This window comes from Calonectris borealis, chromosome 13, assembly GCF_964195595.1.
Source record: "Calonectris borealis chromosome 13, bCalBor7.hap1.2, whole genome shotgun sequence".
Classification (NCBI taxonomy): Eukaryota; Metazoa; Chordata; class Aves; order Procellariiformes; family Procellariidae; genus Calonectris; species Calonectris borealis.
The window spans coordinates 16,485,148-17,002,562 of NC_134324.1; the positions used below are offsets into that span (position 1 = coordinate 16,485,148).

Consider the following 517,415-nt stretch of genomic DNA (forward strand, 5'->3'; position numbering starts at 1 on the left):
CACCCGGGGCCAGCCCCAGGGCGACTGCGCTGGAGATGTGCTGAGGCCCTTCGCAGAGGCGCAGGCTAGGAGAAAGGTAACTGAATTTTAGTTGAGCTGAAACCCGATTGCTATTGGGGCCAGGAGGGACAATTCTGGCCTCTGGGCAGCGTTAAATTTATGCTGCGACTTTTGTGGTCTTTTACAGCACGGCTGACTCTGGGACGGGTGGGTTGGTTGGAGTGGGGAGTGTGGTTTCAGCTCACTTCTTAAAATTTGATGAAGTCCTTAATGCCTTACCCATGTAAAACCGGGGGGGCCATGGTTTTGTACTCCGGATGGCAAACCGAAAATACGGCTGGTAACTCCCCTCCGTGTTAGAAGGAATCACAGGTTCTGCCAAGCCACATCACATTAACTAGTCTAGTTACAAAAACACAGACCCTGTAACTCACAGGTCTTCTTTTGTCCTCAGTAGAAGCTGTTGGATCAACTGAAGCCAAATGCTCAGAGTTATTACAATCTTCCTTTTAAGCTGCTCAGATTAATGGAACAAATTCTCATTCAGAGAAATCGGGTACAGATCCCTAGCAACTACATCAATTTGACTCTGGCTTTTGAGTAGTACAAATTACAGCAGAATATTATTATTAATTTCAGCTGTCCTCTGTCCTGGCAAATTATCATTCATCTCCCAAAATGGATGTCTCAGCTGGAGACCTTTATTTTATCATCTTAGTGTAAAAAATCCTGGCTCCTTCCTCCCTCCAAATTAGCAGTCTATGATTTCCCTGGGGAAGTCTGTCTTAGGTGTAGTGCTATGATTTATGCTTGACTAATATCACCAAGACTAGACAGGGCACCAGAACACTTTTACCTTCCAACACATACCTGAAATCTCTCACCAGGTCCATGACTGCCTGCTCAGGAGTTAGTCACTTCCTCCACAGCCTGTAGGGAAGACAGCAAAGTTAAAGAAATGTTGCTCTATTCTAACAAAGCTTATCGTCAGCAGCTCACCGCTCACACGTACACTGAATTCATCTTACTCCGTATGAAAACTGCCCAGGCTGCAGGCGAGGGTCTGATTGTGGTGTCATTAGAGCCTTCTTGATGTTACCTGGTAAGCTCCTGAACTAACCAAGTGCCATAAAATGTAATTTCTAAACGTTACAGTGAGCCTCACTGCCCAGTGCTGCATTTCAAGCTGCCCCTAAGGAGCCTTTCCCTTCCCACAACCAGGGCATCGTCTCGCGCGGCTCAGTGCAAAATTCGAGTTAAACATGAAATCATCAGGAAAATGGTGTCGTGTCTGTGCAGGGTGGCTGACGGGTCAGCAGTGATACCCCCAGCGCGCAGTAAACCTGGGGAAAGGCAGAGCGGGCTGGGGCGAGGGAGGTCAGCCCAGGGGAAGGTTTCATTCCCGGTGGTGCCAGGCAAAGCCGTACGGACACGCTGAGGCTGATGATTATCTGAGCTTGTTCTGCTTCAGCTACTTTGTGAAAACATGGCTTCCACATCACAGTTTTTAAGTACTATTTAAGAAGCTAATAACTTGCTACTGGTCCTGACTAGGTTACCTAGGATACTTTAGTCCCACTCCGACATTGTAGCTTTGCCACCAGTGCCATTCCTGCGGTGTTTGCTGGCTCAGGGGGAGTAAGTATCAGACACTTTCCCCCAGCTCTTGGGGAGAGTTTGTGCTTTACAGTCTTACTGTAAAATAACAAGAATCAGGCTTCTAAAATCAGGAAGTTTCTCTGGCAGGCTTCTGTGCTTTTGCTGTAATCGCTCCACATGCTCCTCTGACAATTTCTGTGACCTTATTTCTCAAAAAAAAAAACCCAAGGAAGAAAAGACAACTCCCATCATCCCTCAAGTCTCAGTAGAGCTCTCCACACACTAAAGGAGAAGCAGAGGCTGCCAGCTCTCTATCTGGAGCTCTTCTTACACGTTTGTTAACCCTCAGGGTACAATGGATGCTGAGAATTACTCTTTCGTAACATTTGTTTGGCTGCCAAAAAGGAAAAATGATTAGCAGCTCAAAGGTTACATTGCTGTATTTTGCAAGAGAAGCCCTTGTCATGGGCTGCCTCTATTCTGCTGACTGTAGACGTGCCACCGCGATGCTCGGCTGCCCGCGGGGCACCAGGGTGCTCTGCCCGTCGGGCTGCGCTGCTCCAGCTCTCCATCCCAGTGGTGCAGTGCTGGAGATTTCCACCGCTGCCCTGCAGCTGCATGTCCTCTCCTCCCATGGACGGAAGCGCCCAGAGCTCGCAAGTGGTGCCCAGAGCTCGCAAGTGGTGCCCAGACCTTGCAAGCCACCTAAGGCCTTGTATCCCACTTAATCTGTATGACTGGGACCAGCTTTATACTGCGCATAAAACACTCCCTGCTACAGGCAATGCTATTTCTATACTTCCTCCAGGGACTTCAGTGTCTTAAAGACAAGTAAGATGATGAGTTTATAAGATGTAGTTAATGGTTTAAGAAAGGGATTTGAAACAGATTGCTGAATTAATGACTACTCTTATTGTTTCCTTTATTAGCCCCTTATTAGCCTGTTTCCTGGGGGCAGAGCTGTTTGGATAGGATTTACCTCTCTTTGGAGCCTGGGGAGCTCAGGAATTGGGTACCATAAATAGTTTTGGTAGCCTTCTTGTGGACCTCAGAGCAGGCTGCAGTGACCACGGGATGCTGAAGCCATTGCGTCCAAGCAGTGACCGTGCCCTACGCATCCCCACCAGCTGCTGGCATGGCCATGTCTTCTAGGCAGGCGGTGGTGGGCTCCAGCCCCTCACGCACTCAGCTCCTGCCCCTCTCTACCCCAAATCGCCGCTCCGTAGCACCTCTCGGACACACTCACCCAGCCCGACTGCCTCTGCCGCATCACTCTTCTTACAGGGCACTCGTGCTGTGTTTCACAGCTGGGGCAGCCTGCCAAGGCCAAGCCAGGTCAACCAAGTTCATGAACGTCCTCCTTTATTTTGCTGTCTCAGGCTCCTCTCTTTTGTTCCACAGTAAAGGGGCTGCTTTGAACTGTACCTATACCTGCATTGGTTTAGGCATTTTGCAAGGAGAAAGTGTTCAGAAGGGTAACTGAAAACTTCTGGCCCTGGACTGAAGCCTTCCTCGCAGACTGGCACTGTCATATCACAGATGCTTACTCTGTTCATTATGCTGATGGGTGTTAGCAAGGAAGTTTGAACTTTGTTCAGATTTTCCCCGAGTTTGGCAGCGTAAGAGCCAGAGCTCTGATCTGGGTTCAGGCTGGTTGTTAGGTACAAATTATCTGTCAGTCCAATTTTTTCCCGTGCTGTCTCCTTTTGCCAATAATTTGCTATAGCACAGAGATTTCCTATCATCTCATCTCGTCAGTCTGCGTCCTTCCAAAGTCACTTCACTGCCGATGATTAGCTTCTGTCTTTTCACCTCCCTGCAGTGAGCTGCTGATCCCACAGGGAAGCATCACAGTTCGCTCTGGGAGAGCTCTCCCGTGCCCCCAAAACAGCCGCGGCGTGACCCACTTAGGGGACGTTCAGAGGTGGTTCATGCAGGAACAAGCTTTTTCTGTTGGTCAAGAGACGACGCAGCCACAGAGCCAGGCCGAGGGAATCCGCCGTGAAGTTGTCAGTCCGGTCCAGGGAATATTATCTACTGGACAGAGCTCCGGACTGGGAGACTGTGGGCACGGTACTTGGTTTTTGGTAGGATCTTGGGCAAAATGGATCCTAACCTTGTTTTTCACTTGCTAAAGGGAGGACGAAAACATTTCCCCAGCAGAGTTAGGTGTTAGATTAATTGTTTCATGATCATAAAGCCTTTGATATCCTTTAATCAAAGAGCTGTTAAGGGTTTTAAAGGTTGTTATAATTTGTGGAATAGATGTTAATTTTCTGTGCGCCGTCTACACAGAACATGGACTCTCTAATGTTATTTGGGGACTAAGTACTAAATGCTCCCTTTTAGGTGCTGGCAGAAGTTACCTTTAAGCCACATACACACACAGATTAGAGTATATTGTACTTTAAAAGCTTCTTCACATCTCATTAGACCTTCTCTTCTTGAGTCACCTCATAAGGAGGCTAATTTACATCAAGTCTAGGCCATGTCAGGGTCTGGATTTCTCATGAAAATATGTCTTGGTAGTAAAAGCAAATTCTCTTGTGCTCTGCGTGAGAATCACGAATTCTCTCCTCCACATCATAAATCCCAGGGCATGCTCGGAATCCCAAATAATTTGAATTTAGAAAGAAACGAGGCGCACAATTCTACCTTTGACAATTTTCATTTCCACCTTGGCTTGCCTACATTTCTCCATTTAAAGAGGGCACCAGAGACTTTGCAAATCCCTCTATACAGTATGAGCACAGTCTGAACCGGTGCTGTATTCCCTAGGCATTGCCCAGCCAAATACTTGAGCCCACCCTGTCATGCGTGAGCACGGTGGGTACCCCACTGCACTCAAATGTAGCCCCGTTGGTCTACTAGCTCCGACAGGTTAGCAGGAGCTGTTGGTGCTCTCACTCCAGCAAACCACTTTGCATGCCCATAGTGGAAACTTGCAGCCAGGAAAACATTTACCACCCACTGCTGTGTACAAAGGAATTATTTTACAGTCTTAAAAGAAATTGCAAAACTCATCTAGTATAAAATACATTGTTTTGTCTTTGTGTTTGTCCTTAAGAGAAGAAAGCTCTTAAAACCTTGTAAAGTCAATTATGCTCTATCAAAATGAATTAGAGGAGTTGTTTATAGAATACCTACCGTGAGAATCTGGCTCAGCTTGACAAACTGTATTTTTATTATTATTATTTATTTGCTTTACTGCTTGGTCTGTAGCTGTACAATGATATTGCAATGAAGAGAAAATGCTGACAGGTCATGTTCTGCTTCTATTGGCAGTGCTACTGTTTTATATTTAAATGAGAAATATCCTGGCAAAGCTCAGTAACTTTTACTTTATGTTTTCTTTTTTTTAGACATTGTTTTATACCTCTTTGGAGCAGCCTTATTAACCTCTGAATTTCTCCAGTGGTATTGAAATGATCAAATGGCTTCTTGCGGTAAGCATTGCAAAGCTGTCCTTCCTTCACCATCACAAACACTTCACGTCATTTCTTTAGGGCAGCAAAGTACATTTCAGAACATTGTTCTTCATGTTTGCAAAATGTGACGTGCCATTACTTTCCATTTTCAAATTTTGTTTTCCTCCTCTAACGAAGTATTTAAAAATCCCATGTTTTTAACATTTGCTGTGCTAACTAGTGCCGAAACGGAACTGTTTTAATCACTGTTATTTATGACATTTCAAAACCTTAAATACTTTCAAGACCATGGAGGAAGGTACTTTTATGTATTTTTCATTACTTTATAAGCAAATAGACCAATACTGATTACAGTAAATGAGCATCATCATAATGTTCAGGTACCCATTTTCCTCCTGACCTGCGCGATGAAGGGCCCGTTGGCTCACTGCCGCCTTGGTCGGCTCTTCCAGCTCTGCTGCTCACAGCACTCATTATTTCTTACAGTCCTAAGTAACTGATGTTGGTCATAGAAGAACTGAGGACCAGGACTAATTCCCATGGACTTTTGATAAGATCTGACTCCTGTGTGGCTTAATTGCTGTGGAAAAACAGGCTCTGGCTGTGATTGCACTGCTCAGCAGACCGCAAGAGCAAGACCCCCGGGGACGGTACCGATGCAAACTGATACAGCACCCAGCAACTACGTGTTGCAAGGCCTGCAGAACTGCTGTTGGGACAGTCCTAAACAGTAATGTTTGGTACCCACTTTCCTCCTGACTCTGGACTACACTTATTGGAAATGCGCAATGGCAAAAGTGAGCAGTTTGATTTGCTGAAATGCCAGAGCCAGAAGTACTCTCCAGCAATGGGATCCAGTGCACTGCAGAAACCGGTCACCTCATCCACCTCACTAGAGGTGATCTAGTAACACTTCTGGCATTACATGCGACTTTCAAAACCACAGGACCAGCAGAAAGCGTGAGTTTTTACTTTGTGGGGAATTTCCAAAAATGTAAAGAAGCACCTCCCCCCCCCCCCCCCGTGGAAGAAATCAAGAAAGTTTCCCATCCAACAGGAAACTGAAATTTAATTTTAAAATTATGAAGACAAGGGTTCTGAAGCAAGTGAGCTGGCAAGAAATGATATTTTTCTGGGGAACTTTGCCCAACATCCATTGAATAGTGGACAAACATGATGCATTCATGCAAGAGCTGTCACTGTGCTACACTGAATCAGTGTTTCTGCCTGGAAAAGCCTTGGACTCTGACTGCTCTCGTCTTCCTCTCCCTTCTTCACACTCTCCACTTATTTCTTAGTCTCCCAGTAACGTTGCAGCATGAAACCCAAAGGGTGCACAAAATAAGAAGGGTGCACAAGAGAAGATGCACAAAATGCTGCATGGAGGTAGAGGTTTCTTGCAGATAGTGTTTCTAACCGAGTCGTCCCATGGCCGCTGCCCATGGGTAAGCTCCCAGTTGCCCAACTGGGACACAATGAAAAAAACCATTGTTCTCCCATCTACCGTTGAGTTCCCAGGGAGATGTCACTGCCAGACTAACAAGCACTGAAGACTTTCTCTCTTGTAACCAGGACTGTGAGACCTGACAGCTGTTCTGCTATAATACTCGCATCTATTCAGAGACCGAAATCGGAAAAGCTGCTCTGAGGCTTTCCATAAGGGCACAATTCTAAAGGCTGCTAAATGCCGTGATTTCTGGCACTGAACTACTCTTCCAGGCCCCTGCTCAGTAAAGTATTTCTCACTGAATTAAGGGGAATTTAAGTATGTGCTTATGCATTTAGATGAACAGAGGAAGCCTGTTGAATCAAAGGAACTACCGAGAGCAGAGTAGAAGCCCTTAAAAATAATGTGGTTTTTTTTCCTAAAAGTATCTGTTATTTATTCCCAAGTCCTTATCTTGTTTATAACAAAGAATGAACGAAATTCCTTTCCCAAGGCTGGATAGTCCTGGAGCATATCCACACCAAACAGGGACAAAAATAAGCCTGATATTAGGCAGATTAAATAAGCAAATGCTTCTTAGCCTCTTGACTTCTTTCTCTCCCTTTTGTCTTTTTTATTCCTCTGTGCACTGTAAACCTAAGGTTTTATAGCCTTATCCAAAGTCTGCTGAATTTGATGGAACTCTTTCTGTTGGCTTGAATGGGTTTTGGAGCAGACCTGTAGGCTGAGTGTGACAATACCTTTATACAGGTTTCTCATCCACTGTCTAAAGAAAGGAATATTAATTATTAAAATACTAGTCCAGCACACAGCCCCCAAGAACTATCAATATTCACTCTACTTTGTTACTTAATTTAATATTACCCTGTTTTCTCTCTGAACTTTCTTTAGGAACATAAAATCTGTAGAGGCTGAATAGGTTTCCAATTTCTAGCTCATTTTATATACAACCTTCAAACCATAATTGCTTCTGAAGCACATCATGCACAAAGATAAGTATACAAACAGTAGTTTCCAAACATTATAATAAACCATCTTTAAAATGAACACACCCCAAATCAGAAGCCCCACGTGGCTGAAATAAGGATGTTTGCTGCTGGTGATTTTGTTGCTGGGGAAGACACAGCCTGACAAGCGGGGGGTGGCGAGGGCTGCACAGTCGCACAAGCGAGATGCAGGACCACGCCCTGGCCTCTTCCCCAATAAATCCAGCTGAATAAGTACACAGCTTTGGTGAGACAGAGGAACGCAAAATGCCCTTATGCCCTTCTGTTTCAGCTAATGAAGTTCACGTGAATGAGCTAGAACATTTTTGCCACCAAGGCCCTGGCGCAGCTCACTGCCGCCACGAGGGACCCCGCTGGAGGGTTGCTACGGAGGTGATTTTCACAGTGGGACAAGCTCCCAAGTCCCACTGCTGGATGCATTTCACTGTTTGACAGTATTTTTCCAGACCCTTAAGCGCTACCTACAGAAACACTTGGCCTCTATCACGCCATACTGGTATGACATGAAACTGAGTCAACGAGAGGCCTCCTGAGCTCAGGTCCCCATCCCCATACTAAAAGCAGAGGGGAACAGGCGGTTCCGGTTCATGTATATATTGTCGTAGTACTCAATACACACTTTGAAATCTTAAAGCAGGTTGTGACTTGTCATCTATAACTAAAAGATATCGATACACAGACACACAATGTGCTTTTGCAAAATGACAGAAAAACTGTTCTTTTCATGTTACCTCAATGCAAATATGACTACATTTTGCTTTTGAATAGCTACTGCTCTAAGAGACATATTATCATCAGGTAAATGAATTTGCTACCCTTATTTTGTCATTGTAAATAAAAGAAGCAGACGAACCTGCATATGGGTTTTTTTCTTTTTTTTGGAGTTTGCATGCTTAATACAGAACTAGTAGGTTTAAAATCTCACTGAACATTCTATGTGAATTAACCAGATTCTAGAGTAATGTGGAAAGGAAAATAATGAAAAGTACAGCTTTTCATTTAAACATATGCAGCTCTTTTCATGCAGGGTTTTCTTTTAGTTTTTTTTTTCCTTTTTTTAAATTACACTTTGCATTAAAGAACATAGACAGTGTAAACACAGTCTGTAACACGTATAAAACAGTGCAAATTTTGTAAATTTCTGGGAGGAGGTTGAAATACATGTATTTATAATGGAGGTAAAACCACTTTCTTAGTAGAAAAATACGTATATTAAACACCTATATGTTCGGAACTTAACTTCACAAAAGAGCAATTTATAATCCTATACTGTGTAATAAATTAATCTTTTCTAGATTTCCATTTCCAGTCTTAGTGTCAAATGCATAATAATGCTAGAAAAACCAAGAGAAACATGTATTATTTAGAACCTAATGAAAATCTTACAGATAATTACTAGTGTAAGAGGGCACAGAATAAAGAACTGGGGAAAGAAGCAATGGAAAAATACTGACCTCTATGAATTATTGCACATTTGAGATCATTCTCATGGCCTTTGGGCCAATTCTGGATACTTTTAAGTCTTAGGTCAGCGTTCGTTTCCATTTGACTGTAGGGTACAATTTAGGAACCACTGCAAAATGTCAAGGATTTACTGAACTTGTTTGCTGATGAAACCACAGGCAGCTGAGGGCAGAGTGCTAACTTTTATTCATGCAATCAAAGAGAACAATGCTAAAAACATACTGAAATACAGGCAAGGTTGCCTGCCATAAAAATGTTTTCGGGAACTTGCTCCAGCAGATCTTATTGAGACAAAACTCTCATGTCTACTATGTTTTCATTAAAGCTGTGCCAAAAACTGCAAAACTGGCTTCTGCCTTCATTATTTAGAGCTTTTTCCTTGAATACTGTTGTCTCCATGGTCTGACTCTGCAACCCTTAATCAACTGAGTATGGAAATCTCCATGAAACATACTGGTGCGAAGAAAACTCAACTCGCTGAGTAGTAATGCCTGATGCTGAGTACCTGTATAACTTTTCTCATCCACAAGCAGCAAGAATGCCTTCCATGAAAGATAAATGACAGGATCCTATTTGACTGATGGGATCACTCACATAAGTGAGAAATGCAAGACCTTACCAGCTGCTTAAAAATATCACTTTTCAGTAGTTGCACAGAGCGCAGAAATATTCCTGCTTCAGCCATATTTAAAAGGTACATAAATTGACAGGTAGATAAACGGAGAGAAAACTGTCTCAGGTGATTATCACTGCAACTGAAGTCAGACTACTAGTAAACCTGAATAATTTAGGACTTCTCCTCTGAATATTGCTGTAGTAATTATTTTCTATTGCTGATGTTCTCACAAAAAGGTTAATTTCAAATTGTAACTAATGTGGAAAAAAAATCCTATGTAAAATTACATTGTCTTTACTACAAATCTTCAAAGAGCTCAAGAGATCTCAAGAAATTTCAAATTAATTAATTGACCGACAGACAGATAAATTTATATTTGAACTGTTTAAAAAAAGTCATTAAAAATCTGCAAAAAATTGTGAAATAATCTATAATTGACAGAAATTTGTTTAAAATCCTCCTGAACACCTTCCGATATTCTAGTAGGTTGTTTAATAAAACCACATTGCTAACCATTGACTAGGAATACAACATGCCTCAATAATAAAATGAAGAGATGCTGATGTGAGCAGGTGATTTATTCTGCAGCAACTGTTACTATGCACTTCATTGATAAAGCTTCATCTGCATTTTTTCAGCTGGTCATCTTCTAAAATGTATTTGCAAGACAATGCTACCGGGAAGGTTTCCTCCTCCCTCCTTTTGAGAATGATTCACCCCTTGTGGGCTGTGCAGGAGATAATCATTTTCGTAGCATGATTAGAATTTCAAACTGTACTGACGTCTATATGAAAAACCCAGCAACTTCCATGTATTTCAAATACTATTACTTAAATATGTACGGATGTTGGAGATCATATACAGTGACCTTTTATCCATCCCAGATTGTAAACCTACTGTAAAATGATGGGATGTGGTTTTTCTATCCCCCCTCCTTTTTAAAGAAGCAATAAAACTGTACATTAAAAGACAGGAAGGACATTACTGAGTTACAAAAGAATGCCCCCTTTGTCAATAATTTGTAAATGTAAACAAAAAAGTTCAAGTAGAAAAGCAAACAAGTGTGCCGCTGCTTCGAATATGTTTTCTCACCCCATGGGGTTAGGGCAAAGTTCTTTAAAAACGTGTCTTCATGGCGGTCATGAAGCATCTCAAAAGAGTCCTGATCTTCACTACCAAATATCACTGGTGAAGCTAAGCTCCTTTGCTGATAAAGGTAGCAATGGGTTGTTCCTGTGAAACTCTTGGGGATCCTTCATGGTATTGTTAAGAGGTAGCTGTCCGTTTAGTAGTGTCAAAGGTATGTTACAGTATGTGTGATGGTTGCTTATGGAAGCTATTGGCAATGTTGCTGCTGACACATCATATTCATATCCTCTGCAATAATGTCTCATTTGCACAGAGTCTGTTTGATGGTAATCAGTTAAATCAGCCCGCGATTCTACCAACGTGGCAGAAGTGCCTGTGACGGCAAGAGAGGGTACAGTCTGGAGGTCTCCAAAAAGGCCCTGCTCTGCAGAATCCAGGACCTGATGCCGAGACACCACCTCCTTTTTCTTCCCTGGCATTTCAAAGACTAGGCGCTTCCAAAACTTAGAATTCAGTTTGCTGCTTTTTGGTCCTTTCCACTTGACCACTGAGAGAAGTTTGATGGTGTGCTTTAAAGATTCCACTTCGTGATAATTCACTTTCCCTTTTAATTCAGTACACTCAATCAAAATAACTTTGATTTCTCCACTGACTAGCATGTTATGGAGTCTGTTTTCCATCTCAAAAATACTCCATCCTCTCCTGAGAACATAGTCTGGGGTTAACACGATAATGAGTCTTCTGCTTTGTTCAACACATCTCGTGAGATCTTCAATGTAGGCTATAAATTATAGAAAGAGAGAAAGAGTAAAGAATAAAGAAGTCTATTGTATCAAAACATCAGGCTTGCAATCAAGTATAACAAAATCCTACAGCTCACTGATCCACACCATTTAAGACAAGGGGCAATTCACAATACACTCCCAACAAAAATACGATTGTGTATCGCAACAGATTTCTATTTATCGAGTACATATAGAAAACTCCTTAATAACACCTTCCATCCTTTACTGTTTTTCCCTGTTCATCTCAACAGAATGACATTTACATGATATCCTCACTGTGTAGATGCATTAGTGACTAAAAATACACCGTTCACTTACTGAAAAAATATAGGTTAAGATCAATGTAATGTTTGTGTAAATTTTAACATTAACGCTGGTTATGATTAACATCACATTGAGGGAAGCACACTCTGGGAAGCAGTTCTTGTGTTTCAGATGCGAGGACATGAGGGTGCTGCAGGGTGTATGAACTGTAACTTGCAAGAGCTCAAAAAGAAATCAACCCTCATCACATGCAGAACTTGTGCTATTGCATAGAAGCATCATGGTAGCTCTTTCTTCTTTAGGTATTGACCACAAAAGCACAATAACATTCTTTGTGGCCCAATGGTCTGTTTTAGTATTCCAAACATGTGCTTCTATGTACCCCAGGTATTAACAGAAAGTTCACAAGTGACAGGAACAAATGGAAAATTTAAACATATTGGAGGTGTTTATTTGTTGAGACATCAGTGACAAAGAAAATAGTATTCTTCTTTTATTCATGCATGCCAAGTAGTTGCAAACGACCAGTGTAAGCAGAAATGCCAGCCCCATCATTAGCTCCATGATGTCAGCTTATTGAACTATAAAATATTCTTGAAGTTGGACTTGGATCCCTGAGTTTCACTTGTCCCAGGGACGGTACGGAAGAGAAGCCAATTACACTGGTCTGACATGGAACAGGATGGGAAAGAGATCTACTTACAGACCTGATCCAAAACCCATTCAAATGAACAGACCTCAACAAATTTCAATGGGTTTTGGGTCAAGACCAGAAAAATGAAATCATTTTTTAAAAACCCACTAAGGTCAGAAAAGTGTTCATTGGTTGCATAGCATTGTGATTGCGAGCTTACAGACAGGATATAATTTTTTTTTTTTTTTTAAACTACATGAACCTCTTGACCATGCTACTCAGAATGTGCCGCCTGACAACAGAGGAGAAGCACGTGTTATAAATGAAGACTTGGACACAAGAGCTGCACAGAACAGATCTTTACTCAGCACAGGGCAGGGCCTCTCTTACACACACTGCCCTCTAGCAGGAACAACGATTACAAATAACATCATTAATCAACATCTGTTACTGCAAGACTCATTTTTATAGTCCCAGGCACCATACCACAGCATGCTTATTCACACCACTTCCAGTAAAGTAAATAGCTACAAAATAGGCCGACAGGAACATTCTAAAATAGCTTATTTTCATGAGACTGAAGGCATAGTTAGCATTAAATCTGCCTTTACCAATGTTTTATTTCACCACTTAGCAGCAAGAAGAATTTCTTTCACAAATGGAAAAAAGAGGCAATTGCAAACATCCCACAGACACACAAAAATTTAAGACATACACATACATTACAAATGTCTATGCAACAATCCTGACTTTTAGTTAATGTTTTATGATTCTTTAATCATGCAGCATTTACAGTTTGGTTTTTTTTTTCTTAAAATATTTTATGAGGAAAACCCCCACATTGCTCTGTGTAAAATAGTTACTCATTAATGAAAAAAATTCAACATTCAAATCCATGGGAGAGGCAGTGGAGAGGGGAGAGAATCAGCAACAATGAGAAAATGATAAGCAGAACTGGTGAAACAAAACTTAAGGAAAGGTAGAAATGTTCAATACAATGGAAAGAGATTATCCCAATGTATCAACAGCTCAGACTCTTCATTTTCTTCCTTTCTTTCTGCTCCCAAAAAGAAAGAATTTAGGTGGGAAGCTTCATCATTAGAGGTTGAATCTGCAAGATACAGTAAAACAACAAACTATCATGCATCTTTCCTGGGACATATTCATCCCTCCTTCAAACAGCTCAGAACACTGCTATGTACAAGACAATTCTCTGCAGGACACAATACCGGTCAGTACCACATATCCAGGTTACTGCTAAGCACAGCCATGCATATACTATATGCATCCAAGTAAAAAAACAAAACAAAACAAAACAAAACACCCAAAAAACAACAAACAAAAAATCAATCCACTTTCATCTCTTCAAATATCCAGCAGCAATAATTTCAATAGCAAGAACCCAGCAATAATCCATTATACCATCTCAATCAAAAACTCACCAGACTTTGCTTTAGTCAAACAGGGAATGAGGTGGCAAGAAGACAGGAAAAATTCCCTATTTTCTCAGATGGCTACTTCTCCCCTCTGTGCCTCTCCCATACTTTGGCATGCCCACCTTACTTACTGGATATTGCAACAAGTTAGAGCTTTCTACAGCCGACTACACAGACACCTTCACAAATGACCACTAGGTGCTCCTTCAAATTCCAAGTTTGCAGCTGGGTCACTGATAGACATGGCCAATGGACAGGGGGGTTGGTGCACTGAGGATAAAATACACTGAATTACAGGAAACTGGAAACCCAAATGAAAAGGCAAACGCATTTTCCAGTCACCTGGTCCAGAAGTACTTAGCACTCCCAATAACTTCAGCTTGGGACTACTACTAAAGATAGGTGACAACTCCCCTGGAGCACATGGTTCCACTGGGTGCACTCTACAATATGTCCAACGTGCACAACTTAAACATTTCTGTGAGGAAAAGCATGGGGGGATGGCTTCCTGTCTGTGGAAATTCAAGCTTTATTTTTTCCAGTGGTACCAGACTGACTGCATAAACCTGTGAGTTGCTAAATCGTCCACCCTCCTTTCACTTCAGAATTTGAGACTGCTCAAAATATCGCAGGTTGAGTCGTCTGTCTTGAGTGTTCAGTCCATTAGAAGGTATTAAATCCAAGAAATCTATATTGCAATGTAGGATGGAGAAAGGGTTGTTTTCACCTTTCCAGTGAGCTAAGAAGTAATTGTCAGACCATGGCTCTGTTTCACTTTCAAGAAAAAAACTGAGCAGGGATTTCTGGAATGACATCATCAAGTAGGATCAACTGTAAGATTCCAGACCAACATATTTCCACCAGATAAATAACATTTTGCTGAAACCTCACTTTCGCTGTAGGGGGTGTCAACTTCAATGACATTTCATTGTGAGGGGAGAAAAAAATCAGTATGGAATTATTTATTTTTAATTTCCAAAGATTGTATTTTGTCATAAATTAGAATGTAAAAATAAAATGTCAGCATTAGAATTAACCCACTGGACTTTATTAAAAAAGAACATTTTAAATTTTGACCCTTTTTCCCCCCTTGAAACACCATTTTGCAATATGGCACAAAAAACGTTTTCAAAATGTTAGCATTTCCCCATAGGTCAAAAAAAATTAGAATTATGAGTAGCTCTATTGTTAACTTACTTGCATCATGTCCAATGCAATGCCCAAGGAGGTGTGGACAGCAAGAACTTTTAGACCCATAAACAAACATAGTTTTCGCATGGTTGCCCTTTAGTAATGAAGACAGATCACCTGACAGCAAATATGTGCTCACCAAACTGTCAACATGTAACGATGCTGAACTGTAGTTTGAAGCACTGGAGAAGTCCAAGACATGCATCCCATCTGCAGTTAAATTATGCATAACTGCCTATTGAATCTTGAATGAGCGACACTAACCACAGGCTGGAAGGAAACCCAGCCAACCTAATATGCAAGCAGACTAAGAGCAAGGAAATTAATGAACACCACGGACACAGAGTTGCTTACACAAAGAAATGACTGACTAACCAGATTCAGATGATTTGCAGAGGCAGTTGAGGAAGAGGGAAAGAACACCAGAAATCATATAAAGTCCTACGGATATTTTTGGGAAGCATGGTCTACAGCACCACAAGAACCAAAGAGTATCTACCATCAACCCCATACTGGATGGTTCCTGGCACTCTGAAAATAACCAGACTTTCTGCGTTTGGCAATGTGACTATCACTTGAGAAAGTTATTTATAGAAGAGTAATTCAGTCCTGGTTTCCTAACTGAATAGTTCCCAAGCCCTAACTCTGTTACTTTATCATAACAAAAATGATTGCATGTCTTGCTTTTCCTATTTATTAAATACCCGTTGCTTCTGTTAGCTCAGACCAGAACAGCAATGCAGTCGGAACTGCTGAAACACAGAGCGGAGCGATGGCCCCTCCCCAGAGAGAGCCCAATCATGGCATAAGCTAAGGGACAGCTGATGAGTTCAACATAAACAAATAATGCAGATCAGCATGAGACACTGCCCTCTCAGCATACCACTCTCTTAGCCATTGTCAGACTTTCTGAATTTGACATGGCAAAGGAAAGAGGGACTAAGGAGAAGGAAAAGATGGTGGCTCTGGGGATGTCTTCTTGCAGACTGAAGTGTCTGAAGTGGGTGATTTTGGTGAAATTGTTTTGGCGATAGATGTTGGAATTAAAATTCTGGATATTTAGAATCAAAGATTCATAGACTCACACAGGTTAGAAGGGGGCTCTGGAGATCTCCAGCTCAATGCCCTGCCCAAAGCGGGACCAGCTAAGATTGCTCAGGGCCTTGTCCAGTACAGTTTTGAAGACCTCCAGGGTTGGAGGTTTCTTCTCAGTGTCTCCGGGTTCTGTTCCAGTGTCTGACTACCCTCATAGTGAGGAAAATTTTCCAAATGTTTAAATGGAATTTTCAGTGTTGCAACTCATATCTGGGGCCTCTTGTTCAACAACTGTGCTCCTCTGAGAAGAGTCTGTCTCCATCTTTGTGCTTTCCACTGGAAAGATAACAATAAGATTCCTCCTTGGCTTTGTCTTTGTTGGCCTTTTCTTCAAGAAACACAGTTCTTTTGGGCTCTCCTCTTGTACTGTGTGCTCCAGCTCCCTGACCACCTTGGTGGCCTTCAGTGGACTGTTACAGGGTACCCAGCCTTTCTGGCTTTTGTTCATATTTCTTCCACTTCGAACTGTCATTCCTCCGTATCCCTGCTACCCCCGCCCATGCCTGGCATTAAGTGCAAGATTCATACAGAGTAGACAACCAGGGACTTCTGAAAGGAGTTTGTGGAGCTGGGCACTTTATTCCCATTCCACATAAATGGTGTCTCATACCCAGTTAAGGCTCCTTGGGAAACCCAGGCACACAGTCCTGCTTGGTTTTCTTCATTCAGGAACCTGGAATTCACCAGGCAAAAACCACACAGATGGGCAGACAAAACTACAAAGTGCCAGAACTGCAATACTGACTGTTGGGTGCTTTTTATCACATGCCTTAGGTGCTTTCCTGTTGTGCTGACATCCTCTCATTTTTCAGGTAAAAGCAAAGATTTTTATTCAGTCACAATTGTTCTTTTCAGTGCCTGATCTCTATAGCCTGGGCTGAGCTAGAGTGAATTGCTGATGTTTTTTCAATCCTATCAAGATCAAATGCACATATGCTTAGAGAGCAACTAGATGATGCTCTAATAGATTGTATCGCTGGTATTAAAAATGCAACTTGACAGTTTTGACCTCTTCACTTTCAGGGTTTAAAATAATTTGCAGAAACCATGTGAGAAAAATACCTTCCTCTGATGTAATCCCAATTTTAGAAGAGTCAAGTGCAAATAGATTTTTCTCTCTGTAGACACATCATCCTTAGCAAGACAGAAAACAGCTCAGCTAAAACCATAACTATTCCTATTTTCCTCCACAACTATTCAGTCTCCTCAGGTCTCCTAACACTGAATTAAAAAGCTCACAGGGCTTGAGAGTCTGCTTGCTGTGGGAAAGGGTTTGTTAGAAAAGCCCTGAAAACTAATAGAGTGGAAAAAATATAACTGCTAAGAAACTTTAGGAACAACTGTATCTTAGGGCTCAGTCTCCTTATACAGGCTAACATGTTCGATTATGTCTTAGTTACCTAGGCAGAAAGGTGTATGTGCTGTCAGCTTCGACAGAATGAAGAACACTCACTCTGTTAAGACCAAAGAATATTCTTTAAGAAAAAATAGCTGCTATAGTACTTCCTATAACATGCAACTCAAATTCTGGGTTACAAACTTGGCCTTACTGCTTACACAGCACACTGCATGTCATGTCTCCCTGCCATGTGGCCCCTCTCATCTTCCAGCCTGCATGGCCACGTGGGCTTCTGCATGAGCGAGAGCAGAGAGGCAGTGGCTGCTTGAGCCCAGTTTCCACCTTGCCAGTTCGGGGAGCCGGGTCCATCTGTGCTGCTCTCAGGCAGCACCAAGAGTCACCGCAAAGGTCCTTCCTGGCCACCGCAAGGTGGGCATCACCAAGGCCCTTGGCATCCTTCACGGTGGTTCTCCCACTAAGACAAAATGCTCCACTGGGATAACATTTGTGTCCCGGCAGGGCACAGAAACCTGCTGCAAAACGTGACTCAGCCCCATCTGACCTGAACTCCGGATGCCAGGGATCTGCTTCCCAACAGTGAAGAGGTGGCCTCAGTCCCCACAGCCATCACCTCTGTCCTAGGGACAGCAACAGTCGTTCCATGGGCATTCCTGAAACAGATGGTCCTCAGCGCAGCGCTCGGATATGCAGTGCGAAGGAGCTCGCTGCTGGGTGCGTGCGTCCCAGCTAAGGCACATCTGGCTGTAATCTCTCCCTCGGCTGCACAGGGACACGCAGAGCCTATCATAGCTTTTCCCCAGAGGTTAAGAGATGAACCAGCTGGACAAAAACATAGTCAAACTTGTCCCTGAATTTTTCTGAAGTCAGCTTTTTAGTTTTTTCAGAGAAGTGTGTGAGAAAGTTAATGAAATACTATTTAACATATCTATTTTTTGCTTGCTCTCAAATCCAAGTAGCAGCTGTATGTATTGCTTCATGCCAGGAAGCAAGCGCAATAATGCACACCCTCCTGTGGCAGCACCTTAAAATTGCAGAGATTATATGAAACAACCAGCCTTACAAAACACACCTTATTTGCTGTACTAGTGGAATGGCACACATTTAAGCACACAAGATATAGAAGGAAACACATGAGAATGGCAAGTGGGAAAGCATTACATTACACTGAAAGTCATTTACACCAAAAGACAAGGAAATGCAGTACATATGAGAAGAGATATTTCCTAAAATAAAAAGTAACTGTGATCAAATCCCCATTTTTCTATAGAAATCTACCCTGAAGAGCTATATATTTTGTTACATCTGCCACTTTTTGAGACAGTCACTCTAAAATATGTTATGTTTACCTCTGAAGTTTCTAGCAGGTCCATACCACATCACACTGCCTGCTCTCTTCACTAAGCCCTGCAAGTCCTTGTAAGGGTGGTGAGCATTAGGCAGAACACAGCCACGTTCCGCTTCCCCAGCCCACACGGAAAGCTTACAAATAGAGCAGCCTCAGTCCTCCCTCCTTCCCCATCACCTCTCCCTCCCTCTTGCCCTCTCGAAATAAAGTGCCTTCCCCATATCTTTTTCAAAGCTAAAGCATGCAAATCACACTCATTTCAGTTCCCCATTTTATTCTGCATTGTCATTATGTCTGATTAAGAGTTCTTGAAGCTCCACGTGTTAGAATCAGGCCCTTTCATAAATACTGAAGAAGTGAGTTTGAGAGGAAAAATGAGGTATTAAATTTGTGAATGTTCATAAATGAGAATTGACATTTTCAGGTACCCTGCATTTTCAGGAGAGGCTTAATGAATATCCAAAGTGATGACAAGTATTTGCTGAGTGTCTGACTGACAAAAATAGTCAAAAGTAAAATACCATGCTGGCTGGTACAGCAATTGGAAAGAAGAATCTAATTTCATATTAATCTGTGCTTCAGTATAGTTATCATTGAAGGGCTAGCTTTAAGCTCTTTAATTCAGTTGTATAATTGCTATGTATAACTGCTATATTGTTGGATATGAAACAAATATTTACAACAGTTCTGTGATTTTTAACACAAAAAGATGTATTTTCTTTTAATAATATCTAAAAATTCAGTACTACTTGCTTGTGCTGCCAGAAATAAGAAGGCTACAAGCCAAGTCACCTTTCTGGAATATGTCACTAAGGGAGTAAAACTCACACCTTGCAGGGGCAGGGCAAAGCAGCTCTAACCTAGGAGCTGCAAATGCACATAATAAATTCAAGCCACTAGATGGGACTTTGCACGATCTCTGACTAGGCTCTGACTCCTCCTTCCCAATGGTACGGGATTCAGAGCTCTTTTTCCAGCTCCCTCAATTGTCAGAGAAGAAGTGGGCTCCAACTTCTGGAGCAGGCACTGGGGTTTGGCAGCAGCAAGGCAGCAGTTTCAAGTCTTTTGGCAGGCAGGCTGCTAATGCAGCCATGTTCTAGCTGTTTCATGTTTGGGGACATCTGTTCCAGCACAGCCATTGCTTTGTTTTCGTGTTCATATTTCCTATACAGTAGCATATACGGAGATAAGTTCATATTATTTTCTAATATTTTTCATGGAAGTGATTTGCAGACAGACTTCATAAAAAAAGGTTATTTTTCACAAGGATAGCATTTCAAATAAATGTGATATTAAAGCAAACATACTGTGCATTCAAAATTCATCAACATGATGCATATGATTCATGGTCTTTTTTGACTTGTTCAAAAATGAATCTGGAAGAAGAGATGCCATAACTACAGCTAGGAAGGCATTAACTGTTGGTACAGTCATCCAAAGGTGCTGCTGAATCTTCACACATGGCAGAAAAGCTGATTTGAAATGGACAACTGTATTTCACTGTGTGCTGATTTTGGCTGTGGGATAGTTAATTTTCTTCACAGGAGCTGGTATGGGGCTGTGTTTTGGATTTGTGCTGGAAACAGTGTTGATAACACAGGGATGTTTTCGTTACTGCTGAGCAGTGCTTACACAGAGTCAAGGCCTTTTCTGCTCCTCACCCCACCCCACCAGCGAGCAGGCTGGGGGGGCACAGGGAGTTGGGAGGGGACACGGCTGGGACAGCTGACCCCAACTGACCAAAGGGATATCCCATACCATATGACGTCATGCTCAGCATATAAAGCTGGGGGAAGAAGGACGAAAGGGGGGACGTTCAGAGTGATGGCGTTTGTCTTCCCAAGTAACCATTACGCGTGATGGAGCCCTGGAGATGCTGAACACCTGCCTGCCGGTGGGAAGTAGTGAATGAATTCCTTGTTTTGGTTTGCTTGTGCGCACAGCTTTTGCTTTCCCTATTAGAATGTCTTTATCTCAACCCACAAGTTTTCTCACTTTCACCCTTCCAATTCTCTCCCCCATCCCACCGGAGGGAGCGAGCGAGCGGCTGTTGTTGCTGCCTGGGGTTAAACCACGAGACACCGTCAGCATGGAAAACAGCATTGGATCACTGGGCTGTACACAGTCCTCTGAAGAATTAGTATTACTTACACAATACCAATTACTTACACAACACCAACACTGCTAAGAAATGCAACAATTGGACAAAACTCTAATGAAAAAATTGCACCTATACCATTAACTGGGAAACTATTGTAGCTATTTATGAGACTTCAAAGTTAGGAAAAAAAAACAAAAGACAATGGGAGAGATTACTTTTACTTGTAAAGCTGCTGTAGACAAACAAACAATTACTGGAAAAAAAAACCAATCCCATTTTCAATGAAAAAAAGAGAGACTACAAAATCTTTTTTGGAATTTTCCTCCTTAGCTACCTGTGTCTGATATAAAGATTTTAGACTACAGTGTTGCTTCCAGCGCTGTAGCCTTCCCTGTAGGAAGGTCCAGCTCCTGCCTCCACTGAAATCAACAGCAGTTCCCTCTGATTTCAGTAGAGCAGGAACAAGCTCTAACCTAGAGCTCAAATTTGCAATACTGAGGAAACTTTTCCTCACAACCACTTCACAAAGAGAGGTTTCCCATAGTACTTATCACATAGTCGAGGCCTCCACGACACATCAGAGAGAATGAAAACTGAAAGGTCAGAAATACTTACTTCCGCTAGGGATCAGGTCCCTATCCGGAATGAAGAGCTTATATCCATAGTGCTTTTCTAGAACATCTGGCAGAATTTCAAGTGCAAACTGCTCCTCTTCATTATTATCACAATCTAACGCATCAGGATCCACTTTGGTGTATGAAAGATACGCATCATATTCCTTGTTGTCTGTAAGAAAACAAATCCATGTTCAGCCTGCTGTTTGGAAGAGCACTATAAAGAATACAGGAAAGTACTAGGAAATCGTATTATTCCTTGAAACGATCAAGCATTTCCCAACAAAATTGGGACTTTTCACAGGAGTGTATAATCTGGCTTCCACAGAGAAATTTTTCAGATCCAGACATAGGATATCCTTTCAGTTTTCTTCTGCATGTTGAGCTAGTTAGTAACTCTGCTTCATGTGGTCAGTGTATACATTTCACACCTGAAAAGATCATGGGTAAAATTTTGATACAAATACTAAAGCTGGAACTTTTTATTTTAATCCTTTACATACTGCTAATGGAAATCTTTCAGCTCCTATGCCTCAAGAGTGCTATGATTATGCAAAAGTTTTGAGCTTGGAAAAGTTTTTGAGCCTGGAAAATTTGGAAAGTTTTGAGTAAGGAAAACTTCTTTGCACACGTAATTGTGAGAAAATACATGACTTAACTCAAATGAATACAAATTATGCAGAAAACAATGACAAATACAAACAGTCTAAAGCATTTTTTCAGAAAATCTTGTAGATTTTAAAACCAGTATCATAATTTTAGAGGTCACTTGATCCAGGACATTTTAAATACTTGGTATGAGAGAGAGAAATAACTCCAAGAGAAAATGGGGCACAGGGGGGGATTTGCCCCTCCATTCTGCCTGCAGCCCAGGGGTGGAGGCAAAGCCTCATCAAAAAGTGATGGCAGGCAGCGGGTGATAGAGGGGACCCAGGCAACGCCACATGAGGACAGCTGGGCTGCAACACAGTGGTTTGGCCAGAAAGGGCAACACACCTCCTCCTGCATAGCACCGGGGCTTGTATCCAGCTCTCTGCCTCTGAAATACGGAGCTAAGAGCTGGTGTCTGTGCCAGGAACAGAAGCGGCACCACTATCGAGCTTGGGATCCATGCTGGGATCAGACTCTTAGTGACATTTCTCTTTGCTATTCCTCTGCAGTAATGGAAAATAGTATATTGAAAAAGTCAACCTTCAGCAATTCGGTCTCCAGGGAAGAGCACAGCTGCCATTATTTACAGAAAATGAAAAATCAAATAGTTAATGTTGTGAGGACAAAACTGCATGAATGGAGGATTGCTGAGTACCAATTATCTGTACAGAATAGCGCACATGAAAGATAATTAAAGCAGTTAAAAATCGTCAATATATTCTGATAAAAAGAAAAAATAGCTAATCTTAATACAATACATTCCTTGATGACCTTGAAATGATAGTTACTTTCTTATAATTCTTGACACAAAGCCAGATCCATGAGGGTCAGAGCTACAGAAAAGCATGTGAATAATTACATGTTTGTAAAAGGCAATTTGCTTAGTGTCACCATAGCTGTATGGGAGGACGTCCACCTGGCTTGCCGATATTTCTCTGAAATTAACAGCATACAAAAATAGTAGTTACTGATGGAAAGATGACAGAAGAACAAAGAGCAAAGAAATAAAGGCCAGTCAGCTTTGGAGGCCTGTCGAAAACCTGCTACCCTGTCCGTAATGAAGCCTGCCAAAACCTTTTAAGAGAAGCCAGCCACCAAGTGATCTGGGAGGCAAACATCCCCTGCAAACATTTGAGAGCTCTGCGAAGGCAGCAAAGCAAACCCCAGAGCACTGACATGTCCGGTTATAAAGCAGCGTGAAAGCCGCGCATGGATTGTGTCGTCCCTGAGCTTCCTGCCCCCTCCAGCTGCGTGGGTACAACTGCCCTCTCCAGTCACCTCTATTCACAACACAAGTAAGCAAGACGTAGACAGAACCAGTTCGCCGGTGCTTCTGTGAGTCTGTACGCTTGTGCTACATCTCTACGGTCTCGACTCCCTCTTCACAAGCTTCACATACACAGGACATAGCAGAAGGACCTATCCATGCTTGCCCAGCGCTTGCTCTGTGTGCTTTGGATGCGGCAGTGTTTGGAGCCATTTGCTAAATGGCTTCCCTTAACGCTCAGTATCTTTTTTTTTAAAAACAATGCTATGCACAACACAGGACGTGAATGCATCCAACATTGCTTAGATAGGTATTTTTAGAAATAGGAATGAAGGAAATCTACTGAGTTCCAAATCTTCTATTTTAAAGAAATACATGTATAAATGGAAAATGACCCTGCAATTGCATCTATATAGCTGACTGCTCACGGGAGCTCTGTATGTTCCCACTATAGCCTACAGAAGTAGAAGGAAACATCCCCATATATGCTTTGACTTCAGTAACATTCTGTCTCCATCCTTCATTCTGCAGGATCAGAATGAGACACAAAGCTGCAATAGTTCTAAAATCATGCACTGGAAAAATAAAAGGCTGTTTTCAGAATTAACATGCATGCAAAATCCCCTATGTACACATGGGGCTTCCTCTAAACAACTAGAAAATAATATTGTTTCATAAATTAAAAAGTGATTGAGCCAAGGAAGTGACATGAATAAAAAGGCAGCAGCTTCACACTGAAAACACGAGATAAATCAATCAAAGCAATCTGGAGGAAGTTACCACTTTGGGTCACTTTTTGTTAGTGCGAACCAGGGATGTTATGTTGGTATAATCCCAAGGTGTTAGAGGTAAATTACTTCCAAAACCACATAATCTCACCCTTCACTTTCTCCTAGGTATCAGTATAAATATTGTGCAGTATTGCATACTATGAAAAAAGCATCATTTTAGGTTTTCCCACTCACAAATGAAGATCGAGAGAGAGGAAGTTTCCTGATCGCTATTCCTGCTATTTATCATTCCACATTCTAAAATCCCCTGGATGTCATTCCACCTGTTCTCCAAAACTCCTATGGATTCCATTGTAGCGAAACATTTTCACACCATATCTACCCAGTGTTAAACAGAAACACTTATTATTTTGATAACAGTAATGCTAACTGTACAAAGTAACAGGCCTGTGCAACTGCACATTGTTTTGGCACAATAGGGGAAATGTGTTCCCTGCTCTTTTTTCAAATACATTATTGTTTCTGGATATACCACTCCGGACTTACTACGTGACTCGTAAGTGTTGCAGTGGGCTATGAAAAGTACCTGTACTTGAATACTGTGCTTTAGATCTTTAGCAGATACCAGTTATATGCATAGCAATAACATATTAATTATGCTACACTAAAAGTGTTACAAATATAATAATAGGATTTAAAGCACTTGGATTTAGTTTACTAGGGCTTACTGCAGCTTCATAGGAGCAGGAATGTTCTATATTCAGGAGAATTAAAGCTTCAATTTAAAAATACATGTTTAGCTTTAGGCACCAAACAGAATATGTGCTAGTGAGAGGGAAGGGGGGAAGAACATTGAAAAACAGCCTAGTTTATTCCTAAACATACTCTCCAGGCAAGATGTACTTTCCACCAAGTTGTTTACAGTCTCCCAATTAACTGAGGTAATTAGTTAGCCTCAATAACAATCACCTCTCATTAGTTACTCGAGTTAGTTGGAAGCCTGAATACAATTCAATGGAAATGTTTAATGAAAAATACCAGGTGAAAGGGCTGCCCACATGCAGTATGGATCTCAGGAGAAGTGATCCTGGGCATATGTGGCACTGGGACACATGAACACGAGGAGTTCTCCTGAGGAATCAGTTCACAAATGACATTCAAGCCTCTGTAACAGAGTCATGAACAATTCTTCTGACTCCCATTTGCTTATGGCATGGCTCAATGACATTTCAGTGAAAAGACTCATTGATTTCAGGGGGCTTTGGGAGAAAGTCTCAGGGCTTTACACTGTTGGGTGCTTAGTAGTTTGAACTTCAGCTGGCATCAGGTATCTTTTGGGATTCAATTCAATCTAGAAGTTTCATCACTTTGGAAATATTTCCATTGCATATATTGAGTTTCCTCAGCAACTGCTTACCATCAGCTGCTTCTTCTCCTCCAAAGTTCTGTCTGTAGAACAGCATTAACTCTATGTTGTAGCACTTATAGATGGTCACGAGCAAAATAAGCAGAAGAAGGATGGCTCCCAGTCCTCCAGCAAGCTCTATTTTGTAGATCAAATCTAAAATTAGCAAGGAAAGACAAAAAGGTTATCATCTTTCCGAGCTTTATTTGCTCTAATCTGTACAATTCCACATAAAATTGTGCAGCTTCCAATTATAACCACTGTAACATGAAGGATGCCTCATTTTTTTGTTCGTTACCTGTTATTTAACTTTACCCATTTACTCCATCTACTGCCCATCTGAAATCGCCATCCAGAATGCATTTGAGGCTATAATCATAATTCTTCTACAAGGGAATTAAGTACTGATTTTACATGGAGGATTAATCAACTTTTAATGAGCTTGTGAAGTTTGAAACTTCTGTATTGGCAGAGCGCATCAAATGCTGTATGCAGCATGTGAGAATAGATATACTAGACACCCCATTTGGGAGGCTCTAGTCCCCCAAATAATATTAAACTTTGGTTTTATATTTGTGAAGCCAGTGGATTAGCTGATGTGACCTGCCAAGTCAGGACTTCAGCTGAATCACTGGAGAATGAATTAAGCATCCAGAATGCCCAAGATAACGCGAGAAGCCAGGAGCACACATCAGGCTGCTAAGAGCCACTTTGTTTGAGTTGTGATGGCTACTAACGGAGTTCTTACATGTTTGTTTAGTACACATTATATTTTAATGGGAACTAGTGCTAGTTAAAATTTTCTACTGGGATGCTTTTGTTAGGAAACATCACAAGCAGTCTGCCTAAAACGCAATTATCCATCTTTTACAGCTGGGGAAACAGAGGCATAGAAAAATGAAGCAATATGTTCAAGGTCATTCAGCAAACCAATGCCAGAATGGAATAAAAAACCTTGAATACCAGTCTTACCTGATGTAAGACACTAACTTTAACAGTATTGCTCTTTAGCCTGAAATGTCCTCTGAAGGCAATATTGCTCATAACACCACTTGGCATATTACTTAGCCAGAAAAGACAAAAGATGACAATTTGACAACAGCTACCTCTAAAAACCTATATTAGTTTAGATAAGACGTCATGAAGATATTGTGATAAATAGAACATGAAGATGTAAAAACTGTAATACAGGCAAGACAAAGTTTTTGTGATCTTTACGGTTCTATAACGTAGGTCAGAAAAAATTACTGGTATTTTGTGTCATTTTCAAGATAAAAAGCAAATTAATTGTGTATCTTTTGGGGTTATTCTTGCCTCACCATGCCTTGTATTTCAATAACTAACCTCACATGTCAAGCTATTCCCCGTTTACAGTATGTCTGATGTCTGCCTGGTAAGAAGTCATGGACTAATAGATGGGAAAAGTCTATTATAATAGCTATTTAATCTCTCTGAGAACGCAGGGAATTCATGGAACTTTTATTACACTGCATGATAAGTTAGCATATGCTGTGGGGATAAATCTGGTCAAATGGAGAACAGAGTTGGTCAAAATCACTTCTCAGGGAAAAAACTATTTTTTTCATTGTACTGAATTTTTTTTGCTAGGAAAGTGAGATGATGGCAAAGCTGCCAGCTTGGAAGAAGAGAAAATGCTGAGTCTTGATCACCTGCAGCCCACAAAGGAGCACAGACTTGTGTTTACTTGCTGGGGGAATGGCAGAGTATCGAGCAAAACCAAACTCCAGCTCAAAAGGCAGAATCGATCTGCTTTTGCATGTCCTGTATTTGTCCTACTGCCCCATACACTCTCCTAGAGTCCAGACGTAAGGAAGCAGAAAGCCAAGGCTTTTGGGCTCCTTATTTCCATTCCAAGGTGGAGGCAATGGAGAAAACCCCAGAATGTTCAGTTTTCTTGCCTACTCCAGCTCTTAGTCTCTGCCTCTCACTAATGCCTTACTCCTCAAGTGGTCCTCACTGAGGTCAATAGGGAAGGCAGCACACCCAACATTAGGAAAGGAGTTGAATCTGGGCTTTGTGCTATAATAGTGACTGCAAATTAATAAATAATAATATTCTGATAGTTTCTATTGTAAAATAATGTAGAAGGACTTAGCCAGTACGTATCACAGAGGATTATGGTCTTTAAAATACTAAAAGTCTCATAAACACCCAATAAATGATACACAAATATATTTTAGAAGGTTCCTCATCATTTAGTACTATATGAGTATCAAAAAAACCCAAAAAATTAGTTTCCTGCATGTCTTGAATAAAGGCAGCCTCCTTGGAATAAACGGTGAGCAAACATCATTACAATATTTACTTTTATCTAAATTCACTGCTTCTTTCCACTAAAAGCACAGCTTGATTTTATTCTGCAGTTCCTGACAAGTCATTCATGTTCCAGGACAGTTATATTATAGACTATGTATTATAGGCTTCAATCACTAAAATATTGGACTGTTTTCATATTAATTTGAAGGGAATCCTGAACTATTTCCACAACTAAGGGACAAGCGGGTGTATATTGTGTTTCCATGTAATTTGAACACCAACGTGCTAGGATAGCATGGAGAAAAAAAGAAAAGAAACACAGGATTATCCAGAACTTATTCTTGAACTACCTGAAAGCAAATAACAATGTGGTTTCTTCAGTAAAGAAGAATGTGATAGCAGACAGGGATATTCAGGTCTCAAGAGCATGCCTGATTCTGTCTTTTGTCTGTGTTTGAAACTGGATTTGGTTCTTTTTCAGTTAAAAAAATAATAAAAAAAGAAAACTAAATGATGATGCATGCTCTGGGGCTATCAGTACACTGGTGCCGTACAGACAGCACTCCTGTATTCTCCGAAAGCATTTGTGAGGACCGTACCACTAATACAGCAAAAAAATTCAATGTATTTTACCTTAAGTATTTGAACGGTTTCTTTTTCTTCCTTAAAGCAAAGTATGTGCCTAAAAATAACCACCTGATGTCAAAACAAGAACTAACTCTAGAAACTCTTATACTGCAGCCATAACTTGGATTTGGGCTTTATTCCTGTTTTTTTATCCAAGCCTTCCTGGTTTAGCAGGTCTCATGACTTACGCAAGCTGTGTACACCTGATGTGCTGCAATCCACCCTTGAACAGAGGGCAGACATAACCTACAGCACTGCGACAATCTGGAGACAAAACGGAGCTACAAGCACTTCTTGCCGAACAGGGATAACGCAGCCCTTAGCAGGTAAGACTTTGGAGGGAGGGGGATTTCTCTGGCTGAGAGATCTGTGCTTCCTCTTTGCCTTTCCCAAGTGCCCCAGCATCTGGAAAGCTGCAGCACAAGTTACAGTAGGAATCCACGATCCCTTCTTTGACACGCACAAAGGATGCTGGTCAACAGCTTTCTACCAGTCCTGCCCTAAATCTTGTCACAGGTCAGTAAATACAGTAGTATTCCTGGCTCATGAATACTCTGCAGTCAAATCCAAGCTGGAGAAAGCTAGGATAAGAAGTAATTATATCAAGTTGCAGAAAGGAAAAGTTTGGTCAAGTATTGGTAAGAACTTAATAAATAACAAGCAGGACAATGGCACAGGCAGTCAAAGGACACAGTGAAAATACTGTGGTTATTTTAAATGACACTTTAATGGCTTGAAAATCAACTATTGAGAATGCCTGAGGAGAATATAAGCTTTCCACAGCCACAGTGCAGAGAGAAATTAAATAGTAGCTGAGAAGTGATCCCTTCCACTTCCAAATTCTGTATTCAGCAGTGCTTCTTCCATAATTTCAGCAGAGCTCTGAAATGTCTGCATTTTCTTGTTATAAATAAACCTAGGTTGTTATTCTAATATATGCAACACAGCTGAACATCTAACAGTGTCAACATAGATATACTTAATATCAGTTGTATATTTATTAGGTTCAGTGGATGGAAAGGTAGAACGCTTTTTGCACTAAAGAGGCTAATCCTTCACCATGATGACCAGATTCCTGAATTAAAGTTGTGACATCCTGTCAGTTTAGATGTTAAATATACATTCGTGTGTGTTCCACACCACAACTGCAGGCCCTTGTTTCTCAGAGTGGTTTCCACCTTCCATATCGTGTTTTATTCTTATCACTTAGCGTAAAATATAACCTATGTTATGCCCCTCTTTCTGGGAGGACATAAAACTCTCACGTATAGAGGAAACTGTGTAAGTAGGACTTGATTCAACTGATTTTAACAGGATTGCATACTCTTTACACGTATAACCTGCGGGTCACATGAATGAATAGCAAAAGTAAGAGGACATTGACCCAAAAGTTTCCTCTCCCTCATAGCCCTTTTTTGTCCCAAAACCACCCCTCCCTCACCTTTCATTTTATACAGATCGTAGCCGTGAAACACAGCACTTCGCATCCTGCATGCCTTTAGGTGAACCAATGACTATGGATATTTTCCAGAACTGCGGTGCCCCATCCAGCGAGGCCTTGGCTGGTCTTCCTGCTCTTCCACCTGGCTCTTAGTTCACTTGTCCCATGGTGATGTCTACCCTAGGCTCAGAGGTCAATCTGCAGCACACTCAGGTACTAATACTATATTTAAACCTTCTCCAAATGGTGACACTTCTGTGGGATTTTGCTGCATGGGTGACGATGGAGAGCACTGGCTTTTTTAGCTGACACTACCACCGCAATCCACAATCTGCTGAGAAGCATGCCCTTTGCCTTAGTGGTCCGAAAGCACACGAAGGACTGGAACAGCACTTGCAGGTGTGCCTCGTGAAAACATTTCTCCTTCTCTTTTGGTAAATTAATTTACAGCCAAGAATAATGGCAGAGATCTGGACAATGTATTAACTCTTTAATCAATCTCCTGTGCTGATGGCTCTCTGGTTTCACATTACGTCTTTATCCCCAGTGTGTAACCTTCCTTTGCTTTCCCAACAGTTACTGTCTTATAGCTTTTGTACTAATACTATGTTAGAGAGAACACCTTGTCACCCTACTTATTTAAATGTCACGCTACTTATGAATAGGAGAGGGACTGAACAAACAACGTAAGAACTGTAATGAGATACTGTTACACTCCTTATGATAACAACTTCTACAAACAGCAGAGCATAGTGGCACCTTTTGGTTTGGAACATTCAAACCCAAATGATTTCCCTTCTGCTACAGGTAACTTGTCAGTAGTGGTATTCCCAATTCCAGGTACAGTACCAAGCAAAGCAACCACGATGGGATAATTCTCCATTGATTTGTAGCTCCCACTGCAATGTTTTCATTCCCAATGCAGTTAGAAATCAAAATGCATGGCAACTGTTTAAAGCTTTCAATTTAAACAGCAAAGCCAGGAAGTGGCGAAATAGGAGAACATCTAACCTCACTGCTGAGGTACCTATTTTAAGAAATGCACATTTTAACTCCATCACACAATTACCTCTGGTCTAGTCAGTCAACTCTGAGTCAAATTCATAGCTTGTTTAGACCAAAATACTTCCACTGATTATACTGGTGCTTTATGGGTGACTGTATTCCATGCAAGTGCATCACCTGCAAGGCTGATTCACTAGAGACTAAAGAACAATTAATGAATTTTTTTCACAAATGGTAAACTGAAGCTGTAACACAAGCATACTTCAGCTCCAAGTAGGCACACAGAAGTCCAGCCTGGCTCAGAGAGGTCAGCAGGGCTTTCCCTACTGGCTGACCTGTTGCTACTGAGGCAGGCGAGAGTGCAGATAATTAAAGAGAATTACCTTTCTTGCGCAGAAGAACACTGGCATGTTTCCGTCCGTTTCTGTTTTCCACATGACATGTATAGTTAGCCAGGTCTGCCTCCTCTACAGCATCAAAGATCAATGTCAATTCAACTTCTTTTTCTCCAAGATGTTCTCTGAGGAGTCTGAAAGGAAGGATACAGTCTTCGCTTAACTGAGTTAATATGGGTGGAAGATTCCCAAAAGAACCATGGTTTGTCAGCGCAAGATACACACTGTTCCTGGTCTCCTTCACTCCTAGAGAGAGGCATCTTTCATGACAACCAAAAAGCTTTTTCTCCCGCCATGTCTGTAGCGAGGAGCTGAATCAAGTGCAGGAAGAGTGGCTACGGGTGCAATGGTTCCAGTGTGGCTTGTTTACCTCGGCTCCACCAGAATTAAATGCTAAAAAAAATGTTTCTTTTAAAAGGAGTAATGACTACTCACTTTCCAGAGAAGTAAATACGCACTACTATGCCATTGCTCAGCCAATTATAAGGCAATATTTTAAAGGCTGGGTATTGTGATACATTTTAATGAAGTCTGGAAAACCAACAAGAAGAGCTGTGCTACTCTGTGGAATTTTCCTCTATTTTTAGGGGCTAGATCCTGACTTTAAAAGGGAATGGTGTCAAGAACAAGAGCTCTATGCTCCTTTGAGAGGACAGAGGAGACTTGCAAAATCCCCACAAAGGGAATAGAAAGTTCTAGCAGACTTTCAGGCCAGAGGTACAGTCTTTTCATGTCATTGTTCTAATGTGAACATTAAAAAGAATGCAAAGTAAATGCAAGTGTTTTCTGACCCCAAACTTCTCTATGACAAACGAAAGTTTTTTGGGGGTTTCCAATGCACACACACACATTTTCTTATGTACGTAATTTCGTATAATAAACATGGAACTCCAAATTTGAAAACAAATCAAAAGTGAAGTATGAAGGCATTGTACTAGCCAATCAAAAATGCAAGTCTGACTGCTATAAACCATATATTTACAGTATGATTTCATACAGCACATAGCCTTTAAAGGCTTGTGTGATCTGACAGAACTCAGAACACGTACCAGAGCATCCACAACAATCAGCCTCTTTCACCATGGCTGTGTAACTTGCAAAAAAGGAAGTGGAAAAACATTAGTTTAAGAACAGGCATGTGTGTTGCATTTGGAAACTTGGACTGCATCTTTTTTGCAAATTATTATTGTGTATTTTTGCATTTTTTTTATTCTGGCCCTGAGTCCAAGTGCTGAAAATAATGCAAGAAAGGCTGAATTTGCATCATTTCTGGCCAGAAAAGAAACCCCTCAAGAGAGCATGATCTGTTTGCAGACTCAAATCAGTCTAAATCATTGGGGGTCAGATAAATCAATTCTCATTTACGTATTAAAATTCTGTATGTATATATAGCGAAATATTTTAAACCCAGGAAAGTGTCTTCTCTGTTGGCAAATAATATGCTCCACAAATTTTGGCCTACAAGTCATGCTGCAAGGAACAGATAAAATCATTAACAGAGAAGATATCTGGGACACTAATCTGGAGCACTGTGTGAATGTTCAGATTGTCATGTGTTTACTATAATCAGCATATTTTATGCAGAAAAAAATGAAGAAAGATTACAATTAAGATAAAATAAACTATTATTCTGAATCTATTTAAAATAAAATAATCAACCCTTAACCTAAATTTAAATAATACATGATCAGCTAAAAAGGAGCTTTCATAAAAAAGAATACGCATTTGGACTGAGAATTTTTTTTCACTTATTTTCACGCTAATTGCAATCTTTAGGAAGAGAACTCTTTAGAATGGGATCTATCATGAAAATGCTGACAGACTCTTAAACATTATGCTGGTAGCAAAGTGTAGAAAGCTCTTAGTGGTGTTAAACCTTTCATTCCTGCTTTTTTTTTCCCTCTTTTTTTTTCTTTTAACCAGTACGCTACAGCTAATGATTCATTATTGCCACAGAAATACACAGTTGGTCACCCACATTTTTTTAATATGTGTGCAGCCTTTCATTGATTGCATTTTGTACTTGGTTCAGGGCACGTTGAGCACAATATTTTTGGGGAAGAAAAGGAATACAGTATCAAGAAGTAAGACCTTAAAGCTGCAGCAGTATTTGCTGCACGCCCAGAAGATGAAGCTCTGTCCCTGTCTGAGTTGGGGGAAACTTTGCCAGCAACACTACCAACACATGCCAGCTCCCACAAGTTGAGAAAATTGTGGCTCTTTTTTCTGGTTTGATGAACAAACTGTAGGGGTAATTCCATCATTTAATACACAGGTAAATCAATGGTGCTTGACAAGCCCCAACAAACAGGATGGAGAGAGGAGGAGAAGAGGTGGCGGAAGTAAAAAAAATACCCAGTGCTTTCTTTTTTTTTTTAAACTTGCTTTCTTTTTATTCACACTGAAGCATTTTATTTGATCTGAAACAAAACATTTTGTCTACTGATTATTTTTCAGTTAAGAAAATATGAATTAAAAACAAAAGCGTCATTTCAGATCACAAATGTTTTCTTTGAAAAAATCCAATGTTTCCAATTTTTCGAATCTTTTGTCATATTTTTCCAATGCATTTATGCACTAAGTTGAATCTAAAGTTAAAATACATTTCCTTTGAAACCACATTTTCCTAATATTTTCAGGCTTTGTATGATTACAGATGTAAAGGCCATAAGAAAGTTTCAGCTGGGTCTCTTTGCAAGACTAAGGCATTAATTCCAAACCTTTACTAACTTGCATGCGAGTTGGGAAGGAAAAGGAAACTTATATTCTTTATATAGTTGAGGATCTGGACTGTGAACAGGGATACCAACTCTAGTCCTTAACAATTGTCTGTAGAAGAAAGGACAGATGTGTGTGTACATAAGTACCTCTCCAAAGAAAAGTAGTTCAACTAAGAACATGGCACGGTGATCTTCCCTCCCACTTTCCTGCACCATGTTTCTCATTCTTTGCTCACAAATTGTCTACTTGAATAGTATAAGCTTTTCAGGAGAGAGCTGTCATTTCCATACTTCTCTGCAAAGTACCCAGCACATTAGCCAGGCAGTGATGGTAATTCTGCCTCACTCCCTCAGCATCCCCCCCTAACAGAATACAGCATCCTCATCTTCTCTGAGTGTTTTGGAACCATCAGTGGACTTCTGTGCGTGAAAAGCTAGAATGTTAAATTAACCAGCAGGAAGAAATAAGGCTGCAGTTCAAAATGTCTCCATTCACTTCTTTTCATGCCTCTAGAACAAGTTAAACTATTTCCACTTTAAAAATGGAGAAGAAAGGAAGAAAAAAAGGACAAACATGCTCTACAAGTGGAGCATTATGAGGCACCTGCAAACTGTCTGTGGTGGTGCCTGAAGAAGAAAAAAAGCAACTCATAGGTGGCTGGGAGAGCAAGATTTATGCCTGAAGATACTTCTTTGCCATGCCAGAGAGACGGTGCTGAAATTCGCTGTGGGCTCCTTTGATAATTAGGTACAACTGACAACTCTGCAGGCAGGCTTAAAGACTCTGATTCCTTCTTTAATAGCCCTGGTTCAATTTACATGACATTTTTATTACCGCTGTGAAGAACCCACCTGGCAAGCAAAGACTCTTTCTCCTTTTCTCCCTATGCATGCCTAACATTGGGGATCTGAATTCAAGGGAAGGCAAGGAGGCAGGTTAGAGAGGGGGTCATCACCTCAGAGTCCTGCAATGCTGATTAGTTCTTTTTATTATGAGGCTCTGTAACAAGGTCTAATAAATAACGAGAAGCCCAGAGCTACACATATATTACTCATGGTGAAGTCTGCTTACCAAAAACACAGTTCAGTGGGTTTGATTTTAACAGAAATGCTCAAGTCACGTGCATCCTTATTTCAGCGCTTTCATAAAAGCAGACTAATTGACTGGTAACTACGCATGCTAGAAGATGCAAACTAGGGATGGACCTACACTGCATTGATCTGCAATCCTGAACTCTCATCACATACAGCAAATCCAGCAACACAATGGATGGGTACAGTCCAGGATAAGGACAGCACCAAAAATTCAGAGTGCTACTAAATTTGTGAACAAATTTACAGAGGTTACAGAGTTAAAATGTTAGATATTTGCCAAAGGAACAACCCATGAAGTATCTTGGACGGGTTGTAACAATTCCCAATTATTTGTAGTTTCTCAGCGTTAACAGAAACGTGCTGATAATACCATATAGAAGCAAACTGATGGGAAAAGCATCTAACCAGCAAGTTCACCGTGGCTCATCAAATTTGAAACATACATGACATTTTTTGAAATACATCAGTAAATATAACCGGGTGGAAGATGTGGGCTGGCTCACGGCACTGACAGAACAGTTAGTGCTGCTTAGTTTCCCTGAAGCAGCATACCTGTAATGGGACACATAAACAAGAGTTGTTACTGTGAAAAAATCATTCGCAAAAAGTTACTACTGCAGTTGCCATAGCTACTTCTAAATGAAAAAAGGGATAGACTGTGGCACTGCTGGTAACGATGCAGCAGGTTTTGGTAAATGCTATGTTTTTAATGCTGGCTGTGATGCACAGGAAATTAGGTACGTGATAACTAGCTTTGTTGAAGAGAAGATTCATTGAATTGTGATGGGGCTGTAAACTGAGTCAAAGCATTTTAACGGAGTGAGAAAAGGGAGTTATCACAAAATTAATTTGAAACATTAATGTGTAATGAGATGGCACAATGAAGGACAAATACAGCTTTTTCAAACTCAATTTCATTAACAAATGCACATAAAGGAAAAGTTTTGAACTGTGCTAGAGCCGGAAAGCTCTTTAAATACAAGCCTAAAATTGTCCTTCTGATGCAAAGGAAGAACATGACCAAAATCACTCTGTTCATATATAAACACCAGAGAGAAGACAATGTCATTAAATGCTGATTACTTGCAATGGTAAATGTTTCCAATAATTGTATTTTGTGGTCAGAAGCCCAAAAGAGGATTGTATACTTCAAGCCATGCTGGCAATACATGATAAATTTTATCTGTATGCAATTAAGGTGCAATGTTAGGTCAGTTATTTTAGTGTATCTTAATAACTAGTGGCTAAACAGCTGAACTTCAAATTATTGATCAAGTAATAAAGCAAAGAAACCTTTCTCTCTGCCTGCTCTCCAAAATCACCTTTACAAGAAACAAACAACTCAGAAATTAGACCAAAAAAATGTGCAATGGAAGGTGCAAAGACCTTGGCTTTCTTTATAATCTATATTCATCATGTCTATAGGAGCCAGGACCACCTTGTCCATAGTATAAGCATAGCTTAGTCTTTGCTCAAAGAGCTATTAATCAGGTGATTATTAAACAAGGAAGACAAGAAGATGCTGTTAGGTGCAAATTCCATGAAAGTTCATGGGGGTACAAGTGTTTGTTTTCCTCACAACTGGTACAGCAAATGATAACCAGCATCTGGAACAAGAAAAGCACAAGCTGGATATCGGACATCTTCACACAGCGACTTCTTTCTCTCCCTTAAGTGTTAAGCATGGAGGAACAAACGTTGCTCTTTGAAAGCCCTGGTTAAGACATACGGAGAGCTGTATCACAGGCAGACAACACATTCAGTAGAAGAGAAAAAGTATGGTGACTTTGACAGGAGACCATTCATCTTTAAGATTAACACTGATGCTGAAATGAATGTCATCTTGCCAAGGACTGCCACAAGGGGCAGCTGCAGTGGACAGCATCATTTCCATGCAGGGCTAAAATCAACCCCCAGAACACTCAAGAGATGCTGCAGCTACCATCAGGGGAATTTGATAACATATTTTCAGGCACATAGATAGCCACACAATGTCTTTAGAGTTTATTCGCTAGAAAGGAGAGGAAGCAACTCACACTTCCCTGGTTCCAAGTCATCCATCACTCTTTAGACAGAAAACTATTTCTACTTCCAATTAAAAACCTGTTTAAAAAAAACCCAACAGGCTTTTGGGACATATCATGTTTTAACAGTAAATACTCCAAAAAGTACCTGACTTCGCCTTCTCTAATGTGACCTTCTAATTCTTCTATGAATTTTTCCCCCTTCATCCAGTAGATCATGGGGCCTGATTCTCCACTGAATCCAAAGAAAGCTTTGCAGGCCACAGTCAGCGGGTTTCCTGAGGACAAGAAGAAAAGAGAGGGTTAGAAACTTCGTCATGCCTACTAGCGAGAGAATGATTATGAGAAATCTCCACACCTCAGATAAACCTCCCCCATTTAAAATTGAAGGGGGGAAAAAAAAGGAATAACTATAAACCATAGGGAAAAGGGTGATGTTGATTTGCACCTACAGGAAATAGCTGTGAAATGAAACTTTGAGGTTATCTGTCACTTCATTTTTCCCAGAAAGATACTACATGAACAATGAGAAGGTATGGAAATGGTGGCAACATAAGGTGATGTCAGATTGCTTGTTAAAAAGAAAGAGATGACTTCTTTGTCAGACTCCTGGGATCTCTACCAGGACTGGGGAGTGTGCCCTAAGAGGCAGGTAAATCATTCAACTTGCTTACTGCTGCCTATCCACCCGTAAAAAAGACACAGTAATAATTTCTTCCTCACTTAGGTAGAAATCAAATGTTAATGAAGTCTTGGTAAACTGTTCAGAGAGCTTTTAAAGATCCCCAAGTAATACATGATGCCAGTGAGCACCAACAACCCTGATGTTACTGTCAACAGGCTTTTGGCAAAGGACCAAACTTCAAAGCATTACTCAAGCAATAAAGAACTCTCCCTTTTCAGCTCTGCAAAAATACTTCCAAAAGAAAGAAAATAAAACTTGTAAACTAATCAGGTTTCTTTTCTCTCCAAGAATTCACCATTTAGATGGGTTTTTATTTGGCTACAGCTTTAGCCGTACTAGCTAGTCCAGGGCTGTGCTTACATTGCCAGGACAGATGGTCATCTGCCTGCAGAAACAAAAAAGAACAAAAAAACCCCAAACAAGCCAGGAAATTCAGGAGAAGCATGCCCATTCCCTTAGTATGCAAATACAGCTGCTGCAACCGCTTCTCTTTGCCTGTTTTACCCAGCATAGGTGGTCCAGGTTACAAAGCAGCTGTAGAGTCACCAACTTACATGGCAGGACAGACCTCATTTAATGTCAATGGAGACTCCTGCTGAATCTTCCAGGACTTTGATCAAGTGTGGGAAGTCCAAATAATACATTTTACTGTATTTGGGAGAAAAGTTTTATTATGCCAGCCATTTTCAGTGCTACCAGGAGACTCTTCTGATGCAGAAATAGAACAGGCCTACACTTTTCAAAAAGGGCTTGTCATTTGGAGTACATCACTTGGTTGAGCATGGGCTAATGGTTTCATGATTGACTTACTGTGCCTTCATCAGTTACCTCTTGTCTGCTCAGCAGTGATAACTCGCTGTGTGCATACTCAGAGCATATCTGTGTGTTAAAGCATTTTTGCCTAAACCCCTACAGAGCTGTCCTAAGTCAACTACTTACACTTGTCTATCCATTATTTCAGTGCCCAATTTAAGACATGTCAAAAGAGTCTGATTAGTCAGGAAGTGCAGCATTTCCAGACACTGAAAATCAGCCGCCTTTAAATTGTTTCCAAGTCAAGATCCAAAATTACAAGTCCTTTTCAAACATTAGGATACAGCAAGAAAAGGTTTAAAGACTGCACTTCAGTCTCTGTTTCTCAAATGGCAAAAGACAAAAATGGAAAATGTTTATCCTGAAAATGTTTTACAGAATCTTTCATTATCTGCATATTCACTATGAACTCCAGTACCACAGCTGGCCACTGAACACGTGCTGATGCTGACAGATTGTATACAACCAGCTCAAACGTCCAAAATATAAGAAGGGATGGCTTTTCAGAGTTATCTGTACATCCCACAACATTGACCACCATCACAAGAAAGTTCCAAACTTCATTAACTAACGAAGAGTCAGAAACACTTCTAGGCAGACATTTAATTCCACTACAAGACAGTATCGGAGAAGTCTGTTTCCTTCTGCTTCTAACCCGTTCACCCAGTCCTGCGAGGTGCTGCATGCCCTCCACGGGTGGAAGGGAGAATTGGAGCCTCTGGCTATATCCATCTCACGTTTTCCTAACATGCTGAATGCCTGTGTGGTGTGAGGTCTTTTGTGCTGCTTGCCTCAGAGTCATGATACGCATCTGTTTAAATACCACTTAGTGATTCCTAGCATGTGGCTGCTCAGTCCATGTTTGATTTTAATGGACAAAGACAACTGTAATAATGTGAAAAAGAAAAGGGCTAGACGTGGCCTATCAGCACTGACAGTATATGCCCTTTTCCTGGCACACCATGCTGGGCATTAAGTGTTACAGGCAAAATATATTACAGGGTGTGCTCTTCCTCAAACCGGCAGATTTTTACTTAAAAAGCAAACCCTGAAGAAATGAAAATATTCCAAGGTGAGTCTAAGATTTCTATACATGCAGAGTAAATATCCTGAGGTAATATGTCTGGTCTGAAGAAATAAGAAGTTTTCTATACAAATAGGAAAACCTAAAAAAACTAGCTGTTGGTACACAGCTTCTGTAATAAACAAATCCAATATGAAGCACCAGTAGCCTTTACTGTGACAGCCTGCACGCTCTGAACATGCCCAGGCAGATCTATTTCCCAGATTTGCCACCAGGGAAAACCAGCAGAATAAACTAATACCATCAATGGCAAACTTTAGAGCGAATTAGTACTTTCAGCTCAAAGTCTGGGACTGGCCACACCTGAAAAAAAACATGGCCCATCTCATCTGCAAACCCATCACTGATCAGAGGGAGGTATAAGCAACGGTTTCTCATGGAACAACTAATTTTTATCTCAGTAGCAGAATGATGCATGTCTGGGTTGAGCTGATCTGTCCTGAGGTGGAAACAGCTTGGGGCTTGATGACACCTCAAGGTCCCATCCAAACCCAAAGTCTCACACATCATTCTTCTATTCCTCAAGCTGGTAAGGACTTCTCGCTCTTCTGTAGCTCTCTGAAGCACCTTCTGGTTTATAACTCTCATTACTCGTTTCTGACTCTGGAAGCAGGACAAAGTCAGAAAAGGTAACATTGGCTCTTCCTTGCAGAAACACTTTACCTCCTCAAATAAGCTTCCATAAGGAAAGGAAGGGAGGTTTCCCCTCTCCTGCTACGTTAAGACACAGCTAGCCACAGCAGCAATCTGTTACTACTGGTTTTCAGGGAACTCCAACCAATTCCCATCCAGAAAAGAACACACATGTTTCACGGCATTTTCCCCCAAGTACTGAGATCCTAAAACTGCAGCTGAATTCCCTGGTTCCTAAACGAACCCTTGAATATGGGGAGAAACAGGCACTAAGCATGGAAAGTGCCCTTTGCAGGTCCTGACTTTGGGGCTGGCTTCAAGCCGTGTGGTATCACATTGAGTCACAGTTCCAGGCAGAAGGAACTAACAAGGCAGTTTGTAACGCCAACAACTCATCTTGTGTAAGGCCCAAACTTTTGCATATCATTACTGCTATTCTGCACGACACTAAGCAGTTCAACTACTAACTGTTCTTATTAAGAAAAATTCCCCTTACATCATTTAATTAACAACATCAAAGTACCTAGAATGAATGGTATCCTAAAAGTTGTCCATTTATAAATTTCTGTTTAAATCAGATAGACATTTCAGTGGCAATTTTAATTAATAAAATGATTTGCTGAGAAACAGAGAAAATGATTAGTGAGATTTCTAATGAATCAACATTTAAGAGAATGTTTTAAGAAACAAGGGAAGAAAGTAGAAAAGCCTGCTTGTAGACATCACTGAGTCTATTGCTTTGCTGGGGTCACCTTGTTACGGTAAAGCCTCAGGTTCCAGCAGAAGTCTCTGCTTTAGTTTTTTTCCCTACTCTGTCAATCAGGCAGGCTTGTTGCAAACTCCCAGCTGATAAGACACAACCGCTGGCAATAGGAATGACTTTTATTGCTAAATCTTATTGTACATTTTTCACCTGACCGTTTTCACAATAAATCTGCGTGAACTCTACCATAAATTTTAGCAATTTTTTTCTGAAAATGAGAATTCCAGAGAAATGCAATTACTCAAGGAAAATAGCTGCCTGATGGCAGCAGGAGTACTGGCTGAGGATGGAAAAAGGGTCTGCGAAAGAATTTAGCCAGGCATGATTCTGAATGCGCTTACTGCGGGTCCGACATGCTTTGAAAGAGAATGACAAATCCTGCACTACAGTCCCTCTTGAATGAGGCACACTCCAAGCATCAAGTAAACGAAGCTTAAAATACCTAAAAGTTGTTCAGTCTTTTAAAAACCTAAATGCCAAGGCTAGATGACTGACCAGCACAGAAGACAAAAGCTGTTCACAGATCATAAGATCTGGCTCATGCCAAGGCATTTTTTCAGGGATTTTTTTGAAAATGTGGATTGATTGATTGTTTTTTTCACTCGTTTTGCACAAGCAGGTGTATTTTGTGGCTTATTTGCGAGCACCCATTCAAGGGTGCAACACAGAGTCCATATTCTCTAATGTCCACATTCTGCTGATGCTCTGTTCTTGCAGCAAATCAGGCTCTCGCTCCTGGAGCAAATCATCCCACAGCAGCCCCATCAAACAGCCAAAGTCAACTGTGAATCCTTGGGTGCTTCCCCCCCACCCCCCCCCCATGGCTTGAGACACTAGTGTTTTTTCCAATTCTTTCACATTTTTGTGCCAGATAAAACACCACTCTCAACAAGCCTGAATTGAAGCAGATGATCCTTCCAAGCTAGCGGCAGAACGGACTGAAAGTGCCAAAGGAAGGCCTCCTTTTGTACCAAGCAACATCAAAAGTCAATCCTGCACATGTTGCTAGCTAGATTTACATCTTCAGCTCCACCTGGGTGTTAATAACATTGACTGTAATATCATTGTTTTTATCTGTTTCAGGGCTGGATGCTGTATACACATAGAAGGGAAGACACTGCTGCCATCAAAAAATCATTCCATCACTCCAAGTCTCTCTTATCAATACATATGCATCATGTAGCTCCTCTCTGATAATGATGCCTGTGTCTCTTTCCCTATAAGACTGACAGAGAGAAGTGTTTGCAAAGGAGCAGCTTCCCACATTTGACACATGGAGATATTATGCACGCATTTCGCGGGCTTTGTTTCTTCAGTTTGGTGAGACAGAGGACGAGAAGGCAGGTTACTTATCACATCTCAATAAGTGTATTCTACAGGCTGTCTGCAGAATCAAATCTGACTTTCCAGGCTGTGAGGTTTGCAAAGCAAATCACCATGTCACTGACAAGAACGTTACTGTTCTAATGTGCTTTACAAGTGCTAGAAACTGGCCAAAGAGCAGCAGAGTGATTTAAATTCCCCTAGCAAGGCAGGCTGGATTGTATACAACCGTGAAGTAAAGAACACATTTCCTTTCCCTTCAGAAGGACATCCTGGGTAAGAAGATGTGGGAGACAGAGCTTATGCCTGCAATTTATCCACAAAATAAATGCCAGGGGCAACACAGACCTTGACTCATGAAAAACAATCTCTGTGTGTGGTAGCTTCTATCTGGTTTGCAGAGAATGTCAATTTTCTCTAAGTCCCTTGCAAGGACATCCTCTCAGCTCTTCTTCTACGTTCAGCAGTAACAGGCAGAACCCAGAAGCACACTTAGGTGGTGCAGCCCAAGCCAAACTGTGGGCTTGGCTCAGCCGGCTGATGTTGAGCTGCTGCCGGGGATGTGAGGGTGGCAACGGTAGCAAATGGTGCCCACTCAAGGCCACTCTTGCAATCTGAGAGCCAAATCCTGTGGCTGAGCTGCTGAGCCCTAGCCCTCTGCCTAGGGCTCATCTGCAATGGGATGACCTCCTAAAGAAGTCAGGAGGCATTTGGCAGAGGCAGCTGAGGATATGCCTGGGTTTTGCTCATGTCCCCCAGCACAGATGATCACCTGCGTTTCCCAGTCCCCTCTCAGCACAGATCTAGGGACTGCAGTACCACTTCATGACATCAAGGGTCTTCAGCATCTGTTCCTATAATCTGCTAAGGCAGCACTGAAATTCTTCACAGATTATTAGCAGGTGTGCTGATGATACCAAACTGGGAGGTGCTGTTGACTCTCTTGAGGGACAAGGGACCTTGCAGAGGGATCTAGATAGATTGGAGCATTGGGCTATGATTAATGGGATGAAATTTAACAAGTCCAAATGCCAGATTCTGCACCTAGGATGAAGTAATGCCGCGCACAAGTAAAAACTGGGAGAGGAGTGGCTGGAGAGGAGCCCTGCAGAAAGGGATCTGGGGGTGCTGGGTGGCAGCAGGCTCAATAGGAGTCAGCAGTGTGCCCTGGCAGCCAAGAGGGCAAACCGCATTCTGGGGTGCATCAAACACAACATAACCAGCCGGTCAAGATTGGTGATAATCCCGCTGTATTCAGCGTTGGTGCGGCCTCACCTGGAGTACTGTGTGCAGTTCTGAGCCTCACAATTTAAGAGGGATGTGAAGGTCCTTGAATGCATCCAGAGGGCAACAAAGCTGGTGAAAGGGCTGGAGGGCATGTCCTGTGAGGAGCGGCTAAGGACTTTGGGTTTGCCTAGCTTGGAGAAAAGGAGGCTGAGGGGCGACCTCATTGCTCTCTACAGCTTCCTGAGGAGGGGAAGTGAGGAGGGAGGTGCTGATCTCTTCTCCCTGGTATCCAGTGATAGGACATGTGGGAATGGTTCAAAGCTGCGCCAGGGGAGGTTTAGACTGGACATTAGGAAGCGTTTCTTTACCGAGAGGGTGGTCAAACTCTGGAACAGGCTTCCTAGAGAGGTGGTCGGTGCCCCAAGCCTGTAAGTGTTTAAGAGGCATTTCGACAATGCCCTTCATAGCATGTTTTAACTTGGTCAGTCCTGAAGTGGTCAGGCAGTTGGACTAGATGATCGTTGTAGGTCCCTTCCAACTGAAATAGTCTATTCTATTTTATTTATCTACTACTGGATCTAGACAAAGCTACAAAACCCCACAAAAACCTCAGGTGCATTATCACCTCCCTCGTTTATTTTTCCCTGGCCATTTCCCAGCGTTACTTGATCAAAGGTTCCATGTTTTGTTTAGTACAACAAGATTTATAAAGTCAGTGCTAATTACTCTACCTGGACTTCTTTATCCTCCTCTTTTACTTGGCTATTCTACAGAATACAAGCCTAGCTGTGTGCTAAACCATGTTACCCCTATTTAGGTAAAAGTCTCACGGAGTTCAGTGACTAGTTGGAGCATTCTTGGATCCAGTGAAAACAAAGCATACTCAAAACAAATTATTTTCTCTGACCAAAAAAACAAACCCAAACAAAAAATAACGTTTCAAAACTCTATTCCAGCAGCCAGTAGACTCATGACTGGATATGATCCTTCCAAACATTTAGATAATTAAAGATCAGCCAGGAATTAATGAACAGAAAGCATTTAAAATAAAATTAAGAAACCTGCTTTGGGTAGTGATAATAATTGCTTTAATAAGAAAAATTTATAGTGAAATCAAACCTAACTAGCCTCTAGACATTTCAAATCAGTTTAAGAGTATTTAAAAACACAGACACACATATATAAATTTTTTTTTAATATATATATATCTTACTAGATTTTACTTTATTCTCCAAGTTTCTACAAAGAAACACACTAAAGGAAGTGCTCAGCCCCTAAGTAAGGCCCCGTGTTATGAACAGCATATGCTAGCCACTAAAATAATATTCTAGTAGCTGTATTGATATGTAGGAAAAATAAATGGTGGCGGTACGTGACATACATTAAGTTGGCTCTTCACTCATATAAAAATTTTTTGACTAAGGCAAGTCTTTGGCAATAAGAAAGAGCCCAGTAAAAACTTCGGCAAGAAAAATGCAAAAGATCTTTAGGTCTTGTTTTGTCCTCTGTAGTTTATGATCTTAATTCTAACTTACTTTCTTGCTCTGCTCTTATTTCTTATGCCCTGAGACATCACAAAACACACAGCCATGAGATATTTGTGCTTTTCTGTCTCACTCAAGTGAGCAAACGGCATATATAAAAAGTAGCACAAAAATAACACTAACAGCAAGCAGCAAAACCCCAAACACAAAACAAAGCAACTAAGCCTCTAGACAGTTTGCTGCCAAGATCACAAGTCAATGCATTTGCTGCCATTCTATACAGCCCCAACCATTTCTAATTTAAACAGTACAATCATGACCCACTGCAAGTGCTGCTTGTAGGCTTGGCTATTGACCGTCGCTCTCACAAAAAGAGAAAAACAAAACTAAAATACACACAAGGCTGAAATGTTGCTGATAAAAATTTATCAAATGAATCAATCAAGGCAAAATCTCCTAGAGCAACTTTCTCCCAAAAACACACCCAGAAAAACACCCCAACCCCCGCCTCCCGCCACCAAAGTAAACCTCACCTAAATCCTGTAAAATCCTTTATCCCATTTTCAGAACTGCCTTGGGCTCAGAATTTGAAGTCTTAGTCATTGAGAGCTCAGGTGTAACTGAAAGTCAAGGATTTTAGCTTTTCGGTTATTCACCTACAATGAAGACAGATGCTTAGTGGGATTTCCAGAAGCAGCTTGACAGCTGCCTTGTGCTGACTTTAACTTGTGCTCAATGCTGAGGTCCTTCTGAAAATTGCATTTCTGTGCATTTTGAAGCACAGAAATATTATTAAAGAGAAATGCCCTGTAGATACTTAAAAAACGTCCCCTAGGTAGTAGGGTTCCAAGGGCTGGGGCAGCCCAATGGCAACAGAGCAGTGACATCCAGGCTAAGGTGAGCTAAACAGGGAATGAAATGGAACAAAGCATCTCGCTATGGCCAGGGCATGGGTATGGCCCCATGCTGTCACAGCAATCATTTCTCTCTATTCTGATATCGCTTTTTAGCATGGCCAAAATAGGTGGCAACACACAGGTGTGTTGCTCCGAGAGAACAGCAAGAAGGGAAAAACTATTCAGCGGGACACTTGCTTCCTTAGATCACTGTCCCATGGAGAGAAGGGGAAACAGCCAACTGTTTGTTTGGGCTACAAACAGATGGACCATGAAGAAAAATGTTCCTGTCTCTTCCTAGCGATCTGCTGGCGCAAGGGGAAGGTAGGGTCCTATCCCACACATTGCTGCTTCTTACCAGCGTCAGGACTTTCCAACTCTCCAACTTGCCCCTGCATAAAATTTTCTACGAACGTTCGTGTCTTACATTTCAGTTTCCTGAGCAAGTATATCTTGATCTTTTGTCTCGGGGGAGAAAGAGGATTAAATCCAGCATCTCTTTCTAGAGGGTAATCTGGCTTCCCGTGAAGAAAGTGCACGGAGGGACCAACCTAACCAAGATCTGTTACCATCAATGTGGCCAAATTCTGAACATTACTTACATCAGTATGTAATGGGTACGCAGTCGTACAGCTTAGCGAGTTCCCATCTAGTACGCAGAGGGTACATTCAAGGTTGCTAAGGAAACCAGCTGCGGGCAGCAACAGGCTGAAGAAATTACACTAAACCTCTTCCAACTTCTATGTTGATTTTTAAACAAATGATAAAACTTCTTAAGACAATGACTATAGAATGGATACTTCTTCACTTAGAAAGGACAAAGCAAATCTGAACTTATGCTCCATACTATGGATGCCCTACCCTATAAACATGGTGAGACTCTGAAATGTATGCTTGAATCTAAGGAGTCAACTTGGGTATTTTGATACTCAGTTTGTGACTGTTCACTCAACTCCTGCTTAGATTTTGGCTAACCCAGCTCACGCTAAGGCCTGATGTATGCTGGGAGCAGCACCATTCGGTCAAACCACGTAGGCAGGACAGATGGCCAGACAGAGCTAAAGGACCATTATGCACCATTATCACCTGCAAATTGCTGTCTCCAGCAGCCATTATCTTTTGCCTGGCAGTTTCCTCAGAATCCACTAACTTAAGGAAATCGTATAGACCAAACCTCCAAGCTGGAGGGTATAAAACGTCAGTTTACCCAAAAAGCTTTTGAAGCGGATCCAACAGCAGCTGGACTGCTGAGGCTTTCATGCTTCCCGGTGTGACACAGGGGACACCGCAACTTGATGGAGGAGGAAGGATGAGCGCTCTCACCGTCGGATAGGTAACTAATTCTTTTCTTTTGCTCATAGGTGCATGATATTAAGAGTTATGGGTTATAAGTTCTGAAACCTTGTGACTTGAATGGCGAATAAGTGAATTCACATGATTGTCTGGGCAAAAGGGGATTGAGCCTGTTTGTCATCTTTGTTATTATATTTCTTAATTAGCTCATGAAATAAAGTTTAAATCACAGAATACGTTGTCCTGTAAATTTGAAAGATCTGAACGGACGATGACATCTGTTTTGTACAAAGACGTTAATGAAAAACCTAATTCTCCCTGAACAGCTTGCTAATACCTCCACAGTGCCCTGCAGCAGACGTGTAGGGCCAGAAATGTTAGTGTGGTTAACAAGGTCCAGAATATCACCTTGATGCACATATTTTGATGTTAGCTAAGTCCTTTTCTCTCTCTGCTGCCATGGTGCTGGCACAGTGCAGGAGAATGGGATGGGAGGGCTAAGAAAAGGGGCCAGACACAAGAGGCAGTAACTGCTGCAACCTTCTTATTTCTCCAGCTTTCCTAGTCTTCCTAAAATAAATCAAATGCAGCAGTGGGTCCTGGTCAGGGGGATAAAGAGACAGATGTCAATCACCTCTGATAATGAATGTAACCACAACTGTCACCTCACTTGGCCTCAGTCATGCAGGTGGCCTCTCATCCACAGGGGACAGGACTTGCCATGGCTCGTGACAAGATGACGCAAGTTCCCACTTGCCCTGCACAAAGGGACCAACAGGGACACAGCTACCGAGATCAGTTTGTACTCAAACGAGAATCTGTAACTGACTGATGTGCTTAAAACTCAGCAAACGCTCAAACATTTTGCTGAATAGGGAGAGGGTTCCCTGTTGATTAAATTTAAGCACGTATTTAAGTGCTATGCTGAGTAAGGGCAACTGTGAGTTCTAAATAAAGACTGTATTTACAAAAAAGATTCAAAAAGAAAAACAACAGCCACAGAGCAACATGTTCTCCAAGCTAACTCCCGTAAATAATTCCCATTCATTAGTTACTTAAATTTAGAGATAACATTCAGGGACGGTTGGAAAGTAAAACAGTTCGATAAATACAACCTGTATTTTGCTTATTGAGTGAATCAATATTGTTAATCAGTTGTCCAATAAAGAATTTACAGGGAAGTTTAATCTCTTCTAATTTGTAAAAATTAAAGGAAACATTTTTATTTGCCCTTATTGTTAAAAAAAAAAGTCATGATAAAAAAAAAGTAATTAAGGTGGATAGTATTTTAAAAAAAGTCAGTTGCGCAGAAAACTGTCACTGTTTTACATAATTTTTTTCTCCTTTTTTTTTTTTAAAAAACCTTGGGTTAAGAATCTTTCAATGAAGACACAAGACCTAAAACAGGGACTTGTATCTTGGGTGCAACAATTTAGCAAGCACTTAAGGATGTAAGAGTCATAAGAAATTTTATAAATTCAGACAACTTCTCAGAGTTAAAACTACTCCTTCCTAAAGAGATACAGTGGCATCCCCTTGTGCTCAGTAATTTGAGCCATAATCTATCAGTTCAGGTTAAGTGGCATGTTGAAAATAACCTTGGTTTTTTTCTCTGACAGATGTGATTTACAGAAGTCAATAGACTAATTGCCCTAAACCTATTAGCAGTGAGGACTCAGATATACCCTAAGCCTCTTGCCTTGCATTCAGTTGAGAGCATTCACATTAACCACGCATTAAATGTAATTTTAGTTGCACAAGAGTCAATTTTCCCTAGGTGAGTGCCAAACCATGAAGCCTGTAACTCAGAACTCCTAAATTCTGCCCCATCACTTTTTTTCCCCTGGATCTTTATAAACAGAGAAGGCACAGCCCGTGCTTTCACCTTCCCCAAATCCACTTAATTCACGCTCATTCTCAATACTGCTGATTGACAATGATTAAAAACACTCCAAAAATCAAAAAACACTTCGCTGGCCCAAGCAGAAACTCCTGCAAAGGGGAACTACCCTGTTTAAATTCATGGTGAAGAGACATCACATGCTTGTAGAAAAGAAACTTAGGGCAATCATCCACAGACTGCAAAACTCCACTGGGTAAACAGGGAAGGAAAGAAGTCTCTGCAATGACTAACACTGGCCTTCTCCAGATCACAGCAGAGCACCCTTGAAGGACAATAACACTGCCTTTGGCTCATAGCATCAGAGGAGCAGGGGTCAGCTTTTGTGGACTCCTGTTCCAGGTTTGAAAGGGGGCAACTGTCACCAGAGTAAGCTATAGATACAGACCTCTCTGAATGATATCAGCTTTACCCTAACTTGCCACCAGCATGGGATGCAGCAAAGCCCACATCTCATGTGCCTGTGGGACTATGCTGGGAAAGAGGGAGCACGCTTTCACCCTAAGGTGGTCCCATTGCCTTGGCGATTTCCCAGGTGGCCACATCGCTTGGCTGTGGATTCCCCACGTCTAAGGCAAATGGCCTCATACTGTGAGAGGAAAGTGGGCTCAGAGCAAGAGATCCTCAGACCTCCGTGTGATATGGAAAGCAAACGCAAGAATAGGAAACCTTCATGAAAGAATAAAAAAACCAAACCATAATAATAAATAAAGACCTTCACCTCCACACACCTCTTGGGGAGAGGGATATCATGTCTTCTCAAGACTTACAAGAAGATGTTACGAATTTGAATCTGAAATATATCGAGAAGAGGGAAGCTATATTGCCCTGCAGTGGAGAATCGGCATGATCTCCATTTGGGAGAGTCATGTTATCAGTTAATTCAAAGCAACCTCCTGAGAATTTAGTGCGAAACCTACGTGGTTGATCTTAGAAAGACCATTTGCTATTTGAAAGTAAAAAGGATTCAGGAAATAGGAGCCCTTCCTCCGCCATGTGGGCAGGGCTGTCTGTCCCGTTACACACAGCAGGCAAAGCTTGAGTCAGCTTCTGTCTGGCCCAGGTAAGAGCTCAAGCCTGCCCTTTACTCCAGCACGCTGTGAGCAGCCGTGCAAGAGCGCTCAGCACACAAAGCCAGCTCCCACAGAAAGCAACTTTGATTGGAGCCTCAGAATACATCCCCTTGTGTCTTGCTCATAGTGATGTTTGGATATAAGGCAGTATCTTAGGAGCTTAGTGCAGGATCTTAAAAAAACCCTCCTGAGAGAAAAGCTTTGCTCTTCGTTATTGCTTATCTCTTTTCTTAGCTGTGCTAGTGTCGAGAAAGAAATTAAGCCGCTCCCTGCAAGATCTAATGCGAAACCATGGCCACTTCAGTGTCAAGATTGTTATTTGAGCTTTTTTCTAGTGCCAGAAACCTTCATGTGGCCTTCACCTCTGAATTAACCAGAGAAGGTTACAGACTTGCTCTTCCCTCCCTTCGGAAAGCTCTTGCCACCACCCAAAATGAAGCAAGGACCCAGGTAATTGTGATCATCTGGAAGTGTGATGGTCTAATCACACACAGATGTGCAGGAGCAAGACCAAAGGACTGGCCTTTGGAGATGTGCATCTGCTACCTCGCAGAGCACTAAATAGAGCTGTGCCTGCAGCTGGTAACAGGCTGAGGCAAACGCCTGCCCCCAAAGTCTTGTTAATGTTTCTTTTAAGGATATTTAAAGGGATGCTGCATATGTTCTCAAAAGCTCATGTACCAATGCAAAATAGAGACAAATACAACAGAAAAAACCTGCTGCAGTCCAGAATGGATTTTTAAATTCAGGAAAGCCACTATTGTTCCTTGCACAGGCCGACATGAACATGGCAGCGCTTCGCTGTTATTTCCCACTCCTACACCCAGAGGAATTCCGGCAGAGGGTACCCAGCGCCGGGTGATACCTGTGAAGAGTTGTTAGCTGCCCTGAGGGGGCTGCTGCACTTTGAAGTCGGAGAGGTTTTCTCTAGGCCTTTTTCTGCTGTCTACTGATTACTGGAGACAGAAAAGGCCAGGTAAAATTTTCCCTCTGTTTGGATAATTATCTTCTGTGCTACCTTGTCGAGAACCAATATGTCTGAACTAATTTCCTTCACTTCTCTGTCAAAAACATAATTATTTCCTTAGCTGATTCATTCTTCCTTGGGCTAGGTCTCAGAAACAGACACTAACTCAGTTCAGCTTGTCAGGAATCGTCTTGACTGAACCCTCCTCCCTTCCACCCTCAGCTCCAGAGTCTAAAAAGCCTGAATCTCCACCACTACATCTGTGCTGACTCGGTGATGGATAGAAAGCTTCTTTTCTTGGGTATGGTTTATGTAGTCTGGGATTTCACTGGAGGCCTCTAATATTTTGCCTTATAAGCTACTGCTGCTGCATTTCAGCCTAGTATTTCTCAGCAACATTTCCCTCTGCTGAGTTGGGCAGATAATGGGTAAGATGCACTTCTTAGCTCTGCCAGGTGGACTCGTCTCTGACGGAAAGCCTGCCTGGAGGGAGATGGGGCTGGATGTAGCATCTGAAAAATCCTTCCCACATTGCAAAACTCAAACTGTGGGCAGGGCTGCCTAAAGAGCAGGGGAATTGGGGCAGTGAGGAAAGAGGCTGAATCTTCACAGGTAAAGGAAGGATGCTGTCGGCTCTGGTGATGAGAACAGGGCTGACTCGAGGCTTGTTGAGGAGAGCCTCAAAGCAGCACTCCCTTGGGAAGGCTAGAACAGATTTGTGCTCTGTGCTACCTGTACCTGTGTCATTTCTCACTTCCCACTAAGGATAAGCTCACAGCCGAGCTCAGAGAATAAGCACAGACCCCTGCAGAACATTGTCCTTCATGCCTCACAGTGTGCTGAAAAACAGGATCCCTTGGGTAGCTATCAGCCAAACAGACCAAATAATACTCACTATTCCCAAATGCCAAACAAATTAGCTACACAGACTCACTTCAGTCCTCCTAATGAAACCCACTTTAAAAGTCAGCTCCACACAGAAACGTAGCTCTATTTGCTAACAAGTTGGGGTTTTTCTTCGTTCTTTTCCAGTGAATTGCTGAATGTTTCTCATTTTCCCAACAGACAGAAAAGACATTAAATACTTCTGTACTGACTCCTTTAGCATTAGTTTTTCAGCCTTTTTAGATTTACTGACCCCTACAAATTTTCTGTTGGAGCTGCTGACCTTCCCAGAGAGCCCTTGCCCCCACCGACATAAAGGTACAGCCTAACTCCCTTTCAGAGCCCTGAGGAGCAATCTGCCACACTCCAGAGTTACCAGCCACCGCCCTGTGAAGTTACCTGACAGCAGTACACATAGTGCTGTGCTCGCTGAGATTCCAGAGTGTATGTAGCGGCTTACTGGGGATAGCTGTGGAAGGCAAAGAGCAATCTCCCTTCCAGAAGGCTGCTTCAGAGAGACGGCTTCAAATGGGAGAGCAGTAAAAGGGCATTTCAATGAAAAGAGAAATTAAATCTCAGCATAGGCAAACGTTTTCCTTATGTCTGGCACAGATACGTGAGGGGCCAGGGAATGAGCCAATGAACAAGTGACAGGTTGTGGCCTCCCTAAAGATGTGACAGGAGGGCTCCTAGCGCGGCAGCCCCAGGACTACGCCTGCCATGCCTGAACAGCGGCGTTGCCGTTCCCAAGGTGCGGGGCTGCCACAGTGGGGGTCCTTGCCTGTGCTTCACCAAAATAGTCTCAAGTTCAGTTTCAGCAGTGCAAGGGGCAGTATTAACGGAGGCCAGGGTTCCCCAGAGAGGCTGGCTGGGGAGGGTTTCGCTTCAGCTGCTGGCAAAAGGTGACAGCGAGGTGTAGTTTCATAGGAGAAAAAGAAGTAAAATCTGCCCCACTTGCCATGGCTAGCAGTGCACTCGCTCTGTGCTGGGCCTGCAAGGGAAGATATAGCCAGAGGAACCCAGATGTCGCTGCCTGGCAGGATTAGTCATGCAATGGCAGCAGCCTGCTTGCCCCCTGGGGCTGGCACCTCTGTCTCTACTGCCCACAGGTTTGGAGCAGCCTGGGGTGGTGGGATGGTCCGCGGTCCAGCCACCATCTCCTGCCTCCCATCTTCACAGCTAGCACTGCCCAACCCATGGACCCTGGGCTACCTGTGCTGCTGCCACGCTTGGCAGGCACTCGAGCTAACGTGGCTTTTCTTAGGGGGTTAAAGAAATCTCAACCCCACTGTGCACAACCACTGCTAAAGGAAGCCACTAGGAGATGGTGTCTGCAGGACCCATGAGGTCCCAACCAGCCTCACTCCCTGATACTGCCTGGCCCACTTTTTTGGTTGGCTTTAGATGCAAAGGAAAGGACAACATGACAGGCAGTTTGTGGAAGCTACTGATTGCTGGCACCCTGCACTTTGCTTTTGTCATGTTGAGTCATCTGCAAGCTGCTCAGAGCCTATATGATGGTGCTTTTTGCTTGCTCAAATGGAAATGAAGTAGAAGCCAGGGTGACATGCACTACTGTGCAGAGAAACAAATGCAGAGCCACAGAGTAGCACTTCCTCCTAATTTGAGGCCATGAGCTTCACCAGTGCCTGGGGAAAGGCTATTTCACAGAAGGAAACTTCACTTTGGACTAAATGAAGACAAGGTTTATGTAACCTCAAACCCAAAAGCAATCAAAGGAATGTGAATGGTCCCACAGAAGGTTGCTGGCCTGCTTTTGTCTGTGTTTTTTTTTCTTCAGTTCCTGGCCATCCTGAAGCACTTCAGGGGGGTTGTTTCCTACGCAGAGTTCACCAAGCCTGACAGTCACCTGCCTTTTGCGCGAGCCAGCCCTGGTTCAGAGGCTCTGCTCATGTGCAGTGAAACCTGAGCATCTGGCAGGGTGTAAGCAGGGTTTCTCTGCTGGGCTGACAGCTTTGCCAACGGCTGGTGGGCTGCAACAAAGCTGCACCCAGCTGCAGTGGGCACCCCACACACCTGATGTTTGTATCCATCCATACAGACATGCCCAGCCTCTCTCCCTCAGTCTCTTTCTTCGTCTTCCCCCATATAAAAGGAAAGTGGCTTTTTGCACAGTTGTTTTAATACATCCCTCAACCTATGAAATATGGGCTGGGGTAACTGAGAGAAACGCCAGAAGCACAAGGATACTACAAGTCACTCCAAAGCATGATATGACCGATTTTACCTCAATCAAAAATATCTTAACTCCCCCATAGCCCCATAATCTTTTCATTTTCAATATGCTAAATTTCTGGAAAAGTCTAGTTTTTCAGTGATCACAACGTATTTTCTTAATAAAATGAAAATATGTGTTTACTTCCAAACAACAAAATACATTGTTTGCACTTTGGGACCACAGCTGAACAGAAAGGAAGAGAAGCCTTATGAGGACAGTTGAGGCAACAAAGCTTTTGGTTGCAAACAGACTTTGAATGGTAAGATCTCAAAAGCATGATCACGCTTTCAGTGGATTCAACTCCACATAAAAACCTGAGTAGTGAGACCTGCTGTGATCACAGGTGACAGATGGAACCGCTGTGAGTCATGCTAGTAGTTCACTTCCCATGCGCAGACACATAGATGCAGTCGGCAGTTGATATTGGGTCCCTCCCAAATGAAAATATGCTCAGATGTCTCCATCTTGAAAAAAAGAATAATAATAATCTCCCAAATACACTCATTTAAACCAGAAATGATTCCATTTTCTGTTGTTTTACACCAGATGTGCTCCAGACATGCCAACTGTGTCTCTAAAGACTTCCCTTCCTGCTATGGTCTCCTATTCTAACCACTCATCAAAGCACACAAAAATTTCATTCTTTCACATCACTGGTCACCAACGCGACCTTGTAATTTCAATTTCTCATTTTTTTCCCCTGCCCTATATCTCTGCAAAGTCTCATCTCTACAGCTTATTGCCATTGGCTACTAATGTTGAACAAAGCGCCCCCAATTTCAAACATAATGAAAAGAAAAATCAGTAACACACAAGAGAAAATTAACTATGGAAACCACTCTTCCAGGGTTGGCCAGATTCTTTAGGTTCAACACTTGAATCTGCTTTACAGAAGCACAGACTCCCCCGCTGCTGCTGTTCTTCATTTCCTCTGGAGCTTGTTCCACCGAATAATCTGCTCTCAAAGAGAGAGGAAGAGCATTGGGGTGGGTGCCAAGCTGAGAGCCCCCCGGCACCCTCCTGAACAGCACAAAAGCACCGTTCTGCCCCCAAGATCTTCCTTGGGTATACATGCAGGCACACCTCCATACCCCCCAGCAGCCCAAGATCTGTTTTACAACAAGCAATGATTAGGAGACATGAATCATCTCCTCAATTTTTTTCTGTTACATGCATGCGAGATGCACCTCTTTCCCCTGTTCCTGCTGCAACTCCAGCAAGCTGCTCTCATACCAGATTTTCACTTTAAAAAGCAATTTGTCAGTACAAGTGATGCTTAAATTTTAAAAGGTAATGACTAGCGCTGGGATTTGGAATCTCAGTCCTGACCCAGGCAGACCAAATCAGGCTGCTGCCTTCTTGAATTGAGGGTTGCTAGCCAAAACTCCATTTTGTGCCAATTGCTAGTATTTAAAATTTCAAAGTGTTAAAAATGGCATCTCAGGATGTGGGTCTAAAGATACAGCCTGTGTTCATGGGCACTTACGAAAGCACCAAAGCACACATCATCTGATTCATCCCTACAGCCATTTGGCTACGGGACAGAGAAAGAAGACAAAAGCAACCAGCCTTTCTTGTGGGACACTGTCTTTACTTTACCCAATGTTTCCAGGTCTCCTCATTTTTCACCAGAGATGTTCCTCCTTCAAACTGTTGATGAAGTTTTGGAAGGGTTCCCCACAGTGTCTCAGCAGGCAGGCAGGCATGGATTTGCTTACAAGCAATGATTACCAGAGAGGAGTTCAGGAAGGCATCCCAAAACCAGCCTCCAAGGACAGGACATATCCAGGCTTGGAAGCACATGGGAAACACTCTTAACCATAAACCAACAGGTGACGAAGAGACTTAGGATCAATGATTCTTGTTTAACAATTCTGTCAAGCAAGAAGAAAGGAGGCCAAGGTACCACAGAAAACAGTGACTTCAAGAGCTGTGGAAACAGCTCTTTAAGTCCCTGGAAATCAGAGAATATCAAGCAAACTACTGAAGCGCCAGTGTATTATCACCACTGGTAGTTCATCTTGTCATATTTCTTGATGCCCAAGAAATGATCTGGCATGGACTTGCACGGCCAACTGTATCAGCAGTGCCACAGGGCTGCTCCTTACCCCTCATCCATGCAGGAGAGCAAAGAAGGGGAAAGCTCTGGGCTCTGCTTCAAAGGAGAAGCAATTGCCTAGCTCCTTTGGTCCATGGACTGCTTCTAACAGCTGCTTTAAAAGGCAATGAGGAAAAGCAAGTTCCAGCAGCACTGTGGGAGGTTTTGCAACTATTATCTTTCCAAAGGAGCACCCACCTACTCTGTGAAACATACTCTCTCCTTAGAGCAAGAGGTCCAGCCTCAGAGGACCTGGCCTTGTACTTCTGTCTTAGTCTTGCAGAACAATGCACCATTCCTTAATCCTGGTTCCAAGTAAACTCATGTTTTTATCCCAGAGCAGTACACAGTTGATAGATTTAGCTAGTAAATCCCTCAATTCTTTAAGTGATGCCTTGCAGAAAATTATCTTTTTATTAAAAAAAATATAAAATTACATGAGAAAAATCTCACTCCAGCTGATACTCATAAAGTAGATGCTATATGCTTCAGAAGATTTGAAGATTACCTTCAAAGATTTGCAAGGCTTTCCGCTTGATCTTGGCCCCAGGTCTACTAGAGTAAATTTTGTATAGACCTTTTAAATGTGCACACACACACCTGCAACACACAGAAACATGTATATGGGAGCTTGAAGAACATACTTGACAACTTGCTTTTGACTGTAGCCTTCCCTCAAAAAAGCTGTAGAGCAGAGACTAGGCACAGCTAAATCTCCTTCAATAATGAGAACCCTTTTGTTATTGCAGGACGGCCCAAATACACAGTGAACATCTGTCATTGACTATGTATCTTCCAAGCAATTAATAAAGGTGACCCAATGTGTAAATGATTCAGAAAGTGCTTTCCCCAAGACTGTGTATTCCCATTACAGTCTCAATAATTATCAAGCACTTTCCCCTTTGCAGTTTAAGGCGAGTACTCCAAATGCTGACACACATGAGCAGTTTGAAATACTGACCAAGTTAAGCACAAATACATGCATTTGCCAGATTAGGGTGCTAGGTACTATAGTGCTTTATGACTTTGAAAAAACACTTAGCAATTTATTTATTCACCTTGTATTTTGGAAGAAAACACAAATTTGAGCTTTATTTGTGTGAATACTGGGCTGTTCTGCACATTCCCAATATCAGCAGTGCTAGGACACTCACTGATGTTGCCTTGCTTATTTCCTTGAACAACTGCAGATAGAGCAACCCTATTACTGCTGCGCTTTGTAAGACACTGACCTGAATTTTCCACACATTGTGGTATGAAATGGGAATAACGGCGACAGTCTGTGAAATTACACAATAGGTAGAGAACAAGAATTGGACATACTGATGTTCAGGTTGATTCAGAAAAAGAGGTCTTGGAAATCTGCAGGAGTCTACCACATAGTATGCTGCCTCTCTAAGCCAATATGATTCAAGCTGAAAATCGAACCTCTCTCCTGCTATTTAATCTGTGTTGTTTTACTAACAACCAGGAGTCCACTTGTCTAATGCTGGTTTGCTCTTCTATTAGTTGCACTGGGCTTTCTGCAGGCATCACAGGTTTTTAAGGCCAGAATGGGTCATCAAGACCATCTCTCCCTATCCCTGCTCATAATGGTGTTCTTACTGATCCTTACGCTGTGGCCATTACTTGTGCTTTGGTAAGAGTGCATTTGGAAAGAGGCTGAGTATCCGTGTGTCTGGGAACGGGCAATGCTCTGTAATTTCTGATCCACTGCTCAGAAAAGCTGCGGTGTAAAACTGAAGACACAAAGGGAGCAGAGCATGCCCTCAGCAGCTATCCCTCCTCCTCCTCTGTGGACTGGTTTGATAGCCTTGTGCATCCCTTGGCACCACTACAGAGATCAGCCTGTTTTCAGCCCTATGACTCCTCATTTTAGGAAGCTTGCAAGTAATGCATCTGTACCATCCTCTCCAGGGCTTGCAGATTTTTTAAGTGCTGGCTATGTATACATCCAATTTTTTAAAAGAGGAAAGACAACGCCAAATGAATAAGGTAATCAAAAGCAAACCTTCTAGCTTATTTTACCTGTTCCTGGAGAAAATACTTCTGTGACGAAGTTATATTTTCAAAGTAGTGATTAGGAAGGTACAAACTATCTGCAGTCCCTGTATTCGATAGTAAACACACTTTGGAAGAGAGGTACAGCCACATGCTCGGACATCTTACACCACAATGACCCCGTTCAGTCCCCAGCAGAGATTTGTAAATCTGGCAAATCTCAGCACAGCTGGCAGGCTCTGCTCAAGAGAGAATGCAGCAGTGACAGGAAGGCTTCTGTCAGGATCAATTTACTTTGGCAAAATGTGTTTAAGAAGCCTTGCAGAAAATATTGTCCTGTTATAGATAGCTCTGGCTATACCAGAAAGTCTCTTGCATGTACTTTCCCCAAGGCAAGAAGGGTTTATGGCTTCTTTGTCCTCAGTAAGATGAAAATCATACCCAACATCCTTCTCTTCTCTCCTTTAGCACCCCCTCCTTCTGTACACTACCCCTAACCCACCTCAAAAAAATCTTTGGTAGAGTCATCTATCAGTTTGACTATAAGAGCAGTATTTCATGAAACTTAATAAAAGTAATACCCGTATTCTTCACCCAAACATAAAACATGATAGATATGGATTGGTTGCCATTTTTTATGAATCTGCTTAGAGCGCTAGTGGATATAAATTATGGTAAAGGGCAAACTGCAAGTTCTACATGACTTGGCTTGTAGTAATGAGAAACCAATCCTGCACATAGCGTGTCACCAGAAGACATTCTATTTTTCATAGTTATTGTTAGTATCCATTAACTTCTTGTTGGGGGAATTTTCCATGTATTTAGCTATTCCTGTTTGTCAGAGCCCTTGTTAACAATTCAAGTAGTTATGGTTGTTCAGTCAAAATCGAAGGCCAGTGACGAGTTATAATGATCCTTGTTTTTTGAAACTAATTTGCTTTTAAGGAAGGAAGAAAAGGGGAGAAGAAAAGGATCTTACTGCTTTTGCAGTATGTCTGATTTCTGTCATTCTAGCATTTTCCAGAGGTAGGTCTTTAAGTTCAAGTAAGTTAGCTTTGTCTTTCTTGATGCATTCATGCCTTCTGTTACGTACGGCGGCAACACTTCTATCATAATGAGGCATCAGAATGCCAGGCTCTGATTCTGTAACTGGGTGCTGGTGTGGGACGTGCAGAAGCCTAATACAGCCTCATCTAGCACTTTAAAAAAAAAAAATAAAAAGGCAAGCAGAAAAGGTATTCTCATTTAAAGAGAACATGGTCTATGTGCAAATCACCACTGCTTTGAGAGTTCCTCCTCTTTGCATGAGATTGAGGAAAACAAGCTATTTCAATATGTTTTGATCCACTGTAGTCTTACCTCCCTATCATGAGCACATGGCTGTTATTGAACCACTTCAGGAAGCTAGCAGAGAGTCAATGCGTTGCTACCATGTTCTTCATAGCTGGTGCAAAATTTTCACCATGGACTTTTCTCAGCAGGGACCTTCCACCTGGGGGCAGGTGGGGGCATTTCCCACATGGGGCATTTCAACCTCCATATTATGGGATTCTTTCTGAGCCCAAATCTCCACAGTGCTGACCCCAAGAGGACAAGTGCAAGCAGTATACTGAGGTAAGCTAGACATGATTACATCTGTTGGCTTCAGCAAGGTTATTCAAATGACAGAAGGGATTAAAAGGAATAGCAGCAGTCAGTCAATCAGGCAGTGGTAGTGAAGCGCAGGCTGCTGCTAAGGTTACTTTGTGACCGCAGGGAGCAGGAGGCTGCTCAGCGTACAACTGCCTATCGCTTATCTTAATGATATCAGCCAAAACCTACACTGGTTTTTGATATTTACTGCAAGAAAGACACAAAGCAGAACAACTTCAAACGGGACTGAAAAAAACAAGTAGAAACCAAGAGCCAAGATCCTGTCCTCAGTGCACCCCAAAGCTTCCCTCTCAAACCAGAAGAACTTTCTGCTACAAGAACAGCATCTGATTGAATTTATACTATAGTTTGTGATTAATAAGAGCACACAGGGCAGGCTGGAGTCATTTTTCCATTTGCAAATCTTATTGGACTTCTCCCATTAGTTGAAAAACAAACCATTTTGTCCAAAGCAGAGATCAAGGGGAAGAGGCAGGCTGGGACAGCACTGTGCCTAGATCTTCCCTTAGCGCTCTTGGGTACCTCAGACATGCACGCTCTCCTTCATCCACGTTACCAACCCAGCCAGAGCTGGGGACAAGCTCGAGCTGAAGGGCAGAAACAACTTTGCTTTAAATCGTATTCTCTGCTGAGCAGCCGATGATGCTGAAGCTTCGGAAGACGGAAAAGTGCCAATGCCAACTCTCGCAATTGTATTGTGGGACCCTGCTGTATAAGGTTTTGCATAGACTGGTGCTCTAATGCTTCGCCTCCTTGCGGCATGGGTCTAGGGGAGAATGCTAGGTTTTATACTGATGGTTGTACAGAAAACTGAAGTTTAATGATCTAACTCAAGTATGATGAAGAGCCCAACAATACCTGAAGATCATTCTGGCATTTATATATATTTTAAAACTCTCTCATGTATTTTTGGAGCCTGACTTCTGTTTTCTTTCAACTTTTTGGGTTGGCAATAGTAGAAAGGAGTAATACATGTTTCAGCTCCCTTCAAGGAAGTACAATTGGCAGAGAATCGGGTCAGGTGCTCTCAGCTTGGGGTTGGGGAATGGGTCTAAGGAAGGAATCGTGACTGATCCCTCTCTCTTCATTACCTGACTGGATGGCTGAGGATGAGGAAGTCCTGGAGGGATTCATGCAAAGACAGTGTTGGTTGGGAAAATTACCACAAGTAACCCACACTGAAGTGTAATGCAATTTACTTTCTAATCCAAACCAGAATGTGTGTTTTTCTGAATACTTCATTAGAATTCCCACCAAGCTGTTCTCTGAAAAGACCCTAGTTCTTAAATACAGGGGCTGCATTTCTTACAGGCCTAGGGGAAAGCAACAACTCTACAGAGACCAGATGGATACACGTGAGGGTCAGAGAAGGAAAAGAGGGCCCTTCTTTCTGCGCTTTCAGAAAAGCTTCTGCAGTGCATATAGCTTCTATGAGACGTACAGCTTCTTCCAAGAAGTATCACTAAAGCACTATTTGGGAATGTATTGATCAGTGGACATTTACAATGTTGTCAGTCCCAGACAAGATGACCTAAGATCAATTATTATATTGGGTACTGCTTACAAATGTCAGAGGCATTACTCAGGAAATTGATCTTGACTTTATGCAATTTAAGATCAATAGAAACCAGCAAACAATTAACAGGCTATTAGTAAGGGTGCACTGACACTCTTATTGACAGTTCCCTTGGAATTTATGCACTCACAGATACACATACTATGTTTACATACCTATCATCTATGGGCTATCTGTACCCTCAACAGATGCACAAAGCTCGCACTGACTTGCACAGCTGCTCCAGAGTGTCACCCCTTCTGTGATTTGGACCCATCATTACTATTATTATCTCAGTACCATCATAAGCTTGTACATGTTCTCCTTGGGATACACAGGGATGCACCAGCAGCACTTCAGCAGCTGCCTTTCTTAACAAGTGCTTCAGAAGCCAATTTATAAAGAAAATTGATAGTCACTCACTAGGGGACAAAAGAAAAACAGAATTCTGTATTGCTGTTTTTCCAAACCACAAAATAATATAAAATATGCTTGTGTTAGTGTCCTGAACTAATCCTTCTAAAGTATAAAGAAGTCTAGGAAAGCACTGCATTTCTCATTCAATTGTGTTTGCGTCTTCAGAACTGACCTTTGCAATCAGAACCCTACCATTACCCATATGAAGGAAAATGGGGGGTTTTTGTCACACAACTTACAAGTGTCATTTTAAACCCCTGTTGCCTCCCTGGCAGGAAGGGTTTTGAGTAAGCACAAAGCTGTCCATGAGATTACCTGTGTTTTCTTCCAATCTGGCTACTTGTTAGATTGTAACTGCTTTCCTATTTCTAAACTGCCAGTACTTTTAAAATTCTGCATTTCATCAGGGTCTTACTCTAAGAATAGAATCCTCAAAAGGATTTAAGAATGTAGAAAATGTAGCTTGATTTCCTTTTCTTCTCTTAAAAAAAGAGAGTCATTAGCTAGCTTAGCTGCCAGTGTTTTGCAAGCAGATAATGACCATCCAGTGGCAGGTGAACAGAAACCTGATACGCAAACCTCTCAACTAAATTTAGAACCCCTTGCTTCCATTTTGGTTGTTAAAACTCCACAAGTCCCAAGAGTGAGGAACAAGATGAAAGGTCTCCTATGATTATCTATAGTTGTGTAAGTCACACCTGCTCAGTCACCTCATTCCCTCCCCATCTTCTTCCATGTAAGCGCTTCAGTTTTAGTCTGAATAGCCTGGAGGAGGTTTGCAGAATAGTGAATGCCCATGGATGCTGAAGATCATCAGAAATTCTGCCTGGGGTTTAATTGCAAGTGCTCTGCATTGCTAGATTGAGAGTGGCTTGAAGTGACAGAGATAAGAAGGGATTTAGAAAATCTTCTTTAGTGCCTTTCAAATCCAAAGCAGAATCACAGACAAGAAACTCCTCCATTAGGCCTATTCTCACTTTCAGGGTGATGCTTTAGAGGTATCAAAGAAAGCAAACAGAAATACAGGGGAGAAGCTCTACTTGAAGTCAAAAGAGCCCAAGAGGAAGAGCAAGGGTGCTTTTTTGGACAGAGTCTCTGAAAAACAAATGTCAAATGAAGTGACTGAAGCAAAAATACCACTGTTGCCTTACAGGCTATAGAGTCTTCCCATTTCCTTGCTGATTTGTCAGAAGAGCATTAATGTTGAAGGATAGAAGATGATCCTCTAAAGTACCTGACCCCAATACACAAAGTCATCTCGGGCGTCTTCAGATGGGGGGAAACCCCATACTTCTTGGGCTAGAACAGAGAGCTGAAGATTCAAAACTCAACAAGGACTTCGACTTTCTCACTCCCAACTTATTTTTGCAAAGCTACAGCCACTTATTCTCTTTCTTGTCATTGACTTAGCAACTGTCAAATGAATAAATAGCGGTGGTTCAAAGGAACATCACACATTGGGAAGAGGGCATCAAGGAAATTAGACCACTGAGCAGGAGTCCGACTGTCACAGGAGGCATGTCAAGAAATGACTTTGTAACTCTGCCTGTGAATGCAGCTGTGCGGTCAGTAAATACTGGAACAGTCTTTTCATTTTACTCCTACCAGCACAGCTGCCAAAGGAAGAGCTGCTAATTTAAAAGATTCCTGCCAAGTACAGTAAGGGGAATAGCCCCGTTTGTGGTGTCTGAGGATTTCATTAGACGGCACCATGTTTTAAAGCCCCCAAAGATCTGTATAATAACGAAGCCTACACACTCAGATGTTGGTATTGGCAAGTTCTTTGATTTAAGTGTACTTGCCTCTGTTGAGCTACAGTAAACAAGCTGTGCTTTTGCATTTTTGATGTGTGTGTAAAAGCAACGTGATAGGACATCAAAGCAGCTCCCACAGCATTGCCCACAATCTCTCTTGCAAGAGGAGCAGAAGGCATTATCAGCACCTGGGAATAAATAAGAAAGAATCCTGCTGATGTGATCTACCCTGTGCCGAAAAAGTTAACTTTCCTAGAGATTAAGCACTCAATGAAGTGACTCAGTGATTACATTTCAGCAAGTTGTGTGCAATTTCTTTGTATGCCAAATGTGGACTGGCTGACTGCAGCAAATTTAACTAAACTACTTGGCAGCATCCAGTGCTGAACAACACTTCTCTTTACGCCTGTGCAAAGGCACAGTCCAGCTCCCATAGTATCCGACAGGAATTCACAGTCAGTGCTATTTTACCTACTTAGCCAAATCCTCGATTTACCATCTTTGGTCACGATTCTGTGAAAATTTCCTTAATTATGCAACTAGTTCCGTTACAGTCACTGAGTCTTGCAATGTTGCTCTTGCCACTAGGTGAGAAAAGGATGCAGGCAGAACCCCTGGGAGGGCCAGGGAGAGGCCTTAGAGGAAGAATTCAAGTACCAGTATGTTCAATTTGTCGTAAGAGGATTAAAAAGTGCCTACATTACAGCATACAAGGATTTCACTGGGAAGAAATGCAAGACAGTGGGAGGTTTCTTAGTACAGTAGAAAAGGCATTTCAAGAACTGAAAGGGGAAGCCAGAAAATTTTTAATTGCAAATAAAACACCAATTTGAAACAGTGAATCTAAACAGCAATCGGAAGAGGCAAGTCTGGGAAACAGTGAATTCTCCACCTCTCAACACCTTGAGATCAAGGCAAGCTGTCTTCCTGAACTATATAATTTTTTAAAATACACTGTGTTGGGCTCAACACAGGGGGTGACTGAAAATTTAATTTCCCATAATGCACATGAGATGAACTAACGATCCTGTCTCTTGAAGCTCAGTGAGTCTATGGACTCATGTTGATGGGATTACTTGCAGGAAAAATACCCAAATAAATTTGCACAACTGGGTCAATTTCTAGTGAAAACTGCTCCTAACAGATACCATCTATGGGATACGCTCCACCTCAGCGATGCAAGATGACCTACATCTTAATTTAGAGAGAAACAGTAAAACCCAGGGGACCTGTGAAGACTTTTAGCAAAAAGTTTGTGGGTTTCCCCTAGCCCAAATAAATTCTTAGTTGTTCAGGTTTTTTCTTTTTTCTGCAGACTTGACTACTGAAGTGCTGTTGTCCAAATCTAATCTCAGCACATTTTTCATCTTTAGAATTTCACACATCTAATGAAATCTTTTTTCTCATGACTTGGCACACATTGTTTGATTTTTTTCCTGTTTTACAGATAGGAAGAAACCCTATTACCCCTTAAATGTAGAGGTCACTAATAGGATTTAGGGAAAGGTCATTTTAGCAATTTATCTGCAGAAGAAGTTATTCAAAATACAAAACATGAAATTCCTTAAATTAGCTTTAGGTTAAGAAGAGAAACAAACAAATACAAAAGCAGTCCCCAGGCTTGAATGAAAACCTGCTTATCTGTAAATTGGCCCTTTTTCAGAGTTCTCTTGGCAGTTTTGGCCTGAGGGAAGGTCTAGAATGATATGGCTGCTTTCTTAGTAGAGCAATAAGATTAATGGGACAGATTCTCATTCGCTGTATATAGACAATTCTCTGGGACTTACACTATCTGAGGGTCTAGCCCAACATAATTTCACAAATCTGGATTTTACATAGATGAACCAATTCTTAAAGAGGAGGGTTACATTTTAAAAGGCTCCAAGCAACCTGAACTAGTTGAAGATGTCCCTGCTCATTGCAGGGGGGGTTGGACTTTAAAGGTCCCTTCCAACCCAAACTATTCTATGATTCTATGATTTTGGCTGGTAATGCTAAAAATGGATATTTCCCTACTCTCCTCCTTGCAGCAGAAGGTAGTGGACATTTTGTGATTAATTTCTAATTCTGCAGTTCATCTGAGTCTGCTGTACTGCTCTAGGAATGTCAGCCCAACTTCCACTGGCAATTATTCTGAACCAAGGGGACATCTTTAACGAGCCAGGACTCTATTGCTGACCTGTTTCCAACTCATTAATGCTTTTAAAGTCTTTGCCATCTTTCACTTCCACATCAACTTCTTCACAGATGCACTTACTAGTACACATGGCACTTTGCTAACAAATGATACGGCACGCAGCTCTCAGCCTGGAGAGATCTTACTCCAAAATTAAAGCCACATTTTAAAAGTGCATTCGGAGTGACAGTGAACTCCATCAGGTCTCAACTACTTATTAAATCAGCACCACCTCAGTCAAAACCTGCGCAGTTGTCCAAGTCTATTACCATTTTTCACTAATGCCATACTATTCTGAAGTATTTTTTCATTGCTCTTGAATAATTAACAATATCCTTGCAACATAAAAACAGCCATACTGGATCAGGCCAGAAGTTCATCTATCCTCCTATCTTTTCTCTGACAGTGACTGGGATGAATGCCAAAGGAAAACAACGATCCTTCCCCTGAAACACACTTCATCTTTTCAGCAATCAGCGTTATAAGGACTTCCTGAGCTGCAGGTGGCATTGCATTTCACAGCTGCTGATGGTCATACCCTACCAGCCTCTGTCCCAACCTGTTCTGACACGCTGAGCCTCTTCATAATAGTGTCTAGGAGCAGAATAATTTTATCATCTGAGATTGTGACCAATCAATTGCACATAAATGCCAATAACGGCATATATTATCACACAATTGAAACTAGTTTTGACAATGATCATTCTCCCTGCTTATATAATAGATGCATAATAATTACCAAAATACTTCTGATCTTGTCACACACAAAAGACAGAAATAAACTTTTCCTGGTGGTTTAAAATGCATTTACATACTAATCTCCCTTGTTATCATCTATATAATTGTGCTAAAATTTATTAGACTGTAATTATTTGGACAAAGAGTCATGCTTTCTCCAGAGCCTAAATCCAGGTATCTTTGATATGCATTTTGCTGCCTGAAAGAATACTAAGTTTTGTTTCATATTTTTCCTGTATTTTGTAAAGTGGATATCTTAAGCCTTCTGCAGAACAGGCACTCCTTGAGTTGTGGGCTATTACACAGCTAATCGCTCCTGGACTGAGGAAATGGTGATACACCAGCAGCACTGTTACACTGATGGGGCTACTGAATGCCTGCAGTGCTGAGCCAGAGCTGCCAGAGCTCTGGCTCAGTGTGAACCCAGGGGCTAAGTAAAAACTACTTAGGCCTCATCCTCTGTAAATGCAGCTTTAAAGCTAAGGGTTATGTCCTGCCTGAACACACAGTATTGCTCTAGAAAAACACATCTCTCATGAGGAATAGATGGGATGGACACAGTGTCTCTTGCTGAGAGCTCTGCCACACAAAGTACCTCCTCGGCAACTGACCTTGCACTGGGGAAGAATGGAGCATCCCAGGCAGCCTCAAAAGGGAAGGAGCTGGTTGAGGGCAAAACCCTGAGACGAAGGGCGGTTAGGTTATCCTGTGTGGGTCCTGTGGTTCCTCTAAGTCCTGCCATGAATCTAGGACACCTTCCCTAACAAGCCAAGGATCAAGGGAGTGAGTGCTGCTTCCCCTCATCTCCCCTCCTGCTTCCTGCGTGCCTGCTCGGAGGAGGGCGAGAGACAGGAGGGGCACGTGTGAGTGATGAGGGAATAAGAAGAGAAGCAGTTCTTCCCTACGGCCTGAACAGATTATATGTAATCAGGATGCTAAAGCTGTCACGAAGCAAATGTGCTGCATTGGTTAAGATGTAAATTGTCTGCGGAGAGTTACTTACAAATACAATAACAATAACTCACCAAGTACGCGGGTGCAGTTGAAGATGGAAACCATGCTAGCACCAAAGCTTGCCTGTCTTTCGGAGCTTTTACTGCCTGTATTTTGATGGTATTCCTACACTGACATGGCCGGTGCTCTACAATAGAGACGTGCTTTGTGAGAAGATTAATGGCATATTTATCCAAGAAGTGTCCTAGTAGCCGTCAGTGGCGAGTCCCTCATTCATCATGCTGTCCCCTGTCGTAAGGGGAAGTTCATCTATCCCACAATATATTCCGATAACCTAGAAGTACTTTAAGCGTGCACTCTACCTATTGGAAATCATCAGCGAAAGACAGGTTTGTTGCCTCTTACCTCCATCAGCAGAGCTGCCATTGCTTGCATTCAAGTTAATCTGCATGTCATTTGCAATAGTCGGAGCTTAAGCGACCGAGGACAGAGCGGTTCCCGCAGAGAAACACGCTCCCGCTGCTCTCTCTGCAGGCTGACAGCTGCAATGTGTTTAGCTCCGCATTCTTGACACAGGACGCACTGCTGTGCTAAAGTGGCATCTGTGGAGAGCCCATACAATCCCAGGTGCTGTTCCTCATTTTCTTCCTTGAAATGCAGGCCATTTATTATGTCTACACTAAGACCTAAAATTTTTAAATGATGTAGTGTCCCAAAACGAAGCCTTCCCACCATTGGATAGCAAGGGCAGCACCCAGTTTGCACAAGGTCAGAGTGCTATTCAGTCTAAAAGCCCAAACACTCTGCTGAAGACCTTCCCAGGGCCAAATACAATCAAAAACCAGAAATGCCTTGAAAGTTGTAAATGCTTTTGCCGATACCTTCTGTTCAGGGTTTCATGTGATTTCTATTCCATGCAAGAACAGCCTCCCGTGAAGTCCCTGTTCACCGAAGTGCTTAGAAGTATGTAAATTTAAGTGCCAACATCTAAGGAGTACTTGCGTGCTTAAAAGTCCTCCTAAACAGAGACCTCAGGCTACGTCTCACTGCAAAAATGTGTCTCTCTCCACATCAAGACTCCTGTGTCAGGGCAGTTGCTTCGATGTAAATGTTGGTGGTGATACAGTACAGCAATTTTCACGCTACTATAATGAACAGAGGTCACCTTATTTCTGGACATGGGCTACGCCGCAACTATCTGGACTGAGGTAAAAGGAAGCATCAACTCTGGTGGGATTTTGCATGAACACTACTACAATAGGACAGTTCCCAGTCGTAGCAGGGTTGCAGTGTATCTTTATTTCTTTTTGTGGTGAGAATGCCCCTCACCAGAGAAAGCGGACTGAGTAGCTAAAAACGTCTGTCACTGATTTAACAAGGGAAGGAATGTGCCACAACCAAAAGTCTGTCAAAAGGTTTCTCCTCCAGAAATAAAAAATAAGAAATGACATCAGTAGGGAATTTTACAGATCTTCTCTGTATTACAATAGGATAACAGACAGGTATAAAGTGAAACAGCAGTGAGAAAGAGAGAAGACAGGGTAAGAAAGATGGGAGCTCCTCCCTTCCAATCAGAATGTAAATCTTCCCTTAAACTGTAGGTAGAGATGGATTAATTTTCCCCATGGGAAAAATAAAGCTGAAACTATTCATGAAATCCACCTGAATTTACCAGTTAGTCATCACTTGAAATCTAATTAAAACAAACTTTATTTTCATTGGAATTCTGTAGAAGAAAATAAAGACTTTTTATCAAACAGCGAGGAATGCACATGCGGAGGAAGCACACGCAGAGGAAGCACACGCGGAGGACGGACACCACTCACCCTGCAAATCAGTAGGGGAGAGAGCCATGGATGCTCGCGGAGGTTTCTGGTGCCTTTTCTGGACATGCAATCCTGAAGCAGCACTCACCCATCCTGGCTGCTTCACTAACGAGGCCCATGCCTGCGCACCCACGTCCTCCTCGCTGCCACTTCTGTGACAGTCTTGTCTACTGTGCCTCTTCCTTCTCTGTGTACAACATCTCAGTGTCCAAAACGAGATCTGTCATTTAGGCTTTAATATAGCTGCCTGTGAAACAAAGATCTCGAAGGGTTTCCTTTTCCCCTCCTTCCTGAACCTAAAAAAATACAGTCACTGAATTTGAGCTGAAATTAATTCCTTTTAGCTTTTGCTGTAACTATTAACGTTAAAAAAAGATAAAAATTATTTGGTCAATTCTTTGTGGTGGACAGCATCTCCTTATGTATTTGGACAATACTTTTTGTAATTGGACCTTGATTCATTATAGAAGAGCTTCCAGATACTCCCACAACAATACTAAACACAGACACAGAAAGCATCACCAAGAAACGAACAGTGCAAAATCAAGTGCTTGAAAGCTAGGAATTATCTGCAACCTCCCTATGCAACAGCCTCCCTATGCAACTGCAGCACCGGACAGCGTAACTACATGGACACATCATATTTTTTCCACAGAGCACTGCACAGGATGAATGCTGTCCACGTAAAGAGCAGCTATTCAACATTTTGTTTTCTCCCCTTTGTTCATTGTGTGGTCCCATGCTTTATTTACTTCACATCATTCAAACACTATTCTGAAGACCGAATTATTAATTACCTCCTCAACTTTTCTACAGAGTTAATCTCTCTAGTTTCTAACGGCTTCACAAACAGTAACAAATCTAATTTTCACAGCAACTCTGAGAAGCAGGGTGCATGTGCGCTGAATTTGGTCCACATAAAATTACCATGTGTTATGCAAAAGATCACTGCATGTCGGATTGAAAACTGCCTTGGGCAGTGACTTTTCCTTATGGTAAAGTGCCAGGTGTATCAATAAATCCATACAGAGCAGCTGTAACATTACAAGATGTCTTAGTTTTTCTGAACATCATGCCACAAAAACCTGCCTTAATGCCATTTAAAAAATACCTCTTAGAAATGAGAAGTTATTTCCTGTTACTTACATGGGTACAGACAAGTCGATGGAGATGGGCTAGGTAGTAACGCGCAGCTAAGAAGGGCCAGGGCCAGATCCAAATTCCACTGAAGTGCAAGGAACGCCTACTCTCTGGAGGACTGACTGATCCGTCCCTAAAAGCTAACAGTGCAGTTTTTGTTGAAAACAGGCAAACCCTTTTTCAAAAGTGTGTTTTCCACTAGTGGAGAGGTCTAGAGGCTTCTTTATGCAGGGTGACCTGGTGTTCTCTGTTTTAACATCTTTTTTGCAAGTCACGTAGAAATGATGCTAGAGATTGCCAGGAATTTATAAATATCAGTGGTGTTAGCACAGTTTTAATCACAGGATAAATGTGGTGCAAAATAGGATTTTTAGGTAACAGCCTCTATTCTGGATGAATGTTACAGACAAACTTCTCAGCAGGGTGATTTTGTAACCTCTTTGCAGACACCATTTACAGTGTTTGATATATTTATATATGGTACCTCAGAGAACATTTTTTAGTGTCAGAGGAGAAAATCTTTTGCAGAGGGCTTGAGATACTGGTCAAACCTTGTTAATTAGTCAGGCTGTCATCTTGTCAGATGAATTATATGGATTTGCAGTTAATAGCTCATTAACAAGAAATAGCTACTTCTAATTATAACAAGGTCATGAAAGCAGTATCATTCCAAATTTATGAAGGAATTAAAAATAATAAGGCAAGTGTCTTTTCACCTGAATGCAGATTAAATGAGTGGTAAATGTCTTTTCTCAGTATAAAGTGGTTTGTTCTGGTAGTTGAAGTTATAGCTAGGTACCTCTCTTAGTGGAAGATGAGATTAAGTTAGAGGCCCCACTAATTTAACTTCACCCATTATTTAACCATGCATATTGATTCACAACAAGTACTACCCAGCCCTTACTAGTTATTCTCTTATTTTATATGCCAAGTCCTTTGTAAACAACCATGTGTGCAATTACAGAATTTTGCTTTCCAGATTAGCTGGTAAATGGGTTTACCTGCCACAAAATGTAATGTTTGTAATAAATTACTCTGCAAACTTCTTTTGAACAAACAATTTACAGTTTGCACATAGGCAAATGTTTGTATATTTAAATGCTCCTGGAAGTTTCTCTTTGACATTCTGAAACTAGCAATATTGACTTAGCACATAAAGGATGAAGCAGTAGTATGGGTTCACTCTGCTGTTTGGGGGATGGAAATACAAGTCATTCTAGTCCCCTTTTCCTCCTGCATGACATACTACTTCGGAATATTGTTGAAGTCCACTGCCTAACCACTGTTCCTTTTTGCAGGACAAAATTCTGGGTTGCATTAAATCCCACATGAAATTTGCTATTGATTTCAGGAGGGCACAAAATTATAATAGCACAAACACATTCAATATCTTGCTGTGGCCAGAATCATAGATATCCTTATAAAATCCACAACTCTGGGGCAGTTTAAGAGGTTACAGTCCCTAAATGTTTGCCTGGCCGTCAGGCAGATGTTACTACCCTGGTAACAGAGATGACAGAATAAGTGGCAAGCCTGTGATTCTCCAGCACATTTTACAGCCTGCCGTATAACTTCACTTGCCACCGGTTTCCCTTTACTTTAATAATACAGGCTGTGAATTGCACGGGCTGTTCTGTCCCCTCTTGCTGTGGGCTCTATCTCCAGCACTGGACAGTCTCGATCACGCAGCAGCAACAGCCAAAACTCACAATTCGACAAACAGAGCTCTAATTCTCACTCATGAACCCAGAAGCAAACCATGCCCTGAGCCAAGCCTGCTGGAGAAGAGAAGTAGGGCTGTGAATTTCTATGCTGTATAGAAATAGAAAATTTTAGTCCCCAAAACAGTCATTGGCTTTTTTTCTACCAGATCTAGCTGTGGGCAATGGATTCTTCTTAGTGGCTAGTACAGAGAGGGAGTTAATAAAGCATTTTCAGGAGCACTTTGTAATAACGTCTCAGTGACAAATTCCAGCAGAATTAGCACTACAAAAGGCAGCTATTATATGTATTTTCACTACTGAACTTAATACAGTGTGAAGCAGCAAATTGGGACTTTCATTTTGCCTCACAGTTAAGGAAATTTCACTGCAATCTCCTGTACCTGAAGGTCTTCCACTATATTGCCAAAACCCAAAGACCACACATTTCCTCTATGAAATGTAAACATAAAGCAGTTTCAAATCTGACCTGAAGTTCCAATCTGTAATATTTTTAACTATCCCCACTGAACACAGAACGGTTTCCCCGCCAAGGAACTCTGCAGGACAACAAAGCAAAAGAATAGCTTGTTTTATATAAAAATGGTAACATTTTTAGAATATGGAACTCTACTGGATAGTTTTCCATGAGGATTAAAATGTCTGTTTGGAACATACAAGCCTCTAAAATGTTTCTCACAGTAGTTGAGATAATTGTCCATTTCTGCTGCTTTGGTGGGAAGTATTCCCACTGAAGTGAGTCTTAAATGCTAAAACAAAGACAGCTCATAAGCACAATAGAAAAGCAAGCAGTGCATGGATTTCAAAAACAAAAACAAAACTCACTTTACCTCTTAGGAAAAGCTTTGTAGAAATGTGCTTAGTAGAAGTCGCAAAAAATTACAACTATGCCAGCATTAGCAGCCAAGAAAGCCTCATTACTTTTGAAGATGAAAAGGCAGAGCCAATTTCAAATTACATTTGTTGCGGTATAACATATATAACAAATAAAGAAAAAGCAAGGGATTTAATTCATCCCTGGACACAGCACATGGTGCACATTTCCAAAGTACTTTTGTGTGTACAACAAAACATTCTCCTTTTATCCAGTTGCATTTCAGTTATTTGAAAGGCTACCTAGTTTTATAAGTTACTAAAATGGACAATGAGCACTGATGTTCTCTGCCAGTGATGATGATCTCCAGTGCAACTGAGCTCTCAAACCAAACTGGGAAATTATTGTTCCTCCTGGTTATGCATCACGCTTCTTAAAGAAATTCAGTGCTTTACTTGCAAAACTTTCTGTTACATTTGAAGAATTATTCTCTAGGTAACTTCTTCCATCACTACCTACCAACAGAAGTCATGTAACCTGAAGCAATACCAATAAAACGAAAATACATGCTTCCCCTCTGCACTGCAGACATGGGGCATAGCTTGTCGAAGTTGCACAAACTCCACAAAGCATTATCACTTATTCTGCTTATGGATCTATCTGCATCATGACTGACAGACCACTACCGTCGAGGACTAAATGTTCTCCGGGGCCAAACTGCCTTTTTTGTAAGTATCTCAAAGTTAAGGAGCTCAGCTTAAAGAAGTTCACTGTCTGGATTTCACCCCAAACTGCTGAGTACTGGAATCCCACTTTAGGCAAAACACTGTTTTTTGGGTTGTGCAACCAACAGCCAAAAGGTGAAAAGAAATAGGGAACAACTTCTTTCAACATAGATATTTGAGGATTTTCCATTTCCTTGAGTACCAGCTTCTTGAGAGCATACGACTTCTGCCAACCAACAGTTCACAAATGCCCCCCTGCATCCCTCAGTGCCCCACCCCCGCCTGTGGAGGATCTTGCAATTTGCCTATAAAAGCAGAGCTCTGTTCCCAGCCAGAACCCCCAAAAAGAGGCTTAAAGGCGAGAGGCTTTCTGTATTGGAAGTCAGATTAGGAAAATGCTCTTGGTTTTTTATCTAGTCAGTTTTACAGTATAAATAGTAACATACTTATCACTGCTTTTATCACAATCTGTCAAACCACCCCATACCTACTAAGAACTGCTGTAGCACTATGAAGTGGAATGAGCAGAAATAATTCTAAGTTTATTACTAAAGTGAGGGTTTTGTTTACATTTAAAGGCTCAGTCTCAATTTCATAACAGTCAGAAGCCTGAAGCCATCAAACATGTGGCAATTAAACGTTTTTGGGAAAGAAGGCAAATGTAAATCAGAGATTGAAGGAGACATTTGTAGAAAACATGGCCAGTTCCTAAGGATTTCTATTTGCTCTGGAATTTTTCATCTCAGCAGGACTATAAGGACCAAAAGTTTTAATGAACATTAACAAACTATAATTCATGTCTCTATTTCATCTGCATAGCCTGACTTCACATGAGATTTGGCAACTGAGTCCCAGGCTTGGCACCGATCTATCGCATGCTCTCTGCTCCGTACGCTGCTCACCATCTGTCCAAGCAACAGCCGGGAATGCTCCCCTGTCACAGTCCTATAGCGCTCTGAATTATACATGCTGCTTGCAGCTGCCCCTGACACGCTGGGACGAGGCGAGCACAGGCCAGCGCTGACCTGAACCAAACAGTTGGCTGATCCACCTTGCACGTTTCCTACAGGAGTGTGGCTGGACCAAACCACTGCTGCATTGTTGCTGGGAAGCCATGACATTTTATTTAATGGCTGATTACTTAAAACATTAAATGCGATGAAAGGAGGACCTGTATACTCCAAAAGGGAAGTGGGACATATGACTTTCAGTGAAGTTATAATGAATATTCCCAGGGCCATCTTGCCAATTTTAAGAAAACCCTCATTAAGCATTTAATTTCACAGCATTTTTTTTCCTGGAATATGCAACTCCAGTAAAGATTTGATGTTTCCTTTAATTTATAACTTTATTTTGTACAGATACTGCAGTGTGCTGGTATACCCGCATAAATAGATGTACAATAGATTGTGTGGGTATACACTGATACTCAAGGGGCAGGGGGAAGGAAGGGAAACTCAATCATGAGAGCTACAACCAATTGCCAAAAGGATCACCAATGTAAAAATGTAGACTAAATTAGTGATAAGGATTTATCTGAAATGGCTCTGCCTGTGAAAGGTAGTAATAAATAATACAAACACCTAAATATATGTGTGTGTGTGTGTGTGTGTGTGTGTATGTTTTATCTGGGAAATTCACAATCCACTAACATTGGCGATTATTTTTCCCACTTAAGAAACGACACAAGCAAAGCACAGAAGGATGATCAATGTGTCTCATGGCCTAATGGATAAAGCCAGACAGAGTAATGGAAATCTGCGTTTTACTCCTAGCTCTGCCACCAGCCTGCTGCGTGTCCTTGGACAAGTCTGTGGGTGGCAGTTTCCCCATCTGTAGAGCACTGGGCTCCTTGGTATCAAGCTTTGAGCTGGAGACACTGGAGCAGATTTGCCCTGAGCCAACCTATCTCTAGCACAGCTGGTGCTGAGCTGGAACTACGATGTCCATCTGGATTTTTCTTGCCATGCAGAATTGCCTGACTATCCCCGTGCCCTGCTCTGCAAGGCTCCCAGCAGAAGGCGCGGTATTTTCTGGGCTGAACAATACAGAAATGCAGGACCAGCTTGAATCCGGTGCTGCTCCCAAGCTGGAAAGCTCTTCTGAAGCCTGGATGGTTGGGGGGCAAATGCATTTACATTCGCATGGGTGTATGGACCATCCCAAAATCTGCACTGCCCCCAGCAGAATCATTCAGCGTGTCCACCCTAGACTTCCCCAGGCTCTTCATTGAGGGACCACAGTGCAGAAAAGCCCAGGCTGGCTCATCACATGCCTCAGCTCTGTGCTGCACAAAGGCAGTGAGACTGCATCCTACCCAGGCAAAACCAGAGATCCAGCTCCATTTCTCTGCCTCCCTGCCACACAGATAAATGGCAGTGAATGTGTAATTATTTACCTCCTCCTGCTAAGCTCTACAAATGCCATCAGAGAGAAGATGTATGGGTTTGAATTATTATATTGGAGGAAGGAATCTCTTTCCAGTGTCTCAGAACCCGAGTATCATACATTACATCCAAATGTACTCTGTCAAAGCCTTCTTGCTTATTCATACCAGCGGTCCCATTGAAATCAATAAGGCAGACAAGATTTGGCCTGCTGTTACTAAGCTAGAAGCAAAGAGAACGTCATTTTCAAGGACTATACTCACTGACTACAACAAATTAGCCTCCGGTTAACCTGCGTACATTTGGTATTTTGTTTTATTGATGGCTTTAGAAGTTGTTAAACACCTGGCTTTTGCTACCTAAAAAGATTTAAAACAGAATATTTATGGAGAAAAATAAATGATCATATAGATGAGTGGGGCCTTGTGTGCTAACTAAGTAAAAGTTTGAGCACTTACAAAACGTAGCTGCAAACTTCCTCCTAAATTCAGGGCTTAAATCTGCAGGGATATGGCACAGAAACTCAGCATGGCCTTACCAGCAAGTTTTTTAATCTCTTAATTTCTTCCTCCTGCCTGCATAGTTCCCTTCACCAAATTTTCAGCTTATACTTTGTATGTATGGAGTACTCACTCTGCATCAATCCTTAATGAATATCACTAACAAAAAGAATTACTATACCAATAAAAATGGAGATTTTAAAGAAAATTATAATATGTTCTCATTAATCAATCAATTTCTAACTGACTTTTATTTGGTTTATATTTAGGTGGACTCTCCAAACACATAAAGCATAGCCAATCCTTCTTTAAAGACCACCAAGATTTAGCATCACATCTTTTAGATGCTTTCAAAGTCACACTTAATTCTTCATTTTAAATATTCAATAGCATGTATCTAGGAACATTTTTCACTCGGTTCTATTAACATGCTCTGACAAGTGAATATAATAATGAGATTAACAGTCCAGCTGTGAAACAAAACTAGTAAATTCTGTAACTTCTGCCAGAGGAGTAGTTATGTTTTGGCAGGTTTGGTGAGCTGCTTTGGCACGCCCACTATCCATGCATCCTCCTGCAACAGGTATATGAGGAGTCTTCAAAAACCACAAGACATGTCTGTCTATTCATGTCACTGTGAAGAGCCTGTGCCACAAACTCGCAAGTCTCTGAAGATCTGGACTTTGACTATTTCCTCTCCTTCAGTAAAATGCAAAAGCTAAAAGCAAAACTTTGAATATGAAAGAACTCTTTACTGGTTTAAAACATGTAGACAGAGTTGTATAAATCATAGGGCAAGGGGATGTCTACTAAGGGCACGAATGCTTTGTCAGCTAGGACTGAGTCTTAAGAGTGGGTGCTCCATAGGAGGGGTTGCAAAGATGAATACTCGTGCTGCTCTATCCATCAATGACCTGGAAGCAAACACAAGATCACTTGCTGACATATTGGCAGATGACAAATTGTGGGTCAGTGATACATCGTGAGGAGGACAAGCCAGTGAAAATGATGGGGATCATTGGCAAGCTGCGCCCAGTCAAATTAAGTACATTTTAATTTAGCCAAATGCAAGGCCTTTAGAAACAAGAAACACAAATCTGCTTGCAGGAAAGGGAATGCTTCTGCGATTCCAGAAAGGATCTGCATTATTATGAAGAACTATACACAGATATCTACATAGACACACCAGCTCCCAGTATTATCTTAGCTGTATGAAAATGCTAATTTATTCCTTAAATTTGAATACTGAAGGGCAACAAGAAGAAGTAGGTAAGTGTATACAGACCTTGTGTTAGCACACAGCGTGTTCATGTCTTGTCTTCAAAAAAACTGGAGAGAATATAGAAAACAGCCCCAAAAACTTGACTACTGGAAAAAAATCCATCTAGTGAGACAACAGAAATCTCAATACATTTATAAAAAAAGAAGATAGACAAGTAACTAGTATATACAGTGGAAGCACTTTCCCAGGGAGAAAACAAACACTGGGTACTTACAGTCTCTCTTGTCTAGCAGGCAAATTACACAAGAACTACTAATGGCTGGGAACTGAAGCCTGACAAATTCATTTGGGAAACAAGGCATTACTTTTGAATGCTGAGCCAAGCAATATAGTGAGTTCTCCATTTCTTTACTTTTCAGTTGGAGAATGCATTCGGAGAATATGCATTGTACAGACACAAGTTCTTGGGCTCAGTCTGAGAGTACCTGGTAAGCTCACATACAGGGGATCAAATACAATGATCTTCCAGTTTCTCCTGACCTTAAAGTAAATAAATTTATACATGTATACAAACCTTTTGCAACTGTCAAAGAGATGTAATAGTTTCCTTCAATCATCAAACACCACAGTGCAGTGATGGGGACAAATTTGCTACTGACAGGTAGCAACACCTTTCACAATAACCAGACATGAAAATGGTCTGCCATCACTGCTGCTAGGGGACTTTTAATATTATGCGGTAAAGGACAGCTCATTTAATATTATTAGTTCCTCCCTAGTGATATTTTCCACAATATCTCATTGGCAATGTCATGCTCTTCTCTGAACGGGATCTAGTTCTGCTTAGGAGCCCTTAAGGGGCTTCCCAAAGCTGTTCAGTTCACGTCAGCACGCCAGAAGACTTGCAATACTATTATAGAGTGGCTCTGTTGTCAATCAGCAACAGACACGATACTGCCAAGTGCGGACAAAATCTACAGCATGCCACTGTAGAAAAGAAGGAAATCCCAAGCCTAAAAGCTCAACAGATTATATTGGGAAAACCTGCTTCAGTACTTCAGGCTACTTGGGTAGCCTGTCTGTGACAAACACTATAAAAGACCCAAAAAGAAAAACTTGTGTCTGCATATATATTAGGTAGCGCCTCACTGTGTTGGGAACCCTTTTAACTTGTATCCATGTTGCTTTCATAAATCGTTAGGGATGTCCCTAAATTACCTCTCTTCAACAATTTTAATTTCTCCAATGAAACCCTTATGGACTTAAAGGTGATTTTACATGAGTGAAAAATCCAGGCAGATTTTGGAACAGGCCTTGAAATAGGAAACATCCACTCATTTTTAAATGAGGCACTGCAAAAAGAGAAAAGAAATTAAATGAAACAGCATTGTCTCTGCTACAGAAAACATATTTTAATGTTCCAGCTCTGGTCATGTCTCCAAAGGCTTGTTAGCTGATTTCACTTGAATTAGCTCCATTTGGGGAAAAAAAAAAAAAAGAAAAAAAAAAGAAAAAAAGAATTGTAACAAGCTGGCATTGTAAAACAAGCTGAGAGTCTGCTTACTCATTTTGTCTTATTACGTATAAAACCTGAAGAGGGGAGCTGCTCAAACACGCCTTAGACATTTCTCTGTCTACTATGCCCGTATCAGCTGCTGGTGAGCAGAGTCACTGCAGTAACAGCAGTATGGCATGCTTCCCCATCCCAGGATTACTGTAGCATCTGTTTTGCCATGGAATTCCTGAGGAATGCTTACATTCCTCTGGATGAAGTGCCTGAACAAAGCTTAATGTGTCCCATGCCAACTCCCCAAACTGCATTTCAGTGATGCATGGACTCTGGCAGGTCAACAGCCTGTGCCAGGTGGAAATCCCTTGCACCTTATGTGCATAGGAAGGGTGTCACTGAGGACACCACCATAGGACCTGACAGGGTTTGGTCTCTCATAACACACGTGTCATTGTAGCACCCGAGAGCAACACTGAAGAATTCCTCTACTGCATGCAGCTCCTGAATCGTAAACTCTCGTGATCCTGGTCCTCACTAACTAACTACTGAGACAACTGAATCAGATGACAAGAACCAGAACTGTGCTCTGTACTAATTTAACATTTCTTCCTCTGTCCCTCAAGCAGAGCAGAATTAGCCTTTTGTTACAGAAGCCAAAGCTATAGTTTATTTAACTACAGTAAGATGAACAGCACTCTACAGCAAACGCGACCTAGCACTATAAATGGAGAGGTACTCCTTCAATACAAGGTACTATAGGCACCTGCAGAATTTCTGTCAAAGAAAACCTTAGCACATGAGTTTTTGGAAAGCAGGAAGCTATATATTTAAAAAGTTAGGTTTCTAATGAAATTATATTAAAAAAAAAGCCACGTTTATTTATTTTTATACAAATGGGTTTCCAAACAAGATGTTTATGAAATGAATTAATAGATTTTTAAGTGCTGAAGCTAGCTATCACTATCATCATCCAGTCTAGCCTCTAACCTCTAACATAATGGTAGGATTTGGAAATGGAAAACACATAATCATTAGGGAAACTGCAACAAGAAAAGAGCTACTCCATCTTTTGGGGGTTAAACCACAAGCAGTGGAAGCTCCTCTTTTATCAGGGGAAGGTTGCAGCCCTGAAAAGCTGTGGGTTTGGTTGGCTGATTGTGTCAGAAAGAGCTTTTGTTTCCATGAAGTTAACATGGGATTGCAAGGCCAGACTCCTCATCTGCAGGAAGTCCCTCCCCTGTGGGTGCACACGTGTCTCAGTCCCAACCCAGACCTCAACGATCACAGCCCACTGAAGGACTGGAAGCAGTAGTGAAATCCTTGCGGTATCTCAAAGAGCTGGCTGGAGAAGACCAGGCCTCAAATTAGCTCTCCAGCTCTATCTGGCAAAGCACAAACACGCAGGTAGCAACAGAAAGAAGCCCCGGATTTGATGCCTACCAGGGGATATAAGGATATGCTCAAGTATTTAGCAATGGACTTCAGCACAACTTTTGCCAAATGAGCCCTAAAATTTCAAGTTTTACTGACTCTGTCGTTAAAGCAAAGAGCTAACAGATTGCCTAATGCATCACACACACCACCAGCAGCAGCCTGCTCACAGTCCCTCCTTAGCTCTGCATGCGCTCCCTGTAAACCTGCACAACAATGCGATTTCTAGGTAACTGGAAATCATCAGTGCCTGGTACCTGAGTGGGGTGGGGAGGGAAGGGGGCGGCGGGAGGGGGGAAGGATTAGTTTTGAAAATAGGTGATAATCAGAACTAGCATTCCAAGCTGGTTTTACTAGAACAGAACAAGAGGATTTGACCTGAGCTGTTGCACTGGCACTAACTCACAGAGAGAGCAGATAAAACAACAGATGTCCCCGCAGAGCTACAAAATGACCGGTACTTCCACTATCCCCAAGCAATAATGGGATCTTATTTTTCCTCTGGAGGAATTAGGGTGGCAAAGCAGTCCCCAGACGGTTAAAAAGGAGCTGGACTGAAGAAAGTGAGTTTCAGAAATTTCTGGAGTGGGCAGATAAATTTAGCAACTGCAATTCAAACAGCCATTGATTTCAGCAGGAGGAGAATTAAACTCCCTGGTCACTGCCATCGTATTTTCCTCATCATTTTCACTGCCCTTTAAAAGCTGAATTTTGTGATGTGTGCAATGGCCAGGGCAATAGTGGAAAGTGGTTCAGCGCTGTGACCTCAGATGGTCCATTTTAGCAGTGGCAGGAAGGTAGAGCAGATATTTCTCTGACGACTTCTTTACAAACGTGTCCCTAAAGCAGTATAATTTCTTTGGCTTCAGAGGTAGCAAAGGAAAACTATTTATTACATTGACTGCTGCTATTTCATCTATTTAATGTTGCTTGTATAACGTCACTACCCATTTTGTGACTTCAGTTCTTATTTATGCTTGTAAATCTGTGCTTACCATTTTACATTATTATAGAAATAAGCTTCTTTTAAATGTTCTGCTATTTTTAATTTATTTTTATTAGAACACGCAAATCCTCACTGGCTTAGTTTCCAAGTGAACATATCAACTCCCAACCCCTTTTTGCTTCTGAAATAATGGTTTTATTGTCTGTGGCATTTTGCAAGTTGTTTTTTTCTTACAGCCTGGTCTTTTTGGGTTACTTGTAACGCGCCATCTCAAACTGCCTTATTGGTCACTCAGGAAGATAAATTCAGCAGTTACAGGATTTGTCATTAGTGGACTGAGGCACTTTTGAACCACCTCTTTAATTACATACCAGAGTTACCCAGGGCTCTGTCCTCTGCTAAGGCACCACATTCATTCAGAAGATCGCAAATAGCACCTGAATTCCTGTTCCTGCATACTGTTTCAGGGAAAGTACTACTGATGCCCAGCCGCTGACTTTACCTCACCAGCCCTGTTCACATAAGTATAGCACACGGTTCTCCAACACGCTCTGGTCTGAAGCGCACATGAAGGAATCAGAAGAGCATAATCTGGCCCAACAGAATAATTGGTTTAAATTGGATTTGAGTTCTTCTCTAAGCAAACACAGAATGACTAACCGCTCTGGCTACAGGAGGTGGTCCTGCACTATGCAAAACCAGGGAAAGGGTTTATTTTAACTGCCATTAGATCAGATCAAGCCCACCATAGTCTGTCTTCAGGTCACTTCCTGCTTTTACTTATACCAAGAAGGGGTCAGTGCCTTATTTCCCAAGGACAGCGGGATGTTAACAAATGAGTTCTTGAAAAGACCCTACACCCAAAGCTATTCTTTTTCTTCTTTTCAGCAACTTCTGAATCAAACATGAGATTTTCAGTTCTCCCTTAAACTCTGGCAACAGTTTCTATCCCTCAATCTCTATCTCCGAGGAAATTACTTTTGTATAGCCTTAGCTCCCTTCTCCTTCCAGCCCTTTGAATAGCAAACCATAGTTAGTGTCTATATAAGAAATATTTTTTCTAGCTGTTGAAGGCTGCACCTCACCGTTTCTCTTTCTTAGGACTACTTATTTAGCAGCTCTCTTCCACCTACAGATTTCTTCTTTAAGATTATTCATATTTTTCTCTAGGGGGAATGATTTCAGAGGAGCTGTTCTTGACAGGAGAACAAATGTTTAAGACCTGAACCCATTACTTTTACATTCCTGGCAAGAATAAGAATTCATAGTCACCTTTTGTAAAGTAAGAACTTAAATCTGACTTCCAAAAAGTAGAAAAGATGTTAGAAAAGAAGAAAAAGCCAGGGAGGATGCTTTTTCCTCTTTAGTCTCCTTATTCATTTAACTACAGCGCATCTCAATGCTTTTGAGATAAATTTTGACAAAACTCAAGCTCCCAGAATCCCTAATTTGCAAAGCAGTGACGCACTACATGGACAAACTGGAATTATGGAGTGCCACCAGCCAGCATGGTAGGAATTCATTTACATTACTCTAACATGAATTTAAATTAAGCAACACCTGATTCTGCACATCCCAGTACACAATATTAATGCAGTGCTATTAATAACACTTATAAAGGCTTGGGCCAGCCTAATTCTAAGATTCAGCATAACAAAACAGAGCATATTGAACAACTCCAGGGCACATTTGTTAAAGTATCTGAGTGAATTAGTACTTGGTGTTCCATTGATTTTTCCCACAGATGTCTAAATCACTAATGTATATTGCCAAACACCATGTGACTAACACATCCCAACACTGAGTAAAACACCAGGCGCCCAGTGAGTCCTTTCAATTCAAGCAGCTGAGAGTGCCTGATTTTAAATCTCTTCAAGGAGAGAAGTTAAACACGTGCTAACAACTTTTGCTGAGCAGGGAAGTACTTTCCTGACTGTCAGGAAGTCCCTCGGGATACATTAGAAAGAACACACAAAACGGGAGGGAAGTCAGGTCACACATGCAATCCCAAAGGAGGTGAAACAGTTAATTTGAGGGCACGGGGGTTTTATGGCATTTTGGTAAAATAACAATTTATTATGTTTTCATATATAAATGCAGACTCACTTGGGATTGCTATGTTCTTACCCCAAAATATGAACAGTGCCAGAAGGATGACTAATACTGAGTCAAGCATCTGGCTTGATATTTGAAGGTCTTCCAAAACCAGAAATGAGGTGCCAGTTGCCTTCCCCTCTGATTCCGTACTAGATAGTAGAGATGAAGGATGCTCCACTACCTTCTCCAAGCTGTCCTGTCTCCTGGAAGGCTGAGCTGAACGGAGTGATGGGCTCTGCCCTGGGAGTAGTTTGTGACTGCTGTCAGTCTTTTGTGATTACAGCCAGCAAGGTCCTTCCCTGCCGACAGGATATAATGGCAAATTCTTCTAGCGGAGATGCAACTTTTATTTGCAAGTGCCCAGGAGTAAAAGTACCCAGTATTTTCACATTAGAACCACCCAGAGCTGATAAGCTACTCCATAACAGTAAAGGATACTTTTCAGAATAATCAGACCTAGTTTAGGGCTTCCACTAGTACAAAACTATATTGCAATGTAGCAACCAATCAGTCACTTCTTCACCTCTTCCTCCACCAAAATCTTTTTAACTGTCAAAATCTTTAGCATACATCTGACTTACTCTGGGCAGCTTTTTTACATATTGGAAATCTGCTACAAGAGATCTTGGACTCAGTACCTCTTCATTTTATTACAGCAGTGGCGAGAGAGCCATCTAAAGCCTCTTCGTATGAGCAATTGTGTCAGTCTGTGTAGTTTTTATCTCCCCAGACAACTGCCACCACTAGAAAAAGAGGCTCAGGAAAGATGACATTCATTCTTTAAAGCTGACAGCTGTAAAACAAGGTTCTTAGGACTGCAAAGAGAAAGACACTTCAAAGATTGGTGCACCCTAGTAATCAAGTGAGTTGCATGTTTCTTTTTAATTCTCAGCTGTCTGTAGGCTTTTTCCTTTCCCAGCATTACATCTGACAGCTGACTGATAGAGATTAGGTGCCACTCACAATTAAAGCTGCAGGAAAATGATAAAGATCATGTTTCTTTTGATGTTTCTCTCTCACTCTCTGAGCTTGTAATCGAAAGCCCATTTAGTAGGTTACAAATACCTAGACAATGATGATAGCTTACCAAAAGCTTCACATTGCTGGGATTTAGCATAAGATGAAAGTCTGCAAGTAAGAAGGTTCAGATCCTCCTCTATTGTACTTTACAAAATGCTTGAGTGGCCTCTACGTACATGTGTCTCTTGACACTGAGAGCCCACCTGGCCCGTTTGCTGCATGTTCTCCATGTCCTTGCCCTTTAAATAGTGACAAGGTATCAGGAGGACGGGGCAAAGAGATCCCACAGTGCCAAGCACCGCCTGTGACTAAAATGACAGGGGCAAAGCCTGGGCAGGTCTGATGAAGCATCCTCCCAGCAAGCTGACCACCGGCTGCCTTTCACTTTACCTTGAAACTTCAAGACAGAAGGGAGCTGGGAGTCTGCAGACAGGCTGGGGAATGACAGTGTGGTGGGACAATGGAGCACTTCGGGGAGTTGGCGTGTGGAGGCTGAGCTGTGGGGAAAGGAGATCAAATCAGGACTGGAGTCGCTGTTAAAGAGTGGGCACAAAACCGCTCTGGAGAACCGTAAGGGTATAGAAATGGTACAGCTGTGCGCTTGCTCTTGCTACTGAGACGCACATTTATGACAGCAGCAGTTGTGCCATTTCTAGTGTTTTCCAGAGTCCTACAGCTCTGATTTTAAGTGGCATCCGATCTCTCCCAAATCCCCACTGCAGCGGTCCCCACTTCAGCGTGCTCATGGGAAAGTACAATCTTCATGTGGAAGTGGAGAGACTCCGTGAGGCTCAGATGCTCAAAATGCTACTGCAGAGGTGGAGACAGCCCCAAGGGGGGAATGAAGAGGAGCAAGGAGAAAGCAGAGACCTAGTCTGGATCTATGCAAGCCAAGGGGAGCTTTTTCCATCAGCTTCCTCAAGAGCAGGCTCTGGTGGGGCAGATGAAGGACACCGAGTTGTGAAATTGGCTTGAAAATTTCCTACTTGCACTATTTTCCTAATTGCACTGTTTTCAACTACTTTTTATTAGTCACCCTCGGATGACACATCCAAGTCTATTTTGTTGTATGATTCTCTTGGGATGACCTAATCGCATAAAAAATAGGGGGGTTGTTCATGTCTAATCAGATGGCTGTGTGATTAACTCATTCACAAGCATTTTAAAGGCAATTTTATAAATGCATGTAAAGGCCTTTGTCTCCAAACTTGAAAAGTCTATTTCAGTGTGTGTACACAGTCAGGCTGAGTCACTCCCTTTCTGCTAGTCAGCGAAAAGACATCCTATTATAGGACACTGAACTCTTATCTATTTGCTGGTTACATTTATAGTTCAGAAAGACTCTGATTATTTATTTATTTTTGCCCGCTGCACAGATTTAATGCCTGGGGACAAATGAGCTAGGTGACACCAGTGTCAGGCCCGCCCAGAAACTATTTTTAAAAACCAGGCTTTTAAACCCAACTTCCTCCTGTATAGAGGCGGCAGCATTGCACAGTACTATTAAGAACTGGGGAGGCCTTGTTCCAAAGTGTAGGAGCTTGGGAAGAACAGATGCAGAGCCCAGTCATGCCTTGTATCAAAAAGTCCTATGCCTCTCCTATAAAACGGAGAGGGCAGCAGTTTCTCTGCCTTCATCCATGTGTATGTGCCATACCCGGCATCCTAGTCCCGCGTGAGGCTTTCAGGACACTGGAAGCACTGAAATAGTTATTTGCACTACGGAAGTGCTTAGAGGTCCCGTCCCACTGTAGAACAGCTAAATATTAAGAATACTGCTTTAACACAGAAATGCCCTTTTTAAAAAAACTAGTAACATAATTCTTCCTCTGGAAGGAAAATGCATATAGCTATTCAACAGCTTTACACTAGGTTTTCCCTCGAGTTTTATAATGTGGCTGAGACTGTGGGTGAACGGCAGCATGCAGATTCCAAAGGGAAGGCTTATGAATCTTAGTAAAAAATAAGTTTGATTATGAGCAGAATGAAAGTACTTCCTGAGTCAATAGCTCTGAGCAGAGTAAAGCAAATGTAAGGTATAATTCTGCCCCAGGTTATGATTAATTTTGTCGTAAGAACAAAGACAAAACGTACAGCCAGTGAGTGAAAGTACTATAGCAAAACTTGACACTTAGCAGATTTAATTAAAGTACAGATTTCCTAAATCCATTTTCCATGATTATTGTTCTTATTCTTTAGAAGCTGATTAGGCAATAGCAGATGTCACCATGCACAAATATCATAATTAGAAGATTTCTTGGGTCTCACTAAAAGTATTCTATTGAGGAGTGAAAAAGAAGGCTTGCTCCAAATATTTTTCAGCATTTAAACCAAAACCAAATCACCTTACTACCAGAATTAAATTGTAGCCCTCCACCACAGGGGTTATCTGTAGCAAAAAATTAAAAAAGGCCTTGACTTGCAAACATTTTGGGTGCACGGGGGGCATGCGTACTCTGTGCAATGCAGTAGCTTACAGAGATCAGTGAAGCACCGTGTGCATAGATCAGAACTGAATGCAGCACAGCTGTCACCACAGGGTTTAATATCTCAGCTAATGCTGCTTCCCAAATTCGACCTCACTTCTCTAGGTGGTGTTCGTATGACTCTGCCAGACTCTTCAGTGCTATCATAGAGCTGAGATAGCTCTGCTCTGCGTGGTGACCACAGTTATAGTATTAGGCATATTTCTGTATGGTGAACTACAACATAAGGGACTGCCTTGTGGTCCCGCAGTCCCAGAGCCCCATTTCGGCTGGGTGGAGGAGGGGGGGGACCAGATCTCTGGCTCTGTTGAGTTGCTCCGCATAGGCACTTCTAAGGCACTCCTAGAGAAGACCAATTTTTAGATTAGCTGGGAGGAGATATAACCTTGAGAACACCACAGATTGGGCTTTCTATTAACAACTCGCAAAAGCTTGCTGAGGAAAACTAGTCTTGACCCATTCTTTCCTCCCTGTACCTACATTTCCTTGCAGCTCACCGTGCATGCCCAGTTGAACCAGTAAGGTCCTACAAAAAGCATCTGCGAACCAGACTGCCAGACAGCTCACTACTTGTACGTGTGCTTAATTTATGCTCAGCAAGCAGAGCTGCTGAAATCATATAGGGCAACTCAGTGTTTCAAGTGAGGCATGGGAGCCTAAATGAATAGGGTTTTACCATTAACCCTTCAAAGAGGCCAGTTCCAAAACCCATTGACATCAAAAGAAAGATCTTATGATTTTAACAGGCTTTGAGTGAGTCACCAGAAGTATTAGGCCATGTTAGCTACTGTCTCAGCACTTGTACACTGGGGTATGCATAGCAGTAATAATACTACAATATATATTTCAGCTGTATTTGCATCAGCAGAATATCTATTTTGCAATAAAGGAACCTTCAACTTGTAAAAAGAAATTAATAGAAAAGTCAAAGTGTCTCCCCTCTGTTTAATATATGTAAATTATTTAGCACTAGTGAAATGCAGTTCGTACTATCGATCTGCATGTCTAACTAAGGCCAAATAACAATTTTTAAGACCTTTCCTTACATTATGAAATTGCAATAAATAAAAAATACAGTTTGCAGGGAAGATGCTATTGTGTCCCATGTAAATGTCTTATAAGAGGATTTTCAAAAAGCACCTATGCAATCTGAAGACTCTCTGGTTTCCATTGAAAAATCAGGGATATTCGTACTTCTACAGCAATTGGATTTGCGCTGAAAAACCCATCCTTCTCAGCCTGTGAGTTTCTCTGATAACAGTCTGTGATATATTTTTTTTTTCCACTCCACAAGCCCTGTCTTTCCTTTTACTACCATTAGCTAAAACCAATTCCTGCCGAGTAGTGTGCTATCGCTGACTTCTGATACACGAGCTGAATCAGCTCCTGGATGTCTACAGCTATTTTCTTTTTAAATTCAATTTCTCTTTTTGCTGAGCTGCTTCATGCTGTTATTGTTATTCCCTTCAAGAATGGAGGCAGGACTCTCTGTATCAATGCACAATAGGTTTGTTGCGATAATAAACAGTCTTTTCAAGACATCCCAGCTTCATTCAAATGAAAAGTACCCATTTTGGAAAGACAAAACCCAAAGGTGATTATTACCTGACTTGAAAACAACAAAAAGACGAGAAACAAATTGCTTACATGGGATTCGACTAATATTTAAAAGGTAAAAATGCAGGAAAGATTGATGCCATTTAAAATTTTACTGGTTCTAAGTGAAGTCTTAGACATTTAAATTAAATGATGCATTTGTACGCAGGAAATATCTAAGATTAATAACACGATGAAGACATCAGCTCTTGCCACAGCAATAAAAGAAAGTTTCAGATGCAAACCACTGAATGATATTTAACTGTTGTGGAACTGATTCCAGTTTAAAAAGCTAGAGGAAGTATAACTGCATAGCAAATACCATCCTGAAGTTTACAGGCAACTCTGACCCAGGATAATGATCAGTGTTTGCCAGGAAGGGAAAATGGACCGCTCTGCTCCACGCTGCCGGACAGCCTCCTTCCTGCCCCGGGAGGTGTTTCTAACCCAGGCGAGCCTGTGGCACTGCCCTACCCGCAGTGGAGCAGAGCCAGGTTCACGATGCAACTGTGAGGAGCAGCCACAAAAGGAGCGCTTTTGAAAAAAACAGATAATCCAGCTCAGGATTAACAACTACTGTGTAGCTGTGGAATTTATTCAACTAAATACAAGGCTGGCTGCCCTCAATCCAGCTTTTAAACAGTTTTTGGCTTTTGGCCCATTTCCACTTCAAGGCTCTTTTAAAAATGATTTATCTCTCCCTTAATGAAGACAAGCCCATTTCCTCATCACAAAAATTTTCTTTAAATGGTCAGTGGGAACCCTCCGCATCCTTTCCTCGCACTACAGAAACATCCCAGAGACTAGTGGGATTTAGCAAATTCACGTTGGCAAAGACGACAACATCCCCAAGTTTGTCCTTATCTGGGATCATCAGCTCTTTTTAAGCGGTATCTTGATTTGCCTCCAGACAACAGATCCACTGGTGAGATAAATCACAACTAGCACTAGCAGTCTTTTATCCTCTTCATAGGTCAGATGCTAGGATGAAGTACTTTTCTATAGACAGAGTGAAAGTTTAAACCTGTTCTCTCCTACAGATGACCTGTGAACCCGACTAACAACGCTGTCTGTGCCCCAGATCACAGCTGGTCTCTGTCTGGGCAGCTGGATCAGAGAGGTTGGATCCATGTAGGCAAGCCCCAAATAATGACAGCAAATATAACACCTGTGAGAGGCTGGATGTTCATCTGCATGTGAAGGCTTATAATTTGGTCAACTTGAACAGATTTTCTAGAGAATGCTAAATGATACATTCCTGAAATCCATGTTAACTTTCCTCTCCAAACTAGCAAGTTTTTGTTTACAAAGCCCTAGTTAAACAGAGTATTTTATTTTGCTTTGCTCCTAGATACATCTGAGTTGCTTGGATTTAAATTAATTGTTTGTCCGGAGCACAATGTGCCAGAATGGGAAATTTGAGTTCAAAGGTTACATTTTACCCAACTAAATGAAGACAAATGAAAACAGTGTTTTACAGTGGAGAGTGTCCAACAATCTTAATAAGACAACCATATAGGCACTGCTTATAACGCAGAAAGTCTACTACCACTTTTTAGCACCATTTAGTGAAGGTGAACATCCACAAAGCGTATGCCAAATATGCTGTAGTTGGAAAGAACTAGTAACAAAAGTATAAGATTTCATGTTGTTCATTCACATCTGAAAGAAAACAGTCCACGACTTATTCCAGCTCTGGAGTAGGGGGGGTGGGAGGATATACATCACTTTGTCAGGTCATGCTGGACAGTCCATGTTCTGTCAAATGACCCAGGATACACTCTTGTTCCCAAGGCTGAGAGCCCAGTAAATGAGCCATGTTCCATAAAACTGGTTGTGCTGCCCTCATAGATCGTAAACAAGTTTAACAAATTTAAAGTAACGAATTTGTCCTGGTTTGTAAATGCCAAATGTGGACGTTAAATCAGACAGCTATGAATGTATGATATGCCTTCTTCGCTATCAGTGCAAATGTGTTGATAACATCAATTTTACACCAACTGTCCATACCACATTCGTGGCTACCAGGAAAAAAAAAAACCAACAACCCCAAACCATAGAATACGAGGGAAAACTATGAAGTGATTGTCATTTCCATTAACAAAATTTGAACCTGGACCATAGAAGTCACATAGAACTGGATTTTAGCACACACAAAGAAATAGTTCTGAGGTGGGTAAGTCATGTTTTGGACTGTTACCTGACAGCACAAGCTATATTCCATTTGCAGTTTTCAGATAAAGGCAGATAATAAGTGATATAACACTCTACTCATGTGAACATGAACTGAGCTAGTGTTCTGTGAGTAGCTGGCAGCCTCAGTATTAGTATCAGAAAGTCATCAGAGCCTCAGTGTTTCTGAACAGTATCTTTGTCTTAAACTTTCAAGGTCTGAAGATACTCTCCAACTATAGCGTTCTCAGTGATGTTGCAATATATGGAAATAGTGTGCCTCTGTGGCACGGAGGTGTTTCAAAATGGCATTTCTAAATGTTGTTAAGCTTTAAAAGTTCTGTCTGAATAAAGTACACCAACGTTTTCTGTAACAGACCTGGCACTACCCAGAAGGTATAAGAGATGCAGAAGAGGAATTTCTGTCGCCCTATGTGAAAGCAGAAATACTGATTTCAGTGGACCCTAAGTTAGGTCAGCTTTCCGAAAAATCTACTCAGAGGCTCGATTTATCAACAGGACTCAGTCCTCAGGCATGCTTTCCAACATCAACCATACATATCTCTGGGGTTTTTTTGATTGAGAGTAAGCTCACATACTTACTGGTCGGATAATTATTGGTTCATCTATAAGCAGTGATTAGATTTGTAAATCTAACTTGCAGCATCTAAATCACTAGGGTAAATGATTTGAAAACCAAGCAGACTATTAGTGCCGTAAACCACTGAGCTGATTGGCACATCCTGAAAGCATTTTGCATAATGCTAATTCTTTGAAAGCAGTCATTCCTACAAGAAACTACCACTTGGCACAACGTTAAACCCTTCTGCTTTGCCTTGGGCTGTTAGCTGACTAAATAATCATTAATTCTTTGGAAATAACAAATACCTCAGAGATTACCACTTTAATGTTGAAGGGAATCTATTTTGGTACAAGGAATGCAGAGAAACATGATGCCAGTTTTCTGTAGTGTATTAATATTTCTAATTATCTTGAACACATATTTTAATGTGATGGATATAGCCAGGATTTTTTAAAAAATCAGTAATATCTATTCGGGTTGCAATATACTTACTCAAGCATCTGCTGTGGCTAAGGCAGTCTCTAAACTCAGGTCATTAGTTCTCACAATCTGTCACAGATCCCCAGAGCTCACCCCAAACACACTGAAAAGATCCCATAAATTTCCAGGAATGTGTTCGTAAGTTGGGATGTTGGACCCTAGGTCTTTGGTGTGCTAGCTATAACCATTACTAGAAAAAACAAAGTCAAAATCTGCCTGCTCCACAAGGCCATGAGAAGCACGGAAGCAGGAGGATCCCTCCTACGGAGAAGGCAGAGGTTTTACACGAGGAGGATGGCTCATGAAGGCTAGGGATGGTTATATGCTCCACAGTGCATCATGCTGACTATTTGAAGAGAAGCACTTCCTCTTAGCCACACACGCACATACATACATACAGGAGAGTCTTCATGGTTTCAAGTAGCCAGACTTTACTTCTTGGGTGTAGGATGCTACTTTAACTCGTAGGCTTTGCACAGGGGTGATGGCATGGCAGAGTGCATAGGAAAAGACTGTCCTTCTCTCAGCCCCTCATTACAAGGAAGGTCAGGATTTAGCCTTTCTCAATTTGAATATAGTTCTTCTCAAATATCTAAACCATCAAAATCTCTTTCTGGATTAAATCAAACAGAAATCTCCAACTTTCTCAACTAATGGTACTGATGACTTCCATAAATTTCACATTAAGATAAACACTTAAAGACACTATGATGTGTCCCATGTTGCACCTTGTTAAAATGAGATCAAAGTGACACATCAGTAGTTTGCCTTTGTCTTTTCTCATTACAGCCAAAACTTTTTGTTACTTGTCACACCAGCTTGCTGGAACATCGATGTCGTCAGTAGCTGATGGTTGATATAGTTGATTCCTTGAAAGTCATTCAGCATTCATCAGTCTCCTTTGTTCCTTCAGGCTAATAAAATATGGCAGCTAAGACACAGGCATAATTATCCCGTGAGTTGGCTGCACTTCTAAATTCACATAGCCTTTTTGTGCCTTTTCCAAGACGACTTTGTCAGACATTGCAGATGATTCAAATACAGTTTGAGAAAGCTATCATCCTCTTCCCCAAGGAATTTCATCGTCTGTGGATCAGGCTGTACCAAGTCAGAGATCTGGGCCCAGGTCCTTAGCAGGAATCTCAGCTGTACCACATCACCCTTAGCAGCAAGGGCACAGCAGCAGCGGTGTAGCGGCTATGTCCTAGCTCACTGAAATGCTATGAATACGGGTCCAAAGGTTTCCTCATCTTCCTACAGGCATCAAAAGTGAGTCTGAGTGAAGGAAACCACCACATTGGGATGTGATCTTTTGCTACCTGGAGTGACTGCTGAGCTGCAGGTGTTTTGCAACTGACTGAAACTGGAGCTCGTTTCTTCAGAGTGGCTGATACCATCAATGCTACTCTGTGATCTTAAAATGTTTTTAGCATAAAAAAGAAAATAATCAGAGCCATGAAGTAATTGTTCCCTCCCCCAAAACAACTCCTTAGAGTTTGCAAAGGACTATTAGAAATTCAACACTTGCATGAAATCTACAGCAATTTTCTATGAAAGCATAACAACTATTTTTACCAATGTCATAAACTATTCAAAACAATATGGATTACCACCAAATCCCTTTACAACTCTGCTCTCTGAAGTGCCAAATCTCCAAGGAGACACACATACCATATTATCTACCACTTTCATGCAAAATACTGGAAAATAGATGCCAGAGAAGAGAACAGGAACTATGTAATTAACAGTCACTGTGAAGTAAATGGGAGAAGAAGTTAAATGAGGGGTGGCAGCTGGGCATACTCAAAGTTTCCACTTAGTTTTGAAATAAAGAATGAGCTTTTTATTTATAGTACAAAATTCTGACTCATGTTGCAATAACCTGAGGGTTGACCTTAGCCCCACTGATGTCAAAGGGACTATCTTTTCTTCAGTAAGTGGCCTGACTTCCAAAAGTAGAGAGGTGCCCCGTGAGAAATACATCATGTCTGACCAGCCAAGGCACGTAGCATGCACCAAAAATTACTAACAGTTGGCAGACTCTTCCATATAGCCACGTATGCTGCACCCATCTGCCCCTGAACTTATCTGCGTTTTTTGGTATGTCGATGATCTTTGTAAGCATAATACTGTGGGATTCTGCCAGATCAATAGTGACAGAATCTGACTTACTACATGGCAAAGTAGGGAACTATGCTGTTTAAAAAAGAATGATGCAAACTAGGGTATCGCCAAATAAATAACACCCAAGATTTGCCCTAATAAAACTGTGGTATTACCAAACCCAATAAATAGAAGCAAAACTCCATGTGTTCAGCACCACCTTCCCTTTATTGTCCAGAAAAATAACTTAGAAATGCAGTTTACTCTAAATTACGATGGTACGAGAGATATCTCTCTCTCATGATCTGTCGGAGTGTAGTATACATGACGAATGATACTGTGTGCATTTGTAAAGGGCTTAGAAAAGAGTTAGTGGCTGCGATTATATTGAGGGATTCTAACTTCTGCCTTTATGGAGCATAACAGGGTTAGGCACCGTGGCATCTCAGCCAGTCAGAGCTATGACAGCGACACAATGTATGGGATGACATCAAACCGGAAGACTCTCAGATAGAATCAAACTGGGACAATTGAAACAAAAGCAAAAATCAGCAAACACCTGCAGAAAAGCTGCCTAACAGTATTCTAAACCGCATGAAACAGATGTGATGAGATTCGATTTTTAAAGTATTTGCAGGAAAGGCTTCTACATCTAAAACAATGAAAGTCTTTCATGCAGCAGCCTATAATAATTTCTCTTAGGCATGGAGGAGAGTATCTGCTGTAAGTATGAGTATACACTAGTCCGGAAGAAGAAGTAGTACATATCTATTTTTCCAACCATTACCTGGAGCAAAGTCTTATTTTAAAAGACAACTATTTTTTTCATGCTGCTATAGTATTAAACTCAGTGATGCCGAGTTACGTAATGGGGGATTGAAAAAAACAGAAGTCTATATTTAGAAATACAGATCATCTATTTAGTCCACATAATTTAAGGAGTAATAGTCCAATCCTCTAAATCCATGTCTCACAAGCATTTAAAGACTTTCAAGAAAATAAAGCCAATATCACTTTCTTCCACCAGGAGCTGTTCAAAGCATACTCAGAAGGAGAGGGCATTCAGAGCAGAGTGCAATGATGTTTGCAAATTCCTCTCCTTTCTTCAGTACATTGATGTGCTGTGGCAGGGATCATATGCCAATAGTTTTCCAAGGGTTTCTTTATAGCCAGACATTTACTTTTAAAAACCCCTGTCTTTACAGCTGAGAGTTGTGTCCCTGCCCAGCTCTGCCTCTGATGTGATGCCAGCAGGGGATGTGAAAGCAGGCAGCAGGGTGTGTGAGATGATTTTGGCGCAAGCTTCCCCTGGGGTGCACGGATGGACTACACCTTTTCATTTAAAATGAAACAATGACCTCTGGTTAAAGCCCAAGTCTGCGCTAGGAGTCACCAACACTGAAGGTCAAAAATGAGCAGACCAGATTTTGGAGGCTCTCCTCCTCCTTTCCCTTATGCTTTCCTCTGGATTATCAGCTGCTCTGGAACGCTCTCTCTCCCTCAAAAAAAAAACCTACCCATACAGCAAAAAACAACCAAATCAATACCCCCTTCCCCAAGCCTTTTGAAATCTCACAGTTCAAAGCAGAATGGGAACCAGACATCCCCAATGGACCTCTTTTCCCCACACCATCACATTTACAAAGGAAATTTAAGAATTCTTTTCCAGAAAAAGCTCATGCAGCAGCAGCCCACTTCCAGCTTTGTTACTACAGAACTGAAATGGGGCGAATTGTCTCCAGAATTTTTCATTTCATTGAACATTAATACCATTTGAGAAGAACCATGGACTCCTATTGCATGATCCCTGTCCCTTATCTGAGCTGAAGTAAAGTAAAAGCATTTGCACTTTCCACTTTCCGTTTCTAAAGATCATGCAATGTTGCTGGGGGTAAGCATGAAGGGGAACTTTCTGATTACTTCTGAGTGAGGATTATATAGAAGAAACCATAAATAATATCAGAGCTATTGAAATGACCTGACAGGATAGTAAGATTTATTTCATAGTTTATCTGAACACTTTTGTGAGTGAGACGATGGAATGAAGCTTGAGCGTTCCATTTAATCCCTTCCTCCCTTTTTTATTGAATCAGGAGATGTTTAAAGAAATTTATGTAGCTGTTTGAAAGTCAGAATTTTTAACAAGTGACACAGAAAAAGAGATTACAGTGAGGAAAAGACACAGATAACACAATACTGTACATAAGAAAAAAAAGGTTTTGCAGTGACTTTCCCTATGAAGGCAGAGGGACAGAAGTTATTTTTTGTGATTTATCCATACAGTTTCCTTAACCACTATCTGCATTTGACTAAAGGAGGAAAAAAGAAAAAAAAAAATAAAAGGAAGGGAACCTCACTGTGGAAATGCAATATATGGATGCAGAACTTTCCAGGGGCGCAGCGTACATATATGAATATATGCATGTGAGACAGTGATCAGGTATGATTAGGCTGTGTATGTTGGCTTACTATCTGCCCAAAAGCAGAATTCTGTTGCTCAGCTGTCCATATGGATACATGGACAGTGGAGTAAAATGTTGTTTCTATTAGTACCAGCTTTACCCTTGACTTCTCCTCCACTGTCAATACTGAATTCTCAGCTAAATCAAAGTGAGGATAGCAGCTGAGAGTTTCATGAACTCTTATGCAAAATGTTTTCAGGGTTGTGGGCACGTCCACTTAGAAAGACATTTCTCACTCTGAATCTTGACTTTTTTGTCCAGTTAAGAGATGATTTTGAAATGGTTAAAAAGCCAAGTTCATAGTATCTCCCTCATTCACTTCAGATTTACGGTTGATAGCTAATTAAAAATTCATCTCAGATTTAAACAAATGGAGAATAATTTAGATTTAAATCTCACGTAACTGTAGTTTTAAACACTTACTTGCAAGCAAAATATCACATACATGCAGAAATCTGTTTCAAAGCTTCTGCATGAAGCATAAACAGCAATAATTCATCTCTAAAGGACAGCTAAAATATGCACTGCTTTGAATTCTTTCAATATTGCGCACAAGGGATCGGTGAAGAGAATCAAGTGCCTTATGCTGCCTGGTTGTATGTATCAGATGGATAACAATAAAATAGAAAACAAAATCATTTAGAACCCTTTTAGGACCATATGTTCAACTTCATAGGCAATAATCAACGATACCTATAATACTGCATGATTCAAGGCAAAGAACTGGAGAGATAATCTGTGCTCATTAGGAAGAGAGTTACATAACCCAACCACACAAACACTTGCTGCCCTACTTGTGGCACAGCTTTGTGCATTCCTGAAGATACACACGTATGTATAGACTCATCCCTTCACATACACCCGACACAGATTAATTGAAAGTCACACGTACCTGCCAATAAATATGTAACAGAAGAAGAGTCAGGGTCTGCTGTGAGTTTCAAAGGAATCCTGCCAGGTTTCAGGGAGTGGCAAGCATGGATGCCAGTGTTTGAATGTAATTGTAGGAAATTATTCAGACTTTAATAAAACATATACATCCGAGTAAATGGCCAGGAGAAGTGATGTATCCTATTTACATGTCTCATTTTTAGGACAGGTCTCCTGGGGCTGGATGCTAGGTAGACACATTTCTTACTTCTCTCACCTTTTTTTTTTTTTTTAAAGATCCTTTCTTCTCCACCAGGACCTTTTCATTTTGCTTTTCTTCTCACTGATAGGTGATGACTCTTTCTGTAGCTTTCTGTTTCTCTCCTCCTGTCTTTCTGCCATTTCTTTTTTTTTTTTTCCCAGACAGCTTTTTCCTTCCTTCCCTCCAACCCCTGCCCCACTTCTTATTGTATCTCCTCATATCTCTCCCTTTCTTTCTCTTCTGCTGCTACATCATTCTCATTTCCTTACCTTTTATAGGCCATTCATCTCAGAATAGTTAAATTACACCAGAGACCCTGTGCAGAACCCTTCTTGGAGTCCCTGGAAAAGGACAAATCCTCCAACCCCATCATTTTCACAACTTTTAAAACATCATCATGATTTTTTGAGACATTTAGATGTTTTAACACTAGCAATATGAATTCTTCTTGCGAACCAAAGCCTGCTTATTCTCTGAGAAGAATATGGAAACGCTGACAACTAATATAGGTTAACACAGAGTGGCGCTAAAAGAAGTGAACAGAACTACAGTCATGAAGGTCCCTGAAGAACACACGGTTGACTAGCCATTGTGCTTATGGTTGGAGCTGCAGGTTATATTTAAATGAAATCCCTTTCAAGACTGTTAAACATTTGATTGTACATAATTATTAAGCTTTAATTCCTCATTACTGGTTCTTCCTTTTTTGGGCTGGGAGATTTCCACTAAATCATACAATTCATGGCCAATACAGCAACGGATGTAGGATGTTCTGGGTCTACATAACAGCATAATTGCTCTAATTTATTCTTAATAACGACAACGTGGTCACAATGAATTACCCGTTTTGTCTGAATACCCAATGACAGCACATCGCAGGCGAAGGGACAAGTTGTTTGAATAAGGCAATGGCTCTGCTGAAGTTTGCATCATTTTCTCCAACTGATGGGAATGTTGGGAAGCGGTAGAGGACTGGTTGGAAAAGCAGCAACTCATCTTAGGCAAAGTTCACTTGAAGCTAATAAAATTGGGTCATTAACAGCCCTGGATAAAATACCAGATGCAGATTTAATGATTTCCCTGACAGTTTGCCATACCTCTGAAAATTTGGCTCTTTACCTCTGAGAAATGGGGAAAAAGCATATTGCCTCCAGAGACATGAAAGACTGATAACACTACTGTGTGTTAAAAAAAGCCACAGCCTAAAATGCAACAATTAAAAGTCAAGGAACTGAATGAGGAAGAAGCAGGTAAAAATCTATAAGCACCTGTTTTCATTTTATCAGGGTATCTCAGCACCTGAAGTTGTAGACAATGGTAAAACCATCAGGTACAATGAACACACCCATTCCCGGTACAGCTATTTATGAACTCATCTTTCAGGTAATACTGACCAAACTTGAGATTTACTAAACAGAATAAGGCTTTGTAGGCTCCTAGGCAAACCAAAAGATTTATATATTACTTTTTTCTTGTAAGAGGCAGAATCAGACCATACACCTCCATTTCCTTGAGAATAGCTTAAGAAAATTTTCTTTTTAGACTCTTTCCTTCATAAAATATAGAATGGAGGAAAAAAGCAGGTTATTCTGAACACTAGAAACAGCTAACTTTCACAGTCTATTTTCCTCTCCTACATTAAAATGATTCAAAATGGAATTTGCTAGCAGAAAATCAGACCTAACTGCATTACAACAACAACTTCTGGAACCAAATCCCTCTTTGCAGGCATTTAGGCATATGTAACTAGAGCTTAGCTCTTTATTTATAGTGAAATAAAAACAGAAATAGAGTCAGCACATAAAAAGCAAGCATAATCTGATACTTGTTTTGTGTAAACTCAGACCATCAAAGGGCGTTATTAAAACTATATGTTACCTCAGAATCTTCACGTACAAGCACAGACAATCAACAGTAAAAACAAGAAACTATCTTGGAATATAAGACACCTTTATATTAGCATAACTATATAGCAGGGAGTGCACTGGCATAACTATTTTCAATTAAAAAAAAAAAACAAACAACTTACTAAATCACACCTTTGCCATGCACGTGCATGTCCCAGATATCCAGCTTGCAGCAAACAAAACTGAAGGTCTAGGAGATGTTTTAGATGTTTTGGGGTGGGAATCCTACGGTATATGAGCCCTGTTTTGTTTTGGAGTAAGACAGTCACTCAGCCTCTGGGGTCTACATCTCAAACATACTGTGGTTTGACCAGTTAGTAGAAATGGGACGTTTAGGCTGAATTAGGCTATTTTCTCTCATGTACTGTTCCTCTACAGAGTGTACTTGTAAATAATGGAGCATTCCCATAGAATTAACAATTTTAGACCAGGAATTTCACTCTGGCTATGTACCGAGGTCCAGATCCTGTTGACTTTGGAAGGGCTACGGATGCTCAAAACATTTTGAAAATCAAGTCACTTATATAACTACAGGCTCAAGAGCTTAACACTCGGTGTGCAGCTTCTTTGGAGACAACAGAGGCAGAAGGGCCCTGTGATCTCCCACTTTGAACTCTCTTTAAACAAGCCACAGGATGAGTTCAGACTGCAGCAAATTGGGCAAAGCCAAATTCTTAACTTAAGAATCAACACTGATGGAGAGCCACAGGCTGATGAAATTGCTGTACTGCTTTATTACCTTCCCTGGTAAAAGCATACGCTGTAAGTCTAGCGTACACTCATCTAGCGTCAACACACAGTAATCAGATCTTGTTACACACTTCAGCTTAATAGATACAAGAGCGCTCCATCACCAAATTTCAATCCCCTCTATATGTAATGCACAGACTAAGCTATTTGGCACTGTGTTGAACACGGTAGACAGAGTTCCTAGACCTTTTACTCTTCCCAGTTCTTTAGCCTTTCTTATGGGTCTCCCTTGATTGGAGAGACATGTACTCAGCTTCCTTTAAGTGCTAACAGCCAGACATGGAAACAGTATTGCTGTAAGGATCCCATCAAGATGCCAGATACGGAAATATAATTTCTCCAGTCCTACATGAGTGTACTCCCTAGGGATTGTGTTAGTCCTTCTGGTCACAGTAACACTCCCAAAGCGCTTCTCAAGCAGACTCCCTCATCCTTTTTATGGCCTGTACTTGTGGGCATGACTAATTTAGCTGTACTGAAATGCCTGTTGTCTGGTACATCCATGTTACTAAGTAATGTACTGTCTCCATTTCAGTGGTAACTCAGGAGCAAAGCCTTCTTCACTATTGGCTTCTGAGGTTTTCACTAAAGTGTTCTCTAACTTTTCCCAATTCTTAGCTACAGTTTTTATGTCCTACAAACTGATTTGCCATATCACTTTTGTCAACACTGAATGTGGCTCCTTTAAAGCCGCTATTAGTCATCTTAATTTTGTCACAGGCAATACAACTGGAACTTTTCAACAAAATTGATATAAAAAAGAATTTCTCAATGCAACAAAGCATCCCAGTGCTATTAACCGTTTTGGTGACTACAGTTTTGGAAGAGCAGGGACTGAGGGCTCTCTCTTCTGTCTGTCTTGCACCTCTCATCCCTGACAATCTAACTTCTCTTGGCAGAGCAGAGTAAGTGCAAAATACCACTGGATGCTTCTGCGGAGCTGAGATCCACAGGGAAGGGGAGCAGCAGAAACAGAGCTGGCAATCACTGGCACCATCCAAATGTTGCATGACCATCAGACCAAACAATACTATGGAGACTTACCATAAATCAAGCTCTCTGGGCAATAGGAGTAGAGGGCTGGGTATGGCAACAGAGACTACGGCATAAGATGAAACATAGGCACCACAACGTTATGATAGCATCAGTGACAAATAAAGCTGATACCATGCAGTATTTCTCATGTTTAGAAGGTTTTTTCACCCATTTGGGCTTTATGTATATCATGTGGAAACAAGATTGCCAAATCATAGGCCTTCTATGTATACTTAAACTCAACTAGCTTTTAGCACTCTGGTCTACTCTTCTTTGCCACTCAGGATGAAGGTAACATATAAATCCCCTACTAAGGATGTAGTACTTTCGGGGGATGTTTTATTGCTGACAAAGCGTGATTTCCAGCTTGCCGCAATGGGAATGAAATGCAACACAATGGAACAGCTCCCCCAGCCCTTAACTAATAGAGAAAGGCTTCACAATGGGTCATCCTCTTCCCCACTGTAAAACCATGGTCTGCAGAGACACTGCCCATTCCCCATCCTGCTCCTTCATGGCTACAGCACCAATCGATATGCATCCATCAGAAACTGCTCCTAGGTTCTCAGAAGCAGCAAATGCCACTTCTGACAGATGGCTCCTCCTCCCCTCATCTGCTCTTAAAGAGGTTATAAACACGGATTTTAACACTCCCATGATGCAAATCATTCCCACCAGATTTCTATTCTATCGACTAGGTTGAATTTAAGCCCATAATTGTGCCATTCTCTTTCTTGTTGTTTATTACCCAGGTTCCTTGCATGGGTATGTAAGCATTTAAAAAAAAAAATTAAAAATCCCTTGATGGCTTGATTAATTTTGATCTTGACACCTTGATTTCTTGCTAAATGAGTGCTCATTTGTTCCCTTTCCACCTTCCTTGTTTGTTGCTATTTTAATGCCTGCTAGACTACTTCATTCATTCATCTTTGACTGGGGCTTATAAAGTCTCTGGATACGAGAAGCCCTCCAAGTCTCAAATTTCTACTGTTGTGGGCTGAGCTTTGAAAAGAGGTCCCTTGAATCCATTTTCAAGGAAAATGCACATCTTTGGAACACATTTATCACAGGGAACACAAAAGAGCCGCACAGAGACAGCTTTTCCTGAAGGGCTCAAAGCGATCACGCCAGGACATACAGCAGGAGGACGTAACCTCAGCATTAGGCTGCTCATAATTCAAAAGGCTGCAAGTTAGCATGCCTTAGAATGTTACTCACATTAGTGGCATGATAACTGGCAATATATGCACTTTCAGCTGTTTACAAATGTGATAGTTTATTTAAACTATCCTTAAGGGAAAAAAACAAATAAAACAAAAAAACCGCCCCAAAACCATCACCAACAAAAAAACAACACTGCAAGAAGAAAAACAAAGGTTTCTACTTACTAAAATTCACTGTCTCTAGAAACGGCACAGGAAGTTCCCATGCCCACAAAAAGGAAAAGGCCAACCCACAGAGTTGTGCAGTCTTTTTTTTTCTTCTTCTTTCTTCCCCCAGACATATGGAATCACAAGACAGGCTGTGGAGTTCAAACACCCTCACCGCACTGAAACCTGCCAGAGTCAAATAATACCAGAAGACACAGAACTGGGGGCGGGGGTGGGATGAGGGGGATCCAGACTGGGGAATATACAGGGACCACATCATGAAAGAATACTTGCAACTCAGGCCTGACTCTCTGGGCATCGGTCAATGTTTTATTAATGTGCACATCTCTCTATTCTCATTTAAAACATAACTCGACAACAAAAATACATGAGGCTTTACGCATCATACCAAAGGGTTTTATTTTCCCAAGGTTAAATGTACCAAGATTGACTGATACACAGAACGAGAATGAACAAACCTCAAGGAAAAAAGTAAAAAGAAAAAAGTTTTTGATGGTGCAATTGTGTTTTCTCATTGTGAACGTCTGAGAGAAGCATTCATTCATATTCTGAATGGGTAAAGGCAACTGAAACAGGTGGTCTATTACTAGATCCATTAAACAAGAGATTTATGCATTACATATCCATCTTGAGGCAATTAGGCCGATCATTTTTTTCCTCTTTTATGGCTTCATTGAAAACTTCTGGCAATAAAGCAATTAAAAAATAACTATCCAAGCATTTATCTATGATATCAAAGACAACCAGCCTTTCTTTTCTCAGAAAAAAGCTGCTTCACTTTCCATCCTTAGAACGTACAAATTTAGAGGCAACATTCACTGTTAAGACAGTGATATAATGCTGCCATTGTCCAAAGTCTGAATGGTGAATGATGGGGTACGGACTTGCTAAATCATTGTTTGCTTTCTATTTTGGAAAATGATTCTTTTAGGTTTGACTTTAATCTCACGAGGCACATGAACAGCAAGCAGAGAAATGAAGTTGCCATAAAATTAATCTTGCAGTACCCTCCTTGCTGCACGTGCTGCAAGGGCACTCGCAGATTTGGGTTTCTACAGACACTGTCCTCATAGGTGCGCACAAATTCTGCAAGCAATAATGATTTTCAAAACTCAGGTTGATGTGACATATGGAGTCAGTCAGACACTAAAACATAAAAGGATGGCTCCAGCAATAAGATGCAGGTGCCACAAAGCTATCTTTTTAGAGGTGCTTTGGTGGAAGCCAGTCTGTGACACAGGCCAACAGACCCCACAGCCTCCTCTCCCCCAAGAAGAGGTGACAGAAAAGGGATTTGTGGACTGTAGTCCTCATAGTCCTCCCCCCCAAAAAAAAATCTCAATTTCCTAAACTTAACCACTGATTAAGTTGAAGTTAGTTCTGTCTGTCAGTAGTTTAGATAATCCAGACACTGGGCACATGCCGATTGACAGCAGACTACAGAGACTGATATAGTTGCTTCAGTTGTAAGTACCTGCTGCGGCTGCAAGATTGTACCTGACCATTGCCCGCAAGTGACTCTTCGGAAGTCATGGGACAAAAATGGTTATTTCCCCATTCTCTGTAGCAACAACTCCATCTACTTTACAAAAGATAAAAGGAGACCCTTGTGCACACGATGACTGCAGTGATTCAGGTGCTTGGTCAGGCAGAGCAGGCACCCAGGGTGCCAAGTGGCTGTGCAAATCCTTACCTTTTCCTCTGCAAGCAAGATGTACAACTTAGTGACTTCTCCGGAAGAGGCAAGCAAAGAAGGAAAAAGCGATGTTCAAAGAAGACTGAAACAAACAGAAGCTTGTTTAAGTGAGCTTTTTCTGCTCCTAGGAGTTGCCCTTCCCCTGCCCTCTGGCAGTATGACAAAAAGAAATGCTCTGTAATGCAGGAGCTCTGAGAAGGCGGCCAGAAACAGTCTGAATGAACAGTCTGAATATCACAGTGACAGAAAGGTAAATTGGTTTCAGGCCTTTGGTTTGATGCAGTTAAAAGTAGTGTTCATTGGGCTCAAACAAGAAATATGAACATTCAAACCAATGAACCCAACCTGCCACATGCGCCAGTAAGCCTCGCTTGTGCACGGGCACAACTTTCCCTTTTAGGCCACTGAACAGCAGGTTTTTTCTGTTTGCTTTGTCCATCTCCTATGGATGATTGGAACTGCAATGTTGGAAATACCAAGCATCTGAAAGGTTTTAAGCTCAAACCCCAAGACCCCGAAGTCAAGCCCTAAGATAACAGAAACTATACTTGCCACTTCCTGCAGTCTGGCTCACTCACTAGTAAAAGACAAACACAAAATGACTTAAATGGCCCAAATCCCACTGGCTCAAAGGTTTAAAAGTTTCCAGCCATACCTACATGTTTCATGATTTCCTTATATTCCTTAGGGAGCATAAACATTTAAGGGAACCTGAGGATGGAAATCAAAAAAGCTTCAATTGGACCTATTGGAGCGGGTCCAGAGGAGGGCCACAAAAATGATCAGAGGGATGGAACACCTCTCCTATGAGGAAAAGCTGAGAGAGTTGGGGTTGTTGAGCCTGGAGAAGAGAAGGCTCCACGCAGACCTTATTGCAGCCTTTCAATACTTAAAGGGGCCTTATAAGAAAGAGGGGGACAAGCTTTTTAGCAGGGCCTGTTGCGACAAGGGGGAATGGTTTTAAACTACAAGAGGGTAGATTTAGACTAGATCTAAGGAATAAATTTTTTACAATGAGGGTGGTGAAACACTGGCGCAGGTTGCTCAGAGAGGTGGTAGATGCCCCATCCCTGGCAACATTCAAGGTCAGGTTGGATGGGGCTCTGAGCAACCTGATCTAGTTGAAGGTGTCCCTGCCCACGGCAGGGGGGTTGGACTAGATGACCTTTAAAGGTCCCTTCCAACCCAAACTACTGTACAATTCTATGATTTTGGGCACTACAGATGATTACATCTCTCCGACCACACACACTGATACAAGCTAACAGCAAATATCAGAAGCGTACTTAAGAAGCAGACAAATGAAAGCCATTTGATTATGGAATTTAAATTAGGGAGAGAGAAGATGATGTACACTGCCAAATTCATCAACATCTTGGGATTTTACCATGAGTCTCAATCTTTTTAAAATCTCCAGCTTCTTAAATCGTAACACAATGGATACTGAACCAGGAAGGGTCTTGAGAGATCAGCTCATCCATCCCTAGCTCCCAAGGCTGGTCAACTCTCAGTAAGCTAGCAACAGCCAGCTCCATTTTTCTACTGCCACTCTGAGTAAATGATTATACAGTCTATTCTCTATTGTGTGGATAGCGAGAGGTGGGATGACCTGGAAAGCTAAAAATCCATTAACATGGGCACTACGGGATATACTGTGGGAAATGGAGAAGCTGGATATTATTTTTCAAGGTGCAGTTCTAATGAGGTACTTGTAGGTAAAGTGCAATTTGCAGTTACAAGAAACAAAAGGCAAAAAAACCCTTGAGTCTGATATGTAAGTCAGTCTTGTGATTTATAGATACCCAATTCATGATTTCTGAAAGCCGATAATTCTGTGTATCCTAAAAAGCAGTGTGCACAGCCACACAATATTCTATAGGATTAACCATGCTGCTAAAACCAGCAATTACAAACCATCTTATCGCATTCAGTTCAGAGGTAGAGTGATAGCAGAGCACACATTGCAAATGGAGCTCTTGGTCTTGTTCCACCCTACATTAGATAAGTTCAGCAAGTTCTGGAAGTACTGCAGCACGTTGTGAATGATGAATGAAATGAAAAATCTCTGCTCAGTGCACAGCGAGTAGCCAACTCCCTTCTGTGCTGCATCGCTTGCTTTCAAGGTACTTGATATGCAACTTCGGTGAGAGACATTCAGAAAATCCCAGTGAGCCCAGATGTCTCAAAAATAAAAATAGAACATTGCAATTTTGTCCCAGGGCTTCAGTTGTTTTTATTCAATTTTAATTTCATTTTTGCCTACCTCTATCCAGTGACCTCCCTTGTCACGGTGCATTATGGACTCAAAACATAAACATCTACCACTGTTGGTTGCCCAGTTACAAAAGAGGTTTAAGGGTCTGGTTGCTTCATCTCTCAGTAAGCAGACAGAGTTTGCACTGTATGAATACTTCTTTTTGAAAATGTAATGTAAGAATAAATAAGTGGTGAATAATCAGCTCCATCACATTTTTTAATCAGGGGCTGCAGAACCACATTGTTTTCCTACCACTTTGGTAGGTCGATTTCTATAAGACATAAATCATACCACAAGCAGTTTGGATTGGCTTCCACTGATCTGACTTACCATCAAATACAGTCTGCTGGGCAGAATTACCATGGAGGATGAAAGATTTGGGAATTGTATCTTCTTAACAAGCAGCACAGGTTGACTTTCAGAAATTTACATCAAGGTTCAAGTCATGGCTTCGCTTTTGCTGGGTTAGAGATTTGCTTCTCCCCAGCTATATTATTATGCTGTTTCAGGTTATTGGATTGGGTAGATGGTCAGCTACTTTACTGCTCCTGAAAGGTTAAAATTGCAAAAATCTTGCTATTTTATTGTTTTGTCTCTCCAGTCCCTCACTCCTGCCTGCTTGTTTGTATCATCAATTTGTTATTACTTGTAATAACTGCATAGCAAACAATATATTACTTATTACACACGTGGGCAGAGGTCAGAAGAATTGTTTTATTCTTAGGCCTAAGTACAATGGCCTCTAGTTGTAACCCCATTAGGAATGTTTAATAAGAAAAGCAATAAAACAGTTTAATAACTAAATCCACTTCTACTGCATCTCTATAGTTAGTAGTGGGGCATGGAAGGAAGGAAAAAAGATTAGCTCTATCACCACTATTTCTCCCACTAGGCTGTCTCCTTCAAAGGAGAAGGCAGGATATTATTTAGAGATTACATAGTGTAATAGTTTTATTGACTCCTTTTTTGGCACTGTAAGGCTGTACACACAGCAATAGGCCTTCATACACAGAATTTATTACTAGATCTGGAATTATAATCTAAAGATGCAAAATTTTCCTGAGGAAGAACAGTGAGTGCAGTAAGTCTTTACTGTTGCCCATATGCCAGGCTCTCTTCAAAGCCCAGAGGCAAACAGTGCAAGGCACATATTTAGTACATTGGAAATGTGTGATGCAAGGTTTGCACGGATCAGGCTCCTTTTAGTTGAAAAGGTGGTGCTGAGTGCCAGGTGTCAGGAAGGTGCTTCTATTTCTCTCTCACCAGCATCCAACCCCACTAAAAAGTTTGCGCACTTTTCTGGAGCCAACATTAAAGCAATATCCACCATAGGAATGCCCTGGGTGCTACACTAATCCATCTCTATTTACCATTCAGCCAATGTGGTATTTTAATAACACCCAGCTCTAAAAATGTATTTATTTTTATGTACATATCAAAGCCCTGACTGCTTTATTTGCTTGGAAGGGAGGGCGGAACTGTTCCGGCAGACTTTCTATTTTCCACCAATTCCCTCAAGAAGCATATTAAGGGTAGAGAGCAGAGCGGGTAATTCCCATCTCTGGGTGGAGAATGAGTCAGACTAGTTATGCAATAGAGGCTTTCACCGATTAAGAAGGATGCTATATTCAGGTAGACAACTGGCCAGAAACAGATGCTATTTGTGGGCATAACTGAGCATTAGCAAATTGGCTGTTTATTAAAACAGGTGTTTGTGGGAACTCACGTGTCTGACACTGCAGATGTGGCATTCTGTTGAAAGACTGCATTAGAGAACATCAGTTTCCTTACCAGTTACACTTACGCTTCAACTGAGTTCATGCAGGAGCTAAATTAGATTCAACAGAGTCAGCATCGGCTTTGAAAACTGGTGATTTTAATCAGGGATATAGCAAGAAAATACAAGTTTTTACTCATGCCAGCTGTTCTGTTGCCCACTTTTGATCTCACAATCATCCATTATTGTCTGGTTAAAAAACCAAAACTGTTTAAAAAAGTTTCTCTGGCTTCCATTAAAACAACAACAACAAAACCACAAAACAACTCCCCACACTTCCAGAATTCCCAAAGATCTAGACAAAATATACCCTATTCATATCATCAGAAAGAGGAACAAAAGGAGAGCAATGGCTTCACAGACTGAAATTCAATTAGTATCAGAGCAGGAATACTACACTGTCACTAGGAGACCATGCATCCTTTCCTACAGGAGACACCACGCTCATTCATACTTGAGTGCTAGGTCTATTGAAAGTTTTCATCATTTTGATGACATTGGCAGCAGGCTACGTTGATCAGATATTCTGAATTTAAATTACATTCTGACAATTGTTTTCTATTCTGAGTCAAAATGAAAAAAATTCTTGAACTTCCAGTGACAAGAAGATGCCATGCCCTGTTCCTGACCTGCTTCTACCCAAATAAGTTGGTCTAGAAACAAAACAAAACAAAAGAATCTTCATTTTGGAAGTTTACATGATTGCATTATTTATTTAAAAGACACGCCACAGTGGCAGTAGTGTATAATACCATGCCAAGGTCATGTATCAGGTCATGTCATTTTTTTGACACAACAAAAGACAACAATTATTCTACATTTTTGTAAACATTAATCATGGGTGTTTCTTCACATGACCACACACACCTTCTCTAGATGGAAGTACCTTTGGCTTATCTTAGAACATCGTGAACTAGACTGGGACTGGGTATCTCAATGCTGTTTTAGCATCTCTGTTCATAATTTAGACCCTCAGCTACTCCCATTTGTCACTTAATCTTTGCTGTGCCAAAAGTCGACATACACCAAACTTCTGACAACAGAGCTCCCTAAATATTTAAAGCGATGTTTCTGAATATGATGCACTTTTGAGATGGTTGTGTGGGATCACAGTATCTCAATTCAAAAATACTAATTGCCACAGAAATTCCCCAAAGCTCTCTCAATCAAGAGATTTTTGTAGTTTTAATTAATGTGGTCTTAGAAACAAGATGAATGGAAACTCTGAAGGGGATTTCAGTGCTTGAGACTGTAAGGTAAATAACTGTGGAACAGGAAAGAAGACAGCGATATACACCCATATTTACAAGTTAGTCATAGAGGAGCCTTACATCACACAGGAAAAAAAGAACCTGCAAGGTCAGTTTTGCAGCAACATTGGTAAAACACCTCACCACACAGTTGGCACAGAATATTGTACAAGACAGGTATGAACCAAGGACCTGATACAAAATTAGCACAGAAAACAAGATGCTTGCAAATTCCCAGGGAGGACTTATTGGTGTCTCTTCTTAAAAAGCTATTCTAAAATAATCTAAGGCAACCATGCCTGTTACTATACACTACACATTGTAATTCGCCTGTGGATTTCCCGGTGTTTTTTTACAGGCAAAACTACGACTCGTAACACCCAAATGCTTGCTGATAATTTAGGTGTTTGAAATCACAAGTTTGTTTAAGAGTCTTCTGACTTAAGAGGCTTTTCATAAAAGAGAGGTCAGGCTGTGAAGCGATGTGCTGGATTGTGAGATGCTGGGGTTTGAAATCCTGAAACTGAGAGGAGTAGTATGCTTGCCCGCATCTGAATAACTGCTCAAATGCAACAGATCCCTTCTCAGAGGCAATGTGCCCACAGTGTGAATAACAATTTGATATCTACACACCACTCACTTTGCCAGATGATATTTAGAAAAGCTAAACGAAATAGAAGTGCTTGGTCAATGATCTTCAGTAAAGCAGATTTCTTATTGCATACAGTGCAGTCTCTACAACTTAGTTTCCAAAGTGAGTAAAGCATGAAAGACAGATGGATTCAGATGAAATTAAACCACAAATATCCACTGCACTTACAAATGAAACCCTCTGCTTACTCTATATGCATTCACTTCATTGAGGCAAATGCTCAAATATTCCAGCAAAGCAGTCTTCTGCCTGCAATGTTTATTAATATCAACAATTTGAATGATAGGCTGCAGAATACTATCTATAAATTTGATTTCAAATTCATCAATGCAGATCAGGAAATCATTAAAAAGAGTTAACAGTAATGTAATCAGGAAACAGCAAGCCTGATATGATCAGCCTGCCCAATCAAAGCAGCTTTAGTTTTCAAATCCTGCATATTCAGGGCTTAGCAACAAACTATTCAAAATAGTGTGTCAAGTCCAGAAGCATTCAGAGAATGTATCTGAGGAAAGATCCACATGGGCAATCTTTCCCTTCATAAAAAGAGACAAAATTCACAGAATACACTATTTGCTGTTATTTACTCAGCTCACTAGCAGTGAAAAAACACACTTAACACACCAGTGTTGGTTTTTTTGTTTGGTTTGTTTTTTTTTTTTTTTTTAACAAAAATGACTGCATTTGAAGTATTTAAATTCTGAACTCAAACCACCAAGCTTGATCAGAGAAATGTGGAAAACGCTTTGAGTTTGCAAAGAATTACGTAACACTTGATCAGTAAAGCATATAGCACCATTTGCAACCTTCAGCACTGAGACTATAGCAGAGGCATATGCAGTTCACTTACATTTTAGACTCTGCTAGATACAAAATGAAATTTACTTATGCCTTTTAATTAATTCAGAGTGCAACTCCATCACTGAAATTTGTATTTGAACAATATAAAGCATTGCTCAAAGAATTAAGTGCTTAATCCTATGCTCCTCTGAGCTGGAGTAACTATGCACCTGACTGTGCACCAAAGAAATCTCAGTGGATGTTTTCATGACTAATCATATTCATTTGTTCATAGGACTAGGGCCAAGCATGTTAAAATTAATAAGCTTCCCATATAATATAAGCGGATAACAAGAACATACTCAGTACTAAAAAGTTACAGTCATCATTTAGCGCAAGGCTGGTTTGTTAAACTAAAAACGTGGTAGAAAACAGTGTGCCTCTGCTGCCTTTCCACAGATTACTGCTTTCTGTATTTTTACTTTCCAGCTGATCAGGGGTACTGAGAAGTCATGTAACGTGTCTTCAGTAGGTAATAAAGGTGTATCTTCATTTCAAGAGAAATCTTCCTTTGAATCTCTCTCATTTGGTCTTCATTGGACTGAAGTGTCCAACACGAGTACAGTAAATCAACCTAGTTTTAATGGTCAAAGTTCAATTACCTAATACAAGCTATTTGTTTCTGTAGGATAGAGACAAAAGCAAGGGTATCGAAGATGAAGTTGAGTGCAACATTTATCAAACATGGATTAAATGAAGCAAAGATTTGGTGGGTAGAATTCCACCTCATTTCTTTTGAGGGACTATGACAGCTTTGATTTTCACTGCCTCTAAGATTATGACATTACAATTTTGAAATTTTAAGAAATAAAAACTATATCATCACTCTTCATTTTCTGCACTGTTGCCTTTAGAACAGATTACAAAGTACAATTTTCTATTATTTTTCAGTGAAGAAGGAAAAATTAGGAGAATGGTTAGCCTAGATTTTAATCTTTACTGCCCACTGAACAGCGGCACTGTGATGCATGACCCTGACCTTTCACAGCCCGGTGTATTTTGACTGTTTGCCTACTCGGCTCCATCCCCACATTTTAGTGCGGCCGTAAACAAAAGATGTGGAATGGCATGCCCAGCAAATCACAGAATGCTGAAAAGGTCAAAGTAGTACTGCCGAATGTTTCTACTCTGTAATTTACAGAATATATGAGGCATTCACAGCCCAATAACTCATTCATATGACAAACACGGTAGAGAGAATGTAAAATGGCAGAACATGAATTCCTTCCAGTGACAGTGTTTCTAACAAGCGCAGAAAATGGTGCAAACTTTGCCCTGTGGTTCCCTTTTCTGGAACATTAATATTGCCTGACTTTCAATGCACAATAGCATATGTCTGCGGACTGTGCAGTCAATGTCTCTGCGTTTGCAGTCAGGCTCAGAATCCGAAAGGCAAGGGCCCTGAGGAAAAAATCCTGGTCAAAGCCTGCCCTATCTGTACTCCTCCTCACCCTTCTCAGAGCACTTCCCCAATACCAGGCAATTTTATCGTCACAGCATTCCTGGAAACTAGAGAAGTACTATCCTCACTTTAAAAGAGGACACAGAGTCCTGGCCAAGGTCAGGAGAACTATAGCAGAGCAAAAAAACCCACAGCTCTTTTCAATAGCCCTAATCCCCTGCTCTCCACTAAGACCACCTTTTCTACTTTCTGTCCCACGAGCTGAACTTCATTTTTGCAGAAACAAACTTGTGCCCATTTCTCAGACACAAGCCAAATGCAGTAGATCTAGAAACCAAACAGGAGATCTTTTAGCCAAGCTCAGCACAGCTGCATGTCTGCAGTCATTGAAGTGATGATTGTATTTGTTAATGACAGCTTAGTCCTAATGAGGTGCTAAAGATGCACGTCCTGGATGCCCCCACACAACGGTCACCCCTTTCAGAGAGTTTTACTGGTGCAAGATGATTTGAGGCATTCCTCAATCATCGTAAGTTAGCTAATGCCCTTGGATGAATGCTGTTGAACAACTGTAAGCCAGGACATACTGGAGTGTTTCTTCTTTACTACTTTATTGTAATAAAAAGAACACAACAGATTTATCTAAAGTATTGCTGTTTCAAACCTAACTGCAAGGGTATCTATCTGACATCAATTAATCATTTTTTTCTATAAAGACAGTGTCATGATTGATCTAACAACCATTGAAATCAACATAAGCAATAAGTAGTTTGTAGAAGTAAAAAAGAAAAATTTGGAAAGTGCAAAATCTTCTTTTGTGACATATCTGTGCCAATTCCATGGATCCCAATGGATGTAAAAATTATGGATCAGTAGCTAGAATTTGGCCTTATCTTTCCAAGTCCATTAAAACAAAAGAAAGAAATGTGTGAATAAACTATTCTCTGCTTCACAGATGTAAATCTGGATTAACCACACAAAAGGCAAAACAACTGTGGATTTACACCAGCCAAACAACAGATCCCAGCCTCAAGTCTCTGAAGTACAGCATTTCACCATTATCCCTGAGAGAAGCAGAGATATTAACAATGTACCAAATTAGCATCAAAGCATTAGCGGTAATACACTTAGGGTATTTAGGGAACTACTTCTAAACCGAAATGTCAGACAATTTGTCTCTAATATTCCCTGCAGATTAGTACAAAATGATTGTAACAGATGCAAATCCTGCCTCCTTTCATACAGGCACGTATGGCTGAAATAGCTGTGGAGCTGCATCCCTTGTGCTGCAGAGGAAGGCAGGTCCTAAAGAAGATACCCCCAGTTTCTCTTCATTTCCTAGTGAAAATTGCTCCTTCATGTATTTCTGTGCAGGAACATGAACCTTTTGGTAATACAGTCTGCACTGCCAGGAGGAAATGATTTTCCAGCACCGAGTCTGGGGTCATTTACACAGCGAGTCTGTAACCTCTTGAAGGGAGGGGAATAGTGTATGAGGTTTGGTCTCCTGCGGGAAGAAAGGGGATCTCCCAGCTTACCTGTGGGAGGAGGTGGGTGCAGTGGAGAGCCCTGGATGGCTGGAAGAAGGAGTGGAGGAGACAACAGTGAGGATACCAGCTTGCTCCTCCAGACAGCAACAGTGCATGGGGGACATGGCTGTGAGATGAAGGTGCAGCATGGGGAGAACTGGGGATGGAGGGGATCAAATTTGTGCTGGTGTTGGGGTGGACGGGACACTAACCACATGCTTTCCCTGCCTTTAGTCCCACCTCCCCTCTGTTTTGCCATTCAGTGCACACAGACCTAGATCCTTGGTACGGGGGTTGGGGTTATTCCACTCAGACAAAATAAGGCAGTTGGATATGATTTGGGGCAAGATTGTCACCCATCCCACAAGGAAAGTGGGATGAGTCTCTATGGACAACTTCCAGTCTCCTCTCTGTAGGGCACTCAGTGCACAATTTAACCACTTGGATGGGGCACCATAAGCTATTACTCCACTTAAAGTACTATTACTTTTAATAATATTTATAGACCATATTACAGGAGTAATATTTACAGACTATTCTGACAGGAAAAGGAGTTGTATCTTGAAAAGTTGGATTCAACAGAAAAAAAATGGTATTGCTGATTGTTATTGTATTTCCCAACCAGAAGAAATACAGTGTACATATAGGTAATATCATAGAATCATAGAATCATACAGGTTGGAAAAGACCTCTAAGATCATCGTGTCCAACCGTCAACCCAACACCACCATGCCCACTAAACCATGTCCCTAAGGGCCTCATCTACACGTCTTTTAAATACCTCCAGAGATGGTGACTCCACCACTTCCCTGGGCAGCCTGTTCCAAGGCCTGACCACTCTTTCAGTAAAGAAATTTCTCCTAATGTTCAATCTAAACCTCCCTTGGCACAACTTGAGGCCATTTCCTCTTGTCCTATCGCTTGTTACTTGGCAGAAGAGACCAACCCCTACCTCGCTACAACCTCCTTTCAGGTAGTTGTAGAGCGCGATGAGGTCTCCCCTCAGCCTCCTCTTCTCCAGGCTAAACAACCCAAGTTCCCTCAGCCGCTCCCCATCAGACTTGTGCTCCAGGCCCTTCACCAGCTTCGTTGCCCTCCTCTGGACACGCTCCAGCACCTCCATGTCCTTCTTGTAGTGAGGGGCCCAAAACTGAACACAGGATTCGAGGTGCGGCCTCACCAGTGCCGAGTACAGGGGCACGATCACCTCCCTACTCCTGCTGGCCACACTATTTCTGATACAGGCCAGGATGCCATTGGCCTTCTTGGCCACCTGTGCACACTGCCGGCTCATGTTCAGCCGGCTGTCAACCAGCACCCCCAGGTCCTTTTCCTCTGGGCAGCTTTCCAGCCACTCTTCCCCAAGCCTATCGATCTCCTATCGAGGCTGGTTTTTATAAGGCTCTGATTTCATATGCTTATGATTTTGTACTGATTGATCTGTTAGGTGAAATCAAAGCTGAGATATTAGTTAATTATCTTAATTAGAGCTTTTTAATTTTGGAAGACAGGAAGGGGGGAGGGATCTATGTCAAAAACGTCAGGCATTCTCACAGAATGGGTGAAGAGAATGGGGAAAAAAGATATTTCCTTCCTTCCATCCCCCTTCTTTTCACCCTAAGAGAAGGGATGTCCGATTTGATGGCCAATAGTCTCTATACAAGACATTCCCAGGAAAATCCTCCAGAATCTAACCAGACTATCAGCTTTCAGAAGAGTCAGTCTGAATGTGTTCTGTGGCGACTCGGGCATCAGCTGTGGAAGCCCAGCAGGTTTCCGAGCCCACTGGGCTCTGAGAATTCCTTGCAAATGTGTATTTGGGCTCCCACAACATTTCACACAGAGTGACAAGAGCTGCAAATCTCAACAGAAAAAGCAGGGAGAAAAAAAAAATATTAAAAAAAAAAAAATCTGCAGCCCTGTCTCCTCCTTGCCCTCTAAGCTTTAATTTTACCCCCCTCAGACATCCCGTCTTGGTCTCAGCTTCATCTTTCTCCCAATTTAGCCTCTTTGCTCACTCAGGGCCCATTTGGGTCAGATCACCTCTGATTCCTCAAGGTTTGTCTCTTCTGTGCTGTCCCAGCTGAGAAGAGGGAGCAGGAGCAGCACAGGGAGAGAGGGCTACTGCCTTCAGAGAGGGGCAAAGCTCCGGATTTGGCACAGCTCACAGAAACCCAGATCTCCATCTGAGAGCCCCTGCTAAGCCGTAGGCTGGAGAATGCCTGGTGGGAGCTGAGGGAAAGAAAGGCGGAAGGGTAGCATGTAGCTACCAACATCCAAGATACCTGTTTTTCATACATGCCTGAGTAGTCACATATGTGATCATTTAATCAAAGAGCAAATCAAAAGGCACGCGCACGACACTTGGAGGCCTGACCACAGAAGACTATCAGTGCTCTTTTCACACTGCAAACACACTAATGAGAATTCCTTCCCGAGCTCACTTTCAAATCACTTGCTCTTTTTGAATTACTTTAGAGCTCAAAATTTCTGTATTGTTTTTTGTCCAAGATCACCATCCCATTCAACTAAGATGTTTATCAAATACCTGTATCTTTAAATATGAAGAAAGCATGATTTAATCAGCAAGTCAGTAATGACAGACACTGCTGGATTGTCTTGAATAGACAGGCTTGGTATGAAATTGATGTCTCCAAAAGATCTTGCAGATTTTTTTTTTTAATCATTACTATTTATTTTTAAGAAGAGAAGTGGGGTCTTAATGAAAATTAAGACTGTGGACAGTGACTGTAGTATCTTAAAAATGACATTTTCACTTCCCAAATGACTCCTTCCAGCCAGTGCCTCAAACAAAAAGGACCTTTTTTTTTTTTTAAAACTATTTTTATCCTATTCCCATACCTGCCAGCAGATGTAACTTCGTATATTCCCTTGCACTTGTTCCACAGTAGCTTTATCGATCTGCTTAATAACTAGTCCCAAGAAATTGCAATGTTAAATCTTCTAGGAACAAAATCTTTCTGAACAGGTCAGCTACTAGGAAAAATGAGAATCCTCATAAACTACGTGTTTCCTTTCCTCAGCATCTTGAGAAGCAGAGAAACTACCATGACAAGTGAGTTAAACCCCTTGACATTTTCCCTGTTCAGTAAATGAATTAACAAAGGTGTTTGTTGTTTTGTTTTCTAAGACTGCTACATTTCTTAAGTAAATGCCTGAAAATAAAACCAGTACATAGTTGAAAAGCAAATGACACATAAATGATATATTCAATTAATATAGACACAAACATGCAAACATTCATTCCAGTCTCAACTAACTCATTCATAAGGAAAAGACTAATTTAACATTGCAGTCACTGTAATACATGGTACAGAATTAACAGACAGACTTAGCTTCTATTTTGATATTGTATTTTTAACTTTTTGATACGCTGTGGAACACGTGAAATAGCAGCCATGGTGCAAGCTAGATGACTCTGGAAGCTGCTTACAGATAGACTAGCTAGATACAGCTCCTACAAGATCCTTATAGAAACTGGTCCAGCCAAGAATCAGCAGAGCACAACAGTGCTTCCTTTCTTCTGCAAATGCTTATGCCTTTGCAATGCTGCTTTTACACCAGCTGAGTGCTGGCAGTGCAGTAACTCACAGCTACCTACCTATCCATCAGATTTTGGCTCCTTGGTGCTACCAGAATTGTGCAAAGGAGCTAGTTCAGAGAAGAAACCTATTCTGTAATCATGTAATCAAAACACAAAGGATTGATTATCTTTCTTTCCATGTTTGCAAAGCACTAAGAGTGAAAAAGTTAGCTGGAAAAGAATTTAAAAAGTAAATCAAGAAATCAGCAGAGGGATGTACCAACATCCAAAGACTTACAGCACAGCACGCTCCACTTACTGTCAGAACAGCTGTATGTGAAAATAGATAACAGATCTTTAAAACTTACTGCACCACAGCCTCAAGACTTCTGACTGGGGTTTTGATGTTTACTTTTCTAAATCACATAAGGAGTTCTCTAACCTCAGGGATTTGGTATGAACAATCCATATACATGCTTAGCTTTATATGGTCAATCAAAGCAACAGCAAGCTCCTGCTCTAAAAAAAGGGGTCTTTGAACAACTACTTTGAATCACACTGGCATAAGCTTTAATAAATTCACATTCAGAGCTTTACATGGAAGACAGTCACATTTTACAAACGGAGTTTGTAGGAGTACAGACTTATGTAGGAGTACAAACTCTTCAAAAGCAATCTTAAGGGCCTTCTGCTAAAGCCACGCCATCTCCTGGGCAGAAGACCTACATATATTTTGGCTCATACTATCAAATTTGATTTTAACATCATAAAGACAACTCAGGGATATATTTTTTCAGGAAGAACATGATATTATCAGATTAATGTCATATATTTCCAAAAACATATACTATATAGTACGAATAAACATCATTTGTTAAAACCAAGATATAATAAGATTAAATGTGCTGCATACTATGCAGTCAAGAACTGTTACTATGCTGACCCCAATGCAAAGAGCTAAAAAACAAATAAAAAGGGTTTTTTTTAGTTTTCTTTTTATGAAAAGGAAGCAGCAAATGAACAATAAAAAAAATTCTGTCATTATTTTCTAGGTCGGCCCTGAGATGAAGTGATTATCTGACCTGGTAAAGCATCCGAGACAGTGATATTGTTTTGGACTATTTCTCTAGTCCTCTGGGATGCTCTTTTGTTCTCCTGTCAACCCTCCTCTCTGGCTCTGTTTCTCCAGCACAAGCAAATACAGAAAACAAGAAAGAAGCAAATTCCAGTTTCTGCTTCTCTCTAACCTTGATGGGGTTGATTTTTATCTCTGTCAAATTCCAAAGGAAAACGGAAAAAGCAAAAAGTACATTCATGCTCCTTGAGAAGAACAAGGCAGGATCTGGGCCATGTTTGAAGCCTGAAGGAACTCTTCTATCCTCTGTCAATAAGAATTGTGCATATCTATTTTCATTTGAATCTGAAAGCCAAAAGGTGAATACTGAAGCCTGCAATCAGGTCAAATAAGCTGCTAAATAGTTAGGCCACTGCCTAGAGTTCTTGGAAGATTTTGCATTGCATTGTGCTAATCATTAAGGATAAAAACAGTAAATAATTATTAATCTCCTCTGCTTATAGAGCAAAGACAGCTATTTCTTTAAAGATTAGTTTTCCAATAGAAATCTAAAATAATCTCTGCAGAACAAATAGATGGATTAAATTCCATTTCTTTTGTAGTTTACTGGCACGTTCATACTTGCACAACCACTGAAAAAGCAGGCATATTGGGTGATTTGACTCCATGGGCTAAAGGCCCTGTAAAACACAGAGACTTTACTTTGATTTCTAATAAAATACTGAAGAATGTCACTTGTTCAAAACTCCTAGGAGCTTAACAAGATTTCAAAAAAGTATTCCAGCAGATGACCTTACATACAACTTTCTCCTCTGTTACTTTGCTTCAATCAAATGATGCGCTTTCCTGCAAAACTCTAGTACATAGTCAGGGTCTGCAGCATATTGCAGAGGTCAGCACAGCCTCCCAAAGCTGCAGGTAGCCTCCACAAGATGAAGGTGCTCCCTGAGAATTTTCTAGCTCTATCTGTTTGCCATTTAAAATCAAGCGGGAAATCAATGAACTTCATTGTAAGTTAAAGAAATAAGTTCAGGTTCTTCCGTAAGCATTAATCTTTTACACATAATATGAATATGGTTTAGTGGCAATAACCAAACCCATTAACATATCAGAAAAAAAGCACCATATGTAAATTCCCTGATCTTAGGGGACAACTAATGGATTACATTCCAGCATATAAAGATGCAAGACTTATATTTCCCTCTAGAGATATTCCAAAATCCTATTACTGAGACGTATCCCCAAGGAGAGGAGGGGGTTTGTTTGTTTTCTTTTTTTTTTTAATCAAACCTCTTTTTAATCAGTCAGAACAAAATGTTTTCACACAGAAAAAAGAAGAAATTCAGTGCAAAAACAACAGAGTCCTGATGGAACAGGGGAACTTGGAAGAGAAAATGAAGATGGAATAAAAAAGCAGGAAACAAAGATGTGCACTCTTCGAGTGCCTTTATTACACAGATGTATGCAGGGACAGTTTGCTCCCAAAGGAAATCATTAGAAAGTTGACTTTTAAGAAGCTGGACCAGGAGACTCAATTCAGCCTTTTGGGCTGATCCAAACTTTGATGACTGTGTTTTGCTGTTAATTCCGCTGGGCTTTTGACTATAGCTTCAGACCTATTTTGTGTTTTCCCCTTTTACAGCCAATTTCTGCTCAACTACAGACACACGAGTCCTGTAGAGGGGAACCTGAACATGCACATATGCAACTGTCTGCGGAATTCATCTGGCACTGGCTGCTTCCCAGATCGACTTCTGTCTTCCCTGTGCAAGCCCTTACAGACTCCTGAGTCAATTCAGGTATATGAGAGAAAGCTAATCTTTAAGATTAGCTAAAGTCACAAATGATTCATATTCTCACCATGATTCAACAATCACATTCAAGAATTCAAGCCCCATTTTTAAATACTTCATACCATCTTAAGTGATTGACTGAAATTGCGAGGCACCTGGTTTAGGAACAAGGATGTGCCTTTGTACTCAGCTCCAGTAGGACCCTGTAGGGTTTCACAAAAACAAACAGCTTTACCACAATGTTATCAGCCCACTTAAAATGTTTCATTCTGACCCTGCTTGCTTTTAAATCCCATTCCATCACTGAATTCTAGCCAACTTTGGGATAAAAGGAAGAAGAGAGTCAAGCTCAAGAAGAAGGAAAATGCCACAGCTTCAGCACAGAGTGAATAATCCACATCTGCAACACATCTCTTGTAATTTAAGCTCATGGCACCACAGTCCTCAACAGCAACTCCAATTCTGCCTCTCAAAATTAGAAATCTATTTTCAAGTGACTGAAAAAAACCTCTGGAACTTCAAAGCCAATCCGTTCTTCGAGCACCAACATGCTCCACAGTTCCCCAAAGCTAGCAGAACTCTCCAACATTAGAGTTTCTCAACGTGAGAGAAAATACAGGCTGCCAGCTGAGATTCCGAGATGTGCATTCACAGAAGAATACATGTCAGGAGTGAGAAAAGCATACAAGCATTTTAGTCAAAAGCCCTTTCTGGTAAGCATTCAGAACAACCTGAAAATGCACTGTTTTACATTAACTTTTAAAGGAATCAGCACTTCTTTTATGAGAATATTTGTCTTCGATAGGGTGAACGTCAACTGATCAATACAGCACCAACGTAGACATATATTACTCTATCAATCATAAATTAAAAAGAGCAGCAGTGCTTTATATTTAATACCCAATGTAACCAATTAGTACTGCCATCCCTTGATGTTACACAAGTTCATTCCCTTAAATTGCCATGGCAGTAAATTCTACAGTTATAAATGAGAAGCTGCAAATTGATTTGCATGTAATAACCGTACCGCTAAACCTTTCTTACCACTTTCAATTTTTCCCATCTGCTACCAGAGTAGAAGTTTAGGATCTGTTATTCCCAGAAGGGGACTTACCCAGCTGGACATCTATAACAGTTGGCTGGTTCTCCATAGGGAACAATGGCTTTGGAGGTTTGTCTGTGAGTAAAGCTGGAAAAGAAAATGAGAAAATGTAATGGAAAAATTGAGACCAATGACTGCAAAAGAAAAGCTCTGTCATGTAAGCAATCAAATGTTTGTACACTTGATGGCATGTAAACATTTATTACATAATATGGCTGTTACACGGCCAATGTGTTACTGCTTTCCTAGTGGCTGTGGTGGCCCACTGATTCAACGGAAATGAGCTATTTTAAGAACTAAATTTTTAATAAAAAGCAGCAAAACAAAGTCCATTTCTCACTTTTAATCTACATATAATAACTAGATCGAGCATTTTAGATCCTCACCTTGCAAAGTTAACACACTTAATTAATTTGAAATGCCAACCAAATCTATTTCAGGGTGACCAGTCCCAACATGTCTTCATGCTTGCCCAAAACAGTACTTAGATGCTCAAAGAAAACTTGCACAGAATTTTGTCTGATGAACCCCAGGAGCTTCACACCTAGCTGACATTCCCACCCAACCGGGTGAGGCACCTGGATGCTCTTCTCAAAGCCTGAGTGGGGACCCTGCCTTCTGCTATACAGAAGTATCTCCATCTGAGAGCAGGAAACGTTACCCCAGCCCAGTCCCACCAGGTGACTGCTCCAGCCACTGGGACAGACACTCACAGATAATACTGCTACTGAAAAGCACAGCTACAGATGCAGGCTTCACGACCCGGTTTGAGAGCTTAGTGCCAGGCTGTGCAAATAGGTTTTGTAAGTTGGGGCTAGCTTGAAATAAATGACTGAGTATTCCTGGAAATGGGGAGAACTGGTTTTAATCAAATACAGCATCTTGTGCCACATGAAATTAAACATTTCAAAATTACTTCAAAACTTTTCCAGTTACATTTCATCACCTGAAATTATTTGATCTGAGTTTGTAAAATGAATTTGCATTTTTCAATAAAAGACTAAGGCAAAATTGCCCTGATCTCCTCAGAAGCCCCAGCACTTACTGATTTGATAGGAAACAAGTCTATCTGGCAGTTTGGTAGCTCAAGCTGAAAGTTGCCCATGGCTGGGGCAGCAGGTCTCCCTGAACCAAGCAGAGGGAGCTTGAGCTCTGCAAGCTCCTGGCCTACGCTCCCAGCTCAGGCTGAGCCATTGGCATGCTGAGAGGACACCTCTCCTCCCCGTCTGCTTCAGCATGAGTCAATGGTTCAACACACCTTCCCCAGGGCTTTAAAACAAGCTGGCTGAGTGGCTGAAGCAGAGGTGCAGCCGTCACACGTTTCACTAATGTGGCTCTGATAACCAGCTATCAACTGACAGCTGCGTAAAATTGGAGGTAGCTGAATTCTGCTACCACCAAAAAACCCAAATATATAGTGAACCTACAAAACACTTTTACATCCACATCTACAGAAAATTATAAACTGTGTTAAAGAAATACTTGTTCGATTCTGCTTTACAGTTGCCACTATTATTTTAAACTCAAGAATTGATTGTCAGCACAATCCACTTCCCCAGTTCCATTTAAATGAAAATGGAGTTCCTTCCAGTGATGCTACAGACATGCTTTGCTTATCACAAAACAGGCATTTCAGTAACAAGTCAGCAGCCAACATTTCAGATCGAAATCATGTGTGTTTGTAAGAACTCCTTGTACAGTTTGCCCACAAGGACAACACAGGAATCTCCGAAGTGATTTAAACAGCATGTTATTAAGACTAAAACCACACGCAGGGTTCAGAATGAAAGATAAATGGGAAATTCTGTAATGAGAATTCAGCAGCTCAAAAATGCTCATCCAATGCAAAGTCACAAGATTGACCCCGAAGCAACATCAAGGCTACCTGTACAATCGCATTATTTGGGGATTAGCCTGCGAGTAGAAAATTTCTGACAGAAACAAATAATTAGTTTGCTGTGCTAATGCACCTAAGTCATCTGAATGTCATTAGAGAATAGTAAGAAAGTACTGCCAAGCCTACATGTGTAAGTATGGTCTAACTACTTGCTTTTTAAGGAATTTCAATCCTAACCAAAGCTGAAAAATTCTAAGTAGGAGTTTTGGTCATCAAACCCAAGGGACTTTGAAACACATTCCACTGATGATTTTTTAAGCTTTTAAATTGCTAAAAGCTTTTGAGATGCTCTTCCTTATAAAATCCCATTGCATCCAAGGGGAGATGGATAACTATTTTTCCAGCTTCTCCACAAATCCCACCCTAATTCAAACAGTAAGTTTCTCACTTAGGTCACACCTGCTTCGAGCAAAGCTCATTCCAACACTCCAGAAAAAAAGTACATTCTGCAGGAAGTCCCAATGTGCTGATAGCCAGAACATTTGGTAAGGGGGAACATGAGAGTGAGAGTACATTTTCAGTACTGACATTTTTCTGTTCAACGTGTATACTTACTTTTCTTATACTCTAATTCCTCACATGAAAACCCCGTCAATAAATAATAAGTTAGCAAGAAGCAAGAGCAACTAGACTAGATTTACATTAATTGAACTGTAACCCGCTGCCAGCCGTAAGAAGGACCTCTTCACAGGTATTGCTTGCCATTTTCTCTCAACTATCACAGAAAATTAGAGATAGTCTGGCCCTGGCATCTGCTGAGGGGAACCTCACCTCTCAAGTCACAACCTGACAATATTGCTTTTCTGCAATTTTGGTTTGGTTTCTTTATTGGTTTTTATACTGGCTAGGCAGACTTCCTCAGACTGCCTGCTGGAAGGAGACAGGAAAAGGAAGTACTACAAAGGTATTAAAAATTTAACCATGTTCTTAACTGCCTCTGTGCAACTGAGGTCAGTAACTTCTTAAAAGAACGAGCCAAAAATCTCTAGAAAATGCATTTTGGCCTAAAGTGCACAATTCAAAATTCTTAGGAAGGTAACACATTTGGCCTGTATCTAAATGCAGGAATACCCCAGATGCTCAGCACAGAGAGAAGAGAACGGCTACCGCCAGTGACATGCAGGTATTTGCTGCAGCTTCCACACAGTCCTGCTGCAAAATGTGCTGGAGGGAGTGGAAAGGTCACAGTGGCTACAAAGGGGTTTTGGGATTTAACCCCAGTACTAACAGAATCGAGCCCTTTGTCCAGACTAGGTCAGAACAAGCAACACTCTCACCGACCCTTTACAGGACTCCTTCAGGAGACATTATGATGTGTTTAAAGCTCAGCGCACACACACAAGACCTCATAAGTAAAGTGAAGGCTGAAATGGAGAAAGAGATCAGCTTGAGAATGCAATTCTAAACAACTTGATATACCAGGTAAATCTTCTTTTGGATGGAAATTTGATGGGGGGGGGGATGGGGGGGGTGGGCTTTTGTTGCTACCTTTAGGCTTTTCTTGTATTCTTATTTTTCATCTCTGGTACTAAGTTGTACTCTGTGTGCATTGTAGGATATGGAGAAAACTTGCTGGGGTAGCTGCATCCATGCTGTGCCAGTGTGCTCAGGCTTTCCTTGCTTAATGTTCTTTTCATATCTTATTCCTACCTGCACCCCTTGCAACCCAATCTGACCAGGGCTTCCCCCTGTTTCCCTTAACATTACCTGCAGTCTTTAAATGTTTTCTAAAATTGCTCCTGTGTGTCACATTTTGAACGGTTATATTTTGCCATACTGTTTTTGGAGAGTAATCATTATAATGAACCGGCAGCCTGTCAGAGCTCTTTACATAGGAACTGAAATGGCCCAAAGGGATTTTGAATCTGGACTCAAAACTGGCTCTTCAATGTCATATGTGTTTACAGAAAACAAAAGCCATTCTTATTTTAGAGGTTAGACATCAGATCACTTATTAACCTTATGAAATTCACTTTTGGTCCTTCTTAAACAGTACGGCAGTATAAGATATTCTCAGCTACGAGGGATTCTAATCTTTCATTATCTCTGTACGCAGAAGTCCATAAACAACCTTTATTCAAATGCCCATTCCTCTAAGAGAAGTTTCTTTAATTCTCAGAACAGTTTTATAGATGTGCTGCATTCTGATTTCCAGCCTCACTAGAAGGGAAAGCATTGATACAGCATTACTGTATCAACATGTCTTTAATAAAGCTAACAGTATTCTGCGTTCTCATCTAACTCTTACTTCACCTCCCAGAAAATCACTTTAAATTAAAACAACTAAATGCAGTGCAATCACTCTTCCTATTATTAAAGGTACAGCAGTACTTCTGCAAAGAAATATGAATATACCTCATTAACTGTCACAGGAACAGCTGGGATAGAGCTGTCTACTTTTTCCTTCTCAGACCTCCTTGGAACATGCCATGCTCCTGGGCTGCTCTGGGCAGCCATACTTACATGGTGAAGCCACTAGAACAAGGATGATATTAGTTCCCCAAAGCAACAATTCCTGCGACCACACAGATAGACCTACCTTTGCAAGATACTAGGTGACAATGTAGCACACTAAGGGGTTTCTTCACCTTTACTTACCATTCTAGGATTTTATCCCATGAACAGGCTGGGACAGCTTTGGCTGCGTTTGTTTATGCAAGTATCAGCTGATACAGTACACTGCTGAATTAAGATTGAGAGGAGGGCTCACACAGGGCTTCTGTGCTTTGTCCCAGGGTAACACCAGGCACGCTACCTGGGGCATCGCTTGAAGTCACAGGTGCTGGATGACAAGCTGGAAAGACATTTCTTTACCCAGAGGCACTTGGCAATGCATGTGCCTCCCATAAGAGCGTGGTGGACGTGGCCAGAGGCTGGTTGGCAGCCAGACTGCTAGAAGACTGCTTAAAGTGCTGTTTCCTCCTGTGCTTATATTCATCCCATTAGAAAGTAATACAGAAACTTTAAAACAATAATCAAATTGCTGTGATTTCAGCAACACTTGTCATGGGCTTTTTCCACAAGAGATTTAAAGGCACAGTGTTGTACAAATCAATACACTGATCTGATCCTCTGTAACTGTTCATCCAGGTGCGTTTTCTTTCCCAGAACACATGATACTTTTATTCTCTGTTTTTCATAGGCACAAGGAATATGTTGTCCCAGGAGAAGTGCCTCAGAAAAGCAGAGGAGAGACCTGCAAAAGATTTGGTCTCTCCAATTATTTACACAGTGATTTTAGCAGACAAGGGAGAGCATGACTTGCTGCACAGGGCAATGTCTAGATTCAGGACCAACTGAAGAAGACAACAGCCTTGAAGGAGCAGCTCCTGCTTCTAAGTGCCAGCGTAAGAGCCTAGATGTTCATTTTTTCCCATTACAACCTTACTGTTTCAAAAAATCTCTCATTCCGTATTCAAACATATATCTGACACACTAATGAGTTCTCCTAAAAAAGCTCAAAGCAGTTGAAAACAAACAGCCTTAGGATATCATTACTTAGGGATAAGCAATGATAACCAGTTAGAAAAACTACCAGGCACCTCAGGAAGCACCAGTTCCCTCATAGTTCGGTATTTGACTCTGCTCTATTTCCCTACACTATTTCCTACCTTCCCTCTGCAGCAGCCTCACAGTACCCTCCCCACTCCAGTCAGACTTCTTTTACAGCAACGATGGTGAGAAACAGACAGCCCAAGCTGTTGCTACAATGAACACAAGTCTCTTACTGCAATTTTTGAGGGGCTCAGCTAAACACAACTTCTGAATTTAGTGCAGATCACCTTGCCCCTGTGCCATGCAAAGGCATGCGCTAAGCCAACAGGCATCACCTGTGCTCCAAGGACCTGAACTGCTACCAGTGTGAAGCCAGTCAGCACCAGGGTCATGTGCTGAAATCCAGCTGCTTATGATCCAAAGGGCCTCTTTCTTGTGACTCAGCACAGCTGGAATGTTTTCCAGACCAGATAACTCTTCTAAGGCAGATCAAGGCAGAAGACTAAAAATGTTAATTCACACGTGGCTAACAACTGGTCAAAAGCTGGGGAAGGTTTGCTGCTGTGGATAATGACTTTTACTACTCTTGTGATAACCACCCAAGGTACATTTGCTGTTCTATCAATGTACCTCCTGGACATTTGCTCATGTAATTTGCAATGATGAAAGGAACAATTATCCAAATATGAAGCAGAATGCAGGGAATCTAATGGAATTGTTTCAAGTCTTCTATGAGACAATTACATGCCAACCTACTTCCTTCAATCAAAGGATCTGGCATTTTCCCACCATTAATTAACACAGAGCCTCTAGCATCATTCAATCAAGAATCTGGCTAACCTTTTGACAGCAGAACCAATCTGTTTGAATAGCATCCTCTGGGGCAAATAACAGCATGCCAAATCCTTAATCTGAAACTAGCTCATACCCAAAGTTAAGTTTTTGTTCACTCCTAGTTCAAATACACATGCTTCCAGGCATGGCTTAGATCTACTTTGGCATCTAAAAATCTTGGCAGTGACATCGCAACTTTCACACCCTACATGAAGATGGAACTAACTGCGTGCAAAACACTAAATCAATGCATTAACCAGAGGGCACATATTGCTAAGAGAAGTTCAGCATCACACCTTTTAAAAAATATGTACCTAACTCTCTTTGGGTCATCTGAAATCCCAGCTTGTGCCAACAGGTTTCTCAATGGCTGACAGTAAAATGCGTCAGGCCTGACCTGCTACTGCTTTATCTTTTATGTTGCTGCTTACACCTAAGCAAATGTGTGAGCCAATTGTGCAGATGTAAATGTAAATGTGACAGCTATAGTCTTGGCTGCCAGGGACTAAACTGTGCACTTGCAGAGTTAAAAGCTTGTCTAAAGAGCCAAGGGTTCCCACCTGGACTTGTAATAAGTATACTTTGTGGACTGAGCCTCTAACACACGTTCACCAGCAAGTCCCGCTACCAGATCAGAATGAATGCTTTTCATTTTCTTGGCACAGCAGTAAATTACCACACAAGGTGAAAAGCAGTGGAAAACCACATAAAGCAACTCATTCATAAAAATGCAGCTTTGTGAGGCTGCGTTTATATGGGGACACTGTTTCCTGATTAGCTGTATTGTATTGTGTTCTACCAGTCAGTCAAAACACACTTTTTCAGCATTCAGCTATTGTGCTGCCTTTCCTTCACCACAGTATCAAGCTGACAAAATGATTGCACCTCCATCCGTCATTTGCTGTAACAGAAACAGCAGCCCATTTATCCCATTGCAACAAAATGTTGTCAAAGGATAAATGTCTCCACCTTTGAAATAAACACTGAACACATATTCTCATTAAACTCAAACTCAATAAGCTCAGAACTTGTGTGGAAGCCAGGAGTCATTAACCAGGGACAAAGAGTTTTTCTCTATTTATTACTATTCGAGCAGGAAATGCATCTTTTGGGACAATAGGGTGAAACGATACAGCAACTGGATGCCTTCCCCTCTGCCACCATCACCACGAATATCACTTTCTGAAAACTCTACCTAGGATCAGGAGTGCCTTAATGCACTGTTTGGTCTGCCACTATGGCGCAATTTTCTGCAAGGAGTTTAGCATTTTTACATCAGCAGTAAATAATTTGAATTCATCACATGAATTCTTTTTATGACATAGAAAGACGGACAACACAATCACAGTTTTAAGGAAGATGCTGTGTCCATGCTGAAATGCAGCTCGCAAGGGAAATGAATTTTGAGGCACTCAAATGCTCTTGGATCATTACTGATGGTTTTGATTCTAACCCATTAAGTCCTCAATGACTTGGAACAGACCTGCGTTTGACAGGTCATACTACTGGCACCAAGAAGAAGCTGGCCATGACTGTAGCCTCCTTGACTTTGAGAGCAGTCAAAATTCTAAACACTAGCTGTGTCTGTCCTGTTCTTGCCAGCTGCTCCAACAGCTTCTGCTGTAGGCATGATCTCGCAGCCCATGGTAACTGTTTAAAACTAGTAACAGCAGCTGGCAATTCCAGGTGCGAAATCATCTCTAAACAAGAAGTTTTGCTTCCAGTCTTCTCACCTAAGATGTTTTCAGCTACTGCACATAGGATGCTATCAGAATGCATGGAGATAGCCAAACTGCTTTGGAGAGAAAAGCAGGAGCATCAGGTACTAGATGAACTCTGCTGAATTCATGGAAATGTTAAGAAAAGTAGAAATGAACTAGATTTTGGGTTTGGGATCCTCTAGTTTTCAGATTTGTGCAGGACCTTCTTCCTGCTCCTTACAAGGCAATCACGTCATGTAGGGCTGTAGAAAATTAAATGGTGAGATTCTGGTGGAACTTATGCAACAGAATATGACTTAGGAGGACTCCAGTGAAGTGGGATAGAAACAATAGCATAGATTGCACAGTACTGAAGCACAGATGGCAAAATCCCACAAGGTGCCCATCACAAAGTAATTACAACAGGGCTGAACACTTAACACTACTGCAATACACATGTTAAATGTCAGTGGCAGCTGACTGTTATGCATCTCCTGATGTGAAACATTCAGTGACACTGATGGTATGGGTTACTATCAGTGCTGTCCCTAGAGTCATTGCAAGGTGGGTGGTGGAAAGTAGAATTCTGTGTTAGCAGGGCTCTCACTGTACTGATGCCATCAAGTTTCCTTACTCCTACAGTTGCCAACACACCTTTCTTTTCACTGCATTTCTAAATTTCACAGATTGGATTAGATTATGCATGAGCATTTTATTCCTTTCCTAAATGTGGATCATGCAGCTTTCTTTTATGAAACAAGCATGAGTTTCTTCTGAAGTAGAGAAAAAAGTGTACTAAATTGTTACTAAATGTAAATTACATTTCCCTGCACTATAATTCATGAAAATCTCAAATGGAGTGTGCTTTATTTAATGAATGGAGTGTATTTAACACAAAGGACACATCATTTCATCTGCACTCAAAATGTTTCTCTTGGACTCTGAGCAGAAATAAGATGCTTGAAATTACCCTCTATTTCAAGGAGATCTGCAAAAGAACATTTTATGACATTTTATCTTTTGGCTTTTTTAATTCTTTTTTCTTTCTGTCTTATAAAAAAGTAAAGAAGTGGTGACGGATGAAGCCAGATCCCATCATCCATCTTGAAGGGACAGCTGGAGACTTTGCATGCAAATGAAAGCTATCATTCTTGTCAACCTGAAGCCAGAGTACCAAAAGCCTGCAGTCCACAACCAATTAATACTCCATGATCAATCTGACCACTCTTGCACAGTGAACTACTGCACCACAGCACAACCCCAGCAATATGAATTATCGTGGAGTGGATTTTAGGCGTTGTTTTAATAAAACTCAAAGCAATCCATTATTCTCTGAAACTAAAACCCTCATATTAAATATAGACAGTGTATCAAAAGAGAATTATTGTGGACAAGGAATGCCAGCTGAACTAGGTATTAAGCACCTATGGTACTATATCTAGGCAAAACAATGGGTGCTCTTTTGGGGTTGGGAAAAGCCGTCTCCAAGCCCAACAGCAGCCTCCAGCCAGTGCACACCACAACCTGGCGAAGGAGGAGCTGTGCCGTTTTGCCACCTCTCTTAGTTTGCTGTTTCAAGCAACTCCATGGCTTACCTGTGCCCTGAGATAGCCCTGAGTCAAAACCTTTGTTACAGACCAAACATTCCTGTGCCGTTTTTCAGAGAGGACAGAGCTACTGAAGATCAACGTTAAAAATTTATTTCACTTGAAGTCTCAAAGGCAGTAGAAACCATTTAAAACTTGTATGTGGGACATGATTAGATGTTGCACAGTGTAACAGCTCAGCCTGCTTTGATGTTCAGCAGGACCATTACAATTTCAAAGCTGCCATACCACAAACAATTTTTAGACAGAATTTCAATTGTAAGTTTTTTAGATTAACGACATTCACAAGTAAGAAACATGTAACTTCTGTTAAGTCATCTCTTGCCAATTGATTTCTCTCTGTAGGGGGTTAATGAGTAGGTTTCACCCTGCCCCATCCAGCCTATTAATTCTGATGCATTCTTTGGATTAGCACCCTGGCTTCCAAAGCTTGCTACAATGATGAAAAATGTTACTATACTTGACAAGGAAAACCTTTTCATAAAATGTTCATGCAATATTTATGTAGGTTTTTTGTCTCTAATTTGCCTCAAAAAGCTGCAAAATATATTCCACCAGGTTTTGCTATTATTTTTTTCATTTTACCACTGAAGAAGTTTTCAATTGTATTATTCACTAAGCACATGTAGCATTGCTAAGAAAAAATTGGGCCAAACCATGTCATTATTGGTTGGACAAGCAGAAAAATGAATAAAAGCAGACATAATATAAGCATGTAAAGAAACCATAGATACACTCACTACTGTTTATCCTGCCTCATGACCAAAGATCAAGAAAATGTAAATCTTCTGATGAAAGACAGTGCTTTAAGAAATTACGGAGATAGTTATCCCATGAAATTTGTCTTCTTATTTGAGGAAAAGGATTTAAAAGAATTAACAAAAAAAGTAGCATCCATAGAAATCTCTGGCAGGACGACCCATTTTCAGAGTCTGCAGTGCTGCCTTTCCCCACTTTCATCAGAGTTTATACCAGCTGATGGGAAGCAGAATAGCCTCCTGGTGATCTGTGTGGGACCTGAGTCTTTCAGTATCAGCTACTATCAAACACAGACAAGTTTTCTGATCTGAGAATGCAATTTCTTTTTCACAAAAATACACCAAACATGCTCAAAGCACTGCCCCAAAGAAAGATGCTATATGAAACTTCATAGTTTTGATAAAACAAGTTCCAGATAAATGATCCACATCCTAGGTCACTGGGCACGCTCTCACCCCCATGCATCAGGTCTATGGGAGGCAACTACTCAACAATAAACATGTAATATTTTAAGACTTACATATTACTTGAAAATGTTTAATGGTCAGTGGAGATGCAAAGAATGGCAAGCAAACCTCCAAGGGGAATGTGACTAAAGGCTGCATAGAGAGCTATACATACAAAAAGCACGAGGACAAATGTCATTCCAGTGCCCACTGGTGCATCTCTGTGCAGCCCCGTTAACAAGCCCAGTGACACGTGGCACAGTTGAGAGGAACAAATTAACTTCCCAGTGAAACAATTCAAAGACCTTGTGGCAATACTAAAAGCAATGAAAAAGAGTGAAGACATGGCCAAAAAATGTCATTGGGACTATACTTGTTTTGAATCTATGTGACCATTGCTAAGTAGGCTGTCAACACACCAGTCGTTTATATCAGAGGAGCATAAACTTGACAGCAGAGTAAGTGATGGATTGTACCTGTCCCACAGGTCAATTTGGGCACAGGTTATACTGTACACAGCAGAAACTGCAGGAGGGCCTAACTTCCAAATCCCCTGAAATGTGAGATTAAACAGTCCCACAGGCACTTCAAATAGCTGCAGATAAGGATTTAATCCTTCAGTATATTTCCTCCATCCTTTATTAAAAGATGAAGATAATCTTTAAATTAAGAAAAAAATAGACAAAAACAATGGAAAGAGCCAAAGAACATCAAGCTGAAAAGGGAGAGGAGAGGAGAGAGGGGAGAGGGGAGAGAGGGGAGGGGAAGCAAGGCGAGGCGAGGCGAGGCGAGGCACCCACCCTATTTTCATTAACAAAACAGTGCCGAGTTTCCTCTCAGCCAGGGCTATAAACATGAAGAGCTTGGGAAGGGGAACTCGCTCCCCGCCAGCTCCCGCTGGACAAGGCAGTACAAGCTCTCTGTGCATGGACGCAATACTGATGGGCTGCCCAAATACCCAGATACTCCACCTGCCTCTGCCTGAGCTACTCGCGCATAAGCAGGCTCCTGCAGAGGGGTTTTCTGTTCTGCAATTTCTCCATCCAGCTGCCAGGACAGAAATCAGCACTGCTCCGACCCCTCAGCCACCGGGACACTGTTGGTGAAGTAGCTCAAAACAGAGATCACTTTCCTCAGCTTCTACATTTCTCTGCTATTCTCAGAGGACCATTTGTTACCCAGCTTTTAGGTTTTTTGCTGCTTTTTTCCAACAGCCAGATATAAGTTTTGCACCAGGAATGTAATTTCTGAGAAATTTTTCATGAAATTGTGTCAGCTTGTTGTAACGAACCTGCTTGACACTTCATTTGCCTGTTGAAAGTGTCTTCTGTTTGTCATGTGTTGAAGCAATTTAAGATTTTGCTTTGACATTTTCAACAAGAGAAAAAGACGATTCAATCTGTTCTAGGTAGTAACTGCCATTACATTTAAACTACATCATTCAAATAAAACTCAACATACTATTTTGACTGCCATTTTTTATCTTATCTATGATTATGTAGTACTACTGCCCCAGCTCATGGAACAATGTTCAAGCAACAAAGTCAGTCATTTAAAGAAGACTTCTCCCCAAATTTTCCAGTAATGCCACTCTGAAACTTCCATTTCTTTCTGAAACAGTATTCTCAAGGGGCGTTCTTCAGACATGCCTTTATGAGGGGAATTTTGGCTTTTGTTCCAATGTAAAATGAAAGCAAAATCTGAGAAAAAACCCCACAAATTTCCTCCTAGATAAAAAATATAAATTTCTGACCATCTATAATACTTCAATCCCAAAGGATGGGATGACTGGCTGATTAAGAAGCTGAGCACAAACGCAGCAGTGGCAGTGTAGGAAACAGTAAAGGTTGCATTACTTGTCACGTTCATTGTATGGTGAGTGTGATAACTTGACCTGGGTACATGTGATTATTTTACCTACCACCTACCCCCATTTGAAAATTTTTCTCCACTTTGTTGTCTGCTTTAAAATGTATTATGCACCATGTTCAGTTCTCTCTAATCAACATGTACATGTCCATCAACTCCTTCTGACGCACAACAGTTATCAGTCATGTTTTATTTATTACAGGAAAAAAGATTATGTCTTGTTCATCAAGTCTTTTACTTAAATTCTAAGGTCTGTTTTCTAGAAACGTAAGGCATCATTTTAAACTGAAAGACATAAGATGCATAGCTAAAGAGCATGACAGTTTCTCAGGAGGTGAACAATATTTGGATTAATAATTACAGAACAAAGTATTTTAACAGGGTAGTATGGAGATAATCTAAATACAGGATTACAGGTGGGAAATATTATCACTCTCTCTCCCAGATTTTCATTAATAATTAAAGAAAATCATTGTGTGTCAGCACACTTGTAAAATAGGCACTATATAAAGATCTATCACTTATCCACAAACTATATGATATCATTGCTTTTTACAGAACCAGTGGATTAAATAGAGAAAGGAAGGGCTGGGATCGTTTGGTTCTTGTTTGGGTTTTTTTTTAGTAGTAAAAGCATAGCGGGATCACAGAAGCAAAACCACAGTGCAGCAGTAATGTCAGATATGCTTTTAAGGCAGAACGTCTGTCTTAATCTGTTATTATTCTCCAATTATGTCTAAAGACTACTTTTTGTACATGCTTTTGTTGACTATTACCCATCCAGAAAGGGGTCCCTATACATTCATTATTAATATCACAACAAAAGGGAGTATTCAAATGCAACTGCAGGATTGGGCTCCATTTCAGCTAATACACCAAAGTAAAAGTCAGAGACCTCCCCAGCCCTTGGTATTATTCTGCAATGATGTGCTTCCTTACCAAGGTGCTGTAAAGGGATCCAATATACTGTACTGTAAACAGGCAATTCTGGCTGAATGCATGGTAGCACTATTTTTTAACTGCTCAGGAGCTGACATTTAGGGAATTCTGAGTTGTGGCTGGAAAGCTTCTTTTCTCCTCCTACTCTCAAGTTAGCATATCTCTTTCTGTTGGTAAATAAGCACCTTTGTGCTCAAAAGTAGTCTAATCTGGAGCTGCATAAAACAGTTAAATTATCATTAACACCATATACTGATCTTGCAAAGAGTTGAAAACTCCAACACAATTTCATATCAAAGCAATGGAGCTTTAAGCTTTTGTGTCTATGAATGATGAGCAACATTACTTCAAATGACATCTTTTGTCAGAGTTGCTTGAGCTAAAGACAGAGTGAATCCATTTGTATAAATTGTGGCTTTGCTGCTGAAAGATTACAAAAATATATGGTGCTATCCTTAAGTCTCAAACCATTAATATAGTTAAAATATGCCATCTTTTCCCAGAAAGAACTAGCAAGTCCTTAAAACACTATCATCAATCATGACTAATTCACTAAATATACAATTCCAACAGCAATCGAAAGAGAAAATACAGTATAGTATATCATCTGTCACTACATCAAACATCTCTATTTTTCAATGGAAACTGCAAGTCAAGATTTCCAAGGTCTGTGATATAGATGGTGCACAAACTGAATTCCTGTTCCACTGGGATTAGCACTTCGTTTGTTTTCCATTTGTCTGATAGATCCAAAGCTAGATATTTTTATTTGGAAAAGCAAACCAACATTAATTTCCCCCCAAGAAAATATATGTCTGGATGATATATTTTAGTCATTGAAGTACTTTAAAAATGATCAGCAATCAAATAGATGTTATAAAAGATATTTTGATGCCTCAAACCTACACATGAACTAATTTATTAGAATTATACAGATTTTATACAGCCAGGGTGTCCAAAACCACTACAAGGTGTGGGCCAGGAGTCCACTGTACTGTACAAAAAGTTCCTGCACACTGGTACTATCTTGTTTGATTCAGATCATTGCCTTATCAGTTGTATTCTCATCATGTTACGTCATGGTTTGGAGCAGTAAGCATTTCACTATGCAAGACTGAAGGTCACACTAACGAAAAGGAACACTAATGGGGTGAAAATGAATATCGTGGGGACAGTAAATCATTCCTGGAATCCTATTTAATTGATCATTTTGTAGCTGACCTTGCTTCCGCAGAAGTCAATGGCAAAGCTTCCATTTCTGTGGATATGCACAGGATTGGGTCCTTTAAAGTACGGCATGTTTTATGAATGTTGAAGGTAGCATATTTTACACTAGATTTTTCTTTATTACTTCTCAATACAGAACTTCACCAGGAGTGCCAAACTGCTGTATAAAAGCACCCCATAATATGGTACATTAATTTAATACATGATACACTTTCCTGCTAGTAATATTAAATGTTGTCACTTTCAATACACAGATGTCTAACAGAGCAAATTTTCTCCCCCCATCTTCCTCCCCAATATTTTCCTCCCAGATTTTACAAACATGTCTATCACAAACTACCATCTCTCCATCTTTGGCTGGCAGCCTGACATTTCCTTTAATAGTATGTGAACTACCTCTGAGGCAATCAGAGTTCTCCCCGAGACCCAGCCCCTCGCAGCACAATGCCCACAGCACTATGACAGAGGACTTAGCAACAGGATTTATGCTTACTTGAAATGGAAACGTACCAACAAGGATTATTCTGCAGCCGTATTTTTTAGGTTAAAGAACCTGACTTAACATGTGAGTCATGAGAGAAGCAGGCAGCTCAGGGTCAGGAGTCTGTGCTCTCCTTGACTGTGGTGGCTGAGGCAGATGCTCTTTACCATGACCAAGCTGAGCTGGCCAGGGCTTGGTAGGAACTTAGGCTGCATCTGAGGAAACTTGCTTATTCTCTCTCTTTCCTCACGTTATCTTAACTCAAGACATGTCACCGTCTCTTTTGTACACTGATCTCTGTTAGTCATAAAAAACAGGCTTTGATGAAGTGTTTTCAGAGAAGCACGTGTTTCGCTCTGGTGCTCATCTCTGCTGCGTCAGCGTATTTGGAAAATCTGAATCGGGGTGAGTGGCATCCACCGGGGAATGCTCAAAATCTCCAAATCCACGCTACTGTGGGAGCAAACAGCACAACGGAGTGTGCTTCTTCTGTCCTTCTAATGGCACACAAGCCCCTTTCCTCCTTTGCATTTCCCTCTGCCTCTTAGAAAGATGATTTACCAATACCACACACTGAAATGTCTCCTTTGGGAAACAAGTAAGAGGGATCCTAGGTAGGAACAGGAGAGGCACATAGAGTACAAGTACAAGACATGGGGACTGTCAGAGATGCACTGAGATAAGCATACCGATTTGGGGATGGAGCATTTTCTTGAGGGACTCTCTGTACAAGACACTGAGACATGTGGGCTTTGACAAGATGCCCTTATGGGAGCAAGCTTTCCACCCCCAATGAAGCAGTGCTTTCCTCATGCCCTAGGTAAAGGCCTAGTCTCGTATTAATCAGTGCATTTTGGGCTGCTGCAGGGGGAGCACAGTTTTAAGAGCAGGGAAAAACCCTCAGATCAGGAAACTTCCCAGTCTGAATCCCTCTAGTGAAGTAAATTTCATCTGGAGATGTTTCCTTCGAGAGATGAGGCTGCAGTCTCACAAGCGAGCTCATTCAGGGCAAGCAGAAGCTTTGGGCTGATTATCATCATGCTGTTATTTATCTTGATCCTTTACGGTTTTAGACTCTCTCGACTTTCTGCGTGTGAGTGGGATGACTCTGAGTGCTGGCACAGCAGCCTGTCACAGAGGAGAGTAAATTTGGCACCTGAATTCCAAGTTCCCAAATCTTGGGGGTAATAGTTTGGCAGTACGGTATCTGATTCTTAGCGTTCATTTTTGTTGGTACTCTTAGCACGCACGTTTTTTAATTCATAAATGTCATCATTAGTTTTGGGTGATTTACATCCTTTCCCAGATCTCACCCCTCTCAGGTTTTAATTCCTTTCTTTTTTCACTTCTACATATTGTTTGTTCTATTTAAAATATGAAAGTGAGAAGCAGCAGAAACTAGGAGATTCCAATTATATTTTCACACTGTTTGAACACTGAGCAGTTCTCAAATATTCCAGGTAGGAGCCCAGTTAATTTTTTCAGACAAATGGTTTATGAAGGAAAAGAAATGTGTTATTGGTTGCCTGAAACTGTTTGTAAATTAATGTCAAATTCAGTTTTAGATGAAAAAAAAAAAGAAAGGGAGAGTAATATACCTCTTCTCCCCAAATAGGAACACATTGGTGTGACATTTTTCCTGTGTGAAACATAGTTATATATTTTTCTTCAGAAAATTAAGACAATATCTTTGAAGCATATTTAACTTCCTCCAATCTAAAACAAATGTTGTTGAGAAGGTTTGTAGGGAAAAAAAAAATCACATCACTTTTTTTCCCTAAAATATATTTAACTACTGTACTGAGAAAACTGCCATACAGCACTTAGCAAAGGCTCATCTTCCCGTTCCAAGGCTCTTAAAACCCTACATAGCTGAATTTCTACATAATCTCCAAAATGTGTCCTTTTATACCTTGCCATTAATTTGATTAATCTGGGTGTAGGGTTTCAGGATATTGAATTTCCCCTGGTTTAGCATAATTTCATATGATGCTTTCATTATTTAATTAAGCAACTGAATTGACTGAAATGACTCTTACATTTTCAAGCTTCACATTCAGGCAGATAAAACTTCCTAATTTAAATTCATGTTAGTTTTGAAAGCTTCTTTCACAGCTGCAGCAGCTAGAGCCTTAACTTTTGCTTTTGTTTTTTTAAAAAACCCTGAAGTTCTGGAGGAATCTGAAGAAAACAAACTACTATCTGTATCTCTCATGTCACAGCTTTCGAAGGAGGAATATCCCATCCCTCGCAGAACTCAGCTGTAGGTATTCTTTCTTACATGAACTATCTGTTCCTGCGCAAGTAGGCTTCCTTTGGGTTGGCAGACTACGGCCTGTAGGACAATGGAAGAGCCGTTCGAGATGGGATGTCTTGCAAGATATGATACTTATGTGAATGAGGCTCAAGAAAACCCTATGCTGAGATCCAGACCTATAAAACAGACAAATAGATTTGAGGAATTGCCTAAACTCTAAGAGAAGATAGAAAAAATGCACAGAGATGTAGTTTGAGAGTTCCCTGTTCGCTTATCCAAATGTACAACCTGTTTTATACCAACATTTAAGGTAAATGGGTGAACTTCTATTCTACTATGTGTTAAAGCTATGGCCAGGGGAAGCAGGAGTAAGACAACTGCAGTAGTATTTTGAGACTGGAACAAAGGGGAGTACTTCCTATCTCTACTTAGTGATACCACTTGACAGATAATTTCTGCTCCTGAACACTATGGCACAGGGTTGCTCCACACTCATACCGGCTCAAATGAAATTACAGCTGCAACTGCAGCCTCCATGGACTTGGTAGAGAAAATAAACAACAAAACCAGCTTGTAAGCCAATGTCAGCCAAGACTGCCTGCCACGTAGCGTTGTGCAGAACACGGCCCCTGTGGCAGAAAGGAGTCATCAGCACATGCTGAAAGACAAAGCTCTGGCAAGAAAGTTTCTTATGGAAGCTCCAGAAGAATGGCCTGTTTTCCTTTGGCAGTCCCTCCTCAGCCCCACTCCAACTAGAGCATTAGGCTTTGTCTCTGTTCTGACCCTATCCAAATCCTAAGCCTAGCCTTTGGTTGAGCCTTAGCTCAAAGACCTGCAGCCATTGCATATGCTTGACATTTAGCATGACCGTAAATCACTTCTCTGTTCTGCAAAGACCTTGCTGGGCTGGACATGCACTTCACGTACTGCTGAAATGTGTGGGGCACCCAAATGGTGACTCTCTTAGTTTCCTTTAATTCTTTTGTACATTTGAAATTTATAAATCACCAGCTTCCAAAATGTGGGCAAGTAAATGACTACTCCCAGGCTGAAATATGCGTGTGCCAAATCCCAGGTCAAGCTATTGTAAGGTGGTACATTTATAATAAACCCACATGCAGCAGACTTTGACTCTGACACTAGCATGTCATACTAGCTATACTAGCACGACATACTAGCATGGCACGACTAAAGAAAAACAGACTCGCCATTCTCCTCTTCATTAGTGTTATTTCGCTTATGAGATCACACAAAAGGCATAAGGCCCATTTCTATGGTGTAAAGAAGGCCATTACTTTGAACAGAACTAGACCCAACAATGCTGTCCAATGCTCTGTCAAAGGATCTGGGGACAGGTAGGAAATTAACCCATCCTGGCTCTGCTGTAAATCTGGGTGACAGGTAGGAACATACAAGACAGGGTCATCCAAAAAGATCCACGATCTCTCCGCAGTGTAAGCTATTATTTTCTACTTGTTGATTCCTCTGTGGACCAAACAGAATGAGAAGAAGCAGTATGAAACGTCAGCTTGTGTCACTGATGAGCTACGAGCATGTCATAAACCATCTGTCCCTCTCTCACATGGAACTGTAAGGTCACAAGGATGGTCCAAATCACATTCACCTTCACTAGGAAACAGCTCAGCATTTTATTCAAATGCCTATGCCTATTTCCTAAAACAACACATCTGTGGAACCTTTTTCCACATGGATCTTGACAGAGAGATCCAAAATTCATCAGAGTGCCTGTCATCTCCAGCCTGCACTGGTTTGAATACTTCCCGAGAAGTGGTATCCAGTCTTGGTGCTAGAAAAGATGGCAGGCAGGTACAAGACCCGCACAGCTGAGTGCATTTACTCTGATGAAAACTGTGTAAATATTCCCCCTATTGAGGGCTCCCGTCAGCAGTTCTCCATAGTCATCCCAGACACTGAACTACTGCAAGCTGGCTGAGGAATATTTTCAGTGCAATGTTCTTGACCCTGGTGTGCACCAGCCGTAATCAATGATATTGGCTTCTGTGCCTGGGGGCTGTGATGCCCTAAGTGGTAAATAATAATGATGGACAGGCTTGCAAGTGATATGTAAATATAATCCCACAGTCAGATGAAACATTTCCAGATGTCCCTTGTATGTCATGCATGCACAGAACCCAACATGCCCTTAAACTGGTAACATGCCAACCCCAGGCTTTGGATCTAGTGGATCTTCATTTTGAAGCCCAGTGCTTCTTGTTGAACAGCATGGTAGTATGCTTGGCTCCTAAATAATCCAAGTTGGCCAGTTTGTATCATGTACTTCCATTCTCAGTTCATTACAATAACTTTTGCTGTGAATTTTTCTCCTGCTGCTTTTTCTTTACAAACAAGGCCTCCTATTCTTCCACTTCCCAGTTAGTCTGAGGCAATAGTTCATTCTCAGTCTCATCAGTACACACTGCCCACTTGTCAAGATCTTGCCCAACATTAAGCCCACCCCTCCAAGTCTCTATAGCATTTTTAATTAAAGTGTTACTACACAACTGAAAACTAGCACATTTTCTAACTATTCAAAAACCACTGAAAATCAATGCATCCCTAACTGCTACGGAAGGCTTGCTAAAAGGTTTCCCTGGTGCCAATTATTGCTGCCTCAATGATCACTGATTCTTTGAAAAAATCATTACATATACACAAAGTCAACAGTCTGTCAGCACAGCAGAGTCAAAGAGCAGCAGCTGGCAAACACCAGCTACTTTGCACTCCTATACTAACAACATTCCTCTTGTGTAAATGATCTACAATGAAGTCATGTTATGTGCCTCTAATTTTGTTTCCTAAATGCAGACAAATCAAACAAGTACAACTTAGGACAGAATCGCCAGCTTCGTAGGTCAAAATCCTGACCCCAAGTAAGACCAACCTGGGCTGAATCTAGTGATTGAGATGATACTTTTGAGCTATTTCAAATGAAAATGACAGTTTTATATGTGGGAATTTGGGATACCTGGGGTTAGAATCCTTTAACAGAACATACGTAAAAACCAACAACCTGTAAATGTCTTCTTTAAAATGAATCATTTTGAAAATTGGACAAAATTGATACCATTGAATAGCAGAATGGGCAAAGATATTACCATTTTCTGAAATTTGTTTTATGAATATTAAATATGGTATAACTCCAATTATTATTATTATTATTATTATTATTATTATTATTATTATTATTTAACTTTGCAGTAAGGGTAATCTCAAGACCTAATGTACGGTCTTGGTGGTTTTGTTCTCCTCATTATTTTTTGTTTAAAAGGAAGGAAAGGCAATTTGGAAAATTTGCAATCTGTCTGTCCAAACAAAATGGTTTATCCAAACCAGAAAATACATTACGTTAACAGCTACTTTCTCTTCTGTAAGTGTGGATAATCTCAGGTACAGTCACCCTGCCTCACAAAAGACTTTTATGTTAATGTAATGCAACATCACCAACCCACCCCACCCCGAAACAGCAGGGATAGGAAGAGGTGTAGTGCCTGACAATGTATGTTTATCGCCTTATAACTAAATTTAATTTATTGATCCAATACTTATCTTTTGGTTGGAAATCCTCCTGTATTCAAATTTCTCATTCTTCAGGACAGCAGCTTTGTAGACCTTGCTCTCAATAAAAGAATATAAATAACTCTGGGCACACTTAAGTCACACAAGCCCCGATGACTTGCTGTTCTGACACTTACGCTGAACTGCTCTCATACAGCAAATGGAGGTTTCTGTCTTTTAACATACCTGTGTGCAAGATCCAACATTTTCCCCAAATACGCCATTATTCAAGCAATTTACAAGAAAAGCATAGTTTTCTATCAACTGGTCTTCCAGCCAGCATAGTAAAAAGCCAACACACTCATACTATCTCCATGTAAGGCACATTGCAGATGCCACACTTTGCCGGAGCTCAGGGGCTGGCAGGTGCTGATGCTCATCCTCCCCCTCCAGCCAGGAGAAGCCAGGGGATGGAGGCAGCACTGTCACCGTCACACGGACACTTCGCTCCAGTGTTAGCAACTCCCTGCTGCGTCCTGTACGAACCTGTCTGGCTTCACCTGGCACCTTCTAGCTTCTGCTTTGTCTTTTTGAGTGACCCTCAGTGAGCCCTTCTATGTGAAAGCACCAAATACACCATCAGAAAGGCACCTTCCCAGTACTTTTATCAGTAGAGAGATTAAACTCTCTCAATATAAAGCCCTTTCGACCAGCCTCTTCCTGCCAACAACTGCCCTGGTCACACACCAAAGAACCACTGTGGCTCCATCGGCACAGCACCACAACATGCTCTCACCTCTGCGCCCCTGAAGGTGCTTCAGGTTTTTGGGATATACTTTGTAGGTGTGCCTGGCTCTCCCTCTTGCTGGGCACATCACTTTGTACCTGCTAGTGTTAAAACATATTCTGGTTTAATATATCCAGCTTGACAACTGATCCGGATAATGCTCTGAATTTTTAATAAGGCAAGGCCTGTTTTGATCAATAGGTATCTTCTAAGAAAACAGGGTCATAAATAAAACAAATTCAATTTTTAATAATAGAATTAACGTCTAATGGAAACCTAGCAAGGCAGGAGAAAAGCTATTATTATAACCCCTATTTTAAAGTCTTTATTGTCTTGGGAACTTTTAATAAATAATTCTTGCCTGTATAACAAATCTACTGCTTGCCCTTCGATTTTCACATTGCTTTTCACATCACTATTTTGGGAGGGTGTTAGAAAGACCCTGCAGTACCTTTGGAAAGCTGACAGTACATTTAATATTATTTACTTAGGCACACAATGACCTGACTTCCAAATTCCCACTAAGGAAAGGGCTCCCTATACAGTGTCACACAATGGGGACATTTGTAAGGAAGGAGTAGGGCAACAAAATCCTATTTGGAAAGTCATCTTCACTTGAAAGAACAGTGTTTCAGCTAAAGGACATTATTGGCACTGGAACAAGTGGCTATAATTGACCATGAATTCTTTTAAGCTATGATGAGGTATTTTAACCATCAGAAAAGCGAGCATTTAGAATAGGCTTTGACTAAAGGACGTGGGGGCAAAAAACCTCAATTTCATTTAAAACAAGACTGACTAGCTTATAATGTGAAATATTTGATGTGGTTATAAAGCAAATGACTGAAACAGATGACCTGGGAAGTCCCTGCCAAATGCTGTTCTTATTTATGTCAATAAAGAGAAAAGACTCTTGCTGTAGGAAAAGAAGGAATTTGCAAACACTGGAAAGCAGCATTTCATACCTTTACCATGTTGCCATTTGAAAGCAGACAAAACTTCTTGCTAAGTGGCAGAATCTCTTTTTCCATTAAAATGCTAATAGGAAGGTTAACTTCAGCTTAAAACCATTGCAAAAAAAGCAGCATAAGCAAAAGAGTTTAGCTTGAGGTTATACTTTGGAAAAAAAACAAGTTTAAGCTAAATGGGATTTCCACTGAGAAAGAAAACTCACTGAAACAGGAAAAAAAACCACAACAAAGTGGGGAGCAATTCTAATACCTGCATTTGCTTACGTGACACAGCCACAGACTAATGTTTTCCTTTAAGAAACACAAATTCTCTGGCAAAAACTAATGCCTCCTGAGTGGAAGTGTATCACGTGGTAGCCTTGCCTTTTGGATACTGTAAAATTTACTAAAACATGTCACTCACCTATGCCTGTGCTGTAAAGAGAGCACTGCACAGTCCCTGTGCTGATTTACGTGGGCATGCAGAGAATGAGTCCTTAAGGTCTGTGCAGGGATCGGCAGCACAACGGTTTGCAGAAGCTTTTGTACATATTCTGCAGTATCTCAGAGATAAGGATCAAACTCCATAATGATATGCCTGTGTGGGTGATGAATGCAAATCCGCCTTCACTCTTTCGTCTGAGAATTGGGGCTCTTATTTCATGCTTGATTATGCTGATGTTTATTCACCGGCATATGGGGAACATCCAGGCAAGTGAACATTTTCACTTAGCCAAAATTCACCTGTGACTACCAAACGGCCTTGTCCTTCACTGGTGCCGATACAGACTTAGAAGCTTCTTTCATACAGATAGCTTCATCCCTATTGAGCACATGCTCCTTCTTGCCCTTTTGACAAAGAACATCGCATGCAGTATAAGGAATGTCAGTCCACGGAGCTGGGAACCCCTAATTATACAATGCACATGAGCTGCTGCAATGTTCCAGATTAAATGAGAATTTCACACCTGAATACAGTCAAGGGACAGAAAAAGGTGAAGGCGAAAGCAGGAAATATCTTAGCCCCAACAAATTTCCACTGTGCAGCCCTGAACTGTGCATCCCTACTGGTCAGTAGGCAGTGGTTTCCATTTTAATTTCATGAGCAATTGCATCAAAGCTATGTGAAAACTTGCTGTTGGAGCCAGCAGCCTCCAACATTCTTAGATTTAGACAAAATCTGAAACCTCCTTGTAATGTGGCCTAAGTTCATTTCCATTTTACATCGAGGTCCCTTTTAGAATCTAGCTTTTATTCTGAGACTAACAAAATGAGTGGAGAAAGGATTTCTTCTGAGGACTGTACTCAGTACTTTCACTGTTTTCTACATCTTTCCAGGAACAGAGGTATCTGCATTCAGTGATGTTAATTCTAGTCTGAGGAATCCAAAGGGTAAAAGTTTTCTCAAGTTGGAAGACAAGATGCATTGATCTACACCAGAGCTCTATGAGCCTGAACCATAAGGAAGTTTTCATTTTAAGGATCTACCACAAAAGCGAGTGAGATAACACATGACACGTTCAAATCTTAGAAAGCAAACAACTGAGTCCAGTGCTGAACAAATATTTTCCATAGCACGAGGACTGCCCTTGTAAAGATGCAACACATCTCCTTGAGTTCCAAGTATTCCACATGCAGGATCGAGGAAAATTGGCATATTGTCAATATGAAGGCTACAAAACTGAAAAACTAAAGTGCATTTCAAGGAGGCACTTTCTTTTCTTCCCATTTTTGTGCAACTGCTATGTGAAAGGCTGTCTCTTCACCTTGGTTTCTCACAGTTCCTCACTGTCATCCTGGCACTCCACAAACACAAGCACTCAGGAGGGAGGCATTCTCTCAAACCATTTAAAACGGCAAAGTTCAGGTGCACATTGCTAACCTCCCTGCAGAGAGAATGGAGAATGCAGCTATGTAAGGCGGAGTAAAACTGTCCCATGAAAACAGAGTTTGAGAAGTGGAGACCACCCTTTCTGGTGGGCTCTTAGGCACACTGTAGTAAGTGTTGCAGTATGATATGCAACATAATTTGTAGTTGGCTTAGATGCTCTTCAACCCCACAGATGAGAGATGTTACTTACTGAACTGAGGAAACTCACATTGTTCAAATGTATATATTTTAACTCAAAGCGTAAGACAAACTTGAATTCCCTCATTGGCTTTGTTTTAGAGTGACAGAATAGATGCAAGATTGAAGAAACATAATATCCAGTAACAGCTGCCCTATTAGGTGTGATACTGTGCAACTTTATGCCAATTTTTAAAGTGACCTTTCCAATGGTTGGTGTAAACACAACATTACAAACCAGCATAAGACTAAAAATATCCAGAAGGTGTCATTCTGCTATCTCCAACCATCTCTCACAGACACAGGACAGAACTCAGAATGAAAAAACCTCACAATTTTAGAAGTACCTTCCGCAAGTGTTGCCTCCCCTAGTGAAACTGCAAATAAATAAATAAATCCCTATTTAAATATGTTTGACTTAAATTCTAAGAGACTATCCTGCATATTACTGTTAAACAATAACTTCCAAAAGATGATTAATGTGTTATCCAGCCAAACTCGGACTCATAATCCTTTTGGTTTTGTTTTGAAGGTTCACACAGAGCCTGTCTATTTCCATGAACTTTTTAATATATCATGATTGTCTGCAGGAGAACTGCAGCTGTAAATTTCATAAAATAGTTTCTCGGAGTCCGGAATCAAGACATTAATGTAACAGACAATGGTTTTGATTTTCTGCAATACTTTGGGTGCAGGGTCTTTCATACGTTTTAAAACCTAATATTTCAAAATGTCATTTGCTTGCCTGAGGACAGCATGGAGAATGTCGTTATTGACTCTCAAACTGTGCATTTGGATGTTATTCCTGTTAGTAAGATTTTCACAATAAAAAGGTACATTAATCTGCAACTTTTTCAAAGGATCCCACTGTAAACAACTAACAGGATGTTCAAATATCTAAGAACAAGGTACATTAAAATCAATTGTGCAACTGTTGGTCACAATTCTAACTGCCAAATCACTTGGCAACTCAGTACACTGAGTATTATGAAGAATTAAATGAGACTGATGTGATCACAGATTGCGCGCGCACACACACACACATACACACACTGCCAAATCTTCATATATGGTGGAGTTCTCCTCGTGCTTCAGGGACCTTTAGTGCTTGAAAGGATCTCAGGAGTAGAACTAATGACAGACAGAGAAATAAAAGCAGCTAGATATATTATCATTGCTGCATTTTACTGAGGGCCGACAAATCTTTTCGACAGAAAATGGCAGAGTACCCATAGAGACCATCTTCACCATTCCCCCAATCCAAGGGAGGTTCAGTTCCACCTTCAACAATCCTTTACTACCACTGCCTTTCTGACAAGTGTTGGTCCAACCTTTTCTTCAATATTACAATAAGATATTCAAGGTGACATGGAGTCACTGTCTGAAATGTGCTTTGGAAGCCCATTCTTTAATAGTTCATACATTTTATACAAGCAATGCTCAAGTACTCTCAAACTGAGCTCAGGTATTTAGCCCAAACTAAAGTACTCCAAGTGAGTTAATGCAAGTAAACATGCTCAGAATCAGATAGTACACACATTGTTAATCAAAACCAAAAAATCCTTAGGTCAGCATTGATTCTCCCATAACAAGAACAAAGTCAGAATGGACATGCGTTGCCTTCTTCCCTTATCTTCCAACTCTACCCCTCCCAATGTATCTCGGTGTGTGGTTTGCCTTATTTGCAATCGAACACACTGTTGTCTCATTTTCAACTTGGCATCCACTGTAACCACCGGGCCCTTTCCAGCAGCCCTTTGTGCAGGAGTAAATTGCAATCTCTGAGATTGTTCACACAAGGCTAAGCACTTTCAGCTCCCACTGGCAGGAAACTACCTAAGTTTTTAGTGAGATGAGGGTATCAAATTCCTGTAAGTTTGGGTTCACTGCATGTCAAGTGTTCCTTACCTTTCCTTAGGAACCTCGCTGAAACGTCTTAATACTCCGAAATCTGTTTTTCCCTTTACATGCCACTAACGAACAACTGGGAATGGGAGGTTCCCAATTAAGTGCCTTTCTTCATTAGAAATGCTTGAGAAAGGTCTTTAACTGTCTTTTTCTAACCATGTAGCCATGATGGGAAATAGCTGAAACTTTTCCAATTACTGAACTTCTAAAAAGTTATCTGAGGGATGAGAACTTGTAGCTACCTCATATTCAGAGATTAAGTACAATAGCTGGGTCAAATTACAATGGCAAAAGAGAAAGTTGGCTCGAGGCTTTCAAATTTCTGTTCTGCTGTCTTATGCCCAAGGCATATTTTTCAGGTCTTATTAAAAGAAATCCCCTGAAGTATTTCTTGGAGGGCTGCATTCTTATCTTATTCACAACAGTCTTCAGTTCAGGATTCATCATTTTTTAAACGACAGGTGCTAATGTATTCTTTTATAGTCTTTTTTTATTATTATTTTACAATACTGTGACTTTGTCCTGCACTGTGCTTAATTCTTTAGTTTCACTGTAAAAATGTTCTTAACTTGTTAGATAGGCAATCATTAAGATGAGGAGTCTTCCTTTGACAGGAATTGTCCCTTGATGAAACCTTTGCTTCAAATGTTAGACTATAATGTTCATTCTGTGCACATACTTCCATGTCCAGAACAGAAAAGAGACTCAGAAGGGATACAGAGGACCAGCTGTCTGCCCATTCTGCAAGTTCATCTACTAATTAGCAGTCACTCCTGGATTAAGAGGATCTTTCGGTGACATTTTCTGTTAAACACTGCAGCAAGTTATACTCACGCAGCAACAACCCGCAAAAGAACAACATGCAGAGAATGGAGGCAGTACCCTATTCCAGCCACTGCTTGGTTTGCCTCCACAGCATTTTCCATGTTCGGCTGAAGCTGCTCAGTGCCAGAGGCTTATCTTACTTTGAAAACCAGGTTACTGAAGGCGTCTCACAGAAAGCTTCGAAGGAGAGCTTAAAAGCACAGGTAAATGTATACACTTCTCCAAGATACTGGCTACCCCACACTGATTTTCCCTTTTTTTTTTCTTTTTTAATTTTATTTGAAATTCTGTGCTCCAGCAGCAACACCACTCACTAGAGCACACACAATTGGAATATTCAGCACTAGAAAGAGTCAGTATGCCCGTGCCAGCTTGTATCTTCATTCAGTTAGGAACTTCTAACTTGTAGCACAGAAATAATCTTTGAGAAATTGCCACAAATTGTTCTATTAATACAAAATTCAAGACCATAAGATTCCTGACTTATTTATCACCATGGGCTAGAGAGTCAGATGGAGCTAAGCAGCTTATCTCACTAGACTGTAATGGGAGCTACGCTGATTTTCACCAGCATGGTTTAAGATAATGAACTAAACACAACTATTCAGTTGAGAGTAGGAAGAGTAAATGCATCTGCATAAACGCGAGCATTTGTGAGCATCATATCTTGCCATTCTGATTTATGAGTTCTTTTGCACTAATGGGAATAAATGCATTATTCTGACTACTGAGGATAAAGCTCATAACTCACAAACATTCAGTTTATGTCTTAAAATATATTTCATTGTCAAAATACCTTATGCACTATTTAAATCTGCATCACTCTGCATGCAGCATCTCAAAAGCAACAAATAGTTTTGATACGTACTGTGTTTCTTCAGTAATTCAAATACTGAAACTATTTTAGACTTTGGTATATATCCTTGAGAAATAACACAGCATTATTTTGCAGATGAGTTCCGACCACCACACAGTAAAATGGAATGCCCAGAGGTTAGCCTGTTTATAAGCATTTGATTTCTTGTATTATTATTTTTTAAAATCAGTTTGTTGTGAAACTATATTGCTCGAAAGAAATGGTAAAACTTACAAACTATGATGTAAAGCTCCATGACCAGATCGTGTTTCACACAGTATATTAGAGATTAAAGTTGGAAAGGTAAGCTGAAAGACTGATAAATTGGTACAAACGAGGTTATGTACTGTGCAGTGAAAGAATGTAATTTTATGATTAAAGTTAGGATGGATTTTGTATCACAAGGCTCTACAGATTTGTACACAACATGATCAATATCAGTTGCAGATACAGTAGATGCTTTTAAAAATGCTTTGCCATATGAACTAACTGCAAAGCTGTAGCACAGCCCATACTACTGCTGACACACTTGCCTGCGGAGGGGTGTCAGCACCTGACTGGTGCGTGTCCTCCCTTATGCCGGTAACGCACCAGATAAATGAGTGGAGTTCAGCACGGCATGGGAATACTGGAGCAACCGTACTGAGGCAAGCCCATCCCGTGGATACCAAGCATGATTCCCACATGCCCGTCTTTGAATTTCAATATTTACTTAGATAAATCCTACTGTTTAGAGAACAAGCAGCTAGGGGCCAATATGCAGAACTGAAGCTGCAGCCCCTTGAAGGTAAAAGTCCCATAGGATTTTAGCAAGAGAGAGATCTGACCTTTCTGCAAAAAAAAAAAAAAAAAGTCCAGCTATGTACCTTAATAGAATTAATCTGCTCCAGAATGCCCCTCCACTATTTCAAAGCAATCTTCAAAATAAATGAGACTCTGGGGAGAGTCACAATAATAATTTTTCTATGGGTGTTATTTGAACAGAAGAAATTTTCTGGTAGTTTTATAGAATTAATCTACTGCTGGACAATAAAAAGCAAATCATAAAGTACATATTTGGGGGGAATCTCTAGGCTCCATCCATAATGTAAGGAAATAGAAAACAAGCAGTAAGCAAGCTAAACTACTTCAAATCTTATCATTGGGACTAAAACAATTGACTTACTTTTCTGCTCTGCAAAATATATGTGAATGATATGCAAAACATTACAGTACTTGAGACGAACATATAACCCAAGGATTTCTTAACCAAGTATAGCTCAAACTGACACTTCTCTCTCTTACTTTTTTCAGGCTTTTTGCTCCACTTCATGTGGCAAACCAGCCTTAATATGTAAGACTACCCATACTATGCTCTCTCTGCTTCTTCTTGGGAAAACACACATGTTAAATCAAAGCTCTTACCGAGATAGGAGTATCTGCCAGACCAGGATACCCATATCAAGAACATCCCCAACCCTTCTGCAAAGCAGTAATCTACATAATTATGAGGAGTCCTACTGAAATGAATACACTATGGCAAGGTAGAGCGCTGCAAGAGGCTGTGCCTGGCTCCATCATGGAGATGCACGCAGGGAAATCCCACGCTTCCACACAACCCTGCTGACCGTGACGCAGCAGCAGGGACATTTGGGACATCTCACTGAGCCCTGCATGTTATCAAAACAAATAGATACAAGTATTTAGGCTACAAATAGACTAAAAACTAAGCTAGAGGTTACACACACATTCTCTCCCTCTGCTTGTTCCTGTTGCTTGGTTTAATGAGCATACAACAATAGTTGCCTTTCTCTATACAAACATAATAGGATAGCAAAGTCGTGCTGCAGAGGTGCCCACTCTGGCCTGAGATGATTCTCCACTAACACTGGCCGAAAAACTGAGACCCAACTTCTCTACAGTTCAGTTCATCATTATACTCCCAAGGGTGTCTATATTCCCATTTTACAAGGGAGAAAGGAGCACTACCCAGGTCAATGCATCGGAGCTGTAGCAGAGCAGGAACACAGGTCTCAAAATGCTCAGTCTCCTAAGGTTATGTTTGTTTTGATACAAATTAATGCTGTAATTAATATCTTCTTTTGCCTCCCACAAAAAGCACTGTGTCATACCAGAAAGCCAGGCAAAAGGCTTGGTTTGGGTTCAGCCTCATGTCCTGGGGTATGTCCCAGAGCTAAGCAAGCACAGAGGGGATTTACTCCTTACACACAGTTCCCATGGGTTCTCCCTCCTGAGCCAGGAGCAGCACCTGAGGTAAGCTGTGAGTGTTACCACAACATGGGACTTTGGTCATCACCAGTGGGACCAGGTACAGAGCAATGACTTGGATTTTTGGTGAAATACAGGAGCATCCCCACTGATTTAAAGTAGTGCTACAACCTTACATCCCGTTTCCTATTACCAGTTCTCCAGAAAACATTTCAGGTGTTAATGCTCTCCAAAGACCTTATAATATCCAATCCTATGACACAGCAAAAACCAGGACAGAATAAAGACAAATGTGAAAAGCAATAAAAGTACTTCCTGCCATTTACAGAAGACAATTTTCTGAACAAAATAGCTCTCTAGCAACGAAGTAATGAAATCATAGAATGTAATATGGAAAGAAATACCTTGGAAAGGTAAGCTATGTTCAAACTAGTAACACAACTGCAGGACAAAAAAAGAAATCTTGGGAACAGCAGCTGGAAGAACCAAGAAGAAGTACTGTAGTAAACACATACAAAACCACATAAAATATTAAAGTATCATCACTTATACTGACACAATTTCACGCTAAGAATTCCTTGGCAGCCAATTATTTAACATCAGAAATACAGCTCCCTTCTTGTGCTACAAATCTCAATTGACTCTAATAAGGAACTAATTAACAAAGATTAGCACCCTTTCTGTGTAACGAGCCACAAAGCCAATCAAGACAAGATGATAACAAGATGTAATCAAGAGACAACAAAATAGTGCCTAAGACTAGGGAGAAATATGCTGCAAGAAAAGAAATATCCAGCCATAGAGGAGTCTTCTTCCTAATTAATTGGTTGCTTCACATTTTTAAACATTCACTCAAAGTGTTGAAGAAAGGGCAAGGTTTGCTCTGATAATTGAGAGCTGCGTTGAGTTACCGAGATTTCTGGACTGTAGTAAAATCTTTGTCCTGTTGTCATCCAACACCAGTAAGGGACTTGCTAATTCATTTGCCAGGGGACATAGTAGTGCAGGACCTGTCCTGCACTACTGTAGACACAAGCTAGAAGACACACACAACGGGCTCCTGTATCAGTTCCCAGGGCTACACTGCAATCCACAGCAGGAGGCCTTTGTCCCTTTCCATATACCTCTGAGCTGTGCGGGGAGCAGTCAGCTCAGCCATGCAGAGCGCTCAAAGCGACCCAGAGCAGGGGTGGCATGGGGCAATTCCCCTTCCACTGCTGAGAGTGGATAATGAAACACTGCAGCAGGAAGATGCTCATGATGTTAATCACCTGTGACAACAGCATTAAATGGAATGATTCTCAGACCTTGAAATGATTTAGGCTATGACACCAAGGGATATCCTAAGGGCTGATGTGTGTACAGTGTGCAAGCTGAGACAGAGAGTTTGGGTCAAACATAATTCATGTCCATTTTCCATTCTTTACAATTGCAATGATTTAGGGATAATCAGAAAACAGCAGTTCAATCTGGCAGGAAAGTAGGAGGAAACAGTTTTTTTCCAAAACTGCTTCTAATCTATAAGCAAATCCTGATCTTTGTTTCCCAAAACACTGAATAAACATCAGAATAGGAGACACCAGAATAGAAGCAGCAGTGGTCTGGTAGAAAGGGCAAATAGCTAATTGGAGATGAGAACTTCAGTCTCCCCAAGGTGAACGATCAGCCTCCTGGCTGTTCCTGTAATGCACTCACTTTTGCCAATACCCTGGCATTTCCACCAATATCCATGCATTTCCATGGGCAGGTCCATATCGACGAAACAGCGCTTCACAAACCAAAAATAAAAGTTTTATTTAAAAGATTTTGATAGATATTCTTGTCAATTAAATACGTATTTTTTAAATTAACTCTGTCTTTTAATCATGTGTACTTATTTGAAGCTGGGTTAAAACATAGCTGCTAACGTTAGGAGCTAAAACAATCCCAATTGTAAAGAGTCCTTGAACAATACCTAAAGATTCTATAAAAAGCAACATTTCAATTTTATTATAAATTTCTGTTAAAACGCAGATACAATAAAAAATTGGATACTTTCATACCTTGTCTGTGTGAAAATCTAAATCACCACAAAATAATTCACATTTGAATCTGAAAGTCATTTAATTACTTCTAAATGGAAATAAGATGGGAGTTAAAAGCACTGTATTCACTTAAAGGCCTTTGATCAGATCTGCTCTCAACAGAACATCTCAATCCTTCAAGTATTTGCCCTGTAATAGCATTAACATTCAATTCACAGGACATACTTTATCAGCTTCCTTTGTTTCACCAAAAAGATGTTTCACATTTCCATTCCCTTATCAAAACCTGAATGCAGTAACAGCCTGGCTTCTGTAATGAATTCTACAGCAATCTGCTTGCTAAACCTGCATTAAGACCCAAGTGTGGAAAGATATGTCAGATCTGAGATAAACCATACCGATCGCTAGAAAAATGCAGCAATCACTGACCGTTGCCGTATCCTCCTCCCTGCCCTACCTGATCTTGGTGGGGCAGAAAGAGGCAGCGTGGAAGGCAACACTGCTGCCATTCGCTAGAAAAGTGCAAAACCACTGCTGGTGTAGTATTTACCCGGGCTATTTTTAAGACAGATAAATTCTCTGATTGCATGAGATAGCAGAGCTGTTCCCGATCCTGTTCATGGCTGGGACAGAGGGGGTGGGCAGTGGTGCCTTGTGCTGGTGCTGCACGCACCAAAGATGCAATAGCGCTGGAAGGATCAGGCCAGCGACTGCCCCGCGTGCAGGAGTGCAGGGTGCCCACGCATGACAAAGTTGCACACTGGCTGTGCACATCCTGCAGGCACATCCTGCGGCAGTCTCCGCGTGCCATCCGTGCTGTCCGCCCAGGAGCCACCCGCTCTGGCCTCTTGTGCCCTGGCACTGATGTGACGTGCACTCTTGCCAGGCAAACACAGCCCCTCATCTGCTTTGTGGAACCTCCCGCTCAACCTTTAAAGTTAAAAAAAGGGTTTCCTAGAGAAAGAAGCAGCTGTGGATTTTATCATAGGCCTGTCTCAAAATGAATAAATTACACACTATAATTTCATAATTATGCATACACCAAACTGCATAATGAGACATCACTTCAGTAGTTCTGTAACTACAGAGATAGCCAACGGTCAATGCAAGGTAATTAAAATAAACTCACAGGATAAAAAGCACCTGAAGGGACCATACTGCAAATAGGAACACAGAGCCACTTACAGTCTAGAACACCTGTAGACCAGAATGAGAGCACAGCAGCCTTTCCTGGCATGCCACTGCATGCAAGAGCTCATTTTAAAAAGCATTATACCTTGGTTCAAAAGGCCCTTATTCCTTATGGCAAATAATGAATTATTCTGTCTGAGTAACATTAGGCAGGTGCCAGAACCTGTGTAGGCAGACAGCTTGTATCTGTGGAAATAGTTCCACTGTGGATGCCCATTTCTGAGCCTGCAGTATTTGGACACCATGTTTTTGCACACCTATATCTGTGTGTCTGTCTGTACGTGTACATGAAGCTTCCCCCCTAAGTAAATACTGGGGATGTGAAGAAATTTTGCATCTATTCTCCTTGCTCACACAATTGCAGAGAACATCTGGGGAAACAGAAAAAGCAAAACAAAATCCAGAATTGTGAAAAATGCCTGAGAAAAAAACCATGGGTAGATGATACTGGGTGAGACCACTCATAAAGACAATGAAGAAAACATCCCCTCCTCTTTCTCTTTGCCTTGCCTCCCCGTGTCTGAGTGTGCTGGTTTTGGCTGGGGTAGAGTTAATTTCCTCCACAGTAGTTTTGGATTTGTGCTGAATACGGTGTTGATAACACAGGGATGTTTTCGTTGCTGCTGAGCAGGGCTTACACAGACTCAAGGCCTTTTCTGCTCCTCACCCCACCCCACCAGCGAGCAGGCTGGGGGGGCACAAGAAGTTGGGAGTGGACGCGGCTGGGACAGCTGATCCCAACTGACCAAAGGGCTATTCCATACCATATGACGTCATGCTCAGCATATAAAGCTGGGGGAAGAAGAAAGAAGGGGAGGATGTTCGGAGTGATGGCGTTCATCTTCCCAAGTCACCGTTACGCGTGATGGAGCCCTGCTTTCCTGGAGATGGCTGAACACCTGCCTGCCAGTGGGAAGTAGTGAATGAATTCCTTGGTTTGCTTTGCTTGCGTGCGCAGCTTTTGCTTTACCTATTAAACTGTCTTTATCTCAACCCATGACTTCTTTTACTTTTACTTTTCTGATTCTCTCCCCCAACCCAGCGGGGGGAGTGAGTGAGGGGCTGGGGGGTGCTTAGTTGCCATCTGGGGTTAAACCACGACACTGAGGCTGTGTGAAGTGCTCCCTGCCTCAGATTTCATCGTGAATTTTCACTTCACAGCTAGAAGTAGACTTGCTGGGATTCGCAGGCAAACTGGCCTTTTCCAGCTGCTGCCATAACCTGCTGCCGCTCCTAATTCCATATTTCTCCTCACCCCCCTCCCAGCCGCAAGAAAGCTCTGTGACAGCTCTAGGCAGACAAAGCTGCTGCCACAATAAGGCAGGATCATCTGAGGGTAAGAAGATTTCTGGCACTATAAATGAGCAGCGGCTCTGGAGAGCTGCTCCAGCCACCAACACCCATATCTCCAGGCCTGGCCTCCTGGTCTATTTGACTAGACCAGCCTGTGTACAAAGGAAGAAGAGGCTTCCATGTCTTATTCCCAAGAAAATCACGTTTAGGAGTTAGCCCTGCATGCACCTGTGATACCGTACCTTGCAAGCAGACAGAAAACATTACTTCTGTGCACACTAGAGGACAGACACACCCCAAAACACAGCACATGGCACTGCGGAGAATAACAACTTCTTGCACATTATGGACAGGCTGTTAGGGCTGACAGGGAGTCTCTGGTTGAGCTACATGGTGAAGAACAAAAAAAAATCTTGCAGTAATCAGAGAAGTGCTGATTGGGAGGCTGCATGACGGCAGGATCAGACTGCTGCCACTTCCAGCACTGAGGAGAGAGCAGCAAGAAAAAGAATTTTCTTCACTAAAGACTGAAAAATAGTTTAATATAAAATCTAAAGGGCCAGAGGCAAATTTCATATTTCTTGCAGGTTGGGGAGGTAAGTACACTCTGCCTGGACAATAGCAAATAACAGTGAGTAAACAGTAGATATTACTTGGGAATGTCTCACCAAATGCAATAGCACTTTCATCAGGAGCAGAGAAAAAAAATTGGACTTCATTGAGTGCCTCATTGAGTCCCTATAAGCTTTGGCCTCTTAACTGCGTCAAAGCGAGGAGAAACCTTTCATTTCAAAGATCACCTTTAAGGAAACTATTCTCAATTCCAGTAAATGAAATTAATACAAAAGTAACCCTAGGGGCAGGGGGACTCTGCAGAGATTTGGGATGGCTCTCCTTCATTTTGTGCAATCAAGATTAACATCAGATGTTCCCAAAACCAAGATCAAGAGAGATGCCAGCTACAATGCATGTCTCCAAGCCCTCTACAGTTCATTCCTGACAATTGGGTTAAGTCCAATTTTTACACAGTCCAATTTTCTTGCATTTTCCTATAAATGGCATTTTTAAACACAGTTTTAAAAGCACTCTTAATCTGCATTCTGAAGGAAGCAGGCACGAATGGGGCTTTGAGACTGTCTCTTTCATTGAAAAGACGATAAGCCAAATGTCTGAAAATCTAGTAATATAAAAGCAGTTCTTGAAAAGGGGCGATTTCTCCTAGCAGCTACATTCCTGATATCTTTTCTATTATTTGAACCAGACTTCTTCTTGAAGTTAACAAGAAATAATCACAAAAACAGATAAAGGGCAAAGCAATACATTCCCCTCCTGTACACTGCTGACCAGGGTTTTTTAGCAGCAGGAGTATATGTAATCTCTGAGCTCATTTAGAGAAGTGGCAAGCTCTACACCAACTAAAGAATGAGCTCAACAGAAGCACAGTAGCCTTCATAGTTCTTCAATGTTTCTAGCAAACTTAAGAGCAAAATAACCCCCACACCTCCTCCTCCACCCCTCAAAGTACCACTCTCTACATATCTACTGGGTAACGGATACACAAGCAGTAGGCTTTATGGTACATAAAGAATAAACCACGCCAGACAAACTGATTGCTCTTTGGCAGAATTATAACAGTAAAGACAGGCAGCAACACAGGTGATAAATTCAGATGGTAGCAAAGTACCTGATATTGCACCTTATAAATTAATTATGAAAACGTACAGAAACATCCCAAGAAATGCATGCTGGCATGTAAGCTGAAATCTGTCTGCTAAGTTGGACGTAAAAGCGGAGTTACAAACTCTGCCCCCTGCCAGAACGAAGAACAGCCCCTTACAGAGACGGTGCATGGAGGGGGCATACAGCATCAGGCAAGCAGGGCTCCTCCAAAGAGAAAAGTAGGGTTTTTTCTGTAGTGGTTTTGTACTTCCTATGTCGAGAAGTAATTTTAAAAACAACAGCTCAGTCTGGCAGAGAATTGCCTGCAACCCAGTCGCTCAGGGAGGGCTTTCAGGGAGTAAACAAAAAGGGCAGGATTCTGCAGTCACACCCGTCCATCTCCACTGCACCAGTCAGAGAAGGCAAAAGAGCTCCATCAGGGCGAAGGTTTGTCCAGTGAAACTGCTAGAGAAAGAGGAAAGAGCTCCCTGAGCTAATCCCAAAAAACATAGCATGGCTATGTCCTGAGCAAAACATACTCCTTGCTCAGGAAGTTATTATGCCTTGAAAAGTGTGAATGTGGACACACAAATCACTGGGATTGGATTTGCAAACTCTTAGCAGGTGAGGTAAGCTCTAAAGCTTCTAAAAATGAGAAACCTGAGCCATATAAAATCTCCTCAAAAGACCTATTTTTAAAGTATTTCCTATAAATTAATATTTTACCTCAGGAACTGCTTATGTGAGAATTATTTCTTATCTCATGGCCCTTCCGCACGTCCGAATGGACAAATCCCTTTTGTCAGCTGAGCTCCATTACTCTCTTCTGAATGAACGCCTCTGGGATGGATATAATAGATACAATTTTTAACAGCATATCTAGTCTGCTAATAAAATGATACCAGACACTGTCCGCACAGAGATTTAACACCAGTAGAACTCTCCAGCAAATTTTTGCTCCTGTTGTGGTGGATAAATTCCAAGTAGGCTTGAATCATATGGTTCTCATCCAGATCTTTTTATTCCCTAGGAAGAAAATAGCTAATATGGAACTACCTGAATAGAGCTGCCTTTCTAACAAGAGTGCTAATCTCACAGACACCATGATGAACAGACTCCTTGCTGTTATTTACCACGGTGTACAGCCCTGGGTTTTGTGTTACCACCTGAGAAGCTGGGGGAGCTCAAGATCAGGTGCTTGACAGCACAGTACCCTTCATTTCTGCATGCACCTGAAGTGACAGGCCAAAACTGGAGGGTCTGCACCAATCCTCCTCACACTCCCGGGTGACTGATTTAATGTCTCTGAATCCATCACCATGTTTCTGATTTCAGGAGAGACCTGGATTTGGTATGATCTGTCTTAGAAGTGTTTGGATGCACTTTACAGCAGTATATGGCCGCTATTCTTCCCCAGCTTCCATTTCTTAGGACTGGCGTGAATCTAAGCTAGTTGAATGCTGTCCTGCTGGCATATTGCCAATTATATAAGAGTTATTTGCTGGGGCATGGGCTTTCTTACAATCACCTCCACATTCCCAGCTAAAACACCCTCTGAGATTACATGATGACTTACCCAAACATGTGAAAACTTTTTAGCCAAAGCCAAGTGCAAGAAGAATTAGGAGTTACAGCCCCAGTAGATAACAACTATTATTTTTGCTTCTATCCTTCTACCTACAGAATATTGGAACATGAATTCACCAGTTATCCTACACTCTGCACAAACAGTATGTATGCTCGAGCTTTTGTTGGGAGGGGAAAAGGACACACTCCAAATTTAGTAACTTGTTCAAAGCCATGAGTTGAATAGGGTGAGCAGCAGAGCTGAAACCCTGAAGGTTTAAGTTTTGGCAGCATCAGATCTTCATGCAGAGACACCAATCAACCACGGTAAATGAGTACTGCTACTTGCAACCAGCTGTGATACATTTTTATCATCCTGGGTCAACCACTAGTGGGGGACAAAGACTTACTCTCTACCAATGTGGATTACATCTGTTCTAATGTACTGATCACAAGCACCTCAGTAACAGATGAAGGCTCACGTCCACTAAAACCAGAAGCACTTGCACCCTCAGGGAATTCTTTTTTTTTCTTTTTTTTTTAAAGTTATTTAAAGAATATTTAGGTGGATGCAGTGCAGGCTTTGTTACTGAAACAGGCCCTTGCATAGAAACTCAATATGTTCTTTCAAGCTCTGTTTTACAGCACCAAGTGTGTAAATCCTTCACAGCTTTCTGTGAGTTTGGAATGCAGACTCCCAGCAAAGAAAAAAATGTAATAAAATACACAACTGCTCTTATTTCTACGTGAAAAAGCAAAGCTGGCAAGTATGTATGTTAATTATAGGCTAAAAAGCTATATGACTTTCTTCAGATGAACTAGAATCTTACATAATTATTTTGAACAGATGATTATGTGTCTGCTGTTAAAGGAACTCAGTAAATGGCATTATTATTTAGCAGTCAGCAAATTCACAGAAAGTTGCATGTGCTCTAAGAATACAACCAACATGGCATGGGAGCAGTGACAGACATTATGTACATATCTATATTAAATTTCTTTCTGCGCTAATGCCAGAACGCAGAGTGCTTTGAGTTTCAATGAACACTAGAGAAGTTTTATATTTCGTTATGCTATTTTGTATTTCACTAAAAATATCCCTCTTTAATTAAGATCATTGTTTTTCAAGAGCAACAGAACTAAAAACTGTCTTCCTTTTCCATCTGAGTGTGAGCTGAGTTATAGCAGCCAGAAAGATTCTTGTTTGAAAGGAATTTTTGTTCTGCTCAGATCATAATGGAAATAAGCCCCAAATCATACAAGTGAATGTGCAATTTTAATAAAAGTGAACAAAATATTTTCCCTGGGTTTCTTTCTTTGCAAACAGATACTGTGATTTTCCAGACTGAATTCTCCACTACTGGTTCATATCAACGCATAATGGTTTCTACGATGACCTGTACTATTGCCTCCTCCTCTTCTGAACATATTCTGTGGAGAGAACTGGTGGTGTGCTTTAGAGGTAACCATGCTTCCTCCTCTGAGCTCTCACAGGCACTCCTGTAAATTAACAAATTTCTCATTCTTCCTTTCCTAGAGGGGAAGTGTGCAACTGCCCCATCCTTGAACTGAGATCTACTTGTGTAAAATCTCCAAAATTTGTGAATCTGATTTGGTTTTAGATACGCACGCTAACTAACTCTTCCTCCCTCCTTTGCCTCACACCAAATGATGTAGCATCATGCAATGCTGAGGAGTACGTCAGTGCTAAGGCAACCACCTCAGGTGATGGAGCCCAAGATCCAAATGCCCTTTTAACCTTAGTTTGCATAATTACAAATGTGATTTATAGTCAGAAAATTATTTCCTCCTCTTATTAACCTTGGTATTATCTTCAGCCAGCCAATTTCATACTGCACTTAAGCTTCTCATAAATCTTGTACCTAATACTTCCCAGACATCTGCCATACTTATAACGTGTTGTTTTACTTTTAATAAAGAAAAAAGATTAATCCCAGTGATCTTGATTTTTACAATTGTCTTCTGAGAGCCATTATCTCCACGTCTTGTACAGAATTATGCAGTGTATTATTGCTTCCCTATTTTTTCAAAACCAACAAAGCTAGCAAATAAACTTTACTTTTTAACAGAAGGCTACTGATGGCAGAAAACAAGCAAAGAACTGCAGGAAGATGCACAAGAGGAGTGTGGGTTACACTAGAGCATGTTCCGTATCTAATGCAACATTCCTTTGCTCCCAAATTGTTGTCAGAGGGTACTACTGTACTGGATTGCCACTTCCATGCAGTTTGATGGCACTGCACTTGGCAAGCACCTTTGCAAAAGTTATTTAAAAAAAAAAAAAAAAAGAGATACAGTAACCCCAAAGTATGCCTGTGCCAGAAGAATGAGAGAGGAGAAGTGCATGAAGTCAGAGAGTCAGATTCTCAATCGGTCTCACTTTTGAAAACTTGACGTTTTGAAGAAGCGAACAGGTGTTGGAAATCAGAAATAAGTTACACCAGAGCTAAGCAACGATTTACTCATGTGTACTATTTTGTTAAGATATCTCTTCCTTTGAATCCAAGATCACATGCCTTACAATGACAGGAAACTTTTCCAAAATCTTTAGCTATTACATGCTCCCAGCGAAGAAAGTGTCTTGGCAGAAAGCAAAATTGAAACTCATTCCACAGCCTTCAAATTCCATAGACAAGTTCTGGGGCTTATTTTTCCCTTGTTCTTACCCTTACAGAATTAATTTCTGACAAACTGAATCCAGACTGCGTCCACGTTAATAAGCAACACTTTGTTCAAGGTGTAGAGATTTATTCATCAGGTGTTCAAATTAGGCACACCAAGTTGAAGGGCTGAGTATGTAACTGACTTTTATTGTTCTGTTCCTGTGTTTTGTTCCTGCTTTTCTCATGAATCAATGGAAAAGTTCTGAGATAAGCATGTTGTAGAAGTGATGGATGCCACCACTGTTAATTATTCCACCCATTACAAGACACAGTATAAATCACTTTTTGTCTGGTGACTGTCGCACCAAATTTGTAGAGCACAAAAGACACTGCAGATCTGTGATATGGCTCTGTTCTTCTCATTACATAAGAGATAAAGATATGCATACTTAATAAATACATTTATTTTAACGAGATGAAGACAGGCCTAATTCAAGTAGTAGCACTTTCTGAACAGCTTTTTTTATTGTCATTATTACTTGGTACACGAGTACAAGACAAGTTTTATTTTCAACAGAGCCTTCAAAACAGAGCATGTTTTTTTGCCATTTATGTTTCTAGTAGCTGCAGCTAAAAATGCCATTCAGAGATGAAACTGCTGCACAAATATACTTTGTTCAATACAAGAGCCAAACATTCATTTCTATCATCAGCTCTGTAAGAAAAGCTTCCTTATTCATAAGGTATTGATTCAGCATAAGTTTCCCATACACTTTCAAGTGTTTGAGATTAGAAGGCATTAGAGAAGGGGACTGGATGTTTTACAACCACAGTGGTAGTCACAGTGCTGTCACAGCTGCAAAAGCTGTGCTCTGACATGTGCCAGGCTCGCATAGCTGAGCCGGAGGTGAACAGAGGCAGCCCTGGGAGATTGAAGGACCCGGCAAAGGTTTTCACATGCACCACTTCTCTGAAAATCCATTCCTGTTCCGCCAGAGTCTTATACTATGTGACTGCCCTTAAGCATTGTGCTTAAACCTCATCAACTTCAAGGAGAATAAAACACTTGTTTATGTTTTGCTGAACAGCAACAGACAATTGGTTAAGGGATGGGCAATGGCCTCATGCTTAACCTTGGTTCCACAGAAATCAATTAAGGCCCATGAGTACCCTCCTGACATTTCTGAGTAAGGGACTTAAGAGTCAGAATCAAGACCGGAAAGCTCAGGCAGCTCATGAAGTGTTTCTTCACACATCACTGCTGCAGCTAAACCGTCAGGAAGATGAGGAGGTAGAGAATGAGGAGCTCTGAGTAAACTCATATATATAGCATCATTTCCACAACACACAGCAAGAGGCATGTGTGTGCCTGCTCCTGGTATCTCTGCATTCCCACTTCTACCTTTACTTTAAGGTCCTCACATTTTTCTGCAGAGGTAAGAAGACAATTGAAAAATCAAGTGAATAAATGATTTTGCTGTTAAGAAACAACTGTTTCCTCCCTCCTCTTCTTTGTATACTTTTTGAATGAACTGTTTAACATAAAATAAATTTTTCATCTCTTAAATTCTTCAGGGGCATTTTTAAATGCTTGGGGATTTCACAACTGACTTCAATTTCAAAACTCGAAACTTGATTTGAACTTAGTCCTGGGTGAAGGCCTTTGCTGTGATATGCTTCCAAAATCGTAACTATGAAATGAAGCAGCAAAGTCATTTGAGACTAGTTTATCGCATGATAATTTTCACAGCTGGAACTGCATGTTTCTGTTTAGACGAGAACAAGGCATGGCTTGAAAAGCTTGCTCTCCATGGCAAAGGAAACTTAACACCCACCAAAAATTCACATAGAAATAGAAGCTCTTTTTTGCCTGCTCCCCTCACCTCTTACTTTTCTAACTCTTTAGCCTAGGCATCCGAACAGCTGTTCTCCAGCATTGCCATGTAAGTCTGCAACGGACCAAATGCTCAACTGTACACTGGTGGAAGACCACTGAGTACAACACAGATTACTTTGATTAACATTAATAGAAGCCAGACTGTTTATTTCAGATGGTTTGCCCCTTGACAACAGGGGAATGAGTCTAGGAATGGCACACCCATCTAATTGCTATTAGATCAAAAAGACTACCCTAGATAAAAACAGCTTAATATAAGTTTGCTTTTGCATCTTAGATTTTTGCTACTGATGTTAACTGTCTAGAGCACAATCACCTTCATCTCAGGAAGTTGGAAAATACTCTTCTTTCAGTTTCATGCTGCAGGGGATTTCTTGTACTATTTACTCACTTGGTTACTTTTCTATCTCCTACACTTCTCACATTATGTTTTGCCATTTGTATTTTCTTTGGTAGGCACACATTAGCCCTTGTTACAATAGTTATAGCTATACATACAAGTACACATACAAGGGTTGCACTTTCGCGCCAAGTCAGTGACTTACAAATCTTCCCCTTTCAGGCTGAAATTTCTCAGGCTTAATCAAAGGCCAGAGTTGATTTTGCTGTTGCCATTTTTGTTGCAAGAAAAATATCTGTTCAGATGCTCTTTTTCTCTTTTGAAGATCAGAAACTCAAAATCAAGGTCAAATTTAGAAAAAATACTTTGAAAATATTCAAAGCCTAGCACCAGTTTCCCATGAATTTTCCACCAATGTAACTATCAATTTCATTGACTTTGTTCTTCACATAAACCAGTATAAAGGATACCATAGTCAGCCCCCTTGCAGATCAGGTCTCAGCCTCCCACCTCTAATACAAATGACTGCCTTGAGAAAATCAAAATGAGGCTGTAAAAAACAACTTGCACTTACATGTTTAATTTTAGCAGGTGCTCAGACCACGAGCACACTGTACGTGTGTCTACACAATGCGATGGACCACAGCACAGAGAGCCTTCAGCAAGCAGTGCCTGCATTAGCAGCGCAGAAGCGCCCAGGCAGACGGGGCATGGGAGCTGTGCCAGCCAGCCCACCGCACAGTGCCGCAAGGATGCAGCACCATGTCAGCATGGTGGCATCTGCCCTTCCCCTGGGGACAGTCATCATGCCCTCTGACAGAGACAGAACAGAGCTACATTCCTCCACCACTTTATATTACATGTGCATCTTGCCTCCAGGACAACCCTTGGAGTGATATACAGCACACACAACAACCACCCCATCACTACAGCAGTGCATCTGTTATGTTGACAAATGAGCTTCATACAAGAAATTGCAGCCACACGCTTCCAAGTGACTCCATCTCTCCCTCAATCCTTGCTCTGGCTGAAAAGAAAATAGCACTTAATATTTCAAAAGTGCTCCTGTTATGAAAGGGTTTATGAGAAACACTTTAAATAATGATTTTAAATAGTAATTGGAACACTACGTCTTCAGATGAGAGAAGAACAATCACTCTTCTTGTTACTTGTGTTATCTTCCAATGCCCTCTCTGGTGGCAAGGTCCTTGACATATACAACAAGCTACAAGCTGAATCTAAATGAACTGGAGCAACTTTTTAAACCCACCTCCATAATAAGCAACTGATAATTAAATATAAAGGCCCTTGGTCAGTACAAAGCAGCACTGGCGCCTAGATTTTTACTCCTAGACTTGACTGCTGACAACTGACTGCCAGTTGAGGCTCTGGATTGCTTTTAGGCACCTGTTTAGCCTCCTCCTTCCACCTGTCCACCAAGTCTTTGGACTGCTTTGGACTACTGATGCTGGGTCACTGATTGCAGCTGCCCTTTGGAGACTCCCTCTTTCTCCCTCCACAACAATATAGCACAGCCTGGTTGTAAGTTCTCAGCTAGACAGGAAAGCATGCATTAGAGAGAACCTCAAATGCAAACATGGAAACAATCTCTGCTTGGGTTTAATTTTTATTTGATTCAGGTTTAACAGGCATGGCTATGTCATGGATTTGAGAATTCAAATCGCCACTTTCCATACTGCAGATATTTCTCATGTCAGCTTCTGGGATTTGACTACGCCTTATATTTAGCAAACATAAGAACAACAGAAAGATTTGCTCTAATTTAGGCATCTTTGCTTGAAGATAAGGATCTGCATTTTCATTTCCTCTTCTTATTTTCATAATGTAAACCCAGCAAGCTGTTATTCACCAAGCATGCTACCAACAGTGAAAGCAGAGAAATGCAAATGTCTGTGAATAAAAGCAGAATCAGAGCAGTACAAGCACACTAAGCCAAAACCAATCCTATTTAAAGGATAGAAACATGCCACGAAGTGTCCAAATATAATTGATAATATTCTTGAAATGTAGTATTTTTACCAAAATGAGCACTCATCTGTTTTCCTTCATCGCCCAGAAAATTCAAACAAAAGAACAGCCTGTAATGTTTAGATGAAAATACATGCATTGCACAGTAACTTCTTTTTTAACCTAGACTTTATTATCAATTTTTTAAAATGTCATGTTTTAGCAATACTTTTCTATCCCACAGCTCAGCTCTTTTCAACCCGAATACTTCAAAAGAAATCCTAACAAGAGAGGTTGGTCTTTTTGTAATGTTAGGGGGGGGGAAAAAAAATCACACTCTGTCATACTGGAAACATGAGAATGATTCAGAATCAAAGGAAGGGGATGTCATCAAAGGTCCTGGGAGATGATGAATACCTTCAGGAAGGAAATGGGCTTTTTTAATGCGCAGTTTAACATTGAGAATGAATGTAAATATCTAGCCTGGTTGTGCAGAGGGATGGAGGAGTTCAGGGAGAAGGAGAACGGGAGGAGATACAGTGTACACAGGAGGGGTTTGGGGGCGGAGTGTTTTCTTCCATGTTTTTCTTGAATTTTGATTGTCTGTCAAAGTAAACAGCCCCAATTATATTCAGCTGGATTGACATATACAGAGCTCAAGGCTGGGGAGAAGAATATTTCAATCAGCAATTGAGTTACTGTAGGCATGGGGACATCAAGTTTTAGTCTCGCTTCCTCCTCCCCCTGACATTTTAAAATGTCAAGCTACTGTCCACATTGCTGCCTTATTTCCGACCTAGTCTGCAAGTGAGCAAGGGGAAGTTACCTGTTTACTGCATAAAAGGAACTACAGTATCACTAGAGATTTTAAAATGAGAAATATGCGACCACAAAGTTGGAGTAATGGCACAACTATAGGTCAGGAACTATAATGTGGTCAATTTAAAACGCTTATTTGAAAGACATAAGTTTGTGAATACCACAGTCCCAGGACAAATCGGTGAGGGATCTGTGCTGGATGGGGTCTATCACACAGCACGGCAAGCTCCTAGCTCCATCGATGGCTGCATGACGGTGTCAGGCAGCACTTGCACTGCAGGGAGCTTCACTTGCATACCAGGGCAACTTACAAGTTCCTGTCACCTTCAGCTGAAACCCACATGTTAGCAGCAGAGCCAGTGAGGAGCACCTCATCTTAATGAACAAAGCTCTTCTCTTTCGCCAAAGAAACGCTGGTGCAGCAATGCAATATTTAAACTCTACAAAGTCCTTATTAAATGTGACAGCAACAGCTGTAGCAGCCAGAGCACTGCCAGAACAAGGAAAAGAATTAAAGCCCTTTCGAGGGCTAGAAAAAGAAAACAGGTACCATTTTAAATATTAAAATGAGGTCTGGGCTGACGGGAATACAGATAAGGTGGCAGATACCCAGAGATCTTGGAGGTGCCAAAAGCCATTGCTCTGACCCTCCCACAACTTAATGAAAAGAAACCATCTTTAATTCTTTTCAGTCAATATCCTCTACATTAAACTAATATATATAATTCCCATGCCTTATCTTCAGAGTATGATGGGTCACATTAACCTCTCCCCCATGTCATGAGCTCCAGCTGAAACAAACCTCAGTATTTGTTTATGAAATACACAATTCCAGTTGCAATGCCAGAACAGTGGATAGCGGGGAATAGAATTATTCATGTTTGAAAAGTGGAGAAAAAGCAGAAATCAAAAATAAAAACCAAAAAAGGGGCATTTTTCCCTACAGGTAGAATGATACAACATGGACATTTTAGATGTGCCCAGCTTCCGTGACTGCTTTTCTGGAATGAATGCATGGATAACTATCCTTGAGGGAATGGTTTTTACTATCTGCTTCAGTCATGTTGGTATAATCTACAGGAACCTGAATGGTCCTGTATGGGAAGCCACTAACATGTAAGAGAAATTTCTCTTTGATAAGTTTGTTTAAAACAAACAATCCCAAGTGAATTAACTTCAGTATATGAGTAAATTATGAAACATTTCTTTGCATAGGCTGTATGAAACCAGTTAAAGATGAGGACATAACAAGCTTTGTCATTACTGGAGGTGTAGGCACCACAATACTAACCCTTGAGCACCACCACCTTTCCAGACTGACCTCTCTACCATCTTTTCTTCCCACCTGCAGACTGTGAACACAGTATTTCCTCCAAGTGCAGCACTGCCCAAAGCTCTAGTGCAGCTTCTTTGTCAAGTGATGGAAAAAGCCTTTTAGTTAGGAAGACAGTGAATTCTCTCCCTCTGGAGAACACCACAGAAAAGCTGCAGTTTATACCAGAATGGAATTTTTGCTATGGAAGGAAAAAAGTATGTCATAAGGGAGCAAATGCTAACATTCCTCTTTGACAAAACTCACTATTTTTTCCAGAAAACTCACATTTCTTCATCAACCTGATGCTTTGGTTAGGTTTTTCACCATTTTCAAACAGACTTTTATATCAGAAAACTCAACCAAGTACCAAAGGTCTTCCTCTCTGCCCGTCCAATCCTTCCCACGGTATTTCTGAGGCCCCTTCCTCTCATATTGTCATCCACACCATGCTGAAAAACTTATTGAGTACGTCTCATTCTTATTTTATTTACAAATTAAGTTGCCTGTATTTCTACAACATCCCATGTCCCAAAAGAAGAACAATTGAAATGACATCTCTAAATCAGATCACTTTACTGCACAGTCACACGTACATACATATATTCAGATAACAATACTCTTCTAAAAACATCTGCCTAAATACAGTTGCTATGGCCACTTAGAGGTTACAGAGCTGTCAGAGCCCTGGCAGGGTCACACCTCCCTTGTTCCGGATGCACCTCTTTTCCCATTTAGGAAGAAAAAGCAGCATGTTAGTGTATTCCAGAGAAGTCATAAGGGCATATATGGCTTACGGCAAATTGGTTCCTTCCCTGCCAGAAACTACAACCAGCCATGGCCCAGGATGGACAACTCAACTATCCACAACTACTAATGTGATATGTACTCTATAAAGATGAAAAGCCATCTGCTGCTTGAATCTAGACTGCTTCGATATAACCAGAGGCCTTTTATCATCTCAAGCCATTATGAAATTATCTCAGACCAATTCCTGGCAGACAGGTACGCACACAAGAGAACTGTCACTAGCCAAGATAAAATAAAATCAGAGACCACAAAGACCACGCTGCTCTTTACTAGTAGAAACAGTCCTTTAGGTCCGTAGCTGGGCTATACCAGAAAAAAAAAAGAGGATAAGAACCCAAAGCTGCCTTACAAATTTACAACTCTATTGTTTATTAATTTTGCTGTTAAATCATTTTGGTTTCCAATTTTGCGCTTTATATTTCCTGCACTTTCTCAGAGTACTTCAGCCCATAGGGCTTGTCATAAACAATACCTTTGAGAGCTTTTCATTTTAAGCCAAAGAAAAAGATGAGAAGTTAAATCACTTACTGTTCCCTTCCCATTGGTTGCAAATTGATTTTATTTACTGAAACATGCTTGCATTGCAAAAACCACTCAACACATACTAAGTCACTACACAAAAGTCTAATGTAACCTAGTAGCTACCTATTCCTTTGAAACAGACTGCAGTCGTAAACACCTAAATACAAATTTAGTCAAACGCTTTTTTTGTCCTGCTTACAAGAGGTCAATCAATACTACCAAGGACAAAAAATAGCTTGGTTGGTCCTGATAAAAATTAAGTACATATATTCCATGCTGCTCCATGGTATTAAAGACAGACAGGGTACTTAACACACCAACCATATTTTTGTATGTCCTTTCAACTTAAAAATTGCAAGGCACAGAACAAACATCGGTAAGTTATTAGCTTCAGTCTTCTGGTGAACTTCGTAAGAGTACATCAGAGCCTGAAGCAATACTACTACTGTCAGATCTCATAAGCTAAAGAGGGTCAGGCCAAACAGGCACTTGAATAAGGCACCTTTGAGGATCACATAAGTGCAGCAAGAAATAATGCTGACAATTCAGTAGTGAGCACTATTCCTTCCACAGCAGAACTTTTCATCTCAGATACTCAGCCACAAGTGCTATGCGGTATAAACCAGCTCTGAAAGGTGTCAACATTTGCTGAAAAAACACAACCCTAATCCCCAGCTGAAGTTACTACGGTTCACCTATTAAAATTTCTCCAGTCATTTCAAAGGAACTAGATAGTCATTGCTTCCTATTCTCACGCTTTTCTTATGAGACAAAACATTAGTCAAGATTTGCAGCGTTTCTCTGGGAGGGTGGGAAGGCTGCATTTTTAGTGGGTAAAGCAATCTGCTCACTCATGTGTATCTATTTCACCATTAGCAAAATGGTTTCAGGGGCAGCGTTACTCCGTGTCTGTGCATCTATCTGCCTATCTATTATTAATAAAGAAGAATGAGCGTTCAGCCTACAATTTCATGCTGAAGGAAGCCTCTTTTATATAGGAAATGAAAATGTACAAGTTTATTTCAGTGGCTGCGCTTTACCTCACTGTTGTGGGCAAAAAAACCCACAATCCTATCATTTATACTAAATCACCTCCACTACTGAAAGCACAATACACTTAGAGAATGTGGCTCAGCAGCTCCCAGAATAAAAGGCAATTCTTAAAGTAGGAGTTCATATCTGACATTTACAGTATATAGTAAGTGATTCAGCAAGCTACAGTTGCTGTGCACAATGACAGATCATTGGATAAATGGGCAACCGATAACAAGTGTGGAAGCCTTGGCTGTCCACATCAATAAATTAGACAATACCAAATAATCAATGCTACAAACTGCAAACTGCTGATTTAAGGTTGAAGGAAAAAAACCTAGATGATGTTCAAGAACATGACAACGAACTAGGGGGCAACACAGGTCAATAAAAACTAACGCTATTTGCCATTCTAATTACTTTGCATGTTCATGAGCTAGGAAGGCAGTTTGTGAAGCTGTAAGTAAAGCGCCAAGAGTACTGACACTATATATAATTCATAGACTGCAGCATATTGCTACATTTCTCATTGCCCTTAGAACTTGTACTTTCTCCAGGAAATATGGAGGTAATACTTAATGTTTATCTTCCAAACTCGTTTTTCATGAGCCCTGTATTAACAGGTCACTCTGGTGAATGGGAAAGTCATCAGTCTGGATCATTTGAGGGACCAAAAATGAAGGAGCTTTTATCCTTGTGGATATATTGTGTTGTCACTTCAACAGCGACACAGTTCACACAGCAACCACAATGGGCACGTGCATCCTTCAGATACTGTCCAGATCCTCAGCTTACTGACTTTGATGAGGTGCTCTTGAAACCAGCACAGTTGGGTCAATTTATCAGGACTTTGCTGGGTGTCAGGTGAAAAGGAGATGTTAAAAGACAGAACATGACTGGCTGTGTCACTTCTTCCAGGTGAATGGGCACCCGCATTGTACTGATACCTCGCTCTGGATTGAATTTTCCTGTTGACTCTTCGCAGACACAGACGTTCCTGCAGATTTATGTTGGGGTTTTTGCATGGTTGAACAAGGAACACTCTGAAAGAGGCAGAGAAATTGCTCCATTTTCCAAATGTGGTCAAAAGCAAATGGCCACATTTCTCTTTCTGGATCACACTGGGTTTGCCTGAGGTAGCTAGAAAAATTAAAGTCACTACAGAAATTAGTGGCTATTAAGTGTGCTTTGACCACAGAGACATGCTTAGCTGTCTACAGCAGTTACTGGGATGCTGCTGGCCAGACATGTACAAGTCAGAATCCGAATTAGAGGTTTAAGATAAATACTTTACTGTAAGAAACAGAAACCTAATATTTACACAACAAGGACCTTGATAAAAATGAATACAAATCACATAAAATATATCAAAAGAAAACTCTAATTTTTGGCACTTCCTATATGTAGCTTTAAATAGACAGTTATTTTGGCAATGGTTTGAGAACCCAGCTGTGAAATTCATTTCCTGGTCTTTTAGTACTGTATTTCTGGCTTGGTTTCTGTCACAAAAAGCAAGGTTTCCTTTAGAAAATCAAAATACTAGAAGATGCAATGCATCGTTTATATGAAAAGGCAGCAGAGGAAATGCTGAGAACAGTATCTCCTACTAAAGATCTTTTAAAGTTTGGGACTCTCAGTAAAAACTTAATTTGGACAGGTTTTTCTCTATCCTTTGCATTTAATGAAAAAGTGATTCCCTGACTGCGTCAGGATATTGCAAACAGGGAGAAGAGATGAAGTCTAGCTATGGAAATGTGTAAGTTATAGCAGCAAGAAAATGTCACTTCAGATATGATGTAAATGTTATATATTTTAACATGTCAACATTAGAAAGGAACAGGAAGGATTTTCTGTTCCCAAACAATCTGTAGTATCACTCCAGAAGTACAGAATTTCTGCAGACTTAACTTGTTCACTTTAAGATTTCTCTTCTGAATTAAAAATTCAGAATTAAAAAAGTATCTCCTTTCCACAGTTATTAGAACTGCAGTCACAAGCAAGCTGCTTTGCTTGTTTTGTTTTGCTTGCCTTTTGTTTTTGTAAATATTTCCCCCCCAACTTTTTTCATTTATTCTCTTTTGGACTCAAATATTGGAAAAAGTTCTGTTACAAAAAAATGTTAAAAGGTGTTTTCCAGAAGGAAAGAAGGCCCTGCTGCCTCTACCACTACAAGTACAGTCCATTGGCCAACGGCACGTACTAACACCATGAATTAAAAAGGAAATGTAAGTCACTGTGAAAATCTTACCAGCTTATCCACCCTAACTGCTTATGCTATGTTTGATGAAAATCTGAAAATGCATACGTTTTCTGAGTTCAGCAGCTCTGGTCGGTTAATCATTCTATCTTACCTTGTGAAACTATTAGAGAATGATACCTAAAGCCCAATGCGGCACACAGGCAGACATCAGGGAAGCCACAGCGTGAGCCCTCTTCTCCCTGCATCCTCCTGAGGCCAAGGCCTGAGATACGGCCTCACATCAGCCAAGGAAAGAGGGTGCAAACATCTATCACCCCCTTACTCCGAAAGCATTTTGCACAGTGATTTGCTGCCCTTATTACTAAGTACAGGAGGGAGTTACGGCTTATGGATAAAAATAGCTTGTTAAGTTCAAAATTGGACTCTCAAGTAGAAAGTGCCAATGTTCTCTGACTGCACTCCAGCAGCTCCCCGTGAAGTTACGGAGAGCAGAAGTTGGGCCTTCGGCTGGAAACAGTACATTTCCTGCCAAAAGTGAGCTCTAGCTAGAGCATTCGCATGGGATACGATGCGGGACAGGCACCCTAGGCCATATGTCGGGAGTGGAGAGGACTGCCAAGCACCGAGAGTGAACTGAACAATGTTCATGGCGGGGAAAGAAGGGCTAAAGCTGCCAAGCCGGGAGAGAAGGAAAAGAAGAAAAAGCATGTTCCTGGGTCCAACAGCTGCTGACAGCTTCAACACCACTTTCGATGCGATACAATGCTGGTGAACCCTTAACAGGAGATGTGGAGCTAAAAAAAGAGCTCTCTAGAAGCAGCATCTGTTTCCAGGAAAAGGGAAACAGCTCCAAACGCAGCAAACACCTCCCATCCTCATCAGCACTGGCCATGCAAGTATGCGAGGAGGAGCAGACCCTGAAGGTCAGGCTAACTCCCACCATACACATGTCACCACGTTTTACCTTGGAGTGCTTTTTAGTCTGTTTCATCACCAAAATTCACAGGCTGCTTTAGGCTTTCCTTGAAATGTTTTCTGCTTTATTTGAGCTAACAGGCACTCTGGCCCATGTTTGAAAATACAAAAAAATAAGAGAGAGGGGAGCTAGCAGCTCTCACCACTGGTCAAAATCAGCAATGAAAATACCCCTGCTCTCCAAGTAACTCCCAGATCCCAGGAATTAGGGAGATGTCTAGTGCTGCCAGGAACTAGACTCTGCATTTGGTGAATATTCTGGCATTTCACGAGAAATTTCCTGTGAAATATCAATTAAAATTTTTTTGTGAAATACCAATTCAAAAAAATTTTTTAATAGGAACCATCAAAACATCTAATTTCAGGTATGCTGAAAGATTCTACTAATATACATTAGTAGCTATATGTATTATGAAAAAATATACACCCACGAATCAAATTAAAATCTCTTGGCTCACAAAAAAGAAGTAATTTGACAAAACAAAATAAGAAATACAAAATCTTGCAATATGATTTTGATGTTAAAATTACATAAACTGAAATGGATGTTATTTCCACACAGTGCTCTAATTGACATGTTACTGCCTTATTTGATGATAAAATGGTGGTAACATTTCATCCCATCCCCAAAGGAAAGGCTCTGGAGCTTAGCCTATGAAGCAATAATGGGAGGGTGAGAGTGCGTCCAGTCTCCACCAGGACCTGGGGGCTCTGCCCTCTCTACAGAGTGCAATGCCAGGCAGAGATGTCAGAGTTACTTTGGGTACCCAACGCCATACAAACATGTTAACTAGCTCTGCTGAAAAAGCTCCATCAGAGTTAGCTTAGGAACAGACCAGAGCTTTTGTGACAGGCATGTCCTTAGTCCTTAGCATAGTACCTCTCATTGCAGAAAACTCTGCTGAATACTTTCAGTTCATCCCCTTCTATTCCTTAGCCACCTGCTTTTTTAACCTGTGTCTTATGTTGGCCCTGCTTTTATGTATATCCAATTCCCATCTGCACAACGATATTCAGAGCTCAGTGACCTTTTAGAGCTAAACTGATTTTTTTGGATAAGTAACTGCTTAAGTAATACTGAAGCATTTCATAAATTCATTGCAGATTACTAAACTGCTTGTGCCAAAACATAATGCTGTTGGGATGGAATCATAATTAAATGTTTTCAGATTTTTAAGCAAATAACAATTCTTATATTTTACATTTTAAAAGTAAATCCCTTATAATCGTCTGAATTCCAAAGGTCATGTTTCAGTTCAGTTCAAATAAGCTTTTAATTTATCTTAACACTTTTTGCTGTGGTTGTTCTGGAAACTGTCAACAGCCAAAAATGTTGTCAGTCAACATGTCATTTGTATGATTCTGTTGATAATACTTTATCTACTGTAAACTGATAAGACTTAGGGTGCACTTACAGATTACTGCAGGTGTAAATTTGAACTGAGCAGCACCCATTGATTCCTGCCAACGTGCCACTAGAGTCCACTACAAATAATGTAAAATAGCATACTCAGTTTACAGAGGCCTAAAAACGTTCAGAAAAGCAACTACCACCAAATAGTGGATGTACTTTTAGCTCATATCCTCACTTATTCTGTAGTAGCTTGTCTCTGTATGTCCCTAGAGCTGCTGGAGAGTATGACTTATCGTTTGCATTTTTAAATCCAATTCACCCTCTTGGCTTAACAACAGCAAATCACCATCAATTGTTTGTGCTAATAAAGGGGTCCCAAACACACAAACAAAATCTAGCAACAGCAGCAGATATAATTTGAAAAGTGGGCAATGTAATGAGATTTGTAAGAATTTAACTGAAAAACTATGAGCAAAGAGTAAATCCAGGCAGAATCATTCAATTCATGTGGCCATGTGGAATAATTTGTCATTTACAACGGTCAAAACAAATATTGCTGCATAAATGACTTTTAGGAACAGCCAGGCATTTTAGCAACCTATGAAGAATATGACAGAGTAGAGGTTGAAGGAAACTTGGAGGACAGGGCTGCTGGACAGAGTGGTCCAGTAATTCCTGCATGTCACTCCAATCCATCACCAGCAGTTTATGAAGTTGGTCAGATGGCCACCTTTTGCTGTCAAACTGGAAAATAACTCACCAGTACAAGTTCACAACTCACCTCTTTTCACAAGGAGCAGAAAGAACAAGGCAAGCTCTCCCACTAGCATAGCTGTCCATGGAAAAGTACATCCCTGCACGACAGCTCCACTTGCCAGGGGACTTGCCTGGGCCACCCCATGAGAGCTGGGCTTGCTCCTTTCTCAGGGGGGTCACCCTTTCCCCAACCTCTAACGTACATCTGCTTACATCTTCTTCTCCTTACAGACCAGTTCCAAAACAAAACAAGAGTGCTGAAGCAGCAGGTAAACGTAGCACGTATTTTTCTCAATTGCGCCTTTTCATCCCAAAAGCTATTGAAACATTGCTATGTATCAAGACGGAGTGAACTGGTTCGTAGGGTTGGGGAAAGCAGGAGGTTGCCTAAATTGCCTTTCAAAACCAACATGACTTTTTATGTTTGGGGTTTTTTTTTATCTGAATAGTATAATTGTTCTTCAACAAACACTGGCATTTAACAATACTAATTAAAATGCTTATAATTTCTGATATTCCTGAATATCTGTAGTTTTATTAAAAACTAATGAATTCTGATATTGTTTATTATCTGTATCTTTATATTGGTGTGTTCATTTTTTCTATGTGGGTGCACTCTAATTTATTATCTAATTAAAAATTGAGATTCTGTGACATTTTAGGCTTTAGAACCCTGGATCACAGTTGCTAATCTCACTTGTTTGTCCACAGCAAAACTACCAAGAAGCAAAGTGAAAGCGTATATATATTATTTCTTTTTACATAGGCCGAACGGTTACATGTTACTTGCTAAGAGATAACGCTGTTGTCATGTTTTTTCAGCAAAAAAAGGCTGACAAGACTTGTTTCACATCTGTCTGCATAATATAACAAATCCATGAAGAACTAGAGATGAAAAAGTTGTTTTGTTGACAATCTATTATTGTTAAATGCACCCAAACACCAAGATTTAGGCATTGCTCATTAGTGCTGTATTGTAGCTCAGGATTTTGTCCCTATAAATACTTTGTGTCAAAATATTTTTCGAATATATTCTAGATTGCAAGCCTTTTCCTTACAACCCCAAAGAGCTACAGCCTCTGAAGCCTTTTATCATCTTAATCACACTCACCCGTACCTTAACTATTGAAGCCGTACGATAACATTGCCAGCCACGTACAGTACTCCACGTGTAGTCCAACTACCCCTTCCTACAAATGCCATTTTACCTGTTTGTTTTGTGCTCTGCTCTTCTACTAATACAACTCGGATCTCTTCGTCTTTCTTACTGTGGCCAGGCATTACATTGATGGCTTTCAGTTTCCATCTATGACTCCAGAGATTTTTTCTTACAAATTATCTCATAGTAGCTAATACCATGACTTAGTCACAGGAAGAAGAAAGGGAGCAGGAACTCCTGCTCTAACTGAGCCACGGAGATCTTCTGTTTGGGTCTGCAAAAGTGAGAAGGCAAGACTGGATGTGAGGAAAGCGGTGCCTGAGGACCGGCATTGCTGTTCCTGCAGCTCCCTTGCACCGCCACAGCCACTCAGGCAACTGCCCCGACACTTGGCACAGGAAGTGAAGGCAGCACCTTCTAATAGCTCTAATGACTTCACTGGAAGTTCTCTTAAATAACTGCTGGATAACTAACTAATAAGAACAGGACTTTGCCCCTAATTAAAAGTCTCACCTAGCAGACTCTATTTGAAATAAATGCTTAAGCAACGCTAATATGAATACCAAATACACAGTCATTCCTCACTTACTCCACCGCTGCTCCCTTGCCTGCAATTAACTTTGATCAGGCTGCCTTGTGGGATCACATCTTCAGTAACACTGCTGCATTAGTCTTGGATATCACTAACTCTTCTGATTCCCTTTTCCAACAGCAAGTTAAAATGGTGCTTCTGGCTCCTGCACCTTCAAATTTTCCTGAAGCTTTCCATTATTCCAACTTCTACGTCAGCACTGCATTTATTCTGATTTCAAGTTTCACTCTTTATATGCCCATACTGCATTTAATTATGAATATCAGTTATTTCATATTGCCACTTCCATACCTACCAGAATCTCCAAAAAGGACTAAAAACCTCATGTACCAGATCTGATGCAACTTTAAAAAAGGAAAAATCCTTGTCTTACAATCAAGAGATAAAGTAAATAACTTAACTGACTTAACTGATATTTCAAGTATTGTGTACTTTATTGAATGCCTGAAAGACTGGAGGGAATCTAACCCAACTTCCTCTCTCTCCGTGGCAGTGCAGCTCTCCTTGCTCGAGGAAGATGTGCAGTTCCCTGTTTCACTTTCAGAAGAACTCTTTCCTCTAATAACAATTTCAGGTTACCATGGCTGCTAGCAGCAGCCGACAGGGTCTTGCTGTTCAAAATCTGTATTGTTAGAGGAACTAAGGCACTTGCCAATAAATGCCAATTCAGGCATGTTAATAAGTAACAGCATTAGAAACAGCATTAGAAAGTTCCTGCAGAAGGAAACAGTAGGCAAGATCCTTTTCTCCACATGTGCATTGCAGGCTAGCAAAGACAATCCTACCACAGCTTTGCTGGTAAGTCTTCAGCAGTATTTGCTAACAGTGATTTATAAAGACCAGCAGGTTCAGCAGTCTGAGCCCTGGTCCCACCCTAGCTCCTCCTGGTACAGTATTTTGATGAGAACTCAATTTTCAGACAGGTGAATAATGTGGCCCAGTGCAACACCAATCCCACTACAAGAAAGACACAGGCATACTGAAACGAGTCTGGTGAAGGGCCACAAAGATGATTAAGGGACTGGAGTATCTGTCTTGGAAGGAGAGGCTGAGAGAGCTGGGTGGGTTGGTCTGGAGAAAAGAAGGCTCATGGGGATCTTATCCATGTGTATAAACACCTGGTGGGAAGGTGTAAAGAAGATGGATCCAGACCATTCTCAATGGTGCCCAGTGACAGAATAAGAGGCAGTGGGCACACAAACTGAAATAAAAGAAATTCTGTTTAAACATAAGAAAAATCTTTTTTACTGTGAGGGTGGTTGAACACTGTGGCAGCCTTGCCCAGAGAGGTCATGAGTCTGTATTCTCAGAGATAATCAAAACCCAACTGGGCACAGCTCTGGGCAGCCTGCTGTAGCCGATTCTGCTTGAGCTGCGGGTTGGATGGGATGATCTCCAGAGGTGCATCCAACCTAGATCGGCACTAGCCCCAGGGAAAGCAAACTCTCAGGATGCGTCAACAACTACACCAGTATGTAGTTTTCTTTCTGCCTCCCATGAGATGTATTCTTCAACAAAGTCCCTGAGTATGTCATGTACCTGTTCCCAGTCTGTGACCTGATCTCCCTCAGAACCCTCCACCCGACGTGGCAGCCACACAACACAAGTAATCCTCTGCTGGTTGTTGTATGAGCTTTTTTTGACCTCTCCCCCATAAAGATCTAAACTCACATGCATATAAAATTCATAAACTGAAACATAACGGAATCAGGAGAAAGAAACTTGGTGAAGCACCAAGCTGTAAGATAATATGCTTACATAGTTCTATGTATTACATTTGTAGTTCTAATCAATATTTTCAGGACATCATCTACATAAACTTACTAGCCCGTTCCAGAGATCTAGAGAGATTCAACCAGCAAACACATAACATACGTCTCCCAAACACTTAGATCTGGTTTACTAACATATGTGCTTTTATAAGCTCAAGGAAATTTAATATTAATTTCACACCAAATTACAAGGGGAACAATCTCGTAGTTCTCAAGCATTTTGCAAAAAGGAGAATACTTACATATTCCATATTTACATTTTTAATAATTCAGGTCATAAACATTTTAATAAAACAATTAACTTTAATACATACTACAGTTAGTTTAGGACAAATTAATTAAATTGTGAAGTATGAATATACCGCACTGTTCAAATAATGAAGAGAACACATGAGTTCTAGCAAGGTCATGAAAGGGGGAGAGCATAGAATATGTGTTATCTACAGAATATCCATCATGGGGAATTGAATTAGATGCACCTCATTTTCACTTTGTCAAACTTAGTTCATATTCTGGTTGAAGACCACCATGCTACCTAGGATAGCAACTATCCACAAGGCAGATATTATATCTTCATTTGACAGGTCTGGGGTCAGGTAGGTCAAATCAATACTTTAGAGATCTGTCCATGGTCAAAAATGGACAATAAAGAATCACATGATATATGAATCTCGCACACAGGGAAAAGAACTCATTTAAAATGAGGAATAATGATAAGAAAAGAAAAATGGATTTCACTCAAAATAAAGGGAAGAATTGTATTTCAAGAACACATCAGAAATATCTTATGGACTAATTCAGCTTGGTATAAGAAAGTGGAATTCTACTTATCATCGCTTTAAGTAGGACCCCATTTTAATCAGTGTGTCGGAACACAGACGGGAAAATACCCAACCATTTGCTTATATGGTTTTGTGCGAAAGGCTGAAAAAAACTCAACTGTTTTCAGATACTTGCAAAGTTCCACAGACAGTGAAGGCAAAATAATAATCATAGATGACATAATGTACAGTGGAATGGAAAGTGATCAGGATATATTGGTAGGAAATACTATTTTACCCATTCATTTCTGGTAGCTGACTAAAAGAGACAGAAAAATACTGTTGATTAGTAGATTATACATGGACTCAGAAACATACAATGTATGATCTCCTGATAAGCGGGTTGCTTTCCCCCTGACAGTCCAATGTTCCTAACTTCATTCTTGGAATAGGTTGTGCCACACTCTTCACTAAAGACAAACCCTAGACTAGAGAAGTTGATCATCATAAATTAAACCAAAGCTTAAATATATGGAACAATCACTCAAAAAAATATTAATGACTCAAGATGTCTCTTTTGGCTGCATTTTATTCTCAGACAAACCTCACCAAAAGCCTGTTTTACAGCTTCAGTCAATATTTTCTCTGTTTAGAATCGAAGACAAAACTGGAGTCTGAATTACTTCCAGCGTATAGAGAGGACGTAGGTCTGCTCAATCTTTTGCTTTATAACCAGCACTTCCAGGTTTTGTACAGAGCAAAAGGTAGAAGTAGTCTTCTGTGGAATTTTATAAGCTCTTGATATAAACTTGCCCTAGTTGGGGATTGCTCAGCTATTGGGATTTGGTTTGGACTTACTTCTATCAAATAGATTCACTGACGTGTGAAAACCACTTTTTCTTATTATTTCAAAGCTTTATTTTTTCTACTGGCATAGAACAAAGATTCTTACCAGTAACCTTCAATTCAACTGTTCTTCGTATAAGCTTGCCTTCAAACTTCAGTTCACAGGTATAATTTCCTCCATCTTCTTCCTGGACCTCTTGTATTAAGAGAGTATTTCCCTTCTGAATTACGATGCTTCTCCACATTTTTGGCTTACATTCCTGCAGAAAAAAAAACATTGCTGAAATTACCCAGCTTGTATGACATAAGACAGTGTTGCCTGATCAGATTTTCAGTATTATACATAAGTAAACAACCATTTCAACATACTTTGCAATTCAAATTCAAATATAATTTCAGAAAGCACAGAGATCTGAAACTGGAATTAATTTGAAGACAGAAATTAAACACAAATGTTTTTAAGGTTCAGTAATTCCCACTGTATCATATGGGCCGTGTTTAATACGTGGTGCCCTGAAGCAATGGCTAAGTACCTTCTCTTTTTCATGATGAACAACTGCCAAGACCTCTACTTTAGGATGGACCATTAAAATACAACTCCCTTTGAAGGGAGTAAGAGTCTGTTAAGAGTTAGCCTGAAGGCAAACTTTACACACAGTCTCAGGCTGGAACGATTTACCAACAGAAGAAAACAGGCAGAACAAACAGCAGTTTTGTGAGCAAGAGAATTCAGGAAGCTTGGTTTCCTTATGGTGTTGTTTCTCATCACTGGCTTCTCTGGCACCTGATGAGCTCTGATTCAGCCTTTTCCCATCACTGGGCTCTTTGCAGCATCACCGCCATGTGCGTCCTCTGATGGAGTACATGGTAGTGATGGCCCGCAACTCCCACTGACTTCACCAGGCAGACCTTAGCTGTGTGGTCCTACTGGAACAGCATTTGAGTCCTTCTGTATAGTGTGTGATACAGCGCAAGAAGAGGCTCTCCCCTTCCTAACATACTGTATCCTTGCAGCCAGACCAGTCACCTTCCACACTAACAGTACTCATGATTGAATACCTCTTGGAATGCTCTGAACTAAAAGCATAGGCACAATCTGATCATTGTCTCTTTCAATGGTACCTTAAAATTATATATTTATCGTCTCTCAATAACTTTAACATCAAGCCTGTTCTGCCTGCAAACAAAATCTCAGTTCTCTAAAACAGTCAGTACTCCCGACAGTTATGGAGGCTCTGGCTAATTCTGTACCCAGAGCACACAAAGCAACACAGGGCCCGAGTACCTCTAAACCCCTCTATTCCCTCTCTCAAGGTGGCAACATGGAATAAGCGCTCAGGCTGCAGCTAACAATCTCGCATCAGTTACATCAGGCTCAGCAACGCCAGAGATTTGCATAAATAGCCCAGACTATGCCCCATTTTCTGCTTGTCTGCAACAGCAGTGTCAGAAATACAGCAAACAAAATAGAACAAAGCTTTCTCTTAAGAAAACAAACAAACGAGAAAATACATTGACATGCAAATACATTGCATGACAGCAAGAGATCAGAATGACACAAACATAAATTTTTCATGGGATTCCATACACATTCCAAATCCACAATGTCAGTTTCTAAATTAAATGATAATAATAAAGAAATAAAAAGATGGGACTGTGAGCTTTTGGCCTTGCTCTTGAAAATGGAGCACTGAAGCATTTATCCCTATCTCTAGTAGGATAGGGAAACTGTGCAATTCTGCTGCAGGTAACTGAGTGTTCAGGTTATCTTTCTGCTTCCAAACTACAGTTGCAAGGAAAGTGTAATCTTGTCTTGCATGTGAACTTTAGTTAACACTGATGACAGAGAATTATCAGAATCCAGATCCTATCTGCTGTGCTAAGAAGAATCAGAGCTTATTTTTGTTACTAAATTACACTGAGATCACTTGAGACTCATGCAGGACACAGATCTGAGCCAGAAAATGCCATTAAATCCTTTCTGATTTGCACTCAATTTTTTAGTCCTATTTAAAGATGCATCAACCACCTACTCAGAGTAACTAAATCTGAACCCTGGGCAAAGCATATGATTCAGTTCTATTCAATCCTAATTTAGAAGGAATACAATTCCCAGAATACACAAAGTAAGCATATTTCAGATATGCACCCTTTCAGTGCAGCACTGAAAGACCCTATCATACATTACCAGTTTTATATTCTCTATTATATTTTTAAAAGTATGGGAGCAAAGAGATCGAAGATACATTTTCATACGCTTTATATTTTTATATACCACATGTTTGTAATAGGAAAGCTGATATCTTTACTACTATGGAGATTAATGATTTAGCCCAAACAATGTTTGCGCTATTGTGGTTTTACAGTGAGGAATTCTTCTGTTGGAATTGTACCACTTACTTCCTAATTGTTTCTTTTTGTATCTACATAAAATGCTTCATATTAAAAATTATTTATAACCCTTTCTTTCCCAAATTTTAGCTAATTAATTTTTCTTCTACTGACTATGCAGGCTTTCTGAACATACGTTGAAAATGCCTGTTTTATTCTGCCTGTTATTCACAGACTAGTTTAATCCTCAAAACTAAAAGCAAAAAAGGGGAGAAGCTGTAAAATTATAACAATTTGTATTCTAAACAACAAAAATGGCCGAGAAACAAACCAATTAAAAAAAAAATTAACTAATCTTCATATTGTGGAAACAACCTGGATTTTACTGTCAGAGGTCTGCTAATTTCTCTTAAAAGGTAAGTCCTCAATTGTATGACTGTTGCTTGTTTAACCAATTAATTGCTCTTTACTGCTTTTGCACCATGTTTACCTGCTAGAAGAATCTGAAGGTTTTTTTTCCTAGCCTATTTATTCTCCTTAGACATCTTAAATATTTGTGGGTTTTTTTTCCTCCAATAATCAAGTTGTGCACTATTATGCTTTTTTTTCTCTTCCTTGAAATTTAAGTGGCAGCACCTCAACAACTCTATTTTCTGTAGGGTAGATAACAACTACCTGTCCTTCACCTGACATTTTGATTGTTTTCACAGCCCTTCCTTCAACCCAGTAGTAGAAAAGAGATGGTGGAAATGGATTAAGACTCCGCATTCTAGATGTAATATACCTTTTTCCTCTGCCAGCTGATTTTTCATGAAACTGCTCTTACTGTTAAATCCCATTGATTCAATCATGCCTTGACACATACATTTATTTCAAAAAAATCCTTATACTTCTTGTCAAAACAGTTCTAAGAGGCGTAACAGAGCTGTGTGTATATCAATGGCATTAATTGTGGAAATCTTTAAAAATAAATATTTCATGCAGTGTAATTCTAGCCAGAAGTGAAGTTCATACTACTGTTAAAACAAATCCTCATAGCAGATGTTTTATTCCTTATCGGGTGTGTATGTGGAAATCTATTCAGACATAATTATTTTAAGAGCGTGTTTAAATTACAATTAACACCCTGTAAATTGATGCAATTATTGGCTCAGATCCATTAATCCCTTCACATATAGAAGCCTTCTGGAAGGCAGGGCGAGTCCTGCACATGGTGCGCTTGCACCATTATTGTCCTGTCTGATGATATTTCATTGGTCACAAGTCCAAAATCCCCGACTACCAGCGAACTGGCAGGTTCTCGTGAACACAAGGATTTCTCTTTTCATCCAAAGGTATAAAGAAGGAACCTCAAGAACTTCCTCATATTTATTTATCTACTGTTCTATTTTGGACAACTTATGCTCTCCCCTGGATGAAAATCTTCTCTAAATATTTCAGCATAATGAAAAGGAATTGCCCCCAGTGCCTCTGGAGCAGATTTATACAAGAAGATGGTTGATTACACCTTCATGTACACATCAAACTCAACCACAAAGGTAGAGGGGAAAAACTTGAGGATCCAGTGTGCTATGACTGGAAACAGATGCCTTCTTCAGAAGGTAAAGGTCAGATCCTAAAGTGGAATATCACTTTACACTATTCTTCAGGAGAAGGACCGTCTTTTTGTTACACACGTTGCCTCACACAGCCTCTTAAGTCCCAGACTGCGGTTTGTAGGGGTTACCCCAGTACTCATCATATTATTTTGAAATCCAAGTAATTATATATTTTCTAGAAACTGGACTTACGCTCTTTGAATAGGCAAACTTCTATTAACTGTTAGTACCAAAATACCCTCTAGAATATTTTTCCAAAACCCTGTTTCAGGAATAAGTTTCAAGGGATAACCTGACATATATATCTTCTGCATAACATTAATATTGACATTTCACATTACTGAGCTTCCTGACTCAGGTCCAGATAACATAGGTGTTGTCTAAGAACTGAACTGCTAGCACCTTATTGTTAATTATGGATAAGGACGTATAGGTAGTAGGTTATTCCACTAATGTCTCTTTTCATTGTCAAGCCAGACTAAAGGTTGTCAACTTCGATTGTCTCACCATTGTCATCCAACCACATCAATTCTGTTCAATTTCACCATGATGATGACTTGTCAGTCAGCTGTCACACTCCTGCCTGGTGTCACACAACCTGTGTGTACAACCCAGATAACACGTGTGGGTATATGGAATAAAGATCCTTCCGTTCCCCTTCTTGGTCAACACAAAGCATCGTTGATGTGGAGTTGTACACGCATCTTCCTTAGACTGATTTCTGCTCCATGACAGCTGAAGATTATTCCTGCCAGACTATTTTTGCAGTGTGCTCTTGCAAAAAAATGAGATCTTCAGTGATCTGGTGTTCAGTAATACCTAGGCAGATAGGGCAAGAAACACCTTCTCTCTGGTACCCTCTTTTCTCCAAGATTTCAGACTTAACTGAATACATATATATTATTGTGAACAGCACTGAAGATATCCACCCATATGCTGAGAGAAACAGCTACAATGGCTGAAAGAAAAACTCTGTTTATACTAACAGTGGGTTATGGCACACTATGGTTTTGTTACTATAAGATAGAACATGTGAGATTTCTGTAAAAAATAGAAATGGATGACAACTTTTATAATTGCTCTTTTCTGATGCAACCTGCTAAGGAGGAAAAAAATCTGCAGCTCTGCACATATTACTTATTTCACACAAAATATCTATCTTTAAAGAACATTATTAAAGTTGGCAAATCAAGCACTCAAAATTTAGGATTTAACTAGTTTGTGTGTTTCTGTCTTCATTACCTGAACCAAGTTTGTCCTAAACTTATTCTACCTTTATCCCTACAATCCAAACTCTATTTTCCATGGACCCCACTGAGCTCCTCCTCTTGCCCAACTATTTCTTGTTCCCTCTGACTCTCAGGTCTTTATTCTTCTCCATTGTTTCTTGCAGCAACTCGTACCCGAGGGCTTTTCAAATATCAGACTTTGGTCCAAGTCCAGACAACGTGTAAAAAATGCCAGACCTTGCTATGGTCTTGGTACCTGATGTCTGCCTGACAACCCATGTTTTAGTCATTCTCCTGTTTTCTTGAGGAGCTACAGAAACACATCACCAATATATCTGCTGCTGAAAGTGGTGTACGATACTTGACAGACCTTGGAGAAGGTACAGCCAGCTGAGTTACCTGCCGAGTAGTAAAAGTATCTAACAGACCTCAGTTAAAATTAACAGACCTCAGTAAAATTACTCAACGAACCTCAGCAAAAGTAAATTATGCAGCAGACTTTGGTAAAAATTAACAAGCCTCGGTGAAATTACCCAACAGACTTCATAAAAATTAATTGGGTAGCACTACTGAAGCTGGTGGTGCTGATACACCTTTGGCTCCATTGTAGGTTGCCTCCCTTTGTTTCTACTACAGTATCAGGTAGGGAGACATCCCATGAAGGTGGAAACTGGTACAGAGGCACAGTGGTTTGGGAACGTGGTATTGCTGTTAGAGAAATCATGTGACCTCCTGCACAGAACATCCTGATTGATGCTGATTTCTGTTGGACAATGACCATCCTGGGTAGTTTTGCCTGTACTTCAGTATTACTTCTGTAATACTGGGAGAGCATCCTCCAGACCAGTCATAAACCACTGCAGACTCAGAAAAGGCCATCTCTACGCCTCAGACTGAAAACAGTTCAAGTTTTGTATAGTTTCAGCACAATAGCAATAAGACAGCAATAGTTACCTTGTACCACACCACATCTGGCTCTTGACTGGCTGTTTTGTAATCCTCAATATCAGGACAGGATATTGTCTTTCTCTTAGTGACTTCTGATTTTTCCAGATATCTGATCTTGCTGTTGTAGCAAAGCCCAGATTCATTCTCAGCTACCGTCAAGGACATGGACACCTTCATGCAATATGTTGAGTTTCTGCAGGGACAGAAAGATATTTTCATTTATCCTACCTCCTTTTTACGACGTTTGTTTCAGCACAATAAGCTTCTTTGTTAAGCTCTCATCTTCACAAACACTTCAGTGACACATTCAAATAGTGACTGTCATGCTGTGCATTTCCAGCACAGAGGAATTACTAGAAAACTAAAGGCTCATTTCTGATTTACTATGAAGAACCCTGTAGAAATTTTGTTGACAAATGATCTAACCCAGCACAGCAGCTCTTTCGAGCCTGCAAGTCTACGAACACAGGAACCTGTTGGCATCTCAAGTGTTGGTCAGGATACACTGCCCTATTTCCTCTATGTGTCACACACACTCCTCCTCTCCCTCCTTCTCTCCCGCCTTCAGGAGATTTCCCTCCAGTACGCAACCCTTGAGAAGAAGGGTTATGTGCTGGATGTTAAAGCACATCATGCAGGAAGAATTCCTCCCCCGAAGAAACTGCTATATAAAATCCTGCAGCATGTGATATTGTGGTGGGTTGACCTGGACCGGCTGCCAGCCGCCCACCCAGGTGCTCTTTCACTCCCCCTCAACAGGATGGGAAGGAGAAAATAAGATGAAAAAGCTCACGGGTCGAGATAAAGGCAAGGAGATCACTTACCAACTACCGTCATGGGCAAAACAGACTCGACTTGGAAAAAATTATTTTAATTAATTGCAAATTAAAATAGGTTTGGATGGTGAGAAAGACAAAAAAGCTAAAATACATTCCCCTCACCTCCTTTTTTTACTTCTCTACCTCTCCCTCCCCAAGTGGCACAGGGGGTGGGGATGGGGGGTTGTGGTCCGTCCGTAACAGCTCCTTTCTGCCACTCCTTCCTCCCGACACGTTCCCTGCTCCAGCGCGGGCCCTCCATGGCTGCAGTTCCTGTCAGGAACACCGGCTCCCCCGGGTCCCTCCACGGCCGCAGGGGAGTCTCTGCTCGGGGCCTGGAGCGCCTCCTCCCTCCTCCTGCCCGGCCCTCGGTGTCGCGGGGCTGTTTCTCACACTTCTGCCCTCACCCCTTGCTGCCCAGCAGCGTTTTGCCCTTCCTTAAACACGCTTTCCCCGAGGTGCCGCCAGCCTCGCTGAGGGGCTGAGCTGTGCCCTGCGGTGGGGCCGCTGGAACCGGCCGGAACCGGCTGGAACCGGCCATGTCCGGCACGGGGCAGCCCCTCAGCTCTCCTCAGAGGGGACCCTGCAGCCCCGCTGCCAGCGCCTGGGCACGGGCACCCAGTGCACATATGCAAGAAGTCAGACTGGTGGTTACACGGATACATTTTGGTCTTAAAATCCTGAAAAATGTAATTTTTCACTTCAAACCATTGCCTGCTCTATCACCAAAGCACCCTGACAGAGTTAAATCCAGGTGAGCAGATTGCGAGCTACACCCAGTTTTTCTTAACACCAGGGTAGAATAAACACAACCAGCCCAGCTCCCATGCCTCACAGTCATGAAAACAAGATTAAATTAAATTCCTTCAGACTTGCATCTTTAACAGAGCTATCAGACACACAACAAAAAACCCCAAACTGGTGTTTGTCGTGGTGTTACTGTGAAGCATTTGCACTTTGCGCAGGATCGTTGCAACCCAGACTGTCAGCTTCTGCCCTTCATTAGGCGTAATGGCAAACAGAGTCCTTTAAAAGCAAACTACAAAGTACAAGCGACAATATAATGAGGCTGTTCCTCCCGTCATGCGTCGTTCTGTCATTTTAACTGACTGCGCCACAACCAAAAAAGCCGGAGTAAAACCGACGTGCTGGGTGGTTACTCCCATCGAAGGGAGTTGCGGAGAGCTCTTGCAGGAGACATTGCCGCTTTGCCACTGCCTCTTCCATCGCAGCTCTGCTGCAAACCGGGTTAGCTGAGGCAAGAGGGTGGCACGGCAGACAACAACTGCCCTGTGCACCTGGGAAGTGATCCGTCAGTCAAACCCTGACACTAATGACACTGGCTGCTTACTCCCTTCAGTCAGACTCATGACAATGCTTTTAATTTAAAAAAAAAACAAAAACAACCCAACACGCTCTGTAACAAATCTTTTCTTATGCAACGTTTCAACAACACGTCACTCTGTCAAGCGAGCCTGTAGTTGGGAAGAAAATAAAAAGGTCTATAGGGACACTTCATCACAGCACTAAGCCTCATGCTAAACACGTGCTGACAAAACACTCTGCAAATGGCTTCTTGTCAAAGGTGTGCCATGAGCAGGTATTTGCAGAAAGAGGTATTTGCAAGCCAAATCAACAGGGAATCTTCAGAAACCTCCCATTTTCAGCATGGTTAGTGTTATGTATTCAGCAGAACCACAGACTTCCCCCTTCCTACTCCCTTCTCTTCAAAATGCCACCTATTCTTTTATGTAATAAAATCGGTGGATATTTTCTCTGTCCCTCACCTCAGAGTGGAAAGGCTCACCTTGCACACTGCCATGACATGTTTCAGTTAAGCGGCTATAAAAAAGTCTCATCCTCACAAACTACACAAAACGTATTATTTTACCAGAAACAAAAGTTCTCTGGACTGAAAAAAATGCATCATTTTGGGTGGGCTTTTCAGAAATACTTATATGATTTAGGGAACATAAGTCAACTTTCTCCCAAACTACTTGCTTTTGAAAAGGGTTACCTTTTTTGTAGGAAGAAAACAAAACATATTCGGAAAGTTTCAACGCTTCCTAATACAGCACTGAAAATCCACAAAATATGGATGCAACCACTCAGTATAATCAATAGTAATTAATCAGTAATGATTATTTAACTTTCCTGAATGACTACAAGTATTACTGAGTGCAAATAAGGTCACATGCGCCCAGTAATAATGATCCAGGCTAATCAAGAATAATGACTTTGAATAGTTACCCATTACTTGGTGTTATTTAATAGTGCTGTATTTTCTGCTAACAATCTTGCATTATTTACATTGTATTTTGAACAGCACTGGAGGCTACTTCTATTTAAAATGCTTCCTGGAACCACGACCTAAAAATGTAGTATTCTTTTCAATAGTTACAATTAGAATTGAGAAAACTAAGTGCCTGGTGAGCACTATCACTTTTGTTCACACTCCATGACCAAGACAATAAATCTACTCAGGCTCATGATGAAGAAAGCCCTCACTAAGCCAACAGCAATAGCCTTGAAAGCTTTATGAATGCTTCTTCACCAGCCACTCACATTAGCACTAGTGCCGGTAATTCAGAAAAGGGCAACTTCTGCAAGAATTCCAGTGAATGAAGCAGCAGCCTTCCTTTGATCTAGTCAGTTCGGGAAACAGCTGTATTTCAGTCATGTGCAAAAGGAAACAGCAGTTTGATGAGCCTCACTGTTTTTCTCAATTTTGAGGCAGAAGTCTGGGAGCTGAAGTTTGTAGAAGACGTGAGCCATTCCTCCCTGTGCTAGGCAAGCTGTTCCCCAGGATGGTATGGATTTCATGACTCAGTCCTCTGAGCAGGTGATGGGTCTGTGCTGACTTTTTCTTGGAGACTCCCATAGCTACCATTTTTCTGTCAGCTGAGATGCTATGAGACAGAGCTTCATAAAAAGATACATTCCCTTTGTTTTAACCAGAAGATTGCCATAGAATTGACCATGTTCATTCTACGCGGGAATTAGTAGGTGAACCAGTTAGTTTTCCTACACAGAAAAAAACCTTGTAATTTGAACTGTAATTTGCAGAAAAATGTGCATTTGGTTTCACTGGCACATGGGAACGTGCTGTCTTCCCTCCCTTGTGGAGCCTGGGGCATAAAGGGGCTCTCTAGAAGGTGACAGCTTGAGGGAGAACTCAGGAAAGGGATCACAAAGCAGTTGTCGGTCTCTACAGCATTGTTTTTACCACCTGGGTAAACAGACAGGAATATTATGGTGCTGGCCACCACACAGGTCACTGAGGTGATGGGAACTCACCTACAGAGGTCCCTCAGGAAGCCCATAGAGCTGCTCTACTGGGAGGGTTCTTTCTTTCCAGTTGTTCTCAGGACCTCTGTGTCCACAAGCGCTCTCCTTGATGAGCTGCATTTAAGTTGTTTATGTTAAGGGTCTTTTTAATTTCTTTTTTTTTTGTAAAGGTGTGGAGACTGACTAGCATGAATCCTACATTTATTGCTTATCTTCCTTTAAAAGCTAAACAGATGGCCTATGTATTACAAAAAGGAGGATCCACTTTTGTTTTCAGTAAATGGTCATGGAGCTTGGTGGGGGAGGGCAATGCTCCCAGCAGTTTGCAGACTGCCAGGAAAGGTTGTATGACCATATTTAAAGAGGAAAGCTGGAACACACGAAGAACAATAGATAACAATAGCAAAGCAGGTAACCCGGGTTTTGCTGACAGAATCGGTGGCTGAAAGGAATAAAAAGGAAGCATCTTCCAGGTGGATGAGGAAGATGCTGGAGGGCTTGTGGTGGTTATCTCAGTAATGTGAGGCCAGGTGAGAAGAGTTGTATGTAAGGAGAGAATATTGGAACCCAAATGAACTTGGCAGACTGCAGACAGCCCACTTTCCACATGTAGAGGAAATAAGCCCATGAGTCTGAGAGTAGGTCTTTTAATAATTTGTCTTTTCTGAAAGGTTTCCAAACCATTCGTTCTCCAGGGGAGTCAATTTCCAGTGGTTTCCATTTCTATAGATGGTAGCAGTGGTCATATGGGGAACAGGCAGAGGGAAGAAAAGAAAGAATCACTCCATAGTACAAAGAAAAAAATTTAAGTGTCTTATGTTTTCACACTGAAACTAAGATTTGTAATTCCCTGTTTCAAGGGACTAGTTATAAACTGGGCCTACTCTCTCAACTGGAAATGTGAAGAAGGGTTTAGCTTTGCCAGCGTTCACAAAGCAGTTTCCTTTGTTCTGGTGGCAAGGCATTTGTAATCCCCAGGCCACCTGGAACTGGCTCTGAACCACAAACTGAAGCCAGCTCAGAATCCAATAGAAAACCACAGGGAAAACCAAGGGATTTTAACAGGTCTCAAAACAAAAGCAAGCAAAATTGTGAGTTTGGCTTGACTTCGACGCAAGAAAAAGAGGGAAAAAGGGAGGATATAAAGAAATGGATAACAAGGACATTTGAAATTGAAGTGTCAATTATTTTTTATCTTGTTTTGGATTCAAGACAATTCATCAGCCCTAAGGCTGAATTCAAGTTAGAGAAAATATTCACAGCTTTGGAAAAAACCTTTTTCTTTGGCATTTGTGTTTCTGCTAGTGAGGGCGGTTTGTTAAAAGAGTCAAGTAAAACAATTTTGTCTCTAGTATGCACGGAATTTTCCCCCGTTTATCAATTTTCTTATAAAGAGGAAGGAGGCAGTAAAGTGGTTGAGTATTTTATATCTACTAGAGTTTAAAAAATCCCTAAATTTGAATTGCATGTTTATACAAGAGCATTTGCGATTTTTTTTTCTTGCAGGTTCATTTTGTATTAAGTGTTGCGATTTTTCTTACATTAAAGTTCTAATACTTTGGTCTTAGAACTAAGACTATGGTGGGAGATCCAAAAGCTGGGAAGTGTTTTTATCAAAGCAGTGCTCAGGGAACAGCACAGCTCAGACTTAGATCTCTCCCAGTGTACCTAAACACTCTGGCTGTTTTAATGACATTTTCATTGGCTCACTGAAATACTGATTGCAGGACTATATAGGCCAACCCTTACATTCATCTTTGCTCATTCTGAGTTAAAGCAATAACAGCAATAACTACACTACCAACCGTCTTTGTCCATCTGAAGGTCCACAGCAATTAATGCACTACCAGATCCACTTCCAGCTGCTATAAGTATGTGCTATGTTATCAGCTTTCAGACTTAATTGAGCATTTGATTCTTTTGCTCCCTCTTCATGAGAATTTTATAAATTTATTCCTGTCTAAATTTCACACTTCACCGTAACAGTCACCAAGCAGTTTTATTGGTATCTGAGCTTGTTTCTCTCAGATCAATGAGGTCATGGTTTGGTGATCTGCTTAAAGAAAAATGAGTACTTTATTATAATTGTTTTTTTCAGTTCACACAAATGTAACATCTTTCCTAAAAACAAATGGATTATTACTTACTCTTTCAAGGTTTCATTCAAGTGCTAACTTATTTCTCAGTGACTACCACTGCTACATGTTTAGGATCATTGTCTGGAAAAGATCAAATTCCCGCTTATGGTGTAAATCACTCTCAGAGCTTACGAATCACAGATCCTTCAAAGTTTTTGGATTTTTTTTCTTCTTATCAATTTGTCAAGTGAGAGAGCAATGCCCGAAGAGGAACAATTCGACAGATGGCTGGCACTGCTGTAGTTGGTCCCTGAACCACGTGCCAAGAGGCACAATGATTCTGTGGCTTGTGTGTGTGGTACCTGGCACAACTCCAAACCTTCCTATCTTGTATTTTGCTTGCTCGTCGCTGTCATAACTATAGTAAAGGTAATTCTAATACCAACTCCTATGCATGATAAGGAGAAATCCTAATCCCATGTTACCTCTCCTTTAATGTCTGACTGGTTTTCAAGATCTTACTAGTAAAAGAAAACAACATCAAGGAAGTATAATCTCAGAAAGTGCTAAAACAGTACCATGTTACAAATCCAATGTTCTTGTATTATCTCTACGTCCTTTGATCCTCCAACAGAGACCTGCATTGTGAATCCAGACAGAGATATCATTGAAGGTCCCATTACTCTTTACAAATGTTTAGTCTTTCTGTACGTTTCTCCTCAGATTCAATTGCTACAAAGACTCACTAGAAACAAGACGACAATTTGAGCTTGACTAAAACATACTAGGTGTCCCAGAGGCCCGTGTTTTACAATGAAGAAAGGCTATACCATCACTATTCAAAAGAAACAACCTCTGAGCAAAGTCACTGAAAGGTAATTTTAAAAGGCTCACATTAGTGACAGCTTGAAAAACAGATATCCAGGGATGTCTCCTCAAGTTAACCATCACGAATATAGTTCTCACCAGAGGGACTTATAAGCAAGGCTTGTACTCCTCACTGTGAGTTTAGTCCTGTTTACGGAATTTTTAGGCTTTCAGGATACCAGGACAGAGAAGAAAAGATGTTCGGATCTGGCAGTTGGGTAGGGTTTCTCACAGCTGGGTCTTTCCCACCAAAGCTTAGATCTAAGTTTAAGTTAAAGTTGGACTTCAGCTAATAACCTTATAAAGAGGGAAATGTGACACAAAAATGTCAGAATGTGCCTAGTACAGTCAGTGATACAGCCCGTAACAGCAAGGCCGTGATTTGAAAATTCAGGGATAATCTCTAGTATCGTGTTTCTTAAGTCTCTCTGAGAACAGTAAATGACAGCCAGCCTGATTTGCACATGGTTAAGGGTCAGGAGGAGCTATTTCTTTTCTGATTGCCTTCATGCACACATGCACTGGTCCTGCTGACCTCTGCATCATGACAGAAGCAACTGAAAACCAAACAAATCAGCAGTCAGTCATTCCAACAGGGACTACTCAGGCATAAAGGGAAATCTCCTAGCATTTAAGTTGAATCACATAGGTCAACAGTGTTCCCTGGTTTTGTTTGGTGGTTTTTTTTTTTTTTAGTCTTCAAAAATGTTAGTTATTAGAAATGAATATATGAAAATATAATACAGAACATAGAAGAAATGCAGAAGCCAGAAGAACACCAAGTTATCTCAGCATATCACACCTAAGTTCATGAACTATCTGGTCTCCATCAGCTTCAGCACATCCTGTCCCAGCAAAAGAAATCCTCTAATTGGCTGGGTTTGCTCTCAGGGAAAATTTCTTCCTTGCCCTTAAGAATTACAAGGCAGCAAGTTGCCCTGAAGTTTGCTACTGCAAATGACTAAGCCCTTTTCATTTATTTCCTAATAATTTTCTGTTAGAACTCTGGATATTACTGTTAAATTATACTGTCTTACTGAAAGGCCCCATTACAAATGACATAAATCTGAGGCACAGGGACAACTGCTCCCAGGAAAGTATTAAGAAATCCCCTTCCAATAATTTTGTATTTGCAATACCCTGTTTCTGAGAGCACCGAACACTTTCTCCTTTATTTCTTCTAACCCACACAGTGGGTGAATTAGTGTATCTACTCCTCTATGCTTTTTTTTATTAGACGTCTAGCACGCAAAACAAAAGTTGTGTTCAGGATACCCATCAGACTTGTCTGCATTGCTAAACCTCACCGATTTTGTTGCCTCTGGGAATAAAACCTGTGGAGCACATCCTTCTTCATGCATGTAAATCCTATTTGTAGATACAATGAGGAAAGGCAAGCCCCCCTCGGTTTGTATACGGACAATTGAGCAAATTGTAAACCAGTGGATCAGTTATTATCTCATAGGGTATACAAGGAATGCTATCATCAAGAATCACGAAGTGAATGTCCTTATGCCAATTTGCAATAAGAGCTGTTTGAGTCCTACAGCTGAGTCCTCCTGGCTGTGTCTTGCCTTAAGTGTTTGCCAGAAAAGAAGAAATTATCCTCCAGGATCACTTATCAAATACCAGTTTAACTCCTTATGTCACCTTGTACTTTGGGCATGATGGATTTCCTCAGGAAACCTTCCATTTGTCTGTCCACACACAGGACACATATAACATTTTCTACTGACGTGTTATAGTTACAGCTGGCTTGATGTGGGTTTCAACAGGAGTGGTACATTCTCCTCCGTTGTTATTTGGAGAACAGAAGGGAAATGAAAACTCCCTGACATGTTGGAGAGGAGATGGCTGAGGAGGGCTGAACAACATCTCGGCAATAGGTCTCCTGCATGCAAAGTTGACTGCATGAGGAAGCAGTCGCTCCACTTTGCAACCTTTCTCTCCGCCAGGCAAGGTTTGAAGCCCACCAGGGAAGGCACTTCTTCCACGAGCAACCAGTGACAGTCAGGTGAGACGTTACTGATGCACTGCAGCACACAACAGCACACAACATTTCGCTATGACAATCTGTTGGGACTAGAAAGTAATGTCAGTCATTTTAAAGGTATCTAAAGCTGGGATTTTACTATTAGGAAAACTGAAGGATACACAATACTCTCATTCTTGTGCATTCTGCTGCAACAGGGAAGTCACTGGATGCTCTCCAACCACAGAGCAACATGGGCATTTCTGCTTGAAGCCCTGACTGCTCCTGCAGCTTCTCATCAACAGTAAACATTGGCTTTCAGAAAGACAGAGGTTGGATATTTTCTCTTTTAAAGCATTAGAGGAGGAGCGTGAGTGAGCAGAAATATACATATCACCAGGGAAAAGAAACAAATCCTTGCTTTTCTGCAAGTGTAAGTGTCAAAAGAACAGATAGAACTGATTTCTCTCAATAAAGACAATGTCATCAAAATGATTTGCAGGAGCACCATCAGTTTTTACACAATTCTAGATAGAAAAGTAGAAGCATTCTGATTCTACTTTCCCCTGCATTTTGATAATACCAAAACATTATATCTCAGTAAGTTAAATTTTATTTTATCATGAACCATACTGACTTTATATTGTATCCACTCTGACACTGTATTCAAGTATTGAATACCATATATCATGGGGATTTTGTTTATACAGAATCAGCCACTTTTAATGTGGGAAATGTCACACACTTTTAATGTGTGACATTTAATGTTAGTGTCATATAGAGCCTGGGAAGACTATGCCATGCTGAATCCATGCAGTTGCTCTAAGTGTGAAATTTAGCTGGCTTCTACAGACATGCCTGGGACAGTACAGCCATGAAAGCTAATGCCGTACCAGTGTGCAAGTCTGAGAGGTGACTATGAGATGTGTAATCCATCAGTTACTTAGATGTGCTCCTCTTGGACATATGATGATTAAAGACACTGGCCCACTAGGAAGATCTTTGGATCTTTTCAGAGTAAGTCTAGGGGAAAAAAAAAGCACTTGCCAGTGAAGCATATGGAAGGAGGTATTCTATGACTAAACTGGAATTACAACACTGCGTTCAAAGGGATTGAGATACAAAATCACCTTTGTCATGAACAATTGAGCACTGAATAAAGCCAAAGCACCTGAACGTGAAACATTCTGTAATGAGAAGATACTGTCACCAACAAAATGAATGACTGTATTAAAACACATATTGTAAGAACCATGAGAGATGGCTGCAGAGAAAGCGACCTTACCCCTACACATTTTCACATCATGATTTAGTCCAACTTTCCTGTTTGGTCTCTGTTTCGACCTGAGAAGAACTTCTTTCCTTTCGCTTGGAAGCCAGACTTTCAGCACTCAGAAAGTGATGCAACTGTTCCTGGGATGATGGGTGCACACTGCAGTCCAGGTTGTAGGCATGTGAAACAAGTTCCTCAGCCCTCCTAACACCCACTGAAGCGAGAGCACAAAGGTTATACTGCAAATGAAGTTTTACTGACAGCCCCTCCAGGCTGTCTAAATCTGATTTTGGTTTGCTGGTCATGCGCTCCACATTCAGAAGCCTGGAGGCTTAAAATCTACTATCAGTCTATTTTATTACTGCTCAGAAAGTACTATCTCAATATTTCACCAATGGCTCAGCAAAGGCTTGATTCTTCTGTGCACGTCCATAGCAATGCTGCTCTCCATGAAGAACTGTGCAGATAGGGACAAAGTAAGGGAAAAACGATACGTGGATTTCCTAACTTGATTTGTTGGCAGTTCTCTGGCATCAAATGCTGCTATCAAAGATCTGCAGGCTCATTGCCTCATAGGCATTCAAGGCCCTCACTCCCTTGTTATTCCGCATCCTGCACAAAAACCGAGGCTTAGCTCCACCAGCCAGTCTCCACCTCCTGCTTTCCCTGCACCCCCTCAAGGCCCAGACTTTCTACCCTCCTGATTTGATTCACATTATGGGAATTGAGTTATTTTATTTCACCAATAGCTAATTAACAGCAAAGATGCACTAATGTTTTACTGATCTTGCTCATAAAGCATTTATTCAGTACTTCAGTTTATTTCAGAGCTGGGCCCAGTTAGGAGAAGGGGTAGTCCTTTGCTGAGGGCAAAGGTGTGGCTAAACTTTGCTGAGATTTCTTCTCTAGCTCATCTTTTTTTCTTTATCAGGCTAGGAAGATCTAAGTAGGCCCAGTCCTTGTTCCCTCTTTAAAAAACAGAGGCTTTTAACACAGAAAACCAAATGTATTTGTTTAGAGAGCAAAAGCAGCACGTGATCTGGCAAATGACAGTCTTACTCAGAAATTTAAGGCCACCCTATGCATTTACATCTATTTTAGTTTCCGTGTTTGGTTTTGGTGCTCTCATCTCTGAATCCTTCGATCAGTGAAGATGCTTCGATCCAGAGTGCTGATGCAAAAATCCCAGAACACCAAACTTCTGTAACAGAAATGCTGACAGCTTTATCTGAAAGTAGCATTGGCGGGTGCGGGAAGATTAATGGTATATCCAGGGCCTGTACTGCAAAGAGACCTCCAGAATGCAGCACTTCCATATTGGGCAGTAAAGTCATGATACAAATGTCCCAGCATTTATCTGGGAACTGCAATGAAACACACATCTATCCATTAGTCAGGATCCCTTTTGGATGTCACTGGATCTTGCTGTAGCACAGAAAAGGCACCTGAGAACAAAGCAGATCCATGGAATTCACAAGGATTATCTAGCACAGCTCAACTCTGCACTCTTTTAAAAGTCCCTGCAGAATCAGGACCCCTTAATATGTTACAGCCATGCTTAACACTGGAGAAAAATACCACACTTTGGTTTGCATCTGAATGTCAGCTCAATGTCAAAATGTATCGTGAGAAGAGAGAAGTAAGTTTTAATGCAACAATAATTTCCTCCTATTATACACACACATACACCTGCCTACGGAGCAATGTCTAATTGGTTAATAAAGGAGAGGCAATATTTAAATTATGGTATCAGACCTCTTCAGCCTGGAGAAGCAATCTCTTTCATTAAGGCTGCTCTAATATTCCTTAATTTTATTCAGTATTACAGGTGCAAACCAGACATGACTATTGAAATGACAATTCTGTATAAGAAAGAATACACTGCCACATTTAATTTTTACCCATCTCCAAATCACTGTCATATCAGCCTATCCTTTACCTGCTCGCACCCACCCTTCTTAAGCAGCTTCTGAAAAATTCCTTCCAATTGCTTCAAAGATATTCATGCCTTGATCCTACAAGCACCTGTGAGCAACTAGAAAATGCAACTTCTTGAAAAACAGGGGGGTATTTTTAGAATTGTGAAGAACCTTTTCAACAAACAGGAAATTCAGTGAAATGTGCAGTTGTCATTTTCCCCATACATAAGTCTTCTTATTTGCCACGTTGTTTTGACTGGGAAAAAAGTAACAAGTTGGGTAAGAGTGAATTAGCATAGCTCTCACTATTGCCTGTGACATCCTTTATGTACGACTCGCTAAAAACCCTTGGTGTTCAATTCCTTTCTATCAGAGAAGATCTTCCCAGTTCAAGAGTGTGTCCTTCCTTTCAAGCCATAAACTATTTCTGGGACAGCGATCTCTTGTCCCCACTTAGCCTTAGCACCACTTAGATCCAAGCACCTCACCCCCTTGTGCCCTTTTGCAAAGACAAGTACGAATTTCAGACAGAACGGTTCCAAGGCAAGAGACTTGAAGTGGCTGAACGCAGCACACCTTGGCCACCGGGACACGCAAATGGGGGTTTTCACCCCTCGGGCAGCACAGGGAATTGCACCAGAGCACCCACGTCCTTGGTGAATGGCTAAAAAGACAGAAATTTAGATTTTAATTGCTTCTGATTTTCTCTTAGAGAACCTAAATGAAAACTTCTCTGTTGAGAAAAACTTCAAAAGTTTTACATTTATCTTGAATCAAAAGCATTTTCCTCCCCATTTTTTTTCATTCAGCTACCAAACCAGAAGACTCAATTATGCATGCAACCCTAAACCCAGTGTTGCACACTGATGGACACAGTCACCTCTTTATTTCCACTGCACTGAGTTCTCTCTACCAGTCTCTATTTATTCAGTCTACAAAAGAAGGCATTTGTAACGGAAATTGTTAATGTTTCTAGAAAATAAAATCATATTCTAGAATTACTGCTCTCATTTGTGACCTCTTAATTCTCACAAAGCAGGTTATCCTGGTTAATGACTAAAATGCAAACATCTGCTTATCCCCCTCCAAAAAAATGGATTAATAAAGCTGAAATTACACAGTTAATGGTGTGGATAGTCTACCACAGAAGCGTGATCATATTTCAGAACATTACATCTAGCCCAATTTTAATGAAATGAAAATAAATTACTATTGCTATTTTCTCAGCTATTTTAAGCCACCTATGATTTCATAAACAATAACAGCAAGGATACATTACCAAATTTTTGGAAGAAAAAAATTAATTCAGTAAAGGAAGAAATATAGTCTTTTATGTGTAACCACTAGATATCATATTCTGCACTCCGACATAAATCTGAAAATGGCAAAAATATCTGCGTAACTGAGAAGGAAGGTCTTATTGCTGTGTAATGCCTTCCAAGAAGCATGCCATACAGTTTTTATCTGAAAATGAGGAGAATGCACGAATTATTTAAGAACTTGCCCATTTGTTACCAAACTACTTTGTCATGTAAATGAGCAAAGAGTTTTGAAATTTCCCGGAAAAAAGTATGTCCCAGAATTTGATCCAAGATCAATTCTTCATTGTTCACACAGGATTCGCACTCGATTATCACAACAGTGACTTCTTATGAAAAAGGATAGCTCCCTTGAAACATGTAAATCACTACCTTCCCGTAACATTTCAAAATCACGGAGTTCACATTACACTAAACCTATGACAGAGCAGCTAATAAAAGAATAATTAACTCCAAAGGCTGCAACACAGACTTAATAGTGAGTTTGGCAAATGCATCTGATATTTAAACTGGATGTTGGTCCCCAGTACAAACCACCATGCACCACAGCACAATCTTTGATTTTCGTAGCATTCTTCAGGATCAAAATGGACTGAGGCAGCTGAGACAAGGCAGCGAGACGTAGCAGAGATGGAGAGAGAGCAAATTCTGGGCTCTGAACAGTGCTGTTAATTTGCTGCAAATATTTGATATTAAATTTATCAAACTTGTGTATAATTTCAGTATGGAACAGCAGATAAGGATGAAGCAAGCTTCATTCTCCAAAACTAAATAGTTTAAAACCTAATCATATAAAGTATCTGTAAATTCCTTTCAATTCAAAACTGGATCATTTAAGGGTTATTTATTCATCCATTCTTAAAGAGTCCTCCTTTTTCATCTTCTCGTTTTAGGCATGGAGCTGACATCAACATCCACATGATGGAAATCACAAGTGCCAGCACATGCTTAATTTAAGGCTCATCCACCAGTTCCAAAATACTTTTGAGACATGCCTTTCAGTGCCTTACCAAATGAGGTCTGCTTAAATTTATGACAAATCATAACGGGCTATCAAAATAAACATTTCTTCAAAACCAGACAGAACTGTAACTCCCCATGGCCTAACCCCATCAGAATAATTCGAACTGTGTCTAACTCTTGAATAACTCAGGGGATTTGAAAAAGAGCATTACTTAACCAAAATACTTCATGATTTAAGAAGTATCCAGTTCTGAAGGTTTATAGCAAATTGAGAATTTGCAAGTGTTGGACTTAAAAAAAAAAAGTAATTAAGTGAAAGCACATGTTTAATTATAGCTATTGGAAGAGGTAACTATAATTACTAGGGAAACTAATTTTGAGACAAAGCATTATGTGACATATAATTATGAGAATAAAAATAATGAGTGTATATTAACTGGAAGAATATCTTAATCCTGAGAGCTCAATTTAAACATTTTTTTAAACCAAGACAATCTATACATTCTTAGTTATACTTTAACACAGTACCCACCTTAGAACACACGTGTAGAAACCACTGTCTTGCAACTCAACCGAGTGAAACCATATTGAATCTTCATCCTTGCTCATCCTAACTTCAGAAAATATAATGGGTTCTTCTAAATCTCCTTTGTTTTTGTACCACATAAGCCTAAGACCTGTGCTTTGGGCCATGCTATAATTAGTTCTGATATAGCTGTAGAAAAGGGCACATTTCACTCGGACTGGTTCACCTGCCAAAGCCATGTATGTCTTGAGATCCACTGACCAGTCAATGCAACCATCAACTGAAAGCAAAACAATAATAAAGAAATATTAGATACAAATATATTTTTTTCAAGATAGTGAAAGGCAGCTTGTGAAATGCAATGCAATTAATTAAAAAAACAAGAACCTTTGTTTCATAGCAACATGAAAAACCTGAAGCAGCTATTGGCAATTAAAGGGTTTTATACACCTTTTTTAGTTACATGTAAGTGCGAATGCAGGCAATAAATAGAGTACATTGGGTCTGCTCAATTCCATTTGTTTAGAATATCATTACTTTCATCCCCGCAACACTAATTCTTTAATAAATAAACCAAGTGTTTTCACTTTAACTACTTGCCCCAGTAAACCAGTTTTGCATTGTTTAATTCCTTGTCGGAGGAAAATGTACATTTGCATCTTATCCCAATCTTATCCCTTAAAACTTTTCCATCCACCTCTGCTAATTACGTTACGTAAAAAAAATAAGTAACAGACGTGACATTTATCTTTTTTTTTCAAGGCAGTTCCACGTAGCTTTTTTTTTTCCTACAGCCTACTCAAACTGTAGAGATATGTACTATATACAACAGGATACCATTACAACGTGCTACCTATGCAATCAAGCTTAATACAGGAATTGTACAAATATGAAAAGGGATCTTTTGATGTTCTGTTTAGCAAAAACTTTTGAAACAGTTTTCTTGATACTTAACTTTAAAAATGAACAGATGTCAGCCAGTTTAATAAAAGATTACTTCTCCTTACAATTTTTTCTCCCATTATTTTAAATCATTTTAATTACAATATAATCCTAGAACATGCATACATATCAACATGTAACTCCCTCTCACATATCAGAGACCTTTTAATTCAATCTTTTTTATTGCTGGAAAAACTGTAAGCCTGAAAGTCAACCACAAATATAACCAAAGAAAAAGACTGCAAAGGCAGATCATCAATAGGCAAATACACTACCTAAAATTAATAGACTTGATGAAATGTGTAGCTTTTAGAATTTATTGATCATATCCAGCTACATGTAATTGGAACATCTTTACCCTTGATGTAGCTACCTCCAATTCAACCAAGTAAGGTTCAAGTTGCCTCTTCTGCATTTACAGTATCATTTCTCAAACTCAAAGTGTTAGATATTCTCATACGCTCTTCATTTCATATATATCTTCAATAGCATTCACGCATTAAGTGATTTTCTTATTTACTTCCTAAACACATGTAGTGAGCCAAAATTCTACACGTAGTGGAATATCAGATCTAGTTCTTTTTTTTAGTGGCTTTTACTGCCTTTAAATTATGTCTACCATTTTTTCAAGCTTCTCTTGAATCCTTCAAAACTAACCGTGATAAATGGAAAGTTTTAATTTCCCCATTGCAGCAAATCAGCTTTAATTGTACTGCGACCACATGAATCATATTTTAAACCTGTTGACACTGACCACTTTCATACATTTCTAATATATAAACCTCCATGTAACATCTTGTTGTAAAACAAACTTTACTTGTAAAACAAACTAACATAGGCTCAAGAGGGAAGGGAAACCCATTACTCAAAACTATATTTTTAATGTATCTACTGTCATGAGGGTATTGATAGGTGAGGAGAGATCGTATAATACCTTCACCCCAAGTGTTGCGGATCAGGCTACCTGCTCCTGCCACCCACCGCAGATGCAAATGCAGCAGCTGGTTGGGCCAACTGACTTCTTACTTCAACAAAAAAAGCCCCAAAACCAAAACATTCACCTGAAGTTAGGTACACGCAGTTTCAGTGAACTTCAATTCTCATTTCCATACTCATCTTGCTGAAAACAGACTGCCAATTTAAATTAAAATTCATTGCTTCTTGCTTTTAACAGCTACTGTTAATGACATAAAATGCAAGGCCGGTAGCAATTTACTGACTTTCCTTTTCTTCACTGCTGCAGCATCACTTCTTCCTCTGTGTTCTCCCTCTCATAGCTTAGGGCCACGCAGAACAGGACAAGTTCGGATAATCGTTACTTGAAAATCATGTACTGAAGTATTTGTTCTCAGTGCATCCCCTCCAGGTTTATAACATCCTTCACCATGACCAAAGCCGCACACCGTAACTCCAACATTCTCTTGCCAGGACCCCATGAAACACTGCATTCACCTCTCTCTGTGATGGTGTTATACAGGCACGGGCAACTAGCAGCAGAGCTGGAAAAAGAACCCAAATCTCCCAGTCCTACAAACCCATCCAATCTACTTTTACATTAAAGCCTGGTTCAGACATCATAAATTATTTTACATAGGTGGCTTTGAGCACTTTTACATCACGCGGGTATCAATGTACTCCATACAGAGCTTCCTCACAAAAGCTCTGTCCCTTTTTTAAGCCCTGCTCTTTAGGCTGGTGTGAGTTTACAGTTAAAGAGCACTGCAGAGCTTACAGCTGCCTTCTCTAAGCAAAGGAATGTGAAAGGCAACGCTGAGCTCTCCAGACGGCTCATCCCCGTTCCCCAGGACACACAGGTATTCTCAAAGGCACCCTTCCTCCTGTGCTTTAGCAAAGTCACAAGAGTCCAAGTAGGGGCATAAGCTGAAATGAACAGGGGTGCCCCAAACTGGAACTTAGATCCAAACTAATTCAACCGATCTAATTAATTCTGTCAATCTTCTGTCAATCTAATCCTATCATGTCATCTAATGCTTTCGAATCTGTGCCAGTTCAGCAAAGTTAAACCACAGCAAAGAACAACTGACATTCAGACACTCATGGAAAGCTTGTGGGTCAAGCAGAAAGGTGCCAGTTTTTCATTTATTTCACAGAGCAGAGTCACAATTAGGAAAAGTTATGGAGTTAGGAACTGACCCAATATGGAAATCCAGCTTTGGAAGCTGAAAATGCCTCTGTTTCCAATAAAATTTCTCCCACATCCACACCAAACCACTTGTCAAAGCACAGCTCAAACGAACACTCAGCATCCTTCAGTGACATTCAATCTGCCTCATCTTCCACTTTCATTTGAAAATTTCTTCTCCCTTCCAGTGTCACTTCTCTACTTTTTATTTTCAAAATTACAACTGCTGGAGTATATAAAGCACAGTGGAATAGATGAAGGACATTTGAATGGTAATTTACAGCCAGGTCATTAGAGTGGCTAAAACCCAATTCCAGCTGCCCCCAGTTGCCAGCGCTCCACTGGGGGCACCGGGCACGGTGACCTGACCCCAGCCCAGCACCTGCACCTCAAAAGAAGAAAAGGAAGAAAAGGAGATTTACACTGGAGACCTTTTTCCCATTAACGGTATCCAAATGGAAGAATTCATCAGCCAGTGGCGAGGCTGACCCCAGCACAGCGAGCGCAGCGGAGGGGGAAGGTGCAGGCAGGCTGCCTGCCCATCGCCCCTGCCTGCACCGGCTGCTCCCCTGCAGCAGCTCGCTCCCCGCAGCCTGCCGGGAGGTGGTAATTACGGAGAGGAGAGCATACAGGGAACGGAGTAACCATTCATTATAGGGTTGATGACATCTGCGGAGGGGAGAAGTCTCACAGAGCGCCTCGACTAAATCTTAATTATTGAAGAAAGACTAATCAAACAGGAGACAACTTTTTCCCCTTGCTCTTTTTTTCTTGTTAAATACACAGTCAAGAATGTTTCCTCTTACGAAGCTGTAGAGGCTAGAATCTAGGTCAGGCTCCCCACGCTCTGGAATTTTTCCTCTTGCCGTGCTGTCAGTCACTGGAGCGTAAGCATTGTTAGATTCGTTTGGAGTATTCTCCAAGCTGTCATTACAAATGACTGGAGCTGCTTAGGTGGAGTTTAGCACTCCATTATCTAGAACAAAGTTTGCTGTCATTTTTGTTGGGCTGGCTCTCAATACGTAATATAATCAGGGTGGTAAGAAGAGAAAAATAGTGGCATTAGAGAGAGGCATTTATTATATAATAAATGTATATACATCTTTTCTCTGCTCCCTAATAATCAGCTGATCCTTAATAAGTGCCTGATTAAAAGCCCATTCAAATTAAATCCTATCTATTGTGGGCGTATTTTAGACGCTTTCAATAAAAACAATTATTTGAAATATTTTCTAAAACTTGGAGCATTGAGAGGATATGGAAAACATTGTCCTATTTTTAGCCCAGCTTTCTAAGGAAAAGAGGTTTGCCCATCTATCTGTCAGTCCCCCCACCCCGTTAGCGTAACTTCTGACCCAACGGGCTAAATTCAGTCCTATCTCATAGAACATGAAAGTGTTCAGGTACACGAGACCCCCACATGGTGTAGGAGAGAGTCCTGATGTGTCCCCCGCGGGCAGGGAAACACAGCAGCAGTTAATCACTGGGCCCATCCCAGTTATCTATCCAGGCTAATGCAACCTGAGGAGATAGCGAATTGAAAATGAAGGTTTCAAAATTATTAAGCAAATTATAGATTAAGTTGGCTGACAGTAAGTTACTGTACTTTTATGTTAGCAATCACCCAAAGTGTGTACTGCATCTCCTTCCCCAACATTTCCTGGCAATTCCCCATTATTCTTACTTTAAATAAATCTGGTTGTCTAGGGAGTCTAGATGCATTTTAACATGAACCATAATAATTTATGAGCAATTATAGAAGAGCATGTACATAGTCTCTGAGTAATTTGTCTTTCTGCTTGCTGTCATATAAATAATTTTTTGCATTGCGAATCTGCCTGTAATAATTTTTGTAGGGATCTGTCACCTACAGCAATTTATATCATGGCATTGTTAAACATGTTTGCCTACCTTGTTACCTGAAAATCTCATTTTAAATTTAAATCATCTACAAATAAATGATTAAAAAATAATATACTAGCTAATGTAATAAATTTATTGCTCTACAAAGCAAGCAATGCTTGTGACTGTAAATACATAGTCAGAAAATAAAACCAACAACATTCCTCTGATACAGGAGTTACATTTTTGTTTATATATTAGCCATTGAACAGCAGAGTCCAGAAACTGATATCCATCATGCTCGGGGTTTGCAGACACATAGCAACGATAGATGCATTCCATTAAGGAAGTCCAAAAAGGGATGCAAATTTTTTAGAGTCTTAAAGGGGAGAAATCAATTACAGCCCATGAATTTTAGTCAACGGAGATTTTCAGATCTTGATTCTGGATAAAACAGAACACACCCTACATTTGAGCAAAGACAGTAATGCCTTTAATAGCTTTGGCTGGACGTGATCTTCACAAAGGGTCAGGGTGTTAGATCAGGCTCACCGTACATAACTGGTTTCACATCTCTGGCTTTCTGGCTGTGCTATGCTAATTCTGCTACAGTGCCTGCAGACCCCTGCCAGCATCTCATCACGGCCCAGCGCTGCCATATGAGACCTGTCTGTCAACTGAGCCCAGCGCGTGGTCCCCTGCCTCCTCCCTCCTCCCAGAGCCCTTCCCTGCTCCTCACACCATGAGCCAAGTCAGGGAGCTGAGCCGCCACCGGGGACCAACCACCACCCCCCACCCTATGTGTGATTCTTTAAATACTCCAATATTCAGAGACACATTTGCTGGACAGAGAACACATTTCAAGCAAAACTGTCTTTGACCACTTTGCACACTCTTCAAAATCATGGATGTCACCTCCAAAGCAAGGTAAGATCTTTGCTTGTAGAGCTCCCTCAGCTTAGCTGACCTACCAGACTGGCTGGTTAAAGGACACTCTCATAACAATTAATAAAAATCCACTCTACCGAAAGACATTTGAGCTGATATCTCTGACATAGTGAGCAAATTACCCAGTTTTACAGGGGAGAAGGAGAACCTGCAGTGGCGGTACTTCAGAAGGGACTGGAGGGTGGCCTCCTCCAACAGCAGGGGAGCCGATCTCAAACAGCAAGAGGGAGGAAAGGAGAAGGAAGTTCAGGTAAAGTGTCTGTGATGTTTCTTTTCTGTGAGTTACAGTTTCATCCTTCTTTGAGTCAAATGAACACTATTTTTTGACTCTGACTATGCTTATACTTTAAACTGCATTTTAGAAAAAAAAATCAAATAGTTGTCCCCTGAGGGATATAGTAAATCAAAAAAATGTATCTGGTAGAGATGAAGACCACTTAGAAAACCACCTTCAATCTTGAGAAAAAAACAAGTTTATCACAATTCAAGCTGGGTGAATTTTGCAATGTTTCTCCTACTACCCTGTTAACAACTTTAACTAAATAATTCATTTCTATCACAGTAACATCTAGATTCAGTAATCATCAACCAAGACTATTTTGCTTCTAACATCTAAGAAGAGGATCACTCACAGACCTTGTAGTTTCTCTACTTTGATCTCCATTTTCCGAATGTTCTAGCAAGATTTAGACCATTCAAACTTACTGGTGAAAAAGTTTGGGACTTTCAAGACATGTAAAAGTGCAAATGTTCCAAAATTCCTAAATCAAATAATGATGAGTGCAAAAAAAGGTCATTAGATTTAGCAACATGTAAATATTCCTCGAAATCTGTCGCATAAGTAAGAAAAAATGCATTTACTTATCCATATACATTGGCTGAATTTTTTCCAAATTTTGATCAAAGCTTCAAATTTCTGTAAGATGGGCTAAAAGGTTTTTAAGACTTGTATATGCTTCATTTTTTTTGACCAGCTTTTCTTATGAACCACAGCTAAACAACCCAACTCAAATGTCAAATATTCCAGCCGAACACTCATAATTTCCTTTGAGGTCAAACAAACTGTGAATATATACTGCCAGAGGTCCAAATAACAACGGATTGCTCTGTCCTGACTTACATATGCATATGGAGCCAGAAGCATTTTAGTCTTATATTGAAAATGGAAAAGAAAGAACATACTAGTAGATCACCAATCTGTAAAATTCTCTAGGGAGAGAAAAAAACAGCTTGGACCCTGAACAAATTCTCAGCTTCCAGGAGCGATGGCATACTAATGAGGTCGAGACTTAGAAATTATACCTGAAGAACAAAAACGTTGAAGTAGTGTCAGTAGAAGTTACTGGACAGGGGCATTTCATCCTATAGCAATTGTCAGAGCCAGCTTTTCAGGTGGCACCTTATCACAGGGATTTTCGGGAATGCTTGCTGATGGAGAGAAAAGCAAATCACAGCTGGCAGGTTAGATTTTGCTGGAGACAAGGAGCTCTGAAACACGTTCTGTGATGGAAAGGAAATCTCTGGTCTCATCATATTCTTTGCTACCTTTTCCAAGTCAGATGTTCCTGGAGACAGATGGACCTGAACTGAAGTGCCCTTCCAAAGCTCTGCTCTTTGCTTTGAGCGGATTGCTCCGCTGAGCACGGAGAAAGAGAAGAGGAGGGCACTAAAGGAACTGTTTAAAATGCAGCATATTTACCCTAAAAATGAGTGTTTGGCGACCTTGATCTCCTAATCACTTCAATATCTGGCAGGTTTTTAAAGAGTCTGTATTGAAGTAAACGGTACAGAAATTGGAACTTATAAAGTGGTTTGTTTTTAAATATTCAGTGTAATGCCTTGATTCTCCATGGCTGTCCCCACATTAGAAAACAATGTAAAAGGCACCTTGAAAATCAACAGCAGTAGAGCCAGGACATGAACAATAAAGAAATCATACTTCATGGCTTTGTGCTTTGGTATATTTTGTGAAGTCCCGGACAGCCCCAGCCTGTCCTGCCCTCTCAGCCCCTCCTGCACCGCCTGGCCCCTGCCCTTCCCGCGGCTCCCCTCCCGCACTGGGGCAGGCCGATTTGGAAGAGCTGTGGGAAAGTCCATTTACAAAGCTCCTGCCTCTGCCCAGCCTCCGCCTTTGCTCCCGCAGAAGTAAAGCCAAGTGGGTGATCCGCAGTGAACGAGTTAGCCGAACAGTTAAACTTCTTGTTTGTGGATCTATAAATGAATGTCCATTTCTTCAAAGTCAGCCATGAAATAACGTCATTAAATTAGCACATCTCCTTTTCTTCTTTATCCCACTAGCAAGGGAACATTATTTTAAACAAAAAGTATGTTGCTCTAGATTGGAGCGGCCAGATCAGTTACATGACATTGCATCTGCTTCTTGGACTGAACAAGTAACAAAACTTTCCTGTTAAATACTAAAATTTAAATTCCATAAACAAACAACTCAGGCACCCAACGACTCAGTGCAAACACAGGTATGAACTCAATAGACTGTAAATTAGCTGTTCACCCAGCTCTGAAACCCATCTGAACCCCAATTTTTTCTTTTACATACTGCCCACAAAATCTAGTGAATAAAAATACTTCCACTTTCTAAGCTCCAGAAAGGGGAAAAAACAATTTTTTCTAACATCTTCCACAATGAATATTGCCATTTTTATTAGCTCTTTGGATTCCTGAGGAAGCCAATGAATGATGGAAAAGCACAAAGAGAGACTTCCCAGCATCTCTGATACTTCTTTGGTGCAGAACTACCTTTAGATAAATTAGATAGAAAAAGAAAACAAGAAGAATCAGTGTCTAAGAAAAGGGAGAATAATAACTCATTTAAGTAATGACTGAAAGAGACTGAAAATATTCCATTGCATTTATAAATAAAAATTTTATCCTAAGATTTCGAGTAAGGAGCAACACACTGGAAATATGCTTTATACTTGAAGGTATATGCAATTAATATTTTAAGTGGTGTTGACTATACACGAGGTCTTTAAGGACACTCTCTGCGACAGTTTTAATATTCTCCAGCCAACCACATTAACCCACAGAGACTTTCACACACTTCTGTTTTCAAGTCTTAGCACCATGCAAAGTTTGGGAACAAAGCTGAATTCATTTCAATAATTGATGAGTCTCTTTTCATTAGTCCCTTTGAATAAAGTTACTGAAGGTAAAGTAAATGGAAACTAGATCCCAGATCAGGTGGTTGCAGTCTCAAATAATCACACAATTAGGAAACTCTATATCCACTGCTCGTTAATCCCAGGAGGGAATTGTAGGAAAGAGCTGTGAATAATAAGAATTTAAAATTAAAGAGAATGAAACTCTATTAACTTGCTGGTCCCTGGGGGGCAGAGGGACTGGTGTACATGCACAAGATTATTTTATTTTTCATCTGTTTTTCAAGTGTGTGGACAGTTTGGGTTGGATTATTTGCTTTGAGGGCACAGTCCTCTTGAGTTTGGATTAGGCTGGGAAGACGGACTCCCTGTTGAATACACCGGGCTAAGTTCATTTCTTCTACTGTCCGCAGAGGGGAATCCTTGAGTGACACAGGTCTGCTGTAAGGGCTCTTACTACATCTCACCTGTGGCAGAGGAAGACTGCTCAACAGAAGAAGAGAGCAAGGAGACTATCAGAAGAGCCTAGGGATAGTATCACACCCCACCACTAGAGGAAAGCAGGACTCAGTTATTCCTGTGGATGAGCTACACGGTATTTGTGCAAGGTTTAAGCAATTACTCCCTGGGACACTTCAGCAGGGACATTTCTGTTAGACCAAATTCCCCATTTACCATGGGCAACTGATGCCCGACCAACGCGCCTGCCTTGCCCGCACAGCCACCCATGCCATCATGCAAGGCCTTTGAGCAGGAGCCCAGGCTCCGGGCCTCCCGAGACCTCTTCCAACCTACCTGATGCCCTGATTTGGTCCTACCACCAACACAGCCCTTGCTGCCCACAATTCGCAGACACGTAAAGGGAACCATTCGCATGAATGCCCGTATCTGGGTGTGCACGTTCTCTACTCTACTCATTAATCATTTATTTTCTAGCTTACGAAGATGTAGCCAGTCCATCAGAAGATTACCAAATGCTTTACAAAACTAGTTCCCCATCATAAACACACTAGGTAGAATGAATGTTTTGGACCTTGGACATTTGCAAACTACTTGATGAACACATTGCAATGTTAAAAAAAAAAAAAAAAAAGAAAGAAAAGAGAGAATGCACAACTTTAAATCAGGACATGCTCATGAATAGAAAGGAACGAGTCAAGATCATCTGAATTTACTTGGAACAAATAACCAGCTTTGAACATTTGCGTTGTCCCTACACGTTTACTTTTGGATATCTAGACATACTTACCATTTTACAATTGCTAGGCCATTCCTCCTCTTATCTGGCACAGATAATTTCAGCTGCAGTGAGCCAATTACCATTTCCACTTGCATGACAGGTGGACCTCTGTTCGAAAAGGTTATGACCTATGGTCTAACTAGGTTGTAATTCCTCCTCTTATTTTAATTCATTAGCTGTGCGTATGCAGCAGAATTTAAACAGGAAACTCTCCTGACTGCAGAACACACCGAATTTCATTTCAGTAAAATGAACACTCACAAATCAAAACAATATTTGCTTTTATAGGACAACCATGAATAGAATTGTTAGAGGGTTGTTTGACCAAAATGTGTCTGTAACTGATGAATTATGAAGTGCTTTCAAAATGAGGTATTTTTAAACAGTAAACGTTCTCAAGACTTTTGTTTCTACTTAAAATAGAGTTATCCTTATTGCAAGCTATTATAATTACATAAGAAAGAAAAATGAAGGATGATTGAAAAACGAACCATTACAAGGGCGACCTACCTGTGTTACAGACGTGTCTCTCTAGGTAAAGCAGCAAGCGGTTATGCAGTGCTGTGCTCTGTAACACAGCGCTGCACATTTGTTTAGGTACACCTTTACCATTTACATACATGTTTTCTAAAACCTGCCGATTGCAACATCCTCCAGCACGGCAGCCACCACAGCTCCATGCACCCCAGTAATGCATCTCCAGTGAAAACAAGGGCCACGTTCCTGGGACCACATGCACCTTCATCGCTCAAACATGTGAAAAGGGGGCTGTGATGGCAGCCCCCCGCGTCTGCCAGATCCCCCAAAATCCCGCTTCCAGATCAGTTGTGAGCGGCGGCCCTGAGCAGGCCCTGTCACCAGCACCGCGATTCCTCTCGGTCCCCTCTCAGGCTCCATTCCCGAGGCCTCGCTCCTCCCCAGCCCCAGCCCTGGTGACGGCCCCTCGGTGGGGGAGAGGGGCCATTTTCTCATCACCAGGGCTGCAGCTCCCCACACGGGCACGTTCCCGGGGACTTCATCTGCTTTCCGGTCATTTTCCCAAGCCTTGACTCAGGAGACTCAGACCAGGGCCAACTGGAGCCCCACCGAAACCGGCACCGCCTCGAGCTGATGCAGAGCAGCAACTATTTATCTTTAAGTAAGAACCATCATAAAGCAGACAGACCCCTAACCAGCCCAGTTCGCAGCCTTTTCCTCACACTTCCCCGTAACTTCATGAGCCAGAAACAAAACATTTCATTTATTAGTAAGCAAAAGCGACTAACTGCAAATACTTCATTACTAATACATCATTTGCTCAGAACGGCAGAAAACAAGCAGGTCTCTGTTCTATTCATGGGCCTCCTGTCATCCTCAACGGCTCCAACTCATTCTACAAAACTCACAGCTGCTGCGTGTTTCACCAAGCAGCGCCCGAGATGGGGACGGGAAGATGGAGAGATGTTTGAGCTCCGGGCTGAGGCTGGGCAAAGATGGGAGTTGGGCTCCGGAATGCGGGTGGGGAGCTGGGGAGCTCTTGGCACCTGAGGCCTTTCTTTGGACATCACCATGTCCTCCAGCTGGGACACTGTCCTGCAGCCCCACCATCCATCAGCTCATCGTTATTGAAACATCACAGCTCGACATTAAAAGACAACTCTGAAAAATCACCATAAAAGCCTCCACCTGAGCTACCAGAAAAATTAGATAACTGGAGTAACTTTTTAATTAATGTCTCCCCACTTGTACTGACTGGTTACTCAACACTCAGTAGCAATGTGGAGAGTGCTCATTTTCTATCATGCTCTTTGCTCACTCCTAGTTTCTTGACCTAACCCCCAGCCATCATTTACTTTCCCAGCCCTTGGAACTGACTGTCATAACAGTTTGAGGTCAAGTTTTTAAGTAGTATTTTAAAACGATTACTACAACAAAGCGTTGAGGTGGCTACACCTGGATTGGCTTCTCTTAGGGATCACCCCAAAGAAAACCAATCTGTTTTCCACTGAGGAAACAATGTTTTAAAATATGGAAAATCATTACTTAAATTCTTAAACAGAAAAAACTCACAGTGATTAGGGAAGACAGGACAGAAATACAAAGCTGGATACCTTCTTCTGCCATCCATCTTCTTCACAAAGAGAGTCCTCATTTCCAAGCCTGGCTGCAGTTATCTCAACAAGTTTGAGGGGCTCCAACTGCTCAGTGCCCTAGGGACTCCCGTCCCTGCCCGGGGCAGGCAGGCTGTCCCCACTCCTCTCGGCGGGCTTGGGGAGGGCTCCTGGCTCCCCGCTCAGGGCTGGGGCTCTCCTGCCCCCCGGTCCCCCGTCCTTCCCTCACCGCCCCTGCTAAATGCAAGTTGAATTCAGCAAATAGCGCTCAGTGGGGAAGCTGGGGATGGGACGAGGATTAATTTCGACAAACAGTGTTGTGAGTGGATGCATTCCCAATTAAAAATGTTCTATTTAATTCAACCTAGTCAATTTTATTATTATTTTGACTTTATTATTTTTTCAGTTCATGATGACAGATTTTTCAGTTCAGATGATAGAATTGTCATCTGTCCAGCTCTACATCTGAAGGAAGAGGAAAACGACTGTTCCCAGCCAGAGGGGAAAAAGCACACAGGAGGCATGTGACCTCAGGGTAGGGATTTGGGGCTACAGAAACGGAATTGAAGTGAGAGGTCTCTGAGAGTATAACGTGTTCCTGGGGCACAAAAAAAGCACTTTGAATTGGCTCTCATCAAGATTAAAGCAGAATTTGATGGCAACAAATCAGTCTTGTTTTCATAAGACATAAGGTCCAGCCTTAGAGGTGTTGATGGCGTTCAACTCCCATGGAGGGCAGTCACCCTACACAACGTCTGCCCCTATAGCATCGGGTGCCGATACTCCTGGGAGCACATCACCCCTCTTGGTGAAAGGGGAAGGAGGGTAAAACAGAGAGAAAGTGTGTTAGAACCAGGGGTATGAATCAGAAATACAGAGGTGCAGACGTCATACAAACTATGTTAAGGGAATTGCTGATATAGGGAAGTTCTTCAAAGATGAAGACACTTATTGTGGTATTCCTGTTAAAAATAAGAGTATCACAAATGCAATCATATTTTTTCATGTGTCACTTGTGAAATAAACGATATTTCACTGTGAGGTTGACAATGTAAGAAATGCAATTAGAATGATTTGCATATTAAAGACATAATAATGTCTTCATTGTAAATATTTCCATCATGATGACTTTGAATAGAATCTTTGCAAACAGAAATATAAATATCCTCATGCCAGATTTCACATAATCTGAAATCATGCTGTGTCAAGTTGTCAATTTTAAGAATTCTCCTAAACCATTACAAATCTCATTTTAATCTCTCTAAAGACTCATCTGATTTTACGTAACTGAAAATAATCACTGCTTGTAATGTGTTAATTTTGATGTGCAGCGAATAACATAGTGCCAGAAGCCTTCCAGCCAACCACTATTTTGAAAAGCTGTGCTGAGTTTTCAATCTCCAGACTGCCCAGGGCTGCATAAACCTTTACAATGCAATTTTTTGCTATTGTTGAATACTAAATATTCCAAAGTATGTCATCAAAATGATGAGAATTGGATTTTTTTCCTGTTCCCTGGCACTGATCAGTGTGTCTTCAGTAAGAAAGAGAAACAAATACAACCTCATTAATGAGCTACAAACTTGAGATTACAAAAAGCATCACTTACAGCCCCATTGCCATTGGACTGCTTCTCTGTGTAGTAGCCTCCTGTTAGAAGAGACGAATCTACTCAGCAGGCATAAAGGACCCTGCACTTCTTTAATTCTCTTTGCATATATTCAGAAATAGTCCTGGCTATAGAGCACAGGTAACAACTTGAAGGATGGGAGGAATGACAGCAGTGTCCCACTAGACGCAAATCAACAGACATGCAAACACAGGCATGGACAGAGGGGACTGGGGTTACAACCCTGAGTCTCAAGGATATTCACAAACTTTCACTGCACATACATGTACAAAAATCGAAAGAATATGGTGCAGGAAAGAGTGACTTTCAACCTGTTTTTGCAAACTTTACATTAATTAGGAAAGGATTTCTCAAACGCCCATGCATCTCCAAACTTTGTGCTGGGAAGACCATTTTCTTCTAAATGACAAGTGTAGGCTGCATGCAAAATATTCTGAATTTTTGATTCTCTAAATTATTGTTAACCCAACATTATTCCTGCCTACCTTGGGCTTTTAAATAGAATTACATGTAGCCTGCAGCTTCAAATCTAAATGAAAAATGTAGCTCCAATTGAACCTTAGGAAAAAAAAGGCAAAAGTTAATGAGATTTAAATTAGTAACAGCCAAAGCTTTCCCTTAAAGAAAACATTATCGATTTTAAAGAGCTACCTAATGAAAAAGAATGGCACTCATTTAGACTTTGCATGAGCTACATTAGAGATTCATTTATAATAATAAATAAGGATGTGCTTTACAGTGCAATGAATCAGCAAAATTTATGTACATATTTTTATGAGTTAACTACACATTCCTTAAGCCTTTAATCACAGGTTTGGGTGAATTGTTTACGGTAGTAAAGAAATTACAGTTTCTAAGGTCCAGACCATCACAGATAATTAAGTATCCATTCCCTATAAGAGTTACACACCTACACAACTCTGGGGTTTATAATCTATTCTTCATTTGTAAAATGGAAATGGATACTGTTTCCCTTTATTCGTTATTAAACAATGTTTCTGTTTTAAGTTCAAGTAACTAATTATTGGAAAAATTATCCTCCTATGAACGCTCTGCAGTTTTTATACAGTAAGTACAAAAAAAGAGTATTGCCAGAAGAGGGTATATATATGCACTCTTTGTAAATTCCTTAAATAGGGAGGAAATTTGTAAAGCTGCTGGTTTTCATATATTTTCATTTAATCACAATTTTATACAATCGCAAGATACTTCATCATATCAGTACAGTTCAGGAATATAATACTGTGATCCTATGACATTTAAATACGGAACACCAGTGACCATGCACAGGGAATTACCTGGTTGCATTTCGTCAGCTTACCAAATCCAGCTACTTCTCTGAGAACTGCTAAGAAAACAGATGAAGTCCAAGGTCCTCCAAGCAAGTTTCAAATGACTTCTAAAACTAAACTACTTATACAAAAAATAAGCATGCCTGGACCCAGTCCAAACAGAATTTCACCTCACAATTAATTAAAGCTCCAGAAAAAAACCATCAGAAGAAAAGGAACATTTAGTTCATTTGCTGAAAGTGCTAAAACTTTAAACTCCATATTCCCTCAATCTCAGTTGCTCAAATTCCCTCTATCTCAGTTGCTGAAACCAAGCTTGCTTGGGGGAACCCCAAGCCCCCAGCCCGGTTCTCCAGCTCCCACCCTGGTAGGTATCTGCTCAGATTCACTGCTCCAGCCGTAGAGCTGCTCCAAAGCACCTCAAAGGGCTGTCATGGTGCTACATATGGACAGACGGACCTTCCTGTAGTATTGATGACAAAAGGTAGCATGTAACTCCTCACAAACTCTAACGACAAAATTTCTCCCACGTACAGCAAAACCAGGAAGAAAGATAACTACGTTTCTCTCAATAAAGCAAGCAATACATTCTTATGTCTCAAACTAAGCTTGTGTATGCCAAGATAATAAAGAACATGTAAAGGTCCCCCATACAGTACCAACAAGTACCACAATCCTAGTAGAGCGCTGTTTTTGCAATGCAGTTCACCAAGACATCATTTCACAGGTGAGATAATACTTGTCAAAGCATGTCTAAACATTTTAGCTTTGTTAAAGCAAAAGATAGATTTGCAAAGAGATGCATTTATTTTTAACATGAAACATTCATACACATTAATTTTACCTTCCGCAAGACTGTGCCTTGAAGAGATTCTTTAAAGTAACTGAAAAAAACCTAATCCGTCTGTTCCGCAGAACTAAGAATTACACCTGCCTGTTTGTGAGCTGATTTACAGATCCTTGGCAGACCTCCTCCCCTACCTTCAACATCCTGCTGTTGTCCACCTTCACATGATTTTGGTCATCTTACCCACATTATTGTTACAATTCAGAGCAGCAGTGCAGTTTTAAATTAAATCCTACTGTTGTCCTCATTTACCTCTTCCAGTTCACTCCACAAAGTGTGTTTTGGTGTATAGAAACTACATTTCATCAGGAGGGTACTACCTCGGAGGCTCCGCTGCAGGTACACACACATGCACTCCCAGCCCGAATGGAGACATACAGGTCCAAGTCGGTGGCTGGTCTTCAGATAGCTCCAAACCAGACATGAGGTTGGGAGACTTTCAATCCTAGGGATCAGCAGAACCCCATGATTCAATCTGGTTTGAAGCAACCCCCCACAAACCACTTACCATTTAGATGTGGATGCTTCTGGTCTAGTGATCTGCTCTTGCTGCACCGAATTACATGCTAACGTAGATCTAACCCAAGGTGCCCTAAGATGGGACTTTCTATTCATTTTGAAAGTGATATGCCTCAGACTTCATGCATTAAACGAAGAGCTCCCAGAGGCAAGCCAACTCTCAAACACATCATCTTTGGGAATAACTTTCGGCGGAGAGAAGGAAATTGTAATTGAAGTACACTAGCTTGGTTTTGTACTTTGTTCTTCCTTTCTTTAATTATTAAGTAAATTAATAATTGTGAGCATTGTGTTTGTTTTTAACTGTGGTATTCCGTAAGGCATGACAAAAAAAAATAGAAACTGCAGGAATTGCATCCCTGAATGGATCTTAAGGGAAATAATAAGAAAATCTACTCTATCGCTGCTTGTTTCTCTAAACTATAGATTCTAGTAGTGGTCAATAAAAATCCTTGAACATCAACACTAACCAGTCCTTTCTACCCCACACAAATGCGACCGGAGTACACTGTACATAGGTGAGATGCACCACAGAAGAACCGTGATGGCTTAGGAGAGCGACGCGGATGGGAACGGTCACTGCTGTAAACCCAGCTCCGGTTTAGATCTAAGCAGAAGGGACTAAGAATTACCAGCGGACAGAGGGCATCAGCTGGCAGTTGAAACAGTCCTAAATTGAAGAATAACCTAAGCTAGATCTGAGGGAAGCAATAAACAGCTGTTACTCACCCTGCTGCCATAGTGATTTTCACATCAAAATAAGCCTAAATTATAAAATGTTTCTCTTGCTTTTATTTGATTCCACTTTATACTGCACTGTTTCTTTTCAGTCTTTTCATAGTTTATGCAGGGGTCACTTTCTGATGTGTCATGGAGCACAGCTCAAGAAACCCCGATTTAAAGCCTGCTTCCCAGCAAACCAGTTTGTAAGCAGCTCAGCCTCCTCTGACAGTGTGCAACCTTATACTTCTTGTTAACATCCTCTAGATTTTAATTACCACTGCCTACATTCAACGAAGAAAGCTTAGCACATCACCTCTGACTTCCAAACCTCTCACAAATAACAGGCTTCCACAAGCTTTTTTTTTCCCTTCTTTTTTTTTTCTTGTCTCCTATAGGTTGGGTTTTTTTGCATTGTTTCAATCTGCAGAGTTTAACTAGGTTCATATGCACTCCGTACACCAGTAAAAACTTCAAAACTTGGACATTTAAAGTTTGCCTTCCTCCCCAAGAGCCTTCAGATGAGTGTTTGCTCTGTTTTAAACATTCTGGTGGGAATTCCTACAAGCACCTTGCCCTTTCCTTTCTGCCTGCAGGAGGATTGCTGTTTTCCTTGCAGGGAGACAACAACTAAAAATATTCTGGCCGTAACACACCCAAGCTTCCCCAGTGGAATGATGTACAAGAGAGATGGTATTTCTTTGGGGATGGAAAAGATGGTGTTCACAAGGAGGTGGCTGAACCATTCAACCATCCATTATGTTTGTAACTTTAACAAGTCTCTTTTGAGCTTTGACAAAAGTTTCATGGTCAGGTGAGAACAAGCGTTGTGCTCTTTAAGCCCCAAGCTGCAAATGAAAGACAACCTCCTACAAAAAGCACCTGAAGATCATTTCTTCCAGTTTTGCCAAGGCCATGCTTTCTCCATTCTTACATCTCCCCAAGTGGTGAAGGCTATCTTAGGACGGTCTTTTCAAGGAGACAGTCTGCCCACCATTCAGAGGCAAGATTAATATGCTAACAAAATCACTTGGCCATTAAAGATGCAGTTTCAACTTTGATTTTCTTTTGTAAGAAAAAATGATCTAGTACAGACTTTGTCAAAAGAGCTTTGTTAACACTAACACTTGCAAAACAACTATGCTAATATGACATTTGCCATCCACTTGTTCTGTACTTTATGCCACTTAGCAATGAACTATAGCAATTCCCTCCCAACCCCTAATATTTGGCCATATGAGTATGTGGGAGGCCACTTTTTTCTTACTTTTTCTGTGCTAATTCATTGCCATTTATTACTTACATAGAGTACACCTGCACTTTAAACCTGACTAAATGGGCCATCTGGCCTTGTTGACACAATGTTGGTTTACTAACAGTTGTTATTACTTTAGTAAACTAGTACGCTAGAAAAAAACATTTGGGGAAAGTTCATTTCTACGCATGCAACATCTCCATGCTTTCATACAAAATATGCCCTGGCAGTCTTTTGAGCACACAGAGCAGCTGTGCCTCTTAATCCTAGTCTCAGCTTAGAAATCTGAATGAAGCTGAAAAGGGAAAGTCTTGGGGAACTCTGGCAACTAAAGAAATAATGTCTTGCTATGGAACCACATTTAGAAAGGGGACAAAATGGCCATCCTTTCCTAACTAGCCTTTTTAAAATGCACAAGAGTTTTCAAAAAGCCTCAATTCTGCAATTCAAGCATGCAAGTAAACTGGTACTTGTACAGCCACCAAGGTTTAGCAACACAGCACTTGGTCATCTCCTCTGTGTGATTATTATGCACGTTCACCACTTAGTGCGCTGAATAAAAATCACAGGCCATGCCTAGATGTTTATCAAACAGATAAAAATAGGCTTATCCCCAGGAATATACAAGCTTGATAAGAAAAGTAGATAAAAGGAAGTAACAATTATTTCCTAAAGAAAACATAAATATTGAAGCTCCAAGGCAAGAAAACATTTTCATACACAGTAACTCTTTAAAAAGACACTGTTCAGGCAGTTCCTGATGACAGTAATGGTAGTGAAGGGATCTGAACACAAATCTGCAGTCTGCAGTTTTCACTGCATGAGCACCCTGCTCAGGGCTTGCTCAGTCTCCAGGTTAAAAAAATAATAATAATGAAAATTAAACCTAGACCGAAATCATGAGCCTTCCACATTATTTTCACCTTAGAGTTGTCAGAGTCCAAGAGCAGAGGCCACGATTTAGACTTACACCACAGACGTCTCTGCTAAGCCCTGAGCACTGGAGGACCCCAAATCGTGAGAGCCCGTTGCTGGAGCCCCCCTCAGAGGCGCTGCATGCACCACTCTCGGGGCACCTCTCCCCAGCAGCATCCCACACACCCCCCCCAAGCTCTCTGAAGCTGTGGGTTTGTTCTGTGATGCACTTGCGATGATCCCTGAAAGGGTTGGGTGGTGGGGGTTTTTTTCATCTTGGCTCCCCACTTTTTCCCCACCAGCTTTTCTTTTTCAATCTATGAACAAGGATATTCTAGCTGAACTTTCAACTCCCCAGTCTACTTCTGGAGACAGATGGCTACGCAAGTCTGCCTGTTTATAACTATTTTTAAAATACAGAAGAAGAGAGAGGTATTTAGATTAGAGGGGCTGAGGACTTAAAGTGCACTGTTTTAAAAAAAAAAACAAAACAAGAAGCTATAGCTAACCACCTCTGCATCATTTATCTATCTGATTTCCTTAACAGCTATTGTGATTTCTGAATTTAGTTTTCCTTTTCATTTATAAAAGCCTGTTCCTGATTGTACTCAAAATAACATTATTTTCTCCCTGGAAGGACCTGGTGCTGCCTTTCTTGATTTGTAACTTCCTTTCCACTCAGCCCCAGCTTTTACACAATACCTGCCCCAACAGCAAGGAGATCTTGAGCATTTCTGTTTCTAAGGAGATGAGGTGAGGACCACATGGGGAAGTGATGTGACTCAAATACATGGCCCCAAACCATTCCGCAATGGATAGATGTCCGTAACGTCGTCACCAGAAGAGACGCTATGCTGCGGGCTGGACTGCAGCTTCGACAGCAAGCCAGCCCATACAGAGATAACGGTGCTGTCACCCACGCGTCAGCCAGCGAGGAATGTTTAGTGCCATATGGCCACATCACATTGAGAGTGATGCTCATTAAGGCGACAGTGTGGCACTTGCTTTTATTCTCTGAACAGACAGAACCCTAAAATCTCCAGGCTGTCAGTTCAGTAGGGAAGAAGAAACTTACTTATTTGGCCAATTTCTTCACGCTATGTTTTTTATTTGTGTTTTGAAGCTTCCATCCCCAAATCACATCAAAGGCCAAGCATCACTGTCTGTCCCTTAAAAAAAGAGTAACTGGATTCCACCCGCACCTGCAGTGCATTGTATCTCTGAAGTTAGAGCTCAAAAAAGGTGACGTTTTTCTACAAGTGCTATAAAAGATCCTTCACGCTACAGTGGAAAATCACTGATCTGCACATTTCATGCAGCTAGTGGGTGAGACAGCTGTGGTATAAACCTTCCACAGAGCTGGGACGCTTTGCAGGACTCCAGAGAACTGTTCATAGATCCCACAGAGTCAAGATTATGGTTCTGAGCAAAGGCTGCCAAAAATTTTACTTGTGGCCACACTGAATGGGTGGCTTCTTCCAAACCGGCTGCTGTATCTCCGCATTTATCACGGTGGAGTTCAAGGGCTGCAAGCCAGGTCTTCACATTTCACTGCAAGCTATTTGCAAAACTTTGCTTTCATTTGAGAGCAGGAGGAAACCTAATAAGCATCACCAATTCCTCTCACTATCCTATCAAACTGCAGCACCAGCGAGCGTGAAGCGGTGGCTTGTCTCGGCTGTCAGCGGTTCCTGGCCGTGCCCGCCGCGGCTTGCTTCTCCTCCAACCTGCGCTGCACTCACCCGGGCTTCAGAGCAGGCAAGGAAAAAAATAACTCTTTTTAAAAAATCACTTTTTGAAAGGAAATGTATACCTGAAGTGATTCGTGACCCTGATTAAAGCTTAATTGCCTTTTTTTCACCTTGGCTCAGTTAAAGTATACGACAGCGGTCATGGAGTGCCAGGAGCCAGTGTACAGGGACACATAAAAGCCAGATTCCAGACTATTATGGTAACTGGCAAGATCTTTACTCTTACTCCTACTTTTCCCACTTTTTTTCTTTTACCTCCTGCAAGAAGTATCTAAGAGCAGCAACTGGGGGATCATTCCTTCCCAGGATGGGCAGCTGAAGGGCAGGGGACCCTGGGCAAGTTCCTCTGCAACAGGTTTTGGGGAGAACGTGAATCTCAGAGTTGGGCAGACGGTGAACCCCGCTTGGCAGAGTGTCCCGGCCGTGCTGTGCCTACTTCCACAGCCGGGCACCGTGCAGGTAAAAATCCTCCTCTGGAGGACCCAGTTTTCCCAAAGGCACTTCCAAGGACTGGTGCTGGCAGAGGGAAATATCAATGCAGACAACCCTCTCTTTAATTGTCTTCTTTCCAGCAGCAGGGTGCAGGTATGAGTAGAGGGCACTCAGCAGGACCTCAAAGCAGCGTTGCCACTACAAACACATGCTGCCTCTCAGCTGCGCCGCCCGGGTCCCGCTGCACAGCCCACACAGCAGTGAGGAGGCTGCACGCCCCCGAGCAACGTCCCAAGGGAAGGAGCAGTCTCAAGGGAGGCATACAGATACTGAGCCTTACAGGAGAGCACTAGACCACGCACACACGCGTTTCAGATCTGCACTGCAAGCTGTTAAACCTGCTGCAGCTCTGGCTCAAAATGCCCATGCTGCGCTTACAGAGAGCCGAGCCTGGGACTGCTGCCAAGGCACTGGGCTGCAGCGGGTCCGGCGCCGTCTGCACCGTGTCCCCGCACACCTCGTCAGCGCGGGCCCCACTAACCAAGTGGGAAGGCTGAGGCTTCCCCTCCCCAGACGCAGAGCTATCTTCTTGCATGGGCTTGATGATTCACAGCTCCAGCACCGTGCAAGCTGGTCTTGCGTAGCAGCACTGACCCATGAGCAGCCAGTGGTTACATGGGCTCCTTCTGCTCGCCGAAGCAGAGAAAAGCCTACAGGGACTCTGCTCACTAACCTCCCACAGCAGCCATCACACGGTCCCTCCACATGCTCTGACCAATATTTAAATGATGGTGACAGCATGAAGAGGCCCTCCCCCACGGTGCCTCCAGCCATCCCGCCTGGCCAAGGTCTGAAGGAAAAAGAAAAGATGAGCCTTGTACTGTATCTTGAAGGTCAGTAGGTTCAGGCATGTTTGAAAGTTTAACTAAGGCTTTGTGGCAGGTCATCTCCCTATGTTCTGATGTGGAAATACTTTTGTTTAATACTTCATTGAAATAACAGACCATTGCGTCATACCCCCGACAACAGTCTTCAGTGCAAATCTGCCGCCCCAGACAGGTAAAGCTCCGCCACAGTGTAATTAACAGTCTGTGAATTAAAAGCTCTGTAATGTCCACCCGAAGCTGAGACACCCATCCCTTCCCTTTCCACATCAATGCTGAAGCAAAGCAGCCAGACACTGCACCGAGGCGCTGCCTGCCGCCCTGCCGCAACCAGCCTGTGACCGCTCAAACCTGCAGCCTCCCCCAGAAGGCCTCAGCAGGTCACCCCAGGCACGCACTTCTGCTCGCTCCCACTCACACTGCTTCATCCGTAGTTACTTAAAAGGTGCAGTACATTACCGATGACACTGGTAATGCAGTTTCCACTGTGAGACACAATATGGCTTTTCCAAGAGCGGAGGTGGGAAATTGTGTTATGATAAAACATTACACTAGCTGCTCCGAGACACCACAGCTCCGAGGCTCCCCGAGTAATTACAACGGGAGTAAAGCGCCTTTCCCCTCTCAACACACAACAAAAGGCAGCGTCAAACACATACCGTGCTCTGCCCATCACTCAACTGCTGCAGGAGCACCACACCTCCTGTATCCCTTGAGCCTGCGACGCCCGGCATGCAGGCAAGCGGAGAGGAATATCCCATCTGGTATTTAAAACAGAAACATGTCAGGAGGTTCCTTGCTCCTCATTTTGACTTCCTTGCTGGTCCTTACTTACTGTCTTCTAATTTTCCTGATTTCTGAGGTAGCACTTGCTTACACACAGAGAATCTCTGTCACCTCTCCAAGAATAAGACCATTTGGGCTAAAGAGAAGGTCCCTGCTACACACCAGGGAGAGCACAGACACTCTGGGATACAGCAGGCGACGTTTATTCGTTCACCTTTCAGAAGAGGGGGCAGGAAAAGCAGGGACAACACAAGTGAAAAATGTTTCCCAAACACAGTTTGTCCAATAAATCACACCAGAAGTTTAAAAAGAAAAAAAAAAGTGACCACGCTTCATTCAGATTTCATTGCCTGAATTTCACCTTGGAACTGCTTTCAGCTTGGACAAAGCCCTTGGCAAAAGCCCTCAGTGTGCAGTGACTTGAAACATCCAATGTCAAGCTGCTGAAAACTTCAGAAAAATTCCTCTCCGAGACATCAACAGGAGCGGCGGGCAGGGAACAGCGCAACTCGCTGCGGCTGTCCCGGGACACCAGCCCTACAGCCAGCTGAACTTCTCTCCAGCAAAATCACCGGGGCTGGGATACAGCATCAACGGCAAAGCCAAAAAGATGCTAAAAAGCAGCAGGGAGGGGAGGAGAGGGAAGGACACTTCAGGAAGGCTCAGATTAAAGACTCAACTTCTGTTGTGAAGAAGACTTTGAAGTAAGCCAGGTGCTAAAAATCTGTGGATGACTCAGTTTGTTCCTCCGAGAATGGCCACTTACCAGGATTCTCTGCCCACCAGACGCAGAGGCAGAACCCATCAGCCAGACAGGCAATACACAATTAACTGAGAGTATTCTCAACCACGTTTATATTTGTACTCTGCTCATCAAATGAAGTCAGAAATTAGATTTTTCCATCAAAGTACTCAACATCTACTTTTCTAATTCCAGGCCGGCAGAAAGTACGTACGAGGAGTCACATGAGGTTTGTCTATCTTGATCAGTTTTCACTGACTGCAAAGAAGTAACAGTTTGGTAAGTCTTTTCTATTTCATGGGAAGGCAGAAATCGGAGCCAGAGCAAGATTCACATTTCTAAGGTGGATGGCTCTAGCTTTAAAGAACTGGAGGGCGAGCAGCTTGTGGGAAGCCCTGCAGATTTCTGTCAGCTTGAGGCACAGCAGCATTGCCAGATATGAAGTCCAGACACGGATATAAATGTCTCCAAAGATCGGATGTTTGCCTCCAGCTTTAACACATGGGGAGGGTTTCGAGGTTTCCAGCAGTCTGACTATGCAGATGGAACTATTTTTTCCTGATCAGAACGTCTAACAGCAGCTAGCCACTGGCAACCAGGTCCTGCTATCCTTCTGCGGGAACAATTATGACCTTCCAGATACTGCACTAATTCCTGCATTAACATTTTTCACACTTCCCTGTCACAACAAAAAAACATGCCCACATTATCTGAATACAGACACTCGTGGGAGCGAGCATTAAGCAGACTTTCACAAGCTAACACAGATTCAAACAGATGGACAGACCCTGGCTTTTAAGCTGTACCATTCCACGGGGTTTCCTTTCCAATTTGATCACCTCTGAGGAAAGGAAGCTTTACACCTGATGCATCTGTGCTGAAAGACCCCCTGCCTTTAAAACGACTTTTCTGAGTGTTATTGGAAACAACAACATTAAGATAATGGCAAGACTGGCAGTGAGAAATTCACAGGGGATGCAAAATAAATGAAATCAATTAGTATTATAAATACAGGCTGAGTTTCACATGTCTCACATGTCAATTATTCACACGGAACTTTTGAGACTTTATTATTAACAGGTTTGTTTTGGCAAAAGCTATAAAAAATGAACAGAAAAACCCAACAGTGCTATTTTTAACTTGTGCCATCACACTGCAGTTTACATAGCTGCAAATAAAATGGAAGAATATTTTTATGAGCCATCAAATGGCTCAGCTAATACCAAGAGGCCTTTACTGAAACAAAAATTTTGAACAAGCCTGCTTCACAGCAAGGCCAATTCTGATTTTCCCAATTAAACGGAGAACAATGTGTACCCGTATATGAAAGTGGATGAGCTCTGTTTAAGTATCAGCTCTGGTGGAACGTGCATTAACCGAACGCATTGGTTTTGAGGTCAGCTGTCATTCTTTCCAAATTGCTCCCCGAGTAGATCACAGAGCAGATGGAAAAGGCCAGTTTGACATGACTCTCTGGCTTAATTATAGCATTACTAAGACAGCATATGGACTTGGTATGTACTGTAGAATTTTATCCAATAACTTTATTTCTCATAAATTCAGTGATCTGCTTCATTTGTTTTTACTTGATCTTCAGTATGTACATTCAGTGCAATTGAATTATTTTTACCTGTGCATTACTAGGTCAAGCTTTCTTAGTAAGTACAAGAACTGTAAATCCACATTAATGTTCAAAAAATCACAGAATTTAAATTCTATATCAAGTGCAAGATCCTTTCCAAAACATCAGTATTTAAACTGATTCACTGTTTTCAGTGCTAATTGTGTCAGATCCCTCGAGTTATCCTGTGATTGCTCAGAGACAAGCAATGCCAGACTGGTCTAGTGACAAAAAGGCTTTGTATTACATAGACTAACACCCCCCAAGGAATCATCCCATGGCATACGCCTGCCCATATGCACCCACAGCGCACCCACAACACAGTGCTATGCAAAGATAGCAAAAATAGGTCCAGTAGGAAGAGCAGAACAAATAAAATCCCTAACACACTACCTGGAAGCGTGGATGGTTTAGCATCTTAGCACAGCACTGCTCCATTTTGATAACCTTGGTTTACAGAAATTACTGCAGTGTTCAAATCTGCAAGGTAACCCCCTATCAACAAGAGATATAAATTCTTGACACTGATCTTCTGTTGGAAATTTTTTAGGAAAGGTGAACACCAAATAGAATTGAAAACTCTCGTTCTGGTTCTCTAAATACTGCAGTTACATAGGTTTTTATAACCGTTGCCTATGTCAACAGTGCCATTTGCAACACTGATAAACTGTTCAAGGTTCAGACAGGATATCGGAGTGTGTTGATAAAATGATAAAATGACATGATAAAATAAGAGAATCACCTGCCATCGTGGAAAGGCGTACTTTAACTGGACTGCAACTATCACTAAAATTCCTCCAAGGTCTATTATCGCATAGAGGGTCCTTTGCAGCACCGGCTTGTACAGAATCCCGTATCACTGCCAAATGTATCAAAACCAGGAAAATCCAGCTCCTACCTGATTATTTTAATACCCTTCTCCTGTTTTCCTAAAAGGAGGAAATGGGAAAAGGACAGAGCTGTCAAATTGTGAGAGAAAGTGGTTCATTTCCACTGCCCTCTTTTCTAAACAGTTCAGCTTTACCCTGCTGGGCAGGAATGGAAGGAGGCAGCTGTTTGAAATTAGGAAGGGGAAAAAAAAAAACACTAACAACAAAGAAAACTGTTGGGTTTCTATGACTTCTAAATAGAACTTTCAGGAAAAAGCTTCATTTTGAAATTTCATCATGAAATTAAGAAGAAAGCAAAGATTTTCTTGTAAAAATATCACCTCTGAAAAAGGTTTTCAGACAATATGATGTCATTTTTAATCACCTCTCAGCTCTTAGCTGTAATACAAAAGACTCCTAATGCAGCAACTTGCCCTGACAAAGCAGACTGTCAAACCTCCCATTGAGAACCTCTTTCCAAAGCTGACTTACGACCTCCATAACATCTTTGACACCTTTTGTTCTTCACTTCACCTTTCTTAAAGACAAACTCAAATTAAAAAATAAGGGTGGAAAAAGACAAAAGAACATAGCACCAAAAATGTAACAGTTTTGAAAAACTCTCACTGCCTAAAACATTCAAATGCCTGATTTAAGAGGCTGGTTTCTCACACTGCCACATTAACAAATGATCACCATCAACCTCAGTTTAACTACTTACATTTATAATCTTAGTGAAAATAGATGGATGGTGGTTAATGGCTCTTCATTTGTTTCCTGGGCAAGAAACAGACCCTATTTCACCAACTGGCAAGGAGGTACAAGCTCTCTGAGGTGCCATGGAGTCTGTCTGCAGATGCTCTCAGTTCCTTCTCGGTATTTTCAGGGCACCTCACCTCTAGGACCCACTGCAGACCAGACGGTGTGTGGCAAGTGATGGGATCTGAATCCACAGCAAGCACAGTCCTGCTGCAAAGAGCAACCAGGATCAAGTACCACTGACAGAAGAACATCAAACAGGGAAAGAAAATGAGGAACGAGTGCGGGGGAATAAAAAGGAATCAAATGAGTACTTATGGATGCTCCTCACAAGGCACTCTCTGTCTCACTTGATTCTTGCTGCACTCAGCCTCAAATGCACGTAAGCCTGCGATTTAATATTTTCTCCAACCCTGGTAAGAAAAAAAGAAATCCCTCCTGTAACATTATAATTCAGACACGGAGAAATGTCCCCTCTTGATTTTTTTTGACAAAGCAGAGGTCGATTTTTGCTGTTCCCTCTGTATCTACTCTGGTATCCATGGAATCCGTGCATAATGCTGGAGTTACTATCCCACACAAAGAAAGCTGCAATTCTGCCTTAAAAGTGCGACGACCAAAGCTACCAGTTGCTTGTGGCAGTCACAAACACCATGACCTCTGATTTCCATCCTGACACAACCCAGAATTTAGTTTCAAGACACATGTTTTTATTAGAGAGGGGATGTGGAGCTCCTATCTTCTGGGTCCCAGCAGAAGTAGCCTTTGGATTCAAGACGACTGGTCCTATCTTAGCCACCATCTCAACCCACAAATCTCATGACAGCAACAAACTCTCTGTAACTCCAGCCACCTGTGACCTGGTATTGAAACTCAAATCCAAAAATGCCCCAACTTTTGAAGGTACTACTTACTCAGTGTTGTAACTTTGATCTATTTTTATGTTTCCACTAAGATTTACTTGAATTACATTAACATAGTTAAGGGTTACAGGGGCGAAAAAAAAGAAGAAATTGAGATATTTATGGCTGGGGTTTTTAAAAGATTTAGGCAACCAAATGTTATTGGGAATTCTGAGCCTACAAAATCCAGTGCTATATACAGAGAGCTGCACTCCACCCTCACAAGTTCATACATTTCAGCATCCTTAGTACATGCATATTTTAGCTGTATTTTTAACATCCAGTATTTAATATTATAAAATTACTTTATTCTGTAATGCTTGTTGACATAAAAAATGCAATGTTCATGTGAGGGTTATCAAACTTTCATATACAAAACATAGAAGGTTCCTCATTCACATTTGTCTTGGAATAATTTTAAATCAGCCTGTTTCTATCCAAATGGCTTTGCACAATGAAGTGCATATCTGAAAGGCAAACGGCAGCCAGACGTTAATGAAACACAACCGAAGTAAACCTTCGGTTAGCTGCAAGTTACAAACACGCCTTCCAGCAGTGATCCCCCACACCATTACTCCCCAAGGGCAAACGGAAACTTGAAAGAGGTGCTTTTACAATCACATCACAAAAGCACAAGGTGAAAGGCAATTTTTCCTGCAGGTGCATCTCCCAAGAAAAAATAATTTCTCCTTCATCTTGGGAACACAAAACAGACTTTTAGATAACCTAAAATAGAAATTATTTGGGGCTATTTAAGCAAGAAAAATACATTGCTTGTACGTAACATCTAGCTGTTACGATTAGAAGCCAAACAGCATTTTCACTACGATGAACTTTCAAGGCAAAATTGAAATGGTTCAACCTGACAAATACAAAAAACCATAGAGGAAAAAAATGCCCACCTAGGTTTGAAATGATGTTTTAGATAACTCAGATTGACACTTCAAAACACAGAATTTAGCTTGTGCTGCATCCTTCACAACAAGGAAGACAGGCTGCACAGGATATAAAAGATGAGGTTATCTGCTCTGCTACTACAGGCAGGACCTTGGTCCTGTTACCTCCTTACGTAAGGCCTAAATTAAATTGTCCTACAAGAACTTGGTTATCGGTACAAAAGGGAAAATTGACCCTTATCTCTCAATAGAAATATTTACACAAGAACTGGGGTCAGCTCTCCAAACCAGGCCACTTTGGTTTATGTGGAGCAGCACAGAGCGGAGTCCCCGGCAGCGGTCTGCGGGCGAGCTCGGCAGTGCCCGCTCCGCTGCGCGGTCCTCACGGCGCTGACCTGGGCAGCAGGGACAGAGGTAGCCCAGCAAAAGCAACCTGGGATGCCCAATGTCCACCTTATGGATGCAAGAATAAAGATGTTGCAACTCGGATACTATATGGGTGAAGACCATGCAAAAAAGACAGAGCAAAGATGCCAACGCGATGGTATGACTGAACATGCAACCAGTGGAGGCATAACAAGATTCTCCACTGAATTGTTAAATGCAATATTCCTGAAGTCTCTAACTGTAACATTTTCAATGCCTATTTAAAAAGTAAATGTATAAATAAACACACAAACAAAAAAGCAGCAAGGTGGATTTAACTGACATATAACAGAAGAGACATTTTGTTCAGGTAACAAATTCCCAATAAAAATAAATAATAAAATAAAACCCAAAGAGAATTTTTAATGAGAAGAAATAGTAGTCAATAGCCTCATCTTAAAAGAGTCTTTTCTGGGGTGGAGCAGGAAACAAAAAAGAAACTTTGGTCATCTCCAGCATTTGTCACAGAATCAGTTTAAACATAATTAATGGTTTTCCTGCAGGCAAGGATTCCTGCAGGTACACCGTTGAGAGACTAATTTAACCTGCTCCAGACTCTGAGGATAACAGAATTCCTGGGGAAAATGCAAAAAGAATTCTGTTACTGCTGCATTATCATGCATAAAGAAAAGTTCATGTATAGAGTACCTGTATTTCAGATATTTCTTTCTTATCATAAACTGCAGCTTACGGGCACTAGAACTCTACAAAGCGGCATCAGAAGCAGCAACCGAGCTGCTCGCTCCTGGGGAATTCAGAGAAACAGTTTTCTAAAACTATCTCCTCCTCTTCAGATATGACATGATATTCTCAGAGACTACCCACTAATCTATGCAACTGGGAAAGTAGTGAGCAGAGAAGCAGGACGAATAAATAAAATAACTCTCTTCAACTCCTTACATCTCTTCAACAGAGATTAAAACCTTTCTAGACTAAGTGTATCAGAAAAAAATGCAGTTTCTTTTGAAGAGTTGTTAGGATAAAAATTAATTTCTGGATCTTAGCCCAGTCTCCATTGGGAACAGGAAGAATCTAAATAGTACAACAGAATTACTGCCAGGTAAAGCAACAGTTCAAATGTTAAACCCATCCCAAATACAGGCTCAGCTCCTCATTCTGAGTGACTTGACCCGATTAAGGAATCCGCATGTGAACAGAGAGATGCCTTCAGCTCACCTCATTCAACATCCATTGAACACACAGTTAATAGATCTCCCAGCTGCTCTTTAGAAAAAAGATCATAGTCAAAGCCTCCTAATGAAAAAGATAAGTATCTAGATAACTTACTTAAATGTCAATCATCAACTCTCTCACTTAGTTTTCCACTCTACTCCCATGGAAGCCAAGGGGAATTTGCTATTGCCACCAAGACGAGGCCTTGCCCAGGTTGGAGATGCTTTGGAGCTCTCAGCCCATGCTCTTGCTCTCAGCTCTCTGTAGGTTATGCAGAAGACAAGCACATTACTGACGATGATCTTAAGGGTCTTTTCCAACCTAAATGATTCTATGATTCTATGATAATAAGAGTACTGCTCTGCAAAAATCTAGCATTTTCTACCCGTTTTCTTTACATGCATATTGTCATTTATTGTGCTCTTGTTTTTAGTCAAGAGCACAAAGTTTTCATATTACACAGTGCAGCCAAATAAAATGTCAGTATTTTTAACTGGAGGAATTCACTCACTTGGGTGGATTTTCAGCATTAATGTTAGATTAACAGTAATTGCCTAATGATTATGAAAGGATCACAAGGAAAACAATTCTGTAATAAAAGTTATAATAGCTCATGTTAGTAGGAAGACTATTGGAGACAACACTCCTGCTTCAGAGTTTGATGCAGTCTGTAATGGTTACAGACCGTGGAGGGAGGGGGGATAATCAGTGCTGCTTCCTGTAAGATCTTTTGCTTGATCCTCTGAAAGATCTAATGCTGCTACTTGGGTCTCCAATTTGAGTTTTTGTACCCAAATGCTTATCCAACCTTTCTAAAACTACTGCAGTGTTTAGATGCACGGCATAAGTTCATTCAGAGATTTACCTGGTGAGGATGAAGGATGGTTTGCACCTCCCAGCCATTACTCACCCGCTACCAGTCTGACCGGGAACTCAGCTCTCCAAAAGCCTTTACAACGCCTTTTCACCATCAAAACCCTGTTCAGTGGCTTTTTGTAAACACAGTTTTTGCTCAAGTTTTGGAAACCCTCACCCAAAACAAAACCAGGACTTGACTTTGGCAGAGTGAGCTGATACAGTGGTGATGAGTAAAGGGTGGGATGTGAAGTGGGATGTGAAGTGTCAGGGGCAAAATCTCAGGCGGATACTTGTGCCCAGAAGTGTTCGAAAGCCCAGGTGGACGATGACCATTCCGGGGGACTCTCAGCACTGCAGTCAGAGTCCAACTCAGAGTATCCCCATTTCAGTCCAAAAACAACTATGCCTGAATACTGAGTTAAAGTACTCCAGGTTCATTCTCACAAGTAACTACCATGATTTCAAATGAATAATTTGATCGTTGGAGATGTTCTGAAGTTAAGGAGCTACCCAACATCTGTTACTTTTACCACTGTGTTGGGAACACAGCGCCTGAAGTTAAAATAATTTTCTCCACAGCGGTCAGAGTTCAGGGCAGGGAGGCTCATTGCTGATGTGCACTTCCCTCATTTTGGACTATTTCCAATTTTCAGCTCCTGTTTAGATCTCTTCATTCACCCTGAATTATTGACAACTGGACAATAATTAGTCCATCACTGCTTGGAAAAACTAGAAGGTTTTCTATATTTCTTTCCGATTACTTAAGCTGGCACACAGTAGTACCTTATACCACAATTTTGCACTTTACTCTCACTAAGGTCTTTCACCTCCTGTTTCTTAACATTGAGATACTGAGCAATTCCTTGGCTTCGTTCTAAAATAAAAGTTACATCACGTTTGAGCTGATGCCTTCCAGCCAACCTCTGCCAAACACAATTTGCTTAAAAACCTAAACCTATCTAGCTGGGGTTGGATAAGAAACTTGTGGCAAAAGCTGCTTTATAAATAAACCTTGTACTCTTGCACTTGGAAAAAAAGAGTTTCACAGAGGAACCAGAGAAAACCTGACTCCACATAACCAGAGGAGACATTCAACTGTATCAATGCACTCATCCAAAAGGTTCTGCTAATTAAAACCAAATGACTCCTTACAAATGGAGCAGCAGTTTAGCTGGGTTTGAGTAGGCAGCATGTGACACTCTGCTTTCAGTTCCTGAAAACGTGACAGACGTAACAGACAGACGTTCAGTAAGAAGCCACTGCCTCCACCACGCGCTGAGGGCCAAACTTCAACTTCCTTGTAATGGCACTGTGATTCTGAAACAGAGTACGAACGGGTTGGAGGTTTTTCCCCTGAATGTACTTAGAGCCATGTTAGAATTATTCTGACGGCCATCAACTGCAGTCTTCTGATGGAGGAAACCCTCCACTGGGCTTCTTTCAAAGGTTGCATTTGGACCGATCTAAAGAAAAACTGCAGATTTTAAACTTGGTGCTACAAATCTATCCTAACACGGTCAGAAAGCACTGAATGTGTTTAGAAGCCGTTCAGAATATTTATTGTGTGCACAAGGTGTTCTTTTTGATGCCATGATTCCTCACACACGCTAGTCGTACCTCTGAAACCATATTTGGTCCACCTAAAGCGTAGGTGGTTAAAATACCACAAGGACGGCAATCACACGAACTAGTACAGACAGACTTAAAGTAGGGGCAATAACAACATCAGCTACCTATTAGGGTTACGTTTTCACAAAAATGTTTGGAGTTCCTGTATAAATATCATGAACTTCTTAGACATCAAACTGCTTCAGATCAAAACTGTTCTCAAGTAATTACACCTCACTGCTGACCATCCCTAGCATAAATTTCAGGTATTCAGTGCCTCTCAGTATTTGACCTTTGATAAAGATGAGCTCTTGGTGTGCCCTGAAAGCTCTATTGGAAAATATATTAATAGTGACACAAATAGGAAATAAATTCCATATTCTCCAAGATTTCAAGAAGAAAAAGGGAAGAAAGCCAGTTTTAAGAGAAAACAAACTGAAAAATCCTTGAAAATTTAGGAGTTAGGATGGAGAAAAATAAAACTGCCTTTCATAAACAAAGTAATTCTTTATGAAAATTCCAGAGTCACTTAATTTTCAATGAATCCTGTGGGACACCATAACAACTGGTTGTTTAAAAACAAAAACAAAGAAATTACCCGAAAACCACCATTCAGTTGCACATGCTAATTTATAAAGCTCCAGGTGACCATCACCAGTTCACTTCTGATCCTTACGAAACACTCACTGTGTTAGATGTAGAGTGCTTTTGTCTTGTCTACTATCAAATAAAAAGCATAGTTATTTGTTATCATTAGAGGCCTGGCAGAGATGCTTTGAGAGGCTCTTTTCTGTTGATGGAAGCCAATTTGTTGGAAAGAAGGGAAATCTGGGCTCTTGAAGTTCATTGTGAAAGTTAAGTAGGCATCTGTCCCGCTACCTGGTATATTTACAAAATGAGTTCATTAATCTATCACGTATAATTAGTCTATTGTGTGACTGCAGAAAGGAAACAGGATAGCAAGGGTAGGAATTTACACCAGAAGCTTGATAATAAGCTAGTAGTTGCTTTGCCTTCACAGGAGTCTCTGGAAAGCTCACGGTACCAGCCCTCTTCCCAGAGAAGTGAGTAAAAAGCCTGGAGGTGACCCTGAGGAATAACTCCCATGTTGAGCCGAAAGCAGGCCAAACTACATGTGCATTTTGGGATGGTGGTGGGTGAATATGCATGAACGTATGGGCTGAAGAGACTCTGTTTCCCAGGAATGATATGCGAGTCCCAGGGAAAACTGATGAGATGGGAGCCTGCAGACTAGAGCAGGTTTCCAGTAGCAAGGACCTGGCATTGCTGGCCCCCAGGCTGCTTCTTCAGCCTGTGACGTGGAGGTGCGCCAGTACTAGGGGGCCACGCAGACCAGAGGCAAGTCACACACACCAGCCAACGCAGAGCGTGCACGGGGCAGCACCAGTGGAAAGAGGGCAGAGAGCCTCTGCCCCTACATGAGAAAGGAACTAGCCTGCTGCCGAGCTGGGGGGCCAGCAAGCATGGAACCGCTACCCATCACAGCCTGCGGCATCACCCCTGCAGATCCACAGCACCATGCCAGTCTTCTCAAGGGCTACACTAAATAATTAACTTCCAAATTCAGAGAGGAAAATGGAGACGAGCACAAAGGACACCAAAGCTGCAGAGCTTGGTCAACCTCTTGCACTGTGTCACATTCATAAGCAATAACCCTTCTTCTGCACCAGACCAGCACACAGTACACCTCCTCGCCAACAGGTTCTGCTGGGTTCTGAGCTCAATATTGTCTCCTTCCCATGACAAGCAAGTTTGCACAGTGCGATTTTCTATCTGCCAGTCCTTCATTCTGGTCACATCAAATAAAAAAAGCAAAAAACATACCAACAGCAAAGACGAAGCTATAATTGAAAAACTGACAACTTCCCAAATCAGATGTGACTGTGACCCAAATCAGGAGGGGAAGAAACAGTAATTCATCCTGGCACGCTAATTAATTATCACACAGATTGCTTATTGATTTTCTTGTGTTCACTCTGATACCTTATGAAGTACACTCATTTCACGCGAACTTCTCATAGAATGGCAGACGCTGGCAGATCAAAAGCAGATGCAAACGCACGGGTAGGTCAGGTCTCCACTTCTACAGAGGGGCAGGGCCAGGAGCAAATCCATCCATCCACAGGACTGAATCTCAGCATCAAGAGACTCTAGTCCCACTCAAAAAGGCTAAATTTTTTCAGCAATGATCTCCCAGTGAAGCAAACCAGTCCTTGCTGATAGAAGTAGCCAAATCGCCAAGGTCATCCCCGAGTCACTTCAGCTTCTTGAAGGCCTTCTGCATTGGACAATAGGCTGAGTTCCCAGAGAAATTATCTAACAGGACATTTTCTAATTATAGAATTAATTACTGCCACAGAATAAACAGCAGAGGCATGTCAGGCTGGAGGTAATGGTTTGTACAATTAGCTCTTTCACATCAAATAAACATTTACAGCTATTCTTGAACTGGGAATTCGTAATATTAGGAGGTCCAACTGTCATCATCCCTGGAATACCCTGCCACTACAACAACCAAGTGAAAACTGTTTACATCTTACCTCTAGAATAGTATGAACACATGCCATCTAAGTTGTTGATTTTCTTTGGCATGTTCTGGGTACTAAGAACTCACTGCAAAGGTTTTAGTCTCCTTTGTTGTGTTTTGATTTGGTAACAAACTGGTTTCCAATACACGATCACAGAGACACTGCCTGTTCTTAAGACATGCCTACAGCAGATGTGTCGCAGTGATCAAGGAAGATTCTCGTGGACAGCATCTTGTTTGCTTGTGCACAGGGAAATAGCTACGCTCTCATTTCCAGCTCTTTGCACAGCCAGTACAGTCGTCATCATTACAGTGACAAAAGCAGCCTCTGAAAGGGGCTACCATATGAAGGGGCCTAATTTTGTGGTCTAAAACCAAACATGAATGAGCCAGCAAAAGCAACTGCTTGCTGGATTCGGCTACAATTCAACAAAACGTTAACAGAACCTAAAATCAGTATTAGCCCCTGGTCTGTCATCATCCCTTCAAAACTGGCAGTGCCCATGCCATGCCGTATTTCCCTCCGGATGCTCCGGATTCCCCTTAGGGACAGGAGAGCCGGTGTCTGGCAGAGCCTATCGGGTCTGTCCAAAGTCACAGGCTGGGGGATCCTGTGATGGGCCATATTCTGCATAGCTCATAGGAAGGGCTCAAATAGTGTCAAAATAAGACCTTTTCCAGTTTAACAAGGAGAACTTTTGAATGCTAGACAAGAGGTACCCAGTTTTCTTAATAGGTTGGCTGGGCTCCAGCACTACTCCCAACTTGCAATCTCCTTTCAGCCAGCTCTATGTCATCTCGGCTTGTATTTCCCCTCCCAGCTGTATGTCACCAGGAGGATCATCCACAGCCTCTGCACTGAGCACAAACCCTGTGCTCCGAGCCAGCGAGACCAGGGAGGTCTAGAGCTGGCTAATGGCAAGTGTGTGTGATGCTGCCCTACAATCCTCAGCTAAAGGGGCAACTTGCCTTGTGAGGATGTCAACTCTACCAAAGTCTGTCTTTCTTGTCCGGCAGCAGCAGCTCTGTAGATCTTCTAAAACCAGGCTTTCTTGTGAGATTACTAATAAGTGCTTCGGCAAGCGCAGAAACACAGTGAGGAGCTGCTGCATTTCAGCATCCCTGCGGGAAGCAGACCCCCCGCAGCCCTGCACACCCGGAGCAAGACGTCAGGGTCAAGACCCCAATGTCACACGCTCCTGAAAGGGACAATGCCAAAAGATGCCAAGGTAACCTCTGAAAGAAATGATGATAATAATGACCAAAAATAGGGAATGCAGTCCAAACCCATTTATTTCTGCTCCAGTTTGACCTGCAAGTGTTTCTTTCCAGAACAGGTTGTGAAGTCTGGGAAAAATTGGAGAATTTGCCTAATTTACAAACACGTTGAGGCCTTTGAGCTACAATAAAACTGTGGATACATGTGAAAGGCAACAGTCTTACTCTGTACAAATGAATCACTACAGACATATGCAAATTCTTCTAGCCATTTTTGCAACAATTTGCCTCAAAAGTTACCTTGACAACCTTATTGTCTCTGATGTTGCACAGCCGCCTGCTATAGGAAGGATGTCTCATCTTTGAATTGCTCACTTAAACAGACTGGCTTGTTGAGGCAACATTACTATGTAAAACTTACAGAACATGCACCACTGTACTGAGGACACTGAGAGTTATTTACAGCTTTATCTCCGACACTGACACAACGGCATTTGCAATGAGCACAATTAAAAAATAGGTTTCTTTTGTAAAAAAACCCACATTAGTCAAAGAAACAAATTGTTCTGGGACCAGCACATCTAACAAATTCTCCTGAATTTATTTCTTGCAGTTGGACTCCCTTGTGCTCCAGAAGGAGCAAGCTTGAATCAAAGCTCTCCATGTGGCTGGTGCGTCCATAACCTCTCTCTTCTTCCAATTCCTGGAAGTCCAATAAACAAGCTTCTCCTTCAGCCTCCTCCATACCAGCCATTCACACCTGTACCTGTTACTCTTTTTCATAAAATTGTAATTGCCTGTAACACCTCCCTTGCCAAGTTGGGGCAATGGTTCCTAAGTTATTGGGAACAGGGCAGTTATTGGGACAGAGCAGCGAGCGCGCGTGCACACACACAAGGTGATCATGTTATCCTCATTTCCTTAAGCAAGCAGGCTAAAAATGATCAGACAAACCAAACTGAAAATATAAGCTCATACTTTGTAGCTCAGGCGTTCTGCACAGCGGCAGGGGCAGAAAACCAAGTCAACCCCCTGCAAAGTCAGGATACCTCAAGTGAAACACTCTGGTGGAGAGCACGAGTTTTTGAACTCCAAAGCCCTGAGCAAGAACCTCCCAACAAGTGAAAAGTACAGACAGGCTCCGGACCCAAACCACTCAGCCCACAGGGAAGTCACCCATGCACCGGACACCACTCAAAACCCCTGAGATGAACCAATGCAAATACTGGAGCAGGTGCCTGAGGAGTTTGCAGCGCTGCGCTAAGCTCCCACGGAGAACCTACAACAGCTTAACTGCTTACCTGCTATCAGCCTGGGAGCTACACATTACCCCAAATCCCTCCCACAAACGGATCCTCTAGGACAGCAGAATTAAATTAGGTACCCCAAATTAAAGTACAAATCAACCATCGAGATGGGAATAACTACGGAGTCCTGTCTCCTTTTTCTTTTAAATTATTTTGGACACAATGCCCTCGGATGCAAAGATGCGGGTTTCTGGGAAGCAGGTACTTGGAGACAGTGGCTCGGTGCATTTAATGATGGATATCTGGATCAAACCAGTGGGTCTACTTGTGAAAAGTGATGAAGATTAGAGTGTGCTTTCCCTGTTCTAGAGGAAAACATAAGTAATCTACTTAAATGAAAATCAATTTAAATGTTCCTTTATTACACTTTATGGTCTGTGAAGTTCCTTTCTTTTCATGCTGTTACGTGAATGGTATGTAATTCCTACAGTGGCGATAGATTTTCCTTTAGAAAAGTAGTGAAGGTCTTAACTTTTTAATACAAATTATTCCTTGGGAATCCTTAGCTGCTATTCAAGCAGCTTAATTCAAGGAGTTATATCTCTCATTCAGAAAGCTTTAACTGACACTAATCAGACCCAGCTATTTTTATTATTAATGTACAACGATGCTAATCTGGTGTGACTAGAGCCTTTAGCCAGAGTATTAAGGGCTTCTTCTCCCTAAAGTGGTATTTAATAATAAAAAATTAACATTTTTGCATAATCTGCTTACGTGTGCTGCAACTGCTGAAGATTAGCTCCAGCATTTTATTCTCTTTTCTGATCCTCGGCACAGACATGCACATCCTAAAAATGAAACGATGCATGTTTGTGAGCTGATGGGACTCTGTTTGGGCGCGCTTGTCACAGATGCATCATGCATTACATAATGACACGCAGTCCCCGTGATAATCCACGTACCAGCCTCAGCAGTTACACAACCATAAAACAGCCGACAATTTTCGCGTCACTTTACGATTTGAAAGATCCAACAAGGCCTGCACATGGCAGGTATCATTCTCTTAAACCCTTACACAGGCAGGGCTGCACAAACACAGGATCTGGCCTCAGTCCATAATGGTTTTAAGCAGAGGAGGGAGGCAGCCAGCACAGCAGGTAGATGTTTGCACGGAAGGCTGATATATCAACACACTGAATTAACCTAGGTACTTATTTTCTCAGTGACCAAAGTGTTAAAAGTAGTAAACTTTAATCGACATTCAATACAAATTGCAGTCCAAGCATATTCAAGAGCCTGCAGAGGCCCAGCCACAAAAACGCTGAATTAGGTTGTGGAATACCTTTATTCATCTTAATTGGGTGTTGTTGCTAAAGTATAACCAGACTCCTACGGTATCACCCACTCTACTCAAAAATAGGGCACAGAAATCCCACTCCCTTCGCTGTTTGATTTTGACTAGTCAAAGGTAAGAAGGCGGCAACAGAGCTCTTGTGATGTCTACAGGAATTATGCTTTTTGTACATAAGTTGTTCTCCGGTTACAAGATGCACTGATGCCTCTTTTTCTGATCCCTTTTTAGCACAGTTCAGAGCCGCTCACTTCCAAGGGCAGCGAGCGGCGCAGCTGCCCGTCCCCCTGCGAGCCCCGGCGAGGCACACAGTGAATCCTCTGCAGCTTTCAGAAACCAGCTGAACCGGGAGAGCCAAATGCATCACAGACCAGAAAGAGATCTTGGTCTCTGACATATGGCCTGACCTCCAATGAACTACATCCAGACCTGTACTAAGAAACTGTTTAGAAAGCTCCTGGAAGCAGTATTTTTTCAAGTCTCTTTCCAGATCCTCACTTCAGACAAGCGCAGCCTCTCACCGCAGCGCTGCACGCCTGCGGGTTAAGAGGAGCCTCCTTCCCCCACCCCTTTCCACACACTCGCTGTGGGTAACACGGCACAACTGATGTGGGGATTAAAGCGAGAGCTGGTGGGGAGCTTTCCTCACCGTGGCATTCCAACAGAAATCATCATTTTGCAAAATCACCATTTCCTCCAGGAAAAAGCAAAACAAAACAAAAAAACCCGTGATAACAGCTTTCCTGTAACTCCAGAGGCAGAGCAGGAGCAGGAGCAGGAGCAGGAGCAGAAGCAGGAGCAGGACCAGGGCCAGCCAAGACCTTGGCTCATGCAGAGCCGTGCGGGGCAGCTGAAGGAAGTCGGGGAGCTACCGGTTCCCTATGGGAGCAAAGAAAGATCCCAGTCCCCAATCTCAGCAATCAGCTCTTAGGAGTTTCCACACGGCAGATTAAGCAGCTCGCAAATTCTCTTTCACTTTGCCTGAAACCAGTTTTTGCCTAGAAATCTTTCTGCCTTGGGTTTTAAGGGCTCCCCCGCCCCCATTAATTTGAAACTTTTCATTTTAGCTTTTTGTCCAGCTGTGAAATGTGTTTCATTAATGCAAAGCATCTCAGAGAAAAGAGATTCTGAGCTAAAAATGAACAAGATTTCAGGTCACTGCATTGACATTGATAGCTTTAAAACAGTAACTGTGCATCAGGTACAGGACAGGATATTTTGCTATGCAGCTAATACAGTATAAGACCATGTCATTACCACAAAACCCAATTCAAGTTTACAGGAAAAAACTAATTAATTTCATCCAAAGAGGCAGGAGATTTCTGTGTCTAAAATACCCAGGAACACGGACTCGCATTGCCAAGGGCCAGGCAGCTGGCTGCAGCCAGGAGCTGGCATCCCCAGCCAGGCAGGTGGTGGCAACTTCATTTGAAGTTGTGCTTTCCCTTCTACGAGCAGGTCACACTGGCTAGCTTTTAAGAAAGTGGGGTGAAAGGCCAGGCATGCTCCATAACCACAAGCAGTTTTCTGAGTGTAATTCAGCTCTGGCTTATATTACCCCAGGATGGATGGGGGTTTCGTTATTCCCAGCTGTCCTCTCTGCTCTGCCTTAGCCCTCATGTGACACTTGCTGAACCTCTGCAAACCGCAGTCCGCTACAGTATGGAAAAAATGGATGCTGCCCTACATTAACAAGTCAGGCTGTAAACTGACATGTCAGGAGCTGTAAGTGATAACTACATTCCTACCTTGCACCTTATAAAGTTAAGGTGAACAGCGGTCCAAGCCCTGACCGGGCTCCAAAGCCTACTGTCACTTGAGCTCCTCTGGTAAAGTCCCTTCTGCAGAGCATTAGCATCCTGTGTAAATGGAGCATGACATTTCATCTCACATCAACAAGCAGGACTGAGGGAGAAAACACTGGCTGTACGATGAGAAAGCTTCCCGTGCTAATAAGATATAGCATTTGAAACACTGATACTTTTTTTATCATATTCTTTCAGTATTAATTTTGGCTAATACAGTGTGACGGTCTCTAATATGATCAGTCTTTCATACCCTACTGGTGAACAACTAACACTAATTCAATACGATTCTTATGTGACGGGATGGGTGGAAAATTGTTGATGTGGTAAAAGACCAAAGATAAGTGGCTTCTAGCCACTTTTCAAGGACCACATTCAGGTCTCCCAGTAATTTTCAAATAATCAGATAATATATCCTCAAATAAATGAATACATACCTGATCAAGACACCTCTAGTTTGGTTTTTTTCTTCTTGTGCCAGATAAATACATCAAGACCCTTTAATAACCCTTTACAAGGCAGCTTTATTCATTTGAAATTATTTTCATAATTCCTCCCAGTTCTTTTCAACCACCAGCATGGGACATATTGCAGTAGTTGTTAGTACCGTATACAGCGACCAAGCTGCCTTTCCCCGCTTGGTGTTTCAGTGTTTAATATATTCATGCTATTCCTCTTAACCACAGCTCTTCATCTTGGGATCACATTTAATAGCTGCTCCACCGTGAGCTCTACACCCTGTTCAGAGCCGCTGCTCTCCAGACGCAGCTCTCCATCCAGTTAAGCACAAGCTACATTCTTATTCCTAGATGCATCACCTGATCTCCAAACTAGTTTAAAAGAAAGTAATCCAGTTTACCATGTTGATTGACCTTGCATCAATCATTATTTACCACGTTGCCAACATCTAATCGTTCTACAAACTTAATCAGAAGAAATTTTTATTTTACTTTCACTGAAAAAAAAAGAGTGGTAGGAGAAGCACAGATCCCTGCAGAATATGCCAGCTGATTGTTACTCCCCATTAACTTTTGGTCCATTTGGAGAAAAGCAAAGCATTAGTACTTTTTTTATCTCTAAATCATTTCACATAGCTTGTGATCCGAAACATAGTCCTCCATTAATCTAAAGAATATATTTGAAAGAACTTTTAATTTGAACTTCGCAAATTAACCACAGCAAAGAATCCTTCACGCAGGACATCACATCGGCAAAGATGTCACATTACATTTAATTTAGTGAATACACTGAAGCAAGACTTCGCTATTTCAACGTGGTTTCATCAGAGAAGGATCACTTGTGAAGGTATTGATGTAACATTATTAATCCTGGGAGCATACAGAACACCAGATTAATAAGCACAAGTATGCAACGCTTCATATTTCTAACACCATCAAAACAATTATCTGGCATTGATATCTTATGTAGATAAAAAGCATGATCAGAATAGCAATATCCTTCCTATTCCTTTTTTGGGTTTATGCCATAGCAAAGAAACAGAAGAAAAACCACCTAATACTGGTTATTCTCATAACTTGTTCGCAGCCTGGGAAGACAGCAAATACTAATTAGCAATGGGACTAATGTTACAAAAGTAACAGGACCTTCCACTTCTGCAGATTACAGAATATTATTTGATTATTCTTTTTCCTGAATACAGCCCTTGCGGCATGAACAGAATCATTGTTTAGAAATCAACTGGACAAAACTTACATTGACCGTAATGAGCTTTGGCTCAAATCCTGTGTTGATCTGCTTTAGCCCACAATAAAATGGAGAAACACAAAGGACTCTTATATCTGTACACGTAATGCTGAAGTCAGATTCGAAGCCTCAAGTTCAACTGCTAAAGCCGATGGATGCCTCAGTGCTGCGGCGAGGAGATCTACTCATTGGTATCAAGACTGACAAGCTCCTTTTGAAAAGATACTACTGATTTCTGCCGTAGATGGAAATGAACAACGCCTTGATAATACATTTATTAGGAAAGCTGTGAATCACAGCCACATTTGCATTGCTCTTCAGCAAGCAAAATCATACATCTATTGTGTTTACTTATGAAATATATAAATCTCTGCCTGACAGCAGGAAGATCTTTCCTCTTGCTTACCAGACCCCCCAGTGCAGTCAGCATGGCCAGGACTGTGTTTTTAAATATTTGCAGTAATTAGTCAAATATACTGCCCACATGGTCCTCTGTCTTTATTTTTTTTTTACATATATATATGTGTACATATACATATACATATATATGTAGTTTCCGTTCTAAAATCTGACAGGCCCTCGCTCACCATGGTTGGTCTTATACCGAAACTTACTTCTACACATCAATGCCTTCACCTGAATTGATTTAATTCTACCTTGTACTTTACCCCTGACGGACAGAGACTTCACATTTGTCTCCACGCCTTGCCCTTGCAGGGCTGTGTATGCCATTTAAAAATTTTTCCATGAATTTAAGTGATTGTGAGCCATGATAGAAGAAGAACAGGAGCTTCAGATGACTGACTGATCAGGCAGGGGATGGCAGCCAGCAAAACAGAACGACTATTTTTATTATGAGAGCACACAGAAGTGCCATGCAGGCACAGCCCAGCTGTGCTAGATGCTACACAGCTGGGAAACTGGATGCATAACCATGTTCCTCTAGCAGGATGAGATTTAAACCTCTTGTAGAGACCTTCAAAATAGGCATATGTGAGGATGGGGGAAAGAAAAAGAAGAGGTGCAGAGAATGAAATAAGATAGAAAGCAGCACATATAGGTGATCTCATGAGCCTCCAAACCAGACGTGTCTCCAGGTCCCCTGCTACTAGATAAGGGAAGTCTCATAGAAACTTCATATGCTGAATTTCCCCAAATTAACCACAAAAAGCCAAGTTACATGCTTCTTGAAGGAGATCCTTTCAATAACATACCTGGGAACCAAGCAGGCCAACGCTCTAGTCTTCTGGGTCTTTTTGCTCCCTCCTGCGAAGTTAACAGCAGGAGTGAATAGGTTTTTAGGGTAAAAACCCTCTTGCCCGTATGGCTGCTTGCCCACAGCATGGGAGGCCAGGTAAGAAAACTCACCCCCCCATGACTACCCCTCACCGCCCAAAGAAGTAAATGAAACAAAATAAACCAGTAGGGAAAAAATGCATTAAAAACAGGCATTAAGCATAAAAGCCTACATAAGAAAAGAGCTGAAGCTGTCTGGGCATGTTCTTTCACCATAAATTAATGTTAAAATATTGAATGTTCTGAAAAGCAACAAGAAGTTTTCACTCTTGAGTTGATTTAACTGAATGTAACACCACATTAGTCACTCAAACTCCCACTCTCAGGAATGCTTTTTTCACCCTCTGAAAAAAGGTAATGAGAGAAAGATCCATTTTTTCAGATTTGTGCAGTTTCACTTAATTGTAATTTTTATTTGTCAACTCTAATTAGTGGGCTCACCAAGTATCTCTCTTGATATTCTCAAACATCTGGTCTCTTTTCAAAGAATGTTCTGGTGGCGCCCTGGGATAAAGATGGCCCTTCAGTGGGCATCCACAGAGAAGCAGGTCCAGCTTCAGAAGATGGTTGTTTTTCCCCACTTCAGTGGGAAACTTCAGACACAACTAAAAGAGGACAGAGCACCATGGTATGCTGGATATGGATTACGCCAGGTCAAGCAGCTCGAAACAGGCATAGGTTGAAATCTGAAGGATTTCAGAACAGACTTTCGCAGCCCAACAAGCACAACACACCAGATCCTCTAGATGGTAGCGAGCCGCTCCTTGGCAAAGCACAAAATAAACCTCCTGGGAATACGTACATGCGCTGTGACAATAAAGATAAGGGCTCCAAGACAGATAGATATGAAAACAGTGATAGCTTTCACATTTTGGGGTAAGGTCTTTATGTTGTCTGTTTTAGCAGATGGCTGCATTCTTGAGCCAAGCTGAAGGTAGTAAGCAAAGCCCACTTCTTCAGGCTTACCAAGACCGAAGAACTAAGATCTGGAATTAAGGATCTAATTTCCCAAATCTTACGAGCCTGGAAACATGAAATCATCCATAAGAATGGGCAGATTGGCCTTTCGCACCATTTCTAGAAGGCCTATAATTTGCTTGACAGGAAGATCACATCTTTAGTAAGACTTGTTGAAACAAGCTGGGAGATGAGCAACTGAAAGCAAGTCGTCGTGTGAATTACTGACAGCTCGGAAATCATTACACGGAGTTCAGCCGGTTGTACCCTTTTATACTCCACAGGCAGCGAGGGTCAAACCGCACAGGCCTTGGGCCATCCCTGGCTGGCAACGGCTCCCGGCAGAGCAGGTTTCAAGTACTCCGCAGGGGGCTAAGAGGGACTCAGCAGCCCCTAATTCTCCCACCTTGAAACTATTTCTATGTGCAAGAGCACGCTCAACTGCGTATTAAGGCCCTGGTGCTGAGCTCTCTCTTACAAAGATGCATTTCAAAGCTCTCCCAGCCAGTGAGCAGGCTCCCGCTGGGGTAGGAGGGCTCTGGAGGATGCCCCGCGGGAGAGGCGGCATCTTCGCACGCAAGCAGGGAAGAGCGCTGCAAGCGCTAAAGCCGGGCGGCCTCACCGGCTGGAGACCTCTTCTGCCTTTGCACACTGACGTGAAAGGTATGCGTCTCCTGGCAGTGCCACCCGGCAGCTAATGCCAGCGGAGCGCGTGTCCGTAAGCGCTGCAGCCTCCAAAAAGTCCATTTGACGTCACCTTCCAAAGTCTGTCAGTCCTCAAGCGTTTACAGCAGGTGGTCTTCAGAGTTACAGAATAAAATATAATGGCCTTCCTACAATGTATTTACAAATATTTGTTTCACCGGTCTAAAAATATTGTTTTCAATCACCACCACAAAGATCATAATCTCAGCCTTTAAAGATCAACAAAATATTTATTTCCTTAAGTTAATACATTTCCTGTGCAGACTGCCAGTGCTTCATTTCCAAGAGCTCCATGTGAATATTGATATTTGAAGTATACAGACATAACTTTATTTACTGTAGAAAAGTATATTAATACTGATTTATTTAAACACTTTACCAAAGTGGCAGTTCAGTTTAATCAAATACTGAAGTAATTGGGTTATGTTTGATTTTAAACTTTGAAACCCCAAATCTAAGATTTATCAAGGGCCGAATTTAGCAAAGTTATCATCATTAAAAATTGATATTATGTAGTGGGGCTACGCCGGCTTCATTGGCACGTCGCCAAGCAGCAGACCTTTTAAAAGACTAATTGTCCATGCCTGTGTAATTCCCAAAGTGCTCTGCACAGCGGGCCACTGGCTCACAAACACCAAGTCAAAGAGTGCCAAAAGTACCAGGAGGAAAATATTCTTCTATTGCTGAATGGGGCAAACACGCTGTTCTTTCATGGTGCAAAACCTGCACGTGCCCCAGACATTACGGCGATGCCAAGGAGCACGGTGCCCTCCCTGCTTCTTCCAGTCCTCGCCCCAAAGGTCGGTTGCTCCCTGACGAGGGGAAGGAAAGGGGCAGCCAAATTCCTGCAGTGAAGTGCCTGCCGAGAGCTGCGGGGAAAACCCGTGACTCCGAGCAGCCTGCCGAGTCCCTGGCGTATTTACCAGCTTTGATTGCTGTGGGATTCAGCAAGGCGAGGGGTGCTCCCGCTGCTTCCCTCCAGGAAAATGTGCAGAGGTAAATTATTTAAATACTTTAAACTCACCCATCTCAGCTCGACCGGAGCGGGTTAGGCAGAGCTCCTGCGAGCAGCCCCTGGGGCAGGCGTGCAGGGACCAGCTGGGAGCCCGGCAGACCCTCGGGTGCATCGCCAGCCCCCAGCAGCGGGGTCCAACACCTCCGCCCATCCACGTGGATGGCCCCAGGAAGGCCAAAGCATGGCAGAGAGTTGCAGTGCAGCTCAGGAGCCAGCATCGGCAGTGAGATCTCACGCTGGCACTGACCACCTCTCCACTGGGGGCTGCACGAGGACGGGGGCAGAGAAGATGTGCCACCACCTACCCACTCACCGGGAGGCCTTGGAGCGCTGGGGGGGGAACGGTAACAAAGTCCCGCCACAGAGGGAGAAAAAGGGTGGATAAAATGGTTCCTGAGAATTTAAAGGAAATACTTCTTCTCAACTCACTGCTACTGAAATTTCTATCTTGTTTGCTCTTTGATTTCTGTTTTCCAAATCAGGAAACATTGAGGAAACAACCTCAATGCTAAGCACCTGGCTTCACTGCTGTGGATCCTCTTCCCTGTTGCCTTCCAGCTCCGTGCCCATGGATACCTCCATCAGAGGTTTTGTTATGAGATACCACACCTCAGTAGCTAGTAGCTACCCCAAGGAGCAGATTCCCCATGTGTGAATTATCAACCTAAATCCATTATCTTCATCAGGGCCGTGGGTGACTTCCCTATGGTCTTGCTGTTGGACACCAGGTCAGGATTTATCCTTACATCTCCAAAGCAGCCGAGGAGATAGTTTGCACTACTCATCTGACAATCCCATATGTGGCACTGAAGACTTTGTGGTCTATCTCTAATTATCAGCCCTCCTCTTTGCCTCTCCAAGACATGCTCCAAGGGTGAGGACTGAATAATAATCCTCCAGTCCGTGACCCGTGGGGCACAACGTAGTGCAGAGTCTGCGGTACAAACACGAGGAGCTGCCAAATTTAAATAAACAAAAGCTCTTGCTAGGAAAGGCTGATACAGTCGCACTACACTTAATTATTTTTAAAATCTTTTCTCAAGAGTGTAGGAGGAAGAAAGCAGTGACAGCTGGAGGAAAACCACTACATCTAACTAAATATTCAAAATTATCTTCTGGAAGGAAATCTGTCCCATTGAACTGAATTTTTCTCACGTTAAGGAAAAAAAAAAACATCTTGACAGAAGCAACCAAAATAGAAGACATCTAAAAAAGCTGAAATCTTTGTGACAGCTTGTCAAATTATTCTTCACCAATAAATGATCAGATTATTTGGGTTTGTACAGAGAGGTAAGTTCTTACACCTGTGTAAGCTAATTATTCCAGAATATACATTTTAAGTGATACACTGTCCAAAAAGCACTTTTCCCAGAATGTCAACATTTTCCGTAAGTGAAAACCTTTGAGAAACATTAGTAAGGACATGTGGAAATTAAAAAATGCCTACTGTCTCAGCTGAAGCTGAACATATCATTTCACAACATCAATGCGAAATGAAACACTTCCTCCCGATCATCCCCTCCAAGCAAGGAGCTGCGTTCACGCTGCTGGCCCTGCGAGCAAACCCCCCGCAGGCGTCCAGCTGCTCACGGCCGGCTCTGGTAAGAAGTCAGGTGAAGACATGATCTGAAGTTATACGGTGACCTTTTCCACCCGTGAATGGAGCTCTGCAGTACTCAGCCACCCCGCAGGAGGAACGTGCTGCCGACTCGCAGGTCCCCCTTGCTCAGGACCTTGCTCTGGCAGGGACCAGGAGCGGGTGGACAAAGACTGATGCGGTCTTCTCGGTTTCAGAAATGAGTAGCCTGGGACTCCCTGAAGTGGGAGCTGGATTCAGAGCACCACGTTTAACAGATTTTGACAGACCTATCCTCCATTAACTTAGCCAATGAATTTTTAACCCCTCTATACATTTGGTCTTCATAACACACAGTGGCAATGAGTTACACCATTTTATTTCGTGTCTCATCTAAAACACGCTGCTTTTACTTATTTCAAATCTGTTGTCTCAGTCCTCATCAACTGCCTTCTAGTTTTTGTATCATGGGGAATGATTAATACTTGCTCTCTAATCACCTTCTCAATTCAGTTATTCCTAGTGTCAAAGTTACTAGATCTAGGACAATAATTTAAAGCAAATAATATTTACAGGTTTTTAGTGTATGAACTACAGACTGCATGCTCATAACAGTGAAGCTAATGAGAATTTTGCTTGAGGAGCTACAGATAAGACTACCAGATTTCTTGGCAGAATCAGTTTTGCCTTACTGAAACTTAATTTTAATGAAAAAGCCACATAAGCCCTGGGGAGGTTGTTAGATTGTGACCTGAAGTGCATGATTTGTGCCTACCTTTAATTAAACCTAATTAGCTTTCCTCTTGCAATATGGGTTCCACACCCTACCTTCTTACGAGCCCTCTGTGCTAAGGGTACTGCAAATTTCATGAATCACTGATACCAGAAAACAGATTCCAACTATTCAATTGCAAATGATGATAGCAAGACAAACATGCAAAATACCTGCTTAAAAATGTGCTCAACTGAGGCTGTCAAATAGCTGAAGTCAGATGTTTAAGATTACTGAAGGGGTTTTTAAATCTCATATGAAAGTTGTAATGAATTTTTAAAATACTATATATTTTACTTCCAGTAATTTTCCTACAGTTTAGGGAACCCACTTCACACTGGCCTATTTGTTCCGGCAAGCTAAATGAGCAATCTTCAGTTAATATTGGAAAAATACTTAAAACTTTACGTAGGAAAGGATGACTTCTTTTTCCACAAAGTTTCAGTAAATGAACCTAAACTTACACAAATTTCTGCCTTTATTCTCCTGGCAAACCCAGCCCAAAGCTGCAATAAGGCTCTAAGATATCTCATTTGCAGAGATCTTCACCATTTCTCTCAGTAACACTATCTTGCAGTTTATCCAAAAGCATCGGTCCCCCACCTGACTCTAACCTAGCGGAGTGATCCTCCCCAGCCCGCTCCAGGCCCTTTGCACTGTATTACCCTGAAGAAGATTAGGGTATTTGCATTGTATTTCCCTAAAGAAGGTGAGGTATTTGCACCGTATTACCCTAACAAAGGCCTAAGCGGCAAGCAAGGGCTTTGCACGCTCCCTCCGCGTCAAGGTGAATTTCAGCAGAGATTATCCTGACACTTCACGTTTAAGACATATTATGGACCACAGCAATGCTCATCTCCCCGCAGGAACCATGGCCATTAATGCAGTAACTAAAATGAAGACGAAGAAGAAAAAAGACTTTTGAAGATCATGTCTTGTAAACATGAATGGATTTCATGACTTTTAAAGGGTGTAACTATTAAAGATCAGTTCTAACAGCTTCAAACGATCCACCATAATGCACTTCATAAAAACCTTTCAAGACCTTTTTAAAGTTCCTCCTCTTCCATTGTTAGAGCCTGTTGCTCTGAGAGCACTGGTGGATTTTTGACATAAGGTCAAAAACCTTTTGTGACCAACTATAGAGGTGGTTCAAAAGCAAGTGAAATACCATTCTTTGAAAGTTATCAATGGTGCCCTGCCCAGACGTGCACTCAGTGGTGCTCTGCAGGAGTCTTGTTTTGGAGCCACTTTTATTCCCCAATTCAACCCCCCCTCAAAAAAAAAACCCAAAACAAAAACCAAATAGAGAAATCGGGATGGTAAGTCCTCCCAAACACCTCTGCATAGCAGGGGATGGTCCAGCCCCACAGCTGTGAGGGCATGAGCCATGTGTGGGTCTGCCCACGTGGCACCTCCACGCTCTCTCTTCCCACCCATGGTTACCAGTCCCCAGCTCACTCTTCTGCCGCCCTGGCAGGGACAGCGGCCAGATTTTGGCTTCAAAGCACCAGGTCACTGGCAGCTGTGGAGGAAGAAGAGAAGGAGGGGGGGATGGACCAAGCCCAGGCTCACAGCTGAGTTTACGCAGCTCTGTCAGATAAAACCCAACACGTGGGTTCACGGCCTGGGTTATAGACCAGGAGCGCTCTCAAACCCACTGTGCATCTTTGGACAAATGACTTTGTCTCTCCACATTTGTTTCCCAACGTTTCCCCTCTCCGTGAGACACTGAGCACTAATGACCCATTGTGGAATAGTGCAACATATTAACTTTGAGTATAATAGTGCAATGTATTAACTTTGAGTATGAAAAGGCAAGTGTAAAACCCTTGCAAATCACTCCTTTTCCCTTGGAAGCGTGAAATTACAGGAACGGGAAATCCTTTCCTGAAATATCTCTGCACTCTGTTTGCTTTAATGATTCAATCTTTTGACCACCTTATGGTCCCCCAAATAAAATAAAAATAAATGGCCTCAAACTAAGTGCTGTGGGTTTTGTGTGCTAAGTTTTAAAATGATTTTAGCAGTTATAAAGAAGGAAATCCCTCCTTAGAAGGGGGGATGGTTTAAAAAAATGCTGACAGCACATCGATGATAATGACACAAATAACTGTGCTCTAATTGACAACTCATGAGGATTATGGAAAGGTATGGTATCCATAGCTCCTTTTTATTTTTTAGTCCATTTAGTGCTCAAGCAGCTTCTGAAGTGCCGCGATACCAGCAAGCTGGGTTCTTACTGGCCCTGGAAAACAAAGACAGCACCAAACTATGGGCAGCTATAGGCATGGCATCCAGTTCTGGTACTAAAACAGCAAGAAAATTTATTGCATTAATTCTTCAAAGCTTCTTGATTTGGGGGCAATCTTGAACTCTTAGCTCTGCTGGAACACACGCTAACACTACTCACATTCAATGACATTCAACGTGCACAAAACCCATTAAGTAAGGGCAGGAATTTCAAAAACATTGAACATTTCCTAGAACCAGCCCGCACTGACACCAGGACCCTGAATACTGGCCGGACACTCCAAAAGCCAAAGGAGTCAGGCGGTGGAGCACTGCTGAAACTTGCCTCCTTCCTTCCCTAGGCTGAAAATTTTCTACCACCCTACAAGCCTCAGCCCTGCTTTCAGAAACTGTTTTCAACAACCAAACAATGCAGCAACTCCATAAAAATACACTCAGGCATAAACAGCTTGCTTACAATTAAACAAAATCTGCTGCAATTGCTTTGCACTCGCATGCGAGAATCTCCAGCGCTTTACAAACAGTACTGCAGACTAACTTCTGTACCCTTTGTTTTGCTTTGTTTTCCTTCGGCATCTATCACCAGGATATTTAAGCATCCAACAGTTACAGAAAACACTCAACAAGTTAGAAAAGGGAAAACTGAGATCAGAAAAACTCACAATTCGCCCGAGATTTCATAACAAGGACTAGGAATGAAATCTAGCAAGGGGATACCATGTGAACGGCTGTGCAAAACATCTCATGTCGTGGTGCTGCTAAGCAGGGAAACTGTTGGCGCCTGCCTTAGGCCCCTGAGACGTCTCCACTGCAAAACCAGGGGGCAATACTCCCACGCACATCTGTGTGCCTTTAAAGCAGGTCCTCCTGACTTGCTTTTAAAAGTCACCATTTTCTTCCCATTTTAAGACATAAAACTGAGTTTGCTGCCTACAGAGCTAGTGCTGGGTCAGACGTGTCTGCCCTGTCCATGCTGTTGGCTTGGCCCAGGGAGAGCTGCCCGGCTTCAGCTGCCTTTGGCGCTGAGCGGGACCGGAGCAGCAGCCAGAGCCTCGGCCCTGCCCCTCCTGTGTCCCGCTGGCTCTGTTTGGCCTCTCTCCCTAGCTTAATGCAGCTAAACTGAGAGCTCAAGAGCTCAGGTAAAGCGTTTTTAAACAGCTGTAACACAGAGATGCAGTTGTGAGCTCCTGGGATACCTCTCCTGTGAGCTCTCATTCCAGTTTACGGATCCCGACAGCCCCTCCTTAGAGCTGTGCTTGACCGTTCTCCGCTGGAAACAACTGCAGACCCTCCAGCAACGAAAAGCAACTGCACAAGCACATTGAAGCGCCTCGTCCTGCAGGTAGCAGGACACACAAACCTACTGGAGAGAGAGAAAAAAAAGCCAGAACCTAGAAAACCTTACAGCTAATGCTTGGAAAAACCAAACAGCCCCAAAGTGCATCTTAATAAATCCCACAAAGCAGACGGGAACGGGTCAGCAGAGTCTTTTAAAACTATCACCGGGGAGAGATTCCTCTGACGAGGGGAGGAAACCCTCAGGATCCTAAAAAGCAGGTCTCTGGGGCCACGTTCTCAGCTGCTGCAGACGGACAGTGTTTCTCAAAAAAGGCACCATAAAAGAGGTGCTTTATATTTAGTGCCAGTGACGTGGCATGGTGCATGCTCGACTGCCAGCTGACCAGCAGAAAGAGGGTTTTTCTAACCTCCTCTCCTGCAAACCCTGCTCCAGCTCTTCCCCTTGCACGTACCAACACCAGGAATGAAGCTTTTGCAGCCTGCCTTACTTATGCTAAGGGATACTCCTAAATGGAAGTAACAGGACACTCCCAGCATAGACTTCCACACACAATATATGGGGATGTATCATCTTTCACAGATCCCTTCCAAAGCTGCCTGTAAGACCACCCTGTTGTGCTGAAAACAACCGATCAAAACGGTGTCAACCGTCCCTAGCAATCCTGTATTTACTGAGCGTGTGAGACCCCATGCCTCAGGCCACGTGGCAGGATGGGCAGACGGCTGGGACGGGGCAGACGGCAGCACCAGAGACGCGTCCCCCCTGCGAAGGCTCCTCGGTGGCCATGAGCCCCACAGCCCCACTGCCGTGGCCTCTGGGAGCCAGATGTGCCCCCTCCGCAACATCTGGGCAGCACCTCCTGGACCCATCCTGGCACAGGATGGGTAAGTCAGACCACGAAGCTGCTCTGTGGCGACCCATAAGCAAGAAGTCCTCAACACGGTGGAGCAGAATGGTACCAACAGTTCAGCTTTCCATGAAAGACTCCATGTTAGCTGGACTTGCTAGCACTGCCACAGCCAGAGACCACTGTTCGCTTCACTCCTCCCTCTTCCCTTCACTTGCAGTGAGACATTGGGCTGCTGCTCCTAAATCAAATGGTTCCATTTTAAATGGGGAAGAGGGGAGAATGATGGTGGTTGGTCAGAGGAACATGCAATTAAAACATTCAGAAAAAATAGTTATTAAAAGTGTATAGGAAATGATTCACATTCATTGACTACTTTGATCATTTAGACTTTGGTCAGCCTTGTGAATATGCCCTTGATTTTAACACTACTATCAGTAGTTTTTAAAACTATGGTTTCCTAAATTGCTAAGAATAAATGAAAAGCTTGGAATGAAAAGCTTGTAAATTAAACATACAGCCATCTAACCCCCCCAGCAAATGCATATAATTTAATATAATAGCACTGAAACAGCATTTCCTTCACTCAAGTTGGTACTTACAAATCTAGATGGGTATAAAGGTTTCATTATCTAAATGATATGCTAACACTTTTTGAATTTCACAAATTATAAGTTAGCGGTAGCTTCTATTGTACTGCAACTCATTTCAGTATGAAATCACCTTGTACAGAAACCAGCAGTGGGATTTCAATTATTTCTGGGAAACATTATGTATTTCCTAGACTACGACTGAGTTTAATTTGATGCATTAAAAATAATCAATATTTAATTTTTGCCTAGTACTTCACAAGTGTTCTTCCTGGGGGTTTCCCAAAGAATTTTCATTAGCTAACGAGGCAATTCTACCACGAGAACGTTAGTCATTAGAGCAGCTTAAGTAGTAAAGCAGCATCTAAATTCGTACTGATCTTAGTAGTTATTTCTGTCAAACAGATGGTCTATTGTTCATGTCTACACTTCCCTGACTTCTTAATTGCTAATGTACATGCTACTACTAATTGTACAGTACTAGTAATCTCTGTACAGTACTAAATAGGTCAAAGCTCCTTTCAGACCTTAAGAGTTTTGGTTCTTATGATTGCAGCTTAATGAATCATCTACCAGCCACAACACAGCTTTCTATTACACAACAGACCACAGCGAGTGGAGAAGCAATTTCCTTGTCCTAACATACAAAAAGGCACAACACTCGGCTCTGCAAGGAGGGAGGCTTGCACTTGTCTGAGCTCTGAACGGGGCCCTGGGTGGGCAGCAGGAGCTGGTCAGTATGCCACTTCAGCTGAAGTTTGGGTTTTTCAGGTCCTACATCTTTTTCCTTTGCTCCTCCATGGTGGCAGAGAGGGCTTGTGGCCATAAATGTCTTCTCCTGCTGTGTTACAGGGGCTGACTGGCCATCATCTTATCTTCTTACGACACAGAAAGAAAATGAGTTTGTTGGACATGAAGGAGTCATATTTGAAAATATTGTTGAGGTGGTACTTTACTTTAAACATTTAACATTTGTAAACCAAGCATCAGAAGAAAAAACAGTTAAAAAGCTTCCTTGAGAAGACCAGGGAGAGAGTAGAAGCAGCAAGAGAAATAGATGCTAAAAGCAACAAGACTATAAGGCTACTCCAGCACGTGGGCTCTTAACCAGAGGTGCCCTTCGCAGCGAATTTTCCTACCTGAGCCACGTCTGGTCGCACAGCGCAGCACCCTACAGCCGTGCACTGTCATCCACCAGCGCCGGGCTGCTGCCAGGATAACTCAGCGGAGTCATTGTTTGCACTGCGCCAGACAGCAGTGCTAGGTTTAAAAATGTGAGGTAACTTTCAGAGACACATAAATTTGCAATTCATAACTTCTTTCCACAAGCCTGGCTGCTTTTCAAAGAGGTTTAAAAACCAGATGTGGAAAATAAGATTGCTAAAATCATTTGGCAACTTAATAAAGGGGTGCTGCATGTTCCCAGGCTAGATTCTCAACAACAGAGCACAACAAACACGAGAAAATGCTTTCAGGGCAAGGGGGAAAGGCTTTGAAAATTTAGCATCATAGGAGAATGAAATATAATGTTTCGTTTATGTGATTTGGTTTTTCCATAAAGTATTTTTGTCTATCTTCATGTAAACATTTTCGAGAAGTTTAAGTTCTTATTTTTGGGGGGGGGGAGGGAGGGCGGAAGGATCAATCTCAATTGCATGTGATTTCAGTTGTGAGTCCTGTTTACGTTGTCTTTTCTCATTCTTAGAAGATTAGGCACCATACTGTACATTCACAATACCACAAATAAGAACAATATGAAAAACACAATTACTATTAATACAAAACTAATTTGTAAACCGGGAGTAAAATGGGAACAACAATACAAAAATCAAGAACAGAAAAAAATGTCAGACTGCACTTGCTCTCAAACACAATGCAAAATCCTACTTGGCCAGGCCACCAGGTAACAGTGAGATCCACCCTCGATTCAAATGACTGTTTGTCGGGACAAGCCATGCCACACTTCTCCGCCTCTATTTGCCATCCCAATACTTTGTTATATTTTTCTTTCTCTAGATGTTTTTCCTGAAACATCAAACACAACATGGAAACATTCTACAACATAAACCAAAAAATAATGGTAAGACACCTGGTGAAGAGCCCGAAAGGTTCCCGAGGGTTAGGCAATCTCCTGACATACGCAGCTACAAAGCACGCTCAGCTCCAGGCAGCAGCTAAGAATGGGCCTCCCCTGGGCTCCGGGTGCGGGAAAGGAGAGGCGAGGAGAGCCGCACGTGCGGCTGGTCAAAACCCGGAGCTGTCGGAGCCAGTCAGAAGCTGCATTTCTGGAGCCCTCAGCCGAGGGGAGAGGTGACAGCAGTGGAGCCAGCGCTTGGGCTCCCCTCCTCTTGGGAAGGGATCCAGCTGAGTGCGAGGAGGGACCCACAGTCAGCCGGGGAGGGGTGCCTGCGGGGTGCTGAGCACCCTCTGTGGGCACGGCTGCCTTCCAGTGCCCTTCCCGAGATGGGAAAAGAGCGAGCAGCAGCTCCTTTGAGCAGTTCCCAGCCCATGGCTGAACACACTGACTCTAAAAAAGAGAAGATATTATTACAGGTGGCACACGGGACAAAAGAACTGGGATAATCGACTGGGAAAAACAAAAGCGAACCAACCAGAAAACCAAACCCAAGCGGTTGCTCACAGCCAAGCTACAAAGACCGCTCTCCCAGACAGCAGTGGAGATCTCGTTATCTGTGTTACGTACAAGGAGAACAGAAGTCACACTCGAAAATGCAGCGTATGAAATAATCAATCCCGCTTGGCAAAATAAAGGGCCCAGCCCTCAGTGGATATGAATTGGCAGAGCATCGCTGCCACCTCTGCGGCCCCATCTGCTCATGCAGAACCAAAGACAGAAAACCATGAACGCAAACACAGACGCTCGAAAAACGCAAGAGAGAAGAAACGAAATCCGCGTCCTGCCGGAGGAGGGCTGTGGTGACCCCCTCAGAGGGCTGGCTCGCCTTGAACTTCATGGGCAAGGTATAAACACTTGGTATTTGGAGAACAGCCTGAAATCGTAATGCTCTCTAGAGGTATTTTGCATGTCAATTAAATATTCTAAGTTTATATCAAGATTATTGTCACCTATTTAATGGCTCATTGATTTTAGAAGCCATAGCAATTTTCTCTTTCCTTTCCGTCGAGTTAGTTACAGTAATGACTAACCATAAAAATTAGATAACATGCTGAAATGTGATCTAAAAACATCTGTGCATTCGATATCTCTACTTTTAAGCGAGAGACGAGTTAATATCCCCTTGCCTTACCCCACATCACCACCTTTGGCTATGTGGCTCCAAAGACAGAGCAAGGCAAACTGAATTACACTGAGCATGATTTAAAAAAAAAAAAAAAAAAAAAAAAATCCTGGAAACTCTCAGCCATTTCTTCTATGGTCCTTTGAAGTAAAATTGTAAATACACAATCAAAGAGTCCAGTGTTTTTTCTAGCTGAACAGCTGAAGAGTTGGTTCCCAGGGAAAGGCTCCAGCCTTCTCTGGAACCATTTCTGAAAGATGTCTCACAAACATGCATGCTCCAAACCGCCTCTGTGCCTGTCTCCACACCCCTCCTTCAGAACAGGTCAAAAATCACTCCACCATAACATTTTCCATCAGATGAACAAATGCACAATATCCGATTTTTGCAGCATCGCATGCACTTTCACATTTTTATTTAGAAAAAATGGAAAATACCTGGAAAATGCAAACAAAGCATCACTTCCCTGCATTTATCTAGCAGTAGGTTTCAATTTTTCATTTCAAGTAGACATTATTCAATCCAGTAAACTTTTAAATGAAATATTTTAGAGAAAAATGAGAGAAATAAAAATCTGAACAACACACTGGAAGTTTAATCAAATCAAATATTCCAATAGAGGAAAAAAAAATAGATTTTATTTAGCAAAGAAAGTTCTTACTGGTTTTTAATTTTATGCAGGGTACAAAAAAAGTTAAAAATCTTAAAAACTTTTTTCCCATAATAGAAAAAATCTCTTTTCAAACCAGGTTAGCAAATTTCACCCCGTTCATTCCCATTTTCCCTTGATCTTGCTTCTACCTGCTTTATGGAATCCTTGTTTCCAAATGTTCGATTCAAGAATAATTGGGGTTTCTGTGGGCCATGCAGAGGTATCCTGCCCCTCTTTCTTCACAGCACTGTCTATCTACCCTCTCCCCAACCCCTGCTCATGTTTGCAGTGAATGTTCACTTCAGGTTTTCAGCTACATTTCTAGCCAGTGTAGAAAACCCCAAAAAATTCAGTTGCAGCTGACCAGAAGGGAGATCACCAGCATTTCTGAGGTGCTGAAACCACAATTTCACTTTTTGCCAGTTAGAAGGCATTCCTTTTCTTTTGAAATATGGCATAACTTTCTCTCGGAAAGAGTGCAGAAAGCACTGCATGTAACATCCCACCCAGCAAATAGATCCACTCCCCAGCCGACACTGGAAACTCCACACCAGTAACACACCAGCACCTTACTGTCCACCTTTTTGCATACAATTATTTCACATTACGGCTTTCACTCTGCAATAATCTCAATGTTTATTCCTTAAAAATAAGCATCTTTTTGTCCTTGGTTACGTTTTGCATATCCTTGTTCAGATCCACTATCCTTTTTCTTTAACTCCCAGTATTTTTCTTGCTAGGTAACACGGATGACCTTTAGGCATCTGTTCAAACATCTCTGAACATTTTTCCAACTCCCACCTGTGTCCTTTGTGGCGCGCTCTCATTTGATTTCATGTAATTATTTTCACAACTTCATCTGTCCCACAAAAATTTATTTGTAAAATTTCATTTTAGCAGCAACTAGTAGATCCAAGTGATTATTCAAAAATGCTCAATGGGTCTCCTTTGTTTTGCTGCGTCTCCTCTCAGTACCCCAGGGCTGCAAATCACCCAGACACGACTTCTCTGAAACAAAGTGAGTAATTTTGCAGAACATCATTAGTTCAGAGCACTGAACGTCTCATACCCCAGCTCTGACTGTAACATATCGGCCACTGACACAAACCTTTCACAACCTACACATGCCCCATCACAGACGTGCACAAAACCCATTCACAAATCCGCTACAGGCCAAAAGCTACTCATTGAAATAATTTGGCAAACGCTCTTGAATGAAACTTAGAAGAATACAGCTCCGCGCTGTCAGGCCTTTCACATGCCCCCCCAACCAAATCCATTTGATAAATGACTAATTATCATAAGCTGCATTAAAATTCACTCTTGATTGTGATTATTACTGATTAAGTACTACTCAAACTCTACACTTCAATTCAGTACAATATCTGTGATTCAGAAGACGAGCAGAGTGCCCATTGCCCATGGCAGCATTACACACATTCCAGCCATGCCAACAAAAGTAGGTTCTAACTTGACACGTATAGTTTTTCAAGCAACTGGGCTTCATTACTTTCATAAAATTGTTCAGCCATATTCACAATTTCAAAATTATTTTTGAGCCTCTCTCAGCCACTCTTTAGTTCTGTCCCTTGTACAGCAGTGAGCCAGTTCCTACCCCATCTTCACGTTCTCCATACACACACCTCAGTTCTCCTCTTCCCAAGCTCATGGCTGAAAACATTTTGATCCTTTCTTTACCCTTCGTTTACCCTTCTGCTGTGACTGGTATGTTCTAACTCCTGGAACTAATCTGAGTTTTAAAGCCCTGGAGCTACCAGCAGGGAAACCTACGTCTTGCAATCTCCAAAATGTCAGCAAGGCCAAGGACTGACAACTCCATGTAACCGAGGAACTTCACCGCAGCCAAAAGAGCTGACACCACTGCAAAAGAGCCCTTACAAAATGTAGAAACAAAACAATGGCAAAATTCACAGCAAATAAAAGCAGAGGACACGGTCCCCAACCCTGCACACATGCCCATCCTCCACGTTGACCAAGGGCTGCGTTCAGGCCATGAGGGTGAAGGCCCACAACGGACACAGAATCAGAGAATGCTTGAGGTTGGAAGGGATCTCTGGAGGTCACCTGGTCTAACCCCCCTGCTCAAGCAGGGCCACCTAGAGCAGATTGCCCAGGACCATGTCCAGATGGCTTTTGAATATCTCCAAGGATGGAGACTCCACAACCTCTCTGGGCAGCCTGTACCAGTGCTCAGTCACCCTCACACTAAAAAAGTGTTTTGTGATGTTCAGAGGGAACCTCCTGTGTTTCATTTTGTGCCCATTGCCTCTGGCCCTGTCACTGGGCACCACTGGAAAGAGCCTGGCTCCGTCCTCTTTGCACCTTCCCTTCAGGCATTTATATACATTCACAAGATCTCCCTGAGCCTCCTCTTCTGGCAACGCTTCTCCTAGTGCAGCCTGGGATACCATCGGTCGCCTTTGTGGCAAGGGCACATTTGCTGGCTCATGGCCAACTTGGTGTCCACCAGGACCTCCAGGTCCTTTTCTGCAAAGCTGCTTTCCAGCTGGGCAGCATAAAGTGATAGATGATTAAGGCTGAGTTCAAGGCTTTCACACACGAAAGGGTACATACTCTGCACGCTGCAAACAAGCGTTTAGTTCAAAAGCAAATATTTCATTTTGCTCATAGCCCCTGACCCAGATGGTCTGGGTAAGAACGGTCCCAGTTTACTGAATCACCTGCAACTTTGGTAAGACTTGTAGTAAGCTCTTTATCAGCCACTGTTTGCCTGCCTTTAAAATGTATATGTGGCCAAAACACTTGTTCATGTTGAAGAACAAATCCACCTACTGTATTTGTTGAATATTGGTCTTTCATTACCTGTTGTACATCATGTAGATAAAATTAAATCCTCTGTGAACAAACTTCTTTGCAAATGTGAAATCAAAGCAAACAACATTAAGTTGAAACACAGCTGATAATGCAACATTAATTTCATTGCAAGGAAGAGGTTCAATTTTTGGTATTTGATTTCCTCTGAATAATAGATAGTACCTATTTACTAAACCTAGGAGTAAATCATTTTTCCAATTCTCCACTAGTAAAACTCAGTAGCACATAATAGCACGATTTTGCTGTATTATTAAAAAGAGGGTCAGTATTTCAGTAACATTCTTGTTATCAATAAGGTTACTCAGCAGTCATGAATAATAAGCTGAACATCCTGTGGCTCTGAAACGTTAAAACATATCATTCCAATCATTTTTCCACTCCTTGCTAAGTACCACTGCAACTCAGATTGCAGTGTCAGCTGCCTAGATAAGGATTATATAACCCAGGGCAAAAATAGCGTGAACATCTAACTGCAAGTCAGCATGAAAATAAATGACTCAAACATGGAAGAATTCAGATTTTGAGACTGGCATCGCAGGTCACGCCCGGGTCCATTTCTGTGCAAAAAATACATGTTTATTACCAAACGAAAAAAAATTTGGCATTAGCTTCTGCAAAGAACACATGTATTTCATTGAAATATTCAGCTCCCAGACTGTAGTGTCATCCAAGAAATAGTAGGAATATTATCAACAGAGAATAGTTTTGGTAGCTCATAACAAAATTACAGTGCTTACAGTTTGTCCAAAAAATAACTCTGTAGAAAGGAAAGTAGTCAAGGGACAGCCAACACAAGAAATAAAAGTTGGAAATCCTGCAGTATGAAGTTTTAAAAAATGGAGACAAATTTGTTTTGAGAGGAAATTGTTCACAAATGACATGAGATATACTCAAGCCCCAGGATAGAAAAGACAATGAACATGGTTGTTTCCTCTGTCATAAAATACTAGATGTTTTCAAATGTATATAAAAAGCAAATTTTAGAATGAGACAGGAAGCTGCTTAAAAAGCCCCAAACCATTAGGATTAACCTGTGAAGCTGGTTATCAATATTGTTGAACGCTCTAGAACAAAACGTAGGGCAGGGTAGTTACTTGCACTGAAAAGAATATCCTGGGCTCCACAGAGCACTTAAGTGCTGCTGTCATGAGTGATTTCAGCATTGAGTCTTTGACTCATCAAAAACCAGTTCAATTTTGCCTCCCCCACAACATCCTTCTCTCTAAACTGGAGAGGCATGGATTTGATGGGTGGACTGTTCAGTGGATGAGGAATTGGCTGGATGGTCACATCCAGAGGGTAGTGGTCAATGGCTCAATGTCCAGATGGAGATCGGTGACGAGTGGTGTCCCGCAGGGGTCCATATTGGGACCGGTACTGTTTAATACCTTCATCAATGACAGACAGTGGGATCGAGTGCACCCTCAGCAAGTTTGCAGATGACACCAACCTGAGTGGCGCAGTCAACACACCTGAGGGACGGGATGCCATCCAGAGGGACCTGGACAAGCTCGAGAAGTGGGCCCGTGTGAACTTCATGAGGTTGACCAAGGCCAAGTGCAAGGTCCTGCATCTGGGTCGAGCCACCCCCGGTATCAATACAGGCTGAGGGTTGAAGGGATGGAGAGCAGCCCTGCCGAGAAGGACTTGGGGGTAGTGGTGGGTGAAAAGCTGGACATGAGCCCACAATGTGCGCTCGCAGCCCAGAAGGCCAACCGTATCCTGGGCTGCATCAAAAGCAGCGTGGCCAGCAGGTCAAAGGAGGTGATTCTGCCCCTCTGCTCTGCTCTGGTGAGACCCCCCCTGCAGTGCTGCGTCCAGCTCTGGAGCCCTCAGCACAGGAAAGACATGGACCTGTTGGAGCGGGTCCAGAGGAGGCCACAAAAATGATCAGGGGAATGGAATGCCTCTCCTACGAGGAAAAGCTGAGAGAGTTGGGGTTGTTCAGCCTGGAGAAGAGAAGGCTTCAGGGAGACCTTATTGCAGCCTTTCAGTACTTAAAGGGGGCTTATAAGAAAGATAGCGGCAAACTTTTTATCAGGGCCTGTTACGACAGGACAAGGGGGAATGGTTTTAAACTACAAGAGGGTAGATTTAGACTAGATATAAGGAAGAAATTTTTTTACAATGAGGGTGGTCAAACAGTGGCACAGGTTGCCCAGAGAGGTGGTAGATGCCCCATCCCTGGCAACATTCAAGGTCAGGTTGGACGGGGCTCTGAGCAACCTGCTCTGGTTGAAGATGTCAGGGGGGTTGGACTAGATGACCTTTAAAGGACCCTTCAAACCCAAACCATTCTATTCTATTCTATTCTATGATTCTAAATAGATCACTTTTGAGAAGGGAAAGTAGAGTTCCTTGAAAACGTTACCATTCGTCCCAATCTTGTTATCACTTTAGCACTCAAGATTTCTTTCTCATGGAAACTATGCCATTAAGCAATACGCTTGTCAGTCAAAGTACCACTGGTATTTACGTGTTTTCAGAACTGGAGGTTCTAGAGAACAACCATATCTATAAAGATATTGTTCTGAGCCAGGCGGGCACCACTGCTGAACCTTCGCAACAGCAGCAGCATACCTCAAAGCAACAAATTGGCTGGCAACAGGAAGGTTGAAAGAGGGAGAGAAGAGAGCCTCAAAACCTCTTTGCCAGGAGCAGAGTAAAGGAAAAAAAATGGGACAAGGAAGACGAGATTAAGGTACTGGAATTTAAACAGAGGTGCGGATGGGTGGAGAGACTGAAAAGTGCCGCCTTTGTGCAGCAATATTTGTTCAGGGAAACACAAAGTGTTTACAGAAAGTCTAATGGCTGTATTTAGTATTTGGATTAACCTTGTCCCCTAGAACAGTTTGACACTATCATTTACAAGCTGATAATGTTCATAGCCAAACCCACTGAGTTACACTAAGAAGCTATGCCGAGCTGGATGCGTAAGCAGGGGTTAACAGGCAAGAGGGGAGAGCAAAGTGGAAAGTAGAGACTTGAGGTGGACCCTGAAGGGACCAGAGATGCAGTAAATGGATTTGAGCAAGATGTCCAAGTGTTCAGCTTCATTATGAGCTAATGAAAATCTAATGTCGGGTAGCTCACTGACAGCAATGTAAATCCTTCCAAGAATGAGGGAGAAGCAGAGAAAGAACAATTTGCTCCGAGTTTTAAATCAGTGGGGAGTTTTCTTTGTCATCTACTGACAAAGGTATGTTGGGAAACGTCCTGCTCTTCTGATCACTGCAGCTGGGTGACAGCTCCCTCGGAGGGCATTAGGGACCTGGGGACTTCCCAACTACCGGTAGATGGACTAGTCTTTTCAAGGGCTTCTGGAGTATATGGAGAGAGAAGAAAGGCAAAGGCACATTTAGGGAGCAACAATAAAGGAAACTACCTGAGTGAAGCCCAAACTACTAGCACTGTAGAGGTCTAAATGACATGTAACACTAAATACATTAAGAGCCTCTTGGAGAACTGATAGGCAGGATCTTATCAGACACTGCTCCAAAGGGCAAATAGGAGCAAAAAAGCTGGCTAATCTTCAGGGATTACCTCCATGGAGCACAAGCACAGCCCATCCCAAAGCGCCGAAGCCAGCATGGCTGAACAGAGAACTTCAAACTGAGCTGAAAAGCAAAAAACAGCAAAGTCAGGGCAGGGATGGGCTGTCCAGGAGGAGCACAGAGCCATTGCCCAGGCAGGGAGGGAATTAGAAAAGCCAAAGTCTCATGTTCCTTCCTGAACTCTGGGATTGCTTTCCACGGGAATGTGCTGAAAGTCTAAAAAAGTTCAAAAGAGACTGGACAAATTCATGGAAAAAGAGATGCTGTAAGGACTGTTACATACAAAGGCAACCCTTCTGATTTGGGAAGTCTCTAATGCACCAATTGCTTGTGTCTAGGAGAATACTCTGGAAAAACCGCCACCCATGCCATCTGCCTTCTCGCCCTCATTCATGCCCATCCATTCCTGGCCACTGTCACGGGCAGGATACTGGGCAAGTGTGACCTGTGATCTGGCATAGCATAGTCACTCTTATGTTCTCTGGTCTGTACTCCACGGTGCTGTACTTATACGTGCTAGATTTGTATTTACCCACAGTTGGAGGGCAGCCCCACCTTCCAGCATGAGTATTTTTAAAAACAAAGATGACAGGAATTAGCACAGAAGGGAAAACATTTCTGTTCTCATGTTGAAAAAACATCAAGATCTCCTAAGATAGAGTAGCGTGCCATCTGAAACAGTTTTTCCTCTGAAGCTGTTGACCTACTTTGTTAGCTATACAATTTCTTACAAATTTACTATATTGTAACAGCTGTGTTCATGCTGTTCTAGTGTCAGCACTTCTATTCTAAACCCCATTTTTCACACACTTCCGTAATAACTCAATTATAAAACTTGGGTAAAATGTGGCTCTCCACAAGCATTTTCTTCTCCAAAGTATACTTGACCATCCACAAAAATGCACCATTGCAAAATGCCAAATTGCCCACTCGGGGTCTGATTTGTCCCCCAGAGCGTGGCAGGACTTGCCTGAGCGTGGCTGGTGAAGACATCTGAGCCCATCCACGCCATGCGAAAACAAAGATCTGCTCTTGTCATTGACAGGCTGATGGCAGAAGCCCTGCACTGCTTTTAGTGTTCCCTGGGTGGGTTTGCACAGAGCCCCAGCACGCCGCGGGGCAGCACGGAGCTGGCGAGCCGTGCCGCTCTGCAGTCAGGTGCCCCAGTGGCCTGACAAAATCATGGGGCATGGTAAAGAGGGAGATCGTGGAGGTGCATAGCGCTGAATGAAGGGGAGGTTTGGGCAGGAGAGGAGCTGCGGAGGAGAAACCGGTGTAGGGAGGGAAAGAACAAAAGTAGAAGAGAGGGCAGTCTGGTTTCCTGTGAAGAGCCAGCGCACTGTCCCTGCAGCAGTGTGGTGTCCTTGCAGCGCTGCAGCTGGGAATGAGAGAGGGGGACCTGACAGCGGTACAGACAAAATGGCAAAAAGGAATCTATCTATCTCCCCAATTCAACTACAGACAAGCTTCGGCTTTTCTAATTCCCTCCCTGCCTGCCTGGGCAATGTCTCTGTGCTCCTCCCGGACAGCCCATCCCTGCCCCAGCCTCACTCGTGGCCCTTCCATAAGTTTTCCCTATTCTATTCTTTCTGACAAAAAGGCACCGAAACCACACAAGATATTCAAGGTGCTGGAACAGCACAGATCTATATGGTGACACAACAATGTTTCTCCAGTTTGTTCCTTACTTCTCTCCTAATAACCCGTAATGTTCTGTTTGCTTTTCTGCCTGGTACTGAGTCTAGCACCCACGTTTTCACAGAGCTGCCTGCTATGGACCCAAGGCTCGCTCCTGTAGAGTAACTGTTTGCTTAGGCGTGTCATGACGGGTAGCACAGACTCTCGGATGCTACATCCACACAGCCATACCAGCGAGGTCCCGGGAGCAACGCTATCGTAATGAATATCCACTTTCCCTGTTAGGAGGGCTCTCAGAGCTGCTCCCACCCCCGCACTAAAGCACGGCTGCTGCTGGTCCCCCGTGGGTCGCAACCATCCCTAGCGCAGGGCCTCCGTCATGCAGTCCGTGGCACGGGCTGGACACGTCCTGAACAGGACACAACAAGCACTTTTTCCCCACAACATTTCTCTAGCAATGCCCCCACCTGCCAGCACCGAACCCCAAAGGTGCTAAGCTCCAAAACTTCACCAAGGCTGAAATAAAATCTTCCCTCAGTACATCCATGCCCATCCATCTTCTTTCCCCCCTTAAGTGTAATATATAAGGGTACTCGCCACACCGGAGAGTCTCTTAGAGATACAGCCCAAACTGTATTTTTCCCTTTCTGGACTCACTTCTGGAAGTCTCCAAACAGACACTGGGCTCCACACAGCAGCAGCTTGTTTTTAGTAAAACCATCAGAAAATCTTAATTCAGGAAATGGGCAAATACTAAGTAATTACCATCTTTCATATAAAATACATCTTGAAAACTTTTTCTGTAAAAAGATTGAGTTTTATGCACAAGTGATGTCCTACTAAAATAAATGAAATTCCGTGTCTGCAAAATTAGGCATGACCATGTCTGGTAGGATTGTGCATTACAGTGATTTTCTCTGACTTCTTACAGTAAGGAATCTTGTTATATATTAATGTTGATAAATTACAGAAGTTAGATTAAATTCTACAGTTCATTTTAAAACGCCAAAGAAAACCTTTTATCTGCTCCTACCTTCTTCAGAAGCAATGATCGAGTGAAAGAATTCAGCTTTAGTCCATCAGTGCATCTTCCCAATTGCTACGTAAGCACGTATGCGACAGCTGTCAATTCAGAAATCGTTTATCACAACAGAAAGATGACAGGAAAACACTGAGTTGATATGACAGCAATGGCAAAAATCTGTTAAGGCAGGCATCCCTGTAGGAAATCTTTCCGCACTACAACAGATGGCCAGTAGTTAAAGGAAACCATTAAAGCTTGAATTGTGGAAATTGGTTAAATTTTTCACAGCAAAGGGTAGCAGATAAAAATAAACAAACTTCACCAACCTTCCAGGCAGAGCCAGTCCTTTTGTAGCGTGCAGGTACCTATCAGTAGTGCAGAAAAGGCACTAGATTTTACAGGCACACTGCTATATTGTATAATGATTTTATAATCATTATATCATTTCCATATACCACGCAGACAATACAGTCACACAAGTGTCATAATTGCATAATTACTACATTAATACATGCAGGCAGCAATTATGCAAATACTACAGTTCTGAGCTCCAGGAGGGGAAGCCGCCAAGACCGCAGCCCCACCACGGGGCTGGCAGCCACTGCCCCGCAGCCCCCGAGCGCTGCCCAGCCCCGCAGCCCACCCGTGCCGCCGGCATGTCGGCTGCGGATCTGTCACAGGGCCCAGGAAGGTGATGGCTGCATGAAGGGTGGGATTTTCCTCCTCTAATGCGTTAACTGGGACTGGAGAGACATTGTACTTTCAGCTATTCTGGAGTACACCAATTCACCTGAGATGAGGCGTGACCCATATCAAGATACAGACTTTCCTCTATACTTGGGAATTTTCAATGTCTCAAGAGAGATATTGGCAACATATACAAATATTATATTTGTATATAACAAAATATCAGCAAGGATTGACTCTTAAACTGACCACCTCCAAAGTTCATATCCTTTCAGACCAGTCCTTTATCCAGACAGTGTTCATCAGGTGTGCTTTTTCACATCACTAAAATATATTCCAGTACTGGGCAAAGAAAATGAAGACAACCTAAAACTAGGAGAAATTCAAGGTGTACAAGCATTGTAGCATGTCTGGGCCGCATTCCAAATGACAAGGGCTAAGATATGGGATTGGGGAATTTTAAAAAAGCAAAACTTCACTTTTGGGACCCATTTAAATGTGAATCTCAGGGACTGTGAACCTGTGGGAACCAGGGAACAGATGCCCAAGTCATTCCCACTTCTGAAGGCCTTTATTCAAAAAAAAAAAAGAAAAAAAAAATCCCTTGGGAATGCACAGCAATACTTGTTTGAGTGAGAGCATCTCAAGAGCTGCACGTCTGAGCGCTGCGCAAGGCCGACCTGAGCACAGCTTGCCTTACTCACACGGTCCTGGGAATATGCTTGTTATAATAAATACTGTCAGTCTATGTATATTAAAACTTTCCTGTCTTTAAGCAGAAAACATAAGAAAGGATGAAGTTGCAATAGCCCTCGCCAGCCTAGTGTATACAGCAGCCAAGCAGTGGACATCATGAGCTGATGGCACTGAAAAGCTAACTCGGTACCAGCTCTGAATTTGATTTGAGAAGTCCTTTTGATCACTGGTAAGAAATAAGGAAACTTCTCAGGCCCTGGAATACAATTCCTATTCTCTCCCCCGAAATACAATTCCTATTTTAAGACTGAATTGATCTTTAAAAAGCACGAAAGCTGTTTCTTTAGCCTTACCATACATTCCTGTGAAGTGCATATTATAAGCACGAGCCACTGAATTAACTTCATAACACTGTGGTGGGATTTCAAGGGAAAGAAAAACGAAGAAACAACATTGTTATGTGAAAATACATACTTTTTCATAAGATCTCTGCCGTCTGGGTGAGGATAACCATGCTTCCAGCACACTGTTCTCACTCATTTAATAACGGGATACAATTTTGGATTGTGTATATGTTGACAGAAAACAGAAGTGACAGAAAGCTTGGGAAGCTTTGCTTTTAGTATTTGCCTGTTGGAATGGAAATATTTGAAGAGAATCTCTAGGCTGATAAAATCTGTCACTTGAACATCAAATAAAAATAAGTAAAACCAACTTTATCAGCCACTAGAAAAAAACCCATCTATTTCCATTGTGAATTGCAACAATATCTGGTTTACGCCTTTTCTGTTTCAGACATTTCACAAGTTCCCTTCTGCTGTGGGGATCCAAATACTCTGAACCTGCCAAGTAATATAGCAGCGTTACCTCAAAGTTGTGTCAAGCCACCTGCACAGCTGGAGTTTGAAGTCCAGAACCTGAAAACAAGGCACGGGCAGGATTTGATGCTGAGAGGCATGAAAACTCCAGCAAAAGACCAACCCACGGAGACACAGACCGGGGACAACGCGGCTCTCCTGACCATGGGCTTTGCTATGGCAATACTCAGCTGATCTCGAGACAGCTCTGCTGTTTCTCCTATAAAACTTGTTTCATCTCCAAGATCAGCAGCAACCCTTAAAGCTGCAGGAAGATCCATCCATCGGATGAAACACGATGGATTAATAAGGGTTAAAAGCGAAATTACTTATGCACTGAAACATGCTCTGTTTTTTAAAGCCCTACAATCATAACAGTTAATTCTGACAAACACAGGCTAGTTAAGCGCTTAACTTTGATCATCTTGACTTTCTAAACTTAATTCCGTAAATACACAAATGTGTATGTACCTTTTGGACAGAGGCAGTAATTACAGCTGACAGCTGTGAGAGCATTTTACAGGTTTCAGTAACAAACCTATCTATCCCTATTAAATATTAATACACCATCTCTCCCTATTACCTATTATGTCATCAGTCACATCAGTTTTAGGAGGAAGGTCAGCAAAAACAAGATAACAAGATTTTTGTCATTTTTTAAAATACAGACTGAGCAGTTCATAGATGTTAATAAAAACCCTGACATGAGAAGCACCATTTATTAACAGGACTGATATACAAGCAGGAAAAAATAAATAGAACCTTCTCCTGCCTTAAATTTGTTTATCTATTGTACAAATATCAGAGGTCATATTTCAGCCAGGGTAGGAAGGACATGGAAAGGATGGTGAAATGCAAACAAAACCTGGTCCTTCTCCATGCTGCTAGCTCCCAGCCTCTCCGCAGGGAGTCGGAGAAGCCTGCACTGAAAGCTGGTGCCACTCCGCGGGGCAGGACACTCGGGAGCCAGGTAGGGCTGCTTGGGTAGGAGAGTGTCAGGATAAGGACTTCGATACAAACCGCGATGCCACTGGTTCTCCCCATCTGTGGTTGAGAAGATACACAAGAGGAAGCCTTCCAGACCTGCCATAAACTCAAGTATCTTCAGCTGCCATGTTTCTCTTAACCTCACCAATTACTTTCATGTTTTCCTAATCAAGAAGGATGACTCTGGCAAGTGTAAGCGCATACGATACCCACAGACACTGCCGATCATTTGCAATTACTATTTCCATTTTTTGACTTAATAATACAGTGGCACACAGTTCAGAAGCTGACTTCACTTGACGTTCAGACTTTTATATTGAAAAAAAAGTTGATTTGATAAAGATTGAGAAGTTTCAGATGAATATACTTCCCACAAATTACTTCCGAACTCTTAAACGGAAATGTGTCTTTTTAGGTTTGATATTTTTGAACTATCTATACAAATTTCAAAAAAACTCATACTATTAAGGACACTTCAGTTTCCTTTTCACCAACTGTTTTCACCCACATAATTTTCTTATCATTCTTTTGAAAGGTTAAAACAAAATATATTTTCAAGTTTCTTTTTGTGGGAATTTTAGTGATCAACTTTTCACTCCAGTTGGTTGAAAACAAGAAGTTGGGAAACTTGTTACTGGAATCTGAATTTTTTTGTTAAAAACTAACCATTGAGGAAACGACTGTTCATTTTTGGTTACCAAATTTTATTGCTAGTCACAATTTTTATCTCCACTTCAGTCTCTCCTCTGCTTCCCTGCCCTCTCCAACAGCCCTCTGAACCTGGGGAAAGGACAGGCAGCCAAAAGTGCGGTTATTTTAGGTGCCGGACAGAGAATAGGGAAGGCTGAAATTCTCCAGTCATCTGTCAAACGCATTTTCGATCTGGGGAAGGGGAAAAAAACCCACATCAACAGGTACTGCTTAAAAACAGAACTTCACCACTGCTACCCACAAACACACCAGCTAATCTTTTTCATTAGCTGATTAAGCTCAGCCTTACAACTGGTTGTTTTCAACTTTCACTGCTTCTGGCAGAAAACTCCTCCAGAACCTCCCACCTAAGTAATTATAAATTTTCTTTTAGTTTGTGAATAACCCAAGTTACAGCCTGTTATTCTTACAGCAACCCTGCCCTTTTTCCCAAAATAGGTATTTCTTTCACTCCCAGGTGTTAACTCCCCTAAATATTATCAATGGCAATCAAATCTTCCAGGCTTCATTTTGCTGCAAAGATGACTGTTCTGTCTCATCTCAATAGTAAGGCTTCCCACTGCCCTGATTATCCAAGTAACCCCCCTCCGCCTTTCGAGTTTTAAGGCACCTTTCTTGAACCTGATAACCGGCAGCGTGCATGAGGTTCTAGAGTATAGAGAGCTCCACATTTTTCAGGCTTCTCCATTAATCCCGGCTTCTCTTCAGCCAGAATTACCTCTGCTGACACGCAGCCCACGAAGTCTTCTCTTATTCCCAGACCTGAAGAACTCAAGCAACAGTTCTCATTATCTATGCTATACTATCCCTTATTTTATAGGGCTTTCTCAGATCACACCTAAATTTGTCTGCTCTCTCTGCTTAATGCTCTGAAGTTTCCTTAGCCTTTCCAAAGCCTCCGAGCGATCTTCAGATTTCCTCCATATCTCCTTTAAACTCCAGAGATGAACAAACAGAGGATTTCACCTTCATCCCCTCCATTTCAGGCAAATGGTATCTGCCCATACCTTCCACTGATTGCAGGACCTATTTGTTTTGGTGCTTATCAATCACTATTTTTTTTTCCCTCCTGTGATAAGTCCTGCAAAGCAGAAAAGAATCCTTTAAATCATAAAAGCCAAAACATAGGAGGAAGTTCCTCTCTTGGAAAGATGCCTATTTTTGAATACACACACACATTTATATTGTCCACATCACTTTTTTCTTTTTTTTTTAGTAATTCAAAAACAGTTTTGACAACAAATTTTGAGTCAGCTTCAGTGCATATTACTGGCTTCAATTTTCTTTTACTAGGGGATATAGTTCCATTAAATCAGTGTCTGCAAGATTGGAGTCCAGGAGAATTCCATCCTATTTCATGCTTCATTATGAAAGATTCATACAGCCCTACTCATCATGTTTCTACAGTCACCTACATCAACTTTAGCGTACTAAAATGTTGTACGGTATGAAGTGACATGTTGAAATGATCAGTCAAGTTCACTGGGCTTAACCACTCTGACAATGATATGTAATCTTACTTCGGTTAGGGATAAAAAGACATCCTAATCAGCACACAAGAGCAATCTCTACTGTGGTAATTAGCATTTACCAAATTGCAACATTAAGCTCAAAATGTTGAAAAGTGCCCTAGAGGCAGAAGTACAGGAGAAAGATTACCTACGGGCCACTGAGAATGGAAGCTGCCTTTGTGCTGGAAGAAGCCCTGCAGTGATGTGAGCACCACATGCCTGAGCTTGTTTTCTACGGGGAATGGTGGTAACAGGATTAGTTTCTACAACATGACATGTTAATAAACTGTCTCTCACAAACACACACACCCCCTCCTCAAGAAAACAAAACCCAAGTCATTCCTGTGCAAGACAGACTGAATTATTTAATCAATGTAAGAGGTACCTGGAAAGCAACACTCGAGCAGAGTTAAACATTTGAACTTCTTCGCCAAGTACAAGCTGGTATTTTATTCTACCTTGTTTTTCTATTGCATGTAAGAGACCAACTGAGAAACATAAACCAGGGCTGGAACTAGAAGATAACCAGGGCACTAGCCAAAGTCTGTCAAACCAGGGTTGTGCCATCAAATTCTTCATCTTCATTTAACATTGTACAGCTGAACAATCTGTGTGTGGATTTGTGTATATGCACAGGGGAGGTTTAGATTGGATATTAGAAAGAATTTCTTCACCGAAAGGGTGGTCAAGCATTGGAACAGGGTGCCCAGGGAAGTGGTTGAGCCACCATCCCTCGAGGTATTTAACAGACGGGTAGACGTGGTGCTTAGGGACATGGTTTAGTTAGTGGTGGACTTGGCAGTGCTAGGTTAACGGTTGGACTTGATGATCGTAGGTCTTTTCCAACCTAAATGATTCTATGATTCTATATGTGCATGTATTAGTGTTTTAACCAAGTCTGTCAGAAATCATTAGACTGAAGGAAGTGCAGGTGCTACAAAGTCCAACCCCCAAAGCCAGTGAAAAGTTCCTTCAGCTGCTTTCCATGACACAGACCAGCCAAGGCTTCTGAGAAAACCACTCGCAAGCTACAAATTGCCAGAAGAGCGTGGGGTTCTACAGCTTTGGTTTGGTTGTTTTTTTAAATCTTCATTCTGTCGTCTTGTCTACTAGAGACCACCTGGGATGGCTCCTACAGCAGATAACTCTATATAGTAATGACATAGGATACCTAAATATTCAAGCTTTCTAGGAATGTTCAGTTTCTTACTAGGTTGATACCATTAGAGAAAGCAGATCTTTACCTACCATGACTTCTACTTTTATCACTCGTGCTATTTCCTGTTCCTGGCTTTGCTACCTTCCAGTCATCTACATTTTCATTTATACATTTGTGCCATTATTTTACTAGGAGAAAAACCTCAGGAGACCTTACTGATTATTCCATTCAATAGCCCTGTGGGCTAAAAGCCAACTGATGGAAATTTCTAATTCATGATGGCAGAGGAGGATGTTAACCCCATTAGCATCAAAAGAAATGGCCGAGTGTCAAGACAGTTTTCACAGTTCCATTCCTGTCCTTTCAGACCAGTTAAAGCTCCCAGAATTAGGTTAGTCAATGGTGCAGACTAGTTCCTCAGTTAACATGTCTGATGGTGCTGAAGGACACTATGCACTGACTGCATCAGTCATGCTGCTGGATCCAGCTACTGGAAATTTAAAAACCAAGCAAACCAAAAGATACACAATGAATTCTTCACACTTAAAAGCCCTTCATGAAAAAAGAGAAATTCTGTCTTTATCTTTTTTCCATTTAAAAACAAGCGCACCTGAATAAAATGGATGAGATGGGGAGGATAGGTATTTTCTGTACTGTATCATTTGTCCTTCTCACTATCACAGGAAAATTAAAGCAGCTTTGTAGCATTCTCAAACTTGACTGGATAAATCACAGGGTTTTATGATACTTCTCAGAGATCAGTCCAGTAAGTTTGGCTGGATCCTCATCTCCTCCTTGGTCTCATTTTGACAAAGCCTTCCTGCTGGAGTTGTCCTGGGCTGGCAGACTCACTGTCGATGGTGTTAGTAAGACTTTACTTCAACCTTTTTAGTTCTTTCTAAATATCTACTCTCCTTCACTTTTCCCTATTAACTTCAATGATGTGATAAACCTCCACAAATAGTACAGCCAACAAGCATTCAAAAAAGATCAGCTGAGGACCTCTGCAGAACATGCTTCAACATGAAGTGCAAGCAAGTAACTAGAAACACACCAAAATCAGGTAGATTTTGCAAGACTGATCTTGCAAGGTATTGACTGTCTACAAGGTTTGCGTTCTGCAGGGGACTGAATCTTTTAACTCAAGTGGTGGAGATCCTTGCTTTGGAAGAAGAAAAAGCCATGTCAGTGGCCAACCATGGTTAGTTCCAAACACAAAACACAGAGGAAATAAGAGAATTATAACTCTGACTTATTATTTTATTCATTAAGAAACTGGAACAGTATTTTTGCTAGTCCTCTTGTATGCATTTGCTGTGGCCAGTAAGGACATTTAGGCTCTAAAGAGAAATATGAAGGAGACGAGAAATTACGAACAGTCCTCCTTCGTTCCCCAAAATAACTGAAATCCATCTCAAAACAACAACAGAATCCTCAAAAATGTGCGTCAAAGAAAACGCATTTTAAAAGTTTCACTTAACAACAGCATTTTCCCTTCCAACCAAATTCCTGATTTTCGTCTAAGGCAATCTTAGACTCTTCACTCTATTAATAGCTTAATGCATGATAAATATAATACATTATTCAAAAGGAACTTGTACTTTCACATTTGGTACAATACTTGCAAGCTACTGACACTGTCTTCCACTTGATTTCAAGTGACATGCCCAAAGTCTTTGCAAGGAAAAATAAATCTGCCCATTCAAAACAGATACTGTCTCTGTCCAGATGAATGCATCTTTTTCTTGCAACCAAAGAAAGAAGAAATACTAAGTTCAAAATGTACTTCAAAGGGGAGGAAAGCATATAAAAGAGGATGAGGTGTCCTATTCAATTCGGGTCACACCACTTCCAAAAGGACATAGCAGAATTACAGAAGTTTCAAAGATGAGCAATAAAAGTGATTAAAGTCATGCTGATTCTTCCGTATCAGTAGAGATTGAAGATGTTGGGACTTCTTAGATCAGAGAAGCAAAAGTAAAGGTAGACACGACGTGAAAATAAAGACGACTGTGATAAAAGGTACAGCAAAGATAAATTAAGGTCTACCATTCAGTCCCTTTCATAAAGCAAGATCAAGGATATGTTCAACACTATCAGAAGGTTGCAAAATTGACACAACGCATTATCCATCTGTGGAACTTAAGAGTACATGATATCATCAATGTCAAGAGTTCAGGCTGAATAAAAAAGCCAGACGGGTTATGCATGCACAGGTTCCAATGGCATTTTTAAGTTTTTTTAATTAATGTTCTGATCTGTCCAAATGAAACCCCTTTCTTAGTCTTTTAGAAGAGAAATTCCCTGGACTCTGATTTTGATACTGTCAAGAATACTTCATTTTCAGTTTATCAGGTAGCCAAAACACTTCACTTTTTATACAGTCATAAATCACAATACAACAGAAATTGAAACAAAACATTCTGATTTTACTGGTGTCAGTAATTCCATGACAAAATATCTGTATCTCATATTGAACTTTTAAATGTCTTTGTGGTCTACACTGGAGGAAAACAAACTTATAATTATTGGAATTTCAGAAGTGAAGCTTCTCGTTTCAGCTAGCACCTTCCCATAAATATTGTAGATATTTCAATGTGTCTTTAGTATGAAAATAACCCACATTGCCAATAATATAGACTGAAATAGTATCAAACATGAATTAACTGCAAACACAAACAAGAAAACAAAAAGGTGCCTACTAACAGCACCTGTTTTGGCAATGCATCTCTATTACAAAGCTCCGGGAGATCATAGAGTATCTCAAGTCGGAAGGGACCTGTAAGGATCAAGATACTGGGCATTCATTCATTCCTTAAGGCACACTTCAAGGCACAAGCCAATTTTAAATAACATATGGGAGTAAACTTTTCCTGTCTTCCACTCTTCTCAGTTTACTGGGGAGTTCAGCACAGTTGTCACCAGGAGAAGAAAGCGCCTCATGCCCATGGTGGCAGGGGAAGACTCATCCTCAGCCTGCAGCTACTGACACACTGCATTGACCGAGCTCCTCTCAGGTCTGGTAACAACAGCTTGTTCGGTTAGCGAGGCTGCAGACACCACGTCCTGGTGAAGCAGCTTCAGAAACCAGAGACACAGAGACGTGTGACTATCCTGCAGTAGCTCTGCGCTAGAGAGCCTTTGAACAGGAGAGAAGATACTTGACGGCAGCAGAGAGGAAGAGAAAGTCTATCCACAGGAGAAGATAGCAGGAACGTCACTGATATATCACTTTACATCTGTGTTACTATTTTCTTGTTGCTATGGGAATACTAGAGAAAGTGGTTACCATTTTGTATTCAAAGACCCATGTAAAGTCTAGGTGTGAACAGTATCATTTGTTTGCAGCCTATAATTTTCTCTTCCAAGCAGTGTTAAATAGTTTTGTTTGGGGGGAGGGTATTAATAATATTCTCTTCTCTATTCACATGTTAAAATTAGCTAACCTTCTACCTGCTCTGGAGAACATCCAAGAAAATCTAAAGCAATGACAAGCACTAACTTATCAGGGTAAAACAGATCTTTTTTCCATATAATTAAAATTAACGTACTAACTGGAATACTCTTCATAGAGCTGATGTTATCTTGCTTTTTATGACGAGGCCATCTACAAAATTAATTCCATCATATTTAACTTGAGTGTCAAGAACCAGGCTTCCAAGCACTTTAGAGGAAATAGGTTTGAAAATTTTAGTAATGATTACAGGGGCAGTCTAGAAGTCCTTCCTTATCCTAATTTAACAACATTGCCTGCGTTCTCTGAGACAGGATCAGCGATGGAAGTCAACAGAGGTAAATACTGGAATGTTTTTTTTTTTAGTTGTATCACCACGGAAGAGGAGAAGAAAACACACAGGATACACTAGGCTGTGTTTGTATACTCATGTGACGACTCCTCATTTCAACCTGAAAGAAAATATGATTCCTCACATTTACTCAAATAACCATTGGCAGGAACAAACAGGCCTTGAAGAATGGGCTCAGCACCATGGAAGTGCTACCAATACTTTATTTTTGTATTTCAATAAATTGTTTGATGTTCTGCATGACGACTTAAATTGTGCAGGAGTAAGTGCACATACCAAGCTAATGATTGCATTGCTGCTCACTTATCTTCAAAATTTAAACTCCTCCTCAATATTCTCAGAGCTAAACCCTGTGAGGCTCAATAATGCAGTCAGTCCCTGTTCAGAGAGTGTTTTCTACACAGTTTATGTACAACAACGACATAACAGACAAAGTAACATACAAAATAAAGAAAATGCCAAATTTCAGCCTCTAGGCTATTTTCACTGAGCTGTGAACAAAAGTTTGAAACTCAAACTAAGTATCAACTGCAGACAGTTTCATGGCATCAGGGAAGAGCCGTAAAGAAAGGTTCGAACTAGCAGATTTCCCAGAGTAACTACTTAGTTACAAATTCTGCATTATTTCTCCCAAGCTGCAAAGGCCATTACAGTAATTTCTCCTAGAAATCTTGACAGGGTTCAACCATATTCAAAGAGAATTAGCGTTCAGACTGATAGGAGTGTGGACAGGGAGTTACTTAGCATGCTCCCACTTCTATCAATCTTACTCAAGGCTCACAGAGATCAGCTGAAAGAGTCCATCTGACCTCAAAAATTTCTAAATCAGTCCCCCTAGTGCCTGTTAACAACACTCCAAAGATGCAGTTTATGTTGAGAATTGATTACTCAAAAGTAAATATATAAAGCTGTAAGTAGGCATTGAAGGGATGCTAAAGGGGAAGGCTATTTCCACAGTAAGCCAGACAAAGAAGTCTCAACAAAAGGCCACTCCAAAACCAAAAATATTTTAGCTCAGCACCATATTCTTTTAGCAAAGATCATTAAATATTAATTGAGATGAGTGAAACGGAGAGGGGAAAACATGTGTCCCAGATTTAGATGAAGAGTGATGCTACTTGTAGAAGAAGGAGCTGGAGGTATTTGATGCAGCACCAAAACCTGTAGCAGCAGTTAGAAAGGGCTGATTAAAATTCAGATGCTGTACCCAGAGTGTGTGAAACGTAGAGCTACATAATTCATAAATAGAAGGTTGTATTAAATAGCATTAAAGATCCTGCTTATGCAAAAGCAAAGACACACAGAATGGGTGCTAGCACACTCAGCGTACGTACCTAGTCCTGGCTTCCCCTCGCAGGCGCAGGTACGCATCCCCAGCACACAGCGCGCACTCTACATCACTGCAAACGTTACTCGACTGCTTCAGCAGCACGAGGAGGAGAGGAGTGCTCGCACAGCAACAAGAACAAGGAAACAACAGCTGGAGGATACCATGCGATTAACAATTAAACACTGTGAGGAGCCTGGAGTTGCTACGGGTGGGGAGAAATGAATTCTTCAGGTTTAGCAGCAGATTCCTCTCTGCAGAGACAGCACCGCTTCTGAAGGCTGCGTACGTCCGACAGCAGAGGGGTCAGCTCGGCAGTAAGACAGCTGGTGTTGTACACACTTTTGAACTTGGCAAGTCATCCATTGCCATATAATCGTTATTGCCAGGCATTTAATTTGGGATTAATGGGAAAAAAAATGGGTGCTAAATCGGAGCCAATACTATATTATAAAGAACTAACAGGCCAAGTTCTCTATTGCAATGACTCACCTTCCCTGAGGTCAATGAAACTGCATCAGCAAGAAATTTTGTCCCATTACAAGGATCTAAGCAAATAATTCATACTGAATCATTTATCTAATTAATCTCAATTTTTCAGCATGAATGCTAACAGGCTCCAAATCCCTCTCTTATTTTTATTTGCGGTTATTCACTGAATAATCCTTGCCCACGACACTGCTGTGAGGTGTCCACAGAAGGATGGGAGAATTTCTGACCTGTCCTCAAGGTTACATAGCATGTTTCTGTCCACCAGGAATACACGATTTGGAAAGCAAAAGTTGTTGTTGCCCAGCATTATGCTCTGCCATTTGCTGGAAGGTCAATGCTATTGTTTAAAAAATTTTGCCAGTGGACTGACTTAGTAAAGCACTCGAAAAAAAATGAACACTACAAATTCTGTGAAAGAACACAAAACAAAGATCATTTACCAGTGTTCCTCTATTGCTTATATTAAAAAACAACTAGGAGAAATAATCCCTTTTGGCTTTCCCTCTCTTAAAATAAATGCAGGGGTTTTGTATGGATATGAATAATTGAATAACCCAGTGATTTATAGCTATTATATATTTATATGTTCTCTCTGTTTTTTTTTAATCAAAAGAGTCTGCAGAGATGAACTATTCCATGGATCTCCCTGCCATGCCCAAAGCTCATTTTTTACCCAAAATGCTGTATATGAGCAGCTTATTCATTACAGTCATCGTTTTAAGGATGCCCTTTCAGTGCTCCCTTTGTTTCCTGGGGGGGTCCCTTGTTAAAAATCTTGAGAGCAGGTTCTTTTCATTTTCCCAGACATCTGTTTTTGTTCAATCCCTTACGCTACTACACATTAGTATTTAACATTTGTACGGAGTTAATGTTTACAGGCCCAGCTATGGCTGACACTATTCTGCCAGAAACTACACAGATTAGAAAGCTCATCTCCGACCCAACCGCGATCACCATGAAGAGGAGACACAGTAAACAACGCACGACACGGTCAAGGATGGAGCATGGCGCAGTTGAAATGGGGCAAGCCTTCGCCTCGCAGGAGCATTTTGCCATCCAGGGCATTTATCAAAGGTACTGCTCAAAATCTGCTGGGTGGCTTGTTCTGGAGTAACCAGAGAAACTGCGCTCTCCTCCTGCACAGTCATTAACTCGGGAAGGTGCTTCAATCCTTTCTGAATTAAAAGGCGCAATAAAAATACAATGTCATTAGGGAGGGCTGAATCAACAAGTGAAAAACATCTCACCATTTTTTCTGGCTGCCAGTTGTCCGCAAAAGCATTTCAAGAGATGTTGCTAAATGCTTCTCAAAACATTAATGTAACCACCAAAAATTGCTTAGAGTCGAGCACATGGTCACAAGTGTGCATTATCTGTCATTTGCTCATTTTCAAACCATCATATTTACGCCCTGCAATACTCGAAGCACTTCTGGTTTGTCACAACCGTCCTCTCCCGGTGAATTGTCCTGCATTCGCTGGGGCCGAGGAGGAGCTGAAGGATTTCTTCGCAAACGTTTTGTGTTCTGAAAAAGCACAGCCCTTCTCCCTCTTTCATTTTAACAACAATTTGTTGACTGCAGGAAAACAAAAGGATTAATGGCTCTCATGCTTCCAATTAAATGCTTTGGCCTTCTCTACCTTGCTTTTTAATCAGTGGCTCAGGGGCCCATTTCTTGTATACACTAGCGCATTTAATATTAGCTCTTAATGAACAAGTTACTGACAGCCAGGAATGAAAGCTGCATAGAATAGAGGAAATTACTATAGAAACATAATTTGCCTTTCAAATTGCATGCAAAAATAATGACAATGGCATGCCAGTTTGTTTATTTATGTATGTTTTACCTATTTTCACTGATTATTACATAAGCCGCTACTGTATGTTTCAAGGCCTACTGTTTCTAAAGTATAAAGAGCGCTCTGCTAGGGTCAAACATCTTATTTTAAGCTGTTGCAGTTACTATATTTAGCTCCAGAAGCCCTGCTTGCCACCTCCTTCTTACTGACCCAAGAGGTCATCAACCACAAACGCCATGTCCAACATCGAAAAAATACCATCAGTCATGCCAAGTACGCTCAAAGACAACCATCATGTATTTTTCTTTCAGCATCAGAAGCCAACCCCTGACAGTTTCTTGCTTCATCACTTTCTGGAGCTTTGAAGGCTGTCACCAGGTCTGACGTAGAAACTCTGACGATTCCCCATCACCTACAACTTTACTTAACAGAGCACTCAGACTCGTAAGCCCTGCGCTCTTTTCAACAGGAAGAATTATTGAGGGTTAAGGAACAGCTGTGCTAGAGTAACCTTCATCAGCAATCACAGCATTTGAGTTACTCTGGACACTTACAAAATGAAGAAGTGTGTAGGCAAGACAAAACCATCAAGAACAAACTTACTTTCCCTTTTTTTTTTTCCTCCCTTTATTCAGGCAGAGAGGAATTCCAACATTAGTACATCAGACATACCTCACAATGCTTTCTTAATTGGCATTAACCAGTATTTCAGGAGGTAACATTTCACTAATTAAAGGAAAATCAGACGCAACTTATTACAGTCAGCTTACAGTAATAGTACCCTTCAGATTTTGGCAGTAATGAAGATAAAGCAATGCACTCAAATAGTTGTTCCCCACAATTTTGAATCACTTGGATAGCTGTTAGCCTAAAGCACAATCATGGCTCATAAAGACTCTCCAAATAATAACTTAGAACAAAAGAGAGAAAGATTCTCATACACAAACTCACATAGTTTGTCCAAATCACTGAAGTACTTGAATGAGATTAGGGTTGCGACAAACATCATAGCTTTAAATGATTTAAGCCAAAAAGACATTTTCAAATTCTGTTCATGCTGTGTCCTGCTACATCTCCTCTCTCCCTTCCACAACCTCTCCTCTCCCCCCAGCCTCTGCTCCCAGTTTTGCTTTTTGCTCCTCCAACATCCCCGATATTCTTTCAGTGCCCTCTCAGAGCGAAAGCAACAGAGGAAGATGGACATGAAACAAATCACAAGCAGCTCCAGACAAAAGGATGAAGGAAGCAGGTGAGGGAGCATGAACAAGGAGCAGAGTAGGGCTGTACGAGGCTGAGAAAGTCTCGCATCATTACTCCTCTTCCTCTCCAAGAAGCAGCCAGGTATGTTCCTGCAGGCAGAGCGGCAATGTTAGTGTTGCTAACAGGACAAAACCTTTCAATGTGCTGCAGAAGCCCGAAGCAAACAGCAGGATCATTAGCCTGATTATTCCCTGTAGCACAGCACTAAAGATTGAGTACTGCAGGACACAACAATTGTTGGAAGCAAATTAAAAAGGTAAAGCAAATGTCCAGCTTCATCAAGTCAGGCTACAGTCATTAACTCCCAGGACCTAACAGAGATTATACTGATGGGTATCACTATAAACCAAAAGACAATATCCTTCCCAGTGGATCAGTGGTAAACCCGGCAGAGTATTGTCCAAGGGTGATTGTCCCATATCCCGCATGATTTGCCTGCATCCCACCTTGGGATACTGCTATCCTTTGTCTCTATTTGATGGACAGACAGAGCCTCAGATTGCTTAATTCCTGCCATCAAGGATGTGAAAAATTAAGAGACGTTGGTTGTCCCAGGGGGACTGAATATAAAAGAAACTCTGAGTGGACTAAAAAGAACAAGTCAAGACATGTACCCTTAATACCAAATCTGCCCATGCTGTGCCATCTAACAACTCAGCCACATATATTTTTCAGCCAGCTCTAATAGAAACCAAGGCAAGAAAGGTTTGGCTCACCAAGGCAGAAATGTTTATAGCAGAGAACGCCACAAAAAAATTACACGCCACGGTGTAAAAAATTCAATAGACCCTTTCGTAACTAAAATCAGAACGATGCTGGGGATGGGGATCTGCGAAATCAGGAGGGTTGAGCAAAGAACAAAAGCAATACTGTGGGCTGAAAATCAGAGACCTGCGTTTCACTCCCAGCTCTGATATAGTCTTTCTATGTGATCGTGAGCAAAAAAACTTGACCTGTCTGGGTCTCCGGCTCTTGGACGCTCTTTCCCTCCCTGCCCTGCAAGGACCGCAGCAGGGGTGCACTCTGCTTGCCCAGCACATGGCCCAGCTCATGATCTCAGTCAGGGTATTTGCACTGGAATGTAATAAAAACAATTAACAAGTGACTGGCTAATGCCAGCATTTTAATAAATTGGTCAACCAGCATATAAGGAAACGAAACCTTCCTTTTCAGAAAGCACAGGGGCCTTCAGCCACAAGAAAGAGAATTCATGTGAAGGGGCTCACACACAGACAACTCCAGAACAAATACTGTGATTAAGATTCTCCCAGTCTGGTCTTGGTGAAAATTGATAAAAATGACAGATACACATGTCAAAACAGATGAAGAATTGCTGCACAAAAATCCACACCAGTTAATCTGCCAGAGCAAACAAAACTACCTGGAGTCATATCAGATAAAGACATAGATAAAACACTGTCAACAATAAAAACAGTAATACAAAATGTTTGGCTGGTGAACAAAAAGCATACTTGGGTTGGGAAAACATCAGCAGTCAAAACTAACTGGTATATAGACGTACGCCACACCACTCTGCTCAGGACACCCAACTTGTCCCCTGTCACCTCTCAAAGAAGGGCTGCAGGAAAACCATTTCCGAAGCAGGATTTCTCCACTCACACTTCGATCACTCAACATTGGACTACCGGAACAGGGAAGATAAACTGTAAAAGTGCAGCAACCTGATTGATGTGACTGAAGCTATTCCAGAGACGTCTTTTCTCCTGGCGAAGGCGGTAATGAAAAGGCAGATTGACTGATGAGTCTTTGGGGAACCCTGTTCCACTAAGCTGGAACCGACTGCCATCAACTGCAGCCCGCAACAGAGGACAGATGCAAAACAGTGCTACCCTGCCCGCCTCTTCTGTCGACAGACGAGGAAGACACTAACAGCAATTTTAAGGCCACTGTTTTATTCTCCTGTATGTCAGAGCAATGGATGTAAGTAATTTTATTTCTAGTTTACAATGTAAAGATGACCCCTGTGTCTGCTATTACACTAAGGAAAAGGAGGACACAGGGGTGTAAATAACCACAAAACTGACCTTCTGCACGGTCAAAGTTCTGGAGAGATACCAAAGGGCTAGGGAGGGGTATGTGACAGTACTGCTGAACAATAGAAATGAGTACGGATGGAAGACTGATCTACCATAGAACACTGAATTTGTATACAGGTTACATTTCTGCAAAAATACTTGTGACTACATACAGGAATATTTTAAAGCAGCCACCACTTTTAACGTGATTTTAAATTCCCATTTCCCCCAACTATCAGGGACAAGGAACCCCGCAGTTGTTATTCAAACAAAAACAAATACAGAGGCTGACACATTTCTCTTTCCAGTCAAGAGGTGAAACCTTATTGACTCCTTTGAAAGCCAGGTTGTCAAGCCAAACATTTTACTCTTTAAGGGAAACAGGAAATTAAAGGTAGGCTCTTATCAGGTACAACTTCTGCAAAACATTCTCTCCTTGCAGGGAAAGATGCCATGGAAAGGAAAACTAAAAAGGTCACATAAGCAAAATAAACGTGTCCCTGTGGAGGAGTACAGAAGAGATCATCTTGTACTCGCTGAGAGGCCGATAGGATTATGGAAAAGGAAGAGCTGAGTTTTGCTGTATTCTTCCTTGCTAAAGGCTATGTTGCATGCTTATCTTCTATTATCTCCTTCGCATGACCTTACGGGGCAGAAAAAAGGCCAGCTAATACGTATGCCTCATTTATTTTAAATTTATTTACACACAGTACTTGTGTTTTAATGAATCTATTTTAACATTCTGGTCATCAGAGATAGCACTAGTGGCGATAAAAGGAGTACAGAAGTGTTACAGACTGTTAAAGAAGTTAATATTCAGGATGGTAATAAGACATTTGACCCATACCAAGAAGCAGCTAACTCCCATCATATATCAATGAGTAACATACTTGCTCTTTACTTGGTCGCAATAGTAATTGAGTCAAATGGTCTCTCTACTACTAATAAAAAGAAAACTATAAAGATTCATAATTCATACAGATTATTTTGTGCCTGTGACCCTACACTTCTGGGGTAAGCATTTGATACACTAAAAACAAATGAGGTACCGAGCACTGAAGCACAGGCTTGAGATGAAATGTTTGTGTCTGCATAGCATAATTAGCTTGATGCAGTCACTCCCTAAGAGCAGAATCCATTTCCATTGGAAAATAATAAATTCCTTAAAGCAATTTGGTTTTTAATTAAAATCAGCTACCAAGATGTGTCTTAATTTGGGTCCTGTTCCCACGTTAAGCATAAAATAGACTAGACACCCTCGATTGTATGGGAGGTCAAGCACAGGGACTCATCCAGCATGCTCCACTGCATGGGTTTACTTCCAAAAAAAAGGTTTTTGTTTCAAAACAAAACAAAACAATAAAATATTTTGTTTGAAAAACAAAAAAGTAACATTAAAACAACTGTTGGAAACAACTGAGCTCCAAAGGCAGCTGCGGGGCTCGTACCTGCAGCCCACACCTGAACCTCACCAGGAAAAAAGCTGAAACCGAGGAGGGACCCGGCCCGCAGCGCCCACCCCTCACTCCCCTGCCTGAAGAGTAAATTTAAAGCCAGATTTGTAAAGCTCTTCAGGTGCCTGACTCCCATCGATTTCATTGAACTGAGAGTTCAATGGGAGTTAGACACCTAAATAGATCTCAGAAGAGATCTGAGAGATTTCTCATTGTATTATATTGTTAGAAAATCAAGTAAGGAAATCCAGTAAGCAATGGATTTGGTTTTCTTAACCTGACATAGACAGTATCTTTAAGGAAAATACTTCCTATTTAGAGAAATCTATAGGCTGGTTCTCAGTCCCAAGGAAGTGACCTGTTTTTGATCTAGACAAGAAGCTGCTGCACATTGTACCTTTCTCCTTGGTATCATTTCCCAACACACTCAATAAAAAAATTACTCTCAAGAGTTTTTTTCTTTGTAAGAATTAATAATCTCTCAGGATTTTTTTTTCCACTCAGTTTCCTTATCCTACATCTTATTTGAACAAACTCTTTCAAAACAAAAACAGATTTTTAGCTAAATATTAAAATAGTAAGCAAGTGCAGTTTCGTGTATGACAACAAAAACTTTACGACTTCTTTAATGGTTATTTCATGAAAGAGTCTCTCTGTCAACTCACATAGTGGAGCAGGTGTGTACGTACAAGGAAAACAAACTTTAAAGAAAAACATAAGAAAAAAGGGAGGGTGGGAGAGAAAAGAACTATTTTACAGCTACTTCTGTCACACAGAAGAAAGTTGATTATCACTCTTTGATACAGAAGAAGAAAGCTGTCTAATGCTTCTAAAGCGAAGCTGGTGTATAATTTCCCTTTAAGTTCTTTGACTTCCCCCCCCAAGCCTTTCTTGTGCAAGGTTATGCGCGTAGACAGCGAGCAATTGGGTTTCTGGCTCTTTTCAAAGCACGTACTAGGATCTCTACACTCCTGCGAGTGTCCTAAAGCAGACATCATATGAGAAGGCTTGCTACTCATCAGCGTTTCCTTAAAAAGGGGAAAATAGTCAAAGCAAAGAACAAGGAGGGGAGGTCTTCAACAAAACAGACTAGTCTGGGAAGGCACACAGCTCTAACGGAGAGGGGTTCACCTCCTATCTCTTTTCAAAATCCCTCACATAGGCTGAAATGACTATTCTCAATTCCAGCAGGACATTACAAACACACCATTCCCAGTGAGATTCCCACAGAGCTGCCGAGGGGAACGAGGATGCACGTGTGTAAAGGCTAAAACTACTGTGTGCTTCAGCAGGGACTATGGCAGGATCTGACTGTTTTTATCTCAAATCCCCATTCTCTCCTTGTTTTACAAGTAATTAGTAAATGCTGTGCAAAACAAATTCCCCTCCCCTCTGAAACTCAAGCTCTACATAGTCCAGCTGGTTTTGTGAGTGATCTTTCCCTTAACAATATGCCAGAGCACCGATACACCCACAGGTTTCGTTCCACAGCTCGTGGCTTTCTGTTCTCCCAGGAACTCCGTGCCAGGTTCAGTGCTGTAGTGCAATTGCTAATCTTCAATGACCTTCTACTCCCCTACCCCTCTACTCCTGCGATTAAAATTGATTTTCCTCCTTCTTACCATACAACCATCTCACGTGCTGTCCTTGCTTTACTATTAGACAATGTAAAGTTGCACCCAGAGCAGAACATGTGAAAACAGGCTTTTGGATAGCCCTGAAAACAGTCTCAGCGGCCAGCAAGGAAGCCGTATGAAGGCAGCTTGCAACTATCTGCCTCTGTCCAAAGGCTGCTTTCAACTTACAGCAGCGTACAAGGCATGAGGACCTGACCAGTGGCTGTGTGAAACACAAAGGCGTAACTTGTATTAACCAGAGTCAGGAGCATGAAGTGAGTTTTAATAGTTAATCCTACAAGAAGCAAAGATAAAAGAACAACTATTAAGAACAGAACAAGCTATTAGTAGCCTATTGAAGGCATATTTTTCACACTCAAACACCGTGATTATCAGAAGGGACATAGGTCCTTTTCCTTAGATGATGAAGAAATCACAAGCAAGTACTTTCCAAGATCTACATGACTTCGTATGGCACGTTCCACAACCAGCTACACCAAGAGATAGCAACAGCAAATACAAGCATTTCACTGTGCTGGTGATGGTGGAGATGGTGTTCAAGCAGACTTTGGTGGACACAGACGGGAAGGTGCCGCTGTCCCCAGAGTGCAGCCTGCGAACAGCAAGCTTCTTCAGTCACCTCCAAGGATGTCCCACAACACTGGGGTGAAGAACCCCCTGAGCTCTCACGTCTGACCTCCTCTCCAGACCTCTGCAACCGGCCACTGCGCAGATCCCGAGCTTTTCCCATTTCCCAGATATTTCATTAACTGTCTGAGGCTCATCCAGCTCTGCTCTTAAGCAGCTCCCCATGCCTGAACAGCAGTCTCCTACTTCTGAGTAGAGACAAAGCATTAACCTCTCTCCTCTGCAGCACGGGATTTTATATTCTTGTTACAAGAATGGTTTTTTGCTTTGTTTGAAGATAATTATATCTACAAATCAATACAGTCCTCTCCAAGCAGCAATTACAACCAAAGAAAGATGGCTATCAGTAATATGGAAAGCCATTCAAGTAGTGGCTGTTACCTTGAAGGCATTTGTCACATTTTCAAGCATAGATATTAAATAACTCTGGTTTTGCTTGCCTTGTTAGAAGGCCCCATTTCCACGGAGAGAAAACACAATTCAATACTCTGCTATACAAAGAGGTAACAGGCTCAGGAGCAGAGCCTTGAAAGCAAGTAGTGCTTGTGAGAGAAATGTGGCATAGGGAAGGAGGAATAGAGATTAAGCTGAATTAAGAGGGTTGGTCAGTCTACCGAAGTCATTCTGCTTCCTCCTGTAGACCAGTAAGAGTGTTTTGATAGCTGGTGCATTGATCTGTGTTAGGGAAATAAGTTAATTCTTTCATCATAAACTATGTTTCTCACACCCTCATTGCCCTGGCTGTTAATATGAGGAGGTGGGTATAAAAGAATCGAAATACAAACAACATTCATAATTTAGGATTTTTTTAAAAGCCTGAAAAAATTATCACCCGTGTTTTGGAAGCGCTAAGCCGTGTGTCTGGAGGGCTTATATTTCAGCTGGAAGTAAAAATTAAACATGGTAGGAGTTGAGAAATCTTTTCAATCTTCTTAACAGAAAAGAAATTGAAAGCAAGATACACTAAATAAATTTTACTACAGTAAAATTTACTAAGAGGGATTAAGGGGGATCCTACCTCTCCCCAAGCGATGTTTCTAAAAACATACAATCTAGTTTCACCCAGGGACGGTACCCCTTCTGTGTGCTGTTTGCATTTCCAGAGCATCCAACAGGAGCAGTGCTCTACAGTTCCTACATCACATCTATTAATTCATGCTTGATCTAAAACGTCTTTAAAAGAAGACATCTCAATTTGGAGATTCTGGCTGTCGGAGCATTGCTCTTCTTGTTGCGCTGTTTTAACAGTGAATTACCCCACAGCCTTTCCCCAGAGAAGTTTCAGCACACTTGAAGCAGCCAACATCAGACAAGATGGTAGCATCCACTGCTGGGCTTTGCTGGTCATCAACAAATTGCATAGGAACCCTACTGGAGAGCATGAAATTCAAGTACAAAATTCAGATTTTTAAACGTTCTGAAAATCTTGCCTTGAACAAACTCTAATATGTGGCCAATCCCTCCAGAACTTTACAGATTTCTGACAGGTCCTTTACAAACAACTGAATTACCTCTGCAAAGAAAATAAATAAATGAGAACAGAATATCCTCAGGGATAAGAGATAATTTTGTTCACGTATCGGAGTACCTGAAGTTAGAGCTTATTTTAACGATGGTTACCAAACAGGAATTATTTTTGAAAAAAGAAGTCAATTGCAAAACTGTGCTTTTCATTTTGACAGAAAAGAGGGGAGCATTCAAACTTCTTTCTTCACTGCTTGTTTTGTTCCTGATTCAATATAAAACCCTTCCTTGGATTTGGGAACTCGGTTCCACAGTGTCATCTTCTGCTTTTACGACTCCATTAAGGTCAAAACTATCTCTGCTTCACTCACGGAATGATCTCTTTTCTGCTCCCCTCGGCTAAAATGTCACTCCAGTGGGGCTGACCTTCAAAGCTTTCAGCTTTAAAATAACTCGCTCGAAGTGGCAGTTTCATTTCCCATTTCATTTCCCATTGACTGAGTAAAAGAAGTATCTGGGAGCAGGTTCTCAGGTCCATTACCGTCCTTCATAAAGGACCACTGAACTCAGACTCAAAAGATCAAAGCCTGGTGGCCTGTTACAGTCGCACGTACATGGTCTACCCACGTTCACCCCACTACACCCTATTGTTTTTTTTTTCCTTCACCCACTCCCACCAGGAGCTCAGGCAGGCCCACGCAGCTCAATGAGTGAAGAGCGCAGAAGCACTATATATTGCAAGACCTTTTTAACCTCTTTTCACCATGTCAGCAACCTCTTTCTTCCAAGCTTTACAGTTGAGCTGAAAATTAAGATGGCTCACCGTACAACACACAGAGGCAGACGATGATTTTGGACCGTGCTGGTGTCCTCCCGCGGGCACCGGACCCTGGGTGGGGATGTCCACGGGAGAGTTTGGCTCTGGCACTGGCGCCGCACAGACCCGACTTCAACCACGGCTCAAACAGACCTCAGCTTTATGCTCAAGCCTCTCAGCCTGCCAATCTCCCAGACAGATGCCGCTACCCCTGTGTAATTATCACAGTTATAAGAGAAACAGCATACAAGAACAAAGACTTCATTACTAGCTCTAATTAGCTTTAAGCTAAAGGGGATTTAACATCATTTTCTCCTCCAATATGGATGTCAAAGGGGAAGAAAAGCTTTTTGTAACGATTCACCTGGTTTCAAGACAAGAAAATTTTGTAAATAGCCAGGGTTGGAGGAAAAGGGAGGCCTCCCAGATCAGAAGATAGCTAAAGCTATTTTTAAGTTTATTGGTAAATACTTCTTCAAATAGTTTGCATTAGTTAAGATTTCTTTTTGAACAAAGAGCTTTATGACAGGCTTCAGCATCTAGCAGAACACCTTTCAGAAGCTCACAACTACTTTTCCCCTAACAAAAGAGGTGGTAGCAGATGCTTCAAAAATAACTCATGCTTCTTCCTTCCTGATATTTTGGGGTTTCACAGTTTATGATTGTTTTTGTGCCAGTTTGTTTTACTGTGAAAAGGTGACTGTGCCCAGGCTTGAACTTACAGACACGGAATGAATCAACGAGGAGGGCAGCAAAGACATGGTGCAGCTATGTGTAAGCTTATGACTTTGGCTTCTACACTGCCCCAAGACTGGTCATGCCATGACTCAACTGAAACCGCCAGACCACCTGGCAAGGTAAGCACACAAAGTATTTCTATTTTTTAGAAAGTCTTAATACATTCTGCCTTCTCAAGCACTTCAACGACTTTGAGGAAAAAATGATGATATGCTGGGAAAGAAAAAAGATCCAAGGGAAGATCATAGCATTGATCAGATTGTAATTCTTTGGGTGGGTATTGCAAGTTACGTCCTCTTTAATATGCTGAAGAGACCAAGCTACTTGAATTTCTGTTTCTTTTCATGATTGATTTTTAGGCCACGTACGTTGTATGTATGCACATAATGAGATTACGTCACCCTTGTTTTCCTGGAAAAAAGGAAAACAGCAGTTTTTCCAGTAGATCTATGTATTTAGAACACTCAGTACTAAGCATTATTTTTATATCCAATTTCCTTCTATAAAATTATTTTGATATTTCTTCAGGGAAAGAGAGAATGGACTCGGACACCCTTCCAATGTGTGAACAATACAGATTTTCAGTGTTGCTTCATATAAATGTTTATGTTTGCTGTCAACATATGGACATGCATAAAATTCGTAGTTTGCTAAATATCAAATATTTCACCCATGAAAACAGTAAAAAGCTAAATTTCTAGACCACAGCTTTGAAAAGTGACTTGACCCATTTAAGAACAAATTGATTTTCAGATCCTGGCTGGTCCACAGACTCTGTGAACTGGCTCCTTTGAATCAGTCCATGCTTAGCACCCACAAAATAAAGCATCTCCCCCAAAGATTAATGACAGGTTGCTCCAAATACATTGTTCCCAGGACTATAAACTGGCCTGAAATTAAACTTCCATTTGTCACTAATATTTTCTTTATTTCACATTGTCGGAGACTTGTGAAAAACCGCTGGCTCAAAATATTCCCCTGTCTCCAGCACGGCAGATTACAATATACCCACATATAATCAAGGAAGATGTGATGAGGTTTGCCGAGTTTCATAACATCGATAATCTCTTTTCATAATGTAGACTTCACATTACAATGTCACCGAAAAACTCCCCAGCCAGGAGCTGCTCAAAATTTCAGTCAGCGTTTAAGCCCCCGATTCCCTCACTGAACACCTCTGCACACAAACAGCACGCTGATCCGCGCCGTCGCGGACCCTCGCAGAGATGCTCATTTCTTTTTTGTCAGCAGCGTAAGCAAACGAAGCCACACACAAAGTATGGCCTGCTTTTCAGATTGGCCCCAGATTTCCACAGCCCAATTTGAAATCACTTCATTTTTGGAAGCGCTGTGCACACTTTTAACCTAGCAAAGTCAAAAGGAGCTTTCAAAGTCAGAACGAGAGCATTCCTCTGAGCTTCTCCTGCCCCTTCGTCTCCCAGGCACTTTGTAACGGAACTTTGCTTTTCTTTGAGGGCACACGGAAGTCTTTGCAAAGTCTCGGGCAAAATCACCTTTACCCATACAAAGCCTCTTTTGTGCAACTCACTCTGTGTTCATCCTTTTTCCCTCTTTCTCTCACTGCTTTTCATGATAAAGAGTCAAATTAAAGTTCACTCGAGCAAAGATGCGGCAGAGACGGCTGCTAGCCTCAGGCCACTTTCTGCTCCTGAGATTTACAAGGCAGCCACTTGGAGCTGATTATACACTTTCAACAACACACTTCTGACTTGACATTGGGTCGCATAAGAGTTCTAAATTTAAACCCCACTGTGTTATAGCGCAAGCGATGTCTGCCTTGTACGGACCCTTTCCTGCCTACAGCCACCTCTGGCCTTCCCACACCTTCCCGGGCACTCCACAGCCGCAGCACTCTGTCCCTTCGTCCCCAGAGCCACACAGGTGTCTCTTAGATCCATGCCATGTGTGTAATACACTATAATTAAAACTCCCCTGCCTAAAAGAAAAGCATGCTGTGGGTATAAATACAACATATTAATTCATACTATTACCTTACATTTCCTCCCAGCAGGCCATACTATTTTTAAACCCTCTATAGCTCTGATTATAGCTTGCCTAACAATAGTACATAAATACTCCGCACTCAGCATTTCCATAGCAGACACATACAGGTTCCTCCTTCCTAATGCCCACGTCCATTAGAAAGCCAACCTCTGTTGAGATGCTGAACGGTTACCAAACTTTAAGCACTCTAGTCTTTCCATAAGGTATTTCTTCCAATTTATACAGACAGCTTAAACGTTAATCCACCCATTTCTACCACCCAAGGCAGAAACCAGCCTTTAACACCGACCCTCCTCCTCAGTCACGCAGACAGCCCCGATGTGCCCGTTTCGCAGCCCTGGCACCCAGGCAGTCCTGCACGGGCAGCCCAGCCCGAACCATGGGGAGCCCCGGGACAGAGCAGCCCCACGGTGCGCACCAAGCCCTGCTTTCCTGGATTGAACCCTGGGGCAGAGCAGCCCCACGGTGCGCACCAAGCCCTGCTTTCCTGGATTGAACCCTGGGGCAGAGCAGCACCACGGTGCGCACCAAGCCCTGCTTTCCTGGATTGAACCCTGGGGCAGAGCAGCACCACGAGCCGCTGGCGATTCTTGGCCAATATAGCAGGAAGGCAGGAGCACCTGCTACATACCTATTGTGTCTCTGGCTCCTCTGGCTACTGCTTCGGGCTGCAGCAACACCTGCGACAGTATTAATCAATATTCATTATCTCCTATTAAAATGGAGTGTAATCGTCTGGCCGAGTTCATTCCTGGTAGGAACAGACACAGCTTCAGTGAATTCAATACCGCTTACATCTGTTGATTGAAACTGGCACAGCATATCTGATCCTGCTTTACCACACATCAGACTTCTCTTTCTTTTTAAAAAGATCTGCCAAAATAGGTGTTGCATGCTGACTCTTATTTTCTGGGTTTTTCTGGGGTTTGGGTGTTGTTTTTTTTTTAAACCACGCGTATAGAGGAGAAAGGTCTGAAGAAATTGTGGAGGATCGTTCGTTATTTTGTTTCCATCATGGCAGCTGACTGATCATTTGGTAATGTCACTTCTATTTTACAAACAAGCTGAAGTGGACTGAAGTTAAGCATCAAATTCAATGGTAGCTTTGAAAGATATTTGTCTTCTCAATTTTAACAGTCTGAAATTCAGTAGAAAAATAAGGTCTTTTCTATTGGGTCAAACCTGAAAAATAAACTGTTCCTACTGCACTCATGTACCTGTGGAATCAAAGTGTGAATGCATTCAGGCCACAGAAGAGATACCGAAAACAAACTGTGTACACACTTATACCCCAGTCACCTAACAGTTAAGTGCTTTTTGGAACCTAGATCTCAATGTCAAACCTGAGTTAAACTGAACTCAAACGGGAGCATGGCCATGATCACCCAGAGGATTTGGGTTTGTTCATAATCAACTTAAATTACTGGCTGTTTATCCTGCAAATATTAACTATATATAATCTCCAGTTCACTTGCGTATTGAGCTCTAAGAAATATAACTCATTTTAAATTACCTAGGTTACCCAAGCCAATTGAGATTTACTGTATTCTTTACTTAATAGAATATGTGTCTCATCAGAAGCAATTACAATTTTATCATTACTTTTGGTGACTCCATTAAACATGGTGGCATTTTAATTTTTAGAAGTCTTCGGTATTGCAGGCTGCCAGCCTGTTGTTTTCACGTTAAATTTTTAAACATCCTAGTCCACAGCTTTACTGCTTTGCTTTACTGCAGCCAGAGACTTTTGCAAATTTAAGCCCACTGCATCCACTTCTACGTTCCTCCCCGCTGCTACAAACCTGCTACCTTGAAATTCCTATTTAGCAATGTTTGTGTTGAACAACAGGCATCACCTACAAGCAGGGTCTCTGGCAGGTGCCGGTTTGTTGGGTTTCTGCAGAACAATGTAAGACTACACAGTAAATTACAGAGCAACACATTTTCAAATCACTGGGGTGGTTTCCCTGGCTGTTTCACTGCCAAGAGCCTGCTTTCAGGTTGTGCAGGAGAGGTGGGCGCACGTGGCCCCGGTGCAGGGAGTCCAGGCGCGCTGCACGCGAAAGCAGAGGCAGGCTGCACGCGCCCGCTGCCTGCCCTGACAGCACGTGCCCGCACGGCTGGATGGCAAGTCTGGGGCTGGGAGGGGTGGTTTTTGAGCTGAGGCCCCGGATCCCACTCATAGCAGAGATCCCATTCCTGGTCTGGGTATGACCTGCCTGCAAACGCCGTTCTCCCACGTGCAGAAGCCCAGTGGGCTCAGACACAGAGGGGACAGGGCTCAGCAGCCCCGACCGTTTCCGTATGAAGCTTCCAGCTGAAACCCAAGAGAGGCTGCCCAGGAGCCCAAAGGAGCTCCAGCAGCCAAAGACGACAGTATGCTGTGTTGGACCCCTCTGCTGTGAGAGCTGACCAGTGCAGTTTAAAATCCAAAGACGAAAAAGAACATCTCTTGCTTGATGCACACGGAGGTTACTTGTGGCAACACGTGGAGGTACAAAAACCGAATCCTGCTCCAGCCACCTTAGGATTTCTGGCCTTGCCACCACAGCCTGTTGAGCCAGACAGTTCATCGCCACCAGGAACCGCTTTTCCTTTCCAAGCCCTTCTGCCTGAGCCCAGGGCGGCACAGAAAGTCAAAGCTCAGGTTCAGCTTGCTGATGATGGTGATGGGCTCACCACGTGGGTCTGAGAGTGCCGGGGCTGAGCAGGGCTCAGGTCAGAAAGGCAGATCGTGGTGGAAGACGGGGCCTGGGGAAGGGGGTTACGAGCGAGCGGCACAGATGACGGAGCAGGGCACTGGTGCGCTGCCTGGGCACGCCCCACTGAACGCCCCGTCCGGACACCCACCCAACCCCTTCCAGAGGGAGAGAAATAACCTCTTAGACACCTCTTTGTCAGTCAACCCTAAGCCAATGCTGCAGGAACACCTGCATTTTCATAACGGTAAGTTACACTGAACATACCCAGCGCTACGGGCTCACGGGATAACCCCACTGTCTTCACCAGACTACAGCAGGCAAAAAACGGGCACCCCGGATTTCCAGCGTGCCCTGCACAACCTGAGCCAGCACACGCTTGATAATCTAATGATTACCAAGCCGGGCTAGGTTTAAACAACCCAAAAGGCAACACTATACCTTTGCAGTGTAAGATAGTGTGTTCTACAAGTGAACTATCAGGGGTTAACTCTGCCGAAATCCTGATACACAGCACCTGTGTCACACAGGTCAATGCACCGTTTTTTGGCACTATCACCACACCCCAAAGCGATAGGAATCTCATCGTAAAACCACTCATTTTTTTCACCAGGCATGAGAAGTCAGTTCTTCACTGCAATACTCTGTGCTCTGTACTTAAATGGAGAAGTGGATGATTAATGCCTGTGCAAGAAATAGCAGGGTGAAAAACTGAAGAACATTTTGGAAACGTGGGTTTGTTTTTAAGCTGTGATTTCAGGAAATATATTAAAGATGAGTTTTCTGAAGGGATTGCAGCCCACTCCTGAACTAGGCAATTTCCATTTTGGTAAACAGACAAAAATCTCCTCTGGAGTTAATACCCCAGAGGTCGACCCCGTAAACACTAAAACAAATGGATGGCATGGCTGAACGGCCTGAATCCAGACACGCTGTGCTGAACATAACTCCAATCAAACCAGAGTGAAGTGCTTTACACCAGCTCTCAGTTGGGCACTCCGACCTCCGAATCCTTGTGCATAAGGGCTGCCCCACCGCCCTGATGTCACCCACAACACCCCCTCTGCGGAGGTGTTTCTCCCATGCTGCCTGCCAAGCTCCAGCTACATAAAACCTCCACTAAAACACCGATGGGAGGGAGAGGAGCAGCAGCGATCTCCCATGTTAATGAAAATGAGAGTGTACCCTAAAGCCATAGAGAAACTAACTTGTGTGAGCCAAGACCAACAAACACAGCCAAGTATAAAGTAACCTTGTTCACACGTGCCAAAAAAGAAAAGCAAAAGTTGTAACTTTACATGTATTACCATAAATCCAGGCAGAAAGCCGTTTGTTTCTCGCCTGGGATTCCAGTCTGCACCTCGTCTACTCAGGGACAAGCTGAACCCTCTGTAGCAAAATCTCACAAATTCCAGCTTGCTGCATTAGAGCTTCATTTGCTTCATTTAAATGAAGAAATTAATTTTTAATTTTTTTTTTTTTTTAAACTGAATTTAACCTGAATCTCAACAAGGCAATCAGCACGGCTCCTCTTCCCTTTTATTTGCAATAATTGTAAGGAACAGCTGAACAGGAAGACATGCGACAGACTGTAAGAGTCCAGCAGCATCTCCGGTCAAGCCCAGCTTCTGCAGATGATGGAGGCCAGGACCAAGTCCTCCTTGGGAGCTGGGTCTCCAAACAGCCACGTCGCTGTCCCGCGTGCTTGCATCAGCCCCCACACACGGCACGGCTCGGCCTCCTGGTGCTAGAAAAAGCTGTGGGTTCAGCCAGTTTCCCAGCTGAAGGGCCTGAAGCAGTGATACGCTGGGTGAGTAGCCTCTCAGCCAAATACAACGTCCCTTTTGGCCTTTGCTGGCACAGTCCTAGCATGTGAAATTCCCTCATCCCCTTAAAAAGCATTTAGCTGCCAGAACTGCATGTTTTCTACTGCCAGGGAGCACCTTGGGGCTGCCCCACACAGCTTTGTAGGGGGACACCTGTAAGGTACCGACACCCCCAAGCCAAGAGCAGGTTAATCCAAGCCGCCCGCACTGCCGGCACGGGGGACAGGACAGCCCAGACCTGCAGGAGCGACTCAGGGACCAGCTCCCAACCTCCAGCCTCCAAAGCCAAGAACCAGGGGTCTGTTGCAATGAGCAGTTTGGGTCTGGGGTGGCCCCAAAGCCCTGGTTCGAGGGCTGGAGGAATCTAAGCCAGTTGGTATTTTGGGCCCCAGGCTGGCTGATTACCCTCGCATGTCAAGGGGGAGCTGAAAGGGGCCGCTCAGGCAATAACAATTTACATTTTCTCCACGTAAGTGCACCGCTGCCTTGCGCGCGAGTCAGGCTTATAGTGGATGCTTCAGAATTGGTCTAACGAACAAGCCACTGTGCAGAGGGTATCATAAACCAAGAGCGACCTTCTGAATATGCAGCCTTTGATAGAGCACCATAAGAAAAATATTCAGTAGCAATAAACTGCATGTTAAATAAATACCAGTAAAGCTTATAACAGAATTACAGACAAGCAATTCAACTTCTCTCAAGAGTCTTGCATACTTCAAGGAAAATATCTCCCAATTATCATAAAAAGCTATCTCCAATTTTCACAGTTCATCTATAATATGCTGATTGAGAATGTAAAATGTACGGCTCAGGTATTTTTGTATAATCAGCTGTAACCATATCCTCAAGTGTAATGACGAGCAATTGGAATAGCAAGACTAATACTTTAGCTATTTAAATTCAGATTGCCTGGTGTTTATACTAGTATTCCCAACAGAGAAAGGAAACAAAATATTTGAAACAAACAAGTATCTTCTCTGTAATATTAATCTTCTCTCATAACAGAGCCCTAGTGAAAAAACAGATTAATCATCAACAGAACAGAAACAGACAGCAATGCAATTCTCTACATTGCGTTTTCAAGAATAAGCAAAAGGCCAGTGTGTGCAGAGAACAAATATTTCACATCTCTGGAAAAGAATAGCCCTAACCTCATTAAAGGGTCACTACAGACACAAGAAAATAAGAAGGATTTGGTCAACGAGCAAACGGAATGGTTCGGGAGGAAGCTGTGGGCAAAAGAGACGTGCCCGTTGGAAGGGCCCAAAGCAGTGCCCTTAGTCAGCCAGCCGTGCTCCAGGGGACCGGCCGTGCTCCAGGGGACCGGCCGCGCTCCAGGGGCCACCTCCTTGCTTGCACAAATCTGACAGGTCCAGAGAAGGCCGTGGGATGCATGTTGCCTTACACGTGTTGATGTGTCTTTATAATGGAGCTGCCCCAGGAGCAAAGAAGGAACGAGACTTTCCAGACATGGTACTTTCAAGGTCTGCACCAAAAAATGCTAAGGATACCCAGAGAGCCGACACATGCAGGATCGGCTGCGTTTCAACGCACAATTGTAAAAACCCAAATGGCCTCAACATGCCAAAGCCAACTCCTATATGAGCGGGCACTTTTATTCATGGAGATGATATGGCTGCTTAATAAAGTAGAAAATCTGGCAGAAGATTGCTGCATTCCCTAATAACCACATCTGTGACAAGATCAGGTTGAAATCAGCCTCTTAGCAAACTATCAACCACTCTCTTGACAAGGAGGTTGTACAAGTGCAAATGACCATTACAAAACAATAATATATGAAAAGAGAGTATCAGCAAATAACAAGTGACAGTTTAAACACCAACACTCCTCAGCAGCCACAAGAACAGTTTTGGGAGCAACCCCATATTCACACACCACAACTCTGTAGAAAACCAAGAGTATTCCTCGGTTTCGGCACTCTACTACTTGTCATCTGTAAAACAGTAAAGAGCCAAAAGACACGCGAGACTGCAAACAGGTATGATGTAAAAGTGAAAATATATCAATGTAAATTAAACATTGATGTCAGGAGGTTTTACAGTTCAGCAGGCCCCCAGATGTTACTGTGTGCACACAGCTGGCTTCAATAATGTCAAAAAGCAAATAATATGGAAAAGCACATGAATAGAGACATTAAGGAGGCCTATTCCCAAATACAGTGACGTTCCATGGTGGAATGAACCCAATAACAGCAAAGTTAATAAGAAAGGGTAAAGAAAAGAAAAACCAAAGATGTGACGTGAGGAGACATGGAGTGTGTTTTTGTAACCAGGGGGTGGACGCAGTGACCCAGGCTGTGGATCTGGCTCCCCAGTTTCAATGGAATGGAGGGGCTGAGCCACTCGAGAGCAGAGCTGGGCAGTTTACAGGGTCAAGACTCAAATTCTCCTCTAAAAAATTCAACTGCTTCAGGAGAAGAAAAACCTGGTTTAAAGGGAGAGGATATCATATGTCTGTTTGATTATTCATTTCATTGCTTGGATGCTTTAATTTCTTGCTAGGAAGTAATTTCTTGTTTGATTTTCTGCATGTTTCCAGGTGCTGGGTAAAATATCCTTCTGTTTTTCCACCCATCGTTTCTGTCCCTTTGGGTTGCACTGCCTCTCCTCTCAGACTCGCACAGTACCAGCCTGTACATGAACTCTGGAAAAGGCAACAATTTTGCTTCTGGACTAATCACAAACAAATTCCCTAAGAGGTAACCACATTTCATCCTGTTCAAAAGTCCAATGTCTCAGCAGCATAATACTACTTTTAAATGGCAAAAAAAAGCAGCATTCAAACACTGCCAAAAATTGATATTTTATGCCAACATATTCAGAAAGAGGAATTTTAGAGAAAAAAAAGTTGGAGGTTATTTGCACTTGTGCAAAGACTTTGTTCCATCCTGTGCCTCTCTAAATATGCAAGTCAAGGAAAAGAAAAGAAAAACTACATCATTTTTTCATGAAGAGAAGAGTTTTCCCCCTAGAGCTGAAGCTTCTTCCTACTTCTTTGTGTTTTGTCAGCTGGCGTGGGAGGCGCATTATCCAGGAGTTAGGCACACATTTCCAAAAGGGGGAGAAAACAGACAGGGTAGACAGACCATCAAGAAAGGAGATACTTAAAGTTTCAAATGTATGAGACACACCGGATAGAAGAATGTCATGGTTTAACCCCAGCCAGCAGCTAAACCCCACGCAGCCGCTTGCTCACCCCCCCACTCCGGTAGGATGGGGGAGAGAATCGGGAGGGCACAAGTAGGAAAACTCACGGGTTGAGATAAAAACAGTTTAATAATTGAAATAAAACAAAGTAGAACAGTAATAATAAAAATTATAACAACAACGACAGAATATACAAAGCAGGCGATGCACAATGCAACTGCTCACCGACCGCTGACCACGTGTCGCGAACACGGGGGGCGAGCCCCCATCCCCACCCCTAGTTTTTATACTGAGCATGACGTCACATGGTATAGAATACCCCATTGGCCAGCTGGGTCAACTGCCCCGGCTATGCTCCCCCCCCCAGCATCCCCTGCACTTGGCAGGGCATGGGAGGCCAAAAAGTCCCCAGTGCAAGCACCACCCAGCAACAACCAAAGCATCAATGGGCCATCAACGCTCCCCTCATACCAAACCCAAAACACAGCACACCCCCCAGCTACTGGGAAGAAAGGTAACTCTGTCCCAGCCAGAACCAGGACAAAGAATCACTTTCCTTTAGTCCTTCTGAGTGTTTCTCTCCCTGCCCCTCCTCAGCAGCCCCATTTCATATTTGTTTATTTTTGAGAGAACAATTGCCTCAGAAATCAGTGGGAGTAATTGTAAACCTAAGGTTAAAACCTGTGCTTAACTACTTTCCTGAAGTCAGCCCTTTGCCAATGAGGTGGACGAGAGGGCTCCTTACACGCCGCACGGAAGAATTGCTGGGGCACAAGGAAAAGGAGAGGAGGAACCCATGTATTTTGCTGCTGAGATTTCTGACACAGTGTCGCTCGTCCTTCACATCCACACCCCCTTCCGCAGCCAAGCACAGAGCCGCCGGCCCCTTCTGTGCCCAGCACAGATACTCCCATCTCAGACTTGCAGAATTTGGGGACGTGGACACGGCAGAACCACCTAAACACTGACACACCCACACCACATTTAAACCGCCTTTGGATACGCAGCTTCTGTGCAACCTGAAGTATAACAATATTAAATACCTGTAATAAATTGTCAGCCTGATCCTTACATACCACTGTATTAATGAACAAAACATGCAGCACTGTACCAAACCGCAGAAAGGCAAAGTAAGAACTATGAAAAATATTTCTCTTTGTTCCCTACACAAGAGCATTAATTCGATAATTCTTTAAAAATGGAACATAGCTGGCATAATCAAATAAATTATTAGAAGGCATATAAATCATTACCACCTAATATGACTGCAACAAGATGCAATGCAATTTACAGATAAGCATGAGGAATGACTACTGTGTTTTACTGAATTAAAACTGGCAAAAGTTCTAAGAAGACAAATGATGTAAGATGACCCTACATTCATTTGCAAACTAAAAAGGCAGAAGGAAAGCAGCAGACAGATAAGTCTTACTTTTTCAACTATTTTGCAGCTTGCCCTGAAAACAAGGATTAATCACAAAGTGGAAATTCTTTCATTTAATTAGAGATTGAGTGGGTGGGAATCTGGAGACAGACTGAAGCTGTATGGAAATTCTGAACGCTTTTGGAAATGAGGTGTCCTGAACTGAGACAGGGATACAGCCTTTCAGAAAGTCCAAATGCAGACTGCTGTCTGGATTGCTTGTGCCGGCCCTCATAATGTACTATTTACTCCCAGAAGGACATTTCCTTACAGAATACACCTCCTCTGCTCCCACAGTCAGTCTAGATACCAAAGAGTTGTTTGCATGAGCCCTGCTTCACTTCCTGCAGGGGCTGGAAGAAAATACGAACAAAATCTGGTGCCGAAGCAGGGAACCGGAGCAAGCGGCCGACTCACCCTTTCACCAATGCAGGCAGCTGAGCATGGCCTGGGAGAGCTGGCGTCTATCCTTTCCTTTGCCCCTGGGTTTCTTCATGACGCTATTTAAGATCCTTAAACCAAGACTTTCACAGACACCCACTCACCTTCTGGGCATTCCTAATGCACAAGCTCCGTTTGCGACCGCGCGGCCCCGTCTGCCATCTCCAACGATCCTGTCAGCACCGGCTGCAGGACCGTAACAACAGATACTCTGGGACTCAACCTCCCCGGCCTCTGCTTTCCCCATTGGGATGGGAAGGGGAGAATTGCAGTAGAGTTTTCTCAGGCTGCCAAAGAGCTAAGGAGAATTTAATCGCCACTTACACAACATTACCCGCGTTACTGGGATTAACACCTTGGAAAATCTTTGAGAAAACTGTTAATTCTGCCTAAGAGCACACACTGAACAGTGTGCACAGTCCCACATCAAACTGTAAGAATCCATAACACCCGTAAGCTGCTTGTTACATCCAGATTAGTGCACTTTCATCTGTGGGATCTCTGATTCTCTACTCCTCCCCACCTCTGACGTGCCTTTTGTTGTAATTCAGATCTTGGAAGACTTTCTGCAGTGCTAAGCAAGGATTCAAAAATCAATGCAAATCCCAATGCTCTTCTGCAAGTCTCTGGCCATTATTTCCTTCTCATCTCTCCAAAACATTTTAGTCCTTTGCACTGAAAATCTGAATAGCCTTGAGCACTTTCCTCGTTTTGCTTCAGCTCCATAGTCAAAAAGAGTAGGACAAGAGCAGAGGATGTGTGAGATGAGAGTCTTCAGTTTTTTCAGTCCTAATCTCTTCTTTGGGGTTTATTATTGCTCTTTAGTTCATTTTGACACTGTCAAAAAGCAATTTCAGCTTCTAATCTAGGTTCAATATAGATTACTCACATGCTTAAAAGCAAAGCACACGTTTACCTGCTAGGGCAGGTGACAGCATTTCTCATCAGCTGATCTGAGGTACGAATTCCCCCAGGAACTGTGACCTTTCCATAAACCCCAATCCCTTCCACTTCAAAGTCCCCTTGGATCCAGCCTTCTCTAATAACAGATACACCTGCACTGATGCTGCCGCACCAAAACAGGGCAGCAAACCGACCAAAACACTCTGCTCCAACCCTCCTCCTCCAGAAGAAAGCGAGGGAAAACAGACTAATATAAAACAGGTAGCAGCCATAGTGCTTGCTACAGAAAGAAAAGGCACTCCTACATCATGGCAATGAGCCTTCTATAAAACCTAGACAGAACCGAGGAGATCGATACTTGTCTTAGGGACGATGAATGGCGCACACACTGCATATTTATTTTAAGGACATGCGTACATACACATATAACCATACGCAACAAATTGTACAAAGACTAAGATGACATGTACTTTTCTCTTAGATGCAAAAAAGATGTATTAACCCATCAGCATGGCTTGTTGCTCACACGGTGTGTAGTAAACTGTCATGATACACATCTCTCTTACTGGAGCCCTGCTATTCTCTTCTCAGAGTCCTCCAGCCCTGTTCATATTCAAAGGCCTTAAAAGTTTTATACAATTCTGCATGATCTAATCACGGGTTTGCAAACACTCCCAAAAATTTGGCAGTTACCATCACCACCTTTAACTGAAGGGCTGTCTTTTTGGCTCCATTGTTTTAGTTTTACAGGTTATTTCCAGTTCTTTGACTTTATGCCTTACCTGCCATCCCCAATTAAAATACGGGGGAAGACTATCAAGAGACAAGCATAATTTCAAACAAAGTTTAAAGCCAAGAGCTGACAGGAGCTGGAGGTAGGGGGCTGGAAGAGGTGAACAGAGGAGATAATTGGGTTTTTTTTTCAAAAAAACCCTGAGGGTTGCAGCCCCTCAGTTTCAAAGCAGAGATGCGATCTTTTAAGTGCCTGTGCTGCTGCGCTGCCTTCCTGTGTTTGTGACATGTGCAGGCACAGTATTTTAATGGAGCCCAAAGCCCAGTTTTTAATGCAGACACTGGTGCTGGGGTCTGGATTTCTGCAGCTGACATGACTGTAGGGAACAGCTTTCATTTCAAATAAAAGCCAGAAGAATGTTTCTTCCCTGCAAAGGATTTTAAGCAAGTAGGATCCATCGTAGCACAGCGCATGCAAACAACTAAGACATAGCTATGAACTAGAAATCGTAACAGGTTGATTACAGATTAAAGTGATGTACAGACATCTGCTCTCCTGCTATTGCTTCACAGATTACAACAAACATTTATTGGTAGTGGAATTAACTTCACTTTGACAGCTCTTTGGGGAGGAAGGGGTTTACGTACATCTATAACCTCAGTTCCTAAATAACTAAGCTCAGCAGCGTGCCGCTTGCTGCTACTCCACATCACTGAAGCCCTGGATTAAGCATTTCAGAAAGCAGAATCCAAATCACTGTCAAACCTCTGCCATCCCACAAGAACAAAATTGACAGAGAGAACAGCAGCAATTTGAGATGCCTTTCATGAAAACTTAAGGCACTGGTACAAATATCTGGGGGCACAGCACATCCCAGGTGGTGGAAAGAAGGATGGCATCTGAGGAGCAAAGCCCTCACCAGATCATGATCCTGATGTACAGGCAGAGTTTGTATTCACACTCACTCCGAACAAGCCCCAAAATCAGCAGATAAGATGGACCCATTTCCATCTGCCTTTGTTGAGGCCAGGGGAGGATCAATCAACTACATATTATTCATCTGTATTTTTATAGCGCTTGCTATGTGCTTCTTAAACAGTGAGTAAAACCGAAAAGTCTTTCAGTTTATATGTACTTTCCTCCTTACCATTGGCTCACTCCGTCGTTGATTTTGCTCCGTCTCCATCTGTGTGGAGCCGACATGCCCACCATGCCTTACGCCCACCTTGCCGCTCACTCACATGCTCCAACAGCGAATCCTCCGGGAAGGCTAGTGCAGCCAGCACTGCTGCATCAGCCAAATCAGCAATAGAAGGATGGACTCCCATCTCAGTGCATAAAAAAAGGTTAAAAAAAAAAAAAAGTCTGGCCAACTCATGCTAGTTAGCCATGGAGAACTTTGAGATAAACATTTTGACACGATGAGCTACAGCAGCATGGCAAATCAACGTTAGCAAAGGCAGCAACTTCTTGCAAACTGTGTGCTGTACTAATTTCTGGTTCTATTTGAATGCCCTACCTTCTTCAAGTCCCACACAAACAGCAGCCAGTAGGCTGTCTTAATTTCTATGCAGCAAAACAACACTTTTGAGCAGCAAGAGTCCTGAAGACTTAATTGAGAAACCAGGTGTTCCGTGATGCTGTGCCTCCTCCTCCCCTCCCATACCACCACAGAGATAGAGGCTCCCAACTAGATGAGGGGCAGAAGACGACAGTGAAGAGCCGTGAGCTAGAAACGGCTCAGATCCGCTACGTTAACAGACCCAGTGAAAGTCATCCGGACAGACAGCTTGAAAACATTCGGCCCAAACGCATCCTTCCCAAAGCCTGCGGTGCTCCATCGCGGACCAAAAAGAGTAATTCAGACCTGACTCCATGCTACAAACATTCCCAGCACAATTTACCTGGGTTCACTTCAGGGAATTCAATATAACATCTCAACAACTAATTCCCAAACAGAATGTTTTTAAAACGTGGGTGATCTCAAGCGTGTGGAATCTTCCGAGAACTTCACAACATCCATATGTCAGATTTTTATATATAGGTGCTCCATACGGCATATGGATTGCATCACTCTTCACAGCTGCTGATAATAGTATAAGGAAAAAAAAAAGTAAAGAAAGCCTAGCTTTCCTACAGCTGAAGTACCGGGGCCATTTTTAAAATGTTCATCAAGAGCCTACAGACCAGTGCCATGAACAAATTACCCTCTAAGGAGCCCAGGTCACACTATGACCGAGGCGCTTCAGCCACTTGGGAGCATTTTTAAATTTTCCCCAAAGTCCCCATGACAAAATCCTGGGCTATAGCAAGGGGCAGCGATTCTCATCGCCTCATTGAGCAGGGCAGGGAAGCAATCCGGCCGTTACCACCAGCCACAGTTTCTCATCTTCATCCTCCTCTACCCCAGCTGCACTTCAGTGGGCCAAAGTCAGGCACAGCCCTGTTCCCTAGCTCTGCCTTTCCTGAACAGCCTCGAGAAAAGAGCGAGCAGGTCCTTACTCCTCCTTGCACCTTCTCGCCCTGGCAAACAGGGTCTTCTCTCAGAACCACAACACAGACCCTGGCCTCTCCCACATGGCCGGGCACATTTTTCTAGCACTGTCTTCTTCCACGTTTCTCCTGACAGATCGCTAACCTGGCACCAGCATCCCTGGCTCACTCCCTTGGTGTTTTGAGCTCAGAATTATTTAATCAACAGGAATTTAACATACGTAAGGTTCTATACCTGGAGAGAATTTTATTTTTATTGTACACCAAAAAGGCATGTTTCTGGTTTGTCAGGCAGGTTTCATGTACACAGGCTTGCAGCACTTGCACACAGCTCATTTTATTCTCAGCTTGCCTCCAGAGCGGCTGTAGGAGTACATCCATATGGTCAGGGTTTTACAGCTAAACTGGAAGTACCAAAACAGAGATGCAACTTTCCTGCAATTATATGCACTGCTTCACTTTCTACATTGGGAAGCACACACCGTCTCACTCCCACCGCATCCGCAGAGAAACACATGGTAGCAAAGAGGTCTGTGGCAAAGCGGCTCCTCTGCCTGCGAGAGCCGGGAGCTGCTGCGGCTCTGCCGCTCGCACCGCGCCAGCCCCGCGGGGCTCCTCAGATGACACAAGCTTAATGGAGCTCCCTCAGCCATCGCACCCAGAACTGCCAGAGAAATACTATCACCTTCTTTCAGCAACCTAAGGTACACAGGGCAAAATTAAAGATATGGAGCCCCTATGACTTTCTCTCTCTTGAACTTCAGTAAGTGGACACTGAAACTCTGCTGACCGTCCCTCTCCAATGATGGGTCCTGGGGGAGAAGGAAGAGACCCTGGTTCAGTCACCAGGGTCACCTGTGGAGATGCCCACAGCACCCAGCGGTGAGGCTCTCCCAGACCAGGATCGACAGGACTCTCCTGTGAGCAGATAATGGGACGAGGCATAAATGACGCTAGAATTTTCCTGCGCTGAAACGGCAGGAATGCCTTGGTCTGGCTCCAATCTCTCCGCTGGATCCCACCTGCAGAGATCAATTTCTCCGAGTGCTCTGAAAGCAATAAAAGCTTTCCTATTTTTTAATAAGCTTGCGTTTTAAATCACTTCATACATATATACGTATATGTGTGTGTGTCTATATATCTCAAAACATAAAACCAATTGAACTTCTCAGTGAGGATTAAAAAAATGGAAATACCTAAGACTACATACCCACATCACAAGCCAGTTCATCTCCTCAGAACTTCAAGTTCAAAAATTCATAGGAAGGAGTTTGATAAGCAAATTTAATGACTTTGCACAGACGTATCCACCTCCTTTTACACCGCTTGTGATCAGATGACAGGCACTCACTCCTTGCTAGACTTTTTATGTACTTGCTCATTTGCATGCACTCCAGAATTACCCATTAAAGGCTGCCTTTTCTCGAAAAATTTTTGCCTCTGATAAATGGCCCACTCCACTGGCCTGACTTCATGACAGTCCTTGCTCCTGACAGCTCAACTTAATTAATCTATTTAATTTATTGATCAAGCCCATGGCAAAGGAGTATTCCCCATTAAATAGGATTTTTATCATCCTGAGTTATATGACTAAAGGCCTTCCTAAAATCTGAAATTTAGTTAGCAGCTGACATGCTGTCCACTCAAAAAGCCACTCATGAAGAGGAAAAGTTGGAGATTAAAAATGACTTGATGAGTTTAAGTAACGACCAGCAGGTTAGGCTATATGTTGAACTATAGCCCGGTTGCTTATTTCACAAAAAAATGCATTGCAAAGTAATAATAAATCCTTGAAAACCTATTCTGAAGACGGTCTCTGCCATTGGACTATGCTCCATTACATTTGTGTCACTTGTAGCAAACCAGACAGTTCTATTTGTGCAAACTGTGACAATTATTTCACTGGGAAAGTGCAGATTATTTAGCGCTACAATACTTCTTGGATGACTTATTAATATGGATGTAAAACCTTCGAGTTAAAAATAAAACATACAAGGAAGCAAACTATAGGCTTAAGCAGATAAATAAAAAACCAGTGTAATCTTTAAATCTAAAATGAACAAATCACGTCCAGATGAAGGACATTCAGGTAAGTCAATTCCCCTGCTGCCTAAGCCCCGAAGTGCTTGCCTTCCCCTTTACAATCAAATAACCAGAAGCCGTTATAAACCGGCAGGAAATTATAAGCCTAACCAGCCAGACCAGAAAGCTGACATATCACACACCCTACACGTTAGCCTTACTATCTGTGATCTGACAGCTCTCTGTACATCCACGTCTCTTTGCAGAAAGATGCAAATGAGGCTTAACTCTTGCAGTAGTCTAGCCACTGGAGGATAATTAGAATAAATACTGTTTCTATGCTAATTACTATTTGTGGTTTTGCTATAAAACTGATTCGTTTAGGGAAGCTTGACTGAACAGGTAGGGACAGTTAGACTGGACAAAGGATAAATGGTCTCATCATAATTGCATACAGTTTAATTTCTAGATATGAAATAGAAATCCTTTTTATGGGATGCTGGTCATATCATTTTAGCATTAATATGCTGGATACTTTACAACTGTCGCTTCATTTCCTTGCTAATATATTTTTAAACTGGTGACAAGCAGGATGAAAACATTTTATATAAATCTGTCCAGCACCTGAAATCACTTTAGTTCTGTGAGCAGCAAGCTGGGGGAGAGACACCAATTGGTTAATGTGCATATTTTCAGGATATTTTCCAACAGCATGTTTGGATCTACGTCTCTGTTCGCTCCAGAAGGGCATCTGTATTCCTGCAGGACCCCTTATCAGTGGTCATACCTCCTCCTCGAGGCAGGGAGTGCAGCAGCAGTTGCTCCTCTTCGGACCCCAGAGACAGAGTCCGCAGGCGAACTGAGCAGTCTCATCCAGATGGAAGAATCAGATGACAATCTTTTTTTATCCCAGTCTTGAGTCTGTCTAACTCTGGCAGGTAGCAGTCTAGGCTAACACATTATTATGCTTAATTCCTCTCACAGAACGGAAACCAACTGTTAGTATTTACCCTCCCTGTTCAAGTTTTATGAGGGACAGGTCCAGAGCCACGTGGCGTTTCCTTCCATCTCCCACAGCTCGGACGCCCTCCAACCTTTGGCTGCCGCACGCGCGCCCGCACTGCGCAGGGAGAGCTGGCAGATCCCGGGGCACGGGGCTTCCCCACCAGAGGGGCTCACTGGTGCCACGGCCCTTGGCTCCGCAATTTTCATTACAGACCGCAGCAGCAGAGTTGCCTGCCCCAGCTACATCTCTGCCAACGAAAGACAGCCGGTCCCGGTCCCCAGCATCGGCAGAGGCGCAGGGGGGTCCTTCGATGGAAGCACACTGCACCTTCGGCCGCTCCTAACCCAAGCCCTCGGTGCTGAGGCTCCACAGTTCCGCCAAGTCCTGGCCCCACAGGGAGAGCCGAAGCTGGAGCTCCTGCTCACCATGAGCGTCTGTGCTCACGAGCATCTTTAAGTAAAAGGAATGCATGTGCATACTGCAAGCAGTTCTCTTTTCAATTTTTCGTCTCTGAACAGCTTTAACTTTATCTCCTAATTAAAACCCACACCGTTTTTAGTCTACAGATTCAGATAAAGAGAGGGGTCTGGAAGCTGTCTGTTGCTTTGCAATGAGATTTTAACACATTGCAAATCACATCACAAACATCCAAAAGTGCATTTGATTGTCTGTGGGGGGTTTCAGCCCTTTGAGGCCACCAAATCACTTCTCATAACAAAGAATATTCTGAAATTAATTTTGAAAGCTGTCTCTATTTTATTATGACAGAGGAAGCAAAAGGGACAGGTCATGCTTCTTTGCAGCATTTCTGTACCTCAGCAATGGAAGACGGATTCCTGTAGGACATTTGCACTGCTCCAACACGGTACAGGAGCCTGGAATCGGACACTGCCTCTTTTAAAGTAATTACATTTAAAGGTAGAGGTAGCAGAGCTTGATCTGTGACAAATGCACGAGCATAAAAACTGGATGTGATCATATCAGAATCCACGGGACGCTGCTTTTCTGAAGAGACAAAAGTAATTGCTCCTCTTCACCTCTCCCCATTTCCCCCAACCTTTGCTGGAGCAGCTCTGCACGCACACAAATTATACGGCAGTAAGTGCATCTATATTAGCACACGGCTGACAACAGCCATCAAAATACTGCATCGCACTGTTATTCCCGTGGAACCACAATGAATATGCAGTAACAGACCCTGGCCCACATCTATACTGAAAAAACCTGCCCTGCTCCTCCTCTCAGCACACGCTTGTACATCCCCACGCCCGCTTTCCTTAGACACTCCTGCCCAGCAGCAAGAGGTTGGTATCAGATGCAGAGGGGACTTTGTCTTTCACTACAGACTCCCTCCTTAGAGCCAGGAGGAAGTTTGCTTGCCTTGTGGCAATTTAGCAAAGTGGGAAAACAACATCTCTGTTATTACAGTACATACAAAGCACAAGCCACTAACTGCCTCTACTCACCGCTGTAAACATTGACAATAACCCAGAATTCAAAGGTCTCGCTATTAGATGGAGCTCAAAGTGATTTGCAAGACCCAAAGCTGTCCCACGGCCAAGGCCTCAGCTTCGACCACAGCCTGCAAGTGCTCCTGCAGCAGAACCGATTTCTGGTACCAGCTGAAACATGGGCACGAGTTTATGTTGGTGAGGAAGGAGGGAGGGTTGGATGAATTTTCCATTGCGAGTTCCTCCTGCAGTATACAAAGCTCACTTATGCCCAAGAGAACACAAAATAACCCAGACGTAGGAATCGTAGAGACATGTCACTTCTTTGATGTTAATAAATGAGAGATAAAAATAAAAAGCTGTAAACAGCTGATTCTGCCTCATTGTGTCAAGGGCAAGTCTGCGGCAAAGACTACAGACCATCACCACCTGCATCATATAAGAACATGGGAGACTTTTCTTGTATGAAAACTTATAACCCATGAGGGAAAAGGACAGAGGTGCCATCTTTATATCATTATTTCAAAATCTTCTCATTCATAGCCCAAACTACCCAAATGTAGGTGTCTTTGACAAGCAGTTCAAAGCTTGGTCCACCTCCAGTTCTCACAGTAGAATCTGCTTTCTGCTCACAGGCAGCATAAGCAATACTTTTGTACCCCAGTGGTATTTAAAAGCTACCTAGATCCCTATATAACTTAAGTATATACTAAGTAAGTCAGGTGTTGCTCAGCTATCAGAAACTCCCCCAGCATTTCAGCCACTCAAGATACTTTTGCAGGAGTATTATGAGTTGTTCAAACTTCTGTCATCCTGAATTAACAGCACTGCAGTGTACATAAAATTATTATTTTTAATTAAGATGATAAAATGTTCTCAAGTAAGAGAAACACCCAATTTTTGTAATTAAAGTGATGCAGGAAAAAATTGCCTAAATGATTCCTAAATTTCACAATGGTTATGCCATTTAAAAGTTACAGAGCTTGGAAACTAGGTTGCACTTTTAAGAGACTCTTTAATAATTCAAGACCTTTCAAGGTCAGAGAGAAAGCAGTGATACAGTGATTTCTCTTCTTGAAATTTAAAAGCTCTGCTCAGTCCTCCCGTATACATGCATATATATTCCAAGGGTTACCATGGGATCTGCAACAGTCAGGGTCAACATGTCAAGTCAGTGTATACAGCCCACTACTGTGTACCCGCAGCTTGACGCCAAAGCATCGCTTTTTTTAATACTCAATTTGGTGCACCCTTGACAACAGGGCCAGGTAGGCCCTCCCCCCTCAAATTCAAGGCAATACATTATCCAGAAGTAGTTGGAATGACCAATAATTTTCTCCCTGTCTCCTCTGAAATGGGTATTCAGTACTAGTTTTCTCAAGATTTCTTGTTCACTGTAAAAGTGTAACTTAGCTCTAAAGTCTATGGAACAGGAACCCTCTTTTTCAACACGTCTAGATGTCATTTAGTGTAGGAGGGACCTGATCTCTACCTGAAACCTTTAAGTGCTACTCCAAGAAAAACAGTAATAGTACCTATTGACTGTAGAAAAACTGAGAAGTAACTCCCAATTAACTGCCACTGAAGCACAGCTCCAGTTTGAGATTTGGTGGATTGAGTACTTGCATGGGAGTGTTCAAACCCCAAGCAATCAATCAGACCATTGCAAAAGTCATTCAGAACAAGTGAGAAAACTTTTGAGAATTACAGAGCAAACAACTGCACTAGTAAGTATGAGCATGAAAAAAAAAAAAAGCTTCTAATGCTTCATGGAGAGATACAGAACAACGTATTGCTCCTTATAATAGTGGGCTAAGATAAAATGCACAAGTGGGCTACAGAAGTTAAAATTAACATTTTGACACTTTCACAGAAGTGTTGGGCAAAGAAATGGGTGAGTGAAACCCTTCCTTATCTTGCCACACATTGCAACGTCTGCTTTGACAATTGGGTTTTGATGAAACCTTTCTTCCTTCTGCGCTAATATACCTTGGCTGATCCCTGTTAGAAAAGGATCGCTGAAAACAGTTTCTTAGAGTCCAAACATCCAAGCTGACATAAACAAAAACCAATCCTTCAGCTGTGTGTGGACACAGACTAGAAAAACTATGCCTGAAAGCAAGTTCATATTCAAATTTAGACACATATTGATGGCAAATTATTGACACGACACCTTGCTCAATAAGGGAGGTAACACTCTGCTTTCAAGCAGTTCCCTGTGTATTTGGATTCTCTGTTCTGCCTCCAAAGACTAAAAAAACAGGTTCCCCCCCTCTACCTGAGGTTAGAAAAAGCCCACTCCCTTTAAAGAGAGAACAACTAGAAAGCAATAACACCAGGTACATAAAATCAGTGCAAATACAAGAGGCACAATTCCAGCAGCTCCCTCTTTCCTGTCTTTTACCACAGAATTAATAATACTGTCTGCAAGCTCTCTGTTAGTTAATTCGGTGTCTTTGTACTTTTTTAAAATGTAATTTCTGGTAGGTTTGTTTTTGCACTGATCTGTCAGTGTGTTGTACATAAAATGACAATTCAAGTCTCAAGCTATCAGCCTCTTTCTGCCAAGTAACAAATAGCGGATGCTTAAAAAAGTCTCATGGCATTCCAGAGAGCTAACGGATAATGAATCACAATCTCAGAAAAACTTAAAATTTTTTTTAAGCTCACAGGAGGAGGCTAGGTCACTGGGCTCAAGAAAAGAGAATTTTCATTTTTGAGTTTTAGCATAGGGTTTTCAAGCACCAGCAAAACCTTATTTTCACTTTGCACATCACATGGGGCTTTGTCATTAATTTGGACAAGATGTCAAAAGAGTAGAAAACAAAGAGTAGAAAACAAGTAGAAAACAAAACCCTCCCCCAAGCTACTCTTTGCTGTTAGATTGAAAAGGCCGGGTTAACAAAGGTGCTAACAAAATGTTAGTGGTGTTTCCCCTCTCTGTGTAAAACAAACTTGCTAGTGCTTAAGGAAAAGAATCAAGTTTTTAGAAGAATTATATCAAACGTACGTGTTAAGATTTATTCCTTGTTTTTAATGACTTCTTTTGCCACATTCATTTTTAAAAGGTCTTTTTCAATTTAGGAGTCCTCTCCAATGCTTGGGACAATATGTGGGGAGAAACCATAATAAATTATACTATAACCACACCTTGAGAAAATAAGTAGTATGTTGCACATTCAGGTAGTCTCTCTAAGAGCATAATGAGAATGAAACATCTGGCAGCTGTTTATCAGATCTCTAAGGCACTGAAGTCTCAAGTACTGAGACGATGCAGATTAATACTGGAACCAGAACAAAAAAGCAAAACAAAAACGAACAAAAAAGCAAAACAAAAACAGCACAGCAATCTCCCATATGTTTATTAAAAAAAAAAATCCTCCTTGTCATTCTGTCGTGGCAGCTATTTTTACTGTTGTTGTGCTCATCACCAATGCACTCAAATTAAACAAAAAGTTAGGCAGTGCCCTTCGTGGGATTTCACCATAGAGCATTTCAAACCACAGCCTTTCCCGTGCCTCGCCAAATCTCTTGTGCTTCACGACAGCAGCATCTTTAGGGGTTTTGTCCCACCTAAGTGCCCCAGCTCCATCTCTTCCCCGGCGTGCATCCAGCCCAGCAGTCTCGTCTGCCTCCCCTGGTCAGCCTACGGGGGACAGGCAGGAGGGCCGGTAAGGAAGCCTGAAGTCCAGCATTCTCAACAGAATGAGTCCACTGAAGCAATGGACGTCTTCCCGCTTATGACAACAAGTTTTAAATCCAGCCCTATATTTTCATCTTTTTGACCTTGCCAGAACAAATAAATAATTCATCCAGTTACTGAGATGGGACATCTTTGTCTTTTGAAGTCTGTGCACAGTTACATCCAGCTCTTAGAGCTCAGTTCAGAAAAAAAATTCCTTAATTGGGACTGAATATAAACATCAACTTATCAGTCAAATAATGTCCTAAAAAAGGGTACATGTAATCAGATGCTTAAGTGATTCTTTCATCAGTCTCACAAGACCAAAGAACATGTGATGAAGAATGATGACAGACAAGCCACAGAGGTGTCCCAAATACCTGGGACATTGCCTCACTACATAAAATGAAGGCAGTTGGTTGCTATCTGGCATCCCTAACGGCTTCTGCCCCTGCTGAAGAAGCAGTCTTGAGAGAAGCAGTTTGCAAGCCTCATTTTAGCAATGAAATTCCTGACAGACGCGAGAAGGTAAATGTCGCACAGCCAGCCAGACTGCTAACGGCCCCTTCCCTCGATGCTTTGAACAAATACATCCTCGCTGCTATTTGTTTCATGGGAAGGATATAAAATTCTGCAGCAGGGAAAACCTTCACCGCTAGGACATGTTAGCAGGCTGTGCGCCGGGCAGGCAGCTCGCCGCAGACGCAGGCAGGAGACCGGGGCCCCGCGGCAGCTGGGAGCATTTCAAAGCAGACATAACCTACTGGGATGCGGGGTTGCTTGTCCCATCGCTTCAGTGCAGAGCCGGCTCCTGAGCCGGCTCAGTCACTGGTTTCTAAAGAATCTGCTGACCTGCTAAGGAAACAACAGAAGAAAGGCTGAAACCACCACGGGAAGGACGGGAACGATTTTTGTTTGAATCACCAACTTAATCAGTGGCACAAGTGCCCCGAGATGGATGGAGAATATTTAAGTGCCAGCTGACACAGGTGTCAAGCAGAATGAGAGAGAAAGTAACAGAAAAGGAAATGCCCGGGTGCACGTGCTGGGCGGCCGCAGGGAAGCGGGTTCCTGGCCCCTCGCCCACATAACACGTACCAGCACGTACACGGGACGTCTGCTAGTCAGCCAGGGAGCCACATGTAAGGAGCATCCAACCAGCAAGCACTTCTTCTGTAAGGAAAACAAAACCTGGCACACAGAAAACAGGTTTTTATCATACAACTGTTGCTTGCAAGCATGCTGGTAATTAATCCTAACAGCCCAGCCCCAGATGGACCACGACTGAAATGGGAAAGCTCACCTTTCCTTCACCACTTGCCTACTGCGTCACTGGAGCACACTCCAGTGTGCTTCTCTCGTACTGCCTGAGCTTTCCTTGGTGCTGCTCAGTTCTCCTGATGTTAATGAAAGAACCTGTATATTAATTAAAGCTACCTTATGAGAACCAGGGTCCTGATGTGCATGTTTGAGTCAGGGGAGTTACAGGTGAGGACAAAAACCACTTGGAATTTCACAACTAACCAAGCATCTAACAAGTGGTCAGCACAGCACTTCTGTCACTCAGCTAACAGCTTAATATTGACCGTCTTGCTTTTAAGGCACTTCACCTCAAGAGGTCTGGCAGCACAGAAAAGGAGTATGCTGTTCCCTAAAAGGGAAGGCTTTTGCCCTTCACATTACAACAGTATGAAATGGAGCACCAAAAACAACAAAGAAAGGGAAGAATATGCAGATCACACAGTGGCTGGGTTTAGGAAAAAAAAAACAGGTGTTGTGCAATAAAACCTCTGAGACAGCAAATAATTCAGATGTGATCAAAAAAGAACTCCAAGTGTCTATGCCAACATGGGTGAAAGCTATCATCATGAGCAAAGGAACATCAGCACCTACTCACAGCAGCATCTGTACCGCTCCGAGGCAGCCCAACTGCACCAGGTCCCTGCCTCTCCGCGGAAGGGGCTGCTACTGCACAAGCAAGTTTCGCCACGTAAAACTGTGTGTGCTCCGCCTAAGATCTTCAAACTCCATGCTGAAGGACAGACGTTTTACAGAAATCACCTTTCCCAAAGGAATGACAGGAATTCTCCTTCACGTCCTACTGAGGACTCTGAAGGGTGACTTGCACCCAAATCTGCGGCGTCTCCAGCAAAACTCCTCCGCGGACTTTGTCAGTCACCTTCCCGGAGAGTGGGAAAACCTGGTCTGACGTGGCTGTTGCCAATGTGAAACAGAAAGATCTCTTCCTCATGTAAGTTGTGTTTTCTGTTTTAAAATTGTTAATTCATACACTCACAGAGCGTTGATTCAAGACTACACCTTAGCCACCACAAACGACTGCAGCAGGTTAGCAAAGACCCAGGAGCAGCCCTCTCTGCACCGTCGCAGCCTACCAGGACAGACGCAGCGTCCAGTTCTGCAGGTGGGAATTCACAGCCTGCCAGACCCCAGCCCACGGGGCTGAGCCACGGCTGCCCGGAGCCCACGGGGGTTCCCACCGTTACCTCCAAGTCAGGATTTGGGTCCCTCCTACATCCAACTCAGAAAGGAAAAAAGTAATTAAGAAGCGAAATGACAGAGTGCCTGGATGCAGGGAAGAAAAGAGCTGAGGAAATTCAAGAGGGAAAAGAAATTAGATCAAGGGAAGGGGAGAAAAAGAGAAAAAAAAGGTTATTGCTGGCAATTTCATTGCAAATGTAGAGGTCAAAAACGTTTTCTTCGCCATTTCAAAAAAACATCAAATTCCGTTGTACTTGAAATTTATGATGAATAAAATATTAGCAGTTAACAACGGATGAATCTGTTTGGGAGGGAAGCATAACCTAAGCATTCTTACAATAATAAATTACTGTGATGGGTTCAAATTTTCTGGAACCAGTTCCTTAAATGAATACACCATACACACATGTACTCAGCAGAGAAAGTGAATCCCTCACCTTTTGAAAATTGACGTTTCTAAATGGAAATTGTTTTACTAGTTAGATACAAACAAAAAAGGGAGATGATGAAAAATTCGAGGGAGTCAAATTAACCTTTTTTGTTCAATGACTCGTTTGTAGGGAGAAGCACATTTTTAAGTTGTGAAATTTCTGATGTATGCAAGCCACCAAGGCTGGAATCAATAAAAAGTGAAAATGAAGTGGTTTTGTGTAGACTGATTTTTAAAGCAAAATTATGCATTATTCATACAGAAATTTGTCTATAATGACTGGAAGGCAGATTGAAAAGTCTAAAGGTTTAGACCTGGTGGAAAATTTAAGACAAATCACATTATTAAAATGAGCTTTGATTAGTTCTGCAGAATACAGAAATCCAGTCTCGCTCATCTATAGATGAATTTCTAATGTGCGTATTTCTAGGTCGCAGCATACAGACAAGTAACAAGACCCTCTTACAGCAAGACAGACCAAAGTTTCAGAGAAGAAAAAAGCTGGACTTCACAAGAAAAACAACAAATTAACTCCACAAGTAATTCAGATGTTAAACATTTACAGCACACTTTTTTTTTTTGCACAAGGTACCTTCCTAGACATTCATAACAGCTGCTTTTAATAGCCAGACTCCTACTTATCAAAACATGTAGGATGCTGCAAGTGGTTAGAAGACTTTTCCCAGCAGAGCGCACTCTACATCTGGGACGGGATTTCCAGAAGACACTGAAACATTGGTTCTCTATTTCTCCAGTAAAGAAAAGTCCATGACTTCAATGGAAAAAATTACCCAACTGCAGTTTGGTCTTCATTACCAAGCAGTACAGTGCGACAGGGCAGGTCTGCGGAGTGAAACAGCGGGTGCTGAGGACCAAACCCCACATTTTATGCATTCTGACCATTATCATTCAGATCAGCACTAATCTGGTCACGCGGAATGAACGCCCGCTAGCAGTTAGTGTGCATCAGGGAAGCAGTGGGAGCCCATCTTGACGTTTATCTTCATTGGAAAGGAATTCAGCCCATGCACTGTGAGACCACCCTGCAGTGCAGACCAAGCCTGGCAAGCAGGGACACACAAGATTCACTTAAAAACACACACTCCTGATCCAAACTAAAAATGCTGACAGGAAGAATGTGTTTTTATTAAACACTAGTTTCTAAAGATTACTTCACTATAACAACCAGGCCTCATTCAGTATTTCCCCATAAGCTTAAATATAAACCATTTATTACTCTTTCCTCTTGAACCATACTTTGCCAGAAGACCAGCTGATCCAGCTCCACGCAACTCGCTTCACTCCAATATAATTTGGTCGTCAACTACTACTCTCACATTTTCTCAATCTCTATTTAAGGAGCAAAACAAAAAAAGAACCCAGATGAGAAAAAAAGTCTTCAAAACCTGCAGATAATACAAGATTTCATAGGGAAGAGGAAAAGAGCAAGAGGAAGCTGGAATATAAAAAAACATCAAGAAGAGAGCTTGTACAATTTCAACAACATCCAGCTGCAATTCAACCCCTGCTTCAGCTGTAATCTCTAAATCGATCCAGATCTGCTTAGAAATGTTTGATTGACTATATGGGCCTATATTTATATATGACAAGTACAGAAAATAGCGGTTTCTATCTCTTTACCATTACTGTGGTTCAACTTTGAAACTTATTTACCTTGAAAGTACTTATGGGATTGCAGTATTAATTATTTTTAAAGGACACTCAATGCAATTGGTGGCCCAGAATTGATGAGTATATAAAAAAATAATAAAGAAGGAGAATTAATTGGGGATCTTGGGACCTTATTAAAATCTATTCTTGATTGAAAGTTCTTTGACGTCCTACTGCTAAACTTCTCTTGATGAGGTAACTGCATTTTTACTTTAAGAATACCATTTGGTGGAGAAAAATAACCAAAGTTTAAAGAATACAAACACATTTGCAATACAAATCGGTAAAAGGACTGCTCCCAGGCTGGATGCAGTCTATGGGGAGGCTCAGCCTCTCCTCCTACAGCGAGCAGAGATAGACACGAGTAGAGACACACTTCCAGAGACAGATGCAGGGCCTATACAGGCCCAGGGCTGTCCATACAGGTGATGTCTTCACACCACCTACCTCAAATCTGAGCAAGCTTCTTAAAAGTCTGCGCCAATCGTACATCTTCAAATAGCAAAACTCAATGGGCAAAAGAAATGGGTAAATCTTCAACAGCACCGTGGAAAACACCTTCGACTGCAAGCACTAGCAAGAGCTCTCTTTTTATCTCATCACCAGCGAACTTCAACAGTTGTTTGGCCACAAAGCCCCAAGAGCCATTTCAGTTTCTTGACATTAAAGCCCCTGTCCGTATTTCATTCAATGCTTAGGTTTATCGGGTTTTTTTTTCCTCCCCACTGGTGCCACACAATGAACTTCAGAAGTTCCACAGCACAGCAAACATTTATAAAAACCACCCCTTACCACCACCTTCTTCCATACTCTCTGTTATTGCCAAGGCCTCTGCCTTTGGCTACACCAAATCGCTTTGCTCCTTTGTGGAAACCTGAATGACGCTGCACACACCAAGCGCAGGAAGCAGAAGACCAAAGAATCGGGAAGCGCAAGCGGCCGTGCCTGCCCATGCGGGGAGGAGGGCAGGCTTCACCCGCGGCACCACAGGTTTTTTGACACTTTTGCTGGTTTTGACAGCTGCTTTGAACAAACCTCTAGTCTTTCACAGGAGGGAGAAAGCACCCCCCGCTCTCAGCTAAACTCTAATCCACCCAGTCTTTGCAGTTTTATTAAGAAACTTTGGCCATTTTGCTTGCTTCGACTACTGGATATCTGCGTTATAGCAGTTACCATAGCGGCTCTTTTAACAGTAAAAATCTCAAATTCAATCAAAATCTAGAGCCCTGCTGCTTGCTGAGAAACTCCTCAGACCCACGTCACAGGTCAGGGCTCCCGACTCTCGCAACACTCGCACAGCTTTGTTTATCCTAGGGGTTTTCTGAGTCTGACCATCCTCTGCTCCAGGACCCCTCTGCTCCCCCGAGGAAACACTTCACACGTTCCTCAGCACTTCTTCCTCACAGTCTTCTTCCTAGTATTCATTTCTCTCCCTTCAACATCAGCAGGTCCAACCCCCACGTCAGCAGCCTCCTGTCCGTCCGTCCTCTCCTCCATCCTCAGCGCAACTGCAGGACAGACGGCACCAGCCTCTTTCGGCCTTCCACGTCCTTGTTCCTGGGCTGACAGAAATGCGGGAAATCTCCACCTCCTCAAGGCACTCGTCTGTTCCTGCCATTCCCTGGAAACAGCTGGGTAGACTTTTCACAGCCTTCATTTAAAACCCTCATACACTCCCCAGCAATTTGTCCCTTTCGCTTTCCATGCAGATTATTCCCAGAACACTTCTCTTAAGTGAACAACCTACCTTCACCACATCTTTGCCTTCTCTTCTTTTAACCTTTTCTTCCAAATATAGGCAATGTGTTTGCTGTCATTTTACACGGTGCTGAGAAAATCTCCTTTAATATCTCCAGAGATAACACCCTTTCAGAAGTCTCCCTACGTTCCCCACCTACCGCTGGAGAGGCAAGAAGAGTGGCTCCTTGACAGTGGACCTATAAAAGGTGCAAGGATCTTTTTTCCTTTCACTGAATTCGTAATAGGAATAAAACACTTGCAAAGTACCTGAAAGTGGAATGTACATTTCATAAGCAAAATATTTCTGCTCTGGATTAACACTAGACGGTAACAGGGGAAGTTGAATATACCCTCAGCAGCTCAAAAAAGGATTTTTTCTAACAAAAGATTTAAACTGAATTATTTCTCCTGCTCAGTCTTCAAACCTGTTTCAAGTTTTTACTCATCCCAACAGTGCTTTTTTTTTTTTTTTTTTTTTTTTTTAATAAGACGACTCTTACGGACAGCAAAGGCAGATAGTTCATGATGAGACACACTGGATAAGCTTTTTTTTTTTAATAAAGAGACATAAGACAGGACTGGGCTGATGGAGAACCCCACACCTCTAGGCCAGATTTTAAGCACACATTTCTAAAGCAGACAACAGCTGGAAGCCATCGCCCACTGGAGACTCAGCTGATGCCTCGCATAAAGTTGCTTTTCTTGAGTATGCCGAATAAAGCCTCCCCTTGCAGCTGCTGAGGAGCCCTTCCCTTCTCCTGCTGCTTGCCTTCTGCCAGGGAGGAAAGGCTACACGGCAGGGCAAGAGCTGCCCTTCCCCAAAATTTTCCTGAATGTTTTAACAGGAAAACAAAGTCCTTGAAACACCTGGGGGTAAAATAGGTTGGTTGAAAAAAAACCAGGAGAAAACAAAGTTTAAGTTTTGCCTAGATTCTACATGGGAGACAGACCAAAAACCCAATCATTTTCTTACAGCACTAAGAGAGTTACCAGAGCTGAATAGCTTTAATAAACACACATTGCATATGGTTAGAACAAGAGCATCTTCCAGCAGGCTCCTTCCCCTGAGACCAGCCTCGTATTTTAACTTGAGCTAGAATTATATTTCAAACCGTGAAGGAAGCAAGCAGAGACCATCCTCCAAAACCCCTCCTAAGGGAAAGGGGAGCAAATGGAGATAAATCAGGATGAAGGTAAAGAGGGAAATAAGAAACTGAGTTGCCCTCTGGGAAATACATAATTATGTCTCTGAGCTTCTCTTCTAAGCATGGACCCGAGGCACCCAGTTCAGGCAAAGCATTTGTAGCTTCCACACAAGTTAGGCAGCTAACCCTAAAGTTTTCAGATTTAGCATTGGCAAAAAAAAGTCCTTTGGGGGGGAGAAGAAGAAGAAGAAGAAAGCCAACACTGCTGCAGCAGCGCTCGCCTCAGGATCTCCATGCGGCCAAAGGTTTCGGCAGCATTTATAGCAGAGGTCAGGGAATGCTCCCTCAGACCACGCGATAGCAACAGCGGAAGGATGGGATGGGATGGGATGGGGTGGGAGCAGAACTGCCATTAGGCCAGACTTCAGCCTGGATGGTTACCAAAAGCAGCAGGAGGAGAACCTGCTCGGAGAGAAGACAAATCTCCCTGAGCTTGCAGGGGCAGGAACTGCTAAAATTGAAGACTTGCTCCACAGAAGCTACACCTGAGACTGAGGAAATAACCAAAGAAGGGACACACACTGCAGCCACGCAAAGGCGGCAATCCTTCCGACCCCAGGTCTTTGCCAGTCTGACACAAGGCTTCACCTCAGGGTATGCTCAGCCCTCAGCTTTCGCAGGGAAGGGAGCAGACCTGTGACCAACACCAACCACGCGCCACTGAAAGTCTAGTTGGCAAGTCCCTCAGAGATCCGTAACGCAGCTTCACAGCTTGTTCATGTCAACCAGTGGCTATTCACCCATCCCGAATGAGTAGGCAACACTGATTTGGCCAGGATGCTCAGGCAATGGGATATAGCCCAGCTCCTCAGGTTGGCTCCACCAGCTCCCATCATGGCAGCACCAGACTAAATAAAAGCCACCTGACACAGGAAAAGAGTCCCTCCAGAACACAACCACCAAAATAGTATGGGAGGGCCAACAGGGCAGACATGGATCTATGTCGTGAATGGCAACCGCAGAGTCCCAGGACGACTGAGGCTGGAGGGATTTGTGCACCATTCGCCAACGTGCAGCACAGTCCTTGGACTGCTGAGAATATCACAGCGGTAAGTAAAATGAGAGCAAGCAAAGGACTTCGTCTTGCTTTAACTTCAGATCCTCGTTTTAACTTGAGAAAATTCAATTAGTTTCTACCCAGAAGCAGTTTAGCTGCCATTGTTGGCAATCAATGGTCCCTAAATGCTGAGAAACTGGCAACTGTTCAATGTGCTGGCAGAGAGGCTTTCCTAATTAAAGATGTCACTTTTCCAGCTAATTTAAGTCTGCCATCTCTTTAAAGTACCAATTGCCACAACAAAATATGAATAGGAAATTGACTTTCCGTGCATCTGTTTTTGCAAAATACTTCCTCCGAGTCATATGTTTCAGTTTAAATGGTTTAGGTCACTTGCTGGGAGGCGATAGCAGAGCTTTGTTCTGCCTCCCGAATACCTCTTAAATAAAGAAAAATAAGTGGGATTCAGTCGTCTACGGGAACGAAAAAGGTATTTGTTGGCTTTCCCATCTTCAGTGAGTTGTACTGTATTCTGTCTGATACTGATTTTGTTAGGATAAAAGAACAACAGAGAAATCCCCACTGAATCAGTCTGCTTATCTAAACGGCTTCCACCGCACTAAGCAACTTATCCTCACAACAACCCTGGGGACAGGGAAGTGCTGTTACTCCTGCTGGAAGGAAATGTGGAGGCATAAGGCTGAAACACAAAGATTTTTAGATGTCTTAACTTCCACTGAAGTAAAATTTCTGATTCATGCTATTTAGCTCCTTTCCATAATAGCTAAATAACATGCCATTTTTTTCTGAATCCAGCTATCCCAAGACTTTAGCCAACAGCACAATGTTAAGACTATTCATGCTCTTTGGCAACAAATGGAAAACACCTATGCACCTGTGAACAGAATTCCTAAGTTCAGTAATGAAGTAGTTTCATAACTTCAGTGCAGAATCTAATGCAATCCCAGCTACGCTCACTCCAGTCCTTTCTGCCCTGGCCCCAAACTCCATGGCCCCTTAATCAGTGCCATTCTGGGACAGCCAAGGGAGGGAGCACCACGAGTCCCAGCAGAGCTGCCTTCATCAAAACGGCTTTTGACTCCCCTCACTCCTCCTAATCTCTTCTTATTTTATGGTTCATTTGTGAATCTGCATGGAGCAAACCATACTATATGCACTGCCAATTCGGACAGAGCAACAGAGCCCATGTCTAAACTAGTTTCCTTTATTCCCCAAACCTCCGACCAACAAAGCTGTTAGAAGCACGACTTGAAATCCTCCCCTTCCCTCCTGTCCAAAAAACAGAAAGGCCACTGAATTTTGGTTTTGCAGAATGCCTGATACAGCTAGATAAGAGCCATCCTCTACTGAGTGCCAAAAGCAATAAAACCCTGACCCTCGACTGGGACTTTAGGTCTTATTATTGTACACTAAAGTTAAAAGCAACATGGATGAGATACATTCAAAAACCAATGTAGTTACCCACACGAGTTTTACTGACATGATGCTGTGTTTCATAAACTTGGAAATACTGGCTGGCTAGCTAGAGTTGGTTAAACAGAAGCAAATCATACATTATTTATAATTTATTAAAATTTATTTTAAACAATACCTCTCCCACACCATCATTTGATCAGCTCTGTTTACAGTCTACAACTGTGGAGCAGAGGCGTGTAGCATTAATTAAACCACCGGGCTCTCCCACCCCCAGGTATGACAGAACAGACCCCACTTCCTTCCTGAAATTGAAGCCTCCTTACGCTGGGTAGGAAGGGGGGAACGTTTTATACTTAGATGTTTTCTCTCTGCCAACGCAAGTCCAGCTATTCCCACTGCAGTATGCCCCTCCATCTCTTCCTAGAGCTCAGGAAGGACTTCTGGCAGAATCACAAAGTGTCTGGGAGCTGAAATAAGGGACTCCATGCCACATTAAGAAAAGAACATGGATACATCCTTTCGTCACATCTAGTTCCCCAGAAGGGAATTTCCTTGGACTCTACCTCCTCTTCTAACCTCAAAATGTGTTGATTAAATTCTGTAAGACCAGGAGAGAATCACAGAATGGTTTGGGTTGGAAGGGACCTTTAAAGATCACCTAGCTCCAACCCCCCTGCCATGGGCAGGGACATCTTCCACTAGATCAGGTTGCTCAAAGCTCCACCCAACCTGACCTTGAGCACTTCCAGGGTGCAACTGCAAAGCCAACCCCAAATTATTTGCAAATAGTTCCTCTAGGCTGTGAGAATAGTAAGATTTTCCAAGTCCGGTTCAGCAATGTCACCATTGTGCCCAGCTCCAGCCCTGGGGCTGGATGTGAATTCCATACCCTACCACCAAGGTCAATGAGGCTTTCTTTTTTTAAAATTAAGTCACAGAGCACTGGAATGAACGCTATGCAGAACTAATTTGTAAGCCCAGCCACAGTGTCTTTCTGTCTGCATATTTGTTGGTGAATTCCCTCCCCCCGCTCCCTGGCCCGTGTCCTCCCATCCTGTACAGGCACATCATGGCTGGAGTCAATACGTGGACTGTCTGCCCCTACTCTGCCCCCTGCGAAGGAGCAGTGCACTTTCCACTTTCAACTCTCCCTCCAGAGAGAGAATTATTCTCATGAGTCACTGCGTAATCGCAAAGTCGTGCTGAGAGGGGACAGTCGCCATCACACTGGGGCACCTCCAGCCTCGCCCCCGGTACCTGCAGCTGCTGCTCAAGCCAGCATCCACTGGTTACCTTCCCAGAGGGCCGAGGTGAAGGACAGAGCTCATGCACACCCTTACGGGTGGCACGGACCCAATGTGGGACACACACAGCAGCTCCAATGGTGCCTCACGATCACGCAGGAGGCTGCGGTGCAGGAGGGATAAATCCGAGGCTGGCACACGGCTCCTGCAGCCTCTGCCTTCCCTGGCGCTGCAAGGACAGCGGTCACAGCCCGCTCGCACCCATTGGGACATGATATTGCTATTCGCAGGCATCCAAACTGACGAACAAAAATGATCCCATGAGCAGCTTGCTGCAGAACAACATCCAAAGGCTTTCCCAAGCTCTCTGAGAAGGTTTTTGCGGAGGAGGAGCGTGAGAGCCCTGCTCAGCACTGCTCCTGGCAGAGCACTAATATCCGCAGGTGCAAGGCAAAAGGAGTGCTGAAAATCAGGAATACAGCTATAAAAAATAGACAATCAGGAATCTCGGATCCTTAGCAGACCTCCTAATTACTCAGTCTAGTAACACAAATGCAGTATGGAAACATTCACCACCAAGACAATAAAAAATCTTTACAACTTTGTATACATATGCACATATGTGCACATACAGTTTACTCTACAAAAATAACATGTTTAACTATATATTTTACGTAAGCACATTTTTTAACTCAGGGATATATCATACTTATTCCAAGTTATTTTATGTACACAGCAGCTGCGCACCAACACCTCCACGAGGAAATCTGTGGGGTACTGCTGCCTCCACCTACCAACACGCTAATGGAAAAATAACCTGCACAAATACATCTGTCAATGGACAGGAAACAACTTTATCCCTTGAGGCGATAACCACATTGCCTTTGGCTTTCCATGAACACGTACAACCCTTTTCCACTAGGAAGACTCTCTCTGTGTAGGACCGCACTTGAGGCAGTAACACACCCAAACACATGTGCATCCATGCTCGTTCCTCGCTTCGCTGGCAAAGCGACACACGCGCACTGGTTCTCATTGTTCTCTTCCATTTCTTTCCACGCACCAGCACAGGTCTCGCCCTCACAAACCTGCTCTCCTAGTTCCCATCGGGTGGAAAGAGTTCGAGCTATGGTTTTTTTTTTAATGCTATCCTATGACAGCCCAAAACCTTGTGCCATGACAGCAATATTTGGGAAAGGAGAGGGGGCTCTATGCAGTTTCTGGAAAGATTAAAGTAACCTCCATACTTTTATACTTGCCAGGGAATCTCTAAATTATGACAACAATAAAAAGCAGCAAGAACGACGTCCACAACTACACGGGCAACCCCAAAGGATCCGACGTGCCATTGCGCAGGGCACAGCTGCTCCCATGTTCTCTGGATAAAGGGAAAATCTAGAGCTTCCCTCCTTTGACAAAACACTGCTTGGCCTTTGCTGCCATCACACTGCATGCCCAGAGAGCACAGGCACATGCAGACCCCAGGAAGGAGTGGGAGGGATCAGATTATTTCTGTTTAAACTATTCCCAGTTTAAAACTGTGGTTTGCAACCACAAAACAAAAACAAAAAAAAATAAGCCAACCAAAACAAAAAAAACAACACAAAACCCCCAGCGTGGCTGCTGAGGGTGGCTTCTTCTCCAATCATCTGTGCTCCTGGCAGGAGCCGTTCTGCTCCTACACCCTCTGCTCCCTGAAGTGTTATACAACTGTACAGCGAAAGAAAATCAACAGAATTAACAAGTGGCCAAGTACAGAATTACCAGTGGGGCTGAGTATGCCCGTTGGTCTCCCATCACCTCTGCTCAGTGCAGAATGTTTGCTGCTCAGTACATGACGTAGGAGAACCCCAACACACGTCTCCCTTCTTCCACTCCATTCTCCTACCTCTCTTCCCCACCCAAACTACGATTTACCCTCTAGAGCCATAAATAACTCATTCGCATGACCAGAATAACCGAGCTGCAGCTCCGGAGACTCAAGCAGCAGCACCGCTCTCCTGTCCTCTCCCTGGCTCTGCTGCGGCTCTCCTCCACCCCGCCGGCCGCAGCGGCCGAGCCGAGCTGGCTGCCCAACCGCAGTCAATTACCGATGTGCTGCACGACCTCAGGCAAATGACTTCACTTCGTTACATCTTCCTTGCTCCCTCACCCTTTCATCTTTTGTATTAAGACTGCAAACTCTAGGAGACAAGAGCTGATTTCAGCTGTAGCCTGTGGCTACTAATCTAATAAATAATTACTAATTACTTAGGAAAGCAGTAAAGAACAGCATAAAATGAAGTGATACTGTTGCTCCTAGCTCCCTCTCATTTCTACAGCTTATTTTCTGCGGCTGCACAGTGTCTTCCACTGCACTAACACCAGCGACCATCATTTCAGCCATTCTCCGTTCTTGCAGATGAGCTTCTCTCCATCACTGGTTTTGGGTTTTTTGTTGTGCAAAGCTCATTGTAAGCCCAAGTCTGGATCTATAATTTCCATATGTTCCACCATTTGGATTCAGGATCTAAAATTACCTTGGTTGCCACAAAAATAGGAGCTTACAATTCCCTTTTGCCTTGCAATTAGGTCTCTAAATCACTTAATTGTGGGAGCCAGATTTTCTAGCGGAGCTCATTTATAAGCAGAGTGAGCCAGCTGCAAAATATTTATCACTGTCCAAATTCTCTCAAATTTTCAGCATTTGGATCACAGGATTCTGTTCTGATCCAGGTCTAGGAGTAATGACAGAAAAATCGTAGCAGGCCAGATAAATCAGAAATCATTTTCATCAGAAAGCACAGCTTCTCCTTCAGGAAGTGTTACACACTGCCAATTCTTGCACTGAAACTGTAATTTAATCCTTTAAACTTCTTCGCTGTTCTGCAAATTGCAAGACTTTATATTGAAGGACGCTGAACATTTATTCTAACAATGAATTATACTTTTTTGCTAATTAGCTAGCTGAAAATTTCATTAGCATGAAATCTATCAGTCTGATCATTTAAGCACCTTCTTTAAAAGTCGAAAATTAGGAGCGCCTTCTGTAGAAACTCTCTAATATACCAATTTTATCAGTTCTACCAAAAAACACGTGTACACAATTGCAGAGTAATATAGCCTCAAAATGTAGAATAAGGAATATTTGATGTAAATTACTTTTTTCCCCTGTATTCACCAATCTCGATAGTAATTTACAGTAATTAAAATTACAAGCCAACAAAGCATTACCAGGAGTAGGTACCTCATGACAGGTGTTCAACAAGTACTAAAATAAGCAGTTCCGTCCTCATACTAAGTGCTTATATTGTAAACTGCGTGCTTTTAATAAATGGTTGCATTTCTTATGCTTTCTTAAGTAATTATTTGCTAGAAGATCATAAACATCTAATAAAAATGTGTTTGTTTTTGAACTGGACCTAATTATCAGTTTTAAAAGCTAGTGACAACATACGTACTAGAATCCATTAGCGAGTTCTGCATAAAAAAGGTGACAGGGTAAAATACAAAAAATTACTTTGGTGATTTATGAGATCATGTTCCACAGGAAATCAATGGGATGTAAGTGCTCAAAACCTAACTCTTTTCAAAATGAGATTCATATAATTACTATTTTTTTTAACTATTGGGATACCACAAAGAACACTGCAATCATCCCAACAAATCCCTCTTGCACTTGTGCCAAAGCTTTTTTCCCTCTCTCCATATGCCAAAGATACAAGTTAATAACCTGAAATACATTCCAGATTTCAGCAACTCCAAACACTACAGGGACTTTGTGGGCAGGTGCAGAAATCAAACCGTGCACATCGCACTGCAGAGCTGAGAAAGGGAACAATTATCTACTCGCAGATCAAATCTGCTAGTCTACCTGGAGGATCACGGATTTTTAGGATCAACTCCTAGTCATCAGCACCAGCTTCTATTTCGTCAATGTGTGACAGAGATTTAACATCTTTTAAACATCATTTCTTTGTATTTATGACTGAATTACAGTTCAATAAGGCGACCCACTGAATCATCACACTTGCTCAGGATAAAAATTCTGCAGGTTAACAGCATCTGCCTCCCCAAATGTCCTTCAGGCAGCAATGAAAAATGAAGGAGGCTGCAGTGTGCTTATCGTGGTGACATGAGTTACCTCTCTGAATACTTCTCAGTGCAAAGCAGGACACGAGTCACAAGAGTCTTGCAGGGGGAAAAAAAAAAAAAGACAAAAAAAGGAGAAATGTCTATTTACCTGTAATGCACAGTAATGACTTGCTTGGCTGTGTCAAAGAAATCATCTGAGCTTCCAAGTATCAATATCCATAGCAATAAAAAATAATAACTTCAGAAGACAAGGAAAACCTTGATTCACAAAACAGTATTTGGAGGCTTTCAAAGACCTTCTGTGTGTAACTGAACATTTGCTTTAAATTAACAATCCTTTTTCAACTGCACAGAAGATCAGTTTCTGGCTACACAACACAGCTTTCCAAAAATGCTGGTTATTGTAGTAATGTTTCAAGAAATGAATATGCTAGCGGGTATTAGAAATCATAGGAGCATTATTTACCTCTATTGAATACTGATCTAGATGCTTAGCAAATAGAATGCAGCTTAATTAAGTGATTTTATCTAAGGAACTTTGATTTGATAATAAGTAGTTTAAATATCAGCTAGTATTTTCTTATTTCAAGCATTTCAATTATTATTAACAATAGAATGGGTGTTATTGCAATAGCAATTTCTCATGCCAGTGGAAAGGACTTTTAATATAAATTCATAATGACACCATTGTATGGATCTGATTCTAATCTGGAAAGCATGCCGTGCATCTGAAATTGGTGTTCATGAATCACAACCTGGCTTCCTACAGTGGATACTGTTCCTGTTTCTGACATTTCTTCCAAAAGCAACCAGTAGTGCTAACTGCACGCTGCCATCAGAGCTAGCGGTACACAAGTGCAAGGCTGAAGTTGAAGCACTTTCATTTGTTCCATTAAAAGATGGATCTATTTACTCATTTATGTGCTTTGCTAGATCAAAGTCATCTCTCTGGCAATGGAAATCACACACTTTCTGAGAGTTACATTAAAGACAAATGTAGGGCTACAGGCAGTGTATGTGTATCACACTGCCAGCGAGTCCTGCAGTCAGGACTGACCTTACAGCGGTCAGTACTGGCACCTCCTGTGCACGCTGTTTTCACCTACTGGTATGTGACTGACCACTGGAGCAAGCCAGGACAGGGCTACAGCTTAATTCAGAATAGTAACTGCTACGCTTTGGACCCATGCTTGGACCCGTGCTGGCCGAATTCCTCAGGAAGTATTTAGCCACAGGTACAGAGTAGTATGTCCTACATCCACACCACAGCTGACAGGGGAAACACAGTTGTTGCTCAAAACACAGGAGAGCTGGAGGAAGAACATTTGTATTCACAGTTCCACCACTGGAGATGGCAAGCAAGGGAGGAACTCTGGCCAACAAACTCCCTTTGACTCTGGTGAAGCTTCACAAATAGCTCCTCTCCTAGAAAAGGGCCAAGCACAGCCCTGGCCAGTGGTGCCTGCAGGACTTCTAGACATCCCTGGGGTTCAACGCTTCGCAGAAAAGGTGTCTGCACGTGGGAGGTAGGAGTAGGTTGTATAGGTGCTGGATGCCGTAGATTGAGAAATTTTCTGTTTCTGCACATGACTCACCAAGCAGCTCTTCACAGCTATTTTCAAATCATAAATCTGCAGGGCAGACCCCCTTTGGCTAACAAGCCAGCTAACTGGGGGGAAAAAAACCCACATCTATCTCATCCTGAGCACTGAAGTAGCAAATGCTCTCTGAGCTTTGCAGAAATGGGACAATCAGGGCAGCTCTTCTAGTTTTAGAACAAAATTTCCATCTAAAAATAGCATGGCAAATCATTGTAGTATCTCTGCTTTCCCAGACACACGGCTGTCCCAGAGCACCTGTCTAGAGAGCTGCCCCAGCATGTTCCAGGGTTTAGCCCATAGTCTGCAAATGAAAATTATTCTGCATGTTGAACATATACATTCTGCGTGTGTGTGTGTGTCTAGGCACATGTGTATTTCCATGCTAATACATCTGTATAATCCATCCTTTCTACAGGAATTAAGCCAAACGGTGATCACAACGTGTTATTTAAATATCACCAGGGATTAGAAGGTTCAGAAAGACTCCAAACCCCATAAAGTGATGCTAAGCAGGATTACTTCCTGGCAGCGTGTGGATACAAGTGTAAGCTGATTATACATTTTCATGACCTACATCGGCACATAAGGAAGAGCCACGGTCCTCTCTCTCCTCAAACAGAATCAAATCAAATTGTACTTCCTAGTGATGGATTCCAACTCACCTTCTTCCTTCCTTTCTCTTTAATGAACAAAAAGGAGAGAAAGATGAGAGATAGACTTCAGCAGCTGAAACAAGGTGGAACTGCTGAGCTATAGGAATATCCACAGTGTTGAGTCAACGGCATTCAAAGCACTAACAGTAGGGATCAATTGAAGAAAAAGGTAGTAAGGAGTGTGAATCTCAAGGTAGACACAAGGTCGAAGCAGCTGGTGGGAGAAAGCTGAGTGACAGAGTGGGGGGAAAAAAGAAAAAGAAAAAAACCACTAGGGACTGTTCACATTCATAACATTCCTAGAGTGGTATGCTCCTACCCACTTACTGCTAATTTATATTATACTGCTTACAACTAAAAAGGGCAAGAAACACTGCTAATCACAACAAGGTGCTACATACACAGAGAAATGCCATTGCTATTCCTTACAGGTCAAGGGCAGCATCCTGTGCTATGCTGCTCGAAAGAGGCTAAATAATGCAGTAACTCTGTTTGCAAAATCATACAAGCAAAACAAATGTCATTTTTCACGCACAGAGCAGTTACATTTCTTCACGCATATAATCTTCAATTATTAAAGAAACTGTGATGTCAGAAATAAAGCTGCCAAAACAATACGGGACTGAAGACAGCTTCTATATTCAGACTCACAACTCCCTTGTTTTACATGATGGTTGTAATACAGGAACGCAGCACAAGAGCAGGAAGCAACATTAAGTGACCTGTGTACTATACCAAGGTTACTTAGACAAAGACCTTCAATTAATGCCAGTGCGAGTTTTCATTCAGACCCACGTATGCTTGGAAGTGACAGAAACCACTACCTCCAGCATTTACAGGGTTATGGGTTTATTTAGTGTTAGAGATGGAGCTGGCGTTGGACTATTTGTAACACAATGTCCAACCCTGCCAGAAAGGTTCTAACACTAAAGGCAAGGGATAAAATGCGCTGGTTGCAGCATGTTTTCCTCTGCCCAGATTAAGAGTTGTTCAATAGAAGTATAATGGAATCTGTAAATCTACTCTGACCCAAGAGCAGTGTATCTGACATTGAAGATACAGAGCTGTCATAGTGGAGATAACCTGCACAGTGAACAGTAGGCACCTAGGTATGGATAATGCATCATCTGACAGCATTAAAGGTTAAAAAATAAAAATAAAAATTAAACCAAAATAAAATAGAAACTGCTCATACCACAGACTACCTTAAGCTTTACATTAAATAGGCATTGGTGTGTATTATCTGCTCCTTCATTAAAAGCATGCTATAAACAATTTGTTTTAGAATTCTAATGTGTAATTAACACTCTCAGCCAGTGCCTGGCCCTACTCTGGCACACAAGCCCATTGCCTCAGCAGTCGCACTGATGTACGCAGGGATCGGCTCCTGCACGCCGGCAAAGACCGCACGGTCACTGTACAGAGGGTTTTTGCAGTGCACAGCCCTGCAGCTGTGAATTGCCACATGCTGCTGCTCCTGCTGACGAGATGCTTGAATCCTAAATTTTTCAAGGTTTTTCTTTTGCTTCAGTGAGTCTGCAGAAAAATCCCAGGGGCAGAATTCGGGGCTTTACACCTTTTCTCTCTAGAAAAGTCTCTAAGACTGTTCTGCACATCCCCTCTCCTTTAGCCCTCTTAACCCTGATACCTTCCATTGAAACGCAGTCCTCGCGCTCTGTAGTCACCCCTCCTGTACCTCGTCAAGGGCCCTCACCCTATTTCCTCTGCCAAAAGAGCTGGCCTTCCTCCAAAGCTGAAGCCCCCCAAAAAGTAACACACCCCTGCATTTGAGCAGCTGCTCTGTATTTCCACAACATCAAAAGGTTTCCCCTCCTCGACAACCTTGTGCTATCACTGCAGTTGAATACCCCAGATGGTTTAGGGCCAGATCCTGCAATCTTAAATGCAGGCAAGACTCCTATTACTGTTTAGGCAAGTTTTACATTCCTAAGAAATGAGCCCTGTGGGGATTTGAATGTCAGCAACGCAAATAGACTCCAGAACCCTTCCCTCGGTTACCTCCTTACGGTACTGACTATTTCTAAGCTCGGACGAGTCAGAGAACAGAAATGAAGAGACTAACTCCAGCACAAAGCATGGTAACGCAGAACCAGACCCAGTCCTGCAGCTCCTTCCAAATTCAGGCAAAGAATACCCGGCATGGACGTGCTGAGAAAATCAACAGGAGAGAAGAAACCAGCCAGAAAATGCAACGGACCAATACAGGAAGAGGCTAAAATTTCAGAGCACCAGCAGTCCAGACCTGAAAACCCTCCACTTACAAAAACCTACAGCCAGGTTTCATCATTAAATGTGATGTGACTGCATGTAATTACTACCTCAATTTTTATAGCTCCTTCAGCGGTCCCATCCTATTCAGCATTAGCTGCAGGTTCATTAAAACAGACTAATGTTACAGGTCTAACTTTTGGCGGTGTCTTGCAAAAGGAAAAGGTAGAGATTTGAGCTGATTAAGACAGCATTTAACCCAATAACTGTAGCATATAAAAGGGACTGAAGGTTTGATCAACTGAATTAACAACTTCACTTTTGATCTAGCTTAGAGAAATCCACAAACATCAAAAGCAGGTTTTACTTAGCCCCTTAATACCTGCAACTTGCCCTAAGATGTCAGCTCTTCTCACATATATTGGACATGAATCACAAATCCTGTGATTACGCCTGCCAAGACTCCTCTGAAGAGGAGCAGGATTTCCTCCCCCCCAACTCTTTTCTAGGGAAAGATGGTTCCTGCTGAATACACATATCAGAACAAATCAGCAAGGTATTGACCTGTTTGGATGTCAAGTCATTAGTACAAATAGAAAACTTCAGAAACATTGGAGAAAAGAAAGAAAAAGATGCTTTGCAATAAAGGCAAGAATGATCTGCATCTTAAAATGTCACGCTCTTGTCAGAACAAGAAAATTTATGGAATATACGTAAGTGGCAGGAACTTCAGATGCATCTCAAGCATAAACAGGTAAGATGTTCTCAAACAACGCTTGAAGCGACAGGGGAAAATGCTGACGGTCTCACCAAGAGGAAGGGATCAGCCAGGGAGGAACGGAGCACCAGGGCCTCACCAGCAGACTGACCGCCCGCACAACGCCAGGGCAGGGGCAGAAGCCGACTCACGCACTCAACTGGTGGGGCCAACCTCTGCCCGCAGGGCTCCATCGCTAGCACGCCTTGGTGCTGGCTGAAAAAGCCACAAAAAACAATGATTGCCGAGGCGTCAGCAACAGCACAGCAACTGCCAGCCGTGGCGGTGGCTTGACAGCATTCGCGGAGGTAGTAATTGGCAACCGCGGGGCTTGCTGGGTGGACAGATAGATCTTGCTGGAAACCAAACCCTCAGTTGGCTAATTCAGAAGACAGGCAGGTGTACTCTGACAAATACCTCCCCCACCACAAGCATGAGCACACGCACACACACACTCCACAGATCTCAAGATGTGCACGCAAAACACTGCTTTTCCCAGGATTTCTATTATTTTAGCTTTATAAAATTATTGCTTTAAGTTAGTTCACAGCCCGCCAGCTGGCTGCATTTCAGAGCTATTCCAGCCCACACAGCTAGATTTTTTTCAAGGCACAAAAAAAGGGCGGGGGGGGGAAGTCTAAACGACGCCATAATCTTGATGAAATAATCCCAATCCTTTTCTATTAGGAAAGAACTGGTATGCTAACCCCACCATTCTAAGAGCTGGCAAATTTTGAAGGGAGATTTCAGGGTGCCTTTTTATCTACCTCTCACCCTTAACCTATTTGCAACTTGAGCATTTGCTAGACTGGCACCAACAGACAGTCACTACCCTTCTCTTCATCTCAAAACTGGTTTCCCCAAACCACCTTTCCCTCTCCAGCCCTTCAGCTACAACTCCGACCTTCTGCCAACTAAACTGAAGGTCGATGTTTTGCAGTAGAGATATGGGAAGAAGATACCACGCAACCACTTTGCAAGGAAGGGAGGCGCAGTTCGGAACAGTAACACTGACGTCACAAATGGCAGAACCTAATCCTCTCCTGTGCATGACCTATGGTTCATCAACCCTTCAAGACAAGTTGGTTTTGGCTGGGGTAAATTTTCTTCACAGTAGCTGGTATGGGGCTGTGTTTTGGATTTGTGCTGAAAACAGTGTTGATAACACAGGGATGTTTTCGTTACTGCTGAGCAGGGCTTACACAGAGCCAAGGCCTTTTCTGCTCCTCACCCCTCCTCCACCCAGCGAGCAGGCTGGGGGGGCACAGGGAGTTGGGAGGGGACACAGCCGGGACAGCTGACCCCAACTGACCAAAGGGATATCCCATACCATATGACGTCATGCTCAGCATATAAGGCTGGGGGGAAGAAGAAGGAAGGGGGGGACGCTCGGAGTGATGGTGTTTGTCTTCCCAAGTCACCGTTCCGCGTGATGGAGCCCTGCTTTCCTGGGGATGGCTGAACACCTGCCTGCTGGTGGGAAGTGGCGACTGAACTCCTTGGTTTGTTTCGCTTGCATGCGCGGCTTTTGCTTTCCCTATTAAACTGTCTTTGTCTCAACCCACGAGTTTTCTCACTTTTACTCTTCTGATTCTCTCCCCCATCCCAGCAGGGGGGACTGAGCGAGCGGCTGGGTGGGGCTCACTTGCCAGCTGGGGTTAAACCACAACAAGAAGAAGAGATTATTCAAAACCGCTAACACTTGAACGTGGCCATCAAACACCAAGCACCTGCGTGCACACTGCACACGCTATTATCAGACAATGCCACTGCCCCCAGAAGGTTACAAAACACACAAGGCAGAAGTTATCTCCTCTTAAAAATGGCCCAGCACTGACACACATGCTCTTTGTCGCAGGTGAAAAACACATGTGCTGCACCTTCAACACCAGAGCAGGCCCAGCGGACAAACACGATCCCAGGGTGCCAAGGGGGGGTGAGACCCTTCCCCGCATCTGACCTATGCTAAGCTGAGATCAGTCACAAAACCCAAGGCACAACAGCAGCCCCAGCCCTCTTCTGACACAATTTGCCCTACCTTACCCCATTTCTTCTATTTAATAACATTCTTCTCGCTAAATAGAGGAAATTGGATTAAATCCTCCCCCACCCCCCAGTTCTCGCCTTCCTGACCATCTCAACATCTTCCAGGACAGGAGAAGATTCTCTCAGCCACCACCTCAGACCCAGTACTTGCTGCTCCCCAACACACATCTTGGCTCTGACACCTAATGGGATCCGTCCTCTCCCCTCTTGACTGAAGGCAATCCCAGACTCCCATGCTCCTACCACCACACCCCTCCGTAGCACAGTTTGATGTTCAGTGCCTGCCTTGCTTAAAACCCTGTTTCCAATCCAAACTAACTGAAGCAACAAGCAGAGATGGTGTTCAAATAGGCAGCCTGTACAGAGCATCACCGTTATCCTCTTCCTAGGTCCGACCGCGTCATTTCCCCTGGATTTGCACTGGATGTGCTCGCTGAGACCTGTGCAATGCAAAGCCCTCCTGGTAACTCTGGCACCCCTCAGAGGCAATCCAGTGAGCCCACTTAGTCCCAGCTTAGCTAACTGCTGGCAGATCTTAGCCCTCATGTGCACCTAGAGATGAACCACCTCCAGCTGTGACTGACTTCTGTCTGTCAAGCATTGCTAAGCAGCAGACAAAGGCTTCCCCCGCACTTCATCCCTCATTCCTTCCCATCCTTCTCCATAACACGTGATACTCTAAGCCTTGGCTCTCACTAGCCTGGGCAGGAGTTGTGCACATAAACCCTCCAGCCAACGCTGCCAGACTCAAGCTCTCAACCTGCCCCTCTCCCCGGCACGATGGCCGGCATGGCAGAGCAGGCTCACTGTGATGCTCGGTGAGCAGAGCTCTGCGTGCCTGTTCCTCTCCACTGAGCGTCGAAGCTGTATCACAGGGGCTTGAGATAACGTTGTCAAAACTGTATCTTTGCGTCTGCCGTGGAGGGCAGGCTCTTCCTCACCCCTCTTTTTATTAGATGAAAATCCTTTCAAAATTGGTAAATTAATGGCTATGTGCCAGGCTTAAGGCTCTACAGACAGGAGTAGAAATCCTAACAGGGTTTGTTCCAAATTTGCTTTGCTAGTAATAACCCTAAAGAAACAGCCAAATGAACGCAAATGCCATATTTTATTCCTACTGTGGATTTTTACTTTTCTTTTTTATTTTATTGTAGGATATTTAGTTTCTAATGAAATATGAAATTCAGTCACGGCAAAGAGTTTTAAAACATACAGCAGTAACAAATCTTAAACTTACTTTTTATGGAGTATTTTTAGAACCCTCTCCAAAACAGCAGATCTCCAGCTCCCATGGTTGCCATTAAATGTCAGCATTTGACAGTTTCCATACAGTCATCTCTCAGAAAACAGTTTCTGTCTGTAATTAGGACAATAACTGTTGTAAATCTGAAGTGGCTGTTGGTAAACAGTGCCATTTTAAAGGCAGGTTACTGAAGAGACCAAGGTCTGGAAGAGCAACGTTTGGGGGTGTCCTCCCAGGTCTGTTCAAAACCAGAAGGCAAATTTTGCCAAAAGATTATTTACCCATTTAAGTTACCTTTTTGCAAAGGAATCCCACAGAGCTAAATGAAGATATTTCTCTTTTCTCGCAGAAGTTGGCAGTTGGTCACATATTTCCTCAGCAGCATTCATGGAGGAGCACAGTCAGAGGAATCATGCTTTTTTCCTGCTCCATTCTTTCTCATTTTCTGGTCATTTATTCCAAGATTGAAATAACCCCAGTAAGTTCTCATCAGCAGACACATTTCTCAGCCTGCAAAATCCTGAAATTTCAGTGTGCTACCATTTCTCATTGGAACAAAAAGAAATACACTTTTTTCCTGTCCCAGCAAGGTATAAATGGACATCCGCATACGAACATGAGCCAGCAGACAAGACAACTGATACGGGACATGTGGGAAAAGGACGTACAGCCTTTGATCTCACCACTGCCCAGCTGCACTCCAGCATCCCAGGAAAGCCTCCAGTCATCTCTAGCAGGGAAAACTGTCTCAGTATATTCATGTAGACCTGTATACACGGAGATGTGCAAACCTGAAACTGTATGCCCCTCACGTTTTGTTCTTTTCTCCTCAGATGCAGCCTTCATCCAGGTACATTGCAGTGTAGGCTGGCTGTGTTGTTATTCAGAAGTGGCAAGGTGCAGATGTTGGTAAACTTTGAAGTGCAACGCAAGTTGTTTTCAGTACACTGTGAAATCCTACCTAAAGTTTAACATGTAAATATGCCCCATCATCCACCTACAAGCTTCTCAAGCCTTGCCTGAAAGACAAATTGAGGGCCAACACCTGTCCCTTGGTACAAGCTCCAAGTCTCAAGAGCTTTGCAGAGGTACCTTTAATGTTTTTGGTGTACTTCAAAAGGATTTTGTACTTGCACTTGTGACACCACAACTGAATTCAAATATACCAACAGAGCAGCAGCTAGGGCAAGCAATTTCTTCTGATGCTCAGAAAGCAAAGGTATTTTACAATATAATAACCAAGTCCCAATTTAATGACTCCTCGGTGTTCCTAAAAAAATTGCAATTTTGAGAATGTATAAAAGAAAATACACTGGACACGCTAATTGCATCTTCTGTCCTCAAAGACCAAAAGGGAAACCAATTATCACATACACTCAACAGGCTACAGCACCAAAATACCCATCAGCATACGGCAGCAGCTCCAGCAGCACATCAGCTTATGTCTGTTGTCTTTGTGCAATCAGCAGTCAAAAAAAGTTGCTTGAAGAGAGAGCACAGGAGGGAAAACACAAGTGAATACAGCTGGCATTTCAACCAGAGTTCATCATACACTGCAGCGGAGGACAGGATTTTTTTTTTTTTCTTTTAAGAAATACACAAGAGGAAAAAGAAAGTTGTCTCTTCCTGAGCTACGCCCTATCCCTGCAGACCACAAACCCATTCAAGGACTTCTCTGAGTCATGGCCTGAACATGCGCTTTCCCAGAGCAAAGGCACCCAGAGCAATCACATTAAAGTGGAGCCAGAAGAGAGAACTAGCTTTTTCACATGCTTCAATGGCTGACAGCACCTTCATTTCCATTTGGCCACCCGGTATTCAGCCCAACTCCTCTCCTGAAAGTGTCTAGAAAAATTAAAAGGGAGGAACAGCATACTTTTGTGAGAAAGTGAAGACAAGGGATTGCAGTCTTGCACAGATTCTAGTGAAGTCCCTTTTGAATGCGGTTGTGCTTCACAAGACATAGCAATTGAGCAGCACTTGAGGAGCACCTCCTTCTCCAGCCCGCACTGGCACCAGGGAGGGCAGCAGCTGCCACGTCGCCCCTGCTCAAGGTCTCCAGTCGTGCAGGCAAAATTGAATTTTGCTGCCCATGGATCAAGCGTGGGTTGCTCCAGCTGGTGGGAGACACATGAGGAGTCAGACTTGCTGTTCCTGCTATGAAGGGATGGGATAGCAGAGAGACAGTCAACAACAGCCGGTGCTGGGACCAAGCCATCTCCTCCATCACGCGTATGCCTTGCCCCGTCCCTTAGACCCCAGCCTGGCTCTCCAGGGCTCTGGCACCAACGAGGAGGCAGCAGAGCAGCAGCTGCTGGGGCTGCCCCTGCCTGAGCACCCTTCTGCTTTGCCCAGAGCTGCTCTTGTTTTCACACCGCAATCCAGCAAACCTGTAAAAACCAGCACAACTCAAGAGAGGCACAGGAGGTGCCTCTCCACAGTGGAAGAGAAAACAAGAAGATATCTCTTATAAGGTTAAGAATGTTCTCAAAGCAGTATTTTATTAGCCTTCCTAAAAAATGAGAAATAATTGCTATGAATACAGTGTGAGCAGAGCAGGCAGAAGCTGGATCTATTATGACTAGGAGCTTAAAACACTACAGCCAGCTTTTTAGGTCAAGAAATATAGTTAATTTTGATGAGGAAAATTAAGTGTTCAGCTTGCTTTTGGACAAATCATGTATTTTATGAGAAGCATTGCAATCCATTTGCTTTTAATTTATTCCAATGACTTGAAAACCCATATGTATTTTTTTTATACTAAAGAAACAAAGGATCTTGCCAGTGACAAATACAAAAGAAAATCTATGAGAGCTGGCAAAGGGAGGAAGATGTAGAAATAATCATAAGAAGAGTCAAGCACAACAGAAGTTAGTGTCCGTGCAAACCAGCAACGACCATTTCAGAAAACATACCCAAAGGAGGAAAGAAAGGGATGCAAAGTTCCCCTGGCCTGACAGGACACGCACCCCTTGGGGACACATCACAAGCCCTGCCAGAGGGAAGGCTGTGGAGAACTAAGCAAGGGCAATTCCGCTCCTGCAGACAACCACATGCACATGGACTTCAAGCTAAATTTAGCTCCAGTGCCAGCATCTCTGAGTTCAGGCAAGTTAATAGGTGGGCAGATTTGGTCCTGCTGACATTAATGTTAATGTTTTTCTCAAACTAATGTTTCCAGAGACTCCTGTACCGCTCTGCTTACGTGCTACCTAATGGATGGGACAGCTCAGTCAAGGTGCCAGCACCGCTACACTTTGTTCACAGGGGGACAGATCTCAACATATTCCACCTGCTTACAAAATCCTCCAAAGGCAAAGCATTTTTTTTTTCTTTCAAATCAGTCATCACAGAGGGATGCTTGCAGAGCAGATGTGCTTAGAAAGCATCAGCACGCAAAACAATTTTTCACTACTACTGTGCCAATTTTGGACAATGCAATGAATTCTGTAACTTCCACATCAAGTTGGGTTTTGTTCTTTCAGAGATTTAAACTACCCGCTCTTTCCAACCATGTGAAGACTTAGCAGTCTCAAGCAACTTACATTAGCTGACTGGTTGAAGTAAAATTGTATTTTATAGAAACCAACAGACCCAAACATCCTTTATCCTTACCCTTAAATCTGATAGAGGGCTTAAAAGATTATAACATCTCCAGAACATATAAAAACATGAAAGGCAGCCCACTGCCTGTAGTGAAAATGCTCATTTCAATGGGTTTCTTATCAGATAGCCACTTAAGTCCTGAGGCTGGCTGGCAGTGGCTGACCCTACCACGCAAGGAGGTTACCTGACAGAGTAGGTGCAGAGCTCATCTAGGCAGGACTTACTGGCTCATCCTCACCACAGTTCCCTGCACCCTTGCCAGCAGTGAGATCTGGTCTTGATATTTTACCCACAAGTCACCCACCTCTTGTAGAGTCCAGACTTTTCTCTCTCACTTTCTTGGAGGTGAGCAATTCAGTATCTGTCTGGAGACAGCCTTAAAACCTGCAGTACCTGAAGCTCTGTTACATAAAGCAAAACATTTGCTACAAAATTAGCACAACAAGCACAAGCATAAGCTAGATCTTTTTCTGCCAGGATGGATCCCATCACCTGATTTATGATCAGAAATTACACAGCAATAGCCTTCTTTCTATTGAGCGCCTTCTGGATTCCTCTCAGTGCTACAACTACCTGGAATGAGAGTCACCCCGAGCACGCATCTGCTGTCTTCTGTTAACTCAGACACATCCATATTTTGAACACTTACCACAATATAAATAAATATAAATAAATAAAAATAAAAACACCAGAGAGGCTTCTCCATTGAGTCCAACAGGATCTGACAAAGACCACCTTTGTAACAAGGTAATACTTATCAGCACAAGCATCTTTCTTTACATCCTAATACAAGAAGTTTCATCAAAATTAATAGGTTTCTCTTAAGAACAGTAAAAGCAGTTCCACATTAGAGAAAGAGCCCTGGGTAGGACACAAACGTGAAGGTTTACACTTTCCTATCTGGCAGCCAGATTTGGAGGATTACCTTTTACCTCGAGGGTAATTTTTCAAGATAAAGCTGCCTCGTTCATTTTTTTGATCACAGAAGAGATGCTAAATTGCCACAGATGGTCATTTGTTTTCATTTTGTGTGTTTTACACAGTACATTTTATAGATTATAATAGTTAATTAAATGTAACAAATAAAATTAATTTCAAATGCAAATGTTGAGCCTGCTTAATCTTCACAACACACCATTACTGTCGGGGTAGCATAGTTTGAATACAATAGGGGGAACAAGGTCCTTTGGCAGCCCCGTCACAGACCAGCTGCTGACTGGCAAGTCGCTTTATGCCTTGACATTCAGAGGAGCTGACTGCTGCCGATGTACGGGGTGCTCAACATCAGATAATGTCAGGCCCCTGGTTTCTTTAGAGTAAGAATAGTATTGCCTGTTTATTTTACAAGGGCTTTTTCAGAATTGTTCATATTCATACATTGTTCTCTTCTTCCTAAGCTGTATTTGCAGGTTCTGTTATTCAAATGCACTTCCATGAAGGTGAAAGATAACAAATAGAGCCAGGCATGTGGTACTTCACAGGATAGAAATACAATTCACCTCACTATAAGAGGACTGCAATAGCATTTAAAAACGCCTGCTCTGCAGAGTCAGCAAAACTGTAGTTCTAAAGAAAACTTTAAAAACGAGCACTTAACCCACTCCCCCCACAAGAGGTGGGGGTGTTACTTGAGGGAAATAATGGAAATAAATGGAAAATAAAAACGCTACCCATAATGTACTGCACTATGTTGGTCAGTTAGTGGTCTCCATATGCACATCTCTGATCTTCTTTAAGCTCAGAACTCAGTAATATTTCCAAGCACTATTCCAACAACCAAATTGGGTTTTAGACCTGCCACAATGCTTTTTGTACAGTCTGTGGCAGGGGTGGAATATAGGATGTTAGGAGTGCAGAAAAGAGTGAGGGGAAACGCAACTGTAGTGTCTTTTGCTCCTGGACAGCTGCACAAGCCCAGGCTGCTATAGGCAATCCTGCAGCACTACCTAAAATCCAGGACTGCAACAACTCAGAACCTTTTTTTTTTCCCAGGTGAGAGAAGATAAAAAAAACATACAGGGAAGATTTTTGTAAATGTTAAAAAAGCAGTTTGCACATTATTAGAAAGCAAGAAGTAACAAAAAAAATCAAAAAAAATTGCAACCCAGCTAACATGCTTAACATACTTATCTGTCTCCCCACTGTGAATGAATAAATTTCAAGATGAATGTGCATTAAGTAGGAAAGAAATGTTGCAGGCACCACCCCTCAACCAACTGGAACTAACCTTGCCTTTTGCATTTTCCCAGAAATTAATGAGGACTGATGGAAGGTGATGAGGAACACCATATCTTCAGTAACGCACGGAGATCTCTCTACCAGGCTAAGAGGAAATAATTTACCATCCAAGATTTAACATCCATACTTGCCCATTCCTCATTAACATGCCCTTTTTCCCTTAATACAATCATTACTGGTGTGACCTTTCAAGTTCCCCATACAATCTACTGTTAATTCTTCTGAGCACTTCAACTCTTAATGTATCTTTTTTTTAAATGTCCTACAGTTAAATCTTTTGCTATAGAGCTGCTTTGTCTATACATTAAAATAAAACTATGTCTTTTGTTAGTGTTATTACTATACACATGAACTGTTAGCAAAGTTTATAAAACAGTGGGTTTCTCTAGGAGAAGGCTAGAAAGAGTTTTGTAAATTGATGGATTGCTGACATTTGGAAGCTGGTATTTGAAAAAAATAGCTTGGGTTGGATTAGGGGGGCAATCTGTGCTTGTTTGGTGGATTGGTTTTGTCTGTTGTATAATTTTTCCATCACATTAAAAGCTCAACAGCGCACAGGTTTTAGGGTACTATTTGGTTTTCAACAGGACTAGAGCAAACAATGAAGGAAGAGCTTTATGAAGCTAGACCTATCCATTTGCCCAGGCATTCCAATACCTCACTTTGCCTGCAGATCCTGAACTTGAAACATCTCAACAGAGACCAACTTTCAGAAAAAATAAGCCCAAGCCCCTTAGCTACCAGCTACTTTTAAAAAGCTTCAACACGAAGTTCCCCCCTCCCAGAAGAGTTGCATGCCTACTGGTGAGCGAAGCAGTCCCAGGCCCTTGGGCAGCACTTGGACAGACACGGGAAGAACAGGAATATGTTTGTAGAGAAGAGAGAGCACCATCAAGGCAAGATTCAGTCTGGATCGTGTTCAAATTCTGGAGCAAAAGAGGAGTGAGCACTTTAACCACACCATTATGACCTTCCATGGATGTAGCATCACCACGGTCTTACATTTTTCTCTTTCTTCACAGAAAGAAGATGCATACATGCAGAAAGCCAACCTTTTCAAAACAGTCTTATGTGCAACACCACTGGTGGACTGCTACAAAGGTGACCATAGGTTCCTCATATGTGCCCTTCTCAAGATTATCCAACAGCCATTAAGGTATGTGGGACAATGAACCTGCTTCTGAAACTGCCCCTTACCAGTTTCACCACACCTCACCCATTCCTGCAACCTTTACATTCAGCTGGACTTTCCAAATAACCTGTTGTGGATTTTATTTTCCACTGAACAAATACTTACATAATATTTGATGAGTATTTTTCCTTGTTCATTAATTGTGATGAACACATCATGAAATTCTCTAATGTGTTCATTATTCAGTATTATTCAAACATTTTGTCAGCAAATAATTCTTGGTTTATAGGTCATTCGAATTGCAAATTGTAACTATTATAGTCATAGTTTGCCGTTTATTTTTTAACATATGTAATTTATTTAACTTAAGTAATGCATACAGCCAATTTAATCAATGTGCAGTGAATTTCAATTCGCACATTTGGCTTTAATATTCTTAGTTACATAAATCATGCACTCAGGAAACTGAAAATAATAATATGGGACTTAAGTGAATAATTGGAACCACATGAACTAGTTCCACGGAAAACATGAGAATAGTCACATATACAAGCAAATCTAAATTCACTTTCCAAATCATACGAACATTTGCAACTCTTTTTTCCCTTTCTAATTAACTCTGATACAGTTAATTTGTAACAAAACCATGCCAGCAGCTACTGCAGACATTGCCAGATTGCCTTCCACTTCCTCCTCTGTATCCTTATTTAGGATATTAAATAACCCTGGTCGCTATTAACTTTTCTTCATGCAGTATCTCAGAAGATACCTGACCACCACATATAGCAAAAGACCTTCAACCTCCACAGCATTTGGGAGGCAAACTGCAATTAGTGGTTACCTGAATCGATCATAAATAGCCTAGGACAGCTCTAGTTACTTAATGCTTCTGATTTTATTGTAAGACCAGAGATAAAACTATAATGAGGTTCAGTGATAATAAGAAGTTGGTCCTCTGGGACTTAAAACTGAAGTAAGTAGGCAGAAATTAAATGTTTATCTAGCAGATTCCTGTTTGTTCATGCTTTAATGTATACCTACACCCATGCTTCTACTGCAATTAGGGAACAGCCGGAATTAGTCTGATCATCCTCCTTCAGGAAGGAGAGAATAAAAAATAAAGAAAGAAAAAAAGTGAAGCTGACAGTCAATATCTATTACCAGCATGACTTTTCCTAGTGAAAAGGCCTTACTTGGAACTGGCAATGGAACAAAAACTGCACTACCTCCACAGCTCTGAGACTTCCTCCTTTAACTGAATCCAAGGCAGAAAACACAGCACAACTACACACAAGCAATCTGGAATAAGCTTATATGTGCTCACCCGTATCAATATGATCATTGTACGGCCTACAAATGAGCAGATGATGTGGAAGCAAGAGCAAGGATATTCTGTGTTATATCACTGAAGTCAGGTTCTAACAAAAACCACAGCCTTTGCCCTCTGTCGGCAAGTCTGGAAAGGGGGTTTCAGACACACAAAATTGTGCCGAGATTCAAAGAGCTAGGTTAACCACGAGAAAAGAATCAGCCACAGAAAGTCCAGATCAAAAAACTTGCATTCCCTCCCCTCTTCTCAAGCTGTGGAGCTGTTCAGACATGCAAGGTTTTGCTCTCCAGTTATTAGAGGATGCGTGTTTCATAGATGTCGCATCATATCCCAGACAGACCAACAAGTAAAAAACTGTAACCACCACTGAACTGTTGAACCAGCATTTAAATGGACGGGATTGTAGTTATGCACGTGAATCAAAATGGGCTTTTTTGAGTGAAGAGACAAAATAAAAGCAACTTCTGCAGTCGGGTTTTGTGCAGATTCATACAGATGCTGTTGTGGCTTGTGACGATGCCAAACAGTAATGACATAAGACTTTCACTGGTGTAGAACATACAAATGCTCAGTTTCGTAAGCAATATCCATTAGAAAGACCAATCCTCATAGACAAGTTCTTCTGATGGCCACCAGAGAAGAGAAAACAGACTTTGGGGGTTGCCCCAACATTGGATTTTGGGTCCGAGAAGAAAGGCAGAGTAGGGAAGTTGAACGGCCTTCCAAGGAATTACAGCCTGAAGAGGATTAGATGGGAAATGCTATGATCTAAGTACTCTGCTCGTTTGGGTGATAAACTAAAGTTCTTCAAAGGGTTCCAGACCACTACATCCAGGGTAGATTCACCCAAATGGTAACCTACCCAGGCATCCGAACTTACTGCGTGAATGAGTGAGGTACACCATTGCATAGCATGAACTCCACTGCAAGGGGACACAAAACTCACTAAACTCATACCTACATTTCAACACCCTAAATTTCTGCCCCTTTTCCAGGTGGTAGCGTCAATCTGCTTAGCTCATGCAGGTGGGTGAATGCCAAGGTGAGAAACACAGCCCGCACCTATCAATTCTCACCCTGTTTGCAAAACAGGGAAGAAAGAACACAAGCTTTTGTGAGTTGTTTGCGTGAGGGGTTTCACATGAGAGCTCAGAAAGCCTTCAGCACATGCCGTTTTGGCCTGTTGTACTGAGAAAAGCAAACTGGCCCTGCCTAATTCCCTCCACCAAATTCTCTACTAATGTAGACCCATTTTGAAGGCAGGCAGACAAGCAGGTAGCACAGAGGCAATACAAGTGGAACCACCCTTTCTTCGCACTGTGCAACCGGACTTTAAATTGCAGTTCCTGCAAGCCTCTCCAATGCTAGCTTAAAAAAATGTTCATTGCAAAGTCTTTCTTCCTTTTCCACTTGAATCTTTCTTCTCATTCTACATGACAAAATCTGAAATCCTTACTAAATGCCATGACACACTGAATTGTTATTAACAAGCTTATTAGAGCTGTGAAACGGGATTTCCATTACATAAATCTCTTACTTTCCCCATAGTACAACAGGATACCATCCTAAGTATCTTATAATGCCCAGTGACCTACCTATTGCCTTGTAACAGAAGCAATCATATCTGATTTGCCCTTTATGAATTCTCCAGCTGTCTTGACTCATTAACATACTGTTAAGTGTTCCTTGTCTAGCAGTGAAAATGTCCTGCTCTCCCATCTCATAAGTAGCCTCTCTCCATTCAGCTCCTTGTTTAATCAATGCTAATTACATAGTCCTGTGATCATCTCCTGAAATTAGCACAAATGGTAACAAGTTCTTTGATTGCCAATGTTTTTGTAAATGTTATATTAAAAAATAGCACTAAAATAACAGCATAGGCAAAATTTGTATTAGAACCATGCGTGCTGTTTCAAAATTCACAAGGATGGCATACAGAGTGGGAGCCCACTGCCATTCACTTCAACTGATTCAATTAAACAGTGCACAAAGAAACCCACCTACTTCCAGTTTGAAAAAGCGCTGGTGAGGAAAAACACAATCTACAGTGAGTATTAGGAATAAGAGAACATGACATTACAGCTGCAAATTCTCACTGTGTCATTTTTTTAAGACAAAAAAAAAAAGATTTAGTTATAACCTCATTAAATTAGCAATATTTGGGGATGGGAAAGGGGAAAAAAAACAGTGTAAACAAATTTCAGAATGTTGTTCAGAGATTGCTTAAAACCAAGGCATTTGATGAAGATTGCTTCACATTTCTAACTATGCAGCATCACGTAGCGCCAGTCCCTGCACAATACAAAAGCCAAAATTACCAAACAGCTCCTGTGAGAACTTACAAAAAACACTAGAACATGCCTGTTTGGTACTGAAAGTCAAACCTCTACAAACTCCCATTACCCAACAGGAGCTAAATAACAAGAAAAGGTCATTTCGATATACAATGAGATAGGAAATAAATGTCTATCCAAGATACTAAGAAAAATGAATGAGGAATGAATTGTGTAACTTGGTCAAGCCATTAATTCTAAAAAGAACTGGGAGTCTGGTGGATAATTTAGAGGCATTGTCCAAGAGAAGAAGCAGCTTACCGAGAAAGTTTTTATGAAAATGGTGTCCTAAATATTTTATTGGGAAATAATAAAACAAATTCCTGCAGGATGACCAGCTCCATCAAAGATAGGGCCACTGCAATGAGCGATTAACACACCTCAATCAAAAGCCCTACAGGATCCTACTCTGACCAGATTAAAAAAAAAAAAAAAAAAAAAGGATGAAATCCCAATGCCTCTGAAGTCAGAGGCAAAATCCCGACTGGCTTCACTCTAGCCCAGTTCTCACCAACCGTCCAGACAGATGTTTCCAGTTTTCTCAACCTTGCTGAGGACAAGTTCTGAGTCATAGCACCATTAAGATCATCCTCTATGGGATATGGATGGAAATTCATGACAAATTGATTCAGTTTCCTAATTTGACACTGACCACCATTTCTGTATGGTCACTCTTCTACTCATTGAGTTAAGAAAATAATACGCCCTTTCTCCCATCAGCTCTTATTCTTAATTTCTCTGTAAAGCTCTGTGAGATGGGAAACGTCTTAGCAGACATGCCAAAAACCAAACACCGTGAACCTTCAATCTAGTTTGGGTCCTCCATTTGTTATGATAGGACACTTGCACATTTCTTATACATATGTTCCATTTTCAAAAGGAATACAGAACACTTTTGGAACACAAAATACTGCAGTGCCAGAAAGCAGATCTAAAACCAAGCAATAATCCTCATCTTTACAACATTATTTTGCAGCACGTGACTGACATTCAACACTAGAAATCCCTCTGCAAGGACACTGAAACATCAGAGCAGTACAGGTTATCTAAAACTAAGGAATTTGTTCTTAATTTTTTTAAGAACAAGTTGGATTACCTTCTGTTAGGACTGCTCCAAGTAATACTTGTTCACCAGCTCACCTGAGGACCATTCTTTCTACCCTATGGTTTCTACAAAGGTTTTTCTAAATGCTCAGGAATTCTGGATAAAAAGCAGGAACCTGAAGACTCATTACTGTCAACAGAACTTCAAAAGTGTGCTGTTACAAATACATATAGTCAGAGATTAAAAAAACAACACTGACCAAATGTGGCTTCTGAATTGGGTAGAAAGCTTCTTTGTCTCCACAGATTATCTAACAGAAAGGCCAATCAATGGTTACTGCCGTACTACCCCGTTTCATTTCTCTCTGCAACATTATTATAGGCAAAAGCAGAAGCCTGAGGAAGGCCCATTGCTCCGTCAGACTGCAGTGCAGCAAAGAAATTTTCGAAGCTTTGAGCTCCTCATCTGCACTCCAAGCACCTACCAGAGCTTCCAGATGTCCTGGTGAGCCAACCACACACAGCAGTGCCAACAGCACACACGAAGCAGTTGTCATGTGCAAATGACATCCAAGGGCTCTTTCTTTTAGTGCCCTACTCTTCTGAAACAAGACGAAGACAGACAGAGGCAAAATATCATTTCACTAGAGAAACTGCCAGTGAGCAAGAGGTTATTTGTTGTGCAAGCAAGAACCGACGTGTGAATTTTAAACAGATGTAATGGTTAATTAATTCTTAATATTCCCTTGCAGCATTGGAGATGTGAACTAATAACAATTCTGACCTCTTGTAGAGGACAATTCAGTGTCCAACAACACGATGATTTTACAAGAAACTCAAATACAAACCACCTTGAAGCTTTTGCTAAAAGGAAGCGTATCCTTGGCCCCTGGACATGTCCACTACAAGACTTCACGTATCCATGGGACATGACAAGCTGATGGGAGGGAGGCTCCACAGAACCGCACAGTTCCAGTCACCCATGACTGAGGAATTCACATTGAAAGGAGTGCTGAGAAGGATAATCTAGGAGACCAGGCAAACCGAGATTCAATTTTACAAGAGCAAGGTAGCAAAATAATTGACTCCTAAGTACATCAGGGGAAAGCACCAGGGAGGCAGAAAAGCTGTTTACACAGCCCCAAGTAACCGCGGGTACCTTTGGGGTGGGAATGAGAAGAAGGTCTCCAGTCATCAGAGCCCAGTGGTTCTGAGGCAGCAGCAGTACTGGGAGCCTGGATCCAACTGCTTTCACAATATATCTTGATAAAATTAAGGGGAGTATGTGACATGTTTGCCCACTACAGCACAGGACTTGATCCAAAGACATCCCCTTCCCTCCACACACCCAGGCATCTGAGTGTCTAGTACTCGGAATCTCCCCATTTCAATTAATGGGTTGCACTCCACTATTTCTGAAAAGTATCAGCCTTTAAAGCCTCAGGAAGTATCTACAGAAACAATTGTGTCATACTCTCAACACATGAATGTTTCTATGGTGACTTTCTAGCACTTCATTGGATTCCCTTTCCTAAATGCTCAGGGTACTCCTACACCACCCTGCAATCCCAAACTCTAGGTAAACCAAAATGGAAAACTCAGTTTTTCTGTACCCAAATGTAAAGTCTAAATACGCATCCGCTGTATACCCACGCATCACACCTCCGTGACCTGAACATGTTCTAGGGCAATGCCGGATGATGCCACATCATCCAACCAGTGGCAGTGACACAGTCAAGCTATCTTTTGCTATATATACACCATGAGCTCACTTGAGTCTGGAATATCAGAGTATTTTGTCTTGAAATACCACCTTCTCCTGGAGCATTTATACTCACAGGCTGTTTCAGATACTAGAGCAGAGAGTCCACCTAAATACGGAATAACTACAAAAAAGACAAGCCTTCCTCACCGCCTTCTCCCTTCTGTTTTTTTTTTCCAGTATACTTTCTCCCCCTTTGCTAGTAAGAAACCCCTCCATCCTCCTCAAGGGCTCATTAACCTCTCTAAATTATCATTCTGACACTAACAAATGCCTTCTGAAAGGGTCAGTGCTGTCAGAGCAACCTGAGACCCCATGAAGACTCCCAGAACATTGACCTCTCAAAAGTCTCACCTACACTTGCACATCCTCATTTGTCTGCTTTCAAGTCATCTAGTCATTTGTTGATACGTAATTATCAGATCTTCCAGGGCCTGTGGAACAACTTATCCTTGTCTTCAGCTCACTATTAGCTCTGAGACCTTGCGCGTGGTAGCGCAGGATAAAACCCTTTCCCATCTGCCTGACCAAACAGCTGGTAACCAAGATTTACCGTGGCATTGGTAAAGCCAGCACTGTGCATGCTGTGTATAAACAGGTTAGGTGGTTCCCTCACTGTCTATTATTTTCTTAAGGGCCTAGAACATGAGGATATTTCTTAGAAACTCAGCGCAACCCCAAGACTCACAAAGCATTGACAGGTGCTTGTGAGCATTGCCAAATCAGGCCATCCTTTATTCCTACGGCCCCTCTTTTCGCACATTAAAGATTAATACCTTATTTGCTACAGAATTCTGTTACTCTGTCTCCTTCCATCCTGGCACCAAGCCAGCTTCCTGCTGAGTTGAACACACCGCTAGAGATACTTTATTTTCAGTTTTGAATATTTTCTAGCAGAGGTAATGTTAACAAAATGAAGGTTCTTTCAAGCAGCAGCTGTTGTGAGTAGCATATATCCTGTGTAACTGCTTAAAGGAAATAATATGGACTGCTTCCTCTGGGAAATAGGTATAAATGGAGATGTCTTGGATGCGTACCATCAACAGGAATCTGAACCTAAGGCTCCCCTTACAGTCATTTGGGGATATTCTTATTAAACAGGGGTAGGCTCTGCCTAGCAAGGCTCCAATCACAAGCCCTCTCTCAGCGCACTCAGCTTTCAACAAGCACAGCGGTCATTACGGCAAATAACCCCAGCCGCTCCTTCCACACAACGCTCCGCTTGGAGCCTTCTGTACAAGACACGTTTTAAGCAGTTTACCTTTTCAAGGGCTTGTTCATTTGTATACAAAACCACTCCTCTGTTTCAAACAACACCGGGGTTATGGGCCAGCCTCACAGTGTCGCAGCCACTCAGAAATCCTGACGCTCCGTGATTAACCCACACCATGGTGCTGGTTGTTCTTGTATCTACTGATGCACAGGACAGAGTGTCAACTTTAATTTTGAAATTCTGTGATGCTGTCACTTTGTGTCACATGTTAAGTGTTTTTGATTATTTGATGTCAGCTCGGTTTACTTAAAGCATTCCCACTACTTGCATTTGCTTTCCATCAAAATGTGTCAGAAATCTCTTAGTAAGAACCATTCTTAATCCAAAGGGGTTTAGCAGGACCCAGCTGCAACTGCTGGTGGTCACAGCGTGCAATGTTTACTTGGTAGATTCTCCAAGAACGGCTGTCCTCATCACAGCATCATCCCCACTGGAACGAGTCTGGTCCTCAAGAAACCCATTCTGGATAGCTTTTACATGGAAGCACTTCCAATGACCAGGGCTGCCCACACTGTGCATGAGGCAGGCAAGCTGGCCACGTTGCTGGCTGCCCAGGCCTCCTCAGCCAGGCAGAGGGTTTAATTTCCCAGCACTGTACCCTTTACAAGGGAAATACTTTGCCTCAGTGCGTGACAAAACCTCGCTCAAGTATTGCCAGCTTTTCAGTACAATGATGGTACCAGGCAGCAATACTTTCCATTCACTTGCTTCCTTATAAAACTGACACGGGTTTTTTTGTGAAGAGAGGTACCACAAGAGCTGGAGTCTCCCCTCAGATACGTGCCCTAAGAATGAGAAGGAAGTGATGGTAATTGACTTTCAGCTTTTCTTCTCATTACTCATTCATTTCTACAACCTGAATTCACTCTCTCAGCTCAACCATGGAACATTAACAGCCTTCTCAGAGCATCCTGGAAGCAAGAAACATCAGGTAAAATGCACTCCCACCGACATCCGACTTGCCTGGACCATGAAAACCTTCACAGCCAAGTGATATGCTCTAGTACTGAACTTGAACACAAGCTGCAGGGTTAGATGAACGAATCACTGAACACCACCAAAATTATTATGAAAATGAGTAATAACGTGTTCTTTAAAGCTCTCCTGACTTTAAATCCTGACCTCCCAGTGCACTGTTAGCATTGATAAAGTTTCCTTTACGTCAAGGAAACTACATTCATTGTAAACCGATTCACGCATGATCAGAGTCAATCATCTGTGTTTTCAGGGTGATCCTGGACACGAACTGAATGCCATTAGAACAGGATAGCTAAAGGAAGTCGACAGTGAAAAGCCTGCAGAAAGTAGAATTACTTTTCTTTTAATAAAGTCAAAGTTAATTAAAGAATAACAGTGTTCTTAAATTACTGAAAGATTTAATTTACTCCTGAAACATCTGAATCATCATTAACACTATAAGAATCTCTTTGCATTAATTCATGCCCAAATGCAAGGCTGTACATTTTGTTAAGCTTCTTTCTTCCTGTTCATATTTGTACCCGATTAAACTTCAGTACAGGTGCATAAGGGTTAGTAATCACATTTTTATATTTTGCATGCAGATTAGTCCTATTCGAATCTGCATAAATTTGTTATGCATCACTGCAAAAGTGAATGCTCAAGCAACTTTTATTTTTATCTAATCAAATCACTGCCTAATGAAAAATGAGCAACTGTGCACAAAGGTGCACTTGGGCAGGCTCCAGGGATCCCTGGAAACAGGAACATTTACCACCCAGTAGACCTACCAGGTGCAGGTCTCTCCGGCCTCATGGTCAAAGCCTGATCAGGATCAGCCACATCCAAAATGCCAGTATTACCTTCTGCAGGAAGATTAAATCAAGGTTTCCACCACAGGATGGACCCAGAAGGGACTTCTATAGAACTCCTCACCTAAACCTTAGCGTAGTCAACTGAGACTTGGTAGACTATGATCGAAATCCCTCCGCCAGTATGGAAATGGACAAGTCTCTTGGCTTCCCTATACCTGAATTTTCTGGCTGTGCAATGAGCACCACATCTTTTCTTCTAAGGTGAGTAGCTGCAACAAGAGGAGCTGAACCTCAGGCAGAAAAACAGTTCATTTAATTAAACTGCCAGCCACATTACACAGTGGTAGGTAATATTAAGCAGTTTACTCTGGAAGTAACAAGACAAAGCACATACCTTCCACTGCTGAAGTTGTATTAAACCATTTTAAAAGAGACTCTGCAATGAAATAAATATGCACAAACTGGCATGACTTCTTAGTACAATTGGCAGGATCTAGTCCAGAAACAAGTCTGCTGGTGGAGACAAAGGGTTTTTTTTTTTTAAGCAAAATGTAAAAGACACGACGACTTGAACATGTCATCCTGAAGTAGGCAACGGTGTCCGGATGACTTATAATCCCTCTACTCCCTCTTGTGTGTTCCTATCCATGCCCTCACCCTTCAGCCAGCACAGACGTCAGAGCAGCTGATGGGTACTGCCCCAGCTCAAAAGGCACCGTGGACAATAATGAGAAAGCAATAATGGAGACAAGCTGTTAAAAATTTGTGCAAAGTGGTTTCAGACCTAAACTTGAACAGAAGGCTTGATCACCTCCAGAGTTCACCCCTCCACACAGCAAAGGCCAGCGGCTGAGGAAAGAGATGGAGTCCCTGAGGGGACAAGGCACCTCCACTCACCCATCCCACCCCCAGCTATCACGCCGTACCCAGCCACCTCACAGCTTTAGGCAAATCTATCCTTCCTCATCCCAGGAGCTAAAGGAACGCCTATTGGGATCTGCAAAATCTGTGTAAATTATCATGGGGCTGGAGTAAAGGAATCGTAGTGCATTCACCTGAACAGCTGCAGCAGAAGCAACAAAGGCTTGAACAGATATGAATACCGTATCACACGCAGATCATTTTAACATCTGCCTCACCATGTAAGAGAACGTTGTGCACCAATCTCATCTTCAAACTCACAAAAATGTTATGACCATGCTGCCATCTCAGAAGCACGCCCTGTTCATTTCCTACTATGCAGCACACACAGCGAGGCAGAGCGGCTGCACCCTATTTCAAGTTCAAATCAGCAAGAGAGATGCTGATGCTTAAGTAAAATAACTACAGCAGAATTAACATGCAGCTACACTTTCCGTTCAGCTCCACTACTGGTATCTCCCTTCCATGACAGGACAGGAAAGGAGGTCCCCGCAGACCCAGTCTCCCGCAGCAGCAGCAGCACGGGGTCCATAGGGCTTCCTACAGGAGCAAAGCCCTGCGGACATCCCTGCTCACAGGGCTCCCTCCTCTGTATCCCTCCCCGCAGGCAAGCACCCACCATCGTAGCTCCTTAATTGCCATTTCTCTCTGTTCCACATGAATTTGTTTAGAGGATTTTAAAAAGGGGAATTTGAAAGGAATTAAATTAAGGCTTAGGAACAAGCGGCAACTGGCAATAAACAAGTTCCCCAAAGTGTGAGAGAGTTTGTCCTCCGCACTCGCAGCACATTTCAAGGTCAATTACACTCCCTAACGAACCGCTTAGCCACAGCCAGGCTGCGGGAGTTACACCAGGCTGAAGAAAAGCACAAACAGCTCACGTTCAGCTTTTGCCAGGCTGCAATCAAAACTCATTCCTCTCCAGCAAGGAAGGCTCTGGACCCGTGATGAAAGCTAAAACTCTGCAGCTCAACCCTTGTCTCGACAGCACAGCCATCCTTCTTCACCCAACAGATCCTTCCAAAAACACCTTTTTTCTTTCATTTTTATTTTTTATTTTTCGATTTGCATTTCCTTTAAAAAGCATATCACAACCCTCTCCTGACTTTCCCACCTGCCACCCCCCTCCTACCCACATCCTCCCAAGAAACACAAATGTCACCACCAACTTTCCTAAAAAATCCATACATTGAGGTAACTGAAAACCAAATGCTTTGTATTAAAATATTTATGGAATATGGTCAGGAATAAAAAATGAAAAAGCATTTTAGATACTTCTCTTCATTGTTCTCTTTTCAGAGAATGCATGCACTTTTTCAGCCTAATTTTCACTCTCCGTAGAGTTGAACAAACAGACACGTTGGTAACCTACATTGGTCATTTGTCCATCTGCACACAGTGACTGTCTTATCTACCCACCACAGAGTGGACAACTTGTTTCAGTTTCATCACAGAAAATTTCAGAAATCAAATCCATGTGACTGGATATTTTAAAAAAAAAACAACCAAACAAACAAAAAACGCTAACAAAACCCCAAAAAGCTCTACATCACCACCACCACATAATACAAACATATTTATTTGCTGTGCGTCAGACGCTACACCCTGTCCGTGGGCTGTGGACAGGCTGGGGAAACACAACACCTAAGCGGCTGTACCTGCCACCCCAGGATACAATTTCTTCCCCCAGACTCTTACCACCTCATCAAGATTTATTACATGCTGCTGGGCCATTAAAAACAGGTAACTTTTGTCAGAAATCCCAGCATTTAACTGCTATACTTAATCCATTAATCTCTAATACATTTTAGAACAGTTTTCTTGCTGTGTTATTTAGAAGGACTAATGTGGATAAGAATCAGTTTTAGACCGACATATTACCTGAATCATTTACCAAGATAAAACATTTTTACTGATCATCACACTGCTAGTCAATAGGAAAATTATTGCACATGTTTAAAAGCATTCTGCTTTAGGGAAAACAGACCAGTATTAATACGAATGCATTAAGTCTAATTTTCATTACTGTGGTTGAATAGAATGCCAAAAATGTATATAAACAACTTTAATAGCTCTAGTAAGCAATATTTGTTCAAAAAAAAAAAAAACCCACCTCATTAAAAGGACACTTATTAACCACACACTGAAATTAGCTTTTCCTTTCCTTTTTTCTTTTTTTTTATTTTAATAAGGGTATGGCTTTCAAATTATCAGTTTGTCTTCACCTGCAATTTACACAGCACCCAGATGAAGAGTGTCAAGTCTCTAAACACTGGAAACATTAGACATTTAAATTTTGTAATTATCTCCATTGTTTTCAACTACTGCAAGATTGGAGGTTACTAGGAGCCACCTCTTCCTCCCCCATTGACAAACATTTGCACACAAAAATTTGACAGAAAAAAGCAAAATAAAACCAAAACGCCCCAAACCCCAGAATACAAAGTATGCTATGAGGTAGCCAAAGCCAGTGAAGTGACAGGGTAGGACTGTGACTCCAATCTTGCACTACTGAAGCCAGGGAGAGTTTTGCTGCTGACTTAATCGAGGCCACGATTTCAACCTACAACATTTTCTTCTGTAATTTGAGGGATACTCTGATTAGCTACAAATAATTAGCTCATTTTAAAATGGCATAATCTTCTTTGTGCACGATGCACATTCTAAAACTGGATTAGCACGGGGTCTAATGCTGGAGCCTCTCTAGCATTAAAGGATTACAGGACAAAAATCTGAACTCACAGCTAATTGGGATGGCTGCGTCCCCTCAGCCAAATCCACTTGTTCTGCCTGTGCAGCAGGACCTGCAGGAGGGTGTGTGGAGGGGCACGCGCCTGCCCACCGCATGTGCAAATTGAATGGCTTTTGTTGCAGCTAAAGCGATCGCTTTCTGCAGCGCTGATTTTTGGAAAGCCAGGCACAAGGGCATTCGACTGGACATCGCTGTTTAATAACCCCGAAGTCACAACTGCAGATGTCTACATTAACACGAGGTTTGAGAGGGTAGCAGATGGTTAGGAAGCTCTTACTGTGAAGGCCCTAACGATTTCCAAAGGTAAAACAGCAAGTAGCTTTTATGTATAAATGATACTCACCATATGGTAAGCATGATTGAAATTTGAAACAAAAAAATTAAATTATTACAGTTAGATTGAATAGAACCAAAACCAATTAAAAGTAAAGCTAAACTTCACGATAAAGATTAGAAACAGTTTATATCAATAACATTAATGCTGCCAGAAAGGGGAGCAGGGCACACACCAGAAGAGTGGTGTTCTTAAGTGGTAGACACAAATCCCATTAAAATTCAGCTTGCTCCTTTGAAGATACACCCAAAGATGAGGCTGGCACTTCCAAGCACCAAAATCAATAAACAGACATACAATCAATAGACAAATCATATTTCATTGACGTTAATTTATTAATTAATCTATTAATTTATTGATTGTGATTACAGGCCATGATTACAGCCTGATTACAGGCTGTGAATAGGTACTTTTTTATATACATAAGCATTCCACAAAAATAACTAATGACATGTGCACTTCTCCAGTTGATCAGAGCACCTATACACGCATATGAAGGCAGGAAATTACCAGGTGTTCTTAATAAAATATAAAAATCACATTTGCTGGTTTTCAGTCAGAAACCTGGGCACATCCTCACCATCACTTTTGCTAAAGCAGGGAGCTCTTGGTCACAAAAATGAAGATCCGTGGAAGCCCGAGGCTGCCCCGTCCTGACAGGCACCCGCAGCACCCCGCCAGCCAGCCAAGAGCTGGGAGGGCTCCTGCCAGCACCCCAGCGCTGGCACCCCCCACTTCTGCATGCGGGGAGGGGGCTACCAGGTCCTGCCCCCGCCAGGAAGGGCCTCACAGCTAATGTGATGGCTCAAGATGAGTCGTCCTACATCACGCAGGGTCACGCCAAAAGACTAAACGCCTCTGACCGGTGACGTGACATCTACTGCTCTGTACCACTTCCAGCACCAAAGGAAACACTGCTCGGTTTCATAGAGTTAAGCACATATTTAACTTCACGCAGTAAAATCAAAATAGCCACCTGTGGATCATTAGATTATCTGCTGCCTCTTAACATAATAAGCAGTTACATTACATGGCATCCCTCAGTTCATTAAATTAAGCCCACTCAGCAGCATGCAGTCTGTCTCTCAGAAATCTGGTAGCCTACTGAATCCTGTCAGTCATTCTTCACTTTGTCACAGGCTTGTGATGAAAAACCGCCTAAAATTCTGGTTTTACCAAAGTCAACCTCAAATTTCCATAGACTTTAAGGAAGCTGGACTTTTGCTGGATGTTACATAAGATAGTCATAGCAAAAACCCAAAGCTGAGCACAATTCTGGTCCAGTACCATTACGAACTCCCAGTTCTGCAGAGGATTGCCAACAAATCTTCATACCTTCAGCAGGTCCAGTGTGAGATGCAAATGAACCTTGCGCATGTGACATGGAGCCTTTGCAGATAAATTCTGCTTTGATCTTTCAGGTTCACTAGAAACCAAAGTGAAACTCAAGAGATGCATATTAAATCCAGGGGAAAAGATGTCTGCATGCATGCACACACACAGAGCACCCAGCCTGTCTTCCCTTCCACGTTTTGTCCCTACACCAACTCCTCAAATGCCAAACCCATCTCACGTGGGTACGCTGCCCAGTGTTAATACAGGATTTAGAGGAAAACTCTACAAGGTTCCACTGGGCTGTTCATTATACTGTGAAACACGGTTCCACTCCATGAAACACCAGCCCTGGAGAGGCTCTTTGCTATGGAACCAGGCCCCTTCCCAGGGCATAATTCCACTCGTCCCATGCTCCGAAACGAGGTCTCCAGGCAATGTTGGAGACATCAGTCCAGTACTGACGGGCAATGTGTTTTCCCTCTCCCAGTACCAGAGCAGATCGCCCATTCACCACCCCTGTTCTGCACTGTCTGGGACGGAGGCAGGACCACCCGGCTGGCCAGGTGAGATCCATTGGCACAAGTATTTAGGGAGGCTGCAGCACCTGCGCTTGGCACTGGCAGCCAGAGGAGTTTCAGCTGTCTCCAAAATACCTCCTCTGACAGGTTTGCAGAGCACAGGAACTGAACTCACTGTCTTGCTGTCAGTCCCGTAGACGGGAGCGGGAATGGGATTATAAACCATCCTCTGGGGAAGACAGGGAGAAGCCAAAGTATGTTTTATTGATTCTTTCATTTTTGAATGTAAGTGGATAAGTGATTTCAGCCTCCAGACATTTCTTAGCCACTGTTGACTTTTACATATTCTTTCAGGGATCAGAAAGTTCATTGTTTCCTTCTTTCCCCATGATGCATGGGGATAATGAGAGACAAGGAGCACTCAGAGGGCAAGCATCTAGCAACAAACCACAGTCAGGCCCAGGGCTGCTCTAAGAAATTTTTGTTGCTTTCACAAACTCCATTCATAGGAGAGGCTATTCCCGCAAAAATACAGGTCATTGGGATAAACATTTTGCAGCAGCTTAGGGCTGAAGCAGAACATTAGGAAGACAAGTGTGTACATCTCTGGGGCGTGACAGACGGGGCACACTCAGTGTTACTAAATCCCATTCCCTTCCTTCCAAACAACCTGCAGTGAGTCACTGTTACACTATGCCATCCCATCACAGTGAAAAAACCTCTCTGTAGTAACACTGGCTACAAGTCACACATCCTTCTCTCCATGTAAGCGCTGCGTGGCAGGAGTATGCAGACAAACATCAAACCAGCTTTCCTTTCTGGGTAGGAAGCCATCGTCCTTTGCTGCAAAGCCACTGCGGTAACCCAGAAGCAACTCTGGCACCTGAAGTGCTTCGTTCTGACGGGGACAAGCCTAGGACAAGTCACCACTGCTCAAGGCTGTTCATAATACTCCTGAAGAATTTCTAATTTCTCTCCCAAATTACCTCATTTGAAGGACTTAATGTATTAATTATAGACTTCACCATCAGCCCAGTTACAAACCCCCCAGTCATTCCACAGTCCCCAAACTGTTAACTACTAGTCCATACTTTTGTAAAGACTGTGGTTTTCCCCAGGTAGACACATCATGGCGAAATGCACAGGATGCTCCCAAAGATGGGCTCAATCCTCTGCATAGGATTGAGCAGACCTGAGCCACCACACTTACTAATTAATTGTTTCCCCACTACTGAGGGAAGATGCCCACCGTCAGAGCCCAGCTCCAAGATGCTGCTGTTCTTATTCCGCCATCCTGATTTATACACAGCAGAGATGAGTACTAAAGAAAACATGCCATGAGGATCTTATACTTCTAATTATTTTATCACAGCCTTCACGTACCCTTTTTTGGATATTATTACCCTGGAGAGTACGCTAACAACTTCAAGTTGCTGACTAATTAAGTTTTGGTATACTCCAAAGACGGTTTTGCACACTAATTAAATTTACAGGCAGTTAGGTTTGACAGGTACTAAGGTATCTGCCAACGTGCCTTCATAATCAGTTAAATTATTAATTCTGAGGCAGCAGGCCATCCCCAGGTGGACAGGGAAGCACTCCGGCAGTGGAGCCGCCCCAGGAGAGCGGCAGCCAGCCACCCTGTGCCACAAGGAGCTGGGGACACATGGGTGCTCTGTCCCCAGGAGAAGGCAATGGGCTGCAGTGTTGGGGAGCCATTTGAATCTCCACCCAGTCCTGGCCCTTAAGGGACGGCAGAGGCCAGGCAGCGGGCAGGCATGGGGTGCCTCGTTTACCCCTCCTGCTACCCCAATGATGGGCAGCAAAACCCCTCAGAGGCACGACCACGTTGGACTGCAGACAGCATCCCTCACCCCTGGCTCTGGAGGCTTGCACCTCAGGGTAATTTCAAAAGGCAGGGCAAGCAGCAGGGGCTCCATCAGATACCTGTCCCCAAAAGCCCTCTCCGGAGCGCTGGGCGGGCAGGCACAGCCCGCTCCCTCGGAGCTGCCATTGCCGCGCTGCCGTTCGAGATCACAGCAGCCAGACAAATCCCCCAACGCCGCTCCCGCGCTATCACACCTCAGGCCCTCTGCAGACAAAACATTCATTTAGCAATCTATATGATTCGCAATGTCAAACGCCTCTCTGATAGTTCCCTTAGGACAGCTGCTCTTGCTATTTCATCTGTTAAATATTTCCAGAACCCAAAAGTCCTCAGGGATAAAAGCAGTTATTTTGACTAACTGCTCCTCCTCCTCAACTAGTTACTGTGTTATCTTCCTCCCACTCAAACACCAGGAGTTGATTAAGACATATGGATTATCTCAACACTACCAAGAATTTCAATTTAGAAAGTGAAATATTGACATTCTTAATATCACATTTCTCTTTCACTCGGGAGCCCTTCCTCACATTGACACTGATCCCTGCTGAAACACGGCAGCATTGCACAGACCGAGATTCAAGGGCTAGGCAGATGGCTTTTTTACATGGTTTTTGGTTGAAGTTGCTGATGGAGTCAACCCATCACGGTTTTCTTAATTCTACTGAGAAAACTACTTGCAAGTGACTCTTATTTATGGAAATCTTTGGTCATAAAAAGAATTATTCATTTCCACATTAAATTTAGAATTTTGTTTTATGGTCTTCCTCCTTGTTTAAAAGATTATTTTGTAGCATGTTGGGCCTCTTTTCAATATAACATAAAAACAACACACACAAAAGAAAAGCCATAAAGGGAAATTCTATACTTGGAAATCCCTCATCTGGAAATCCTTCAGGAACACATCAGTCTTTAAAGTAAAATCTTATTTCCCATATGTACAATCTTTGAAAGCTTTGTTTTGTTCTAAGTAGAGGAAAGGTGAGGTTTTGTTTTGAACTGGTACAGAAATTACATCTAAAGTGTGCAACGTTTCCTATTAAACAGAAATCTTGAGTTTGGACTGGCCCTGCTGGGATCCTATAAGCTCCCATAAAGCAGAACCACCACTACCTCCATCAACTCTTGTTGGCATCTCATTTCACCAAGTTTCTATTTAAGATTGATAGCCTTAAGCTGCAGTAATGTATTTAACCACGACAAGAAGAAAATCAGAATGAACCTCACTGACCTTTTATATCTCAAAGTACTGGGCAGATGCATTTAAGTTAACCAAGTGTGAACTCATGTGAAATATCTCAAAATAAAACCACGAACTCTGAGACTCAGATGCTACCCCACATTTCTATGAGTGTTGCATGACAAAGAAGCACTTTTAAAGGAAAAACATGGGAACTGCAGTTGTGCCATTGTGCACTTAATACATCACAACATGCATTTACCAGTATCTGTAAAACTCTCAATTTCAGGATTTTGAGGAGGTGTAGTACACGGGACAGGCTGCTTGGCTGACCTGGTAAGAGGACTCACATAAAGTGCAAGAAAGTGGAAGGAAATGGAATATAATTTTATGCTTTTGACAAATCATAAGTAAGTAACCTCTAGGCAAAGGTATTATTTCTGGCAAGAGACAAGAGGGTTTTGCAAACATGTGAAAACATGTGGTCTCAACCAGGATGATACCCGGTGGGGAAAGGCTGCTATCCTTACTGGTAACCCTCAGCATCCTAGACTTAAGGTCTTTGGAGACAGGAAGAAATAAATATATTTATATCATGACAGCTACAGAATTTTGGAACAGAGAAGTTCTGACCAAGCACTAATTTAAATGCACTGACATATAAAACAAGCCATGGTCCAAAATGGGTTGGGCAGCTGCCACTCCTGAATACTCCACATGATTCAAGAGGATTATTAATGGGATTACTTTGGGGGAGGGAGATAACCCCAGAGACTCTCCGTTCATCAGCAATCCCCCTCACTCCTCAACATTTTGAGACCTCCCTCAGTTTAAGCAGTTTTAGTTAAGCCTGTTGCTCAGCAGTTCTCAAAGCAATGCCAACCTCATCTTTGTTTTTAATCAGACCTGTGTGAAGAACCTTCTATTTATTCTACACAAATACCAAAAAAACCCAAGGAATACACACCCCTTTTTCAGAAACCAGAGTGACAGACAGCAAAAGGATCAAGTCCAGGAGATAACCTTATTTCAAAATAGTTGCAGCCACCATCACAGTCTCCTGCAATCAGGAGAACAAACTCATCCTACTGCCAAAGCTTTTTTACAGCTCTACCCCAACAAGGAGAGCTGTAGGCCCCAGAACTGCTTGTAGCTGACATTTCTAGCACTCTGAGCCACCATTTCTGAGGCAGTCACACACATGAAAGAGGCAAAAGCGATTGCGAGGCTTTATGTATTGATGCCAGCCATTGGTTTAGAGTCAGTGAACCAAGAAAAATACACATTGAGATGTACTGAAACAAACAAACTAGAAACAAGCCTGAGGCAAAGAAAAGAGGCTTTTATATATTAATTATACCCTGGTTTTGGTTTCTGCCTTGAATAGCAGCTATATAATGAAATTCAGCAAGCACTCATCTCAGGTATTGCAGAAATGTGCAAGTCAGTCAAATGACCTCCCAGCATCAGGCTCAAAGTCTTCAAACACGAGGGAAGCTTGCTCGAGGCAAAGGACCAGCGTTCATCCTTGCTTTGCTGATGCAAATCCTCTTTACCTTGAGAGCAGTCCCTCGGCTTTGGCAGCGCTGCCCGTGAGAGCGACGTGGCGAGACCTTTGCTCTCAAGTGCTGCCGACCACCTCCACCACAGCTCTGCCTGGCATCCGTCGCAGGATGATGATCAGACACCCCCGGCAGCACGTTACACCCGTCTCTGCCCAGCAGCAAAATGACCCCTCTCAAGGGCAGGCAACAAAGATTTGGAGCCAGAGCTGCCAACTCAAACTTCAGTAGTTCAGCCCTGCTTTGAGGCAAGACGGAGATGACAGAGAGCAAAGCCCAACAAAGCTGCACTCCAGAAAGGGTTTTGCTTTTCGTATTCAGTACATTTCACTGAGATGAAACTGGCGCTAGGCTGACAGCAGTGCGACCCAGAGAGCCTCTTTAGCTACATTACAACGACCGTGTGCATTTTTAATTGTAATCTGCCCCTTATTTGTGTTTGCTGACAGCCCAAGGGGGGCATACAACATTGCTCACGAAGGCAGGTGGGGATTCTGGAGCATCCTAAGCTCTGCGGCACGACAGCATCTTTCAATTGGAGAAGTTCTGCCCCGATGCCCCCTGCAGCCTACATGCACGCCGCAAAGCCTGCAAGCTGAGGTTTCCCCTTGAACACGCTAAGTCCCTGCTTCTGCACAGTAAAAAAAAAAAAAAAAAAAGGTCTGAACGCAGGCTGGAAACACAGGAGGAATTCAGTTGCTTTCCCAGCCCCTTTTTGTATTTAGAAAAGAGCATTCTCTGCCCAACTGCTTGACATTTTCACTTCTAATCTCCGCAGCATCTCTTTGCTCTTCATTGAGTAAGCCCTTCATTGGCACAAGTCCCCTCCCTTGGTCCACCAAGCCCAGCTTTTCCCTCCACCTCTCACCACTGCAGAGTTTGGAAGAACAAAAGCTTCACAAGTCCCATTGGGGTCCAATTTGCAGGAGTTCCCAGGTGTAATATGGGCTGTTGTAAGCCCCAAAAGCTGCCAGAGTCTCCCAGTAAAAACCAGAGTCCCGTGGGAGTGGGAGGACAACTGTGGCAGCCCCAGTTTGCTGCACCTGGATGAAGAGAGGCTGGCTCTGCAGCCATCGAGGCCTCCATAAGTTTCAAAGGAATTCGGTCATCGCTTGACAATTTTTGCCATATAAGCTTTTTTTCCAACTTCTACTTATTTTCCTTGTTCTGCAGTTCTCCACAAAGTTTTTCAAGGAAAAAAGAGAGAAAAAAAAACCACTACTCAGCCCAGGCTCCAGGCGAGCTGGGAGCTGTTTGTTTACCTTGGTTAGCATCGCGCTCAGCCAAAGCTGCCGCGTTCCCAGAGGCAAGCTCCCCTCCTCTCACAAGGCATCATCAGGACGCAGCCCAAGATTCAAACCCAGGCTGTGAGGAACAGCACACTGAATGAACAACCCACTCTCCACAAATGCAGCAGCACTTTTCTATCCAGCTTCTCAGTCCTGGCAAAGCTAGCGGCTTTACAAAACTTCACTTTCCTCTCCCCCTCCTTCACTCCCTCATCCGTCATGCAAACACACTGTTGCAAAGAACCTCAGCTCCATTCTTTCATATAGTTTATAACACACCTATTTTTTTGCTATGCATTGGTTAATCTTTTCAATAGTTGCAGTGAAGTTAATCTACACTCCCAAAGCTCAGCGAGTGTGTGCAGAAGCCCAGGAAACCCTCTTTCCTGAGAAAGAGCTTACAGCCCAGAGAGGCAGGCTGTGAATGAGCCAGGTGCAGCTCTAAGCATGCACACAGGTCCTGCAAAGGACCTGTTATGGTATCAGCCTTTCAACATATGCCATATGTACCAGCATGCAATACTGCATACTTAGTCTTTTTTTTCCAGTTAGTACTGCAATTAAAGAAGAAACCCACCTCATTAAAAGTTTAAACCTCTCATTCTGAACAGACACATGCCACTGTCTCTTTTAAAGAAGTCATCCTACTGATTTTTTTTTTTTTTTTTTTTACTTAGTTACTCCGGTATGCAACACTTCAAGTATTAGCATCCTTCAGCATAGAGAAACTACAATGGTTTAATAAAGCCCTATACATTATGGTGCATTTTATTATTCGAAGGCTTATGAACCCAGATCAGCAAACGAGGAGGTACAACCTGCTAATTTAATGAGGACAAAACCTTCCATCCTGGGTAATTCTTCTTGCCCAGAAAAACAGCACATTTGTTTCCTCCCTAGAGAAAAAAAATAATTCCTCTTGTTAACAATAAGCTACAGCAATCAGTAAACAAATCTGAACTCGCCGCCAGCAGCAGCTATCACTGCATCATAAACAGCGCTCACGTTCTAGGCTGCCCGTCCCATCGCAGGATGGGGGAGAGGGGGCACGTGTGGGTTCAGGGACCGTGAAAGGGCTTCCAGGCGACCCTTCGGTACCTGCTCCCGTAGGAGAGCCCCAGCTCTGCTCTCAGAAGGTGACACCCCCAGAAGCAAAGAGATGAACAGAAACTTCTCTTCATTTAGGTGCTGGAATTTTAAGTAAAGCTCTCAAAACTCCCCAAGGCGTATTGTTGCTTCCATCAAAGGAAGCCAGTGAGCGTGACTGATAGTTTGATTTTCAGTGGTGCTTAGGTTCTGCAGCTCTCATCAATTGCAGTGCAAGTTGTAGGTACTCAAAGCCAATTTTTTTTTAAAGGGTAGGTATTTTAAAATGTATTGCAGTCAAGAAGAATTGGGAGCTACAGTTCTCTGAAGGCCTTCAGCACTTCTTAGAAGTCACATTGTGAATTTTTTCTCCTTTTCTCCCTAATGTTTTGCTTTCTGGTTCAGAAAATATGACACTGGAGACCCCCGTTTCATTACAGAAATTAAAAAGAGAAGATGTAACAAAATACGTCCTTGGAGAGGAACACAAATAGTGCAGGGAGCCTCCGGAAAACGTACAAAGCACAGGAAAAACCCACAGTCTCTCTGGAATGCCCATTCATTTGCCTCCATTTCCTACAGGAGAGGGGAACCCACATCACCATTTTGAAACCCCAATTTATCCTCTCTCTCAAGAATCGGTTCAGTTAGAAGCAGACCTCTTTTATATTACTCCTAGAAAGATCTCACAATAAAGTCCTCTCTTTGTCAGTACTGCAGAAATTAAATAGTAAAACTCAGTGCTGCAGAAATTAAATAGTAAAACTGCATTATCCATTAAGAGGTTTTGAAGTCTATTTGTTTACACAACAAGAATTACTTTTACATTTCTAATTAGGTAGCTATTAACTAACATACAGGGAAATCACAGCAGCATATGAAGTTTTGCTATCAGCACAATCTTATTAAAAGGACAGCTTAAGCTTTTACTAAGAACAACAAATTAATCATGATAATGTGTTTTTAAATCATCAAATGCAGAAGTCAAGGGGCTTTTTGAAAGTTCTTTGAATCAGCTTATTTTCTCTGTTGATGTCAGAGTTTCAACACAGGCTTAAGTAAAAGAAAAGCTTTTTCAAATTCTTCTGGCATTATTCTATATATGAAAATCTATGAGGTACACTAAATTAAGCTGAAATTACATTATGCATAGTCATTCTTCCACTGTTACACAGGGAAAATAACTGCTCTAGTATTCAGAAGCTGCCAGAAAGCCTTTAACCCTTTCTGAACGAACACAGCAGAGTAGGTGCTTGCCGAGGTTTAACAGGTCAGAGACCCCAAGCCCAAGGAGACTTCAAGTGCTTTATCATCATTCTGTGATCCCCTGCACAAGAGATTTTCTTATACAGTTTTCCAATACAGTGCGCCACCAAAGAATTCAACTTTCACATTTTTAAATCAGCTGCATCAAACGTATACACTTTTTTTGACCCTTTGTCTCTGGTTAGAAACGCGGCTTGATGGACCATTGTCAGTATGGAGAGATATAAAAGTTAAGAGACCAAAGGAGCACGTTAGTGGTGCTTCTGGAATAGCACTTGAGAGTAGTAATGTGTGACTGTGCCATCAAAGACTATGGCAGAAAGCAGCCATAATTTACAGTCTCACCCAGGGACATAATTAATCCTTCCTGATTTTGGGGTCCTTTACTACCAGTGGGAGGCTGCCATATTTTATTTTGCCAGCTAGCAGCACAAACTACATGGATTTGGAGTCAAACTGTGGAAGTTATAACCAAATGCAGACTAGAGGACTAAATGCAGGAAGATCATTTATAACAGAAAAAATTATGTTTCTGTAATTCCAGAAAGCATGAACCTGAATTTCCCACATCCTATTAAAAACCCTCCGCTCCCATGACTATTCCATTTATATCAAACAAAACAGCTTGAACGAGGTAATGAACCTGGGATGGAGCAAACCTGGATTCCAGAAGACTGTTCTGCAGCCTCAGTCTCAGTGTGTGCTCCGCGGAAGACACCTGGCAAAGAGCTGTTGGTAGCCTTCACTGGCCACAATGATGATGAGAGACGATGAAGATCTTCAGCCTGTTATTCCCCCAACAACTCAGACTAACAGCTTTTTTGGGAGACACATCCTTCACACATCCATGTTTGAGCATGATTAATTTGTTCGAGACAAAACCAATTTGTTCTAGCTACTTAGGAGTATTCCTGCTTTTGCCTTATACAGGGAGATGGAGATGCCACCACCACTTTAGCAGCATTCAACCATAATGCTCCAAGAACTAATGCGCAAACACTCATTACACAGCACTGGGTCTCTCCATCCCAACAAACTGTTTCTCTTAAAGAAGTACCTTTAAAATATATATATATTTGCTGCTGCAAACTGAACAGGACAGGACTGAGATGGTCACTGAACAGGTGATCAAGCAATCCCATGTCTTTTTTTTGCAGAAAGAAGTTAATTTGTGCATTCAGTCAGGCAAGTGCTGGAGAATGGTACCCAACTCACAGCAGAAGAATTATCAAGCAATCTCGATCCACGGTGTAGTTCTTAGCCACTCAAATCACCATAAGTCTATTAAAAGTTATTCATAAATAATATCAGTGAAATAGTTGTTTCTGAATTTAAAAAAAAATTGCCCTGCCAGGAATTGCAGCATTTCTGCTCTTCTGTACAAAGTGATCCCAATGTCTGTAAGTTATCTTAATTAACATTCTGAGAGATTAATATTTTATCATTATCACTGTAAGTTCAAACGAGCGCTTTAGGACAGGGTATGGCCCTCTAATTAGTACTACTAAAGTATTCCTGGTCCTTCATACAGCTGAAGCACTCGAGAGCTCCAGTCAAATAGAGAAGAGAGATGATGCCAGTTCATGAGAACTTACAGTTTGAATGAGTCAACAATTCCAACCTCAGAGATAATTTTATCACCACATGTGCTTGACAAAAGATAGCTGCTTACCCATATAGTCAAGTTCTGTTCTACAATTTCATTTAGCTTTCCAGTTGTAAAGGCAGTTTCACGGGCAAAGCTCAGCTGGAGACCATCACAGCTTTGTTTCTTTATATCATATCTAATTGAGAAGGTTTCCAAGGATAGTCATTGTTGAGAAATGTATTTATTTGCTTCTGAGAATCTTAAAGATGCTTGAAGAATTGCAATTGCAAGGATTTGTCTTTGGAATAGTAGTGAGGTATTACTTTTCTCTTGTGGGCTACAAAACTTCAATTAAAATTCAAATTTTGTATTTGGAAACAATACTGTGGTATCCAAATGGATTAGCATTAAAGGACCTTTTCAAGTGGAATCTGCACAGCATGCCTGAATTCAGCCTGCACTAAACTATTTGCTGATTGTTTAGTCAAACTACAGCCAAGGTGTCATTTTAGGGGAATTTCTGCTGCTACACCTACCGTATAGACAGGCTTGACTTTTATTTTAATGAAGAGCCAGGTCCCTACAAAATCCACTGCAGTGCAATTTTCATCACGATACTACCTAGAAAAGATTCTTCCTGGGGATTTACTGTGATACATTTATACTTCTCTCTCTACTTATCCATTGCAACGCCCGAGGTAGAAGCAGGAGAGGGAGCTGTCAGAGTCTACTTTCACTGATAACTTGGTTTCCTCCCGCTTGTGTTCTCACCTCAGCAATTTCTGGCACACATCAAATTACACCGGCAGGGAAATTTCAGCTTCAAAATACTTCAAATTTACAGAGTACAAACATCCATTAAGTACTCATTACTTAAATGATAATTGCTGTCCATTTGCATGCACAATAGTCACAGTCTAGAGGCAGGATACGTGTGTGGGGACCTGCTCTGCAGCCATCTCGCAAGCAGGGTCAACGGGAGGTTCCCTGCAGCAAGTGCCAACACAACTGGGCACCATAATAAGAAGCATGTTGTTATAGGCTAAATAAGCAGCTCTGCTGCTTGATCCTGTGGGTTATGACATAATTAGCTTCTGAATAACTGAAATCAATGGATGTTTTTGCAGAATCACACCAAATAAGCAGAAGCTTGGCACACAGAAGGGAGAAACAGTCCCACTGCTGCACAGTCATGTTTGTTAATTCCTAGTTTAATTCCACCAACTTCAATAGCTTTACAGCAGGAGGAAAAAAACCCACAACCTAGGGTTACTAGTAAACCCTATCAAATTACCCTGCAATTTGAAAGCTAAAGTGAAGTACTGCTCTTCCTCCTTCACCACCTTCGCTTAAAAGCCCTCCTTGCTTCCAGGACTGCATACACTGCCACCTTGGAACAGTTTATGGAAACCCACCGCCACCAAACTCCTGAAATGTCCTTGGAAATCATGTCACTTGGTGATTTCCTGTCCTTGTAAACCCCAAACCCTCCCCACTTCTCCACAAAGCCAAATCTATAATCCACTAAACATTTTAAAGAGTTTTCTTCTAAAGCCTTAGTCTTTTACACATAGCCTTACAAAAAGCCCCTCCAGTTCCCTCTGCATGACATCTATCCCATTCTCTCATCTCTCGACACACCACTAAGTTGCATTTCTACTTGCAGCCATCCTTAAATGACCTTGGAAAGACTGAATCCCATTGCCCCAGAGCAGTAAGTACGTTCCTCTGCATCTTCAAATTTTTCAGGTTCAAATATTTGAGTTCCACAAAATAAACCGCGTTTCATGATAGTTTTGCTCCCTCCAGTGCAGGCTGTGGAAACCATGGCACGCTACCAAGGACTGAACCTAAGCCCAAAGCAGGACTCAAACTGAATAGTACTCTACCTCAGGGAGGATCAGCATCATTCAAAACACTTGCGTAACACTAAAGCAACATAGTAACTATTAAAATATTCTTCACAGACTACATCGGTTCCTGAGTTACCTAGTCCAGGCTAGTATTTTTAACACACACGCCACAAAACCAAACGTTAATTCAAAAATCTCTACCAAAATGGCAGTGTAACTTGCACATACACAACAACGCGAAGGCTAATCAAGCTGAAGCGGAACCATTCTTCTCAGCCACAGCATACATTCAAGTAACAGACATCCAATCCATCACAAATGAAAAACAGAGTGAAGCAACAATATAAATTACATCCGCTGAAAATGCAACACACAGCTCTGTTGAAGGCTTGGTGAAAAAACATGCACCAGAAGGCTGCAACTAGCAGCTCTGTTAAAATCTCCCTCAAGGAAGGTGTGAAATGCACCAAGTTCGCAGAGAATCAACATAGGAAACATTAAATTCTTTCATTAGAAAAGGTTTATCACAGTTCGTGACAAAGACATGCAAGCACTGATGGGAAAAGTAGCTCTAAACAAGATGTAACTACATAGGAGACCAAACTCTGACTGTTTGGAGAAGAACGACTATCTGAGGGAGCCCAATTTCTTCCCCAGCCTCAATGGTAAAAGTCTCTTAAACAGGAAGGCCAACATGCTTATGAATTCACAGATGTGGTGAGGAAAGGGACTCTCACTGCTCACAGTCAAGTGCACTAACGGACAACAGTAATTGTAAGATGGCTCAGACCCTGCTCAGGCAAAAAAGAGACTGCCCGAAGGAGGGATGGAGCAGTTCTCCATTCCATGAGACACATGGGATGAGGAGCAGAGGGCGAGTCTGTCGTTTGAAAATGCAGCCATGATTATTATCACCACTGAATTTACCCTACAGCTTTGAAGTCGGGGGACCCGGGGCGGTACCCCTCCACGCTGCGCTGGCAGGGTTGTAGGAAGGAAGCCGGGGGTGACCCCGCTCAGCCCCTGCTCGCCCGCTGCAGGGTGGCTGCTTCCCCCCAGCAGTGCTGGGGGCTCCAGGCTCTGCGCTTTCTGTCCTCCCTGGTGGGTGATTTCTTATTTTGCTATCCACAAGCATTTGCAGAAGGAACTCAACTCATTCAGGCAAAGTCTTATTTTTAATGATGTGTTAACAAACTGCATACAGAAAAACATTCTAAGAAAGAACAAAAAGCAAAAAACCATATATATTCCAAATAAAAATTGGGCTCTGAATACACCTCTCCCTCTAGGCAATTATATGGGTAAATTAGGTACTGAACAAATGAAATAGTTATTGTAAGTCTGTTCTTGCAATACAATTTTTCCAGAAACAGTAAATTACTTTGAGTATTTATCATAACCTGTTATCTGCAGAAAAATGTGAAAACTAAATAAATTTATGGTAATGCATTTACCTAATAATATTTACCAAATGACACTGTTCCCTCTGCTGCTTGTAGCAAACTCAGTCATGGAAACTAAGGACAGGTTTGCCTTATTAATACAGCTCTCTGCCTGTGTATTTTAAATACCTTAGAGCACAGTACCATCTGTGTGTATTCTACTAATGAGCTGCTACTTAGACTGAGGAAGGCCAGCCAGCCAACACCGATTACTCAGATGGAGACTGCCTAATTTTTAAGCAATTAATGAGCTCCTCTCTCACTCTACGTAGAAGCTTCCTCTGGTTAATTCTCCTGGCATATTATGGCATATCCTATTCTAAAGAAGGTTTCTCAAAGAAGAAAATAAAAAAGAGGAACACGACACAGCCCAGTCCAATTCCTCAGAGCAGAGCCCAAACCCCGTGTGTGGGGCACAAGCTTCAGAAATCCCTGCTGGGACCACCCTGGGCAGGGGCTGCACCACTGCTTCCCAACAAAGCCGAGACGGGGAACAGCATCCTGCAGAGGGGGTAGCTCAGCCCTCTCCCTCGCTCTAGAGTGTTTGGGGCACTAAGATACCTTTAGTAACACCTCGAAGGACGGACTGGAAGAGACAATACCATGCTTACACAGGACCTTGATGGTTTTTTTGCCTCCCACCTCCCAACCATTTGGAAAAATCTGACACTGACTGTCACCAAATGCTGCACAGCTCCACAGCTGGGGATCGCCAGGCGTGGATGCTGCATGCTCAAGAATCACTGAATGCTTAGCAAGATGACTGACTGCTCCCATCTCGTCCCTCATCTGACTGATGTGATTTTAAAAGGTGAGCCTTAAGGGGCTATTAGATTATGCAAAAATATAATTCCCTCTTCTGCCACTAAAAAATATTTCTTAATAACCTAAACAAAGTTTAAGGAGATCAAAATTACCTTTTACAGCTCCCTGTTGGAAAGCGCTGTAGTACAGCATAGAATGAGTATTAAATTATCTCAGTAATTACATTGATAATGCACAACTTTCATGTGCACAATAAAACCATTAAAGGAGATCTGATTTTTACAAGTATATTACACATTATGATTCTGAAAGGGCAACCCTATGTGCAGGAGAGGATGGGCTTGTCTTGCACAAACCTGAAAAACACGCCAACTCCAATCATAGCAGTGAAACTATTATAGAGGAGAGCTTTTACCCAGCAGTCCCCAGCAAGCAAAACACTTGCCTCCCTTGAGGATGCTCATATTTACACACCAGTAAGAGACTTAATGTAACATTTCACCTTGGTTTGACATTACCAAGCCGTTCTACAACCACATTGTGGAATCTGTATTTTTTAAGTTCTCATGACCAAGGTACCCAGCATTTCACTGAGAGGGGGTGGGAGGGGAAGGAAATTGTTCCAAAAGACAACAAATAATTACTATAGCACATCAAGGGTCTTCCTCGCTACAAGATGAATCAAGTTGGTGACACATTCTGCAAGAGACTTTGCACAAGAGCAATGTTAAGACAACCAACTGTTCGCATGGGATCTGTGTCCTTCAGAGAAAGCCATCAATTACAGCTTTTTATGAAATAGAACAAATAGAACAGTTCATTTGTAGACATTTCTAAAATAGGATTTAATAAAGATCCTTTCTTCATCGGTTGAGCTTTACACTTCCCCTGTGTAAGGTCCACAACAGTTGCAGCCAGGCATCCCCAGTGGCTGGATTTAGGTTTCATGTCTCATGCACTAAGTCAGAGGCATGTTTTGCAGTTGGAACAAAACCATTTGCAATAAACACTGAATGGTAAAGAGCAAATTTAATCGCCCAATCCAGATGAAAAAAATCATAATGTTGTAAACAATATGATGTGAAGTCACGGTGAGTAAGAATTATGTTGACCTACATCAGGAGTCAGCCAAAAAGCTTCAGCTTTCAATCTGCTCCAATAAAGCTGACACACTCCACTCCTAAGTGCAGTTTTCACTGTCGTCCCCTGATTTGCCTAAAATTACAAATGTCATTTTGAATGGAAATATTACATCCAAAATGTCATTAGTGATACACATCCTAATTTCTTTCCTTATTTTTGATTGTCTAAAACCACACCATTATTCACACCTCCCTGGCTTTATACAATGGGTCAAGATTTTCAAGGTCCCATCAAAAATAAGTAATAGATTCAAAGGCTCAAATCTACAATAATTATTTTCTTGGCTTGAGTTTCAAATTTGCTTTTCTCAACCACAAGTACCAGAACAAATGGGTTTCAAAAATACTTTTAAATTGGTTTATTTTCCCAACAAAACATACTCTGCAATAGGAGCCTGCAACTAGAGAGGAAGAAGCAGGTCCAGAAGGTGGTCCCCCTTCACCAGGGAGGTCTAGCAGTGCTGATGGCTGCACATCCACCTCCAACCTGGGAGCCGAGGAAGCCTGCGGGATGACCTGGCTCCACCAAAGCGCTCTCACTTTCTCAGTTTTCAGATCTCCTCTGCAGGCAACCTGAGAGATTTGACATGGTCAACTGTTTCCCAATAGAGAATCCCAGAAACACTAGGGTCCTGACCACTATGTGTTCAAAGTCTTCCAGCTTCTTCATCTGACATCCGTATCAAGGACCTCAGAAGTCCTAGCGTTCAGCTGCAACTCTTGAATGCCCCAGAGATACAGAGCCTGGGAATAATCCTGCCTTTGATTCATGTTCCAGCAGTTTTCCATTGCTTATTAAATGTACCCATCTCAGGGAATTGGCTGTTCAAAATTAAACCATGTCACTGAAAAAGAAATTCTGATGAGCCCTCTTCTGCAGAATGTGATTATATTTCTGCATTTTACCATTAGCCGGAATGATTATATCTCACACTACTCTTCCCCTTCCAGGCCCACCCACATACATGTTTTGCTGAACATGTAAGACAGCAAAAGCATGCATGAAGTGGCTCTGCACATTGATCCAAATAACCTTAGGCTCACAGAGCGCATCAGCAAAACAAAAACATAATGCTTAAATCCAAGAACAAACAATTCCTGTGAAATTGTCTTGTGAAAACTCTGATCTGCTACGTGAACGTCAGTCTTCACAAACATTAAGTCACTTCTATCTTCAAAATACCAGAAAATATCCATTAACTCTCAAATAATAAAAACTAATTTTTAAAAAAAAAGAAAAGTCTGTGAAACAACTTTGCACTCAAATTTTTATATTTGTGTTTGTACAGTGGGATGAAAAGACCAGCATTTCTTTAAACAAACACGAACATCTGGTTAGACTATACACTGAGGTGTCCTTGGATAAAGCTGTTTTAAGCTATTCACACATCTGATGACAGAACTCCAGTTCCTGGTATTGCTAAAAATCTAAAGGCAGCTACTAGGTAAGCACAGATGGAGCCCAGAGTGGCTCAAATGCAGCTGACTGCCTGCAGAATGGCTGCAGTTTATGATCAACAAATGTTTTTTAGGTCAGAGGAGTAAGTATATACACAGGTTTCTATAAGCTTGGTTACCTAAGAGACTTGATTGGTGTCTCCAAGGCTCATGGTCCCTCAGGTATTCCATGTGCCATTTTACAGTCTGAAGTGTTTTTTCCCTGCGTCTCCCACTATACACTGGGAGGACAGCTTATAGCCAATACACATAACAGACTTGTAACATTCAAAGGCAAAAGCTCTTAGCCTAAAACTATTGCACAAAACCTGGAATAGCAGAATCTCTCTCCTCTTCCTGCTCCAGTTCTAGCAGACACATCTTATTATCATCTACTGAAAAATAAAAGAAATTACAAACACTTTTCCCTAGCACATGTATCCAAGATCATAAAAGCACATTCTACACACATGCTTATTTTAGCCTCAAAACTTCTCTGGGAGATAGTACTGGTCTCCTCATCCTTCCCTAAGGCGTTAGCAACATAACAGAACAGAGGGAAACATTTTATTTGTGTTATTCCTCCACATCACCTTCAGTGTGCTGGGCAACCTGAACATCGCTTCGTCTCTGGATGATTTTCTACCATCTGTAAAATGGGAATAACTATGATGCAAACATTAGAGACAAAAAACACTTGTATTAAATATCATGGTAGCAGATGTTTACTAAAAACACCAAATAGTCCCATGAGACTTTAAAAAATACTTGCCAAGGTAACAAAGCACAATTAGAATACTGAAAGTCCTGAAATACTGAAAAAAGTAATACTACCATCATGTTTCAAGGCCTCTACTAACAGTCCTAACAAACGTTTAAACTATGCACATGGTTACTGGATGCCTAAACGGCAGTGTGTCCCCCAGACACAGGCAAGAGCGACATAGAAAATATTGTACTTTAAACATTAGAAAGGAATTCGGGAACTTCAGGCTTTCCCTTTTGCCCTGTTTTAGGCCTGTTCGCCGAAAGGGCAGCTGAACCCCTCGGGGGCTTGCCCTGACATCACCACTTCCCCGGTGCCTCCTGCCCAGAGGGGCTGGTAGGTCAGGTTAGCAGTCAGGGTCTGACGCAGGTTCCCATTGCTCCCACTTCATGAGAGCAACAGAAATGAGATAGCCAGTTACAAAAGGCTCATGCCAGGTACTGCTATTGCCTCCAGTTTCTCTATTAAAAACCAGTGAACAACGCTTACAGCTGCCTGGATCAAACTGTCTCCTACTTATTCAATTACTATTTAATTTCCCATCTGGAATAATGGATGCAGAAGTTCCTTTTTAAAGGAATACTGATCCCTCAAAGATGCAAACCAACTGTACCTGTTTTAAATTGAAGTCAACACACCTTCCTCAAAAAAGAAAAAAAAGTGACTGGGAGGGAGTTTCCATAGGTCATACGCAGCACAACAGAGCTACAGTTTCGTGAACCTCAAATGTGGAGGAGGTTTAAAACAAGTCAAGCTAACAGAAATACCCTCACCCTTCCCGCCTGGAACGAGGAACCACACGGGGAGGGCAAGCGAGAAGGAACTGATGGCAGAGGCTGGCGGGCACAGGCAGCCTGGTTACCGCGTCTCGGAAAAGCAAAGTGCACAGGTCAGCAGCTTAACTTTAATCTAAGTCTCTGTCTTCAGAGGCGGAGCACTGTATGTTTTCATATCAGTATGTATTATAAGTACTAATCATGCTTCTTGTGGGAAAGAATCAATTGGATTTGAAAGGGTTAGGATTAATAAAGTGATAAAATGTCACTCTAGAGGTGACACTGCAGCTCAGATCAATTTTTAGATAGGCAATCATTTCTACTTTAGCCAGTTATAACAGTACCACAAGAATCTCATGCAGGTCTATATACTAACGTTTGCACATACATGCACTGCACTAAAAAGAATTCGTTCCTTCTTCACAGGTCAACAACTTGAAATACTTAACTCTGCACCTCCTGAAAAGGGAAACCTCTGATGTTTCCTTCATTATTTGTAAAACCAACTTCTCCAAACTTAAATGCCAAAAAATAACCAAAAATGCATCTCAATTCTCCTTTCTTTCGCTATTTCCCATAGTGATCCCAACATCTCCTACCTCACAATTTTACTGCTTAACGCTTTCACAGCTACATACATGGCAAAAACAAGTAAAAAAGAAGTTTCTGATACAATGTGTGACAGGGACTAACAATTTAAAACTGAAATGCACTTCAAACAAGAACCTAGAATACACACCCTCAAAGTGAGCACACTAGAAACACTGAAATGAAGATCTCTCTTAAAATTTTTATTTAGGATCTTAAAGAAAACAAAGCAAAGACATCTTGATACATTAACTTTTTCATTTAAAAAGGCCACATTTTGGCGAGGGGAAAAAAAGTATTATCCAGTTAAAGGCATAGAGCTGGAAGATTTCTCAATCATGACGGTATGTCTACTAGAGGTTCAGATATTATTAATAAACTCTTACATGCTGCAGCTAGATGTAGAACAGAATCCGAACAGAATCCGATGCCCATTGCAGAAGTGGAAGATTATAGATTTTTAACTGAGGAAATGACATTTCTTTCATGCTTTGCTTATTTCCCCCTATCCTTAAAGATCTTACCTTTGTGATTTACTGCAGTTTGGAACAATTTAATTGCGTTCATTTATTTTATTCAGATACAGCTGTGGTTTCCCTTTTGGGAAAGGAGTCTAGCTTTAATATTTAAGTATCAGCTCAATATTTTAATTGTTTTAATTATACATGAACTCATTTTAAATGAGTGTAATAGCTAAAAATTTGAGTGTTTAAATAAGTTCAATATTTAAACCCTGTCAGGTTGAGGTCGCTAAAAAACCCCAAACCTCCAGCAGATTATTTCCTTTCTTGTTTTTCTCTATGCATCTCCCTTCCTCCCTACCAGCAAACAGAATGTCTAAATGCTGCCAGCTGTCCCCCAGATAGGTCTGTCTAGCTGCAATGCCGCTTTCTGTCTAGAGGAGAGGAAACCAAGGCTGAGACGCCCGTAAGAAGGTGCGCAGACTACCGGTGCTTCACAGCTTACTTGCTGGTAGCCCCCCAAGACCTGACTGAGCGCAGCAGCCTGGCTCCTTACTTCCCGCCGATCCAAACAGAACAGATGGAGAGCAGCCGTGAACCCGTGAGCAGACACAACCGTATGCAAGAGGGACCGTACATTCCTGCACTGATGACAGCTTAGAACAACAGTGATCTCGACTTTTTTGTTTGCTGGAACTGTGAATAACTTAACATCTCCTGGGAAAAGTAAGAGATCACTGTGCACTGGTTTGTGTTGCCGAGCTCCCATTTCCTCAATGTCTGCACATTATTTGCAGGAAATAAAAGCTGAAAGCCTCTTTTGCATCACTCGTATCTCAGAAATTGGGAGGGCTCATAGCCATGCATTTTACATCAGGGCCAGAAGTCAGCTCTTCAGGCAGAAGCAATTGCAAACAAAAAGCAAATGGCAACTGTGAGTGCTCATCCTGCAGCTCCTCTCGGGCCCCACTCCAGCAGGGGCAACGGACTTTTAGGAGTTAGGCTCCTCTAGGATATCCCACTGCAGGCACAAATCCATAAGTCATCTCTGAAGTACAAACACCTCCGCTTCCATGTATGTCACGGTTTTCGTGGCCAAACTGACCAGGCCACAGTACAGGAAGATCGAGCTTCATAGAAGGCAGCAGAGGGAAATCCTAGGCTAGAGCAGTGACAAGCGGTAGGAAAGTGAGGGTCTCCTGAAACATCTGTAGCAGACCACAGTAAGTTGTTGCATGACATTTAAAAGGCATGAAATATCAAGGCAATAGGTTTTAAATGAATGTGTTAAAGCACTACGTCCCAACCACTGCAACATCAAAAGAGAGAATTTAAGACAATTTGGCTATGCCCATACACAGCAAGGCACGATGCTAAGTCAAGCCCTCTCTCTCCCAAGCCATTGGTGGCAAAGTTGGATGCAGGCGGAGGGTGACGGGGTGGGTGAGGGATCAGAGATGCACTTGCTCCTCTGGCACATGACTGCCTTTTGTGTGGTCCCAAGACAAAGAGGAGGAGAAGGAAGGCCAGAATCCCAGAGCGCATCCATCTGACACACTACGGAGGAGAAGACACAAGACTGGCTCTGTAGCTTGGAGAACATACCGGTGCCAGGCCTGAGCCAATTAAGCCCTGTTAACCTGCAGAAAGACTGCTACCAGCTCTGCAGCCAGCAGCCTCGTAGAAACCTTGGGAACGTCTGCCCATGCTCCTCCACACAAGGTTGGCATGCCCTGGAGTTCCAGCATGCTGAGACAGGGTATTTCAGCTCAGCAAATAAATACAGTAACAATAAATGGCATCAATTATTCACTAACGGAATTATGTCTAGTAAGTCAAACAGAATCTATAATCTGAAAAATCTTTTGCTTAAAAAATGCAATGATTTTTTTAATTGGTTTTATATTCCCTGCTATGATTATTCAAAGCATTATATCCAAAGGGCTTGGGAAAAGAAGTCACTTAATCAGATTAAAAGAAAATCACCTACCAGCTGGGAACCTAGCAGTTCCCACATCCTCAATTTATTTGTATAACCTCCACCTGTAAAATACCCTTTCTAGGGTATTGCTAAGGCTGCAGTCCCAGCATTAGCTGTTTGCTCAGTTTTACTTCTTAAAGCAGGCAAAAAGGACGACCTGCAGCTTTCAAAAAAGCTTCTTAATATTAAGAAATGCTTGTGAAACTTAAGTCAACATTACATTCACACAGATGCTTGAGGCAAACTGTTCTGTTCCCACCACAAACAGCAATCATTACTCTGTAGACATGACAGATTTCTTCTGGAGCATCTGGAAGTTGCAGCCTGTAACGAAGAATCTGACTAGCATAATTAAATTACTCACCCATTTTAATTATTTTGGCACCACATCTCAAGTGAGAAGCAGCCAAACAAATTTGTCTTGCTACAAGTTTCTGTGTCATTTTTGCAGCATCGCAAGGTACTCTAAAACTCATCTGTAGCCCTCACATGCATTCCTGCTTGTCTTCTCCAAATGGAAATATGGGCACCTGAATCTATTACAAAGGGCAAGTAAAGGACATGAGACAAATCTCTTTCAGTTCTGTTTTTCTCTCCCCTTCCATGAGGACTGTTTCTTCAGCAAACTCTAATTCTATGCTTGCAACTGTAGCACCATTTAATCATCTTCGATCCTCCGCTCCTGACCTCTCTTTAATGATTCTTGCCTGTTGTCCAGCCCCTGTGTACTGTCTGCATTTGCTGTCTGGAGTTCTCATCCTCAACTTTCTCCTCGTGGGTTTCCATTCCTTGGCTTCGAAGGAATATTTTCCCACGAGCCTCTGAAGACGCCTTCCCAGCCAAACCTCTATTCTCTTTAAGGCAACTTCCGTTTCACTGATAACGCCCTTCCGGACATTCTGCCCCCGCTTTGGACTGCCTCGGTTTTGGTGATGCCTTTGCATTACTTAACAAAACACCGCACCTTCTCACTGCTCCACCCCAAGTCCTCTTCAACTCAGCTCTCTTTAGATTCTCCCTACCCCTTAAACAAGATATATTCTATTATTTGATATTACACACATGCTAGTCAACTTCATAATTGCTCTTGTACTTAACACTAATCACAATTCTGGCCATTCATGCAATAATTCTGCGTATTGCTTGTAAAAATGCCAGTCTATATAAGTCAGCAAGACACCAATACCCTGATTTTGCTGGTTTATTGCCCTAGTAGCCCAAATCTGTCTTTATCATCAGTGTCAGCACTTTCCGTGCACCGCTTCACACAGCTCTACATAACTGTCGGTACAATTTCCCTTCCCCTTTTAAGGATGCTCACCAGCTTAGACGTCCCATACCAATAGCCAGCAAGACCCAAGACTACAACATCCATCCAGAACACTGCTGCAGAGACCCTGTCCACAGGGTGTCATGTGGGCACCCCATCCACTCCCCCCCTTGCTCTCATCTGCAGCTAAAACAAGTCTTCCTGCTTTGAGACATCCTGCTGTTTACACTGCAGTGCGGCTGCCCACAAATAACCATTAAATTACTTTCCCCTTCCCACTCTCCTTTATCAAGACACCAGTAAAAAAAGAAGACCCTGAACTACAGCACCAGCACGCTATAGCTACTGTCACCCTATCGAGCAACATGGTCTCATTGTTTCTTCATGCATTTGCCTGGCTGCATCCATCCACTATCGCTGATCTTCAACTTAAACAACAATACAAATAGTTAAAGTTCAGAAGCCTCTGGAGCACTTGTCCCTTCACAACATATAATATATAGTGAAACCCCAAGCAATCAAACAACAGTCCTTCATATCTAAAGACCCCTTTCAGACAGGGAGTCAAATTACCAGTTTTGCTTCAAGTGCTGAAATCACAGAAACAGAAAATGTATTTCACACACAATGTAGTAGAAAAAGGAAAAAAAAAAGAAATCAATAGTTTGCTCCACACAGCAACCTAAAAATCAGCATGTATGACAGAATGAATATTGAAGGTGAAAACCAACTGCATGATCATGTACTTCCAAAGAAACTATAATTTTACTTTACGTGCATTTTTCCCCTGCATCTTATACTCAACACATACCAACTCAATCAAATGAAAAGGAAGCAGCTATTCACTAGTGGGTTGTATTTAGCAATAGGCAGTCTGACATACTAAAGCGTTTTTCCCACCAGCACTCAACCTGAATTGATACTGTCAATAGCTGCCGATAACACAAGACATTCTGCAGAGTCAAAGAAAGCAGATTTAAAAAAAAAAAAAACTCACATTAAAATATAATTAAAGGTAAGGTACCAGCTGAATGATGCTATAAGCACAGGCATGTTACTTCTACAGATGTGTACTTCTGATAAAGGAAATGCAAAGGCCCTTCCTTGCAGCCAGGTGGTGTTGCCTGGCATCAATGAATCAAGGCTGCTCAATTGTACAGATTATGGATCTCATAGGGGTTCCCATACAGGCCAGTAATAGCAGTTTCAAAAAACAGAAACACCATCGCCCTTAGCAGAATTTAGATCAAGCTCCACTGTAGCCAAATCCTGATATCCATGACTACTCTCACAGGGCAAACAGGGCTCAGGGCACAATAACCACAACAAAAGGCTGTAGACTAGTTCAATTTAGCAACATCCATTTATACTTTCTAGCCCAGCAGAAAGAATTCAGCCTAGCATCTGGTAGTTCCCAGAGTAACACTTCCTAGCCTGGGATATGACATCTAATTCTTTATAATAGATGGACCACTAACTTTTCTCCTCCGTTCTCAAGAAATGCAGAAATTAAACTTCAAACTGGCCACGCTAACTAAAGTCAGTAATTTCTGTTTATACCTGCATTCCTGAAAGTGTTGGCTGAGGACATTGAGGACAGTGAGACCAATGGAAGCCCTCACACTTGTATGTATAGGACACAACTAGTGGGAAAAAATGAGTAAGTTAACATGCAAGTTTAAAAGTACAACATTTATCCTGCATCAGTTACCTGCCCGCACACACAAGGCTCTAGCAGACTAGCACCACCATGCAACACGGCAGCTAACCTACTCGTCTGCCCAAAGTCCTTCCAAACTCGCAGCTTACTTGAGAAAGGCAAACAGTCTCATGAAGTCACTCCCTTTGAGGAGAGAGAGCTGCATGGACTAGAAGTCACTTCAGGCTCTAATATAGATGAAAGATTATCCAGATCAACTGTCTATCCCGGAAGGAGATACTCTAATGCTTATGTGAAGTGTTCTGTTACTATTAGTGCGTTTCAAAAACAGTTGTAAACATAAACCAACTCCCATTCCCTTCCACTGCCAAAATAATCAGAGATTATCTACCCAGGAAAGCTCTTCCCAGTTGATCCTACATATGATCACATATATGGCTGGCATGACTTTTTGGAAGATGCCCTTCCAACGTACGAAAAAATCATCCAGACTTAAAAGTCACCACAAACCACATCCACAGTTATGAAAATCCCTTAGCATGAGTAAAAGATTGGATGTTAAAACAATGCCAAAGTCATTATTACCTTTGTGGGTTTTCAGATCAACCTTTTATTTTTCTTAATTTTTTTTTTTAATAGAAGAAAACATAAGGACACTTTCAAATAGCTTAAAGTCACATCAACAGAACATTATAGTGAGAAAATTCATCCTGTAACATCTGGCAAGCAAACCATATTGATTATGACTTTTTTTTTTTCAGAACAGAACAAAAAGTATATATGCAAAACAAAAAGCAGCCGTCTAAAATGCGTGATTGCATGAGCACTAGGTCCAGATTCAAAAGTAAAAATATTTTTCTGTGACTTACCAGAATTTCTCTTTGACACGAGCTTCAAATTCATGCTGACTACAGTACAGATCACAAGAACCAAGAGAACAAGAGGCTTCATCTTTCACTTTCTGTGACAGCTGAAATGCAAACATAGTATGAAGTCTGAATCACAGCTCTTCACTACAATAAAGCAGCAGCTACAGTTAAACATTTCTCAAAGAACCATTACAGGGCAATGGCTTAATCCAGTGACTTCTGGGTTTATTTTTATGCAGAGGTAGGAAACCATAATGGTTCAAAGTAACTGTCTATGAAATATTTATCTCTGACTGTCACACAAAAGGGTTGGGTTTTTTTAAATGACACTATGAAAGTATTATTTTGCTTTAAAAAAACCACAAGACTTAACTGTTTATTTGAAACAGTACGGGTCTAATCTGGCAGATTTTTGTATGTTATTTAAGGAGGAGACCCTGATGGTCATGATTAGTCTTGTCTCATACAAACAGGCCACACACTTAAAAAAACTTCACATTGTTCAGGAAAAGATAAAGAGTAAGTTATGCATGCAATTTCTCTCAGCAACCTTATTTTCCCACTGGTGACCTTGTAAAAGCTCCTACAATTAATTAATTCCAGAGATTTCTCCTATAAAATGAGGCAAAGACAGGTGAACAAAATTCAGAAATCAATGAATGCAGGTCTCGGGACTCTTATTAAAAAGATAAAATTAGTCTAGTTTAATTTAATTAGTTTTAAATTGTATTTTTAATTTTGTATAATTACTGGAACTAGTTCTGTTTTCATTTACAAGTAAAAGGTCATTCAAGAAAACAAAGCAAGAGGAAACTGAGGCTCCTTATCTGCACTTAAGAACAGGTAGAACAAATCTGACTCAGCAAAGACCATCTCTCTCTCTCTCTTTCAATGCAAGAGAGAGAGATGCTTAATTATAAGCTAGAGTCCTCAAATATATGCTTAGCTTGAAGTCACAGGCCTTTAAGTGGCTTGATATATTTAGACTCCAGGAACTCATCTCCATATCAGATACAGACTTTAGATCAGGACCCTTATTCGGAGATAAAGAGAGCAGTCATCTAAACCAGTATGAAATTATTATTTGCCCCAAAAGATTCAGTAAACATTTTATAGCAGTTTCTTTTAAACAGCAATACACAAAACTACCTGCATCAGTAGTCAAAACAAAGGCCAATGAAACAGAATTATTCCTTAAACGCTGCACCACCTCCACCTGCTCAGAGGCACCCTCAACTTCGGGACCAGCCCAAACCCCTGCAGCTCTGAACATTTGCTCAACGTGATAAACCAGCAAGAGGGTGCAACGTCCTGCAGTTCGCTGAAAATTATTCAGTTTCATTTGAGTTTATTACATCAAATATTCTTCTCTTGTAATTTTACCACCAGCCTACTGTTGTGTGAAGAAAATGTAAGGAACCATGTATAATCTTTTACATGATGGCAATTATGCTGCTATTCAATTATTTCAAAATTACCACTTACAACTGAAGTTTTCCCCCTCTCACCTTTCCGTATTGCGAGCTATAAATAGGCAGTGGATTCCCACCGCCCCCCCCGAATTCTACGTTCCCATGGGCACTTTATGTCTATCGATTCCTCACGGTAACGATGCTAAAGGAGTTTTCAAGGAATAATACGCGCTTAAGGCTGTCTGACAGTGGTTAATGGCAGAATTAGTATTCATTCTTCCTTAACCTCTCCTTGGAGTACCAAAATCCTGAAACAAGCAAGGCCATCTTGACAAGAGAGCTTAAAAAAAAAGTAATTGAACTAAATCTTTTGACAGATAATTGTAATGATGATGTTATGCTAGAATGGTTTTCAAGTGTAGCTTTGCAAATTACTTTCTCCACTTTCCTCCCTTCGGTTATTACAGCTGAAGTATGTAACTCCTAAGTCTTTTTTCATGTGGGTCCCTCCGTCCCCACCCCAAACGAGCTACACTGCATTAAATACACTTAAAAATTCAAAGCAAGTTCTGCCAGCCAACATTCATGCTAGAGATAGGGGGAAATTCTTGGTTCTGTCAGCATTGATACGAGTTTTGCTTTTTGAAGCCCTGATCTCACCAAGGCAGTCAGTCTCTGTACCTGCAAAAATCAGGAAAATACAACAGGAAAAGGGCAAGAAACTATTTCACCACCCAGTCATTCGCAGCCTAGCCCAGAGCCTCAGCTTGTCACATCTGACACAACCCCACTGAAGCTGGCATGAAAATACACGTCAAGAGTTTGACGTCCTAGAGTCAAGTTTTCCCCGTCCTAGACATCCAGCCAGAAGAAGGTAGGATCAGTCACACCAGTGTGACCACTGGGTCAGCTGGTTACTGACCCGAGACAGCAGACAGCTATAGAAAACAAGGCTGTTCAAACTGCCATATCATAGATCATTTTTTTTAAACATACAATTTGACAAAGAACGCAAGGTACAGCATAAGATGTATTTCCGCCAGAAGAATGTCAAGCAGCCAGAAGAGGGAAGGTTGTATGTGTCCAGGACAAAGTCTCTAAATTTGCTCAGGAGGAGATTTCTGGGGCTGCCAAGACTCCCATCATGTCTGCCAATGGAACCAGTCTCACAACTCTCTCCTCTGGGACACTCGCTCACCTAGCAGGCAGTGGGATGGACTAGAGACTCAAGACAATCCGGTGCTAGACCTACTAGCACTTCTGGAAATAAATGAGTGGGAGAGTGTCTATGATCCGACAAAGAACTTGAATAAAACTGTGCTGGCTTGAAGAGATATGAGATGGGACAAACCAGTTAACATTCAATACCATTTTTCTATAATCGAGGCATCTTCCTCCAAGCAGGGCTGATTTTGTCTGTTGTCAAACTTTCCCCTCACAGGCACTGAGCAGCATTTCCCCGAGGAGCTGCTTGCTCTGATGCTGCCAACTCCAAGCAGCTGTGAGCAGGGGCTCACCGCTGTAACAAGAACATAGTGCTCTACTCACACCTCACAAGAGGGGGACCAAGTTTAGGACCATTCCCAGAAAAGTGAAGATGACATCTTACTCAATAAGGATATAGAAATAACAATTACAGCTAACTTGCCCAAGATCACTGAGAGGTGGGATGAGAGACACAGAATAAAGTGCTTGTTGAGGAGGCTGAAAGAATTGCTAAACAAGTTCATCCAGCCCTTGTTGTGACCTGCCAGTTTGCATTTGTATCAAGGTAAGTAAAGGGAGGTTTCTACCATCAGAGGGAGAAATGTAGGAAAAGCAAGGTGTGACAACTTTATTCTCAATCATTCCACTGCTAACGAGGCCACCCCTTCCCTCCTCATACCATTTGATGCTACAGACCACAGACTTCAGGCAGCTTTCCCAGTCTGCTGTGAGCACCCAGCAACTACAAGGGGACCCGGGTGCAGCACAAATTCTGTTCTTCTAACAGAAACCCTGACTCCCATATGCTGCCTAATGTCCTTCACCTGTGTTGTAACCTTAGTTCTTTCTTCTAAGCCCTCAGAAAACAGGGCTTGGGAAATTGTGTCCCATTTTCTTCATGTACTGCTTGCTGTCCTTCCAGCACCCACTCCAGCTCGCATAGCTTCCCAGCCTCAAAAGAATTTCAAGTGACAAGGTTAGAAGAAAGCATCTAGAAACAAGAAGGAAACTGGAGCATTAATATTCTGCACAAAGCCCAGCACTGAGATTCCCAAGTTCCGGCTTTAAATATAATTTAGTTTTGCTCTAATTTCTACCACAAGCTTTGTTTATACAGTGTTCCTTTTTAAGAGAAAGCAAGGAAAGAAAAGTGGTGCATGTGTGCACTCAGGCACACGTCTGTGCACTCAGGCACACGTCTGTGCACAGACTGAGATTTGCTGACACACCATGAGGCTCTGTAGGTTCTGGTTGCTCCACAGAAGCTGCTCATTAAAAACAGCAGCCCACCTCTTTAGTGGTTTCCAGTTGTCAGGTTTTGTTGCTCAGAAATCTCATGGAAATAAATTACGGTTTTCACCCCCCACACAAAGGATGAAATGGCAATAGTAATTCTTTCGTTGTCTTTACAGTATGCTAGATGGGAATTCTGTTCATTTCTTTTCAAAGCATTTCCTCACTCCAGTTTTTAAGGCTTTGAATTTTAATATGAACTCTCTCTCAGGTCTTCTCTTCTTTTGCCAACACACCACACTTTGAGCTGTTTATTACTGAAAGATTTTCAGTCTATATAATATGCTGGATGGAAGCAATCCACAATGGGCACTAGTCCCTTTTTGTTGATACCTCAAACACAAACAAAAAAAATATTTAAGATCAGAGATGCATGCTAGTTCAAATAACATATCTTCAGCTCTACTTGATATGGGTCATGCAGTGTTTTTTGCTCTGTTGCTCAATGAGCATCAAAGAATATTTCATTTTGCCTAATTCACTGTGCATCTTCACCATCACAACCAGCCACTTAAGTTGTCTAAATATGCAATGAACATTAATTCTACAAGGCAGTGTGCATTCAGCATTCATCTTGCTGGATTTGAGCCTCCACTGGGCTCAGGTCCTTAACTAAATTCACATCCAGCTAATCCTCCTTGTTCAGCTGAAATTCTACGAGAAATTTAAAACTGAGGTAAGCACAGAGGGAACCTGGCAGTGCTTGTGTTGTGTGAACTGAAAGTAACCAGCAACAATGAGACAACATCTAAAATGTCTGGGATTATTACTGGCTCAACAGTGCATCAGCTGCATGATAGCAATACAACAAGGAAAGACCAAGGTATTGTCCTGCGGAAGCAAAGGGAACCACAACTCAATACACAGAGCACCTGACAAGGTCACAACACCGATCTGTAATCATTCCTCCAAAGGCTGCATGTCTGGGTACGAAAGAAAAGGAACAAACTGTAAAACTCACAGACCTTTTGTGATGTGAAGGGCATAAACTCAGAATCTTATCAGTTATTTCAGAAGAAACAAACAGCACCACCCCCCCTTAAGTGTTAACACTGAGGTTTTGCTTGAAAGATTGTAATGCTTCCATTAAAAAGTTAAATAGCTTCCAAATGGCAACCATAGAAGATACCAAGAGCTTAAAGCTTCAAAAGGCATCTTACAGTATAACACCAAAACAAAAACACGGACTTCAGTGGCAGGCACAAAATAAAAATACCGTGTATGGCCTCCACACAATAACTTCTCCCATTAACATTTTTGGCTGCAGAGAGTAGAAGTGACTTTAGTCATGCTGAAGTGGTCAGACTGAACATTATGAGCAAACTGCTGGTTTGCCCTGTAAAGAGAAAACCCTGCGAGCATTAACACAAGAACCTTTTCCTGCAAGAACTTTCCGATCCAATACTGCCTAAAATAGTGCTCATTTATGGGAAAAAAATGAAGAGCAGGAAATGGAAAAATCCCCTGAAACATTCCAAATACAGATAAAGATTCCAATACCTATAGAATCAAAGTGCTATCCAGAGGGGTTAGTGATGAGCATACGATACAGGCACTCATCTAAATCTCTGCTAAGAAAATTCAACAAAAACCCGAGCAGCCCATCTTAACAGATTCGTGAACCAAAAGAACTGGAACTACTCAGCACTGATTAGCAGATCGAGTACTATCAGCTCACACCACACACTGACCTCAATTCCCTAAGCAACTCACTCACACAGAATTCAAGTTCATTATATCCTCAAATTGGATTTTAAATCCCTGAATCATACTCCTCCCTTATTGCAGCAACTCCTGCACTTGGAAATGCAGAAAGCAACTGTAAGGAGGAACAACAAGAACATCAAAGGAGTGGGAAAGTTAGCTATTATTTTTTAAGCCTCGTGCCCAGCTGCACCATCAATGATGCACTGATTCAGCACTACCCTGGATTCTACAGATAACTATTGTTCCCAGCCTTAACTTTGCAATATTCCAACTACACATTCCAGCATATATGGATTTGCTTGTCCAGTATCACAGCTTTTAAATTTGAGTAGTCCAGGCCTTTCACAGACATTCAAAGTAAAATAAGTGTGGTAGGAGGAGGATTACAGTTGTACTCCAAGCCCTTATGGTTTATGAGGTCAACATAATGGAGCTATTAATTTACAGCCTTTTTTTCCCCTAGAGTAGGAGCTATTAATATTCTACATATATTTACTTCTGCAGGTTGTGGTTTAATCAATACAGTACTTCAGGCAACATGAAGTACCGTAGGCAATGTAAAGACAGTCAGACCCAGAGAGTTTAGGTTTACAGAGTGGGGCTTAGCCTCTTACCACTTTGCAGAAGTACTTAGAAGATCACAGAAGAGCCAGCTGGGGGAGAGAAGAAAACGTGAAGACGGTCTATGCTTGGAAAGCTACACATGTACACTAGCACTGGGGAAAGGGGAGTGATTTTAAGAATAAGCTTAAACCAGCCTAAGTCCTAGAGCTGACGCAGTTACAGCAAGACAGTTCCCAAAGCAGAGTAAGCCACAGCAGTAATCACAGGCACCTGAGGGGAAAGAGGAGCCCCAGCCACAGATGACCACGTACGCTTCCCAATGCCGAGAAGGCGGCGGGGCACTGTCCCAGGAGGGCAGACTTCTTCTGGGCTGAGATGAACTCAGAGGCTGCTCTCTCAGACCCAGTCCAGCGCAGCCAGCCCACCCGCCCTGGGCTGCGGAGAAGCTCCGCTCAGGAAGAAAGGACTCTGAACCCTGCTTTTCAGCTCTGCAGGGAAAAAAAGCAAGTTGCTGATGAGAACTCTTAGGCTTCAGAGTTGCTGAGAAACCCTGTAAATTCTGGAAAACCCACAGCTTCACCTGACTCCAGCTCTTCAGTCACTGACACCCAGAGCAAACACCACTGCTCAGGTCACGGCCTTTTCCTCCTAAGCGCTTTAGACGATCTTGCCAGTGATCACAGGTCTCCTCTACAGAGCCTCAACCACAAAAGGAGAAGACATTTCAGATTAAGAGAGATGAGAAAAGTCCATTCTCACCCACTCCAATTTCAAAACTCACCGCTCTTACATCAATAAGGAAGTCTGTCCAATTCGCAGCAGCCTACACAAGAGCATTATTAAGCCAAAAGATTAGATGCTTTGCTTCTTTCATACTCATACCAACCTTGCTCCCCAAGCAGCTTTTGCAGAAAAGCTATTAAAAATGGAGAGAGACACAGTTCAAAGAGAGGTCTCAATCCTGAAAGATAGCATGTCCCTCCTCTTCCCCCCCACACTGCTTCTCTCGTTCCCCTTGTGTTCCTCAAGGCACGTTACGGAGGTGCTCAGCACAAGAGAGAACTAGATTTTAGACTGGGCTGCCATCTGCATGCTGAAACGTTCCCTGCTTTTATAGAGAAACTGCTTTTACAGCATCTTAAAACAGTCCTCTTTCCAGGACACACAGAAGATGGACTGCACTGCTGACAAGTGTCAGCCGTACTGACTTTATATCTGCTCCTATGTACATCCATGCTTCTGCAATATTTACACAATAACAATATTTGCACTATCCATGGCAAACCTGGTCCACATTCACTCCTGCACATTAACGCAACAAGCGGCAAGAGAACATGACTCTGCTTGTGATGTGCTTAGAATTTCATTCCTTGATCTCATTCATGGCTGCATGCTTCCTTAACTAATACATAATGCTCAAAGAAGACAGAATTAACACAAGAAGATGACATATCAGCTGTTACACTTCTTATAAAACACTCTTCCACAGTTTTCCACTTAGAAAACACAGTTCCAGAGAAGCAAGACCGGGTACTTTGCCACCAGCAAAGGCAAGTTGCTTTCACTGTACTCGGCACCATCTCATAGTACCTTAAAGCGGTAACATATTCTTGATAAGGACTTTTTTCCCTTACATAACCAGAGACTAGTCTTTACCTATATGTATTCTGCCAGATTTGTCTGGGTGAAAATAAGAATTGAATTAAGCAAGCAAACAAGCAAACCCCCGAGAATTTGAGAATCATGAGAAACTGCTTACAAAACATTACTTCTAGATATTTTGTGGAAATCTTGTAAACAATGGGGTTTTGTTCTGATGCAGGCCAAAATCAAGTTAAAATATGTATTTTATGTGCCCTGGAATTGCTCTGCCAAATAGACATCCTTGTTAATTTAACTGTTAGATAAAGCAGTGGGAAGAGGGATGGAAGGAACTCTCTTCCTGTAGTGCTTTTGGGGTAGAAAAGGGCTGAAAAGGAAAGGATTAGCCAAACAACCCCTGCAGAAGTTTCTAACACACAGTCTCTCCCCCACCAGCTTTGTCACTGAACATAACACAACCCTCAATCCTCCACCAATTCCAAGGGGGGGGCTTACCTAGGGCAAGTACCAGATGCCAAAGGAAACCCTGACCATCAAAGCTAGGAAAAAGATCCTTATTATTTTCAGCAAGGGCAAGATCTCTTCCCTTTGTCTTCTTTTCAAGGCTGTTTAAAGGAAGATTTATTTTTAGTTGGACACCCTGAAAAGCAAATGGCCTCTTAAAGTGCCTCCTTATTTTGTGATACAGTTTAAATGTTCACTTCCCTTTCCAGCACTAAAGACCTCCTGATAAATAGCTCAGACTCACATTGTTTGAGGAAGGCTTAGAAATGGAGAGCAGACATGGTTTCCCATACAGCCCTTTAAGGCTGTTTAATAGTTGTTCACGATTTAGCATCCCTTGATATTTTCAGCTTGAGCCTCAGTTTGAAGTGAGAGATTACTCAGAGCTGAGCTGGAGTGTTTTGGAGAGCAGGAAAAGTCCATAAATTATAAATGCTTTATTTGTACTGCTTATTGTGAATACAAATTCTCAGCCTTTTCCCTCAGATGCACAGGTCAAGGCCACCAGCCCCAGCCATCCCTGGCAGCTTCCCACCTCAGCCAGCCCCAGCCAGCAGGGCCGACTGGCTTCAGAGGGCACAGACATGCTCCTTGAAACTATTCCTCCACCTCCGGTCCCACAAGGGCATCTCAACGCAGGACATACAAAATTTGGACCAAACAGCCTCTCTCTTCCAAATGCCACATAGAAGGCAGTGTTCCCTGTAGCTTTAACTGGATAATTGTAACATGTACCCTTCTCTCCCCAGGAAACAGCTGCAGACAGTCAGGGAACAAATTACTCTGCCTGTGCAAACAAACCAAATCCCTTTACAGACCCATCCCAGCCAGAGAGCCTCACCTGGATGCTCCTGTCATCTCCAAGCATCCGGAGGGTATAGGCCTCACATGTCGTCCCCACTGCGTCCCCCTTGCTCTCCAGCAGCCTACCTGCTGGGCTCCTCACACACGCTGCCTCCATACGCAAGCTGCCCGTTACTTCCAGGGGGAACTGAAGCCAGCAGCTGCCCTACATCTCCAGACACACATTCTTAAACCCTCCATGGCTCAAGCTCATTGTATAGTGGCAAGGCACAACACCCATGAGATCCTGAGCCCAGCAAGTGCGCTCCTACCTGCCTCCGCTTCCTCACTCCTCTGCAGCCTCCTCTGGGCTTAAGGCTGCGAAGCCCAGCTTCTTCTGAGGCCCAGGCCTCCAGCCTCCATCAAACCAGGAAACCTCCTCCTCCCTCTCCCACACCGCCGGTCCCTGCCAGATCAGAAGTGATCTGTGCCACAAGAACAGACCTTCTGCTGAGCTCACCTTCTCCCCGCCAGCTATGAATGCCTCCTCACCCTTGCAGGCTCTTTTTGATCTGACTTCTGTTCGGAGAGCGGCCAGTCCCCTCACACTGGTTTCCAACAGCTTGGGCTACTGCACTGTTTCAAAGTGCAGCCACTAGACTGGCAGCCCTGGCGATTAAAAGGCTTTCCATCGCTCTGCTCTGTGAGATACGAAGCAGTTCAGACAAAGCTGGCTGATGCCACATATGCACAGGGGCTCCAGGAATTGTGTGCCACCCACTAAAATTGACTGAAGTTGGCTAAGTACATTAACGTGGCACACCTGGTCCTTTTTCCTACTCTTGTGCAAGCAAATCTTCCTCCCTTCTCCCTCTCCTCCATTTTACTGCTAAAGCATCAATCACCAAACAATTTGAAGGCAAACCTCCTATGAGCTTCCAGGTACTGTGAAAGCAAAAAGGTAGTCTGCAGAGAACTCTTGAGCCTTACAAATGGAACAACAAAAGATTCATCTCTCTCTCCGGTGCTCACTTGCAGCCCAAGCAGGAGGTGAGTATAAAGAAGTCTTGCTATCAGCTAACATCCCTGCACATTCCCAACTGACCACCCCTCCCCGGTACCCAGGAGCAGGCCAGAAGTGCATGCACACCCACGCACACAGGACGCGTGCTTTCTGACATCCTTGGTCTACAGCTAGGAAGGAGGTCTGCCCTCACAGACTCGGATCCGGAGCACGCTGGAGGTGCAAGCTGCTGCCTAGCAACACAAACGCTCTGCAGGGAGGTCGGAGCATGCCCCTGTCCTCCCACTGCAAGAGGTCTCCTATGCGCAGAGAAACACCCTCAAAAGGATGCGATCCTCAGTAATTTCTTGGAAAGCCATCCTGCACCTCACCAATTACAACCCCTGTTTAACCACGGACTCGCCAAATCCTGAAAAGCACTTGGTGAACTGCCAGAAGTCTTTGCTTCTCACGTTCATCATGCGTGCATTACACCCCACTAGCTGACGGAGCCCAAAACCCCAAATCGCAGCCTGTCCCTCCATCTCCTCCTCAGCCACTTGTCTACTGCAAAGCAAGAACTTGACTCACTGTCAGACAGCCTCCTCCCCAGACTTACCTCCTGCCTCGGGTCTGGCATGAGCAAAGGTTTTCAGCCACGATGTCCTCACCAAAGCTGGCCCGCTCCTACCTCTGGAGGGAAGCCCCTTCCCATGCCCTACAGAGAAGCAGGGCAGGTAGTCACCCGCTCTTACGGCCGAGATACCTGACAGATATCACAGACCACCAGGCAGCTGCACAGTTTTATCCCTGCTGAGAAATAACGTCTCCCCTTTTAAGCACTGGCAGCAAGCGTTTGGGATGAGTGCCTCTCTCAGGCATGAATGCAACCACACTCACGCAACGCCTGGGCACCCTGAAACAGCCCTTCCCCACCACCCTTCCCCGCTCCTGCACGGGCAGCGGCTCACCTCGCCTTGCACCGACCTCTAACAATTCTCTGAAAAACCTCAAAACTACGTGCACTCTGATGGTAGTATTGTAACAGCCACAAACCCCACACACACTCTAAACAATTTTTTAAAATAATCAGGAAAAAAACAAGAGAGTATAAACACTGCAGAAGAGCACGAGAACGTGCCAGTTCCTGCCAGGATGGGTTTTTCCTCACGGTACAAGCCTAAGTTTGGGTGCTAACCCAACAGGAGCAGAGATTGCCCAAAGCACACAGACCTTACCGTAACTTTGAGAAACTGCAGCTTACAGCATTTTCCACCAGAAACTTTAGATTCTTTGAAGAGACAGCAGTCCAGGGACAGGCTCTTTAAAAACAGCTGCTTAATCAAGCGCTCGAGAGAGGTTTCGTGCCCTTTAGCAGGTTTCCATCAGATCCCAAATGAAACTAGAGAAGCCTTATTACCACAAAACTTTCAGAGGCAGCTAGAGATTTCCGAGTCGCCCAACGTTCGGGACGCCACCACGGTCCCTCAGAGCAGCCAAGCCTCCAAAGAACCGGCACCTTTTCAACAGGCTCCACCACGCTGCAACATCCCAAAAAACAAGTCCTCGCGGGTTTTTATTTTAAATCCCCGGCAGTAACACTTTTCCCGGGAAGCTCCACGCGCGTTCGCGGCGCTGAGTGAGAGCCCCTCGATCCTAACCAAGACCCCCCTTCGTGAGAGAAAACACTTTTGGCGCCTCCACAGCCGCAGGGCCCGATCCGGGGGAACAGCGAAGCCGCCGCCAATACGGACGGCTCCGGCTCCCGCCCCGAGCAGCCGCGCTTTGAGGAGACCGGCGGGCGCCGCGGGAGGAGCGCGACCCGCGCGGCGGCGGGGCAGCCCACGGAGGGCGCGGGGCGGCCGCCCGCCCGCCACGGAGAGCCGGAGCTGCGGAGGGGTCCCTGCCGGGAGCGCCCCGGCAGGAGCGGGGCCCCCAGGACCACTCCGCCCGCCCCGGGGCTGAGGGAGGGACACGGCAGCGGCCGCCCCTCAGCCCCGTCCCGCGCACGGCGGGGGCGACACCAAGGGGATCCTCGTTACACCCGAACTTTTCTTTTTTTGAGGAAAGATTTTTTTTTTTTTTTTTTTAAAAAAAAAAAGGGAAATTGCCGCGAGAAGCGCTGCGCGGCAGGGCTTACCTCCTCGGCGGCTCCCCTCTAGGTCTCCATGCCGGCACGGCCCCGTCCGAGGCCGGCGGGCTGCGGGCAGAGCGGGGCCGGCGGGGGCTGGAAGCGCAGCGCTCGCCGCCGGTGCGGGGCGGTGGGGAGGCCCCGTGCCCGTCCCCCTGCCGCGGAGGCAGTGGAAGCTGCGGCCGGCGGTGCCGCTGCGGCGGGGGCCGCCCGTCTGCGCGGAGCGCGGCTTCCCGCCGCCGCGGAGGAGCGGGCGCTGCCCCACGTCGAGTTACGGCGGAGCAGCTGGGGGCAGCCGGGCGGCGGAGCCGCTGTGAGGGGAGCGGAACGGGACGGCGCTGCCCCCCGCGCCGCCGCCGACGGCTCCGCACGCGGCAGGTGCGCCCGCCCCGCGCAGCGAGACGCCGCAGCGCCCCCTGGCGGCCGCGCCGCGCCGCTGCCCGCCCACCGCCCCGTCCCCGCTGCCCCCAGCCGGGCACCGCCGCGGGGCCCGGGGCCTGTCCGCCGCCCCGCACCGGCGGCGAGCGCTGCGCTTCCAGCCCCCACCGGCCCCGCGCTGCGCTGTGCCCTGGGGTGGCGAAATGCCGCCGCCAAGGCCGCTAATGCCCCGAAAAGCCCAGACGGGGAAAGGGCTGTCGGCACCAGCGAGGGGCCCGTGGGGCCACGCACGTCGGCCCGCTCCCGGCTGAAGAAACGGCCAAGAAACGTCCTGAGGAACAGAGGGAGCGTCAGCAAGGGCTGTAGAAGTGTAAGGAGGAGCCGGCACCCTCAAACCTGGTCTTGCGAGGCTCAGAAAGGGCGGCGCTGAAGCAGCCCCGAGCTGGTACCAGTGTGCTGCGCCAGCGCATCCCCCCACACCCGGGGCCGCGGCACCCGGGGGGAACAAACGCGCACACCTCTTGGAGCACAACCCCGACCCCCGTGGCCTTTCTCCCGCTCCTCTGACAATTCTCAAATGCTGCTCTGGCCTCGGGCTGCCGTCATGACTTGCATCAGTTTAATTTCAGTGGAGAGCGGTGCAGCGCATCCCAGGGGTTACAGCATTTGCACTAAACCGGGAGAAGCCACTTTCAAACCCACTGCACATTTTCATACCATCATTAGCACCAATTTAACCAGATTGCCTCAAACTGGACCAGGTTAAGTTTCTCTTCCCTAACTCTGCTTCTGACATGGCACATCCATGCTTTCTACAGCATGGTAGTGTTATTTTTAGTTTCCCTGTGCTGCTTTTTATTTGCTTTTAAATATCTTAGAATAGCTCCGTGCAGAATATAATCTACTTCTCATTTTGCTCAGATTCATAGGAGGACCCCGTTTTGTTAGGCAACTGCGATACAGGCAGAAAAATCATGGGCCAAATTTCTGTAAGTGCACTTCACACTCCCGTAAACAACATGACCTTACAGTGCCATCGCTTGGACTGACCTGTGCTGTGTCACAGGCTGTGCATGACCCCTGCGAGCCTGCAAACACCGAACAACGCAGCAGTGAGAAACTCATAACCTAGACGCACAAGCAGCATCCAGCCAAACACAGGAAAACATTTTCCTCGGGAGACCCTCAGCACAGAAGGCAGTGTCCCCTCAGCATCCTCCCCCCAAGCCAGGACAGCTGAGAAGAGCCAGATCCTGCTCAGTGACACACGGCCCACCTCACCTACGCATCAGTGTCAGCATCTTTGCAATTATTGATGTCAAAGCCAAGAAAACATTCGGCTCTGCTTTCAGGTCTTTATCGCATATGCAGAGCTGACAATTAGAAACATTGTCTTGTTACCTATAAACAAACTAGATGTCATACAGGGACAACAAAAGTAGCAGCATTTTTAGTCATTTCTCCGAGTATAACCATCTTCTTTTGACTTGAGGAGGTGCTGGGGACGAACAGCGTACGGCCGCTTTGTTCTGCAAGGTGAGGCCAAGAACAACCAAATGCGATGACTTTTCACAGTCCCAGCCATGGCAGGGGCCCAGGGACACACAAGGTATTCTTACACACAGTAAATGAGCAAAACTATTGTAGTGCAGGAATGTGACAAAAATCAATAAACTAGCCCATTTTTACTGCCTGTATAAATCTTTTAACTAATTAGAAAGAGTCAATATGTTGCCAGGAGACCTTGCTTCTCCGTGTGACATAGACTTCTTCACCAAGATGCTAATACGTTTCCTGCAATTTATAACCTCTGACACTTCAGCTACTCTTTCATTTCTCCTGGCATGATTACAGTGTAAAAGTGCTATTTTTTAAATTATTTATCAAGTCACTTTCTAAAGTCACTTTTTAGCTGAATTAAAAGATTAAAAGCCTAGAAATAAAACATCCCATGGGCTTTGAAATATACAGTTAGGTGAAGCTGTGTTTAATGACACCTTGAATTTATATTTGAACTTTAAATGAATAGATAAAGCAGTATCATTAAACATACTTCAGCATTTTATAATAAGTCAAAAAACCTTAAATATTATGCTACACTATCTGAATGTATACATTATTGATAAAAAAGAGGGGAATATACCACTGACTGAATTTTTTTAAAACTAATTTCGTTTCCCTTATTCTGATCTCATCTCAGTCCATTGTGGAAAAAATTCCATTTCACAGACAAGAGTAATATGATATACAGCTGTCAGTCTTTAGGTAGGCTCAGTAGGAATGAAAAGAGGAACGTGGTATTAATGGAATTGAATACACAGGAAAAGAGATCAGCCTTCAGAGGAACTGTAGGAACAGCCTGCCATGCACCAAGCCTTACATTTATTTCTGAGGTACCACTAAAGAAGTAATGAGACCTGTTTTGGCCTTTGTTTCTCACCACCTTCTTTTTTTTTTAATATATGTGATAAAGCAGTTTAAGGAACCCAGCTAAGACATCCCAGGTGCACTGTGTTGCAGACACACACAGAAAGAACACAGAGTAATGCAGTTGACACTGATAAAAATGGGAGAGAGAAATTATTCACAGTCATACCTGTCGATACTAGGAAGGGATGTCCAAAGAGACTGGTGAACTTGGGCAATGTCAAGCAGTAAGTCTGTGGAGAGCCAGGAACTGAATGCATCACCTCGAATCCCATTTAGTTCTCCAATCCTTGATTTGTTAAATCTCTCCATTCTTTCTGCTAACCAAATTATTCCATGATGGGGTATTCTAGGGTTTTAATCCAATGCCAGAGAATTCAGTGAAAAAGACTCTTTTCCACTGACTTCAGTTAGCTTTGGAAGAGTCCTCGGATACGCTTTCCTGATCAATTTTAATCAATCTATGCATGGATTCACCCACATCCTTTACAATTAGACTGTGGCCAAATATCCTCTTCTGACTGCCACCAGCGGAGGTTGTCCTCCCAGCTGCTCTTCTCTCGCCTGCCAAGGACTGATGGATCTGCCGGCTGAGTGCCTTGCACTCTGTCCTGCTTCAGTCAAATAATATAGGTTTGGTTTGACTTTAAATAGCAGAAATTAAAGAGCTCCCACCTGAGCAGCTTGCTTGGCAGAGCAGGGGTACAAAGTGAGCAGCCTCCAGCATGAATAGGGTAATTTGGGGGGCATAGTTGCCCTAATAAACCCTACCAGTAACACAGCTAGTTCCAGAACGGGCCATCGTCCGTGGCTGTGATCAGGAGACTCCCAGTCTTGCCATGAACCTCTGCTTCTGAATCTACACGATTCTTACATCTTTCTTACCTGAATGGGAAGATGACAGGATGAGAGAATTTACAGCTGTGTAAAGTCCCATTTATTGACTTTATGTCTAGTCTTCTGTATATAGCAGCACAGATTCAGGTCTGATATTTGGGAAATATGGCCAAACGTGGAAACTATGCATGTGTGTGTGTATATGTTCCTGCTCAGAAGAGACCCTGCAATGACCACCATAAGCAAGAGGAAATAAGGCTGAAAGCTAAGTCCATCCCTCCAAAAACACCATCGACCCTTCCCAGCAATTAATTTCAGCAGACAGTGATGCAAAGCTGGTATATAACCCCATTGCAACCAGACGCAAGCATCCAGCCTCTCGAGGACCAGGTGACAATGACAGACCTGCAGGGCTGCCAACCTGCAGATGCTGCAGAGCATCACCCAGCCCCACGCTGCGCCCACCATCTCCAGCTCCACTGCGTCCTGCTGCCCAGGGCCCCATGCTCTCCGCAGGCTGCTCTGCCAGCAGCACCCAGAGTGCTGGAGCAGAGAGAGGCGGAAGCGCTGATCCACAAGGATGCGAGATGCTGATGCTGCAACAGCAGAGCACGGAAGGGAGCTCATCACAGAGAGACTTGGCAGGGCTGCGTTTACACGGGACAAAAGCCAAAGCAAAGAGAGCCTGTTGTGAAAGGAACGAGGAGGACATCGGCGGCAGGATAACACCAGATGAAGGATTAGCTACAGGAAGGAATAAACTGACAAGGAGAGAATCCCGCCTGCCTGGTAGTAGCCATGATTCTGATCACCGCTTGTCAGGAGATAAACACAGAGCTGCATAGTAACATATTTCCAGTTCAACTCTGCAAAGAGGGAGTTTTAATAGGGTGCCAATTCCCTTCACTTGGAGGGACTCGCACAATAATGTCACTGCTGTTGACTGAAGTTGCACACACGACAGTGTAAAGCAGCAGTAAATGCCAAGATTTCAAAAATCATTTTGCATCTGACATTCTCCTGGGTTATTTCAAGTGAAAGATAAATGCGCTATCTTCCAAGCAGTAATCTTGTTTGATACCAACAACATACACAAGTAGTTAAGTTTGGAATAGGGTTACTTTCTCGCTTTTATGCTTGAAAGATAAAGATAAAATTATTAAGCATTTTGCATGTACAGAGTGTAAGAGGAGTGACTGTTTTGCATAAGTGTATGGATTGGAAAATAAGAATTCCTTTCCCCAAAGAATAACACAACAATCGTACAGCAGAGATAACATCTTTGTAAGAAGAGTAAAAAGATACAGCATATTGACTATTTACCTGTCTCTCTTGACTGGCCAACAGCAGAAATGGAAGCATTGTTTGGGATTAATTAAAATCGGACACAAATCCTAACTTTGCCTTAATCCAGCAAACAGCTATGAAGCTTGTTAGGGAAACTGCTCAAATGGAGAGCTTTTTTTCATGTGCAGAATAGTTTGTGGAGCAGGAATGTAAAATCCACTAACAGATAGTGGAAATATGCTTCCATTTCCCATTGGGAATTTCTCAGACAAGACTAAGACAAATCCTGCCTTTGACTGTTTATCTCACTTTTTGGTGGGAGAACCAATAATCAGCTAGAAAAAGGCGGGAGGGGAGGGAAGGAGTAAAAATAATTAGCACAGACAAACACACAAACTCTTGTACTGGTGATTCCTGTCCTCTGGATGGAACGTAGCTACGCACACAATCGATCCAGCAGTTCTGAGACCTCTGGTGAGCACCAACAACATCCTAAAGCAGATCAGCCCCTAATAATAGAAAAGTCCTCCATCAGCCCATCATTTCTCCTCCCTTTATGCCCTTTCAGTTGTGCAGTATCTACCAGCAAAACCGTGGTTGGCAGAGAGAGAGAGACAAAAGATAAAATGCAAGTTGTGCTTCTTCTAACCTCTTGTGGGATTTAGAGAAACTAATCAACATTGGATTCACTGGTATGCCACAGATCATTTTTGTTTGGCAGTATCTAATCATAATTGCAGAAATCCCACTGCAATACAGAGTTTGGCAAACTCATCTTGGAACAGTTCATTTGGTGCAAACTTAGACTATATTTTAACTTCAATGATAAGAAATTACTGAGATGACAAGCACGGTTAGTTTTAGATGCCACAAACTGAGGAAAAAGAGGTAAGTTACCTAAAACGATCTCATCATATTTTGTAACTTTGTCCTCATAAAATGCAAATTTCTGCACGTGGATGGTTTGAAAGACCTAGTTTAAAAAGTAAAAGGAAATAAAACCTAGAAATCAACAAATACTGATGATGATGATCTATGTTTTTCTATTACAGATTTCTTTTCCCCCTCTCCATTTTTTGCTGGCGCTTCTAGAAAAGAAGAAATAAATACAGCAGTTTGTTTACTTCTTTTTGTTTGTAGCAAACAAGAGAAGTTTTAAATCTGGTTGTAAAGATCATCCTATTTTGCATTTCTGTTCTGCTCAGATTATCATATTTCAGACCACAGAACAGAGCAAATCATAACAACGAAGGGAAGGGAACCACAAATGGTTTGAAGCTCTGGACTGATGGCAAAAAACCACAAATTACTTTTCTGGACAGAAGCTACACATATTTGGGGTAGCTTAGATTTAGTTGAATAATGGATTTTCCAGGTCAGTTGGCAAAAGGAAAAGAAAAATGTTGTTTCAGATTAAAATGAAATAGAGTTTCAGGGCAGGGGAGAAATGTGGTAAAAATAATAATAATCAACTTTAAGTGTTGTTTCATATCCTTGTTCACAGATAGATAAATCTTGTATTAAACCTACATACCTGGATCATACTGTAAACAAGTGTCTTTTTTTCAAGTTGACCAGCACCATTACTAAAATGTAAAGTTCAAGGTTAAATTTTAGAGTCTGATTCTTTCGCTTCCCAGAAAGATAACTGGGCTTCAACTCAAGCAGAAGCTCTGGGCTAGCCTGACATGCAGCAAAGGAGAATTTCGCTGTTCCCACTTATGTCTGCACAAGGGTCCTCCCTGGCTCTGCACACTCACATGCTGCAGTCGCTGACGGGCCTGCCAGAGGGTGTAGAAAGAGCCAAGCGTGTTAAATGACCCGTGCTGCGTAGCCGCAGCGGCACAGCTCCCGGCTATGGTAGCCCACGCCAAGCTCCAGGTGGGGAGGGTTGGCGAGGAGAGCTGCAGGAGTCTGGCTCGGCTCCTCTGAGCACAGCTCTCCGAGGCCAGAGGCACGGCGAAGAGGCTTACGTGCCAAGACCCTTTCTCAAGCCCTCGCTTCACCTCGAGGCATAAAGATCCTCTAGCTTTTATGCAACATAGTATTTGGCAGAAAAGAGGTTCCTTCATTTTTTTGAGGTGTACATACATGGAATACATTTGGCAAGAAAAAGGTACTCCACACTTACACACCTGCACATCCACCCGTTCACCTGGCAGGCTGCTCCAGCGTGACCTGTTTGAGTAGTCCTCTAATTTATCACATCAGTAATTCAATTCCGATGTCAATATTTCAAGGTCTCTTTAAACATCAGTGACCATATCCTATGAATGAGATGAGGAAAAAAAAAAAAAGCAGTCAAACATATTGGCAGCGGTCAACAAAGCAAAGATATGCTCCAATACTTTTTCCAGCCTTACCTGTTTTAATGCCTGGTAATAAACACTTTTCAGGACATTTGTTTTCAGGCTTTGTCATCCTCTGTTGTCCATGCATTCTAAGGCACTGAATTCCCCTCTTCCAGTACATCTGCGAAGAGAAACGTTTATGGAAATAAAGGGATATGATTGAATCTCAGATTCAAAGACTAAGCAGTGGCTTTAGACACAGCATTTTGGGTTTTTTTCACTATGCCTAAGCCAGTCCTGCCCTCCAAGCTGTCAGTGAGTTCATTTCCTCAAAAGCAATGAGTGTTATCAAAGGCAAAAAAACAAAACAAGTCAGTGGGACTGGAGCTAACGGCTTCAAAAACACCTTTGATTGCCAATGCTTTTGGCTTGTGATAACACGGTAATATTGTAAAATTGGCTTGAATTTCTGTAAGAAGCTGTTTAGTGTATTTCAGATTGAAGGTTTCTTACCTATGTAAAAATGCCAGTACTTGGAAATATCAAGCACAGTAGAGTTATACCCTGTCTTAAAGGAAACAAAATACGCGTGCTGAAACTACTTGCTTACTTTCAATTTTGAGTATTAATGTTCCCTGGCAGAAAGCAGGTGGAAGACAAGTGCACAGATATGTCTGCTCCACGCAGGCACACACTGCTCGTGCTCTCCAACCTCCACCTCCATCCAGTCTGTAGCTTCTATCGAACTGCTTAGGGGCAGAGGCACCTCTTGTACTTCCAAAATAAAGCAGCCACTATTTGGAAATCAACGTACAGGACCAGTCGCCTGAGCAGAGCAGACATGTCAGGTGTCTTGGAATTTAAATAACCACAGCTTTGGAGTGGGCACATCAGAGAGAGCCTTAGCTCAAGTAGCAGAAACATAGTATTGACTTCAAGCACTTCGTAAGATCCAAAGAAACACCCTTTGCAGTGTAAACCCTACGGTCTGAAACCTTCTTAGAGGGGGACACGTCCTGAGACTCAAGAAAAGGGCAGGGGTTGGGAAACAGGGAGCTCTTTGCTGAGCTAGGGAACAGCATGAAGAGGAGTCAAAGCAGCTGTGTGAAATGGTGGGGTGATGGGGACATGACAAAAACATCTGAAAAGTGGAGCACAGAGTGCATACTAGTGGAGAAACCCTAGTCAGCATCTCTCATGACCGTGAGAGGGGGAATAGAAGCAGATTAGGTGTAAAACTGGGTGAAAATCATGCTTTTCGGGAGGATTCTGGTGATCAACATACCTGGAGAGCCCCAGAGAGGTTGTTCATTAAAAGCTCTCAGGTTGCAGGGGCTGTTCAAACGCCCCACCGCATGCAACAAACCCAACAACACTTCTCTGGAGGGATGAAGACAGACTTGGTCAAACACTGAACTCTGCAAACACCGAGGGAAACACAGAGAGTGCCTCTGGGGGCAGATGGGAACAGGGGCAGAAAAAGGGTTATAGAAGCACCATAATTTTACTAGAGATGCTGTGAGGAAGACTCAGTTTAAAGACTACTGCAACAATACGTTCAAGAGCAACAGTCTGACTTGAAAGCTACAGACCATTGATTGCAGCTTTCTGAAGTACATTTCAAGTCCGGTTTCCCTCCTAAATCCTTGTGCTAAATCCCTGGACTCAGTGCTTCAGAATGGCAATGCTTTGCCTGTTGAGGGTACCCTGGAGGTCGCTGTCATTTCCCCATTCCTGAGAGAGGGACTAAGACGGTGTCGTGGTCTCTGCAGGGATCCGAGATCACTGAATCATGTCCTCCCTGGAGCAATCAGAACCAGGAGAAATATCAGAAATAACACTTTCTACAGTGAAAAGGGAAGACAATTCTTAAGCGGTCCTCAAATTTACAGGAGTGACTTTTCCACTGCTCCTCTGACAGAGCTTGCCGTTCCTTCCTCTGCCTTACTGTCACCACAAATCTGGCGCAACTCCGACAGCAGAAGTAATCCACTACAGGTGATGAATACAATATATGATGTTCTCAAAAGTTCTCAGATCAAGGTTTATTAAAAATAAAAATTGTAGAGCAAGAATCAGCGTTCAAGGGCAGTCAATCAGATGTCTGAATTATGTCCTGCCCTTAAAATATACAGTGGGTAACAGTTTTTAAATGGTCCCTGTAAAAGCTACTATGTGTACTGTACCTTGACATTAAGTCCACAGTAAAGTACTTACCTTCAGGATTCTCCCCATTTATAGGTCTTTTATTTTGCTTCAAATTAATCAGAACAGCTGCTCCAGAATGTAAAAAGAAAAAAAAGCAAATGTATGATTTACTGCCAGACTCCCAGTGAGCAAAAGGGCACACACCCATCACTGCAGGCAAGCAACAAGCAAGCAAAAGAAAAATGATTCAGAGCAACAGAGGGAAGGCGGGAGGGAAGAGGGTGTGGGCTGGGCAGGGAGTTAGTGTGCGACAGCTCATTAATGTGAGCGTGTACAAGGCCAGTCTGACATCAGGGAGGTTGTTACAGGATTGCAATGGGATCATGACATATATATACAGACAAAAGAGGCCATTAGCTTCAAAGAACAACTTATTTATCCCTTTCAGCAAAAAGCAGCGGGCCCCAAGCGCACAAAGCGCATAGGCGCATTGATCAGCTTTGTCTGTCGGTGGATCGAGACCAAAGTGTCCGAGCCCACCAGCTCTGCCAGGAGGCAGCAAGGTCTCCTGCACAGGTGAGACCCCTCCCTACAGGCTCTTCACCCAGACACCAGTGACCAAGAGCAGGCCACTCAGTTACAACAGCCAGGATGCTTAAAACAGCACTTGATCCTGCACAAAAGGAGAGACTGAGTATCTCCTGTCACTTGCAGGGGCAGCAGAATACCTTGGGGGTATTCATCCAGCTTGGTGTCCTTGCTGCAATAGAAGAAACTCAGAAAACAGCACTAGTTTCTTCTAGTTCCAAAGATTTTCCTTACGATTGCCTCACGGCTTACATCAGAGCTCAATTTTCACTGACCCATTCCTTTATGAAATTCTCCACCTACCTGCCATTCTGCACACCCAGATCTAAGGCCTCTCCTCTCTTCTCATTTGTGGGCAGGCTGAAAACAGTTTGCTTTTGCCTGTTACCTGAAGATCTGTTGTGGTTTAACCCCAGCCAGCAACTGAGCCCCCACACAGCCGCTCGCTCACTCCCCCCTGGTGGGTAAAGAAGAGTAAAAATGAGAAAGCTCGCGGGTTGAGGTAAGGACAGTTTAATAAGTAAAGCAAAAGCCGCGCACGCAAGCAAAGCAAAACAAGGAATTCATTCACTGCTTCCCACCGGCAGGCAGGTGTTCAGCCATCTCCAAGAAAGCAGGGCTCCATCACGCGTAACGGTGACTTGAGAAGACAAACGCCATCACTCTGAACGTCCCCCCCTTCCTTCTTCCCCCAGCTTTATATGCTGAGCATGACGTCATATGGTATGGGATATCCCTTTGGCCAGTTGGGGTCAGCTGTCCCGGCTGTGTCCCCTCCCAACTTCTTGTGCCCCCCCAGCCTGCTCGCTGGTGGGGTGGGGTGAGGAGCAGAAAAGGCCTTGACTCTGTGTAAGCCCTGCTCAGCAGTAACGAAAACATCCCTGTGTTATCAACACCATATTCAGCACAAATCCAAAACACAGCCCCATACCAGCTACTGTGAAGAAAATTAACTCCACCCCTGCCAAAACCAGCACAAGATCTCTTCAACTTCTTCTTAGGCAGTTCACTCTTGGTAGATTCTTCAGTTCTTGGCTGAACCTGACAGCTGATCACTAGCCCATTTTGAATATGTGGCCACCACAGAACTGGGCTATTTCTGAACAAAATTGTCGCTGGGGGCCACAGAGATCCCTTAGCAAATAGCATTACCTTTAGGCCTTACCTGTGCTGCCGTAGGTCAGAAGTAACTATTCAGGTTAGGGGTTGCACCTTGATTATTTATAAAAGTGAAGATTTGAGCCACTAGGTCAACAGTGAACAAAGTAGGAAAAAAAAAAATCTGGCCACAGAAAATCATTCGGGAGCCACATCAACGCAGCTGTGAGCCCAGCTCAGGCAGGTGAAATTCCTGGAGCACCATTTCACATTCCCCAGGGATAACGCCATGGCTTCACGGTGTCCTGCGGACGTGCATTCGCCTTCCAGTGCTTCCAGCCTGCAGCAAACTCGAAGGACGTGAAGGCTCACCCAGGCGCTGTGGAGGGTAGGGACCTCTCAGGTTACTCCTCCGGTCTCTTCCAGTGCAACTTGTTTGCCCCCGGCTCACTGTGCAGGCCCAGCTGAGGTGGCTACAAACACTGCTGTGCCCCTGCTCTGGAGACGTCTCCTCCAACACTGGCAGTTCAGCCTTGTAAGGGAAAGCAGATTTGGCCCCTTAGCATGTCATCTCATGTTTTTCAGTAGGAAATCTAGATTGCACATATCTAATTAATGGAAAACAGGGATAAACAAGCAGATTGCTTACTTCAATTATGTGCACAGCGCCTGCAGGGTTACCATTTAAAAATCACAAAGAAAGAAAACAGTCAAAATGGGTAAAAAGACGCAGACAGGAGTATACAATCCACAGCTTACCTTGATGACGACTAAAAACACCTCTCCGCCAAGAGTGAAAAGAGGGACGTTATTCTTGGCAAATGAGTATAATCCAAAATTTTTCAGCCATCTGTAAATAATATTTACCTGGAGCAGCTTTACATAATTAAAGGGCTTCCTTATGAGTGTTGCACAGACGCATCTGTGTAGAGAGAGAATAACTTGCTCAAAACAAAGACAGAGAAGGAAAGAAATCAGAAGCTCTCCATTAATTTATTTAAATTTCTCCCAGAGGCAATTTCTCCAGAATCCCCCACATTCCATGAAGTCGAGCATCTGCTTTCCTTGCAGCTTAACTTACTGAAGGAAGCATTACCTGGACAAACAATCCTCCCTCTAAGCAGCTTAACAAGTTTGTGTAAATGTTTGAGCTGCTGTAAAGAGGCAAGAAAGTCATTCCATACCCTATTTAGGAAGGTAAACAATTTTCTTGTTATTTTGAGTCCCTCAACTATTTGCACTACCAGCTGGATTAGATAAATACTCTATGGGATGGCTATTTTGGGTGACATGACTCACGTGTAGCAAAAGGTTCAAAACTGGGAGTGAAAAGTGGTTTCCAATTCAGTGATTTTAATAATTAGATGCAAACCCAAGTCCTTTGAATGACTTGATTTGTATTTAGTAAGAATGTTAGTGAGACTGATGATCAAAATTGATTGTTCAGCTGCATTTGGAAATTAAAATGGCCAGCACACAATGCCAGCACACTGAATTCCCCTGCTGCTCCTCTGTGTAAACTAGCTGATTGTAAAACAAACACTGGAGTTATTTCTGTTGCCTTCTGTATTCAGTAGATGTGTTCGGTACTAAGCAGGATTGGTTGAGACATTTGGCGTTTCACCTTCCTCCTCTTCATCTGGTTCTATTTTCCTAAGCACCTATGGGAATATTTCCCCCTTACAAATGAAAAAAAAAAGAGCTACAAAAAGTACAATAACTTTCTGTTCAAAGGTCTCTGTGGGACCGAAGGAGTCTCATTAACCAAAATTTACCTCTTATGATAGCTTTAGAAGTAAGCACTCCACTAGTATTGCAGCTAGAGTTCCTCACTCAAAATAAACTGGAGGACCAGGTTCTTTACTGGTTTACACACGGATTTCAGTGATTGCATCAGAAATCTCCAGAGACAGACAGGATTCAGTTTTATTGCACCTGTCCAAACCCTGTCTGAGAAAATAAACTTTTTACCTTACCAAGTGCCCAGGCATTCCTGTGAAGCTGTGCAGTGATCAGTGATCATCATCTCAGATTTAATTGTACTAATGGGATGAAGCTAAATAAACTGCTAGCTTACAGTCAATATCTCTGGATCATTATTTGCATCTTTCAGCCACAAAGGTGTTACGTGACTGGAAATAATTTAGCACCAAACACTCCAGGGAAAAATTCACCAGATGTGTTAATGGTTCTGACCCCCAGCGTACGATGCAGAGAAGATTAGGAATAAGGTTTATGCAACATATGGTCAGGATGCACAGCCTTTCTTCTTACACATTAGCTGGTGTTTTAGTGACCCCATAGGTGTGAGACCAGAGACTTTTGAGACGTAAGCAGCTCACGCCGAGCTACAAATGCCAAAGATCCTCCAGACAGGACCAGATTCCTGCCCTCCACCGAGCACAGCCTGGCCCACTGTGACACAGACTGCCCAGGGGTTGCAGACCCTACAGGAATGTAAATTGCTTCGGACCATACGTCAATTCAGGCTAGAAGTGACTTCAGGAGGTCTCTAGTGTAACCCCCAGCTCAAAGCAGGGTCAGCCATGCGATCAGACCAGTTTACGCAGGGCTTTCAAGATCCCATTGGGTCTTGAAAAACTCCAAGGATAGAGAGCGCACAACCTCCCTGGGCTCCTGTTTCACAGCTTCACTGTCTTCATGGGGAAAGAAGTTCCACCCTTGAAGTTATGCCCACTGTCTCTCATCCTTCCACCACGCACCACTCTGAAGAGTCTCTCTCTCCTTGGTGCTTCCTCACACTCCTCACTGAGGAGCTGCTACTGGGTCTCCCCAAAGCCGTCTCTTTTCAGGTTGAACAAGCCTGGCTCCCTCAGCCCTTCACAGCACAGGGCAAGGACTCCAGCTCCCAGCCTTCTTGGGGGCCCTCCTAAACTCACTACAGTTTATTGACGTCTTTCTTGAATTGGAGGGCCCAAAACTGGACACGGTATTCAAAATGCCATCGAACAAGTGCTGAGCAGAAAAGGATAATCACTTCCCTCGAACTACTGGCTATGCTCCTGGCAAATCAGATCCTCCACGTACAAGAAATCAGCCGTCAATTCTGCTTTTCAGTGCAATGGGGAATTGCCTATCAACATGATCGAACATCAAAGGTACCTTTAGAAATGGGCAGGTTCAGAGCTCGGTTGCATTGCTGGAGTGCTATTGATACAGGAGGGCTTTGAATCAGACTGTAGTCCAGATTTGCCAGGAGTGGCAGTCCAATATCCCACGTGGGACATAGCGAATGCATGCAGCGCAGTTATCTGAGCTACAGAGTCGCTTAACATGCACAGCAGCCGTCTGTCCAGGACGTCTCATGTCTGGTAGTCCATGTTGTTGAACATGTGATAATCATCATCCAAATCAATAGGCCAAAAGGAAGCAACAGTTTTTGTCTGCCTAAATGAATACACCTGGTAGGCCTGGCTATTTCCTTGGTAACTATTGAATGGAGTCAGTGCTAATGTAACCGAGATCAGAATCTAGCCCTGGCTTTGTAGGAGTCAATGCAAACTGCATCAAGTAGCTCAACTTACTTTTCTCCATCTATAGGGAATTCATCCTTAGTCTGCCCAGTTAGCACTAAACCTATCCAATTCTCTCGGGCTCCAGAGTCGCAGGTACGACTGAGTGCCATAAGATAACTAAATCATATGCGTGACTGAAATCCCCCCAGATAATATGAAGCATGCAAAAGAGATGTAATCAATTTTAGAACAAAGTAAAATCTGCAGTCATCTATCCTACTTCCACTAATATCTGAAGATAAATAATGTCATGCATTAAATATTTCCATCACTTTTGTTCCAGCGGTGAGAATCTTCTAGCAAGTACTAGAAAGCAAAAATAAACATCAAGGGCAACAACAATCATAAAAGAGAAAAAAAAAAATCATCACCTAGTACTGTACGTTTGCATTCAGCACAGGTTTTCCAGTCGGCTCCCTTTCAACAGGGGAAAGGGTGAGTTTTGGCAACTCCATCAAGTGAGCAGAACTAGAGGAAAGGCAGGTTCTTTTTTGCCTTGGGAATCAGAATTTCATCATCTGTATCCCAAATACAAAGTCAAATACCCTTTCCATTAGATAGGCACAATCTCCTCTGATAAAGAGAGTAAAACACTTGCTATATCAGAACGAAACAGGGAGCTTGCTTTCTTAAGCTAGCTGATTCCAAGGAAAGTATAAAAAACAATTGCGAATTCAGTATTTCAGAGCCTGCACAGTCATTTCAGAGCACATGGTTTAACAAGCCTCATCAACCTTTCCCCTGCTTAGCACCTCTTAGCAGGCATAAGGAAAAGACATACAGTTTTGAAAGCTAAATGTTGTTCTTGGTATAGTCTTCACTTTATGTTTTATAAGATTTTTGAAGGAAGTTGAGTGCTTCTGCTTCTGAAACACAGCCTCCTCTGATTTCTGGCTAAAACATGAAGTTAAATTGCTTTTAAATGAACTGAATAGATCTAATAAGTGTGGCACATAAAATCCTCACCAGTTTTGTATCTAAGTATATCTTATAACAACACAGGATCTTGTGGTATTGAGATCTACAGGTTAAGTTTTGCACAGTATAAAAAGAATTCATTTATCCATTTCAAGCTTGTCACCTTTGAGTTTCATTGAGCACCCCTTTTGTATACTGCAAACACACAGTGAGGAATAATCCTGACGACCCTCTCTGTGCCATTCATTATTATACATCCTTCTGTCACACTCCTCTTTATTAGTCTGCTCTTAGAATTAAGTGGATTTTATCTTGCCTAATATTGTCTCAAATGAAAGTCCCCTTATGCCTGTAATTATTTCAGCTGCCCTTTTTGGCCCCCTTTCACTTTCAGCTCTAGCCTTATTTGAAAGGAGAAGATGATTTTGCATCCATTTCTCCAGCTGCAAAGGAGCAGTAATAAGAAAGCCTGAAACAGGAATACAGTAAGCAGGGAAGCTCCCATGTTATTAATATTTATTTCATGCTGATATCTAGAGGCATCAGCGGAGCCAGAGTCCTATTCTGATAAGCTACACAGCCATGTAGTACATGACAGTCCTTGCTCAAAAGACTGCGTCATGAGGGATATAAGGATCTCGGAGAGGGAGAATTCCTATTCCAAGTTTACTTGTCTAATGCAAACTCATTGCCTTTCTACTTCCCAGCAGATGCAGCCTCTGCTCAATGAGAGCGTGGTGCATGGTTGATAATGAGAGCACTTACATTTTGTCCCCCACAAAGGGAACTGCTCCCTGCTGTCACAGATCCCAGGGCAACCCCTACCACGAAGCTACAACCCAGCCCTTCACAGCTTCTACATCTGCACATGGTCAAAACACAGCACTAGGCCATCACATACCAAAGACCTGCAGTGCTGGCAGCAGCGAGGGCAGAAAAGCTTAGGACTCCAGGGACGAACCTGCCTGCTGAGCGGTCATGGAGAAGACAAGCACAGACCCCATACTCACATGTAGCAGTCACTTTAAAGCACGAAGCATTTCAGTGACAAAATCACTCCAATCCAGGCCCTGGGGAGAATGTATTAGGTATTAAATGGCCCGTTTCCAGAAAACGCAAGTGCCCATATTGGTAATGTCATCAGGGAGAGAACATTTCAGAAGCATCAAGCAGATAAATAAAAAGTCTAAATCTCACTTAGAAGGTGAAAATCAAAGCACCTAAATGTCTTGGACACAACAACCTGGTCCTCACCACCTCTTCTGCTTTCTGATCACACCAGCTGTGTACAAGTGACAGGACAAGCCATTTCAGTGCCTGAGCTCATCCCTCTCCTCCCACTTGGCAGATGGTTCCAGCTCTGTACCCTCCCAGCCACCTCCTCCTACACGAGCCCCTTTGCCCTCCCTGCTCTAAGCTGAAGTCTGCGAGAGCCCCTGGAAATGGACAGGCGTATTTGTTTGCCTGCATTTCTCTGCTAGGAACAGTTTGCTGTGAAACGGCCCTGTTACCACAGGAATAGGCAGGATGTTTGCTATGTAGGCATAACAGCTCTGCTTACCCTGTACGTGACCTTTTTAGCACGGGAAACAGGGCAAGGTCAAAAGCAGCGCTTGGAAGTAGACAAACAGCTTCACCAGTGAACATCCAGTCCCACAAGCACTCTTGCCCTTTGAGTACACTTGGGAGAACATAAAAGCAGCCAAAGTAAAAGAACAAAAACAGTGATGGAGGAGCTCCTTGAGGCATTAGAGGACAGTAGCCAGCCCTTGGTTGTTTTTCTTTGATTAAGGGCATAATATTAGAACTAGTCACTTATCTGAGATGCAGGCAAGAGCATATTTACCAGTTCCCACAAGCTCAGATCTTACACCTGATTTCCTTTAATGATTCAGGAAAAGTTTTTATCTCCCTTGCTAGATAGGACAACTGTCCACAGGGATTGCGATGGTGACGATGTCCAGGTTATTCCAGGATCCTTCTCCTCCCCCCTGCCCAGCCCTTTCTAATTCTCTTTCTGATTTTGGGCAGGTCAGTCTCCTTCACCTGCCTGTATTATACCACAGGCATATTTTTAAATGTGAAATAGCACATTTCACATAGCAGAAATGATCCGGCTAAGAAATAATCAATCTGTGTGTATTACTCTAAACTGTAATTTCACAATGCTATGTGAAATGTGGGTTCCTAATACACAACCAGAAATGGAACACAGGTGACTGCAAAGCTGCAGGTCATAATTCCTGCAATGTTTCACGGTGAACAGAGCTTAATATGGTTTTAATACAATTACCCAATTATAAATTTGTCTGATTCTTGGCCTTGCACTTGCATTTTACATAACACAGCCAAACAGACCAGACACATCATCAAAAGCAGTAGCAGGGGATATATTTATCAGACATTCTGAAATGGATCATCAACTTTAAAAATCCCAACTTACTGTAGACTTTGGGAGAGAGAAAGGATAGAGAAACTGCTGAATAGAAGCAGTGCTTGTGCCATGAAAAGACATGGCACTGCAGATAATTCCGTTTTAGAACAAATGCATTAAACATTTATTACACCAAATGTTAGTTTAAAACAATCATTAAAATCAGTTTTCTCTCTGTCCACTGGAGATCAGTTATTCATTTAAAGTTGATGAAGCTTCCCTAATTTCAACATCATTATTTCTATGCGCACGTAACAGGAGCCATTATATTTTAGATTCATATAGTAATGTTGCTCAATTTATTTCTCACACTTTCTATCTCCTATTGCAAACCTTTATACTGATCACGAACATTTAATTTAAAAATGAGTCTCTTAATGACCGTCTTCTGGAAATACATGGACAGTATGTACGAGGGGGAAGAGTCAGCTTAGAGTAATACACACAGATTGATTATTTCTGAGCCGGATCATTTCTGCTCTTTTCTTTTTCTTCAGACTTTGTTTAACTGGTCATTCATCATAGGGTTTTTGTACTTCATTAGTTGCCAGGCTATTTACTTCCTCTCCTAGCTGAAGGCGAGGATGTCGGCCCACATGTTTTCCCACACCTGTGTTATCCCCAAAGTATAACCCCCAAAAAGCTGGAGGCTAGTCTATCTCTTGCTGGTGCCTGGTGGCACCACCGATGGCTGAGAGCCCAGGGGGCCAGCTCGGCTGGCTGTTGGTCCCAGGCTGCCTCGCCAGCGGGGAGGCTGAGGCAGAGAGCATCCCTGGTGGTGGCTGGGCTTTTCAGAAGACAAGCACAGGACGGGCAGGCTCAGGCACTGGTCTCTGCTGTTGCCCAGAACTGGACTAACTGGAGGACAGCAGGGATGACATCTTAGTTAATAATGACAGCTGAAAAGGGCAACTGAAGCCTTTACCTTTTAAAACACATTAATTTACAGTAATTAACATACAGATCTTACCAGATTAGGACTAAGAAAATTGCTGCCATCTACTGCTGGAAAGAAATATGTGAATACTGAGAGGCTCTTCCAAAAACAAGTTATGAACTACAGTTACCTTGAGGAAGCTTATTTCAAGTGCGAGCCTAGCTCTGAAAAGGCAGGTTGTCACACACAAGCAAGAGGGACAGGAGCCTGCAGTTTGGTGGTCAGGGTATCAGGGCAGACAGTCAGAGTGCTCTTCTTGCTGTATAAGCAAACATTTCTCATTAATAGAGGAAGAGAAACAGTAAGGCTCGCAGGCCTCTTTCACACTACACTGTGCAGACCTGTACTTTAAATACACCCCCCAGTGCCTGAACAACTCCTAGGTGTGACTTCCCATCAAAGGAATAATGGCTTAAACCTTGGGGAATTCTTTTACTTTGGATTCCCCATTTGCTTAAAATTTAGGAGGTATTTTTCTCTCTCCTCCAAGCTTTACTCATTTATAACAACTCAAATGAGTTGGAGGGGACGAGGCAGTCTCCCATATGTCACTGCTGGTTTGGGGAGGTTAATCCAGTAAAGATGCTACATTGTCAGGGATTCACAGATAAACTCTATACCGGTCTGCAGGCAGGTATTGCTCGTAAGAAAGGCAGAGCAAGAAGACAGATCTTACAAGGGGAAGACATAAGAGTCTGGAATGAGTTTATATTCATTCAAAGCTTTGGGGGTGGAGCAAGAGTCCGCAAACTGGAATTCCCATGTCCTGTTCCCAGTCCCTGTACCCATCAGGTGTCCTTGTGCTTCCTCTTAGCCATGATCACTCTCAAACCCATACTGATGTTTTGCACCAACAGTGTATTTTCCCTCCAAAGCATTTGCTTCAACAGCCTCTTAGTCCCTGCAGCACCAGTGCCTCTGGGGATGTTATTTCCCTGTACTCATACAAAAGCAATATGACTCCATCAACCTCCCTCACTCTCCCTAGCATGCTGCTTCTTTAAAGGCTAATTTTTCCACTTCATTTTCAAGCATGTTATTGTCTTCACCACATGTGCCCAGCAGCCTCAGGAATCCTGCCCACTCTGCTCAGTCAAATGCCCTCTGCTTAATTCTGCGTTCCTCACCCCTGCTTGTGCTTTTGCTCAAAGATCACCGTTTCAGCACTTCCTCCCCGTCTCTGAACCAACTAACGAAAAATTATGTGAGAGGACAGAGAAATATCTTTGTTACACGATGAGATCCATGCAGTGGGTCCAATTCCTTTAAACAGGCCACTGTTTTGTCTGCTTTTCCAGGAAATTGCTCATCCAGGGTGTGTTACTTCTGCATTAGGTGAGCTCCACTGGCTTTAACATTTGCCCAATTTCCTCACACTATTCTTTCTCCACGGTGAAGAGAGCAAGCAGCATGTTTTAACTTTCCTCTGGGGCAGCCACTTCGCTGAGGTCCAGGACATGTGGCTGAGGCAGGAAGGTCCAGGGTCCTTCGCTGAGGACCAGGACATGTGGCTGAGGCAGAGCACCTTTGACAGCAGTTTTCACAAAGTCACACCCAAGTCTTTGTCCTACAGAAAAAAAAAGTCAAATTTGCTCAGTCCAGCTCTGCAGGAATCTCCCCAGAGCAGCCGCTGCTGTTCAGCTCCGTTGTGAGAGCAGAGATGCCACAACCCATCTGCATGTGTGACTCCACGGGTAGTTCACAAGGAGGAGACAGACTGACAGAAAGGAATGAGACCAAATTAGACCTGTCTGAACTACAAATCATTTTCCATTTCCTCTTAATTCTTACAACCATTTTACTCTGTCTTGGACACAAAGCAGCTGAGAAACAGCACTTAGACCTCAGCCTAGACCTCAGAGCAGCAGTAATTAAGAGGGTGAAAAGCAATAATTTTCTTGAGTAGCAATCTCTTTCTCCTGTACACACATCACACGCAGCACGTTGATTCATATCAGCAATTAAGGCCTACTCTTTAATCTCAAACACTTTCATTATATAGCTGATAGTCAAAAGTATCTGAAATGCCCAAAGCAGTCTCTCCATTCCCCATCCCTAGTAGCAAAAAAGGGTTGGAAAAGAAGAATTAAAAAAGAAAAAAACAACCACTTCTGAAATATATTTCTACAAGTTTAGACAAAACCAGGCTCAGCAACAAGCGTCAGAGACGGCAGCCACCTCGCACAGGCACGCTGCCCTGGACCGACACGCTCTTCGGGCCCCTCTCCTGGCTCCCGTGATGCCTGACATGAGGCAGCTAAGGCAGCTGCAGTTTATGTTTGTAGAGAGAGACAGGGAATCGTCCCCCACTCACAAATACGGTGTTCACACAGGAGCACCACAGAATAAACAGACACCTGCCATCTGCAATTTCCTCCAGACACTCCTAAGCATGGGGGGCTTAGGGCTGGGCATTGCAGCACCATCCAGCTGCAGCTGGGGACAAAAAATAGGAAGGTTGACGACATGGCAAGGTTTGGCTTTCCATCTTCCCCACCACAGACACTCCAGAAGGTGACGTTTCCCTCGGATAACTTGCCTGGGATGATTCAATGCAAGACAGCTGTTTCCTGGAAAAAGTCCATCCAGCCAAGCCAGCTGAAAGTGCTGCCCGTGTCAGCTAAACCATGGCTCGAGCAGCAAATCGTTCCACTCAGCTAGGAAAACTTCCACTTGTGAACTTGCACTCACAGCACTAAAGAAACTGGTTAGCTGAGCAATCCCTGCTGTACAGCTAGTCAACAGCTGAGCAGGTAAGAATCTGTCCCTGTAAAAACAGACAGATTTAAGCATGTGTTTAACAGCTTTTCTGAACCAAGACTCTGATGCATTTAAAAGGAAAAAACAGCATTTTTTATTTGTATTTTCCGGACAGAACCAGGTGCCTAAATAATGTTTTCCCAGTAGGAGGAAACCATAGAAGGCTTTTTTCCTCCTAGGAAAAGAGTCAACAGTCTTTTAGTGGCACAGAAATCAGCCTAACAGAAGCATTTATGTCAGGTTATCCTACAAGGAACATTTCAGCTGTATTATCCAGAGAAGAACATCTGTACAATATTTGCTGCCTGGAAAAAAAGTCTCTACTGCATTTTCCCAAAAGAAAAATGTTTATAACCTTTTGCTGACAGGGAAGTAATAATTATCCACATAGGAGCATACCATTAGAGTTCCCTTGACAAAGATTTATTTATTTATATATATTTGCCATGGAAGAAAAAAAAAAATGTGATGATTGAAGTGCTGGTAGATTTCTTTTGCTAACAGAGATACGGGGGAAGAAGAAAAAAAAAAAAAAAACACCACACAAGTCGCAGCGCCAATAGAGCACCTGAGAGCACAAATATCACAGCAAAGCAAACAGCCACAGGACAACAGAGACGCTGCCAGGGACTTGGCAGGCCCAAACGAGGATGTCTGCAACTGCAGCACTGAGCGGAGCACCTCACACCACAAAGTGCGACCCGCTTATAAAGCGCGTGGCTGGCATTGCCTCGAGTTTAATGGTGCCGTGCCTCCTTTGCCAGCCAGGATTCTTGCAGGAGTGCATGAAGGCTGGAGGGGAGGAAAAACAAGAGAGAGGCTTGCAAAATTATTTTCCAAGCTCTGCTGTGGCATGCTTCCCACTGATCTCCCTTTCAAATGATCTTAAGAAGCTGACATGGTGCCAGAAATTATATATGAAACACAGTTTAACATACTCATTAGTCTGAAAACAGGAGACTGTCACAACTAATTGCAAGGCTACCACTGTGGTGAGAGGAAAGCAAACACTGATCTTTCTTAAAATTTTTTGTTGTTGTTTTTTTTTGTTTCCTTGTCTAGTTATTGTCATACGAGTCTCACTATGTGAATTAAGACCTCTAGTCCCATAGCTCTGTTATAAAAAGACAGCGTTACAGTGTTAGAGGTTCCTCTTGGGTGAACATCACTCTTCATTTTTTCAGCTTCCCCATGGATGTCTGTTTCTCCTGGCCTTCGTCAGCTCTGTTAGATGTGCTCGTTGGTCAGGGGCTGGGTGGATGGGAGAATAATTTCTATCACTCTGGTGTCTTGATGGGCTTCACACAAAATTATTAAAACAAACTACTTGCAAGCCCCTGGATAGAGAAGCCACCATGGGATCTTCTCTCCGTGTACACAGAGGTGCTAGACATTGTCTTCCTGCCCGTGCAACGTTCTGTCTTGCCTGTGCTTTTATTCTCAGTACCCAGGGAGATAATTCAGCTAACTTTGTTGGTGTAATGAAAGTGATCAATATCCCTCTGGTTCTGGCACTGGGGAGTAAAGCATGACGTGCAACTCCATGCTACCGCCCCGATAGCCAGCCAAGCAAGCAAGGCCATGTCAGGGTTACACCTCATGATTTATCCAAGGCCATGGCTAACCTACAGATACTTCTTTGCTGATCTTGGCACCCCTTTCAGAAACTGAAAGAAAGAGCTTCCCAGAGTGCTGGATATCATGGAGACATCCTCACCATACTCAAGAAGTTTCAGCATCTTGGTAGTGTCCCTTGGTTTGGAGTCTCCTTCAGGTACTCAGCTGGAAGAAGCAAGAGATGGTTTTCAGTCCCTGTTTCAAGAACCTTTCAGATATTGGATACAAAATAGTTAATAATACAAAAGCTTTGGGTCAGGGACATACCACAGCCCTGTCCTAGGAGTGCTCTGATTATCAGGCTTTAAGAACACAACCTCTTTTTCTTGGGCCCAGTGACTCCTGAATTCTCCTGCACAGCACCCCAGCTTGGGGCTGTGCCAGCTCCCTCCTGGAGGGCTGGAGACCACAGGGGCTCCTTCTGATGAAACAGGAGGTGTAGGTTTGTTGCTGCAAAGGAAGGGAGGGAGGTGGAAGCTGAGTCTCTGCCCTTAGGCTAGGTATAAGGTGACATTTCCCAGCCTGCGAGGCACACCTTGGCAGCCAAGCAGTACAATGTGCAAATGCAGGTGCCCACATACTACAAATAATTAAGTCACTGAAGTAAAACACAGGCTAAGAAAAGGACAAGAGAGATCTGTGTCCAGTTCTTCTAGAACATATAGGCAAGGACAGCTAAGTGCCGAGCCACTAGCCCGATGGTGGAAGGCCAGGCTCTTGAGGTCCTTGCTGTTACACAGTCCTGAGCCTGATCCTGGCATCTTTACTGAGCACTGCCTTATTCATGACAACAACATCTGATGGGAGCATTGCCTAAATAAGGACTGTAGAATCAAGCTTGAAATTTCCATAAGAACATGATCATAACACTTGGCAGAATAATGTCTCACAGCTCCACTAGATTATTTATATCTTTGATTCCTGCTAACAGGCTTGTCAAATGAGTATAGATTTATTATTTTAATTATCTCAAGCTTGTAGAGATTTAAACATCTGTTATAGGTGTTCAATAAGTATTAGAACAGCAATCAATTTTTTCTTAAACAGGGGAGTGATTCATGGTGCTCTGCGAATAGATAAACTCACTATAGTCAATACCAGAAAGATACTTTGAAAGAAAGCAGGAGGCTTTTTTAATTAGCTTCTAATTAATTCTATTTAGGAAGTCTAGATGAAACATAACATTTAGGAACACTAAAAGTCATTTAATTACAGGATTTGGTGTGTTATCCTCAGATCTTTCATTGCCAAAGCAGCAGTGTTTTCTGTTCTGTTTCCCAGCAGGACAGTGTTTATGGATTATCTATACAACTTATGTTGAACATCCTCTGTCCCACATGGCTTTCCTGCTTAGGTAATAGATTTATCAGTTAGCAGTGATAGACCATCGGAAGAATTCAGCCCAGAGCCTTGCTTGATGCAATTTGAATCTCCCTTGGGCATTACTTAACATCGGTAAAAATCAAAAAGGAGGAGACTTCCAGATTTGACTGGGCACAAAGGGCTCCATTAAACCAGCATGTCTTGTGGAGACCACAGATAGATCTCGGAGTACCAGTCTTTATGTCTAGCATCTATCCTGAGGTGAATAAAAGAACAAATGCTCATCTCTAGAGTAACATATTCCTATGCAAAGTTATGGGATTTCATTCTCTGAGTAACTTCTCTGAAGTTGGTGATGGTATAGAAGGGTCAAAGCAGTGGCCAGTGGGAGTCCAGGACACGATGAGTGGCTTGGTACTACACTTCTCAACTACCAGTCCATTCATAACGGTAGGGCTGGTCTTGGATCAACACTTCCCAAGGACTTGCATAGACTTAGATTTCAGGTCCTTGGGCAGAGCTGCTAGCTCAGCTCCTGAGCCTCTGATGCACCATCAGCCCTAGTCAGGGAGCAAGATCCACTGGTGCTCCAAAATCCCCTGTGCCCCATCGCCCTGCTCAGGGTCTTAACAGGAGCACTGCAGAGATAGCGCTGAGAAGCCTAACGCTGGCCCTGAGGGAGGTGGGGGGACCAGCAGCCAGTACTTGCTGAGTGGGTGCTGAGCAAGTTTCTCAGGCCCAGCCCAAAAGACACCCAGGAGCTCACCGAACTCTCCACCACAGAGCTCCCCGGTCGCTGTCACTGGGGGCAAAGCCACTGAAGCCTCAGAGCTGTGACAGGCCACAGGAGGATGGGTAGATGGCCCGTCTCTGCCTGTGCCTATACTCCACCTAAGTAGCCTCAGCTCAGCCACCATCACCTGGAGTTTCTCAGCTTGGGACAGCCCAGGTGCACCTCCACAGTGTCTTTTAATGTCTCCCCCATTCCCTCCCTCCCATTCCCGATTCTCCCACACAGCAACATTTCCATCCTGTTTGGACTTCATCTGTTCGGGATCTAGCCCAAAACAAAAAAAGAAGGAAACTGAAGGCAGAGAAGACTACTGAACCGTGAGATTTAAGCTAAGAAGGAGTAGAAATTTGTAGTTAAGCATGCATCCTATGAAAAGGAGGTAGCAGGAAAATGAGACACAGAGCTGTTTATAGGAGAAATGGATGAATGGAGCATCGAGGCTCATCAAGTTAATGAGACAAAGCCAGATGTCTAAACAGAGAAGGGTTTTACTAGGATATCTGAAAGATGCAGTGAGCAAAAATAAATACCATAGATCTGATTGCTGCCCTCCAACAGAAACCAGACAGCTTTTAGCTCAAATTATCCCCAAAGACAGTGATAGGAATACCGTTCTCTCCTGTACAACAGATGTTATCAGTTCCCAAACCTCAAAGTCAACCCCTCCTGCAATCGACAGACAAAGCCAATATTTTTAGGAATGAGAATACAGATGCAAAAACAAAGGCCAGCTACCAGTCTTAATAAATTCACCATCAGTTCCAAGAAAGCTTTTGGCTATGTATTGAACGGATGAAAATTAATATACTGGATTTGTCAATTGGTAGAAATTTAATACTGGACGTAAACCCCAAATCTGTTCATTGTACAGAGTTACTGATACAATGCAAGTGCCGGTTTCACACCCCACCACATCAGTGACATTCCCATGGGCTTCAGAGACTTTGGATGAAACCAGACGTACCATAATGCTCTGGAAAAAAGAGTGAGGAAAAAGCTTGCTTCCTGTCATTCCTGAGATTCATTCCACAACTGTAGCCAGGACTCCGTGTGTTTCTATTACCAAACCTTGGTCATATTTTCCAAATAAACAAATTGTTAGAATTTGGTCCAGAAGAAAATTTGGCTCCGAGGAAAAAATATAAACCACAAGACACGTTTTCAGTGCTAGAAGCATAAGATAGAGACAAAATTCCACTTCTTTCCACTTCCACTAGTTTTTCCTGATTATGTATGATGCTCTGGGCACAGGAGCACAGAACCTTCATTTTTTAAAACCTCAGGCTGAGTTTGCAGCACCAGCAGTTTTAAAAAATATTACAAGACTGACCAAATGTAACAGAGCTCACTGAGAAAAAAAAGAGGTGGAACACTGTGGTATCATTTTTGTATTGCTTTTTTTAAAAGAACTGCACACAGTTACTTTTTTTTTTTTTTTTTTTGCAACTGAATCTAATTCTTCTAATTCAGGATCATAAAATCTAGTGAAAAAAAGAATCCTAAATTACCAAAGGCAAGAAACAAACTTTATACTTAGCTGTACTGGTTATAGCAATTTCCATAGTAATTATGTTACGCACATCATCTAATACCTTGTCTAAAGTGAATTCTCTACTTCATTCTAGTACCATCCTAGGAACATATATTTAAGAAGTTGTAAGAAGGAAACAATTGCCTTGGGGAGTCACACTTGCTACTGTGTTCTAAATTCTAAAATAATACTTCTAAGAAAGCAGATTTTCTTTTATGAGCAACATTATTAATTGAGAGCAGGAAACAAAACACGAGTTTTTTTATTAGTCTCATCTCCTAAGAAGAGGCAGGCACTCTTTGTGCCCTCTGTCCACCCACACCCAGGAATTACTGAACTTGTTGACCAGTTTAATTTAAATTCAGCAAAAAGTGAGACATTCAAAAAGATATCAAGTTCCTACAAGCTTGGCAAAAGTAAATGTATATAGGAGACAGAGCCATACTAAGGCACACAAAGGAAAAAGGAAAGCACCACAAACTTTATTTAATAAGAGAAGATAATATATTTGGGGCAAAAAACCTATTCCTATTCCTGTCCTATGCAGATCTCTATTGCCTAATGTAATTCAGATAAGTCAGTCGACCCTACTCAAAAATTTGTTCACTACATCCATCTTGGCACTTGGTAAAGAATACAGAAAACGCAGATTAAAGACGATTCATGCTCACAAGCTTATAATCTAGGACAGTGATTTACTTAAGACAGTGTCATGAACTTTTTTCTTTCCCTAGCAATGCATGGGTCAAATGTGCATGGCTTCTGCCTTGCTTTGTGGTGTTGTGTTCTTGAATTAGCCATCATTGCTTTCAGTCAGCAATTCCAAATACTAATGACTTTGTGGAATGTAAAGAAGTATCTTGGTGATTTCCATAGGAGCTGAGTTTACTAAGTGCCTTACTTAGTGCCACTTGTCTACAGTGCCTGCAGCGGGGCCTTCAGTGGAGAAACCTTTTCCTGTTCTGCCTAATGAATGACGCATTGAATCGATTAAGTTGTACTGAAATGCAACCTAATTAATAATGAATTAAGTTTGTGATCTCTGACTGTTGTGTTGCACCTCTTAATTTCAACGCACTTTCACCGATTTGCCAACACTTTCTCCATTTCTAGGGAAAAAAAATGCTCAAATAAAGTAAAAAATTTGTAGCCTCATGGGGAAACAAAGCTAGTCAAAGGGCACAGAGCGCTGAAGTCCCCCCTCGCTACACACTGCTGAGAAATATTTCACTATGTTATTGAAACATACATTGATACATTACCTACATAAACATACAGCTGCCTGACATTTTAAATTATTAGCAGAAAGGACTTGCGGTGACATAAGGCTCAATCCTGCATTTTTGACAGATTTCCAGATCTCCCTGTGACATTAAAAGGTAGTGGAGCTGCATAAGGAATGCAAGATCAAGGGAGCACTGGCTTTGTCTTTAAGACCTCAAGTCACATTATACACAACTAAGTCTGAGACTGAGTCCATACCATGTGATAAAAGCATCACTGGACTATTTGTGCTGATTACTTATCTGTTTTCCCAAGTCTTTTTTGTCTTCAATCTCTGTTCTTTGAACAAGAAAAGAGAAACATGTCTCTAAAGACTGGTGGGAAAGAATCACAGCTGTGAACCACAAGTGAGAAACATTTCCACTATGCACACCATGCACCTATGCAGCAGTCGTTCTGTGTTTCTGCCTTTTGCTATGAAAAACAGAAAACAGGTCGGCATCCAAAATGCTTGTTTGAAGTGTTGGACACCCAACCTGAAGTCCATCATGGCAGGGACTCAGACCTGAACCTGCCACCTTCCAGCCAAGCATGACACGTTCACTGGCTGCTCTGAGATGGACTTTGCTCTCTTCCGGAATCATGCCGTGGCCTTGAATAATCTTCCCCATCAGGTGCCTGTGAAAGATCTTAACACCTATGCATTTGTCCAAAGCAGGCCATCAGATCCAGAACGCAGTGCCTGACTATATGCTGCATTCCCAAACTTCTTCCACTGGAAGCAGGGATGGGACCCTGCTTTGCTGTGACCCTTCGGAATATTACAGAGCCTGACTCATCCCCAAATCAACATGACTCAAGGGTGGCATTTCTTCAGCATCAGATATCATTACTGAACCTAAGAAATCTTTCAATAAGAAGCAAAGCCCCATTGTGCCAGGTGCTGTTCAAATACAGGGGACAGCATCTGCAGAGGAAAGTCAACAATCCCAGCAGATGAAGCAGACGAGAGCCACGAGGAGAAATAACAGCATAAGGGTGAGTAACATCCTTAGGATTGCAGTAGGGAAGCTGGATACAGAACCCAGGTGTCCTGGCCCCCAGCCCTGTGCTTACAGCACCACATCACTACGCCAGGCACACAGATGCTGCAGTTTTAAGCCTATCAGTCTTCATGTCAGGTGTTACCTCAACTAACATGAAGTAAAGCTGCCATGGTAACTTCTCCCAAATTTCTCTACTTTTTTTGGCCTTGCCACTCTTGTTAGAAAGCAGTCCACAAACACTGGTGCATTGGGACCTTTCTGTTTGCTCCTTTTCTCAGAGCTTTTGCCTCATCTTGTTTTACCGCATATAAACAAACCTCATCCAATTACAGGTGAATACAAAAACACACATTTGGAGGGTGTTACACCTCCCCCCCAGCTTTGGGCTATCCATCAAGGATCATTGTTTCACACTCAGATAATTCAATTGAGTTCAAAACAGTCCTCACAGCAAAACATGACTTTGAAAAACCAGTCAGCACACTGTTGTCAGGAAGCTTACCCTAAGTAACTTCTACTTCCAGGCTGCTTCCAAAAGTCTCTCTTGACTCCAACAGCCAGCTATGCGTAAGAGGAAACCAGCATCCAGAGAACACGGTTAAAATCTGAGAGGAAGGTTAAGAGGAAAAACAGCAGGGGAAAAAGATCACAGTTTAACATCCTAGTCTTCAAAGGCACTGCTGAGTTACAGGAGGTCTAAAAATGTCTTAGATGCTCTCTGAGAGAATAGGTCACCGGGAGGTTAGGGAGAGGAAGAAAACCTGACGAAAGATCAGCAAAATGAAGGAGGGCTGTAATTTCACCTAAAAGAGGAGCTCTGAATCTGATGGAGCTGCCGGGGCAGACACTACCACCCATCAGAACTTTTCTCCTTCCCTGTGGAGAACAATCAGATTTGTAAAAGCTCCACAATCTTCAAAAGTTGTCTCATAATAAGGCACAATATCTGCTGCGCAGCCAAGAAAGCAAGAGTTGCCACAGTAACCTCCTCCTGAGATGTTATGGCAGGGATTTTTCACAGGAGCTTGAAAGAGGAAGGGGCCCAAATCATACAGATAAAAAGCAACGGGAACCGAGTGCCTCACCTCCCAGCTCTCCTTGAGGGAGGAATCCAATTAGCCATCCATAATAGGTCCATCTGGCTTCAGTCTATGAAAAGCCCCAGCCAACTATGTCGTGGCCTGAATCCTGCAAGGGCTCTCCTGGTGGAGGCAGCACCTGAGGGTGCTCTGAAATCTCCATGCATTTTTCTTCTGCTCCAGACTTTGCAAGCTTGGACTGCAAAATTATATACCTTCAAAAAATGGACACAGCCCAAACTCTCAGGTGGGGGTATGGCACAGGGCCACCACTGAAAGAGGCCTCTAATTCTTCAATACTTTAGGGTCTTTAGAAAGACCGTGATTATCTTATGACCAGACACAAGACTCACCAAAGGCTCGGCTTCTTCCTCTCTTCACTGGCCACTGTATGGCTGACCCTTTAAGCAGGATCTTAATGAACTACAGAAACTAATTCCATTCCTCTTTCTCTAGAAATTCACTATACAACAAAATAAGTAGAAATCCAATTTAATTAACTCTTCTTTTGACCCTACTATTGCTTGTTTCTCACTCGTTTCTCAATTCTTTTTATTTTAATTAAGCATTTCTGATGTAGAAAATGAGGGTGAGGGATTGTGATGGAAACATACTCAGGTGACAGGGAAGCTCTCCGAGACTCTTCCGCACTCCACTAGAAGGCACAAATGCAATGCAGACACCTACATGCTCCATATATTCCCAGGCTGAGACCTGCAGAGTACAAACTCCTTCCCCACTGGCCTTGTGGAAGTGAGATACCACAGGGACTACTTACACTGCCTTGGCCCCACTTGAATTCTCCTTACCAGAGGAGACCTCTAACTGGCCAAGCTAAGCCCTAACACCTGAGCTCTACAGAAGAGCAAACAGCTGAAGACTTAACCTGGCACATAATATTTCATAACATTCATTTTTCCCTCACTCTGGGTGTCAATCTGCATGCAGCAACTCAGGCAAGAAGTAAAGGGTTTATTTCAGGTGTATTCAGTGGTCCATGAAGACCTTGTTTCTCACTGCCCCGTGTGCCCCCAGGGGCCTCCCACCATCACACTACACTTTACACACGGGAAAGAGGGAGGTGAGACTCCAGAAAGAGCGGGAACAAGATGCAAGACCAGGACTTAAGCAGTGACAAAAAAAGCTAAATGAGGTAAATGTGCCAGTGCAAAGAGCATTTGCTTTACTCCAAGGCTGCAGTTCAGTACCTTCACAACAGCACTGCATTAAGTTATTGTGGCCAACATTAAAGCAAACTTAAATACAGTTTTTTTTCTGACAAAATACTATTACCACGCTTCACTACACAAAGACCCAACTGTACATTCCCTAGATCTCTCCATACTCAAGAGGTCTGGATACAAATGAGGGCTTATGGTGAAGTCCCACACATCTACACAGGCACCATCATTTGAAGAAGTTATTCTCTGTTTTGATATTCTAACAAATGTTCTTCCCCTAAAGCGCAGGAAAGACACATGGTGAGGAACTTGTACAGAGCATATGGTGCTGAAACAGCAAGCTGATAAGTCTTTAACAGCTTTTGACAGTGGTAAAAGATCAATTATTGCACCATAAATATTAAAAAGTTCCTCCAGCCTTTCGCTGGAATGAATGTATATTTAAACATCAGAGTTTCCCTTTAATAGCAGCCAATTTGCCTCAGAATCTGGAAGTTATGCAGCCCCACAAAGTTAAATTAAATGCTCGATTGCTGTATGTTTACATCTCCAGCTGCTAAAGAACAGCCTAGCGTTTGCAACACAAACTCCTGAAGGTACTGAAGCTGCAGGCAACCTGAAAATGGCCCTTAACCCTTTGTTAAAACTGAAAGGTAAAATGGAGTTGCCATTACTTTCCTTTCCCTTCCCTGTGATTACGAGGGTTTACAGCAAAAATAACCAAAGATGCCCCTGGAAAGTATTAGGCAAGAGGGGCTGATCTCCCAGATTGACTACTGTGCCAGCTGAGATGCATAAGTGCAATAGGTTTTATTGTCTGAATTTCTTGACCCATGAGATTTCTCCCTTGGATTAATATACAAATATGTATATACATACGTGTGTGTGTGTGTGTGTGTGTTTGTGCGCATATACAGACTCACACTCTTACTAGCCTTGATTTTAATCATGAAGCAAATTGACAGCCCCCTTTCACCAGTTCTCTGTGGAAAGTCACTGAGGTTAAACAATGATGATATAGGTTTGCTACTAAAATTAATACTATACATGGCATTTTTATGGAGATTTAAGGACAGAACCACATGGAATGACCCTGGGGTCCAGTTCAAAGCAGCACTAAATGGAAACTGACACTGAGCTGCACATCTTGGGTTTGGATCCAGAGCTAAACTGTCCTATCATGGTTCTGAAATTATTTATATGGATCCACTGTTATTACTTAAGGGCAACATACTCCAGTAGCACATCAACTTCTTGCTCTGGAAAGCTTCCCATCTAAGGGAAGGTATCTTAGCATGCTTTGGGCTTTAAAAAAGTGCCTGTCTCTGCTGACTGCTGTAGGTAGGTAAAAACTGTATGCATTATTTATACCAGTGGGATCATACAGTGATAGCAGTGAAGGTCAAGGCTCTTTTGTGCACCAATGGACAGACACTCACTTGCTGTGTGAACAGACAAAACCAAGAGAGAGAGGGAAAAGGATGCAAAGGCTAATGAATTCATGAGTCCCAGCACAGCCTTCTGAAAAGCAGAGTAGAGTTTCCTTGCTCCCAGGCCAGTGCATCACCTGCCAGGCCAAATCACTGCTCTGCTTCTCACACGTTTCAACAGCCGCCCATATTTGACTCTATATGATGCAGATTCCCAATATGCCCTGAGGGCATGGCCAACCCTATACATAGCAAACCCCCTCACAGGTACTGTTTTCAGGGGAACATTTCTATCCACATTAGTGCTCTATCTATGGCCATGAAAGTGCTATAGTTTAATTAAAGCCAAGTAGGCCAAACAAAAATATTTTATTAAGAATAAAGAAAAGAAGCTTAAGTCAAACCTAGCATGGAATGGTGTGACACCGCACCTCCAGATATAAAATGCCATGTATGTCACTGACCCATACTTCTCCCACATGGGAATTGCCTATTTTCCTCTCTTGACTGTTCTAGCTGGAAAGACACACCTTGTCTTCAGGTCTTAACCCCTCTGCCTTTTCCACCCATACCTTCCCCCTTTACACTAATTGAAGTTCTTCAGCCTGTCTCATTTTCTGCCACATCCAAGGTGCAGTGCTCAGGGTGGCGGCCATTGTCAATCAGCTGGATTGTCTTATCTTAGATGGATAAATTTAGTTTCGCCTTTTCTCTATGCCATTTTGAAGACAGATCGTTAAATTGTACAAGCACAATACCTGTTGTTGGCCTTTGCATCTTATCACCTAATGGCAGCCTTGTCCAGCAGTTTAAGTGTTCTCCTTTCTTAGCAATCATACTTATCTTAGTTGGAAACGCCACTTTGAAGTTAGATCCATCTGCTCATAAGCATCCTTAGCTCGGCAGCCTTCTGTTCTTACCTTCAGGTCAGATGTGAGCCAAGGTTCAGATATGTCTTAGCAGACTGTGATGATAGCAATTTGTACTATTTTTGAATAACTTCAGCCAAACCTGCCGGGCAAAGTCAGAGAGCACATGGTTAAAGACAGAACTACAGCAATCAGTAGCAGGTGGGGTAAGCTAAACAAAAAAGGAACTTATGAAGAACAGTTAAAAATCATAGTAGTGCCCTTGGGAATACAGTGGCATGAAAAAGCAGAGCTTACATCCTCCTTCCACATCCAACACATGTTGTCTATACCATTTGCATTAAATGACCCCTTCATTGCACAAGGAACAATGCATGCCAGAAGAGACACAATCTGACCGATGAGCAGGTCAGCAGAAGAGAACAGAATCAAGCCAGTGACTGTCAATCTGCTCCAACCTGGGACGACCTTCTCCATGAAGGGACTACTCACAGCTGGTTAGGGTTCAGCCAACCCAAAGGCGAGAAGGATGTTTGTAGCTAGCCTTCAGCAAATGACTGCTTGCAGCAACTATGGTGAGCTATAAAAGAAGCCCTCCCCTAGTTACTGAACAAAGCAAGAAACTGAATATTGTAGGGGAGGAAGAAGAGCAGAGAAGTCCCCAACCGCATTCAGAACAGGACAAGAGGCAGCCTGGAGGCAGGGAGCGAACATGGTATCTGTGAAGCTGCCTGGGATGGTGCCTGGCTGAGCCTAAGTCTGTTATTAGAGACCCTTAAGACGAATTCTCATTTCTTCAAAACTAGGCACTTTTCCCCCTTCTCTAACATTTGTCTCATTTTCAAAACTGTTTATGCTTGTCCAACTCTGGGTAATTTATTTCTGCAATTTGGCTCTGCCTCAGTCCTAAGGGTATTTTTTTGTTTGTTTGGTATTTTTAAAGATGATTTTGTGCTCACAAAATATCCCAGGTTGACAACTCCAGGAAATAAAAGCTCCCAATGAGCAGAGTGCCTGTGTCAGCCATGACAAGGCAAGTACCCTGCACCGTCTCCCCTCTGCTTCCCAGCAGAGCAGCAGGCCATGCTGTTTTCTGGTGCAGCAGACTACAGCTTCACTGGCGTGAGCCAGGTCTACAAAGCGGATAGCGGTCCCAAGGAAACCAAATGGCGACCAGTCACTGTGAACGGACATCCCAACCAGCAGACATGCTAACTGGCAACTGTGATCCCAAAAACATCTCACAAGTTTTGATGTAAATCAGATAGATCCTGTGTTGATTAATCACTTGCTATAATCTATTAGCAACACTCATTAAACCTCAAACGTAGTTCAGCTTCCTTCATAGTTAGCCCCGACGCAGTGGGAAGGGAATAGAAGAGCTCACAGAGCAGGACAGATTCAGGGCTTACAAAACACCAAAGTCCCAGTTTTAATGGATTACAGGAATTTACCAAACATCAAACTCGACAGACAAAACAGACCACAGACTTACTAATTATGAATACACTGTAGTCGGTGTTAGCCAACAGGTTTGATAAGATTAGCCAAGTAGAAAGACAACATCTGTTCAGGAACAATATTTCTTCTTTGCCCAAACGCTAACTTCCATTGAGTTTTATACCCTAATACTCTCGTTCTATTTCATATCACTTCACATTGCTATAATTTTCTTCTGCGTTCGTTTTCTTTACTATTTTGGATACCTTCTTCATTACAATGTCCTCTACACATTGTTCCATAGAAGCAGCTCACTCCCTATAAAAACATAGCTATAATCTGAGCCTCTCCAATTCTGTAGTTTTATTTCACACACAAGCGTCTGCTTTAAAAGACACATATTTCACGCCTTAATTTCAACAACAACAACAAAAAAACATGTATGCATTCTCTTTGTGGTTTATTAATCAAGACTAGTGCTTCCAATCCAAAGCTTATCACAAATCATGTGATACCTGCACACAGGTGTATAAAATAATGGAACGTCTAACAAGTTCATCTGTGATTCTATCTGTTGCTAAACTTGGCTACTATTCAGGCTCACTATTAAATGCTTCTGTCTGCACTGTATGTGTTTTTATTGCTAAAGTTGAGGAAATAACTGGTAGCTCTAACTGTGCAGAATGCAAAGCGTCCCCCCTGCACAGTGTCCCTGTTGGGACTGGGCCCAGGCCTGGGAAGCTGATGGAAAAAGCCAAGGAAATTCTTCCAGATGGTAGGCAGACATAAGGGAAGAATTTTTCTTCAGGACATTCCCACTGTACCTAAAGAAAGTAACTGCAAGAACTGGAAGACATGTGCTTTGAAACTTTCTTTAAAGGTAGAGCCATTTTCAATCCAACTTAAGAGCGAAGAATTGCGACATTCATTTAAAACCCCCTTCTAGTGGGGGTGCCATCCTCTTTTAAAACAGCATAGCACAGGGAGGGGAGCAACTTCTCAGACAGATGAGCCACAAGAACAAGGTCAATACCTTAAATCCCACCCAGAGAACTCCAGACAAGTAACACAGCTCACGGGCCATTAGTGTTGCATCCACCCAGCAGCACTGTTACCTACGCAGGTACTAATCCAGGTGAGATACCTGTGTTAACTCAGGACCTGGATGCAAAGCAGCAGTGCTTGGATCAGCGCAAGCGCAAGGACACCGAGTGTCGCACGAGCCCCCACTCACAAGAGAAAGAAAGCGCACACATCTTCAAATGAAAACGAGATCTGGGGGGGGGGGTTGTTGGTTTTCCTGTTTTTTTTTAAGGCTGACTCCAGCAAAAGTTTGCCCGCTATAGTGTTCAGAAGGGCAGGGAGCTTACTAACGCAGTGCCACACTGTTATTGGCTTCAGTTTGTGGACTAACTTAGGCCTCGACCAAAAAGTGAATGCAGCAGCAGCATCTCCTGCATTTGAAAATTCAAATGATAGCAAGGAGCACATCCAAGGACATGGCTGCAAACTCCTGCACAGATCGAGGAACACCTGGTTAGCAAGAGCTACAACGACTCCACCCGGCAAATTGTCACGTCCTATGGCAAGTGTCCATCTTTCATGGCAGGGCAGAGAGAAATCTTGCCATTTCTACTCTTTTCCCCAGCCTCCCAACTACATTGCAGGATTATCTACATGAAGCTCCAGCCAACTAGCTCTTACACCTTGCACGCTGCCAACCTCTGGCATTGGTTCAAACAAAGAGGAAACAGAGGTGAAGTAATCAGTCTTCTAGTGAGTCAAAACTGTTCTGTGCAGCTATGTAACTTCCTAGAAATACTCAGTGCTGAAACTACTGGGAGGGTTTTTTTGTTGCAAAACACTACTTTGTCAAATCATTTATGTAATTTCAATTGCAGCATAACTACCAACTTTCGCAAATTGGAAAAAAATGGACAAATCCCCCTTTTTATTTGGAAATATTAATTCCTCATTTCATATCATTTACAGTAGTCACAAAGTCATCACTTCCAGAATATGAGGTGTCATATTATAGTAAATGAAATATTTTGATTTCACACCTTAAATCATCAGCAGCAATTTTGAAACACCTTATCAAGATTACAGTGTCTCCTCCTGGGAGGAGACTGACGCAATTAGTGAAGCATTAACAGTGACTATTACTATTGTGTCAGGTAACATTGTCTAACAAATAACAAAATGAAAAAGGAAAACAGAATAACGTGCAAAATAATATTTTATAACTCCCTTTCAATTATAGGTTTTTTTTTTCAGTGATGAGTTAGTGCCTTTGGCATATGTTGCAGGCCAGCCAGTTGACGGTGCATAGTGGCAGTTGGAGACGAGCGTGACTTGAGGTTGGCATTGGAATCCTTCAGTAACTTAGGAGAATTTAAGTCAACCTGCCATTATCTGCCAACCTGTGAACAGTTTCCCTGCTTTTTGTCATTGGCAGGGATGTCTCTCATTAAAGATTGAAGATCATAATTTTTAGATTCCAAGCCATCCAGCCAATATAAATAACATTGCATGAGCCAAAAGTAATCAAGCATCACTTTAGGATGTTTTCTGGGTGTTTTTGTTGCTTTGGGTTTTGGGTTTGGTATTGTTTTTTTTTTACATAAGCTGTGCAAGCATGTCCAGGAAAGTAAGGAATTAATATCTCTGCCTTGAACCAGTCAGGGGAAGCGCAGCATCTGTCTGTCTCAACTGCAGGGCTGCAGTTCCCGACCTTCCCTTTAGCTCCAGCTGCAATATGTGCCAGACTGCACACTTCAGATGGGCACAAGAGGAGATGATAACGTCATGGAAATCAGACTTTGCAGGTCACCTAGCAAGGTCAGGGCAACACCTACATTAATGAAAGCAGAACTGTGTGTACCACAACCCTTAATTCTTAAAGGAGTCTAAAATGTCGGTGGAAACATCCAAGCAAATAATACAAAGCACAGAAGATGAACCCGCGGCTGAGATAAGAAGGGATTTTAAGGAACAAGGTCCACAGGAAAGTTTCCCAAAAGCAGAGTAGGTTTGAAAGCAATACTAATACTAATCCTAGAAATGGCACACAATGAGGTAGACAGAAACTTCCCATAGAAACCAATTTTATCCAAAATACTCTCTATCACTGAAGTCAAAATACATTTTTCAAAACAGGTTTGACTGACTTTGGACAATACAAAGAGAAGATCCAGTGATTAAAGCTAGGCTGCAATTAAATGCAGAGCTACGAGGAACTTGCTCAGTGTACCTGAGCAAGTCAGGGCCACAGCAACCAAGGACCATGGCAAGCCATGGTGACACTGAGTGTGTATGCAGAGGATGAGCCTACTCAGGAAACCAGGACTCCTTACCACAAAAAAGGGGTCCTGAATGACAAACAGGCAAGACCAGAGCCAGCAAGAGTAGCATCCTGAGTGAACAAGGGGAGGAAGGGTAGCAGGGGAGGGAGCAGGGCAGCCTCAGCCACCAGTGGCGCTGCCTTGACACGTGCCTGGCAGACACCTCGGAGCCTGGGGGCCCACAGCTCGGAGCATGCTGCATAGGACAAGCCCCAGATCACCAGACCCACAACTACTCCTGCCTGTTTCATGGCTTCTGTCGGCAGCGGTAATGCTGAAAAAGAGAAATGCATTTTGCCCAAAAGCAGCGTGGGCCAAGGGGAGTAAATTTACAATGACATATTTCAGCATTTCGAAAATGCTATTTTGCCGAGATATCCAGTTCACAGGAAGTGTCAAAATATTTGGTAGCAGTCTGATTCAAACTGACACAAAATATAATTAAAAACAAAAGTTGTTTTACAACATGGAAAATCTGCCTTTTGCCAGCTCTAACTGATAGCCCGGTGTCAGCTCAAAAAAACTAGGCATGTGTTACTTCCTTCTATTTTTCCCTTATTACATTGCACAACTGTAAGAACAAGGGGCTTCTTGCCTGTTAGCTTTCATCTGGCTAATATGAATCTGTCCCCCATTTTCAATCAGCAGAATTAACAGTCAATCAGTCAAGTTCTTTTCTAAGATCATTGCAGAAAATGCAAAAGGTTCACATTTATTTTTATAGTTTTACAGCAGCTAGGCTACCTTCAGAGATTTATGTCTTGCTTTCATGCTTTACAGCACCCCTTGAAACATTAGTAATATCATCTAGGCAGGAGCAATAAAACGCCAGGATCCTTTACCACATGCAACTCTGTCTGACACCAAATCAAGTTTCTCAAGTGAAATATAGATTGAAGAAAGAAGTGGCGTGAGGAGCGGAATCAAATTCATCTCCGTTATACTCATGCCACTGATGTCAATATATTACATTCCTACCAAGCTAAACCAAGTGTTTCTTCTGAAAGATGCAAGAGTAGAAGTACAGCTTTGGATCTGAAACTAGACTGACACAGGGGTCTGCATCTATTTTTAACATTACATAGTTTTATACTTTCTAACTCTGAAACAGCCTTTTTTTTAAATAATGTCTATCCTTTCTGTTCAAAGCCATCTAAAAGAAGATTTAATAAGACTGTAGGAAATGTGTATAGAGGAGAAATAACAGACTGATTTTAATCCCACTACTAGTCAATGAAAAGATTCTAGATTAAAGACTGCAGATAACCTAATCATCTTTTCAGTCTCTATCTCTGATTCCCCGGATCTTGTGGGAGAATTAAATGTGAATTACAGCCACAGTCTGGTGATCACACTAGATATTTATTTTCCAGACACTGTTGAAAAGAAACATTTACTGCAGCAGACTTTACTTCTGTGGACTTCTGAGCACCAAGTTGCACCAAGAAAAGACCTTCTCCTCACTCAAACTAGGACACTTCATGTCATTCTGATAATACTAAGAGCATTTAATATGAACATACTTTGTGGCCTCTGACATGCTGTCAAAGAAGGGGAAAATACTTTAGTGCAATTGAGAATTGAATTCACAGTATATTAAAACAAACAAGAAAGAAATCAAATCGCCATCAGAAGAATGACTTACAGAAAATGCCTAACAGACAGAACTCAAACATTACTCGGGGTGCTGTTTGAATGCCATGACGTACATGTCAATCTCCACCCTTCAGGATGGACCAGCAGCAAAATATTTACCATGTTGCCCCTCTTGAAGATTTCTGCTTGTTGCCAAGCAGAATTTTAAGGCTTTTCCCTGTTACGCTGTCCTTGACAGCTGTCAAGTAGGAGCCACCTCCCGCCAATAAGGCTGTCCAAAAGGACACCCTGGTCAAAGCGTTTTGTCCTTAGCTCCAGTTACTGCCTAGTGCTGTCCAGTTACTTGCTCTTCTAAACTCCTCTTCATACTCAAAAGTTAAATCACTTCTTCCTTAACACAGAAGTCCAGAGGGACCAGAGCTCAGTATGCCTCCAAACAAATACATTTATTAAGACATACATTACTTCATTAACAGCTAGGTTAAAAATTACTGGTTATCTATAGCCACAAAATCTCATGGAAATGAGGCCCCAGCCTTCCAAATACTGAAATAACGACTTTATAATGCAGAATGAGGTCTGAGACCCAAAAACAACTGTCCGTAAGAGGCTCTGCTGTGCCCTAGCTGTAGGGCTGATGAACAGATCCAACATGATGCATGTGTTGTGAGGCCAGCTGTGAGTCCCTGCCTCCAGGGAGGTGTGTTTTAGTATTTAGTAAGGTTCACAACTGCACATTCTCCCCCAACCCAGAATATCTGGCCAAAAGCCTGCCTTTCACACATCCAACTGCCAGTGTCCCCTGTCACATTGATCGAGTGATAATGAGCAACAGCACTTGGTTGTTGATGGAGGCACATTATAGGTGGGCTATGGTGTGCCCATCCCCTACGTGGCTAGGCATCATACCAGAGCTGCAGCGCAGGGTAGAGGACATTCGCGTTTAGGAAGAGATATGTTGGCTGCCATGTAAGAGAACCCCCTGTGTGATTAACTGCAGCCACCAGGCAGGCTCCACAGAACATTTTCCCCACTGAACAGGCTGTGAGCCTGGCCCCACATGCTGCCTTACGGCCAAGCCTTTCTGCAAACTGAGAAACTCACCCAAAAGTGAGCACTTCTGATGCTTGGGGCAAGGACTGACCATGCAGACTACTCCCAAGAGACTTCATTCTGAACCCATGCATATCTAGAAATGACGTTTTGCCTACTCTCTGTGCAGTGAAGATTAAGAGATCACAGTCAGCATGCATTCCTTTTTAGAGATCATCAGTGACAGTGATTTATGTTTTAATAGCGAATTCCCCATGAGTGCTTAATAATACAGATTAAGCCCTAATAAATGTGTTTCCTGCAGGTTTAAGTGACTAACTCTATGATCTATTAGACTTGTCTCATAATACATACAATTTTTCTTGGTAACCGTGGAAATTTCTAAAGAACTGGCAGCATCTGTGCCTGGAGTATTAAAGAAATCTATTTTTTACTGGAGGAATTTTGTACAAATTAATTCCAGCCTTGGATATAAAATGCTAAATTTCATATTCTCTGTGAATATCTATTAGAAATATACAGAACAAACACTTATAATCATGTCCTGGTTTCGGCTGGGATAGAGTTAATTTTGTTCCTAGTAGCTGGTATAGTGCTGTGTTTTGGATTTAGTATGAGAAGAATGTTGATAACACACTGATGTTTTCGTTGTTGCTAAAGCAGTGCTTACACTAGTCAAGGACTTTTCAGCTTCTCGTGCCCTGCCAGGAGAAACTGGGAGAGCGCATAGCCAGGACAGCTGAGCCAAACTGGCCAAAGGGATATTCCATACCATATGACGTCACGCTCGGCATATAAACTGGGGGGAGTTGGCCCGGGGGGCAGCAATCGCTGCTCAGGAACTGGCTGGGCGTCGGTTGGCGGGTGGTGAGCAATTGCATTGTGCATCACTTATTTTGTATATTCTATTATTATTATTATTATTATTTTCCCTTCCTTTTCTGTCCTATTAAACTGTCTTTATCTCAACCCACAAATTTTACTTTTTTTTTTTCGATTCTTTCCCCCATCCCACTGATGGGGGGGAGTGAGCGGGTGGCTGTGTGGTTGAATTGCTGCCTGCCAGGTTAAACCACAACAAATCATTAGGAAAATTAAACCGTTAAATACTCCTCAAACATTATAACGAATCATGTCAAGCTGCAGTTTTATATTTTATTTTCTAGCTGTTTTATCTGTTTCAGTTACACATTCACAACACATAATATATTCTGTGTTATTCCTCCCAGTTCCTAATACTTTTATGTGTTGATCACTAAAGGAAAGCTTTAACATACAGCTGCTTTTAGTTAGCATCTGTCAGAAACCCAAAAGATTAATGAATCTGGTGCTGAGTAGCAGGTCCAAACTTCACAAAGCTCCACTAATGTTTTGATCAGTCTCGAGCAAAAGGGTATTTAAGAATCTCTCTGACAGCTAGAGGGAGAGAAATAATCACTTTGAATGAAAAAATCCAAATTCACTCAACTGGTAATGAAATTGCACTGAATATTGATTCAGGGCTCTAATAAGCTCAGAAGTTCAAAGCAAGCACTGGAAGGCAAATATTCCCTCCTCTTCCTTCAGACAAATCTGTAGTACTACCACAAGGTAGAATTTCACTTCATTCTGAATATATAGGATTATAAAAGTGTTCTGAAAGCAGTCCTGCAATCTCTCTCTCTTTCCCCCTTCCCCTCTCCCCCCCCAGATTTTTAAGCTGACAAATTTAACATCAACTAAATTTCAACCCACAGCAGCACTTTAAAGTGATTTACATCTAAATGAATAGGTTTCTGTCTCCCTTTGGTTTTCAGAAATTATGCAATTGCCTTTTTTTTTTTTTACTAAACCAGACTAATCTGAGATTAATGTTCAGCTAAAGCTTATCCTTCATTCCTCCCAACCATGCCAGTGACAGCAGTGACAACGTTAGGAGTCGGCTTTGCAGAGGATTTCAGATACCACAGCACTGGAAGAGAGTTACTTATGAACAGTAGAAAGGGACCTCTTCATATTTTTCTAAATCACTTACCAAATTGTCTTTCCCCAGCAGATGGTGGGACAGGCTACACTAAAGGAAGGAAAAAAGTCTTTTGGTGAGAGTTTTGCCTCATTAAGGAGTTGCACATATGACATAATGATCAGAGGAAGGTTTCTAGTGGTTTGTTTTCCAGGCTGTAACTCACAAGAGATGAGAGAACGCAATGCCTCTATCTGCGTTAACTCCGGAGACTTCCTGGTGGCAGCAAGGAGACTGCCCCTCCGTCTGCTCAGACAACTGTGATTCGTTGTCTGCAGCCTCACATTCTGCATGCTGGATAACACAAGAGGATCCCATGCACTTAACACTGAACTATCACCTATTAGCAGTGCTGCCAATGGGGAAGGGCATGGGGCTGGGACTGTGGAGGCGAAGGCTGTAATCTTGGCTATGTTGGTGACCGGGCAAAGCACCTTGCTGTTTGATATTTTAATTATTACCTACCTGTGAAGTAGGCATGAAGTCCATTGCAAAGCACTGATGAAAACACTAGGCACCACCTTGGAGCCTTCAGTTGCAATTAAGTGCTACACCGACAGCTCACCGACTGATTTCAGGCTACCTCAGCCTTATGCAGCCTGTGTTCCTCTCCCCCACACCCCCGTCATCACACGGGGCGACTTCATGCTGCTTTACCTCTGCTGCTTTTTTAGTAAAGTGTGCATTTCAGGCCATCACTGCTTGAAGTCCAATTATCCTTATCTTTTACCAAAAACACCCACTCCCATCCCTCCAGTCATTTGTGACAGATACCAGCCTCAACCTCCCCATCCTCCCTAGAAAGCACACACGTCTCTCTTCATACCACCCAGAAGCTGCCACTCTCCCTGAAGAGCAGGGCACTTGCTCTCTCCTCTTTGAGGCCCCATGTCCGCATACAAATCCCTCATCCTGCCCTGTCTGTTAGGGCGATGACCTGCCACTACTCAGATCAGCTCCCCCAACGCTGAAGTCTAAAATACCATTCAGTGAGGAAGAGCCTAGAGGCAGGGCGTGAGGAGGTACCACTTTATAAGCAACAAAGCATGATGGAGCTCTTCATATCAGTCAGGTCTCCAGCCAGTAGGTGTCAAATAAATAAGAGCAACAATGTGTGCCTCTAGCACCCTTTTTTCCTCCCACTCATGCTCTGTGAGGCTGTCTGCATCTATCATCCAACCAGAAAGTCAATGTCCTGAAAAAGACTAGCTGGTGATTGAAGTACACAGTGAGACCTTCCCTGACCACACTGAATGTGTGTCTCAGAATGAAGCCTCAGAAATGACTTCTCAGAATATACCAAGTAATTGACAGGCAATTTAAAGCTTTTGCCCCCATATCTTCCTTACTCTGGTGTGAAAGCTCTATGTGCTAACAATTGTCTCATTATTTTCTCTCACAAAGAAAAAACCCTAAAGATTTCAAAGGGAAAACAAGTCTTCTTGTTACAGCTCTGCCCAATCCAGCCAGGTGTGACAAGACCAGTATGTCAGCAGATCATCCGATCATTGCAGAATTGCTGACTGGTGTCAGAACGCCTTTTTCTCCACTCTGCCTCCCTTGTTCTCCTGCAGTAAAGAGTCTGATTGTTTTCAATTGGCAAAATACTAAAATGTGCAGCTCGATCTCTATGGAAGACTCATTATGGCTGTCATTAGATGGTCTTTGATCTTCAAGAAAGAGAGAAGAGAGCAGAATATCTGGACTTATGTGCTTGTCATTAGAGCATCATTGTTGCATGTTACCAAAAAGGAGGTCAGATTGGCTCTATTATTCTCTTCAGTTGAAATTCAGAAAACAAACCCCAAACTAAGTGTGATTAAATGCTCCTTCTTTTGTTCTTTAAGGGACTGAACACATACACAAACACACATGTTCTTAACCTAGATCTCTCAAACATATCCTTCATACACCTCAAGGTAATGACCCTGAGAGGTGATCACTTCCAATTTTCCCATATCTGAACATCATATTGATCACTTGCTGGTGTACAAGTGCAGATCTGTAGTCATATCTACACACACCTCAAAAAAGAAAGGAGAAGAAAGCACAGAAAGCACAGAAAGCTGATGGGGCAGCACGAAGATTTCATTGGTATGCACTCAGAAGAGTCATATTATTTATAGGCAGTGGACCTGAGTGGATTGTCAGGAAATCTTTATAACGTGCAACACCCTCATGTATTCTGCATTTGCATCGGTGTTGGGAAGAAGATGCATGAGTGATGCTTCATACCAGTGCAGACAACCATGTCCCGTGAACGTTCCCTTGCAGGCTTAAATTTACTAATACAGATAGAGACACTGTGGAGGGGCCACTGGCACCAGTGGAGTTGGAAGAAGGAAGCAGTAACCGGGTGAACTGCTGCACTAGTACACCTGTGAAATCTCAGCAGCTCTGCCCAGAACACAAGTTAGTAGAGGGTCGGGGCTTGGGAGCGGCAAGTACATCTCAGCGTGCATCTAAACTTTGTTCACATGTCACTTCCTTTCCACCAACTTTTTATATAACAACCAATCTGATTCTAAAAGCACTCAAAACTCCATGACTAGCATAGACCAGACCCTGTTCAGGAAAGTTTTGTTATTTGCTGCTAAGAGTTGGCCTGAGGTTCTTTGCAAAACATCTATTTAAACTCTGCCTAGCTGTAGCAGGACTATTAGGTTTCATGGTCACTAAGCTCATTCAGCTGTGTCTGGTAGGCACATTGGCTACTTTGCTGTCTGTGTGCAGAGCTGGGTGCTTTAACAAAGCATTCAACTACGAAAAAAAAACCAACTATTTCTTACTAGACCACAATCAGCAGAAAGATCAGCAGTAGGATGGTTAAAGATCCTCTGTCCCAGAGGATTTGGGACTGGGAATTTGGTTTGGCCAATGTTTGTGACTCTGGGCTGGAGAGGGGGAAGCACTTTCCCACCATGGCATCCTTACCGTCTGGGAAACTTTAGAGCTGACATGCGTGTCCCACCCCTGCTACCTTCTGTCCTCTCCATGTTTCAGACTGCAGACATCAGACAGACGCTGGTGATGCAGTGCAGTCACACCTTTAAATCCAGGAAGTGTCAGGCTTGGCTCTGGCTGCCAGCATCTCCCTCTCTGCACAGCACGACATACCTTGCAGACCAGCACATGGTTCCAATATGTCTATTGTTGTAAGTCACAGCCTGTGCATCAAGGACGTCACAGGATAGGGCAAGTGAGGAGAACAGACTATTGAATTATGTCTTATGCCATGCACTGAAACAGGATATTAATTATTGTAGAAGACACAGCAGGGACTGGGATAAAGGAATGAAAGGGACAGTTGGGTTATTGTGACCCATTCCTTGCTGCTACCAGTACTTTGTCACATCTCTTTCTTCATCTGAACAAGCTCTATCTCAAGAGTAATTAGACTCTGGGAGGGCTGAGACATTTTTTGGGCGCATTGGCCCAAATCCATGAATACTGCATAGCACTGCCACGGCAAATTGACATCTATGGATGTGCCTTGTACCTGGTAAACAGCAAGGCACGCAGCATGCTGCCAACTGCATATGCTCTCTCCATATAGATCAATATAGTCATTGGGAAAAAATACTTACCAAGTCCCTGGATGCAGCATGAATATCAGGGTGAAAATGAGAGAGAAGTACTACCCACATAAACCAGGCAGAAAGCATCCCCCTATATGTCTCTTAATAGAGGGGAAAAAAAAAAAAAGGTCTTACTGCAAGGACTATCACAGGTTAAACCCTACATGCCCCTCGAACAATGACTGCATCTACAAGAGTTAGATGTTGTCTGGACAAACACAGACCTTGCTTTGTAATATCTGCTTTACTTTTTCTCACAGTCTCGTTAGCTCAGGATGCAGCCTCAGGCTTGAACTTCACAATCAGCAATTTCCAGTGTAACTATCCTAGTAAACGTTATGGTGCATGGAGCTTAGAGGAGGAAAAGGGATATGTGGGCAGAGCCCAGGAACCAAACAATCCCAAAACTCAGTCTCAGCTCAGATTCTTTTTCAGATTTTTCCTTTACAATGTCTCATCTGCTATATATTATGAGGGCTGGAGGAATCAATTTATATAAGGTCCAGGATATGGATTAACCACTCTCTGATGACAGGCAGCATCTGGCATTTAAAGAAGTAGCTCTATCTACCAATTTGTAAAGCCCTGATTGAAAAGATATCTGAAACAAAAACTAAGCCATGGGGTAACAGTTGGGCACACAGGCAGAGACATATGTCTTTGCCATAGCAGGGGTTTTTATTTTTAACTTCTTGAACATTTCATTCTTTGTTACTGCCTTGCTTGAGACAACCACTTTCCTCTCTGTTTGTCCATCTGCAATTTTGCAGAGAAAGAAAAACGATCGGCAGCTTTTCTTTCATCACATACTTCACATGAAACTAACTTCTCTGAATTCTCCTAGCACATACAATGTCCCTGCTGCTGCAAGATAAAATGTGTCACTGCTCCATCTGCTACTCATTTGCTGGTGAGTCTGTATGGCGACATGCTGCTGAGCAGAATATTCCAAAAAATAAGAAACTGTGCAGCCCAACAGATCTGGCTTTGACAGAGCTAGGGCCAGGTCTCATTAATCATTTTGCTGTGCTGCTTACAATACCTGGTGGAACATTAAGACTGCCTTCCCAATTCAATATTTCATGGTACCATCATACAGTAGTTAGACAACTCTTCATTTGGTGCAGGAATAGAGAAACAGAGGCAGAAGGAGGTTCTCAATGCTACATGGTTCCTTATTTCAATACTGCTCTGATATTCATAGGCAAAAGTCCTTAGTTTTGGGGCAAGGAGTGATGATAATCCAGGTGCAGAAGGTACCCAGTTGTCACCCTCATCCGTATTGTGTTAAAGCTGTATCAGAAGATGCTGAAATTGTAAGATGCATGGTACTGAGGCATCACCAGCTACTTTGGATTCCTGCCCAGTGCCTGCTTACCAAGGGGAAGTCTTACCCCATGTTTTAGAGGAACAAACTACCCCTCAACATCAGCCATGGGGCAAAATTCGGAGGAACATGGCAAGAGATGTGCAACCTCTGGCCACGCTCAGTGGAGCAGAGTGCAAGAGAGTGGATGGATCTACTGCTATTCTAGCAACAGCCAGGGAAATCTCCTGGAGACCGGCTCTGCGCCAGAGAAGAAATGCCTGCTTTCTTGTCTGGGCTTGCCCTGCTGGGGGCTGATTCACTAATGGAGGTAGGTAAACCTAATGAAGCTGGGGTGTCCCATCATCTCTCAGTCAGGTACCATTAACATCACCTGGAATGTGAAACACCCCACGTCACCCTAAACGGCCCTCACTGCAGTCAGCCCCATCAATGTCCCATTGGCTCAGATTAAAAAAAGTGACTATGACACTTGCATCTCCTCTCCTTTCCCCTCTCCGCCCCTGCTCAGCGCCGGGGAGATGCAGGGTCCTGCTCTCCTCTGGCAGCCCAGCTCACTGCCCAGCAGTCCTCTTACACCATCCTCCTTGTTCCACCACAGCACTCCTCATCCTCACAGCCCCGCCACCCCTGGGTGTCCTGAGCTGTCTGAACCTAAGAGCCCTTACTCAGACCCAAGCAGTGTAAGAAATTCTCCTTCTCCTCAGAGGGCAGATTGGAGAAGCAAAATAAATAGCTTTTCCATTCAGGTCATTCAAGTCTGACTGACTCTCCAGCCGGCATTTGAGTAAAGACTGCTCCATTACTTAGGACCTCTGGTATCTCAAGAGCTCTTAACCTGTTTTTCCCCGCAGAGGCAGCAATACACCCAGGATTGTGTCCTCTTTATATCAAATTAACTGGAAGCCACACATTTGGAAAAAAGGTTTCCTTATAGCCATATCTGTTTAAGTATATTTTTAAGATTTTAAAACAAAAAAGTCAATCTCTAAAACATAAATGTTATTCCATATTTCAAAATAATTGAGGGGAGGAAATTATGATTATTTGCACTTCATTTTCATTTTTCAAACCAGCTGCAATCAAAGAAATGCCTAATCTCTATTGAATTACAATCTGCCTTTGAACTCTTAATGTACAGCTCTTTCCTGTACTTTACATAAATAATGTTGTTATAGTACATGCCCAGTCACAAAGGATACACAGACAGATACAAGAAAAGTGAAGACTTTGAAAGCAGGGTGATAAGATTTTCAAGGCAGAAACACATTTTTCTACTTAACCATTGCCTAAGGATAACACTATTTGAAGCACAATGACACATAGCTCCTCACGTTTGATGAAAAGGTTACTAAAGAAGAAGAGAAGAAGAAATTATGACATTTCCCCCCACTCTTTCTGATTTGAGTCAGAGGAGAAACCAAACATGCCTAAAGGGGAAGCAAGGCAGCTGCCTTAAGATATTTTCCAAAATTCAAGTTTTTGCTGAAAAACTATGAAGTTATAGTCCAGGTTGAAGTTGATAGCACAAGATCTTTAAATTTAAAAAGTCAGGTTTCTAAGACACCTGGTAAAGAAGAACCCTAAAGGGGAACTGCCAAAGAGAAGCTATTACAGTATACTACAGTTTCATTACAAACCTGATGATCTGACAAAGGCAAACATCCCTCACCAATAGAGAAGTGTGAATAACTGATCTTTTTAGATCAGTGGTTCAACTGGGGAGGGAAAAAATACTTTAGGTAGACCTAAAGCAATTTATTTAAAAAAAAAACATTAATATTTTTACACATATGTATAAATGTGTATGTGTTTATATATTGAATAAATGGTAACAATTTGTTTTGGCTTGAACTACTCATTTCAACCCCAAATGATTTTGTTTCACTTTGTAATATTTCAAATAACAGCAAAGAGTAGAAGCTGCCAGCTGCACACTATCACAAAACCAGCAAGACATCAGAACTGCTAATTCAGCTAGGGAAAGAAAAATCTAGAGAGAAAAGAAAAATCTGGAGAAATATCCTTTTTCTACCCAGCTCAGAACAGGGTTTCAAATCTGTTTATCAGGATAGTTTTTTAAGCACCAAGATCTCTCTGGATCAGCTCAGTTCTGTTGAAATTGGTCCGTTTTGTAATCAACACTGGAAATTATTCCTGGAGTCTGCAACATTATTTTTAAACAAAAATCAGGCATTATATCCCTGATTATATGCAATCTCCTATTGTAGTTGTTCTTCTCCTTATGAAATATTTACATACTTCTTAGGGATAGGGTGTATGGTGACTTTATAGCTCAGAGGTTCAAGCATTCACATGGCATACAAGAACCATCCGAGGTATTTTACCATAATTATAGTAAACACCAGGCTTGAAAAACTGGGCCTAATTCTAATGAGAACTTCCCAGCTTGAAAATTCCCTTTAGTTAAATTTAACTTGATTCAAAGCAGAATATCTATGTATAAACCCCAATCTTTTGAAATGGCCCCACTGCTGTCACTGTACGAGGAGTTGCTGCAGAAAAACAAAGGCATCTCCATCTTGATCCAGAATCAGGACCACAAGCCTGTTTTGCAGGGCCTTGCCATCCCAAAAGCAACCTTGGCCACAGCTGGAAGTTTCGCTATACCCTCCAGTGAAGACTAATACCATAAAGTTAGTCTCCTTGTCCCAGATCTCATGACTGCCTCACTATGCTGCTTCCAGCTCTTCCGCAGTCATACTGTGATTTAATAGGCTCCTCCAAACCCTCCAAGGCAGCAAAACTTTAGCAGCAACTACCTGAAAACTTCAAGACCCCATAACAAGGCAGGAGATAAGGCTAACCCTGGTACAGTGAACAAACCAGGGCAAACAAATAAAGCTGCTCTGCAAGTCCTAATTGGTCATTACCAAGATGCAAAGGAGAGCAAATTTGGATGGCTTTAAGTAGCAATCTCTTGTTACTATTCCTCCAAGCAATCGCCCTTAGTCTTACCCATGGTCAGCAATTCCACACCAGCCTCATGCCCGTGACGCTCCCCTGGGAACTCATGTACTAACCACGCTTTCAGCCACTTCTTAAAAACTGCAGAACACAGCAAATTTTGTTGCCTGGTCACTTAGTGGTTTTTTGCATAGAAGGGATATTTTGTAAAAGGAAGTCTTTCCAAAGTAGGAGAAATGAAGGGTATTTATAAAAATAACCAGAAGCTTTCCCCAAGGCATTCTGAATAAAACATTCCTAACAGCCTTAAGGTTCAATGTCAGCAACGCAAGGGTCGATGAAGCATTGAAAAGGCACACCCCTCTCCATAATTAAAGAGTAACTTCATTTCTGATTACTTCAGTGGAGTGACAGTGAATATGTGATTAACGCAATATGCAGAGAACTACACACACTCATAACACCCCACAAGAATCAAGCACTGACAAGGTAGAATGAAGGTGAAGGAATTTCAACCAAATGTTGAAAGGATGGAAAAGCTACTGACAATTGGAAGCGGAGTTATACAGTGAGAAAAGTTGGGCAACAGTAAAAATCAGTGATAATACTAACTTGCCAGTACATCTAAAAGCATTTTAAGTTGGGTGTGTGTTCTTGGACCAGCTAGTGAATCCCTTGGTCTGTTTCCCCCACATTCAGTATGCGCTGTTTCTTCTCCCCATCCTCAACAATGAATAGTTTCTGGAGAAAGGCCTAATCTGTCTCCGCTGTCTTTCAAAACGCAGTGTCAGCTACAGACATCTCAACGGTTGGGATTTATAGCAAAGAAACACCTCACAAAGAACAACATGGGCTTCTAAGGAATAAGGCAGAGATGCCATGCTTTAGTTTAACAGATTTTTTGAGAACCATATACAACATACAGTAGCCCCAGCACAAATCTGAGGCCAGCTGCATGTGTTACTTTAGCATCAGGAGCACTTTACTCACTTTATCAGGAGCCAGGCATAAATCTGGGAGACCTCTCTAAAAAAAACCTGGTAAACAGCTGTTTTCACTCTGGAAGTTAGTGGTGGGGTCTTTTTGTACTCAACTGATGGGCAATCCCATCCAAGAACTTCCTCCAGAAAAAGATAACTTATGTCTGTAGTGAAGGTTTTATTCTCTCAGACAAGCCCAGGACAGTGAGAGTTCACCTCCGTGGTGCCTGGGAACATACCCTGCCTGACAGCGCTTAGGATCCTGTTTGCTTGCCTGCAAAGGGCCCATCAATATCCCGACCTCTGCTAGGGCTGGGCTGGGGAAAATCATTTCATGGGTAATGGACTCAACCAGCTCTGTAGCCGTGTCCTTGAGGACTTCCTGCCCCAGCAGTGAAAAATCTGTCTTCTAGCCGCAGTACTGTATTCACAGAAAAACTTCCCCCACCCCCACTCGAGTCTTTCTAAAAGTTCAAATTCTCACCTAGTCCTCAATAAGAGCTGTAAGAGCTTTACAAATCCAAGAGATAAACTCTTGCTTTTACACCTGATACAGCTGGCTTCCAAACCTCCAAGCCCATTCACAAGTCTATTTGTTCCTCGTCCTCCCCAGCTGGGATACATTGATCTGCTAATCTTTCAAGCTTGCAGCAGCCAAGGCAACACAACTGTACTTTCACCTAACTTATCATGCTCCTTTTGCCTTGGCTACAGCTTACATCAGCTTTCTTGCTTCCTTCCTGCTCTGTCCCTTGGGTCCTTGAGCCATCCTACAGGGTCTCATTAGCTTAATAACTTTAGAGCAAAAGGATTCTGTTCTCGCAGAATTTTGCTGGAGGTTTTGCTGGAGTCTCCCTGGTTACACACAGACCTTCCCGAAAACTTCCTCCCAGAGGAAATCGAAATCCCAGTCATGACACGGAGCTTCAGCTTAAATCAAGGAGAACAGCCAGTTGAAATAGTAACATGTTCTTTCCACTTTTGTCCAGGGCATCACACATTCCAGCTTTCCAGCAGGAATAGCTGTAGTTTATGCCTGGATTTCAAGCCCAGAAAGATCTCCAGCTCAGCTGTCACACATCCACACATTCCTACCAGAGCCACGGAGCCACGTGCTAAGCTGTGCAGAACGCACCGAGTCCAGTCTTCTGGGAAGCCTCAACTTGCTCTCTAGGGTGACCGCACATCTGAACACTCACAGCTCCGACATCCTTAGGCCTGCGATACATGAGTTGACCAATTACTCTGCTCTTGCATGTCAGTAAGTCTGTAGGCCTCAAATTTTGCTTGCTGTGCCTGCAGAGGATCTCTGTTCAAGAGCAATGCCTGCATCCTGATGCTACATGAAAATGCCACACACGCTCTAATGCAAACCACAGGCTCTGGAGAGTCAGCGTCCCCTTGCTACTGTGGGAAAGGGCCAGTGCTCCATCAGGAGCTTTGTGCAACAGAGCCGGCAGAGCGGTCACCGTCTGCTCTGCTTGCTTCCTGCCCTCGGCAACTGCACATTGTGCCCATGCCTGGGGCCAGACCTTAGCAGGCCCCTTCCAGGTCTGGTTCTGTTCCTCCCTTCTCACAGACTTGTGAAGAAGTGAAATCTCAGCTGTTGGGGGCTTGGCGAGAGGAGCAGGGTTTCTAGGTGAGAAGAACAGGCCAAATGCTCTCTTTCTATCACCCTCCAACGTGCCAGCTTCACAAACCTGCTGACAGTCCTTGAGAGCTGATGACATTTTTCAAAACATTGACAAAAATAGACAAGCACTTCCCCCCGCCATTAAAAAAAAAAAACAAAACTCATCAACTATTTCCACAAAGCCCTTCTGCTCTCCACTCTTTCTTTGACCAGCTTCACAGCCGGCTCTTTTCTATCAAAACATTTATGTAGACTCATCCCATTCCATAGTAAAAAAAAACCTGTCTTCTGGGGAACAGCCGACACCCCAACCTATTAAGAGATGCTAACATTTTTATGGCAACTCCCATACGTTGTAAATTCTGGACCTGTCCCCTTACACAAGAAGGACTCCTAGTGACTCCCCATGAAAAGATTTGCTTGAGTGAGAGTTTAATGTAACGATTTAACATAATGTAAACGAAGCCATTAGTACCTGTAACTAACACTGGAAATAAAGTGCTCATTGAGCTCATAATTTCAAATTAAAAGGAAAAACAAACATTTTTTTAAAAATATAATTCATAACTCATTGCTTATATCTTGGCTTGCTGTTAAAATACTTTTGTGTTTTACATCCATTTCAGTTTAGCAACACTAATAAATCAATTTATTTCTGTAACCTGAGTACATACACTTGCTATATATACAGTGTCCTTTGGCAATATGCAATAAATTGAACTGAATAAGTGTAATACCATTAAATTTTTTTTTTTTCTTTTTAAAGATATATTTGTTTCCGTACTTCTTGTACTGATCCTTTAAAACCTATAATTAAGCCTCTGTTGGATGTAAATGTACCAAGATATTTATTCTAGGGGGGCAATCCAAATACTTTACATAAGCAGGGATTAATATGTCCATTATGAGCCACCAGTTGGCCCGGGAATAAACTTGCAAGATGGGAAGCATTTTGGCTTTTATTCAACTTGAACTTAATATACTTACATTCAGCATATGCCTGAGTCCCCTGCAGAACTAGAACGAAAGTTGTTGACCAGATTAGGGGCATGAAACGCAGCATCTTGAAGGATCAAACTCTCACAGATAAACGATGTTTTTGTGGCAAGTACTGTGATATGTGTGAATAACCAGGTATCACAAGCAGAGTAAAACCACAGAGTTCTACTAGAACCCAAAATCCAAAGCAATCGAGATTGAACTCTTACAGGGGCTAGGTCTATTTATGAAATACAGGCCTTCTTCCTAAGCTCCTCAGAAGTTAGCTTTGCTTTGTGTGGCTCAGATTTTGAAGAATTTCTCCTGTTTCTTATGTCCCTCCATATCCAAGTAGCTCTTCTCAGGCAAGACATAAGTGGTGTGAGACACACTCACTCCTTGTTTCCTTTGCTAACTAAAAGCTTACCATGCTAAGCCAGAGCTGTACAGAGCATAATTCTGCAGAATTCATTCAACACAAATGAATTCTGCTTTCCAACAGAGGCAAATGAAGCTTTAGAAGCCTCCAAAGACCTCATGTGCAAGCAAAGTATGAACTCAGCATTGCAAGAGTTACAGTTGAATTGCAGTTCTGCAACCTGATAGGGTCTTTGCATTCCTAGGATTAGCTGTAGGTACTACCTAGCCTGCTCCAACAAGTCCAAGAACATACCTAAATCATCGACAGTGTTATCTGTCTTTAAAATAAAAGATCACAAATAAAAGCTATCCATGCTGCAAGCTCACAAATCTGAATGCAACATTTTTCAGCTCCACGTGAGCTGGTACCATATTTTGGCACTAGGGAAAATAAGACAAGTCATGTTAGTGACTGAACAGCCATGAAGCTGGGTAGTCAAGGAGAGCCAGGAATACACCAAGATTGTCTTTTGGGCTAGAAAGCACTGGCTCCATTGGGATTCAGCTCTCAGTGCTTTACTTGGTTTTATTGATATTTTGGTAGGTTCCTCAATATCATTGTATTCAGCTTATGTTGAACTATATCTGCTATCGTTCCCTGTTTGATTCAGCTACAATGAGCAAGAGACTCAGAAGAAGGGAAAGAATAAAAAAAGAGAGTTGTGTTGTTGGAATATTATGATGCACAAAGTGTCATCATATAATTATTACAAGAAATACTTGTAAAAACCACTAAGTTAATATAAAGATTTTCTTAGTTGGAAAGAAACAGCATGAAGTTAACACCTGGTCTCATTAATATGCATGTCAACCTGCTTTCAAGATAAATAACAGCATTCATGTAAACCATTTAATAAAAGAGCAATCACGCAGAGACATACACGACCCAATTGATGCCGAGGTTTTAATTTAATGTTTAGATCACAATTTTAGCTGTTTAAATTAGGCATCAAAAATAAATAATAACCAAATATAAATGCTTACTTTAGACTTGGTTTAATCTTCAAGAGATATACAGCCTGGCAGAAGTGGTCAACACTTTGGGACTCATGGCAAAAATACCCCCAAAATCCAGAGGTTCTGTAATTTGAAGAATTGTCTCCAGTTCATAGGAAACTAGATTATGGCTTCCACTTCTTCCCTCTTTATACCAAGACTACCCATACTCATGTGAATTTCTTAAACTTCCAGGATAAAGAAATTCTAAATATTCTTAGAAGTGGTCCCCCAGGAGGAAAATTCAGAAAACTCAGGAGATAAATCAAAAAAGAGGTCCCAGGTCTCAATCAAATAAAAGCTTCAGACATCCTCCACTATTCAGTTTGGTCTGACATTCAGAGTATTAAGACCATAGTCAAGATGGACACAGTAATACAGTGTAAGGCTTAGTCTGCCTTCAGCCAAGCAAGGACAGGCATGGACAAGAAAGGAGACACTCTGTCACCGGGACAGGGCTTGCACCGTTCTTTGATTTCAACTATAGATCTTATTGTTCCATCCTCAGGTAAATGCTGAGCATCAAGAACTGCCAGAAAATCCAGGTGAGACCTAGAGCTATGGGCTTTGTCTTCAGATCCGTGGTAGTTCAGCCCTCCATTCAAGGAGGACTAATTTAAGCAACCCAGTGGGCAGCCAGTGGGATGAGAGAGACAAGTGCTTCTGACTCCTCATGATATTCTGACCCAAGCAGAAGGGAAGCACTGCAGGTGTCAGGCATCCCTCTATTCCTAAGTCCTATCATAATATGGCCTAAAACCACAGAGGATGGCAGTGACAGTGAATCGGGTAGACCCACTCCCTGCTTATATTCCTCTTTGTTACCTTCTTTAGGGATGCTACGTTCAGCATCATCTTACCCCTCCTAGAGACTTTTCCATGGGAAGGATGACCAGTCAATAAAAAAGGAAACAGAATACATGTTGCCTCAGCAGTTACTTCCAGAAAGGCTATTCCTACTCCTACTCTCACCTCATCTGTCAGACTCCCATCTCCAGTGATAACATCCTCATAGCTTCCTTTGTCTTCTCCTTCAGCCCTTCTTTGAGAATAATCTTTATTTCCTGTAACTACATCGTTATTCCAAGAGAGTAGAAATGAGTCCACTTTCCATCTAGTCCCCCTGCTTCTGCTATGAGCTTTAGCTCACTCCTACTTGAGACAACATCAGCCATATTCCAGTACAAAAACCAGTTATTTCCAACCTTTGATTTTCTCATTTACTATGTTTTGACTAGAATTGCTTGGATTTCTATGATAGAGTCAGTGAAGAGATCCAGGAAAAGTCACAGCCGATATTATTCATGTCATACTTAGCAGTTCTTTATGATTACAATTCTGTATTCAAAAAAGTCTCCCACCTTATAGCTTAATCAGAGAACAGATTTTATTTGCCTCCCCAAAGGCACCTTGAATGTTTGTTTACAAATTCTGACTTTTCAATAAAACACCCTTCTCCCTAAAAAAAAAAAACACCTCTCTCATATAAATAAAGTTTATTTTCAATGGTTTTGTGTTAAGTAACCTCAAATTAATGACTTGTATACTGGCATAACACTTAACTGTATCCTGCTCCTAGGCACCCTGGCTCTAATATTTCTATTCTGATGCTTACTATAAAATTCTTCTCTCCAGCTGAATAACTCAACAAATTGCTGTGATGTACATACACAAATAATAAAGAGCTGGCAAACTTCACATTCACGTTAAGGTAGCCAGCTATTGCATAAGCTTTTGTTTAGCAATGATTGATAGACCATTATTAACAAGCAGAAAAAGATGCTGTAGCAAGTCATTTAGTCCAATTCCACTCATTGCTTATATTCATTGAGGACAGATGAAGATCCATGGAGCACAGCTTGTCCATAAATAAGACTGTTTATATGAGATTAGAAAGCCCTCAGTAACACAAAGCAAACCATGTAATTCCAAAATGAGCAATCAGAAGGGAAACTTCTCTGTGTGTGTTCTTGCACTGGAATGTTTGCAAATGGAATGAAAATCATCCTTGAAATCTCAACTCACCCAAAAAGAGTCACATGGAAGGGACTCCACAGAATATTTTTTACAACTGTCCAGTTAGGCAAGACATTGCAATAAGGCCAGTCAATAAAAGTTGCCATAACAACAAACGTCTGAACCTATTCAGGAAGTTTGGGTAGCTCTTCAAACATTTTAATCAATTTTGTTTGATTAGCGAATGTATCACTTTCCCCCTATTGAAAAACTTGGCCTGTGCATGCTACCAATCCACTCTAGGCAAAACACCCTCATTTCCGTGCAGAGGTGGAATGAAGCAAGCTGGAGATAACACTAACAGCACCAGCAGTAACTTAGAGGGGCCAGCCTGACAGAGGCACAAGTGGCTGTGCATCCAGTCTTCTCATGGCTCCTAATTCTCCTGTCATACTGTGCCTCATCATCACTAAGCATCAAACACAGTCCTAGTATAAACACTTCTCATGTAGGATCAGAGGCAAATGGTCTGAATTTGCACATTGGGTTTTTATTTTATTTTCCAGTTCCTTCACACCTCATTTCAGTAGCACTCGTGCGTTCTGTTGCTGTGCTTGGAGCTACACTGTCCCTGTGTGATGCTACAGCATCTAAGAATGATCTGTTTGCTCAGCCTCAGGCCCTTAACTTTGGGAAACAGTCAGATCCATTTGATGTACTAGCTAAACATGGTACTTCTGAAGTCTGCATTAAAAAAATTTATGGAAATCCCATTACATTGGATAGCTCAGAGTACTGCAATGCATTCAGTGCCAAGTGCTTAAACACAGAAGAACAAGCAGATATTGGCCTAACTGTTGGCATGCTGAAAGCTGAGATACTCACATACATTCTGAGCATATGACACTGTGGATTTAGCTAGTGAGGAACAGCTCAGGAATAAGCTCATGAATTAGCTCATGAATTTAGGTCTTTTGCCTAGTCAGTCATAGTCAGGCACTATATTTCACTCTGCACAACAAGTCCTTATTTGCTCACCCAGAAACTTGAAGGGAAAGTTTACTATGCTGGATATTTCAGTCTATTTGACTAAAGCAGATTCACAGATTTCAGATGATCAGGAATCTTTTGTATTGGCTCTTTCTTACCAGTCTGTACTTGATTTGTGACTTGGACTACACAGAATTTTCACTGTTCTCAATTTTTTTTTTCCTTCAAAACTGTAAGTTTTAATGAAAGATACAACATGAGAAAGGAAGTTTCCACTAAATTTTGCATCTAATTTTCAGCGCATTCTATATCCCACCCAAAATATACCCAAACATAGTGTCAGAAAATAGTTAGAAAATGTTATATGCTCACCGCTGAGAGAAGTTCAGAATTGTCACGTGTAAGAGCACAACTTTATCTAGCAGACAGATGGATCTTGCCTTGCCTTTGAGTGTGCAAGCACTATAACTGCTACCAGCCCAGCAGCTGGAGGGCCTCAGGAGACAACGTAGGAAAACAGAGGAAGGCAAAAGAGAGCTCTGGCAGGTGGCTGCCTTCTTCATATCTCGTGTCAAAAATCTTTAACTACTGTGTTACACCACAGATAAGTTCTTCGTTCAAGACCGCTAATACAGTCTGTAATCCATGGGCTAGGGCAGTCAGGTTAAAGACTGTGGCAGAGCCAAGGATGTATCCAGACCACTAGTTCGCATTAAAACTGCAACACCTTAATTTTTGCTAGAATTTTACCTTGGGTTAACAGTGTAAAACACCCCAGTTTTCCTCAAAAGAGTAAGGCTGTGAGAAAAGGTACTCTTGTCTAAGCTGTTCACAGTGATTCTTCAGGGAGCGAAATGCTTAGAATGTGAGAACTAGAAAACAGCTGGTCCTTTTACTCTAAGACATGGAATCAAAACTACTGCAGCCATGGCTGAGGAAGCAATACTAGAGCGGAGTGATCCTACCTCCCAGCCAAGCACCTTATTGTTATGCCAGGATGGTTGGCCATAGATCCAGCCCCCTGCGCTCTTCACAGCTTTCTGCATCTCCACTGCCTAGGGCCAGAACAGTCCCTGCTTCCCCCCGAGAACAGAGCCTGCAATTCTCTGTGCATAAATGGGACAAGGGATAGCTCGCTTGTTTACTGCGGGCTAACAGGAGAATCAGGCTGATGCTGGCCCTACTCTCACAGGCTGCCTTGTATAAATAGCCAAGCCCTCAGAAGATGCCCATTATTGCTGAGTCTGGAGAGCAGCTTATTTTAGTCAGTAGCAGAGCTTTTAAAACAGAAATTTTTCATCAGCCAACCATTCATTGCTGAAAGATAACATCTCTTTCACCTGCAAGACAGACTTACATAGTTCTGCCTTTCTGGAGACACTAATGAGTTACTGCTTTGGGGATAGTTCACTCAGATCCCTCTAGCTGGCTTGCTTTAAGCTGTCAGTTGCTGGCTGCACCATAACTCCCTACTACTGAGTTAAATCCTCCAGGGTAGCACATTCTCTATGCGCTACGCTTCCTCTATCCGCTTCCCCTCTCCTCAGATCTTAACTTTATTCTCTAAACTTAGACCCACCACAGATCAGGCCATGAAGTGTCAGAGAGATCCTTAAATATGAATTCATTCTCTTCCTCCCACATAACCCTCACCTGCCATCACCTCCCTGAATATAGTTACCTTCATTCTGTCTTCTCAACCCTTTACTCACACTTTGGTCTTTTACAGGCTTAGTAAGATGCAGATCTGCTTTGAAATGTGGGTCCTGAAATTTTTCATAAGATTCCATGTTTATTGTCTCTGAGTGACTCCAGATCAGAAATGTTCAGTTCATGAGGGGGGCGGGGGGAAGAGAACCAAACTCGGGAAAGTTTCTGCCAGCTCAAGAGTTTGGCTGCTATCCTGCCTTCCTCAAAAGGTTCTGCAGGATGAAGCGTGCATTTTGAACAGCTCCCTGCAGAACTATCACTGTTCTCTAACCTTGTCCACAGGATTAGCAGGACCAAAATCCAATCCAAACTGAGTGCATCAGTAAAGCCATTGGATCTGATTCCATAGGCACAGGGAACAGATCCTGTGCAAATAATAGTCATGCATTCACCAAAGTCCTCATGCTTTAAATTCACCGAAGGACCTAAGCCTTCTGTTTCACTCATTCTCTCACCCTGAGACTAGCTCCTAATCCCATCCATCTTCCCGCCCTTTCAATGATGTTACCAAAACCAGTGCTGATATTAAAAGCTGTCTATAGACAAACTCCCCTCTGGCTTTCATATCTGGTACCTACCTCTTCCTCAGCCTGCTCCTTTCTCTCATCTTCCTTGTCTCCTGTGTGTCATCTTCCACCAGTGGAGGCTACTGTTTTAGTGGTAGCGCCTGCTAAACTGCCTTCCAAGTCATTGAGCAAAGCTGTAGGAGAGCAGCAAATGTACAAAATTTTTATGGATCTTCACGTGAAAACTTAGTTCTTTTTTCTTTTGAGTAATGTCAAGGCTTGGACATTGCATTTTTGCAATGCTAAGGGGTCACTGGGCCATTCTGAACATGAGATCATGATCTCGTGAGATGCAAGTTCTTCATATTGCTAAGCTGAAAACAGTTTTCCAAGGCACTGAGAACTAACCAAATCGGATGGAAACAAGAACTGCACAAGAGTCTCAGGGCAGACAGAGGCAAACGACTTGGCAGGTTCTGAGGTGTGCAACTATGTGCAAGGACTGTTTTGGGCTCAATGGTAAGGACATGATTCACTAAGTGAGCTTTCCTTGGGCATAAAAGAAGGACAATACAGACTGATATAAAGCTATAACGAGCTCTAGAGGCATACGGACACTAAAACATCAGGCACTGATATGACTGGCAAGATTGAAGTTATCAGCTGTGAATAAATGAGAAGAAAAGCAAAGGGGTAAAATAAATTAAAGATAATGCAAGATGTTCAGACAAAAAATAATAAAAAAATTCAAGTCCAGAAGGCACATGGGGTCCTATAAGTGAAGCAGCCTGAATGGCTCAGAGGGATACAGCAGCGAGGCTAATTTATCGAGATAGCAAAATGACATTTTCTAAAACAAGCTAAATTAATTATTTGCCTCAGTGCTCCTGAAAGAGAAAAGAAGCTGACAGAAAATGACATGTCATATAATTCTCAGGGTGACAAGGAGGGGAACTAGCAGAGATGCAAGGGTTGAGGCCTATACATCCCTCCTGTGCTACTCGGCTGCCTAGGGCAAGCCCTTTAGTTGATGAATACAGACACATACCAATGACATGCTCTGCGATGGGGAAGGGTTCTGTCTGATCATTTTCATGGAGCTCAAGACAATCTCTAGGTCTGACTCTCCTTTGCCACAACCTTCATGTCTTCATTTCTGCCTGCACAAAGTGACTATGAAATTCTTTCAAATAAAAATTCTCCTTTTTGCTTGGTGGCAGCTCAACACTCCCTGTTCACAGGTATAAATGTCTAGACAAGGTGCAAAGAAAAAACTCAGGCATGAACTCATGTCGCTATTCACAAGGGAAACAGGTCAGAAGCCTTTTCCAAAGTCATGTGAAATTAACAGTGGGAGACCTGGCCTTCATCAAGCTAAGTGCAGCCCCTGTGAGCTCTTGTTGCCTCGCTGCAGGGTGAAGGGGTTGCTGGCTTCCTGATACCAAAGGGACCTCAATGTAAGATAGATTTGCAGAAAAAAAAAATTTAGAACATAGTTTTTCTCTCAGCATCAATGTTAACTCCATTTTTTTCCTTTTCATAACTCACTTCCATTACAAAATAGCTCCCCTTAGTGACTGAGGGTACCCATGCATGTATCCTGTGCAACGTGTTGTAGCTGCTCTCTGTTACATGAATGCCTAGAGATTAGTGACTGCCTCCAAGGACCTCACTCCGTCCCCAGCCTCCAACTAAGTCAACGGCAATACTTCCCCTGCAGGAAATTGCACCTGCAAGGACATGATATTAGAGGATTTACTTAAGTATAACCAACTTACCAGAGCTAAAACTAGGGTAAATAAACTCATTTTGATTAATAAAGAGGGATGCATCAACCCACCAAAAAGCAGAATGCAAAATTCTTTGTCATGCTTTTCCAGATTTTAAGAACTACATTAATGTTCAAAGCTTGAGTAAAACAAGACCTGCATATACACTTGGCATTACTGTTGTTTTACCTTCCATAAGCACAGAAAGACTTTTGGATACCATGGTACACAGATAATGAGATTGCAAGATGTAATGTTATTTAGAGTCATTAAGAAGTGGAATTACAGACAAGCCTTATCAAGATCTGTTTAACCGCATAGGTAGAGAAATCTTGAAGAAGTGATAACATACTTGTAGTGAAGCTCTTGGAAGCTGTAATAATCCAGAAATTGACTGTTCTTCTTGCACAAATCTGACCAATTCATTTGTCAGCTGCACGTTTTCTGCCTACAGTGAAGAAAACCACATTGTATAGTATTATCATCATAGACAATGCAAGCAGGCATAGTTACATATAGATAGATGAACTTAGGGGTGGGGAGGAGAGGAGGAAATAATGGATAAGCTACAAAATTCCGTAAATATATTTAAGCAAAAGAGCCTGAAATGAGGCTGCTTGAATTCCCTCTTTTCAGATGTCAGTGAGTTGGAAGATCATGGCAATTGCTCACTTTAGACACACTCGAGAAGGTAATCAATAGAGAAGAGAGAGTAATAATGCAATTTAATTTAATATAAAGAGACTAGGCTAATAAATCTCTCTAAACTAAGAGAGAAGTCCTTTCCCATTATGTTTCATTCTATGCTTCTATAACAGCATGTGTGTGAGTCTCCGATGAGATATGAAAAGTGCAAAACCAAGCTACACAGCTATGCGTAGAATTACATGTGAAATGCTATAACTAAGCAAAAGGTCATGCAAGACAAGGATAAATTTTTCCTATTGACATTTTATAGATGTTCTTTTAGCTTTGCAGAAACTGAACTGCACTACAAGCTGCACACAGCAACTGACATACCTGAATCTGTGATATCTGAACGATGCATTTTGGGGCATCTGCAGCAAACTGTTAAGGGACAAGGACGTTGTTGTAATTCCAAGTGACTAGAAACAATCTAGATCAAAGCACTCGTGTCAGCACGTAAATAATTACATACTCTGGCTTTGTCCAAAGCCTGTTGTCTTCACTGGAGGATTCTTGTTGAATCACATGTTCTGTGAGTATCAACACAATTTCTAAATTCCTATCTCAACATATCAAACAAAAGTAACGTTTTCTGGGCATGGTCTCTATTAATTATGCTGAAGTTCTGGTCAGAAATAAACAAAGAGGGAATCATTTTAGGGCAATGCAGAAAAATCTGCACCTATTGCCTGGGGGATAGGAAAAGGGAAACAAAGTGTATCTTCAGTAGCCACAGGTTCCAAAATCCCAAAGTCATAAGTAACAAAAAAATGTTTATATACATACTACATTTCAGATCTGTGCCTAGACCAGAGGCAAGTGAATCTGACTCCAATATCAGAGGTTCACAGGTATAGGAAGGTATAGTAATCTCTAAAAAGAGATTATTCTAGGGCGGGCTGAGGAAGCCACACTTCAACTGCACTCTGTACAATGTAAATCATTCCAATACAAAAGGATCATTCAGGGATGAAGAAAGTACAAGAGTCAGCTGGGGCATAATACAGGAACACTGAAGTTAGTATTGGTTTAGGTTTTAGGAAATAAGAAATTAAAATTCTACACCAAAGAGATGCCAGGCCATGCTGGGGTCCAACACATCCAAGATCATCTTGGATGATCTACAACCATCTACAAGATCAGCAAAGCTTTGCATGCTCCTGGCTGCTGCAGATGGTACCAAAAAAAAAAATCAGTGTCCAGGGAAGTAAGGTGGCTCTTGTTCCCAAAGAGCAAGAAGACTCTCTGAATTGATGTTTGCGCGTAAAAATAGCTCTCAACACAAGATCAGCCGGACCCCAGGCTAATCAATAATTTCAGGATGGCAGTATGTAAGGGCATGTTGTGCTGGAGAGAAGGGTTGATCAATGCTTCATTATACTCTGGCACTCGATATCGGATGCTGCAGGATGCTCCTAGCTGCACGCATTAGAGTGTGATGCTTTTTGCCACAACACAAAACTCTCAGCAAAAAGCCAAGAAGAAATAGGGTCCATGGGTAACCTACTGGTCTGTCAATGATTCTTGTCTCTGACATCTTCTCCGAGCCCTGTTGCTGTTTCAACTGTGCTAACAGTTGCTTTGTGGCAAACCAACTCCCTAAAAACACGGTGACAAATTCTGGTGCTAGTTGTCCCCTCCAGCTCCGTCTTGTGGATGAGGCAATGGAAGGAATCACAGAATCATAGAATGGTTTGGGTTGGAAGGAGCGTTTGAAGGTCACCTAGTCCAACCCCCCTGCAAGGAGCAGGGACACCTTCAACTAGATCAGGTTGCTCAGAGCCCCGTCCAACCTGACCTTGAATGTTGCCAGGGATGGGGCATCTACCTGGAACCTGGGCAACCTGTTCCAGTGTATCACCACCCTCATTGTAAGAAATTTCTTCCTTAGAGCTAGCCTAAATCTACCCTCTTTCAGTTTAAAACCATTCCCCCTTGTCCTGTCGCAACAGGCCCTATTAGAAAGTTTGTCCCCATCTTTCTTATAAGCCCCCTTTAAGTACTGAAAGGCCACAATAAGGTCTCCTGGAAGCCTTCTCTTCTCCACACTGAATAACCCCAACTCTCTCAGCCTTTCTTCATAGGAGAGGCGTTCACCCCCCTGATCATTTTTGTGGCCCTCCTCTGGACCCGCTCCAACAGGTCCGTGTCTGTCTTGTGCTGAGGGCTCCAGAGCTGGACACAGCACTGCAGGGGGGGTCTCACCAGAGCAGAGCAGAGCGGCAGAATCCCTCGACCTGCTGGCCACGCTTCTTATAGTGCAGCCCAGGATACGGTTGACCTTCTGGGTTGCGAGCGCATATTGCTGGGTCATGTCCAGCTTTTCGTCCACCACTACCCCAAGTCCTTCTCGGCAGGGCTGCTCTCAATCTCTTCATCCCCCAGCCTGTGTTGATACGGGGGGTTGCCCTGACCCAGGTGCAGGACCTTGCACCTGGCCTTGTTGAACCTCATGCCTTGGAAACGCCATGACTGATCCTGTTGTCTTGCTTCCGATGGGATCAAGACATGAGCTATAGGAAAAGTAAACCGAGGCAGTAAAAAGTGACCATCTTTTGTATCTTCTTTGCCTTGAACACACAGGAATTAGGTTCTAGGTTCAGTCTTAACCTCAGGTCCCCTTGAATTTTTGTAGCTTTTCCTCCAAAGCTCTTCAAGAGACTTGGCTGAGCAGCAAGCCGAGAAGAGTTTCTGATAATGCACACTGGAAATGGGCACAGCAAAAATCAGCCAAAATAGCTCTAGTGAGTTTTACATACATCTCTGAGACTATTACCATCCCAGGAGAATCTCACTTCACCCAAGAGCAGAGAGAATCCCAACTCCCAGACGAGATGATGCAGTGATAATTCACAGGTATCTTGACCCTCTCTCTGGGATTTCCCCTTGCAGAATCTTGGGCCACATGTTAAGTACTTCTCTGCACCTTTCTAGTAAAGTGTCTCGTTCTGACCTGAAACCAGTGCTATAGGATTGCTACTGGATCAGACAGTCTAGCTCTGTTTTGCCTGACTTTTGTCCAGCCTCACATCCATGGGTCATAAAGATAACACAGAGACGAGGAGAACCTGGACCTGTGGCTGATGGTGCAGGGGACAGCATGCAAACCAGCTGTGTCTTCCACAGCTGGGGTATCTATGCAGTGTGGGCTCATTTTAGCAAGCCAGAGAAACATATGGGGTGCAATCCTCCATAAACTGGTGCCAGTTTCCTGCAGGTAGGTCACAAGCTCTTTTCTCATATAAACCAACCTCAGGTTTTTCTGATACGAATTTAGGGCTCTGATTCACAAGCACTTCCAGGCTGAGTTACGGCAGCTGAAGAGGTCAGGTATAAACCAGCAAGAAAGGTTACCTCTTCAGCTGTTGCAGCCAGTTCCACACAGACTGTGAATTGGAGGCTTTGGCCACTGCAGCTCCCAGTGTGGCATGTTCACAGGCTGGCAGCAGTGGTGGTTTAAGTTACAAAACAGCTGTGAACTGTGAGGGCTCAGGAACTGAACCATTGCCTGCTCTGCTAGAAGCAATGCAACCTCTACAGAGAAGCAAGGGCTGGCTGGAAGTATTACCTCACACCGATCAACAGAAATTGCTGGGGTCATGCATCCTCAGCATCCTAGATTCCTGCAGCAAGTCAAAAGGATGCCGAGACCTTGACTGCTCAGTCACCTTTGAAAATAAGTAGTGTCCTGGAATGCACAGAGATTTGTGAAAATGGATTTGATACACATGCAAAGCCTTTTATGCTATCTACAGCCAGATGCTTCTGGTGCTCAGAAGTTATTTTGCACCCTTTGTGTCTGTTTGGTGGGATGCCCAATGGGTTCACTCTCAGTCTGAGGTGTCACCTCTATAGGAGCTATTCATACAGTCCTGTTAAATTTTATGTAAGATTCACACCTGGATCCTACTAGACCCGTTATTTCTGCCTTTTTCCTCCTTGGACTTTCTGCAGAAACCAGATACAACATAAGTGTTCATACAGACTGAATAACAAGTTGTTTAGATGGGGAAGGAAACAGAATTTCCCTTCTTGCCCTCTGTCCGTTCACTCTTGGTTTTTCTTAGCTACTACCAATATTTGATGTCTGAAACAAGTTAATTTCAGCTGCTTTCCTGGGATGCTGCAGAAAACAGTAACACAGTTTTTGGAGATGAATAGAGCTCCCGCAATCACAAAAAGCAGGTGGGCAGCAGCAGCGATGATTTTTGTAATGCTGCCAAAATACAAACATACATGCGGAGCACCAAAAGCTCTGGAGACACACAGGCTCTACAATTAAAGGGGTTGGCACAGGGAGGTCCCGCCTGTCACACGCAGCAGCGGTGGCGCGGCCGGCGGCGACTCCCCGCGGCAGCCCGCAGGGGCTGGAGGACGGAGCCGGGTGTCACACAGGCTGCACTTCCCAGAGCTAGCAATGTGCTGCATCAAAAGCAACGGCGGGAGCTTGGGCTTTCCGAGGTCTCCATCACCCCTCTGCTGTCACCATGAAGCTGAGAGCAGCGCTGGGTTAATTCTCGGGGATATCCACAATAAGCTTTCATTATCCATCAAAGCTCTGGTAGTAATTTAAGATCTTACAGCTCACTAGTACAGGCATGGCATTAGAGAGCTACAGAAAGCAATCACATGTGAGCACAGAGCATGTTTTACAGAGAAGCCCACTTCATCCCTTCAGCTCCCACCCTCCAGCCAGCGTGACTTTTGCCCTCTCACTCCACAGTGCCTCCTTATTTCCCTCCCTCTCACAATTTCTCTAAGCACTACTTATGTTATGGGAAGAGAAGTTGCCCAACCTGGAAGTTAAAAAAATTAAGAACTTCAATTGCCCCATGATATTAAAAAAGTGGACTCTGATTTATTGAAACCCATTCTCTACCAGACCAATAAATGACCCGACTCATCAAGGATGTATTCAGGCCAAGAATATTTAACAATATTTCTTCCTTTCCTTCCCCTTCTCCCATTACAGGAGACTTGGAGAGGGCTCTGCACTTTTATGGCTGTTTGACAATTATAGGTAGCTGATCTGTGGCCGTTACCTTGGAAGTAAAAGTTTCCAAGCCAGTCCCTGACTTTGTGCACCTTAAGGTTTACCCTGCACCAAGTTTGTTGTATTCAGGCTGTTAAATTCAGTCAGCCGAATTCAGCTGATCTCTCCCTTTACTGATGAACAAAAACATCCCCATATTCAATATTTTCATTAAATGTAATGGAATTCTCTAAGTTCAACTCCCCTTTCTATGCACTTTCACTGTCTTAGAAACAGTGTTGGTCTCAAACAGCCACAGGCAGCGTTACTAACATATCAGAGATCTGTTGTGCCTCTAGTAAACTTCTTAGGGCTTCCCTGCAACAGGAATCCTGCCCCAGACAAACCTGATCAAGGTCTCCAGACCAGGACAACTACTAGCAAGCCCAGGAGAATCACAGTGTAACAAGACTGGGCAGAGCAAGACAAGGGTCAAGAGGAATGAAGGGCTTCAGGCAATTGTGGGCAGCTGCCCAAGCAAGAGGGAGAGGGGCTGTGGAGCCTGGGGAAGGGAGAAACCCTGCTTAAGTCCACATGGAGCTCTCATCTGAAGGTGAAAGATGTCCCATTCACTCCATGGAACAGTGCTAATGCGTTGTCAGACCCAGGGGACAATGGAGCTTTACAACAGTGTGGTTGTGCTTGTTTAGCTGAAGATAGAGAGGTGCTGGCACTACCCCAACATACGTGCCTCATGACAAGGGGGCAGGAGGGAAGGCAAAGGAAGCTGGAATGAGGGCTGTGTTTGAATTGGGTTAGCTCGAAGCCTGTAACTATGTTAAGGAAAAGCCACACTGAAAATTCAACTGCACCCCTAAAATAAAAGATAAGAACTGCTGGAGTCCAACTCCAATTGCTGAACTTCAAAGCAAGGGGATTTCCATCTTGTTTTAAGTGAAAAGTTCAATAGACTCAATCCAGCCACTTCCATAAACCAAGCAGTGGCTTAACCCATCTCAGAGTGATGGATAAAGCTGGCTTCTAATGGATCGTTGTCCAGAGATCAACTGTCTCCAGTCCCTGAACCCACAATAAAAGCTTAATGCTGCACTGGAGCCCACAACCAAAGGAGTTCAGGCAGTAAATCAAAAGGAGAAAGTTTAAACACGTCTCCTATTTTTATCAGCCAGAGGTTCAGCAAAATTTCTTCAGTGACATTTAAAAGTGAGATCTTTGTCATCCCATCAGGGGCTGCACAAAAGTGCAAAAGCAGGTAATTCCCTGGGCACAGAGGCATGTGCCACCACCTGAGCAGGAAACACCTGGCTCCCCTTAGGGTCCATACACTACATTTGCAAGGCAAGGACCAGCCCTGCCCTTGGCCTGGCTGATGTGCTGTGTACTTCTCCCAGGGAGGCATCAGGGAACTAGGGAAACCGACTAGTGAGACACACTCCATTTTCAGGGACTTCTTACTGGAGGAGGGAGCTTTCCTTCTCCTGTACCATATATCCTGGGCAGGGCTGGCCTGTCAGGAAGTATTTTGACTTTGGGGTGGTCAGGTTTATGCTATATATATATATCTCAGTGGTCACTCAGCTTGCAAAGGACGGCAGACCCCTGGCTACAAATCTTTGTAATGCATCTGGACTCAAGACACAATGCTCGATAGAGGCAGGCTGGCTCGTGGATCGACTCTGCTCCACTCACCCCGGGTGCAAGATGGGCATGCGCAGGTGGGTTTCAGCCAGAAGCAAGTCATGTCTCTCAAGACATTCACTGTAACATTTACGTGTGCAGAGGTTGTTCCAGCTCTCTGCCACTCCGTCCCTCCACCTCCTGGACCTCCCCTGCACCCAAGCACAACTACTCTGCTCAATGTCACCGTGAGTCGATAGGATTGGGCAGCTGAGCACATGTTGCGGCTACCATCTCACAGCCCTTTGTGGGAATCTGTCAGCATCAGTACAATCAGGTTTGGGGAATCACTTTGCGTGCTGGCTTGCTTCCCTCCCAAACATCGTTCCAATTCAGAGGAGTGGGTATGTTTTTGATGGGGCGATATAGTTGCATTCTCTTGTAAAATGCCTTTCTGTGCAGGAATTCAATCACCTTACCAATCTTGCAGAATAAAGTAGCCTCTGCAACTCTTGCACCTATCTTATCAGTTGGCTCAAATAAAGTAAGCTCTGAGAACTTAAGCCCTTAATCATGGGGAAACCAAATGGCTTTTCAGGAAAATTCATTTTCTTGTCTATTTCAACAGAAAGTCTTCACATAACTGAAGTGACACATCTGTTTGATGGATGCTGCCGCAACACTCAGCCTTTTCACGCTGAAGATTGATGGCTCCTAGAAATAGGTAAATATCATTCACCTAAGAATTGGGATCCCAGCTTCAATGGAACAGACCTTTCTTGCATCTACTAACCGCTGAAGCATCTCCCGGGCACAACAGACTCCATCAGCGCCAAAGAGAGAAGGTCACTGTACAAAGAGAATCTCAGAGCAGCAATGGGTACTAGCAATAGACAGCTTTGCTCAAGGAGGTAAAATGACACCTCCTAGAAACCCTTTAATTCCCCCAGGTCTGAGTTTTAATTCAGAAGAATGGAGCAATGTTTATAAAACCATCACAGCATTGAAATTAACAGGGTTGCTCCTACACGCAGCGGATTTGCAGAATCAGAACCATAATCAGTGTCTTATTTGGAGAGAGTTTTGAAAGGGGCAGGTTATTTTTCTCGGTGCCTGTCTCTCTGTTATCCACCCCTCGTGTCTCAGCACTACTTCTGCATTCATCAGCAAGGCCAGTTAAAAATCGCCTGAACTGCCATTTGACCAAGTGCTTATCTGCACAACTGCACAACCCATACCATCAGTTAGGGAAAAACAATTTCCCCTGGCTACTAGAGACAGCCTAATTACCTAATCTGACAGGTTATTAATGGTTCGAGTCAACAAAAAGTATAATGGATGTTGATAAGCACAAGCTGCCTGGACATTTGGCACGTACAACTCAGCTAGAAATCACTGCTGTGAAAAGCTGCCACTGGCCACAGGACTAAATTGTCTGATCTCTCAGGGTTTCATTTAACAGCTCTATCAACATGATAAAGAGACAAACTAGCAAGTTTAGTCCATTAATGAGGACTGTGTAACAGCCTAACAGGATAAAAGATATTTATGTTGCAGGTTAATGTAAAAATAAATCTCTGCTTCATTTCTCTATAATTACAACACCCTCCCCTTTTACAGGGCTACTTTAGGGATAAAAATCATGTTATTGTCCGTACTAGGAAGGAGAGCAGTAGACATAAGGGTTCACGAAGAAATGGGCAGCAAGAGTCAAGACAGCCCTCTCATAACTCACCACAAGTGCTGCACAATTTCATGGGTCTGTCTTAAAGACCCAATTACTAGACTCACATGATCCCATCAGAATCTCAGGTTTTCATTTTAAAGAGGAAGAAGAGACATACCCCTTGCAGTTTCTGAGAGCAGTGCACATTATGTGTATCCTGAACAGCTCCAAGCCAGAAAGCATACAAAAAGGAACTCATGCTATCAGTTACGTATTGTAATCTCAGGGGTTTCTGGGCTACTCTTGTGACCATTTGGCACCTTTCTCCTGAGGTATAAAAGCCCAGAGCTAGCAGCATTGAGGCCATTTAAGGATGAAGAGAAAGAAACATATTTGTCCCATAGGCTTCAACTTCTAGTTAGCACATTCCAACACTGACTGTTGCTGAAACAACTGCACCACAGTGTCAAACAGCAGCTCGCACCTCCAGCACCCATGAGACAGGTTTTTCACAGAGATCTATTTAACTTTAATCTGGTTCCTTGGCTTTTTTTTTTTTTCTTAATTAAGTAGAACATTTGTCATTGTGTTTTGTTGCTCCAATTCCCTGCGAGATCTTTCATCCACCACTTCTGCATGTAGTCCACTTCTCAGTGTAAGCATCCATCCTCTATTGCTCATGCAGTGAAAGGTCTTAAGGGGGATACTTGAGCAATCAATACTCCAGTAGATCTTATGTATGTTTTGGGACATGTCCCATCACTAAGCAAAACTTTACACCACTGAAATATTTGTCTCTGTATCTCTACAGATCCCCAGCAACATGACAGCAACACCTTGGAAAAACATGAGAGGAGACACCTACCCACTTAAGTGCACCCTGGATAACATGTTTCACTGACACATAACATGAAGATATTTCAGTTCAGGATGTTCCACATTTACAACAGCTTGTAATACCTGAAAATAAAAGTCCTGGTGGCTCACTCAATGCTTGCATTGCTTAGAGCACTTTACGCCTAAAGCTCAGCTTCTAATCCAGATAAAGCAACTATTGATTTCCTTGGATTTTTTTTTTCTATGCCAGCAGTAAAACTACAGATATCAACATACTCATTCTGCAGCAAACTCAAATTCTTTAAACCACAGCAAAGGGAAATGCAAAGCAATTTTGATTGGAATCCTCAAGAGAACCACATCAAAATCAGAGCATTTCATTAATGTTAAAATCTTTCACCATCTTCTCAGAATCATGATACCTCTAGCCAACACCAACGGTTCATATTGTCCACAAGACTATTGGTGATATTGGAGGTTGCAGACATTAAATAGCTATAATTATGGCCAAGAGAGAGGGCAAGTCATGATATAACCTGCAGGATGTTATTAGCCTGGGATACTACTGTTTAGGCAGTGGCAAAAGGCGGCTTCTCTGTTCTAACTTCAGGCAAAACAAGATGCTTCCCTCAAAACACTCCATAGGAGGTTTGGAACTCAGAATGCTCAAGGAAAACAGTCCACTGCTGCCAAGCAGGTCCATCTGGCCCAAACACTTCCCCAACAAGCAGCTGTTCTGCTCAAAACACGTTTTCACACCCTGGACCACACATTTGAACACTGCAAAGGAGGCAGCTGACATTAAAGCAATTCAAAGAGGGTCTTCTCCTACCAAACAGGGCTGCAGACTTTTTTTTTTTAATTAGGTGAAAAAATTAGGCAGCAATACCATCATTGCTTAACACTTAAACTATTATTGGGCCAAAAAGGCAGTAATTCTATTGTGTTAGGTTCTGTATAAATGAGTTAAACCTGCCTTTCTTTTGTTATAACTGGGTAATACAAATCATCAGCTGCAACCACTACATAACTACATAACTGCTCACCTGTCTGACGTTCCTCACTTGCCTCTCAGTATCTTCAAGATTAGGCTTTGTACCAGTTCATTCCTGCAGAGTATCTGGGGTCCTGGAGGCTCCGGATACTCCCACATGTATGCATGCATGCAATAATGCTGCAGCCCATTGCAAAGACATGAAGCTTACTATGCACTGCCAGTGAAGTCCCCTTCAAACCAGGCTCCTGGCCCCACAGAAAACATTGCATACTGCTCCACTACAAAGACAAAAAAGAAAAAAAGTCAATTCTTCTTTAAGTGCATAAACATTTCCAGCAAAAAAGCATTCTCAAAAAAGGTATTATGAAGTCCAAGAAAACACAGCATCTTTACACAGCATGTAGTAACCTGCAGTAATCTGAGGTCTTGTTCTCTACTGTTATTCCTTTTCTCATTTCTAGAGTAATACTGCACGTAATTTCCACCTATGGGATAAGGATCTTCGAACTTCTGTCTAAATGTTTTGTACGCTCTAAGGTCAAGAAAGCTAACAGGGCACAAAATGAATGCATTTTCTACTATTGGATTACAAACTGCAGAAGACTTAATAACATATAAAGGAAAAAATACACCAAGTGGCATGAAGATCTGCAGGAAGTGGCATAAAAACTTTAACCAGTATTAGGCAAATAGCCCTAAGCTGTTCTTTCATGTGCGTATGTAAAAATCATATGCATCATCAACAGAGCATATATGTAACTGTATTTCACTATTCTGCGTTCCCTGGCTGTTTGAAAGCTAGAATACAGTATAGCATTTAGCCTTATTTTAAAAAGCTATTTGCTTCAGGGATATGTTCTGATCTCAGAAAACCTTTTATTTTCATGCCATTTGAGGTAATGTCAAAACTCTCATTTAACTCTGTCACAAGATGCTAAGGAAAACGTAGACACTCAGCTTCCTTCAGTGTTACAGGCAGTTTTTCCCCAAACTTTTTTCACATTTCTACATCTACCACAAGAGGGAGCAAAGAGCTCACCTTCCTTAAATTCTCTATTCCGAAGAAGTATACAAAAGCAGCTCGATGTCATTACCTATGACCAAGTTCAGGCTAGAAGTTTACAATGCTTTTATACAGCACACAGGTCCTCAGACAATTAAAAGGGCCATTTTTTTGCTTTGAGAAAGGTGTTGCCTCACATCCATACTGTGCAGAGCTCTCTTCAAAGCCAGCAGATGCTGCAGAGCTCACCTGAGGAACAGACACACAGAGTGATGCCACAGGCTGGTAAAATCAAGACAATCCTGATGGAAACAAACCTGCAGCTTCACGACAGCAGAGCGAATAGGATGTTTGCATGAAATTGATAAGCATTTCCAACCATATCGGATATGCGTGTGGGGGCAGGGGACAGATGAGGAAAACTACACGCTTCTAACTGCACATACTGCTTTTAATTGCAGTGTACAGTGATTTCTCATTAAAACACTATCAGAAAATAGCTCCCTAAAAAAAATCCCCCTAAACCTCTTCTTCTGCAGCATACATGACCACGAAGAGGGAACAAGCTCCTTTTATAGGAGGGTCTCCCTGGTCATTCCTTCCTTCTCTCTCTCTCCCCCCACCCTTACCAACCTTCCCCCCCCATCATCAAAACTCATTTTAGGTTCTACTGGTATGAAACTGAATAGTTACAATGATTAGAAATGAATCTTAAATCCAGGCAGTTTCAGGTTGCTGCTGAAATATTATGACACCACTGTTAAAAGCAACAGCTAACATCCCATTCCAGCAGAGCAATCAAGCAGGTGCTTAAGCCCGTTGACTTCCCATCTATAGCAGTTCTAACTACACTATTGTTACCACTGGTATCAAACACAGCAAGTTAAATATCCTTACACATTGCTGGATAAAGATGGACTAAATCCAGATGCAGATTTTCTAGAAGGAGGAGGAGAGGAGAACTGAACTGAGCCTTCTGCCTCACACTTACCTTCCTCTTGGGTAAGGTTACTTGGCTGTAGCTATCCAGGCTGCATTTGTGCCATCATTTACAATTAGTTTCCAACATGCGGATGAGGGGTTTGCTCAGCTTGGGTCTTAGCGACTTAGTTGTTTCCTTTTGATAATTCACTCCATTCCAATCCCACAAAGCAAATTACACAGTAATTTTATACAGTCTTTGCTGTTCAGAACGGGTTCATAGAATAAAGAAGCCAAGTGACTAATAACTGCCAGTATCTCTTCCATGCTTTCAATCTGTGGAACCAAGTCACAGACTCTTCACAATTTAAAACAACAAACAGGTGCCCTTTTGTTTCTAATATCCTGTGGCGTCCTGAGAGGTCAGCTTGGCTGTAGACCACAGTTACTTCCCTTTGATATTGACAGCAGCTATCACAAACACCATCAGTGGCAGACTCCAGGTGCTTGCTGTTACCAAGCGTGCTACAGTTCAGAATGACACATTTTCAGTTGAATGCAGACCCAGCCTGATTCCCCTCACACTTGCACCGTTACGAATCAGAAGCAGCACTGCTGCGGTCAGAAAGGCATGCAATAACCCCACTCAGACTCCAGACTTCAATAAATCCAGTGGAGAGAGTTCCCAAATCACCCTGTGACCAAATGCAGGGCTCTCTGATCTTTGAAAAGACAAGAATGAGTCAGAGAAGCAATCCACAAAGCAGTGCAGGAACTACAGCTACATCTGTTTTGTAGTAAACTTCTCGGCTATTAAGGAATAGCCGTGAGCACACAGGCACACTAAAAGAAATGTACTCCTACAGACTTTTACCCTTTGATAGGCTGCTTCACTTACAATTTTGTCAGGAGAACAGATGCAGACACTACGGATTTCTACAGCTATGCCTCCTATAAAATTTTTAGTGTATTAAAGTGCGTGCATTAAAGGGATAGTCTGATAGTTCAGTCAATAAGACTGACCATGGGCAATCACTTTATATACACAGAATAGCCCACCACCTTTCCTACATCATTCCATCTCTCCATGCCTCAGCTCCCCATGTAAAATGACGGCAGCAGCAAGAAGTGTTATAAAGAAATAGGATGAAGCAGCAATCACTTACTCCAGTTGTGGAAGAGTGAGACAGAGATAACACAGAGACTGTAGCAGAGCCTCCCTTGCACATTACTAGCTGTTCAGACTCTATGAAGTTTAGTGACTTTGGTCCCTGTCTGTAAACACTGAAGTGAGTTGGAACTTGTCATAGTGTTCCATAGTGGGGAAGAACTGGGTATCTCCATATCTGCATAAAAGAACCCTGGAGGACCTCAGACAATACTGAAGAACACATCTGGTAAAGACTTGTTTCTAAAGTAGTCATGATAATTAACTCGCATACAGGAAAAAAGATAATCAGAAACAGATTTTTTCAGTGCTCATTTTGAAGCAAACCCAAGTTTATATTTAGAGGTTAAAAAAGTAAAATGCTAAGTGTATATTTCATGGGTACAACCCATTTTACAATCATAAATGGGTAAACATCAACTATGAAGTATCTTAACCACACTCAGCTTTCCCAGAGATAATTTATTAGCAAAGTCCAATACTTAGCAAAGACAGTATAACTATTCCAATTTTACGTATGAATAAATGGGGCACAAAGATATGGTGATTTGTCCTGGTGGGCCAGCAGAGGAACCAGGAATGTGGTCTTCCAAGTCTAGCCCAACATTCGGTCCAGTTAGCCCTTATACAAAGTAATCCGGAAAAAAGAGTAATTTTCACCTTAGGAATGTGCAATCATGATAGAGGACTGACACTCCTCAGAGTGAGTCAAAAAGAAACCCTTAAACAGACCACGAACTGGCTTGTTAATCTATTATCTGGCACTTTGTCTTAAGAATGCCAAGAAAAAATAAATTGAGTTGTTTTTATTTATCCTGGGCCTTGTGGGCCCGTAGGCTCTACCACGTTTTTAAGTTTTTCTCCATAAACGCAAAGTCTAGAAACTTTTAGAAGTTAAAACATACATTCTTTACCTTCCAGAAGAGATGAGAGCCTCATACAATTGTGACCCCAAAAGGGGTGGCTTAAGCAGACCCAGTAAATATTACAATATCATAACAGCACTGCTAGAGGTACCCATGCAGCGAAGAGCTCTTCACTTTTCATCTAGGTTTGAGAAACAGTGCATTAGAGCAGCTACTGAAAGAACACTTAGCGCAGTATGTTTAGGTTGTTCAAGGTCTCTCTCACAATACTTTATCATAGGATTTCAACAGGAACCTCTTACCGCCTCTTACTGCCTGCCCTTCAAGAACAATCTCCTTCAAGAATCAAATGCACAAAGGGAAGACTGAGGCTCTCACTTTATTTGCCTGAATAAAATAAAAGGCCTGCAGAGAGAGAAAAGAACAGATCTGAAATTAAGACTGCAAACAGATTTGGATGGGGACACAACAGAAGGGCATCTGCTCCAGGCTGGCTGGTCAGAATGAGCACAATGACAGTAGCATCCACCATCTCAACACAATGGCTTCTCCAGACTTAGCCAGCAACACCCCAATTCTTATCTCATTTGTTTTCCAACTAGTATTTTATTGTGCTCTTGAATATGCAGCACAGAAAGGGAAGCTGATTTGCCATGTATTGTGCACACTTTTTTTCCAAGCAGTCAGGTATGCCTAATCAGCAAAAAGCACTTACATTACTTTCAGAAGTTATTAACTGAAATGGGAAACCAGCATACTGTGATTCCATTACAAAAGAGTTACTGCACTCAAGTGCGGCTGGTATAATAAGTATCAATTGGCTTGAAAGAACGTAGCTATGCCAGCTAAGGCTCTGTCCCACAACATTCCATCCTGCAGTTCCCCGGTATTTACAGGATTGCCACACATAACCTAGATCGAAACCCATAAAAAGAGAGGTGCCGAACTTCAAGTTCACCCACATCTTCAGGCAGCTGTGTAAAACAGAAATGAGATACCAATTGCATTAATAAGAATATGAAACAATCTGGAGAGGTACATTGGCATTAAAGATGTTCACCACCTTTCAGGATCTGGTTCTAGAACATCAATCAAAGTTGACTCAGAGCTCTCACCAGACTTCTGTTTTATCCAAGTTCTGCACTTAAGTCTCTAGTAAGCAGTCATCTTCTTTCTTCAAGCCAATAAAGATCCATGCTGAGCTGTAAAACTAACTCCTTGGACTTTCTTCAAGAAGTTTTTCCTGTTAACTTCGTCACATATTTTATCTCAGAACTTTCTTTCAATATATAGACAGGCTTTGTTTTCTAAGCCTACATACTAAACTTCATTAAAATATATTTATGTATTTAAAGCACTATAAAGAATGCTGATGCACATAATCAGTGTGCCCTTAAAACAAATCAAGATACATTTCAAGCACAGCAAATACCAGTCCCCCCTCATGCAGCTTCTGCTGTCATCCACAAACATACACATATGCTTCCTTTCATCTTTCAAACACTTTGTGGACAAGGTGAGCTTTATGATTCTTCTGTCACATTTTACTTTGTATGGGAGCCAAAGAAAACCAAGAAAGCAGTAGCAACGAGGTGGGTTAAACATGAAATGATGATGTCATTTAGATCACACTCTTTTAGGGCATTTTTCAATGGCATAAGGCAGCAACTACAATACAAGTTGTCCAGCTCAGGACAAGACACAATACAACTCCAAAATACCAAGTCAAAAGTCCAGTCAGCAGTGTAAGTGTGACTTGCCTGAGGACATCCAAAAAATACAGATGTGTGGGGGGTTGACCTTGGTGGATGCCAGATGCCCAGCAAGCCGTTCTATCACTCCCCTCTTCAGCAGGATGGGGGCAGAGGGAGAAAATAAGATGGAAAAACTTCATGGGTCAAGATAAAGGCAATTTAATAAAGCAAAAGCAAAGGCCACGTGCAGAAACAAACGAAAACAAAAGATTTCTTCTCTACTTCCCATCAGCAGGCAATGTCCAGCCACTTCCCGGGAAGTAGGGCTTCAGTACGCGTAGCAGTTGCTCCGGAAGACAAATGTCATAATAATGAATGCCCCCACCGGCCTCCTTTCTCTTAGCTTTTATTGCTGAGTAGACGTCATATGGTATGGAATATCCCATTCGTCAGTTTGGGTCAGTTGTCCTGGCTATGTCCCCTCCCAAGATCTTGCCCACCCCCAGCCTACTGGCCTTTGGGGCTGAAGGGGGGAATGCTGGAGAGACAGCCTTGATGCTGTGGGAGCACTGCTCAGCAGTAGCCAAAACACTGGCGTGTTAACACCTTTTTAGCTACCAGTACAAAGCACAGCACTATGAGGGCTGCTATAGGGAAAATTAACTCCATCTCAGCCAGACCCAATACCATCTCCACCCCTTGTTCCATACCATTCGCATCATGCTCAGGTCCCACATAATTTAATACATATATATATATCTTCTAATCATCCCATTGCATTTAATTCTCATTACTGAAATCTGTTCTTACCAACCCTTACAACTTATACTACATACTTAAACCATCTTTATACCCAATGTACCCAACGTACCTTCTCATTAACTACTATCCCCTGTCCTTTAACAGATAGATATCATTCTCCCATTCCATGGGTTTCCTCCACTCCTCCAAATGTTCCTAAGAATATCCTGGGCTCCATCTGTCAGGATGGGTGCTCAGGACAGGAGAAGCAGTATGTTCGATCGTTGGGCACCAACACCAGCTTGGTTTGGGTCATCGTTGCACTCATCTGATTCCTTGCGAAACTCACTCTTCATTGGTTCAGGTCGTTCCTGCTACATTACTTCCTACAACATACAACTCATATCACAGATTATTTTTCCCCCGAGGTTAAATCTCCCTGAGGCACACACTGGGTCTCCCCATCCTTCTGCATTATTCACCAAGTACACCCAGGTCCTTGGGTGAAGACAGTCCCACAAATGGGTTTGCCTTTTCCCATGGGAGGAGCAATCCACACCACCTTCCCCAGCCACTTCCCTATGTGCACTACAGGGACCTTATTTCCTCCCACAGTATGTAGGGGTTTTGTTTGAGCACGACCAGCACGGTTAGCAGATCCTCTGGTATTAACCAGCCAAATGGCATCTGCTAAATTTATATCCCATTGCTTCCATGCCCCATTCCCCAATGCTCTCAGTATAGTCTTTAACAGTCCATTCTCTCTCTCAATCAAAGCCGCTCTATCACTCCCCCTCCTCAACTGGACAGGGGAGAGAAAATATAACAAAAGGCTCGTGGGTCGAGATAAGAACAGGGAGATCACTCAGCAATTACTGTCACAGGCAAAACAGACTCGACTTGGGAAAAATTAATTCAATTTATTGCCAATCAAAATCAGAGTAAGGTAATGAGAAATAAAACCAAATCTCAAAACTCCTTCCCCCGACCCCTCCCTTCTTCCCAGGCTTAACTTCACTCCCGAATTCTCTACCTCCTCCTCCCAGCGGCACAAGGGGATGGGGAATGGGGGTTGTGGTCAGTTCATCACACATTGTCTCTGCCACTCCTTCCTCTTCAGGGGGAGGACTCCTCACACTCTTCCCCTGCTCCAGCGTGGGGTCCCACACACAGGAGACGAAGTTCTCCAACATGAGTCCTTCCCACAGGCTGCAGTTCTTCACAAACTGCTCCAGCGTGGGTCCTTTCCACGGGGTGCAGTCCTTCAGGAACAGACTGCTCCAGCGTGGGTCCTCCACGGGGTCACAAGTCCTGCCAGCAACCCTGCTCCAGCACGGGCTTCCCACGGGGTCCCAGCCTCCTTTGGACGCATCCACCTGCTTCAGCGTGGGGTCCTACACAGGCTGCAGGTGGATATCTGCTCCACTGTGGACCTCCATGGGCTGCAGGGGGACAGCCTGCCCCACCGTGGTCTTCACCACGGGCTGCAGAGGAATCTCTCCTCCGGCGCCTGGAGCACCTCCTCCCCCTCCTTCTTCACTGACCTTGGTGTCTGCAGAGCTGTTTCTCTCACATATTCTCACTCCTCTCTCCGCTGCTCTTCTGCCACAGTTTTCTTTTTCCCTTCTTAAATATATTTTCCCAGAGGCACTACCACCGTCACTGATGGGCTCAGCCTTGGCCAGTGGCAGGTCTGTCTTGGAGCCGGCTGGCACGGGCTCTATCGGACATGGGGGAAGCTTCTGGTATCTTCTCACCGCTACAACCCCCCGCTACCAAAACCTTGCCACACAAACCCAATACAAGATGAAAGGAAGACTACACTGTATCCTAGAAATAATGGTTATAATATATTCATCCTTGAAAATTTCCAGGTGTAACATTATTCACTTAATCATAAAACAGGAAGAGTGCTAGAAAACTGCCAATTAATAGAACAAAGAATCTTGGAGTGATGCGCAAAAACACAAAATAGGACTGACCTTCTCATCCAGCCATTTTTTGATTTAAAAAAAAAATCTATTTTTATCTCAGTTTCAAAAGAAGAAACACCAGTAAAACATAACTGTAGAAAGAAAAACAGCTTCCTAATAAACAGCTCTGCTGAGGGCGATGCAGGTAAATACTTTTTGCAAAAATCAGCCTGCATCAGATGGCTGTTGCTGAACAACTAGCAAGGAGATAATGGTGCTTTATCTGCTGTTGGGGTTGTTCTTGGATTTGGTTTGTTTGGAACACAAAAATAACAAAACTTAGTCACTTTTGGCTCTGGGACATCTCATTGAAGTTCCTGGGCCTGCTCTCCAAGATTCAGGGGCTTCTCTTCGGGCAAAGACATGTGTGCAAAAAATAACCTGGGAAGGAAGCACATCACAGGCTATTCCACAACCAACAGATTCCTCGATAAGGTTCTGACAAAGCTTCTTGTGGCCAACAGAAATTAGATCGCTCAAATCCTGTTCCCTGGAATTGAAAGAATCTGTATTACAGACATTTGGTCCATAGTATGCGTAGAACCACTGTTCTCTCCACCACAATGAGTCCCTAAGCCTTTGAACACAGGTAAGGTCTTCAGTATGTGAAACCAAAAGCTGCTAAAAATAGAATTGCAAGCAGAGAAAACAATGGTAGTGCCCTAAGATGCTGAACTATCAGGGAGTTTGTTAGAAAAAAAAGTACCTACAGAATTCTTGGAGGCACATAAGGAAGAGCAGGCAGGGGAGGGAAAAGAGGCCAATTTGGTCAAGGAGCACAGCATAAACAACCACAGACACACACCCCCCACGTCATTCTTTAAAAGACAGCACTGAGCACAGCTAGTAAACTTCAGTGATTTTACCTAAACCTGTGCAGGACTGGCCTATGACCTCTGCACTGTACTACTCCCAGACCACATCTCAGTATCCCTGTGATATACTAGGAAATTTTTTCTACTATCCACTATAACTGAATTGCATCCCTCCATTATTGCAGGTGATTGTACATACTCTGAAAAATGTATCTAAAGTTTATCTACTTTAATTTTTTATAATTCCCAAATGTTCATTTCTTATTGTAAAAGCTAACACTTTTGAAGCACAAAACACATCTACCTTTACCAATGATTCAGAATGGTTTAGCAATAAACAGCTCAGAAGCAAATGCAGCAACTAAAGAAATGTCCTGGGATCCAAATTCAAAAACTTTTGCACCTAGCAAAAGCATTAGGGATGTGATTCAGACAGAAGATTTTTCAGCCGCTCTGCAGACAAGAAAGCCTTACAGTCATTCCCAAAAGGCAAAGGCAATACATGTACAATACTTCCACTAATAGCACACACATCCTGGTTACCTGTTAGTAAAATCAAATTTATGCTACAGTCACTTAAAACCACAGGAAACACATACCTGACTGTATGTGAACATGGAGAAATTAAGTATTTCATTTTGTTTGATCTGTATGGGAAAAAAACCATATATTTAACATAAGCTTTTCTGTGTCAAACAGTGTTAGGTTCCCGCAGCCAAAGGCCCACACCACACAGGGAATTTACGCAGCAGGAAGACTTTGTCCATAAAACAGGGTATGTTGTTTTCCTTCAGTACGCCAGGTAAACTCATGGCAGATGGAGAAGACTAAAGGTTTTCTCTCTCCATTCCGAGTTTAAGGGGTGCACGTGCCAGCCCCCTGCCCCTCCAAAAGGCTACAGATGGACCTTGTGTTTTCCACACACATCTTGAAAAGGGAAGATAACTTCCAAACCCCACTCCTCTAAAATGGCCCCAGCTGAAAACTACAGCCATGTGTGGGGATCAGGAGTTCAGTTACATGAGCCCTCTCTCCCTTCCTGTGCTCCCCTCAGCGCTTACCACTATTATATGGCTCTGTGACCTTAGTTCTCCTCTAATGACATGCTTCTACAAACCTAAGTAGGACCTTACAAAGCCAAAGAGAGAAAAGGCAATCTGAGGTTTGAAGCTGAGGGTTGGGATCTGAACAGGACAAGAATCTGGGAAAGGTCAGAAAAACTCTATGCAAAAAACCACTTTCTGTAAATGTTACCCTTAAATATAGTCATCTTTCATACTTTTTCAAGAGTTAGCGTCGGTAAGTGCTTTCCCAAAGCTTCTCATGAAGGGTGCTGCAGGAATGGGTTCACGAAGGTATTGCTTCAGGGTAAACACAATTTTTGTAGCGAAAGGAATAAAGTTGAGGGCTGACTCAATGAGTCAGAGTAGTGAGACAGCAAGGTGGTCTGTCAGTAACCAAAGATAGAAGCACTAAAGCACTCACACAGCCCCAGTGAGACAAGAAGAGAGGAGGACAAATGAAAAAAATCATTTGTTTGTGGACTACAATGCCAGAAGGAACCAAAAGATTATTCAGCCAGACATCTGGTATAAGACAGGTCACAGATTCAGGAAGCATCTCCGCACTGACAGCCTTTATGTCTTCAGCTAAATGTAAACCGTCCAGCCTTGATGCAAAGACAGACAGAGAACCCAGAACTTCACCAGCTATGTTGTTTCAAAGGTTAGTTATAAACACACAGACTTTTAAATCTATGCTTCACTTCTAATCTAAATTTCTCTGGCTTCAGCTTTCAGCCACTGGGTTTTGGATTTTTTTTTAAGCCCTTTTCTGCTGCGCTCTCTGTAAGACTCTTTAGAAACCGGTATTTTATTCTCATCTCTCAAAATCTAGACCTCAGGATCAAGTCATTTTGTCATCTAATTTATATCAGTCTCTAGCAGTACACCATAGTGAGATCACAGAACTGCTGGAAGTCTGTGTAGGAAATAGTTTCCAGACCTCCTGTTGAGGAACCATTGCTGGAACAGCACCAACAACAGAATTCTAGCAGTAGTGGAATTAAAGATCTCCAGGAAAAAAGGCTCACTCTTGCATGGTTTTGTGCATTTTCCCTGCACTTGTCAGCACACAGTACTTTGCGAGGACAGTCTTAAAAAGCTGAATTCAACAAGTTTAAGTTCAGCAGAAGCAATAGAGAGCCAAACCCTAGCGACCCTTCTCCTTCTGTATAAGCGAGCGAGTTCCCTCAAGCACTCCTTGAGCTCAGGCAGGTGCTGTCGCGCCTTGCTCCCTTCTTCCCAGCAGCAGCGCAGGGGGTGAACGCGAGCCCCGACCCAGCAGCGGCAGCTCTCAACGGGCCGGGCGAGGCTCTCCCGCATCCCGGCGGGCACCGGCACAACTTCAGCGCAGCCGCTCCGAACCCGCGCCCTCGAAGGATGCTCTAAAAAGTTACCGCCGGCCCGCCTGCCGGCAGCGGGGGTGAGCGGCCGGCGGGCGGTTCCGGTCCAAGGGTGGAGCCCGGCTGTGGGGCGGCCTCGCGGTGGGGCAACCCCGACCGAGCGGCTCTCCGTGCATCCGCCCGCCCGCCCGCCCGCCCGGGGGAAGGCCGTCCCGGGCCCGGCCCCTGCGCAGCGAGCGGGGCCCGGCGCGTCCCACCCCCGGCCTTGACGCCAGCGCGCTAATGAAATGCTAATGCCGGGGCGCGGAGCCGGGCGCTGCCCGCGCCAATAAAACCCGGCGCGGCGCGGGGGCCCTGCCCGGCGCCAGCCCGCCGCGATGCAGAGCGCGACCCCCGCCGCCCCGCCGGCTCTGCACCTCCTCACCTCCTACTTCATCGACAGCATCCTGGGCCGGGGCCCCGCCGCGGGGCGGCACGGTGAGGGGCGGCGCGGCTGGCGGCGGGGCGCTCCCCGCTCGCCCCGGTAACTCCCCGCTTCTCTCCCCTCAGGCGAGGAGCGCGCGGCGCCGCCGCGACCCGGCCGAGCGCGCGCCCCCGCGGAGCAGCCGGTGGCGACGGGGCGGGGGGGGCGCCCGCCCGGCGCGGCGGCAGCGGGCGGCGAGGCGCCGGGTCCGCTGAAGAGGAAGCAGCGGCGGTACCGCACCACGTTCAGCACCTTCCAGCTGGAGGAGCTGGAGCGCGCCTTCCGCAAGTCCCACTACCCCGACGTCTTCACCAGGTAGCGGCCGCCGGCGGGAGGGGGCGGCCTTCCCGGGCGGGCGGGCGGAGGGCCGGGGCCGCGGGCGCCGCTGAGGCAGGCGGCGGCTAACGGTGTGCTGCCCCCGCAGAGAGGAGCTGGCCGTGCGCCTGGACCTGACGGAAGCCCGCGTGCAGGTGAGTGCCGAGGGCCCCTGTCTGCCTCCCTCCGCGGCCTCCCGGGGCTGGGGTCGGGTCTCAAAACCTCCCCAGGAGGGCTGAGGGCAGGTACTGAAAATAGCTTTATCCCCCCTTCCTCAGCTGGGCGAGGAGGTAATAGCGGAGGGGGCCGCACGAAGTCGGGGTGCTGGGTGCCGTCCGTTTCAGTTAGTTCTTAAAGGACGGAGAAATTGGCAAGTTACCTCAGTGACAGGAAAACAGCGTCTTAGAAACATTCCCAGATTGCTCTTCACACTCAGATTTGCTGCCATCTTCATGACTCTAAAGGCAGGTGCTGTCTCCTGAGTTCTGAGATTATAAACACGATATACAAAAAAAAAATCAGTTGGTTTACAGCAAATGAAGGGTTCTGTGGGGCATCCGAAGTTATTTACCTAGGCTTCAGAGAAGCTTACACCCTTTTCTTGCTCTAACTTATAGCTCAATAAAACAGTCACACTTCTAAATGACTGGTTAAAACAAATAAAAGATTCATTTGATGTTCAAATGACAGTCAGGCACTGTCCAGGAGAATTTTATGGCCTAGCTGGGCTGCAATAGTAGCAACGCCCATAGAACTTCAGCATACAGCAACAAACACTAATCACCTCGTAGCCTGCAGTTTTCTTAAACTACAAATGACCCTAGAAGGTTTTCATGACTCTGAGCACTCATAGTTAACAGTACCTCTTAAGCAGTTTCTTCAGATTCATCTCTTGTATAAGCTAGAAATCCCTTTTGATACAGAAACATTAGCTTTGGAAAAAAAAATGTCGTTTCAAAAGGTGTGAAGGCTTTCAAAGTATTTTTAAGCTCAAAATGAAAATTGTGCTGAATTTGGCTTGCGCTGTATATCAGATACTGACTGAACTACTGTTCCAGCACAGCTCTGGGTACGTGCATACTTGTGAAAGGCTGAGAACTGGTGCAGCTGCTCAGCATGACAGCCCTACTTACTCCTGCATAGCTTTGTTACTGTTGATGCCAGATCCTTGTTTGTATACGTTGTCATTACTTCAGTCACTGGATCTGTGATGGTTCACACTAGCTAACGTCTGTAAAGCTGTAAGATTTTTAGCTTTTTATTTTAATATGCACCATCTTCAGAAAAGGCCTTAGAAGTATGAACGGTACTTCATAATTGACTCATCTGAGGATACCTAGATGGACTTTTCATCTCTCTTTTGTGGACTTGAGTAAATTATGTGCCCTCCCCTCTCCCTACCACCAACAATCACGAAAACCTCTAGTCACTGAAATACCCCAATATCTGGCCATTACACATGGCATCTACCAGTGGAAAGGACATGGGTAAAAAGCTGTTAACTTACCTGTTACTGTCATGTTCAGTTTGTGGAGTACTTGCTCTGTAGTCCATTTGACCCGTGAAGGAATGGTGCAGTGGTAGATGGCAAAGAGGAACTCTTCCCCTACTGACTCATCTAAAAGAAATGGAAATGTTTAAGTTTAATGGAGTCAAGAAGGAATTAACAGGAGAAATAGCAGAGTTGACGTATCCCCAGCAGATGGAAGGAACAGCAGAGAGCTGTTCCTTGCACCTCCTTACTCCTTGTCAGATCTTAACACAAGTCTCCTGGGCATAAACACAGAGTCAGCACAGTTTGCTTAGGGTGAACTTCCAGCGCACAGCGCCTCTGCCTGTGTATGTGTTCTTGTCCTGTGGTAGATGGGGGACAACTTAGCCTGGAGGGAAGAGGATGTGTAGGAACAGCTACTATGTAGATGGTGATGTACTGTACTTAACAAGCTATCTTAATTCCCAAATACTTGCCTCATATGCCTGTGCTCATAGTTGCTCTATATGGTGCCCTGTGTGAAATGAAGACTTCCATACCTCTCCCATGGTCCCTGGCTAAACTAGCTAACATGAAAAGTGGTATCTATCTTTTTATTTATTCAAGTGTAAACCCAGGAAACTAATCTTACCAAATGCAGTCAGACCATTTCTTCACCTCAGTGTGTTTTCAAATTGAGGTCTGCTTCTCTGGGGAGGACCCTCTGTCAACCAGCTGAAATGGGTACCAGCCACTACATTGTCCCTCACTCTTGCATTTTGAGTCTTACATGAAAATGAACAAATAAGAAAAAAAAATTGCCCATGAACTTATTCTCATTTCAGCATCACTTCAAAGAGATCCCCCTCACCCACCCCCCATTATTTGCTTGTATAGAGGAAGGGAGATGGCCGCAAGAATCTTTGTATTCCTCCTTACCTTGGGAAAGGGGTAGTCTGAGAGCCTGCAAAACTTTTTCATAATCTGAAGCCATGTTGGGATGCTCTTCAATAGCATTCACATTTGTTGTTGCCATCCCACTTCTCATAATTCATGTTGTTAGGATGGGAGGAAAATAAGAAAAAGGTAAAGGAATATTTTATTTTCTTAATGTGATGAGTGAAACATTACTTGGGTATTTCAGTACCATAAACTGCATCAGTGTTAAAACATTAGCTTACAAATGTAACTGATCTAAGCATCATTGTCATATTTTCTGATTATGATCCTGTGTTCAGCTACAGCAGAAACACAATACAATTAGTTACATCTAGGTGTCTTTTTATCATCGTTAGCGATTACATCAATTAAATAGGATACATTTTCAAAGAAAATTACAGCAAGAAAGCTATCAAATTTTACATGCTCACCTTTTTCTTTTTTAAAAGACCTAAATCTCTTTTGTCAGATTTTGTGGTGCTAGTAATTACAAAAATAATCTGGGTAATATTTAGCATACAATTGAAACTTGACGGTTTAAAACTCATCTTTGAGTATTAAGTAATGCATTCTTTCCAAACTATTTTACCACTGATATAGTCATACCATAAAAATCTTAAGACTGGTATAGCAGTTACTGTTATGTTTAGTTTGGCACTTCAAATGTATCTGAAAATAGAGTAAAGGCAAGTTAATCCTTTTATTGGAAGCAAAGGAAAACTGCTTAACAAAAGGTTCAAGATGACTAATCTGAATGTTAATGACTATGATGTATGCACTAAACTTTGAAAGCTCTTTGTCATGTCAGTGTAAAGTATGAGGCATGCCTTTGCTCCTTTTATCACTTGCATTGATGAGCTTGTACCAGTAAGGAACTGAAAGCCAGTTTTTTTTCTAAAGATAATTATTAGATATCTATGCTGGTATTTCCTTCCAGTTTGATAAATACAAAATTTGAGAGATGACTAAGTTTGGTTGTAAACCCAAAATCACCTGTAACATTATAAAAGTTATTTTGCAGTCAAAGCGCACATCTGAGTGATCAAATGGATTCACTTTAGGACAGAGAAAGCAGAAAAGCAGATATCTCATTTCATGTTAGGCTTCTTTATGAAGAACAGATTGAAGAACAATACTAAGATTTAGTACGGAAATTAGTACTTTTGCAGCATTTGTTTTATCCTTTTTAGGAAAGGTTTTGTCTGCATATCTGCAGTGTAAGACAGTTCACTGCCCTTTTAGTTGGATTTTATTTTCATAGTAAACACTAACACCTTTGAGTTGGTGGTCTTCTCCTGTGAGATCTCGGCTAAGCTCCAGTTAGAAGTATTTGGGATTACTGGTTACAGCGATTTAAAGTCATCCGATCCCAGTAATTGAGTTCATTTTTCTTACCAGACCCCTGTCTTGGACTAATACAGACCAAGTGTCTAGTCCTCACTGTCATGCAGGCATAGCCATCTGGTCACTAGTTCAGATATTCCGTTCTAAGACATCTGGTCATTTAAAGCCTGTGGTTGCTGGAGAAGTGGCCAAAGAACGAGTCAGAGCACTCAAGAATTTTAAGTACCAACTTCAAAATTTTGATGTGCTGACTTTTCTTCTAAAGGCACCTCTCTCTGCCGAGTGCCTGTACAGTGAGACAATTCTGTGTTACGTACATAACCTGAGGGGTATGAATCCCTCCTCCAGGAGGACAGCAACTTCCCAGTGTAAAGATAATATATGCAATTAAAGGACTGGAGTGGTCATTCTTCAGCTGGCTCCCGAGAACCCCATAGAGAGTGCTTTGAAAGAGTAAATTGTTACTGACATATATAGGAACAACATCAAACTCAGGACAGCAAAGCTGTGGCATGCTACAGCCTTCTCGTTTGGGTATCAGCACCCTGGTGTGTGGCGGGCGTTCCTTCCAGACACACTTAATATTATTTAAGCACCTGAAGGTAAGTCACATCACTGGAAATGGTTATATGGCATGTCTGAGACTAAAGCAAGCAGTGAAGCTGGGAACCCCCAAAACCTGGTTTTTAGATGTTACACAATAGACTCTTTAAAACTCTTTGAAAACATTTTTTGACTGACATATAATTGCAGATAACTATTAAAAAAATCAGGTATCCGTAAAACTTCTGCATCCAAAGATTTTGTCATAGTACAGATTTCTATAGAATTTTATTATTTCAGAAATACTAATACCAAGGGGATTTTTAGCATCTGTTGTAATTTTTTTGAGACTTGAATTTTTGCAATTTGATTTTATGATTTTAGTTTGGTTTAGTGGCTTTGCTAGATTCTTATTAATAAGTTATCTACATTGCGTGGTAAAAGACCTTCATATCTGAAGTTTACCTTTGTCCTAAATCAGAAGTAAATTTCAGAAAGCCATAATTCTGTACAGGACAGAAGTTGGTCTTTCCAACGACACTTGTTCCTTGTGTTACCGCTCTCTACTAAATACTGAATCCCGATTAGTGCATTCAAGTATTATACATAGAACGTGCTCGCAAGGAGCTCACTGAATTTCAACAGTAGTTATATGCAGGACTGCTGGATGAGATTATGGGCCATAGCTAATGCCTTTCTTCCAGATCCAGTTCAGAATCCACCTTCAATGGCCTCCACTGCAGGGGGGGGCTAGAAGACCTGAGCAGCTGAGTACTTTCGGATGTTGAGTGTTCAACCTCGGCAGCATCCATTTTTAAATACCCTTGGTTTAGGTCCTCTTTCTCCCTTGTTTTAGAGTTCATGCTCTTCACTTTACCCTGTGCTACCATCCTGGGTCTGAAAGGTTCTGTGCAGTGAATGCTAAAGAACAACAGTGTGAAGAGTCAGTTTTCTGATCTGTAGATTCGATTGACTTTAAAGATGTTTAATGGGCTAAAATAATGACTAGTCGGGCTTGAAGAGGCAATATACTCAACACCTTACTACACAAAACCAATACTAGCTAAAGCCCCTTTAGGAACAGCTTGATATCCTGTTCTAATGCTGCTTACTAGATTTTCTAGTTTATTGCTTTCACTGCAGTTCAGTTATCCACTTTCATGTAACTATATGCTGTTTGCATTCATGGTAGATAACAAAAGCTTTGCATTTTACTTTTGAATCTTCTGTATAAAAATGTATGGTCCAACTATCAAGACAAAAAGCACACACCATTTATTTGGCTTAGTTACTCTTACAGTCATGATTAAGTTGCTTCCTGAGGTATCTCTACAGAAATAGCCACCTCTCGAATGGCTTTGTTGAAATTTAATTTCAATAAATAGCTTATGAAAGGAAGAATGATCATTTTTAATAACTGATCATGAGTTCTCAGGTGATAGGTTTATATATTACAATGGCTTTAAAACATATGAGACTATTCAGTCAGAGCTAGAGAGTAGTCAAATTTACAATATTTATAACTGATTTGTTTCTTAATAAACCTACTGAGGCATTTATGAATGGATCTTTAATATTAACAAAGTGGTTTTTGGTTTAACAGTAAATATTTTGCCGCCTGTATCACTGCATGCAGTAGTAGCTGGTAAGACAAACTGCAGAGTAAGTTCAGCTAATGCCTTTATAATTTCTTATTGAAGGTCTGGTTCCAAAACAGAAGGGCAAAGTGGAGGAAACGTGAAAAAAATGAAATTCTGGGGACTGTTCCAGGAATCTCCTTAACGCACCCACTTGGTCTATTTTTGGATGTTCCACTGAGTCATTCTCCCCTCCTAGATCACACGTGGAGGTCAATGCCTCTTTCAACACTGGCTGTGCCATCCATGTCTCCAGCCTTTAGTCCTTCAACCTTAGGGCCATTTGGCCTCAGCAGCCTTACCTGGACTTCTCTCTTCAGAAATCCTATTTTAAATCCACATTTTGGAAGGTATAAAATTAAATTTTTTTCTAAATTTCAAAACTGTTAAAAAATGCTGCATTTGATATTCACATGTTCTCAATAAACATGCTCCCATAGATAAATAAACTTACTAAAATGAAGTTAGTTCCTGTGTAGGATCACTTGATTAGGAATAGCAAGATTTAGTTTTAAGTCATGCTAGTAAAAACTTAACATATAATTGCTCTTTGAAGAATAATTGTGCATACTTACTGAAATCTTGGTCTCGCTGAACTCCAGTCTTCACGTAGACTGCTGTAATCTTAGGTGGCTCCAGCTCCATCCTTATCTTATAGACTGACACAGATTATATGCCATAAAGATGTGACTGCAGACAGACATGGCTTGTAGGTGATTTGACAGAATAAAGGTATTAGACATTTCTTCTCAGGAGACCAGGAGCCTGGCTACATATGCAAGAGCGACACAGCTCTAGAGAGAGAGGCTGAGAGAAAGAGAGAGAGCTTCCTGATTCTTACATGTCCTACTAAAAGCCAGTCCTTTTCCCTTGGCAGGTGATGTGCTCTCAACACATAGAACAAACCCACCACTAGCCGCCTTTTCTTTCTCTCTAGTCAGACACCCAGAACTCCAGCAATTCATTTCAGCTGAACCTGCTGTCTGGGCTTTCTTGCCCAGCAACCTGAAATTCATCAGCAAAACGCTGCTGCTGCTCTAGTGCACCCCATAAGATAGGAAAAAAGCATGTGTGTTGTGTATGTGTGTATACGTATAATAGGTGTGTAGATATATATATAGAAAAAAAAGAACATAGCGCACTCTTCTTGCTGAAATTATAGCCTATATCATAGTTCCACATTAACAGACAAATGCCACTTTTCACATGGAATAACCTTGTCTGAACAAGTTGGCTGCATAAACAGCCACATAAATTGGTCTTTTTATGAGGTGGTTTATTGCTTTCACAGAACAGGCTGGTCTGCAGCATCCAAGGTTTGTTTAGAAAGGATTTAGCATTAGGAGTTAAGCAAAAGGTTGCTGTTCTAGGTATCTGCGTGCCATGTCTGATCATCTCTTAGTTATTTCAGTTAAAAGTGTTTGGTTTTTTGTTTGGGGTGGGGTTTTTTGGTTTGGTTTTGTTGGGTTTTTTTTAAGGGCAAGACACTATACTGCAAAATAAAGCTAAAATACATTCTGGAAGACCAAATGTACATTTGGAAGAAATTGGAAATTTTTGCACGTTTTTTTCTAATACTTTGGGTGGGGGAAGCTGCAACTCAGTAAGTACTTGTTCTCCAAAACAATTCTTAATTTGGATAATATTGACTTTTTTCAAATACAGGTTTCTCAATGCTTTAAATCCTCTCATGACAACAGCTTCAGTACTAATGAAAGCTCCTGGACCCCCGTCAGACCCTGCTCTTACTGCCTTCACTGATCCAGCAGCAGTTGAAAGGAAAACGTCAAGCATTGCAGCACTAAGACTCAAAGCGAAAGAACATTCAGCACAAATCCCTCAATTAAACCTCATCTCCAGTCTTACAAACACTAACAAAGAACTTTGTTAGGAGCTCTCCCACAGACTACAGCCACGGAGGGGAAAGTGAATGCCTTCTCCAGTAAGTAGCTCCCGTTAGAGAGAGACATTTAAAAAAAGAAAGAAAACACACACACACACAGAGCTGTAGTTCCTCCATCTTCAGTAACGGACTGAAAGGAAATAACCCTGCTAAAATTGGTTTCCTTCATTACAACGTGAAATCAGGTAGTAAATTGGCTTGTATCATTTCTGACACCACAGAAATAAAAGCAGGAACTGTCTCATCTTTGTAATTCAGGCTAACGTGAATCTGAAGCTTTGAAATACCCAAACTCACCAGATGCTAGTCCAAAGGTTCAAAATTCTTTGTAGGAATAACTTCAGTTTTCTAAGCAATTCTTAACTCACTTCTCAGGAGGAAGTCTTACATGCAGTACTTGAGACGTAAGAATCAGTACACAGTTATTAACTTTCAGACCACGCTTCATGTTGAAGTGCAAATGCCAGTGAAATCTCGCATGTTAGACAGATTTAGCAGGAATGAGATGGGGACTATTTTCAGTATAGGCTTTTGATTCAGAACTAGGTTTGTATAAAGAGTACCTTGTTTCAAACTAAAAAAAAAAAATGTTTGCTTTATGTTCAGGGTGGCGATGTTTTAATAATTAAAAAAGTTTAACCTTTGTATATGAAAACTGTATCCTGTGAAAGTAGGTTATCAATGTGCAGTAAATTGTGTGTAGTTCTCTATGTATGTATATACATATCAGTAATTAGTTCATAGCTGTAAATATGAGATTGCTGAATACTTTTAGCATGATTACTGGCACATCTTAGCAGACCAGTAAGTTAACAGATTACTTGTACATTTCCAGACATTTCATGCCTTGAGTAGAATTCAGAATTTAAGTGAAAACTAAATGTGAAGTGTTAAATTCTTGCTTGGACTGATGTTGGAACAGAGGTGTTACTCAGTTCATCAAAATCCTGGACTCCCTTTCTGGCCTCAGACAGGTCATTTTAAAGTTTTTGCTGAATTTCCCCATCCGGGAAATGGGACTGAGAACAACTATCTCATCTATAGGTCTGATGCTTTAGTGTAAAGTAGGATAAGTAGTATCCTCCTCTTGCAGCTTACTCGCCTACCTCACAGGGCTGTTGTGAGGACTGATTAAACAAACATGACACTGTGCAAATGGTAGAGTTATACAAGTGCTAATTGTTGCTTAGCAATTACAAAAGAAAGGCCAACACCTGACTACACATGAAGATTACCTTTCCCACATCTGCAGCTGCAGTCCAAGCAAGTCCTGTTTCTGTGGGCTGATGGGACAATATGGGGCTCTTTCATTGATGCTGCCTTGTTCCTCAAGACTATTCTCAAGCACTGACACTCACACTGAAAAAATTTTGTGTATTTTAGAAGTTATTTCTCAAGGCAACTCTGGGACTACTCTTAAGATGTTTTCAAAGCTAGAGTTTTGAGTGCAGCGCTCCAGGTACCTAACTGCTGCTTCTGTAGACTTCTCTGAGCTTGTTCTTAGGTAGATGGCAGAGAAGCCAGTTTGCTGGATCAGACAGATCAGTTTTCCGTTTCCGCTGAAATACTAATAGCTTTGACTGCTCTTGAGTCATAACCTACCATAAGACTGGAAGTATTTCTGGGTTCATAGACCTCATTGTTAGCACAGGTAGAAGGTGGTGGTGGTATTTTACTGTGAGGAAAAGCAAGCTTTCTACCAAAGTTCACTAGGCCTGCGCTGTGGATCAAGCAGCAGGAGACTTGGGAAGTAACCAGGACCTCTCACACAAAGTTTGAGTGTGTTTCTTCCACAACAGCTATTTGCTTCTACCAGTCCACTCTCATAGCCCAGACTGCCAACTGGCAGCACAACATGGTATCCACGCAAGCGCCGAGTTTGTTCAAATTAACCTTTTAAGTAGGTTAATGGCTTGAAAACTGTCATTACGCAACTCATGTTCTATTCTGTACAAGCTTCTGTGGCATCTTTCCTTGCCATCAGTGCCTCTCTTGTAATGCAAGGAGGTTCTGCAGGAAAGGAGACTGTGTTACTGTTTCATTTAAAGTAGCAGAAACTGTCCTGCATTTGCCATGAGCCGTTCAGAAAAGAACTCTGCAATAAAAATAAAGCCTAGGTATTTTTGCCAAATTATATTCCTAGACAAATTCACCAGAAGCAGCATGTGAAAAATAACTGCTGAAGGCTGTTTTAATATATTTAATGAAATAGTATGTCCTATGTAATCACCAAAATCTTCATCATTGGCTACCGATCTACAAAGATCTTACTCATGGCAGGGGGGGCGGAAATCAAATTTGCAAGCTAAAATGCCCTTGATTTCAGCAGTTGCACCAGAGATAACTTTCATCTATCAACAAAGTTTTTCCAATAGCTATGGACAGAAATCATTTCAGGGGCCGCAATAAACACACAGAGGCAAGTAACATCACTCATTCGCACTGTAGCTCATGCCAGAGCTAGGAGCTGCTACCTCTACCCAGCACACACAGCCACTTTAACACCACTCTGGGGACTGTAGGGTTGGACAGCAGGGTTGGCTCCTAAACCCTTGCCAGATTGATTTGGTGTTGCTCTTTCCTAATTCTCCTTACAAGAGTCCTTCCTCCAAGACACCCTCCTCTCCTACTGAAACCACAGCCAAGCACCTGCTTGGTCACTCCCCTGCCACCGCAAGCTGTGGTCTCTGTTTCTCCTGACGTTGTCACACTAGGCAGGGACTGTCTCCACTTTCGTGTATATTTATGCATGGCTCTGTGCCTTCAAGCTACTGTGTCCTATTTGATACATGACAGAATTTCAAAGGTAAGTACACTGCCTATTTTGTTACATTACTGATTAAATAGGAGCTGCCATTCCTGTACCGTTTGGGTGGAAGATGCAATCATTAGCATTTCCCAATGGGTACAGGTAGAGAATACAGCTTACTGATGTTTCATCTAGTTTTAGTTTGAAATGCAGAGAGGTTTTCTTTAAGCTGATTTCATTTTTTCTGCTTTCATGAGTCCTTCCAAGAAATTTCCATTCTTTCATGTGAATTGAAAAGCCAGCGGTGAGAGATAATGATGTTATGAAAATAAACATGCAGGACAACATGTGAAATCAGCTTAGGAATCAGAGTGCGTCTGCAACCAAAACTCAACAAGCTTTTTACGTTAATTATTACTACCTTACAATGAAATATCACACCAAGAGAAGGAGGTTTACTTATTCAGTCTATTTTAAATTTAAATAAAGAGGCTTAATTACAAGCTATTATGGACATAGTATTAAAATTACATTTAAAAAAATGTTGGGGAACATTTAACTGAAAAACCTTCAGCCTAGTTTCATAGCTACACATGGGTCAACACTTACCATGAACGAAGCAGGGATATCTACTTTCCTAGTTTTTCTCAAGGCAATGAGGAGAGCAGCATCCCACATTCTAAACAGGTCAGCATTTTACAGAGAGTTTCTCACACTGAACGTCGCAATTATTTCCCGACACTTTATCTTGCCTTACGCACTAAATTCTTCAGTCCTCATTTAGGCAAAGCCTGTACTGATCTGGATTAAGACTGCAGGATTTGACCCTATGCCTCTCTTCTGAATAAAGAAGGGTTGTAGCCCAATTCTTCTCTGGGTGACATCAAGATGGTTTCCTGGCATAGGTTTCAACTGAAGCAGTCCTGGAGCCCTGGTTGTTTTATTGGGTTTGTCTGGTTTTCCTGAAAGCAAAAATGTAGGGGAGGATTTTCAAAGCAGCACAGAAGATCTGAACACATCACCACCCCCATTCACTTTCTACAACCACTAGCCCACTGTGAAAAAAACTCAATCTCCAAATTAAACCTCTTGACATTACCTTCCACGTCACAATTTTTTGAGGTGTTTTGTTGGAAGATTCTGCAGCATATTGATATCTCTTCAAGAAATGTTCACAAATATTTCTATTAGAGTGCTCACATTTGGCTAAATTGTCAGGTTTGTTCAGTTTGTTCTCTGCCCCAAGTTCAGTTCTGGTTACATAGGACGTTGGGTAAATTTCCGTATTTCCAGTGACATAATATCATCAGAACCTTGCCTACAAAGAAAGAGCAATTTTGTTGGGGGGAAAAAAGGAGAATAATAGGCCAGGTGTTTGAAGAAAAGACAAAGAAACAAGCACAGTAGGGTGTTCTGACTCACAAATCTGTATTGAGAAAGAAGTATTCATGAAGAAAATTAATTTAAGAAGTATGTAGTTCAGGTTTTGAGCCCATAAGTTCCTTTCAAAAACAGATTAGTGATTAAAAACTTTTTTAGTCTAGCAATCTCTTAAACAATTAGCACAGTAATTGGAAAGGGACTACAAATTCAAATCTAGATGGACATAAAAGAGTTTCCCCATAGAGCTTTGCCTTGGTTTTGTGGGTAACTGGCATGCACCTGCCTTTACCATCAGTGGGGTTGAAATACTGAAGAAGTGCTCTGAATAGGGATACAAATGCCCCAAACAGTAATGCCATACAAATTACTTAATTCATGTAAAGTAGAAGTAGTTGTATTGATTATGAATGTGTGAGTGACTCCTTTATTTCAAGTTATATGAGATGTAAACCACCAGCTTGCCATGGGGTCCTCACTGCAAATTTGCCAACCATAGGGTGGGATGTTACTTTTTTTCCTTATTCTGAACAATAAATCCAAATGCACTGCCACATGGAAATAGAGATCTGCTGACTTTAATCTAAACCAGGTAAATAAGAATTTCTCTGTAAAAATTCTTCTCTCCTCCAGCCATGTAGTAATTTTGCTCCACTTGTTCATCCTGCAAAAGATGCCTGAAATCGAAGGAAAAGGAAGATAAGGGAGAAACATCCCCAAACTGCAGATGTTTTTCCCCAAGGCAGAACTTTTTTTTTTTTTTTGCTATTATTGAGATTTTTAACAACTTGTTCGTTTTCAACCCTGTCATTAAATGCCATGGATCACAACCAGATAAAGCCTAGACTGTAAAAAGAAAAGAAAAGGAAAAAAGGAAGAGAGAGAGAGAGAGATTGTGCATAGTGTATCCCTGGCAATGTAATTATATTTACCAGCAAATGTCTGAGTTGTGGCTTCCCAGGAAGGTCTACAAACAAAATACATGTAGGAAGAAGCATGTGATGATATGCATGCCACCCATACTTCACTTACGTGAGCTACACAACCACCCAAATCGCATAAAATGCGGTTAAGGACAGGGCATTTCTATAGACCTCACATTCAAGCAGCTCTACATATGGATTACAAAGAAATCAAGCTAGTGGGTTGTGTTACAGTCCGCACTGATCTACACGAAACCTTCCCCTGCTCCAGCGCGGGCCCTCCATGGCTGCAGTTCCTGTCAGGAACACCGGCTCCCCCGGGTCCCTCCACGGCCGCAGGGGAGTCTCTGCTCGGGGCCTGGAGCGCCTCCTCCCTCCTCCTGCCCGGCCCTCGGTGTCGCGGGGCTGTTTCTCACACTTCTGCCCTCACCCCTCGCTGCCCAGCAGCGTTTTGCCCTTCCTTAAACACGCTTTCCCCGAGGTGCCGCCAGCCTCGCTGAGGGGCTGAGCTGTGCCCTGCGCTGGGGCTGCTGGAACCGGCCGGAACCGGCTGGAACCGGCCATGGCCGGCACGGGGCAGCCCCTCAGCTCTCCTCAGAGGGGACCCTGCAGCCCCGCTGCCAGCGCCTGGGCACGGGCACCCAGCACAGCGATGGGCACTTAGAAGAAGGGATGTGTCACAAGCTCATCTTTGCACCTAGAACTTCCCCACGGCTTAAGAAATACCTGACTTAGCTAAGGCTGTTCCTTCTGCCCACACAGAACCTGGCCGTTCACTGCCCGTCCGCTACTTCCAGGTTTGGACGCTGCCCCGGGCAGCCCTCCCGCCCCGGGCAGCCCTGAGGGTAGGGCTGTCCCCGCTGCAGATGAAGGAGCCACGGCACAACGCAGAGAACCCGTTACTTCACAGCAGCGGCAGAGCACCCACGAGAAGCCAGCTCTCCCAGCTGCTTGTCCTCTCTTCACCCCTTGGCCATGCTGTCCCCCCACCCCCTAACATATTCGGTTTACTAAAAAATGTGAGGTTAACCTTCAAGGATTGAAGATGTTCAGTCAAGCAGTATGCCAAGGCACAATTCCTGGAAGGAACATAATATTCTCAATTGACTTCATTTGTTGGCTACAGCAACATTTCCTATATTCCAGCTGGAGAAGAATTGCTCTGCAATGGCTGGCGGGAAGTCACTGGAAGATTGGGACGAGCTTGCAAAGTCACACTGATGGAGTAACAAAACTTTTACGTTAAAAATATATACTGAATGGGAGATTGTTGTTTGGGTTTTTTTTATTTTTATTTTAGAAAATCCACCTTATCAGTAATGATCTGCAGAAAAACTAGGACAAAATACCTGATGTAGCTGTCACAGATAAAAACTCAAGTCTTTGGCATGAGCAGCACAGTGACATTATTGCAAACTAAAGCAGAAGCAGACAAGACAGCTTGAATTACAGTTTCATCTGGTTCAAAAGGGTTGCTAGTAAAATGTATTCAGGTGGTCTGCTAAAGAAAAGAATACATTGCATTTTGTAAGTACCCAGTCACAGCTAGACATTTTGACAAAAGTTGACTTTCACACACAATTAAACAAAATAATTTCAGTTTTCTAGTTTCATAGAAGCTGATCCACAGACTGCCCTATCTCCAGGGTTATTTTGCACTGATAAAAAATCACGGGATTAATGTTTGTGAAAGACGACAAGAAAGGACAGCATTATTATAGCCTTATTTTCTATATATCCCAAAATGAATATAGGAAGAGAAGTGAAGCAGGCTGCAATGTTAATGTATAAGAAGAGCCTGGAGACACTCTCATCAGGAAGTTATCAGAACATCTAAGTCTTACCTCTGTTAGTGCTTTCTCAAACTGAATTAGTAGAGAAGTTGCTGACTGCGGAAATGAAGGTTTTAGTTTATGTTTTAGCAGTGTTGCTGTAAGCGTTCACCTTCTTTGTACAGAGCTAAGCAAAGAGAGAGCAAAGAATGAGGGAGCTACATCTGGAGGACGGAGGAACAGATGGAAGAGATTCATACTCAGCTCCCAGCTCCACAGCAGGGTTTCTGCTTCGGGACTGTGGTGAGCGCACTGCTCTGAGCCCAGCCCTGGACGTAAAACAAATAACCCTCCCCAAGCAGAGTGGATGGCAAGTGCTAAGACTGCCAAGACATGGCCTTGAAGACAATAAAAGAGCAGCTCCAGGCACTACTGAAGCACACACAAAATTCTCAATTTTAAAAAGAACTCAATCTGCATCTCAATTTCTCATCCCAAGTCCAAGAGAAGGCAGGAGAGAACCTCATTTATTGTTTCCAGCACAGACATGGCCATTACTAATGACTCTTACCGAATTTTACCTTATGAAGGTGCCATTCCAAGAACAGTTATTCTTGAAAACATTTAAGACAAAAATGCGTGTCTATGCTGCATTCAAATAAGTGAAATTATTCACAGCCTCAACACTGAAGCGTTCAGCAGTTTTGCTTGTGGAAGAACACTTGGACCGGAGGAATAAAAAATAGTGCAGGCCATTCAGATGTCTGTACAAATCTCAGTCCTGTGAGACTTAGACATGCATATCTAAGGGCAACATACCTGACAACGAAAGAAAGCTTTGATTATTGTAGCAAATCTAAAAGCACCCTCAAAATCCCCACTGTTACTACTTAAAAACTATTCATATGCTGCATTTGACTAGGTGGTCTCCATTCACTGTTAAATCTTCCTGGCATCCCCAACGAAACAGTGCTTTTTATGGGAAGTTCCTATACACCAGTAATGATCTAAAAGGAAGACATATTTCTAGACTGGAAAACAAACAAACAAAAAAGACAAGAAAAACAAGAAAACACCTAGCTTCATGCATACCATGCATCAAAGGCCTCAGCACCCTGCTGAATAAGAGCCATGGATCACTTTAATTAGAGCTAAACCAGCTCAATCTGTCAGCGAGAAGCACAGGAGAAGATCTGCCCATACTGAGATGAGTCTTTCTGCTCCCACTGATGTATACTGTTAACAGTACAGGGTTCAGGTATGTTAATAATTACTACCATGCTTGTAGAAGCCAGAAAGTTTTTTGTTTTTTTTTAGTTGACATATTCCCCAAAATTTTGAAATTACTATTCACGGTAAGTATCTGTTTCCCCTGGAACTGCCCTTGTGCCAGGAAGCTAAGCCATGCCAGACAACCCAGAACATTACCCTTCACTTCCAGAGCTTGCCAGCATTATTTTGGGGTTCTGGTTGTTTGGGTTTTTTTAAGTCCACTATTAATCAGTTACATTATGCCTTGCAAAATGTACTTTTGTAAGTTGTTTTCATAAACACAACTCAACTGAATTCATGGCTGCATAATAATAATAAAACAAACCTACAAAGTTACAGTCTTAGATAATTCCTACATTATTTACAGGGGAGAATGATGGGGCTTGTAATAACAGAACATTGTTTCTTCTCTCCCTTTAAAGTTTAAAAGGTGTTACATACAGACTTTGCAGTTTGGCAGCTCTACACCAAAACAGAAAATATTCTGTTCTCTGCTACTATTTCAGTATGGAAAGGTCTCATACACAATGCAACAGATTCACAGCAGGTCTTTAGAAAATATTGTACCTTTAGTACCTTTGAGTAAACAGGGGACTTTAGAAGGAGAAAAATGAATACAACAAGCAATCCAAACAAATTTTAAAATAATTTCACGAATGGTTTCCCTTTCAGAAGGATAAAAAACTCCGGCTACTCTGTAAAACACTCAACTGATAGCTTACTTATTAGACAAAAATTAGTGTCCATTCAACCATGAAAAAGACAAGCCATTATATACCATAAGAGAGATCAAACTGACATCAGCTACTGTACATCTTGACACTGACTACATAATCAAAGTAAACTTTGCTATATGTGACTGATCTAATGTACCTGTCAGTTATCACCATCTCTGCTCAGATGAGTTCGTGTGTCACCTATATACGTGGGACAAAACAAATAAATAAATTGCAATGTTATCTCTTCAAGCTGCTTACACAGTAAGGGAGAGTGCTTAGTATTCCGTAATGGAGTTAGGAGTAATTTACTGAGAGATAATTTCTTTTAGACCTAAAATCTCCTGCCTCCTGTAGAGCAGACAAATAGAACTATCTAACAGGAAATGGGGCATGATAATACTGCTCTTTAAATAGAACTAACAAAATGGAAATACAATAGGCATTACAAAATATACAGCTAACAGTTATCAAAACCTTTGATGTTTTTATAGCTATTTACTGCAAGAGATTGTATTAGCTGCTCCAGCCCATTTTAATACAAGAAGAGTTTAACATGTTTTTTTAAAAAACTTTAAAAAAAAAAAGTTAAACCTCTGAAGTAGTACTCTCAGGTATCTGGGGAAACTGAGTATGAGGAGGGAAAGCCACTTCGTTGATGAAATAACAAAGATTTGGCAATCAGCTCCAACAGTGGTGTACACGATGGATTACAGTTGTAATAGCACTGATGGTTTAATCATCCAGAACTAACCTTCCTATATCTGAACAGAGATGCAGCAGGGTGCAGAGGCCGGGACACTCACCTGGGACTTGAAAGACTAGTTCTACTTCTGACTCTGCCCCTGCAGCTCCACACACCTTAGGCGAGACATTTCATCCTTTTGCCACACTTTGCCCTGTCTGCAAAGCACAGTCTCCTTAGGGAGAAGAGCATCGCTCACCCTGCTACTTTGGAGTGCCACCAGGATCCCGACCCTCAGCACTGCCTAACACAATCCCCGACATCAGTCATTTCAGAAGTGATCGCCTGGGCCCCCTCTCAACTTGCAGAACTGATCTTTCCTGGCAAAGCTGGGAGGGGCCGAGTCAGCAGAAACAGCAGAACCAAAACTCAAGGAACCTTTCTCACAGCAGCATCGCTTATGTATCATCTCTTCTCTGCTGCTCTGTGTGAAAAGTCACAGATTTCGGAGAGCAGTAAGCTCTGTCATGGCATTGCAAACCCGATTCCTAAAGAGATCCAGTTCAGCTCACTTCTTTTACTACCCTTCCTGGCTTCTTTGCAGGGGATGCAGTCCATCCGCTGCTGCATAGCCAATAAATGACACAATTAGGCATTAATGCAGTAGACATTCTTACTGTAATGACAGTCTCTTCCCCCCCCCCCCTCCTTCTCGCCTTCTCTTTAAGCCATACTTTTAGCACCAGTTCCTGAACTTCAAAAGGTACAAAACAAGTCTGGAGCACTGGGAACTCCATCATGGCTCCTTGCTCGGAGTGATGTTGTGTTTAGGGTTCTTCCTCATAAGAACTTGTCAGCTCTCCTCAGTTTGCCAAATACAACCCTTCAGCACAGCACACCTCTGCCCCTTGCCTGTAGCCCCAAAGACAATAACCAAGGTCTTATTGGACAATTAAATTTGTTGAGCTGATTTTTTGGGGTCATTTTACCTTTTTTTGTTCTGCTTGATACATATAAATTCCTTTCATTGTATTCCCTCTTGATTGCATCACTATAGCAAAACCACCTTGCTTCTGGCCTCCCTTTTGTCTTTTCTCTTCTGTCCTGGGCCCAGTGATACTTGTAACCTGAAAAGATAAATTATCCAGGAACAAAATTGTTGCTATAGTAGAAAGTCAATGACTGCAGCTACCCAAACCCAGCTTTGCTCTGCATCCTAGGGTCAAGTTGAATCTCCAGCCACCAAGAATGCTGCTTTATAACAAAATTTTCAGGGCATACTGTGCTGAGCTTCTTCCCACATCATCTCTTTTGTCCTTTTGATTGGTGTCACCTTCCCTCTCAGGGAACTTTTTCAGTACAGCAAAATATTTATCAGTACTGAATTCTCTGTGAAGTAGAAGAAGAAGTAGGAAGATATTTTAAATATTTCAGTAGAAGATATTTTAAATATTTCTCTTTCCAAGTAGCTCCGTGAATACTGGGAAGAAATACATAACTTAAACACAAGGAGTTACTGACCCCGAAGTGATTAGCATTAGTGTAAAGCTTTCAGACTCTTTTTCATCTTATTGATTCTAAGCAGAATAAATCCGTAAATGATAAGAGGGCTCAATTTAAATTACCTACAGCAAGTGCTGCTTTTCAGCTCTCGTCAGACAATCATGCTGTTCAATCAGCTCCATTCTGTATGTACAAAGCAAATTAATGTGTATAAAACAGTCGTAACTCAGGCCAGGTTTCAACAAAAGAATCTTTTATGTAGCACACAACTGCCTTTTATTGACATACTTTTAATTGAACCTATAATGCTATGTCCATATTCTACCTAATTATAGCAGAAAATACATATATCTCTCAAAATACTGACGATACCTTTCCCTTTGTAAATTTTCCAGAAACTTTGCCAGGGTAGAGATTGATGTTCTCAGTTAAGCCCAGGTTTGTTTAGAAACACTAAAAGGGCAGGAGAAGACACTTCTGAGCACATCGCAGCCAAGCAACGTCTCAAGGATGACTACACTAGCACACTGAATCGGCAAGGCCGGTTCCTCACTCCTTGAAGCCAGTCTGTAAACATGCCTCTCAAAAGCAAGTCAGAGGGCACTGCAGCATGTCACATTGATAGAGAAGCCTGCACTCTGGAAGAGTTGCTTCTTAAGCAACTCGTTTCTGTTTCAAAAGGGATCTTTAGTGTGTCTTACTTTCTTTACTTGTGTTGCTCAGTTTACCAGGGAACAGGCAAGTGCCAGGAAGCCAGGATACTGCTTCTTTAAAGGGTGAACTTCTGGGACAACAGAAGCAGCAATGGCAGGAAACAAAAAATTAAAGATGAACTCTGGCAAATACTTCTGGGTCAATCCAAGACATTTGCCCAGTGGGATTATCTCTGTGAGGGCAGCGATGCCAGGGGTGGGGGAGGTTACCTGTACTTGTCTCTGCCATTTCAGCCAGGATGGCTTAAAGAGAGCTAGTGGGGATTCTGCAGAGATGAAGGAGGAGGACAGAGCACAAACCTTTTATTTCCATTTTGACATTGCCAAGTCCAGACCTTGCTGTGGGTAGGAAAAATCCTGTCGCGAACTTCCACAGCCTTTGCAATAAAGCCTCAAGCTAAGACAACAATACATATTCTTCTTTAAGAATACGCATGCCACGCTATGGTTACCAGCAGCAAAGAGCAAATAAACCCAAGGCTACAATCAACTACACTGTTGGCATCAATTTTAACACGGATAGAACTCCACCTCAAGGATGTACATTGACAATTAGTCAATTTTATTGCCGGGCTCTTCTGACAGGTCTGCGCTCCATTGACACTTTGCATGGGACTCCTATCTAGCCTTTTGCTTTAAACATTCTTCGTATGAACCAGTCACCCCAAACATAGGTTGGGGTGACTGGTTCGCTGCCTGGCACTCGGATGAGCAGCTGAAGTGAGCTAGCCAGTGCTCCCACTCAGTGCAACAGCTCTATACAGCAGTGACCTTCTCCTCCTCTTTCTTCACTTTTCCTTTCTTGAGAAGTTTGTCAGGCACTGCAATTAAAGTCTGTGAGCACTGGTGGAGTTAAAGTAAATGGACGTTTAATCTCTCTGGGGAAATAGTCAAGAAGTGTACTGAGATGTATTTACTGAAGATTTCACTAATTCAAATAAATCAGGTTAAAATTACAGACTAGACTGGCTATTGTCAGTTTTCTGAAAACCCTTCCATTCAAAAAAAGCAAATAAAAATGGTAAGTTCATTTGTCCTTTGCTTTTTGACTGGGAGCAGAGCTGACATTGATGTTGTGGTGAAAGACATTAGTATTTAACTACTTGAAGAAATTCACATTACCAGAGTGTCCTTTTAAATTGCTGTACTTATGTTCGCCACATAAGTTGCTATTAGCAACTGTAAAAAACAAAAATACCCTTATATTACTGTCTTGAACATAGCAATGGTTTATTGTACTAAATTCTCTGGAGCTTTCTTCACTCAATATTTGAAGTAAAATTAAAATGCTATCCCTGAAAAAGAACTATTTCTTCCAAAGTATATATATCCTTCACTGTAAAAACAGAGTTTAAAAGCTAATGTAGCTTACAAGTCATCTCCAAGTTTTATACCATGAAGTAAAATAAGTCCTTGTGAGAATATTGACTTGCCCCTTAAACTTCACTTGCCAGCTTTTAAGGTAAGTAAGAGCACATTGCTAAAATCCTTATATTGAAGTGATTTTGATTTCTCTGAAGCATGTGATAATTCCTGTTTGGCCTCCAGCACTGTATTTTTTTTTTGCATATCACTTTTCCAAATTTGTATTACCATGAAGATCTAAAAGAGTAGGGTTTAGATGCTATATATTTAAAGATGAAGCAAACATTTTGTCTAAGACAGATCAAACACTTTAAGATAAGCTGTCATTAAATATTTAAGTAAGGCTTCTCTAAGAATGAGTCCACCTGACGTTTAAAACAAAATAATTTTTAAAATGTCTGCTTCACTAAATAGAAAACCTGTCTAATGTTCAGATTTGGTGGACAGAGCTTTCCATTCAGTTAAACAACATACTACTGAAATACCAAACAAAATACTTGTTCCTGAAACAGTCACACTCATCATTAACAACACAGAGTGACAACATGACTCAAAAAAAAAAATGGCAACATGGCAGTAGATTCTCATTTACCATACTCTTTACACAAGAGGATCAAATTAACAGCTCAAATGAAGAAGAAAAGGTCCAATCTGGTAGTACTGTAGTATTAAAGAAGGAATAGATAAGTAAGTCAGGAAGAGGACTGGAGGGTCCTGCTTCCCATCCTGCTCAACATGTGGCAGGATCCTGGTTAGCTCACAGCATCTTCAGTTTTCCCCTCTATGAACTGGGGCAATAACACCTCTTGGACTTGCAGGAACGAACATAGGATCAACCGGCTTTGGTACAGAAGCGGCTTTGGTGCTCTATATGTATGCAACACACTTAAATACACCCACCTAACCCTATTTAAGTAACACAAGGTAAACAGAAGCTTCAGAGGATGGAGTTCTTTCACTGACGTCACTAAGAAATGCTTCTCTCTCTCACTGCCAATTTATATCTAAAAATTTAACTACTCTCAAAACTTCCCTTTATCAAGTTTAAAGTTTATTGCCCTGCACCAGCACAAAGACAGAATCCCTTGCACATGTTCCATTGGGCTCTAATATCAATAATATTCTTTATAGTATTTTAGTCAGTGGAACGCAGCTCTTTAATAAATAACCATGGGTAAGGAACAAGATAAGTGACAAGAAGAGGAAAAGTCAGCTCTGAATGGTCTGAAGTTGTTCACATCATGTGCATCTACCTACGTGAGCTTCTCAGTTTGGAAGATACACTTCCCTCATCAGTGCCAATACACTTCACTAAAGAAATGTAGTTAAATACGCCTTCAGGAATGGGCTGAATTATTGCTGAAGTGGGGCTTTCAGGTCTGACTTTAAAGCATCAAATCCTACTGTACGGAGTTAAACAGGCACCAAAACTCCTTCTTCTCTTCCACAAGCACTCTTACCTAGACCACCTCCAAAAATATTTAAAAAAAAAAAAAAATTAAAAAAAATTATAGCTGGCCTCAGATTCTTCTAACTTTTACTTATTTTTCTGGCAGTACTGAAAAAATAAATCTGTCTAGATTACTAGATCTTTCTGCTTAAGTTAATTTTTCTTGTCTCAGCGGAACAGATCCTAGATTTGCATGCTTTTCTGCTTGTAAAAACTGTTGTTTTCTTCTGGAACAGAGGACCTAGATTTACTTCAGTCATTACATTCATTTCTCTAATGCATTCCAGGTCTCTGGAGACAGGTGGTTCAGAATGGAGAGAGATAAATATAGCTGCTTCTCCATGGACCATTCTGTCGCCTCAGGTTTCCAAATCCAAATTAAGTAGTTAATGATTTATGTATACACTGAGCATTAGCATCTTTGTGTCACGTTAGTCATCAGATCACAAGTGGCTTTAAAGAGGCTTTAGTCAAACAAATGAATATTAGGTTGAATGATTCAGCTTACTTTATGTAAACAGTTCCAGCATGTTCACATTGATCATCACTAAACTGCACAAAGGCAGGCAGTCTCGGTTGTAAAGTTAAAGAAAAAAAACCAACACTACCACAGACGCAGCAACGAGTCCTTGGCTCTTTTTTTAATTCAAGTTTTATCACACTGATATGCCCTTCTCCAGATGTATTATCCAAGGTTGCAAGCATTCACTGCAGCTAGTGCTTTTATTAAAGCTTCACTGATGCCGTTATGAAATTGCAGGACTGCGTCTCTTCCTTTAAAGATAACTTTCAGCTTCCGTAGTCACAAGAACCCCTGAATGCATACGCTCTAAATCCATAACCAGAGGCCAGGTGTATTTATGCCTGCATGCAAGTATTAATGATTTTTTAAAAGTAATTTTCTGGTGCAGAGATCTAACTCGGACTTTTTAGACACTGAGTAGGCAATACAGGGTAGGTGTAAATTTTTCATACTCACTAAACCTTCTGGTTGTACATATTGCTCTTTAAACCAAAGTTTCCTCTGAGGGGTTGTTGGGTTGGGTTTTTTCCTTTCTCAGATCTGATACTCAACATGAATCCTTTTATCACCTTAGCAATATACACAGGTCAGCAAAAATATCATTTTGGATAAGATAGCATCTAGCTGTATCAGTGTTTGTAACAACCTTTTTCAACCTTCAATTACAGAGGTGGCTTGCTCTGCATATGGCAGGTTTTGTTTTGCTAAGAACGTCTCTCTAGAGTCCCGAACAAAATCAACAATCTTTGTCTAGCGAGTAATTACATTTTTTTTCTTTTCAGTACTGCCCGACATTATGCATTCTGTTGTTTCATTTTGATATTTCCTACATGTCAGAAAACATGAATTATACTGTGCCTTCTGCCTGCCTTCTACATGGTGCAAAAAATAGCTGAATTATAGACTATATAGATACTTCCACAATAGTGTAATAATCATCATAACTACCTAATCAGGGCATATTTACCCCAGCAAAGCCTTTTTGAAGTTCTGTCACGAAACACAACATCCAATTATTATAGCAGCAATCATCGAGCTCTCAGTTTTGTTTCACTGGGAAAACTCTACAATGTTTTGTATTCTTAACACCCCCATCCTTCTCCAGGCATGTTCACAGTGGGCATTTCTATTATTCTGAAGCATGGTACAAGTACAACTCACCTTCACCTTCAGTCTTTACTTTTGGTAACGAGCAGAGGCCCTGGTTAAGATTGCGGTGCTGCAATGGTGAGTGCAGTAGAGAGAAGTCTGAAGAAAGAAGCTTCACTTTCAACACAACAGCTGAAGAGTAAAGAGGAATAGCAACAAAGCACACTGCCAAGAGATAAAGCAAAAGAACAAGACATGAGCCATGAGACATTAGACATCTCCTTTCCAGAGATGTTTGCTGGACGAAGGAGGCAGATCCTCGCCATTATGACATTGTTGAATAAGGGATGCTATTAAAAAAAAAAAATCTAACATGTTGATTCCTGTTCTGGAGCAATGCAAGTCTTAGCAAAGAACAGTATAGCTCCTTTTAGATTTTTTTTTCTCTTGGAGGAGAGGGTGGTGCAAGGGTTTACTGTTTCTTAAAGAAATTAAGAAAAGTTTTCTTAGAGACAATGACTATCACTTTCCATAAACACTCTTTAGCAGTGCATTTTTAGAAAACCATTCTGATGGCATCCAACTAGAAATGCAGTGCTAACATGGCAAAGCCAAGTATTCTAGTAGTGAGCAAGGATTGGGTTTACTCTGCAAAATGTAAAGCAAAATAGTTTCAAAAGTAAAGTTAAGAGTACTTGTTAACTTGCAGACATGGCCTTAAAAAGAAAAATTGAGAAGCAACTAGAATAATATTGATTTTCAAGGTTAAATTAGTTTTGTTTTGCAGATACAAGATCATTACTGCAAATAGTTTGGCTTGACCAAGCAGAAAAATTAAGTTTCAAGGAAGGGAATGGTTACCAAAAAAAAAATTTTTTTTTTCTTTTTTGTCTATACTCTGCTTTAGGTAAACTGACATCATAAGTCCTTTAACAACAGTACTGTTCAGCTCTATTCCCAGTCCCACATTGACAACAAGGCAATTCTCTGAATGCAGAGAAGATAAATGGAGTTAATGCCACTAAGCAAACATGACATTTTTGTTGTACTGTGATCATAGATGAGTCACTAAGTAAAATGATTAATCACAAATCAATGTTACTAGGCTCATTTAGAGATGATTCTCCCTTTGCAAAGCAGGTAGAAGCTCTAAATTTATAGGCTAATGCGTTTATTCTAGCTGTAGCAGTCTCGTTATTGGTCTTAAGCATCAGAGTCTGCAGGAAATTTGTGCGCAATTAAGCTAAAGTGATGACCTCCTTATACACATTTTGGCACTTTTTTATCTGATAGTGTGTTGTGCAAATATATAAATGAATTGAAGCATTACATAGAAATTACAGCTAATGCAATACTAAGAAAAATAGACAAATACCAGAATTTTAATACATATGCCAATAAGGTATCTAGACCATAAATTACACTCATTTTATCAGTCTGCAAATGGGTTTATCAGTCCACAAATGGGTTTGTACTAAGATTTTAGACTGCTTCATTTTCAGTTGACTAACATTTGTAACTTCTACAAACAGTTTTATGATCTAAATTGTTCCAGGAGGAAGTGCATGGATTTGTTGAGCGACATGTTTATAAATCATACACACACTGTGAATACTTTCTGTTTGGTAAATAAATTCACCTTATTTAAACATTAAGCAGAAAAAAAAAATATTTCAAACTTCCTAAAGGCTTGCTAGCACCATAATGGTTTTTTTCTCACCTCGAATTTAATGAAATTAAATACTCACATAGACTCATGCACGTATCTTTATCTGCCCACCTAATCTGTCAATATAAATTGTTTATGGAGTGATCATTTCCAACCTACAAAGGGTAATTTTCCAGGGCAAAAGATTGTACCAGTCCTAGACATGATAGGCCCTGGATCCCTGTACCAGACAGGGGCTATTTCAAAGCAGAGCTGGCTGAATATCAAACATGATTTAAAGAACATTAAATAAATACAAGACAATTTGATCAACTTTAGCGTTCAATTATGCTTTCAGAAGGAGTCATTAGTTGACTATAGTAAATATACTCGTGACTGTATGGTGAAAGTCATATAGTCAGCACCATAATTCACAAGTTTTTAGACCCTCCTAACACACCTCATGTTTTTGCTCTGCTCAGCAGTATTTGTAATACTAGGAATCACATAGCCATCTGGAAAACACAAGGTTTACACTGAGACTGCAGTTAGATTCTCCACAATGTAGTAGTGTTAACGAAGGGATGTGGTGGCGAGATCCCCAAGGTGGTCTATGTTCTAGTAGAGCAGAGAGGAGTTGCCAAGCAGAACCACCCAAGAGTTGTGAGATCCTAAGCAAAAATGATCTATAGTAACTGCTAAGCAGCTCACACTGCTCCTGCCAGAAAGTACCAGCCAGGTAGTGAACACACCACTGTGCTCCGGCTTAGGAAAAAGGTCAAGTACAAGATCTTTGGACACGCACAAAACTGTCCTGCATGTGGAGCATTTATTGCTCAAAGAATACACCTGTCGTTAGCAGTTCTTGCATACTTCCAGTGCTCCTCAAAATAGTAATTAATGCATTACACCTTTAGATACCTCTTGAATGCAGGAGACATCAAACCTACAAAGTGATCTAAACTATGTCTGAACGAAGTTGTCCATACATGAAAATTGACCAGCTATTAAAATGAACTTGTCTCAGCTCTTCCTTTGCTCCTACTGTGCACAATGGAAGGTGAAACAAAACCCTGTGACTAATCTATTCATTTCTACACTGAACAAAAAAAGCAAGGACTAAATCAATTGCCCTTTAACTAACTAAGAATGGAAACAAATACCAAGAAATGAGAATTACCTAAATAACTAGGAGGGTCTACAATTAATTAAAAATATCTTTTCAGCAACTCCTATGATGAACTGCCATGTCGTACTTGCTACTTAGTGTTTTCAGGAAGTATAGACAGGAACTAGGTGACAAGAAAACAAGTTGAGAGAGTTATGTAGAAATTAACAGCTATATGTCACATTTTAAAGCTCTTTACCCTGCAATCATAATTTAAAACTTTACTCCCTCCTTTCAAGATTATTTGGGCACACGTTTTCCCTAAGGGAGATATCCTAGAATTAATGACTTAAGAATCTGCTACTGAGAACCTGAGTAGGAAGCATACCTTCACAGGAGCCACGTTACAAACAGGCATCTACACAGATGTTAAAGTGCTATTTTGAACTTGGCACCGCAACTTTCAGACCATTTGCTCTGTATTTTTCTCCATTTACAAGCCATCAATAAGGAGGGATAAGCAAAGCATTCACAAGCAGCTTTACAGCGTGGTCACAGTGGAACTAACAACCCTTCAGACCAGTTCCCCATTTTCAAAGGAAAAGTGCATTTGAGCACCAAGCCACCTCAACTCTTCCACAGCAGAAGCACCATACTGCTGCTAGACATAAGGCAACTTACATTTTGACAATATACTGGTATAATGCAGTTCATTAAACACAGTTGGCAATATTTAACCAACAGATATGATTGGAAGCATCCCGTCTTCTTGCAAGGCCATGCTGTAGCAATCAGGAGAAATACAGTGCATGTGCTTATGAAGTCCAGGATTTCACAAGTACTAGGCCAATGACATCAGTTCTCCCAACACTGAAGAAACAGCAGCCAAGTATACTGAAGGTGAACGTCGCTGGGTCATAGGATTTGCATGATGATGCTTCTGTGAAAACAATTTAGAACTGAGAAGATACTGCTTTTTCTTAAGGGAGCATGGCTAATGCAAGGACCAGACACACTGTTTCCAGCAAGCTGCCTCAGATCACCCTGCCACCAGCCAGCACGCTCGAGGCCTGCCGACAGCAGTTTCCTAGCTGAACATGAGAAAGCATCTCTCTACTATAGTAATATGACAATATTAAACCAAAGACCTTATAAGTCATACACTGAGCAAAGGTTTGTCTAAATAAGTACTTCACTTGATGACTAGAACTTGTATTTCCTTTTGCATTTTGTTTTTATGACAGCTACCAACACAGAGACAGAAGAGGATGAGTCATGAGCATACCTGCACAATCACATAATGCTCAAAGCCTTCCTAATTCTGCACAGGACCATTAAAAGCTTAACTTCCAAGAATGAACCTGAGATTCCAGGGAGAACGCCTCATACGTTCTCTGTGGTTACAATATGCGTTAGCAAGCTTTTTTTAAAGGTAGCTACCTTGTTTGACAATTATGACAAGTAGAGAGAAAAGAAGGAAAAAAAAAAAGACGACTTAACTACAGAACAGCTTCTGTTGAAGCAGTATTTTCCTTCACTCCAAAGGAAGCCCCAAAGGCCTATTCAGAAGTTATTATTCAAAAAATAAGGTAGTCAAGCTACCTCTTCTCTCCCCTACCTCCCAGGGACAGCCAGGTATCTACATTATGAGACTTAGCGCATTAAAAGCTGACTGCTTGTTTTCTATCATCACCTAATATTTTCAACAAATATTCTCAGCCCACATTGCAAAAGGCTGAATTTGAAACAGAGACCAGGAAATTTAAAGCAGCAATACAGTATGCGTACAAGAGTTAACACTAAACAGAAATATACTTCCATCTTTCAATTGCAAAAAGCAGTACCAGGCAAGAATTAGCAATCACCCCAAACAGAAAAAGCAAATTTTTTCCTTAGTCACTGAAAATGTTATTATTGTAAAACTAACCCTTAGCAGACGCTTTCCTCCTTCAAAAACAGCGTAAGAGGAGAAGCAAATCCCCCTAATATCTTTTGATAGGACATAACAGAATAAAGGAAAGTGTGTGTAGCAAAGCAACGTTGCCAGCTGTAGTCCCAAAGGCGAGTAAGATGACTACAGTGCTCCCTCTTGTGGCAATATACATGGGTGAGCGAGTTACCTTCCCTTAAAATCGCAGCAAATCGGTGGTCAAACTCTAAATTTCGGCTACAGCAATAAATCTTCCTTTGAGAAACGTTGTAGCAATACAGGAGGTACTTCAACTGAGACCACTGCAGCATGTAGAAAAAAGCGTGAAATGAGGTCTCTGATCAGAAATGTGGATTTGAATTTAAATTCGATCTCAGCACCAGATAAACCATTTACAAGAGATGAATGTTCTGGAAGGAGGTGAAAAAAAGTATTTTCTATCTAGTAAGACACAGGATGGTTAGGAGCACATACAAAGGATCTCAGGAAACCAAACTGTAACTATTTCTGTACTGGGAAATGTATGGATCAAGTGTACAGTCCAGCCCAGCAGTAAGAGAGGGCTGAGGACAGCAAGATCATAGCCAATGCCATCTTTCCCTATCAATTTACTAAAGGAAGTTTATCAGTTTGTTTTGCCAGTGTGGAAATTTTGGTTCAGTTTGTGCCCAAATAGTGTTTGGCCATCAAATGAGACTTTCTCATTGCAGTGAAACTTGATACACTTGAGAGATAAATGAAATGTTTAAGGAGGGATAAATAAGAGATCCATACCATGCAGTGTTTA

General features: G+C 42.3%; 2 protein-coding genes across 2 annotated transcripts; one reads left to right on the forward strand and one right to left on the reverse strand.

Moving 5' to 3' along the window:
• Window positions 1–10,733: 10,733 nt before the first annotated feature.
• IL1RAPL2 (interleukin 1 receptor accessory protein like 2) lies at window positions 10,734–402,204 on the reverse strand. Its single transcript, XM_075162335.1, has 11 exons — window positions 401,877–402,204; window positions 389,663–389,763; window positions 203,314–203,587; window positions 188,291–188,477; window positions 182,285–182,438; window positions 122,090–122,164; window positions 37,262–37,391; window positions 31,263–31,408; window positions 25,542–25,685; window positions 21,477–21,647; window positions 10,734–11,431 (listed from the first exon to the last, which is right to left on the reverse strand). The coding sequence occupies exons 2-11, from the start codon at window positions 389,742–389,744 to the stop codon at window positions 10,734–10,736; spliced, it is 2,061 nt and encodes a 686-aa protein (XP_075018436.1). The 5' UTR covers window positions 389,745–389,763; window positions 401,877–402,204.
• An 85,616-nt stretch (window positions 402,205–487,820) lies between these two features.
• Window positions 487,821–496,955, forward strand: LOC142087516 (homeobox protein ARX-like). The gene is made up of 4 exons (XM_075161817.1): window positions 487,821–487,965; window positions 488,075–488,120; window positions 493,963–494,249; window positions 495,565–496,955. Exons 3-4 carry the CDS (start codon window positions 494,116–494,118, stop codon window positions 495,788–495,790), a joined length of 360 nt encoding a protein of 119 aa, XP_075017918.1. The 5' UTR covers window positions 487,821–487,965; window positions 488,075–488,120; window positions 493,963–494,115; the 3' UTR covers window positions 495,791–496,955.
• The last annotated feature ends 20,460 nt before the right edge of the window (window positions 496,956–517,415 follow it).

Bases quoted from the DNA above. Each gene is read 5' to 3' on its own strand.
- IL1RAPL2 (XM_075162335.1), bottom strand. From the start codon at position 389,744: ATGAAGCCTCTTGTTCTCTTGGTTCTTGTGATCTGTACTGTAGTCAGC. The intron at 37,392-122,089 runs GTAAGTCCCCTT...TCTTGTCCTCAG, and splicing joins TGTTATAGATGTCCAGCTGG to GAAACCCGCTGACTGTGGCC. The intron at 21,648-25,541 runs GTAAGCAGTTGC...GTTTTCTTACAG, and splicing joins AGGAGAAGAAGCAGCTGATG to ACAACAAGGAATATGATGCG.
- LOC142087516 (XM_075161817.1), top strand. From the start codon at position 494,116: ATGCCTCTTTCAACACTGGCTGTGCCATCCATGTCTCCAGCCTTTAGT. The intron at 494,250-495,564 runs GTATAAAATTAA...TTTCAAATACAG, and splicing joins TTAAATCCACATTTTGGAAG to GTTTCTCAATGCTTTAAATC.